Raw genomic sequence first — 433,571 nt, forward strand, 5'->3', positions numbered from 1 at the left:
GATGCTGCTAGATACTTGTTTGAAGGAGAAATTGTCTACACTACTCCTGTGAACATACACTCTGTGGCCACTTCATCAGGTACAGGAGTGGGACCCGGTCTGGTCTTCTGCTGCTGTAGCCTATCCACTTCAAAGTTTAACTTGTTGGGCATTCAGAGATGCTCTTCTACACACCACTGTTGCAATGCATGGTTATCTGAGTTATTGCTGCCTTCCTGTCAGCTTGAACCAGTCTGACCATTCCCCTCTGACCTCTCTCAATAACAAGGCATTTTCACCCACAGACCTGCCACTCACTGGATGTTTGTTTGTTTTTTGCACCATCCTCTGTAAACCATAGAAATTTCTGTGTGTGAAAATCCCAGGAGATTAGCAGCCCATCTGGCATCAGCAGTCAAAGTCACTTAGATCACATTTCTTCGCCATTCTCATGTTTGGTCTGAACAAAAACTGAACCTCTTGACCATGTCTGCATGCTTTTATGCACTGAGTTGCTGCCACATGATTGGCTGATTAGATATTTATATTAACAAGGTGTTGAAATGTACATAGAGAGGCCACTGAGTGCAAACTTCCACTGAAAAAAATGTACACTTCCACTGAATTCAGAATGTATTGCTGGAAATTCAGGTGACACTTTGTTATGCCTCAACGAGATTCTGCTAAAATACTTCCTTCAGTGTATATATCATTTCTCAGCAAGATAAAAACAGAACACTAGCACCAAACTACGGGTTCAGTTATTTGAGTATAAATTAGTAACAAGGATTAGAAATCTTTAAAAAATTTAAAGATAAATTAAATCATTAAAACAATTTACCTAAAGTAATTGTGAAATTAATCTCTAGCCACATAAGAATTTTCCTGGTGAAAGATACCAACAGTTTATTTGCGGTCATGAGGAATTTTACAATTTTAAAACATGGAACAATGTCTATAATTTGCATTCCCTTTTCAGTTTTAATAATCCGTTATATCAGTAATGGAAAAATCACATAAAGAAGATACAGTACAATCCCATTAAAATTGTGAAAAGTTTATTGTAATTCTGTTATAATTTATAGTTAAAAGAGAAGCACTGATAGTGTTTATACAAGCATTCTCATTAGTGAAGTGAAAAAGCTAGTGTTAACAACTGCCAAGCAGAGCTAACATATATTTAACAAAGATATTTTCTGAGGAGGTTTTCTTATTTCTGCATAACAGAGTTTCCTGATAGTGTTTCTGCATTTCCTCGAATGGTATAAACTCGGTAATCAGTCCATGCCTATGTTGAAATCCCCAATTCTGAAGTGGTTGATTTACACAATGACAGAAATGCAATCCTATGCATTCTCAGTTAAGAATAAAACATAGTTATATTAAGGTTCAACTATATTTCTCTGTCATAGCAAATTAGCATGTAAAATTAGATATTGCTGGAACACATATCACTGGTACATCACTATTTGTATCAGACACTTCAAATGAAAACTCAGCATAAACTAAAATGGGTAAAAATGGGTGAATGTATAAACAGCAATCTCAGCATTTGATTTTTTTTTACTTAAAAAAGTAATTTTTTGAAGAAATGGATTGTTGTGCTGGGACCCTAAGCAAGATCATGATATACCATACAGTGAATCTGTGTCCTTAACATGTTCCAATCGCTTGTTTTTGTACTCCAATGCTCAAATAGGATCGCTGACCAACAGACTCCTGGCCAAACTTGCCTTGCCTTAAGGGCACAAGATCAGTACGACTGTCATGGTACATTTATAAAAAAACAAAATGTGTTCTCTTTAGCATAAAATACAATTAATATTGCACAAGATGATGCATCTTTTCCATAATCAACCATTATCCCAAGAGCTCACAATTCCATTGACTGAAGTATCAAGCAAAGGGAAAATAAAAACCCCCTTTTCTCTAAATAAATTAGGAAGTGTGTATTTCAAGTTTAAGAAGACAAATGAAGATACTGTATATAATACTGTCAATATCTCATTTCCTGTCCATTTTACAAGACCTCTCTTGTTTTAGCATCTGGCAACAATTATTTGGGAAAGGTTTTGGCAGAGATTAAGGCAGACAAAAGAACAGGTAAAATGACATCCTCCTTGCAACCCCTCCCCCCTTCCAAAACAAAATATACAGTATGAAATCTGGTGCTTTGTCTCCACTATTTCAATGGTAGACCCCCATGTAATTTCTCATATCAGTCCCTTTAGTTTAATCAGCAGGCAAGACTGAAAACTGCATTCAAGTCTGAATGACTGGAGCCCATCTGGTCTTTGACATGAACCAGAAAGCCTCACATTCACAGTGATGGTCACACGGTGGTGGAGAAAGATTCCGTATGGTCCTGCCCCTTTGTGCAGACATTCTGATGACTAATCTGGCTGTAGTGACAAGGATGCAGCGCTGTATCCTCACTGTCACTGTCTGTACTGTCCTCACTGTCCTTATCATTAGCTTCCATTTGTACATTTCTGCTGAGGTGGTGAAAATGGTGAGGAACACCCCGAAGACCACGAACCCTCAGAGTATTTGGAATCAGATCTTCATCAGAGGAGTGGAATGAGTCATCGTCAGCGATGTGATTCACAATGTGGATCCGATCAAAAGTGTGTCGGTCTGAGAAGTCCCTCTGCCCTTTTAGGCACATGACCTGTTGAAAAAGGAGATTATTATTGACCTTCTTCACAATTTTTAAACTACAAATTATTTTATATAATGAAAGACCTGAAATGAACCTAAAATTTACGTTGCAGTAAACATTTCTGGTCACAGTCACTTTCCTCAGAGAAGTTCTCCAAAATAACCAACTTCCATTTTTTTTTGTGTCATGCTTCCACTGGTCTGGATACTCACCAATCAAACAGCCTTTGATCAAATGATTTGAGTATCTCAGGTAACTGCAAGTAAACTATGCCTTGAATTCAGCTAACCAATCACAGGTAAACAGAACAACACCCAGCTCCCCTTCCCTTGTTCTGATGAAGATATGAACGTAATTATATTGGTCTATCACTGTAAACATTAATGGCCTGAAAGAAATAAACTCACAGAACCCAAATGTCTTGCCATAAGTTGTGTGGTGCAGATACATAGATTACAATTCCGAAGGAACAGCTTCATCAGACCTCTTTAGACAAAGGATTAAAACACCCGGAATCCAGTCCTTTCTCTTTCCATATGATTGCAAATCTGCTTTTACCCATTCCCCTCACATTCCTTCCCCACTCCTACCAGCCCAGATACACATCTTTTTACTTTTTTCTCAACTAAACTGGTATAAAAGGTTACTACAAGCAGGACTTGCTGTGTTATTATTTTGTTCAGGGCAAGACAATTATAAAATGATTGGAGGGAAATAAAATACCATACTGCTTGGGAAGCAATTTGACAATAAATTCACTCAAACTCAGTCAACGTTAGAGCTGGAAGTATGATCTAAACTTTGAAAACACGGATATCTTAATACTGCTAGAAAAAATAATTTTAAGAAAGTGTTGAAAATCCCAGTTTCTAAGGAATAACTGATTAGAATTGGAAAAATGTCCATTACATATCAATTATTCTCTCTCAATAGCACACAACAATGCAAGGAAACTCACAATCTAACCAGAAATCCAAACAGGGAGAATACATGCAAAAGATGTTAGCGTGCCGAGATTCTTAATCTTTTCACTCTACACAGAAGTAATTCTTGTTACATTAGTAAATTAGTCAAGTATCCAGTTGTTAAAAAAAAGCCCTTTATCCCAAAGAGGGATAAGTACACAAGACAATCATTTTGATTGTGCATGAACATATTTTGAAAAAAAAATCCAACTATATGGGAAGGAATTACAGATTAAATTCACACAAAATGTCACTCACTGGTTAGCCATGTAAAATTGATCTAACCTTCATACAAACCATGGACATGTAATGAGAATGATTACATTGTTGTCAGTGGAAGATTCACTCATACAAATGCAAGTGGTATGAATTGCACCAGTTAGAATGGACTGGGGACATATACAATTACTTACCTGAAGGAGACTGCCCCAGTCCGTTATGCATGTGGTGGAAGGAGGGAGCAAAAAAAGAGCAATTTAGCAGAGGTAATACTATTCACACCACAGCACTAAAGATTCACTATGGCTGAATCTGAAGCTCCAGACACGAGCAAATCCTGGTGAATAGGAGCTATTAATCTATAATTACAGTCCTCTGGACTTTTCCTAAAAGATGGGGATTATCAGTAGGAAATAACTCAGTGTGCATTACTTGGGCAAGGTTATCATCTCAACATCCTTGCTTTACATAGGCCTAGGGAGAACCCTGGGATTGTGACAGGTATAATGATAGTGAGAAGCTTATTTGCAGTATCATTGAGCCACTGCACCACTTTTCTCTCTAACCAGAAACATGCAGGACAACTATCTCAGCACAGAATAAAACCCTAGACCTTACTGATGTACATGCAGTTTCACTATATGCAGGCTAAAGTTGTGGTCATCACAGAACACAGGAAATTCCACAAATGCTGGAAATCCAAAGCGACACAGAATGCTGGAGAAACTCAGGTCTGGCAGCATCTATGGAAATGAGTAAACAGTTAATGTTTCAAGCCAACACTCCTCATCAGGACTGGAAAGGAAGGGGGTGGAAGCCAGAATAAAAAAAGTGGGGGAAAGCCAAGGCGTATAGCTAGAAGGTGATAGGTGAAACCAGACGGGTGGGAAAAGTAAAGAGGAGGGACACCAGGCGGACGTGACAGGCAGGTAAAGAGAAGAGGTAAGAAGCCAAAGTGGGAAAATGAACAGGAGGCAAGGCGGAGGGGAAAAATTACAGGAAGTTGGAGAAATTGAGTTGATTGGTAAGTGAGGATAACAGATGAGATAAGAGGGGAATTAAAGAGGGGAGGAGGAAAGGGAAAATTATCAGAAGTTGGAGACTTCTATACCTCTAAGTAACAGTATAAACAAATGTAAATCTTCTATAGAAAAAAAAATAGCTTTCTTTATTGTAATTTTTCATTATGCTGTTTCTTTTCAGATAGCAATGATCCTCGGAGTTTCATCTCAGCAACCATTTTCGATGGAGATCTACGAGTAACCACATCGTTCATACAGTACCTCACAAATGAATCCATAGGCTACAGTGATGCTCGGCTATCAGAGATTATGGTAGCAGTAAGCATTGGCAAACAACCAGAGGATCATCACCCAGTGAAAATTACAAATCAAAATCAATCCATGGAACCAGAAATGGCTCCAAGACTCCCCAATGTTTTGTCATTTCTGCTGCAGATAATAGGATATTGTTTGCCAAAAGGTTTTGCAAATATACAGCTGCTAACATTTCCATATGTGTACAATAGACCATAACCATTGTAAGGACTACTTCAATAATTACATTTAAAAAAATCCATCTTCCCCCACACCTGGCTTCACTTGTCCCCCTCTAGCGTGTACTCCTTCCCCTGCCCCACCTTCTTATTCTAGCTTCTTTCCCCTTCCCTTCTAGTCCTGATGAAGGGCCTCAATCTGAAATGTCAACTGTTTATTCCTTTCCATAGATGATGCCTGATCTGCTGTGTTCCTCCAGCATTTTGTGTGTGTCACTCTGAATTTCCAGCATCTGCAAAATCTCATGTTTATTTTTAAATATTGTTTTAAATACCAGCAGCACACTGATACTTGGTATGGACTGACATACATCGGTATAATCCAAGTTTTAATGAACCATTCATGCTTGCTTGGTGTTAAGAGATAATACACTTGAAATGCTTTCCCAATAGTCTAGTATCTGTGAACTGAAAGATTCCTGCCAGCTTCTATTTTAATGCCAGAGACATAAAGTTGAACTTGCTCAATATTATTTCACCAGTGTGGTCTTATTGCTTTTTTCTCAAAATGCACCCAAATTTGTAGCACAGTAGTGTTGGTTCCTTGTGTTAGCAGTAGAAGACCCAACTTTCTTGGGCTTTGGTCAAGGGAAGTGGTTATTTGGCAGCATTTTAAGATGGGTGGTGAATAACAAGAACCAGACCGAGCTTGGGAGTGTACTGGTGTGATCGCAGTTCACACAAAATCATTGATCAAAATCTCAAAGACTCTGCATTTTTGAGTATGTAACTTCACCAATAGCAGAGCTAACTTCTGGAAAATACTAGTTCCCTTAACTAATTGTAGGACTCCCTCTCTACAGCTGAATATTCTGAATTTGGTAAAGCTCTTGTGCTCTTTTGCCAAGACCCTCACTTCTGTGATTCTGTTTGGAGTAAGATTTAAGACCTCATTGCTACAGGGAGTATGGACCATGAGTTTTAGCAAATATTTTTGAACACAGATGCCCAAAAACTCCATTCATCATTTCTCCCAACCAGCTCGAACTGTTCTTGGAGGACCACCAATTTTAATCATTTCAGAATAATGAGTCAGTCTGTGTCTCAGCTGAACATCTTGCATTCAACTACCCTGGCCATGCCAACCCTTGGGGCCTCAAACTTGAGACTCTGCTGCGGATAATTGCCCCACAGAGTGGAAAACCTACAAGAGGCAAGTTGGTTCAGGCAACAGAACTCAAGGCTCAGACCATGGATGCCCAATGGCCCTGTCTCTAAATATCTTTGATAACCATGGGTACACAAAAATGGCTGGAAAAAATGTGATTTAATGTATTAAAAATATTACTTTCAATGAAAAAATATCTTACATATAATAATATTAAGGTAGAGGAAAAAAGAAAACTCCACTCAGCTTTTCATGCCAGATGAAACACTGACTTCTTTAACTTCCGTTAATGCCCCACCTCCCCTTCGTACCCCATCTTATTTATTTATTTATTATTATTTTTTTTTCTCTCTCTCTTTTTTCTGCCTCTGTCCCTCTCACTATAACTCCTTGCCAATCCTCTGGGCTCCCCTCCCCCTTCTTTCTCCCTCGGCCTCCCGTCCCATGATTCTCTCCTTTCTCCAGCCTTGTATCCCTTTTGCCAATCAACTTTCCAGCTCTTAGCTCCAGCCCTCCCCCTCCTGTCTTCTCCCATCATTTCGGATCTCCCCCTCCCACTTTCAAATCTCTTTCTATCTCTTCTTTCAGTTAGTCCTGATGAAGGTCTCGGCCTGAAACATCGACTGTACCTCTTCCTATAGACGCTGCCTGGCCTGCTGCGTTCACCAGCATTTTTTATGTGTGTGGCTTGAATTTCCAGCAGCTGCAGATCTCCTTGTGTTTGTGTTATCTATTGCAAGTTCTGTTTCTTTGTGGCTTTTTGTTTGTAGAATACTCCTCTCTGTTTTGCTGCTTAAAGGCCCTCCTTATTGCCTATTTACTTTGTCAACCAGAATATTAAAACTTGGGTGATGCCCCATGAACAAAATCCAATGGTTAGAACTTAACCATCTCTTAGAAGTCTATTCCCCTCCATACCAGATCAACGTTCCAGCAACATTATGAGCAATCTAACATTTTTCTCCTCGAGACATCCTCAGATATTAATGATTATACAGGAAATTTTATTTCATCTTCAAAGATAACTTCTCAAATTTCCTTTGCAACTTCTCCATGACTTCATTGCACAATTAGTCAATATGAATCTCAACTTATGACAGTTTCTTCCCACCCAATCTGTTAGTTCCCATCCAGAGTGCCTGGTCAGTATTGCAAATCAGGCTTTGTGTACATCTTTCACAGAACTTTCCCCTGACCCACTTCTAACTTGCAGATGGAAGGAAAGTCATTGAAGAAGCAGCTAAAGATGGCTGGGTCTGATATTGCCTTCAGAACCTTCTGCAATGATGTTGTCAGATGATTGATTTCTAATAACCACAACTATCTTTAAAAGAGTGATCAGGGTTACCATGTTTCAGTAATAGTGAAAGGTAAACATGGCAAGATGAAGGCACCATGCACCTGTCTAACTTGAATGTTTGACTTTGTTTAGTTAATAAACAATTAAACTTATACCAACGGTTGGTGTCTTCTGTCCCATTTACTGAATCAACAAATCTGCTCCCATGCAAAATGTTAAGCAAGGGCTGATAAATCCCTGGGAGAGATGAGATCTCTCTCAGGTTGCCATGGAAAGGAAAGAAATAGCGCTAGTGTTCATGAAGACTTTTGCATCTTTGTTGCTGTTAGTGAAGTACTGGAGGATTGCTAACATTCTTATATTTAAGATGGGTAGCATGGATAAGCTGAATAACAAAAGGCCAGTGAGTCAGCGGTAGGGAAATTATTGGAAAGACATTCTAAGAAATAGGATATATGTATATAATAGGATATACAAGAAATAGGAAAAGCAGGGGTTGATCAGAAATGGTATGGATTTGTGTGGGGGAATCCTGCCTCAGAAGTGAAGGAAAATACAAAATTTTGAAAGACCATAAGACAAAAGACCAGAACTAGGCCAGTCAGCCCCTCTGCTTCGTCATTCCATCACAGTTGATTTATTAGTCCTCTCGACCCCATTCTCCAGGTCTTCTCCCCGTAATCTTTGATACCCTTACTAATCATGAACCTATTAATCTTTGCTTTAAATATACCTAATGACTTGGCCCCCACAGCCATCTGTGGCAATTAATTCCACAGATTCACCGGTGTCTGGCTAAGGCAATTCCTCCTCCCCTCGGTTCTAAAGGGGTGTCCTTGCATTCTGAAGCTGCACCCTCTGGTCTGAGACTCCCCACTGTAAGAAACATCCTCTACATGTGCACTCTATCTTGTCCTTTCTATATTCTTTGACTCTGGGGCCATTCTCTCTGGTTCCAGATTCCTCCACTACTGGAAATATCCTCTCCACATTCACTCTATCCAGGCCTTTCAATATTCAGCTGGTTTCAATAAGATACCCCCTCATCCTACTATGGTTCCATAAGTAATGGCCCAAAGCCATCAAATGTTCCTCAGACATTAACCCTTTCATTCCTGGGATCATTCTGCAGCCTTTCCAATGCCAACAGACCCTTTCTTAGATAAGGGGCTTACAATAATACTTCAAATGTTGTCTGACAAACACTTTACAAAGGCCTCAACAATAAACCCCTGCTCTTATATTCTAATCCTTTCAAAATGAATGTGCCTTCCTTAGTACTGACTCACCATTAAAGTCAGCCCATCATGCAAATTAGGGAACCCTGCATTATAACTCCCAAGTACTTTTGCACCTCTGATTTCTGAATACTCTCCCATTTAGGAAACAGCTTACACATTTATTCATTCTACCAGAGTGCATTACCATACACTTCCCTACACTGTATTGCATCTGCCACTTCTTTAACCCGTCTTCAAACTTATTCAAGGCCCTCTGCAGATTATGTCCTTCCTCAACACTACCTGCTCCTCCACCTATCTTTTCGTCATCCACAAAATTGGCCACAAAGCCATCAATTCCATCATCCAGATCATTGATATATAAAACGAAAAGTAATGGGCTCAACACTGACCCCTGGGGAACACCTCTAATCACCAGCCAATCAGAAAAGGCCTGCTTTATTCCCATTCTTTGCCTCATGTCAGTCAGCCAATCGTCAATCCTTGCTACCATTCTTCCACAATGCAACATTAGCCACCTTCCAGTCTTCCAGAACTTCAGCAGAAGCCAACATCTCCAAAAGGGCATCTGTACATGATCCTCCCACACAGCAAGTAAGATTGGTCAGGTTGCAGTTGTTCCAATTGAATTCTGTGTATTCTAGGTAATATAGCTCAGGAAGGCTACATTAGCTTGGAAAGGCCTGCTACGTAAATTTCCCAGGAATGTGACTGCAATTCAAAAGTCAAATTACCAAAATGATTACATAGAATCATTCTATGTAATCATTTTGAAAACTCAATAAAAATTATATTAAAAAAGAGTCAAATTACCAGGCCCATAAAGTGGATAATATTATGCAAAGTGATTGTAAACTAAAATGTGTATTCAGAAGAATATATATTAAAAATAATGCCACATATCACAGTGTGTGGTAGCATGAGGCCATAGAGACTATGATAGAGAGCTACAGCTCACCCCATAAGGAGGAATTTCCAAGTTTAATTTATTAAGGGGCTCCACACTGAAAATAGAATAGAAATGATGGCAGAGAAGTCCACCATTTGACTCACCAAGTCTCCAGCAACCCATATCCCATTTCCTCATTTTGTCTCAGTAGCCTTTCAAAGATTATTTCCCTTTGAGGCGCGAACCGACTCCAATGTAAATTTTGATGATTTTAACTCCCATATTAGTGATTAAACAAACTCTGCTGCTCAAATGGAGTCATTTTTTTTTTTAAGTGTTGCAATCTATGCTCACAATCCCCACACCGTATTCTTAAAAGGGAAGCAAATATGTTGTTTTAAAATGGATGTTATGGCATAATTCAGCAAAACCATACCCATTTCCACTACTTTTACAAACAGCAAGATCCAGATCACAACCACACTCTGCATTAAAGTTTTTCCCCACACATCTCCATTTCTTTTGCCAATCATTTTGATTCTATGCCCCTGGTCTTTGAACTACCTTCAAAGTGGAAAACCTTTTTTTTTTTAAACAGAACACGCCATGCCCTTGAGCTTCTCAAACACATCCCCACCTTTTTTTTAAGATTATGAGGACACTCAGTCCTCGTTTATTGCCATTTAGAAATGCATGCATTAAAAAATGATACAATGTTCCTCCAGAATGATATCACAAGATACACAGGACAAACCAAGACTAAAACTGACAAAACCACATAATTATAACATATAGTTACAGCAGTGCAAAGCAATACCGTAATTTGATAAAGAGCAGGCCATGGGCACGGTAAAAAAAAAGTCTCAAAGTCCCAATAGCCTCATCATCTCACGCAGACGGTAGAAGGGAGAAACTCTCCCCGCCAGGAACCTCCAAGCACCGCAAACTTGCCGATGCAGCACCACTGGAAGCACCCGACCGCAGCGGACTCTGAAAATTTCGAGCCTCCGACACAGCCTCTCCGAGCACCATCTTCTGCCGAGCGCTTGGACCCTGCCCCGGCCGCCGAGCAACAAGCAAAGCCGAGGACTCGGGGCTTTCCCCTCCGGAGATTTCAGACCACACAGTAGCAGCAGCAGCGAAGCAGGCATTTCAGAAGTTTCACCAGATGTTCCTCCGTGCTCTCACGTCCGTCTCCATCAAATCAGGATTGTGCACAGGCACCCTACTTGACAAATGACAGACATCACCACCAGAGTGGCCGCTGCGAGCTGCGTTGCGTCGCCATCTTTGCTGCTTTATGGAAAACAACTCCATCTTTGGTGGTTTTAACTGAGGAGCTGAAATCTTCATCTCTGGAACCAATTTGGTAACCCTATTCTGCATCATCACAATGCCCTTCAAATCTTCCTTAAAGAGTAGCCACTAAAGATCACACCCCACCTTTCAGGAAATAAGTTAAAATGCTGAAGTCAAAATACTCTAGAATAAAAGGCATTTATTGTGAAGCGAATCATTTCTATTAGGCCTGTGACTAACAGATTTATATTTCAAGGTCTAATTTATTGTCATTCAACCATACATATGTATACAGCTAAACAAAACACTGTTCCCCTGGACGCAAGGTGTGAAACACAGTTTATATAGTCACATACAACACAAACAGTGCCTATAAAAAGTATTCAACCCCCTTGGAAGCTTTCATGTTTTATTGTTTTATAACGATGAATCATAGTGGGTTTAATGTGGCTTTTTTTGGACACTGATTGACAGAAAAAGACTCTTGGGTCAAAGTAAAAACAGATCTCTACGAAGTGATCTATATTAATACGGAATATAGGCTGAATGTGGGGAAATGGAAGTAACTCACATGGGAATCTTGGTTGGCAAGGACCAGTTGGGACAAAGTGCCTGTTCCATCCTATGTGACTCTACGTACATAAATTTGAGGAAAACGGCTGATGTATTTCTTTATGACATTTGGCCCTCAATCTATGCCAGCTCTGAGCAATCCCTCAAAACCCATTAGTTCACTTATTTCTCTATAATTTATGATACCAATCTCTCACACGTCAATCAATTACTGTCTCCCCGATTGTTTTCCTACCACTCAACTAGAGGTAATTTACAAAGGCCATTTAACCTATGGTGTAGCATGTCCTTGGGATGTGGGAGGAAACCAGAGCACCCGGAAGAACCCACGTGTTCAAAGATGATATGTAAGTTCCACACAGGTAGCTCTCAGGGCTGAAGGCTGGAACAATGAACCACAAGAGTACAGCAAACAAACTAGGGATGTAGTCTCACGTGAATTAGATTACAATAAAAATAACAGATTAAAACAGCAAAAGTTTAGTCAAACTTTATCCAATAAAAGTTATAAAATAATTTACTTTAAGTCGGAGAAAATATGAGGAATTAGGGAAAACTTAAATCTGGTAAAACATGGGCATCCAAATTGATACTGCTGAAAACCTGGAGCCTTTTCCCCAAACATCCTTGGCTTGTTATGTTGTGATTATCTGCTTCTTTGCCGTGGCAAAGTTGCACTGAGATGATGCCGAGCAAGATCTGGCCAGCATATTGAAATGTCGCAGGCCGGTCACTGAGCACTTGAAGCACAGTGCGCTCCAAGGGAATTTCAATTTGAGAGCTGAGAGCTGATAATGGGAAAGATCTTGCCCACGTGTGTGGATTGAGAGATTTGCAAAACAGGAAGTGGGAAGTGAACTTAGATATGATAACTCAAGTCTTTCAGATATTTAACTTTCAAGTCTTAATCTTTGTTTTGAAGCTTCTTTAATTTGATGAAATGGCCTTTGACTCTATCATCCTTGATACTGATTGTACAGAATGAACTGCTGAACCACACCTTGTAAGGAGACACACACTGGAAATGTTTATTTGCAGCACAGTCAGATTTTGAACCTGCATTTAATATTAAAAACACATGTTATAAACCTAAACGTACTGAAAGATACAATCCAAAGTGGACCAGATAGAATTGGACAAAAATTTGTACACATTGAGAATAATTAGATGCAGCTCCCATGACAAACCACTTAACATTATGGGTGCACCAGAAATGCATAATACTCAACATGGGTAAGTACATTTTTCAGAAAGGGAAATGTGCATGGATGTGAAAAACTTCATAAGACCATAAAACCATAACACATAGGAGCAGAATCAGGGCATTTGGCCCATCGAATCTGCCCCATCATTCCGTCTTGGCTGATTTATTCTTCTGCCTTCTCTCACTAACCTTTGGCCCTGACTAATCAAGAACCTATCAACCTCCACTTTAAATATATCCAATGACTTGGCATTCACAGCCATCTGCTGCAATGAATTCCACATATTCACCAATCTCTTGCTAAAGGAATTCCTTCTTATCTCTGTTCTAAATGGATGTTCCTCTATTCTGAGGCTGTGCCCTTCGGTTCTAGACCCCTCCCCCAACTTTAGGAAACATCCACTCCACATCCACTCCATCTAGGCCTTTCAGAACTCGATAGGAACTCAATAAGACCCCACCCCTCATTTCTAAACTCCATCGAGTACAGGCCCAGAGCCATCAAATACCCGACATACATTCACTCTTTTATTCCTGAATCATTCTCATGAATCTCCTCTGGACTCTTTCCTATGCCAGCACATCTTTTCTTAGATGAGGGGCCAAACTGCTCACAATACTCCATTGCAGTCCGGCCAATTCCTTATAAAGCCTTAGCATTACATCCTTGCTTTTTATATTCTAGTCCTCTCAAAATAAATTTGCCTTCCTTACCATCAACTCAACCTGCAAGATACCTTTAGGGAATCCTGTATGAGGACTCCCAAGTCTCTCTGCATCTCTGATTATTTAAATTTCCTCCCCATTTATAAAATAATCTGTCTATGTCCTTCTGCAGACTCACTGCTTCCTCAGCACTACCTGCCCCTCCATCTATCTTCAATTCGTAATTCAGTGGGATAGGGATATTCCAGACTCCCTTGCTAAGGCGATGGCTCAAGAGAGCCACATAAAAGAAAGATAGCTGCTTAAATTACTTGGGATGCACTGTTTTAATCCTTTAAGTTTACCTTGTGTATAATTAGTATTATGATACCTGCTGATTTAAAAAAAGTAACAGAATGCAGATGCTGCTGGTATTTATTTTTTATCCTAACTAACCCCTGAACTGAGTGACTTGCTTAGTTTTTTCAGGTCAATTAAGAATTCACAGGTCTCACTGGTGGACCAAGACAAATTGGGCAAAGCTTTCAAATTTCAATTCCATGAAGAAAAAAGGTCAATTCAGTGTACGTTAAAACAATTACAGTGATACTTCATCCTGTCAATATCGAAGTAGCTCATACAGCATCAGCCAAACCTGTGATCTCTACCACAAGAGCATTAGGTGCTCAGGAACAAAATCAGCCAGAGTTGAAAGTTCATCCATTTTCAATGGCCCTTATTACTGGAACTACCTTTGCAAGAACATTGAGGATTTTCCACAAGTAGGTAGTTAGAAAGTTTAATAAGGATGAGCGATAAATGCTGGCACTGCTAGTGATGATTGCATGTTGGCAAAAGAATAAACATACAGCAGCATGTATTAAAACTTCCCAGCTCTGCAGTGGAAAATGAATACACTGATCAATTATACAAATGTCTGGATACTGATCCAATATCTTAACTTTTATGACATCATACAATAAATGATGCAATAGATGCTCTTTGTTCTTTACATTTTGTTGATACATTTATATTCATTACTGTATAAAATAATGAACAAGCATTACAAAAATAGTATTAACTTTGCACAATTAAAAGGATGACACATAATATCCAGCCAAGATCAAGATTTCTAACCTTGGCCTGAAATGTCAACCGTTCCCCCCCTCCATTGATGTTGCCTGACCTACTGAGTTCCTCCAGTGTTTAGCGTGTTTCATAATTCTTGTTTAATTTAAACCATGAGGGAGCATGTTCATTTGCATTCTTAGCATCCATGAATAAGAATTATGGTGGTGAAAAACTTCATGACTAACAGGAAGAAATATTTAAAAAGGTGGTAGATTGGGATTATGACAGTTTCAACCGACAGGAAATTCTATTTAATAAAAATTCAAAAATGGATGAATGAAAGCAGAGAGCACTTTCTAGCTTTAATGAACAAACCTGGGTTTTAGCTCCAGATATTAGCACTCGGCTTCACCAGTTATCAACTGCACTGCAGACTATCAATGCTCTTTAAGTTGCAAAATAGAGTCAAAAAAATCTGATGTGTAAACGTGCCAAAGATTAGTGCTAGCAAAGAACCTGAAACCAAAAGGTTTCCAGTGAATCAGAACAGGAAACCAGAATAAAGCTAACTCTGGTAGGTCATGACTTCTTGATTACTGTAAAATAGAAAACCATGATTTGAATCTGCTGGCTATCTTTGTTGAGTCTCGCAGGGCACGAAAGGATGAGAGATTGAAGCTCAAGCTGAAGAATTTCAGAAACTTAACCACGTCCTTTCTTTGACAGTAACCTGTGCATGACCCTGATTTGCAGTTTAATATGCAAATCAAAAAAAAGTAAATTGCAGCAAACTTTCTTAATGGGCCATTCAAAAAAGGGTCCTACCAAACACTGAATGAAAACGACAGGGAATTGCAGTATAGAACACAGAACAATACAGTACAGGAACAGGCCTTCAGGCCCATAATATTTTGCAGAAATAAATAAATTAGTCGAATGGCTAATCAATTTGAACCCTTATGTCTGCACAATGCCCATATCTTACCCATTTTCCTCACATTCACGTGCCTATCTAAATGTCTTTTAAAAGTTCCTAAGATGTCTCCCTCTACCACCACCCCAGCCATCGTATTCCATCACTCTGTGTAAAGGAAAATTGCCCCTCACATCTCCTTTGAAATTACCTCCACTCACCTTAAATGCATGCCATAAGCTTTATTACCATGAAGAAATCCCATTAACTTGCATTGGTAGTGGTTTGCAGAGGTTCAAGGTGCACAGTACTGTTGATACAGTTTGATAGTCTCAGCCATTTCAGAAGGAACTGTCTGAACCACATTGTTGACCGTCTAGTATCTTATAAAAAGCTGAGTAAAGACACCACACTTCCTTCCCTAATGAAGATTCATAAACAAAATAGGATTTGCATTTTTGGTTGCCATTATCAATAGCTTTTTTTTTATTAGAGGATTTCTTTTAAATTAACTGATTATAAATTCTTCAGATGAATGATGGAATTTGAAATTGTGTCTCTATTTATTAGTCCAATCCTTTAGACCACTAATCTAGTATATAAATGCACTGTGCCATGTCATACTATTTGGAAAGCACTAAAATATGCAGGAAGGCACAATGTATACAAGAAATTTTACAGCATAAAGCTGAATTAAATGTAATGGGGAGAGTCAATATGCTGATGTACCACCCAATATTAACAATATCTAAAAATGATGAAAGACATTTACCCATTTTGTTTTGGCTTTAGCTATGAGGCACAAGTAGTGGATGTACTTTTATTCAGTTTGTTACTGAAACCACATTTTCCTTTTTACAGCATTTTCCAGATCTACATTATGTACCCATAAACAACTGAAATACAAGCAAGCCCAAATTCATGATTTAAAAAAAAATGACCGATTTCACTGCATATTTGTAGGTCATATCTAAGTGAGAAACACGGTAAAAGAGGAAAAGGAACAGAATTCAGAAGAGGAGGCATACAGCAATATGGGAAGTCACTTACCAGATTAAATTTAACGCAGTGACGTTCAAGTAAAGGCAATGTGAATGAGAGTGAGTGTACAATCTTAAAGGGATGCAAGTACATACAGACCTGACGTGCACAAACAAACCTCTGTATCTTTGGTTTTATTAAGAAAGGCAGAGAGTATAAACGCAAGCAATTTTCTTGATGGGCCATTGGCCTGGAATGGCTTTAAGGTTCTGTGTTGACCTTTCCGAACACTGCCAGTCCACCTTGGACGATGGCTTTCCTCTCTTCACATCAGCATTATCCCTGGCTTTTCCAAAATTCTATCCGTGGAACCTTCCCTCCCTTCTGCCATTAGAGGTGCAGTATCAATTTTTACCTACATGATGACCCGTAACTTTATGTCCCTCCCCACATTTCCAATTCCCTCAGTTGCAACAGTGTCATCAGATTGCTTGTCTGATCTCAGGCACCAGAGAAATCTCAACTTCCCCCAGTTTGACATCTTAAAATACAAGCCTCTGCCTTGCCACAAAATCTGCTCTTTTGCCACTATTTCCTGCCACTGTCTACCTGTAATCTTGGCATCCTGTTTGAGCCTGAGATGAGCATTAAGACATGTCCTCTCAAATTTCACAGTTCTATCTCTGTTATACTTCCATCCTTTGCTGCACATCTCAGCCATGCTGACTTTGAAACTTTTATCTATGCGTACTAGAGTTGACTACCCCCATACTCATCTTTAACAATTGATCATACTCTAGCCTACAAAAATGTGCTGTTTGCCTCATTGCCACACAAACTGATAAATTCATTTTTCAGATCTGGGTTCCACTTTCATGACTAGCATTTACTGCCCATCCCTACAATGGTGCTCGATCCACCCCAACTCTTTAGTTTCCTCCAGCCTTGTTCCCCTCCTAGGTGCCTTATCTGACTCTGATATGACTCTATATCTTTATTCTATAATCAGCAACTTAGCCATCCCTGGTCTACCCTTTGGAACACTCTACTTAACCTGGACTCACTGTGAAAAAAATAATTCTCAAATGTCTTCTCCTTAACCAGGTGGTAAACTGCTTCTGCAGATCTGTCTTCCCCTGATAGCAGTCTGCTTTCCTCACATTTATTTGGAATATTTCCTACTCTAAAAATACTCTGTAAGTGTAAGTCATTGTTAGTTATTTGGAATTATGTTCTACTCTGAAAATGCCATATAATTGTAAGTTGCTGTTATTAAAGACTAAAAAGACAAAGGATCAACTTAATTTAGTATCTGGTGCTTATAAAAATTGGTTGCTATGTTGTCACTTAAATGGGAATGGTCAACACAAACTATGAATTTAATGAAAAGTTCCTGTTTCCAAACTACGCAAACACGAGGAAAAAATAACACTTTATATTTCATCTGGGTAGCCTCCAACCTGATGGCATGAACACTGATTTCTCTAACTTCCATTAATGCCCCTCCTCCCCTTCTTACCCCATCCCTTATTTATTTATTATTCCCCCCCTTTTTTTCCTCTCCCTATTTTCTCTGTCCCTCTCACAATCACTCCTTGCCTGCCCTCAATCTTCCTCTGGGCTCCCCTCCCCATTTCTTTCTCCCTAGGTCTCCCATCCCATGACCCTCCTCCAGCTCTGTATCCCTTTTGCCAATCAACTTTCCAGCTCTTAGCTTCATCCCTCCCCCTCCTGTCTTCTCCTATCACTTCAGATCCCCCTCCCCCTCCCACTTTCAAATCTCTTACTATCTCTTCTTTCAGTTAGTCCTGACGAAAGGTGTTGACCTGAAACGTCGACTTTACTTCTTCCTATAGATGCTGCCTGGCCTGCAGCGCTCCACCAGCATTTTGTGTGTGTTGCTTGTTTCCAAACTAGTTCAACATAAACCTCATCACTTCTGGTCAAAGGTCACTGATCTTAGCTGTTGACTTGAGTTTCCCTTTCCATGGGTGCTGTCTGACCTGCTGAGAGTTTACGCCACTTCTTGGCTTCAGATTGCCAACATCTGCTGTTTTCCGCCTCAATAAATGCAACATGAAATGACTGTAGTATCAAGGCAATGTATCAGGTACTATCAATCTAAAGTAAATCTTCTAAGATATAGCTGGATACTTTGATACCTAGCTCTTCAAATAAACAGGAAATATTTCCTCTAAAAGATGATATATTTAAATAACTGCCTCAAAGTGAAAATGCATTAATACTGGGCTATTGACATGTAAGTATTGGAGAAATTGTCTAAGAGACTCAGAATGATCTAAAAAAAGATGTGAGTTCTACAGAAAGTCACACATGCAAGTTTGAATTTTAAACAAGATAAAATCACCAGTTGCGACTTTAAACCTACATAAACATCACACTTTTGGACGGTTCCACTTCTACACTTTACTCAGTGGGTAAAGAAATGAATGTCAGGCACTTCTCAGTTTATGCACATAAGGCAGCAAAGCACGCCAGATCAGTAAATCGTGTCAGCAACAGCGAACTTTCTGACTAGGCCGTAGAAACACATCGATTGTAGCTCCAGCATGCAAGCAGTGGAAACTTATGAGGTGCATGTCTTCTATTGCGCATATTAGGAAGAGGTAATGAAGGCTCCTGTACTAAAGCTTGTAAACCACATGACCCCTGCGAATGCTATCTTATCACATCACAGGTTCCTTAGGGTGACCACAACCACTTAAATCAGACTAAACCAGCGAGGTGACTCGGGATTTTTGACACGTACCAACAATCTGATAGAGTTTCTGGTCACCAATCAGCTTATAAACCTCTGCTGCACTGAGTGCAAATCTGATCATCACCAACTGCACTCATAAGATAGTGCAGCACAGAACACGCAAAAATGAAGATTTACTGTTACATTTTCTCAGACCAAGACAATACGTTTGGTGTTTTTTTTCCCTCACTGAAGAATAGGCAGCTGAGGGGGGTCAAATCAGTTAAGAGTTAGAGCAGCCACTGCTGCAAAATCAACAACCATAACTATTTGAGATAATTTATTCCATGCACATGCTGCACTATGAAAAGAAATCAAATTTCCTAAAATCCATCTTGAATGATGTTCAGTATTTTTAAAAATTGACCTGGAATGGTTAAAGCCTAGGTCACTTTATCCATATATCAGTTGATACCTTGAAATTCATTATAAAGCAGGCATCATTTTACAATAATTAGCTGGTGATGTCAAGTGCATTTATTTTGTGGATATGATGTTACTGTTACATCATTTTGGTCACTTGATAGAATGCACTGTGCGAATCAGAATGTAATTATTATGTACATGAGATAACTTTATTCAAGTGTTAATAGAACAAAACTAGAACAAAGCTCTGTTACTCTTATTTTCTTGCAAGGTCAGCTAATCTGCTTATGATTCATTGCCCATCAATTCTATATTGCCTCTTATCCAGCACTGATATCTCTACCATGTGTTCTAATTACAATTATCTTCTGTTTTTAATCATTGGTCCACTAACCCACCACTAACATGAAGCAGATAATGACAATCAGAGTCAATGCACTTTGGCTATGAGAATGGGGGAAGACATATTCATCATTTGTCGAACATTGCACTTCTCTAAGAGGACCATAACTTTATCATGCTTTGGAGGCTTATGTGCCTCAATGACATAGAAACAGAATTAGGCCATTTGGCCCTTCAAGTTTGCTCTGCCATTCAATCATGGCTGATCCTTTTCTCCCCCCCCCACCCCCGCCACCAGCCCCACTCCCAAACCTTCTCCCCGTAACCCTTGATACGTGTCCAATCAAGAACCTATCAAGCTCAGCCTTAAATACACCCAATGACCTAGTCTCCATAGCTGTCTGTGATAATAACTTCCACAAATTCAGTGCCCTCTGGCTAAAGAAATTTCTTTGCATCTGTTTTAAATGGACACACCTCTATCCTGCCCTCTTGTCCTAGACTCTCCCATCACGGGAAACATCCTTTCCACATCTACTCTGTCCAGGCCATTCAACATCTGAAAGATTTCAATGAGATCTCCCCCCCACCATCCTTCTAAATTCCAGTGAATACAGACCCAGAGCTATCAAATGTTTCTCATATGATAACCCTTTCATTCCCAGAATCATCTTTGGGAACTTCCTCTGAACCCTCTCCAATGTCAATACATCTTTTTTTAGATCAGGAGCCCAAAAACTGTTCACAGAACTCAAGGTGAGGCCTCACCAGTGCCTTATAAAGCCTCAGCATCAATTCGCTGCTCTTGTACTCTAGACTTCTTGAAACGGTTGCTAACACTGTATTTGTCTTCCTCATCATTGACTCTACCAGCAAGTTAAACCTTAGGGTGTTCTGCACAAGGACTCCAAAGTCCCTTTGCATCTCAGATTTTCAGATTTTCTCCTGCTTAGAAAATAGCATGCACATTTATTTCGACTACCAAAGTGCATGGCCATGCATTTTCCAACAACGTATTTCGTTTGCCACTCTCTTGACCATTCTCCTAATCTGTTTAAGTCTTTCTGCAGCCTTCCTGTTTCTGCACTACTACCTGCCCTTCCACCAAAATTCGTATCATAGAAACATAAAAACATAGGAAACATACAGCACAATACAGACCCTTCAGCCCATAAAGTTGTGCTGAACATGTCCCTACCTTAGAACTACCTAGGCTTTACCCATAGCCCCCTATTTTTCTAAGCTCCATGTAGCCATCCAGGAGTCTCTTAGAAGACCCTATCGTTTCCGCCTCCACCACCGACATCGGCAGCCTATTCCACGCACTCACAACTCTTTGCGTAAAAAACGTACCCTTGACATTTCTTCTGTACCTACTTCCAAGCACCTTAAAACTATGCCCTCTCGTGCTAGCCAATTCAGCCCTGGGGAAAAGCCTCTGACTATCCACACGATCAATGCCTCTCATTATCTTGTACACCTCTATCAGGTCACCTCTCATCCCCCATCGCTCCAAGGAGAAAAGGCCGAGTTCACTCAACCTGTTCTCGAGAGCCCTGTTGGCAGCTGATGGAGTAACATCGTTTTAGATTGTTCCTACCCTGTTTGATTAATTGTCTCCTACCAGTCTTTTTTTTTTGAAACTTTATTATAATACTTTAATATTGCTTTACTATGGCTGGGAAAAGAACAAAAGCTTCTGCAAAAGAAAGAGAAACAGAAGATGAATCCCCAGTCACTTTGGATTCAATCAATGACTTCCTTAAACGACAAAAATCAGAATTTTCTGAGGCGTTTCAACGACTTAACAGCAAATTGGATACAATTCAACAAACTTTATCTGAGCATGAGAACCAAATTCAGGAAAATACTGTGAAGCTGGGGCATTTGAAGAGGACGTTGATGATAACGATACAATTAAACTCTGCAAAGAGTTATCTTTATCCAATGATAAAATGATGAAAAGGATCATCAGTCTAGAAAATAGAAATAGGAGAGATAACCTGCGAACTCTGGGTCTTGAAGAATCAATTGAAGGCGCTGACCCTACGAAGTTTTTTGCAAACTTTCTGAAACAGCTATTCCCTGCTTTATTCACTTCCGAGTCGAAGCCATTGTCGTCGACGGTGAGACCCAGATCAGTCATTCTCAGTTTTCATGAATTTCGTATTAAGGACCTTTTAATTCGCCATACCCGTCGACAAGGAATGATCGATTTCCAAAGTTACAAGGTCAGATTTGTGGAAGATTATTCGCCTGAAGTTATGGCTGATCGCATGAAATATAAAGTAGTTACGTCAGAATTTTATAATGAAGGATATAAACCATCTCCTCGGTTTCCCGCCCATCTGAGTATTGTTTTGAAGAACGGATTATGAAAAAGAATAAAGTCAGTTGAAGAAGCAAAAGAGTTTCTGAAGAATGAAGTCTAAAACTGTTATATTTCTTACTTGATCAATTTTTTCCTCTGTTAATATGAATCTGAAATAAGGTTTCAATAAGCTTATGTTTTGGCTGCTCATATATTGCCTTTTGTTATATTTTTTGATACTTTTTTATTATATCCCTTTTTGAGGCTTTATTTTAAAACAGCTTTCTTTGAATTTGTTTAAACTGATCCTTCTAGATTTTTGAATACTGAGTTATTTTTCTTTTTATGTTGTGTCTTGGTAGGGACATAATGACCTTGTAGGACTGGAGTTTTTGTCAACAAGATTTTTTTTAGGGAGGGAACTTAGTTCTTAGCTTGCTGACTGCCTATTAGTCAGTTTTCTTGCTTTGGGTGGGGCAGGGGGTAGGGCCTATTTCTCTCTGGGAGCTGTGTTGGGTTGATTATATGATTGCTTGTTTGAATACCTTACCTTACGGTTTGCTTTCTAGTTTTAATAATTTATGGACAGATCTTTTAATTACATGTTGATTGGTATTTAAAATGGTTCAAAATATTAACTTATTTACTTTGAATGTGAAAGGGCTGAATCACCCCATCAAACAGAACAAAGTGTTTGCTTATATTAAAAAGTTAAAAGCACCCATTATTTTCTTACAAGAAACGCACATACGCATCTGTGATAGCTTAAGTTTTTTTTAAACTCGGTAGAAGGGTATGCAATTCTATTCTTCGTTTAATGCAAAACCACGTGGAGTTTCCATTTTTGTAGATAATAGTTTCTTTCGTTCAGCATAAAGTTGTTTCGGACCCTAATGGTCGATTTGTTATTGTATCAGGGAGTTTAGACAGTAAATTGATTGTTTTTGCTAATATATATGCCCCCAATGTAGACGATCCAGGATTTTTGAAACGTCTATTTTCATTTTTGCCAGATTTGTGTACTTACTCTCTTGTAATGGGAGGAGATTTTAACTGCTGGTTAGGTCCAGTATTAGATCGCTCATCTATCAAACCAGCCGCACTTAATAAATCAGCTTTGTTTATCCAATCCTTTCTAACTAAATATGGTATAGTTGATGCTTGGCATTTTCTCCATCCAACGGACAGGGAGTATTCTTTTTTTCACTCATGTTCATCATTCTTATACCAGGATTGATTATTTTTTTTATTGACAGTCAAATGATTCCATTAGTTCGATCGATCGAATATAAAGAGATTGCTATTTCTGACCACTCTCCTGTACTTCTTTCTTTAAATTTTCCTGGTCCTATCCCTATGAATAGATTTTGGTGATTTAATTTAACTTTGCTTTCCGATGAGAACTTTTAAAAATATATGGAGAATCAAATTACTCTCTTTTTGGAAGAAAATACGTTGGAAGAGACGTCTAGTCTTATTATATGGGATACTTTTAAAGCATACATCCAGGGTCAAATTATTTCTTATACTGCAAACATCATTAAAAAAGCTAACAAAGAGAGAAATGAACTAGCCAATCAGTTAAAACAACTGGACCGTAAATATGCTTCGGTACCCGATCCTGAAACATACAAGAGATGTACTGAAACTAAAACTCAATATAAATATGATCTTAACGTATCCAATTGAAAGCCAACTTTTAAAAGATAGAAGTCAATTTTATATTCATGGAGATAAAACTGGTAAGCTACTGGCTGATCAATTGAAGGCATTTATAGCCAAGCGGCAAATTAAGAAAATACGTAAAATTAATGGGGACATGACAACTGACCACCTTGAAATTAATGACACTTTTAGGGAATTTTATTCTAAATTGTATAGTTCTGACCCTGTTAACGATAATATTGCAATGAACAATTTTTTAGATCAATTAAGTATTCCTAATCTTTCGATAGATGATCGTAGGCAATTGGATCAACCCATTTCCCAGGAGGAAATTGCTCAGGCTATTCGGGAATGGCATTCTGGAAAATCCCCAGGACCTGATGGATTCTCTGGAGAGTTTTATAAGGCTTTTGTCTCCTTGCTTATACCACACTGATGTTCTACCCTTACAGATTCCTTTAAGGTAGGAAGATTACCGCAGTCTTTTTACGAAGCTTCCATTTCGCTCATTCTCAAAAAGAATAAGAATCCTACTGAATGTTCTTCGTATAAACCTATCCCTTTACTCAATTTTGATACTAAAATTTTTTCTAAAGTGTTGGTTCGCAGACTTGAAAATATGTCTTCTATAGTTTCGGATGATCAGTCAGGATTTATTAAAAATCGATATTCCCATTTTAATATACGGTGTTTGTTAAATGTTATGTACTCTCCATCTAAGGAAATATCGGAATGTGTGATATCTTTGGATGCGGAGAAGGCTTTTGACAGAGTTGAATGGAACTATCTATTTACATTCTTAGAAAAATTTAATTTTGGACTTAATTTTATTCATTGGATTAAATTACTTTATCTATCTCCCTCCGCTCGGGTTCTTACTAATTTTCAGAATTCTAAACCCTTTAAGCTCCAACATGGAACTAGACAAGGTTGCCCTTTGAGCTCTCTGCTTTTTGATTTGGTATTAGAACCCTTAGCAATTGTTTTTTGAGAGTCTAAAGAGATTACTGGTATTTTAAGGAGAGGTACTATTCAGAAAGTGTCACTCTATGCTGATGATTTATTGCTTTTTATATCTAATGTTACAACCTCCTTACCATTTGTGTTCCATTTACTAATTTTAGTCAGTTCTCAGGATATAAATTAAATTTACAGAAGAGTGAACTGTTTCCTTTAAACAATTTAATAACAACTAATACTAACCTTCCTTTTAAAATATTAAGAAAACAATTTACATATTTAGGAGTAACAATTACTAAGAATCATAAAGATTTAAGGAAATTTTTTTAAGTTTATTGAATTATGTAAACAAAAACTTTCTAATTGGTCGCCTCTCTCTTTATCACTGATTGGCCGAATCAATTCTATTAAAATGAATATCTTACCTAAATTTATATACCTTTTTCAAACTGTGCCTGTTTTTATTCCTAAATCTTTTTTTGACTCTTTGGATTCAATTCTTTCTTCCTATATATGGAAGAATTAAAAACCTTGTAAAAATAAAGCTCATCTGCAAAAACCCAAACAGAACGGAGGAATTGCCTTACCCAATTTTAGGTTATATTAGTGGGCAGTTAATATATGAAATATTACGTTCTGGATATATTACATTAACCATGAGAATTGCCCTATATGGGTTTCTTTGGAAGTCAACTCTGTGAAATTTTCCATTATTTCTTTACTTGGATCCTCGATTCCTTTATCTTTAAATAAACTAACTGACAACGTGGTGGTTAAACATACACTGAGGATTTGGTTACACCTTAGAAAACATTTTGGTTTATTGAGATTCTCCCTCTCAAGTCCCATATTCTCTAATTATCTTTTAAAGAATGGGATAGATTGGGTATTAAATGATTTCAGGATTTGTTTGATGGAGGGAAACTCTCTTCTGTTGTGCAACTTTCAACGAAATTTAACCTTTGCAATACTTTTTTCAATATTTACAGATCAGAGATTTTTTAAGATCTCAATTACATACATTTCCTACAAGTCCAGATAAGAATATAATAGATACAATTTTTAATCTGAAACCCTTTGATAACGGTTCAATATCTTACATTTATGGTCTACTTTTGGGACTGAAAAAGGCCTCTTTAGATAAAATTAAAGGAGATTGGGAAAAGGATTTACAGATTTTCATATCTGAAGAGAGCTGGGATTATTTAAAAATTGATTAATTCTTCATCATGTACTCATCATTCTTTATTACAATTCAAAGTGGTACACAGAGTTCATATGTCTAAAGACAAGCTCTCTCGTTTCTACGCAGATATTTCCCCTTACTGTGATAGCTGTACTAATGGAGTGGCCACACTAATTCATATGTTTTGGATATGTCCAAGCCTTGAAAAATTTTGGAAAGATGTATTTCAAACTTTTTCTGTACTTTTCAATGTTAGTTTTAAGCTCAATCCTCTTGACTGCCATGTTTGATAGTGCTGAGGATAGTGCTACAAAGCTGAAGCCATCTAATTTGCGGGTATTGGCCTTTACGTCTCTTATGGCCAGGAGGGTGATCTCGCTCAAGTGGAAGGAGGCTGCCCTGCCCACTCATGTTCAATGGCTATCTGATGTGATGTTATGCCTAGACCTACAGAAGATTCGCTGTTCCATTTCTGATTCTAAACATGATTTTCCAATGTTATGGGGACCCTTTCTGAATTATTTTCATAATCCTTGAACTGTTATTAAAGTATGGATCTGAGCCATTATTATTATAATATCATATGGTAAGGTATTTCTCTTTTTGCTTCTTTTTTTTTTTACCAACCAGCTAATTTTGGTAGTGGGGGTAGATTTTTCTAAAATAAAATACAATTATTTTATTTTATTTCATTTCATAATTTAATCTTTTTTCTACATGATTGATTTGGAATATGGGATACTGTGATCATATTACTGTGATTTAAATGTAATATAATTCATATTATTTACTTGTATCCTTATGAATTTTGTACTTATATTCATGCAATTTATACAATATCAATAAAAATATTGAAAAAGAACCTGTTCTCATAAGACATGCTCCCCAATCCAGGCAACATCCTTGTAAATCTCCTCTACACCCTTTCTATGGTTTCCACGTCTTTCCTATAGTGATGGCCAATGATGTTGTGGGGATGGAACTGGACTTTCTGATGGTGGTGTCTGAAAAGAGGATGCTGTCCAAGTTGCATGCCATATTGGACAATGTCTCCCATCCACTACATAATGTACTGGGTGGGCACAGGAGTACATTCAGCCAGAGACTCATTCCACTGAGATGCAACCCAGAGCGTCATAGGAAGTCATTCCTGCCTGTGGCCATCAAACTTTACAACTCCTACCTTGGAGGGTCGGACACCCTGAGCCAATAGGCTGGTCCTGGACTTATTTCCCGGCACAATTTACATATTACTATTTAACTATTTATGGTTTTATTACTATATTATTTATGGTGCAACTGTAATGAAAACCAATTTCCCCCAGGATCAATAAAGTATGACTATGACAATGACTATGACTAGTGAGGCAACCAGAATTGAACACTGTACTCCAAGTGGGGTCTGACCAGGGTCCTATATAGCTGCAACATTGCCTCTCAGCTCTTAAACTCAATCCCACGGTTGATGAAGGCCAATGCACCTTATGCCTTCTTAACCACAGAGTCAACCTGCATAGCAGCTTTGAGTGTCCTATGGACTCGGACCCCAAGATCCCTCTGATCCTCCACACTGCCAAGAGTCTTACCATTAATACTATATTCCTCCATCATATTTGATCTACCAAAATGAACCACCTCACACTCACCTGGGTTAAACTCCATTTGCCACTTCTCAGCCTAGTTTTGCATCCTATCAATGTCCCACTGTAACCTCTGACAGCCCTCCACACTATCCACAACATACCCAACCTTTGTGTCGTCAGCAAATTTACTAACCTAACCCCCCACTTCCTCATCCAGGTCATTTATAAAAATCATTAAGAGTAAGGGTCCCAGAACAGATCCCTGAGGCACACCACTGGTCACCGGCCTCCATGCAGAATATGACACGTCTACAACCACGCTTTGCCTTCTGTCGGCAAGCCAGTTCTGGATTCACAAAGTAATGTCACCTTGGATCCCATGCCTCCTTACTTTCTCAATAAGCCTTGCATGGGGTAATTTTTCAAATGCCTTGCTAAAATCCATATACACTACATCTATGGCTCTACCCTCATTAATGTGCTTAGTCACATCCTCAAAAACTTCAATCAGGTTCATAAGGCACAACCTGCCTTTCATAAAGCCATGCTGACTATTCCTAATCATATTATGCCTCTCATGATGTTCATAAATCCTGCCTCCCAGGATCTTCTCTATCAACTTACCAACCACTGAAGAAAGATTCACTGGCCTATAATTTACTGGGATACCTCTACTCCGTTTCTTGAATAAGGGGACAACATATAACCATATAACAATTACACCACGGAAACAGGCCATCTCGGCCCTTCTAGTCCACGCCGAACTCTTACTCTCACTTAGTCCCACTGACCTGCACTCAGCCCATATCCCTCCATTCCTTTCCTGTCCACATATCTATCCAATTTACTTTAAATGACAACATCGAACCTGCCTCAACCACTTCTGCTGGAAGCTTGTTCCACACAGCTACCACTCTCTGAGTAAAGAAGTTCCCCCTCATGTTACCCCTAAACTTTTGTCCTTTAACTTTCATGTCCTCTTGTTTGAATCTCCCCCACTCTCAATGAAAAAGCCTATCCACGTCAACTCTATCTATCCCCCTCATAATTTTAAATACCTCTATCAAGTCCCCCCTCAACATTCTATGCTCCAAAGAATAAAGACCTAACTTGTTCAACCTTTCTCTGTAACTTAGGTGATGAAACCCAGGTAACATTCTAGTAAATCTTCTCTGTACTCTCTCAATTTTGTTGACATCTTTCCTATAATTCGGTGACCAGAACTGTACACAATACTCCAAATTTGGCCTCACCAATGCCTTATACGATTTTAGCATCACATCCAAACTCCTATGCTCAATCTGCAACTCCTATACTCAACATCCACAACTCTCCAATTCTCCAGAATACCTCTGTCCTCATTGATGATGCAAAGATCATTGTCAGAGGCTCAGCAATCTCCTCTCTCGCTTCCCGCAGTAGCCTGGGGTACATCCCGTCTGGTCCCGGTGACTTATCCAACTTGATGCTTTCCAAAAGCTCCAGCACATCCTCTTTCTTAATACCTACATTCTCAAGCTTTTCAGTCCACTGCAAGTCATCCCTACAATCGCCAAGATCCTTTTCCGTAGTGAATACTGAAGCAAAGTATTCATTAAGTACCCATTAGTTTTGTTAAGGGAAAACTCTTCGATCAAATCTGATTACCTAATCATTTTGATCTTTGAGAAATATCCTTCATGAATACTTTTATTTATTTAGATATATAACAGGGTAACATGCCCTTCCAGCCCAACAAACCTGTGGCGCCCAGACAAAATACTCAAAATAACTGGATACACACAAGAATTGAGACGTTTTAGTCAGAGAACAAAGATCAAAATGAGTTGTGTCTCTTGGGATGTATTAAATTATTTCATCACTAAATTCATTTAAACTGAAATTAGGTATACAGTAGTGCATGTACGTAATCACATCCTTCTGCTTTACATGTAACTAACTGCAAAGATTTTTTTCCAGATTTGGTTAGTTCTGTTATTTTGAAACTTTCTGTCTCCCTTGCTGTATAGAGCGGCATGTAGCAATTTAGATTCATTCTATAAACTACACCTTTTATATAAATTTATCCTTAAGTAAAACTGATACTAAACATTGTTTTTCAATACATGAAGCCTGCATTACATTAATATGTAAAACTTAATTTTTTAGTTGCCAAAATAGTTTTACATTAGAAGTTAATAAGCATTTATTATAGGACTATTTACAATAAAGTGGGCCTGTTAATCTTGACTGTGACAAGAGTCAATGAACATAATCAAGTTTGTATTATATATCTGAATGAATTAAATTCAACATGTACGTGCTTGGAGAGGATGAGAAACAAATATAGTAGGTAATAAAGTTGATCTAGTAACTGGATTTAGCAGTCTATGTCTGCACTTTTACAAACCATACTGTAAATATTTAATACTGTTAATATTTACTTCGAACTCAACGACTGTGAAGCGGATGAAGGCTGCAACAAATCCATCAGCTCCAATTGTCGTGGTTTCCATGCCATTGGAATCAGTTGGTTGATTTGTGAAGTATCGTGTGCTTCTTGGAGTGCAACATCAAGTACACATTAAACAAATACACGCTCAGACGTCTTCGCTCTGTGGGCCAATTCTTCAGAACGAAGACCATCATCCTCGACTTCGAGGGATAGCCACGACGACGACGATTTAACACAGTGTTTCCCAAACTTTTTTTTTTTTAGCTCAGCGCCCCCCTAAAAGCATCTTTATACTTGCCAATGCCCCTCTTAGGCACAATATACTTCCCAGCCCCCACAGTGTAAAAACATGTCTACCATATGCTAACATGAGAAAAATAATTTTCCCTTAAATTTTTATTTGTCTTTAAACCTAGATTACACAGTACCTGTGCAGTGCTCAGCAGCCTCGATATCAATGTGATCTTTAAGCTTGATAATTTTTAGCAAGAGTTGAAATATCTGGTTCCAGTTGTGACCTCAAAACCTTAAGTCCCAATGTGTAACAATGTCCAAGCAGTTTCCGTTTCTGTGAATATGTGATTCACTGCACTGAAGCCTCTTTCAACAAAGTAGGAGCATGGAAATGCAATGAAGGGCAGTCTGGCTCTTCTCCAAAGACCAGGAAACTTTGTATGACAGTGTAGCCATATACCACAAAAGCGGTCAGTTTTTAAAAGCAGTTTAGCTTCTTCATCATTCTGAATTGCAATAATTTCTTCTTGCAAGCTCTCTTCCTGTTTTTCCATCTTGCAAAGAAATAGGTTAATTACCCAGTCTGGCATTCTGGATCGTTCAAATCTGTGAATCAATTTTGAAAATCTTTCTTCAGTGACTGCAGGTGCAAGCAATACTCTTGCAAATCAAGTCTGTGAAAGACAGTAACATACTTTCCATGGAGGGAAACTGAGAACATTCTTCTCCCAATGTTTTCCTCATATATTTCCAATTTTGCGATAAAAGTGGACACTGCATTCTTTGCCTGGATTAAATTGAAATTCTAGTCCTGCAGTTTCATATTTAGAATATTCATTTTGTCACACAGATAGACTAGGTATGCCACATCTCTACGCTGAAGTCCAATCTTGTTTCCCAAATTCTTGTTGAATTTGAGCAAAAATTCAACCACAGTGTCAAAAGCATCGAAGAAACATTTTCAGCAGCAGTCTTTTGATGGCCAATACACTTCAGAGTGAAGAAGCAAGTGTCCAAACTCTTCATCGTTATCTTGGCATAACTGGCGAAATATTCTGCTATTTAATGGATGAGATTTAATTTTGTTGATAGCAGATATTACAAGAGTCATGCTTGGAAAAAATTGCTGGCTGAGGTTTTTGGCTGCGAGGTGTTGACATGAACTACACAGGATTGCAAGCAGGCTTAGAATTTCTTTTTTCATAAATGCTACTAAACCAACATGGCGCCCTGTCATATATGGGGCTCCATCTGTTGTACAAGAAATCATGTTCCTAATTGGAATACTTTTATCCTCAATATACATTTCTAGCTCATCATAGATTGATTCTCCATTGATATTTGCTTTAACTTTTTACAAAAGAGTATCTCTTCATAAACTACAAACAAAGCACAGTCAACGCTTTGGGCCAAAACTCTTCGGCAGGGCTGTGCTTTCCATAGATGTTGCCCGGCCTGCTGAGTTCCTCCAGCATTTTCTGTGTGTTGCTCTTCATAAACTACTCCATTTTAGATAAACTGTACATATGCCATTAGCAATGCCTCGTCGTCTCGCAGTTGACTCATCCAGTTGTATCCCAAATTCTGTCTTTCGTAGGTCTGTGCATAGTTGATACTCAATGTCTTCACTCATTTCACCAATATTATGAGCTACAGTTATTACTCAGAGGAATTGATTTTAAAATATTGGTACCCATTTTGAGAACAGTGGTGAGCACTTCTAATACAGCACAGATTATTAATCTTTCACCAATTGTATAAGATTTTCCATTTTAGAAATGTTATAAGAAGCAATGAGACCACTATCAAGGTCATTTTTAGCTTTCATGGCAAATGACTCGAGTGTGAAACACTTTTCAAATGCTTTTACCTACTGGAACTGAGTAATACTTTTTCAGGGTGTCTTTTACGGAAGTGTTCCTTCAATCTTGATGGCGTCTTGGCTTCTTTAGATAGTACAGTATTACAAATAAGACACATGGAGCGTTGCTGATCTGACGAGAACTGAAGAAAACCATACTCCAGGTATGTTACATTGTATTGACAGGCTTTCTGTAGTTTCTTAGTAGGATTAGAATTCAAGGCTTCACCACCTTCAGACTCAGAGATCACAGGGTACACATTTACCCATTATTAACAGGGCTAAAAAAATTAACACAAACTGGGAATGCTAATTGGATGTTGATGATGGCAGCGAGTTGACACAGTTGGTCAGGTCTCATGCCTCAAGTTAAGGTGCTGCTTACCACACCCAAGAATCATGGTGTCCCCCGAGGATTTCTATTTCCCCGAATGCCTCCTTAGGACACTTAACTGCCCCTGTTGGGAATCTTTGATCTAATACTAACTATAAATCATGAAAAATGTGTGGTACAGTAGAATTCAGATTCCAGCATTGTTATTTCTGTTCCTGAAATGATGAAAACACTTATTTGGAGTTAACAGTCCCTGTCAAATGTTACTCTTAATGCTGTACCACAAAAGAAGCTTGATTTTTTTTATTATTTAGTTACCTTTTGTGTGATGCTGCCTTGCTAGACTTAGACTTCTACTTCTCGGGTACTGAACTATTGCTTTAAATGGAATCTTAAACTTCCACTTTGTTGGACTTTTCAGTTGCAAAGTTAGGGGTTCTGGACATTGAGATATGGGCTGTGGTTTTGTATGTCTTCCCATTGTAATACAAATTGAAAAGAACTATATTTAATTTCAAAGTAAATTTATTATCGCAGTACGTACAATGCCTATAAAAAGTATTCATCACCACCCCCCCGCCCCAAGGAGTTTTCATGTTTGATTGTTTTACAACATTGAATCACAGAGGATCTAATTTGGCTTTTTTAACACTGATCAACAGAAAAAGACTCTTTCATATCAAAGCGAAAACAGATCTCTACAAATGACCTAAAGTAATTACAAATATAATCACAAAATAATTAATTGCATAAGTATTCACTTTCTTTAATATGACAACAAATCATCACTGCTGCAACCAAATAGTTTTAGAAGTCACATAGTTAGTTAAGGTGTCCTAGCTATACATAAACCTGTGTGCAGTCAAAGTGTTTCAATTGATTGCAGTGAAAATGCACCTGTATCTGGAAGGTATCCTGACAAAAACTACATCATGAAGACAAAAGAACACTCCAAGCAACTCCACAAAAATGTTATTGAAAAGCACAAGTCAGGAGATGGATACAAGAAAATTTCCAACTCACTGAATATCCCTTACAGTACAGTTAAGTCAGTCATCAAGAAGTGTAAAGAATGTGGCACAGCTGTAAATCTGCCTAGAGAAGGCAGATCTCAAAAATTGACTGACCGTGCAAGAAGGGGTCTAGGGAATGAGGCCACCAAGAGACCTATGACAACTCTGGAGGAGTTACAAGCTTTAGATGGGAGCAAATGCACATGTAACAACTGTTGCCTGGGTGCTTTACTAGTCGCAGCTTCATGGGAAAATGGCAAAGAGAAAGCCACCGCTGAAAAAAACTCATATGAAATCTCAGCTAGAAGAGGGTTCCTAGTCTAATGAAACCAAAATTGAGCTTTTTGGCCATCAGACTAAATACTATGCTTAGCGTAAGCCAAACACCGCACATCATCAAAAACACACATCCCTACCATGAAGTACACTGGTGGCTGCATCAGGCTGTGGGAATGCTTCACTGCAGCAGGGTCTGGAAAGCTTGTGAAGGTAGAGGGTAAAATGAATGTTGTAAAATACAGGGAAATCCTAGAGCAAAACCTAATGCAGACTGCAAGAGAACTGCGACTTGGGAGAAGATTAGTTTTTCAGCAAGTCAATGATCCCAAGCATGAAGCAAAATCTACACAGGAATGGCTTAAGAATAAAGTTAATGGCCAGGAATGGCCAAGTCAGAGTCTAGACCTTCAATCCATTGAGAATTTGTGGCTGGACTTGAAAAGAACTGTTCTCTCTTGATTCCCAAACAATATGACAGAACTTGAGAAGTTTTGTAAAGAGTACGGAAAAGTTGCATTGTCCAGATGTGCAAAGCTGATAGAGACCCATCCACACAGACTCAAGTCTGTAATTGCTGCCAAAGGTGCATTTACTAAATACTGACTCGAAGGGGGTGAATACTTATGCAATCAATTATTTTATATCTTATATCTGTTAACTGTGTTGCAACGTGGCCAAGTGGTTAAGGTGTTCATCTAGTGACTTGAAGGTCGTTAGTTCAAGCCTTGGCTGAGGCCACATGTATGTCCTTGAGCAGGGCACTTAACCACACATTGCTCTGCGATGACACCAGTGCCAAGCTGTATGGGTCCTGATGCCCTTCCCTTGGACAACATCGGTGGCGTGGAGAGGGGAGACTTGCAGTATGGGCAACTGCTGGTCTTCCATTCAACCTTGCCCAGGCCTACGCCCTGGAAACCTTCCAAGGCGCAAATCCATGGTCTCATGAGACTAACGGATGCCTATTATTATTAATTAATCTGTAACTAATTTAAATCACTTTGGAGAGATCTCTTTTCAATTTGACACGAAGGAGTCTCTTTCTGTTGATTGGTGTCATAAACAGCCAAATTAAATCCACAATGATTCAATGCTATAAAACAATACAGCACAAAAACTTCCGAGGTGGGGGGGGGGGAAGAGGTGCGAATATTTTTTTTAAAAGGCACTGTATATATCACCATATACTATCCTGAGAATAATTTCTTGTGGGCATTCACAGTAAAACAAATACAATAGAATTACTTAAAAACTACACACAAGACTGACACACAACCAACGTGCAAAAGACAAACTGCAAACACAAAAATAAATAAATAAATAAATAAATAATATTGAGAATATGAATTGTAGAGTCCTTGAAAGTGAGTCCACAGGTGATGGAGTCAGTTCAGCGTTGAGGTGAGTGAAGTTATCCAAGCTGGCTCAGGAGCTGATGGTTGAAAGGTAATAACTATTCCTGAACCTGGTGATGGGACCCAAGGCTCCTGCACCTCCTTCCCAATGGGAGCAATGAGAGGAGTGCATGGCCTGGATGGGAGGGGTCCTTGATGATGGATGCTGCTTTCTTGTGTCAGTGTTCCTTGTACGTATGGTCAATGGTGGGAGGGCCTTATCTATGAGGGACTGGGCTGTATCAACTATTATTTGTAGGCTTTTCTGTAGAGGCAATTTCTGTAGGATTGTGCCTTTTTATTGCTGAGCATTTTGTCATATTGCAGATCATAATGGCAATATTAATGTAATGGCTACTATGATCACTTTTACTGACACAAGCTTTCATTTCCAGATCTTTTTAGAAAATACAAAGTCAAATTCAGAGTAGTATCTCCTTTTCCCAAGAAAATTTAATGGATGAGGTATGGAAATGTGGGAAGACACCAGGTTCAGTCTATGGCTAATTAATCTTGGAATAAGATGCCAGTTGGAAGCACTAGAATTGGAGCAATCTTGAGTGAGGAAACAAATCAACATGCCTGGATTGTGGATAAAGGGAAGCAAATCTACATTCAATTATAACTGAAACTTGTGACTGATGAGTCCAATATGACTACCAAGACTCAAGAAAAACTAAGTGGAATTAAATGATGGGACGAATTACTAGAAAAGCAGTCAATATGTTTGGAAAGAAACTATGGGTGACATTCAGTCATACATACTGAGATATTTGTTTGCATGCTACCCAGAAACACATAAATAAAAGAAATTGGTGGAAAAACTATCTCCAAAGAAAAGGAAGTAGGTAAAAGACTTCGGGTGAAAGAACAATCTGATAAGCTAAGCCATTTCCTTTCTCCACGGATACTGCCCAACTGCTGAGTATTTCCAGCATCCTTCTGTATGTTTAATTTTGGTTTTTTGTTGCTCCTGCCTTATTTGGGAATTTCTGGCAGAAGGGAATTGTTTTTTATTTATTAGATTAGCTCTGTATCAAGTATTGTTCTATTCTCAATCACACATTTTGAAATCCCCATCCCTTTGTGCTCATGAGGCTTGTTTCCTGTTTTGTATGTCAGAGCTTGGGCATGCATTCACCCTAATAAGATATTCAAGGCAGTGGTAATTTGAGTTTACTTTTAGTATCACTGTCAGTATAAGCTAATACTTCATCCTCTGTATAATGAAGCAAGCAATCTAATTGCTGGAAAGGGTGGTATGTACAACTGGCTTCTGCCAGTTTTGTGTTAATGTTTTATTGTCAACCAATGGCTCATCAGCAATAGTGGAGATTGATAAACTCTGCAAGTAAAGTCTATCACTACCCTATTTATAGCAGTGTCAAAGCATTGCTACACATCGTATTAGGACGGAACTCAGAAAATGATTGCAGGATAATGTGAGAGGCAGATGAGAAACAGCATCGTATAAAATAATTGTCTGAACTTGCAAATTATTTATTCTGTAGTGAGTCAAAGAGGTGGGGTGGAAGGGGGAAATGATAAAATAATACATGTTGTCTTGACATTTTTACCTCACCATTTTCTCATAAATACAAAGCCTACTGCTTTAAACAAACCCACAGCAGTGAGCTTTAATGACAATCACAAATGCTTTGATGTGATCCATTCTACACTGCAGGCTTTTCCTGAAAAGCTTAAATTCCAATGGGTAAATAGGTGGCACTTAAAGGAACTCTCCCATTTTATGCTCAGGAGTGAAAAAGTGTTTTCAACTTTAGATTTATACTTAGGACCAACATCATTTCCTGGAACAGGGCAGTGAGTTGGAGGATGTATATTCACTATTTAATACGACTAATCAGACCTACAAGATTGATGTTATTAGCACCAATTTATTTATGATTTTAAGATGTACACCCAGTGGCAACTTTATTAGGTACACCTCTAGACCTTCTTAAATCAGCTAATCATGTGGCAGCAGCTCAATGCATAAAATTGTGCAGACATGGTCAAGAGGTTCAGTTGTTATCCAGACCAAAGATCAGAATGAGGAAGAAATGTGATCGAAGTGATTTTAACAGTGGTTTCAGTATCTCAAATTGTTGACCTCCTGGGATTTTCGCGTACAACAGTCTTTAGAATTTACAAAGAATGGTGCGAAAAACAAAACGAAATCCAGTGAGTGGCAGGTCTGTGGGCAAAAATACCTTGTTAATGAGAGAAGTGAGAGGAGAATAGACAGACTGGTTCAAGCTGACAGGAAGGTAACAGTAACTCAAATAGCCACACGTTACAACAGTGGTGTGAGAAGAGCATCTCTGAATGTACAGCACGTCAAACCCTGAAGTGGATGGGCAGCAGAACACCCCAGGTTCCATAGTTTTACCAATAAAGTGGCTACTGAGTGTATATTTTCATTAAAAAGATAGGGCAATTAATTTCCCTATGTAGCTATCACTGATCATCTGTTAAGACTATTAAATAACAATTATCTTGCTCACCTGGTTTTGAAGAAGTCAAGGTATCTGCTTACTATTACCTTTCCCAAAGCAATGCCTGTCTCTAGTATTTGTTTGAGGTATGCCACTGAACTTGCTTCACCATCTATATTGACTGGCCATCTTTTGTACATCTTTACACTTCCATAATCTAGGTAGCACAGGCAAGTCTTACAACACCCAACAGGAAACATGGTAAAATTTCTTAATACAAAGCAGCATTTTTTCAACATCGAAGGCTTTCCAAAAAAGGAGGGCTGACTTATTGCATTTTAAAATATGCATTTTACACTGCCTCTATACCCGAAACAAGTTACGTGTTCAATTTCTGCAGATATATTTGGAAAAGTCAGATATACAAGAACCAAATCAAAGTGGAAAATAGTTTTCTCCTGTCTTTATTCAATTTAGTAGCATATATAAATCTTAATTATAGCCCTATAATGAAATTCATTAGAAGTAATTAAGAAATACAAATTATGGCAATTCATAACCATGGTACTTGCATAACATTCACATGCCTATTAATGGTAACAATACTTCAGTGTGGTTATGAGAACAGAAAATGTAGTGTTTACTTAGCAGATCAGACAATACCTGCAGCAAAAGAAACATCTATTCAGGTCAATGGCTCTGTATCAGAACTACTGAAGGGTCACCAACTTGCATTGTTAACACTTTCATGCTTATAGTTGTCAGGTGGGTTATGAAGCACTAGCGAAAGTGTAAAACCCGCTCATCTACCTTCCCCCTCATCTGGCATCACCCATCACCTTCCAGCTAGTAACCCTTTCTCTTCCCCCACCTTCTTATTCTGTCTTTTTCCCCCTTTTTCAATCCTGATGAAAGGTCTCAGCCTGGAACGTTGTCTGTTTAATCCTCTCCAAAGATGTTCCCTGACATGCTGAATTCCACCAGCATTTTGCGTATATTACAATGGAGAAGAACTATCGTCCAAGGTAACAATGTCTATGGAGCTTTTACAATGGATGCTGTTCTGACCTATTGAATACCATTGTATTTATAGACATAGATAACGCGAGGATATACAGCTCAGAAGGGCAATTCTGCAAGGGAGCACATGGTACACAAGATATTGCACAAGAGTACAATTTGATTTATACATCAAGCAGAAATGGACCATCATTCTTGCTTCAAACTGAACATCAGTCTGATCAAATGAAGAAGGCTTTTATTCTCTGGCCAATCTATTAAAAATGAATGAGGTAGTTGTTAATTTACCTCATGAGGAATTGGCTGTTAGGCAGTTGTGGTCAACATTTCACATAAAACACATCCCTATCTTCAGGAAGATGAATGTGCAACTTTGCTTCTTTAAGTTTTCCACAAACATATGGAGAAGTAAAATCACAGATCATCTTGCTGATAGCAAAAGGGCCACACTTGGGTCATTCTGTTAGCTATTCTGACATGACAACGTTATTTGTGTCAAGTACCAATTGTTGCCCATTAACAAGAATGTTCATTCAGTTCTTACAGTTAGGGTCCACAACATACTCAATTGCAGTAATACATACATTAAATTATTGTGCAAGAGAGATGAACCCTTACTGAATTAATTCAATGTTAGATATTCAAGATTAAACTATTTAATAATTCCAATTGATATTTTATGTTATAGGCCAATTTATTGGTTAAAAAAATATGACCAGAAACCCAATGGCCCAGCTTCAACAATGTAGACTAGGTCAGAGACTGGGTATCCTGTGATGGTTGATTCAGTTCTTGTAACAAAGTCTTCCCACTTCCGAAGGTACACAAGAACAATGGAATCTACTCCACTAGACTGGACGCGTGCAGCGCCAGCAACTCTCGAGCAGCACAAAACCATCCACAAAAAGGCTGCCTGCTGGATTGGAAGCCCATCAGACTCTCGAAACAATTATTAACGATCACTGGCAAACAGTGGCTGCAGCATAGTCTGTGTAAAAGTTACTCTCAGAGGCTACTCTGAAAGTTTCTCCCAAACCTGTGACCTCTACTTCCAAGGACAAGGACAGCAGGTGCAGGGGAACACTACCATTATGCTCCCCTCTGAATTGTAAATTCCTCACCAATCCTTGCCCTTTGCTGGATCTAAACTCCAAGGCTCCTTCTTCAAAGATATGGTGCAAATACTGTCATCAAAAGGAATGGCTGAAGCTCAAGAAATTAGCTTACTACCCTCTTCTCAAGGAGAGTTAGGAAAGGGCAATGTAAATTGTGGATAGCATAGTGGAGATGCGTCTCTACCAAAGAAGGTGTAAGATTAGGGGGCAAAGCAGGTACTACACCTTGTCTGAAGGTGACTTGCAGGCTAGGGGTCCTTCCCTCCGCTATCCTGCAAGTCACCTTCAGACAAGGTGTAGTACCTGCTTTGCCCCCCGATCAGGATCAGGTGAAGCCAGGGAAGCAGGAAGTGGATGCTCATACGAGCAGCTGATGCACATCACTAGTCCTGGTTACATGGCCACTGATGCCAGGCAGACAATCTCTGAACAGTCCAATTACAAACAGGAGAAAATCTGAAGGTGCTAGAAATCCAAGCAACATACGCAAAATGCTGGAGGAACTCAGCAGACAAGACAGCATCTATAGAAAAAGTACAGTCGATGTTTCGGGCCGAGACCCTTCAACAGCACTGGAGGGAAAAAGGTAGGTAGAGTTAAAAAGGTGGGAGAGGGGAGGGAGAAACACAAGGTGATGTGAACTGGGGGGGGGGTGAAGTAAAGAACTGGGAAGTTGATTGGTGAATGAGATATAGGGTTGGAGCAAGGTCATGAAGAAAGAAAAGGCAGTAGCAGCACCAGAGAGGGGCAATGGGCAGGCAAGGAGATAAGGTGAGAGAGGAAAAAGGGGATGGGGAATGGTGAAGGAAGTGGGAGGGGGCATTATCAGAATTTCGAGAAATCAAGGTTCACGCCATCAGGTTGGAGGCTACCCAAATGGAATACAAGGTGTTGTTCCTCCAACCTGAGTGTGGCCTCATCACGACAGTAGAAGAAGCCATGGATTAACATATTGAAATGGGAATGGGAAGTGGAATTAAAGTCGGTGGCCTCATGGAGATCCCACTTCTTTCTGGCGGACTGAGTGTAGGTACTCAGCAAAGCAGTCTCCCAATCTACATCAGGTCTCACCGATATACAGGAGGCCACACCAGGAGCACCAGGCACAGTATATGACTCCAAAAGACTCATAAATGAAGTGTTGCCTCACATGGAAGGACTGTTTGGGCCCTGAAAGGTAGTGAAGGAGGTGGTATAGGGGCAGAAGTAGCAATTGTTCTGCCTGCAAGGATAAGTGTGAGGAGGCAGATCAGTGGGGAGGGACGAATGGACAAGGGAGTTGCGTAGGGAGCAATCCCTGCGGAAAGCAGAAAGGTGGGAAAGATGTGCTTGGCGGTGGAATCCCGTTGGAGGTGGTGGACGTTGTGGACAATTATGTGCTGGACGTGGAGGCTGGTGGGGTAGTAGGTAAGGACAAGAGAAACCCTATCCCTGGTAGAGTGGTAGGAGGACGGGGTAAGAGCAGACATGCGTGAAATAGAAGAGATGCAGTTGAGGGCAGCATTGATAGTGGAAGATGGGAAGACCCTTTCTTTGAAGGAGGAGGACATCTCCTTCGGTTTGGAATGAAAAGCCTCATCCTGAGAGCAGATACAGCAGAGATGGAGAAATTGAGAGAAGGGGATGGTGTTTTCGCAAGTAACCGGGGGGGGGAGGAGAAATAGTCCAGGTAGCTGTGAGGGTCTAAAAATGCAAACACGAGAAAATCTGCAGATGCTGGAAATTCAAGCAACACACACAGAATGCTGGTGGAACGCAGCAGGCCAGGCAGCATCTATAGGAAGAAGTACAGTTGACGTTTCAGGCTGAGACCCTTCATCAGGACTGAGAGAGTCTGTGGGTTTGTAATAGACATCAGTAGATAAGCTGTCTCTAGAGACAGAGAAATTGAGAAAAGGGAGGGGGGTGTCAGAAATGGACCAGGTATATTTGAGGGCAGGATCAAATTTGGAGGCAAAGTGGATGAAGTCAACGAGTTCCACATGGGTGCAGGAAGCAGACCAATGCAGTTGACGATGTAATGTAGGAAAAGTGTGGGACGGTCACCAGTGTAGGCTTGGAACATACTGTTCCACGTTGCCGACAAACAGGCACTCAGAGCTGGGACCCATGTGAGTGTCCATGGTTACACCTTTTGAGGAAAGTGGGAGGAGCCAAAGTTGAAATTATTAAGAATAAGGATGTTCTGCTAGGCAGAGGAGAGTGGTGGTGGAGGGGAACTGGTTAGTTCTGGTGTCCAGAGAGAAACAGAGAGTTTTGAGGTCTTCCTGGTGGAGGATGGAGGGTATAGGGACTGGACATCCATAGTAAAAGTAAGATTATGGGGGTCAGGGAACCTGAAATCATTGGAAAGATCCAAAACATGTGAAGTGTCACAGATGTAGGTAGGAAGGGACTGAACTAGGGGGGGATAAAACAGAGTCGAGGTATGCAGATGTGAGTTCAGTAGGGCAGGAACAAGCTGAAACAATGGGTCTACCCGGACAAGCAGGTTTGTGGATCTTGGGGAGGAGGCAGAAGCCAGGGGTGCAGGGTAGGGGAACTATGAGGTTGGTGGCGGTGGCTGGGAGATTCCCAGTTAATAAGGTTAGTGATGGTGTGGGAGCCAATGGTCTGGTGCTCCTTAGTGGGGTCCTGTTTGAGGGGTAAGTAAGATGAGGCATCGAAGAGTTGATGCTGGGCCACAGCAAGGTAAAGGTCAGTACACCAGACTACTACAGCACCTCCCTTATCTGCAGGTATTGATAATGGCTGGGGTCACCCAGCATGTAAAGACTCTGCCCAGAAGGTGGTAATGGCAAACCACTTCCGTAGAAAAATTTGCCAAGAACAATCATGGTCATGGATAGACCATGATCACCTATATCATACGACACAGCACACAATGATGATGATGCATTTATTATTGTCAAAAGTACCAAGGTATAGCTATCCACACAGATCATTTCACCACATCAGTGCATTGAGCTGGTGGATGAGAATACAGAATAAAGTGTAATGGTTCCTTTCTTGTTGATGTATGCATCTGAATCAACAAAAAATGTCAGCTGCTCATACATAACTGAAGAGGAACTTTGACAAAAGTAAACTGATTTGCACAGAAGGAATAGTTGCAATCATACAGCTCTTCTAACCTCAGCAACACAAAATATTTTTACAGCCATAAAATATTTTTATAAGGGAAGTTGTCCTTATAAGAATGGAAATGTGAGATCCCAGATGTGAGCACAAACTTCTAGAAACGGCTTTAGAATTAACTTTATAATGATGTTGACTGCAGGATAAGTATCAGTCAGGACACGTTGCATTATTCCACCAATCTCAAAATAGTACCTGTGGGTGGATTACATCCACTCGGGATCTCAGAAAGGGACACAACATTGTGTCCACCTGTTCAGCCCTCCCTTATTTCTGCATTAGTGTCAGCCTAATTTTTGTTCTCAGATTTCTTGTGGATATAAACCAACAATAACCTTCTCATGTAAGAGTCAGGATATCAACTGAGCAATATTAATGCTCATGGTGGGTTCTTGCACACTGCTGTCTTCCTATACTGTCCGCATAAAATATCTATGACCTTATGCCACACAAGAACAGAAAACAGCTATTAAAATAATCCCAACAGCATCTATCCACCAAAGATATTTTTCAATTTTAGGAAATGGAAGCCATTATAAAGCACAAGAGATTCTGCAGATGCTGGAAATCCAGAGCAACACACACAAAATGCTGGAGGAACTCAGCAGTTCAGGCAGCATCTATGAAAATGAATAAGTAATTGATGTTTCAGGTGAAGACCATTCTTCAGGACTACAAAGGAAGAGGGAAGACATCAGAATAAAAAGGTGCAGAGAGGGGAAGGTGCACAAGCTAGAAGGTGATAGGTAAAGCCAGGAGGGTGGGAACAGTAAAGGACAGGTGAAGAAGGAATCTCATCGGAGAGCAGAGTGGACCATAGGAGAAAGAGATGGAGGAGACACTCTAGACAAGGTGATAGGCAGGCAAAGAGAACAGGCAAGTGGCCAGAGTGAGGAATAGAGGGAGAGGGAAAAAAATTACTGGAAGGAGAAATTGATGTTCATGCCATCAGGTTGAAAGCTAATTGATGGAATATGAGATACTGGTCTTGCACCCTGAGAGCAGCCTTATCATGGCGAAAGAGCAAGTCGTCAATCAACATGTTTGAATGGGAATGGGGAAAGAAATTAAAATGGTTGGCCACTGGGAAATTCCACTTTTGGTGGATGGAGTGGAAGTACTTGACAAAGTAGTCCCCAAATTTATGTCAGGTCTCACCATTGTAAAGGAGGCCACACCTGGTAAATAGTTATTTGCCAGTATTGAGATCTCAAACCCTGCAGTGGGAAAGAGGAAGAATCGGCTATGTTTACTGTTTCTTCCTGCATCTTGTTGACGAAGATCAGGTACAATATTTATCACAGGTGGACAGCTTATCATTATTCACACATGCAAAGTGAACTACCAGAACGCATTAAATGCCTACAGAACCATCACACTGTGAAGAGTCACGTTGGTTTAGGGAAAACACCAGAGAAACTGGCTGTGAGGTAAAAAGCAAATGTCAATTAAAATGAGATAATGGAAAACACATATAAAATACAGAAGATACAAATACATTCAAGTTCCAGGGTTTATTTCTAAAATAGTGACTTCATAGGCATGAAATCAGGGTGATAATCCTCAGTTAGTACCCTGTACTGAATACTAAAAAAATTTCTAATGACATGTGAATTAATGTTCTTTTGTAACATTAAACAACTACTGTAGCATTGCACAACAAGCTACTGACAATGTTGACATGACATAGGTCAACACATTGCACCATCTAATTGTAACATTGTGGGATATAATATGATTGTGATTTCCGATATTCTGTGCTCTTCATTATGCCTTTAGAGACACCAAACATTAATGGGACACAGCTATCTCAGAACAAAGACAACACCTTGTCATCACCCTGGCTAAATAAAACTGCTAAGTAGTTCAGAGGTAGAGAGCCAGTGATGTAGGCAGCAATGTATCAATGACAAATGGAAAATTAAAACATTACCAACAAGATAGGGGCTTCAGAGAGACCGCGGAGAATTAGTGCACTACTAATTTATACAATGAGGTTCCCGTTTTAACTAATGTGTAAAGCTACAATTCCCCTAGAGAAAACAAAGGAACATAAAATGAGCTGGACTTGGGTCAAGGCCCCTTAATATGATCACGGCTGATCTGTCAAAGGCACAAATTACTTATCCATGCCAATTTCACAGATCCTGCAATTGCCCAACTTTCAAAACTTTACCTACCTGCTCTTTAACTCCAGTAACATAGCCTACCCAGCTCTCTGAACCAGAGAATTTCAGAGATTCACCACCTGCTCCGAGAAATTTTGATGTATTTCAATTTAAAGTAATTGCCTCTTAATCTTTTAGTAATTCCAGATTCACCCAACAATGAGAATATGTCCTTATCTAATTTGCCAAGTTCCCTTAGCAACTTGTATGTTTCAATGAAAGCATTTCTTAATCTTCTAAAGTCAAATAAATACAGATCTTAAATGTTTTCAGCCATTACTCAGATGCTCTCATCTGAGGAAGTAGCCTAGTGAATTGCGTTCACCAAGGAGAGGGACCTTGACAAAGAGGCAGCATTGGAGTTTTTGAACAGAATTAGGATAGAAAGACCCTGTGCTGGACAGGATATACTGTGGGTTACTACGCAGAGTAATACTGGGGCACTGACAATAACATCCGCATCTTCACTAGCCACAGGAGTAGTACCGGCAGATTGGGTGATGGTGAATGTTATTCTGATGTTCAAGAATGGCAATAGTACTCCTGGCAATTATAGACCATTGAGTCTTCTGTCAGAGGATTCTTATGGACAGAATTTACGAACATCTGAAGAAGCACAATCTTAGTAGGGATAGGCAACATGGCTTTGTGAGCTGCAGGATGTCTCAGGAGCCTGATGACCTCTTCAAGGAAATGACCTAACAAATTGGTGAAGGTAGAGCGGTGAATGTGGTGTATGTGGATTTTTGAAAAACATTTGACAAGGCATATGGAGGAGTGGGAGTCAGATGGGGGGAGCCCCTTGAACAATGGAAAGGGTACCACCTAAGTGATGAAGTAGGTTTGTACCTACATTCTACATACATAAATAAAACTAGATCCCTCCATACTATGCTCATTTGCTCCACTTAGATAAAATTCAGCCCTCTGATTGCTTCATTGGCCTCACATTATCCCATCTTAAAATTTTGCCCATTTATCCAAGTTGTTGATATCCTGCTGCAGAGTCCAAATTTCCTTGTCGCAGCATGGTCTCCTATTTTTGTGCCATTAGTAAACCTGGACATTTGCACTCTGCCCCCTCCTCCATGTCATTAATATGGTTTGTAAATAATAAATAACGGACAGAACTGATCCTTGTGACACCTGACAGATTACATACATCTGGCCTGAAAAAAGGATATTCCCTACCTTCATGGTGACAACCACTTTTCAATCCATTAACATACTTCTCCCAGTACTGTGACAAGGAATGTAAAATAATTTGTTGTTTGTCATCTATATCAATGATCTGGGTGATAATGTAGTAAACTGGATCATCACATTTGTGGATAACACCAAGAATGGAGGCATAGTGGACAATGAGGAAGGTTATCAAAGCTTGCAGTGGCATCTGGACCAGCTGGGAGGATGAATGAAAAATGGCTGATGGAATTTAATACAGACAAGTGTGAGCTGTTGCACTTTGGGAGGAAAAATCAGGGTAGGACTTACGCAGTGAGCAGTAGGGCACTGAGAAGTACAGTAGGACAGAGGGATCTGGAATGCAGATCCATAATTCCTTGAAAGTGGTGTCACAACTAGACAGGGTCGTAAAGAAAGGTTTGGCACACTGGCCCTCACAAATCAAAGTAATGAGTACAGGAAATGCTGGTCAGCAGGTCAGACAGCCTCCATGGAAATGAGTAAACAATTGATGTTTCTGGCCAAGACCCTTCATCAGGACTGGAAAAGAAGTGAGAAGAAGCCAGAATAAGAAAGTTAGGAGGGGGGAGGAGGACAAGCAAGAAAGTGATAGGTGAAGCCAGGTTGGTGGGGGAGGGGGGATGAAGCGAGAAGCTTGGAGGTGATACGTGGAAAAGGCAAAAGTCTGATGGAGGAATCTGATAGGAAAGTGGATAATTGGAGAAAAGGGAGGAGGAGGGGCACCAAGGAAGGTGACAGGAAAGTGAGAAGAAGAGGTAAGAGGCCACAGCAGGGAAATGAAGAGGGAAGGGAGAGGGGAAATAAATGACCAGAAATTGGAGAAATTGACATTCATGCCATGATGTTCAAGCCATCTGGGAGTCTACTCAGATGTGTTGCTCCTCTAACCTGAGAGTGGCCTCATTGTGGCAGAAGAAGATGCCATAGACTGAGATTTCAGAATGGGAATGGAGATAGGAATTGAAATGGTTGGTCTCCTAGTAATTATTCCTGCAACTGGCTGCAGTACTACACCTGCCCATTCACCTCCTCCTTCAATCAGAGTCCCAAACAGTCCTTCCAGGTGAAGCAGCACTTCACATGCTGATCTGTTGAGTCATCCACTGTATCCAGTGTGGTCTCCTTTACATCACTGAGACTCAATGAAGATTGGGGAACCGCTTTGTCCAGCACCTCAGCTCCATTCGCAAAAAGTGCAATTTCCCAGTGGCCAATCATTTCAATTCCTATCCGCATTCCAACATGTTGGTCCATGGCCCCCTCTTCTGCCACAATGCTACTCTTAGGCTGGAGGAGCAACACCTCATAATCTGTCTGATAGCCTCCAACCCAATGGCATGAGCATTGATTTCTCCACCTTCCCATAATTTTTCTCCTCTCCCTTACCTCCTCTTCATATCCCCACTCTGCTTACCTGCCTATAATCTCCCCTCCCATTCCTTTTCTCTCATTAGCCACTCTCCTCTCCTATCAGATTCCTTCTTCTCTATCCCTTTATATTTCCCATCCACCTGGCTTCACCTATTAGCTTCTAGCTTGCCTTCATCTCCCTACCCCACCCCCTCCAATTTCTTATTATGGCTTCTTCCCTCTTCCTTTCCAGTGACGATGAAAAGCCTCAACCCAAAACATCAACTGTTTATTCATTTCCATAGATACTGCCCAACCCAAGTTTCGCCAGCATTTTGTGTGTGTTGCTCTGGATTTCCAGCATCTGCAGGATCTTTTGTGTTATTGAGAACAGGAACTGGTATGTTATATTGAAGTTGTATAAAACTTTGGTAAGGCCTAATTTGGAGTACTCTGCTTAATTCTGGTCACCTACCTATAGGAAAGATGTCAATTAGAAGAAAAGATGTCAAAAAGATTGAAAGACTGCAGAGGAAATTTACAAGCATGTTGCCAGGACTTGGAACCTGAGGTAGGAAAAGGTTGAATAGATTAGGCCTTTATTCCTTTGAACATAGGAGAAGGAGGGAAGATTTGATAGAGGTATACAAAATTATGAGAAGTACACAAGGTAAATGCAAGCAGGCACTTTCCATTACGGTTGGGTGAGACTGGAACAAGAAGACATGGGCATGGGAAGTGTGAAAGGTGAAGTGTTAAGGAGAACTTGAGGGGCAACAACTTCACTCAGAAGGGTGGTGAGAGTGTGGAACAAACTACCAGTGGAAGTGGTTGATACAAATTCAATTTCAGCATTTAAGAGAAATTTGGATAGGTACATGATGTGAGGTTATGGAGGGCTACAGTCTGGAATGTAGGCCAATGTGACTAGGCAGATAAATAGATTGGCATGGACTAGATATGCTGAAGGGTCTATTTCTGTGCTGTAGTGTTCTGTGATTCTAGTAAAACAAGAGATTGTGCCAGTGTTTTTCATCTAATGATCTTGTCTAAGTGCACATGTGGGGTACTGAGTGAAGAAGACAGGCCTTAGCTGTGATTCCCAAGCAAGTGAGTATCATGCCCATTAACTTATCCGTGATCATTTGCAAGTTTAATCACTTGGGCAAATTCTCAGATGATGGCTAATATTTTTGGAGTTATTAAGTGACTTCAGCGGAGAGAAGGAGAAGAGAGAAAGGGAACAGAAAATACACTGCAATCCATTCTACTCATCTCAATCAGTCAACATTTGAGCAATAAAGAATGCTTCTGATTGGCACTGTTTAATTGTTAATTTGATTAACTGAAACTTGATAATATATTTAACCTAATAACATGGATTCCATGGGATGTTAAAAGCAAACATGATATTCCTTTTCTAAGAGTCAGAGTACAAAAGCTCAAGGCTAAGCTAACACGAGGAAATCTGCAGATGCTGGAATTTCAAGCAACACACATAAAAGTTGCTGGTGAACGCAGCAGGCCAGGCAGCATCTATAGGAAAAGGTATAGTCGACGTTTCGGGCTGAGACCGTTCGTCAGTACTAACTGAAAGAAGAGCTAGTAAGAGATTTGAAAATGGGAGGGGGAGATAGGTAAATCTCTTACTATCTCTTCTTTCAGTTAGTCCTGATGAAGGGTTGCAGCTCGAAACGTCAACTGTACCTTTTCCTATAGATGCTGCCTGGCCTGCTGCGTTCACCAGCAACTTTTATGTGTGAGGCTAAGCTAAACCATACTCTCCCCACTTGCCTGTCACCTTCCTCTGGTGCCCTTCCTCCTTCCCTTTCCCATTCTCTTTTATCAGTTTTCTTCTTTTTGAGCCTTTTAGGGATGTGATGTTGAGGCTCTATAAGGCACTCGTGAGGCCACTCTTGGAGTATTGTGTGCAGTTTTGGGCTCCTTATTTTAGAAATGATATAATGACATTGGAGAGGGTTCAGAGAAGATTCACAAGAATGATTCCAGGAATGAAAGGATTACCATATGAGGAATGCCTGGCAGCTCTTGGGCTGTATTCCCTGGAGTTCAGGAGAATGAGGGGGGATTTCATGGCAACACTCTGAATGTTAAAAGGCCTGAACAGATTAGATATGGCAAAGTTATTTCCCATGGTAGGGGATTCTAGGACAAGAGGGCATGAATTCAGGACCAAAGGATGTCCTTTTAGAACTGAGATGCGGAGAAATTACTTTAGTCAGAGGGTGGTAAATCTGTGGAATTTGTTGCCACGAGTGGCTGTGGAGGCCAAGTTATTGGATTTATTTAAGGCAGAGATAGATAGGTTCTTGATTAGCCAGGGTATCAAAGGGTATGGGGTGAAAGCAGGGGAGTGGGGGTGACTGGAAGAATTGGATCAGCCCATGATTGAATTACGAAGTAGACCCAATGGGCCAAATGGCCTACTTCTGTTCCTATATCTTATGGTCTTAATCTTTTCTGCCAATCATCTCCCTACTTCTCATTTCATCCCCTCTTCTTCCCCTTCCCTGTCACCTGACCACCTGCCAGCCGCACCACTTCTCAACCCCTCAACCTTCTTATTCTGGCTTCCTCCCCCTTCCTTTCCAGTCCTGATGAAGAGTTTCAAACTGAAATGTCGACTGTTTATAATGAACCATAGATGCTGCCTGGCCTGCTGATTTCTTCCAGTATTTTGTGTGTCACTCTGGATTTCCAGCATCTGCAGAATCTTTTCTCTTTGCGCAAACACGAGGAAATCTGCAGATGCTGGAAATTCAAGCAACACACATAAAAATCTCTTACTGTCTCTTCTTTCAGTTAGTCCTGACGAAGGGTCTTGGCCTGAAACGTCAACTGTACCTCTTCCCATTGATGCTGCCTGGCCTGCTGCATTCACCAGCATTTTTTATGTGTGTTGCTCTTCTCTTTGTGGTTAGGTTTCAGTTATTTTAGTGTGTATCTATTTCTGAGCATCACATCTTGCAAAGTGCCGTGAAATTGGTGAAGAGATTAGAAAAGATGGGAGAGAAAATTGCTTTCAACAGAATGCAAGAAGAAACTACTTAAATGTACATAAACATAAGTAGTACAGATGCTGGAAATCTTGAGTAACACAAACACAATGTAGGAGGAACTTAGCAAGTCAGGCAGCATCTATGGAGAGGATTTTCATCAGAATTGGAAAGGCAAAGGGGCAGAAGCTAGAATAAAGTGGGGGGAGGGGGAGCGTGCAAGTTGGTAAGTGAAGGGTGAGACCAGGTGAGTGGGAAATGGATATTAAGTAAGAAACTGGAAAGTGATAGGTAGAAATAGTAAAGTCCTAAAGAAGAAAATTGAATAACAGAAGCCAATGGACCATGAAATAAAGAGAAAGAAGAGGTAACCAATCTTCATGCCATCAGGTTGGAGGCTACCTAGACAGAATATGAGGTGTTGTTCCTCCGTCCTGGGTTTGGCTTCATTGTAGCCATAGAGGCAGACATGGACAGAGATGTTGAAGGTGGAGCAAAGCAATGATGGCGCTAAACGGCAGCTCCTTTGCTTGCATCTTCAGAAACAGCTCCATTTCCATCTTTAATATCTTTATCTTACGTTTTCAGGGTTCTTTTGAAGACCCTGACCTGGAGTTACACACTGACTACGGTTCTTTACAGGAATGGGATCCGCTCTCAGGGTTTCATAACCGGCCATTGTTGTTTGGCACGCCAAGGGCTCGGTCTAAGTACTTGGCTTGGCTTTGGAAGCCTAGGATCTTCGGGCTCTGGAGATGGGCAGATCAAGGGTTGGTGTCACGACAGGAGACTCGTGTTATCGGGGGATTCAGAATATCTGCAGCTGTGTGCCCAGAGATTTGTGATCTTTAGGCACAGAGTTCGAAAAATAGCGACATGGCGGACTTTTAACATCGTAAACCAGTTTGTTATGTCTCCCTGCTCGCTGTGAAAACAGACACCTCTTTCTCCCTTATTAGGGAGAAAGAGAGCCTGTGGTATGTCAAATACTGGGTGAAATGTGAGGTCTTTGGGATAACTGCAAGTTTGTGTCTTCGCTGTTGCTTTGCTCACGCTTGAGTGCTCAGTGGTGGGTGCTGATGCTTTTTTTTTGCCAGTGGGGGGGACTTTGGGTTCTAACATTTGACTGTTGCTCATTCTTTGGGGCACTCCTCTGTTTTCATGGATGGTTGTGAAGAAAAAGCATTTCAGGATGTATATTCTATACATTTCTCTGATATTAAATGTACAGTGGCATGCAAAAGTTTGGGCACCTCTGGTCAAAATTTCTGTTACTGTGAATAGTTAAGTGAGTAGAAGATGAACTGATCTCCAAAAGTCATAAAGTTAAAGATGAAACATTCTTTTCAACATTTTAAGCAATAATTTTTGTTTTGTACAATTTTAGAGTGAAAAAAATGAAAGGAGCACCATGCAAAAGTTTGGGCACCCCAAGAGATTTGAGCTCTCAGATAACTTTTACCAAGGTCTCAGACCTTAATTGGCTTGTTAGAGCTATGGCTTGTTCACAATAATCATTAAGAAAGGCTAGGTTATGCAAATTTTAAAGTTTTATAAATACCCTGACTCCTCAAACCTTGTCCCAACAATCAGCAGCCATGGGCTCCTCTAAGCAGCTGCCTAGCACTCTGAAGATTAAAATAAATGATGCCCACAAAGCAGGAGAAGGCTATAAGAAGACAGCAAAGTGTTTTCAGGTAGCCGTTTCCTCAGTTCATAATGTAATTAAGAAATGGCAGTTAACAGGGATGGTGGAGGTCAAGTTGAGGTCTGTAAGACCAAGAAAACTTTTTAAGAGAACTGCTCGTAGGGTTGCTAGAAAGGCAAATCAAAACCCCCGTTTGACTGCAAAAGACCTTCAGGAAGATTTAGCAGACTCTGGAGTGGTGGTGCACTGTTCTACTGTGCAGCGACACCTGCACAAATATGACCTTCATGGAAGAGTCATCAGAAGAAAGGAACATCTAAACAAGCTTGATGCATCTTGGAAGCAAGTCCTGTGGACTGATGAAGTTAAAATATAACTTTTTGGCCACAATGAGCAAAGGTATGTTTGGAGAAAAAAGGGTGCAGAATTTCATGAAAAGAACTCCTCTCCAACTGTTAAGCACGGGGGTGGATCGATCATGCTTTGGGCTTGTGTTGCAGTGAGTGGCACGGGGAACATTTCACTGGTAGAGAGGATGAATTCAGTTAAATACTAGCAAATTCTGGAAGCAAACATCACACCATCTGTAAAAAAGCTGAAGCTGAAGAGAGGATGGCTTCTACAACAGGATAATGAACCTAAACACACCTCAAAATCCACAATGGACTACCTCAAGAGACGCAAGCTGAAAGTTTTGCTATGACCCTCACAGTCCCCTGACCTAAACATCATTGAAAATCTGTGGATAGACCTCAAAGGAGCAGTGCATGCAAGACAGCCCAAGAATCTCATAGAACTGAAGCCCTTTGCAAGGAAGAATGGGCGAAAATCCCCCAAAAAAGAATTGAAAGACTCTTGGCTGGCTACGAAAAGCATTTACAAGCTGTGATACTTGCCAAAGGGGGTGTTACTAAGTACTGACCATGCAGGGTGCCCAAACTTTTGCTTCGGGCCCTTTTCCTTTTTTGTTATTTTGAAACTGTAAAAGATAGAAATAAAAAAGTAATCTTGCTTAAAATGTTAAAGAAATGTGTCATCTTTAACTTTATACCTTTTGGAAATCAGTTCATCTTTTACTCGCTTAGCTATTCACAGTAACAGAAATTTTGACCAGGGGTGCCCAAACTTTTGCATGCCACTGTACCTTTGAAACCTTTGAGAATGGGAAGTCTTACTGAAAATTAGAAAAATCGATGTTCATGCCATCAGGTTAATGGAAGCTAGAGAAATTGGAGAGCTTCATCAAGCACCTTGCTCTGACTGTCACAAAAGGTGGGATTCCCATTGGTTACCCATTTCAGTTCGACATCCCATTCCTATACTGACATCTGTCTGGGGCTTCTTCTATCGCCTCCCTCCCTTAACGAGTGGAGTGACATTTGCAATTTTCTAGTTCTCCAGAAACATTCCAGATCCAGTGATTCTTCAAAGGTTACTACTAATACCTCTACAATCTCTTCAGCTTCCCATTTCAGAAACAGGAGTGTAATCTATTCAATTTACCTAACTTCAGATCTTTCAACTTCCCGAGCATCTTATTGATAGCAATAGCGACTACACTCACTTCTACTCCTTTACTTTCTCAAACTCTCTAAAGGTAGCTGGAAAGGAGCCAGAGGTGTGATGAGAGAATCTTCAGAAAAGGAAATAGACAAATATTTCAGAGAGAGGAAGTTACAAGGCTTTTGGGAAAATCAGTTCATTAATAGCAACCTCCAATTAATTACCAGCAACAAACAGATGAATATGCGGCTGAAAAGACACAAAGAAGGAAGGCTTTAGATTTTTGGCTATTTGAGAATTAATGGAAGCCTGCAAATTTGACGTTGCTGAAACACAATGTAATGTTCGATAGGAATGGTAGTTCAACAATGCAGCTTACAGAGATTTCAGAGGGAACACGGAAAAGAGTTTGAAAGCGATACTGGCTAAATAAACAGTTACAACAGTGGGGAGGGATGACACGATAGCAATTACAACAAAAAAGACGATTGGTTGAAATGAGGAACAAAAATTCATATTTCTAGGAATTCCCCACAGGCCCTAAATCAGGAGGAAGACGATAGAGTAAATATGCGGGCAAGATTCTGAGGTAGAATTGCTATGTGGTAGAGAATAATTTATACAAGCACTGCACTAACTGAGACAGTCAGAAATTAAGGAAGTTGATGCAAAATTCTTGGAATGCATCACAGAGAATTGTTTTTTTTAGCAAGCAGTACATTGCAAATAGAAGACAGGAAGCAGTAATGGGCTAAGTGTTAGGGAATTAACCTCAGCAAACAGGAAGAGTGGTAACAGGAGAGCAATTTGAAAGCAGCAATCCCAATTCAGCTTAATACAGAGACAATAAGACATAGGAGCAGCAATAGGCCATTCAGCCCATTGGGTCTGCTCTACCATTCCATCATGCCTGATTTATTATCCATCTCAACTCCATTCTCTTGCCTTCTCCACATAACCTTCGACACACAGACTAATCAAGAACACATCAACCTCCACTTTAAATATACTCAATGACTTACTTGGCCTCCACAGCAGTGTGACAATAATTCCACAGATTCATCACCCTCTGGATAAAGAAATACCTCCTCAACTCTGTTTTAAGTGGATGTCCCTTTATTCTGAGGCTGCACCCTTGGTCCTAGACTCACCCATTATAGAAAACATCCTCTCCACATCCACTCTAGCTAGGCTTTTCAATATTTAATAGGCTTCAATAAGATCGCACCCCCTCTCCTCATTCTTCTGAACTCCAGCAAGTACAGGCCCAGAGCCATCAAATGGTCCTCATATGTTAACCCTGTCATTCCTGGGATCATTCTCATCAACCTCCTCTGCACCCTCTCAAATGCTAGCACATGTTTTTTAAGATAGGGGCCCAAAACTACTCACAATATTCCAAGTGCAGTTTGATCAATGCCTTATAAAGCCTCAGCGTTACATCCTTGCTTTTACAAACTAGTCCTCTCAAAATGAATGTTAACATTGCATTTCCTTTCCTTACCACCGACTCAACCTGTAGGGAATCTCTCAAGTCCCTTTGCACCTTGGGTTTTTGAATTTTCTCTCCATTTAGAAAATAGATTATACCTTTATTCCTTCTACCACAGTGCATGACAATAATACTTCCCTACACTATATTTCATCTGCCACCTCTTTGCCCATTCCCCCAATCTGTCCAAGTCCTTCTGCAGACTCCCTGCTTCCTCAACACTATCTGTCCCTATCTTCATATCATCGTGATTTAAAAAAAAATATACCAGGTTAATAACTTCTTTGCCATAGTGATCATAGGTTTGACCCTGAAACAATATAAGACTATTGAAGTTCCCTTGTACAATAAAATGAAGTCTTGACCTCAGAAACTACCTCACTATGACCTTGCATCTTGTTGTCTACCGGCACTACGCGTTCTCTGATCTTATAACAATGGAATAGAAGTCGCCCTTGTGCCCAGTAGCATGTAATTTCAGGCTTTTATATCTGAAGTGAATAAATAACTAAATATGGATAAAATCTACAGTATTCTGCAAAAGTCTTAGGCACATATATACTGATAGGGTGCCTCATACGTTTGCACAGTAACGTAGTAATTTTATACATTGCACTGTACTGCTGCAAAAAAAAAATTTCATGACATATTTGACTGATAATAAACCTGATTCTGATATGGGTCTCTATTGTTGACTGAGAGCGGGAATGACCTAATTCTGCCCCAAGGGATAAAGATTTTGAAATAGTATGGTTTTAAAAATATTTGAAGGGCAGTGCAACCTCAGTTTTGTTTCCACAAAGACTAAGGCAGTAGGCTGATCAGGAAAGTAACAGCCCATAAATTTGACGACACAATTATTGTCAGCAGGATCTCAGTTGGTGACAAGAAGGCATGCAGGAGTGAGACAAATTGGCTGGTGGAGTATTGTCGGGAAAAGAAACCTTGCACTCAACAGTGAGACGGAGAAATTGATTGTGGACTGCAGGATGGGGAAGTCAGGAGAACAGTCATTGTCAAAGGGTCAACAGTGGAAAGGGTGAACAGTTTCAAGTTCTTGGGTGTCAACATCTCTGAAGATCTATCCTGGGCCCAACATATTGATACAATTATGAAGGAGGCACATCAGCAGCTATATTTCATAAAGAGTTTGAGGAGATTTGGTACGTCACCAAAGATTCTAACAAATTTCTATAGATGTGCTACAGAGAACATTCAAACTGGCTGATTCACCATCTGGTATGGAGGCACCAATGACAAAGCTGCGGGGTTGTAAACACAACTGTTTGCAGTAGTCTCCCAACCACCAAGGACATCTTCAAATGGCAACTCTTCAAAAAGATACCATGCATCATTAAGGAACCCCACCAGCCAGGGCATGCCTTCTTCTCATTATTACCATCAAGGAGAAAGTAGATGCAACCTCAATATTTTAGGAATAGCTTCTTCCCCTCTATCATCAGATTTATGAACAGTCCATAAACCCAAGAATAGTACTGCTTTTTTGCACTACTTATTTTTTATATATTTCATATTGTAAGTTATACTTTTTTTTAAATGCTATCACAGATTTCACAACATATGCCAGTAATAAACTTGATTCTATTTTATGGGATCCCAAGAATGTGACAAATAGAATTAAAAATTTGGGAAATGAAAAAAAGAAATACATACAATGGCATACAGAGTTGTGTGCAATTGGGTTTTATGGGACTCAGTACTAGATTCTATATATTTGCATGGTGCATAATGTGGACTTGGAGGAAAGGGTAATGATCAAGATACCTGCCAATGATACCTAAAATGGCAGTGTAGCTGATGGTGAGGAAGTTGTAAGCTGCAGGAAGATGTCAATGAATGGTTGGGTAGTCACAAAAGTGGCACTTGGAATTCAAATGGAGAAGTAGTAAAGCATGAATTTTAAGGATGAAGAATAAATAGGTAGACAACCTGGGAGTTGCGTTCAAAGATATCTGAACTGGAAGATAAGGTGGAGCAACATCGTTAGCTGCTGGAAAGGCAAAACAAAAACAGAAAATACTGGAGACACCAAGCAGGTCAAGTTGTATCCCTGGTTGAAGAGGGAACCTTGTCCTGAAATGTCTGTTTCACTCCTCATGAATACTGCTAGATCTGCTGATTACTTCCAGAATTTGTTTTTAGGTTTACATAGATACGGTGGTTAAGGAGGAATCAGGACACATCTCTTTAGTCAGAGGCATGGAATATAAAATAAGAGATCATGATACAGTTAATTGGGACACAATGGGAGTAGTACATTCCAGCCCAATAAGGTGGCTGCCTCAATTAGCCCAAGATTTATGGAAATAGGTAAAAAGATATGAAAAAGACAAGCAACACACACAAAATGCTGGAGGATCTCAGCAGGCCAGGCAGCATCTATGGAAAAGAGTACAGTCAACGTTCCAGGCCAAGACCCGTCAACAGGTCCTGGCCTGCTGAATTCCTCCAGCACTTTGTGTGTGTTGCTTGGATTTCCAACATCTGCAGATTTGCCCTTGCTTGTGATAAAAAGAAAAGGACAAACTACCTTTTAACTGAGTAACAAAGTATGTATTTAACTGAAAAACAGAAACAAATTAGAACACTACCAATACTATTAGACTATTATAAAACTGTATTCATTCCTAATAGTTATTGGAGGATTTTAATGAGTATGCTGCAACCCTCATTTGATTGACTGTAAATGAACAAATCAGAGCAGACACGTTCATACAATGCCTCAGATGATTGTATCCTCCAAACTTCATTTTCATTGTAACATTCAAGTTGATTGTCGATACCTTCAATTTCTGCATAGTTCTTAACTGGAAGTAGTGGAATCATTTCATTTTCACCCATAGCCATTTTCGGTATCTCCAAGTCTGAATGCTTGAAACCGCAGTTAGCAAAACCGTTCCAAATTGTCTTCTTGCTTATTTCTCACTATCAGTAACAAAAATCGCTGCCTTTTAAACACAAACACATGTAACTAATGCTATTTAAAAAAATGTTTGCTCGAATCATGGTGATGATGCGATGTGAGTGTCTAACAGCCACGCAAGTGCATGTGACTGACACCAGTTATGAGCATACAGTTAAGAGTACTTGTCAAAGTCTGGTCATCACACTCTAGGAAAAATGTGTTAAACAATCGAGGTTGCAGTGGAGATTTATAAGGATATTGGCAAGACTGAATAATTATGAGGGGATATTACCTAGGCTGTGTTTGTTTGAGAAACATAGAAAACCTACAGCACAATACAGGCCCTTCGGCCCACAAAGCTGTGCCGAACATGTCCTTACCTGAGAAATTACCTAGGGTTACCATAGCCCTCCATTTTTCTGAGCTCCATGTACCTGTCCAGGAGTTTCTTAAAAGACCCTATCGTATCCGCCTCCACCACCGTCACCGGCAGCCCATTCCACGCACTCACCACCCTCTGCATAAAAAAACTTACCCGTGATATTTGCCCTGTACCTACTTCTTTGGAAGTAGTGTACTGAAAGGCCTAAGCAAGATGAACTACAACCAGCTTGCATTGGTGGAAACTTCATTATGTTGGAGGTACATCAATTTAATTGGTGGTTCATTAGAAGGCAGAAGAGGATGGGGAAAGAAGTCAAAAGTCACAGAGGCGTAGGGATCTGGAAGTCTATCTGATAGTGTGGCAGAGACAGAAACCACCACACTTAAAGCATTTCAGTGTGAGTACTTCACAAGCTGAAATCCACAAGGTTATAAGACCATAAGATATAGGAGCAGAAGTAGGCCATTTGGCCCATTGAGTCTGCTCTGATATTTCTTCATTACTGATCCATTTCTCCTCTCAGCTCAATACTTAACCCCATATCCCTTCATTCCCTGACCAATCAAGAATCTATCAATCTCTGTCTTAAGTATACTGTCCATGAAGACTTGGCCTCCATAGCTGCCTGTGGCAACGAATTCCACGGACTTACCACTCTCTGGAGAAAGGAATTCCTCCCCATCTCTGTTCTAAAAGGATGCCCCTCTATTCTGCAACCGTCCCCTCTGGTCTTTGACACTCCCACCATAAGAAACATCCTATCCACATCCACTCTATCAAGGCCTCTCACCATTCGATAGGTTTCAATGAGGTCATATCTCATTCTTCTAAATTCCAGTGAATGCATGCCCAGAGCCAAACACTCCTCATACAACAAATAGTTTAATCCTGAAATCATTTTCGTGAACCTTCTTTGAACTCTCTCCAGTTTCAGCGCATCCTTTCTAAGATAAGGGGCCCAAACCAGCTCACAATACTCCATGTGAAGTCTCACCAGTGCTTTATAAAGTTTCAACATTACATTCTTGCTTTTATATTCCAGTCCTCTTGAAATTAATGCTAACATTGCATTTGCCTTCCTCACCACAGACTCAACCTGCAAATTTACCTTTAGGGAATCCTGCACAAGGACTCCCAAATCCCCTTGCACCTCAGATTTTTGTATTTTCTCTCCATTTAGAAAATAATCAACCCTTTCATTTCTTCACCAAAGTGCATGACCATACACTTCCTGACACTGTTTGCCTATTTTCTTAATCTATCCAAGTCCTTTTGTAGCCTATTTCCTCCAAACTACCTGATCTTCCACCTATCTTCGTATCATCTGCAAATAGTTTGATATTTGACAGAGTCTTGATTGGTAAAGGGGTTCAGTTACAGGGAGAAAGTAGTGTCATGAAAGCAGTCATGATTGAATGGTGGAGCAGACTCAAAGTGCCGAATGCCTGAATTCTACTACTATATTTTATGCTCCCAGTGGCACCTTCTGCATATTTAATATGAAATACAGGGGAGCTTAGTTTCTAAAAGATAGCACAGGAATTAGAGGCTAAATACCTATACCATGCTGGCATTTCTCACAAAGTGGGGAATTAAAGAAGAATGACAAGAATGGCCAATCCCATGATTCTCAGGGGTCAACTATATAGCTATGCGAGCAGAAATCTGGGAGATGGCTGCCCAACAATTCTCTAAGAGAATTAAATACCAAATTCTCTTAGTTTAGTGTTGCTTAGAAAAATCCGGTATATTAAACGGGGCTAACCGGAGAAGTCTCAGGTAAGATCCTCATTAGCTACTCTAATCCAGAGTTGCAGCAGACACGAGTCTACAGTTCATCAAAATTATTTGTAAGGGAAGAATTAATAACGCTACAGCAGCTAATGGAAGTGTAAACACTGGCCAGGGCTAGGATCAGCCTGAGTTATGATATCTTCTACTTCCAAGAAATAAATAATCAATCAATACTCAAGTCCCACATTTGAGGTAGAGATACAGCATGGTAACAGGCCCCTGCAGCCGAACAAGCCTGTGCCACCCAATTACCCACAAGTGACCAACTAACCTACTAACGTCTTTGGAACATGGGAGGAAACTGAAGCACCCAGAGGAAACCCACACGTCATGGGGAGAAGGTACATCTCCTGACAGACAGTGGCGGGAATTGAACTGGTGCTGTAAACAGCATTACACTAACTGCTACACCACTGTGACACCGCATCATGTGGGGGGTAATGGTAACTCACTAATGTCACGGAACCAAGACCTTGGAGGAAGCTGGAATGGAGAATAATTAAATGTATTTGGATTTCTTTTGTTCAATATTTCATCCTATGCATTGCAGAACTGCAAAGATCCTTTCCAGTCACAAGAATGAAAAAAAATCATGTAATTCATCCATACAAATCATTTTATCACAAATGTATCAAATCTAATTCATTTATTATTATCTGAAGTGAAATCACAACTAATTATGGGCACATGATTTGAGATGGAAATTAACAGTAAACTAAGTATGACAATGAAAATTAAAAGAAAGGCTCAATGGAAAGCCATAAAACATGAACAAGTTAACTCTGCAGATTCTGGTCACAAACCAAACGAAATATGCCAAAATAGGGAGTGAAGGGGAAAAAAATGAGGAGGAAAGGGAAACGAGATAAGGAACATTGCTATCTCATGCAGATGTATGTGAGTAACTTCTCAGCAGAATGCTACACCAACAGATTTACATCAGACACAGCTGCATTTTTTCAGCAGACAAGATTTGTACAAAAAAGTGTGAAAGATAATGCAAAAGATTAACAAAACACGGAAATCTAGATCTTTATCACTCACCTCATGTTGCAGCTCTTCTATCTGATCCTTTAGTGCTCTTATATATTGGGTGGAGTCTGAATTATTAAGCTGGCCTTTAACTTTACCCTCTTCTTTCTGATAGAGAAAAAAACCACTTATTACAGCATTTGTCCAAATCTGTTAATCCAAAAAGCTAAAATTAAAATCAAATGGCATAATTTTTCACCCAATATATACATTCTAAATTACGTACCACACAGAAAAAACTTACACAGTTCTGCCCAGCATTGTACAATACTGAGTATGTTAAATGTCCCCACAATTTTATAAAGGAAAAGAATGTACGACTCAAATACCAGTAATTTTAACCACATGTAAAGATTATTTATAAATACATATGACAAACACTACTTTCTTTGGAAAAGACAATGGATTGGTTCGTGTTATACAAATTATTATGCTTCACCAATGAAAATAACAGCCAATTCTGATCAAACCTTTCTTGTACATCACACTTCCTGTCCCTCTATTCATTTTCCTTCATCGTTCTCAATAACTATGCAAATCAAAAACATCGGATGAGGAAACAATACATGACCTTCATTATTGAGAAAGTAACAAATAAGTTTCAAAAAATATTTAAAATCAAAGCTGCTCTCCTTATAGCCTTCTTGAATTTATCTTTTTGTCATTATGCACCTGACTAAAAATTTCGACTTTCTTTAAAGTCAGTTTACTGTTTACTTTGTTTCTCAAGTTTTTATTCCTTATTCTTTCCTTGTTACTGCTCTTAACCAGTGTCTTTGTTCCTCAGAGTTTGACTCCAATATTTCACTGTCCACTACCTCACTAATTTTGATTTTTGCACTACTTATTTTTAAAATTATATAATATACACAGTACACATTTCTTATGTAATTTTAGCATGTTTTATATATTGCACTGTACTGCTGCTGCAAAACAACAAATTTCATGACATATGTCAAGGATAATAAGTCTGATTCTGATTTTGGATTAAAAATCTTCTTTTAGATATTAACAGCATTTTTTCCTTGATGTACCCAGATTGCCTGGTTGCGATAAATATGAAAAACACACTACCAAACCTTGCAGCTGGTATTTCCAGATCTTTATTACAGGTGCCTGGAGTTCAGCCATTAAAGAAGGGGTAGAGACCAAGTTGCCAATATGCTACATGAAACTCAGAATGGACCCAGAACATACAGAATGTTACATTTCCTATGATGGTAAAGATCCACTCACTGATCAGGCCAGGGGACCAAGAGTCAAATCAGGAGATAAAAATGCATTAATAGTAAAAAAAAATATGAAAATTTTACCCATTAAAGTAGTTAAAATAAAAATAAAATGTAAGAAAAATGTCCCAAATATCTTGCACTCTATTTCTTTTGAAATATAATTACAATTGAAAATATGAAATGCTGCCATTAGATTGTGTACAATAACCCCTCACAAACATCAAAATAATGAAATAATCTCTCTTTATTGAAGTTGTTTGAATGATAAATATTGGCCCAAGTGTGAGGAATAACTCCCTCCCACCGCAGTCATTCTGCCTTCTCTCCTGTCCTGCTGGGCAGAGATACACAAGTTTGAGATACATTCCTCCGGAGTCAAAGTCAGCTTCTATCTCACTGTTCGAAGACTTGAATAACCCTTCATTCACTGAAAAATGAATTCTTGATCTCCCAATCTACCTTGCTGTGGCCTTGCAAATCATTTGTCCATCTGCATTGCACTTTCTCACTGTTGTCGCCCATTCACTTCAAGGCTCGATGTGTTGTACATTCAGTGATGTGCTTCTGCACATGGTGTAACATGTGGTTATGAGTTACGGTCCCTTTCCTGTAAGCTTGAAACAGACTGGCCATTCTCCACTGACCTCTTTCATTAATGAGGCGCTTTCGCCCACAGAACTGCCACTCATTGGACGTTTTTTGTTTTCACACCATTCTTTAAGAACTAGATCAGGGGTTCCCACCCTTTTTATGCCATGGATCAATCCCAAAAGCAAGGGGTCCGTGGACCCCAAGCTGGGAACCCCTGGTCTAGACTGCTGTGCATGAAAATACCAGGAGATCAACTGGTGATGAGATACTCAAACCACCCCGTCTGGCACCAGCAATCATTCCATGGTCAAAGTCACTTACATTACATTTCTTCCCCATATTGATGTTTGGTCTAAACAACATTGGACCCCTTGAACATGTCTGCATGCTCTTATACATTGAGTTGATGCCACATGATCGGCTGATTAGATATCTGCATTAACAAGGTGTACAAGTGTACCTAATAAAGTGACTACTGAGTGCATATTCAGTATTCCGCTTTTCGTATACCATCTCAATGTAATTATGTATGGAATGATCTGTCTGCATGGCACAGAAAACAGAAGCTCATTGAAGTAATACCGTGGAATCTTGCACTTATTTATTTGAAGTACAGCACTCACTTATTATTGCAAAGACCTGAGCTTGGATCCTTGCACTGAACTGCTTTTGGAATGGATCTTAAAAAAAATATTAAACTTTTTCTAAATGAATTCTTTGCTCACTATTAGCAAAGAAGATTGATGTAATTACTCTTACTGTGCCACCATAACAGATATGATTAGGTTGGTGGCAGCACAAGACTTCTTGGAATCAGTGTTTCATTGAGGTTTTCCCTCAACCAACTGATAACAAGAGCAGTCATTTCCTAGCTGGGAGCATATGGCTCACGGTTGCCTGTTAAAATGTAGAGAAGTTAAGAATCTAGAAAAACCGTTTCCCTCTTTGTGATTTATGCTTTCCTCAAGTGTATTTTGCCTTTTCTTCTTCACACTGCTTTGGAGTATTCATTTTATTCTCAGATGAATCACTTACCTTTTTACAAATATCAGTATTAGGTACTGAACACAAACTTCGTAAAAATTCAAAGTTCAAATTAAACTTATTCTCAAGGTAGTATGTGTGTTTCACCATATACCATGGAGATGCATTTTCTTGTTGGCATTCACAGTAGGGCAGAGAAATACAATAGAATCAATAACAAAAAACTACACACAAGCAAAGGTTAACAAACAACCAATTTGTAAAATTAGACAACAAATACAAATGCAGAAAGTAATAGTAAATGACATTGTTAAATAGGGGCCGTGGACAAATCTGATTTGATGGAGACAGACCTGAAAGTGCGGAGGAACATCTGGAAAACTTTCTGAAACGCTCGTTCACTGCTGTCGTTACTGCGCAGTCGGGAATCTTTCAGAGGGAAGGCCTCAAAATCCCTGGCTTTGCCTGCTGTTGGCAACCAAGATGGAGGTCGAATTGTTCGGATAGAGATAGCGCTCAGTACTCGGTGTCAGAGAGCTGATCAGAGCTCTAAGTTTTCGGATGACTCAGAGTCGGACCGTGGTCAAGTATGGCAGGGAGAGTTTTTCTTCCTTCTCCTGTGTGTCTTCATAATCTAATCTAATCTAATAAACATGAGAAAGTCTGCACATGCTGGAAATCCAAAGCAACACACACAAAATGCTGGCGGAACTCAGTGGGCCAGGCAGCATCTGTGGCAAAGAGTAACCAGTCAATGTCTTGGGCTGAGACCCTTCATAAGGAATAAATAAATAAATAAGAAGAAGAACATTAATTGCAGAGTCCTTGAAAATGAACCCATCATTTGTGGAATCAGTTCAGGGTTGAGGTGAATGAAGTTATCCACACTGGTTCAGGAGCCTGATGGTTGAAGGGCAATAAATGTTCCTGAATTTCCCAAAAGGCAGCACTTGATTGGCTTAAATATTTTAATATTCCTTGAGTTGGGCAGTGTGACACAGTAGAACACTGCATGCAGGACAACTGCGTATATACATGGAATGTACATGGTGTGAGTGTACAGTACATGCCTTGAGTATAGACAGTTTGCACATGGTATTAGTGGACTGGGGAACCATTGGAGACCATCAGAGATCCAGCATCAAATGGAAATTCCAATCACTTCTGAATCCTATTATTGGAATGTTATTCATGAAATATTAATCATGAAATACTGGAAGAACTCAGCAAGTCAAGCGGCATCCATGGAAGGAAATAAATAGTTGATGCTTCAGGTTGAGGCCCTTCATTAGGACTGAATGAAAAACACAACTTTTATTAAGCAAATTATGCTCAAATAAACAATCTATGTCATGATGGGATTCCGAATGACATGCTGTTTTGTAGACTGCCACTGGATATTAAGATCTGCATCTCTAAGATCTCCATTACTTGTTCCCTTGACAACTGTTCTTTTCAACAAAGATGTCTATGGCTCATACGAGGCTGAATTTCAGCCAAAAGTGCAATTTCTTATTACCTATGATATTCCATGGTGCAACTGGCCCCAAGGTATTCCACAGATTGCATCAACAAACTAAATCAAACATCGGTAAAAAAGGAGAAATTAACCCAGATAATTCTCTGCATCAGCATGGATTGGGTTGATCCAGAAGTCAAATACACACAGATTACATGCCAGTAAAACTGGTCTTTCACTTCACTGCTGGACTCAACAAACTCTAAGACAGAGCTCAAACTCCTTGAAATGAGGGCTAGATATACTGGTAACATTAGCAATTTAAAACAGCCAGCCATTTGTGATGGATAAGATAAATTAAGGTTGTTTATTTTGCCTTTATATGAAGTTAAGTTTAGGTCAGTTATACATGTTTAATAATTTAAACATTATATTTATTTAAATATTTCTGAAAAGAGCTGAGAAGTCATTGTACATGAGAAGCTACCAAAAGACCATACGTATGGTTGGAGGGGGGCAGGGATGGTAGGAAACAGGGTTTCAGGTACCACTGTGTGAAAGTGAGTTGACAGACTTGGCAGAACATCATCAACCAGAAGGTCTGGAGCTCTGTTTATCCATTCATACCCCAGGCTTTTGGCCTGTTTGTGCTGGGGTGAAACTGAAGCCTTGGCCAGGTCAAGAACAATCCAGCCCCTAATCAAGAAGCTTGAACAGATTAGGTTTATTTGTTACATGTTCATCAAAACGTTGAAACACACAGTGGAATGCTTTGTTTGTTCCTACAACCAGAGTACGAGGATGTGCTGCAGGCAGCCTGCAAGTGCTGCCATGCTTCCGGCCCCAACATAGCATGACCCTGACCTGTATGTAGGAGGAAGCCAGAGCACTAGGTTGAAACCCACGCAGTCACAAGGAGAACATACAAACTTCTTGCAGACAGCGGTGGAAAGTGAACCCAGGTTGCTGGTGGTGGAAAGCATCATGCTAAATGCTACACTACCTTGCTGCCCTCAAAGCTTGGTCAAAGAATTGAGTTTTAAGGAATGTTTTAAGAGAAGGGAAAAATAAACATAGATGGAGAAATACAGGGAGAGAATCCCAAAGTTCAGGTCCTAAGCAACTGAAAGCACAGATGAGCAGATGGAATCTGTGCAATTCATTGCCACAGACAGCTGTGGAGGCCAAATCATTGAGTATACTTAAAGCACAGGTTGATAGATTCTTGATCAGTAATGGTGTCAAAGGTTACAGGGTTGAGAGGGACAAAAAAAATCAGGCATGCTGGAATGGCAGAACAAACACACTGGGCCAAATGGCCTACTGCTCTTGTCTTATGGAAAATCTCTGAAAATCAGGGAAAGCCAAACACATTAAATTTCACAGCATATAGTTGTACATCCTGAGCTGTACATATTCGCAGCTAAATTCATGATGGGTGATGCAAATGGTTTCACTAATGAGGATTTTGGAAAGAATACTACTACCCAAGAACAAACAAGACAAAAAAAACTTGGAAATACTGGAGCAGTAACTATGATTAATGTCAATAGAGATAACTGGATAAATCCCTTTTCAACACACAAAATCTGGAGGAATTCAGCAAGCCAGGCAGCATCTATGAAAAAGAATACAGTCGATGATGGTTCGGGACAAGACTCTTTGATAGGACTGGAGAAAAAATGATGAGTCAGAGTCCCCTTGTCAATCAGGCTTAGGGATCAAACTGTTGCAGCTATTGAGATTAACTTTATACAGTAATTTTTTGGGTAACTGTTTTCGCTGAGTTTTTTTTTCCTGGCAGAATAACCCTTTTATTAGAAGTTTGCATAGTTCTCATTTATTCTGCTCTTCACATACTGAGTAAATAAACTGCTTCCGTTAGGATATGTGTCATAATATGCCACACCCATAACTAATGGGCACTACAGATTTATTAATAGGTACTGTGCATTAAAAAAAAATACAAGATTCCTGCGGTATGGCACTAAAATCTGAACTCCCTACCCAAAAGCAATGTGGGAACATGGCAATGAGCAGTGAATGTATGGTAGCTTCTGGTGCAGTTCCACATGGGTAATACTTTTGTATTACACAATTACTTGGAATTAAATGCAAGAGGACATGCTAGTGAAGCTTATAAACAATGAAAAAATAGCCACTCTCACAACACGCTGGAGGAACTCAGCAGGTCAGGCAGCATCCGTGGAAACGATCAGTCAACGTTTCGGGCTGGAACCCTTTGTCAGGACTGTAGGGGGAAGGGGCAGAGGCCCTATAAAGAAGGTGGGGGGAGGGTGGGAAGGAGAAGGCTGGTAGGTTCCAGGAGAAAAACCAGTAAGGGGAAAGATAAAGGGGTGGGGAAGGGAGGCAGGGAGGTGATAGGCAGGAAAGGTGAAGAAAGAATAGGGGAAAATACAATGGGTAGTAGAAGGAGGTGGAACTAAGAGGGAGGAGGTAGGCAGCTGGGGGAGGGGGCAGAGTGACATAGGGATAGGGGAAGGGAGGGGGAGGGAATTACCAGAAGTTGGAGAATTCTATGTTCATACCAAGGGGCTGGAGACTACCTAGACGGTATATGAGATGTTGCTCCTCCAACCTGAGATTAGCCTCATCATGGCAGTAGAGGGGGCCATGTATGGACATATCTGAACGTGAGTGGGAAGCAGAGTTGAAGTGGGTGGCTACCGGGAGATCCTGTCTGTTTTGGCAGACGGAGCGGAGGTGCTCGACGAAGCGGTCCCCCAATCTGGGTCGGGTTTCACCGATGTAGAGGAGGCCGCACCGGGAGCACCGGATGCAATAGATGACCCCAACAGACTCACAAGTGAAGTGTTGCCTCACTTTGGGGCCCTGAATGGTGGCAAGAGAGGAGGTGTAGGGGCAGGAGTAGTACTTGCAGGGATAAGTGCCAGGTGGGAGATCCGTGGGGAGGGACGTGTGGACCAGGGAGTCGCGGAGGGACCGATCCCTGCAGAAGGCGGAGAGGGGTGGAGAGGGAAAGATGTGCTTAGTGGTGGGGTCCTGTTGAAGGTGGCGGAAGTTGCGGAGGATAATGTGTTGGATCCGGAGGCTAGTGGGGTGGTAGGTGAGGACAAGGGGAACTCTGTCCCTGTTGTGGTGGCGGGAGGATGGGGTGAAAGCCGAAGTGCGGGAAATGGGGGAGATGCGGGTGAGGGCATCATTGATGACAGCAGAAGGGAAACCACGATCCTTAAAGAAAGAGGACATTTGAGATGTCCTGGAACGGAAAACCTCATCCTTAGAGCAGATGCGGCGGAGACGGAGGAACTGGGAATAGGGAATGGTATTTTTGCATGTGGCGAGGTGGGAAGTGGTATAGTTGAGGTAGTTATGAGAGTCAGTGGACTTGTAGAAGATGTCAGTGGACAGTCTGTCTCCAGAGATGGAGACCGAGAGATCGAGAAAGGGGAGAGAAGTGTCCGAGATAGACCAAGTGAATTTGAGGGCTGGGTGGAAGTTAGAAGTAAAGTTGATGAAATTGACGAGCTCAGCATGAGTGCAGGAAGCAGAAAAAATAGCCATATTATTGATAATGAAGAACGCTTTTGTTTACAGATGAGTAGGCCCACCCATCTTTAGCCACTTCATCAATGACCTTAAGTAGGTGATTACATGTTCAGCACCATTTATACACGCACACACAAATACACACACACTTACCCTTATTCAGTTTTCTTCTATATTGCATTGCATTGTACTGCTGCTACCAAGTTAACAAATTTCACAACATATACTCGTGCTATTAAGCCTGATTCTGATGCACATCCATACTCATATCATTCTACAGATGCTCAGTAGAGAGCATCCTAACAAGCAGCTCCCCACCACCTTTCTCAAGTTGAGGGTGGGTAATTAAATGGTAGTTCAGCCTGTGAAGCCCACATCCCTTGAATGGGCAATGCAGTTGGGGTTGTGTGACAAGGAAAAGGAAGACAAAATGAATGGCAGGATACTGAGAGTTGTGGAGAAATAGACAGACCTCAAAATTTATGTCCACAGATCCTTAAAGATGAGAGAAGTCACTAATATCATTGAGGCCATGTGCGATGATTTCCTTTATCAGTCAACTAATAAGGAATAAAAGCAGGATGATTATATGATAAGAGTTAACCACAGCTTGAGGACAGACTCCTGTGGTGGCTACCATAATAAAGAAAAGGTGCAACTGCAAATGAAGAAAGATTAGATAAGCGAGCTATTTTCTTAGGAACCTAAGAAATTCTGGGAAAATTTATCTCAAATGTTTTCCCAGAAGTTTCTTTAGTTGTTTTGAGTCTAGAAAAAGTAACATATATAGAATTAAAATTGTAGGTAGAAGGAGTAAAGGAAGATGAAGAAGAATATTTTCACACAGTGCATGATCGGGGTCTGAACTCTCTAAATTATTAGGGATATTCTGCGAAAAGCTTCTTTATTTAACGTGGTTAGAATCTGGAATTCACTTGCAATATTGGTTGTGGAAAATGATTCAAACAATGGCTTTCTTAAGGAAAGTGCAGATTATGGATCTTCAAGTGAACATAGAGGCATGGTTAAAAAAGTACTATGTTCACAGGGCAAGCCAAAACCCATACAACCCCAGGCCTCTTGCAGGACAGTGAGATTAGACAGGGTTTCCATTTTTTTCAAACTGGCGTGGACAACATGTTTCAAATGGCCTCCCTGGTATAAGTTTTTCAAGATTTCTAGGGAAATTGGTTAGATTAAGAGATAGAAGGAAGCAAAGCAAGACCACAATCCGTATACTTAATAAATGTGCTAAATTCTGTCAGTTTTAAGTTACTTATAACACAGAACTGCCACTGAAGAGGACAGCCCAACCCACCTTTATTTTAAGCACCAATTTACTCCTTCAAGGAGTTTAGATTAGCCCTCACATTTTCCATGGGGGAATCTGCTTCGATTTAATTTAGAATGGTAGTGCTTACATCCTAGAACGACATGAGGCATTGTTGAAAACCCTTGTTTGCAGACCAAAGCTCCTGGTCTGTGAAAATGGGTAAACGTCAATAAATACTGTTAAACTTCATCCAAGGGAAATGATCTTATACAAAACACTTCATCCATTTTAGCAAACAGACCCAGAAAATGGTCAGAAAATCTGAACAAAGGATGTGGTTTCCTTCTTGCGTCGTGCTTGCAAAGATACGTGCAGTGCAATGCAAGGTCAAGCAAAAAATGTGGGGCTCCATAAATTCTAAATGAGTGACTTCAACCTCAAAAGGTGCTGTGCGCCTGAGGACTCAACACTCTGCTTTAAATTAATTTGCAATCAAAACTATGTGAGGATATTAATCTGAACTATCTGAATGACATTTTTTATTTTATTGCTTAATACTACTGCACAGAGTTAAAGGTGCAATGACCATAGAACATTTGACAAGGCATTAAAAAAGAACTATGCATCTCTATGAACAAGTAAAATTCAGATGAAGTAAACCAATCGAGAAATGCAGCTGTAAGAGACTTCGGATGCTGGAATCCAGAACAATTAAAACAGACTGCAAGAAGTCAGGATGTATGGTCTTAACCCAAAATATCAGCATTCACTGGACAAAACGCAATTGCTAAATCAGGATCGACATGTTGAGAGAGAACTGCAGTGAATTATGAAACGAATTTCAGGAAAGCTAACTATAAAATAAGGACTGAAGTGGAGGATGAAAAATTAGAGGAGAGGAAAATATTTTTAAAAAGTTAAAATATTAGTATGAAAATACAAAGAACTGAACTACAGTTATAAGAAGCAAAAAAGGTTGAGAAAAAATCCAATTTTTTAAAAATATAAAGACCATAAAATTAGGGGTAGAATTAGGCCATTAGGCCCATCGAGTCTACTCTGCCATTCGATCATGGCAGATTTATTTTCCCTCTGAAGCTTATTTATCTGCCTTCTCCCCGTAACCTTTGACACCACTACTAATCAAGAACCTATCAACCTCTACTTTAAATATACCCAATGACGTGGCCTTCACAGCTGTCTGTAGCAATGTATTCCAGAGATACGCCACCCTCTGGCTAAACAAATTCTTCCTCAAATCTGTTGTAAAGGGATATCATTCTACTCTGAGGTTCTGCCCTCTGGTCCCACTATAGGAAACATCCTCTCCACATCCATTCTATCTAGGCCTTTCAATATTCAATAGGTTTCAATGAGATCCCCCCCTCATTCTTCTAAGCTCCAAGTACAGACCCAGAGCCAAACGCTCATTTGTTAACCTTTTTATTTCCAGAATTGTTCTCGTGATCTTCCTCTGGACCCTTTCCAATGTCTGCACATTTATAGGCATCTGTTAGTCTCATGAGACCATGGATTTGCGCCTGGGCAAGGTTGTATGGAAGACCAGCAGTTGCCTATGCGGCAAGTCTGCCCTCTTCACGCCACTGATGTTGCCCAAGGGAAGGGCATTAAGACCCATACAGCTTGGCACTGGTGCCGTCGCAGAGCAATGTGTGGTTAAGTGCCTTGCTCAAGGACACGCACGCTGCCTCAGCCAAGGCTTGAACTAGCGACCTTCAAATCACTAGACGAACGCCTTAACCACTTGGCCACGCGCCAACACGCCTGCACATTACTTCTTAGAAATGGAGCCCAAAACTGCTCACAATACTCCAAATGTGGTCTGACCAATGCCTGATAAAGCCCCATAATTACATCCTTGCTGTTATAGTCTAGATTTTTTGAAACCTTTGAGAAATGCTACATTAGAACATACAGGGTTAATGGTAAGGCACTGAGGAGTGCAGTACAACAGAGGGATCTGGGAATACAGATACAAAATTCCCTAAAAGTGGTGTCACAGGTAGATAGGGTTGTAAAGAGAGCTTCTGGTACATTGGCCTTTATTAATCAAAGTATTGAGTATAAGAGCTGGAATGTTATGATGAGGTTGTATAAGGCATTGGTGAGGCTGAATCTGGAGTATTGTGTTCAGTTTTGGTCACCAAATTACAGGAAGGATATAAATAAGGTTGAAAGAGTGCAGAGAAGGTTTACAAGGATACTGCCGGGACTTGAGAAAATCAGTTACAGAGAAAGGTTGACTAGGTTAGGACTTTATTCCCTGGAGCGTAGAAGAATGAGGGGAGATTTGATAAGAGGTATATAAAATTATGATGGGTATAGATAGAGTGAATGCAAGCAGGCTTTTTCCACTGAGGCAAGGGGAGAAAAAAACCAGAGGACATGGGTTAAGGGCGAGAGGGGAAAAGTTTAAAGGGACATTAGGGGGGGGCTTCTTCACACAGAGAGTGGTGGGAGTATGGAATGAGCTGCCAGAAGAGGTGGTAAATACGGGTTCTTTTTTAACATTTAAGAATAAATTGGACAGATACATGGATGGGAGGTGTATGGAGGGATATGGTCCGTGTGCAGGTCAGTGAAACTAGGCAGAAAATGGTTCGGCACAGCCAAGAAGGGCCAAAAGGCCTGTTTCTGTGCTGTAGTTTCTATGGTTCTATTAGAATTCTGAAGTTCCCTTGCACCTTCAATTTCTGAATTTGCTCCATTTAGAAAACAGCCTATGCCTTTATTCCTTCTACCGAAGTACATGACCACATACTCTCCTACACTGTACTCCATCTACCACTTTGCCCATTCTGCTAACGAGTCCAGGTCCTTTGCAGACTCCCAGCTTCCTCAACATTATCCGCTCTCCATCTATCTTTGTATCATCCACAAACTTGGCCAAAAAGCCATTAATTCTTTAGATCATTAATCAGAATCGGGTTTATCATCACCGGGGCATGTGTCATGAAACATTAACTTAACCGCAGTAGTTCAATACAATACATAATATTGAAGAAAAAAGAAATAAAAATAAATAAGTAATCAATTACAGTATATGTATATGGAATAGATTACAAATCATGCAAAAACAGAAATAATATATTTTTAAAAAATGAGGTAGTGTTGACGGGTCCAATGTCCATTTAGGAATCGGATGGCAGAGGGGAAGAAGCTATTCCTGAATCACTGAGTGTGTGCCTTCAGGCTTCTGTACCTCCTACCTGATGGTAACAATGAGAAAAGGGCATGCCCTGGGTGCTGGGGGTCCTTAATAATGGACGCTGCCTTTCTGAGACACCACTCCCTGAAGATGTCCTGGGTACTTTGTAGGCTAGTACCCAAGATGGAGCTGACTAAATTTATGACCTTCTGCAGCTTGTTTCAGTCCTGTACAGTAGCGTAGCCAGTCAGAACGCTCTCCACAGTACATCTATAGAAGTTTTTGAGTACTTTTGTTGAAATCCTAAATCTCTTCAAACTCCTAATGAAGTATGGTCGTTGTCTTGCCTTCTTAATAGCTGCATTGATATGTTGGGACTAGGTTAGAGATCTTCACACCCAAGAACCTGAAACTGCTCACTCTCTCCATTTCTGATCCCTCTATGAGGATTGGTATGTGTTCCTTCGTCTTACCCTTCCTGAAGTCCACAATCAGCTCTTTCGTCTCACTGATGTTGTGTGCAAGGTTGTTGCTGCAACACCTCCCCACTAGTTGGCATATCTCACTCCTGTACGCCCTCTCATCACCACCTGAGATCCTACCAACAATGGTTGTATTGTCAGCAGATTTATAGATGGTATTTGAGCTATGCCTAGCCACACAGTCATGTGTATATAGAGGGTAGAGCAGTGGGCTAAGCACACATCCCGTGGTGCACCAGTGTTGATCGTCAGCGAGGAGGAGATATTATCACCAATCTGCACAGATTGTGGTCTTCCGAATTACCATGCTTTTCTTCGGCACCAGTACAATTGAAGCCTACTCGAAATGGAGCTAGAGGATAAATATCTCAGCGAACACTCCAGCCAGATGATCAGCACAGGTCATTAGTGCATGGGCAGGTAACCCAGCTGGGCTGAATGTTTTCTGTTGGTCTACCCTCCTCAAGGCTGCTTGAGCGTCAGCCTCAGAGACCGAAATCATAGGATCATCTGGAGCTGGGGGAGTTTATGAAGGTTCCTCCATATTAGCATTGAGCTCATCTGGAGTGAAGACTTGTTGTCACCTATGTCAATTGGTTTCACTCTGTAAGAGGTAATAGCATTCAAGCCCTGCAACAACTGTCGAGCATTCTTCAGTGATTCATGTTTGGTCTGGAATTGCCAGTTTGCATGTAAGATGGCTTTCTGGAGATTGTAACTGGACCTCTTGTACCTTACTTGGTCACAAAACCTGAATGCCACTGATCTGGTCCTCAGTAGGTTGCAGATCTTATGGTTCATCCAGGACTTCTGGTTGGGGAAGACTCTGAAAGATTTTGTGGGGACACACTCGTCAATAACTGTTTTTATAAAGTCCATGACAACTGCGACATATTCATTTGGATCCACAGATGAGTCCTTGAACATGGCCCAGTTCACTGACTTGAAGCAATCTGTAGCTGCTCCTTTGCCTCCCACAACCACCTCTTATCTCTGGAATCTTGGTCTTTAGCTTCTGCCTGTATGTAGGTTGCAGGATAGCCAAGAGATCAGATTTCTTGAAATGCAGTCTAGGAATGAAATGATAGGCATTCCTAATCATAGTATGGCAGTGATTATGTTGAAACCCATAATACTGTAGGTTACATGTTAATTGGGAAACACAGACCCCACACCTTTTGCCTTCTCTGAAACAGCAGCCCACTCCATCCTATGTATCAAGAAGCCCTCAGGTCTTGCCGACACATCCAGCGTGTCTGGAATGAGCCACGTCTCCGGGAAACACAGACTGCAGCAATCCTTCATTTTCCTCTTAAGCAGCAATCCCCTGTTTTACCTCTATTTCAAAAATAATTTATCATACTTTAAAGATGTGATAAGACAGGATGTACAGAGCATGGTAAAAGCAGTTCTACAAGGTGGGGCTTTTCAGGGCAGTCCTGTTTCCTCCCACATTCCAAAACCATCTGGATAGGTAGGTTAATTGACCAGTCTAAATTGCCCTTGGTGTATAGATGACAGATATAATCTTAGGAGAGTTGTCAGGAAAATGGCGAGAATAAAATGGATTTGGGTAGGATTAGTGTAAAAATGGGTGCTTGATTCAGTTCAGCTTATTTTTGTGCTGTATTCTCTCGGAGTCTATGGTGATTGCTGAAGGTACTCAGCCCAAAATGTTGACTATTTATTCCTTTCCATAGATGTTTCCTGACCTGCTGAGTTCCTCCAGCATTCTGTAAATTATAAACTATGTTTTTAGGTAAAACTCCGTAAAAGAACATATGCAGTATTGTTTTTTCCCTGCTGTAGTTAAAAGAATTTTGATACAAGGAGAAATTTGTTTAAAAATCACAATGCTCAAGAATTTAAAGTCCAAAAGTTTTGAACCAAGTTTCAGCATGATACTTGATTCCTAGCAGAAGGGTATAAATTACTCATTATCAAGCAGCTTCGTAGCACCAAAAATCAAACTGGTTCACTTGGCTCATAATTCTAAGAATAAGTTTGCATCAATCACAGTTTGTGCTTGCAGCTGCTCTCCTGTTATGACAGAAAGGAACCACACTGCCTCCATGTTATGTTTCTCTATGGATGAATCAGCAATACTGGGAAGTGAGAACATTACAGCGACTTTTGGAGCATTTATTTTGATGAGAACCAGCGACATGCTACAAAACTTCCTAATGCTGTATTGAGCTCTAACTTGAAGCCTGAAAACAGAAATCAAAAAAGGAACTAGGCTCAAATCTATTCATTTCAATATCCAGCAGGTAGTGTTGAACAAGATATTTATATGGTGACTAAATGGACTCCTTCCCAAAGAATCCTCCAAATAATTTCTATTACAAAGGGAAAATCTTTGTAAAGATGTATTATTTTCGGTGCACCAAAATGTCAGTCTTTAGGATATATTTTAAAAATTGCATCAATTCGGTCATTATCTGTCCAGAGTTATAAATAATGAGCTTGCCAGAAGAGTATTGGAATCAGGTTTATTATCACCAGCATGTGTCACGAAATTTGTTGACTTATCAACAGCAGTACAATACATGAGAAAGAAAATAAATAACTAATATATACATATAGCGCATGTGCGTGTGTGTATTTATTAAATAGATTAAAAATAGTGCAAAAACAGAAGTAATATACATTTTAAAAAGTGAGGTAGTGTTCATGGGTTCAATGTCCATTTAGAAATCGTATGGATAACACTTCACTTTTCAAGTAGTATGAAAAAGTAAAAAGTGAGTCGGAACAGGAAAAATTTTTACCTCCATCTGAAGTATATCACAAGCTATTTTTTGTTAAGCTGATGAGGTTTGTAATCCTAGACACAACAACCATTGTTATAAAATATCACATATTAAAGAATCCACAACATCATCAGCCATTCCTCTCCACAGCCCCTCAGTACCCTCCATCCCCAACGCACTTACACTCCACACCCCTTACCTACACTGACAATCATTGTCCTACTGTGTTTTCACATATCCTGCTGTTAACAAGAACTTCCCTTGCCAAGAGTATGTTTATCATTTCTTGTCAGCCACCTTATGTACAGATATTTCTGCACCTAGCGTCACTTAATGCACATACAATTAGTCTAGGTATAGCAGCCAATCTTATACACATGCACCCACACTCAAACAGTTACTTGTACATTGTGTTTGAAGGAACTGCTTTTATATTTATGTTCATTGTGTTCTTTATGCTTAGTGTGTTTTTTATGCTGCATTGGATTCAGAATAATAATTCATTTGTATTTATACTTATACACTGAAGAATGACAATAAACAATCTTGAATACAGTTTCATCATATTTATTGACCAATAGTTCCTCTTACATTTATGCTCCCGTTGATATCTACTGCACTGATTATCTAGCAACATATCGCCAACAGGCTGAAAACGTTTAATACGTATTCTTGTCTTTTTTTCCTTAAGGCAGATACTCATAATTTCACATATCTTTTAAGTTTGGCTTCCTCTCCACTAAGAAGTTCATAAGACATGAAAGCAGAACCAGACCATTCAGCCCATCGAGTCTGCTCCAGCATTCCGTCATGGCTGATCTATTACCCTTCTCAACCCCGTTCTCCTGCCTTCTCCCTGTAACCTTTGACACCCTGAATCTACCAACCTCTGCCAGTGACTTTGCCACCACAGCTGATGGTTTCAAGGAATTCCACAGATTCACCACCCATTGGGTAAAAAAAAAATTCCTCATCTCTGATCTAAATGAATGCCCCTCTTTTCTGAGGCTGTCCCCTCTGGTCCTAGACTTCCCCACTGTAGGAAACTACCTCTCCATTTCCACTCCTTCTAGGACTTTTAATATTCAATAGATTTCAATGAGATTTCCCCATCCCCCCCCCCTTCTAGTCCAGTAAGTACAGGCCCAGAGCCATCAAACAGTTCTCATATATTAACCCTTTTATTCCCGGAATCATTCTTGTGAATCTCTTCTGGACCCTCTCCATTGCCAGTGCATCTTTTCTTAGATAAGAGGCACGAAACTGCTCACAATACTCCAAGTGCATTCTGACCAATGTCTAATAAAGCCTCAGCATTAACCTTTGCTTTTGTATTCTAGTCCTCTCAAAATGAATGCTAACATTGCATTTGCCTTTCTTACCACTGACTCAACCTGCAAGTTAACCTTCGGAGAATCCTGCACGAAAGATCAGTTCTCTCAAAAATGCTTGCGGTCACTTGATAGAATACCAAGAGAAGTGATTAAAATTTGATCACTTGAAGCTGCTTCTAAAGGACACAAGCCTCAAATATTTTGGTACATGGAATCTGACATATTTGTCAAGAAATGTTAAAAGGAACCAGTATAGGAGCTACACATGAGTCATAATTAGAAACTTCACTTGAATATTACTCAGACTGAACTAGATTGAAGAACCTGCCCTTTTTCTATCAATTTTTTTTAGATTGAGATAAAAATAGGTTGTTTATACAAGCTTTGCATCGTCAAATCTTGATTATCCATTGAGTTACAGGGAAAGGTTGAGTAGTTTACGACTTCATTCCCTGAAGTGTAGGACAATGACAGGAGATTTGGTAGATGAATACAAAATTATGAGGGGAACAGTAAGTGCAAGCAGGCTTCTTCCAGAGGTTGGGTGAGACTAGAACTAGAGGTCATGGGTGAAGAGTGAAAGGTGAAATGTTTAAGGGGAACATGAGGGGTAACTTCTTCAGAGAGTGGTGAGAGTGTGGAATGAGCTTCCAGCAGAAGTGGAGGATGCAGTTTTGATTTCAACATTTAAGAGAAATCTGTTTCAGTACATGGATGGGAGGGCTACTGAGGGCCATGCCCAGATGTAGATTGATGGGACAAAGCAGATTAATAGCTTGGCACAGATGACACGGGTTGAAAGGCTTGTTTCTGTGCATCGTGCTCTATGACTTTATGAGTATCTCCATGGGTAATGCTAAAACACAGATAATGAAAAACATAGTAAAAGGGATCGAATCTGCTGCAAATTACTTTATTATTTATGCATTAGAAGTCAAGATTTCTTTACTGACAGCGCTTCAGCGGCTAAAAAGCTACTAGAATTAAATATAGTCCATACAGGAGAGCTAACAGAGTGGTGCACAAAGGTAATACTACTGCCGCTTGGTTCCAGTGACTCAGATCTACTGTGCTGTCTGTGGAGATTGCACTTTCATCCCATGTCAGTGTGAGGCCCCCCAGGAACTTCTGTTTCTTCCCATACCCCTCAGATCGGTGGGTTGGATGACTCTCAAGAGTTGTACACTGTATTTTTACTTTGATAATAAATGTATTTTGAATCTTTGAATGTGCTGGTAGCAGGTTAGTTGGTCACTGTAAATTACCCCTTGTGCGAGTTAATACTTAATTTATTTACAAATCTCAGCACAGAATAAGCTCTTCCAGCCCACCAAGCTGTGTCGCGCCATCCAACAGCCCGCCGATTTAACCCAAGCCTAATCACAGGACAATTTACAATGGCCAATTAACATACATCTTTGGAATGTGGGAGGAAACCAGAGCACTCAGAGGAAACCCATGCACACATGAGAAAAATGTACAAACTTTCTTTACAGAGTATGCTGGCATTGAACTCTGACACTCCGAACTGTAATTGCGCCAAACTAACCACTCTGCTACCATGGCACCTTGCCACTATCCGTTACCCTTTGTGCAGGTGGGTCATAGGAGAATCAAGGGAGATGCTGAGCATGAGAGAGAATAGATTACAGGGAAATAGGAACGGTCTGAAAGCTAGCACAGTCTTGATGAGCCAAATGGTCTCCTGTTATTGTACAGGAATTATTAATCCCTTTGGAATGGATTTAGCAGAGCCCAGTACTCCTGTTGGAAATATGCTGGCCCACTCAAGGCTCCTATTGAGAGAGAGTGCTTTTCCTCAAGAGATTGATTCGTAGGGGCAATTGGAGAACTGGTTAATCTGTAACAGGTATAAACAGCAGGATAATAAGGAATTGACACAATTTGGATAAACGAACAATTAATAGAAAAATGAAAATTCGTCTAAGAAAATTTGGGTATTTTTAGTCTGTGCAGTGCAAAGGCGGTTCACTAAATTGTAGCATGCTGGACTCCAATAAATGAAAGGCCAGTCCTGGCACCAATCTGTGGCAGTTTCAGCTTATTTCTAATATTTTTTTAAATTAGTTTTGCCTACAATCAGCTCTATTCCCCACCCCCCCACCAATGGGGATAATCAGAACATCAGATTGTTTTCAATTTAATATAAAACTAACACTGAAACATTGGATGAGAAAAAAAAGTGCTGGAAATCTGAAATTAGAACTGACAAAGTTTCTATGACCTGATACATAAACCCCTGTTTCTTTCTGCACAGATGATGCCAAACTGCTGAATATCTCCAGTATATTCTGTTTTCATTTAATATGAAATGGTGTCACAGCATCACTCAATGGCCCCTTCCTTACATTTTTCAAGATTAATGGTAGAGAGTCAATTAATTGCTTGTTCTTGCCCAAAGCACCCGAAGATTGTGGTCTTTCACTATTTGCATAAACTGCTGTAGCACATTTCTTCATATGGAGTACACAAGAGATAGGGACTACAGCTACTTCAGCAGTCAAACCAGATGATATAACCTCATTTCACCATTTTCTCCACTATTCTTAGTAGGATGGTTTACCAAATCTCTGTAATCCATAAGACCAGTTCTATTAAAGCAATTTGAAATAATGTAGCATCAACAGATTCTACTTCCTCACTCTGAAATTAACTTATTCCTATTACTTGTTATTTACAAGAAAGCAGGAAGTTCTATTTAAAAAAGATAGAGTCTTCACATGGTGAGAATGGGCCCTTTTCTGTCTGAGAAGACTTAATAAGTGATGTCTATAAGAATTAAAGTGGAGCCTCAACTTTTTATCGTTTATGTGAATGATTTGAATGAAGGAATCGAAGATAAGGTTGCAAAATTTGCTGGTAACTAGGTTAGACAGGACAGTAAGCCATGAAGGGGATGAAAGGAGGCTTCAAAGGGAGCTTGACAAATTGAGGGGGGGAGAAGATGCAGCAAATGGAAAAATTTGAAATTATGAAGCTGGGCACGATCGGTAAAAAAATAACACTTGTAATGTAAATGGTGAAAAATTGCAGGGCTCCAGAGGTGGGGAGAACACTGGCGCAGCCTGCAAGTTCCAGGGTCCTGGCCTTGGAATTTGCATGTTCTCCCTCTGACCCCGTGTTGCCTCTGGATGCTTCAGTTTCCTCCCACATCCCAAACCTGTACAAATTGGCAGGCGATTCACCTCATGCATGTCGGCAAGCAGTAAAATCTAGGGGGAGTTGATGGGAATATGAGAATAAAAAAAAAGGGTTGAAAGTAGAATTTACATAATTGGGTAGATGATGGTCAGTGTGGACTCTGCGGCCCATTTCCATGTTGTATGTCTGCAAAATTCTTTCAGCAGAGACTAGACACAGAGAGATGTGAGTCTCTGATGTATCATTCACAACAGGCTAGCATGCAAGTACTGCAATTCATTAGGAAAGCTAGGGGAGTGAAACATAAAGACAGGAAGGTTATGTTTCAGTTGTATAGGGGATTGGTGAAGGTGATATCAATGCTTTGGAAGCAATTCAGAAAAGACTAATGCCTGGAATGATGAATTGTTGTATTAGGAAAAGGTTGGTTGGGCCAAATTTAGATCTGCTGAAATTCAGAAGCGTGAAAGGGAAACACTGAAACATACAAAATCACGAGGAGTCTTAACATGGTGGATGTGGAGTAAATGCTGCTTTTTGCTGGGAGAATCGACCAAAAGTTTTAATGCTTTTATGTGACTATTTTCCCCCTTTGAGGGACAGAACTTTTTGGATATTGTTTTTAATCCCCTTTAAGGAAGAGAACTGTTACAATGAGGATATGAAAGACACTCTATAAGCAAGGGAGTTAAAAGTTACTTCAGGTGGATGGAATTGTAGAAATGAGGCTAATATCAGACTTTTAAGTAATAAATCAGACTGAAAGGGCCTACACATGCTCTTAATTCACTGACAATAGAAAGTTAGGTGGGAACTCAAGTTCATAAGAGGACAGAAAGTCTGAAAATGAAAAGAGGTTGAGAGAGTGAGCAAAAGAATGGCTGAAGGATCATAATGCAGGGAAATACAAAATCATCTCATTTAAAAAGAAAACAGAAACAGGTAACCTTTTTAAAAAGCAGAGCATCTACAGAATGTTGATATTCCAACAACTTGGAGTGTCGCATTAAATCAACAAAATGCAGATAAAGCAAGAAAATTAGCAATTGGATCCTGAACTGAAGTACATGAAGGATGGAGTTACAGATGCACATATATTACACACATGTACATACTAAGAACATTGCAGCAAGCTGTCTTCGTTAACTGAATTCATTAACCCAAATTCAACATTTAATGAAGTCTATTTCAGTTTGGATTGGGTAGCCTTAAGCTGCACTGTCATGCACGATGTTAAGCTTCTGGTTGCTATCGACTGAATTAAGCACAGACCTCTCCAATTTGTCATACTCTGGTAGAAATATAGTGTCATCAAGCCATAACAGAGGCTTTTCAACCAGAATGAAGTATCTTCACAATGCCACATAAAGTCTGACCCACAATATTTAGTAGATTAGAAAAGTCAAGCATAGGAAAAATGACAATTGACATAAAATACTGATTTTGTCTATCAATGAAAATTCTTCAGTTCCATTTTAATGTAAGCTATGCACATGTAAATCTCATGTATGGTCCTGGAATTGGCAGGACGAGCCCTACCATGAAGCAACATCCATACAGATCAGAATAAGAAGCCTTCTAACATAGGTGAAGCAGTGGAAGGTAATCCCAGAGGCCTGAATGATGGTTCCCTTTGTTTTGTATTAATGTTTTACAAAGACATCCTAAAAACTGTGATTCACTTAGAGTCTCACTGAGTTTATACCTTTTCCCACAAGACTTTTTAGCCAGAGGGTGGTGAATCTATGGAATTTGTTGCTATGGGTGACAGTGGAGGCCAAGTCATTGGGTGTATTTAAGGCAGGGATTGATAGGTATCTGAGTAGCTAGGGCATCAAAGGTTGTGGTGAGAAGGTGGGGGAGTGGGACTAAATGGGAGAATGGATCAGCTCATGATAAAATGGCAGAGCAGACTCAATGGGCCGAATGGCTGACTTCTGCTCCTTTGTCTTATGGACTTCCAAGAAATCTTATGGAACTCTGATCTTAGATATAGTGTTCAATGATTCTCTCCTTAGCCAAGATGATGATTTGATCACACCTGATAATCCTTCCATATTCTCTAATCTTAACTCTTAAGAGCTTCTATGGACATTAAAACAATGATATATGATCAGTAGGTAAAGAACACAATACAGATTTTATTATAAATTGTTGGTCCATTCAATATTTTTGATGGATTTTAAGTTAGTGTATTATAAATTATATAGACATAAAATTAGTTTTTAACCTAACACTTAGTGTTTTAAACCCAAATCTGACACATTCTGGATAACTTGTAGTTTTAACCACAGCTAATTAGCCACTCCTATTATAGGAATAAAATGGTGTGTAATAATAAACTGGAGTAAATTAATTGTCTTAAAATTTGATTTCTGAAATGAGGAAAATAGATGATGGATGCGCTTGCAAAAACAGAAACCCACACAACTACAGAGCTCTTATTGCATCAGACATGCAATAGATTCAGACATTCTGTGGGTGACATATTAAGGTTTAGATCTGAATTCTCATAATGACTGATGCGGAGTTGTGTGAGAAAGCCCAGCTTTGTTTGCCCTCTTATTGACCCTTTCCTCCTCCAAGATGATTATCACCAGTCTCTCGCATCTCTCACTTTTTTTTCTGCTACCGGTAAAATGAAACTTGTACTTCTGTAGCTGAGGTGATCTGTAATTTCAAAAAAATGCAAATCTTTCCTTGAACTTCATGTTAGCTTTTCCCTAACCAAAAATATCAATGGCGCTTTTTTTTACATCAAAGGTTACATTTCTCTGATTTTTAATTTGTCAGAGGAGGTTGGGTTTTTCCACAGTTTCAAATTGATGATGAATAATTAACAGATACAAGTGAGATAAAGCTTAACAGAGAAAAAGGGTAGTCTAACTGTTATTTACCTCGCACTCAATGTCAGCAAAACCAAGGAATTGATTGCGGATTTCAGGAAGGGGAAGTTGGGAAAACACACAACAGTCTTCATCGAGGGGCTAGCAGTGGAAAAAGTTAGCAGTTTCAAGTTCTTAGCCGTCAACATCTGGAGGATCCTGGCCTGGCATGGAGGCTCTGATTCACAAGATTGCAAGAGGCTGCAGACGGTTGCTGCCTCAGCCAATGCTTTCACAGGTACTACCCACCTTACCATTGATAACATCAATTAGAGGCAGTGCCTCAAGATGGCAGCACCTATCACTAAAGAACTTGATCCTTTAGGACTGACAAAGGGTCTCGGCCTGAAACGTCGACTGTACCTCTTCCTAGAGATGCTGCCTGGCCTGCTGCGTTCACCAGCAACTTTGATGTGTGTTGCTTGAATTTCCAGCATCTGCAGAATTCCTGTTGTTTCCTTTGCGATATACCCCCTTTATGTTACTACCACCCAGGTGGTGGTACAAGAGTGATTCAGGAACAACTTCTTGCCCCTACCTTCAGATTTCTGTACAGTTCATGAACACAAGAACAGTGCTTTGTTATTTATTTTACACCACTTAACTTTGTGATTTATAGAAATGTTATGTTTGCACTGCACTGCTACCACAAAACAGATTCCATGTCATCCAAGTCACTAATAAATCTGATTTTGATTCCTCATGTAGCTTAATAAACACAATGGGATAATATTGTTTAATGTGATTTTATTGATATTAGAAGCCTGTTCTTTTATGAACCTCCTCCTGCTTGATAAATTCACATTAAAATGAGTTCTGAAATTAATGTAAAAGAAAATATCCCCAAATACTTCACATTTAAAGTAACAGAATCATACTCTCATAGGCAATTTTATTTGGACAGCAACTAGTGTGGATATCTGCTTCTGTAGCCCATTCACTTCAAGGTTTGATGTGTTGTTCATTCAGAGATGCTTTGCTGCACACCACTGTTGTAACACATGGTTATATGAGTGACTGTTGCCTTCCTGTCAGCTTGAACCAGTCTGGCCATTCTCCTCCAACCTCTCTCATTAACAAGGCATTTTTGCCCACAAAACTGCCACTCACTGGATGCTTTATGGCTTTTCTGCACCATTTTGTGTAAACTCTAGAGACTGTTCTACGTGAAAATCCCATGAGATCCGCAGTTTCTCAGATACTCAAACTACCCTGTCTGGCAACAATCATTCCACAGTCAGTCACTTAGATCACATTTCTTCCCCATTCTGTTGTTTGGTCTGAACAACATGATTGGCTGATTAGAGATCTGCATTAATGAGTAGATGCACAGGTGTACCTAATAAAGTGGCCACTCAGTGTAGAAATGTTGCACTCTTAAGTTTTCCCTTTTCACACAACCTTCCTGTTATCAATGCCCAGCCAACAAGATTCACACATTAATTATCACTGAACTTGGCATTAAAACTAATTTTGCAACAGAGAGCTCTATCCATTTAACAAGTTCATGCGAAAGCCCCTCATTGGGGATAATGAACTCTGAATGACAGTTGAATCAGTGGCAATATCACCACTATTGCTTAGCTGAGTCTTACGTTACACAGTTGTGGTAAATGCTAAAGTGGTCGAAGCAGTGAAGTGATGCGCAACTCCACTGAAAGGATTTGTTTAAAAAATCATGAGATCTTTCCTGAAAGTGGTTTGAGTGTTTTCCTATTGTTTCTTGCAGACTAAATGTTTCTTTTACCCAATTGAAATAAATAATAAATTTATTCCCTTGACACACCATACTTGCATACATAAATAATAAATCACTGTATGTAACTTGGGGAGCAGTCCTTACTTTATTCAAAATCTGTCAGGTACAATTTTAGGCCAAAAAGAAATTTATTAAACCAATAACTAACAGTATTCATTACCAAATAATTCTTTTAAATAAAATGCTGAGATTAACAACCATCTAAAGAATTGGTCAACAAACCTGAACAGCAGAGTTGAGCTACAGCACTATTTTAATAAAAGTGCTGTAGCTATTTTCAGTGCAAACAAGTTGAATGGCATTACAAATATTGCAAAAAGAATTGCCCAAAATGCCTTTTGCACTGGACATTTCCAATATACTTGGGAAACTTTTCTTGACTTTTAAATTGTCATGGATTGTGATAGATTTTTTTGAGGAACGTTTTTGATAATTAGCTGTTCTTGAACTTGCATTTTGGTAAGAACCTGAACTTAAATGTAAAGATCAACATGAAAAGATTTTAATAATTCAGAAGCTCAGTTAGAAAGTCTGAATCAGAAGTTTCCAGAAGATTACGTTGCTACTACTGTCTCCTGACTATTATGCTGCTCGCCAGACATCCAGTGCTGGATGGTGGGATGACACTACAGAAAGTAGTGGATACAACCCAGTCCATCATTGAGTACACTTACATGGAGTGCTGCCACCAGAAAGTAGCATCATCAAGGACCCCCAGCAACCAGGCCATGCTCTTCATGCTACTACCATTGGGCAAGAAGTACAGAAGCCTTAGATCCCACACCATCAGCTTCAGGAACAGTTACTACTCGACAACAACCAGGCTCCTGAACTAGCATGGATAACTGAGTTCACCACAACTCTGAACTGATTCTACGATCTACAGACTCACTTTCAAAACCTCATGTTTTCAGTATTTTTATTTTATTTAGACAAATTGTCTTCTTTTGTATATTGACTATTTATCGGTCGTTGTCCGTACATATTCTATTGTATTTCTTTTTTCCTGTAAATGCCTACAAGAAATTTAATCTCAAAGCAATATGACACTTTGATAGTAAATTTATTCTGAACTTTTACTGTCATTTTCTTGTCAGCTTGAAGCTGTGTGGCTACAAGACAGAAGACAGAAGCAGGTGAATTTATTATGGGGAACAAGGAAATGGCAGATGAGCTGAACAGGTACTTTGGATCTGTCTTCACTAGGGAAGACACAAACAATCTCCCAGATGTAATAGTGGCCAAAGGACCTAGGGTAATGGATGAATTGAAGGAAATTTATATTAGGCAGGAAATGGTGTTGGATAGGCTGTTGGGTCTGAAGGCTGATAAGTCCCTGGGACTTGATGGTCTGCATCCCAGAGTACTTGAGGTGGCTTTAGAAATCATGGCCATTTCCAATGTTCTATAGATTCAGGATCAGTTCCTGTGGATTGGAGGGTGGCTGATGTTGTCCCTCCCTTCAAGAAGGGAGGAAGAGAGAAAACAGGGAATTATAGACCGGTTAGCCTGACGTCAGTGGTGGGAAAGATGCTGGAGTCAATTGTAAAAGATGAAATTACCACACATCTGGATAGTAGTAACAGGATTGGTCTGCGTCAGCATGGATTTACGAAGGGGAAATAGTGCTTGACTAATCATCTGGAATTTTTTGAGGATGTAACTATGAAAATGGACAAGGGAGAGCCAGTGGATGTAGTGTACCTGGACTTTCAGAAAGCCTTTGATAAAATCCCACATAGGAGATTAGTGGGCAAAATTAGGACACATGGCATTGGGGGCAGAGTACTGACATGGATTGAAAATTGGCTGGCTGACAGAAAACTAAGAGTAGCGATTAACGGCTCCCTTTTGGAATGGCAGGCGGTGACCAGTGGGGTACCGCAGGGTTCAGTGCTGGGACTGCAGCTGTTTACGACATATATTAATGATTTAGACGAAGGAATTAAAAGTACCATTAGCAAATTTGCCGATGACACAAAGCTGGGTGGCAGTGTGAAATATGAGGAGGATGTTATGAGAATGTAGGGTGACTTGGACAGGCTGGGTGAGTGGGCAGATGCATGGCAGATGCAGTTTAATATGGATAAATGTGAGGTTATACACTTTGGTGGTAAGAACGGGAAGGCAGGTTATTATCTAAATGGAGTCAAGTTAGGAAAAGGGGAAGAACAACGAGATCTAGGTGTTCTTGTACATCAGTCACTGAGAGCAAGCATGCAACTACAGCAGGCAGTGAAGAAAGCTAATGGCATGCTGGCCTTCATAACAAGGGGAATTGAGTATAAGAGCAAAGAGGTCCTTCTGCAGCTGTACAGGGCCCTGCTGAGACTACACCTGGAGTACTGTGTGCAGTTTCATTCTCCAAATTTGAGGAAGGACATTCTTGCTATTGAGGGAGTGCAGCGTAGGTTCACAAAGTTAATTTCCGGGATGGCAGGACTGTCATATGTCAAAAGATTGGAGCGACTGGGCTTGTATACTCTGGAATTTAGAAGGCTGAGAGGGGATCTTATTGAAACATATAAGATTATTAAGGGATTGGACACGCTGGAGGCAGGAAGCATGTTCCCGCTGATGGTTGAGTCCAGAACCAGAGGCCACAGTTTAAGAATTAGGGGTCGGCCATTTAGAACGGAGTTGAGGAAAAACTTTTTCACCCAGAGAGTGGTGGATATATGGAATGCTCTGCCCCAGAAGGCTGTGGAGGCCAAGTCTCTGGATGCTTTCAAAAAAGAGATGGATAGAGCTCTTAAAGATAGTGGAATCAAAGGTTATGGGGATAAGGCAGGAACTGAATACTGATTGTGAATGATCAGCCATGATCACAGTGAATGGTGGTGCTGGCTTGAAGGGCCAAATGGCCTACTCCTGCACCTACTGTCTACTCTTCTCTGAGTGCTCTCATTAATGAAGCATTTTTATCCACAGCTCACTGCTTTTTTGGACCATTTTCTGTAAACTCTAGAGATTTGTGTGAAAATACCAGGAGATCAGCAGTTTCTGATATACTCAAAACACCCCGCCTGTCACCAACAATATTTCCATGATCAAATTCACCTAGATCACAGTTCTTTCCCATTCTGATGTTTGGTCTGAACTTCGAGACCATGTCTGTATGCTTTTATGCACTGAGTTGTTATCACATGATCAGCTGATCAAATACCTGCATTAATAAGAAAATGCATTAACGAGAAGTGTACCTAATAAAGTAGCCACTGAGTTTAAATAGTTAATACTGTTTAAAGATAGCTCAAAATTTGGAAGTAATAGGATTGCTATAATATCTAATACTGATGGAAATTCTGGAACTTTGACAACTGTAGGGTTTCAAATACCCTTCAATTCTTATTAGTAATTATGATTCATAAAGCTAACTTTTGTAAAGAAGCTAATGGGCTTATGTAACCATTGTATTTTAGCTGTTACTAAAATAGCCTATCTTCCAAAATATTTAACTGCTGCTGATGGTTCATCCTTTGTCAATTTTTCCATTAAGTTAGGGGTTTTTTCAAGTTCTATTCTCTTTCTTATTCATTGTCCACCTATCCACAGCAATGCAGACATTTTCAATCAATACTTCCATCTGGTTTCACACCGTTCCAATCTGAAAGCTTGACTCACAACTGCTTGATGTCGCCACCTTCTCCTAACTGAAGCAATCAAATACAGTACTTTCTTCAGATCTACAAATCAACAGCTACAATGGCTCCTTCAAGCTTAATTCAAGAAAGAATTCAGAAACTGAACCTTGCAAGATGTTCTTTGAGCCTATGGGCTTACTTCATGTGGAGCTGGTAGCTACACATCTGGGATCAATTTCAGTAGCTTTAAGTTATCACTGCAGTACCATGTTGGGTTTGAACCATGTGCATGGCGGTGATTCCAATTCATTTAGAAAAACATTATTCAACTGTTGAGGAGAGCCAAGGTGAGCCTGCTCTTCACAATAGGACCATGCAAAGGACAAAAATGCTGTCAAGAAGCTTGGACTATATGCGAGTAATTACCACTAAGTCAATAATAATGCTGTATGCCTCCAATCTATCTCCTGGTCTTCACTCATCATACTTGCAACTTGCACTCATCCCTAATTTGTGAAATATACTCTTCAGTACTGGTTCCACATGTTGCAGCCACAGGTTTTCAAAAGACTCTTCTCTTGACTGCACCAGAGATGAGCTGCCAGATGACTACTTTTCAAACCAATCTGGAATCAATTTAGTTGTTTTGAGGGACATGACCTGTTTGCAGTAGTGTTTCCCTGGCTTGTAGTTAGGTTGTTTCCTTTGCAAACCTGCTACAATAATATGATCGAGACATGGGAAAGGGGCATCATCCATCAATTTGCTGGTTATTGCCAAGAAGAATACAGGTTGCCACTGTGGTATCATCAGTTTTCTTAACCTCTTAAGGAGTAATCATTTGTTGCTCCAACTTTTCAGCAAGCTTTGTATCCCATGTACTGTGGTTAAGACAACAGGAAACAATCACCTTCTCTGTCAAGTACTGAGTTCCAAAGTGTTAAGAATATAATTTAATCTAATCTTATTTGGGTATGCAATAATAACTTTCTCATGGTTGTGTAATCAATCCTGACTAATTAGTCTGAACAACAACTGAACTGCTTGACCATGTCTGCATTCTTTTATGCATTGAGTTGTTGCCGCATGATTGGATAGTTGCAATAACCAGGTGTACCTAATAAAGTGGCCACTGACTGTACATGCAAGAATATCTGGTAAGATTTGATTTCTGATTTGTCTCTCAGAAACAAAAGAATAAAAAGCTTCGTACTGCAAAATATATCTTGACTTTCAACAGATTCAGTTGTGAAATTATGCTTTAATTAATACTTTACAAAAAATTAATTCATGGATTTTGACAACAGTTTATGACAAAAAGGTATTGTGGTTTTAGAATATGAAAATGACTACATCATTTTCAAGCATGACTTGCTAATGACCTGAACAGTAAGAAACGCAACACTGATTTAAATCTATCATTTCAGTAGTATAACTCATTCAAAAACTCATGTGGGTGCACAGACTTAAGATGCAAACTGTGCATTAATGTTCAATGATTTGAACTCACAGATAGGAACAAATGCAGACAAGTGTCTAATCTGATTAAAAGTAGTTAATGTGGGCCAATATCACTAGTTTTGAATTTGATCACCCTCACCAATAGCGTTATATGGAAAAAAAAATCTGGGTGTGCACTAACATGGTTTCCTGCACACTTCCTTCTATCTTTTCATATTTAATGCTGCACTTATCTCTGTCACAAAAAAATAACATATTTACGATGAGGAGTTATGATGAAAGGTCAGCAAACTAAAACACTGACCATGTTTCTCTCACCACAGATACTGCCCTACCTAAGCATTTCTAACATTATTTATTTTTAATTCAAATTTTCCAGCACATACAGTATTTAACTCTAAGGGTATTACCTTACTTTTATGGTGTTGCTTTATCCTTACTCAATGCTTGTAGCATGTTTCACACCCCCACCTACACAGAACTTGCGTATCTCACACACAAATCAGAACAATCCTTTCCAATCTACGTAGAAACATTTGTTTCATGGTCAATTAACCGTCAGCAATGATTTCACTGTTCAAAACAATTTTTGAATGATTACTTTGATTTTACATAAACTATATTTTTTTGCACTTTTCATGGTGGAACCAGATATTTTAGATCTTGGAATAAAGTGCATTATAGTAGATACTTATGTAGTAAAACATGCGATGGCTTGTAACAGAGTTCTATAATAAAACAAGAGTAAACTACACTAAGTGCTGTAAAAAGTCTGCAGGTCAGGCAGAATTATCTTGATGAAGGTTCTCAGCCCGAAATGTCAACTCTTTATTCACCTCCATAGATGTTGCCTGACCTGCTGAGTTCCTCCAACATTTTGTATGTGTTACTCTGGATTTCCAGTATTGATAAAATCTATTGTTTAAAACCCAACAATCTTGAAATATTTTTTACTCAGTGACTTCAAAAAACACGCAAGACCTTCTGCTAACAGTTCTTAAAACAATACTCTTCCAGGGCCCGAAATGTCGATTGTACTCTTTTCCGTAGATGCTGCCTAGCTGCTGAGTTCCTGCAGCATTTTGTGTGTGTTGCTTGGATTTTCAGCATCTGCAGATTTTCATTTATTTGTGACTGAACTCTTCCAACAGAGAGTGGCTTTCAGTTTTTCATCTGTAACTTTTATATTATGACCCTCGGTTCATCTTGGTTCCTTTTAAAAATAATAAGGGCTTGAGCCCGTTGTCCTCCATAGTGGCGTGTTCCAGGCTCGTAACACTTTTGGGTGGATAATTCTTCCCTCTAACCTTTTTAACATAAATAAATGCCTCTTGGGGAAATAATTTCTTTCCTATTCACACTGGCCAATCATCTAATTATTCTACAAACCTTAATTAGGTCCCACCAGTTTTCTTTGTTTTGAAGGAAATACCCCACCCCCTACCTGTCACTGTTCAGTTGTAACAAGAGATTCTGCGAATGTGGATGTCTTGAGCAACACACATAAAATGCTAGAAGCACTCAAGTTGTGTAGCGTCCTAATGAAGGATCTTGGCCTAAAATGTTGACTGTTTATTCCTCTGCATAGATGCTGCCTGACATCTTGAGTTCCTCCAGCATTTTGTGTATTGCTCACTGATCGCCCATGTTCTCTTTTGTGGGAATCCTGGCAACCAATGGAAGCAGATCAGAGTCATACAGCAGAGGAACAGGTTGTTCAGCTCACCAACTCTGCCTGCACTGAACATCAACTACCCACTTACACTAATGTTATTTATTACAGTCATAGAGTCAAATGTATCATTATTACAATGAAGTAAAGGAAACTACAGAGGCATGAGAGAGGAGTTGGCCAGAATTGACTGGAAAGCAACTCTGGCAAGAATCACAGCAGTGCAGCAATGGCTGGAATTTCTGGAAGCAATTTGGAAGGCACAGGATATATACATACCAAAAAGGAAGAAGTATTCTAAAGGCAAGATGACACAATTATGGCTAACAAGGGAAGTCAAAGCCAACATAAAAGCTAAAGAAAGAGCATATAATAGAGCAAAATTTAGTGGGAAGTAAAAGTATTAAGAAGCTTTCGTATATCGACAGAAGGCAACTAAAAAAAATTAAGGTAAAGATGGAATACAAAAGTAAGCAAGCCAATAATATGAAAGAGGATACCAAAAGTTTCTTCAGATACAGAAAGTGTAAAAGAGGTGAGAGTAGATATTGGACTGCTGGAAAAAGCTGCTGGAGAGGTAACAGTGGACAAGGAAATGACAGACAAACTGAATAAGTATTTTGCATCAATCTTCACAGTGGAAGATAATAGCAGTATTGTGGAAGTTCCAGGTGTCGGGGGCATGAAGTGTGTCAAGTTGTTTCTTAGGAAACTGAAAGGCCTGAAGGTAGATAAGTCACCTGCACCCAGGATTCTGAAAGAGGGGGCTGAAGAGATTACGGAAGCATTAGTAATGATCTTTCAAGAATCACTAGTCACTCCACTCATCAAGAAAGGAGAGAGGCAGAAGAAAGTAAACTATAGGCCAGTTAGTCTGACCTCAGTGGTTGGGAAGATGTTGAAGTTGATTGTGGTTTTGGGGTACTTGGAGGCTCATGATAAAATAGGCTGGAGTGAGTATGGTTTTCTCAAGGGGAAATCTTGCTTGACAAATCTGTTAGAATTCTTTGAAAAAATAACAAGCAGGATAGACAAAGGAGAATTGGTTGATGTTGTGTACTTGGATTTTCAGAAAGCCTTTGACAAGGTGCCACACATGAGGCTGCTTAACAAGCTATGAGCTCATGGTATTACAGTCAAGATTCGCATGAATAAAGTAATGGCTGATTGGCAGGAGGCAAAAAGTGGGAATAAAGGGAGCCTTTTCTGCTTGGCTGCCAGTGACTAGTGGCGTTCCATAGGGGGTCTGTATTAGGACCAATTTTTTTAATGTTATACAATGATTTGGATGATGGAATTCATGGCTTTGTTGAAAAGTTTGCAGATAATATGAAGATTGGTGGAGGGACAGGTAGTTTTGAGTAAATAGGGAGGCTACACAAGAACTTGGACAGATTAGGAGAATGGGCAAAGCAGTGGTAGATGGAATATAGTGCTGGGAAGTGTATAGACATGCACTTTGGTAGAAGAAATGAAGTGGTTAACTATTTTCTAAATGGAGAGAAAACACAATGGAGAGGAAAATCTAAAGTATAGAGGGAGTTTGTGATTCATTGTGTAGGATTCCCTAAAGGTTAATTTGCAGGTTGAGTCTGTGGTAAGGTAGACAAAAGCGATGTTAGCATTCATTTCAAGGGGACTAGAATATAAAAGCAAGGATGTCATGTTGAGCCTTTATAAAGCACTGCTGAGGTCTTGGAGTACTGTGAGCAGTTTTGGGCCCCTTATCTTAGGAAGGATGTGTTGAAACTGGAGAGGATTGAAAGGAGATTCACGAAAATGATCCCAGGATTGAATAGCTTGTTATTTGAAGAGCATTTGATGGCTCTGGGCACGTATTCACTGGAATTTAGAAGAATGAGGGGTGACCATATTGAAACCTACCAAATGGAGAAAGGCCTTGATAGAATGGATGTGGAAAGGATGTTTCCTACAGTGAGAGTGTCTAAGACCAGAGGACAAAGCCTTCAAATAGTGGTGTCCTTTCTGAATAACGATGAGGTGGAATTTCTTTAGCCAGAGAGTGGTGAAGCTGTGGAATTCAGTGTCACATGCAGTTGTGGAGGCTAAGTCTTTATGTACATTTAAGGCTGAAAGGGAAAATGGATCAGCCATGATGAAATTGCACAGCAGATTCAGTGGGCCAAATGGCCTAATTCTGCTCCTATATCTGATGGTCATATAAAAGTACAATACAAAAACAGGCCCTTTCACCCATCTAATCCGTGCTGACCCATTTAAACTGCCTACTCCCATCAACCTGCACCAGAACCATAGCCCTCCCTACCCCTAACATCCTTCTACCTATACAAATTTCTCTTAAATGTTGAAATCAGCCACACATCCAACAATTGCGTTGGCAGCTTGTTTCATACTCTCACCACCTTCGGAGTAAAGAAGTTCCCCAATGTTCTCCTCAAAGTTTTTACCTTTTACCCTTAACCCATGATTGCTAGGTGTTGTCCCACCCAATCTCAGTGGAAAAAGCCTGCTTGCATTTACCCTGTCTATGCCCTTCATAATTTTGTATACCTCTATCAAATCTCCCGACAATCTTCTACGTTCCAAGGAACAAAGTCCTAACCTATTAAATCTTCTCTTATGATTCAGGTCCTCTGGTCCCCCACAACATCCCTGTAAATTTTCTCTCTACCCTTTCACAACCTTACTTACATCTTCCCTATAGGCAGGTGACCAAAACTGCACACAACACACAAAATTAGGCCACACCAACATCTTACACAACTTTAGCATAACATCCCATACTCAATACTTTGATACACGAAGGCCAATGTGACAAAAGCTTTCTTTATTACCCTGTCTGTCTGTGATGCCACTTTCAATGAATTATGAACCTGTATTCCCAGATCCCTTTGTTCTACAGTGCTTTCCAATGCCCTATGTTCACTGTGCAAGACCTACCCTGCTTGGTTCTATCAAAGTGCAACACCTTGCACTTGTCTGCATTAAAATCCATCTGCCATTTTTCAATCCATTTTTCCAGCTGGTCCAGGTCCCACTCTGACAGTTTTCCTCACTGTCCACTATACCCACAATCTTGGAGAATCCTGCAAATCTGCTGATCCAGTGAACCACATTATCACTCAGATCACTGATATAGATGACAAACAACAACGGACCCAGCACCAATCCCTGTGGCACTCCGGTAGTCGCAGCCCTTCAGTCAGTGAGGCAACGATCAACTACCACTCTCTGGCTTCTCCCACAAAGACAATGTCTAATACAATTTACTACTTCATCTTGAATGCTAAGCAACCAAACCTTCTTGGCCAACCTCCCGTTCAGGACTTATCAAAGGACTTGCTAAAAGTCCATGTAGCCATCTACTGCCTTTCCTACATCAACTTCCCCGGTAACTTTCTCAAAAAAACACCATCAGATTGGTTAGACACAACTTATCATGCACCAAGTCATGTTGACCATCTCTAACCGGTCATGTCTATCCAAATATTCATATTCAGTCCCTTTGAATACCTTCCAATAACTTTACCACGACTGATGTCAGGCTCACTGGCCAATAATTTCCTGGTTTATTTTTAGAGCCTTTCTTAAACAGCGCAAGTTTAAGCTCATAGGACGAGATGTTTCAATCCCTCTAATAAACAGATCCTGACTCAGGTCATTGCATTGAGATCTTGAGGTGAGGCTTGGTGGGTGGCAGATGCTTCCAGGGATCATCAGGAGGGCATCCCCCCTTAGATGTTTCATTAATTTAAGCCCACTACATCTCCAGAGGGCTTAACAGTGCAACCCAGAGTCTCAGATGCACCCACTTCACATCTGGCCACCCACGGGTCATTTTAGGGCCCAGCTGCCGTCACTCCTCTTCATCCATAATCACTGACTGCTTCACTTGGCTACCTCCGAGAGTTCTTTTATGGCTTGCCACTAGCCCTGGCCTCCAGCTCCCAATCCCTTCAGCAATCTTACCATGGAAGTAGCCACATATCCTCTGCAGCCAACCTCTACTGGGAAAATCTGCACCTTCCATCCACTCTGCTTAGCATCTGTGGCCAGCTCAGCGTATCTTACATGTTTCCGTTCATACGCCTTGCAGACTGCATCTTCCCAGGGCGACTGTGAGCTCTGAGATTACTACAGCCTTCAGACTGCTGGAGCACAAGACCAAACCTGGCCTGAGGGTGGTAGCGGCTATTTCCTATCACCACAGCTTGCCTCTTCTCCCCCTTCCTTTCTGAGTCACAGAGCCAGACGCAGTGGCAGAGTCCTGACCATTGTGACTTTCCTCTGCTTATATTCTGCAGTATCCTGTTGTTGAGGGGGTGGCAAAGGGATATTCTTCCCATATTCCCATCAACAAGCCTCTAGACTCTACCACTCGTCCACATACTAGGGGAATCAGATCCAGGTGTTTTATCATTGGCATATGTCACGAAATTCATTGTTTTGCAACAGTAGTACAGTGCAATACATAAAAAGGAGAGAAGGAGGGAATGAGGCAAATTGTAGGTGCCTGAAAGACCTAGTCAGAACAATGGGTCAAACAGATCCCTACTTTACAATTCTAAACGACCTCTTCATAATGAAGAGCATCAGATTCAGATTTACTTATCTTTTGTACATCAAAGCAAACAGTGAAATGTGTTGTTTATGTTGCCAACCAACACAAACTAAGCATTGGACAGTCTGCAAATGTCACCACACATTCCAGAGCTAACATAGTAAAATCCAAAGTAAATTTATTATCAAAATACATACATGTCACAATATAGAACACAGAAAACCTACAGCACAATACAGGCCCTTTGGCCCACAAAGTTGTGCCAAACATGTCCCTACCTTAGAAATTACTAGGGTTACCCATAACACTCTATTTTTCTAAGCTCCATGTACCTATCCAAAAGTCTCTTAAAAGACCCTATCATATCCGTCTCCACCATCATTGCCGGTAGCCCATTCCACACACTCACCACTCTCTACGTAAAAAAACTTACTCCTGACATCTCCTCTGTACCTACTCCAATGCACCTTAAACCTGTGCTCTCTTGTGGCAGCCATTTCAGCCCTGGGAAAAAGCCTCTGACTATCCACACAATCAATGCCTCTCATCATCTTATACACCTCTATCAGGTCACCTCTCATCCTCTGTCGCTCCAAGGAGAATGCTCCCCAATCCAGGCAACATCCTTGTAAATCTCCTCTGCACTCTTTCTATGGTTTCCACATTCTTCCTGTAATGAGGTAACCAAAAATGAGCACAGTACTCTAAGTGGGGTCTGACCAGGGTCCTATATAGCTGCAACATTACCTCTCCACTCCTAAATTCAATTCCACAATTGATGAAGGCCAATACATCGTATGCCTTCTTCACCACAGAGTCAACCTGTGTAGCTGCTTTGAGCGTCCTATGGACTCGGACCCCAAGATTCCTCTGATCCTCCAGACTGCCAAGAGTCTTACCATTAATACTATATTCTGCCATCATATTGGACCCACCAAAATGAACCACCTCACACTTATCTGGGTTGAACTCCATCTGCCACTTCTCAGCCCAGTTTTGCATCCTATCAATGTCCCACTGTAAACTCTAACAGCCCTCCACACTATCCACAACACCCCCAACCTTTGTGTCATCAGCAAATTTACTAACCCATCCCTCCACTTCCTCATCCAGGTCATTTATAAAAATCATGAAGAGTAAGGGTCCCAGAACAGATCCCTGAGGCACACCACTGGTCACCGGCCTCCATGCAGAATATGACCCATCTACAACCACCCTTTGCCTTCTGTGGGCAAGCCAATTCTGGATCCACAAAGCAATGTCACCTTGGATCTCATGCCTCCTTACTTTCTCAATAAGCCTTGCATGGGGTACCCTGTCAAATGCCTTGCTGAAATCCATATACACTACATCTACTGCTCGTCCTTCATCAATGTGTTTAGTCACATCCTCAAAAAATTCAGTCAGGCTCGTAAGGCACGACCTGCCTTTGACAAAGCCATGCGGACTATTCCTAATCATATTATACCTCTATAAATGTTCATAAATCCTGCCTCTCAGGATCTTCTCCATCAATTTACCAACCACTGAAGTAAGACTCAGTGGTCTCTAATTTCCCGGGCTATCCCTACTCCCTTTCGTGAATAAGGGAACAACATCCGCAACCCTCCAATCCTCTGGAACCTCTCCCGTCCCCATTGATGATGCAAAGATCATTGCCAGAGGTTCAGCAATCTCCTCCCTCACCTCCCACAGTAGCCTGGGGTACATCTCATCTGGTCCTGGCGACTTATCCGACTTGATGCTTTCCAAAAGCTCCAGCACATCCTCTTTCTTAATATCAACATGCTTAAGCTTTTCAGTCTGCTGCAAGTCATCACTACAATCACCAAGATCCTCTTCCATAGTGAGTACTGAAGCAAAGTATTTATTAAGTATCTCTGCTATTTCCACCCGTTCCATACACACTTTCCCACTGTCACACTTGATTGGTCCTATTCTCTCTTTTCTTATCCTCTTGCTCTTCACATACTTGTAGAATGCCTTGGGGTTTTCCTTAATCCTGTCTGCCAAGGCCTTCTCAAGGTCCCTTCTGGCTCTCCTAATTTTCTTCTTAAGCTCCTTCCTGTTAGCCTTATAATCTTCCAGATCTCTAACATTACCTTGCTCTCTGAACCTTTTGTAAGCTTTTCTTTTCTTCTTGACTAGATTTACTACAGCCTTTGTACAACACAGTTCCTGTACCCTACCATAACTTCCCTGTCTCATTGGTACGTACCTATGCAGAACTCCACACAAATATCTCCTGAATATTTGCCACATTTTTTCTGTACCTTGCCCTGAGAACATCTGTTCCCAATTTAAGCTTCCAAGTTCCTGCCTGATAGACTCATAATTCTTACTCCAATTAAACGCTTTTCTAATACAATACTATCCTGAGATTCATTTTTGCAGGCATTCACGGTAAATACAGTACAAAGAAACACAATAAATGAAAAACTGCACACAAGATGGACAACCAATGTGCAAAAGACAAACTGTGCAAACATAAATATAAATAAATAAACAGACAGACAATAAATACGGAAAGTACAAGATGAAGAGCCTTGAAAGTGAGACCCATTAAGCTCTTGAACCAGAGGGGATAGCTTCACTCAACTTCAATCAGAGGGGATAGCTGATGACACCACTGTTGTTGGCCGAATTAAAGATGGTGATGAGTCAGCATATAGGAGGGAGACTGAAAATCTGGCCGAATGGTATCAATGGAACAACCTCTCATTCAATGGCAGCAAGACCAATGAGCTGATTATTGATTTCGGGAGGAGGAAACCAGTGGTCCATGAGCCAGTCCTCATCAGGGGATCAGAGATAAAGAGGGCCAACAACTTTAAATTCCTCGGCATTATCATTCCAGAGCACGCAAGTGCTATTACAAAGAAATCACTGCAACACCCCTACTTTCTTAGAAGTTTGCACAGTTCAACTTTTCATCTAAAATTCTGACAAACATCTATAGATGTATGGTGGAGAATTTATTTTCTGGTTGCATCACAGCCTAGTATGGAAACACCAATGCCCTTAAATGGAAAAGCCTACAAAAAGTAGTGGATATAGCCCGAACCATCACAGGTAAAGCCCTCCCTAACATTGAGCACATCTACATGGAGCGCTGTTGCAGAACTCAACATCTATCAAGGAACTCCACCATCCAGTCCATGCTCTCTTCTCACTGTTACCATCAGGAAGCTCATAATTTTAGAGTCATAAAAAGGCACAGTGCAGAAACAGGCTCTTCAGCCTAATTTCCATGCTGAAACATTTATAAACTGCCATTGATCTGCACTGGGACCATAGCCCAATACCCCTACCATCCATGTACCTGTCCAAACGTTGTTTAAACGCTGAAATCTAGCTCGCATGCACTACTTGTGCTGCAGCTCATTCCACACTCTCATGACCCTATAGCTGAAGTTTACCCTCATGTACCCCTTAAACCTCTCACATTTCACCCTTAATCCATGACATCTCGTTGTAGTCCCACCCAACCACAGTGAAAAAAGACTGCTTGCAGTTACTCTATCTCTACCCCTCAAGTATGTATATCTCTGTCATATCTCCTCTCAATCTTCTAAGTTCTAAGGAATACAGTCCTTATCTATTCAAGCTTTCCTTTTAACTCAGGTCCTCCAGACCCAGCAATATCCTTGTAAATTTTCTCTGTACTCTTTCAATCTTATTGACGTTTCCTGTAGGTAGGTGACCAGAGCTACACACAATACTCCAGATTAGGCCTCACCAATGTCTTATACAACTTCAACATAATATCCCAACCTCTGTACTCAATACTTTGATTTATGAAGGTCAATATGCTGAAAGCTGTCCTTATGACCCTATCTACCTTTATGATGCCACTTTCAAAGAATTATGGATCTGTATTCCCAGATCCTTCTGTTCTACCGCACTCATTGCCCTTCCGCTCACTGTGTTCGTCCTCTCAAATGCAGTATCTCACACTTGTCTGCATTAAATTCTATCTACTACTTGTCAGCCCATTTTCCCAGCTGGTCCTGATCCTGCTGCAAGCTTTGACAGCCTTCCTTCCTGTCCACAGTACCCCCTATCTTGGTGTCATCTGAAAATTTTTTGATCCTGTTTACTACATCATAGATGACGGCAAGAAAGTTCCAGCTGGAGAACCAAGACTTAGTATAAAAAGAAAATCACTTTATAAAAGAACTAATTTAAATTAAATCAAAACAACATAATCAATGCTCATTTACTCTCCACACACTTCTCAACGTGTATTGACATTGTTGGAATAGCTTCCATTTAGAATAAATTTATGACGATTTTCAAAAATGTATTTTTAATTAAGTTCTTTGATTAAGACATGAACAAGCAGCTTTTGTATCACTTCAGATAGTTGAATGAGGAAAAGACGGAAATATTTCTGAGGAAAAAAAGGCTAAGCAACAAGAACATTTTTTTTTATCAGTTTTGCTCAGTGAAATAATGCACAGCATTTGGGATGAGAACAGATTACTACCATGTAAGATGATGTTGTAGCTGAGATGTTTAAGGCAAATTGCCTCAATAGTCAAACCTTTTAATTCATAATAGATGATCATTATGAAAAATATAACTTTTATATTGCTTTAAAAAAATTAGTTCTGGTTAACCATATAATAAAGTCCGACTTGAAACTGTACATTAATATACCTGTCAAAACCTTACGGAAGAGTTTCTAAAACCAATCTTATCATGTAGATCTACACAGGTAAAGAAATGAATAAGCAATCAAGACACAGGAGATAATGCTCATCTGACTATTACCTGAATTTAAAAAAAATCAAAAATTCTCATTCAATAATACTGCTATGACATCAATCTGAGCCCATTACCTAAACTTCGAGTGATATTGTTCCAGTATAATGGCTTGAATTCATCATTTTTCATGCTGGATTAATTTTACAGTGTATTTAAGGAAATGTGATCCCACAAATGTAAAGCAACAATTGAAACAGGAAATCAAAAGCACACTGCCTCTACTGGTTCAGTAAAAACACCTGATATCATAATACGCATACAAGACGACAGGAAACTCTGACATAATCCGCTGATTTACTTCACAGCAACAGGGGACACATCATGAACTGGACAGAATTTCAATGTGGTTAAAGGATGTGTCAAGATTTTGTTAAACTATCTGGAAACTACCAGAATCCAAACTATAACTGAACATTTCTGATCAAGTGAAATCTAGAAAGATCACTGAAAAGAGTTCCATTAAATTTAACTTCCATTTTCATTACCTGCATTTCCAGTTCAGCGATTTTCTGTCGAAGTTCAGCCATGGCTGCAATGCTGTCTGCTTCTCTAAGTCTTACTGCCATCACATCTTCTTTATTCTAAAATTAAATCAAATTACTTAAAAGGTAAATGATATATTCAGAAAAAACATTAGAGGATTTCTCTTAGATGAAATTATTAAAATTTTAATACTTTGCAAGGCTATTTAGCGTAAGATACTATTTCACGGTTTAAACTTATTTGATTGGGGAAGAAGAGGAGAGAAGTGGAGATAAGGTTCATGTGATGGCTCCCCAATTAAAAATTAAATCTGGCAGAAAAACAGCAAAAACTATTCTTTACATACAGTACACTTCATTAATTTTTAAAAATTTTCACTAATCTTGAAATGGTTTTGAATAAAGAAAAGAACAAAAACTAGTGTTAATCCGTTAAAGCTTTGCTGAACTGCAGAGTTTTTGATTTCAACTTCAAATGATGCTTTCAAAAGGCATTATGGGGCATTTAACCATGTTAGGTGTACTATAGAAATGAAATATTCTGAAGAACTTCATCTTAGTTAATGAATATACCCAAAACAATTAAATATTGTACTCTGAAAACAAACTTTTGACTCAAAACAGTTAAAAATTTTCACTGAAAAATATCTGGCTTCTTAAACTTCCTGCTGGTGAATGCTATCTCACATTTAATGCAATTATCCTGGATAGCAGTATTTCTTTTCTCAAAAAAAAACACATGGAAAAAACACTGTTAATATTACATACATAGTATTTTAAACTTCAAGAGACCAGTTCAAGATTTTTTGCTGGTACCCTTGGGTACATAGACCTTGGGAAATCAGGCAGGTTTGCAGTTATTACAATCTTATAAACATCTAAACGACTGCAATTTCTGAGATTGTGGTTTTATAACCACTTAAAAGCTTGTAAGTTACAGCAAAATTCACGTTGAAAGCTTTTCAATATTGATAAATTTGCAGCTGCAGGAGCTAATCTCTTTGAAGAGGATACCTTTCTGTGGGTGCAGAAACTGGTTTTGCCTACAGCTGGATTTGCCGGAACACAATGATGTTGAAGTAGTTATTGTCAACTGAAGATACTCTCAAGTGGATTGAGCAAGACACGAAGGTTCATGTGCACAAGTGACTGAAGCGTAATGCTTGACTAAACATAAAAGTAGAAGCTTTTCATTTGGCAATTCATATTGTAATCTATGATGCACTTTGGAATTGGTATGAATTTCTGAAAGTTTAATGAAAATATTATTGCTTTATAGGTACTGCAATATTCTTACTGAAAACAAAATCTAAACTGCATGTACAGATATTAATAACCAAAGGTGTGCAAAATTAAACTTGTGTAAACTAACTTGAATACCTGAATATGAATAATCATTACAGAAGCTTTACACAAGTAATTTGGCATCAATATCCCACAGCCTTAGTGTAACAGAAAATTCTACTAGCCATACAAGTACAGCTTCAACACCAATACAATAGATACATCAAAAAATAAAGTTTGTGGAAACATCAACACAGAATCACCATGCTTCCAGCACCAACGTAACCTGGCCACAACTTACCAACTCTAACCTGTATGTCTTTGGTATGTGGGAAGCAGCAGCTTTCAGACAGGCACTTTATTTGGAAAGGGTATGGTCTTCATGTTGGTAATTGGGATTATTGTAGATGGACAATAAGGTCTGCTTGAATGTGGTAGGCCGAAGAGCCAGTTTCTGTGTCGTGCAAATCTATGACTTGGCCAGAGCTAGATAGTGAAATGACAATTCAACAGTAACATCACATGTAGCCTGAGTTGCTGCTCAAGGATTCCTTTGCGTTGCAACATGACCACAGAAACCCAGCCGTTTGTTGAAAGCCACAAGGCCAAAAAAGGCAAGTATGACTGCATGGTGCAGCTTTGGAGTTCAACTGGCAACCAGCCTACATTAGTAGGCTAGATTATGGACAAACCAGAGTGAAATGGGATGCTGCGATCATTTCTTGAAAAATACTACCAAACCAGTTTGATTTTAATGGGTATTTTTATGATGGTTAGCTTAAAAATATACTTATCCTCAAATTATCTAACTCCACAACAATTTACGAAGGTGCAAAATGAACTCAGATTATTATATTCTTCGTAACAATTTTGCAGAGAACTGTTATTATGAACATGACTTTCTCACATAAATCATAATTTCTTCATCAATTTCCTCAAAATGTTAATTCTTTCAGTTTCTTCCTCACATTTTTGAAGAACAGCAGATAACCTACCCACAGAAAATGCTTTATGGCAAAAATTGTCATTATGATTATTTGCTTCACTCTGAATAGAATGTACTTCACATACTGTACCTTGCAGTCCATTTCAGCCATTTTTCGTTTGGATTCATTTAATTGAGTGAGTAGTCCCTTATTCTGGGCTGTGAGATATTGCACCTTCTCACGGAGGCTGCTGCACTCCTTTTCTGCTCGACACAGCTGGTTACTGCTGATTTGGTTCTGAGGTTTCCATGCGGTAGAAACAGATACAAAAAAAAATTAGAAACTGTAATTTCCAAATTCCTTTTCTAAATTCCCATTTCACAAGTTCAGAAAAATACTGGAAAAAAAGGCTAATTTCATTGGAATATCACATACTTTTTCTCCACAGGTACATTGATTAATTACACTTATTTCACATACTCTTTCAAAAGGGAGTAATGCTTATAGGCAACAACAGGTAATGGCACTTTGTCTGGTAGCCATAAAGAACATCAGGTTCTGAAGCAAAGATATTCCTTTTATCAATGCCTGCTTGAATTCAGTGCCCTCTACAGTGGAGCTGCTGTACTTAAGCCCAGGACAAGATGCGGTAGACTAAACATAACCAGATTGGATTAAAAAAATAGTGTAAAACAGTAAAATATAAATTCCATTTGAATCTCTTTAAGGAAAAACAAAAATTTGGTTGTATATAGTATAAACTCAACAAAACAAATTATTTTCATGGTTAAAAAATCTACTTGACATTCTACTCCCCTCCCAGATAAATATGTACTGTTTACCACAGCATTAAAAGTTTTGATCAGTCAAAACCAACTCACAGCTAATTAATTTTTTTTCTTTCAACTTTTCAACAGCTGGAATACTTTGCTCTGAGACTAATATTTGTATCTCTTGGTGGATTAAATCAGGAATAATTAATTTTCTGCCATGGCAATAATTTATAAGTAGCTTCAATAAGCAAAAACTATAACTCTGCATCTCAAGGAAAACTGATCATCTGCATAGAACAATACTAAACAAGAACAGGATCTTGGGCCCACCATGTCTTAACCCACTATGATGCTCTTCCAAATTAATCCCACCTGCCTACACTTAGCCTGTATCCCTCTATCCCTTGCCTGTTCGCATGTCTGTATAAATACCTCCTAAACATCGCTATTTACCTGTGTCTGTAACCTCCCGTGGCAGCATATCCCAGGCACCTATCACATTGTGTAAAATAAAAATAGCCTCACACATCTCCCCTAAACATTCTCTCTATCATGTGATACAAATGCTTTCTAGTACTTAACATTTCCAGCTGGGGGTGGGGGGAACCTATCTGTTCCTGTCATCATTATATATACTTCCATCAAGTCACCATTTAGCCTCCAATGATCCAGTGAAAATAACCCAAGCTTGTTCAACCTCTCCTTATTATCATTAGCACAATCTGCCTGCTGAAGTACAATTTAACTAGATACAAGTTCTATCAATGGTTCTTCAGTTATTACACAAATACCTCATGTTAAATTCTTCTTAAAAAGCTATTTGATCTCCCCATCCCAGCAGAGGCAAACAGATTGTTGTATTTTATGGCTAGTTTTGCCATCTTCAATTGCCATCTGGAGTGTCACAGCCTCCAGAAATGTGCCTCACAGACCTCTGGACCCAGTCGCAGAAAATTAACCTAATCAACATTTCCATTTCACACTGTTTTCCTATAGTAATTTCAAATATTGCTTTACTCATTTACACCTCCCCCAGACTGACCTTTTGCTCCCTTTCTTGTCCAATCACTATCATTGTTCATTTGGTACTCCTTCATCACAAAACCTCTCCAGACTTCCACCCTACCACAGACTTCCTTTTCATTTTCTGATTCCCTCCGCTTGGCAACTTAGAGGATGTTCATCTCAAATTGTTCTGAATTCAGATGAAAGCAACTGATCTGTCATGTTCAATGGTATTTCCAGTAAACCTCAAAGTTATCAACAATGACATCTACAAAGGTCATTAGAGGGAACCGCACAAGGTATCAGAAACACTGTGTTACATCTAAAGTGTGATTTAAGTGATCAACGCTTCTTGAAATTAAACTTAGTTCTAATTTCAACTAATATCCTTTACATCTCATGATAGAAAAATAAAGATTATTAGCATTGTGAGCTGTTGCAGTAATGGACTGTAATCTGGAATAGTAAAGCAGAATGGTCTGATAGATTCACACAGCATGGAAACAGACCATTCAGCCCATGACATCCACATTAATCAGTGGCATCCATCTGTATAACTCACATCATCCAACACTTGGCTTCTAGCCTTCTTGGCTCCAAGTGCTTGTCTACATGTTGATTAAATTCTACTCCCATCACTCTCTGTCGGCACATCTTCATACTCTCTACTCCCCATCTGGAAAAGGGCTCCCTCAGATAGCCTCTGAATCTCTCATTTACACCTTACCCTGAATCTATGTCCTTTAGTTTTGTTCACTTCTGATCAGAAGATAAGAAATTCCTGCAATCTATCCTATCCCTGCCCATTATAATTTTTCTACATTAGTTAGTTCCTGATTGATTTGAGATACAGTGTGGAATAGGCCCTTCTGATCCTTTGAGCCACACCACCTAGCAATCCCCCAATTTAATGCTAGTCTAATCATGGGACAATTTACAATGACCAATTAACCTACCAACCGGGACGTCTTTGGACTGTGGGGGGAAACCGGAGCACCCAGAGGAAACCCACGTGGTCACAGGGAGAACATACAAACTCCTTACAGGCAATGGCAGGAATTGAACCTGAATCATCTGTACTACAAAGCTTTGTGCTAACCACTATGCTACCATGCTGCCCTCTTAACTTCCTCTGCTCCAGAAAAAATGCACCTAGCTTCCCTCAATAAAAGGATGGATTAGGAAAAAGAAAATGGAAAGCAATTGGGGTCAGCAAATAGGTCACCAATCAACATACTGATCTCTCAGTATCCCCAAGGAATAAAGTGTATAAAACTGGGAATAAAAAGAATTATACCAGGTAAATCATGTTAACATTAAACCCATGAAACAAACTTTAGTTCATGGGTAAAGTCAATAACTGCTGTTTGTACCTGTGTTTCAAGTTCCAACATTCGTTGCTTAATCTCTTTCAATTCAGCCTGCGTTTCTGCTCCTCTGAGGCGTACAGTCATCAGTTCATCCTGCAGTTCACTCACAGCATTCTTTCGAGGTGAATCTTTCCACCTGCTAGTAGTTCTAGCCAGATGACGCTGGAAACAATTTGAAAATTAGAGAAAATGCCTATTATTTTGTTATAGGAACATTTACCGATAGACAAAGACACATTATTTACTATTAGGTCTTCAGTTCAATCATACTAAAAGGACCTAACAACTTTATCAGTGGTTTATTAAATAATTCCAATGTTGTCACTCCATTGTGCTTTATTAGAAATTTGAGCCGGTCATTCTGTTCACTTTGATTTCAGCAACTTATCAGATTTACAATCTTATATACCTTAAGGTCACACCTCAGATATCTTTTCACACTAATAGTCTGAAATTTTTCAGTCCTCCTTATTACAAACACACAATTGACTCTGATGCCATACTTTGTTTCTTCACCGTAGACATTTTTTACAGTATAAAACAATTACAAACAGTAAGACTGATCAACAGCTCCAGCTACCAACTCCACCACTACTTTATTACCTGGCGTCAGTCATCTTATATACAGCCTGGTGTCGCTTTACAGATATACAATCAACTGTCTTATACAGTATTTATATACATTATGTATTTAAATTATTACTATTGTATTCTTTATCTCATTTTTTTGTGTTGCATCAGATCAGGAGTAACAATTATTTTGTTCTCCTTACACTTGTCTACAGGAAATGAAATTAAACAATCTTCAACCTTGAGGCAAATTAAATAAACTATCGCAAACAACCTTTGAAAGGTCTTCCCTTGACCTGCTTTTGTTGCTTGGCCTATGAAGTCCATCATTCTATTTTGATGATTACTACATTATTTCTACTAAATTTATTTACAATATGCACTCAAAATCTCAGATGGCTTTCCATTGACATAAAACTGGTGCAGCTACCATCTGCTCAGTCACTTCACCTTCACCTGTGACAGGCTGATTAAGAATGAAATTAGGTAAGAGTTATCCCACCCAAAAGGAATTCAGTGATATCATTAATTACATCAAAGATCAAAGGCAGAAGGGTGGGGGGGGGGTGTAGATTATTTTTATTATAATTTTCCCCCGCAATCCATCAACTAAACTAAATGAGATTTCATCCTTTCAAACCCCATACTTAGCTGCAAAGTAGTTGAAGAATTTTGTCATTAAAATTGGGGGGAAAAAAATCCAATAAGCTGCTAGTTTTATCCCATTCTATCCAGCCAGATTTCTCTGGCTTCTACCCTCAAACTTGCATTTTTCTCATCTCACTCCCCACACCCATCTCCTGCACCTGACCCTAATGATCATTCAATTTTCTGTTCCCATGTGAGCTGATATTAATATTTGTTTTCTTACCATCTTCAAATCTGCCTTCAACACTCCTCTTCAAAAATCAAATGACTTAGTCCCCTTTTATCCTGCAGACACCCCCTCATCTTCAATGATCTGAAGTAGCCTTCTTATATACAGATGTTGCAACCCCTAGCCCACATGCTCTTCTGCACACCACTGCTGTAATGCATGATTAATTGAGTTACTATTGTCTTCCAATCAGCTTGAACCTGTCTGCCCATCCTCCTCTGACTTCTCTCATTAACAAGGCATTTTCACCTGCAGAACTGCTGCTCAATAGATACTATTTTTTTTGTTTTTCACACCATTCTGAGAATGTGGTGGTGCTTGAAAATTCCAGGAGATCAGCAGTTTCTCAGATACTCAAACCACCCTGTCTGGCACCAACAATCATTCCACAGTCAAAGTCACTTAGTTCACATTTCTACCCTGTTCTGATGTTTGGTATGAAAAATAGCTGCACCTCTTAACCATGCATATGATTTTTAAAAAAGGCTGTAGTCAGTATGGTTTCCTCAAGGAAAAATCTTGCCTGACAAATCTGTTGGAATTCTTTAAAGAAATAACACACAGGATAGAGAAAGGAGAACCCCTTGATTTTGTGTACTTGGATTAAAAAAGCGAACAGATTGCGAAGGGGAAGGTTATTTATTCGGCAATTTAAATGGGGCACAACTGCACAAGCGTGAAGGTCAGCCTGTGAGACAGCGGGAGACTTTAAAAAGCGAACAGATTGAGAAGGGGAAGGTTATTTCTTCGGCAGTTTGAACGAGGCGCGACTGTGCAAGCCCGTGAAGGTCGGCCTGTGAGACAGTGGGGGATTTAAAAGGCGAACAGATTAATGGAGCGGGCGACGGAATAGTGGGAGACAGAGTAGGAAGGCTTTGGCTCGAGAAGCTTCGGCGAGCAGAGGCTGAGTACAAGCTTGCTTCCAGTGAGGTAAGGCCAGGTAAGTTCCTTTAACTAGTCTAATTAACTTAGAAGTAGGCAATGGAGGCAGCAGTTAGGGCAGTTGAGTGCAGTATGTGGGAAGTCAGGGTGGGCACAATTGTCCCTGATGACTACACCTGTAAAAGGTGCATACAGCTGCAGCTCCTGACAAACTGAGTTAGGGAACTGGAGCTGGAGGAACTTCAGATCATTCATGAGGCAGAGGCAGAAAGAGACAGGAGTTACAGGGAGATAGTCACCCCTAAAAGTCAGGAGACAGGTAGCTGGGTGACTGTCAGGAGAGGGAAGGGGATTAGACAGAATGAGCAGAGCACCCCTGTGGCTGTTCCCATCGATAATAAGTATACCGTTTGGATACTGTTGGTGAGGATGACCTACCAGGGACAAGTTGCAGTGGTTGTGTCTCTGGCACCGAGACTGGGCCCTCAGCTCAGAAGGGAAGGAGGGAAAAGAGGAGAGCAGTAGTGATAGGGGATTCGATAGTTAGGGGGACAGATAAGAGGTTCTGTGGGAGAGATTGAGAATCCCGGATGGTCTGTTGCCTCCCTGGTGTCAGGGTCCGCAACATCTCAGATCGTGTTCTCAGTATTCTCAAGAGGGAGGGTGAGCAGCCAGATGTCATGATCCATGTAGGGACCAATGATATGGATAGGAAGAAGGAGGAGGTCCTGCAAAGAGAATTTAAAGCGTTAGGTGCAAAGTTGAAGGACAGGACCTCCAGGGTTGCAATCTCAGAATTGCTACCCGTGCCATGTGCTAGTGAGGCTAGAAATAGGAAGATAATGCAGCTAAATACGTGGCTAAGGAGTTGGTGCAGGAGGGAGGGCTTCATGTTTCTGGACAATTGGGCCTTGTTCCAGGGAAGGTGGGACCTGTTCCGACGGGACGGGTTGCACCTGAACTGGAGGGGGACTAACATCCCTGCAGGAAGGTTTGCTAGTGCTGCTCCGGGGGGGGTTTAAACTAGATTTGCCAGGGCAGGGGAAACAGAGTGTTAGAGCAGATAGTGAGGTGGAGGAGGATAAACTGCAAGTATAGTGCATGGAGTAAAGCCAGATCTAACATATAAGGAGGCTTTGAGGAAAGCGAAACAGAATAAAAGGTGTGAAGACAGTAAGGTAGAAGGGCTGAAATGTGTGTACCTCAATGCAAGAAGCATCAGCAACAAAGGTGATGAACTGAGAGCTTGGATACATACATGGAATTATGATGTAGTGGCCATAACAGAGACTTGGCTGGCACCAGGACAGGAATGGATTCTCAATATTCCTGGATTTTTGTGCCCTAAAAGGGATAGAGACGGGGGAAAAAGGGGAGGAGGGGTGGCATTACTGGTCAGGGATACCATAACAGCTACAGAAAGGGTGGGTAATGTCGCAGGATCCTCTTTTGAGTCAGTATGGGTAGAAGTCAGGAACAAGAAGGGAGCAGTTACTCTACTGGGGGTATTCTATAGGTCCCCTGGTAGCAGCAGAGAATCCAAGGAGCAGATTGGGAGGCAGATTTTGGATAGCTGCAAAAATAACAGGGTTGTTATCATGGGTGACTTTAACCTCCCTAATCTTGATTGGCATCTGATTAGTTCCAATGGTTTACACGGGGCAGAGTTTGTTAAGTGTGTCCACGATGGATTCCTGTCAGGGTACGCTGACAGGCCGACTAGGGGGAATACCATATTAGATTTAGTATTAGGTAATGAGCTGGGTCAGGTTACAGATCTCTCAGTGGGTGAGCATCTGGGGGACAGTGACCACCGCTCCCTGGCCTTTAACATTATCATGCAAAAGGATAAAATCCAGAGAGGACAGGAAAATTTTTAATTGGGAAAGGGCATATTATGAGGCTATAAGGCTAGAACTTGCGGGTGCGAATTGGGATGATGCTTTTGCAGGGAAATGTACTATGGACATGTGGTCGATGTTTAGGGATCTCTTGCAGGATGTTAGGGATAAATTTGTCCCGGTGAGGAAGATAAAGAATGGTAGGGTGAAGGAACCATGGATGACAAGTGAGGTGGAAAATCTAGTCAGGTGGAGGAAGGCAGCATACATGAGGTTTAGGAAGCAAGGATCAGATGGGTCTATTGAGGAATATAGGGTAGCAAGAAAGGAGCTTAAGAAGGGGCTGAGGAGAGCAGGAAGGGGGCATGAGTAGGCCTTGGCAAGTAGGGTAAAGGAAAACCCTAAGGCATTCTTCAATTATGTGAAGAACAAAAGGATGACAGGACTGAAGGTAGGACTGATTAGAGATAAAGGTGGAAAGATGTGCCTGGAGGCTGTGGAAGTGAGCGAAGTCCTCAATGAATACTTCTCTTCAGTATTGACCAATGAGAGGGAACTTGATGACAGTGAGGTCAATACGAGTGAGGTTGATGTTCTGGAGCATGTTGATATTAAGGGAGAGGAGGTGTTGGAGTTGTTAAAATACATTAGAACGGATAAATCCCCAGGGCCTGATGGAATATTCCCCAGGCTGCTCCACAAGACTAAGATCTTTATGTCCTCATTGTCCCCAGGAATGGTACCGGAGGATTGGAAGGAGGCGAATGAGGTCCCCTCGTTCAAAAAAGGTAGTCGGGATAGTCTGGGTAATTATAGAAAAGTGAGCCTTACATCTGTGGTGTGAATGCTGTTGGAAAAGATTCTTAGAGGTAGGATCTAGGGGCATTTAGAGAATCATGGTCTGATCAGGGACAGTCAGCATGGCTTTGTGAAGGGCAGATCGTGTCTAATAAGCCTGATAGAGTTCCTTGAAGTGGTGACCAGGCATACAGATGAGGGTAGTGCAGTGGATGCGATCTATATGGATTTTAATAAGGCATTTGACAAGGTTCTACATTGTAGGCTTATTCAGAAAGTCAGAAGGCATGGGATCCAGGGAAGTTTGGCCAGGTGGACTCAGAATTGGCTGGCCTGCAGAAAGCAGAGGGTCGTGGTGGAGGGAGTACATTCAGACTGGAGGATTGTGACTAGTGGTGTTCCACGAGGATCAGATCTGGGACCTCTAATTGTCGTGATTTTTATTAATGACTTAGAAGGTAGAAGGGTGGGTTGGCAAGTTTGCAGACGACACAAAGGTTGGTGGTGTTGTGGATAGTGTAGAAGATTGTCGAAGATTGCAGAGAGACATTGATAGGATGCAGAAGTGGGCTAAGAAGTGGCAGATGGAGTTCAACCCGGAGAAGTGTGAGGTGGTACACTTTGGAAGGACAAATTCCAAGGCAGAGTACAAAGTAAGTGGCAGGATACTTGGTAGTGTGGAGGAACAGAGGGATCTGGGGGTACATGTCCACAGATCCCTGAAAGTTGCCTCACAGGTAGATAAGGTAGTTAAGAAAGCTTATGGAGTGTTAGCTTTCATAAGTCAAGGAATAGAGTTTAAGAGTCGTGGGGTAATGATGCAGCTCTATAAAACTCTGGTTAGGCCACACTTGGAGTACTGTGTCCAGTTCTGGTCGCCTCACTATAGGAAGGATGTGGAAGCATTGGAAAGGGTACAGAGGAGATTTACCAGGATGCTGCCTGTTTTAGAGAGTATGCATTCTGATCAGAGATTAAGGGAGCTAGGGCTTTACTCTCTGGAGAGGAGGAGGATGAGAGGAGACATGATAGAGGTATACAAGATATTAAGAGGAATAGATAGTGTGGACAGCTAGTGCCTCTTCCCAAGGGTACTACTGCTCAATACAAGAGGACATGGCTTTAAGGTAAGGGGTGGGAACTTCAAGGGGGATATTAGAGGAAGGTTTTTTACTCAGACAGTGGTTGGTGTGTGGAATGCACCGCCTGAGTCAGTGGTGGAGGCAGACACACTAGTGAAATTTAAGGGACTACTAGACAGGTATATGGAGGAATTTAAGGTGGGGGGTTATATGGGAGGCAGGGTTTAAGGGTCGGCACAACATTGTGGGCCAAAGGGCCTGTACTGTGCTGTACTATTCTATGTTCTATGATTGTTAGAAGACCATTGACAAGGTGCCACACACAAGGCTACTATGAGCTCATGGTATTACAGGAAAGATTCCACCATGGATAAAGCAGTGGCTGATTGGCAGGAGGCAAAGAGTGGGAATAAAAGCAGCCTTTTAAAGCTGGCTGCTGGTGAATAGTGGGTCTATGTTGGGACCACTAGAGACAGGATGGGAAGAGGAATAGTCCAGGTAGCTGTGAGAGTCCGTAGGTTTATAGTAGACATCAGTAGATAAGCTCTCTCCAGAGACAGAAAGATCAAGAAAGGGGAGGGAGGTGTCAGAAATGGACGAGGTAAACTTGAGGGCAGGGTGAAAGTTGGAGGCAAAGTTAATGAAGTCAACAAGTTCAGCATGCCTGTCTCTTGCAAAAATGCCATCCCCTTCTCGCAACTCCTCCATCTCTGCCGCATCTGCTCTCAGGATGAGGCTTTTCATTCCAGGACGGAGCAGATGTTCCCCTTTTTTTTTTAAAGAAAGGGGCTTCCCTTCCTCCACCATCAACTCTGCTCTTAAACACATCTCTCCCATTTCACAAACATCTGCTCTCACCCCATTCTCCCGCCACCCCACTAGGAATAGGGTTCCCCTTGTCCTCACCGACCACCCCACCAGCCTCCAGGACCAACATATAATTCTCCGTAACTTCCGCCACCTCCAACGGGATCCCACCACTAAGCACATCTTTCCCTCCCCCTCCCCCCGCTTTCACAGGGATTGCTCCCTACGCGACTCCCTTGTCCATTCATCCTCCCCATCCCTTCCCACCGATCTCCCTCCCGGCACTTATCCTTGTAAGCGGAACAAGTGCTACACCTGTCCTTACACTTCCTCCCTCACCACCACTCAGGGCCCCAGGCAGTCTTTCCAGGTGAGGCGACACTTCACCTGTGAGTCGGCTGGGGTGATATACTGCATCTGGTGCTCCCGATGTGGCCTTCTATATATTGGCGAGACCCGATGCAGGCTGGGAGACCATTTCGCTGAACACCTACGCTCTGTCCGCCAGAGAAAGCAGGATTTCCCAGTGGCCACACATTTTAATTCCACGTCCCATTCCCATTCTGATATGTCTATCCACGCCTCCTCTACTATCAAGATGAAGCCACACTCAGGTTGGAGGAACAACACATTATATTCCATCTGGGTAGCCTCCAAGCTGATGGCATGAACATTGACTTCTCTAACTTCCATTAATGCCCCACCTGCCCTTCGTACCCCATCTGTTATTTATTTATTATTAATTTTTTTTTCTCTCTCTCTCCTTTTTCTCCCTCTGTCCCTCTCACTATACTCCTTGCCTATCCTCTGGGTTTCCCCCTTCCCCCTTTCTTTCTCCCCAGGCCTCCTGTCCCATGATCCTCTCCCTTCTCCAGCCTCATATCCCTTTTGCCAATCGACTTTCCAGCTCTTAGCTCCATCCCTCCCCCTCCTGCCTTCTCCTATCATTTCGGATCTCCCCCTCCCCATTTCAAATCTCTTACTATCTCTTCTTTCAGTTAGTCCTGACGAAAGGTCTCGGCCCGAAACGTCGACTGACCTCTTCCTATAGATGCTGCCTGGCCTGCTGTGTTCACCAGTAGTTTTTGTGTGTGTTGCTTGGAATTCCAGCATCTGCAGATTTCCTTGCGTTTGCGAGATGAAATACAGTGTCAGGAAGTGTCTAGTCATGCACTTCGGTAGAAGAAATGAAAAGGTTGACAATGCTCTGAATGGAAAGAAAACACAAAAATCTGAGGTGCAACAGAACTTGGGAATCCTTGTGCAGGATTCCCTAAAGGTTAATTTGCAGGTTGAGTCTGTGGTGAGGAAGGTAAATGTGATGTTAGTATTCGTTTCAAGAGGACTGGAATATAAAAGCAAGGATGTAATGTTGAAACTTTATGAAGCACTGGTGAAGCCTCACTTGGAGTACTGTGCGCAGATTTGAGCTCTTTATCTTACAAAAGATACGCTGAAACTGGAGAGGATTCAAAGGAGGTTTACAAAAATGATTCCAGGATTGAATGGCTTGTCATACCTGGAGCATTTGATGACTCTGGGCCTGTACTCACTAGAATTCAGAAGAATGAGGGTTGACCTCATTGAAAACTAGCAAATCGTGAATGCCCTTGATAGAATGTATGTGGGCAGGATACTTCCATGGTGGGAGAGTCTTAGAGGACACATCCTCAGAATACAGGTGTATCCCTTTAGAATGGAGATAAGCAGGAATTTCTTTAGCTAGAGAGTGGTGAATCTATGGAATTCTTTGTCACAGGCAGTTGTGAAGGCCAAGTCTTTATGTATATTGAAGGCAGAAGTTGACAGATTCTTGATTGGTCAGGGCATGAAGGGACACAGGGAGAAGGCAGGATATTGCTGCTGAGAGGAAAATTGGATCAATCATGATGAAATGGCAGAGGAGACTCGATGGGCCAAATGGCCTAATTTGCTCCTAAATCTTATGGTCTTATGTCTGCATGCTTTTATGAATTGAGTCACTGTCACATAATTGGCTAATTAGATATTTGCATTAACGAACAGGTCTACAATTGTATCCAATAAAGTGGCTGCTGTGTAACTGCAAAGTTCAAAGTGCATTATCAAAGTACGTATATTTTATACAACCTTGAGACTTGTCTCCGGATAGGCAGCCACAAAGCAAAGAAACCCAATGAAACAAGAAGACCATCAAACACCCAGTGTGCAGAGAGAGAAAACAAGTCGTGCAAACAATAAAAGTAAGCAAATAGCATCCAGAACTAAGGTTCACGCAGCCAGGCATCATTGCATCTGCTTCAGAAGTCCATTAGTTGCAAGTCAAAACCTCAGTTCGGAGCAGAGATGAGTAAACCTCGTGGAAGAGCAAGCTAAATTCTCACCTCTGGCCATGACACACTGACCATTTCAATCTGGCCTGGCACTTAAATCATTAAAACCTTGGGTCGTTCCTCGCTCTCAGACCCAGGCCCTGCTGCTTCGATCCAGACTATAGCTGACCTTTCCAATTCAGCTCAATGCTTAAATCGATCAAACCTCAGGTTTTTCTTTGCTCTTGTGGGGTCTTTCCTTGCTTTTGGGCTCCACCTCGACTCTGCCTTGCTTTGGTATGCTGCATTGTACTGCGTCCAAGTCTGCTCCAGCAATGGCAATACATTGGTCATTCCCCACTCTCCCACTCAGATATGTCCTGCTCCTCCAAGACTTCAGTTCACACCACAAAAATGTCCTTTCAACTGCTATTTGGGTGGGATAACGCTTGCCTAATTTCATTCTTACTCAGGCACAGAATCATCAATAAAAATTTACTCACAATCCTGCAAATACCTATCTTTGACCCACTCCTACACACTGACAAAAGCAATATCAGTCAAAAATAGTGCCAAATACATGTCAATATTACTATCTTCTAAATCACTTATACAATGCTTCTGACACCAATACTGAATGAGGAAAAACTTCCTCTAAATATTGAGTGGATCAAAGACATTGTCTTTCTCCTGTCCCACCTTTAATCTGTTCTACAGTCCATTTCCTGGTCTCCAAATCAATCCCTTTTCCATTTGCCTATAACATTACCCAACTTGTTATTGCTGAACCATTTTTGTTTCTTTCAGATACAAATGTTTAAAATGGCCAACCTCTTGCTTTTTGCTGTTAACAGGGGCTCATTCACAACTCTACTGTTCGATCTAATTTTCATTGTACCGTTCATCATTTATTCTGCACTTACTTACCTAATTAAAATTCCCACCCCAACTTCCAAAGTTTGTCATAGAAACATAGAAAATAGGTGGAGTAGGCCATTCGGCCCTTCGAGCCTGCACCGCCATTCAGTATGATCATGGCTGATCATCCAACTCAGAACCCTGTACTTGTCTTCTCTCCATACCCCCGATCCCATTAGCCACAAGGGCCATATCTAACTCCCTCTTAAATATAGCCAATGAACTGGCCTCAACTGTTTCCTGTGGCAGAGAATTCCACAGATTCACCACTCTCTGTGTGAAGAAGTTTTTCCTCCTCTCGGTCCTAAAAGGCTTCCCCTTTATCCTCGAACTGTGACCCCCTGTTCTGGCCTTCCCCAACATCGGAAACAATCTTCCTGCATCTAGCCTGTCCAATCCCTTTAGGATTTTATACGTTTCAATAAGATTCCCCTCAATCTTCTAAATTCCAACGAGTATAAGCCTAGCCGATCCAGTCTTTCATCATATGAAAGTCCTGCCATCCCAGGAATCAATCTGGTGAACATCAATCTGGTCATGGCCTTGCTTGACCCACCTATGAATTTTCCTCTGGTTGAACAAGCTTCCAAGATGTTTGCACTCCTCCAATTCCAGAGATTCAATTGGTCCCAAATTTAAATGGTCTGACAACGGTTGCAAAGATTTCATCCTACTATAAACCATTCCCCATTACTATTTTTTACTTTGAATTACTCCTCAAAATCAAAGGCAAATCCTGCATCGCATTATATTTTCTTTTACTTCTTCCATGCACTTAATATTTTATAGAACGTCAATGGTTACAAGAAACATCTGGGCCATTAGCCTGTTCTGCTCCCGGGATTTTCTGTTGGTGGAGTCAGTGGAGCTTGTTCTGGCCCCACACACAAGAAGCCTCACATAGCTGGCATGCTACATTGTTGAAGGGTCAAGAACTCAAGAACACAGCATAAAGGCAGCTGACATGAGAAATGATAATTTATGAGTGAAGCTTTTATATGCAGTGAATTAAGATCTGAAATGAACCTTTGAACAGGTATTGGAGACTAGCAACAGAGAGGGTGGATTTAATGTGAAGTTTAAAGTGAAATGGATGAATATCTGAATGGAAAAATAAATCCGTAGGGCTTGGGAAAGAGGGTGGGGGTGTGGGACTTAATAGATTGCTTGTATATAATAATTAACTTAATAGTCATAGTCATACTTTATTGATCCTGGGGGAAATTGGTTTTCGTTACAGTTGCACCATGAATAATTAAATAGTAATAAAACCATAAATAGTTAAATAGTAATATGTAAATTATGCCAGTAAATTATGAAATAAATCCAGGACCGGCCTAGTGAGGACTCCTCCAAGGGAGGAGTTGTAAAGTTTGATGGCCACAGGCAGGAATGACTTTCTATGACGTTCTGTGTTGCATCTCAGTGGAATGAGTCTCTGGCTGAATGTACTCCTGTGCCCAACCAGTACATTATGTAGTGGATGGGAGACATTGTCCAAGATGGCATGCAACTTGGACAGCATCCTCTTTTCAGACACCACCGTCAGAGAGTCCAGTTCCATCCCCACAACATCACTGGCCTTACCAATGAGTTTGTTGATCCTGTTGATGTCTGCTACCCTCAGCCTGCTGCTCCAGCACACAACAGCAAGCATGATTGCACTGGCCACCACAGACTCGTAGAACATCCTCAGCATCGTCCTGGACCAAAAGGCCTGTAATCTGTGCTGTAATCTCCAATTTTGTTCATCAAGATTAAATTACTGCTTGAAGATCATCTTTTCCTATTCACCTCTAAATTCATGTAAATTCGGAAAAGGATAGAAAATACTTGGTCTCAAGGTTGGCAATTTAAATTATTACTGAATTTACAAATTAGTTATAGGACCTAAGCATTTATATTTTATCAGTTCTACAATATTTGTGGATGAAATTGCAGTTCTGCAATCTCAAAAGACAGTAAATTTGGTAGCAGAATGGAATGTTTTAGAAAACTATCAAATTAAGCAATACAACCCAGTGCTTCACCTGAAGGCATAATCAATTACTGGTGGCTGCATTTAGTCACCTGACCAGAATATTCTTGAATAAGTCACTGCTCTCAGGCAGTAAACTACACTCTGATTGGTAATAGAGTCATGCAAGGAAAATGGACCTTTGGTTCACCAACTCTATGCTGACAATCAATCATCCATTTTCACTAATCCTTAGTTAAAGAAAGTTCAAGTTTCAAAGTAAAATTTATTATCAGAGTAACCATGTCACCACATACAACCCCAAAATTCTTTTTCTGTGAGCATATTTAGCAAACCTATAGAACAAGAACTGTGAACAGGCTCAAAGAACAACAAACTGCGCAAATACAAATTTAAATAATTAGCAATAAATAACAAGCATGAAATAGCAAGATAAAAAATCCTTAAAGTGAGACCATCCACTGTGGGAATAGCAGAAGTGGAATGAGTGTCGTTATCTCCTTTTGTTCAAGAACTTGATGGCTGAGGGGTAGTAACTGTTCTTGAACCTGGTGGTGTGAGTCCTGAAGCTCCTGTACCTCCTATCTGACAGCAGCAGTGAGAAAGAGCATGGCCTGGGTGGTGAGGATCTTTGATGATGCATGCTACTTTTCTATGGCAACGTTTCATGTAGATGGGCTCAATGGTTGGGAGGATCTCACCCATGATGTATGACTTTTTATTTTATCCTCACATTCTTAACAAAGCCTTCCAAATTCCATGACTCATCAAAGCACAATGGCACTTTACAGTAGGCAATTAACTTATTAACCTGCATGTCTCTGGGACTAAGGAGGAAAATTGGGAACTGGATAAAATACACACCGTCACCTGGTGTGCGAGCAAACCTCATGCAGATAACTCAGGACTAAATGTAGATCTCTGGTGTTGCAACAGCTACTAGCTGCACCAATGTGCCATTCAAACAATGACCAACAAGATGGCAGCAGTAAGAAAAGAGCATGGCCTGGGTGGTGAGGATCTTTGATGATGCATGCTGTTTTTCTATGGCAACATTTCATGTAGATGTGATCAATGGTTGGGAGGATCTTACCCATGATGTTACCATCACATGATGCATTAGACCCATCTCTTCTAATCCCATCTACCAGCATTTGCCGTGTGGCCTTCTCTGTGCCACCAAATACCAGTGTAGTTATTTATTAAATATTGTGGGAATACTTGCCTCCAACCACCCACCAGTGGTGCATTCCAGATTCCAATCACTCTGTGTGAAGCTCTTCCTCAGATTCATTCTAATAATAACCCCCTTCCTAAACCTATGCCTTCTACTTTTACAAACAGATACCTTTACTTTGCAGGAAAAGTTTCTTACCATCTGTCCTGCCTGTGCCCTTCATGATTGGGTACTCCATCAGGATCCCCTTTGGTCTCCGGGATTACAGAAATAAGATGCTATAAGGATCCTCTCTGGCTCTGGGTTAGGGATGGCTGTGAACTAGAGGGAATCTATCCCCTCAAGCCTTAATTCTAGGCATTAACTTTCCTCTGGAAAAATGACACAAACTGATGTAGATTTCAAATTTATGACCTTGACTGAGACACCTGCTATCAATAACTGATGTGTGTGAAAGATAGGTATTTAGGTAGGATACTTTTAGGACCTTCCCAGTCCGCAAACGCCTGACTTATATACAGCATGTACATACGAATAAGAACTTTGGAGACCAGCAGGGAGACCAGCAGGAAGAATTTGTTAGCTGCTTAGGAAATGCAGACACCTGTCATTGTGTGGGAAATCGACTCACAGCCATTTGTGAACTTGTGAACTGTTTGGGTTACAACAGTTCACAGGAACAGAACCTGCAGAGGACCTTTATCAAGCATTTCCCGCAGCAGCAAGGCAGAGTCCTTAAACAAGGAGGGTAAACTTTGTAAAGTAGGACTTTAGGGTGTTTGTCATCATTACAAACAGCACATGCTTCCGCCAGTTCACTTGGTTGAATCTCAACTAACACTGGGGAGGAAAAAGAAAATTCACTAGAAGCTAACATATATAAGAAACACAGTATCTCACTGCAGTAAAGAGCTAATTTGCATGTCTAGTCTATTAATTAATATTAATGCATACCCATAAACCACAGCAAGAACAAGTCTGTGAAAAGCCCCAATTTACCAATCTATCCAATACTTGGGGTGCTGAATTTCACCAAGGTGCCAGTCTTCCAAACTGAACTACCATTCAGGGCCCCAAACAGTCCTTCCAGGTGAGGCGACACTTCACCTGTGAGTCGGCTGGGGTGATATACTGCGTCCTGTGCTCCTGATGTGGCCTTCTATATACTGGCGAGACCCGACGCAGACTGGGAGACCGCTTTGCTGAACACCTACCCTCTGTCCGCCAGAGAAAGCAGGATCTCCCAGTGGCCACACATTTTAATTCCACATCCGATTCCCATTCTGGCATGTCTATCCACGGCCTCCTCTACTGTAAAGATGAAGCCACACTCAGGTTGGAGGAACAACACCTTATATTCCATCTGGGTAGCCTCCAACCTGATGGCATGAACATTGACTTCTCTAACTTCCGATAATGCCCCACCTCCCCCTCGTACCCCATCTGTTATTTATTTTTATACACACATTCTTTCTCTCACTTTTCTTTTTCTCCCTCTGTCCCTCTAACTATACCCCTTGCCCATCCTCTGGTTCCCCCCCTTGTCTTTCTCCCCGGACCTCCTGTCCCATGATCCTCTCATATCCCCTTTGCCAATCACCTGTCCAGCTCTTGGCTCCATCCCTCCCCCTCCTGTCTTCTCCTATCATTTTGGATCTCCCCCTCCCCCTCTCAAATCTCTTACTAACTCTTCCTTCAGTTAGTCCTGACGAAGGGTCTCGGCCTGAAACGTCAACTTTACCTTTTCCTAGAGATGCTTCCTGGCCTGCTGTGTTCACCAGCAATTTTGATGTGTGTTGCTTAAAGAACAGTGATTTCATTTTCAATCAAGGATGGCTAAATATCCTGTCACAATGTTTTTCAAAGGCAGACTCATTTTGTACAGCTTTTCTGTGATAGCTAGTATTAAAGTAGAGAGAGTCCCAGACTTGGGTTAAAAACATGACTGGGAGGAAGGGGAAGAAATTGGTGGGGAGGGGTGGAGGCAAAGGGGGAGGCGAGGAAATAAATTATGTGGGATTCATGTGGAGAAAATGATTTTCCCTAATGTATATTAACGTCCACACTAAATGTGACCAAAGAAGATTTGCACACAACATACTCTGGTAAACCAGAGAAAAGGTCTACTTGGTCAGACTGAAACACCAATTAAAACCAAATATCACTTACTTTTCCCACCTACTTCTTCAAATATCAGATTAAATTTTAGGTGCTTTTTATGCCACATCGAAAAATTATTTGCATTCTGACTACTTAATACCACTGATATCGTGAGAAGTCTCTAACTGATCAAACCACATTCTTACTGCCATCTACTGAATCAAACAACTATTACAATTAAGAATGTGAATTCATGAACTCTTCAACTTTCATTTTTAGACAAAGTAACTGACTGAAACTATAACCACCTCAGTACCAATGGGAAATTCAGAAATCTCAAGATGGTGCCCAGGCAGAACATCACGAAATGAATCTAGAGCAAAGAATACCACAGACTTTTACACTCATATCAGTACAAATAATGTTATTAAGAAGATCTGCACGACATTATAAGAACATAACAGTAGGTGGCCTTTTGACTCCTCTACCATTCAATTTCTAGGTGGTGGGATGGGGATACACCTCTACCAAAGTCCTTGTGCAAGACTCCCAGAATTAAATTTACAGGTTAAGTGTGTGGTAAAGAAGGTAAACGCAATCTTGGCATTTATTTCAAAGGCAATAGAATATAAAAGCAAGGAGGTAATGCTGAGCCTTTATAAGACACTAGTCAGGCTGCACTTGGAGTACCGTCAACAGTTTTGGGCCCCATATCTCAGAAAAGATGTGTTGTCATTGGAGAGAGTCCAGAGGAGGTTCATGAGGATGATTCTGGGAATGAAGGGGTTAAAATACGAGGAGTGTTTGACAGCTTATTGTAATCACTGGAAATTAGAAGAATGCTGGGGGGGGGGGGAATCTCATTGAAACCTACTGAATGTTGAAAGATCTGGATAAGGTGGATGTGGAGAGGATGTTTCCTATGGTGGGGGTATCCAGAACTAGAGGGCACAGTCTCAAAATTGAGGGGCCACCCTTTAGATCAAAGTAAGGGGAATTGTTTTTTTAGCCAGAGAGTAGTAAATCTGTGGAATGCTCTGCTACAGACTGTGGTGGAAGCCATGCTCATGGGTTTATTTAAGGTGGAAGTTGATCATTTCCTGATCGGTCAGGGCATCAAAGGAAGGCAGGTGTATGGGGTTGAGTGGGATCCGGGATCAGCCATGATAGAAAGGTGAAGCAGACGATGGCCTGAATGGCTTAATTCTGCTCCCATGTCTTATGGCCCAGTATCTCTGTGGACTGTGAAAGTACCTTCAGTAGTAAGGCTGCAGTGTTTCCAGAAGGTGGCTCCCTCTCCACTCTCTTGAAGTCAACTAAGAATTTTAAGGATAGGAAACAAGTGTGCTGACCATGCCTGCGATGCCAAGATCTTAAAATACAAATGATTGAGGGGTTTTCTTCATAAAATACTGAGGATAGTATTCCACAATGCCTTTCTTCTACCTAGAGTAACTGATGAAATCCTATAATGGTGCTTGAAGGGATACAGTTCAAGAATATCATTCACAAGACATCATTGTTCAGTTACTCTGAGTTTCTCCATTATGGCTTAAAACTGGTACTAGCTTCTTAGAAAACCTGGTTGAGGAAATCCAGTGACAACAGTGCAATTGAAATCCTAATTTCTGATGGCTCTTATTTTTGACCAAAGAACTTATACACTCCCAATTTTTGCCAGTTACTCAGATTTACAAAACCATCTTAACACTTAACAGGTCAGGCAGAATCAATGGAGAAGAATAAAGAGTCAATGGGACACATGTAGATCCCGATGAAGAGTCTTGGCCCAAAATGGCAACTTTTTATTCCTCTCCATAGATGTTGTGTGTCCTGCTGAGATCCTTCAGCATTTTGTGCATATTATTTGGGATTTCTACCATCTGCACAACCTCATGTTCACATTCTTCCTTCTGGCTTAAACACGTGTTTCCCACAACCTCCTGCCCCTTGTGTGCTTTGTTTAGATTGCAAAAACCTTTTAACTAAAAGCCAACCCATTCTTCCATCAAATGTCGAAGATCTTCTAACACCAGACCAAGCCGGGTTCAGGCCAGGCCGCTCTTGCTGCAGTCAAGTCCTGAACTTAACCCAGTACTTTGAGGATGGTTTTGAAATGCAACAAATTACAGGGGCAGTATTCGTTGACTTAACAGCAGCATACGACACTGTGAATCACACAGGCCTTCTACTGAAATTATCCAAAATGTTAAAGAACGAAACCACAGTCAAAGTAATAAGAAGCCTCCCAGAAAATAGCAGATTTTATGTAGAAATGAAGGGAATTAAGAGTAGGTGGTGTCCACAAAAGAACGGACTACCACAGGGATCAGTCCTGGTACCACTACTATTTAATGTGTACACAAACGACCAACCAACCTTTCCTAACACACGCAGGTTTATTTATGCAGATGACCTATGCATAGCAACACAAGCTAACTCCTTCCGAGAAGCTGAAGTACGACTTCCAGCAGTCCTCGAAGCAATGAAGCAGTATTATGAAAAATGGTCTCTGAACCCAAATCCATCAAAAACTCAAGTGTGTGCATTCCACCTGAGGAATCGAGAAGCAGCTCAGAAAATCAAGATCTTCTGGTGTGGGAAGGAGCCTGAACACCAACCAACTCCAATTTACCTGGGTGTGACACTGGATAGGACACTCTCATTTGCCACCCACATCCAAAACCTCTGAGGGAAAATTGGCTCTCGCAATTCTCTCTTGAGAAAATTACCAGGCACAAAATGGGGAGCTAATGCTCACACACTTAGATCAACTGCCCTAGCACTCTGCTATGCACCTTGCAGAATACTGTGCACCTGTGTGGGGCAGATCAGCCCACGCGAAGAAAATAGACTCGTTGCTTAATGAAACCTGCCGAATAATCATGGGCACACTGCGCCCCACACCCACTAACATCATTTACAGACTTACAGGCATTGCTCCCCCAGAGATCCAAAGACACACAACAAAAATTGAAAAAGGTAAACAGAACTTGGATCCACGGCACCCGCTACATCATCATGTGCCAGTTTCCAACCGTCTAATATCGAGGAAAAGCTTTGCTACAGTGGAGGAACTACGACACGGAACATCCCCCCAAACATACAGGATTGACCTCTGGCAACAAACAGAAGCCAGAACCCCACCAAACAATACAGTGCAAGACCCCACAGAAATGTTGCCAGACGGGGCACTGCTTGACAGACGGAAGTGGTGCACTCTCAACAGAGCGAGAGCAGGAGTTTGTAGGACAGGAGACAATATGGTGAAGTGGGGTTTAAAGACCAGCGAATCCTGTGAGTGTGGCGAAAGGGTGCAGAATATTGAACACGTTCTGCGCAACTGCCCGCTCTCACCTGATTTAGCTGACACTGACCTGCTCAACATCAACCAAGCAACCCTAGAGTGGCTGGCTGTCTGCTGTGACAAGCTATGAATGAACCAAACTAATATATCTGCCATCTCATAACATCTCAATGTAGCTCATCATTGTCCAGTGCACATCTCCACATCGTGCAATTACTAAGTAGTGCCACTAGTGGTCCTGCTTGCTCAGGTCTCATTTTGCATTTGTTTTCTATGAACCTACTGTTAGAATCAAGAAATATTTATCCACTCGATGAATAAACCATCTTCCACCAAAGATAAGAGAAACAAAAACAAATTAACACTAAATGAGGGACTGATACCTTCAAGTGAGTTGAGGGGAAAATGGGAACATATTATGACAGAGTACAAAATGGGCTCCTCCAACAAATACGATATCAATGCAGAACACATGCCTTATTTCACTTAATATTTTGCCAAACACTAATGAAAATACACCAATTTTATTCACATCTCTCTACCTGGTAGAACAGACTCATTCCAGGAATCACCCCTACGAATTTATGCTGCACAGACCAAATTCAGAAATAGTCCCCCAGATAAGAACTAATCAAAGCCTGGCACAGTTGCAGCAAGGGTTGTTTACTCAAAACCCCTTGCAATGAAGACCAGCAGAACATTTGTCCTCCTAACTATTTGTTTTTGCCTAACTGATTACTTACTGCCATTTCATTCTCAAATTTTAAATACTATTAACTGAAAATTAAATTCTGCATCAGTCATCACCCTGACATAGTGGTGTCAAGAAAACAGCCTCTCCCTCAATGTCCCAAAAACAAAGGAGCTGGTTGTGGACTACCGGAGGAACGGAGGCAGGCTAACCCCTATTGACAACAATGGATCTAGGGTTGAGAGGGTGAACAGCTTTACGTTCCTCGGCATGCACATCACCAAGGATCTCGCATGGTCTGTAGAAACAGGCCGTGGGTGAAAAAGGCACAAAAGTGCCTCTTCCACCTCAGACTGTTGAGGAGGTTTGGTATGGGGCCCCAAATCCCAAGAACTTTCTAGAGGGGCACAATTGAGAACATCCTGACTGGCTGCATCACTGCCTGGTATGGAACCTGTACCTCCCTCAATCACAGAACTCTGCAGAGAGTGGCACGGACAGCCCAGCACATCTGTAGATGTGAACTTCCCACTATTCAGGACATTTACAGGTGTGTAAAAAGGGCCCGAAGGAGCACTGGGGACCCGAGTCACCCCAACCACAAACTGTTCCAGCTGCTACCATTCAGGAAATGGTACCGCAGCATAAAAGCCAGGACCAACAGCTTCTTCCACCAGGACATCAGACTGATTCATTGACACTGATACAATTGTACTTCCATGCTATATTGACTATCCTGCTGTACATACTATTTATTATAAATTACTATATATTGCACATTTAGACGGAGATGGAGAAAATACATAATCTAGCAGAGAGGAAAAATAATAATATATAAAATAAAAATAAATAAACAAGTAAATCAATTACATATATTAAATAGATTTCTAAAAATGTGCAAAAACAGAAATATTGTATATTAAGGAAAAGTGAGGTAGTGTCCAAAGATTCAATGTCCATTTAACAATTGGATGGCAGAGGGGAAGAAGCTGTTCCTGAATTGCTGAGTGTGTGCCTTCAGGCTTCTGTATCTCCAACCTGATGGTAACAGTGAGAAAAGGGCATGCCCTAGATGCTGGAGGTTTTTAATAATGGACGCTCCCTTTCTGAGACACTACTTCCTAAAGATGTCCTGGGTACTTTGTAGGCTAGTGCCCAAGATGGAGCTGACTAGATTTACAACCTTCTGCAGCTTCTTTCGGTCCTGTGCAGTAGCCCCTCCATACCAGACAGTGATGCAGCCTGTCAGAATGCTCTCCACGGTACAACTATAGAAGTTACTTTACCTTATTGTTGCCAAACAATTGATTACAAGAGTGTACAATCATCACAGTGATATTTGATCCTGCGCTTCACGCTCCCTGGAGTACAAATCAATAGTAAAAATTTAAATTATAAATCATAAATAGAAAATAGAAAAGGGAAAGTAGAGCTACTAGGACTTGATGTTTCAATCCCTATGGTAAGTCGGTACTCACAATGTTGGCAGTGGAAAAAAACTGAGAGACAGGTCTGAATATTTGGAGGGTACGACCCAGATCCGGGTCAGGATCCGTTCAGCAGTCTGATCACAATTGAAAAGAAGCTGTTCCCAAATCTGGCCATACGAGTCTTCAAGCTCCTGAGCCTTCTCTCGGAGGGAAGAGGGACAAAAAGTGCGTTGGCTGGGTGGGTCGTGTCCTTGATTATCCTGGCAGCACTGCTCCGACAGCGTGCAGCGTAAAGTGAGTCCAAGGATGGAAGATTGGTTTGTGTGATGTGCTGTGTTCACGATCTTCTGCAGCTTCTTCCAGTCTTGGACCAGACAACTTCCATACCAGGTTGTGATGCACCCTAGAAGAATGCTTTCTACGATGCACCTATAAAAATTAGTGAGGGTTTTAGGGGACAGGCCAAATTTCTTTAGCTTTCTCAGGAAGTAAAGGCGCTGGTAGGCCTTCTTGGCAGTGGACTCTGCTTGGTTGGACCAAGTCAGGTCATTTGTGATATTGACCCCGAGGAACTTAAAGCTTTTGACCTGTTCCACTTGCGCACCACCGATGTAAACTGGGTCGAGCTACTCCTTCTGAAGTCAACAACCAATTCCTTCGTCTTGCTGACGTTGAGGGATAAGTTATTGTCTTTGTACCATGCCTCCAGGTTCTTAATTTCCTCTCTGTACTCAAGCTCATCATCACCCGAGATACAGCCTACAACTGTGTCATCAGCAAACTTATATATTGAGTTTGATGGAAACTTGGCTACACAATCATGGGTGTACAGCGAGTACAGCAGGGGGCTGAGTACACAGCCTTGTGGGGCACCGGTGCTCAGAGTGATTGTAGAGGAGAGCTTGTCCCCTTTTTGAGTTTTTGAGTGTATTTGTTGACGTGCCAAATCTCTTCAAACTCCTAATGAAGTATAGCCGCTGTCTTGCCTTCTTTATAACTACATCGACATATTGGGACCAGGTTAGATCCTCAGAGATCTTGACACCCAGGAACTTGAAGCTGCTCACTCTCTCCACTTCTGATCCCTCTACGAAGATTGGTATGTGTTCCGTTGTCTTACCCTTCCTGAAGTCCACAATCAGCTCTTTCATCTTAATGACATTGAGTGCCAGGTTGTTGCGACACCACTTCACTAGTTGGCATATCTCAATCCTGTACACTCTCTCGTCACCACCTGAGATTCTACCAACAATGGTTGTATCGTCAGCAAATTTGTAGATGGTATTTGAGCTATGCCCAACCACACAGTCATAGGTACATGGAGCTTAGAAAAATAGAAGGCTATGGGTAACTCGAGGTAATTTCTAAAGCAAGTACATGTTTGGCACAGCATCGTGGGCCAAAGGGCCTGCATTGTGCTGTAGGTTTTCTATGTTTCTATGAACATCACTGGCTGGCACTCAGTTTAGCACATTTTTCAGTCATTGATTTGTCTCTATCATGGGTATTCAAACTATAGCCAATGAGCCAAAAGTGATCCTTGAGATCCTTAAGGTTTGGTAGTGTGATCTATGAAACTGGACAAATTATTTAACTCCACTTGTATCTGGTTTACCTTCTGATTTGAATACTACAGAACAGAAGCAAACCCTCTGGCACAGAGTCCATTATTCTGCTTGTCCCATTGACCTCCATCTGTACCATAGCCCTCCCATCCATGTAATTATCAAAACTTGTCTTCAATATTGAAATCAAATCCACCACTTCTCCGGGCAGCACTTTCCATAGTCTCACCATCCTCTGAGTGAAGTTCCCCTTAAATATTTCAGCTTTCACCCTTAACCGATGATGCTGAGTTCTACTCTCAAACAACCTCAGTGGAAGAAAGCTTACCTGCATTTAGCCTATCTACATCCCTCATAATTTTGTATACCTCTATCAAATCTGCCCTTACAAGACACAGGAGCAGAATTAGGTCACTTGGCTCATCGAGTCTGCTCTGCAGACTCCTATGCTACATAAAATGAAGTCCGAACCTAATCAATCTTTCCCTATATCTCAGGTCCTCAAGTTCCGGCAACAACCTTGTTAATTTTCTCTGTACTCTTTCAATCATGTTGATATCTTTCTTATAGGTAGGTGACCAGAGTTTTAAAAATTAATATACATAATGATACAATTTACAGGTGAATTGATGCACCAGGATCATTGACTTCCATGCTTAGAGTGTATGTACGTTAATGATAACAATCTCCATGTCTGTAATTTTCAGGGTAAGTAATTGATCTCCTATGACAAGAAGAAATTCAGAGAATCTCAATAGGGAATAAAATCACTATGCCTCCATATTAGTCCGTGAGCCAGTAGGGTTGGTCGGTACCATTTGAGGCGAATAATGCTCATAGGGATTTTTGGCAAGGTATACATCTCTAGAGTTAGAAAATACGTGATAGCATTGCACCAGTGGCAGCTTTATGTGTGCTATCATACATTTTAAAACACTGTCCTAAAATAAGCATTTCTGAAAAGTGGCCAATATAAAGTACAACATATATATTCAACCTAGTGGTATTTTGTCATCAGTGATTCAACATTGAAATTTGTCACAATTATAGCGGAGTTCAAGCACTTTTCATCAAATGTTGTTATAAAATTCTACATTGAAAACTATGTCATTGGTGGCACTCACAGTACAGTGCCCAAGTTCAGTAGAGTGAATCATTTCATTTTTAGAAAAATATTTGTCTGTTGTTTATTTTGGAAAAGTCAATAAAAACCCTAGGACACATATAATCACATGGATTTGTGGAGAATTTGTTCAGGAATACAAATAAGTAATCAGTTTTTATATATATTCCATATTAACATTAGTACAGCAGAAAATGTTATCCCACCCCCCAAAAGGTAAAAAACCTCAGTTGGAGAGATTTCTAGAGTTTTATCGATGTCATGACATTTTCCATAGTGTTGTATCAATTAAAACAATCTTAAGCTTTTGTCATAGCATACAGAGTTACAGTACAATAATTCAAATGGGGGGTTCCACACGGCCATAACCTAGGCCCCATTTGGTTATACAAACACCATTTCCAGAAAAGTTGGGATATTTTCCAAAATGCGATAAAAATTAAAACCTGTGATATGTTAATTCACGTGAACCTTTATTTAACTGACAAAAATGCAAAGAAAAGATTTTCAATAGTTTTACTGACCAACTTAATTGTATTTTGTAAATATACACAAATTTAGAATTTGACGGCTGCAACACACTCAACAAAAGTTGGGACAGAGTTAAAATAAGATTGAAAAGTGCACAGAAAATTCAAATAACATCGGTTTGGAAGACTCCACATTAAGCAGGCTAATTGGTAGCAGGTGAGGTATCATAACTGGGTATAAAAGTAGCGTCCATCAAAGTAAACACCAGGAATTCTGCAGATGTTGGAAATTCAAGCAACACACATCAAAGTTGCTGGTGAATGCAGCAGGCCAGGCAGCATCTCTAGGAAGAGGTACAGTTGACGTTTCGGGCCAAGACCCTTCGTCAGGACTAACTGAAGGAAGAGTTACTAAGAGATTTAAAAGTGGGAGGGGGAGGGGGGAGATCCAAAATGATAGGAGAAGACAGGAGAGAATGGGATGGAGCCCAGAGCTGGACAGGTGATTGGCAAAAGGGATATGAGAGGATCATGGGACAGGAGGCCCAGGGAGAAGAAAAAGGGGGAGGGGGGAAAAAACCCAGAGGATGGGCAAAGGGTATAGTCAGAGGGACAGAGGGAGAAAAAGGAGAGAGAGAGAAAGAATGTGTGTATATAAATAACTAACGTATGGGGTACGAGGGGGAGGTGGGGCATTAGTGGAAGTTAGAGAAGTCAATGTTCATGCCATCAGGTTGGAGGCTACCCAGACGGAATATAAGGTTCAGTCATCAAAGGCTCAGTCTTTGCAAGCAAGGACAGGTCGTGGCTCACTCCTTTGTGTCAAACTTCGTGAGAGAATTGTTGGTCAGTTCAAAAGGAACATTTCTCAATGCAAGATCAGGAGTACTTCGGAAAACCATTGTCACTCAACACAGTCCGTCACTGCATCCAGAAATGCAACTTGAAACTGTATTACGCAAGGAGGAAGCCAAACATCAACTCTATGCAGAAACACCAGCGAGTTCTCTGGGCCCGAGCTCATCTCAGATGGACCGAAAGACTGTGGAACCATGTGCTGTGATCAGATGAGTCCACATTTCAGCTAGTTTACGGAAAAAACGGGCGTCGAGTTCTCCGTGCCAAAGATGAAAACGACCATCCAGATTGTTATCAGCAAAACGTGCAAAAGCCAGCATCTGTGATAGTATGGGGGAGCATCAGTGCCCACAGCACGGGTGAGTTGCATGTATGTGAAGGTACCATTGACTCTGAGGGCGTATATTAGGATCTTAGAGAGACATATGTTGCCATCAAGGCGACGTCTCTTCCCGGGACGTCCATGCTTATTACAGCAGGACAATGCCAGACCACATTCTGCATGGGCTACAACAGCGTGGCTTTGTAGACACAGAGTGCGTGTGCTTGACTGGCCTGCTGCCAGACCAGATCTATCTCCTATTGAAAATGTACGGCGCATCATGCAGAGGAGAATCAGACAACGGAGACCACGGACTGTTGAGCAGCTGAAGTCTTATATCAAGCAAGAATGGATAAAATTTCCATTTGCAAATCTACTACAATTAGTATCCTCAGTTCCAAAACGATTAAAGAGAGTTATTAAAAGGTGATGTAACACAATGGTAAACATGCCACCTCTGTCCCAACTTTTGTTGAGTGTGTTGCAGTCATCAAATTCTAAATTTGTGTATGTTTACAAAATACAATTAAGTTGATCAGTAAAACTATTGAAAATCTTTTTGTTGTACTTTTGTCAGTTAAATAAAGGTTCACGTGAATTAACACATCACAGATTTTTGTTTTTATTGCATTTTGGAAAATATCCTAACTTTTCCGGAAATGGGGGTAAAATGAATATATTTAATCAAAGACTGCTTTCCATAGTTTGTTTTCCATACTTTCATAACCTATTCAGTCAGTCAGTCAGTGGGTGCCATCTCGAATCCAGGGCTATGCACCTCCATCTTCTTTGATCTTGCGACAGCACTGAGTACAGCCTCTCCTCCAGTTCGTTCTTGCTGGCCGCCTTGGCACCGCCCGCCGCTGCCCCTGCCAAACTCGAACCTGAGGCCGTGTCGGCCTCCAGCAGTGGCTGCTTCTTCGAGCTCGGCCCTTCTTTAGGCGGAGGCCTTGGGCAGGTCCAGGCACACAGTGCAGCGCCCAAGTTCATCGTGTCTCTTCTAACTAAGTGCATAGCATACGATTCGTAGATACATGGTGAGGCTTTAATCTCTTCTACGGAAGATGACTGTTGGCCCACAAGGAGCTCATCTGCCCTTTATCTATAATCATAATTTTCCAAGTCTTCCACATCTTCATCTGAACTTTCCACACTCTCTGAGGTGGATGCCTGGTTCTCAGTCTGCCAGTCTACACATGTCAGTAAACCTGAGGCCATTTGCAACACATATACATCTTGGAAGTGAACATTTTTTTGGACAGTTACAGGCCAGTAGATCCAGGATGGCATCGGGTGCTGGCTGGCCTTCCATCCAGTGCACCACCAACTGTTCAACTTCCTCTTCTCTCTCCATCTTCCATCCTCTGCTATCAGGGCTTGGCACGTGTGGGTCCTTCTCCAAACATCTCCATATACCAGCCTGGCAGTTGGCTCGCTGTGCATGTTTTGTTAAGCAGTCCTTGCATGGTGGGAGTTGATGACTTTCGATTTCACCTTTTTTGGCACAGAAAAGGAGATACCTGAGCTCATTGACCTTGGTGGTCGATGCTTTTGGGGCATACAGGAGACATGTAAATGCCTTCTGTTTGTCCACCAGTTCTGGGGAGAGCTCTAAGAGTGTGTCCTGAGTTTCCCTGTTGCTGGTCAGAAGTTTTTGGGCACTTGTCTTCCCTTTGCTTGCAAAAGCGCTTACAGTATCACATCCTGTATATGCGTGCAACCCGATGAGAGCCCTACAAACCTCTATGCCAACGTGGCAGCAACCTTCCTGATGTCTACAAGCCTTGTACGGGTTCTAGTGCCACACCTCTGGAACAATGGGGCCTCAATCTTGTCACAAAATGCTAAAGACATGATAAAAACATCTGTGTCTTCTGAGCAGATCACTACAGATTGGTATCCCTCTCTTGTGGCATGGGCAGCATGGAGAAGTAGGCGGCCAGCTGCTTCTTCTTGCTGACACTGAAGAGCTGACACCTCCTCACTGTCTTGAGATGTGATTCTGTAACATTTGTCATTCACAGTCGCATACAGAATCTTCTCCTGTAGCTTTGCTCTGTACTCCACCTTCCTCCATTCATGGACTATGAAGCTAATGAGACTATTTTTGTTACTGACTTTGGTCAGGAAGCTCCCCCACTGCCTCACCATCTGTGCGCCTGTGATACCTTGCAACTCATGACCAGTCTCTTCACCCTGTAGAGATCTTTCACTATTCTTGACAGAGTTCTCCTTATATGTGTTGAACACATCTATTCTGCTACTCTGACTGCCTTCTCTCAGAGTCATACCCAGAATTGTTGTGGCAACATCACTGAAAGTAACTTGATCACCTTTCACTCTTTGGACCAAGTTCATTCCATCAACCACTGCAGCAGAGTTTCCTGGGAGTTGCTCTTCTACTGCTACATTTTTCTGCAAGGTTGTGGCGAAAGTAGCTTCATTTGCCTTTCTCAGCAATCCTTCTGGTGTGGACAGGGCCCAGGGCAAGAGAAAGGATACCCTCCATATGTAGACTGCGCCCTTGTGCCATCACTATGATGCGTCCAAACAAGACCTGTCTGCTTTCAAGGTGATCATTTGATTTCACTTCTCTCTTCTTACACATATCACTGAATGTTTTCAGCTTGTTGGTTTTCATTGGATCATGGAACTTCTTTGCTGGTGGATCTTCCTCTAGTCTCTCATCCTTGAATGTTGCATTGCATTGCTCACCAATCTCATATGCCTTCATCAGGTCAGAGGCAATGTCCTTAGGGGCTGCGTGTGCCGTAGTGATGCTAATGAGGTCCCGCTTCTCTGCAAGTGGGTTGACCCATTTATGTACGAGCTACCACTGCTGCAATGCTATCACATTTTTTAGCACTAGGGGTGTATACCTTGCCAAAAATCACAATAAGAATTATTCCCCCCAGGTGGTACCAGTGGCCCAAATTTGGGGTCCTGGCTCACAGACTATATCTTCTCCCACCTTTGTCCGTGACCCTGCAAACTCTTCTCTTTCACCGCAAATGAAAGTGCCTTCTTTACTACCCCTAACAGTGCTTCCACGGCACGAAAAACTGGAACTGAAAACAGCTTTTGTTCATTTCAGGTATGGCTCTTTTGCCAATCATCTTCATTCCCCTAGTGATTAATCTTGCCAACAACATGAATAGTTTCTATTTATACCATTGTTTTTCTTTGCAAGGGCTGCAAGTCAATGGTGGCTCATGTTAGACTCAAGTTTCACAGATTTTTCATCCCTTCCAGCCTTCAAAATTTTCTGCAGTCTTCCAGTCAACAGAAGTCCTTTGATTCCATTGTCTAATGCATTTGCTCTTTCTTCCATCCAACATTGATGTTCATATGATCACTGTTTAGAATTTCAGGTATTTTCTGCTTAAGCTTCAGCACCTGTTCTACACCTTTATTTGCTTGAGACATTGTTACCCAACGGCACATGACGCATAACTAACATCATAATTGCAACATAAAATTGTATTAACTTATATTTCTATGAGATGCCTTAGTACATTTCTGTGACTTCAAGGTTATATATAATTTTAAAGGTAGAAAGATACCATGGCATCTCATAGAAATTCATTCTCTCCCCCCCTTCCATATTTCTCTACGTATCTATCTATATGTATGTTTCTAATGCAAATAGTAATACAAAACTTTAACAATTGCTAAATATAAAAACACAAATGTTTGAAGTGGTAACATATTTGCTAAAACATCCATTCTTAACCTTCCATGATTACTGCTAACATCCCTAGAACTGCTCTTCGATAGTCTTCAACGTCATTGTAAAACAAAATTACGAGAGTTTTTTCATGTCTTCCATACTTCATCAGAAGTCTAACAGCTACTCTAAATACACAAGTTGTGAACCACATTTTTAAGACAATCACTGGCATGTTTTGGAAATACTCAACCTGAAAATAAGTATGAAGTCAGTCAACTGAACTGCTTTTTGAGGAGAAAGAAAATATGAAACATGGCACGTGGAGTTACAGAAAATAAACAGAAATACTAGAGAATCAATGATAGTTTCAAAGGTGGAGGGAAGAGCAAGAAAAGCAAAAGGAAAAAATAAAACAGATTTAAAACAGAAAGAGAAAGACTAACAGAAATCTAAAGACAGTTGATAATGCTGAGTTTACAATTCTATGCTGAGCTGGGTTATGAAGTACAAGCAGCCTTGCCATTGATCTGGGAGTAATGTTCAAAATTTGGTAAGATTTTATCTCTGGATGAAGGATTGGAGAATTACAGAATGATTCAGTGGAGAAGGACATCATTTGATCTATCACATGCTGTGTCACCTCTCTGAAAGAGCTATCTCATTATAATACTCCATGTTCTGCAAACATTTCCACTTAAAAGCAACTAAGTGTTGAAAGTATTGCTTTCATGTCACCTCTGGCTCTTTGGCCAATTATCTACCTTTTAGTTCTTCTAACAAAACATTACACAATTCTGATGATCAATTAGAATCACAGAATCAGAGAAATGCACAACACAGAAAGGGATCCCAACAGCCCAACTTGTAAATAGTGACCACAAAGCTCATCTAAACTAATCCTATTTTCCCTCATTAGGCCTCTATTCCTTTCCAATCCAAGTACCTGCCCAATGTGTTAAATGTTATAACATTACCTGCCTTGTTCCAAATACTCACTAACCCACGTGGAAAAGCTTAGATCTCCTTAAAATTTCACCACTGTAGCCCATAATTTTGGATTCTCCTGGACTAGAAATAAAAGGCTCTAACCATCTCTCGCTTCATAATTGTGTAAACATCTGTAAATCATCCTTCAGCCTTCTACATTTCAGTCTGGGTCTATTGTTACCATCCGATCTCCCATACTTACAAGCCCTCTATTCCACGCAACATCCCCATGAATCTTTGCTATACTCTGTTGCTACCATATCCTTTCTATGGTGTATATTTGTAGTAGTGTACATTTGTAGAACTGTACACACTACTCCAAAAGTGGTCTAAGCAGTGTTCTGTAAGCTACAATTTACATCTCAACTGTTGTGCTCAATACTCAGTATATAAAGCCAAGCATTCCAAATGCGCTGTTTCACCACCTATCCATCTGTGATACAACTTTCACAGAGCTATGGTTTTCTATATATTTCAACATCCCCAAGGTCCATGTCATTTAATCTTAGGCAAGGCGAGGTAGGTCTACCTATGTTAATTGCGGAAAAGAAGTAGTATGTGTGTGTGGCAGGTTTTCTGTGCTCGGAGTCAGGTGTGGGAGGTCCTGGAGTCTCCCAGCCTCCCGAACAGCCATATCTGCGCCAGGTGTGCTGAGCTGCAGCTCCTAAGGGACCGCATTAGGGAACTGGAGATGCAGCTCGATGACCTTTGCCTGGTCAGGGAGAGTGAGGTGGTGGTCACACCGGGGCTGCAGGAGACAGATAAGTGGGTCACAGTCAGGAGAGTGAAGAGGAAAAGTCAGGTACTAGAGAGTAACCCTGTGATTGTACTCCTTGACAATAAGTACTCCTGTTTGAGTACTGTTGGGGGGGACAGCCTAGCTGGGGGAACCGACAGTGGCTGTGCCTCTGGCACGGAGTCTGACCCTGTGGCTTTGAAGGGTATGGAAAGGAAGAGGAAGGCAGCAGTGATAGGGGACTCTATAGTTAGGGGGTCAGACAGGCGATTCTGTGGATGCAGGAAAGAAACTCTGATGGTAGTTTGCCTCCCAGGGGCCGGGGGCTGGGATGTTTCAGATCGTGTCCAAGATATCCTGCAGTGGGAGGGAGAACAGCCAGAGGACATGGTACATATTGGTACCAATGACATAGGTAGGAAAAAGGAAGAGGTCCTGAAAAAAGACTACAGGGAGTTGGGAAGGAAGTTGAGAAGCAGGACCGCAAAGGTAGTAATCTCGGGATTATTGCCTGTGTCACCCGACAGTGAGTACAGGAATAGAATGAGGTGGAGGACAAATGCGTGGCTGACGGATTGGAGCAGGGATTCAGATTTCTGGATCATTGGGACCTCCTTTGGGGCAGGTGTGACCTGTACAAAAAAGGATGAGTTGCACTTGAATCCCAAGGGGACCAATATCCTGGCAGGGAGGTTTGCTAAGGCTACTGGGAAGAGTTTAAACTAGAATCGTTAGGGGGTGGGAACCCAACTGAAGAGACTGGGGAAGAGGCACTTGGCTCACAAATACAGAAAGCTAGGAGACAGTGTGTGAGGAAGGATAGGCAGGTGATAGGGAAGGGACGCGCTCAGACAGATGGTTTGTGTCTATTTTAACGCAAGGAGTATTGTGAACAAAGCGGGTGAGCTTACAGCATGGATCAGTACTTGGAGCTATGATGTGGTGGCCATTATAAAAACTTGGATGGCTCAGGGACAGGAATGGTTCCTTCAAGTGCTGGGTTTTAGATGTTTCAGAAGGGACAGGGAGGGAGGCAAAAGAGGTGGGGGCGTGGCACGATTGATCAGATAGTGTCACGGCTGCAGAAAAGGTGGACGTCATGGAAGGATTGTCTACAGAGTCTCTGTGGGTGGAGGTTAGGAACAGGAAGGGGTCAATAACTTTGCTGGGTGTTTTTTATAAGCCGCCCAATAGTAACAGGGATATCGAGGAGCAGACAGGGAAACAGATCCTGGAAAGGTGTAATAATAACAGAGTTGTCGTGGTGGGAGATTTTAATTTCCCAAATATCGATTGGCATCTCCCTAGAGCAAGGGGTTTAGATGGGGTGGAGTTTGTTAGGTGTGTTCAGGAAGGTTTCTTGACACAATATGTAGATAAGCCTATAAGAGGAGAGACTGTACTTGATTTGGTATTGGGATATGAACCTGGTCAGGTGTCAGATCTCGCAGTGGGAGAGCATTTTGGAGATAGTGACCATAATTCTATCTCCTTTACAATCGCATTAGAGAGAGAGATAGGAACAGACAAGTTAGAAAAGCGTTTAATTGGAGTAAGGGGAATTATGAGGCTATCAGGCAGGAAATTGGAAGCTTAAATTGGGAACAGATGTTCTCAGGGAAAAGTACGGAATAAATGTGGCAAATGTTCAGGGGATATTTGTGTGGATATTTACTTCAGTATTCACTACGCAAAAGGATCTTGGTGATCGTAGTGATGACTTGCAGCAGACTGAAAAGCTTGAGCATGTAGATATTAAGAAAGAGGATGTGCTGGAGCTTTTGGAAAACACCAAGTTGGATAAGTCGCCGGGACCGGATGAGATGTACCCCAGGCTACTGTGGAAGGTGAGGGAGGAGATTGCTGAACCTCTGGCAATGATCTTTGAATCATAATGGGGATGGGAGAGGTTCCAGAGGACTGGAAGGTTGCGGATGTTGTTCCTTTATTCAAGAAAGGGAGTAAAGATAGCCCAGGAAATGACAGACCAGTGAGTCTTACTTCAGTGGTTGGTAACTTGATGGACAAGATCCTGAGAGGCAGGATCTATGAACATTTAGAGAGGTATAATATGATTAGGAATAGTCAGTATCTCTTTATCAAGGGCAGGTCATGCCTTACGAGCCTGATTGAATTTTTTGAGGATGTGACCAAACACATTGATGAAGGAAGAGCAGTAGATGTAGTGTATATAGATTTTAGCAAGGCATTTGATAAGGTACCCCATGCAAGGCTTATTGAGAAAGTAAGGAGGCATGGGATCCAAGGTGACATTGCTTTGTGGATCCAGAACTGGCTTGCCCACAGAAGGCAAAGAGTGGTTATAGTCTGGTCATATTCTGCATGGAGGTTGGTGACCAGTGGTGTGCCTTAGGTGTGCCTAATTTCAAGTTCTGGAGGGTTGGAGGGTTGCAGATGTTGTTCTCTTATTCAAGAAAGGGAGTAGAGATAGCCCAGGAAATTATAGACCAGTGAGTCTTACTTCAGTGGTTGGTAACTTGATGGAGAAGATCCTGAGAGGCAGGATTTATGAGCATTTGGAGAGGCATAATATGGTTAAGAGTAGGCAGCATGGCTTTGTAGAAGGCAGGTCGTGCCTTACGAGCCTGATTGAGTTTTTTGAGGATGTGACTAAACACATTGATGAAGGTAGAACAGTAGATTTAGTGTATATGGATTTCAGCAAGGCATTTGATAAGGTATTCCATGCAAGGCTTATTGAGAAAGTAAGGAGGCATGGGATCCAAAGGCACATTGCTTTGTGGATCCAGAACTGGCTTGCCCACAGAAGGCAATCAGTGATTGTAGTCAAGTCATATTCTGCATGGAGGTCGGTGACCAGTGGTGTGCCTCAGGGATCTGTTCTGGGACCCTTACTCTTTGTGATTTTTATAAATGACCTAGATGAGGAAGTGGAAGGATGGGTTAGTAAGTTTGCTGATGGCACAAAGGTTGGAGGTGTTGTGGATAGTGTGGAGGGCTGTCAGAGGTTACAGTGGGACATTAACAGGATGCAAAACTGGGCTGAGAAGTGGCAGATGGAGTTCAACCCAGATAAGTGTGAAGTGGTTCATTTTGGTAGGTCAAATATGATGGCAGAATTTAGTATTAATGGTAAGACTTTTGGCAGTGTGGAGGATCAGAGGGATCTTGGGGTCCAAGTCCATAGGACACTCAAAGCAGTTGCTCAGGTTGACTCTGTAGTTAAGAAGGCATACGGTGTATTGGCCTTCATTAATCGTGGAATTGAATTTAGGAGCCGAGAGGTAATGTTGCAGCTATATAGGACCCTGGTCAGACCCTATTTGGAGTACTGTGCTCAGTTCTGGTCGCCTCACTACAGGAGGGATGTGGAAGCCATAGAAAGGGTGCAGAGGAGATTTACAAGGATATTGCCTGGATTGGGGAGCATGCCTTATTAAAACAGTTTGAGTGAACTCGGCCTTTTCTCCTTGGCACATGAGAGGTGACCTGATAGAGGTGTATAAGATGATGAGAGGCATTGATCGTGTGGATAGCCAGAGGCTTTTTCCCAGGGCTGAAATGGTTGTCACAAGAGGACACAGGTTTAAGATGCTGGGGAGCAGGTACAGAGGAGATGTCGGGGGTAAGTTTTTTTTACGCAGGGAGCGGTGAGTTCGTGGAATGGGCTGCCAGTAATGGTAGTAGAGGCGGATACGATAAGGTCTTTTAAGAGACTTTTGGATAGGTACATGGAGCTTAGGGAAATAGAAGGCTATGGGTAAGCCTAGTAATTTCTAAGGTAGGGACATGTTCAGCACAACTTTGTGGGCTGAAGGACCTGTATTGGGCTGTAGATTTTCTATGTTTCTATGTTCTATGTTTCTAAGTACTAACTTACAGAACTTGATCCTCCAAAATGCACTGAATTAAATTCCAAGTGTCACCACTCTGGCCAATATTCCTGCTGATCTATATCCTGCTGAATCTTTAAATAGCCTTCATCATTATCTACAAGTCCACCACTTTTTGTGTCAACTACACACCAATCATACCCCTACATTATCATCTAGGTTGTTTCTCAAAGCAGAACAATTCTGATGTCTCTGGTCTCTCCAATAAACTGATTGTTATTTTCATTTTACTTTTCCAAGCAATTAATTCTGCCCTAATGAATCTGTCTAATAGCTTGCCCATCCCTGACATTGGCTATTTGTGTTACCATCCAATTTATTTAGATCTTCCAGTTTCCATTTTTCTGTCTCTTCCTTGCTCCTTTGCTATTCAGAACGGTTTTCTGTTGAATTATGAACTTGGCATTTATAACAGTCCTCCCTTTTATTCCAATTTTCCCTTTTTTGTTTTATTTTGTGTTCTATAGCTTTTGTCATTTAGAGAACAAAATTGTTATTCCCTCAAAGTAGCAGTGAAATGCAGTGATTCAACAAGTGCAATGCAAAAAGAATACTGATTATGTAAATATAAGGTCTGGCTGCAAGAAGCTGCCATTGTATTTAATATCAGTGTCTGGACAGCAAATTCCATTGCAGTTAACAACTTACAGCAGCCAATGAATTTCTACTGCAAAAAATAAATCATCCATAATACTAAGAATTTTCTATAAAATGCCAATATTGCTTTCAGTAGTCCTGATAAACATTTTATACAATGAATACTGAACGTCATGCTACCAAAAAAAAAAAACAGTGATACATTAGCAAGTGCCAACTGGAATAAGGTTTCTTTTACCTGCCAATGATCGTCCAAATCTTTAACCTGCTGCCCAAGTTCTTTAATACTCATTACTGCCTCTGCTTCCCTTAGTTTTGCTCCAATGAGCTCCTCTTGCAATCTGGTCACGTTATTCTCATCAGGCAAGGAGCTGTTTCTCTGTTATTGCAAATGGTTCAAAGATAAAAAATTCAGTGTTATGTCAGAACTTCCTCAAAGAAAAACACTAGGAGACAAAGAATACAGGTCTATGGATTGAGTCTATGGACTAATAAAATAGAAGTTTACAAGATTAACACAATTGTATAACTGGTCTGATAATCTGATTATTTCTTTATATTAGTGTTCATATTATAGACATAAAGTGCAAACTGGCACAAATTGGCATTCCAACTCAATGAAGATGGAGAATATTTGATGATTTAAAGCTACTTGACCTGAAATGTTAACTCTTTCTACAGAGACGCTGTTTGATTTTCAGAGATACTATATTGTGTCTGCACTGGAATGGTTAAACACAAAACCCAGACATGAAAATCTAATTTGCAAGGTATACAAACCAATTTTCTTTTACGCAGTTACTATCTACTACTCACCTCATCAATGCTATTCATAGCCCAAATAAGAACACGGCAATTGCTTTCAAACCCATTCTTCTGCTGAATGGTGCTACACATTAGCATTTCAATATATTATTCTTCTCATAAACTGGTATGCATGCGTAGTCAAATCATGCAAGAAACACTAGCTCACTGAAGGACAAGCAAAGTTTGTTGAACAATATTTTGCTATTCTACAAAGTTGCTATTCAATGTAGCGTACCGTCAGAATTCAGTAAATGCGTGTTAAATTGCAAGATTTGCCTCATACTGCACAACACATTAAAGTCAAATGATTAGCACAGTTCAGAAATACCAGTGCCCATAAATGCATTCTACTTACAAGATATTGGACACAAGTTCTAAGATGGACAACTTACTTGTGCCGCTTGGAAATATCCTGATCAGATTTTACAAGATACATGAAATGCACCAGCTTTTAAACTTTTAGTAAGAACTGATCTTGTCTCAGTTAAATTGATCAAAATGAAGGAATTAAGATACCTTTTTATTATTTATTTTATTTTATTTAGAGATACAGCATGGTAATTGGCCCTTCTGGTCCAACAAAACCACGGTGCCCTGTTACACCATTGTGTCCAATTAACCTCCTAACCCATACGTCTTTGGAACGTGGGAAGAAAGTGGAGCATCTGGAAGAAACCCATGTGATCACAGAGACAACGTACAAACTCCTGACAGACAAAGGCGGGAGTTGAAACCGGGTCACTGACGTTGTAATAGCTTTATGCTAAATGATATGCTACCATGCAGCAAAATATTAAACAAGCCTTGTAAAAGAAGATGGATGATTTTTCTAACAGGCAGTGGAGAAGAAATCTGGCGTGGTCATGTTAAAGTGCAATGGAAAGGAAAGAAAACCTCCAGGAAAACATTGTACGTTGAAGGAAGAAAAATAAATTAGCATTAAATGTATTATCATTTCCACAAAATTAAAACACTATTTAAGCTCTGAGCTAGAAATCAGAATCAGATTTAATATCACTGGCATACATCATGAAATTTGTTATTAAGAGTACATTACAACACATAATAAAAAATCGTTATAAATTACAATAAGAAATATAAATTAAAATTAAGAAAGTAGACAAAAAGAGCAAAACAACATGATGTAGTGTTCATAGGTTTAATGTCCACTCCAAAATCTGATGGCAGAGGGGAAAAGCTGTTCCTGAAATGTTTAGTGTTGTCTTCAAGCTTCTGTACCTCCTCCTTGAATGTGATGAGGGCATGTCCTGGGTGATGGGAGTCCTTAATGATGGATGCTGCCTTCTTGAAGCACTGCCTTGTGAAGGTGTCTTCGAGGCTGGATAGGCTGGGGCCCATGATGAAGCTAACTGAATTTACAACTTCCTGCAGCTTTTCTGATCCTGTGTAATACCCTCTCCCCCCCATCCCCATACCAGACAGCGAGGCAATCAACTAGAATGCTCTTCACAATAAAGCTGTAGAAATTTGCGAAGAGTCTTTGGTGACATACTAAGTCTCCTCTTACTCTTAATGAAATAGAGGCACTGTCATGCCTTCTTTGTAAATGCAGCAATATGTTGGAACAGGATCAATCTTCAGCGATATTAACATCCAGGAACTTGAAACTACTCACCCTTTCCATTGCTGATCCCCCAGTGAGAACTTGTGTGTGTCCCTCAACTTCCCCTTCCTCAAGTCCACAATCAACCCCTTAGCCTAACTGATGATAACTGCAAAGTTGTTGCAGCGACCCCGTTCAACCAGCTGATCTATCTCGTTCCTGTATGCCTTTTCACATCATATGAAATTCCACCAATAATAGTTGCGTCATTGGCAAACTTACAGACGGTATTGGAGTTGTGCCTAGTGTTACGTACCCCGTAACTGGGTTGCCAAACCAGCAGAAATGGACCACTTAGTTGGAGTCTGGATTACTGGAACTAAGAAAGTTTTATTAAAGAAATAAGCAACACAGTACTCTAATCAAAAGGATAATAAATGCAACAGTTCAGCAATGATAAACACACATGTACACAGAACTAGGATAATAGGATCAATCAAGCCCTATCGCCGTCTAGGGGTAAATGACCAGTTTCAAGTGACGCAAAGTTCAGTTCAATTGAGTTCACAGTAATCACTGTTGTGCCGTTGGGGGCGGGGGGAGAGAGAGAACGAATGAATATTCAAATCGGATTCCAAACAGACCTTCGATATTCCTCGCAGTCAGCTTTCGGGCGAGCCCTTTGTAATGTCTTCTGAGGTCACCGACTGTGACCCCTTTGTTCCAGATACGATCGTTCTTCTGCGGTGAACCCGGCACCCAGGCAAGGGTGGACACACACACCAGGTTCCCGCCGATCCGTACCTTTCTACCCTGTGCGTCTATGGCTGGTCCCGCGACCAGACCTCCAAAAACTCCCACCAACTAGTGGGGGAGGCACACCGCTTTCAGGGTCTTGTTACCTCGTGGGGTCATGTGTCTGTTGCCTTAGCGAATCTGTCCCTTTTTATCCCCCTGCTGGGGTATCGCCTGTCCATCAAACTTCAAACAGTTCAGGGTTCAAAGCCCCGGTCTCTGACAATACTCGGAACTGTGTCTCCTTTCCGTTAATCCCTCTTGTCTCTTATTAACACCTCTTGAAGGTTCCCCCATTGTCCTCTTATTGGCATCAATCTTCTGATGACTGGCTTTTTTCTGTCACACTAGCCACACAGCCGTGGGTGTAGAAAGAGTAGAGCAGTGGGCTAAGCACACATCCTTAAGGTGCACCAGTGTTGACTGTCAGCGAGGAGATGTTATTTCCAATCCACACAGATTGTTTCAAAGGAAGTACAGAGGCCTAAGCTTGGGAGCTTATTGATTAAAACTGAGGGTATTATTGTGTTGGATGCTGAGCTATAATCAATAAACAGCAGCCTAACATAGGTATTACTGTTGTCCAGATGAACCAAGGTCGAGTGAAAAGCCAGTGAGGTTGCATCCCCTGCAGACCTATGAAGGTGATAGGCAAACTGCAGCAGATCCAGGTCCCTACTTAGGCAAGAGTTGATTCTGGCCGTGACCAAACTCTTAAAGCATTTCATCACAGTTAGGTGAGAGTGCCACTGGATGATAGATGTTGAGGCAGCTCACTCTGCTCTTCCCGGGCACTAACATAATTGACGCCCTTTTGAAACAAGTGGGAACCTCTGACTGCAGCAGTGAGAGATTGAAGATGTCCCTGAACATTCCCATCAGTTGGTTGCCATAGGTTTTCAATGCCGAACCAGGTTCACCATCAGGGGCCTGATGCCTTGCAAGGGTTCACCCTCTTGAAAGATGTTCTGACTTCAGCCTCGAAGACAGAGACCACAGGGTCACTAGATGCTGCAGTGATTCTCACAGGTGTACTTTTATTCTCCCTTTCAAACCATGCATTAAAAAAACATTGAACAGATGGAACAAGTAAGCTATTGATTTTTTTTGTTGTTTTAATGTTCAGAATCAGAAGAACACCAAAAGGTACATAGTTCACTCTGGGTTGTTATAGTTCAGTACAAAATCTTTTAGTAGGCCAATATATTATGAAAACAATACTCCTTAATGTTGTCAGACATCAAATAGCCAAGGAATCTAAAGTTTGTCTTTATTAATCTATTTCTTTCAGTCCTGTTCTCCCTACCCCGACAGTTTCTTACAATTATATTTTATTAACAAACTTAAATTACAAATTTACAGCTTGATAGTAAATTGTTCCCTTCTGATCTTCTGACTCCTTTTGCTATGATTAGATGATGCATGTCAGTCTTTGTTTTGTGTTAACCTTTCACCAATAGCATTACCCACCACTTTTCCCTATAAGAAAAGCTTCTTGAAAATAGTACGTGGCATAATTAAATGCCGCTTTGCATTGCTCCGTTTGACTGAAAAAAGTTAAGTTTCATGAACTTTCATGTTCAAATGGAAAACACTGAAATTTTAACAATAAAGAATGTGATGAAATGAGAATGGAAGTTTGAGTTGACTATGCTACAAATGCAAATTCAAATTATGTCACGTACCTTTTCTATGTCCAGGATTTTGTCCTGCATCTCTTTAAGTGCACATTGTGACTCTGCTTCTCTTAACCTTGCCTGCACGAGCTCAGTCTCCAACTGCAGAACAAAATCCTCACTGTACCGTGGGTTACATTTATGCTAGAAAAGAAAACAGCATTTATAAAAAGGTACTTCAGTATCAATTTCCAAAAATCATCAAATAGAGAAGCTTTTAACCCTAGGGATTTACAATATGAAATGCTTGGGAAGTAGAGTTAATCTGATTTACTCTTGCAAAAGCTTTGGTCAAAGCTTTAAGATCCGGCTTTATTTTACAGTAATGGCAATTAAGATGTATTAATGAATAACTCAGTAAACATTGTATATATCAAGTTCAACTTCAAGACAATTGTCATCCGACTGTACATACATGCAACCAAATGAAACAACGTTCCTCTGGTGCACCCACGAAACATATGTCAAACACAGCACATAAAACATTACCACAAATAAGTTAATGAAATATAATTCAAAGTGCATGGAGTGCATATATCAAATGATTTAAGGAAAATCCGTGCAATCGATTGGATTTTTCAAATTTAGGATCTCGATCTCAATGCACAAAATAAACATTCCACTAATGTACATTCTGTGCATTCCAATAAACTGCCAGCATATTTTTCTAAATCTATATTTTACATTTTTAAGATTGTCCTTTTGAGATGTTTGTCCTCACACAGAATTCATCAGATTTATAAAATCTGCAAACAACCATTTATTCTATTTACCATTGCAATAAATACAAACCTTACAGCCCTTGAATTCCCAATATAGCTTTAGCTTCATACTCATCATTGCTCAGGCACACCACACTGGAGTGTGCACAAGATATGCAATATAAATGTAAATCCAATTGAAGCATCAACAAAAATTTAACACAAAAAGCATTTGAAAAGAAGGCATTGGTCATAAATTCCTAATTAGACACAAAATCCAAGCTTTGATGGTTTGGCTTAACTCGAATTTGTGCGGCACAATTCAGATTTGGTAAATAGCCAGTTTCTAAGCACGAGCTTTAATATTACTTGTAGTTTGGTAAATAAAGGCATTGCAATCAAAATAAATATTTTTGTATGTACACATTTACACACAAAATTTCCCTCCATCAACACTTTAGCAGCTTTCTAATTTATACCCTGGAGGGTATTGATAATGAACCTTTTTTTAGTCCCATTATACATGGTCATCACAAATTGTTGAAACAAATGTTGTAGGATCAAAAACTCCATGCTAACTGGGTAAAACTCTCAATATTTTAAACATGTGTCCATCCATCAGCAGCGAAAACTAATTAAATTGGAACAAAAAAAAAATCTCTTGTTGCAAGAATTAAGCTCTTTTAAACAGGTTATATTAATTTCTATCACCAAAAAAAAATCATTTTATTTCCTGAATATTATCAATAAAATATTGCTTTTTAGATGTTACTCAATTGTACATAAGATTTGATGCAGTATTTCACATTCAAATATGTATTAGCATTTTCTGGAGAACGGACATACAGTACAAGATAGGGTGGGAAAAGTGGAGTTGATTTGGAATTCAGCCATGATGGTACTGGATAGTTCCTGGTCAACAGCTGCTACATGAACTTGTGTTCTATTTTGATTTCCCCAAACAGTACTTAAAATAATCCACTACACTACAATGAGTTATTTCTTCCTAGAATAATAAAAGCACATTTGGTATTTGATTCTGTCACATTTTGCTTTTTCTACATTATGAGAACACTCAGTCCTCTTTTAAAGAAGTCAATTCAATATACGTTGGAATACATATGATTTTTTAAGCAAACACCCTGTTCTACATCTGCCTTGAATTATATTTTGCTTCTACTCAAGCATACAATTTAATAAAATGCAGAATGTACACAAATATGAAATAATAATAAATTAAACCTTTTGGCATATAAAACAGGATATTGCATAAATATATAATTGAAAATAAGTCACCTCGACTCATTTTGTTATATTTGTTGGCCACATCATTTTTCAAATAATAATTGTAAATGTGCAGAAATACAACATCTATAACTAAACAAAAGGTCCCAGCTTTAGCTGTTATGAAATACAGCATAGATGTCATTGGAGCCCGAGGATAAAGTACATCCTTTGATTAACATTCCACAATCCACAATGAAATGAAAACAGTCAACAATACACAGGAATACAGAAAATTTACATCATGGAAATAAGCCATTAAATAGTACTCCTGAAATTGCACAAACAAATTATGATGCTTTTGCAGAAAAATATTCTTACAAAATCATTGAACAACTTTTTTTTTTAAAAAGAAAGCCAAACTATCTACTATAGTATATACCTTCATTAAAAAGCTCTTCAGACCATCAATTTTTCCTTCAAACTTGTACCACACAAATTATGTATAGTTTAAGTGACACTAAATTGTACCATATGGAATTTTAACAACGTAGAACTAATGCACAAGTGTTCACTTTCACTTGTTGGGACTCAACATTCATGATGTTAATTTATGAAAATGCCCTTCCTATACAATGGCTCATGCTGTATTCCCTCATTATATAACATGAGGCTAGTCTCCATCAGACCCACTCCCAACACACACACAATTTCCCTGTAAACCTACAACTTATTCTCATTCACATGGTCATTAACTCCCTGCTCTGCTGCTCACCAGTGAGGTAGTGTAATTAATCAGTCATCACATCTTGGAGTTGTGAGAAACCAGCAGACCTGACAAATGCACAGGCCCACAGGAAGAAAGTGCAAACTCTAAACGGGTAGTATCTGTGGTCAGGATCAAACCTGGATCTTAGGAGCTATGAGTGCTAACTGTCTACACTATCACACAGCTCAAGATATTTTTCAAAAAATGCTATCTTATTTAACTCTCAAAGTTCTGATACGTCTTCTGCTTTAGAAAATTATTCACGTACGTGTTCATTCCCAGTAATGACAGTAGCTTGTTGATCAGCCTCCCATGTTCAATTTCCTAAAAAAAATGCACCATGAAGCTTAATCTATAGCAAGTCCCTCATAATACCACTGCTAACTCATTCTAGCTTCTGGTTCATTTGGGCTCTGATTTTAAAATCTCAACCCTTTTCAGATGTTTTCATGGCCTCACTCCCTCCACATCTCAGTAACAACATTCATTTATAATTCAAGGCAATGCAGCACCTGATAACTAAGGCCTCTTCTGTACGCCTCCAAATCAGTTCTATCACTATTGGCTGCCTATCTTCAATCATCTGGATCGGACACTCCAAATTCCGAACACACTTGTTTCTGCACTCCCTCTTCTTTGAAATACTCCTTTAAACCAAGGAGACTCTCAAGACATTAATTTGAAATCTTTATATGTTCTGAAGCAATCCTGCAACCTTCCTCCATCTCCCTAGGATAACAATCAAAAAAGATTTTTAAGGAAATCTTTATGGGGCAGCTATTTAAAATTCAATATGAGTCAGCAAGACAACCTACAGATTGTTGTAAATTTTACCAACATTTTTGGATGCAATATTTAATTATGGCAATTTGTCTTCTCAAGTGGAAGGAAACAATACCTGGAGACTACCTTGAAGAACATGATAATTTCACCCATTTACCTGGCAACAAGAATACAGATTATCCAGCCATTACCCAAACACATTTTCATGGAAATTGCAAAGTTACTGCTCCATTTCCTCCTTATGAAGTGACTACTTAACAGTACTTAGGTAATTTTAAAGGCTTAAATTAAAGCCTTTCTTCATTCTGTATGACCAAGATTGAGTTTCTCCTATTTCTCGTGAGTTGTCAATTATCACCTAATAATTTTTTTGCTAAATGCTTTGAGACTGTGTTCTACACCAAAAATGCTTCAATGGAATTTCTGATTGGTGTAGCTCCTTGCAGTTATACATGCCATTTGCTAATTAAGACAGATGAACTTGATAGTGAGCATTTGTGGTCAAGATAGGTTCTGTGAGCTTAAGGGACTAGCTAAAGGAATCTGAAATCATTGACTACTTGATGGCCTCTTCTAAGTGTTAATTGAGCTAAGACTTTGAACTTCTCTGAAATAATATAACTATTATTTAGAGTTAAAATAAATGTAAATGAACAGCAATTTTTGTGAAAGAAATGTTTGCATCAAATCTGTAATGGATGTTAAACACCTTGCAAGCCACTGTGTGTTTATAAGCCAAAACAAATAACTGTAATCCATCCTTACTGCACAACACAATTTCAAGTTGTCACTCAAAACACCAGTGAAACCTGCACCTAAATAATAAGGGAATACAAAATATGCAAAGCAGCAAAGGATTGGGAGGGCAGTTCATGTATCAACATTCTGAAGTGTTGAAATTAAACATTCAGTGAGCTCACTAAAGTTACAAGGGAATTTCAGCAACGTACAAGCAAATGTTTACAGAATCACCAAGGGTGTTTGAAATATAGGTAACTGGGTTCATTAGCAAATCCAGCAGTAAAATTCAAATGTCCCTTCTGGTCTTACAATTAGGTTGAATATAGCCAGAAAGTCAACTGCGATGGTAAATGAAATTTAAAGGGCAGCTGTAATCATATTAGCAGCCACTGATATCAATATTCGTTCAAATATATAAATATAGTGGTGTGTCTCTGAACGAAGGGATCTTGCAATTAAACTGTGCACCAATTGTTTACTACTGTCTATGAAATTTATATAAAAGGCTATAAAAAACAACTCTTCCTCAAGAACCAAGCCAGCAACTGCAGTCATGTACTGAAATGTTGCAAAATGATTTTCCATCATCCAACTTTTCATGACCACTGGATTATTTTGTCAGATTTATTTTGATCATTTATTAATGTCCTGCTTTTAAATATATTATTTCTTAAGCAAATCTTGCGAAAGTTAAATAAATCACAAACCGTATAAATTCAATCCCACAATCAACTATCTCATTCAGTTACGCTGTTCAAATGATATGCTGTTCTAGCTTATAGTCTCTGGCTCCCTACGTTAAAATTTTAAGCAACTTTGAAAATTGCAAGAATCCTCCATAATTTCTGAACATAAGTATTCACATCATGCTGATCCAGATGTATAATTGACTGCTGGGATATAAACTATAGATTACGGATTTTCTGCTAAACCACAAATTGAGAGAAAACCTAATCTGTCATGAGCACAGAACCTGTAAAACAAAATGACCTAGGAAGAAAAGGGAAAAATAAAGTGCAAAGCATTCTGTCCATTTACTGAACAAACACAAAAATAATGCGCTGAAAATGAGACAAGATGGCATGAACAATAAGGTGCAAATAAAGCAATGACGAACAGGAAATAGATGATGCTGCCAGCCTCCTTACCCGTTGCTCTTGGAGTTCCCTGAAGGCATTCTGAGCTTTCTCCAGCTTAGCACTAGCCTCATCACTCTGCTGTTTAATGGTGGCCAGCTCCCGTTTAATGAGGTAGTTTTCCTCTGCCTCTTGTGCCCTTGTCACTTGTCCCTTAGGACACAATTGTGCAGGGAATAAGGATTGGTGTGGGGGAGTAGTGAAAAGTTTTTTGAATTTACATTGGTTGATTAGTAATACATCCCAAAGGACAAACATTAGATTTTATTGTTTGAAGTTTTTGCCTAATGATACTGTTTAGCAATGTAAAGCACTTACCAAATTTTCTACATGCAATTCTGCTAACATACATGTGGTAAGAATTAATGGCCTTGATTGAATTAGAAAACTTAGAGTTAGTGAGGAGTTGAACATGCATTACAATTATAAACACTCCTTCATGTAGATTACATTTTTTTTTAAACTTAAGAATGTGCATCTGGAATGGTCATTCATTAAAGTGTTTACTGGTTGCATGTAAAATTTTAATTTCAACAGGATACTGATTTCATTACGATTACACTTCTTTTCCCTTCACTGTCAATTATTTGAAAAAATATTGTAAAGAAACAATTTAATAAAACAATTTTTAAAAAGTAACCTTTTTCCAGAAACACACATCATTACATAAAAATAGTGGGCAAAAACCAGGAAGAAACGGTAAACAAAAGTATAAGATGACAGTTTCTCTCAAGGGACGCAGCATTGATCCATTGTATAAAAGATGGGTAGGATGACAAACTGTACCTGAATCAATCTATCTGCCAAAGAAGCACTTTCCTACAAAGGAAAAATCCAGACAGATATAAGAGAAAGACTAGAAAACAATGAACACAGAAGAAACTTTGATTTAAAAAAACTGTAAAACCTGGCAGGAGAGAAACTGTATGACAATTATGGAAGGTGTTGTCACTTTTACTCCTCAAAACAGCTTTTTCTGCCACTAAAACAGTTCAGATGTCATATTATATGTGCTGAAAGGAGATGAACAGTGAGTAAGAACTTGCACCACTTCACGATTTAGCAAAGCACAGAGGTGTTACACTAAAAGACTAAAGAACTGAAATTTGCAAAGCAAAAAGCTAGTAATTGTCTATTGTGTCATACACAGGGCCACATTCCATTTTGTGCAACTAGATATGTAATTAATAAGAAGCCATGCTATTATTAGAGGCTTTTAGCAAATGTATACTTCAGAAAATTATAATTGATGTTTACAGAATGTTAAAGTTTTGCCATTTTTTTGGTCTCTTAGAGTTTAAATTTTTCTAATTAACTCTGAAACTACTGCACGTTAGTACTCACATTAGTGCTCCATTTTCCAATGCAGCTTATAAAACTAACCAAAGCAAAGAAGCATTCAGCAGAACACAACCATCATGCTGCTGTTTACAGAAATGTCTACTTTTTTTAAACTTGTATTTAACTAAACTTAACTTCAACCAAAAGATGCAAACAAAATGTCAACACTACTGTTTCAATGCATTCAACTTCAACAGACTTCATAATGCAGTACAATACCATAAATCAACTTAATACTGTAAAATCAATGACAGTTTAAAAGAATGACTTGCAGAATAGAACGTTAAAAGACAGAAAGAAATAGGTTTTCTATAATATTTTAGTAAAGTTAGAAAAATTTTAAAAAGTATTGCGGAATGAATTTAAGGGTAGATTTGGATGCACAACTTAAAATTTATTGTGCAGACAACAGCTTGCATCAACTCAGATAGAAGATAGTTCAACAAGCATAATTATATTCTAATAGCAACCAAGAAGCAGAATACAATTATTCAGACCAAAGCTAACATTTCACCATAAAGAATAAATAACAAATCACACCTCAAGCTGCAGTATGATTGAAAAGGACTCTCATGCAGTTATCTAATACAAGTAAAATAGTAAATTGGTTTATTACTGAACATTGTTCTGCACGCCACCCATGCAGATAATTTCATCACATCCCCTGCATTTGAATTGTCTCTCATTTCCTCAGTGCTGTAGGAGGAAGGTACCGAAGTTCTGGGTCTGTGATTTATGGATTGGACTATAGTTCAATTGGATTCTTTCAGATTTATATTGTGGTATTGTATTTTCAACAGTTCTTTCTTGTTGCTGTTTGCACGATCTGTTTAGTTCTCTTTGTGTTTGTGTGTGCGTGTGTGCGCGCGTGTGTGTATGTGTGGGGGGAGGGGTCCTGATGTTCTTGTTTCCGTTTGCTTTTTTGCTCGTGGCAAGTTGATTATTTTGATGACGTTTGCGAGATTTGTTTTTATTTGTATGTGGGGGGAGAGGGTGTTGACCTTTTTCCTTGAACCGCTTCCAAGGTTTTCTTTCTTTTGTTTCTGCCTGGAGAAGATGAATCTCAAAGTTTTATACTGTACACATACTTTGATAATAAATGTACCTTGAACATCAGCGTAGAGTGATGAAATGATCTGATGGATAGCATGCAAAATAGTTTTCGCTGTACAATATTGTATCATACTGTAAAACTGTTTAACAGCTTTCACGTGTGACAAAAACAAATCAATTTACTATTTACCAAATAAGACTGTTTTATTTTAGTTAAGGATGATGCTATACCAAATCGCAAAAAAGAAATTTCATCTGGAAATTTTTTTTTGAGTGAAACACATTTATTCATTTCCTATATATGCTTGATGGAACACAAAAATCAGGATTAAGAGCTCGCCAAGGATTTGTCATTAAATTTTTTGGTATTCAGTTCTGACAGGGAGCTCAGTATTTTACAAGGTTATGCACTGTACAAACTTAGTACATAATTTTGCACCAAGAGTGAACAAATGAATCCTTGTTAAAGATGTAATACTTTTAAAAGAATGTAGGTATTAAATCCATACCAGTGGCATATTTAACCAGTGCTGAAAATTCAAAATGATCAAACCAAATAAGGATTTGGAAAATGTGCTGTCAGCACACTAAGTCCACTAATCCAAATTATTTGTTTCAAATTGATAGTGGATAAAAACACTTCCAATTTTTTTGTTGAAAATTGATTAAAAATTATGATTTTTAGGCAAAATAAAAGGAGACCAAGTCAATTTAATATGAATAAATAATATCAGTCAGAACAAAACGGCAGTGTAGTCCCATTAGTAATTTCAATATAGGGTTGAATTAATTTCTGATACTAGTCAGCCACATAACAAGCAAAAATCAGGAGAAGCCATCAGTAAAATTCAGTAAAATGTTTTCTCCTTACTTGTTCATGTACAACATGATGCATGGTTAGAAGAATTCAAAGATGAGTAAAAAGCAAGGGTTTCCAACCTTTCTTATGTCATGGACCAATACCATTAAGCAAGGAATCCCTGGACCCTAGGTTGGGAACCCTTGATAAAAAAGTGACGCAAAAAATGACGTTGGAATGATAACTCTGATAAGTAGTATCATGATATTGTGTTTGAAGCTAGACTTGTGCCCATAATTTACTCTGTGCAGGATGAAAGCAGAGATTTGCAGAAAAATTATCATGAATCCCCAGTTTATCCAATGCATCTTTGCTTTCAATATCAAGCAAGCCATCTAGAAATAATGTCAGATTAATGAGAGCCAAACCTGCAATTCAACCTTTCATGTCTTGAGTACCCGCTGCCCCCACTCCCTTTCCCCGAAAATCAACAAACAGTTAGAAATAAAGGCTCTCAGTAGACCTGCCAAACATTGAGCTGTCAAATATGGAATCTGCATTTACAAACCCCAAAGTATCATCCTTTTTTCCTGGACAGATTGGAGAAGTGTTATCTATATAGCATGTCCTATTTCCCTCCATACATTTCAAAAGAATAGCAGATTGTTTCCATCATACAATTACTGAATCCTCAGTCACATAGCCTTCTGTGCTAGGTGTTAATGTGTCATTGAGCCAAGGACTGTTAGTAAAGAAGCCAGACTATTTCATTGGACGACCATCCTTGATCAGAGAAGTAAGTGAAACACCTTCATAAATTAACATTTACTTGAAATAACACAGCAATTTAGGTTTTTTTTTAAAATAAAAAATCTTTAAAACTCAATTTAATAGCACTCACCTTCTCCAATGTTTCAATGCGTTGTTTCAGCAATCGATTTTCTGTGCGTAACCTCTACAATCAGGAAGAAATTCCACATAACTTTTCTTTTTTTAAAATATAAATCAATCACGTTGAAGAGCTCAAGATTAAAGTAGTCGCCGAAAGGGTACCATCTCTATTTTTAAACCTATTGTTGTTCTTTTATCTGTTTGAAAATGCAATAGCTTTTGATTAAGGAGTTAATTAGGCTTTCAGCAACATCTACAAGGGAAATACTTACAAAAGGCTGCAAGAGAAAGCCTAATCTCAGTACTGGGAACATTAATGGAGGGGATTCTGAGGGCATTTTGAAAGGCAAAGACTGATTATGGACAGCATGGGTTTGTGCATGGAAAACAATGTTCCACAAATCTGACTGAATCCATTGAAGAGGTGACCAAGAGCATACAGAGGGCAGGTGGCAGACAACTACATGGACCCAAGTTGAACCAGTCAATTAGATATAAAATTGGTTTGGTAGTAGGAGGGAGAGAGTAGAAGAAGAAATTTTATTTCAAATTGGAGAACCGTGACCAGTGGTGGGCGACATCAATCAGTGTTGTGTTCCCCATTGCTTATCATGTATATGAAAGCAGGTGGCATGATTAGCAAGTTCATTCATTCATTACATGCCGTTTAAGATAAAGGCGATCATGGTCTTTTCATGACCATGATTAGTCTTTGCAATTTGCTCTACAGAAGTGGTTTGCCATTGCCTTCTTCTTAGCAGTGTCTTTACAAGACGGGTGACTCCAGCCATGACCAACTCTTCAGAGATGGTCTGCCTGGTATCAGTGGTCCCATAACCAGGAATTGAGATATGCACCAGCTGCTCATATGACCATCCACCACCTGCTCCCATGGCTTCACATGACCCTGACTGGGGGCTAAGCAGGTGCTACCCAGGAAAGGAGCGCCTCACACCTCCTTTGGTAGAAATGCATCTTCACCTCACCACCCTATGAAGATGACACCAAAACTGTTGGTAGAGTGGACACTGAAGATGGTAATTGACAATAAACCGGACTGGTCAAAGAACACTAAGGCTGTCTACAAGAAGGATCAGAGCCGTCTCTATTTCCTGAGGAGACTGAGGTTCTTTAACATCTGCCGGACAATGCTGAGGATGTTCTACGCGTCTGTGGTGGCCTGTGCTATCATGTTTGCTGTTGTGTGCTGGGGCAGCAGGCTGAGGGTAGCAGACGCCAACAGAATCAACAAACTTATTCGTAAGGCCAGTGATGTTGTGGGGATGGAACTGGACTCTCTCATGGTGGTGTCTGAAAAGAGGATGCTGTCTAAGTTGCATGCCATCTTGGTCAATGTCTCCCATCCACTACATAATGTACTGGGTGGGCACAGGAGTACATTCAGCCAGAGACTCATTCCTCCAAGATGCAGCACAGAGCATCATAGGAAGTCATTCCTGCCTGTGGCCATCAAACTTTACAACTCCTCCCTTGGAGGGTCAGACACCCTGTGCAGATAGGCTGGTCCTGGATTTATTTCATAATTTACCGGCATAATTTACATATTACTATTTAACTATTTATGGTTCTATTACTATTTATTATTTATGGTGCAACTGTAACAAAAACCAATTTCCCTCTGGGATCAATAAAGTATGACTATGACAAATCTGAGATTACAACGGGCTCTTGGTTAAATGGAAAAGTGGTTAGAAGAATGACAGATGAAATTTAACTCAAACAAATGCTAGCTGATGTATTTTGCAAAGTTAAACCAGGCCAGGACAGGTACAAGGCCTTGAGGAGCAGTGCAGAATAGAGAGCCCACAGGGCACAAACACAAGGTTCCCTGAAAGTATCAGCACAGGAAGACAGAGCGGTAAAGGCATCATGTGGTTTCTTTCAGCCATTGGTCAGGATATCAAGTACAGTAGTTAGGAAATCAAGGTGCAGCTGTACGTGGAATTGTGAGACTATTTAATAATTACTTTATCACTTACCTTAATTTCTACTTGTTCTTCCATCTCTTTATTTTTTATGGTAGTGTATTCCTTTTCCAACCTGACAATAAGTAGAGTCATGTGTGTGTGATATATTTATTGTATACCATCTTAAACAAGTCAAAGAAGCCATATTATTCAAAGAAGAAATTCATTTAATATAGTAGCATTCAATTAATTCCTTTAATATAGTACAAAGAACATTTAATTTAATGGTAATATTCATAACAACAAAGTAAGCCTTGAAGGCATAAAGTGGTAAACTTGACTAATTATCCGTTTTTGTACAGTTTTTTTATGTACTTCGGCAAGTAGATGTAGTGATATATAATGATAGTTCTGAATGATTGCCCAATTTGTAACAACAGGATTGACGTGCATTTTTAAATGAAATAGAACTGCATCCATTACTTACTTCTTCATTTTCTTTGCATTGTATTTAATTTGATAAGCTGCTTGGATCAACTTGTCAGGACCACTGTCAAACTGATGTGGAATGATCTTTTGAAAATGCTGGCAAAAAAATATACAGATCCAGTAAATGCTTTGAAACTGTTTCAAGAAATACGCAAGTTACACTTTTTTGTAAGACCAGAGAAAAGTAAACATCTTCCATACCTGTAACATTCCCTCCATGTCAAGCTGCATCAATTCTGCCTGATTAGACTGTAGTATAGCCAAGCCAACACGAAAAACTATTTCTAGACCCTAAAAAAAGGCAAAATCTTAACAATGATGAATGACCAGAAACACTTTTTTAATCTTTCAGCATACTACTGTAGTAAATAGTAGAAAATAATGTGAAAAAAATGAAGTTAATAGAGTTTACATTACATTCCTTAAATTATATTTAGTGTGCAATCACTTACCTCTGACATGAAAATATCAAATAATCTTGTAGCAACTGGTAATGGAAATGTAGTCAGAAAGATGGTTAGGAACCAGGAGGAAGAGTACATGGACGTGTGAAAACTCTGGGATTGAAAGTGCACATAAAGTTCTGGTAGCTGTTCCTGTCTCGAAAAAACAAGGCAATTAACAGAATATGAAGTAGCATGGAGAATTACACAAAGAAGTATCTAGCAGCAAAAGAACTTTGCTCTAACTTTTTCTGGTGGATTAGCAGTTTGGGACTACTTCTATTTTGATGCTACTGCGACAACACTCTGTAAAAGTATTAAGTAAATGTAGCTCATAAGAAAATCACTACACCCTTAAGGAATTTACATGGGACATTAGTGCAAATTTAATCACGAATAATTCCCACACTTTCCAATTTGATAGAAATATGTTTTTGAAAAATCATCTCTTGACAAGAGGTGAGCTATTAATACAACTAAAAAAGATTAAAGGACTATTTCCTTATTCTATTAATTTATAGAGTTATTGCAAATCCTCAATTATACAAGGCATGGCAAACAAAAAATGAATGGGGAAACTAGTCTTAAATTTTGATAGATTCAAACAAATGAATTAAAACATCAAACATCCAATTTTAATGATGCATTAAAATTATTTTACAGCAACTTTTTCTCTATCCATTTATCCTCTTACCTGGATCATCCACTCAAACTGGTACATACAAAGGCCTAGCTCAGCCATACTAGGTTTGAATAGCTCTCGGAGTCTATAGTCTTGCATTAGCTTCACAAAAACACAAAATGCTTCTTCCTCTGGCATCTTCACAGGGAAAAAATAAATATGCACTAAGACTTGGAGGATTCAATGTCATTATTCAAATTTATTGGTTCAACAATATCTATCAGTAAGACATCACAACATTGATTGCAAGGGATCTAGTGTTCCAAGCACATGAAACACAAAGTTAGCTTGCAGATATAGCATGTAATTAGCAAAGCTACTGGAATTGTTGGATGTTATTACAAAAGATGTGGAGTATAAAATGAGGAGCTTTCTGATCTAAACTTGCAGGTTGCTGGTGCGCTCAGCTGGAATACTGCGGCAAAATATGTCAAGACCATAAGACACAGGAACAGAATTAGGCCACTCAGCCCATGGAGTCTCCTCCGCCATTCCAACTACTCCATTCTACCGCCTTCTCCCTGTAATCGTTGACACCCTGACTAACCAAGAACCTATCAACCTCTGCCTTAAATATACTCAACAACTTGGCCACCACAGCCTTCCTTGGCAATGAGTTGTACAGATTCACTATTTTCTGGCTTAAGAAATTTTTCCTCATCTCTGTCATAAATGGACATTTTTCTATTCTGATGCTGTGCCCTCTGGTCCGATACTTAACCACAATAGGAAGCAGCCTCTGTACATCCACTCTACCTAGGCCTTTCAATATTCGATAGGTTTCAATGAGATCCACCTCCCGCACCCCATTCTCCTAAACTCCAGCAAGTACAGGACCAGAGCCGAACACTCCTATGTTAACCTTTTTATTCCCGGAATCATTCTTGTGATCCTCCTCTGAATCATCTCTGATGCCAGCACATTTTTGCTTAGATGGGGGCACAAAACTGTTCCCAATACTCCACATGTAGTCTAACGAATGCCTTATAAAACCTCAGCATCACATCCTTACTCCAATCTTAATGCTATCATTGCATTTACCTTCCTTACCACTGACTCAACCTGCAACTTAACCATTAGGGAATCCTGTACAAGGACTTCCTAGTCCTTTTATATCTCTGAATTTTTTAATACTTTCTCCATATGTAGGAAATAATCTACACCTTTATTCCTGCTTCCAAAGTACATGACCATACACTTCCCTACACTATGTTCCATCTGCTACTTCTTTTCCCATTCTCCCAGTCTGTCCAAGTGCATATGCAGACTCTTTGCTTCCTCAACACTAACTGCCCCCCATTTATCTTTGTATCGTCTGCAAACTTGGCCATAAAGCCAACAATCCTGTCATCTAAGTCACTGACATATAACATGAAAAGCAGTCCAATACTGATGCCTGCAGAACACCTCTAGTCACCGCAGCCAACCAGGATATTCACTTTTATTCCGACTCTTCGCCTCCTGCCAGTCAGCCAAACTTCTATCCATGCTAGTATCTTTCCTGTAATACCAGGGGCTCTGTCAAAGGCTTTCTAAGAATCCAAGTAAACAACATCCACTGACTCTCCTTTGTCTATCCTGCCAGTTATTTCCTCAAAAAATTCCAAAGTTCAAAGGTCAAAGTAAATTTATTATCAAGGTACATTATGTCTCCATATACAACCCTGGGATTCATTTTCTTGTAGGCACACTCAGTACATCCATAAAATAATAACCATAACAGAATCAATGAAAGATAGCACCAATTTGGACGTGCAACCAGTGTGCAGAAGACAACAAACTATGCAAGTACAAAAAGGAAATAATAATAACAGTAATAATACCAGGGTGATGAATACAGGACTAAAGGTGTTATATTTGAATGCATACAGTATACAGATGATCTTGTAGCACTGTTAGAAACTGGCAGGTATGACGCTGTGTGCATCCAGTCAAGGAAGTAAGATCAGAGTTGGAAACTTAACATCTAAAGATACACATTGTATCAAAAGGACAAACAGGAGGTACAAGAGGTGGAGTGGTTCTGTTGGTAAGGAAAAGCAAAATCAAATTCTTACAAAGAGGTGACACAGGATCAGAAGATGTGAAATCTACTTGAGTAGAGTTAAAAAACTGCAAGGCTAAAAAGACCCTGATGGGAATTATATACAGGCCCATGAACAGTAGTTGAGATGTGGGATATAAATTTCAATGGAAAATAGAAAAGGCATGTAATAAGTGCAATGTTACGCTTGTCATGGAGAATTTCGATATGCAGGTAGATTGGGAAAATCAGGTTTGTGTGGATGCCAAGAGGGAGAAATTGCTTTTGAGAGCAACATGTGGTTGAGTCCACTAGGAGAAATGCAAAATCTGGATTTGGAGGTTTTGTACTGAAGTAGATTTGATTAAGGAGCTTAAGGTAAAGGAACACTGAGGATACTAATCATAAATGATAGAATTTACCCTCCAGTTTGAGAGGGAGAAGCTAAAAGTCAGATGCATTAGTATTACAGTGGAGTAAAGGGAATTAGTGAGGCATGAGAGAGGATCTCACCAAAGCTGATTGGAAGGGGACAAGGGAAAGGAATGACAGGTAGAACAACAATAACTGGAGTTTCTGGGGGCAATTCAGAAGGTGCAAGACTCTGAGGCTGAGGCAGTGTGGCTGACAAGGGAATTCAAAGACAACATAAAAACAAATGAGAGGACATATAATATAGCAAAAATTAGAGGGGAATTAGAGGATTGGGAAGCTTTTAAAATCCAACAGAAAGCAACAAAAAAATCATAAGGAGAGAAAAAATTAAATATGAAAGCTAGCCAATAATATCAAAGGGGATATCAAAAGAATTTTCAGATATATAGAGCAAAGGAAAGGAGAGAGTTTATATTGGACCGTGGAAAATGATGCTGAAGAAATAGTAATGGCGGGCAAAGAAATGGCAGACAAACAGAATAAGTATTTTGCATCAAACTTCACTGTGGATGACAATAGCAATATGTCGGAAGTTTGAGTGTGTTGGGGGCAGACGTGAGTGTAGTTGCTATTACTAAGGAGAAGGTGCTTGAGAAGCTGAAAGGTTTGTAATAATTTCAAATTATTATTAATTACTATGATTACATATTGCAGATTTAGACAGAGACGTAACATAAAAATGTTTACTCCTCATGTATGTGAAAGATGTAAGAAATAAAGTCAATTCAAATTCAGATCTGAAAGTAGATAAGTCACCTGGACCAGATGGACTACACCACAGGGTACCGAAGAGGTTGCTGAAGAGATTGTGTTGGCAATGGTAGTGATCTTTCAAGAATCAGTAGATTCTGAAATGGTTCCAGAGGAATGGAAAATTGCTAATGTTACTCCACTCTTTAAGAAGACAGGGAGGCAGAAGGGAAGAAACTACAGGTCAGTGACTCCAGTGATTGGGAAGCTGTTGGGAGTCCATTATAAGGGATGAGGTTTCAGAGTGGTTGAAGGTAATGACAAAGCAGATTAAAATCAACATGGTTTCCTTCAGCTGAAATCTCAACACTTACTGTTTGGTTATCCTTAGCCCTCACTCCAGTTCCCCTACCCCTGCCAACTCATTAAATCCTCCCCAACAGCTCCAACAAACCTGCCCTCAAGGAGATTAGACTCCCTCAAGTTCAGGTGACACCTGTTGTTTTGTGCAGGTCCTACCTTCCCCCATTAGAGATTCTAATGATCCAGAAATTTGAATCCCTGTCCCCTACACCACTTCTTTAGCTACGCATTCATCTGTACTATCATCCTATTCCTGTCCCGACTAGCACATCGTATTGGGAGCAATCCAGAGATTACCTTGGAGTCCTGCTCTTTAGCCTTTTCCTTAACTCCCTATACTCACTGCATAGGACCTCTTCGCCCTTTCTATGTTAAATGCAAGAGATTCTGCAGATGCTGGAAATTTTGAGCAACACTCACAGTTTGCTGGAGGAACTGAGCATGTCAGGGAGCATTTATGAAGGAATGCAGGGTCGTCATTTCAGGCTGAGATCCTTCATCAAGACTGAAGAGGAAAGAGGCAGAAATGAGGGGGAAGAGAGAAGGAGGTGGAGTACAAGCTGGACAGTGTTGGGTTGAGGGGAAAGATGGGCAGGTCAGGGAAGGGGTATAAGGTAAGAAGTTGTTATAGGATAGGTGGAAGAGGTGAAGGGCTGAAGAAGAAATGTAATCAGAAAATACAGTGGACCATGCAAGAAAGGAAAGTAGGGGAGCTTGTGGGGGAGGGGGTAAAGAACAGATGAGCAGGGGTAAGAGGGTAACCAGAATGAGAAATGGAAAAAGAAAGGAGGAGTAAAGGAGGGTGAAATTATCATGAAACAACAGCTGTAATGCTGTTGCATTGACAAGCATACCAGGACAAGAAATTCCACAAAGAATAGCTTTTTAAAATTAAATATAAAATACCTGCATAAGAAGAAGCCCAACTATGAAAGCACTCCCTTGGCAATAACCAACTTCACGATCTACAAGGGAATAGGCCTGCAAAGAATTATATTTAAAAGTTAACCATTAATATGTTTTGTAAAATAGCTGTTAAAAAAACACCATAAACATGAACCAATGACAGAATGATACATCCTGCGATGCACTCAGACGCATCATCAGTGATGTAACCTGGGGTCACAAGGTGTTTCAGGTCCTTCAACACCAGACACCCTCGCCTGGGTGACCCAGCCAGGGTTGATTTGTGTCGGAGTAGCATTCTGCCTCTATGGTGTTCCTGATGGCTTTCCTCTTCTGGGCTCTTGAGATGCCTATCCAGCTGTAAGGTTGGCAGAGGGATTGACCCATCAAACCCTCTGCAGCCCTCCTCTCAGTGTGCCCACCACCCCTTGCTGTAGCACTCCTCCACCAAGACTTTTTCTTTTCATGGGCCTCCTCCATCTGGTCTTCCCAGGGAATGGTCAGCTCCAACATGACCACCTGTCTGAATGACTCTGACAGTGGCCCTATGTCTGACCTGAGCATTGTCAAGGAGCTGTGCTCAGGGAATCCGAGCTGTTTCCTGAGGCCAGCTCTCAAATGCCAGTCCTTTGCCGTTCCTAGTAGGTGGCATGCTCTCTGCATTGATAAAAACAATGGATGATGGCTGTGCACAAGGTGTCAGCCACTATCTTCAGCACCTGGTCGTGGCGTCAACAATAACACCCCTCCTCCAGGGCTTTCGGGCAGCATCTGAGGATATGCTCCAACGTTCCCTGCCCTTGGTACAGGGAACATGCTGGTGTTTCAGACTTGCCCCAGCAGTACAGGTTCCCTGGGCTTGGCAAGACATCAAAGACTGACTGGATCAGGAACTTGATGCGGTGGGGTTCAGCTAACCAAATTTCCCCCATGAGATGCTGTGCTCTGTTACCTGGTCCCATCTTGTCCACACGTCTTGTTGCTGCCTGCCAGCAATCTTGCTGGCACATAGCTCTTCCACAGCAGTTCGCATCCCCTGCTGGATCAACTGGTGTCTTGCTCTTCCTTGCACCTTATCAGAGTGGACTGTTGGAAAGCAACCCAAGCCGGCTCGTCCTGATGCCACTGAGCCCACCAACACACCAAGGCGCAGCAATGCTTCAGCTTGTTCAACTGAATCCTGCACCCTCCACCTCCTACCCGTCCTCACCTCAATGCCAGCATGTGAGACCTTCGTGTTACTGGACTCTCCATATTGCAGCTCTTCTCTTGCGCAGGCAACCATGAACCCATTGGTCACACTGCTAATAGGGAGTTTCAGTCGTTTTTCTTCCCGTACAAGGCAATGCTGAAGCCTAGGTGGACTCAGCCACCTCCATAGGTGCTGGCTGATATTTCTCTCAAAGGTCTCAACTGTTGACAGTGGGACATCACAGACAAGCAGAGGCCACAGGGAGAACGCTACACTGGTAAATCCAAGCCTTGAATTTATCCAGCAGCCCTGGCTTGTCCACAACAGTCAACCATTGCTGCAGCTCTTCCCTGGCTGCTTTGATGGATGCTGTGCCCTTCAGCGAGCTGTTAAACACTTTGCCTAGGCTCTTCACCGGCTTCTCTGATAGGCTTGGAATCTGGGAGCCCCCTAGGTTAAAGCAGAATTTGTCAACCACCTTTCCTCTCTTAAGTACTGATGATTTGGATTTCTTAGGATTGAAGCTCATCCTTGCCCAAGCAGTGAGCTTCTCCAGACCCTGCAGGATCCATCTGCATCCTGGCACTGGTGATGGTGTTAGTCAGGTAATCCATAAATGCTCTTATAGGAGGCTGACAGACACCAGACCTGGACAATGGGCTTCTGCATTCTACCTCTGCTGACTTGGCCAACACGTTCAACACCAAGGAGAAGATGATCACAGACACTGTACATCCTGCTATGATCCCTTTCTCAAGATGATGCCAATCAGATGTGACTGCCCAGAGGTGTCTCTTAGAGTGAAATTACTGTAGTAGTCCAGAATGAGTTCTCTGGTCCTAAATGGGACATGGTGGCACTCGAGGGCGACTGCAACCAGCCTGTGCAGTATGGAACCACATGCAATTGTGAGGTCCAGCCTGAGCTCAGAGATCTCCTTTGCCTTCCTGTGCTTCTCTGATCAACTGAGAGATCACTCCTGTGTGCTCTAAGCACCCTGAAACCCACGCTATCCTGCCCTTCTGCACTGAGATGTCAATGTAATGATTCTTCAGGAGGTACTCCATTAGACGTCAGGCAATGACACTGAAAAATATCTTCTCTTAAGTGCTGAGCAGTGAGATGACTTGAAGCTGGTTGATGATCTTGGAGTTTTGTTTGGCAATCCAGACACCGTCTGCAAATATCCATTGGTGGGACACTCTCCCTCTCCTTCAAATCACCCCAAGGATCCTCCACAGTCTGTACAGAAATTTGGGACACCACTTTTATATCTTGTATGGTACTCCACTTAGTCCAGGTGCTAAGCTTGCCCTAGCTGTTCTTACTATTTCTTGGACCTCTTTCAAGTTGGGCTCCTTGCTGTTGAACTCAGTGGTAGGTGCTGGTGGACTTAACAGATCCCTGCACGCTCCCAAGTCTTGCTTCTGGGTTGTATCTGCATAGTGTCCTAGAGATGCTGATCAATCTTCTCTTTTGGGCAAGATAGGTGTCCACTCCACTTTTGTCCAAGAAGCTTCTTAGTGAAGCTAAATGGATCAGCTATGAAGGTAGCCCTCTCCCTTCTGCATCGTCTGTGCCATTCTGCCCTGCAGAGGGCGAGTAGCTTCTCCCTCATGATGTTATGAAGCTCCTGCAGTGCCTCCTTCTCCTCCTCTGCTACCTCCTTGAACTGCCATTTAAGTGACCTCAGCTCCTGTCTCAACTGGCTGATCGTTGGCCCTATGGTTCATTGCATAGGATGCAATCGCCCGATGCTTCTCCATGCCACACCTCTCCACTGTGAACCTAATGATGATTGCTGGCATGAACTTGAGCCTTCTGTCTGCAGCCCTTCCTGAAGCATCAAGTATCTTGTCCAAGTCGTCATTAAACTAATGGCACTCATCCTCCTTGCATGCCGGAGGCCACTTCACCTGGCAATGCTCTGATGCTATGGTTAAGCATGGGGTTTTGGGTACACGGAGGTTCTGGGTACTGTGGGGTGACTCCGGACCTGACTCCTCCTGCACCTCCCCAGGGGTGATCCCTGTGCACTGTACCTGTTGTTCCTTGCTCAAACAGCTCATCTCGGCCTGGTGGATCCTCAGACCGTGCACATTCTTACGAACTCTGGGGCAGACAGATTCCCTGCTCGTAGTCAGTTGATTGTTAGCAAAGGTCTTCATCCATAGGTCCATCCGGTCAGAGTTCTCATTCTCCCTCCTCTCGGGCTCTCCTGGGGGCATACTTCGTTACAGCGTTCTGTAGCTCTGACAGGTTTTTCTTCACAGAAGCAGCAGCTCGGGTTGCTAGCCCTGACTGCCCCTGGTGCCATCTCTCTGAGCTGTCTGCTGTCTCTTCAGCTGCCGCCAGTTTTTCGTGGTAGAATATTTTGTTACTTTTCACTTAAAAAACAAGTGCAAAGGTGGTAAAGATATGATTAAACATTGCAGTTACTCACCTAGTGTGCTCTGACAGAACCTCACAAACTCTGACTTCTAGCATGGGAAATCCAATAACTTGTGTGGTGCCCTCCAAATTGCCTATCATATTGAATTGAAAATTACCAGTATTCCATTACCACGACTAGCTCTAAACTCTGGATTTCCCTCCCAAACAAGCTGGAGATTACTTTAACACAGTAGTTTGCAGTGGTTCAAAGTAGTGATTCAGCATTACCTTTTCAACAGCAGTTAGGTACGAAAATAAATGCAGGCTTTGTCAGTGATGCCCAAATCTCAAAAAAAAAACAAAAGTAGTGCTCACAAGACAGCTACATTTCTGATCATGAATCAGACAGAAATTCACTTCATTGGTTGAAGATTTCTATACAAAGAGAAAATTCAACTTTCCGGGACAAAAAATGAGCAACAGCAAAACAACTATCCATTTTACCGACTTTTCAACTTTTTTGACCACCAATTTGAGAAATAAAACAAGGGTATATAATTCAGGAGGTAGGGAAATTAACAGGTTTCCCTGATATTAACCTCAAAATAACTACCCTAAAGCTACAAGAGCTGTTTTTATTAAAATTTCAAAAATTTCAGAACAGGTGAATTTAGAAATCTGTCAACCTGCTCACTTTGACCTGGGCTGATCTTGGTATCAACCATATGGAGTTAGCCAAGCAAGTTGAAATTATTAAGATTTTAATCATACAAGTTAATAAGCAAAATGCAAAATAGACTTAATATAGAGTAAATATTCAAGAGTCTTTAAATTTTGCCAGATTCTTGAGGCTTGTTGATGAACCAGAGATGTCAATTATAGAGAACAAACAGAACTCACGATATTGCCACATTTTAATAAGGAACATATCACTCCCAATCGCCCTTTCACCTTTGAAAAGGGCCAAGTGAGTGTTGTCACTCAATAAAGTGACATGGTTCAATGACAGAGCTGATCACTGACTTCTGAAACAGTGGCGTATGGGGGTGGGTGGGTTCAGTGCACATAATCCTGTCTACATCAATAGTGACGAAGAAGAGAAAATCTGCAGATGCTGGAAATCCAAGCAGCACAAACAAAATGCTGGTGGAACTCAGCAGGTCAGGCACTTCCTCTGGCATTCCCCCGGCATTTTGTTTGTGTTACATCAACAGTGTTAAGGTTCAGTGGGCTGAGAACTTAAAGTTCCTAAGGGTGAATTTCACCAACAGGCTGTCCTAGTTCAACCATGTTGATGTCATGGCCAAGAAAGCTCAACAATGCTTCTACTTCCACAAAAGGCTAAAGAAATTTGGCACATCTCTGTCAACCCCTATCAATTGTTATATGAGATATCATCACAGAAAGTATTCTGTCTGGATGTATAACATCTTGGAATGGCTACTGCTCTGAGAGTGACTACAATATACTGCAGAGAGTTGCGAACACAGCTCAGTACACCATGGGAACCAGCCTCCCCTCTATTAACTCTGATTATGCTGGTTGCTTTACTGAGGCAGTGAGAAATATAGACAACAGCCACACCAGACTCTTCTCTTTCCCACTAGGTAGAAGATATAAACGCCTGAAGGCACATACCACGAATCTCAACTTCTATCCCACTATTACCAGTTTCCCGAATGTACTTCATATGATAAGATGGATTCTTGAGCTCACAATCTAACTCCTTAGGTAAAGGAGACTTTACCTAAAGTGGTTTTTACACTTCCTTTTGCATTGTTATTGTTTTATCTTATTCTACCTCAATACCGTAATGGTTTGATCAGGCTGCAAAACAAGCTTTTCACTGAACATGTGACAACAATGAACCAATAAACAAATCTAAAAATGTGTACAGGGTTACATGCATTCCAAGTTCATTCAGCCATAAGGATATCAGGCAAATTACATGGGGAGTTACATCATCATTTATGATGGGCATCAGTTGATAGTGCACAGGCACCAAGAATTTGGCATTAAGCTGATAATTGCACTGAGACCAACACAGAGGAAGCTTCATTTGCATCCAAGTGAATCTTGTCAAATTTGATACCAAAATAATTTCACCCACATATTTTCCAGATTATAAACTTGAAAATAAATAGGCTGCACATCTAAAGGGGAAAAAAAATCAAATGATAGATTTACCTTCATCACATTGAATAAAACTTCTTGTCCTAGACTGTCTTTTTCTTTAAAAAAATCATGTTCTGGGTACGTTCTTGCAATGTCTCTCCTTATAAGTTTTTCACATGGTGAAGTCATTTTCAAAAGCTCTGAATATTGATCTTTGATGGGCATATTTTGTGCATTGCATAGTAATTGCCACACAATAGCTCGGAAATGATGAGGAATCCCTTTTCGAACAAGTTCCTGAAATGTACAGAAATAGTGTCAAAACATGTGTTTGTTTCAACTGCAAACCACTGTCCCCTTATATTAACAGGTGTTACTGATCACTAATATAAATGCATGACTTGTCAACAAGTCCACCAATACTATAAACACGTGAGATTTTGCAGCTGCTGGAAATCCAGGGTAATATACATAAAATGCTAGAACTCAGCAAGTCAGGACTAATGTGTTCCTCTCCATAGATGCTGCCTGACCTGTTGAGTTCCTTCAGCAATTCGTGTGTGATCAGTATAAGTATCTTTGACGTCTAAAACCCACCACTGATGTTTGCAGCTTCCAGGATAACTCAGTTGTACATTAAAAGATTAAATTCTTCACCAAGATGTAAAGATAATGACAAAGGCAGGATTTCATTTTGCTGCAGATAAGTAGCAAAAGGCACATCCAAATAGGATGGGCATCTATTATGGTTACATCAATAACACTGGTGGCAATTTGCAGTTAAGACACCTGTTGAGGTTAGCACAGAACTATGATTTGCAAATACTTCTAGAAACACTCCCTGATGAGGCAAATCACTTATATCCATACAACCATATAACAACTACAGCACGCAAACAGGCCATCTCGGCCCTTCTAGTCCATGCCAAACTCTTAGTCTCACCTAGTCCCACTGACCTGCACTCAGCCCATAACCCACCATTCCTTTCCTGTCCATATAGCTATCCAATTTAACTTTAAATGACAACATCGAACCTGCCTCAACCACTTCTGCTGGAAGTTCGTTCCACACAGCCACCACTCTCTGAGTAAAGAAGTTCCCCCTCATGTTACCCCTAAACTTTTGCCCTTTAACTCTCAACTCATGTCCTCTTGTTTGAATCTCCCCCACTCTCAATGGAAAAAGCCTATCCACATCAACTCTATCTATCCTCCTCATAATTTTAAATACCTCTATCAAGTCCCCCCCTCAACCTTCTACGCTCCAAAGAATAAAGACCTAACTTGTTCAACCTTTCTCTGTAACTTAGGTGATGAAACCCAGGTAACATTCTAGTAACTCTTCTCTGTACTTTCTCTATTTTGTTGACATCTTTCCTATAATTCAGTGACCAGGACTGTACACAATACTCCAAATTTGGCCTTTGTACAATTTCAACATTACATCCCAACTCCTATACTCAATGCTTTGATTTATAAAGGCCAGCATAACAAAAGCTTTCTTCACCACCCTATCCACATGAGATTCCACCTTCAGGGAACTATGCACCATTATTCCTAGATCCCTCTGTTCTACTGTATTCTTCAATGCCCTACCATTTACCATGTATGTCCTATTTTGATTAGTCCTACCAAAATGTAGCACCTCACATTTATCAGCATTACACTCCATCTGCCATCTTTCAGCCCACTCTTCTAACTGGCCTAAATCTCTCTGCAAGCTTTGAAAACCTACTTCATTATCCACAACTCTATCTATCTTAGTATCACCTGCATACTTACTAATCCAATTTAGCACCCCATCATCCAGATCATTAATGTATATCACAAACAACAATGGACCCAGTACAGATCCCTGAGGCACACCACTAGTCACTGGCCTCCAACCTGACAAACAGTTATTCACCACTACTCTCTGGTGTCTCCCATCCAGCCACAGCTGAATCCATTTCACTACTTCAATAATAATATCTAACGATTATACCTAACTTAATGCAAGAAACCATGTTTCACTTATCAAGGCCTAAATGCTTAACTTTTTAAAAATTTATCCCAAAGTAAATGGTCCTTTCAATCATATAATGCAGTCACTAGGCAAGGATGGCAAAGTTTCACTTTGACAAGTTCTTGCACAGTCTTGCAAAATTAGAATCATAAGTTCCCCTCCAAACTAAAATTACATGGACTGCATGGTAACATAGCAGTTAGAATAATGCTTCACAGCACCAAAGACTCAGGTTCAATTACCACCTCTGTCTATAAGAAGTTTGCATGTTCTCCATGTGGGTTTCCTCCGGGTGCTCCAGATTCCTCCCACATTCCAAAGGAGAACAGGTTAGGGTTAGTAAGTTGTGGCAAGCTACGTTGGCCCCTGAAGCAAGGTGACACTTGGGAGCTGGCCACAGTCCATTCTCAGACTGTGATGCGTCGTTTTACGTCAACAACCATTTCACTGTATGCTTTGATGCCAAATAAAGCCAACCTTAATCTTTCTTGAAATTTTTATGAATATAATGGAATCACCTGTGAAACAAGTTAGAGTGCATTATAGTGCCCATTGTTATATAGCACATAAGTCAGTTCTCCAAATAGTTAAGGTAACAAAAAGATGCATGTGCATATCAGCAGTGAGTCTTGTCCAACCTGCTGCACACCCACCCCACCCATCATGAAGTGAATGAAGAATATGCACAGATGTGTATGATATGAGCATTTAATTTGTCCCTCCTCAAGTAGTCTAAACTCCTGTGAACTCCTTTATCACCATATTTGAATATGCTGACACACAGATCACGAGGACCCCTGTGTGGCAGCATATTCAAATATGGTGATGAGGGCTGTGGCTTGAGGCCTGGTTATGTTCCAGCCAGCAAGCAGCTCAGGGAACATTTTTCCCCCAAGACAAGCAAGAAAATGCAAGCATGATATACATGTGGTTTTTAGGGACTTCATTACCCCAATGTTGTCTGAAATAATATTAGAGTAACAGGAAAAGAAAGAGAATATTTTGAAATGTACTTAGGAGAATTTGCTTAATCATTCACTTCAGACCATAAGGAAGTGTTGTTGGATCAAGGAAGAGGATGCTGAAAAATTCTGAGTAGCAAGGGGAAGTAGAGCACAACTTCAAAAGTCTACCATCCCTTTGTTTGGGCTTCACAATGATCCAGCACCTGGTCCAATGGAACTCCATTTCCCCACACTCCCGTTAAACTTATCTACCCACTGGAAATTTTACTACCTCATAAACCTTAACAAAAGTCAAACTAAAGGTGTTTAATATATAGGCCAAGGTCCATTTTTAGAGACGCCCTTAAGTGAATCTTGTCCCCAAGTCAGAAAATATACAAAATCACTCATGGTAACCATGTCTTCACAGCATTGAAATGAATGGCTTCAAAAGCACACAGGAGAAAGGGAAAAGTTATTAAAAGTGGAGAGAAGAAACTAGTTCTACCATTCACAGGAATGAGGACGTGCATATATTTCACACTTTTGAATTCAATTATACTATGGGAACTCATTCAGAGTATCCAGAAGTTAGGTGCTCATAATCTGGGGAAGGCCTGTTTAAATACTGTAATATCAAATAGTGCAGAAAATCTGTCAGTCCAACACCAAAGTCTATCTGGTACCAGTTTAACAATGTTTTACTGCAGTGGTGATAGCTGGTGAGGAGAAGGCTCGCGGAGGTGCTAGCAAAACGTCTGGCTACATTTAAAGTAAACAACTCACTTGGTCTGAATGGGATGAGAGGGTGGAGTTACAAAAGTGTTTACTATCATCATTTAATCCTCTATACATGAATGTCACCTTTCAGAATGTTGCCTAGATCAGAGGACCTTTGTCATGGTGAGAGATTGGATAGGCCAGACTGACTTTCCATGGAGCAAATGAAACTGAAGGGTGACCTGATGGAGTTATATAAAATTATGGAAGTATGAGGGGTGTAGAAATGGTAAATGCAAGCAGACATTTTTCCACTGAGATTGGGTGAGATGAGAACTAGAGGTCACAAGTTAAGGGTGAAAGGTGTAACTTCTGCACAGTGAGGATGGTGCAAGTGTTGAGCAAGCTGCCAGTGGAAATGGTGCATGTGAGTTTGGTTGCAACATTTAAGAGAACTTTAGATAAGCACATGAATGGGAGGGGTATGGATGGCTATGATCCAGGTACAAGCCAATGGGATGAAGTTCAGCATGGACTAGATGGTTGAAGGGCTTGTTTCTGTGTAGCAGTGCTCGATGACTTCATAAGGCAGCGGTCCCCAACTACTGGGCCACAAAGCATGTGCTACCGGGCCGCGAGGAAACGATACGAGTCAGCTGCACCTTTCCTCATTCCCTGTCACACACTGTTGAACTTGAACATAGGGTTGCCAACTGTCCCTCATTTGCCGGGACATCCCGAATATTAGGCTAAATTGCTTTGTCCCATACAGGACCGCCCTTGTCCCGTACTTCCCTGCTAAGGTACAGCGTTCCTATGAAACCTTTCGTACCGAAATGGCGTAAAGTGAAGAAGCAATTACCATTAATTTATATGGGAAAAATTTTTGAGCGTTCCCAGACCCAAAATATAACCTACCAAATCATTCCAAATAACACATAAAACCTAAAATAACACTAACATATATATAGTAAAAGCAGGAATGATATGATAAATACACAGCCTATATTAAATAAAAATAATGTATGTATAGTACAGTTGGGAAGATTAAGCCAAAACCGATTTGTGGGAAAAAAAAATCGGCACATACACGCATACACAAGTCACAGGTGCCCGTGCAAGGCTTCATGGTCATGGTAGTCTTTCTCAGGGTAAACACTGCCCTGTATTTGACTGCTACTTTTGTCCCTTATTTGGGAGTGAGAAAGTTGGCAACCCTAATTATAAAAGGCATGTTGAGGTGAGTTTAACCCTAACTGAACACCCCCCCACCGCCCCAGTCGGCCGGTCTGCAAGAATATTGTCCGTATTAAACTGGTCCGCGGTGCATAAGGTATATAGTCAGAATCTTTTTCCTATGGTAATTATTTCAAAAACAAGGGAACCCATGTTTAACTTGAGAGGAAAGAGTTTTAAAGAAGATCGGAAGGAAAAGCTCTGTTTTAAATATAATGGTTAAGATCTTGAACATAGCAGTAGAGGAGGTGGCAGAATCAGATACAATCACCACTTTTAAGCATTTAGACAGGTATTTAGAAGATAAAGGGGCAGAAGGGTACACCTTAATATAGGACCACTGTAGATGGACAAAGAACTTAGCACCAATGCGGTGGGCCAAAAGGCCTGCTTCCATGCTGTGCAACTCTCTGACTCTAAAGGGAAAGGACAGAGGACTGAAAATGGCAACAGTTGTTCAAAACATTTGTTTAAAAAAGTTTGAATAGACATGTCTAACTCATCAGATTTGACTTTAGCAACACTATTCAGGAGAAATATAGACATTTGAAGAGGTGTCTAAATTAATAATGGAAAGCCAGCCCAGATGTGTTAAAGGCAAATTGTGTTTGAGAACCCATATGAAATCTTTCAGTATGAGAAAGAAAGGATGAATAAAGAGAATCTTGTCTTTTCAGAAAATATTTGACATAATCCCAGACACTAGGCTGGTTAGCAAAAGTGTCCCCTGGAATAAAGTATTAGTGGCAGCATGGATCATGAATGGGCTTGAGCAGGAAAACAAAACAGAGTCATATAGTAACTCGATCAGAATCAGATTTATCATCATGTCATAAAATTGTTGTTTTACAGCATCAGTACAGAGCGAGACATAAAAATCCCTGTAAGTTATACTAAAAAAAAAGTGCAAAAGAGAATTTTTGGCATTTCTCACGTCATGGTCCCGAGGGGACACTGGATTGGGGAGGGGGAGAGAGGGGGAGGGAGGAGGAGGGAGGGGGAGGGAGGGGGAGGGAGGGGGAGGGAGGGGGAGGGGGGAGGGGGGGAGGGGGGGAGGGAGGGGGAGGGGGGGAGGGAGGGGGAGGGGGGGAGGGAGGGGGAGGGGGGAGGGGGGGAGGGGGGGAGGGGGGAGAGGGGGGAGGGGGGGATGAAAAGCAAGTGGGGGCAGTCGGCACATTGCACACCACAGTCCCAAAGTGACGTTGGATGGTGCGTAATTAGGCACGGCAAGAATCAATAAAAAGAATGTTAGGTTTTAGCTGAGCAGCCATTGCTGGAGCGGGGAGTTGAGGCTATGGTGCATTGAGACTTGGGTGAAGACAGGCACAGGCTGTAGGTAGATTTTTTCTCGTTAGTTATTCTTTCTTTATTCTTATTGCACATTTAGAGCAGTGGGGATGTCAGGATACTAGCATACTTCTCTTACAGGATGTGGGAAAGCAGGAAGACTTCTGGGTCCCTGATGACAATATCTGCAAGAAGCACATCCAGCTGCAGCTTCTGGCTCCAACATACAAGGAGTTCAAAGTTGGAACTGGATGAACACCAGATCATTTGGGAAGTTGAGGGGTTGATTGACAGAACATACAGGGAGGTAGCTATGCCCAAGGTGCAGGACAAAGGGCTTGTTTCCATGTTGTACAGCTCTATGACTCTAAAGGTGTCCATCAGGTGGGGGGAAAGGGCCAGTGCAGAGTACCCCTGTGGTCATTCCCCTCAACAATAGGTTTGGATCCTGTTGGGGGGAGGAGGAGGGGGAGAGATAATCTATCAGAGGAAAACCACAGTGGTCAGATCTCTGGCACTGAGTCTGGTTCTATGGTTCAAAAAGGAAGTGGGGAGGAGGGAGGAGGGAAGAAATAAGAGGCAGGGATGATAGAGGATTTGTTGTTAAGGGGAAAACAAAGGAAGTTCTGTGGATAAGAACAAGATTCCCGGATGGTATGTTGCCTCCTGGGTGCCAGGGTCAGCGACATCTCAGATCGAGTCCACAGCACTCTACTGTGCGAGGGAGAGCAGCCAGAAGTCATGGTCCATGGTGATACCAATGACATGGGTAGGAGAGATGATGAGATCCTGCAAAGTGAGTTTAGGGAGTCAGTTGCTAAGTTAAGGACAGGACCTCCAGGGTTGTGCTCTCGGGACTGCTACCCATGCCATGTGCTAGTGTTGCCTAAAATGTAACTAAGTAGTTGGTGTAGCAGAGAGGACTTCAGATTTTTAGATCTTTGGACTCTCTTACAGGGAAGGTGGGACCTGTACAGAAGGGATGTTTTGCACCAGAACTGGAGGGGGATAATATTCTAGTGGGAAGGATTGTTAGTGCCGCATGGGGGGTTAAACTAGAGTTGCATGGGAATAGGAACCAGAATGCCAGACAGATAATGGAGTAGTTGTGGAGAAAGATGTTGTTAAACCTACATACAAGGTCAGGAACTGAAAGGTGATGGGACTAGTGATCTGAGCTGCGTATATTTCAATATATACTGTGGAAAAGGCAGGTGAGCTTCGGGCATGGATCAGCATGTGCAATTATGACAATGTAGCTGTGAGTGAGACTTAGTTGCAGGAGGAGCAGGATGGTAGCTCAGTATTCAGGGGTTGTGTTGTTTTAGGTGTGATAGAATGGGAGGGATTAAAGGGGGAAAGGTGGTATTACTAGTCAGAGGAAATGTCACGGCAATGCTCAGTCAGGACAGACTGAAGAGCTCATCCAGTGAGGCTTTATGGCTAGAACTGTGGAATAGAAAAGGTATGACCACTTTAATAGGATATTATAGACCACCCAACAGTCCGCAGGATTTAGAGGAGCAAACTTGTAGAGAGACCGCAGACTGTTACAAGTAACATATGGTTGTGATAGTAGGAGATTTTAAACATCCCACATATTGACTGGGATTCCTGTACTGTAAAAGGACTGGATGGGATTGAGTTTGTTAAATATGTTCAGGAACGTTTCCCTAATCAGTACATAGAAGTCCCAAATAGAGAGAGTGCAATGCTAGATCTCCTATTAGGGAATGAGACATGGCAGGTGACAGAAGTTTGTGACAGAATACTTTGCACCTAGTGATCATAAGGCCATTAGTTTCAAGATAATTATGGAAAAGGATAAGTTTGGTGCTTGGGTTGAGATTCTAAGTGGGAGAAAGTCCAATTTTGATGGTATCAGAAAGGATCTGGCAAATGTGGATTGGAACAGGTTGTTTTCTGGCAAAGGTGTACTTGGTAAGTGGGAGGCCTTCAAAAGTGAAATTTTGAGAGTAGAGCTTGTATGTTCCTGTCAAAATAAAAGGCAAGGATAACAGGTTCAGGGAACCTTGGTTTTCAAGAGACATTGAGGAGAGTTAATTCAGAAATGGAGATGTATAGCAAGTATAGGCAGACGGGAACAAATGAGGTACTCAAGGAGTACAAGAAATGCAAGAGAATACTTAAGGAAAAAGGGAGGTCTTAAAGAAGACATGAGGCTGCTCTAGCAGGTAAGGTGAAGGACAATCTTAGAGCTTCTACAGATATCTTAAGAGCAAAATAATAGCAAGGGACAAAATTGGTCCTCTGGAAGATGAAAGTCTTAATCTATGCGTGGAGCCAAAAAAAAAATGGGAGAAGTCTTAAAATGATTTTTTTTGTATCTAGATTTACTCAGGAGACAAGCACAGGGTAAACAGAAGTGAGGCAAAGCAGCAGCAGCATGGTCATGGACCAACGCAGATTACAGAGGATGAGGTGTTTAGTGTTGAGGCAAATTAGTGTGGATAAATCCCCAAGGCCTGACAAGCTGTTCCCTTGGACCCTGTGGGAGGCTAGTGCAGAAATTGCAGGGGCCCTAGCAGAGATATTTGAAACATCTGTAGCCACAGATGAGGTGCCAGAGGATTGGAGGATAGCTAATGTAGTTCCATTATTTAAGAAAGGCTCTGAGAATAGCCAGGAAATTATATGCTGGTGAGCCTGACATCAGTAGTGGGGAGTTATTTTAAGGCATTCTAAGGGACCAGGTATGTCAGTATTTGGACAGACAGGGACTGATAAGGGATAGTCAACATGGCTTTGTACACAGTAAATCAAGTCTAACCAATCTTATGGAGTTTTTCGAGGAAGCTGACGAAGGCAAGACAGTGGATGTTGTCTACATGGACTTTAGCAAGGCCTCTAACAAGGTCTCGCATGGGATCTTGGTCAAGGAAGTTCAGTTGCTTGGCATTCAAGAAGAGGTAGTAATTTGAATTAGACATTGGCCACGTAAGAAGCCAGAGAGCAGTTGTAGATGGTTGCTGCTCTGAGTGGGGGTCTGTGACAAAGTGATGTGCCGCAGGGATCAGTGCTGGGTTCGTCGTTGTTTGTCATCTATATCATCTGGATGATAATGCGGTAAACTGGATCAGTAAATTTGTAGATGGCACCAAGATTGGGGTGCACTGGACAGCGAGGAGGACTATCAAGGCTTCCAGCAAGATCCGAACCAACTGGAAAAATGAGCTGAAAGATGGCAGATGGAATTTAATGTAGTCAAGTGCGAGATTTTGCACTTTGGGAGAAGAAACAAGGGTGGGTCTTCACAGTGAGCAGTAGAACACCGAGAAGGGTGGAAAACAGACAAATCTGGGAATACAGATCCATATTTCCTTACATCACAGATAGATGGGGTCATAAAGAAAGCTTTGATATCCTTCATAAATCAATGTTTTTGAGTACAAAAGTTGGGATGTTATACTGAAGTTGTACAAGACATTGGTATGGCTTAATTTGGAATATTGTGTGTAGCTCTGGTCACCTACCTATAAGAAAGGTATCAATAAGATTGAAAGAGTGCAAAGAAATTTTACCAGGATGTTGCCAGGATATGAGGACCTCAGTCAGAGAAACGTTAAATAGGTTAGGACCTTTTCCAGAACACAGAAGACTGAGGGGAAATTTGAGAGAGATACTGTATATTGTGAGAGGTATAGGTAGGGTAAATGAAAGCAGACTTTTTCCACTGAGGTTTGGTGAGACTCCAACTTGAGGTCATGGGTAAAGGGTGAAAGGTGAAAAGTTTTAAGGAGAACATGGGGAACTTCTTTACTCTAAAGGTGTGGAACAAGCTGCCAGTACAAGTGGTGGAGGTGGGATCAATTTCAACATTTAAAAGAAATTTGGACAGGTACATGGATGAGAGGGGTATGAAGGGCTAAGGCCGAAGTGCAGGTTGATGGGACTAGGCAGATGAACGACTCGGCAGATGAGACAGGCCGAAGGGCCTGTTTCTGTGCTGGAGTGTTCTATAACTATGAAAGCAGGGTAGTGTTCATGGACCATTCAGATATCTAATGGCAGAGGGGGATAGAAGCTGCTCCTAAAACACTGAGTGTGGGTCTTGAGGCTCTTGCCCCTCCTCCTTGATGCAAATAATGCTGTCTTCTTGAGGCTCTGCCTTTGGAAGATATCCTCGATGGCAGGGAAGCTTATGCCCATGAATGGAGTCTGCAACCTTTCTCAGCCTCTTTAAATCCAGTACATTGGACCCTCTATACCAAACAGAATGCTCCCCACCATACGCCTATAGAAATTTGCAAGAATCAGTCAGAGGAAACGAAATTTGACACAGCGCATCTTTGCAGATGAAATTTGACACAGGGCATCAAGTAACATACTTAGCAAGAGGGATTTCAAGTGACAGGTGGGTAATATGTTATCTACAGAGGGAGAAGTTATGGTCAGGAGGAAGAGGAAAAATGTTGTGATCATAGCCAGCTTTCTTTTCCCCTGTTTAGCTCCACACAAGATACTGATGGTTGTTAATAACTTCATTCATGTACATCAGTTGTCTAATATGCAATGTTCAGTGTGTAAAAATGTTGAGGGTTATGACATATTGTATTAAAGCTGGCTGCACAAATTACGAATAAACTGGCCTATATTATTGCTCATACCGCACAAAAGTGCTCATAAACTAATATTTAGTTATGCATTTTGTCCTTCTTTAAGTTCATTAAGGTGATGGAAATCTGATTGGAATTGGCAGTGTTTGCAGAAACTGACAATGATATTGAGTAGAGAGATCTGAACCAGCAGCGATTAATCAATTTTATTATAACTTGAAGAAATTTCATTGTAACATGTGTCTGCGTGCACGTGTGTACGTGCGCATGTGTGTACATGCACGCCTGCGTTTCTGTGACTTGAATATGGTGGCACTTTCTTTGGCTTGCTGCCCTTGTATTTCTTGGTGGCAGAGGTCACAAACATGGAAGGTTCAGTCAAAGAAATCTTAGTGGGTTGTGCTTTGGTTCTTGGGCAGACTATTCATCTGGGGAGGACATAATTTTTTAGGATGGTGAATGGATTGAGGGCTGCCATACTGAGCTGTTTTGAAACTACATTCATCTAATTAATTGATGAATATTTTGTACAGTTCACTTGTGCCCTGCTGATAGTGGAAAGGGTTTGAGGAGCCGGGATGAGAGTTATTTACCACAGAACGCATCAGTGTAGCTGACTGCCATTTTGGAATGCATATACCCTTTTTGTTATGGTATATGTTTAAAATGGTTATTTGTAATTGAGGTTGCTGATGTAATACTGCTTGCCAGAATTTCACTATCCTGCTGATCACATGGCAAAATTTTCACTGGTAACGTTAGATAAGTAGTTTAGTTGATAAATTTCACTGTTGGGTTATTTGCCAAATGTAACTACACATGTACAGAGATACAGATAAAGCATGAATCACAAATCTGAAATTCAAAAGAAAAGTGGTAACATTTCACTTGAAGTTGAACCAGGGCAGGGCATCCAATTGAATGGCAAGGCCCAGGCGAGTGTTGCCGAACAATTAGACATAGGGGTATAGGTACACAGTTCCCCGAAAGTAGTAACACAGTTAGACAAGGTAGTAAAGGTGGCATTTGGCATGCTTACTTCAACCAGAAATTTGAGTACACCGTAGTACTGTTGTTCATGCATTGGCAACACCATACTAGGAATACAATGTATGAGTGGTAAGAAGGGGAATAATTACAATGTTTAAAAGACATCTGGAACACATGCCAAGTGCAGGCAAATTGAAGCAACTCCAGCAGCATGACATTGGGTCGAAAGACCTGTTTCCATGTTGCATGATAATTCGCTCACTGTAAAGGGCTACAGGGAAAGAGGCTTTTTAGGATTGCTGTGCAAGTACAATGGGTTCAGAGGCCCTGTATACTAACATTGTACTGTATAATTCTTAGTCAGTTTTCACCATGTCATGGTCAACAGTCCTATTTATTAACTTGCTTTCTCTGGAATGTTGCTCTATGTACATAGATTGCTTTATTTACCAATATGACACTGGCTGCATTACTACAATAATTTTACTATCTTTGGAACTAAGAAGTCTGGATATTGTCTGAGATCTACTATTCAAAATAATCCTAAACTGAATCTAAATGTATTAGTTTAAATGACAGCAAAATAACCTGGTTCCTTTTCTGTGTCAAGTTAGGCTGCAAGACGACATTATATAGGAGTAGAATTAGGCCATTCAGCCTGTCAAGCCTGCTCCGCCATTCGATCATGGCTGACTTTCCCTCTCAACCCCATTCTCCCGTCTTCTCCTCGTAAACTTTGACGCCCTTAAAATCAAAAATATATCAAGCTCCACTTTAAATACACCCAATCATTTTGCCTCCAGAGCCACCCGTGGTAATGAATTTCACAGATTCACTACCCTCTGGCTAAAGAAATTCATCCTCATCTGTTTCAAAGGGACATCCTTCTATTCTGAGACTGTGCCCGCTTGTCTCTTCCGTTCATGGATACATCTTGACCATCGAGGCAGTTTTGGCAAGTAAGGTGAAAATAAATCCAAAGGGTTTCTACAGCTATGTTAGTGGCAAAAGGATAGTGAGGGATAAAATTGGTCCCTTGGAGAATCAGAGTGGACGGCTATGTGCAGAGCCAAAAGAGATGGGGGGAGATTTTGAACAATTTATTTTCTTCGGTATTCACTAAGGAGAAGGATATTGAATTGTGTAAGGTAAAGGAAACAAGAAGGGTAGTTATGGAAAGTATGACAATTAAGGAAGAGGAAATACTGGCGCCTTTAAGAAATATGAAAGTGGATAAGTCTCCGGGTCCAGACAAGATATTCCCTCGGACCTTGAGGGAAGTTAGTGTAGAAGTAGCAGGGGCTCTGACAGAAATATTTCAAATGTCATTAGAAACGGGGATGGTGCCGGAGGACTGGCATATTGCTTATGTGGTTCCATTGTTTAAAAAGGGTCCTAAGAGTAAACCTAGCAATTATCAGCCTGTGAGTTTGATGTCAGCAGTGGGTAAATTGATGGAAAGTATTCTTAGAGATGGTATATATAATTATCTGGATAGACAGGGTCTGATTAGGAACAGTCAACATGGATTTGTGTGTGGAAGGTCATGTTTGACAAATCTTATTGAATTTTTTGATGAGGTTACTAAGAAAGTTGACTAGGGTAAAGCGGTGGATGTTGTCTATATGGACTTCAGTAAGGCCTTTGACAAGGTTCCACACGGAAGGTTAGTTAGGAAGGTTCAATCGTTAGGCATTAATATGGAAGTAGTAAAATGGATTCAGCAGTGGCTAGATGGGAGACGCCAGAGAGTAGTGGTGGATAACTGTGTGTCAAATTGGAGGACGTTGTGTAGCACTGTGCCTCAGGGATCTGTACTGGGTCCAATGTTGTTTGTCATATATATTAACGAGCTGGATGATGGGGTGGTAAATTGGATGAGTAAGTATGCAGATGATACTAAGATAGGTGGTGTTGTGGATGATGAGGTAGGTTTTCAAAGCTTGCAGAGAGATTTAGGACAGTTAGAAGAGTGGGCTAAAAGATGGCAGATGGAGTTTAATGCTGAAAAATGTGAGGTGCTACATTTTGGTAGGACTAATCAAAATAGGACATACATGGTAAATGGTAGGGCATTGAAGAATGCTGTAGAACAGAGGGATCTAGGAATAATGGTGCATAGTTCCCTGAAGGTGGAATCTCATGTGGATAGGGTGGTGAAGAAAGCTTTTGGTATGCTGGCCTTTATTAATTGAGTATAGGAGTTGGGATGCAATGTTGAAATTGTATAAGGCATTGGTAAGGCCAAATTTGGAGTACTGTGTACGGTTCTGGTCACCAAATTATAGGAAAGATGTCAAAAAAATTGAGAGAGTACAGAGGAGGTTTACTAAAATGCTGTCTGGGTTTCATCTCCTAAGTTACAGAGAAAGGTTGAACAAGTTAGGTCTTTATTCTTTGGAGTGTAGAAGGTTGAGGGGGGACTTGATAGAAGTATTTAAAATTATGAGGGGGATAAATAGAGTTGACGTGGATAGGCATTTTCCATTAAGAGTGGGGAAGATTCAAACAAGAGGACATGAGTTGAGAGTTGAAGGGCAAAAGTTTAGGGGTAACATTAGGGGGAACTTCTTTACTCAGAGAGTGGTGGCTCTGTGGAACGAGCTTCCAGCAGAAGTGGTTGAGGCAGGTTCGATGTTGTCGTTTAAAGTTAAATTGGATAGTTATATGGACAGGAAAGGAAGGGAGGGTTATGGGCTGAGTGCAGGTCGGTGGGACTAGGTGAGAGTAAGAGTTCAGCAAGGACTAGAAGGGCTGAGATGGCCTGTTTCCGTGCTGTAATTGCTATATGGTTATAGGTCCATTCTGTCTATGCCTTTCAATATTAATAGGTTTCAATGACATTTCCCCCACCCTCATTATTCTAAACTGCAGTGAGTACAGGCCCAGAGCGATCAAACATTCCTCATACATGAACCCTTTCATTCCTGGGATAATTCTCATAAACCTCCTCTGGACCCTCTCCAATGCCAGCACATCCTTTCTTACATATGGGGCCCAAAACTGCTCACAATATTCCAAATGTAGTCTGATGAATGCCTTATAAAGCCTCAGAATTGCATTTTTGCTTTTGTATTCTAGTCCCCTCAAATTGAATGCTAACAAAGCGCTTGTCTTCCTTACTATCAAATGGTTAACGAGTAAAAGTGACAGTGAAAATGCTACAATTACTTAAGTGCTCAAAAAACTTGTTTTCAGATATGATAAATGATTTGTGTTTTTTCTTAAAGAAAACTAAAACAGTTGATACCTCAAAACTTGTGATGACTTCTTAGTGTTCAGTTCAATCACAGAGAACAAACTATTCAAACATGTTGTGACAAATGTCTAGAAATCCTTTTAAGCGACAACTGCCCACAGTATCAACCTTGTCTTGGTATTGCTTAAGCAAGAGTTAAAATCTAGCATATAAAATCCAAGTAACTGCTTTTAAGAGTGCCAGTCATCTTTTTTCCCCCCAGGACATTTCACGTTGTTTTGTTTTCATCATTTTAAGGAATATTCTACCTTTGAAAAAGATTGAGATTCAGCTGTTACATTAGCAGAAATGTTTGTACTGCTATGCTGCAGGTATTTCATTTCAGGAGTTTTCTGCAAAACCAGTGTGCCCTGCTAGTAAAATGTTTTGGTTCCGGCTAAAGACAAGAAGTCCTGCTGTTCAAGTCAGGAATGTGGCATCAGCCAATCAGAATGATGGGATCCAGAGAAAGCAGGACAGAGAGTTTTGTTACAGACAGTCCAGTTTGGGGTCTTTTGGCGGGAGCTGCGGAGTAGGATGGAAGGGTATTTTATTAGGGGTTTGAGGAGATTTGGTATTTGACCAAAAATTCTTGCAAATTTCTCAAGATGTATGGTGGACAGCATTCTGACTGGTTGCATAATCGTTTGGTATAGAAGTGCTTTGTGATACTCGTGAAAAAGAGGGGCAGTCTGCTCGAGATGGTCTTCAACAGGAGTCCAAAATATACTGGGTGTTTTCACGCAGAACATGGGTCCAGCACGTGAGTAAGAGATACACCCACAAATACCCAGTTTTGGAAGAGACGAGCTTGAACAGTTATGTGCAGATTGGACTGCTTTAACTGTAAAGGGTCCTTTTATTTTCTTTATTTTTCCTAATAACTGTCTGATAAAACTGAAATTAGTAAATATACTTTCTTTATAATTTTATGCAGTGTACTATCTGTAATTTCTTGTTGACCAATAACTGCGTATGGGCAATTTTTACATAACATTTGCTCAAATCAAGGTTCCTTTAATTGAACATCACAACATTTCTATTTTATTGAACTCCAGAACATACTGACCCTAGACGTGCATTGTTTATGAAAGGTGGACTTCTCACCGCTGAATCACGTGGCTGTTAGTTTAATGAGCCAAATTTGCATACGAGCTCAGTGAGGAAGCTCAACTAGTTTTACTAACAGTGGCAATTCCAAATACCTCAACATTGAAGAAAATTTAAACTGCACCAAAAGGAGGGATACGAAATGCCCTAAATTTCATGTCAAAGGAGATAAAATTAGCTCAGTTTGATCATTTCCACTCTAACTTTTTCCAAATATTGCACTGTTCATTTTCTGCAATTTAATTCAAATATCTAACACCTAACCCACCAGGTGAATACCTGATGTTAAATTTTGATTGTCATTTTGAAAGATTACCACAAGAGCCTAAAGGTTGAATGTAGAAGAATTTGGATGAAATTTTGTACTGGCATGATGCACTACATGAGATTAGACAAAACCGAGTAGACTATACTGAGAAGTTCCAGACAGAAACTCCTTCTGAAGATGGGAGTTACAATGGAAATGTTGGTCAATATATAAGGCCTTCCATTCTTCTTTTATTACCTTCCTAGTGAAGAGGGTACGAGTTTCGCTAGACAGTTTCCAAACTTCAGGGTGATTTGCTTAAATAAACACTTAGCTACCAAATAAACATTGGTTGAGTGAACTCGGCCTTTTTTCCTTGGAGCGACAGAGGATGAGAGGTGACCTGATAAAGGTAAATAAGATGATAAGAGACATTGACCGTGTGGATAGTCAGAGGCTTTTTCACAGGGCTGAAATGGCTAGAACGAGAGGGCACAGTTTTAAGGTGCTTGGAAGTAGGTACAGAGGAGATATCAGGGGTAAATCTTTTCCGCAATGGTTAGTATGTGGAATGGGCTGCCGGCGACAGTGGTGGAGGCGGATACGATAGGGTCTTTTAAGAGACTCCTGGACATGTATATGCAGCTCAGAAAAATAGAGGGCTATGGGTAACCCTAGGTAATTTCTCAGGTAAGGACATGTTTGGCACAGCTTTGTGTGTCGAAGGGCCTGTATTATGCTGTAGGTTTTGTGTTTCTATGAAACTCCAGTGTGCAGGCATTTGCGGTGACACATACCAGAGTTGTGTGACTCCTTCAGAAATCTAGATGAGCTGTGCAACAGGTGCTGGCATGTACATCACTGAACATGAAGAGAAACCCAAGCGTGCTGGGAATTCCCAACTTTGTACCAGGGAGTCTACCAGAATCTGCATAGACCTAGAATTCCCATTCATTTTAGTGGAAATCCCCAAGCTGCAAATTAGGCCAAGACAGACAATCACTTTCATTATATTTACAATTGTTAAAAGCCTTACATCTTTAATGCATTTTAAAAAGTACTTATTAAAATCATTATTTAGATCATTTAATAGTTCTTAGTTATTTCCGAAAAGTAACATTAATCAGCTCAAAGTTTCTCAGGCTTTGGAGGTCCAATCAACTCCCCCATCTCCACCCCTTATCTTGTCATGAGCTGTTTGGATGTTCTGTATTCAGGCTTCAGAAGTCTGCCAAAGGAAGTCCCACTACCATCGGGGATCAAGGGACCCAACACAGTTGTATCTGTTCATTCCTACTCTGTTTATAGACCACCTGGGACAAGTTGGATGGCAACCAAAAGAAACACATTCCAACACTACTGTGCTTCAACAGTGCAACAAATATATGCAACACAAATTAGCAAATTGAATCAAATACTTCCAAAGATGTCACAGCTTCAGAAATGTATTGCCTTTCAAAAATGTCATAACAACTTTCCATCCTTCAATTTAAACAACAGTAATGGTAGGAAGATGATGTATGGTACTTACCTTCATCTGCTTCTCTTTCTTTTTACGTACATCGTCCCACTCATTAACAATTCTCCCCCACAGTATCCAGGAATCTTCTTCCAGGTGGCTCAGGTTACTGGAGGCAGAAGAACTGGATACCAGGGAAGATCCACTATTGCGTCGAGATCCATTTACAGATTTCAGAGACTTGCTGTCAGTCTCCAGTAGCCTGTACCAATAAATAATGTAGGTTTCTAATTATTTATCTAAAAAGCTGTGAATATTATTTCAATATAACAAAATAAAATTCTTACAAATGAAAAAGATTTTGTATGTTCTGGTTACTTTACTAAATTTGGGTAGGATTTCAGCTTGAAATTTTCATGATGTCAGATATCTGACAGCATTCAAGTATGGTTTTGTCATACTTTGTCTGATAAGTATTCTGTATTTGCCTGGATATAGGAAAGTTATTCCTTGGATAATGCCTGTACATGTCCAGATGGCTGAAGACACCAGGAGAAATAGGAGAAAAGAATTAAAAATTTTTGTGCATAAATTGAAAGGTATTTATTAATAAACTAGCACGAGGACTAAACAACACTTAAAATCTGAGACACTATAAATATACATCTCTGCTTGTTCTTACAAATAAGGGAAAAAAAACTCTTCCTGAACATCTTGGAGATGAGGGATCAGTTACGATCCCTACAATTGCTACATTTCTAAAGTTACAAAGGCTTAGTTGGAGAGGGTATAAGGTCATATCAGCAGCATCACACAATTTAAGGCTACACTCACAACATGCTAGAGGAACTCAGCAGGTTGGGCAGCATCAGTGGAAACAATGAGTCGACGTTTCGGGCCGGAACCCTTCGTCAGGACTGTAGAGGGAAGGGGCAGAGGCCCTATAAAGAAGGTAGGGGGAGGGTGGGAAGGAGAAGACTGGTAGGTTCCAGGTGAAAAACCAGTAAGGGGAAAGACAAAGGAGTGGGGGAGGGGAAGCAGGGAGGTGATAGGCAGGAAAGGTGAAGAAAGAATAGGGGAAAACACAATGGGTAGTAGGAGGCGGAACCATGAGGGAGGTGATAGGCAGCTGGGGGAGGGGGCAGAGTGAAATATAGGTAGAGGGAGGGAGGGGGAGGGAATTACCAGAAGTTGGAGAATTTCATACCAAGGGGCTGGAGACTACCTAGATGGTATATGAGGTGTTGCTCCTCCAACCTGAGTTCACAATTTAAGGCTGCTCCTTGCATGGGCAATAAGCACATTTTCAAGAATGAAGGATTAAACCAGAACATCTTGCTTGCAGACAGCTGGCTACTGACAGCAAATCAAGATATTTTAAGTCCTCTCCTGCATTTTTAATAGAGCAGTTTAACACTCAAAATTATTAAAACCTTTTAAAGATGTATTTGTGTTACATAAAACAAACATCTTCTGATTCAACTTCAAAAGAAAAAAATTAACTTCATTAATGGGGGTTTACTAAGACTCCCCTATTTCCTTACACACAAGTTCACACAATTGGAAATACTGCTTTGCACATTCCAACATGTTTTGTATGTTGTGTTAAGAACTTTCATTGTATTTCAAAATGTCAATAATACAATAAAACTAAAACAGTAATCTACACCCATTGTGCAAACTTTATTCACTGTGTATCACTAACATGGAGCAAGTTCAGTTTACTTGCAGAAGTGAGGTGCCAAGTCTTAAATGAAACAACCAAACATAAAGCGTTTTTCAGCGCTTGGTACAAGTCTCATAAGAAAAAGATAATTTTACAAATTTGCCTCTACATCTTAAACCCAAAAAATGACAGCTCAAGAACATCACTCACACTCCCTCAACACCACCAAGAATTAATTAGTTTCCTCCACGATCACACTTTACTACCTGGGCTTCCTTGTATAACAAACAACCTCCACTTCAAACACGAGGAATTCTGCAGATGCTGGAAATTCAAGCAACACACATCAAAGTTGCTGGTGAACGCAGCAGGCCAGGCAGCATCTCTAGGAAGAGGTACAGTCGACGTTTCGGGCTGAGACCTTTTGTCAGGACTAACTGAAGGAAAAGCTAGTGAAGGAGATGGTAAAGACCCAGCATGGATGAGAGCTGGGATCAGAGGGGGGAGGCTGGGGGCGTCAGTGGAGAGGGGAGGGTTGGGGTGAGAGGAAGATGGAGCCTCTGTGGGCCCAGGAGCTGACGGTGGGATCTGAGGGAGACGGGGTTGCAGAGTGGTGGTGGGGGAAGGGGAGACAGGAGTCACAATAGCAGCATATAAAGACCCGGCCTGGAGTTCAAGGCTGGAGTCGCAGTTGGTGGTTGCGCAATCGCTGTGAAGGTGTCCATGGTTGTTGCTGGAGGCCGGGTTTTGAATATGCCCTGAGGTGTTGGAGCCGCCGAGATCAGTGGCAGGGTCTGCAATCTGAAGTTCTAGCTCTTCCTTCAGTTAGTCCTGACGAAGGGTCTCGGCCCAAAATGTTGACTGCACCTCTTCCTAGAGATGCTGCCTGGCCTGCTGCGTTCACCAGCAACTTTGATGTATGTTGCTTGAACCTCCACTTCAACTGTCCCAAAAATGTTGCCAAAGAATGCAAGCTTTTTAAGTTATCTAACACACTTTTTGGTAAACCTAATGTTCCTTCCCTCAACCTTTTTCGAAGATTTTGATTATTTCTGTATTGTCGTATCCTTCACTCTCATTACTTTGAAAGATTTGGTCAACTTTGTTCTCAATGCCTACCCTTCTCACACATTCAAATAGTCCACCCACATCTATTCCCCCTTCTCTCCCCCCCCATTTATTTCTGAGGCCTTCCTGCCAATTAATTTCCAGAGTAGTATCTAAACAGTTCCATCCACCCCACATTGTAAAGGACACTGTTTCATTCAGTTTAAGTCTGCTTTCCACAACCAAATGTTTTTTTTATCCACCTCAGTAAAGCCTCTTACTGTGTCCATTACATTTCCTATCAGGAAAATGTAATGGATAATGCCAGAAACTGAAAATCATAACAGTCAGTGATGGAAACAGAGTTACATTTCATGTTAAAGCCCCTTTTAAGAGTTCCAGTTGAGTCAATAAAATGCTAACTCTGCTTCCTTTCCATGTATGCCACCTGATCCACTGAGTGATCCAGCGTTTTCTGTTCTGTTCCATAAGACCCAGAACATGGGAGCAGAATTAGGCCATTCAGCCCATCAAATCAGCTCTGTCATTCCATCATGGCCAATTTACTATCCTTCATATTCCCATTTTTCTGCCTTTTCCCCATAAGCTTTGACACCCTGACAAATCAAGAACCTATCAACCTCTTCTTCAAACATACCCAATGACTTGGCCTCCACAGTCAAGTGTGGCAATGAATTCCACAGACTCACTATCCTCTGGCTAAAGAAATTCCTCATCTCTGGTCTAAGTGGACATCCCTCTATTCCAAGGTTGTGCCCTCTGGTCCTATGCTCAAACACCACAAGCATCCTCTTCACATCCACACTATCCAGACCTGCCAATTGATCAGTTTCAATGAGATCCCTCCCTCATTCTTCTAAACTCCACTGAGTACAAGCATAAAGCGATCAAATGCTTCTCGTATATTAACCCTTTCATTCCCAGAATCATTCTCGTGAACCTCCTCTGAACCCTCTCTAATACCACACATCTTATCTTGGCCCAGGGGTCCAAAACTGCTCACAATACAAATGCAGTCTGACCAACGCCTTACAAGGTCTCAGCATTACATCCTTGTTCTTATATCCTAGTCCTCTCGAAATGACTGCATTTACCTTCCTTACCACCGACTCAACCTGCAAGTTAATCTTTTAGAAATCCTGCACATGTAGACTCCCTGCTTCCTCCACAAAACCAGCCCCTCCACCCATCTTTATATCTTCTGCTAACTTGGCCACAAAGCCACCAATTCTGTCATCCAAATCACTGGTATACTGTATAACGTGAAAAGAAGGGGACCCAACACCAACCATTGCAGAACACCACTAGTCACCTGTAGCCAATGAGCAAACACTTTGCCGCCAGTCAGCCAATCTTCTATCCGTACTAGTATCTTTCCTGTAACACCATGGGTTCTTGACTTGTTAAGCAGACTTATGTTTGGCACCTTGTCAAAGGCCTTCTGAAAGTCCAAGTAAACAACAGCAGCCATTGACTCTCCTTTACCTATTCTGTCTATTATCTCCTCAAAGAATTCCAACAGATTTATCAGGCAAGATTTCCCCTTAAGGAAACCATGCTGACTTTGGCCTATTTTATCTTGCATTTCCAGGTACTGCGAAACATCATCCTTAATAATAGACTCCACATCTTCCCAACCACTGAGGTCAGGCTAAATGGCCTATAATTTCCTTTCTTCTGCCTCCTTCCCTTCTTAAGGAGTGGAGTGACATTTGTAATTTTCCATTTCTCCAGAACCATTCCAGAACTTAGTGATTCTTGAAAGATCACTACAGAGGCCTCCACAATCTCTTCAGCTACTTCTTTCAGAACCCTGGAATGTCATCCATCTGATCCAGGTGACTTCCCTACCTTAAGATTGTTCAGCTTCCCATGCACCTACTCCTTAATAATAGCAACCACACTCACATCTGGCCCAACATACTCGAATTTCTGGCATATTGTAAGTCCCTTCCAGTGAAGGCTGACAACAAATACTTCCTAAGTTCATCTGCCATACCTTCTTGTGGTCAAAATTTCATCCTTGCATCTCTTTTACTCTATATTTTTGGGGGGAAAAACTTTTTGTAGTTTCTATTATATTAATGGCTGGCTTATCTTCATATCTCATCTATTCTCCCCTATGGCTTTTTCAGTTGCCTTCTGTTGGTTGTTAAAAGTTTCCCAATCCTTTAACAATATTTGCAATGTTATATCTCCTCCCTTTTACTTTTATGCTGTCTTTGACTTCTCTTATCAGCTATGGTTGCATATCTTCCCTTTAGAATACTTCTTCATCTTTAGGATGAATCAATCCTGCGCCTACTGAATTGCACCCAGAAACTCTAGCCATTGCTGTCCTACAGCCATCCCTGCTAGTGTCCCCTTCCAATCAATTTTGGCTAGCTCCTCTCTTTTCCTTCCATTATTCGTTCTTACACGTCTGTAATACTGATACTGTACATCTGGCTTCTATCTTCTCACTTTCAAACTGCAAGGGGAATTCTATCATATTCTGATCTGTGTCTCCTAAGGGCTCCTTTACCATAAGCTCTCTAATGAAATCTGATTCATTACACAACCAATCTGGAATTGCCTCTGCCCTCATGGACTTAACCACCAGCTGCTCTAAAAAGCCACCTTCTAGACATTCTATAAATTCTCTTTCTTGGAATTTAGCACCAACCAGATTTTCCCAATCTACCTGCATATGAAAATCCCCATCACTATCATAATATTGCCCTTTTGACATGCATTTTCTATCTCCATTGTAATTTGTAGACCACATTTTTACTACTGTTTAGAGCTCTGTATGTAACTCCCATGTATATGAAGGATGTAAGTAATAAAGTCAATTCAATCCAAGGTCTTTTTACCCTGGCAATTTCTTAACTCTACCCACAAGAATTCTACATCTTCTGATCCTGTGTCACCTCTTTCTAAGGATTTGATTTCAATTTTTACTAACATCCCCTCCACCTACATGCCTGTCTTTTTTGATACAAGGTGTATCCTTGGATGTTAATAAATCAAATATTGAAATATTTGTGTACTCAAATACAACACCTTCAGCCCTGCATTCATCACCCTTTTTGATTTTGCCTCCAGGTTGCACTTCAACTCATCCCACTTACTGCAAATTTGTCCTATCATCTGCCTGTTCTTCCTCAGTCTAATTACACACTTCCTCAACTTGTACACCAACTGCCCCATTCTTAGTCCTGTCATTTGGCTTCCCATCCTGCAAAATTAGTTTAAACCCTCCCCTACAGATCTAGTAAACCTGCCCCCAAGGATATTGGTCCCCCTCCGGCTCAGGTGTAATTCATCCTTTTTATGCAGGTCATAACTTCCCCAGAAGAGATCTCTATAGCCCGGGAATCTGAAACCCTGCCCACTGCACCAATTCCTCAGCACACATTCAGTCAAATCATCCTATTCTTATCCTCACTGGCATATGGCACAGGCAGAAATCCAAAGATTACTATCTTGGATGTCCTGCTTTTCAGCTTCATATCCAACTCCCTATATTCATTCTTCAAGACCTCCTCCCTTTTTCTACTTGTGTCGTTGGTACCAATATGTACCCCAATTTCTGGCTGATAAGTATTCAGGTTAAAGGACTGCAGATATCAAGGAGAACTATGTGGCTAAAGAAGATCAGGTAGGTAAAAGGCCATGGAGGTTTTTAATATGAGAATGATAATTTAAAAAGAGTTATTGTTCAACCAGGAGGCAGAGATAACAAGCAAACAGAATCTCTTGCAAGTTATTTCACAGATAGACTTCCATGGGAAGTGCAAAAATGGACACCAACTAAATCTTCAGCAATGGTATGGTTTAGGATTTTGGCAACTGATGAGCTGACAATTAGGCAAAATCAGGTAATGTCAAAGATAGAAATAAACAGTCTTAGCAAGCCAAGAGCTATCTGAGTATTATTTTTTTTTAATTTATCAACATGAAGTTCAACTACCAGAGATGCTTGCTCAGAATTCCAGCAACTGACTTCAATCCTTACCTCCAATGTCATCTGTGGGAGTTTGCACATTCACCGTGTAACTCTGTGGGTTTGTTTTGTGTGCTTTTCTTGCCACAACTCAAAAGGTGCAGGTTATTAGGCTAATTGCCCACTGTAAATTAAACTCATCTGAAGGTAAATGGAGGCTGTGGAGGGATTAATGTGAGGGTAAATGGGTGTTTGAAGTGGATTATGTTTGCTTAAAGGTCCATTTTCATAATGCAGGAAGATTGTTCTCTCTTCACCCAAATTCATTATTAATGCTTACAATTACATAGAACATAGAATAGTACAGCACAATACAGGCCCTTCGGCCCACAATGTTGTGCCGACCCTCAAACCCTGCCTCTCATATAAGCCCCCAACTTAAATTCCTCCATATACCTGTCCAGTAGTCTCTTCAACTTCACTAGTGTATCTGCCTCCACCACTGACTCAGGCAGTGCATTCCACGCACCAACCTCTCTCTGAGTAAAAACCCTTCCTCTAATATCCCCCTTGAACTTCCCACCCCTTACCTTAAAGCCAAGTCCTCTTGTATTGAGCAGTGGTGCACTGGGGAAGAGGCGCTGGCTGTCCACTCTATCTATTCCTCTTATTATCTTGTACACCTCTATCATGTCTCCTCTCAATTCTGCAGCAACAGTGCACTTTGGCTTTGGGACAACCACTATAGAAATGATCCAGCTATTCCTATTTGCAAATCCTCTGGATACACTCAAGTGCCTTTAAGCAACATCCTTATCATTTAATCTTCCTTTCCTATCAATTAGCATAGATGTACTTGTTGAAAACAAGTTACATGTTAAGATTTTCCTTTTCTGAGAAAGGTCATCAAACTAAAATATTGACCCTATCTCTTTAAATATATCTGACCAGATGTGTATTTTAACTGCCGTCTATTCTCATTTTAGAATAGTGTTGCATCAAGTCTACATCTGTTCCACTTGCAGCGTCTATCATCATGAGATGGCTTGACTGTTGACCTTTCTGGAAAATCAGAGATATTTAGTTCAGTATGTTGGTGTACCTCTCTAAATTCTTTGAAAAGCCAAATGTAACACCTTTAAAACTCTTGCACCAGTACAATCAAAATATCTCCTAAGTTAGCAAGGTCACATAAGAGGATCTACTAATGAGTGACTAGAGAACACACTGTAGAAATCAGAATTTTCCTCTTCTCGTGCTGGCTCAGAAAATAAGATGCAATCTACTACACTGAAGATATACCATCACAACACGTCAACAGCAGATGGCATTTCATCAGCTCTTTACTCAATACTGGAACATCTGGACAGCAAAGACGCAAACATCAGATGCTCTTCATTTTCTACAACTCAGCAACCAATACTTTCATCCCCTCAAAACTAATCAATTAGCTTCAAGACCTGGGCTTCAGTACCTCCTTGTGTAACTGGACCCCGATTTCCTCACTTGCAGACCTAAGTCAGTTCAGATTGGCATCTCCTCTACAATCTCTGTCTGTCAGCACAGGTGCACCACAAAGCTGTGTATTTCACACCCTGCTCTACTTGCTTTATACTTATGACCACAAGGTTAAGCACAGCTCCAATGCTGTATTTAAGTTTGGTGATGACCCCACTGTCATTGGCCGAATCAAAGGTGGTGACAAATCAGAATATACGAGGGACATTGAAAATCTGGCTGAGTGATGCCACAACAACCTTTCACTCAATATCAGCAAGACCAGGGAGCAGATTATTGACTTCGGAGGAGAAAACCATTGGTCCATGAGCCAGTTCTCATTGAGGATCAGAGGTGGAGAAGGTCAGCAACTTTAAATTCCTTGGTGTTATCACTTCAGAGGATCTGCCTGGATCCAGCATGCAAGTACTGTTACAAAGAAAGCACAGCACTGCCTCTACTTTCTTAGGAATTTGCAAAGATTCAGCATGTCAATTAACACATAGATGAACTTCTATCAATGTGTGATGGAGAGAATATTGCCTGGTTGCATCACAGCCTGGTATGGAAACATCAATAGCCTTGAATGGAAAAGCCTTCAAAAAGTAGTGGATACGGCCCAGTTCATAAGACCATAAGACAAAGGAGCATAATTAGGCCATTCAGCTCATCGAGTCCAATCTGCCATTCCATCATGGCTGATTGCGGATCCCACTCAACCCCATATCCTTTGATGCCCTGACTGATCTGGAAACGATTAACTTCTGCCATAAATATACCCATGGACTTGGCCTCTACTGCAGTATGTGGTAGAGCATTCCACAGATTCACTACTCTCTGACTAAAACGTCGCAGGTAAAGCCCTCCTCACAATTGAGGAGCTCTGTCACAGTAAAGTAGCATCTACCTCTAGCATTCAGGTCATGCTCTCCTCTCGCTGCTGCAATCAGGAACAAAGTACAGGAGCCTCAGAGCCCACACCACCAGGTTCGGGAACAGTTATTATCCCTCAGCCATCAGGCTCTTAAACCAGAGGGGATAACTTCACTTGCTCTGTCACTGAACTCACTATCACTCTTCATCTCATGTCCAATATTTATTGCTTATTTACTATTATTTATTTTCGTATTTGCACAGTTTGTTATCTTTGGCACGTCGGTTGTTGGTCTGTATTGTTGGGTGCAGCCTTTATTGATTCTATTGGGTTTCTCAAATGTACTGTGAATGCCCACCAGAAATGCATCTCAGGATTGTATATGGATATATATATGTACTTTGATAAAACATTTACTTTGAACTTTGATTAATTTAAATGAAATTGAAATATAACAGAAAAATCAAGGGAAAAAATGCTGGGCTATTTCATTAGCTGTTCAATTGATTCAAATGGTTGGGAGTGAAGTACCTGAGCACTTGGTATAGCATAAAGAATTCTTTTTCATAGCATGAATCATGTTCCAGAACCACATGAAAATATCTGGACTTGCATAACTGTGGTCAGTGATGAGTTTAATTTTTTGAGTTTAGTAGGAAGAACTATGATGAGGAGGAGCTTCAAATTTAAGCCACCCAAAACTTGGAAAATTTATCCGCAACTGCTTTAATCAAATAGTGGCAAATCCCTGAAAGAGTATTTTGTTCTGAGCTGCAATGACTAAACCATTAGAGCAAAGCATAATATTTAAATATGAAACTGCTGCTCAGTGATCTGAATGTACTTGTACCAGAACACACTGAGAACTACTATGTAAACTAGCACGTAATTATGTTGCAAGAGAGGTTACGTAACAGCAAGTCTTGCTTCAAGTATAATAAACTCATGTAAGACCACCTCTGCCATACTGCATATAATTCGAAGTTCAAGAAAGAATACACTTGCACATTGGTAGTATAGAAAAAATTCACTTTATTCACAGGGATGAAGAGGTTGTGTTATGCATGAGCTCAAATGAAAGAGGATTAAATGGAAGAGAGGAGGACAAGTGAGGCACTCTGCTGCTCAAACCACGAGATAAAACTATATCAAAACATATCTGATTTGATGGTAACCTATTCATTAAGACCTGGCTGGTGGCGTAGTGGCATCAGCGCCGGACTTCGGGACGAGAGGTCCCAAGTTCGAATCCAGCCGGCTCCCCTGCACGCTTTCCATCCATGCTGGGTTACCAGCTGGTTACCTCTTTGGAAACGCACCCGGCAGAGAGCAATGGCAAACCACTGCTGACACTTGCCTCGTACACGGTTCCCCACTACGTCAGAGAGGCGTAAAGGGAAATCGTCCGCGAACCAGAGAAACTCCAGATGCGACATACCTTTCCCTTTCCTATTCATTAAATTACAGTAAGATTTCAAAGGAACTCAAGAGAGTAGAGGCATAGTCAAAATTATAGGTACACAGCATAGAAACAGGTCCTTCTGCTCAACTCATCCATGATGACCAAGGTGTCTTCTTGATGTAATCCCATTTGCCTGATTTTGGCCCAGATCCATCTAAACCTTTCCTATCCATTTTCCTGCCCACATACCTTTCAAATCTTGCAAATGTACCACTTCCTCTGACAGACCATAACCTTCTATCCACCACCCTGCATGTAGGAAAACTGGGGAAAGAGGAGTGATTCTGTTCGGATGGGTTTCCTTTGCAGCAGACTTGGCAGGTGTCCTAGCAAACTCAATAACGTGATCTGTCTAAAAAATTTAAACAAGACAGGAGGGGGAGGGATGGAGCCAAGAGCTGGACAGGTGATTGGCAAAGGGGATATGAGAGGATCATGGGACAGGAGGCCCAGGGAGAAAGACAAAGGGGGGGAGAACCCAGAGGATGGGCAAGGGGTATAGTCAGAGGGACAGAGGGAGAAAAAGGAGAGTGAGAGAAAGAATGTGAGCATAAAAATAAATAACAGATGGGGTACGAGGGGGAGGTGAGGCATTAGCGGAAGTTAGAGAAGGCAATGTTCATGCCATCAGGTTGGAGGCTACCCAAACGGAATATAAGGTGTTGTTCCTCCAACCTGAGTGTGGCTTCATCTTTACAGTAGAGGAGGCCGTGGATAGACATGTCAGAATGGGAATCGGATGTGGAATTAAAATGTGTGGCCACTGGGAGATCCTGCTTTCTCTGGCGGACAGAGCGTAGGTGTTCAGCAAAGCGGTCTCCCAGTCTGCGTTGGGTCTCGCCAATATACAGAAGGCCACATTGAGAGCACCGGACACAGTATATCACCCCAGCCGACTCACAGGTGAAGTGTCGCCTCACCTGGAAGGACTGTCTGGGGCCCTGAATGGTGGTAAGGGAGGAAGCGTAAGGGCATGTGTAGCACTTGCTCCGCTTACAAAAGTAAGTGCCAGGAGGGAGATCAGTGGGGAGGGTTGGGGGGGACGAATGGACAAGGGAGTCGCGTAGGGAGCGATCCCTGCAGAAAACAGAGAGAAAGGGGGAGGGAAAGATGTGCTTAGTGGTGGGATCCCGTTGGAGGTGGCAGAAGTTACGGAGAATAATATGTTGGACCCGGAGGCTGGTGGGGTGGTAGGTGAGGACCAGGGGAACCCTATTCCTCGTGGGGTGGCAGGAGGATGGAGTGAGAGCAGATGTACGTGAAATGAGGGAGATGCGTTTGAGAGCAGAGTTGATAGTGGAGGAAGGGAAGCCCCTTTCTTTAAAAAAGGAGGACATCTCCCTCATCCTGGAATGAAAAGCCTCATCCTGAGAGCAGATGCGGCAGAGACGGAGGAATTGCGAGATGGGGATGGCATTTTTGCAAGAAACTGTGTGAGAAGAGGAATAGTCCAGATAGCTGTGAGAATCAGTAGGCTTATAGTAGACATCAGTGGATAAGCTGTCTCCAGAGACAGAAAGATCAAGGAAGGGGATGGAGGTGTCGGAAATGGACAAGGTAAACTTGAGGGCAGGGTGAAAGTTGGAGGCAAAGTTAATAAAGTCAACGAGCTCAGCATGCATGCAGGAAGCAGCGCCAATGCAGTCATCGATGTAGCGAAGGAAAAGTGGGGGACAGATACCAGAATAGGCATGGAACATAGATTGTTCCACAAAGCCAACAAACTTCCGCCACCTCCAATGGGATCCCACCACTAAGCACATCTTTCCCTCCACCCCCCTCTGCTTTCCGCAGGGATCGCTCCCTACGCGACTCCCTTGTCCATTCGTCCCCCCCATCCCTCCCCACTGATCTCCCTCCTGCCACTTATCCTTGCTTACACTTCCTCCCTTACCACCATTCAGGGCCCCAGACAGTCCTTCCAGGTGAGGCAACACTTAACCTGTGAGTCGGCTGGGGTGATATACTGCGTCCGGTGCTCTCGATGTGGCCTTGTATATATTGGCGAGACCCGACGCAGACTGGGAGACAGCTTTGCTGAACACCTACGCTCTGTCTGCCAGAGAAAGCAGGATCTCCCAGTGGCCACACATTTTAATTCCACATCCCATTCCCATTCTGACATGTCTATCCACGGCCTCCTCTACTGTAAAGATGAAGCCACACTCAGGTTGGAGGAACAACACCTTATATTCCGTCTGGGTAGCCTCCAACCTGATGGCATGAACATCGACTTCTCTAACTTCCGCTAATGCCCCACCTCCCCCTCGTACCTCATCTGTTATTTATTTTTATACACACACTCTTTCTCTCACTCTCCTTTTTCTCCCTCTGTCCCTCTGACTATACCCCTTGCCCATCCTCTGGGTTCTCCCCCGCTTTGTCTTTCTCCCTGGGCCTCCTGTCCCATGATCCTCTCATATTCCCTTTGCCAATCACCTGTCCAGCTCTTGGCTCCATCCCTCCCCCTCCTGTCTTCTCCTATCATTTTGGATCTCCCCCTCCCCCTTTCAAATCTCTTACTAACTAACTCTTCCTTCAGTTAGTCCTGATGAAGGGTCTTGGCCTGAAACGTCGACTGTACCTCTTCCTAGAGATGCTGCCTGGCCTGCTGCATTCACCAGCAACTTTGATGTGTGTTGCTTAACTGGTCTATAATTTCCTTTCTGCTGCCTTCCTCCTTTTTCAAACAGTGGAGAGACATTTGCAATTTTGCAGTCCTCTGGCACCATGCCAGAGTCCAATGATTTGAAAGATCATTACTAATGCCTCCACAATATCTCTACTGCAACCTCTTTCAGAACCCAACGATGCAGTTCATCTGGCCCAGGTGACTTATGTACCTTTAGGTCTTTCAGCTTTTTGAGCACCTTCTCCCTTGTAATAGTAATATCATGCTAGACGTGAAATAATATGAACTGAAAGTGCAAAAAAAAAATCAAGGCTGGTTTCAGCATTGCACACCTGTAAATTATTAATCTTACTGGGGAAAAAGCACAGCTACTTTGGCAAGAGTACATGTTCCCAAAGACCTGATAAAAAAGTATCGAGGAAGTACATTTCTAAGCAAACATTTAAGCATCAAAACAAAACCTACAGATGCTGGAAAGGAAAGACAGCAGATGTTGGAGCAAAACTGCTTGAGGATTACAGTAAGTCAAGCAGCATCTGTGGAGGCAAAGAGATGACCTGTGTTTCAAATCAAATCCCTCAAAAGTGCAGATGGAAGATAACCTGCAGAAAATGGTGAGAGAGGGTTCAGATTGGAGCTGGAAGGTGGGAGATGATGCCATGCAAATCAGGAAACATCTGTGGAACGAGAAACAGAGCTAATATTTTAAGTCCAAACCTCTGTTCTAAGAAAGGGTTTCAGACTTCAAAAATTAACTTTGCTCCTTTCTCTAAAATACTGCCTGACCTATTGAGTATTTTCTGTACTCAACAGGTCAGACAATACAGCACTTCAGAATCAGGTTTATTATCACCGGCATGTGATGTGAAATTTGTTAACTTAGCAGCAGCAGTTCAATGCAATACAAATCTAGCAGAGAGTAAAAAAAAATAAACAAGTAAATCAATTACATATAATGAATAGATTTTTAAAAATATGCAAAAGAAGAAATACTGTATATTAAAAAAATGAGGTAGTATCCAAAGATTCAATGTCCATTTAGGAAGCGGATGGCAGAGGGGAAAAATCTGTTCCTGAATCACTGTTAATCATAAGATGAAACAATTTTATTCATACTGGAAAAAGTGGTTTAACTACGTGTAAGGGGGTTTCGATTTTTATGTTACTGCGGAGGCTAATTAAAATGGCATTTTTGTTATGTTAATCTGGGGAATGCGGCTTTGTTGTGCTTTAACGCGCTGAGAAAGTTTGCGCTAGCAGCTTATTGTGGTTTAGAGGGTGCTAAGAGGGTGCTATTAACCAATTGGGATAGTTGTTATGGTTTTGGTGTATTTGAAGATACTGTTTGCGAGGGGGTTTGGGGGCAGAAGGCGGGAGAGCGAGATAGAGGATGGACCAGGTGCTGTGAGTCTGCTAACGAGGTCGGACCCCGAGCGGGACGTTCGGTGAGGAGACGGAGACGGACTCGTGTGGAGCGTCTGGTCGACCACCGTTGTTGGTCCTAGGCGGCCGGTCGAGGTGGTCCGAGGGGGTCACAGAGTGAAGAAGGTGGTCCTTGAGCTCCAACGGTTTTCGTGCACGAAGAGATTGAACTTTGATAAGTGTGGCGCCTTTTATTTTCCTTTTATATTTTATTCTCTTTTAATTATATAGTTCCAGTAATATCTATAAACTGTAAATCATTTAATTGCATCTGGTGTATTGTCTGTTATTTGGGCGGGGTGGGGTACCTCACACAGCATCCACACAAACGAATTATCCAGTTTGGCGGGGCCGAGGCTGTTTCCCTAGACGACAGCGAGCCGAGAGACCCTGAAGGTGGCCAGGGGGGCTACATTGTGGGGGCTTTGTCCGGGATGCTTGAGTCTGTTGGTATGCTGTGTGGGTGCCCTGTTTAAATCTGTAATGTGTGTCTCTGTGGGTTATTTGCTGTTGATTGCTGTATGCGTTGTGGGTGCGGTCTTTGTTCGAGTTCAAGCTGGCATTGACGATTTAGAGGTGGCACTCGGGGCTGTCCATGCAGTTGGGAGAGAGAGGAAAGAGTGGTCTGATATGGAGGTAGAGTCTGCGAATAAATGTTCTAGCTCTGGCAGGCTCCACCTGGCACTGGGGATAGTGTCCACCCCAGGAGGGGCGGAGGCGTGCGAGACATGGGCGGAGCGGATCTCGCAGTTGTTAGATGAGTGGCAGTGCTCGGTTGAGGGAGAGCGACAGGGATTGGTTGAAAGTTTGAGTAGGCGGGCTGGTGACCGTGTTAGAGCTGTCAGGTTCACTTACACCGTAGTGACAGCTGTCAGTTATTTGAAAGAGGGGGGAAAGCTTTCAGTGTGTCTTCTCTGGCGAGGAGGGCGGCTAAATTGCTTGTAGTGCCAGGGGGATAATTTCAGGGGACCAGTTGTTCAGCTGATCAGAAAGGTGTCGGAAAACTTAGTGGAGGCCCAGTGGGGGAACGGCTTGGGATCTCTGGGGAAGCACGTTCCCAGCAACGTACCGGTGAACTTCCAAAAGGAAAAGACCCTATTCCTGAAGGCTTAGAGGGGCCATGCCCCAGGGTGTCGCTATGGATAGAGGGAAGCGATGCTAAAGCTATCCTCGACCCCGGGGCACAGATCAAGTTGTTGTACAGTTCGTTTTACAACCGGTGTCTGAAGCACTTATCCTTGACAACCGCAAGGGCACTGGAGACTTTGGGTACTAGTGGCAGTAGTTATCCAGAAGACGATGATTGGTTAATGACCCTGGAGTTCATGGGGGCATTGTCTGGGCACCCAGTGTGTCGAGTTGCTTCTGAGGACGTGTGTAGCAGCCTTGAGCCAGTACCGAATTTAAACGAGACCCAGCGGTGGTACGGCTTGGGGAAAGTAGCTGAGGGTGAGACCCTCTTAGTAGATGCTCCGAACCACCACGAGGGAGGGGAGTTGACCGCTGAAGACACCTCAGTGAGAGAGAGGTCGCAGCAACTGGACCCTGGCGGCATGGAAGATGAAGGCAGCGTGTGTGTGGATGATGCGACGTGGTTTAATGTGCTGCATCTGAGGGGTGGATGTTGCCAGATCCTGAGGAGTGCAGCTGTTGAGCCGAAGATGGCCTTTACTAGTTCCCTAGGATTCTTCCGATCCGAAAAGATGCCCAAGGGCACATCCGGAGCCCCTGCATTCTTCCCGCGGGGCATGAGGAAGACCATGGGGGAAGTGAAGGTGTGTGGAGTTTTGACGTATGTGGATGACTGCCTAGAGCTTGGATTTGCCTGGGGGGACTATGAGGCGAGGCAAGTGGCCGAGCCCGGGCGACCGAAGCGAAGTGTCAAATGTGGAGGAGTTTTTGGCTGGAGGAGTTTGGTGCAATGTGAGGAAAATGACCCGACATACCAGTTGAACTTCCTGGTGTTCGGACAGACGGTGGTGGACCGGGGGATGGAAAGCCAGGTCGTCAATCTGAATGAGACACAGGGAAGAGAGGGGATTTGTACCGCACTGCGGTCATGTACTGATGAATTAATCCAGCGAGAAGAAACAATGACCCACCTTCGAAGGGATCAGCAGAAACTCAAGACGTCCATTCAGAACAGATGGAAGATTTACAAGTTGGGGAAGATCAAGGAAGTGTTCTGACTAAGGTCAACAGAAAACCGAGAGCCCAGGGAGGGGAGTTTGACTACACTCCCGAGGAGGTAAAGAAATGGAGGACAGATCTCGGAAAAGGGAGGCGGATGCTTGAAAGGAACCTGAAGATGACTATCGCGAGTTTAAATGAAGTGGAAAAACTGAAAGTTGACCTGGAAGGCGCCCTCAGGAAGAAACAACCGGAGGCCGAACATCCTTTAACTGCTGCTTTTCAGGTCAGGGAGGAAGAAGCTGGTGGGGTAACTGCATCCCAGATTGAGATGGCCAGGAACCCTGAGTCAGAACTGCTGAGGCTGTGGCGAGAGTTGAAGGAGTCCCCGAAGAAGCTGACGTCTCGACTGCAGGAGGCTGAAGGGGTAGCCCCGGCTAAATGTTCCAGTTTGGAGAAACTTAACCAGCAGCTATCGATCGAGGGAATGAGGAAGGATACGGATTTGAAGGATGATGTGCTGCACATGTGGTACATGCTGCCTTTCACTAACTTCCCCGTGATTGAGGAAGAGACCTTTGGCCCTTCTCCCACTGAGTCAGGTGTAGTGGGGAGGGCTAGCTGTGGGCAGTCTCAGTTGCGGCAGGATTGGGAAGGAGGAGAGGCGGGGCCCTGGACACGGGACTGGGGGTTCCGAGCTGTAGTGGTGGCCTGAGTGGTAGAGGAGTTGGCAAGCAGGCCCGAGGTATCCCTAGTAGTGTCTGAGCCTTTTGGGTTTAGGTGAGGGGGTACGGAGGTCTCAGAGGGTTAAGAAGCTCCCAGATAGGTTGGCCTATTTAGCGCCCGTGGGACGGGAGTAAGGTCCACTGTTTGGGGAGCACTATCACTGTGTGTATCTGTGTATGTGTGTGTTGTGTGTCTGTAGGACTGGGTGGCGAGTTATTTAGAAGTCATGAGGACATGACTTTATTTGGTGGGGGGAAGAGTGTAAGGAGGTTTCGATTTTTATGTTACTGCGGAGGCTAATTAAAATGGCGTTTTTGTTATGTTAATCTGGGGAATGCGGCTTTGTTGTGCTTTAACGCTGAGAAAGTTTGCGCTAGCAGCTTATTGTGGTTTAGAGGGTGATAAGAGGGTGCTATTAACCAATTGGGATAGTTGTTATAGTTTTGGTGTATTTGAAGATACTGTTTGCGAGGGGGTTTGGGGGCAGAAGGCGGGAGGGCGAGACAGAGGATGGACCAGGTGCTGTGAGTCCGCTAACGGGGTCGGACCCCGAGCGGGACATTCGGCGAGGAGACGGAGACGGACTCGTGTGGAGCGTCTGGTCGACCACCGTTGTTGGTCCCAGGTGGCCGGTCGAGGTGGTCCGAGGGGGTCGCAGACTGAAGAAGGTGGTCCTTGAGCTCCAGCGGTTTTTGTGCACGAAGAGATTGAACTTTGATAAGTGTGGCGCCTTTTATTTTCCTTTTATATTTTATTCTCTTTTAATTATATAGTTCCAGTAATATCTATAAACTGTAAATCATTTAATTGCATCTGGTGTATTGTCTGTTATTTGAGCAGGGTGGGGTACCTCACACAGCATCCACACAAACTAATTACCCAGTTTGGCGGAGCCGAGGCTGTTTCCCTAGACGACAGCCAGCCGAGTGACCCTGAGGGTGGCCAGGGGGGCTACATACGTAACACCTCATAGGCTTGATTTTATTCTCACAAGTCAATGAATATGTTGTTTAAAAAAAAAGATCACTCCCTGCTCTGTACGTAGTTTTCTTCTTTCGATTGTTCTTTCTTTCCTCTCCTTTCTATAAGTGTATACCTCAGATAAGTATTATGTGGAGATTTGTGACAAATATGATTATATAATATATGTACAGCGTCTAAAATACATCTTGTGGAAATGTTTGTTTGATGAAAAAATAAATTACAGAAAAAGAGACATCTTTGTTGACTGTAGTGACCTTGGAAGCAGTTGTGCTTTTTAGTTGTATCAAGCTGAAAAGGGAATATTTAATCATATCCATTGAGAGTACTGCTGCTACTCGAGTCGCGTCCAGGCGCCCCAGAAAAATTATTTTCTGGTTTTATTTCTCTTGGAAGAGGATGTGCTCAAGTATGATCAACCCAAGGCATATGAAAATTGTTCCAGGCTTCAAGGCTTCCAAAGATTATTCTACCCTTCTCCCTATGCACGATGCGAAAGCTGAATGTCAACTTGACTCTCAATCAACCAGTCAAAGAAACTCAAGTGTTCTAAAATGATATACAAACGCCCTATTTCCAGTGGGGTGCGAATATAACAAAGAAACCTGGGTAATGTGCTGCTCTTCCAAGATTATATCACACTATTTTTCTTTTCCTTTATCAGCAGTATAGAACAAACTACCATGACCAGTGCAGCTTTGCTCACAACATTTAGACAATCAGTTAACATTAAGGACATGGCTGACAATATCCTGCTATATTGCCTGCTAATATACCATTGTTACAACTATGGGCCAGGGTATCATGACTATGTTCAAAGCTGTGTAACATGTAATAAAGTATGCAATTTTAGAAACAAGCAGCAAAGATAACCATTTGGGAAATCTGGAAAAGATACAACTGAAAGATTGCCAAAGAATACATCAGTGTATCTTGAGGATGATTTCACCCATGTAAATCTTGAAGAAGACATTTACACGTTGGCAAATAGGTGGGGCTTGAAGTAGTCAAGATGATATGGAATATTATCAGAGGAATTATTAGCATCACATGATAATGACCTTACAAATGTGGATCTGTTAAATTTAGCAGAGGCCTCAAGAGAAATGGCCACTACCAAATTACTGAAAAGACTGGGGTATTCTACCACATCAATAAAGTGAATGCTACCTTCACAAATGAGATTAAACACACAGATCACAGCATTAGAGAGAGATAATGGTAACATGATAGATACTGTAAGTGTGTCAGGAGTAACTGAAAAAAATTGCTTTGACACCTACTTTAAACCTACTTTAAGCCACATTCAGTCACCCAAGTATAGTTAAAGGCAGGAAATCTGCCTTAACAGACTCCAAAATGCTCTTCATGGTACAACTATAGAAGTTTTTGAGCGTACTTGTTGACATGTCAAATCTCTTCAAACTCCGAATTAAGTATAGCCGCTGTCTTGCCCTCTTTATAACTACATTGATATGTTTGGACCAGGTTAGATCCTCAGAGATTTTGACACCCAGGAACTTGAAGCTGTTCACTCTCTCCACTTCTGACCCCTCTATGAGGATTGGTATGTGCATCGACCACTTCCGCATTCACATCACCCTTTGAGTGAAGCTTCTCCTTACATCCCTGTCAAGTATTTTACCTTTCACCCTAAATCGATGACCTCCAGCTGTAGTTTCACCCAGAGGCAAAAGAACCTGCATACATTCATCTTAACTATATCCCTCAAAATCTTTCCCTATAGCTAAGGTGATGCACTTAGCAGTCATGATATACCAACAATAGATTAAATGAATGCTTAGTGTGCCAATCTAATGGGTGTCTTTGTCCTTGACATACTGAGATTCTCAATGTTAGCACTATATTTAATATGCTAAGTATTCTATTTGATTGTTAACATTGAAGTTATGCAGGTCACTCCTAACTACTTTGAGACAGGACAAACATTTATTTCATGACAGCAACAGCATTCAACATCACAGGGCATGGAGAAGTCACGTTCACTGTATGGCTCAAATTCTGATCACATTGGCATTTGTAACAATGAAACCCGATGAAGCAGCAGAGAAATCAGCTAGGTACTTTTGGCTGAAGAGAATCATGATCTTCTACATTCCACTATCATTAGAAAAGGAACATCCTTAGAGTCTCCTGTTCCAGGAAGTTTTGATTCTGGCATCCACCACAAAATTGCAGAGTTTTAAGTTGATTCATTGGTTGTGACAGTTTAGTGATGGCCATTGTATTGTGCTCCCGTAGTTTAGTGTGTAGTCTAAATTCCTGATCACACAACACTATGGAGCTATTGTTAACATATAAATTCAAACTGTTTGCTGAATCACAGGTTGTACACCAGTTTTATAACCGTTAGTAATATGTTAGGCTACGTCCACACTACGCCGGATAATTTTGAAAACGCCGGTTTCGAGTGAAAACGACAGGCGTCTACACTAAGCATTTTTCAAAATATCTCTGTCCACATTAGACGGATATTTGGGTGAATTTCCTCCTACTGGGCATGTGTAGGACACACAGAAAACAAGCGAAGAGGAAACAGTATACTTGGTGCGCGTTTGTCCAGCTAGAGTAGAAAAACTTAAAAGGAATTGCTCTTGGCTCTTGCGCAGGAGGACTTAAAACTAAAAAAAAACACGAATACTGGAGCGTATGGAGGCAACCAACAGGGAGTTCACAGACAGTATGACCCGGCTGACGATGAACATTGAAAAACTGACTAACTCTGTTGCATTAATAAAGCACCTTGTTAAATGTATAAATCATGTCTGCATTAGTGTTATCTTGTATTTCCATACAATGTTACATTAGGCTGTTACACATCTATTGTCAGAGAAGTACTTGCATAAATAGGTAAACCACCTTCATACGAGCAAGGATAGAAAACAGGGCAAAGTGAGTATACTTATTTATTCAGTAAGCTATGGGTGAGTACATTTCTAACTCTTCTGGCTTCAGTCTCGATGCCGTCTGTTCTGAAATTGTTAGGTTCTACGAAGCGCAGAATCAAATATCGCTGTGCTGATTATACGCTCTGGTATCAATTATTTGGCAACAATAAAGTAATAACAATAATAATAAGAAGAAAACAATGAAATGCTACGCTGCCGCCATCTGTTCTGGCACATCATGACAGCGGTTTTAAAAAGCTCTGTTTACCATGTCCACACTGCAACAGGTACTAGGCGTTTCCAGATTTATTCACTCTGGAGACCGTTTCTGAAAATCTCCATTTTCGGAGGATGAAAACGCCGTTTTAGTGTGGACAGAAGGTCAAAGCAAAGAGAAAAGGCTTCGTTTTCAAAATTATCTGGCGTAGTGTGGACGTAGCCTTAGTTGCATACTGCAGGAAATGCAGTTGCCTCATGTATGCCCAGGTTTATGCCTTGAGGCCTATTCTGAATCTATCCCATTTGGCACAATAGGATGGCGACACAACACAATGAATTCTACCCTAAGCATGAAGGAAGTACTTTACCTCCATAAGGAGCACACAATGATCACTCCCAGCATTCTCAGCATGAAGAAATGCAGCTGCTACATGGAGTTTAATGAGGTTACACACAAAATGCCGGAGGAACTCAGCAGGCCAGGCGGCATCTATGGAAAAAATACAGTCGACGTCTCGGGCCAAAACCCTTCCGCAGGACTGGGTCAAGTGAGATTTCCCCTTGCATCAGTTTGATTAGGTTTAAACTAATTTGGCAAGGAATGGGAACTGGAGTGATCAGAGTAAGGATAGGGCTGCTGGTTTACAAGCAAAGGTAGTGTGTAATGAAATGGTCAGGAAGGACAGGCAGATGTTAGGGCACAATAACAATCAGTAGGATGAGTTGCAGTGTAAAAGCCGGACAGAAATCGAAAGGAGTGATGGATACAGGGCTGAAAGTGTTATACTCCAATGTACCCAGCATACAGAAGATGATCTTGTACACAGTTGAACACTGACAGGTATGACATTGTGGGCATCGCTGAGTCATGGCTGAAAGATTATAGTTGGTGTTTAACATCCAAGGATACACATTGTATCGAAAGGACAGGCAGGAAGGCAGAGGTAGTGGTGCGGCTCTGTTGGTAAAAAAATGAAATCAAATCCATAGAAAGAGGTGACATCAATTTTGGCTGATAACAACCTACAAAAGTTACATAAATAATATTGAAAACCGGTGGGTGAAATAGACTCTTAAAATATGGTAAACTATTATAAAATATAAACTAGAGAGAGACATTGCAATTCTTAAATGGTGTACATATGACTCTGATTTTACGCCGAATAAACTGGATGCTAGATTTAAGGACTGGACAGCTAAAGGAATAACAGCTATTTGCAACATAATGAAAGAAGGAACACTGTTCAGTTTTGAAATGCTAAAAGAGAAACACTTATTAGAAAAGCAAGACTTTTACCGTTATTTACAGATGCGACAGTATGTTAATAGGACGGTTAAAAATGTAACCAAGTACGTCTGATAGAGCTGTTTAGAAAAGCATATAATTCAGACAACAGTAGTAGAATAATTTCCAGCGTTTATAAGGGTTTGTCAAATCTTAAAACACATTCGACTTCATACATTAAAACAAAATGGGAGAAGGAAGGAGGGATAATCTGAGAAGACTGGACAATAATATGGAGGTATCAATACAAGTGTACCAGTTCACAGATGGAGGGAGTTTGGGTGGAAAAACTTAATAAGATATTTTATTACACCTTCTCAGAAATCCCATTATGATAGTAACCCCCCGCTTGCTGGAGAAATTGTGGAAATCAAAATGCAAACCATTACTTTACTTCTACTTTACTTTTGCCAAACAATTGATACTAGAATGTACAATCATCACAGCGATATTTGATTCTGTGCTTCCCACTCCCTGAATTACAATTAAATATTTAAAATATTAAAAATAGTAAAAATTAGTAACTATTAAAATTTAAATTATAAATCATAAATAAAAAATAGAAAAATGGGAAGTAAGGTAGTGCAAAAAAAACTGAGAGGCAGGTCCGGATATTCGGAGGGTACGGCCCAGATCCAGGTCAAGATCTGTTCAGCAGTCTTATCACAGTTGGAAAGAAGCTGCTCCCAAATCTGGCCGTACGAGTCTTCATGCTCCTGAGCCTTCTCCCGGAGGGAAGAGGGATGAAAAGTGTGTTGGCTGGGTGGGTCGTGTCCTCGATTATCCTGGCAGCACTGCTCTGACAGCATGCGGTGAGTCCAAGGATGGAAGGTTGGTTTGTGTGATGCGCTGTGCCGCGTTCATGATCTTCTGCAGTTTCTTTCAGTCTTGGACAGGACAACTTCCATACCAGGTTGTGATGCACCCAAAAGAATGCTTTCTATGGTGCATCGATAAAAATTAGTGAGGGTTTTAGGGGGCAGGCCAAATTTCTTTAGTTTTCTCAGGAAGTAAAGGCGCTGGTGGGCCTTCTTGGCAGTGAACTCTGCTTGGGTGGACCAAGTCAGGTCATTTGTGATACTGACCCCGAGGAACTTAAAGCTTTTGACCTGTTCCACTTGCACACCACCGATGTAAATTGGGTCATGCGGTCCGCTACTCCTTCTGAAGCCAACAACCAATTCCTTCGTCTTGCTGACGTTGAGGATAGGTTATTGTCTTTGCACCATGCCACCAGGTTCTTAATTTCCTCTCTGTACTCAAATTCATCATTACCCGAGATACGGCCTACAATTGTTCTGTCATCAGCAAACTTGTATATTGAGTTTGGTGGAAACTTGGCTACACAATCATGGGTGTACAGTGAGTACAGCAGGGGGCTGAGTGCACAGCCTTGTGGGGCACCGGTGCTCAGAGTGATTGTAGAGGAGAGCTTGTCCCCTATTTTTACAGCCTGGGTCCTGTCTGTGAGGAAGTTGAAGATCCAGCTGCAGATCTGAGTGCTGAGGCCCAGGTTCTGGAGCTTAGGAATCAGTTTATTTGGAATGATGGTATTAAAGGCTATGCTGTAGTCAATGAAAAGGAGCCTTATGTATGCGTCTTTATTCTCCAGGTGTTCTAAGGAGGAATGTAGGGCCAGAGAGATGGCATCTGCCGTTGACCTGTTGCTCCGGTAGGCGAATTGCAAAGTGTCGAGGTTGACCGGTAGGCTGTGGTTGATGTGTGTCACAACTAATCTCTCAAAGCACTTCATAGCAATTGGTATCAGTGCCACAGGTCGATAGTCATTCAGGCATGCCACCTTGTTCTTCTTCAGCGCTGGGATTATTGTTGCCTTCTTAAAACATGAGGGGATCTTAGACTGAAGCAAGGAGCAGTTGAAGATGTCAGCAAACACTCCAGCTAGCTCGCTTGCACAGGCCCCGAGTACCTGTCCTGGGATGCCATCTGGGCCCGTCGCCTTCTTTGGATTTATCTTCAGGAAGGCCCTTCTAACGTCCTCCTCGGTGACGATGAATCTCGATGCCACCAGGTCCGGTTCAATCGGAGGGAGTGGGATGCTCCTCTTTTGTTCAAATTTTGCGTAGAATACATTAAGTTCGTCAGGAAGAGAAGCACCACAGTTATTGATATTCCCAGCCTTTTCTTTGTGCCCAGTGATCTCATTTAGATCCTGCCATAGTCTACTGGCATCCCCCTGGTTAGCCTGGGCTTCCAACTTGGCTCGATATTGCCTCTTGGCGCCCTTAATGGCTTTCCGGAGTTCACGCCTGGATTCCGTATAGCGACTGGTATCCCCGGACCTAAAAGCCACAGCTCTAGCCTTTAAAAGGGACTTGACCTCATAATTCATCCAAGGTTTCTGGTTAGGGAATACCTGGACCGTCTTGCGAGACACACAGTCCTCTGTGCATTTCCAAATAAAGTCCGTGACAGCTGAGGCATACTCATAGAGGTTTGCTGCCGAGTCCTTGAATACTAACCAGTCCACCGATTTCAAAGCAGTCACGGAGGACCACATCCGTTTCCTCCATCCAACGGGACACTACTTTTGACACCATGACCTCCCACTTTGTTTCTGTTTGTAAGCTGGGAGGAGGAGTACGGCCTGATGGTCCGATTTTCCGAAGTGAGGTCATGGGACGGAACGGTAGCCATCCTTGACTGCTGTGTAGCAGTGGTCTAGTATATTCGGGCCTCTAGTGGGGCAGGAGACGGGTTGGTATAACTTTGGCAGCGCTTTTCTGAGGTTGGCCTGGTTAAAGTCCCCGGCTGTAATGAGCAAAGCCTCCGGATACCTGGTCTCAAGTTCACTGATGTTGGCATACAGTATATTCAAAGCACACTCCACGTCCCTCTGGGGGGGAATGTAGACCACTGTCAGTATGACCGAGGTGAATTCCCGTGGTAGATAGTAGGGACGACACTTCACCGACAGGTGTTCCAGGTCCGGGCTGCAGGTCCGAGCACCACGCAGTGTTGATCAGTAGGCAGACACCACTTCCCCTCGCCTTGCCCGAAGACGTCGTGCGGTCCACCCGATGGATCAAAAATCCCTCCAGTCGGATGGCACAGTTGGGGGTGGCAGGGGAGAGCCAGGTCTCGGTGAAACAGAATACACAGCAGTTCTGCATCACCCTGCAGTAGGTGAGTCTCCCTTTAAGATCATCCACCTTGTTCTCTATGGCTAAGGAACCCTGAAGCCCCTCAGCTTCAAACTGACCAACAGCCCAGCAATTTTCCCATGCTTCCTCGGTAAGTAGTTCATCTTTCCAGGTTTCCATCGATGCAGTGTGTTGTCAGCTCTTTGCGGTTGGTGGACGCATCCCGTGGGGATCAATTGGCGGGTCGTGTCGTCGGACGCTCCGGGTCAGGCTGAGTAATGAGGGAGGCTCCGCTGCCACTTCCAGCTGCCGGGGGCCCGGGCTGTCGATTGGGTCGGGCCCCGAAGCCAACACTTAATCCTGGATGGCCGGGCTCCTGGCTGAAACAAGACCTAAAGCCAAGTCACAGTTGCGGAGGCCTCTGCTCCAGCTGAGCCTTGGGCTCGATTTCCGAGGTCGGTGGCGGAGGCCTCACTTCCGGCAGCTGTGGATGGTCACCAACGGGGCTTTACGGTGGTCACTCCGGGGGAGCATCTGGGGCACCTTGAGGTCTCCACCGTCACTTCTGTGTGGTCACCTGCTCCGGAGAGGTGCTGGTCGGAATGGGCTGTGACTCCAAGCGCTCCGGCACGGTCGCAGACAGCGGGTCTCCGGGAACGTGGTGGGCCTCACTGGTCGGGTCCAGGTGCGGTCCAGAGTTCAAGAAGCAGTTCTGGTGCGGTGGTCTCCAGCTGGGTCAGTAGCTTCGCCAGGCTGTTGTTGATCTTGATCTTGCTAGATTGGAGGTTTAGAAGGGTTTCTCGGGTATAGGAGAGTGGAGAGGGCAGTTTGCTCGGGAGAGCACGCGCAAAGTCACCAGTTACCGGCGCTATCGTTAACATTATCATATTTTCTGGGAATGCCCCGTTAACAAAGACTATTGGAGTGGGATACATAATGCCCTACAAGACATCTTTAAATGTGAAATACCCTTATAGAGAGTAAGACCATATATTTTGGGTATATACCTCAAGAATGGTTGAAAAGAGATAAATATTTAATGAATGTACTGCTGGAGGCTGGTAAAAAGACCCTTACCAGGAAATAGTTATCACAGGAGAGCCCAACTTTAAATGTATAGATGGAAACTACAATGGACATTTACAAAATGGAGAAGATAACAGCAACTGTTAATCATAAGTTGGAACAATTTTATTCATACTGGAAAAATGGTTTAACTACATAACACCTCATAGGCCTGATTTTATTCTCACAAGTCAATGAATATGCTGTAAAAAAAAAATCACTCCCTACTCTGTACATAGTTTTCTTCTTTTGATTGTTTTCGTTCCTCTCCTTTTCTATAAGTGTATATCTTATGGAAATGTTTATTTGATGATGAAATTCAATAAAAAATAAATTACAAAAAAAAAAGAAAGAGGTGACATAGGATCAGAAGATGTAGAATCCTTGTGGGTAGAATTAAGAATCTGCAAGGGGAAAAAGACCCTGATGTGAGTTATATACAGGTCTCCAAACAGTAGCAAATATGTGGGCTACAAATTACAACGGGAGATAGAAAAGGCATGTCAAAAGGGCAATGTTACGATAATCATGGGGGATTTCAACATGCAGGTAGATTGGGAAAATTAGGTTGGTGCTGGATCCCAAGAAAGAGAATTTGTAGAATGCCTACAAGATGGCTTTTTAGAACAGCTTGTAGTTGAGCCCACTAGGAATGGATGATGTATAATGAACCGGATTTGAGCTGAAGGTAAAGGAACCCTTAGGTATCACAGATCATATGATAGAATTCACCCTGTAATTTGAGGGAGAGAAGCTAACGTCAGATGTTTCAGTATTAAGTGGAGTAAATAGAAATACAGAGGCATCAGGGAGGAGCTGCCCAAAGCTGGTTGAAGAGTACACTAGCAGGGATGACAGCAGAACAGCAATGGCTAAGGTTTCAGAACTCAGAAGGTGCACAATAGATACATACCAAAGCTGAAATATTCAAAAGGCAGAATGACCCAACCGTGGCTGACAAGGGAAGTCAAGGCCAAGGTAGAGGATTGGGAAACTTTTAAAAACCAACAGAAGTCAACTAAAAAAGCCACTGGGGGGGGGGGGGGCGGGGGAAAGAGAGAGAATAGACGAAATCTTTTTCAGATATATAAAGAATAAAAGGGAAGCAAAAATAGATAGACAGCTGGAAAAGTAATAATAGGGGACAAGTAAATGGGAGGCAAACTAAATACAGCGGTGCTAGAAAGTTTGTGAACCCTGTAGAGTTTTCTCTACTTCTGCATAAATAGGACCTAAAATGTGACCTTTACACATCCTAAAACAAGATGAAGAGAACCTAATTAAATAACACAGAAAACATATTTGCTCAGAAAAATGATCCAATGTTACATGAATTTGTATGTGAATCTCTGGGATAATGCTGTCTACAAAAGCTACTTGAAGTCAGGTGTTGCAATCTATGAGATGAAATTGGATTATGTGGGTTGTAGAGATGCCAGTTGTAGAGGTGCCCAGCCTTAAAAAAAAGGCACACAAAGTCAGGTTACTGACAGAGCCTGCTCTTCTCAAAGATCTGTTTATTTGCACCATGCCTCAATCAAAACAACTTTCACAGCACTTTAGAATTGTAAAGATGCATGAAGCTGGAAAAGGTGACAAAAACATTTCTAAAGACCTGACTCATCAGTCCACAGTAAGAGAAATTCAGTACTGTTGCTACTCTCCCCTAGGACTGGGCATCCTGCAAAGATCACACCAAAAGCACAATGTGCAATGGTGAAGGAGGTGAAAAAGAACCCAAAGGTTACAGCAAAAGACCTGCAGAAATCTCTAGAACTTGCGAAAGTCTCTGTTCATGTGTCCACCGTAAGAAAAATGCTGAAGAAGATTAGCGCTCATGGAAGGACACCCCGGAGGAAACCACTCTCAAGAAAAAAGACATTGCTGCATGTCTCAAGTCTGCAAAAGACCACCTGAATGTTCTACAACAATTCTGGGACAATGTTCTGTGGACAGATGAGACAAAAGTTGAACTTTTTGGTAGAAATGCACATTGCTATGTTTGGAGGGAAAAGGGCACTGCACACCAACACCAAAATCTCATTCCAACTGTGGAGGGTGGTGGAAGGAGCATCATGGTTTGGGCAACACACATCAAAGTTGCTGGTGAACGCAGCAGGCCAAGCAGCATCTGTAGGAAGAGGTACAGTCGACGTTTCAGGCCGAGACCCTTCGTCAGGACTAACTGAAGGAAGAGCAAGTAAGGGATTTGAAAGTTGGAGGGGGAGGGGGAGATCCAAAATGATAGGAGAAGACAGGAGGGGGAGGGATAGAGCCAAGAGCTGGACAGGTGATAGGCAAAAGGGATACGACAGGATCATGGGACAGGAAGTCTGGGAAGAAAGACAAGGAGGGGGGAGGGACCCAGAGGATGGGCAAGGGGTATATTCAGAGGGACAGAGGGAGAAAAAAGAGAGTGAGAGAAAGAATGTGTGCATAAGAATAAGTAACAGATGGGGTACGAGGGGGAGGTGGGGCATTAGCGGAAGTTAGAGAAGTCAATGTTCATGCCATCAGGTTGGAGGCTACCCAGACGGAATATAAGGTGTTGTTCCTCCAACCTGAGTATGGCTTCATCTTTACAGTAGAGGAGGCCGTGGATAGACATGTCAGAATGGCAATGGGATGTGGAATTAAAATGTGTGGCCACTGGGAGATCCTGCTTTCTCTGGCAGACAGAGCGTAGATGTTCAGCAAAGCAGTCTCCCAGTCTGCGTCGGGTCTCGCCAATATATAAAAGGCCACATCGGGAGCACCGGACGCAGTATATCACCCCAGTCGACTCACAGGTGAAGTGTTGCCTCACCTGGAAGGACTGTTTGGGGCCCTGAATGGTGGTAAGGGAGGAAGTGTAAGGGCATGTGTAGCACTTGTTCCGCTTACACGGATAAGTGCCAGGAGGGAGATCAGTGGGGAGGGATGGGGGGGACGAATGGACAAGGGAGTTGCGTAGGGAGCGATCCCTGCAGAATGCAGAGAGAGGGAGGGAGGGAAAGATGTGCTTAGTGGTGGGATCCCGTTGGAAGTGGCGGAAGTTACGGAGAATAATATGTTGGACCCGGAGGCTGGTGGGGTGGTAGGTGCGGACCAGGGGAACCCTATTCCTAATGGGGTGGCGGGAAGATGGAGTGAGAGCAGATGTACGTGAAATGGGGGAGATGCGTTTAAGAGCAGAGTTAATAGTGGAGGAAGGGAAGCCCCTTTCTTTAAAAAAGGAAGACATCTCCCTCGTCCTAGAATGAAAAGCCTCATCCTGAGAGCAGATGCGGCGGAGACAGAGGAATTGCGAGAAGGGGATGGCGTTTTTGCAAGAGACAGGGTGAGAAGAGGAATAGTCCAGATAGCTGTGAGAGTCAGTAGGCTTATAGTAGACATATCATGGTTTGGGGCTGCTTTGCAGGGCCTGGACAGCTTGCAGTGGTTGACGGAACAATGAATTCAAAATTGTATCAATACACTTTACAAGTGTAGCCACCCCGGCAAGCCTCAGGGTCGCTCAACTCGCTGTCGTCCGGGGAAACAGCCCTTGGCCCCGCCAAACTGGGTAATTAAGTTTGGTGGATGCAGTGTGATGTACCCCACTCTGCCAAATAACAGACAATACACCATATACAATTAAATGAATTACAGTTTACAGATATTACTGGAACTATATAATTAATAGAGATAAACTATAAAAGGAAAATAAAAGGCGCCACACTTAAAGTTCAATCTCTTCGTGCACAACAGTTGGAGCTCTAGTAACGATCCTCTCCTCGCCATTCGATCCCTTCTGACCACCTCGACCTGCCGCCTGGGACCAACCACAGTGGTCGACCAGGTGCTCCACACGAGTCTGTCTCGGTCTCCTCTCCTCGTCGAAGACCCTGGACCTCGGACTCCTGCTCGGGGTCCGACCCCATTAGCCAGCTCACGGTACCTTGTCCAGTCTCTCTGTCCATCGCACCTTCTCCCCAAAAACCCGCACATCACAATCAGTTAGACACACTAGAAAGAATAACATTTATCCCAAATGGTTCTTCCGCTCTCTTATCAATAATATATAACCCAAACAAGTTGCTAGTGAGGGAACTTTCTCAGCAGTTAACATAACAAAGAAGCCATTTTAATTAGTCTACGCAGTAACATAAAAGAAGAGACCCCTTACACAAGAGAATGTCAGGGCAGCAGTCCACCACCTGAAGCTTAATAGAAGTTGGATAATGCCACAAGACAATGATCAGAAAGACAAGAGTAAACCAACAACCGAATGGTTTAAAAAGAATATTCTTGTTTTGGAATGGCCAAGTCAAAGTCCTGACTGTAATCCAATAAAAAAATATTGTAGAAGGACCTGAAGCAAGCAGTTCATCCCAGAGCTGAAGCAGTTTTCTAAGGAGGAATGGCCTAAAATTCTTCAAAGCCAATGTGCAGGACTGATCAATAGTTACCAGTAAGGTTTGGTTGAAGTTATTCCTGTACAAGGGGGTCAGATCAGTTACTGACAGCAAAGGTTCACATACTTTTTCCAACAAACATGTAATATTGGATCATTTTTCTCAATAAATAAGCAAGTTTTTGTATTATTTATTTAATTGGGTTCTCTTTATCTAGTTTTAGGACTTGTGTGAAAACCTGATCACATTTTAGGTTATAGTTACAAAGAAATGGAGAAAATTCTACAGGGTTCACAAACTTTCTAGCACCACTAAGTATTTTGCATCAGACTTCACTGTGGAAAATACTAGCTGTATGCCAGAATTTCAAGAGCCTCAGGGGACAGAAGCAAGTGCAGTTGCTATTACTAGGGAAACTGAAACGTCTGATGATAAGACAAGTCACCTGGACCAAATGGACCACACCCTAGTGTTCTGAAAGAGGCACATGATAAAATAGGCCAAAGTCAACATTTTCCTCAAGGTAAAATCTTGCCTGGCAAACCTGTTGGAATTCTTTGAGGAAATAACAAGCAGGATATACAAAGGAGAATTGGTGTATATTGTGTACTTGGATTTTCGGAAGGCCTTTGCAAAGGCGCTGTGCGTGAGGCTGCTTAACAAGATAAGAGCCTATGGTATTACAGGAAAGATACTTGCTTGGATAGGTGATTGGCTAACCGGCAGAAGGCAAAGAGTGGGAATAAAGGGAGCATTTTCTAATTGGCTGCCAATGACTAGTGGTGTTCCACAGGGGTCGATGCTGGGACCACTTCTTTTTACTTTTTATGTCAATGATTTGGATGGTGAAATTGATGGCTTTGTGGCCAAGTTTGTGGACGATATGAAAACAGGTGGAGGGGCAGGTAGTATTGAGGAAGCAGGGAGCCTGCAGAAGGACTTTGGCGGATTAGGAGAATGGGCAAAGAAGTGGCAGAAGGAACACAGTGTCAGAAAGTGTACTGTCATGCACTTTGGTAGAAGGAATAAAAAGCATTCACCATCTTTTAAATGAAGAGAAAATTCAAAAAATCCAAGGTGCAAGGAACTTAAGTCCTTGCACAAAATTCCCTAAAGACTAATTTGCAGGTTGAGTCAATAGTGAGGAAGGCACATGCAATGCTAGCATTCATTTCAAGGGGACTAGAAAATAAAAGCAATGATGTAATGCTGAGATTTCTTAAGGTACTGATGAGGCATTGAGAGTAATTTTGGGACCCTTATCTAAGAAAGGAAAGGGTTCATTGGAGGTTCACAAGAATGATTGTGTGAATGAAAGGCTTATCGTATGAGGAGCAATTGATGGCTCTGGGCCTGTACTTGCTGACATTTGGAAGAATTGGGGTGGGGGGCGAATCTCATAAAAACCTATCAAATGTTGAAATACTTAGATGGAGTGGGTGTGAGGAGAATGTTTCCCGTGTTGGGGTAGTCAAGGACCAGAGGGCATAGCCTCTGAGTAGAGGGACACCCATTTAGGAAAGAGATAAGGAGGCATTTCTTTAGCCAGGGGGTACTGAATCTGTGGAATTCATAGCCGGAGGTGGCTGTGGAGGCCAGGTCATTGGATGTATTTAAGGGGGAGGTTAAATCCTTGATTAGTCATGCTGTCAAAAGTTACAGGAAGAAGACAGAGGAATGGGGTTCATCCAGAAATGAATAAGCCATGATGAAATAGCAGAGCAGATCTGATAGGCTGAATGGCCTAATTCTGCTCCTGTCTTATGGTCTTACCATCTGCTGAAGGCCCAGACTGGTAGGCAGCAGTTTCAGGATTCAATATAATCAAATAATAAATAAATTGACAGGATATCATGCAGTCCAAACTCTGTTTGTCCCCTTTCATCTTTCTTCTTATTTTGCACTATATCTCACAACTCACTGTTCATTCCTGAAAAACTCTAATTCTACCTCAGACTATATTTCCCTTAATTTGCACTAATGTGCTTAACTTATTTTATACATAAATGACAAAATAAAATGTTAATTTAAGCTCACGTACATCATGTTTTTCATGTAAATTGGTCAACTGTAAATTAGTAAATTCATTCATGATTGGCACACGTACAGTGAAAAACTTGTCATGTATATTGTTCCTACAGATCAATTCATTCCAACGGTGCATGAAGCTAGTACAAAGTCAAACAATACAGATGCAGAATAAAGTGTTATAGTAGCAGAGAACTAACAGTGTGGGTAGACAATAAGGCGCAACATAGATTATGAGGTCAAAAGCCCATCTATTGTATCAGACCATTCGATACGTCTTACATCAGAAAGACAGACACTGTCCTTGAGTGTGGTGTTATGTACTTTCAGGGTTTTGTATCTTCTGCCTGATGGAAAAAATAGAATGCAGGTTGGTTAAGGTGTTAGCTTAAGCTGGCTGCTTTACTAAGGCAGAGGGAAATGTACACAAACTCTATGTAGAGAGAGGCTGGTCTCCATAATGTACTGAGCTGTGTCCATTACTCTTCTGCAGGTACTTGTGGTCACAGGCACAGCAATTGCCATACCAAGGCATGATGCTCCTGGATAGGATGCTTTCGCGGTGCATTGATAGGGTCAAAGGAACCAGTGGTACTGGTGTGCTTTCCTGGCCAGAGCACCAACATGGATGGAATAAGGCAAGCAACTGGTGATGTTCACTCCCAGGAAATTGAAGCTCTGAACCCGCTCAAATTTGGAACCACTGATGTAAACTGGAAAATGTGCAATGCCCCTTTCCTGAAGTCAATGACCAGCTCTTTAGTTTTGCTGGCATTGAGGGAAAGGTGTTGTCATGAACTACGTCATTCTGCTCTCTATCTCCCTCTTGCACTGTGACTCATCAATATTTAAGATGAGGTCTTCTAAGGAAATATCATGTGCAAACTTGTAGATGGAATCGTGAGGATGTTAAGGGCTGAGGATGCAGCCTTGTGAGGAATCAGCATTGAGAATAATCATGGCAGAGATGTTGCTGCATATCCTTTATGGTTGCAATGTGTTGGTCAGGAAGTCAAGTGTCAGGTTACAAAGGGAAGTGTTGGGTCCCAGAACCAGGAGTTTGCAGGTGAGTTTGATTGGAATTATAGTATTGAAGATAGAGCTGTGGTCAATAAACAATAGAGTAACTTAGTTTTCTTTACCATCCAAATGCTCCAAAAATGAGTATAGGGCCAGAGAGATAGCATCTGCCATGAACCTGTCTGTAATGTTCTATGTTTCAGCAGTAAAAAGTTCAATTTCATGCCATTTATACCCTTAGGTATGTTTGACTTTGACAATAAACTTGTACTCCTAAACAACACAATTTTTAAAAGCAGCTATTAAAATATTTCATCTCTGCCAAAAGCTATATGGAAACTAATCTCCAACTTCTGTAGCACTTTCATTTGATTCATCTCTGGATACGTCACCAGTTTTTTTAAAACTTACTTCTTATTCCTTTAGCCTCTGATCTCATTACTTGCTGCTGTTTTCCAAAAACAATTTTGTGCGACTAAGTAATCGGCTTGTGCAATATAGTTAAGCATAGGTCACCTTGCAAGGCAAACATTCTGGATAAAAGGTAACTTGCTTTCACTCCATTAGTGAGTGTAACACACCTGTGTTAGAGTCCTTTTACTAAGAGGTGTCACTGCATAATATCCACAGACCAAGATCTTAGTTCAGTGGCAAGGAGGGTAAAGACAATTGATGACTCAGTTCTGCAGACATACACTTCAAGCTCAAACATACACCCTAGCCTCGTTATATGCGGGGGATACATTCCTCAAAGTTGACGCATAATGTGAACAATTATTTAAATAGAGAAAATAGGGATGCGTTCCAGAGGGCTTCCTAAATATGTTTTATCTGTAATTTATTCACATTTTCATACCAATACGACACAGAAGCAGTACTACAAGACAACATTTGTATTATATTTCATCAATTTAAGTAATAGTCTATGTAATAAATCATAGAAAGTTACCATCCGAGGGTGTATAGTACTCACCAACGGTGGCAGGTGTGTTCGCTCCGGGAGATGAGTGGTTGTTGTGGTGTCGGGCAGTTTTACATAGATATGGTGGATGGTCGTCAGGATCATATCAAGCACAGCTAGGGGTGAAGGAAGACTCACAGAACTCTTAGAACTGCCGGCAGCAGAAGGTGTTACCAATTTGAATAAAGAGGTGAGGGTTGTTTGCTTGGCAGCATTTTGTTTTAAATTTGCTTGTAGGCAAGAAGGGTTGACGGCAGGGAACGTCTAAAATGCTAACTCCGTTCTAAATGTGGGTCCATGTCCATCGCTATTTGTGCCAAGTGTTCTGACTTCCACCATTCCCCCACCGTTGGTAAACTCCCGGGATTTTCAAACTCATCTGTTGCTTGCAGTATCTGAGAGATAGTTTGCAGTAAAAAAAATACACACGCCTTGAATGTGGATTACACTTTGGTCGAGTGGCTGAATCAGCGATGTTGTGTTAAGCGGCAGGAGATGCACTGTTATGTTAGGATGAATGCTATCCAAATGTTTACGATGGGCTGGCGCATTGTCAAGCAACAAAAGAAGTTTAAAGGCAAGATTCTGTTCCCGGCAGTAGTGTCCCAGAGCTGTATTACCTTCCGCAGATGCCGTGCTGTTTATAATTTCCAAATTTTTTTCCCCAAGTGTTAAAGCTGCTCTCTGCTGCTCAGCTGATGGCACAGGACATGACATCGGACACTTAGGAGGCATAATTAAATATTTCAAGCGCAAAATCATTGCACCATAGGTAAAACCAACAAAAGTTTAAGATCGCTCATCCACACCTTGCCAAAACCAATGCGAGAGTGGCGGGACAGAGATTGTGAGGCGAGCGCACCTGACTTGTATTGGCGGGAAAGCAGTGCTTCTCGTCCCAACAGTGAGACTGAGGTGTGCGCACGTAACCTGTATTGGCAGGAAAGCAGTGCTCCCCGCATAACTGTGAGTTTTGGATGCATATAACGAGACGTTGGTAGAAACAGGTTCCTCGCATAACTGTGAACCCGCATTGTCTGAAGACGCATATAACGAGGATAGGGTGTATTACACACATAAATGGACAAAAACACGTTGTTCACAACAGCAGTCTTCACAATTCACTCCCATCATGGCCTGTCTTTAACTCCCACAGCCTCTACTCCCCCACCAGGCCTCCATACAACCCCCAGAGGCCATGTGACAGTTGCCATTCATCTGGCTCATAAAACTCAGTACACAGAATGAAAGATTGATAGGGACACAACACTTAAGTAGTGAGAAGAATGATGAACGAATATTAAGTCAATTAAACAAATTGGAAATCATTGATTAGAATATTAAGATAATTGACTTCACTGAACTACCAGCTGCCAATATGTTTTGGCAAGCCGTGAATAATGGTCAGCTTCTACACAAAACAGAACACTTGTCAATGAAAATACCCCCTACCTTGCAAGGCTCATAATTCTCCAATGTAACTTCAAAATACAAATCAACAAGCACCAAGCACACTGTCCAGTTAACCTGAACAAACAAAGCTAGCTCTGCCTTCTGGACTTTAAACAAGTGAGTCTCCTCCCACTAATCATACCTCATTTTCAAGTACTGAGCATGTCCTGATAATGTTGCAATAACATACAGACCTTCACTCAGGATCAGACATTGCTGCAGCTAACCTGCAAACTAAGCAATACAAACAGAAAATTAATGGCTACATTCTGCAAGATATCAATGGTGAAACTGTCAGCATTGTCCCCAATGCCCCTACATAACCGAATTATCAATTCAAGATTTCCATATGTCCACGTGTGAAAGCAAAAATCTCCAGTGATTAATTGCTGGGCAGTCGGCTTCAGCAAATCTCTGGATTCCTCCTACTGTTCTGTGTGCAAGTGTATATTTAGTCTACATGTCCAGCACTTGGTCTTGACCAATTAGAGAAGACGCAGGGAATCTTCTCTACCCCTGATATGAATGCCAATGAACTGCCACAGGAGACTGAGGCAAGGGTTTGCCAATTTTAAAACTTTCATATCAGAGCATCCCTACACTAATAATCCCTTAAATCTTTCCAAGGCTATTGAATCTAAATGGCTTGTTAATCTTTTTTTCAGCTTTTGAATTTTTTTTTCACAAAACTAAATGTTTACGATAGTTTCGACGAAGTCTAGGAGTGCTAGTTCCAGCTGAGTCTGTTTTTAAACTATCCCTTTTGGTAAGGTGGTCTTGCCACACAACAAAATTGAGGGTTGCCCCAAGCTAAAGACAGACTATGCCCCCCCCCCCACCCAGGAATGTGCACTGGTCACCCCTACCAATACTATCAAGTACTTGTAAAATAAATGGTGGAAGATGAGATAAAGTAGTTTTCTCTTCTTTTTAGTTGGTTCTCTCCAGCAAACTACAAGCCTAGTCACTCATCCTGTATTTTGGCATTTTAACAGTAATGGATCTACCAAACCATAATTAGTGAAGGACACTGAAGTCCCCAAAACAGAATACTTCCTGTGCCTCTGCTTACTCTGTGACCCTTAAAATGGTGTCAACAGAAAGGAGAACCAACCTACAAGGTGTGGAGGTAGAGAATCCTGTTCAGAAGGTCAAAGCTGCCATAATTGCTTGTATATAGAATCACTATCTCCCAACTGTACACCACCTCACTGGTTTTGCTGGAAGACTGGTGTGCAGCTGAAATAGGATGTATCCAGGGACAATGATGGGGACATTGTCTGAAATGTATGATTTGTTAGAGTGAGTTTTTTTTTGGGCAAATGATTCGTTTACACTTAAATAACTTTGGCCACCAGACTTCTATTTGACAAAGTACTGTGGATTGAGTCCACAACAATGCGCTTCCTAAAAAGGTGTGAATACCAGATGCATCTGGTGCCGTAGTTTGACCAGATGCTGTAGTTTCGAAGACAGTATTATCTATACATTATAAATATTAATTGTCTTCTATGTTAGCACGTAAAATGCCAAATAAGTGTATTGTGGATTTAACTTGCATTCCTAAAGGTTGTGGATACCAACCCAGACATGCTGGCGTCGAAAGGAAAGGATGAAGTCCAAAGGTGTGATGTTTCGTATCTAGCTTCAAAAGGAAGCATTGTCTCTAATTTTCTAAATAGCGATTGCCTTTGTGTTTAGCATATAAATATCGAGCCCGCATTGGGCTAGCAGACCTTTCTACGGAAAGCATCTCCGTCCATATGATACCTGCTGTACCTTGCTGTGTCGAATAAAGAAGCTGCTTTGTATCTACCAGTGACTCTGTCTCTCCAGTGATTTCATCCACGCTACAACATGATTCTTTCAGCGTGAATGAAATCAGACCGTTGCTTGACTGTCAGGTGATTCCACTAACAAGCATTTTTGGCATTGTGGCGTCCAAATCTGATGGTTGGGTCAATATCTGTTTGAAACAGCTGCGTGGTCATTTCAAAGGACAACTAAGGGTCAAGGATATTCCAATGAGTGTTGTTACAAGGCCCAAATGAAAAAAGACAGGATTTCAATCTCTAAAGGACAATGATGAACAAACTAAGCTTTTAACATCAATCCATTACTTTTGTTGTGTATATTTACAATTTCTGGCACGAACATTTACTCAACTCTGAACTTACATGCTCCATTGAAGGTGTGAATTCATGTCAATGCATCTGTAATTGATGCCTTTACCTTACTACACTGGTGGCATAATTACATTGATAGGATGCAGAAGTGGGCTGAGAAGTGGCAGATGGAGTTCAACCTGGAGAAGTGTGAGGTGGTACACCTTGGAAGGACAAACTCCAAGGTACAGTACAAAGTAAATGGCAGGATACTTGGTAGTGTGGAGGAGCAGAGGGATCTCAGGGTACATGTCCACAGATCCCTGAAAGTTGTCTCACAGGTGGATAGGGTAGTTAAGAAAGCTTATGGGGTGTTAGCTTTCATAAGTCGAGGGATAGAGTTTAAGAGTCGCGATGTAATGATGCAGCTCTATAAAACTCTGGTTAGGCCACACTTGGAGTGCTGTGTCCAGTTCTGGTCACCTCACTATAGGAAGGATGTGGAAGCACTGGAAAGGGTACAGAGGAGATTTACCAGGATGCTGCCTGGTTTAGAAAGCATGCATTATCATCAGAGATTAAGGGAGCTAGGGCTTTACTCTTTGGAGAGGAGGAGGATGAGAGGAGACATGATAGAGGTGTACAAGATATTAAGAGGAATAGATAGTGTGGACAGCTAGCGCCTCTTCCCAAGGGTACTACTGCTCAATACAAGAGGACATGGCTTTAAGGTAAGGGGTGGGAACTTCAAGGGGGATATTAGAGGAAGATTTTTTACTCAGACAGTGGTTGGTGTGTGGAATGCACTGCCTGAGTCAGTGGTGGAGGCAGATACACTAGTGAAGATTAAGAGACTACTAGACAGGTATATGGAGGAATCTAAGGTGGGGGCTTATATGGGAGGCAGGGTTTGAGGGTCGGCACAAAATTGTGGGCCGAAGGGCCTGTAATGTGCTGTACTATTCTATGTTCTATGTTCTAAAATTACAATGGTGCTGTTCTCAAGGATCCTGCAATATATTTGAGCAAAGTCAAGTTAGCAACACAAGACAACAAAGCTGTTTGAAAATATTGGCACTAACAAGTTCTCTCCAGAACTCATGACAGACAGCAAACCAAACCTCATCTCATTCCTGATTTTTTGTACCACCTCTATACATAGCGATGAACCCTTGGGTGGACATCACTTGTATTTTGATGAAGAGCTGGAGATACTTCACATCTGACTCTTCAGTTTTACACTAGCCACAGCCATCATATTTTGTGCAATCCCATTTGGTCACTGGAAGAGCTTACTGTAGCCTTAAGCAGCAAACAGTGAAGCACAGTCCAAGTCAGTGACAATCTAATTCAAAGTAAGATATTGTATGATATCTCACAATAATAAATGACAAGTAAATGATTTGGCTTTTGTTTCAAATTTGTCATAACTTAATATTTCAGCTAATATATCAATTAAGTATGCATTATGATATTCTGATTCATTTCAACTACTTTTAAATTCAGTTAAGAGATAATTAAAAATATTTGAAATCTGTCAAGAGGCCACCAAGTGCAGGTTATCCAGAAACAAACAGTATTGTCTCGCACACCATTCCACCTCACGGTTGCCCATAAGAGTGAGGCTTCCAGTTCAATTGGATCTGCAGGACCACTGTAGATTAGTACAAGCTACATTTTGAGAAGTCAACTCAGACTAGGAATTTCAGTGAATGGTAAGACCCTGGTGAGTGTCATTGACCAGAAGAACCAAGAAGTACATAGTTTTCTACAACTGGCACCATAGATAGACAGGGAGGTGAAAGAGGCATTGATATGCTGACGTTCATTAGTCAGGGCGTTGAGTATGGAAGATGGGACGTTATGTTACAGTTGTATTAGATATTGGCAAGGCCATACCTAGAATATTATGTACATTTTTGGCTATCCTATTGTTGGAAAGATGTAATTAAACTGAAAAGTGTGCAAAGAAGATTGCACTCTTAAAGGTCTGAGTTACAAAGAGCAGCTGGGTATTTGTTTGAGCATAAGAGACTGAGAGTGACCTTACAAGGTGCTTCAAATCATGAGGGGCAAGAATAAAGATTGTGTCAGCAAACATGACCGAAGGTGACATCCTCAACATGAAGCAATTCCTTTCACTTTGTGTTGCCCTTAAGGCTTTTATTTGACTTTGTTGTGTCTACGCTTTAAATGATTTGTTTGTAACTATTTTCTAGTTAAAGTTAAAGGTTGATAATTAAGTTACAGTATAACAAAGGTAAATCCACTGTCTATGGTATATCGCGGCATGTGATGATGTTACCCCCCGGTTTCACCGCGTCTTATGTGTAACCTCCAGTTCGGGAAGGTGTGAAGGCAGGTGCCGTGCGTGCAGCATGATCGTGAAGAGCTCTGTTTCTACCCACAAAGAAACATTATAGAAGCAATGCCATAAGTTCATAAGAATGTATTTGAAGTAAAAAATATTAACTCAGTTTCTGTTAAGGAAGCGGCGGTTGGGGCAGCCCACGTGCCAGCTTTTCAATTTCAAACGCGGGGTTGGCTCGAACCCGATGGTGTTTTGACGCGGTCCCCTTCACTTGCTACTTGGGGCGGCTGGAGACACTCGCTAAAAGGTCTCCAGAATGAAACAGGCGCTGTATATGTTTGTATTTTTTTATCAACAGTTTTCACCATACGATGTTAATGTGGAAGAGTGAACAGTAAATGGTTAACCTTATTACGACTCTGTCTTCATTGGCTCTGGTTTAACTTGGTGTTTAGTCAGAGTTTTAACACACTGCACGAGAACACTACACACTTCTTTTACATCTTTTTTTTAATCTCAGATATGGTCCTACTACTGTTTTAGCCTGTAATCTACATTCTGGCAGTGTGATTTCGGGCTAATTGGGCAATCCGGCCCTTTGCTGTTTCCAAGAGTGTTCCATGAAGCTGCAACCAAAGTGTGCAGCATGGAGACCAGAAAGCCAGGAGACAGGGCGCAAGCCCATGATCGACTCCATCTCTTGCCAATCTCACCAATTAAAGCACCAAGGAGGACTGAAATCATTGAGGCAGGTGCAGAGGGTGAGCGAGTGTTCAGCGCTGTCTACCAGCCTCTCGCTCGCTGCTCCTGAAGGAAGGTGCTTGCATTCGAGTGATATCTCTCTCTCTCTCTCTCTCTCTCTCTCTCACTGAATGCTATCAGCGGATGGTGCTGTAGCAAGGTTTAATCAACGCAAATTGTAGATTTGGACTCTCAAGTTTACGATGTATTCCAGTTCCGCTCACTTTTTTTTGTTACTACTTTTGGGGAATTTTTGAATCAGGTCAGCCCGCAGATAACGAAGACTGAGCTGAGCTGAAGTATGTTTTTTGATTTTGTATTTTTATATTCTGTGTTTTCACTCTTTTTTTGTGACATATGCACCTTTTTTTTACACGGGGGAGAAGGGGGTTTGACGTCTGATGTTTTTCTTTGGGGCAGGTGCTTCCTTAGTTCTTCTGTTTCTTGATTGTGGAAGACGAACTTCAGGGTTGTATACTGCATATTTACTTTGAACAGCACATGTTTTACCCTGGGAAAAAAGAATAAAAGTCTAGAGAGCATAGGTTTAATGTGAGAGGGGAAGGACTTAAAAGGGACCTCAGATGTAATTTCTTCACCCAGCAGTTGGTTCGTATGTATGAAGTGCCGGAGGAAGTGGATGTGGCATGCACAATAACAACATTTGAAAGACACTTGGTAAGGTATATGGATAGGAAAGATTTGAAGTGCTATCAGCCAAGTGTAAGCAAATGGAACAAGCTTAAACAGACATCTTGGTTGGCATGGATGAATTAAGCCAAAAGGCCTGTTTCTGTGCTGCACTCTAGGATCAGGATCATGCAAGCAGTAATAATTACATTGCAGTGGGCTGGAATAATCACAACAATCCTGAACAGGTCAAGCATAACACACAGGTCAAGTGAAGTATGATCCAGCTCAACAATAAAGCACTGAATATTTATTGCTGACAGGCAAAAATGAATGTGGATTTAGGATCATAGTCAGGCTGTGCTAATAGTATAACAGTTCTGTTAATGAGAGTACAGGGGAAAGTGCACTATATTTTTATATGAGTCAAATTAATTTTGGGAAATCATAGCTCTTGATTTTAAAAAAAAGTCTGGTGAGGTTTACTCTTTAGAAAAGGGAACTGGGAAACTCCTGGAGGGTTGGTCAAATTTTGCAAATGTGAAGCAAATGATTCCACTTCTGGGAAAACCCAAAGTAAGAATCATAAATGAAAGACTATTAACTTGTAAATAGAGGGAAAAAAAGATAATCAAAGAATGGTTAGCATGTAGAATTATTCACTGTGGGAACTGACTGAAATTTTTGAATGGAAACTTGAAGAGCACAACAGAAAAGGGAATTGAAAAGATATGCCGGAATTGAAAATATATTGAAGATATGCTGAGATGAGATAAGTGATAATGAAATATAAACACTGCCACAAACTAGTTGAGTGACACATCTGCTTCAGCACTACAAATTCTAAATAGTGCCGGCTTACCTCTGAAATCATTGCCATTTAAAAGTTAACCTTTAACTGTGTAATGTTACTCAGACAAGGAGAATTTATCTATTTATACATTCTGCTAATGGTGAATTATAGGGGAAATACAAGCTTTTTCAAAAACTCCTTTGAGTAGTACCTAATTAACCATGAAATTTCAATACATCAGATACTGGGAACCACAATATTTGTTGGCAGGATAACAATTTATATATTACCATTTTTTTTTGCAGACAGATTCACATACCAAAAACATGAATGAGCCAAGATTTTTTTTAAGTCAAATCAATTAAATCACATTTGCTCATAACTAATTGGATATCTTGACTAATTTGACAAATCACACTAAATACAAACATCAAGCTATTTCAACAAAATGGGCACATATGGACAGCGAGTAAAATGTCATTGATTAAAAATATATTACAGAAAACTGTGGAAGACAGCCATAAAATAACAGCAGTGAAATCCTAACATTTTTATCAGTTTTTACATAAAAATATTTGAGTGAAAGGTAGTTCAGAGATCAATACAAAACTCACCTGTTTTGTTCCTCTAATTTTGCGAGAAGCTCCAAGTCATCAGGACTAAGTGTAGCTGGTGATCCTGGTGAAAGTGCAGGTGTAGAGAGCGTTGTTGATGAAGATGTAGTGTGAAGCGATGAAGTGGACGGGCTTGCCACCTGACTAGCCATTTGACTGACAGTGTGAGACACTGTGTTCTTCACCCATGAGAGAGTAGAACTTAACTTCTCTGCAACCTTGTCTGTCGCCACCTAAAGAGAAAAGTTTATAATTACATTTAATCACCTACCAATATAATTAGCAATCAACCATTTTAAGCATCCTTTTTATAATTTAAAAAATTCAGTCACACTGGGGGAAAAAGTATTGGTTTTAAATGATGCTTGAGGAGAGTTAAATGACTCACTGGACTTGGATACAACTGAAAAGACTAGAACATAATGCATGTACGTCAGTGCCATGTAATGATGGCCTGCATGATAAGAGACACTCAGTTACCCATGAAGTGAAAAGATTTGGATAGATCAAACAAAGTCAGCATTTTCTGAGTTCCAAATTAGAACTGAGAAGTATTTAATAAGTTATAGAAATCAAAAACGGTCTGCCACTGCAATTAATTTTAAGAAGTGGCTTGATTTACATGGAATGTTGGGTACCATCATGATGATACCCATGCATTTGAAGGTCAGTTAGCTACAAAGGTTTGCTGCAGTTTTTTTTTAAACTCTTCTCATGTGTTCTAATTTATTACACCACACATACAACCAACATAAATCTACTTGGGGACAAGAAATGTTGGAATCTCGAACAACCTGTTGAGTTTCTGGAGAAACACAACAGGTCAGGCAGCATCAATGGAAAGAAAGAGTCAACATTTCCTAGCCCTTCATCTGGACTGGAAAGAGGAGAGGTAGCCACTCGACAAAGGTTCACACAAGAATTAATAGATAGAATCAGGTGAAAATATGATAAGCCAATGGGAGGAGGGGGAAGAGTCGGAATAATGGCAGTAGCTGGGAGGTGACTAAGGGCTGTAGATGACAGGACAGAATGTGCAGCATGAAATAAAAGGGAAGGAGGTGGGGTGGAGAACTAATGAGAGGAGTGTGACAGTAATGGCTGGTGGAGTGGGAGAGAATGAGGAATAGGAAAGACATAAGCTAAGGTGCGGGCAGGTGGCAAGAGGAAAGGAAAAAGAAAATTGAGAAGAAAAAAAAGACAGGAGAGGAGCAGTGACCCAAAGTTTGAGAATTTGATGTTGCCAGTTTGGAGGCTGCCCAGGTAGAATACGAGGTGTTGCTACTCCACGTCGTAGAAAGCTTCATTTCTTGGAGGTTTCTGCCATGGAGCTCGATGCCTTTTATGCATACTTTTGAAATGGAGAATAATACTATGCCGGTGCGAATCCCCAAAGTATCTGGCAATCCTCAGCCCCTTCAACCTCTTACTGCTATAGTCAGAAGTTTCCACCTGTTTCAAGAGGGCATCAATCATCCTGCTAACCAAGAAAAGCAAATGAGCTGCCTCAACGGCCATTGCACAGTAACAATCGCACCTACTGTGAAGAAGTGAGAGGTTAGTCACAGTTAGAATTAATTCCTGCCTGATCAAGGAGCTGGACCAACTGCAATTTGCCCATCACAAGAGTCTATAGCTGACACAATCTCACTTATCTTGAAAGTACTTGGACAACAAGCAAGCATACATGAGGCTGCTGTTTATTGATTAAACACCACCATCTCTTCACTACTAAACAAGCTTTAAACTTGATGCTTCTGTATCTCAAGTGGGCAGCTGGATCCTCTACTTCCTTACCACAGTCAGTACCGACGGGTGATAACATCTCCTCCTGGCTGACAATCAACACTGCCGCACCTCAAGGGTGCCTGCTTTGCCCACTGGTCCATTACACATGACTGCATGACGAGCCACAGCTTAAACAACATCTATAAATTTGCAGATGACGCAACTGTTATTGGCAGAATCTCAGATGGCGATTTGGAGGAGACTAAGATCGAGACAGATCTGCTGGTTGATTGGTGTCACAGCAACAACTTCGCACTTAATGTCAAGACCAAGGAATTGATTATGGACTTCAGGAAGGAAAAGTTGTGTAGCCCACCCCCCCCCCCCCGGCCAGCCTCAGGGTCGCTCAGCTCGCTGTCGTCTAGGGAAAGCTCTCGGCCCCACCAAAATGGGTAATAGTTTGTGTGGATGTTGTGTGATGTACCTCACCCCGCCCAAATAACAGACGATATACCAGATACGATTAAATGAATTTCAGTTTATAGATATTACTGGAACTATATAATTAATAGAGATAAAATATAACAGGAAAATAAAAGGCACCACACTTATCAAAGTCCAATCTCTTCGTACACAAACAGTTGGAGCTCGGGCCCTTCCTTCTTCACCCTGTGATCCCCCCGGACCACCTCGACCCACTGCCTGGGACCAACAACGGTGGTTGACCAGACGTTCCACACGACTCCGTCTCCTTGCCAAACTCCCTGGACCTCGGACTCCTGGTCGGGGTCTGACCCCGTTAGCCAACTCACAGTACCTTGTCCATCCTCTGTCTCTCTCTCGCACCTTCTCCCCAAAAATCCGCGCATCACAATAACTTACAGACACACTAGAAAGAATAACATGGACACCCGTTGGCTCATTTGTCCTCTTATCAATAGATAATCCAAAACAAACTGCTAGTGGGAGGACTTTCTCAGCATTTAACATAACAAAGAAGCCAGTTTAATTATAACATAACAAAGAAGCCATTTTAATTAGCCTACGTAGTTAACATAAAAGAAGAAACTCCTTACAGTTGGAAGAACACACACCAGTCCTCATGGTGAGCAGCCTCCAGTTCCTGGGTATCAACGTCTCAGAGGACTATCCTGGGCACGACATATTAATGTAATCACGACGCCGGCTGCTGTACTTCATTCAGTACATCACCAAAGACTCTTAGGACATTTCTAAGCATGCATCATAGACAGTACTCTCACTAGTTGCATGACTGTCAGATATGGAGATGCCAATGCACAGATCCTAAGAGGCTTCAAAGAGTTGTAAACTCAGACAGCTCCAGCAAAGTACAAGCCTCCCCATCTTTGAGCAATCATCTTTCATGAAGCACCTTCATCATTGAGGACACACACTCTTCTTATTACTGCCATCACGGAGGTTGTAGCAGCAAAAACTAATCCAAAATCAAAACAAAACAAATGCCACCAGCCAGCAACTGCCATGAGGCTGTTATACTTGCATGTTGCACCCTTAACTCCAATGAAGTGATTGTTCCATAGAGCTAAATTCTGTATTTGATCCTTTATTAGCAATTAGCAAACATACAATCTTGAAGCAATATTAAGTAGTCAGCAAAGATATGATCTCCACCAGTGCCATGCTACAAACAACCAGAAAATAAGAATTCATAAATACATACATGCTACCCATTGGGAGATCAGAGATCATGAATGTGAACAGTGAGGAGCTGGACGTATGTGGCAGTTGCCATCACACCCACCATGAGGTAGCTAGGATACCAGCAAGATTTGTTGGATCTCCTTTCTTACGTCATTACATTTTACTTCTACTTATCACACCCAACATCAGTCTCCCAACTCCTCAGAGTTCTGCAAAGTTTCCTGCAGTTACATTTCTTTTTGAAAAATAAACATTGCACAGCAGCAGAATTCAGGCAGGGCAGAGTTCCTCATTAACAATTCAAGAGTCAGGTATTATGTCAGCAAGAAGGCAAACTGGAATTGCAACTGCTGAAGTATGTCTATGTGAGCCACAGTCAGAATACAATGGCATTGAAGGCCTGCTCAAGAGAATGACAGAACAATCTACAGTATCATTCCACACACTTTGAGGCCCTCCATTGGTTGAAGTCGACAATGGATGTCGTGACCCAGCTGCCTACATGTTGCGCACAGTTGAAAGTACATTTAATATCAAAGTACGTATACCTGATACAACCTTGAGATTTGACTCCTTACAGGCATCCACAAAACAAGGCAACCCAAAAGAACCCATCAAAAACCGAACACCAAATGTGCAGAGAAAAAAAAGTCACGCAAGCAATAAAAGTAAGCAACTAACATTCAGAACTGAAGCTGATGAAAGTGAGTCCACAGAAGCCTGCTAGCTGCAGGCCACAGCCTCAGTTCAGTGCAGAGATGATTAAACCTCACGGAGTAGCAAGCTGAACCGGTCCATCCCTCACCTCCAGTCCCGACATCCTGACCTTCTCAATCTGGCCTGACACTTAAATCGTCCAAACCTCGGGCTATTCCTTGTTCTTGGACCCAGCTGCTGCTTTGATACACTCATGAGCCCGAGCCCCACCGCCTCAAATCGGCCCATACCCAACATGTCCAATTCGACTCAGTACTCAAATTGATCAAACCCCAGGTCTTTGCTCGCTCTCACGCCCAGGCTCTGCCTTAACTTTACCTTGCCTCGCCTCCATTTGCCACACCAAATTGCTAAGTCCACTCCAACAATGGCCAAACATTGGCTCATTTCCCACTCTCTGACCCAGACCCCACCACTTCAATTCGGCCAGTATACACTTCGCTATAACCATCCCACACCTTTGAGACTTCAACTCACACCACAAAAATGCCAGGTTGTACAAGCTGTTCAAAAACTTAACTCTGACAGGGAAAATACAGACTATTGTTTGCAGTGATGTTTACCCGAAAAATTAGATTAATAAAGTATTTAGTTTTCTTTTTTTTTAATTTCCCACCAGCAAGTAGTAGCTGAACTTCACTGGCACCACCTTAAACAAGAAACCAGGGCAGTGCAATATGGAGAGCAAACTGTCGCCCATGTAGCAGGCCCCGCCTCTACACACAGCTGATGAATCTAAAGGAATGGCAGAGACCGACAGAGTTTAGCAACAGGAGCTGCCAATCAGCACTGAACTCAATGCAAGACACACACAATGGAACAGTAAACGTCACTCACACACACACACAACCAGCTACCAAAAGCATCCCAAAGTATTTAGTATTTATTATAAAAGCAGACAGCCATAGCACGGAGCAACTAACAAACAAGTGATGGCATGTTTGTTCACATAGCTAGTCTAAACACTTTTGTAGGTCTGGGCAAATCTGCATAGTTAAACTTGTATTTTGTTTTTTTGAGTGTAGTTTAAGTCACCTCATGAAAATGTGCATGCTGTAAGATTAAAAATGTCAGACTCTTGAAATTTAACAAAAGCAGCAAATGCTGGAAACACTCAGTATGTCAGGTCACATGTGTGGATAGGAAAATTGGTTTAACCTCTGTAATCAAGGCCTTTGATTACTTCCATTTAACTCTGCTTCGCCTTCAATAGATGCTACCTAACCTTCCAACATTTTATGCTTTTAATTGTGATCAGATGTTGCCATCCGATGCAAGAATCAATTCCTATCCCTTCAAGGAATAATGTGCGACTCCCTCATCAGTCTCCAAGGAATTTGCAAACCAAAGTGGAAGCAAGTCATCCGCTGTCTCATACAACTGCCCATGATTATGTTGAACCATAAACAAATTGTTCCAAATTAGCTGCCCATCTTGCAAGAAGTCTGACAAGAGCTGTACATCTCTGTTAAAAAAGGAAGACTCAAAACCTTAAGCCCATCTTCAAACAATTCTTCATAAAATAAGCAGCACACACACAAAATGCTAGAGAAACTCAGCAAGTCAGGGGGCATCTCTGCAGAGAAATAAACTGTCCAACTTTCTAGGCCAAGACCCTTCATCAAGACTAGAAAGGGGGAAGGAGCCAGAATTAGAAGGTGGGAAAGGTTTACAAGCTGGCAGGTGGTAGGTGAAGCCAGGTTAGGAGTTGGGGAGGGCAGGAGAAAGTGTGTGTTGGGGGGGGCAGGGGGATGAAGTAAGAAGCTGGGAGGTGAAAAGTCTGAGAGGTAAAGGGCTGAAAAAGGAATCTGATGGGAGATAGGGGGTAAACGATATTGATGTAGCACAGTGGTATAGGGAGATACAGAGGGAAAAAAGTTCAAAAAATTCAAACATAGAAACACAAAGATTAAAAACAGAGTCTACGCCAGTTTAAAGAAAGAACTATCCAGCTATTCTCAGTCACTCTCCCTCTTCCCACCAGCCCTGTATTTCATCTCCTTTAACTACTGACCCAGTTGAGTTTTAAACATCAGGATGACTCCCACAATCCCTCGGAATTTAAACATTCACTGAATAAAACAGACTTTCTCCAGTTGCTTTTGGTACTTTTGGCAATCATTTTCATTCTCTGCCTTCTAGTCTTTGACACATCAATGTCAAGTTTTTTTTCTGTAACTCCACTTCTTAAACACTCCATGATTTCTGTGTTTTAAGAATAATCCCAAATTTTCCATTCTATCCACTTAACTGAAGTCCCCATTCCTGTAATTCCTCAAACATCCTTACTAAGACTTGTCCTCAAATGTGATGCCCCAGAATTGGACACAATATGTGCTGCAGCCAAACTAATGTTGTATATAAGTTCACTGTGACTTCTTTATTTTAATAGATTGCATCTCTGTTTATAAATTTCAGGATCCTGCCCACACTGCTATTTGTGCATCAGCAATTTCACCTTCCCCTTCAACTGACGTGCATGTATTCCTCCCCCGTCCCACCCCTGCCTAGTTCCCGACAAGCATACTGATATGTTTTGAAATGTTTTTCCTTTTCTATACACAGTGCACCACACTTGTAAGTTTTGTAATGACAATAGCTTTATAACTTACAGTCTGTACATTCTTGTCCAAATCATTTAATAACTGTTTCTATTACCAACCCTGTGAATCATCACTGTACATACCAGACTGAATAATAATTATTTACAAAGACACTCTAATTCCTATTCATTAGCTAATTACCTATCTCCTCCTATTCTACAGGCTTCAACATCGATGATAAAGCTTGTTACACAGCACAGTATCAAACACTTTATGACGTCCATGTACACTAAATCAATATCCTTTTTATCAACCCATCTGTGAATTAATTAAAATTATATCAGGCCTGTTAAGCATGATTTACCATAACACGTCCACAATGTCCTTCAATAATTCACACTTCTTCAAATAACTACTAATTCTCACCCTGATAATCTTTTTTAAAAATTTCCCCACCACAAAGGTCAGACAGATGTGTATTTGAGAGGCTTCTCCTTGCATCCTCTTTTAAACAAGGATGTAACATTTCTGGATCTCCAGTCCTCAATGACCCTCCCCATATTTACAGATAAATCAGATACATACAACACAGAAATAGAACCTTCAATCAAGCAAACACGACGATATCTCCAGATGCTGGAATTTCAAGCAACACACGTAAAAGTTGCTGGTGAACGCAGCAGGCCAGGCAGCGTCTCTAGGAAGAGGTACAGTCAACGTTCTGGGCCGAGACCCTTCGTCAGGACTTATCCGTTTTCTCTCTCAAGGCTGATTTATACTTCTGCGTCAACACATCGCCATAAGTATTGCATCGCCGCAAACCCTACACAAAGCCGATGCAGAACCCTACGCGAGAGCCTGCGTTGCTGCGACGCGCACCTCTCCCAAAATGTAACCACGCGTCGCGGCAACGCAGAACGCAACAGTTGTGATTGGTCCGCTTGGTAGCATCACATTTCATCCTATGCTGCAATAGCTTCCCATTGGGCGACTGAAGGGCAGGGAAGGAACTCTGGCTGCAATGCTTTCCATAAAGCTTTACAGACCTCCAAAATTATGGAGGACACATTTCACTTTTACGAAAAAAGACACTCACGTCTTGTCTACCCTGAGAAAGACTACCATGACCATGAAGCCTTGCGCAGGCAGGTGAGTGTGCATGCATGACCTGAGCGATTTGCAGAGCGATGCAGACACACCAATGCGCAAGTATAAATGCTCACAACGCACGTAGGCCACTTGCGTAGGTTACGGCGTCCAGTTAATGCAGAAGTATAAATCAGGCTTCACTACCAATCTCCTGCCTTCTCTCTGCAACCTTTCATGCCCTGACCAATCAAGAATCTATCAACCTCTGCCTTAAATATATGAATGGCAATGAATTCCACAGATTCACCACTTTCTGGCTAAAGAAATTCCTCAGTCTCCGTTTTAAGAGTACTGATGACTTGGAGGAGAAGGTGTTGACCAGCCTTACTGCTTGGAAAAAACAACTGTTTTTGAGACTGTTGATCGTAATGAGGATACTACATAGTTTCTTCCCTAGTGGGAATGGAACAGAGTGGCTGGGATCCTTCGTGATGTTACTGGCCTTTTTCTGGCACCTTTCCACGTATACCATACGTCCTTGATGGTGGGTAGGCTGGGGCTGGTTATGTATTGGGCAGTTTTGACTACCCAGAGAAGAGCCTTCCTGTCTGCCACAGTGCAGTTTCTGTACCAGACAGTGATGTAACCTCTCCACTACACATCTGTAGAATGGTGTGAGCATGGATGTGCAAAGTCCAGCTCTCTTCAGCCTCCTCAGAGAGTAGAGAGGTGTTGGTGAGCTTTCTTGATTGTGCAGGATGGGTCCTGGAACCATGAGAGGTTGTGTGTGATGGCCACTCGCAGGAGTTTGAAACTCCAGGCAAATTGTGATCTGCAATGCACTTTCTGAAGGGGCAGTGTAGCATGTGCAAACATAACTTTTGAAAAGGAACTTGAAATATTGTCCAAACAGAAGCAATGGAATAATAAGAATCATCAGTTTTTTAAAATATATAAATATATATATAGATCTTGCATAAGCATGATGGGCCTGAAGGGCTCCTTTACAGTGGATTGTCTTTAATATTAAACCCATTCCATTGAAGCTTCAGATTAAAAGAAACACAACTAGCTTAATACACATCAGCCCTTACATTCTAAATAGCATTCAAAATAATCCTGTTAACTTTAAACTAGTTCTCATCACATAATGGTTTAAATTTCACTTTAAGTAGTAAAGTGAATGGATTATGCTTGACAACATTTTACTATCTTGCATTGCAAATATTTAAAATTTAAATTCAAACATAGTTAGAACCTGATCACTTATCAGGCCATTGTGCCAAAGCGATCAGGCTAACGTAGAAAATTGGACTGAACAATGGTGAAACAGAAACACGCAGAGTGGCTGTGTCCTTAATGCAAAGTTAGTCAAAACAAAGGCACCCATAACAACATTAATCAAATACACCATTAATATGCACTTGAAGTGAAAGGAACAGCACTTAGCTGCAATGCTGCAAATCTAAAACAAACAGAAAACTAGGGTAATATGAAAGGATTGCAGCATCTGCACAGAGAAAATTAAATCAATTTGCACGATTTACTTCAGAACGTAAAGGAATTTTTATGTCTCGCACTGTAATGCTGTAGCAAAAGAACCTTCACTTTACATCACTGATAATAAAGCTGATTTTGACATCAAATCATTGAAAATATACAGTAAGGCACCAATTTACAAAAACTTGGTGCAAAACCAACAAACTAATTGTGGATTTAAGAAGGAGAATATCTGTCCTGATGAAGGTTTTACTCTTTTCCATAGAAGCTGCCTGGCCTGCCGAGTTCCTCCAGCATTTTGCGTGTGTATTGCTTTAGGAAGGGGAAGTCAGGTGCTGATGCATCATTGAAGGGTATATATTGGAAAGGGTGATCAACTTCAAGTTCCTGGGTGCCAACATCTTGGTGGATCTATCCAGGATCAGCACATAGAAGCAACCGTGAAGAAAACATGCCAGCATCTCTACTTTTTTTTACATTTTGAGCAGATTCGGCAGGTCTTTGAAAACTAAGTTCTATAGGCTGGTGAAAAGCATTCTGACCAGGGCATACCCAAACCAAAAGCCATGGATGAATCAGCAGATTCACTGTCTGCTGAGAGCTAGATCTGTGGCATGCAAGACCAATGATCCAGAACTATACAAGTAGTCCAGGTAAGATATCCAGATGGCCATTTTAAGAGTGAGAAAACAATTCCAATTGAAGTTAAAGATGGGATTGAACGCACTTCTGCTCTGGCAGGCCATTACTTCCTACAAGGCGAAACTTAACATTGATGCTTCAATCCCAGATGAGCTCAGTGCCTTTTATGCATGCTTTAAAAGGTATGGGAATGCCTGCAGCATCTGACTTGGAGGCTGACATCAGAACATCTACCGAGAGAGTGAACCCTCACAAGGCATCAGGCCCTGACAGTGTACCTGGTAAGGCACAGAAAACTTGTGCCAATCAGCTGGTGGGAGTGTTGAAGGACATCTTCAGTGGAAGGTTCCCCTCATTTCAAAAGGCCAAACAACCATACAGTGCCCATGAGCCACAAGCAGGACGAGCTTCCTCCAAGACTATTATCCACCTGCACTCACATCTAATGCAATGAAGTGCTTTGAGGGTTGGTTATGGCTGGAATCAACTCCTGAGTAGAGGAGTATAGAATGGGAATGGGATGTGGAATTAAAATGTCTATCCACGGCCTCCTCTACTGTAAAGATGAAGCCACACTCAGATTGGAGTTATTTATTTTTATACACACATTCTTTCTCTCTCTCTCCTTTTTCTCCCTCTGTCCCTCTGACTATACCCCTTGTCCATCCTCTGGGTTCGCCCACCTTTGTCTTTCTCCCTGGGCCTCCTGTCCCATGATCCTCTCATATCCCCTTTGCCAATCACCTGTCCAGCTCTTGGCTCCAACCTTCCCCCTCCCACTTTCAAATCTCTTACTAGCTCTCCCTTCAGTTAGTCCTGACGAAGGGTCTCGGCCCGAAACGTCGACTGTACCTCTTCCTAGAGATGCTGCCTGGCCTGCTGCGTTCACCAGCAACTTTGTGTGTTGCTTGAATTTCTAGCATCTGCAGAATTCCTCCTGTTTATGGACTGAATGGAGGCTGGTGGGACTAGGTGAGAATAGGAGTTTGGCATGGACTAGCCTGGTTCCGTGCTGTAATTGTTATATGGTTATAACATATGCCAAGGATATAAAACCTGATTCTGAATGCATCACAGCCTGGTATGAGAACACAGGAGTGGAAGCGACTACAGGGTGGTGATGGACAAAGGCAGTTCCATCACAGGTGCAAATTTCCTCACTATCAAAGACATCTACAAGAGGTAATGTCTCAGAAAGGTAACATCAGTAAGGACCCGCCATCCAGGCCATGCTACTATCAGGCAGGAGGTATACAAGCCTGGAGACCCACACCTCAAGATTCAACAACAGTTTTTACCTCACTGCCATGAGATTCTTGAATCAACCTTAAAAACTGCAAATTCTACCTTGGACTGTATTTTACTCAAGTTGATAGTCAAGTTTAATGTCATATGCATGAATACAAAGGTGCAAAGCAGCTTGCACTAATATTGGCAGGTAACAGGTGACACAAGGTGAAGGGGAAGATGGATGGGTGGAAGGGGGTGATGAAGTAAGAAGCTGAGATTTGATAGGTGATAAAAGAAAAGAAGAGCATTCTAATAGGAGAGGAGAGAAGACCTGGAAGGAATGGAAAGGAGGAGAGAAACACTGATTTCTCCAACTTCTGGTAATCACTCCACCCTCACTCTTTTTTCTATTCCCTTTCACTGGTTCCCCTCCTCCTCTTTCCCTTCCTTCTATGGTCCGCTGTCCTCCCTTACTAGATTCGTTCCTCAGCCTTTACCTCCTTTCACTTCCCCTTTTCCCCCCACACATCTAACCACTTCTCACCTTGACTCACCTATCACCTGTCAGCTTGTATTCCTTCCCCTCCTCAACCTCCTTAATCTGGGTTATCCCTTCCTTTCAAGTCTTGAAGAGTCTCGCCCTGAAATGTTGACTGTTTACTCCCCTCCATAAATACTGCCTTGCTGAGTTCCTCCAGTATGTGTCCAAAGGTTCATTATTATACAACTCTGAAAATCTTAAATTCTCCAGGTAGGGACAGACATGAAACCAAGAAAGAAATGTGTGTGCATTGCTCAAGGTTTTCAGCATCTGCAGAATCACTTGTGTTTATTACTTGCACCAATGTTCTACATTTATATTTATTTTGTTGCGTATATTATGTATAATTTATGTTAATTTAAGATTGTAACCTCAGATTACATATTTAAATTGTCATAGTTGTGCTCTGTGCTGCTGCAAAAAGTGAATTTTTAAGGCATTTACACCATATTCTACTGTTCTTTGACGATTAAACTTGAAATTTTGACCACGATAGCTGTGCCAGTTAAAAAAAGAGCTAATCCCTAATTCATGCCCTAATGTTTTGGAGGTCATAGATCTTCAAATACACATCCAAGTACCAGTTAAATTCTCAGAGTGTCAGACTCCCCCTCCGGTGGGAAAATAATTTCCTAATCTGCCTTCATTCTAAACCTTCTGGCCTGTCAGCCTTCCACTAATTGTACCATTTCCTTCCAATTGTGTCTGAGTATCCAGCTGCCTCTTTAATTTTTTTTTAAATACATGCACATCTCAAGCTGTAGTACTGAAATCAGGAATGTGGTGCTGCCTGAAATGGATATTTCCAGTACTTTTTGGCATTAATCAAAATGACATTTTACAGTTGAAATGAAGCAGGACCTATCCACTCATTTGTATTCCAAAAAGTTGAACTACTTCATGAGTCATAATCTGCAGCTGTAATCACCAGGAAGTATTCTATTTAGATATGATGCATTGCAGTCTCACTGTTTCCTATTAAAACTTTAAAATGTAAACTTAATAGAACTGCAAACAGCATGTGTTAACCAGAGTTTCTCTGTAGATAAGATTGTCACAATGGGGCTCTCCTACAGCATCACAACAGGAGGTAGTCATTTGATGCAGAGAGCTAGAGCCAGTATTTTGTAAGGGTTATCCAATTACATTCCCTTCATCTGGTTGCATGGCTTTTTTTTACTTCAATCATTCATTCCGTTGGCTTTTGAAAGTGATTCTTGAATCAGCATTTTTTGCCTTTTCATACAGATCAACAGCTAGTTTGTACAAATTCCTCTTTTCCCCTCAGACTCTTTATGTGAACTTAACCATAAGCTTCTTCCAGCATGGCGATTTTCAGAGAAAGCTTTATGGCCAGCACCTCAACAACAGAAAAGAGCAGTTGGCCATTCACTGAAAACAAAATTGATGTTTGTTGGACATCACACACAATATGGTCACCGTGTTCAGCAACATGCTTTTCATGAGACTTAGGAGCAGAATTTGGCCCATCAAGACTGCTCCCCCATTCAATAATGACTGATCTTTTTTTCCCCTCCTCAGTCCCACTCCCTGGCCTTCTCCCCATAACTTTTGATGCCTTGTCCAATCAGGAACTTATCAAACTCTGCGCTTAATACACCTAACAACCTGGCCTCCACAGCTGCCTGTGGTAATAAATTCCACATATTCACCATCCTCTGGCTAAGGAATTTCTCTGCATCTGTTTTAAATGGACACCCTTCTATCCTAAGGCTGTACCCTCTTGTCCAATTCTCCCCTACCATGGTAAACATCCTTTCCATATCTACTCTGTCTAGGCCTTTCAATATTCAAAAGGTTTCAGTGAAATCCCCCTCATCCTTCTAATTCCGGTGAGTACAGACCCAGATCCATCAAACGTTCCTCATATGATAACCCTTTCATTCCCGGAATCATCCTTGTGAACCTCCTGTGAATCCTCTCCAATGTCAAAAAATCTTTTCTTAAATGAGGAGCCCAAAACTGTTCATAATACTCAAGGCGAGGCCTCACCAGTGCTTCATAAAGCCTTAACATCACATCCCTGCTCTTATATTCTAGACCTCTTGAAATGAATGCTAACATTGCATTTGCTTTCCTCACCACCGACTCAACCTGCAAATTAACCTTTAGAGTGATTCTGCACAAGGACTCCCAAGTCCCTTTGCTTGTCAGATTTTTGGGTTTTCTCCCCGTTGAGAAAATAATCTGCACATTTATTCTTTCTACCAAAGACCATGAGCATGCATTTTCCAATATCGTATTTCATTTGCCACTTTCTTGCTTGTACTCCTAATCTGTCTAAATCCTTCTATAGCCTTCCTGTTTCCTGTACACAACCTGCCTCTCTACAAATCTTCGTATCACCTGCAAACTTGGCAACAAAGCCATCTATCCCATCTTTTAAATCATTGAAATACAGCATAAAAAGAAGCGATCCAACACCAACCCCTGCGGAACACCACTAGTCACTGGCAGACAATAGGTTCCTTTTATTCTCACTTGCTGCCTCCTCCAACTCAGCCAATGTTAGTAACTTCCCTGAAATACCGATGGCACTTAACTTGGTAAGCAGCTTCATGTGTGGCACCTTGTCAAAGGTGTTCTGAAAATCCAAATATACAACATACAAGGCATCCCCTTTATCTACCCTATGTGTAACCTCCTCAAAGAATTCCAACAGGTTCATCAGGCAAGATTTTCCTTTAAAGGAAACCATGTTGACTTTGTCCCATCTTGCCCTATGTCACCAAGTACTCCATAACCTCATGCCTAACAACTGACGCCAACATCTTCCCAACCACTGAGGTCAGGCTAACTGGTCTATAATTTTCTTTCTGCTGCCTCCCACCTTCAGTGGAGTGACATTTGCAATTTTCCAGTCCTCTGACACCATGGCAGAGTCCAATGATTTTTGAAAGATCATTACTTATGCCTCACAATCTCTACCACTACCTCTTTCCAGTACCCTAGGGTACAGTTCATCTGGTCCGGGTGACTTGTGTACCCTTAGGTCTTTCAGCTTTTTAAGCACCTCCTCCCTTGTAATAGTAACTACACTCACTTCTCTTCCCTCAAACCCTTCAACATTTGGCACACTGCTAGTTCTTCCACAGCAAAAACTGGTGCAAAATACTCATTTAGTTCATCTGCTATCATCTTGTTCCCCCCCCCACCCAGTTTATTATTTCTCCCAGCCTCATTTTCTAGTGGTCCTATATCCACTCTCGTCTCTCATTTTTTTTTTTTAAATCCTTGAAAAGGCGTTTTATATGCACCTGGATATTGTTTGCTTTCATATTTCATCTTTTCCCTCCTAGTGATTCTCTTAGTTGTTTTCTGTAGGTTTTTAAAAGCTTCCCAATCCTCTACCTTCCTAATAATTTTTGCTTTGCTGTATGCCCACACTTTTGTTTTTACATTAGCTTTGCTTTCTCTTGTCAGCCACAGTTGTACTATTTTACCATTTGAGATTTCTGTTTTTGGAATACATCTAGCCTACACTTTCCTCATTTTTCCCCAGAAACTCAAGCGATAGCTGCTATGCTGTCATCCCTGCCAGCATTTCCTTCCAATTTACTTTGGCCAACTCCCCTCTCATACCACTGTAATTTCCTTTACTCCACTGAAATACTGCTATGCAAGACTTTACTTTCTCCCTATCACATTTCAAGTTGAACTCAATCATATTGTGATCACTGCCTCCAAAGGTTCCTTTACCTTAAGCTCCCTAATCACCTCTGGTTCATTACAGAACATCCAATTCAGTATAGCTGATCCCCTTGTAGGTTCAAAGATAAGCTGCTCTAAAAAGGCACCTCGTAGGTATTCAACAAATTCACTCTCTCGAGATCCAGCATGACATTGTCCTTTAGACACACTTTTTCCCTTTCCCGTTGTAATCTGTAGTCCATATCCCAGCTACTGCTGGGAGGTCCATATATAACTGCCATCAGGGTCCTTTTACCCTTGCATTTTCTTAACTCAACCCACAAGGAATCAACTTCTTCCGATCCTATGTCACAGCTTTCTAATGATTTGGTGCCATTCTTTACCAGCAGAGCCACGCCATCCCCCCTGCCTACCTTCCCATCCCTCTGACACAATGAGTAATCTTGAACATTCAGCTTCCAACTACAACCATCCTTCAGCCACAATTCAGTGATGGCTACAATATCATACCTGACAATCTGTAGTAGGGCAGCAAGATCATCCATCTCATTTCTTACACTCCATGCATTGAGATATAGCACTGAGTACTGTATTTGCTATCCTTTTTGATTCTGCGACTCTGATGCATTGATCCTCAGCCTGCTGGTTGCAATTTTGTCCTATCATCTGCCTGCCCTTCCTAACAGTCTGACTGCACGCTATCTTTGCTTTTTTAAATCATCCATCCTATCCTGAGTCCCTTCACCCCAGTTCGCATCCTCCTGCAAAATTAGTTTAAACCCTCTCCAACAAACCTGCCTGAATATTTTTGGATCATTGGTCCCAGAGATCCCAATGATCCAAGAATATGAACCACTACCCCCCCCCCCCCCCGGCATACAGTTTCTCAGCCACACATTTATCTACCAAATCATCTCGTTTCTACACTCAACACACACCAAAGTTGATGGTGAACACAGCAGGGCAGGCAGCATCTTTAGGAAGAGGTACAGTCGACATTTCAGGCCGAGATCCTTCATCAGGACTAACTGAAAGAAGAGCTAGTAAGAGATTTGGAAGTGGGAGGGGGAGGGGAGATCCAAAATGATAGGAGAAGACAGGAGGGGGATGGATGGAGACCCCCCTCCCCCTCCCACTTTCAAATCTCTTACTAGCTCTTCTTTCAGTTAGTCCTGACGGAGGGTCTCGGCCCGAAACGTCAACTGTATCTCTTCCTAGAGATGCTGCCTGGCCTGCTGCATTCACCAGCAACTTTGATGTGTGTTGCTTGAATTTCCAGCATCTGCAGATTTCCTTGTGTTTGCGTTTTTGTTTCTACACTCACTACTATATGTACCAGGTAGCAATCTAGAAATTACTACCCTGGAGTTCCTGCTTCTCAGCTTTCTGCCTAGCCCTCTAAATTCTCTCTTCAAGACCTCTTTGCTTTTCCTTCCAATGTCGTTGGTACCAATATGTACCAAGACATCTAGCAGCTCTCCCTCCCCCTCCAAAATGCTGTGAACGTGATCCAAGACAACCCTGATGCTGGCACCTGGGAGGTAACATAACATCGGGTGTCCCGTTCATGTCCACAGAATCTCCTATCTGTTCATCAGACTATTGAATCCACTGTCACTACCGCTCCCCTCTTCCCCTTCTGCACCACGGACCCATACTCAGTACCAGTAACCTGGTTTCTGTGGCATTCCCCTGGGAGGTCATCTCCAAAAATAGTATTCAAAATGGTATAGTTATCATTGAGGGGAACAGCCCCAGGGGTGCTCTGCGCTAACTACCTATTCACCTTCCCATTCCTTCTCCTGACGTCTCCCAGCTCCCACTTCCCTGTAACTCCGATCGATGATATCCTCACTCCTCCATAAAAGCTGAGCGTCATCCAGCTGTATGTTTCAATGTACAAGTGACAAATAACACTAATCCCAGCAAATGGGAATTCAGAGAAGTACAGAAACTTAAGCAATTTTGTTTACTGGTGTCCTATAAAATATTAGTGATAACTGATGCAGGAGAATTGCTGATGCTCAACTCAAGTATCTTAAAAATGTCACATTCTACGCATTATCTGTACCTAACAAAACTAGCTTTTTTTCTTTTTACAGTGAAATATCTTTCAGAAGCATCCACAGGGAGAGGAGTACTCTCCACAACTGCTGCATTAAGCATTCCATAATTTTCTTTTTCTAATATCAGTGAGTTCTGCACCCATCATGATGTCGAGCTCTTCTTCCATCACAATCTCTAAACCCACTTCTTTGGCAAGAATTCCACACCCCACACTGATGACCCCTTCTCGCATCTTCAACCCTCCTCCTCTTCTTGGACATCCGACTCCGCATCTTTTCATCTCGAACTGCCGACGTGACATCAACTGCCTCGACTTCAGCAGTTCTTTCTCCTCCTCAAACCATACCCCCCTCTGAATGCACTACCCTCCACTCTCTCTACGCCAATCCCAACCTTAGTATCAAACCCACAGACAAAGGGGGTGCTGTTGTAATGTGGTACACTGACCTCCACCCTGCTGAGGCCAGGCTGCCACTCTCGGACCATCAGGAACCGGTCTCTGGGTAGGGCTAGTGTCTCTGCCTGCTCCTGCCTCACTAAACTTGTGCCCTCATACCTCAATTCCATTTTATCCCCTTCATTCAGTCCCTTCCTATCTACTTATGTGACACTCTTCATGCTCTCAATCGCCTCAATAACTTTCAGTTCTCTGGCTGTGACCATCTCATTTTCACCATGGCTGTTCAGTCCCTGTACACTTCTGAAACCTCTTTTTTCTGGGCATCTCTGGAAATGCGACTCGTTAGCCTGTCGCTAACAACCACTAGACTCCACAGCAAGAAACCCATCCTTCTCAGGCTTCGTCTAGGGTGTATATCACTTTGGACCCGCCAAATCTGTGAAGTTGGGGTGTCTCGCTCACCCAAACCTCAGTTTGTGAGAATGCTGTGTGATTTACTGCCCCCGGCAATCGCCTGTCGGCATGAAATAACAAATCATACACGGCATACATACAATTATAAAGAAAGTATAGTTACGAACGTTAACTTAACCAAAGAGTTAGTAAAGAAAGAAAAAACACAAAGGGTTCATTATAATTAAACAGTCAAATGTGCACATATTGGAGCCCAAATCTTCCAGAAGTCATATCCACTGATCCTCGGTAGACCTCCATCCATGCCTTGGGCTCCATCGAATCATACATTCCCACCGGAACAAATCCGACTGCCAGTTCTCTCCAGAGTCTTTTCTCCTCATCTCCCACCAAACAAAGACCTCGACTTACACAGAACCCACTCTCCCAATCTTCTCTGGAATTTTCTCCCAGTTCTACTCTCCTATTTGGATTACACACTTACCTAAAAATCCCTCATCTTTAATAGTAACCCAAACACTGCCAACAAACACATGGCTTCTACAAAAAGCCGATTACATGAAATATCCTACTTCAGCAGTAAAACCTTTACCAGGGCATTACACTCCTATCCTCCATCAAGAAAGCCTTAATGCTCTCTGCTTCTTTCTTAACAGAACTAACCAATTTCCCTCAACCAACACGCTGCTCTGTCTGGCAAAACTGGTCCTCACCCTCAACAATTTTTCCTTTAGCTTCTCCCACTTTCTCCAGACTCAAGGGTAGCCATGAGCACCTGCAGGAGTCCCATCTATGCCTGCCTCTTCATTGGCTATGTTGAATAGTCCATGTTCCAAGTCTTCCCTAGTAATACTCCCCAACTTTTTTTTTCCTACATTGACAACTGGAATGGTGCTGCTTTACGCATCCATGCTGAGCTCAATTTCACCAACTTTGCCTCTAACTTACACCCTGCCCTTAGTTCCACTTGGTCTATTTCTGACTCCTCCCTCCCCTTTCTCGATCTCTGTCTCCATCTCTGGAGACAAACTATCAACCACACCTTTTATAAACCTACCAATTCCCTCAGTTATCTTGAGTATACCTTTTTCCATCTTGTCTCCTGTAAAAATGTTATTCACTTTTCTCACTTCCTTTACCTTTGCTGCATCTGTTCCCAGGATGTGGCTTTCCTTTCCAGGGCAAAAGGAATGTATTCCTTCAAAGAACAGGGTTTCCCTTCCTCCACATCTCCATTTCCCAAACATCCACATTCACCCCATCTTCCTGCTACCTTAACAATGAGAGTGTTCCTCTTGTCCTTACCTACCACTTCAGAGCCTCTGGATGCAAAATATCATTCTCCACATCTTCCACCATCTACAAAAGGGATCGTATCTATAAGCACATCTTTACCACCCACCCCAATTCCCTTGTCCATTCATCCCTCCCAGCACTTATCTCTACAAGTGACCCAAGTGCTACACCTACACATTCATGTCCTCCATCACCTCCATTCAGGGGCCCAAAAGTCCTTCCAGGTGAGGCAACACTTCACTTGCAAATCTGCTGGGGTTGTCTATTGTGTCCAGTGCTCCCGATGTGACCTCTACATTGGTGAGACCCTTCACAAATTGGGGGGCTGCTTTGTCAAGCCCCTTCACTCCACCCACCAAAAGCAGAACCCCCTGATGACCAAACATTTTAATTCTATTTCCCATTCCTGTTCCAATATAGGGCCATAAGGAGGTCACCCTCAGGGTGGAGGAGTATATACCGTCCACATAGCCTCCAACCTGATGGCATGAATATAGATTTCTCCTTCTGGTAAAAAAAAATTTCCTACCCCTCCCCTCTTCTTCTATTCCTCACTCTGGCCCTTTACTTCTCACCTGCCAATCACTCCCTCCAGTGCTCCTCCTCCTTTCCTTTCTCCTGCAGTCCACTCTCCTCACCTCAGATTCCTTCTCCAGCCCTCTGCCTTCCCCATCCACTTGGCTTCACCTATCACCTTCTAAACCAGCCTCCTCTCCTTTTCATTCTAGCATCTGCCCCCTTCCTTTTCAGTGTGAAGGAGGGTCTCAGCCCGAAACATTCATTTTCATAGAAGCTGCCTGACCTGCTGAGTTCCTCCAACATTTTGCGTGTTGTCTGGATCTCCAGCATCTGCAGACTTTGTGTTTATAATTTCTAGCATTCCCAGATACCTTATATTGATCCAAATTCCAAATATAAATACATTCAAAAACACTATGCTACATAGTTGATGAACACTGTACAATCGAGATTATAATTCTACAAAATTAAACTGCACATCAGCCAGCACATGGTCTGCATCCTTCTATTTCCTGCCAATTCATGTGCTTGTTAAATACCTCAAACATAGTATCTCATCTGCTTCCAAGTCAAGTCAAGTCACCTTTCAATGTCATTTCAACCATAACTGCTAGTACAGAACATAGTAAAAATGAGACAACGTTTTCCAGGACCATGGCGCTACATGAAACAATACAAAAACTACACTGAACTACGTAAGAACAAAGACAAAAACTACACGAGACTACAGACCTATCCAAAACTGCATAAAGTGCACAAAACAGTGCAGGCACTACAATAAATAATAATAAATAATAAACAAGACAGTAGGCACAGTAGAGGGTATAGTAGGTTGGTGTCAAGCCAGGCTCCGGGTATTGAGGAGTCTGATGACTTGGGGGAAGAAACTATTACATAGGCTGGTCGTGAGAGCCCGAATGCTTTGGTGCCTTTTTCCAGATGGCAGGAGGGAGAAGAGTTTGTATGAGGGGTGCGTGGGGTCCTTCATAATGCTGTTTGCTTTGCGGATGCAGCGTGTGGTGTAAATGTCTGTGATGGCGGGAAGAGAGACCCCGATGATCTTCTCAGCTGACCTCACTATCCGCTGCAGGGTCTTGTGATCCAAGATGGTGCAATTTCTGAACCAGGCCGTGATGCAGCTGCTCAGGATGCTCTCAATACAACCTCTGCAGAATATGGTGAGGATGGTGGGGTGGGAGATGGACTTTTCTCAGCCTTCACAAAAAGCAAAGAAAGCCCAGCAGCATCCCTACTATGGAGCTGCTGTTGAGGGACCACGTGAGATTCTCCGTCAGGTGAACACCAAGAAATCTGTGCTCTTAACGATCTCTATGAAGGAGTCGTCGATGTTCAGCGGAGAGTGGTCGCTCCGTGTCCTCCTGAAGTCAACAACCATCTCTTTTGTTTTGTTCACATTCAGAGTCAGGTTGTTGGCTCTGCACCAGTCCATTAGCCGCTGTACCTCCTCTCTGTATGCTGACTCATCGTTCTTGCTGATGAGACCCACCACAGTCGTGTCATCTGCGAACTTGTTGATGTGGTTCGAGCTGTGTGTTGCAGCACAGTCGTGGGTCAGCAGAGTGAACAGCAGTGGACTGAGCACACAGGCCTGGGGGGCCCCCATGCTCAGTGTGATGGTGTTGGAGATGCTGCTCCCAATCCGGACTGACTGAGGTCTCCCAGTCAGGAAGTCTAGGATCCAGTTGCAGAGGGAGGTGTTCAGGCCCAGTAGGCTCATCTTTCCAATCAGTTTCTGAGGAATGATTGTGTTGAATGCTGAACTGAAGTCTATGAACAGCATTCAAACATACATGTCTTCATCGTGATTCAGGCACCTATCAATGTGTAATAATAAAATTTGCCATCATGATTCAGACACCTATCAATGTGTAATAATAAAATTTGCATGTTAAAATCTTGTTTAAACTTTGTTCTTCTTGCCTTAAAGCCATGCCATCTAGTAGTTGACATTTCACAATGAAATTGACTATCCACTCTAGCTATGCCTCTCATTGTTTTATATACTTCTATCAGATCACTCCTCAACCTCCAATGCTCCAGAGCAAACAATCCAAGTTTGTCCAATTGGCAAACCTTTTCTGCACAACTATTGCTGCCAGAATTTCACGTGGTGACGAGGAGGCATACATGAGCAATATAGATCCAACTGTCCTGCACTCAATGTCAGAAAGACCATGGTATTAACTGTGAACTTCAGGAAGAGGATGTCAACACAACAAACACCAGTCCTCACTGACGGATGAGCACTGGAAAGGGTGAGCAGTTTCAAATTCCTGGGTGTCAACATCTCTGAAGATCAATCTTGGGTCCAACTTATTGATGTCATTACAAAGGCGGCACAACAGTGGCTATATTTCATGAAGAGTTTGCAATGGTCCCCAGCTGATCATCCTGTAGCTCAGCGGTTCCCAACCACCAGGCCGCGGACCGGTACCGGGCCGCAAGGCATGCGCTACCGGGCCGTGAGGAAACCATATGATTTGGCGATAGGAGTCAGCTGCACCTTTCCACATTCCCTGTCACGCCCACTGTTGAGCCATTACGCACGCGAGGTCATTACCCGCGCGTCATCCATGTCAGCGCGGGAAGGAGATCAACTCCTCAAGGTTGCAAGTGACGGCGGGCTGAAAAGTATGTTTGACATACCATCTCTGCCGGCATTCCGGATCAAAGTCAAGGCTAAATATCCTGAGATAGGAAAGCACTGAAAATGTTGCTTCCATTTCCAACATATCTCTGCAACGAATGCAACGAAAACTAAATTGCAGAATAGACTGGACATAAGGAACCCCCTTCGAGTATCGCTGTCTCCCATCATCCCTCGATAGGACCGCCTTGTTGCAGGAAAACAAGCCCAGGGCTCCCACTGATTCAGCAATATTGGTGTGTTGCAATGATTTTATATTTTCATACGAGGAAAATATGCACTATGTGTTTGATATCCAAACGTTACTTAAAATGTTATGATGCTATTATAAGTGACTTACATAACCATGTAACAATTACGGCATGGAAACAGGCGATCTCGCCCCTTCTAGTCCGTGCCGAACGCTACTCTCACTTAGTCCCATCGACCTGCACTCAGCCCATAACCCTCCATTCCTTTCCTGTCCATATACCCATCCAATTTTTCTTTAAATGATAATATCGAACCTGCCTCTACCACTTCTACCGGAAGTTCGTTCAACACTTCAAGCTCCCCTGTCCTCCCCTTCTAATTGTCTTATCACTATATCCATGCGAGGAAAATATGCGCTATGTGTTTAATATTAAATTCGTTAGATAAACCCTTTTAGAAACGAAATTGAGTGTATTAGCCACTTATCACCTATATTCCGGTCGTGATTAACACACCCCCGCCGCCGCCAACAGAATCGGCAAAAACAATTTTTAAGAAGTCGGCACATAAACGCATATGCAAGTTACGCATGCACACTGGTGCCCGCGCAAGGCTTCATGGTCATTGTAGTCTTTCTCGGGGTAAACCCAACGTATTTGACTGCTACTCTTGTACGTTGGCAACCCTTAACCCCCCCCCCCCCCCGGTCGGCCGGTCCGCAAGGATATTGTCAATATGAAACCAGTCCGCAGTACGAAAAAGGTTGGGGACCCCTGCTGTAGCTAACCTAACAGCACTGTTGGAGGTGCAGCAGGCAGCAATGCCACAACATCTTCCTGTAAATCTCATTGAGGAGACTTGGTATGTCACACAAAGACTCTCCACAAATGTGTATAGATGTACTGTGGGAAGTATTCCAACTGGTTGCACCACTGTCTAGTATGGAGGTGCCACTGCACTGGATTAGAAAAAGCCGCAAAATGTGTAAACTCCATCAGTTCCATCATGGGCACTAGCCTCCCCAATACAGACAATACCTTCAAAAGGCAATGCTTCAAGAAGGCTGCATCCATCACCCAAGACATGTCCTCTTCTCATTGCTATCATCAAGGAGGTGCAAAAGCCTAAAGGCACAAATTCAGGACATTTCACGAACAGCTTCTTCCCCTCTACCATCAGATTTCTGAGTGGACAACAATCCCATGAACAATACCTCACTTTTTTTTGCAATGTTTACTCAATTTTTTATTATAAAGTTTTATTGTAATTTATAGCTTTATAAAAATGATTATGTATTGCAGTGTACTGCTACCACAAAACAACAATTTTCATAACATTTGTTGGTGATATTAAACAATTCTGATTCTGTAAAGCTTCCACATCCTTTAACTAATGCAATGACCTTAACTTTACACAATACAACAAATGCAGCCTAACCAAAGTTTTCTACAGGTGCAGCAAAACTTCACAACTTTTTATATTCAACACCTTGACATATCATACACCTTCTTTATCACCTTCAACTTGTATTGCCAGTTTCAAGGAACTATGGACTTGTACATCAATTCCTATTTACATCTATGATTGCATCAGTCCACTGTGTACTATATAGTTTCTTTTAACTTGCTCTCCCAGAATGCAACACCTCATTTATGCAGACTGAACTCCATCTGCCATTTCTCTGCCCAAATTCCAACTGGTCTATACCTTGACAACCTTCCTCACTATCCACAATTTTGCCAATCTTTGTAGCACACTATCTTGTGTAATTTTAGAATTTTTAAACTTTTTTTGTGAAAATTCATTTATTGAATCTAAGGTGAGGACTGAACTTGGGTCAGTGGAGCTGAGGCAGCTGCGCGATGTTACATCACTATCACCCTCTATTATGATGCTGAGACAAAAAGAAACAACTTAATATTCAATGTAAATGAGCAATATCTGTACAAGTAGGTTACTTGCATTCTGAGCACAGAACTGGAAATGTTAACAGAAAATAAACAAGGCCTCAAGGAAAAAAAGGAATTAAGTTTTAACACTATTAAATCCACAGAACAGACATCCAAAATAGAAAATAGTTGAGTAATACAGTATCTCAAATGTTGCATTAAGCTGAAGATTAAGGATAAATGAGTGGAAATGATCAAATCATTATGAATATTATAACCCTGACTTGCTGGGAACAAATCAGCCCTGTACTGCCCATTAGCTTTATGCCAACCAAAACCAAAATGCCAGCAGCTTGTTACTTTGTCAGGACTAAAAACAGGAAGTGGTGGAAATACTCAGCACATCTCAAAGTGTTCTGTGGAGAGGGGAAAAAATAGCTAACCTTTCTTGTCAACAATACTCCAGTTGTGAAGGGTTATCATTTTGAAAAATCAATGTTTCCATCTCCGTAGTGTGCCTGACCAGCTGAGTATTTCCTGCATTGCTTTTACTCCAGTTTTCCAACATCTGGAAGCATCTGATTTTCAATTTGCATTACTTTGTCAAGCTGAATTAACTAAAATCCAACAGGTGATAAATCGTTGTTCAGATACAATTCAAACTCTGATTAAAAGTACATTCACAGAACAAATAGGTTGACTGAAGGAATGAGGAATGAATGGTAAGAGCCACTCCCATAACCATGGATCCTCTCACTATCACTCCTGTTCATACTTGTTGATGTTTTTAAAGAATTCTATTAACTGAATGCCACAATTAACAACACAAAAAGAAAGTTTAACACTGCATACAGCCTTCTTCATTAAAATAACAGTGATTTACACCGCCCAGCAAGTTGTAAAGATAGGGAGGGGGTAGAAATGTTTGTTTTCTGTCTGGTAACGGGTAAAATCACTCAAAGTTTAGATTTGAATGACTAATAAGTACCCTCCAGAGGTGGTGAGTGGGTTATTTGTCACAGGTGTTAAGAGAGGAATACGCCTTGAGTTCGGACTGGCTTCAAGTCTGCATGACTAACTATAGACTGAAATATAGCTCAGGCTCTCTTGCAGAACTGGTAATAATATTCCATGTCCAGGCTATTTCAGCTTTCCATAGTATTTTTTTCCCCGTATCTTAATGATCCAAATTGGAGCTCAGTCACTAAGTCTGAGCCGATGAGCCCTGAAGAAAAGGTAATGCAATCTGGACTTAGAGATAACCTTATCATTGCTTTGTGAATGTGCTTAATCATGCATTCTTTGAAGCACTGAATCATAGAAACCTTCCAGCCCACCTCATCCACACTGCCCGAGACTAATCCATCTGTATATACCATTTCATTGCTTTCCCATCCAAGTACCTGTAAAAAGCTTTTTAAATATCACATTTGCCTCTACTGCTCTGACAGCTCACCCCAAATATTAACCATCCACCAAGTGAAATATTTATCTCCCATGACTTATTTTAAAATCGGCCCCTTAAACCCAAATCCCCTATATCTAGACTCCTCTGCCCTGGGGAAAAAATATAACCCTTATAATTTTGTAAATGTCTAAGGTCACACATCAGCCTCCTCTATTCCAGTGAGAATAAACACAGGTCTTACCTTCTCACTACTGTACAGCGATCATTTCCAGGCAACATCCTGGTGAATTTCTCGCTCTCTCTCTCTTGCTACTACATCCATCCTGATGTGATGACCAGAACAGTACAAGATACTCCAAATGCAGTCTATCTAATGTTTTGACTAACTTCCTATTGGTACATGACTTCCCAACCATTACATGCAATACCTTAGCCCAGGGGTCCCCAACCTTTTTTGCAAAGGGGGGAGTAGGATTGCCAACAGACAAGAGTAGCAGTCAAATACAAACAACAGGAATTCTGCAGATGCTGGAAATTCAAGCAACACACATCAAAGTTGCTGGTGAACGCAGCAGGATGGTCAAATACGTTGTGTTTACCCCAAGAAGGACTACAATGACCATGAAACCTTGCGTGGGCAACAGTGCACATGCATGTATGTGCTGATTTTTTCCTACAAATCGTTTCTGGCAATTTTGTTCGGGGGGGGGGGGGGTGTTAATCACGACCGGAATATAGGTGATAAGTGGTTAATACACTCAATTTCGTTTCTAAAAGTGTTTATCTAATGAATTTAATATTAAACACACAGCGCATATTTTCCTCGCATGAATATGGTGATAAGTCAATTATCAGGGGAGCTTGAAGTAAGTGTTGAACGAACCTCCAGTAGAAGTGGCAGAGGCAGGTTCGATATTATTGATTAAAGAAAAATTGGATAGGTATATGGACAGGAGAGGAATGGAGGGTTATGTGCTGAGTGCAGGTCGGTGGGACTAGGTGACAGTGGCGTTCGGCACGAACTAGAAGGGCAGAGATGTCCTGTTTCTGTGCTGTAATTATTATGTTTATATAAGTCACTTATAAGTCAATAACATCACAAATTTTAAGTAACGTTTTTGGATATTAAACATACAGCCATATTTTCCCCGTATGAACATATAAAATCATTGCAACACACCAACATCGGTGAATCAGTGGGAGCCCTGGGCTTGTTTCCCTGCAACAAGACGGTGCTATCGAGGGGTGACGGGAGACAGCGATCCTCGAAGGGGGTTCCTTATGTCCAGTCTATTCTGCAGTTTAGTGTTCGTTGCATTCATTGCAGAGATATCTTGGAAATGGAAGCAACGTTTTCAGTGCTTTCGTGGTTATCTCAGGATATTTAGCCTTGACTTTGATCCAGAATGCCGGCAGACAGGTTATGTCAAACATACTTTTCAGCCTGCCATCATTTGCAAGCTTGAGGAGTTGATCTCCTTCCCGTGCTGGCATGGATAACCCGTGCGTAATGACCTCGCGCGCGTTCACATTCAACAGTGGGCATGAGGAAAGGTGCAGCTGACTCATATCGCCAAATCACATCGTTTCCTCGCAGCTCAGTAGCACATGCTTTGCGGCCCGGTACCGGTCCGCAGCCCAGTGGTTGGGGACCGCTGCCTTAGCCTATGAAGTCAAGCATACTAATTTAATTGCTCCACCACTACCCTATCCACCTGTGTGCCAATTTCAACAAGCTACAGACTTGCATCCCTTAAGACATCAACAATCCTGAGAACCCTGCCATACACTTTATATATCCTACCAGAATTTGACTTTGCAAAGTGCATTAGTTCACATCTGTTTGGATCAATTTCCATCTGCTAATGCTCCACCCAACATTCCACCTGATCCATGTCTCATTATGTCCTCAGACTACTATCTACAACTACACCAATTTATATGTTGTCTACAAACATAGTTATACCTCCTACATTTTCAAAGTCATTTATATACATGAGGAACAAGAAAAAAAATGGCTTAGCACCTACCCCTATGGGACATGTTAAATTTCCAGAAAGTAAAACCTACCCACCACTATCCACTGCTTCTCATCACCTGTTCTGGATCTAGTCCACCAAAACACCTCAGGTTCCTTTTGTCTTAGTTCAAGTATCATTGTTCATTATCGTGACCTAAAATACACTGCAGCTGACCAAGTACATTTCAAAGTTCAAAGAAAATTCATTATCAAAGTACATATGTCACCATATACTACCCTGAGATTCATTTCCTTGTGAGTATTCACACTAAGTACAAAGAAACACAATAGAATCAATGAAACACCGCACAGAAAAATGGACAAATGGACAATTTCAAGAGTTGTACCTCTTGATAATAAATGGACCTTTGAACAAACAACAAATGTGCAAAGAACAAAATGAGCAAATACGAAAAGAAAAACAAAATAACAAATAAATAAATATTGAGAACATGAGTTGTACAATCCTTAGAAGTAAGTCCAAAGGTTGTGAAATCAGTTCAGTTTTGGGATGTGTAAAGTTACCCACTCTGGTTCAAAAGCCTGATGGTTGAGGTAATGTGAACCTGATGGTGTGGGACTTCAGGGTCCTGGAATTCCTTCCAGTGAGAAGAGAGTAGGACCTGGATGGTGGGGGTCCTTGATGATGCGCTCAATGGCGGGGAGAGCTTTTCGTAGGCCTTCTGTCTTAAGTGTATGTACAATTGTAAATAAGAAAGACGCCAATTCAAAAAGAGCGATGTCCAAGAAACGTCACTTTGATAATGATCAAATTTGTTTTATATAACTTGGATTACAGATGAGTCAATTTGCTCCCTGTTCAATTTCTACCATGTTCACATTAATGAGCAGATAGGGGCTCTGTTTAGCAACTTTACCAAAATAAAGTATTTCCACCATGGAAATTTTAATACTCCCCTTTATTGTGATTCCTCCTTCCATTCACAACCACTTGAACAAAGGTCATATTTAAATGTAACAGTGATCCCCTCTATAGTCAAATACCTAGCCAACACTGTACATTAAATGAATATACATGTAAAGATTGATCACCTCGGCAAGGTAGCAAAGGCTGACACCAAAGGCTCTAAGTAAATGTCAATCATTTCAAAGAAAGCAAACCTGCCAGAAAATCTGTTGTCCTACAATAACTTCCAGTGAAAATAAATGATAGAAACCACAATCATCTATTGCAATTTAGATTGGAATGTGTTTTTAATATTTTCTTGCAAAATTTCATCAAGCATATAAATGTTTCAGTAAGAGTTCTATTATTAAAATTCTGATTGCAGCCGGATTACTAGGAAAGGGCATCCAGATCTTGTCTGCTTCCCCAAGAGGAGAGTGGAGATCTTGAGTTATCCTCTAAGATTCTCTCAAATCTCTCTCATGATGACACTGAAGTTTTTTTTGAAAATGGCCTTTGTATCAATGGATAAAAGAGTTTAAAGCCAAAAAAGTAAAACTGCCTGAACAGTTAACATCAGTGTTAATTTTAATTTTACTAAATCAAAAAACAGTTTCACTATAAACCATATTTCAAAGGTAATGTTAGTGAGAAACAGTTCTGAAGTGGGTGGAAGAAAGGTGTTGCAAAAACTTTCAAGAATGAGTTCTAGCAGCTGCAGATTTGTCAGATGCGACCTCCTCACATCTAACCCCTGCATGATTTTTCACCAATTCGTTTTCCTTACCTTCATTCAAGTTTTGATGCTGCCAGTATATTCACATGGAACATTTACCCATCCCCCACTTCCTCCAGCAACTCAGCAACCATCTAAACTCAAAGGAGACAGTGCTCACAGTGACACACAGCACTGATAAAATATTGCCAGTCTAGCAGAACTGAACAATCCTGCATACCCTTCCTTTGTAAAGTTTTGATGAAGGTCTTTACAATATGCTATCCTGTACAGATCCTAAATTAAACAGGAAATTAAGAAACACATACAAAGTGCTCGATGAGCTCAGCAGGTCAGGCATCGTGTATGGAAGGAAATGAGCAGCTGACATTTTAGCACATTGCTAGTGAAGGGTCTTGGCCCAAAACACTAACTGTTCATTTCCTTTCATAGATGCTGCCTGACCTGCTGAATTCCTCAAAGAATTTTGTCTGCGTTGCTCAAAATTTCCAGCATCTCCAGAATTTCTTGTTCAAAGTGAATTTATTATCAAAGTACATACATGTCACCATATACAACCCTGAGATTTATTTTCATGCAGGCATACACAGAAAGTCCAAGAATCACAATAGAATCAATGAAAAACCACACCCAACAGGAGAGACAAACAACCAATGTGTAAAAGATAACAAACCATGCAAATACAAAAAAAAAATAACTCTCGAAAACATGAGATGAAGAGACTTTGAAAGTGAGTTCAAACGTTGTGGGAATAGTTCAGTGATGGGACAAGTGAGGTTAACTCCTCTGGTTCCAGAACCTGATGGTTGAGGTGTAATAACTGCTCCTGAACCTAGTGGTATGGGTCCTTAGGCTCCTGTACCTCCTTCCTGATGGCAGCAGTGAGAAGAAAGTATGGCCTCAATGGTGAGGGTCCTCAATGATGGATGCTGCTTTTCTGTGACAGAGCTCTAAGCTGACGTGCATGGGAGGGCTTTACCTTTGATGGACTGGGCCATATACACTACTTTTTGCTAGTTTTTCTGTTCAAGGGCACTGGTGTTTGTCAGAGTTTTAGATGTCATGCCAAATCTTCGTAAACTTCCAAGGAAATAGAGCCACTGCCATGCTTTCTTTGTAATTGCATTTATCTGGTAGGCCCATATAGGTCTTCTAAAATAACACCAAGGAATTTAATCACCTGTCCAGCTCTTGGCTCCATCCCTCCCCCTCCTGTCTTCTCCTATCATTTTGGATCTCCCCCTCCCCCTCTCAAATCTCTTACTAACTCTTCCTTCAGTTAGTCCTGACGAAGGGTCTCGGCCTGAAACGTGGACTGTACCTCTTCCTAGAGATGCTGCCTGGCCTGCTGCGTTCACCAGCAACTTTGATGTGTGTTCCAAGGAATTTAAAGTTGCTGACGCTTTTCATTTCTGCCCCCACCCCTCGGTAAGAACTAGCTCATGGACCTCTGGTTACCTCCTCCTGAAGTTAATAATCAACTCCTTAGTCTTGCTGATATTGAGTGAGGTGTGCCTCCATAGACAGAGAATTGGCTGAGTTCATCCTGCATGCATTGTCATTGTTACTAGAACAGTTGCCGTGTGATGATGAGATCCACAGGGATACATTTTGGGCAGATTGTGGTACACCCACCCTCTGTCTCACATTCCTATTTCCAATATTCCCAGTCATTTGTAATCCCAACAGTTTTACTAACTTTTCATGATTTTATATGATCTGTTGCACCAGGGCCTTCTTTCTACATGAGGCATAGTGGGCTGCCAGCAGCACCCTGTAACTACAGGTTTCTAATAGTGAGGCATGGTGCAGGTTTTAGAAATAAATCTTGAAAAAAAACAAGGTGGACAGTGTAACGGGCCGCAAAGTTCTCTGATTTCAACTTGCTGCACCCCCTACTCCTTTTTAACTCTGAATAGCTTAAGAGGGACAACGTAGCAGTTAGCAAAATGGCTTACAGTTCCAGTGACCTAGGTTCAATTCCTGGCACTATCCGTAAGGAATATGTACCTTCTCCTCGTGATCATGTGGGTTTTTCCCCACATTCCAAAGACGTGCAGGTTAGGGTTAGTAAGTCATGCTGTGTTGGCACCAGAAACATGTAGACACTTGGGGACTGCCTCCAGCAGCTCCTTGGACTGTGTTAGTCATTGACACAAACAAACTATTTCATTGCACAGTATGCTTTGAAGTATGTGACAAATAGAGCTAATCTTTATCTTTATATCTTTTTTATCTGATCACGTAATGCTCGTCAGCTTTCTGAATTCTTAATTTGAGCTTTCCCTATAAACATGGATGTAATATACTGTACCTTCATACACGATCAGAGGGAACCCAAACTGGAAAAATGCCCAATGAGCCAAAACACTTCACTGTTTTACCCCATTCATCAATGGACATGATCTGAACTAAGGCCATTTAAATGTATTATGTCACACAAGTTGTCATGACTAGAACAAGTGATACTTAGAACCACTGGGGAACAGTCAAATTTCCCTTCCCCTCCCGATACCTGATTGCCAGCCATGAAGTGCTTAAAACACAAAAGAATGGTGTTTGTGACATGCTGAACTTCAATGTTAACAAAAAATCCAGACTTAGCATCAAGTGGTTTAACGATAGGCACATTTAAAACTTATTACCAACTAGTAATTCCCCTGGAACAATCAAAAGGGAACTGAAGATCCTCAAAATCATTGCCTAGAGAATGTAAATGAGTACAAGTATGCATTTCTATTGTTGTGGTGTACTTCTGAAACATACCAGCATTGTATTGAGAGCCAACAGTGAATTACGTGTAATTCAGTCACTGCAATATATTTACCTTGCCCCTCCGGGAAATTACCGAACTGAAAGGGAGGAACATACTAGAGTCATGATGCTTAAATCACACTGAAATTCCACAGAACTCATTCTTGCTGTCGTGGTACAGTCCTATAAAGGACTTGCTCCCTTACGTCATGGTTGTTGGGAGATTAATACAAGCAGGGGCAGGTTTCACTTCAATGTCCCAGTTCCGCAGAGTGGATAGTTTCAGCACAGTTGTTACATCACAGCTCCAGCAACTCACGTTCAGTTTCTAACCTCTTAAGCTATGTGGAGTTTGCACACTCTGCCTGTGACTACATGGGTTTGCTTCCTTATTAGAAGGATGTGCAGACTGAGAGGTTAATTGGTCGATGTAAATTGCCCCAGTATGCAGGTAGGTGAATGTAAGAATATGGGGAAATGGATGACAGAATAAAATGAACGAATGCTTGACTGACTGCATGGAACCATTGGGCTGAATGGCCTGTTTCCTTGCTTTATGTCTTGACATTTTTATCAATTCAAGAAACAACCAATTCTGGAAAAAAAATCTGATACTTACATAGAACATAGAATAGTACAGCACAGTACAGGCCCTTCGGCCCACAATGTTGTGCCGACCCTCAAACCCTGCCTCCCATATAAGCCCCCACCTTAGATTCCTCCATATACCTGTCTATACATATCAGTTGGAACAGAATTTACAAACTGAGTGAATTAATTTGGAAAACTCAACTAATTAACTATGCGCAACACTCTCATGGTTGACCATGCTAAAGAACAATCCCCTCTGAATTTCACTCATCTGGCAATCTAATGAGACTCAGCTGACTCAGCTAATGAGACTCACTGCAGGGAAAAAGAACTAAGACACAGCTTTCTTAAAAGTGAGAAGTGATACTGAAATATGCTCATATTCAAGCCAAAAATGAGAACTCTCTAAACAAGAGGTGGAATTTTAGACTACAAGATATAGGAGCAGAAGTAGGCCACTCCGCCCATCGAGTCTGCTCTGCCATTCAATCATGGGCCGATCAAATTCTTCCAGTTATCCCCACTCCCCTGCCTTCTCCCCATACCTTTTGATGCCCCAGCTAACCAAGAACCTATCTATCTCTGCCTTAAATACACCCAATGACTTGGCCTCCACAGCTGGTTGTGGCAACATATTCCACAGATTTACCACCCTCTGACTAAAGTAATTTCTCCACACCTCTGTTCTAAACGGACGCCCTTCAATCCTGAAGTTGTACACTCTTGTCCCAGACTTCCCTAACATGGGAAAAAACTTTGCCATATCTAATCTGTTCAGGCCTTTTAACATTCCAAATGTTTCTATGAGATCCCCCTCATTCTCCTGAACTCCAGGGAATACAGCCCAACGTTCCTCATACGGTAACCCTTTCATTCCTGGAATCATTCTCGTGAATCTTCTCTGAACCCTCACCAATGTCAGTATATCCTTTCTAAAATAAGGAGCCCAAAATTGTACACAATGCTCCAAGTGTGGTCTCACAAGTGCCTTATAGAGCCTCAACATCACATCCCTGCTCTTATATTCCATACCTCTAAAAATGAATGCCAACATTGCATTCGCCTTCTTCACAACTGACTCAACCTGGAGATTAACCTTTAGGGTATCCTGTACAAGGACTCTCAAGTCCCTTTGCATCTCTGCATTTTGAATTCTCTCCCCATCCAAATAATAATCTACCCGTTTATTTCTTCCAAAGTGCATGACCACACACTTTCCAACATTGTACTTCATTTGACACTTCTTTGCCCATTCTCCTAAACTATCTAAGTCTATCTGCAGGCTCCGTTTCCTCAACACTACCTGCTCCTCCACCTACCTTTGTATCATCGCCAAACTTAACCACAAATCCATTAATCCCATAGTCCAAATCATTAACATACATCATTAAAGCAGCTGTTCCAACACCGGCTCCTGTGGAACTCCACTGGTAACCGGCAGCCTTTATTCTCACTGTTTTCTGCCAATCAGCCAATGCTCCACCCACACTAGTAACTTCCCTGTAATTCCATGAGCTCTTAATCTTGCTAAACAGCCTCATGTGCAGCACCTTGTCAAAGGCCTTTTGAAAATCCAAGTACACCACATCTACTACATCTCCTTTGTCTACCCTGCTTGTAATTTCCTCAAAAAATTGGAGTAGGTTAGTCAGGCAGGACTTTTCTTTCAGGAAACCATGCTGGCTTTGGCCTATTTTGTCATGTGCCTCCAGGTACTCCGTAATCTCATCCCTAACAATCGATTCCAACAACTTCCCAACCATTAATGTCAGGCTAACAGGTCTATAGTTTCCTTTCTGCTGCCTTCCACCCTTCTTAAATAACAGAGTAGCACTTGCAATTTTCCAGTCATCTGGTACAATGCCAGAATCCATCGATTCTTGAAAGATCATTGTTAATGCCTCCGCAAGCTCTCCAGCTACTTCCTTCAGAACCCCAGGGTGCATTCCTTCAGGTCCAGGAGATTTATCCACCCTCAGACCATTAAGTTTCCTGAACACCTTCTTCGTCATGATTTTCACTGCACATACTTCACTTCCCTGACACTCTTGAACGTCCGGTATACTGCAGACGTTTTCCACTGTGAACACTGATGCAAAATATGCATTCAGTTCCTCTGCGTCTCTCATTACAATATCTCTAGTGTCATTTTCTATTAGTCCTACATCTACCCTCAACTTTTTATCCCTTATATACTTAAAAAAGCTTTTAGTATCTTCTTCGATATTAGTTGCCAGCTTCCTTTCATAATTCATCTTTTCCTTCCTAATGAACTTCTTCCTTTCCTTCTGCAAGTTTTTTTTTTTAAAGCTTCCCGATCCTTTATCTTCCCAATGGCTTCAACTTCCTTGTATACCCTCTCTTTTGCTTTTACTTTGGCTCTGACTTCACTTGTCAGCCACGGTAGTGTCCTTCTTCCATTCGAAAATGTCTTCTTATTTGAACTAAACTGCTTGGTTCCCACTAGGAAAAACAAATACCAAAAATGGTGGCTGCATCTGGATATCCTAATTAACTAAATTCAAGGAACTATAATAACCCATAAACAACAGGAATTCTGCAGATGCTGGAAATTCAAGCAACACACATCAAAGTTGCTGGTGAACGCAGCAGGCCAGGCAGCATCTCTAGGAAGAGGTACAGTCGACGTTTCAGGCCGAGACCCTTCGTCAGGACTAACTGAAGGAAGAGTTACCCAACGAAGGGTCTCGGCCTGAAACGTCGACTGTACCTCTTCCTAGAGATGCTGCCTGGCCTGCTGCGTTCACCAGCAACTTTGATGTGTGTTGCTATAATAATCCATAATGAATAAGGCAATCTAAAGAACGAGCCAAATCACAGACAATAGTTACAAATGTAGGAACAGTCCTGACATGATGGAAAATTAAATGAGTAAGATATCCAAGAAAATATTCCCAAATGTTGAAGTATCTGGTGACAGTTAAGAAGAAACCCATAAAATCCAGGAAACTAATGTTCAGTAAGATATGACAGAAATATTCACATAAAAATGACATACCATTCAAGAATAAAACGCACCACAGAAACACAGCAAAAATTGACACTGTGATAAGTCTCACAAAATAACTTCAACTTTCTGAAAAGGCTAAATTTGCCATTACTCACAATCTGGCCCTGGTCCTGTTCTCCCATGATACTCTGAAACAGCTTTCCAGTCCCTCTGGTAGTTTAATTCCAAGAGGAGGATCGGCTGTGAAACATCAATTTCCCAAATTTCAGGTGGCATTAAGTGAGGTTTTAAATTATTCAGTGGAAAGAATACTGTTTGAGTAGGTCTCACCAGCAGGATGCCTAAAAAGAATCAAATGTTACAATGTGATGACCAAGATAGCCCGAAAAGAAATTATGCAGTGCAACAAAATGTTTTAAATTACAGCATAATCAATTAATATACTTCTTCAGACTATTGATTAGTTAGAAGCTCAGTAGAGAAAACTAGGCGTAGTTAAATTAGTACAGGAGGAAGTTCCTCAAGGGAAAATGTTAACTGCTTCCCTTCCCCATGAATACTGTATGGGATGAACTTCGTCAGTTATTCTTGTTTTTCCTCACCCTTTCAGCATCTATTTTACTTCTCTTTTATAAGAAAGTGTTGGAAATACTCAGCATATCTACAAAGCAGTTTCAGGCTTTTAACCTTTTGTCAAAACTCACTTGTATTAATATCTGAATTTTCTGTCTTTAATTTAAGATTTCCAGCACATGCACTATTTGCAATTCCGATGGGAAAATCATTTGAACATTAAATACAGGTTACCTTCTGCACTGGAACTAATCAGAAGAGACACATTGAACAAATTCTCCTAAGGATCCCTTGGTCTGTGCCCAGTATCAGTGATGACAAGAATGTCATTCATCACTAAGCGAAACATAACATCTATGTCTCAACTGCAGTTAACAGGCCCTTAATTCTAGTTACCATACTTCTTCTATAATCGGAACTTAAGAACGAAATAGAAGTAGCCATTCCATGCTTCTCCACTGTTCAGTAAGATGTCTGATCTTCCTCCTTGAACTCCACTTTTCTGTACTCACTCCATAGACTTCATTTCACTCTGAATCAAAAAAAAATATTGGATGTAGGACAGACAACAGCTGAACTTTCATACCTCTGTTTGACAGAGTTTTCAAAAAATTCACTACCCTCGGTGGATTCTAGACAATTAACAAGGAGGGGACATCTGCTCTGCATCAGTCCTATCAATACCATATCATTTAGAGTTTAACTGAGATTCTTGCAAACTCTACAGAGCAGAGACCAAGTCCATTTACCCTCTTCCTCTGTCCAGTATCACTTGTCACCTTTTACCTTCACCATAGTTCACCAAGCTTCAGCTTAAATAGATCTTCTTCAATTACACTACTGTGCAAGTCTCAAGCACCCTAGATTTTTTAAAATAAATTTTGTTAAAGATGTTTATTTTTTGCCTTCTATAATAATGTTAGCAGAAAAGAGCAAATTTTAGATTTCCAAACATTCATTCTCCCCAAAAAAAACTTTTTTTTATTTCATTAAAGAAAGTAACATTAAGTAATAGACGACATTTCAAATAAAAACTCGATTACTTTGTAGGTATATATTTTAGCCCAGTGTATGATTAAACAAAGATCAAAAACAAATGTTAATGATCAATGACATATCAAGTTGAATGAACTAAACTGATTAACTATAACAGAAACAGGTGGAGAAGGGATCAAACCGGGCTAAGGACAACCAAACTGAAAAGTGAAGATGTGGCAGATGTAAGTTTAACCTTCAAATCATCAATTCTTACAGCATAGCAAGAGTGAGCATAGCAACAAGACACAAGGCGGTCATCCTGCTCTGCAAGGTCTCTCCCAAGCAAAAATTTCACCACAGACAGGAGTTTCAAGACCAAGCTGTCCAAGCTTTTTTGAAGAAGCACAAAGAAATGGGCAAGGTTGAGGACCAGAATTGCAGTTGTCCGCCACAGAAACTGACTGCAGCAATCAAGAGATCCATCATACTGACGTCCCTTCTAAAATAGTATTCCAGCACTATCAGCTCCAAACTTATAGAAACCAATGGAACACAAGTACATCCCTCTACAGTCCAGAGAAGTCTTGTCAGAAGTGGTCTTCATGGAAGAGATGCCGCTAAAAATCCACTTCGCCAAAGTGGAAACAAAGCCAAGAGACTCGTCAAAACACAAAAACACAAGGACTAGGGTGCTGAACAATGGCAGAAAGTGCTCTGGACTGACAAGTCAAAATTTGAAATGTTTTGCTCAAACAGGAGGCAGTTTGTCTGTAGAAAGGATGGACAGCACTATATGGATGAATGTCTCCAGCCAACAGAGAAGCACAGCGGAAGTCCCTTGCAGGTTTGGGGCTGCAGCATTACTGCAAATGGAGTTGGCGATCTGGTCAGAATTAATGGAATCCTTAATGCTGAGAAGTACAGATTCTCATCCATCATGCAATACCATCAGAGAGGTGTCTGATTGGTCCCCACTTCATTCTGCAACTGGACAATGACCCCAAACACACAGCCAAGGCCATAAAGTACTCCCTTCAGCGAGAAGAGCTGCAAAGACATCTGCAACAGATAGTACGGACTCCAGAGTCCCGATCTCAAAATCATCGAGGCTGACTAGGACTACCTGGAGAGGCAGAAGCAAGCAAGACAGCCAAAGTCTTCAGAAGAACTATGGCAAGTTCTCCAAAATGCTTGGAACAACCTAACAGCCAATTTCCTTATAAGATTGCTTGACAGTGTACCAAAGAGAACCGACGCAGTTTTAAAAGCAAAGGGTAGTCACACCAAATAGTGATTTGGTTTAGTTTTGTTTTTACTGTTTACTGCTCTTACAGTAAATTTTTGATATTTAGAAACTTTTCATTTTATTATTGTGAAAACATCTTGGCTTTATGATTTTTTTTACGTTTCTAAGACAATTGCACAGTTCTGTATCTACAAGGTGATGTCACCAAACATATCTTCTCTTCTTCCTCCTCTCACTTTTCAGTACTCTAAATGAAGTACCGGTTCACTTTTCCACCCCCAACATCACATGTTCCCATTGCCACCTATCCATATAACTGTGGAAGATGCACCATCTCGTTTTACCTCCAACCTTACCACACTTCAACACTAAACATTCCTTCTAGTTCACACAGCAATTTAGAAGTACTGCTTTAACTTAAGAACAGATATTCCCTGATTTTAACTAGTTATCCTTTTATATTAATGTTTAACAGAGATTGGAACTCTGCTTCCCAAAATATCTCCATTCAATCTGAAGGCATTTGTCACTTAATTTCCCTGTCCCTCTCACATCTCCATCCTCAGCCTGCACAGTTCAAGGTGGAGAAATAGCACCTCATCTTTTGATTTAGTATCTTTCAGCATCGTGAAATATGAAGCTGACTTTGATAATATCAGGTAATTCTGCTGTTCAGGTAGTGAATCCGCAGAATTCATTGGGTATATTTAAAGCAGAGGTTGATAGGTTCTTGATTGGTAAGGGCATCAGGGGTGACAGGGAGAAGGCAAGAGAATGGAGTTCAGAGGAAAAATAAATCAGTCACGATGGAATGGTGGAGCCGAATCCACTGGCCGAATGGCATAATTCTGCTATGTCTTATGTTCCCATTTACAGCACCTACTCAAGACCCTTTTCTTGTGTCTCACTGCCATCTGTTTTTATCCCTTTGGTTTGTTAATTTCTGCTGTATAGCAGTCTCCAGCCCTTTTGCTTTTATTTTACATCTTAAAACTTGTTTTTCTCTAATTTATTTCCACTGATGAAAAAAAAAATCATTGACTTGAAATATATTTGTGCATTTCTGGGTAAACACAATAGCATTAGAGCACCAGCAATCACTGAGCGGGGCTCAAATCTCACTGCTTTCTGTAAGATGTACATTCTCCCAATGACTTCTGGGTGCTCCAGTTTCCTCCTACATTCCGAAGACATACAAGGTGAGCGAGTCGTGGGCATACCATGTTGGTGACACCTGCGGGCTGTCCAACGCAATCCTCAAAGATTTGATTTGACATAAACAAAACATTTCACTGTATGTTTCGATGTACATGTGGCAAATATAATCTCTCTTCCTTTAACTTAAACAGGGAACTTAAGCTGATCAGCACGATATAATCAATGTAACTAAACTGAAGGTGATTAATCGGCTGCTCAAAATGTCTGTCAACACTGAGCAACAGCTTCAAGAATAACAACACAAGAGATTCTGCACCTGCAAAAAATCCAGAGTAACACACACAAAATGAGGAACTCAGCAGGTCAGGCAGCATCTATGGAAAGGAATAAACAGTCGGTGTTTTGGGCCGAGTTCTGATGAATACGTTGACTGTTTATCCCTTTCCACAGATGTTGCCTGACCTACTGAGCTCCTCCAGCAAACAAGAGGAAACCTGCAGATGCCGGAAATTCAAGCAACACACAGAAAATGCTGGTGGAACGCATTTGGTATGTGTTATTCAAGAATACAATCATTCATGTTATTAACTAGATTAATCACTATTAGTGAATCCAGATGTAATGAGAATAAACTTAAATCAAAATTACAAATACAGTACTCTACTTACACTTTGGGACTTCACAGCTGGTTTAGTGAGTCACTAAACAAACCCACTTGTCAAAGGGATCATTTGCATACAAAGAGCAAACTTCTCCATTCCCTGGCCACATCAAGAACACTAGCCGTAATTATAACACAAGGAAGGAAATGGGAAAGGTAATAGTATTACGACCAATCACACTGAAAATTCATGTTTATACATTGAAAATCAAAGTGGAAAGTAAATAGACATGCTTTAATAATATGTAACAACTTTAATTCATATCTTTTTTAATAGGAAAATATTTGATTTTCTATACAAGACAAATAATAACAACCCTTTCCAGTTTACATACCAAATAAAAAGATCAACTGTAATGTTCATTGGCTGCCCACCTCAAAACACACAGAATAATAATCAAGCAAATCTCAGTCAGCCACCGAAGCTCAAATATTCAAGTATCAGACTCAGTATCTCAGCTTTTCAAAATCATTGACTCCAGCCAGTTGTTCCAAATTATTATGTTCAATCAACATGTTTGTCACTATAAAATTAACAATTGTGTGATTGACATTAAACTCTTCCTTCCTTAATGGGAAAAGAGCAAATTGGAACATTTGATTTCTCTTTATCATTAAATCCAAAAGTTTTAGTCGGATAACTTTATTCTCTTCTGGTTGCTATCAGAGTACAGGAGCCTGAAAGCACACACTCAACAATTCAGGAACAGCTTCTTCACCTCATGGATGTGTGCTTAACCCACTGTTCCAGTCTCTCTCTATAGCCATGACCGTGTTGCTAGGCACAGCACAAATGCCACCTAAAAATCGCTGATGATACAACCACTGTTGGGAGATTTTCAGATGGTAACAAGAGGGTGTACAGGAGTGAGCCACAGCAACAATTTTGCACTCATGTCAGTAAGACTAAAGAACTGACTGTGGTCTTGAGAAAGGGTAAGATGAAGAAACACACACACCAGTCCTCAGAGGGATCAGAAGTGGAAGAGTGTGCAATTTCATGTTCCTGGGTGTCAATATCTCAGAGGATCTAACCTGGACCCAGCATATCAATGCAGCCAACAGCAGCTATATTTCATTAGGAGTTGGAGGAAATTTGCTATGTCAACTGAAACACTCCGAAGCTTCTATAGATATACTGTGGACAGCATTCTAACTGGTCGCATCACCATGTGGTATGGGGGGGGGGGGGTTGAAGGGCTACTAGATTAGATTATGAGGACACTCAGTCCTCATCTATTGTCATTTAGAAATGCATGCATTAAGAAATGATACAATGTTCCTCCAGAGTGATATCACAAAAAAAAACAGGACAAACCAAAGACTAACACTGACAAGACCACATAATTATAATATATAGTTACAGCAGTGCAAAGCAATACCATAATTTGATAAACAGCAGACCACGGGCACGGTAAAAAAAAAGTCTCAAAGTTCCGATGGACTCCCGATAGTCCTGATAGTAGGCAGCAGAAGGGAGAAACTCTCCCTGCCATAAACCTCCAGGCGCCGACAACTGCCGATGCATTGGAAGCACCCGACTACAACCGACTGAGTCCATCGAAAACTTTGAGCTTCCGACCAGCCCCTCTGATACAGCCTCCCGAGCACCATCCTCTGCCGAGCGTTTCGACCCCGCCCTGGCTGCCGAGCAACAAGCCTCAGGGCCTTCTCCTCCGGAGATTCTGGATTACACAGCAACAGCGGCAGCGAAGAAGGCATTTCAGAAGTTTCTCCAGTCAATACTATCATGGGCACTAGCCTCCATAGTATCCAGGACATCTTAAAGGAGTGGTGCCTCAAAAAGGCGGCATATATCATTAAGGACCCCCATCACCCATGTCATGCCTTGTTCTCATTGCTACCACCAGGAACGAGGAACAGAAGCGTGAAGTCACACACACAATGATTCAGGAACAGCTTCTTCCCCCCTGCCATCTGATTTCTGAATGGACATTGAAATCATGAGCACTACCAAATTATTTTTTATTTCCATTTTTGTACTACTTATTTAATTTAACTATTTAATGTACACACACTTAATGTCATTCATGTTTTTCCTAATATGTTCCAAACTACTGCTGACACATAACAAATATCACAACGTATACCAGTGATATTAAACTTGATTCTGATTTATATTTCACTAATTGTCAAGTCAGTGTCATTGAGTTCCCCAACATTTTTCTGCTTATACTGACCACTTTTCATTTCAGAAAAATCAGGCACCTCGAATCATAATGTGAGTTCTATAATTGACCTCAGTGTCCTAAACAGGTAAGGTTTCAAGAAACAGAGCACAGGAATGGGCTGAAAGTTCCTTGTGCAGTAGTGTTTACAGAAACTCATTGTCCAACTGGGCACATTGTAAAAGAATTACTGTACTAACTTACTGACAGCACAAAGAGCACGGTTTGAAAATATCAGTCTAGGAATTGTTTAGTAATGGTTTAGTACTGCAAAAACATTCAAACAAGTGATAGGCGAAGGAGTGCACAGGATGGTAGGAGGAAATAACATCACCACCAATTCCAAATTAGACTAACGTTTAGTAGTGAGATGAAATGGCATTACGCCAAATCACTCCCTTATTCTGCACCAGTTTATTACACTAAATACATCAATCTACACCTGCTTAAAAATAAGTCCGACATATGCAGAAGAACCTGCTACAACACTGAAACAAACCACAAAACCAAGACCAGTATAAAACTGCACACACCACAAAATTTCACTTCAGTTGCTATACTGATGTGGTATTTAATACAATGTCAAGCAGGCAGCAAAACGCTGAATTCCGTTTCAACATACCAACTACAAACCAATATACTGAAATATTCAGGGGCAAAGGAAGTTTTATTAAACGATCGTTTTAAATGAGTAGCAACACACATACACTAGTTTAAATCGCCCCCTGGATTGCACTCGGGGGGGGAAAAAGCGCTGAAGAAAACGATCAAGTATAAATGACGATTTTTCACATTTCCAGGCTCAGCTTGCGAGCAAGCTGGCACAGAAGCAAGTGGGGCTGTTTAGAAATCAGGCCTGGCTGTACTACGCAGGGCACAGCAGGGACTCAAATATAAACAAATCACCCAGTACAACACTGGCCCTGCGCACCCTCACGTCCCCCAAATGCTCCCCAGGGAAAGACAGCGGCTGCCCTCCGGGTACAGAGTTAGAGCCAGTCTCGGGCCTACGGTCGACTGACTCCTTCGCCTGTCCGAGTTTTGGAAAGCCCGCTGGCCAGCAGCCCGGACTGCCGAAGCGCCAGGAGACAGCTCCCACACTTGAGTTGGGGATAGAAGGGCCGGGACTCGAGAGCGGACGCTGGCTGGCTGGCTGGCTGACTCGCTGGCTGACTGACTGGCCGGCCGGCCCACGGGGCCCCTAACCGCCCGCCCCCCCGCTGGTTAATGGTTAAACGGCCGGCCCTTACCTTGGAAGGATTGCACCCGCCACCTCTCTCGCCGTCCTTTCAAAGATTAACTTCCCATGGGCGCCGGCGAGGTGAACGGCCCACAGTTCAAGTGCGCCCTGAGGCCGGACCGCGCTCCCCGCGCACCTCCGCTGGCTCAGCCGCCCGGGATAACCCCCCCGCCCGTTGCCAAACTCGGCGGCCAGCGGGGTCGGTTGGGCGGGGCTTGGTCCAGTGACGTCACTGGGCACGCCCCTCCCCTCCCGTGTGCCGGGGTCTCGCACTCGTGGAGGTGCTGCCTGCGTGGACGGCGGCGATGCCGGGCTGGTGGAACAGGGTACGGGCGAGGAAGTGAGCAGTCCTGAGCGAGGCGGTGCAGAGTGGAGGACAGCTGCCGCTCCGTAGCTAGCGCAGCAAGTGGCAGTAAACACCGCAGTCCGGAGCAGGTGCGGTGCAGCAAGTCAAAACAGACGTCAGTCCCGAGTTAGTGAGCGAGTGCACAACGTAGTGCAATCCTGAGTCGGTGTAGTGTAAGGAGAAAACAGTTGCCAGTTTTAAGGCAGTGCATCAGGTGCAGGACATACTGCAATCCGGAAAAGGCGCAGCACAGTTAAGGGGCAAAACAGACGTCAGATGCAGAACATATTGCAGTCTTCTGCCCGGACAGTGCAGCAAGACAAGAATACACCGAGGATCTGAGTCTAGGCAACGCAGTAAGGGGCCGAACGTATCGTGGACAATGCAACAAGGAGCCAGACAAAATACTGTCCTGATCCCTGACATTGCAACAAAAGGCTGAATCAACTCTGTCTTGATTTGGGGCAATGCAGGAAGGAGGAACGGAACACGCTGCAAACGTGAACTGCTGCAGACAATAGATCAAATGTGACATAGAAACTTGCTACAGTATTTGGCATCTTATTCCAACTCTGCCGTTCAAAAAGACCATGAATGATTTTTTTTTTACTTCGGTGCCATTTTCCCGAACTAACCCCTTACATTTCCCTAGTTACAAAATGTCTTTTGATCTCAGGCACTGAACTCCTACAGCTCAAAGATTCACAGTCCAGTTGGTGGAAAAACTTTTTATGTTCTATGTTGAATGATCAACGCCATATTTTGAGGCCGTGGGCCTTCATTTCAAACGGCCTAGCTCAAGGAAACACTATTGCTGCATTTACTCTGTGACATCCCACAAGAATTTTGCACATTTCAACCAGTTCCCCTTCCTGTTTACCCTGTACACCTCAGACTTTACACGAGTCATGTCATCTGCAGAAATTCCCTGACGACTCAGCAATAGTTGGGGAGAACGGAAGGATGAATACAGGGCCCTGGTTGAGGGCTTTGTCAAATGGTGCTAACTGAACATCAGTAAGACAAAGGAGATGATGATGGACTTTAGGGAGACTAAGCCTGTACTGCTCCCTGTTACGTTTGATGGTGAGAATGTGGATGTGGTGAGGACCTACAAGTACCTTGTGAGTGCATCTAGGTGACAGACTTGAGTGGAGCACCAACACAGAGGCTGTGTACAAGAAGGTCCAGAGTTGCCTGAGGTCATTTGGAGTATACAGGCCTCTCTTTCACATGTCCTACCAGTCTGTTGTCACTAGTGATCACTAATTAGTTGTCACTAATCTTCTATGCAGTGGTGTACTGGGGCAATAGCATTGACATGGGTGATGCCAGCAGGCTCAATAAACTGATTAGAAAGTCTGGCTCTGTTATAGAAGTCAAACTGGACACACTGGAGGCTGTGGTAGAACAAAGGTCGCTACAGAATATCCTGGCAATTCTGGACAACGCTTCTCACCCTCTGCATGCCACCTCGGCTGAAAAGAGGATCACTTTTAGTAATAGACTAAAACAACTGTGCTGCTCCAAAAAGCACTATATGAGGTTATTCTTACCTTCAGCCATTAGGCTGTATAATAAGCCAAGCTATAGACGGGGAAGTGATGACCCCCCCCCCCCCACTAAACTGATTGTGGTAACTTATTTTTTGTTCTTTCTACTTCTAATATTTATATCTCTGCACTTGTAATGCTACTGTGACTCTGTAATTTCCTTTGGGATCGATAAAGTACCTATCTATGAAGAAGGCTTTTTTTGTCATGCCAGGCATTAGGGAAGTTGACAGGTTATAATGCAATTGTACAAGACATTGGTGAGGACCCACGGAGTATTGTGTTCAGTTTCACCTTGTTACAGGAAGGATTCTGAATGGCTTTTGTCTAAGCATTTTGTATTTATTCATTTATTTGTTGAGATACAGGGCAAAGTAGGCTCTTCTGGCCCTTCGAACCATGCAAACCTAGATTTAACCCTCGCCTGATCACAGGACAATTTACAATGACCAATTAACCTACCTTCCCTTCTGGACTGTGGGAGGAAACTGGAGCGCCCGGAGGAAACAAACGTGGCCACAGGGAGAATGTACAACCCCCTCACAGACAGCGTTGGGAGACTGGAACTCTTACTCAGTGTATGTATCGGCTTGAGCACTGCCCCATCCTGTACTCCTTCACATTTGCAGTAGTTGCCGCCCCTCACCGTACTAACTTTGATAAGATGCAGCACACGGGAAGAGATACAAGGAAATTAAAGAAAGCTGATTGTGTTTTTTTTGGAGGTCAGTCATCCAAGCCCAGGACATCACTGCAGGAGTTCAAGATCAAAGTAAATTTATTTTCAAAGTACATACATGTCAGCATATACTGCCTTAAGATTCATTTTCTTAGAGGCATTTACAGGAAAATTTTAAAAAATAGAATTTATGAAAAACTATGCATAAAGACTGAAGAACAGCCAATGTACAAATGAAGACACATAGCATAAATTTTAAAAATACTGAGAATATTAATTGGAGATTTCTAGAAATTGAGTGTGTAGGTTATGCAATCAGTTCAGAGTTGAGATGAGTGAAGTTATTCATGCTGATTCAGGAGTGTGACGGTTGTAGAGTAAGAACTGTTCCTGAACCTGGCGGTGTGGGACCTAAGGCTCCTGATCCTACCTGGTGGTAGTAGTGAGATGGAACATGGTGGGGATCCTTAACGATGGATGCTGCTCTCTTGTGCAGCACTTCTTGTCAATGTGCTCAAGGGAGGGGAGAGCATTACCTTTGATGGACAGTGCTGCTTTTCTATAGCACTTCATAAATGTCCGTAACCAACAAGTCCTATGCCTCACTCTTCTGAAAAACCTTTGGATCACAAAATCACCAGGATTCAGTTGTATTTATTCAATCTAATCTCATTTCCGAGCACTTGGCCCATGTCCCTGAAACTCTTGTCATCTATATACCTCCCCATTGACCTCTTAAAGGTATCCAACATTCCCGACTCAACCACTTCCTCTGGGAGCTGGTTCAACACATCTACCACCCACTGTGTAATAAAGTTCTTATTATGACTTTCACCTACTGTAAAACCTTAAAAGCACGCCCTCTAGTTTTCAATTCATGAACCCTATAAAAAAGACTGCTCTTCCTATTCCTCCCCTTCTTCATTTTACATACAGTGAGGTGCCCCCCCCCAGAAAATCTTTAATAGACCAGTGTAAAGACTTCCACAACATATTGTACTAGAAGATTTATATATTATGTTGTTATCTTAGTCTCCTTCAATTTTTCTGCATTTTCTTTCTTGTTACTGATTGGTGGGTGGCGGTATGTTACTTTTTTGGGTGAGAGAGGGGTTGGGTGTTTGATGTTATTGTTGCTGTTTATTTGTGTTGGAGGAGTTTAGGGGTTGGGTGCTTGATGTTATTGTCGCTGTTTTTTTGTGTGCTGAGGAGCTTCAGGGTGAGGGGGTTTGATGTTTCAGCTGCCGTGTCCAGGTGGGCGATCTCTTAGTTTTTGTGTGAGGGAGAGGTTGGGGGGTTTGGGTTTGCGAGTTTTGTTTCTTTTTCTTTATCGTGCGGGTGGGGACTACCATTGCTTTTCTGTATTTTATGGTTACCTGGAGAAAAGGAATCTCAAGAGTTATATTCTGCGTACATACTTTAATAATAAAAAGAACACTTGAACCTTTGAATATGAAATGGTGCTCACCTCAACTCTGAAAAGATTCCACAAGCTATGGACTCATTTTCAAGGACTCAACAAGTCAGGTTTTCAGTATGATTAATTTGTTTGTTTGTTTGTTTATTTATTATATTTGCACAAATTGTCTTCTTTTACACATTGGTTGTCAATCTTTGTGTGTAATTTTTCAATGATTTCCTAGTTCTACTGTGCATGCCGACAAGAAAATGAATCTCAGGGTTGTATATGGTGATATTCGTACTTCGATGATAACATTTACTTTGAACGTTATATAGTGACATCTACATACTTTGATAATAAATTTTACTTTTAACTTTGGATGTGGTAATATTGTAAGAATCCAGCAGCAAGCACTGTACTGCACTGTCCATAGGGGTTTGGAACTAAATCTCATTTATATGAGTAATCAAGATTCTGTTTCAACTCCTGTTCAATCCCTATTCACAGTGGTATAACTTCAGAAATCTTTCTTCTGTGCACTGAGGGCACAAACTAAATACACCAGGTGGCCACTTTATTAGGTACGCCTGCTAGTTAATGCAAATATCTAATCAGCCAATCATATGGCCGTAACTCAATTCTTAACAGCATGCAGACATGGCCAAGGGGTTCAGCTGTTGTTCAAAGGTGAAGAAATGTGATCTAAGTAACTTTGACCGCTGGTGCCAGATGGGGTGGTTTGAGTAACTCAGAAACTGCTGTAAGTTTCATCCACAACAGTCTCTAGAGTTTATGGGGAATGGTGCAGAATGAAAAACATCCAGTGAGCAGCAGATCCGTGGGTAAAAACACCTTGTTAATGAGAGGGGTCAGAGGAGAATGGCCAGACTGGTTCAAGCTGACAAGAAGGTGACAGTAACTCAGGTAACAACAGTGGTGTGCAGAAGAGCATCTGTGAATGCACAACACATTGACCCTTGAAGTGGATGGGCTACAGCAGCAGAAGACACACTGGGTTCCATTCCTGTACTTGATAACGTTGCTACTGAGTGTATCTTCAAAAACCTCTCTACATCTTTACCTCTGCTTTGTTTAATATGACCTTTAATGCAAAACTTTGACTATTTTGTTTATTTCTTCTAATATCTTCTGAAATAGAGTGTTTCCCACAGCTGCATGTGTCATTTTATCATAGTAAAAATTAATTTAAAAAAAGGTGAACACAGTGGCGGTGAGCACTCGGTATAAGCACTTCTTACACATGCATTCACGCACACGCACACACACACGTGCACACACACACACACACACACACACGCACGCACACATTGCCTTGTCATTGGGCTGAGTGTATGCACTTCAATGCCTTTCCCCAGTAAGTTCTCACAATGGGTTCTGAACCAAGTTGATGCGCTCGGGTTGGCTTTATGGTGCCTTTCCCACCATACACAGTGGAGTATTCTATTCCTTTAATAATGGTGATATGTAAAAGTTCAAAGGTTCATTTATTATCAAAGTATACAACTCTGAAGTTCTTCTTCTCCAGATAGGCATGAAACCAAGAGGGAAAAGAACAGCAGCATTATCATAAACCCCCAGATCCCTCCTCCCCACACAAAAACAGAACAGGCACATCAATCCCCAAATACCCTCCCCTGCACACAAAAAAAGTGAGAAAGGTGAGGAGAAAGACACAGAATATAAAACACAATAAGTCTGAGAAAAGTACATATAGTCCAAGCAACACACATCAAAGTTGCTGGTGAACGCAGCAGGCCAGGCAGCATCTGTAGGCACCTCTTCCTACAGATGCTGCCTGGCCTGCTGCGTTCACCAGCAACTTTGATGTGTGTTGCTTGAATTTCCAGCATCTGCAGAATTCCTGTTGTTTACATATAGTCCAAGTCCATATTCAAAATGCAGAAAACATGGGTAACATTCTCTGGGCACAGTGGCAGGCCTTTCCCTCTCTGTAGTAGAGCAATCCCAACACGGATCAAAAGGCATTTTTTCCACTGCGACAGCAGAGTGATCACACCAGCGATCGAAACACAGGCAGCCGGCGCTCACCTTTTACATTCAGCTGGATGTTTCAATCTTCCTTGTTGCTTTAATCAGCGAAATGTATATATTTTGTCTGTATACTGTACTTAATGTAGACACATCTGCTTATTTTGTAATATGATCATAGAGAATCAGAATCAGGTTTATTATCACCGGCATGTGATGTGAAATTTGTTAACTTAGCAGCAGTTCAATGCAATACATAATCTAGCAGAGAAAAAATAATAATAATAAATAAAATAATAATAAAAATAAACAAGTAAATCAGTTTCATATATTGAATAGATTAAAAAATGTGCAAACACTGAAATACTGTATTTTAAAAAAAGTGAGGTAGTGTCAAAAGCTTCAATGTCCATTTAGGAATCGGATGGCAGAGGGGAAGAAGATGTTCCTGAATCACTGAGTGTGTGCCTTCAGCCTTCTGTATCTCCTACCTGATGGTAACAGTGAGAAAAGTGCATGCCCTGGGTGCTGGAGATCCTTAATAATGGATGCTGCCTTTCTGAGACACCGCTCCCTAAAGATGTCCTGGGTACTTTGTAGGCTAGTATCCAAGATGGAGCTGACTAGATTTACAACCTTCTGCAGCTTCTTTGGTCCTGTGCAGTAGCCCCTCCATACCAGACAGTGATGCAGCCTGTCAGAATGCTCTCCACGGTACAACTATAGAAGTTTTTCAGTGTATTTGTTGACATGCCAAATCTCTTCAAACTCCTAATAAAGTATAACAGCTGTCTTGCCTTCTTTATGACTACATCAAGACGTTGGGACCAGGTTAGATCCTCAGAGATCTTGACACCCAGGAACTTGAATTTGCTCACATTCTCCGCTTCTGATCCCTCAATGAGGATTGGTATGTGTCCTTCGTCTTACCCTTCCTGAAGTCCACAATCAGCTCTTTCATTTTACTGATGTTGAGTGCCAGGTTGTTGCTGCAACACCTCCCCACTAGTTGGCATATCTCACTCCTGTATGCCCTCTCGTCACCACCTGAGATTCTACCAACAATGGTTGTATTGTCAGCAAATTTGTAGATGGTATTTGAGCTATGCCTAGCCACACAGTCATGTGTATATAGAGAGTAGAGCAGTGGGCTAAGCACACACCCCTGAGGTGCACCAGTGTTGATCGTTACATCGTGGAGTTCATCATATTCTAATTCATGTGTAGCCTGAAGTTTATTTTGTTAGTAATTAAAGATGGTATGTCCGAAAGCCTAAAAAAAGGAGCTCATCCCCCTCAGTAGGGGGAGAGAGATAGGGGCTGCAGGAGAAAAATAAGCACGGAGCTATTATTGTGTTTTCTGGTAAGTATCTTTCATAAATATTGGCAGTTTTCTTTTCATTATTTTTGCTAATTTCTGAAAGTTTGATTTTTGACACACCTAAAAAACACTCTTGCGCTAAAGTGCTGAGTGACTCCGGCTATTTTCCTTTGGTCATAACCCATGTGTCTAACAAACACAGATGCCGTAGAAAGTGGGGAACTAATAAGGAGATGACAGATGAATGTTGTTGCGTTCTTTATATTTATACGTACCATGGGTTACTAATAAAGAATCACGTTCTGGGAGAAATAGAACTTTTATTTACAGCAACAGTCAAACCACGTTTTTATAGTACCATGTTCTCGATCATTCTATCATTTCTGCACATGCTCAGAGCTCTTTCCAATCACGTTCTGACACGTGATATCACCACATCTTCCTTTCCTTAAAAAGAAAAACAATTAACAACATTGACCAGAGCAAATGCATAATTTAACATGTTTCTATCAGTCTCTCTGGGGGTTTACGGACATGAGTGGACTTTCTAAGTGGTTCACACAGTTCTTGTGTTTCGTTGTTATTTCCATGTTTTGTCTGGTCTGCATCAGTTAATTGAAGCTCTGAAGTTGGCTCTTTCTTAAGGTCTTTACGATTTCTTCTTAACACTGCACCTTCTTCTGTTTGGACCATGTATGATCTGGGTTGTACCTCTTCAAGTGCTGTAGCTTTCTGTGTCCACGTGTTCATTTTGTCTTGTATCCTCACCTCATCTCCTTGGTGCAGTTCAGGTAATGAACGAGAACTTTTGTCAAAGTATGTTTTCTGCTTTGCTTTGTGTTCATCTTTCCATCTTTTCACTTGTTCGCCTTCCTCTGTTCTCAGAAGGCTCTCATCTATTGGCAGATTGGATCTCAAACGACGTCCCACCAAAGGCTGACAAGGTGAAAATCCACATTTAAGTGGAGTACTATGATAGGCTAACAAAGCTTTATAAAAATCACCTCCACTACCCTTTGCTTCGTGCATCAGTTTCTTGATAATTCCTACTGACTTCTCAACTAATCCATTGGACTGAGGGAAAAATGGACTAGATGTTGTATGAACAAAGACCCATTCACGAGCAAAATGTCTCATGCATTCACCATTGAATTATGGACCATTGTCTGTGAAAACTTCATCAGGTACACCATGTCTGAAAAAAACTGACTTCATGCATGTAATTACATTCTCTGCAGTTCTTCTGCTCAGACCACACACTTCAGGAAATAATGAGTAGTGATCTGTTATTAATAGATAATCTTTGTTGTCAGTTACAAAAAGATCAACACCTACCCTCTGATAAGGGTCTCTGAGGACGAGGATGTGGATGCAGTGGCTCCTTAGGGTGCTAGGTTGATATTTAATGCATATTTGACAGGAAGGCACCAATCCTGCAATTTCTTGATTCATCCTGGGCCAATACATCACTCCCCGTGCCCTTCTCTTACATTTTTCAATACCTAGGTGGCCTCATGAATTTTCCCAAGCATTTCTTTTCAGAGAGTTTTAGGATTCACAATTCTGCTACCTTTGTACAATATCCCATCCACAACAGAGAGTTCTGATCTGTGGTTCCAATATTCTTGTACTTCTGAGGTACAGTCATGCCTATTATCTGGCCATTCATCCATCACCACTTGTATTACCTGACTGAGAATTTTGTCCTTCTCTGTCTCAAGATGCAGCAGTTTCAACTTCTCAGCAGAAACAGGTACAGTCTCTCTGATCATATCGACAAATGCCTGAACATCAACAGCATCCCTGTGACTGTCTTTTGTTGTTGGATCCACAGCTCTGGAAAGTGTGTCAGCCATGTACATGAATTTGTCAGGTGTGTATGACACATTCAAAGCATATCTTTGCAATTTGAAACCATTTGCTGAATTCGCAAAGGACAATTGCTTAAAGGTTTGCCAAACAATGCAGTCAGAGGCTTATGATTAGTTTCAACATCAATAGTTTGCTCTGACACAAACTGATGAAATCTCTCACAAGCAAATGTAAGTACCGATACCGACCCAGTACCAATCTCTGAAGCACACCACTAGTCATAGAACTCCAGTAGCAAATCTCTCCTACCTGTCTTAGCTTCTATCACGAATCCAATACGCCGGTGGTGCATGCAGCCTGTTACAGCCGTTCCGACCAGTTTTCTTACTTTTTTCTTCTTACTTTTTTACCTTACGTTATTTGTTGTATTTTTTTTCACGGTAACACGTTGAAGCTGCACCCTTTCTAACATGCTGGTGAAGAGAGTTTTATTTGGGTTTTTACCGCTGGAATTAGTTACATTCGGACACGTCTCATTAGCGGGGCAGCAGTATGGTCGCATTGTTTGTTCCAGGGACCAGCTGATTGAGCTTATGCCGGCCGGTTTAGCGAACAGAGCGGTGGACACCCCTGCTGAAATCTGGAGGAAAACACACAGAGAATGCAGAGGGGGATCACAAAGGTGAGGAAAGGGGACCGGGTCAAGACAACAGAGACTTATGGAGAAGAGGAGTTCGGTGGGTAATAAAATGGACGAGTTGACGGGGCTAGCCAGGAGTCAGAGAACATTTCGGGAGAGCAGTGTTATGTGCTTTACTGAAACGGGGCTGCACGTGGACATACCCGATCAAAACTTTTCCATGGAGGGCTTCCAGACCGTTCGGGCTGACCGGAAGTGCACTGAGAGCGGTAAGCCTAAAGGAGTTGGGGTCTTGCTGTTCTGGTTAACAACAGATGGTGCAATCCTGGTCATATTACGATTGAGGAACGTGTTTATAGACCGGATATTGAACTTCTTGCTGTTGGACTCCGGTCATATTCCACCGAGATACAACACTGGGCGTCATGGGAGGTTGTTCCTGCTTGTGGCCATCGAACTTTGCAGCTCCTCCCCTGGAGGATCAGACACCCTGAGCCAATAAGCTGGTCCTGGACTTATTTCCATCTGGCGTAGTTTGCATATTGTTGTTTGATTGTTTGTGGTTTTTGTATTGCTATATTTATGCTCTATTCTTGGTTGGTGCAGCTGTAATGAAACCCAATTTCCCTCGGGATCAATAATGTATATCTATCTATCTACCCAATGCTGAGCAATTCTTTCTCAATTTGGGCATACCTTGTTTCAGAATCAGATAATGAACAAGATGCAAATGCCACTGGTAGCCATTCCTTTCTTTTCAAATCTTTTTTATTGTTATATTATACAAAAGAAATAACACGAGTACATTGAAATAACAACACTTACAATGTCTCAAAAAAAAACATTATCCTAAAGATTGAAAAAAATTTGTGATAACAAAAAAAACTTACCAAGCAGAAAAAGTGAGGAAAAAAAACCCATTAAGTGTACAACCCCGGAGCCATGCGTCATACAAAAAGCTTCTAAAAATAAACATTGAACCACCAGGAAGAAAAGAAAATATACCAAAAAATTTACAATTAGATCGTGGAAAAAAATCTATCAATTAGCTCAAATGATAATAACGAGCAAATGAGCCCCATCATTTCTCAAAATCAAATATAATGTTAAATAGTCTCCAAACATTTGGAAAAGAATAGCGACCCTTTATAAAGCCTGTTTGATCTTTAAAAATAATTTTACCCAAAATATTCTCCAAACAATTGGCCATTATCTTTGACAGAATCTTAGTGTCGACATTCAGTAATGAAATAGGTCTATATGAAGCACAATCAATGAGATCTTTATCTTTTTTAAGAATTAAAGAAATAGAAGCCTCATAAAAAGTAGAGGGTAAGTCACCTTTCACAAAAGAATCCTTAAACATTTCCAACAGATACGGAGAAAGCAACTTCCAAATTTTTTATAAAATTCTACAGGATAGCCATCAAGTCCCGGGGACTTACCAGTTTGCATTGAAAAAATAGCTTTACAAATTTCAGCTTCAGTGATTTGAGCATCAAGAGTTTTTTGATCCTCAGCCGAGATTTTAGGAAAAACAATCTTTCGTAAAAAAGCATTCATTTCAGAGGAATCTAACGGACATTGAGATTTATAAAGTTCAGCATAAAAATCTTGAAAAATCTTATTAACTTCATATTCCTGAGCCAAGGCACCATCTTTCCTATGAATTTTCATGATTTGCCTTTTGGCTGCAGCCATTTTTAATTGAGATGTGAGCAGTTTATTATTTTTATTTCCAAACATATAAAACTGGCTCTTTAACTTAAGCAAATAGCCTTCAATGGGATGAGTTAATAACAGGTTATATTGTGATTGAAGTTCCACCCTTTGTTTAAATAAATCAATATTGGGGGAAATTGCATGAATATTATCTAAATCTTTAATTTGTTTTGAAATTCTATCTAATTCTGCTTTAGTCTGTTTTTTAAGTTTGGTTGAATAAGAAATAATCTGACCACGTAAAAATGCTTTAAATGTATCCCATATAATTAATTTGGACATACCCCCTAAATCATTAAAAAGAACAAATTCTTTTATCTGGGTTTCAATGAAACTGATGAAGTCAGAGTTTTGCAATAATGCCTGAGACATGTGCCACGGTGGGTGAGCAAGAATTGACATCATCAAATTCAAAAGATAAACTCAAAGGCGAATGATCAGATATAGCAATAGCATCATATTCACAATTTTAACACTAGGCAAGAACTCAAATATTTTTTATAAACATGTGAGAGGAAAGAATATTCTCTGTTATCGGGATGGAGATTCCTCCACAAATCAATCAACCCAAAATCAATCAAAAAGGAATTAATAAACGACACAGAATGATTTGGAAGTCACTGACTGGTTGAGCTCTTATCAATCATAGGATTTAAGCAGCAGTTAAGATCCCTACCCATTAACAACATATATTCATTTAAATCAGGCAGTAAAGCAAATAGCTTTTTAAAAAAAGAAGGATCATCTAAGTTAGGACCATACAAATTAACCAAAACAACTTTTCTGTTACAGATTGTTCCTTTAACAATTAAAAATCTACCATTAAAATCTGATTCAATATCCTCTTGAATAAATATATTAGATTTAATAAAAATAGACACGCCTTTTGTTTTACTCTGAGTAGTAGAGTGGAATTGCAAACCATTGCACCAACCAAAAAATCTATTTTGATCTCCCGCCCTGATATGTGTCTCTTGAGCAAAAATTATGTCAGGTTGGAATCGGTTAATAATTTTAAAAGTCTTTTTTCGTTTAATAGGATGATTCCAACCACCTACATTCCAATTTATTATATTAATCCATTTAAATACCATACTATAATTTTATTCTACTTTATACATGCGCAGAGCACATACCAATACGGGATGATCAAAAATGGTGGCGATGAAGAATACAACCAGATAGAAAATACGCATGCTCCAGAACCACCCAATGGGAAAAAGCCCCTAACTCTAATACCACCCGCTTCCCGAAAACCCAAAGAAAAGGCAAGCAATCTATGATAGAGTTCAAAGCCACTGACCGCTCCGTTTGTATTTTCTTTCCCTCCTCCCAGTTAGTAAAAAGAGTAAAGTGACCTTGTAAGAAAGACAATAAAGTCTCAGCAAAGAAAAGCATTTACAATCCATCATTTAGTAAACAAGAAAGAACCAAAATAATATTATCTGTTAGAGAGAAAAACCAGCGCCATCTTTAAGTTTAACATTAACTCCCTAAAAAAACTTTAAATTCAATTATAATATGTTATAATAAAATGGAAAAAATTAATAGTATATTTGACCCAGCTGAATTTTCAAAAATACTAATTAATAATATCATAAGTAATTAAACCCTCCCAAATATATATATATAAAGCCCTATTGGTAGGAAAAAACTACCAATTAGCTGATTAAGAAAAGAAACAAAAAAAACTCAAACCAAGTATTAAGTTAAAGGAACAAATCCCCTTATCTTCTTTTCTCAGTCAAATGTTCAGATGATCAGTTAGACAGTCATACTTGAGTCATAAATCTTCTTTCCAAAGGAAAGCCAGCAATAATGAACAACTCTCCTTGTCTTCTTTAATTAGTCTCTCAATGAAATATACAAATGACCTTCATAAATCTTCTTTCCAAAATGCGAATAATATACAGATAGCCAAACAACCTTTCAGATAGTTCATTCAGTAGCGGCGTCAGTAACAGCGACGGGTATAGTCTGAACAAAGTCCGGTGCAGCTTTTGATCAAAAAAAGTACGAGGACGAGAATTAGCAGGAAAAACTTTAATTCTTGTCGGATACCTCAGAGAAGGAAACAGTCTTTTATCATATGCCTGTTTCATTGCCAGGGCAAATTTTGATCTTTGTTCCATTACCTCTCTCGGGTAATCTTTGTAAAAATGGAGCTGAGACTCCATAAATCTAAAAACTCTCTGCTTTCTTGCCTGTTGCATTATTTGATCCTTAATTTTAAAGTGATGAAAGCAAACCAGAACAGATCTTGGTTTTCTAGAATCCTTCAATTTCGAAGTAAACGCCCTGTGCACCATTTCTATAGCAGGCGGCTTTAATAAAATGGTAGGAAATAAAGTGTGGCAAAGCTTACCAAAATAAGCAGTTCGGAAAAGAATAGTAATGAAATGAAGTCATTTCTGGGAAAACTTAAAGACCTGGAAACTCAAGTTATTACACATGAAGAGGAATTGAAGATAACTAAGCAAAAGTTGTCTGAAGCTACAACTCGTTTGGAAAGATATCAAAATAAGATTATAGACCTGGAAACTAGGTCTCGCTGAAAGAATACATGAATTGTTGAGCTGCAAGAAGGAGCTGAAGATGGAGATTTAACTGTTTTTCCACTGGTAGCCATTCCTTATCATGTTTCTGGAGTAATACTGCCCCTAAGCCTACTTGAGATGCATCACAAGAGATTTTGATGGGTCTCTCAGCATCATAGAATTTCAACATAGGTTCTTTAGTGAGCACTTTCTTGAGATTTTGCCATGCCTTTTCCTGTTCATGATTCCAGCTCCATTTATTTTTCTTTTCTGTTAGCTGCCTCAACGGAGCAAGCTGTTCCGACAGATTGGGTATGAATTTTCCCATGTAGTTGACCATTCCCATAAACCTTCGAACATCCTTTCTCTCTCATTTTTATTCGGATATATATCTCCCTATTGCGATAGATGTAACAATGGAGAAGCTTCACTAATTCAAATGTTTTGGACTTGTCTGAGTCTTGAAAAATATTGGAAGGAAGTGTTCCAAACTTTTTCGGTGCTTTTTAAAGTAAATTTTAAACCTAATCCTTTGACTGCTTTATTTGGTATTGTTGGAGGAAATAATATTATTTTGGAGTCACATGATTTGCATATTTTGGCCTTTATGTATCTTATAGCCAGGAGGGCATTGTTGCTTAAGTGGAAGGATGCCTACTATTACTCATTGGTCAAACGATGTCATGTCATGCTTAAATTTAGAGAAGATTTGTTGTTCAATTTCTGAACCTAGACAAAATTTTATTAACATCGTGGGGACCTTTTTTGAATTGTTTTCAAAATCTTTGATTTGCTACTAAGCATAGATGTTGGCCAACAATATGTTTTATTATATGATAAGGATTTTTCCCTTTTTTTTATCCAAACGGCTGTTTTTTTTTCTGGTAGTGGGTTTAGAATTTGTTTTGTATAGCAAAAGAATATCTTTTCAAAATTATGTTTAAATTTAATGTATAGGGATATGGGGTTATGAAACTATATTTGTGATTCCGATATATTGTAATTGATATATATTATATATCTTACTGTATTCTGTATTCTTTTATGTAAGAAATCAATAAAAATATTGAAAGAGAACATCCTTTTTACATTGCAGTCTTGGCGTGTTCTCAATAGCAGAAACCTTCAATGGATCAGGACACACACCCTCATCGATGATGATATCACCCACAAATGTGAGTTCAGTCACTCCTAGCTGACATTTGTCTTTATTCAACTTCAGGATTGCCTTGCGTTTTGTCTCAAAGACTTGTCTGAGTCTGGCGTCATGCTCTTGTTTAGATGATCCCCAAACAATAATATCATCCATGGAAGTGTCCACGCCCTCAATGTGCTCATATAGCATGTAAGTGGTTTTATGGTACACCTCAGCAGCTGATGCAATTCCAAACAGAAGCTGAAGAAAACAATATCTGGCAAAAGGAGTGTTAAAGGTACACAACTTTGAAATCGGTTCATCTAGATTAACTTGCCAGAATCCAGAGGATGCATGTAATTTACTAAAGTACTTTGCATTAGCAAACTGTGACATAATTTCTTCACAAGTAGGCAATTTGAAATGTTCTCTTTTAATGGCTCAATTCAAGTCTCTTGGATTTAAGCAAATCCTCAGTTTCCATTTTTCTTATTAACAATGACAAGCGAATTGACCCATTCAGTGGGTTCATCATTTTTTTTATGACTCCTAGGCGTTCCATTCTGTCAAGCTCTGTTTTCAGTAGATATCATAATGCAAAAGGTACTTTTCTACATGGATGTACTACGGGTGGCACTGTACTGTCAATTTTAATCAAGTGCTCTCCTGGAAGACAACCAAGCCCTTTGAACAAGTCTTCATACTCTTTCATCAAGTCACCGTATTCTGACTCTGTGTCACTGTCCAGGACTAAGAATCTTTTCACCAAATTCAGTCTCTCACAGGCAGATAAACACAGTATTGACTGTACGTTCTTTGGCACCACCACAAATGAAAGCGTATGCACTATGTTTTTGTGTGATACTTTTGCCACACATTTTCCTTTAACTGGAATGTCTGCACCTGAATACCCAGTCACTTTTATATTTGTCTTATGTAACTTTGATCTTGGCTTTAATGCATTAAACTCAGATTCTGCAAGAACATTTACTTGTGCTCCAGTATCAAGTTTAACAGAATATTGTTTTGGTTCACTTGCAATGAAATAGTCCAGTCATTCTTACTTTGCTTGTTTTCACAAAGCACATCTAAATAAAACTCCTCAAGTTCATTTTCAAGCACTGCATTTACTTGTTTTATTTTCTTCCTACTTTTGCAACAGCGTGAAAAATGATTACTCTTACTGCAGTCATTGCACATTTTCCCATATGCTGGACATTGTTTTGGCCAATGCTGCCGCCCACAATGATCACATAGCTTTTTTCCCTCAGATGACATCTTGCTCTCTGTTAGTTTTGTTGTTGTTTTATCATTTTTTCTAATATGTTCACACTTTTTTACAGCTCTCAATATGTTGCAGCTCTCAATGAAAAGGTCTTTAGCCTGTGACGTCACGGTTTCCAAAGCTTTGCAGACCATCAAAGTTTCTTCCAAGTCTAAGTCTTGTTCTCTTAGCAGTCTTTCTCTCAGACCATTATCCCAAATGCCACAAACAATTCTATCTTTAATGAGAGAGTCTGTCAGTTCTCCAAACTCACATGTATTACTCTGGTGTCTCAACTCAGTAACATATTGATCCAGCTCTCTAGAAAGAAGAAGAAGAAGAAAAAAGCCCTTAACTCCGAAAGGAGTCATTGGGACCCCATCATGACGGAGTTGTTTTTTAGCAGGCTTTCTTATTTTTACAAGGCCAAGTTGCTAGCTCGACACTCAACCCAGCACGGATGGAAAGCTTGCAAGGGAGCCGGCTGGATTCGAACTTGGGAGCCTTTGCTCCAAAGTCTGGCACTGATGCCACTACGCCACCAGCTCTCTGTGCACATGTAAAAAATATGTGCCTCTCGTACGTCACATTATGTATCGGTATACAAAATGCTTCAAATTTGTCCATTATCGACTTTAACTTTAAATCATCTCCATTTTCAAAAAAATGAAGTGTTTATATACCCCAATTGCGTCGTCACCTATTACGTGTAGTAGAAGCACAGCTTTCATTTTTTCGGGTTTACCACCTGCTTCGATCACCGATAAAAACAATTCAAAATGCTGTTTAAATTTTCTCCAGTTCTCAGCTACGTTCCCAGATAATTGAAGTGTTGGTGGAGGCTGCAAACCTTCCATTTGTAAAACTGTCAGTGAACACCAAAACAGTTCAAACTCTTTTTTCAGAAAATTATCTTCGATTCTCCCATGTTAGGAAACATATTATTCTTCCAGACTGTTTTCTGACACCATGTTGTGTTCTTTATATTTATACATACCGTGGGTTATTAATAAAGAATCATGTTCTGGAAGAAATAGAACTTTTATTTACAGCAACAACCAAACCACGTTTTTACAGTACCATGTTCTTGATCATTCTATCAGAACTCTTTCCAATCACGTTCTGACATGTCATATCACCACAAATATGGCATCAGGGGTCTTTATACTCACATCCCAGAAATAGCTGCACATATCAGGAACTAGAAGGGTGGAAAAAATCGGGAAAATGATAGTCGCCAAGGTGGAAGAAACTGAGCAAATTTCTGGACCTTCTGCTGATGGGATTTCACCCTGGGTTCTTCAATGGAGCAGCTAGGGGATGTTTGTTGCGTTTGTTTGAGTTTTCCAAAACTCTCCACATTCAAGGAAGGTTTCCATTAGATTGGAAAATGAAAAATGTTATTGTTTTATTCAAAATGAAAGTGAGATGGAAATTGGAAACTGCTGGTGAATTAACTTAATATCAATCATTGTAAAAATGTTTGAAGCAGTTATTAAAAACATTATATCAAAGAACTTTGAAAAAAATAAAGGTATTCAGTCAAAGTCAATGTGATTTAGTGACATGGTAATAATCACTGACCACCTTATTAGAGCTCCTTGAAATATATTTGTGCTGTGGATAAAGGATAAATGATGCATGGACTTTAATTAAGGTTTCAGAAGGCATTTGAAAAAGTACTGCATCAAATGGTATAGGAAGTAATTTGTACTGTAGATGTGGACAGAAGATTTGTTAGCTAACGGAAGATAAGATGTGGACGTAAATGGACCTTCCTCTTGTTGGTATGATTTAAAAGGTGATGTAACATAGAGATTGATGATGAGCACTCACCTTTCTACTGTTCGTATAAATGAGGTCATAGATTGCACAGTTGCTGATAACGCACAGGTAGGTAGAAAAGTGGTGAAGAGAACATCACCATCTGAGGAGGCACCAACGTACAGGATCGGAAAAATCTGCAGAGGCTTGTAGACACAGCCGGCTGAGCACTAGGGAACTAGCCTCCTCACCACTGAGGAGATCTTCAAAAGGTGGTACCTCAAGAAGGTGGCATCCATCATTAAAATCCCTCACCACCCAGGACATGACCTCTTCTCATTACTACCACCACGGAGGAGATACAGGAACTGGAAGACACATGCTCAGTATTTTAGGAACAGGTTCTTCCCCTCTGCTATCAGATTTCTGAGCAGTCCATGAACTCAGGAACATGACGTCACTAATTTGCTCTCTTTTTGCACTACTTATTTTTTGATTGCTTGTTGTAATTTTTGAATGTCTTGCACTGTGCTGCTGCTGCAAAACAACAAAGTTCACAACCTATGTCAGTGACAATAAACCTGATTCTGATTCTGAGTTAGCTGTCAAAGAATGCAGAAATGTTAAGCTTCTTTCTCTCTACCTTCAGCTTTCCAAGCAGTCCTTGAACCCATGAACATCACTTTTTTTATTTTTGTTGCATTGTTTAGTTTGTGATTTATTGTAACTTTATGCCTTTGCACTGCACTACTGCCACAAAGTTCACGTTATATAAGAGTGATAATAAATCTGATTTTGAAGTGAGTGGGAAAAATCTGACAAATAGAGTATAATGTTGGAAAAAGTGAAATTGTACATTTTGGCAGGAGAAAAAAAATGAAAACATATTACCTAAACTGTGGGAGCTTGCAGAGCTTTAAGATGCAGATGGAGACGCACAGGAGACTAAATGCAGGCACAGTGAGTAATTAGGAAAGTCAACAAGTGTTGTAATTTTTTGCTAAGGGAACTGAATCTAAAAGTAGGAAGTCTTCCAGCATTATCTGTTTTTATTTCTAATTACCGATATCTGAAGCTTTCTTTAATAGTAAAAAGAGTAAATTGTTTCGGCATGGACTAGATGGGCCAAATGGCCTGTTTCTGTGCTGTGTTTTTTGATGACTCTATGTGTGCTCGAATGCTTCTTCAGGTATGTGAATATTATGTAAAATATTTGATTGGGAATTTGGTTTATTATTGTTACATCTATGAAGGTGTACTGAAAAGTTTAGCTTTGCATGCCACCCATGCAGATCATTTCATTACAACAGTGTGTTGGGGGAAAACAGAATGCACAATAAAGTGTTATAGTTACAAAGTGCAGTTCAGACAGACAATAGGTGTAAGGACATGACGGGGTGGCATGTGAGGTCAAGGGTCATCTTAATATACAAGAAGACCTCTGTCTTATAATGGAGGGATAGAAGCTGACTTTGAGCCTGTGGCACATGCTTTTGTGGTACATGTGAGAACGATAAATTAATTCTATTTCCAATCTTCTACCTGACGGGAGGGGGCAGGGATAATGCTCCGGGTGGATAGAGTCATTGATTATGCTGGCTGCCTAACCAAGGCAGAGGGAAATATTGACAGAGTTTGTGAAGGAGAGGTTGGTTTTCACATTGTGCTCAACTGTGTCCAGCGGTCTCTATAATTTCATGCTGTCACTTGCAAAGCATTTGCCTTAACTAGCCATGATACACCTAGATAGGATATTTTTTGTGGTGTGTCAATAAAATTGGTGATTGTCAAGGAGAACATTCCAAATTTATGTAGCCTCCTGAGGAAGTAGACAACCAGTTTTTACATCCATGGCATATGATTGGACCAAGACAGGCCAAGACATTGATCATGTTCACACTTGGGACAAAGAAGTATTTGTCTTCTTATTTAAGGAACAATGTTAAAGGTTCTAGGAACATTTCAGAGGAAGTGTACTAGGAATAGATGGATTGAGTATGAGGAAAGGTGGGATGTGTGAGGCAAGTCTTGAGTATTGAAGAATATGTTCGAAGTAAATTTATTATCAAAGTACTTATATGTCACCATATATTACCCTTGGATTTCATTTTCTTGCAGGCATTTACAGCAGAACTGAAAAATACAATAGAACGAATGAAAAACTATGTACAAAGACTGACCAATGTGCTAAAGAAGACAAACTGTGTAATATATAAATAAATAAATAGATAATGCGGTTGTGATTTGTAGAGTCCTCAGAGGTGTAGAGATGTGGAATCAGCTCATATTTTAGGTGAGTGACGTTATTCACTCTAGTACCGGAGCCTGATGATTGAAGGGTAATAACTGTTCCTGAACATGGTGATATGAAACCTAAGGCTCCGTTCCTCCTTTCCAATATAAGGTCCTGAGGGATCTGGACAAGGGTTGAAGATGAAGATATTTCCTCTTGTAGGAGAACCTGGAACTAGGGGTCACTGCTTAAAAATAAAACAGATGAGACCATTTTGCTTCTCTGAAAGTTGTGACATCAAAGTCTGTTGAAACAGAATCATTGAATATTTTTATGCAGAGGTGATAGATAAACACGAGGATGAAAGGTAATAGTGGGTAGATAATGCAAGTTAAGGTTATAATCACATCAGCCACAGTTTTATTAAATGGTAGAGCAGACTTGAGGGCTGGAGTAACCTGCTCCTGTTCCCAATTTGTACATTTGTAGTTAAAATAATAAAATACAAATTATAATTAAAATTAGAAAACACCTAACATGTTAAATCGTAACTAAAAACTGGATGTGATTGAAATGTAAATTAAATACAAAAATACTGAAAATACTCAGTATTTTCAGTATAGCAGCATTTGGAGAGAGAAACTGAGTCAATGTTTCAGACAGACAATCTTTCATCAGAAATCTGCTGCAAGGGCTGAAGATTGGGAGATCTCCTTTTAGATTCCTTCTTCTTCAGTCTGTCACCTCTTCCACCTATCACCTCCCAGCTTCTCACTTCATCCCCCAACTCACCCACCTTCCCCCTCATCTGGTCTCACCTATCTCCTGCCATCTTGTGGTCCTTCCCCTCTTCACACCTTCTTATTCTGGCTTCTGTCCCCTTCCTCGCCAGTTCAGATAAAGGGTCTTAGCTCAAAACATCAACAGTTTACTGTTAATTCTCCTCCATACCTGCTGCTTGATCCACTGTCTTCCTCCAAACATTTTGTTTGTGTTGCTCAAGATTTCCAGCGCTTGCAGAATCTCTCGTGTTGAACATTCTAAGACAAGATCAGTACAATAAAAGGATAACATCGATGAAAACATATCATTGTTTGTTATGTCCACCATTCATTCCAGTCCCTCTGGTTCTCACTGGTATTAGAAGGCTCAAGGGTACTAAACCAGATAAGAGTATGATCTGAGGGTTAATATTAACTTACTTACCACCAATGCCCTACCACCACATCTCACCCACCTCCTTGATCACAAAAGCACAGTTAAAAGGCCAAGTCAAAACTGATAAGGATTAAGCATGGAGCCTTTTTGATCTGTCCCAGCCAAATTGTTCGTGGTTTTAAACAGTAGATACACTGAAGGAGTCTGGCCAATAATGACTTAGCACTGAACAGAGCTATTTACTCTCAACCGGATCTGAGCACAGTACTAACTTGCAGTTGTTGATCATGCACAGTAGAGGGAGTTTTATATGTGCTTAATCTGTGATGAACCAGGACTGTGTGATGGCATGATATGAAAGAGCATTATTTTGTACCTCGGACCTGCTGCTCCTGAATCAGGAGTGTTTACGGTATGTTACAATAGAAATTTACAAGGCACCAACCTGGAGCATTACCTAGATAGCTAGTTTTGTGCTACTATTTGAGAAAGGCAGCAGGGATAAACCAGGGAACTACAGGCCAGTGAGTTGGGAAAGATATCGGAAGGGAATTTGAGAATTTGCATTTGCATTTGCATTTGGCTGGGCAAAAACTGATGAGAGATTATTAGCATGGCTTTGCACATGGGAAATCATTTCTCATGATCAGGAGGTACACATGGTGTATTTAATATTTCAGTAATACTCAAGTAATATTTCAACTATATTGATTGATTAAGCATTCCTGTTGATTTAAATAATTTATTACTGGTTATATGTAAAAGTACATGAATGGCATATGTCATCACACCACTATGTCATATGTGTGTGCCTCACTAAAGTAAAAGCAAAACAGAGACATGTATTCCCAGCTCTGTGTTTTTGCTTTCAATCAGTTATAAGTTTTGGAGTTAAAAGGCCAAGTAGCAATAAAGTATTTTTAAAATGAACCCAAGACACTTCCCTACCTGTTGAAGCATGGTGAGATGTTCATGTTTAAAAAAAGCACAACAAAAAATGATCAAGTAAAAAACAGCACATGAGGTAGGTGCCTCTTTGGAAGGGAGAAGACAGTCAAGTTCAAAAACAAAAGGCAGAAAACGACAGATTCATGGGTTCATAAACAGGGAGTACTGGGTGATAATAACCATAAATAATAAAGCAGAAACGGCTGGCTACATTGGAAAGACAGACGCATTCAGTTGCACAAGAGATAACTGTATATTGTATATTGAGTGAATTGAGCAGTAATTTGAAGCAAGGCAAAATGAGAGCCAGTTTTTGCTGAGTTTTCAAGGTGGAAGAGCACACAGTTTGCTTAGAAGCTTAAACTACTCCTACCAATCCAGCTGAAGATAGCTTTGTTGGTATCATGAAAGTAATGCAGGAACATTTAGAACCAAAACCATTGTTGATTGCAGAACGACTTAGGTTTCATAGGCGGAATCAAAAGGAAGGGGAGTTCTTTTCAGTGTACGAAGTGGAATTGAAGAGATTGTCTGAGCGTCGTCAGTTCAGTGATGGGCTTAATGATGCACTGAGAGATTGTTTAGCTTGTGGAATCTTACAAGAAAGCATCCAAAAACAGCTCCTAACTGATGCACAGTTTACATTTAAGAGAACAGTTGGAATAGCTGTATCAATGTAAACTGCAGACAGAGACATAATTGGGTTGCACTCAGGATTAAAAGTGAGCGTGAGCAAAATTGCAACATTGAAACAGAAATCTACCTAGCTGAACAAACTGTGGTATCATTGAGGTAAGGACTCAAATACACCAGACCAATACAGATTTAAAATACAACAAAGTCGACACCTATAAAGAACATGTCGGGCAGACAATAATAAATGGAAGGCATAGGGTAGAGAAAAAGATAAAAAGTCAAGTTACAGTTACAAAAAGAGCACTAGTCTGCATGCTGTTAATGAAAAATCTGATAATGATGAGTGTTGCTGGACTGAGTAGCCTTGAGAAAATTAACAATAGATAAGCAACATGGCTTACACCAGACATGAACAGCACATTCATTAAAATGGAATTGGACACTGGCTCAGCTGTTTCAATCATTCCACAAAATGGGTTTAAATGGCATTTTAAAGAAACTGAACTGAAGCCTGCAAATATCCGGCTAAGAACTTATACTGGAAAAATTATTCCTCCAGTGGGAATGACATCTGTTACATAAAATACAGTTTTATTTGGGTTTTTAGCGCTGGAAACAGTTACATTTGGACACGTCTCATTAGCGGGGCAGCAGTATGGTCGCATTGTTTGTTCCAGGGACCAGCTGATTGAGCTTATGCCGGCCGGTTTAGCAAACAGAGCAGCGGACACCCCGGCTGAAATCTGGAGGAAAACGCACGGAGGATGCAGAGGGGGATCACAAAGGCGAGGAAAGAGGACCGGGTTGAGACAACAGAGACTTATGGAGAAGAGGAGTTCGGTGGGTAATAAAATGGACGAGTTGACGGTGCTAGCCAGGCGTCAGAGAACATTTCGGGAGAGCAGTGTTATGTGTTTTACTGAAACGTGGCTGCACGAGGACATACTCGATCAAAACTTTTCCATGGAGGGCTTCCAGACCGTTCGGGCTGACCGGAAGTGCACTGAGAGCGGTAAGCGTAAAGGAGTTGGGGGCTTGCTGTTCTGGTTAACAACGAATGGTGCAATCCTTGTCATATTATGATCGAGGAACGTGTTTGTAGACCGAATATTGAACTTCTTGCTTTTGGACTCCGGCCATATTCCACCGAGATACAGCACTGGGTGTCACGGGAGGTTGTTCCTGCCTGTGGCCATCGAACTTTGCAGCTCCTCCCGTGGAGGGTCAGGCACCCTGAGCCAATAGGCTGGTGCTGGACTTATTTTCATCTGGCATAGTTTGCATATGGTTGTTTGATTGTTTGTGGTTTTTGTATTGCTATATTTATGCTCTATTCTTGGTTGGTGCGGCTGTAACAAAACCCAATTTCCCTCAGGATCAATAAAGTATATCTATCTATCTATCTATCTATCTAAATACAACAACTAACAAGCCACATTGGGCTTGTGTGTGGTTAAAAATAGGATTGTGGGTTCATGATTGGCTGAGACAATTGCAACTTGATTAGAGATCCATCCACCATTTGCATGCCACATTCCTAGTAATAAAGTCAACTAAAAGTGAATTAAGGAAGGTACTCGATGATGCCATGGCAATGTTGAAGAATGGCATTGGAAAACTCAAGCATATCAAGGGTTAATTAGAGTTGAATGAAAATTCCACACACAAGTTTTGCAAAGCCTGTGCAGTTCCTTATACCATCTGTGATGGTGAGCTCGAATGGATGAAGGCTGAAGGAATTCCTTCCAAGCTTGAAGCCCGTGGGCAGCCCAGTGGTCCCAGTAGCCAAGAAGAATAGGTCTGTCAGCTTCTGTGGTGATTTGGTCACCATCAACCCAGTACTGAAAGTAAATCAATGCCCTCTGCCCAGGGTAGAAGATACCTTTGCAAACCTTCCTGGAGGAAAATACTTCAGCAAAGTGGACTTGGCTGAAGTCTACCGATGGATGGAAATGGAAGAAGAGTCCAAAGTGTTTTTTACCTGAAACACTCAGAAAGGGCGTTATCGCTATGACAGGCTTATTATCGGAGGAGCATCTGCACCTGCACTCTGGCGGAAAGCTATGCACCAGGTGATGCAAGGCTGCCCAGGCCCTCAGTGTTGCCTGGACGACATCATTGTTACCAGTGAGGATGACAACGAACCTCAAGATAGTGTTAAAAAGATTAGAAGATTATGGGCTCAGTACATGACAAAACAAGTGTGAATTCTTCGAACCGGCCATCACGTACTGTGGTCACACAGGAATTAGACAAGTGTGCTGAGAAAGTGCAAGCATTAGTAGATGCTGCAAGGCCAAAGGACGTGTCACAGTTGTGATACTTTTAGAATTTGTCAATTAGTATCACTGCTTCCCACTGAACCTGGCTACTGTGCTCCACCCCTTGAATTTATTACTACAGATCAAGAAGAACTGCCAATGGACTAAACAGTGTGCGGTGGCTTTCAAAAAGGTAAAGGAACTGGTGATCCAGACACTGTACTCACACATTATGATCCTCATTGTCCAGTGAAGCTTGCCTGTGATGCCACGGCTTAAGGTATGGTGCAGTCAACGTTCCCTTTTGTTACTAGTGCACAAATGAATTTAAACTGTGCACAAAAGCTTATCACCCTCTACCTCATTGGCATGATAAGTGTACTTCATGATCGTACACAATCACATTTCCTATTTCCATTTCAGATGCAGATGGTGTTGACAATGTGGAGTTTGCGCTGATTTGTCTGCAGATCTTAGAACTGGCTTATTTATACTGTTTATACTGAAGAAATTATTCAATGCGCACTTGCTGGATATGGATTTCAGTAAGGCATTTGATAAGGTTCCCCATGCCAGGCTTACTGAGAAAGTAAGGAGGCACGGGATCCAAGGTGACATTGCTTTGTGGATCCAGAACTGGCTTGCAAACAGAAGGCAAAGGGTGGTTGTAGACGACTTATATCCTGCATAGAGGTTGGTGCCCAGTGGAGTGCCTCAGGGATCTGTTCTGGGACCCTTACTCTTTGTGATTTTTATAAATGACCTGGATGAGGAAGTGGAGGGATGGGTTAATAAGTTTGCTGATGACACAAAGGTTGGAGGTGTTGTGGATAGTGAGGAGGGCTGTCAGAGATTACAGTGGGACATTGATAGGATGCAAAACTGGGCTGAGAAGTGGCAGATGGAGTTCAACCCAGATAAGTGTGAAGTGGTTCATTTTAGTAGGTCCAATATGATGGTAGATTATAGTATTAATGGTAAGACTCTTGGCAGTGTGGAGGATCAGAGGGATCTTGGGGTCCAAGTCCATAGGACGCTGAAAGCAGCTACGCAGGTTGACTCCGTGGTTAAGAAGGCATACGGCGTATTGGCCTTCATTAATCATGGAATTGAATTTAGGAGCCGAGAGGTAATGTTGAAGTTAAATAGGACCCTGGTCAGACCCCACTTGGAGCACTGTGCTCAGTTCTGTTCGCCTCACTACAGGAAGGATGTGGAAGCCATAGAAAGAGTGCAGAGGAGATTTACAAGGATGTTGCCTGGATTGGGGAGCATGCCTTATGAGAATAGGTTGCGTGAACTCGGCCTTTTTTCCTTGGAGCGGCGGAGGATGAGAGGTGACCTGATAAAGGTGTATAAGATGATGAGAGGCATTGATCGTGTGGATAGCCAGAGGCTTCTTCCCAGGGCTGAAATGGTTGCCACAAGAGGACACAGGTTTAAGGTGCTGGGGAGTAGGTAGAGAGGAGATGTCAGGAGTAAATTTTTTACTCAGAGAGTGGTGAGTGTGTGGAATGGGCTGCCATTGTTGTTAGACACCGGTCACGGGGAAAAGAAAATCGAATTGACTAAATTGGTAAATTGGTTTATTATTATCACATGCACCAAGGTAGAGTCAAAATTTTGTTTTGCTTACTATCCATACAGATCAACTCGTTACATCAGTGGATTGAGGTAGTACAAGGGAAAACAACGAGAGAACAGGTGCCATGGTGGTGACACTGTTACAGCTCAGGGCATCAGAGTTGGGAGTTCAATTCTGATCTCGTCTGTAGGAGTTTGTACATTTTCCCTGTGACGCAAAACAAGAGTTTGGCTCTACCTTGGCGCCTGTGATAATAATAAAACAATTTACACGTGGCCAATTGGTTAAGGCATTGGACTAGCGACCTGAAGGTCGTGAGTTCGAGCCCCAGCTGAGGTGACATGTTGTTGTCTTGAGCAAGGCACTTAATGACACAGTGCTCTGCGACGACACTAGTGCCAAGCTGTATGGGTCCTAATGCCCTTCCCTTGGACAACATTGGTGTCGTGGAGAGGGAAGACTTGCAGCATGGGCAACTGCTGGTCTTCCATACAACCTTGACCAGGCCTGCGCCCTGGAGAGTGAAGACTTTCCAGGCGCAGATCCGTGGTCTCGCAAGACTAACTGATGCCTTTATGATTACCAATTTACTCAATTCAATGTTCTTTTCCCCGTGACTGGTGTCTAACAACAATGGGCCGTAGGTTTAAGGTGAGAAGCAAGAAGGTTAGAGGGGACCTTGATAAACATGACAATAATTAACCAATTTACCAATACTAATCAATACGGATGAGATCGGTTTCCTCCGGGTGCTCCAGTTTCCTCCCATAGGCCAAAATGTACTGTTTATTAGGTTAATTGGTCATTGTAAATTGTCCTGTGATTAGTCTAGGGTTAAGTGGATGGATTGCTGGGTGGCAGGGCTCGTGGGATTGGAGAAGCGCATTAGGCTGGAGGGGCCTGTTCCAAGCTGCATGAAAAAATGAGTTCAGAGTAAAGTGTTACAGTTACAGAGAAAGTGCAGTGTAGACAGACAAGAAGATAAAGCCATAACAAGGTAGATTGTGAAGTCAAGAGTCCATCTTATTGTACTATGCAAACACGAGGAAATCTGCAGATGCTGGAATTTCAAGCAACACGCATAAAAGTTGCCGGTGAATGCAGCAGGCCAGGCAGCATCACTATGGCTCTGTTCAGTAGCTTATAACAGTGGGATGGACTCTTACTTATTCTAGATGGTGTGCAAAGTAAATTAATAAATCCCTGCATGTGCCCCTTTTATGTCATCACCCTCACCAGCCTACTCGCCATCAACGATGTATACACAGAACGAAGCCAGAAAAAGACCAGTGACATCGTGAAGGATCCCACCCACCCTGTTTGTCCCACTCGCATCAGGGAGGAGGCTATGTTGAATCCACGTCAGGACCACCAGACTCAAAAACACTTCCCCCAAGACGTAAGGCTGATCAACACCTCTCCCATTAACCCACCCCCAAAACCCACTACGTTATCATTTCCTGACGGTCACCTTACGTACACAGACTCCTGTGCCTAGTGTCATTTTATGGATATACAATCAATCTATGTATATAAATTATCTTTATGTATTATATTTATCGCGTTTTTATTATTCTGTTCTTTATTGTATTGTGATTTTCTTGGTGCTGTATTGGATTTGGAGAAACAATCATTTCGTTCACCCTTACACGTGTCGAGAAAATTGCATGAAACAATCTTGAATCTTGAATGGGACAATAAACTAGACTTTGATTTTTATTCTGACAAAGGAATAATAAGCAATAATAATTTGCTTTGTTTAGTTCAAAATAGTTTGTCATTCCCTGTTTACAGCACATCAGTGTTTTTCACTCTTTCCCTTCTGTAGATGTGCCTACGTTTTATCAATGCAGACCTAAATGCCTATTGACACAAATGTGAGATGCAGAACAATCAAGCTTACACTGCCATGCTGCAATGAATGAGGAATTGTATGCCGGTCCGGCTGGGGAGGAAACCGTCCAGAGGAGCTATGCAGAGGCTGGAACCTCTGCTCACATAAAACTCCAGAATGTCCACTGGGAAAAGCAGGTGAAAGTGCCTGCAAATGGCAGAATGTCTACCAGTGTTACTGAGCAATATTGTCAACACCTTTGTGTAATGAGGGCCCCTGCTGGTTACACTGTGCAAACACCGCAAGCTCAGGAAGGGAGATCTCTCAGGGAAAAATTATTTGTCGCCTTAAGATTCAAGATTGTTTAATGTCATTTCCAGTACACAATTGTAAAGGAGAATGAAATAATTAATACTTCAGCTCTGATTCAGCACAACAGAAACACAATAAGGTAAGTTATACAATAATAATAAAATCACAATAAATATAAATTCACAAGATAGCTTATAGTTGTGGGCACTGTGCTGGTGTGGCTCCCCTACTGAAATCCTCACTTTTCCACCTTTCTCTACCTTCGATCATCTCAGTTTTGACTACTTCTCCTTCATAGGCACGGAAATAGGCCCTTCTGTGCAACTTGTGTACACCGACCTAAATGTCAAAGTCGAAGTAAAATTATTAGCAAAGTACATGAAGTATATGTCACCATATACTACCTTGAGATTCATTTTCTTGCAGGCATTTACAAAAAATAAATAAATATAATGGAACTTATAAAAACTATACATAAACTAAGACTGACAAACAACCAAAGTCTAAAAGGAAATAAATTGTGCAAATAAATGTGTAATTAAATTGATATTTTTAGACGGTAAAATTGTTTTACTGTCTACGCTAATCCCATTTGCCTGTGCTTCACTCATGTCCCTCTCAACTTTTCGCATCCATGTACCTGTCCAAATGTCTTTAAAACATTGTAATCAATGTCTTTAAGTCCTACTTCAGTTACTTGCTCTGTCAGCTTATTTTATTTATCCAGCAGCTTCTGTGTGATAAAATTGCTACTCTGATCTTCTTTAAATCATTCCTATCTTACCTTAAACCTACAGTTTTCATCCCCCTATGTGGGAAAAGCAAGTGACTACCTACTCTCTGGAGGCCCTTCATAATTTTATAAACCTCTATAAACTTCTATGCACCCCTTCAGCCTCCTTCACTACAAGGAAAACACACTCCTAGTCTATCCAGGATGTGAATTTTTCTGCACCCTGTCCAGCTTAATCACATCTTTCCTTTAGTACAGTGAACAGAATTGAACCGGAAGACCACAACCTGTACAGATTGGTGATAACGTATCCTCCTCGCTGACAATCAACACTGGCGTACTTCAGGGGTGTGAGCTTCGCCCACTGCTCTACTCTCTATATACACATGACTGTGTGGCTAGGCATAGCTTAAATAGCATCTATAAAATTGCTGACAATATAACCATTGTTGGTAGAATCTCAAGTGGTGATGAGAGGGCATACAGGAGTGAGATATGCCAACTAGTGGAGTGGTGCCACAGAAACAACCTGGCACTCAAAATTAGTAAAACAAAAGAACTGGCTGTGGACTTCAGGAAGGATAAGACGAAGAAACACATACCAATCCTCATAGAGGGATCAGAAGTGGAGAGAGTGAACAGTTTCAAGTTCCTGGGTGACAAGGTCTCTGAGGATCTAACCTGGTCCCAACATACCAATGTAGTTATGAAGAAGGCAAGACAGCAGCTATACTTTATTAGGAGTTTGAAGAGATTTGGCATGTCAACAGATACACTCAAAAACTTCTATAGTTGTACAGTGGAGAGCATTCTGACAGGCTGCATTACTGTCCGTTATGGAGGGGCTACTGCACAGGACTGAAAGAAGCTGCAGAGGGTTGTAAATCTAGTCAGCTCCATCTTGGGTACTAGCCTACAAAGCACCCAGGACATCTTTAGGGACTGGTGTCTCAGAAAGGCAGCATCTATTAATAAGGACATCCAGCACCTAGGGCATGCCCTTTTCTCACTGTTACCATCAGGTAGGAGGTACAGAAGCCTGAAGGCACACACTCAGCGATTCAGGAACAGCTTCTTCCCCTCTGCCATACGATTCCTAAATGGACATGGAACCCTTGGACACTACCTCACTTTTTAAAAAATATACAGTATTTCTGTTTTTTGCACATTTTTAATCTATTCAATATAGGTATACTGTAATTGATTTACTTGTTTATTTATTTATTTTTAATTTTATTTATTATTTTTTCCTCTTCTATATTATGTATTACATTGAACTGCTGCTGCTAAGTTAACAAGTTTCACATCACACGCCGGTGATAATAAACCCAATTCTGATTTTGATTCTGGTTTTGACAATGGGACAAAAGTGCATGCTGACCAATAACTTAAACAACTGCATCATGATTTCACATTCCAGTGCTTGATGAAATTGTACAAGATGTTGGTGAGCCCGTATTTATGTGCAGTTCTGCGTGCATGCCCCACACATTTGCTACCTCACCTATTTGTGTCTCCACTTTCAGAGAACTATATTCTTGCACCCCTAAGTTTCTCTCTTCATCGTCATTCCCCAGGACACTGCCGTTCACTGTGTATTTCTTGTCCTGATTTAACTTCTCAAAATGCATCACTTCATGTTTTTCTCAACTGTGTTCGATAAGACCATAAGATAGAGAAGCAGAATTAGGCCATTTGGTCCATCAAGATGCTGCTGCTCCATTTCATCATGGCTGATCCATTTTCCTCTCAGCCCCAGTCTCCTGCCATCTCCCCATAATCCTTCATCATCTGATTAATCAAGAATCTATCAACCTCTGTCTTAAATCTACCCAATGACTTGGCCTCCACAGCCACCTGTGGCAATGAATTCCAGATCCACCACCCTCTGGATAAAGAAATGCTCCTCATCTCCATTCTATCCTGAGGCTGTGTCCTCCGGTCTTAGACTCTCCCACCATTAGAAAAAATCCTCTCCACATCAACTCTATCGAGGCCTTTCAACATTTGATAGGTTTCAGTGAGATTCCCTCCCCCCTCATTCTTCTGAGTTCCAGTCAGTACAGGCCAGAGCCATCAAACACTCACTTGATAAGCCTTTCAGTCTCGGAATCATTTTTGTGAACCTCCTTTGAACCCTCTCCAATTTCAGCATTTCCTTCCTTAGATAAGGGAACCAAAACTGCTCGCAATACTCCAAATGAGGCCTCACCAACACCTTATAAAGCCTTAGCCTTTACAACTTTGCTTTTATATTCTAATCCTCTTGAAATGAATGATAACATTGCATTTGTCTTCCTCATCACTGAATCAACCTGCAAATTAACCTTTAAAGAATCCTGCACAAAGACTCCCAAGACCATTTGAACCTCAGATTTTTGAATTTTCTCTTCCCTTTTATTCTAAAAGGGAAGATACTCTACACTTTTATTTCTTCTACCAAAGGGCATGATCATACACTTCCCATCACAGTATTCTATCTGCCACTTCTTTGCCCATTCTCCTAATCTGTTTAATTCCTTCTGTAGCCTCTCTGCTTCCTCAACACGACCTGCTATTCCACCTATCTTCCTGCCACATGTACATACATTGAGTTTTTTGAATTGAGGATTGAATTAGTTGAGTCCACCAGTATGAAAACCATGGATGAAGATCTCAACAGCAGAAATGATACAGGCAGGGTCAGAGATGGCCAATATTATGAAAGTATTGTTCATTTGGGGAGGTGGGGATGGTAGTGTAGCGGATAGCGTAACACTATTACAGCGCCAGTGACCAAGGCGCAGTTCCGTAAAGAGTTTGCACATTCTCCCCATGACTGTGTGCATTTCCTCCAGGTGCTCTGGTTTCCTCCCACTTTCCAAAAAGACATCTGGGCTCGTAGTAATTGGTCACATGGGTGCAATTAGATAGTGCATCTCATTGGGCTGGAAGGCCCTGTTACTGTGCTGGGTATCTCTATGTAAAGATAAATCATTGAGGAGTAATATGGTTAGAATTAAATAGTATATCAGTGTTGCAAATGGCGCTGTTCAATCAGACACGTGGGAAAGGTGTGTAGGTGTCTTTGAGGGGTGGTAAGGAAGAAGAATACAATTCTCACGTGTTCCATAATAACTCTCTCGCAAGGGAAGTGTTTTTTAGTTGCCCTCACAAGTTACAGAAGGGTGAGCTATTTGGATCATATTTCCCGCTTTGTTTATATTTTAAATAGTAAAGTTGTTTAACCGTAAACCCATCTAATCTTAACAGGAAGAACAGCTTGATACTTGGGGGGAATTTATTTTGATTGCGGAATCAATAGTGTTTGAAATCTCTCTCAGCTGAACAACCCGATGTTTGGACGATATAAATGGCAGGCTGGATGGATTGAGAAGGTCAGGGCGTCAGGACCAGAGGCAAGGGTTGGGCTGGTTCTGCTCGCTGCTCCACGACGTTTGTTCCACTCTGTGCTGCTCTGAGGTTGTGGGCCTGCTCTGGGCTTCGTGTCTGTGGGTCGATGACGTTTTGCTTTGTTGAGTGGTGAACTAAGGTTCAGGATGTGGGCCTGGTCTGGCTGCTCTGTGCTTCGTGTCTGTTGGCTCATTGATGTTTTGCTCTGCTGTGTGGTGAACTGAGTCTGAGGCTGTGGGCCTGCTCTGGGCTTCATTATGGACTCACTTTCATTCTGAATGCTGTTGTTTGCTTTTATTATTTGTGTGGTTTGTGTTCTTTCTCTCTCTCTCTCTCTCTCTCTCTCTCTCTCTCTCTCTCTCTCTCTCTCTCTCTCTCTCTCTCTCTCTCTCTCTGTCTCTCTCTCTCTCTCTCTCTCTCTCTCTGCGCATTGGGTGTTTGTTGGTCTTCTTAATGGGTTCTTTCAGGTTTCTCATTTTGTGACTGTAGGAGATGAATCTAGTATAATTTATACATACTTTGATAATAAATGTACTTTGAATTTTGAGGCTGCCGCCAGCACATTCTCAGACCGTGTTTGTTATTGATGTAAAAACAATATGTTTCAATGTATGTTTTAATGTTTCAATGTACATACATGTGACAAGTAAAGCTGGTCCCTCTTTATAATATCGAAGTGACAATCTTTCACTCTGATGTTATTATTCATCCACAGAAAAAGATGAGGTGTAATATCTGGGATAAAAATTTAAACGAAGTATGAATCAGGAACACGATAAGACATATGCAGAAGTTGTGGTTTTATTATCACGGACATATGCTGTGAAATTTGTTATTGTAAGACCGCCAGGCAGTCACGCCATGCAGTATGATCAGGGCTGATCTGTATTGACTTCATCTCCTGTGCCACACCCCCATCAATTCCTGGATCTTTCAAATATTTATCTATCTAATGATTTGACTCTCTCTAGGGCAGAGAACTGAGAATCACAATCAGATTTATTGTCACTGACATAATTTGCGAAATTTGTTGTTTTGTGGCAGCGGTATAGTGCAGCCTCCAAGAGAACCAAAGCCTTGTCGTTGGATTTGGAGACTCACGTATCTCAGTGACCCAGAGAGCTCTGCTGGCTGGAGTCAGGGCTGTGTGCTTTGGCTCTTGGTAGGGTCACCCATGCCAAACAGGTCAAAGTCTAGAGACCAGACTAAGAATGGTCCACAGGTCCCCCAGGTTGTGAGGGTGGGGCGGGCACTGGTTTAGCTCAGGGCGAAAAACCCTGACTGGGTAAAAAAGGTTGTTATGGAAACAGCAACAGTAATGAAGAATCCTTCTACACATGAGTGCGACGCTATTCCTAGGACTTGGACGGCTAACAGTGCCCTGAACAAGAGAAAGCCCTGAACACTGCCAGAGATGGAGAACCTTCATTGCTGCCCTAAATGCCAGTCGCATAACAAGCAGTAAGTATGGCACAGGCATAACAAATTACAGTATAAATAAATAAATAGACAAACAAATAAACAGTGTGGAAGAGGAATGGTGGGGGAAGAGATGCCCCCACCACACCAGAGAGAACTTCCACCATACTCCAGTTTTAAACAGCTGGCCCTTATTTATATCCCCGAGTTTGTGACTCTCCCAGTTCTGAGAACATCACAATATCTACCCTATCAAACCACCTTGGGATATTATATGTTTGAATGAGATCATCCCCTGTTCTTCTAAAGTCCAAGGAATACAAGGCACAATCTGTCTGGCGTCTCTTTGTAGAACAACCCAGGGATAATATTTGCCGTAAGAGCTACTTGCTGGATTTAGCATTGCGGAATTAGCCTTTGTGTTCCTGCCTATCAGCCTCTGAGCTGATATCACCTACACCTTCCTCACCCCCTACAGGCTGCACCTTTCCACTGGCCATCTTCCTTTTCCACTCACAGTCCTAATGAAGGGTTTTGATCCACTATGTTAATAATTTGTTTGGAGCCATACAGCACTGAAATAGGCCCTTTGATTAGAGTAATACAGTACGGAAATAGGTCCATGGACTAACTTGTCCACGCTGACCAAGACGTCTATCCTAGCTCGTACTGTTTGCTTGTGTTTCGTGCATATGAGTGCAACTGGCATGACAGATTCACTGATGATGTAGGGTTGCTGAGGGTGTTGGTGATGGTGAGGAGTCGCCCCAGTACACCATGTCAAAGCTGCCATGTCTGGAAGCGCTGCTGCTGAGTCTGAGATGCAGCCCTGGCTCGGATCCAACTGGCCAAGAGTCCGACACACTGAGTGTTCGAACTGCCAGTGCTGTTCACTTTGCCCAGGGCCTGTTGGAAGCTCTCGTCAGAGTCCACACGTTGACCAGAATCAGGTTTAGTATCACCAGCGTGTGTCGTGAAATCTGTTGTCTTTGTGGCAGCAATACATAATAATAGAGAAAACGTGAAATTCAGAAATCGGATGGCAGAGGGAAGAAGCTGTTCCTGAAACGTTGAATGTGTGCCTCCACCCTGACAGTGGCAATGAGAAGAGGGCATGGCCTAGTTGTTGGGGGTCCTTAATGATGTATGACACCCTTTGAAGTTATCCTGGATAATATGGAGGATAGTGGGATAGTGTCCTTGATGGAGCTGACTGAGTTTACAACTCTCTGCAGCTTATTTTGATCCTATTCAGTAGCCACCTGCCCATACTAGACGGTGATGCATCCAGTTAGAATGCTGTCCACAATACACCTGTAGAAATTCGCAGATTTGCCTGGTGGCCGCTGATGGAGTAACAGCTCTCTGCTGGTGCTCCCAACTCACTTACTTTTGTCTCCAACCTTTTGAAATACTACTGTTAGATGGGTTATTATATTACTATGATGACCAAAGCAGCTTTGGAAGCTATTCAAAAGCTTACTGAGGAGTTTCAACAGTTCAGAAAAGAAGCGTCGGCAGATTCACAACAAATCAGTACTGAAATGAAACAAATAGGTATGAAATTAGACAATATTCAAGCAACTCTAACCAAACTTGATAAGGAGATAAAGGAACATGAAGAGGTTATCACTATGCTGGACGAGAGAATGGATGATTTGCAAAAGCTTTATGAAAAACAATCCAAGTCCAGCGAAATACTGAGACAGAAGATTATTGATTTGGAAAACAGAAGTAGGAGGAACAACTTACGAATCTTGAGACTTAAAGAACAAACAGAAGGAGATAATCCTAAAGAATTCTTTGGAATTATTCCCTGATATTATAAAGTCTCTGCCTATGATTGACCGACTTCAAAATCAAAACCAAGATCAGTCATTATATGTTTCCATGAATTTCAAATAAAGGATCGTCTGATTCATGATGCCCATGGAAAAGGCATGATTGACTACCAAGGTCAGAAGATTCGCATTGTTGAAGATTTTTCATCAGAAGTTATGGCAGAACGTGTTAAGTTTTAAAAAGTTACGGCAGAGCTATACAGCCAAAATTTTAAGCCTTCTCTTCATTTTCTGGCTCGATTGAGAATCACAATGGAAGATGGATCATTTAAATGGTTTTGTACGAAGGAGTAGGCGCAAGAATTTTCAGACACAAAAAAATGATTATGTTTATACTAAATAGATTAAAAATCTTGCAAAAACAGAAACTATATGTTTAAAAAAAGACTGTTTAATATTTTTCAGTATGAATAATTTCTCTTTCTGTTTGATAAACATGTTTAAGCTTGTATTTTTACTGTATATTATTTAGTCTTGGTTGGAACAGTAAATAACCTTGAATTCTTTGGATCAGTTCCAACAGGCTTTCCAAGGGTATGTTTTCAGTGGGGGTAGATAACAGTTGTTCTTTGACTGATTTTCTCTCTTTGGGAGGAGGGAGGAGGATGGGCAGTTCATTTTTCTTGAAGCTGATTTGGGAATCTAGTCAATTCTGTTGCTTAGCTAATATATCTCAAGGTATATTATTTGGGTTTAATATACATTTCTCTGATTGCTACTTTAACCCTTCCTATAAATAGTTTTAAAATGAATCAAAGTATTAATTTACTTAGTTTTATTGTGAAGGGGCTAAGTTACCCAATGAAAAGAAATAAGATTTTTGCCGCTATTAAAAAACTTAAGGTACCAATTGTTTTTCTTCAAGAAACCCATGTACGTAAGTGTGACAATTCACGCCTTTTTAATCAATGGTGAGAATCTCATTTCCATTCCTCATTTCAGGTCAAAGTCAGAGGAGTTTTGATCCTTATAGATAATACAATTCCCTTTGTTCAACATAGAGTAATTTCTGATACTAATGGGGATTTTGATATAGTATCAGGGAAACTAAATAACAAGCTAATGGTACTTGTCAATGTGTATGCTCCAAATATAGATGACCCTGGCTTCTTTGAGCATGTTTTTTTTTCATTTTTGCCAGATCTAAGTCTGTACTCATTGGTGATGGGTGGAGACTTTAATTGTTGCTTAGATCCAGCTTTAGATTGTTCATCTTCTAAACTAATGATACCAAATAAATCAGCTGTGTTTATTAAATCTTTTTTTAATTAAATATGGTATTGTTGATGCTTGGCGTTTTTTGCATCCAGTAGACAAGGAATATTCGTTTTTCTCTCAAGTCCATCATACATATTCCAGGATTGATTTTTTTTTATTGATAGCCAAATGATTCCATCAGTTCGATCCTGTGAATATAAAGAGATTGTTGTCTCAGATCATGTTCCTGTGCTCCTATTTTAAAATCTCCTTGGTCTTCTTCAAACAAATAGGTTTTGTTGATTTAATTTAACTTTGTTATCTGATAAAGATTTTTTAAAGTTTATGGAGAGACAAATTACTCTTTTTTTTGAAGAGAATACGTTAGAGGAGACTTCTAGTGTTATCAGATGGGATGCTTTTAAGGCATATATTAGAGGACAAATTATTTCTTATACTGCAAGTATTAAGAAAAAAGCTAATAAAGAGAGAAGTGATTTAACTAATCAGCTGAAACAATTAGGCCAAGAGTATGCCTTGGCTCCAGAACCTGCCTTATATAAAAGACGTGTTGAAACTAAAACTAAATATGATCTCCTTTTAACCTATCCAATTGAAACCCAACTCCTAAAAGATAAAAAGTCAATTTTATATTCATGGAGATAAAACAGGTAAATTATTGGCTGATCAAATTAAAGCATACACATTGGCAAGTACCATTAGTTTGTTATTTAGTTTCCCTTATACTATAACAAAATGCCCACTAGTATCAGAAATTACTTTATGTTGAACAAAGGGAACTTCATTATCAATAAGAATTGAAACTCCTCTGGCTTTGGCCTGAAATGAGGAATGAAAATGAGATTATCTCCATTGATTAAAAAGGCGTGAATTGTCACACTTACGTTAATGGGTTTCTTGAAGAAAAACAATTGGTACTTTAATTTTTTAATATTGGCAAAAATCTTATTTCTTTTCATGGGGTGACAACAGATTATTTAGAAATAAATGATACTTCTAGAGAATTTTATTCTAAACTCTATAGTTCTGAATCTTCTAAGGATAACACTGTAATGAACAATTTTTTAGACCAACTAAATATTCCTACAATTTCTGCCGACAACAGAAAGCTGTTGGAACAACCTATTTCTTTTGAGGAAATTGTTGAGGCTGTGTACTCATTACATTTGAAGAAAGCTCCAGGTCAAGATGGATTTTCTGGAGAGTTTTACAAGATCTTTTCCTTACTGCTTATACCTCATTTATGTTCAGTTTTTCTGGATTCATTCAAGTCAGGCAGACTCTCTCAATCTTTTTATGAGGCTTCCATTTCGCTTATCCTTAAAAAGAATAAAGATCCAACTGATTGCTCTTCTTATAGACCAATTTCTTTACTTAATGTTGATACTAAGACCCTAACTAAAGTTTTGGCTCATAGGATTGAAAATATTTTACTATCTGTCATTTCCGATAACCAAACTGGATTTATCAAAAATTGATATTCTTACTTTAATAGTCGTCTATTATTAAATGTTATTTATTCTCCTTCTAACATGATACAGGTTTCCCCTGCCATCCAAAGGTAGAGTGCTCCTATGAAACGGTTCGTAAGCTGAAATGTCATAAAGCGAAGAAGCAATTACCATTTATTTGTATGGAAAAATTTTGTGAGCGTTCGCAGACCCAAAAATAACCTACCAAATCATGCCAAATAACGCATAAAACCTAAAATAACAGTAACATATAGTAAAAGCAGGAATGATATGATATATGTTCACAGCCTATATAAAGTAGAAATACTTTTCCACAATCATTACTGAACTGTTCTCCGTAGCGAAAATCTCACGCAAGTGCCGTCAGCAGAAAATCTCATGCAAGCGCTGTTGGCAGAAACACTCTCTTCAGTAACCTTTAAACTATGAAGCTGCCAAATCATACCAAATAACATGTAAAAATACACAGCCTATATAAAGTAGAAATAATGTATGTACAGTGTAGTATCACTTACTGGAATTGGGAAGACAGCACAGAGCACACGGATGATGGCGTGTTAGGCTGAGTCGGAGTTTGGGGGGGTGCAGTGGCCCCTACCCTCCAGGCCGCCGAGTGATACATTGCCACAAAGCATGCAGGGGTCCAGCGGTAGCCGGGAAACACACAGCACATCTTTAAGAAAAAAGCCGAAACAAACATGCTAATTAATTAGGAGCTGTCTGACATGTAATTGTCAGCCCAGATCAGTGCCGATTGCCGATTGCATCGCCTTTGATCTGGGCCGACATTTACGTGTTGGCCGCACCTAATTAATTAGCATGTTTATTTCTGCTTTTTTTTTAAAGATGTGCTATGTGCCTCCCGGCTACTGCTGCATTCTCCATGAACCGGTACAGTATCTGTCCGTGGCCTGGGGGTTGGGGTGGTGGGACAGTGGGGTGTCATCTAATCATCTGCTTTCATTAGAGCAGGCAGCTCATCTTCTCCTATGGCTGCTCACCTCGATGTCGAAGGTCGAGGTTCATCGTCTGCTGTGGCTGATGTGGAAGGCTTGCTTGACTGCTGAGCCTCGCGCATTTTTCTATCACACAGTTCTTTGTAAGCACTCAAACCATCCTGCAAATGTCTCCTAAACTGACATACTCTTTCAAAATTAAAGTCGTACTTTATCATTACTCATTGGGTTTCGATTGTTATCCTTTCCTTTTCCAATTGCATCAGCTCTTCATCTGTCAGTTCTTGGTCATGGGATGCCAAAACTTCTTCAACATCATGTTCGTCAACTTCCACAAGCCAAACTCACTTAGTCCTTACTTCGTTCACCACGATCAAAACACTTAATTGTGTCTAGTTTTACGCTAAGTGTAACACCCTTACGAGCTCTTTCTGGCTTTTCTGATACCTTAGAACTCATCTTGCAAACGGCTGCTCAATGCAACGTGTTAAAGCAATGCCATTCCGAATCTGGGGGAGAGTGGCTGCTTGGGGCCTTTTATCACGTGCTGATTTTATCGAGCGCTGATTTTTTTTCGTAACAGTGAAAACACCTTCTGAAAGCAAAAGCAGAGTACTAATGTAGGTCTTTCGTAACAGTGAGGTTTCGTAAATCAAACGTTCGAAAAGCAGGGGACACCTGTATCGGAATGTGTGGTATCCCTAGATACTGAGAAAGCTTTCAACAGAGTTGAATGGAATTATTTATTTAAAACTTTTGGACTCTCCAGGAGGCGCTCATGGCGTGAGGTTCATTCTGGCTTCGCTCCATTCCCTTTACTTCCTTTACCTGTAACAACCCTTATTTACTTTAATTATACCTACACTAAAGGGTTTATACTACAGATATATCTTTGAACTTCGATTTTAACTTACTGAAAATGCTGACCAGAGGATGAGAAGTTAAAAATGGGAAAGATTCCGGCGGGAACGGGAAAAAAATGGCGATCCTAAAGCATCTAAGCACATTCCATTAACTTTTGAAACAATGTCGAAATTTCTCGAGGGTACACTTAACTAAAAATTTGCTGTATTTGAAGATGATTCGAGATTATGTTAAATTGTTTAGACGTTAAATCGATCAACAACAAATTAGAATTTCAGAAATGGATGAAGCCGATTGGAAGAGAGATCGAAAAATTGAAACTCTGGAGAAAAATCTAGCTTTGACATCTCAGCAGTTGGAACGTTTTAAATCAAAGATTATCGATCTTGAAAATTGATCTTGGCGACAGAATCTGCGAATAATCGGGCTTCCCGAAGATGTTGAGACAGGCGATCCTACTAAATATTTCTCTAAATTTTTAATGGATGTGTTTGGTCTAGAAGTTTTGGAGACCCCCCCCCCCCATTGCTTGATAGTTTGCATCGTACCTTACGCCCTAAACCTTCCAAAGATTTTAAACCGAGACTTATTAATATTCGGTTCCACTATGCTCACATTAAGGATCAAGTGATACGAGCTGCTTGGCGAAAAGGTATGATTGAATTTCAAAGTTTCAGATTTCGCATCGTTCAAGATATCAGCCTGGAAGTTTTGAGAGAACGGATGGCTTTTAAACCACAGATGTCAGAATTTTATTGTAAGGGCTTCAAATTAGCGTTGCTCTACCCTGCGTCCTTTTTGATCATTTATATATGGAAAAAAAACTAATAATACGAATCGGCGCTTGGTCTTTTTTTTTGACATATGTGTAAGAAGAAACTATTTTATGTTTGTAATTGTTGTAATCTTTTCTTTGCATTTATAGTAATTGCTTTTTTACTTTTTTGACCAGATATTTCTTTTGGGTTGCCTTCTGGAGAGATGGGTTAGATTTAGCATTAGATTTAGCACTGGTCACTTTTTGGCTTTTTTCCGGGTTTTTGTAGGGGGGTGGTGAGATTTTTGTTCTTATTTTTAATTTAGATTTTTTCTGTAAATGGACTGACTTGAAACTACCAAAATGACTGAAATGTCGTAACATCCGGTTCCTCTTTGAACCCTTTTTCCTCTTCCATGGTCATAAGTTTGTATTCTGCTTAACCCTTTACATACCTTATGTTTAATTTCAGTACTATGGATAAGATTACTAATTTGGTCTCCTGGAATACAAATGGTTTAAACCACCCGATTAAACGGAAGAAATTTTTTTAAGTATTCCAAAGGATGAATGCTCATATTATTTTCGTACAAGAAACTCATGTGTGGAAAGAGGATAATCAGCATTTTTTTAGGTTTTGGAAGGATCAGAAGTACCATTCGAATTCACAGGTCAAAGTAAAAGGCGTTTCTATTTTTATAGATCCTTCAATTTCATTTGTGCATCATGAGACTATTTCAGATCCAAATGGTAGATTTTTGCTAATTACTAGTTTGTTATTTAACAAAAAAGTTGTTATGGTTAATGTTTATGCTCCAAATGTTGATTATCCTGAATTTTTTAAACATCTCTTCACATCCCTTCCTAACTTAAACGATTATATGTTGATTATGGGTAGAGATTTTAACTGTTGTTTAAATCCTTTGATGGATAGATCTATGTCTAATCAGGCACTTCGGAACAAATTGGCTATTCTTATTAACTCTTTTATGGTTGACACTGGAACTTCAGAAATTTGAAGATTCTTACACCCCAACAATAAAGAGTTTTCGTTCTTTTCACATGTATATCATCATTATTCTAGAATTGATTTCTTTCTTATTGACTCTAGATTAATTCCACTTATTGTTGACTGCAAATATGATTCCATTGCTGTTTCCGATCATACGCCATTGAAACTATCTATTAAGTCAATGGATATATCATCTAGTACTAGACAATGGTGATTTAATACCACTTTGCTTCAGAACTCAGACTTTGTTAATTTTATTGAGGAACAGATTGATTTTTTTTTCAAAACTAATTTTACAGAGGAAATTTCCAGTAGGGTACTATGGGATACTTTTAAAGCATATATTCGTGGACAAATTATTTCTGTCATGGTCCTGATCAGGGTCCCTTTAAATTTAGCTTGTTTATGTTACGATCCGGACCGTTGATTCCCTGTTTTCTCGTGTCCCTCGACTTTGGTGATTAGAGGCAATTAACACTCGGCTGAACCGGTAGTTTATAGTCTCCGGTTTTCAGCCGTTCAGTGCGGGAGCGTCTGCAAAGTCACGGCGTGCCAATGTCATCTGGCCAGAGCAAGCCTTGTCTCCGCCTGAAGCGAGTGCTGGTAATTCGCCTTTCCTCACCGGAGCAACCCTGTCCGGTTACCTCGCCGAAGTGAGCCTGCAAAGTTTCCTCATCAAGGTGAGTCCGTCAGTTAACCCGCCGGAAAGAATCAAGAGCCGCTGTCTACTGTTCCCGGGCCGAGTCGGGAGCTCGGCACTACCCGGAGGTTCCAAGCATCACGTCCATGTCCTGGCTCCGGCGGCATCCAAGTACCATGTCACATCCTGGCCCTGGCGGCTTCCCAGTTCCGAGTCTAGTCCTGGCCCTGGCAGTCTGTGATTCCTGTCCTACCCCCTCGTCTGAATCCCTTCTCTGCCCCTCTCACCTCTAGCCCTCGTCTGCAGCCCCCGCCTGCACTTCGGTCTAGTTCCATCACCGGAGCTAAATAGGTACTGTCTGGTGTTCATTCGTGTTGGTTTTGTCTTGTCCTGTCCTCGCCTCCGTGTGGTAGGTCAGGCCGTCTTGCCGTTGCCCTGCGCGGGGGTCATGTTCTGCCTTATCTTGTCCTCGCCTCCGTGGGGTAAGTCAAGCCGTCTTGCCATTGCCCCGCGGAGGGTCATGAGTCCCAGCCCTATGTCCTGTACCCACGGAGGGGTCCCGGCCCTATGTCCTGTACCCAAGGAGGGGTCCCGACTCTGTGTTCTGTGTATGTGTCCATGGTTCCATGTACCTGCTCCCTGAGACCGAGGCTTTGTGTTCCCATGTTCCTCCTCTCCCTAGCCCATGTCATGTCCATGCCTGGTTCTGGGGTCCGAGCCCGAGGCAAGACCCAGGTACTGGGTCCTTGACCAGTCTCTGGCTCGGAGTCCATACCCTAGCCTCTTCATGTCTCCTCTAGTTCTGGGAGCCGATTCTGAGTCCAAGCCCAGACCCTTGGTCCCAGCCTAGTTGTAGTCCTGAGTCCTTGTCCAGTTCGCTATTTCCTGCTCCTGCCTTGCTCTCCTGGTATCGAACAATAAACTAAATCTAAGTAACCTCACAAGATGTGTCTTGCATTTGGGTCCATCCTTGCTCCCAATGCCCCGCCATTGTGACAATTTCATATTCTGCTGGATTGAAAAAGTGAAATAATAATGAAATACTTAAGCTGGTTGACAAGATGAAAGAAATTGACAAGAAATATTCTATTGCTCCTAATCAGGAGCTTTATAAAGAGAGTCGAACTTCAAATGAAACATAGTCTATTACTATCATCTTTGATTGAAAATCAATGAATTAAAACTAGGAGTCAATTCTATATACATGGTGATAAAACTGGGAAACTACTGGCTAATCAACTGGAATTGGCTTCGGTTAAACGCCAGATTGTTAAGATGCGTAAAAAAGATGGTACTCTGACAGCTGATCATGATGAGATAAATAAATCCTTTCAAAGAATTTTATACTTCTTTATACCAATCAGAATTTCCTGATGATTCCACTATAATGCACGAATTTTTAAAGAAATTGAATATTCCAAAATTACCACCCAATGAATGTTTAAAATTAGATGTACCTATTACGGTAGAAGAAATAAAGAATGCTATTTCCTCGATGAATTCAGGTAAAGCACCTGGTCCAGATGGTTATACAGTAGAATTTTTAAAATCCTTTTCTACTATACTTTCTCCTTGGTTATGTAGAATCTTTAAGGATTCAGTATCTATAGGTAAATTACCTCAATCTTTTTATTGAGCTTCTATTTCCCTCATTCTTAAAAAAGATAAGGATCCTTCTGAATGTGCATCTTACAGGCCTATATCTTTGCTGAATGTGGATTCTAAGATTTTTTCTAAAATATTGGCAACGAGACTGGAGAATGTATTACCTCAAATTATTTCTGTTGATCAGACAGAATTTATTAAAAATCATTACTCCTTCTTTAATATTCGGAGATTAATGAATATTGTTTATACTTCTTCACCTAGAACTCCAGAATGCGTCATCTCATTGGATGCTGAGAAAGCTTTTGATAGAGTCGAATGGACATATCCGTTTAATACGCTTGAGAAATTCAATTTTAGTCCAATATTTATATCTTGGATTAAATTGATATACCTTACTTCTTTGGCTTCGGTATATACCAATAATCAAAGATCTCCCTTTTTTCAGTTATTCCGTGGTACTAGGCAGGGTTGCCCTCTTAGTCCATTATTATTCGATATTGCCTTGGAACCATTAGCTATTGCCATTCGTGACTCTCCAAACGTATTTGGTATTACCCGTGGGAATGAGATACATAAATTATCACTATATGCAGATGACTTACTATTACATATTTCTAACCCTGAGAAATCCATTCCGGCAGTATTATCTTTGCTTGCTCAGTTTAGTAGTTTTTCTGGCTATAAATTGAATCTCAGCAAGAGTGAACTTTTTCATTAAATATGCAGGCTCCTATTTATAGATGTTCACCTTTTAGATTGATTACCAACTAATTTACCCATTTGGGGTTAAAATTGCTCAGAGGCATAAGGACTTATTCAAGCTCAATTTTTTACCGTTAATTAGTCAGGTTAAACAATTGCTTATTAAATGGTCCCCATTGTCCCTATTACAGATTGGCCGAATCAATGCTATTAAAATGATTATTCTACCTAAATTTTTATATCTATTTCAAGCGGTACCAATTTGTATTCCTAAATCTTTTTTTGATACTATTGATTCTAAAATTTCCTCTTATATATGGCAGAATAAAAATCCTAGGTTAAGTAAAAAATATCTACAGAAGTCCAAGAAAGACGGTGGTTTAGTATTGCCGAATTTAAGATTCTATTACTGTACTGGGCAATTAGTTTCCAGCATCTGCAGAATTCCTGCTGTTTGCGTTTAAATATTCGATACTTAATATTTTGGACTCAAGATTGGGATATAATTCCAAGTCCACAATGGGTAAACCGCGAAAGTTACTCTGTACAAGGGTTTTCATTAGTTTCTATTTTAGGACCTTCACTGCCCTTTGTGTTTTCTAAATTGAATAAGCAAATAGTTAATCCAATAATTAAACACACATTACGAATATGGTTCCAATTTCGTAAATTTTTTGGTTTGAACAAATTTACATTATCAAGTCCTATTACATCTAATTTTTTTCCAACCCTCTGTTATGGATCAAGCCTTTTTGATATGGGAAATGAAGGGTGTAACATGTTTCCGTGACCTTATTTTTGAATAACTGTTTCATGTCTTTTGAACAGTTGTCTAATAAATATAACTTGCCCAGATCCCATTTTTTTAGATATTTACAAATAATAAACTTTTTAAATACCATGCTGCCTACATTTCCAATTTCATACCCAACTGATATCACGGAAAAAATTTTAGGCTTAAATTCTTATCAGAAGGGATTAATAACAACTACTTATGATATAATTATGAAAATACAGCCAGGCATATCTGATAAAATTAAAAATGAATGGGAAAGGAACTTCAACTTTACCTACCTATAAAGAAATAGGAGAAAATTTTTCAATTAGTTAGCTCTTCCTCTATATGTGCTAAACATACGCTGATACAATTTAAGATAGTACATAGGGCCCACATGTCTAAAGATAAACTAGCTCATTTTTACTCCCATATAAATCCTATTTGTGACAGATGTCACTCTGAGGTGGCTTCTTTGACTCCTATGTTCTGGTCCTGCCCTCTCTTGGAAAAATTTTGGAGAGATATCCTTGATATAATTTCAACAGTTTTGCATTTTGATTTACAACCCCATCCTATTAAGGCAATTTTTGGTTTGCCAATGATAGAACATAGCTCTCAATCCTCTTCAGCCTGTCGTACGATCGCATTTGTTACATTAACGGCCAGAAGATCTATTTTATTGAACTGGAAAGAGACCAATCCTCCTACTACATTTCAATGGTTTTCTCAAATTATATCATGTTTAAATTTAGAAAAAAATCGGAAGTGTCATTTTTGATCCTTCAATTAAATTTGAAGGGACTTGGAAGCTATTTATTCAACATTTTCATATGATGTAGTTTGACCCTTTCCGAATCCTTTTTATTAACTTAGAATATATGAATAGAGGAGTGGAGTTGACAACATTAATGATTGTATTCGATCTAATATATTGGTTCAGCCCTGTTTTGTTCTGTTTGTTTTTTTTTGTTTTTTGGGGTTTTTCTTTGTGATATCCTTTTCTTTTTTTTCTCTTCATGATTAATTATATTAAGAGGTTGGAAGGTTATTACACTTGTACTATTTGTAATTTCTCTTGTATATGTTTATTATCAACAATGTAATTCCAATCTCTTTATATCACTATTGTTATTATGTTTATGAACTTGAAAACTAATAAAAAGATTCAAAAAGAAAGAAAGGAAAACTTTAGAAAAATTCGATTTTGGACCTGTTTTCATTCAATGGATTAAATTACTTTATCTAGCTCCTTCCGCTAGGGTTATCACTAATTCTCATAATTTGAAACTATTTAAGCTTCAACGTGGCACTAGACAAGGCTATCCGTTGAGCCCTTTGCTTTCTGATCTGGCCTTAGAACCTTTAGCAATTGCCTTTCGAGAATCTAATGATATCACTGGTATTTTAAGGAGAGACACTATTCACAAAGTCTCGCTGTACGCTGATGATCTGCTGCTATTTATTTCTAATGTTGAGACTTTGTTACCCCATGCGCTTTCTTTACTCTCCTGTTTTAGCCAGTTCTCAGGTTATAAATTAAACCAACATAAAAGTGAACTTTTCCCTTTGAATAATTTGATACCAACAAATTCTAACCTTCCTTTTATAATTGTAAGAAACTAGTTTACCCACTTAGGTGTAACAATTACTAAAAACTATAAGCGTCTATTTAAAGAAAATTTTCTTACCCTATTGAATCATGTAAAATGGATACTATCAAATTGGTCGCCTCTTTCGTTATCACTGATTGGCCGAATTAACTCTATTAAAATGAATATATTACCTAAATTTATATATCTTTTTCAGGCATTGCCTGTTTTTATTCTTAAATCTTTCCTTGATTCTCTTGACTCTATTATATATTCTTATATACGGAAGAATAAGCATTCTAGATTAAATAAAATTCATCTTCAGGAAGATAAAAAGAGTGGAGGATTAGCCTTATCAAACTTTAGATTTTATTATTGGGCATTTAATATAAGAAATCTTACATTTTGGTTATATTACATTAATTGTGAGGATTGCCCAATGTGGGGTTTTTAGAAGCTAATTCTGTTAATAAATTTTCTATTATTTCTCTTCTTGGATCCTCACTTCCTTTGTCTCTGAGTAAGTTAACAGATAATCTGGTAGTTAAACACACTATGAAAATTTGGATACCAATTCCGAAAACACTTTGGCTTATTGAGATTTTCTCTTTTGAGTCCCATTTTTTTTTCTAATTATTTTTAAACCCTCCTATGATTGATGTGGCTTTTAAAGAATGGGATAGATTAGGTATTAAATGCTTTCAGGATTTGTTTGTCGAGGGAGTCTCTTTTCGTTTGAACAACTGTCAACTAAATATAGTTTACCCAAAGCTTTTTTTTTTGATACCTACAAATAAGAGATTTTTTTATGGTCTCAAATAAGTACACTTCCTAAAAGTCCTGATAAGAATCTACAAGATGTAATTTTTAATTTGAAACCTTTTTATGATGGATCTATATTTAATATTTATAATATGCTGTTGGGAATGAGAAGTGTTCCTTTGGATAAAATTAAGAATCTTTAAAGATTTACAGATTTCAATTTCTGAGGAAGCTTCAAATCAAATTTTTTAATTGGTCAACACTTCATCGTTATGTACCTGCCACTCTCTCCTACAATTTAAAATGATCCATAGGGCCCATATGATCAAGGATAAGTTGTCTCGTTTTTATTTAGATATATCTCCGTATTGTGATAAATGTAATAATGAAGACGTGTCACTCATTCATATGTTTTGGACATGTCCGAGTCTTGGAAAACATTGGAAAGAGGTATTTCAAACTTTCTCGCTACTTTTCAAAGTAAACTTTAAGCCTAATCCTTTGACCGCTTTATTTGGCATTGTTGAGGGAAAGGATATTATTTTGGAGTCATCTGACTTGCACATTTTGGCTTTTGTTTCTCTGAAGGCCAGAAGGACGCTCTTGCTTAAGCGGAAAGATGCAGCCCCTCTTATTCATGCTCAATGGTTAGATTATGAGGACACGCAGTCCTCTTTTATTGTCATTTAGTAATGCATGCATTAAGAAATGATACAATATTTCCTCCGGTGTGATATCACGAAACACAGGACAGACCAAGACTGAAAAAACTAACAAAACCACATAATTATAGCATATAGTTACAACAGTGCAACAATACCATAACTTGATGAAGAAGTCCATGAGCACAGTAAAAAGTTCAAAGTCTCTCAAATGTCCCACATCTCACGCAGACGGGAGAAGGAAGAAAAACTCTCCCTGCCATGCCAACCACAGTCCGACTCTGAGTCATCCGAAAACTTTGAGCTCTGATCAGCTCTCCGACACTAAGTACTGAGCGCCATCTCTATCCAAATGATTCGACCTCCACCTTGGTCGCCAACAGCAGGCAAAGCCGGGGATTTTGAGGCCTTCCCTCTGAAAGATTCCCGATCACACAGTAACAACAGCAGCGAACTGGCGTTTCAGAAATTTTTCCAGATGTTCCTCTGTGCTTTCATGTCCCTCTCCATCAAATCAGAATTGTCCATGGCCCCTATTTAACGGATACGATATCATTTTTCACCGGAGGGCTGCGCACGAGCAGCACACTGGTCTCTCTCCTCCCGCCATTTACGTGATGTCATGTCACGTTTAAATTTAGAGAAGATTCGATATTCAATCTCGGAATCTAGCCATGACTTTCAAACATTGTGGGGACCTTTTTTGAATTATTTTCAAAACCTTTGATTTGCTGTTAAAGCACAGATGATGACTAATAATGTTTTTTCCTTTTTTTCTTTACTCAGCTTCGGTCTTGACGGTGGGTTAGATTTTTTTATATAATAAAATTACTATATTTCAATGTTATGAATTAATTAATCTGTATGAATATAGGGTAGGGAGTCTTTATATGTGATTTAGTATAATGTATTGATACATTTTTTTCTTGTACTCTGTATTTTTCTTGTATTCTTATATGTAAAATTAATAATAAAAATATTGAAAAAGAAGAAATTCGTGAGTGTTTTAGGTGGCATACCAAATCTCCTCAAACTCCTAATGAAATATAGCTACTGTCTTGCCTTCTTTATAGCTGCATCAATCCATTGGGTCCAGGATAGATCCTCAGAGATCACCCAGGACTAGAAATTGCTCACCTTTTCCACTTCTGATCCCTCTGTGAGGACTGGTGTGTGTTCCCTCATCTTACCCTTTCCGAAGTTCAGAGTACATTGCCTTGAGATGAGCTCAGGTGGATTGTACGTGCAATCTGAAAGTGGTTGCCGAGATGTTTGTCGATGATGAGGTTCACATCTTCCAGCTGTTGAGAGAAACACTGGTGAAGGCATTTGAAGCTGCCGGGGGTTGTGGAGCGACTGCTCGGTGCTCGGGCCAGTGTCCATCGGCTTGCACCGTGCCGGAGCAGCCAGTGGCGATTTCCAGTCTGTCTGATGATTCCACCAACCTATGCCCTGGCGAGTCCCGCTGTTCTCTCACTGTCAACTCTTGACCGCACTGCACTGGGAGTCACCATCCTGGTCTGCATGCTTGTTTTCTATCCAGGTACCTATCCAAATATATTTTGTTTACCATCTAGTTTTGGACCCACCCTACCCTGAGAAAAGGACAGTGACCATGTGTACCTCGTGATTTTATATACCTCCTCATAAAGTCGTTATCCTACAGGTGCTGCTTGATCTGCTGTGTTCCTTCAGCAGATAGTTGGTGCTCCAATTCCAGCATCTGCAGAGCCTTGTCCTAATATTATCCTAGAGCTCAGGCAAAAAGCTGGAGGAACTTAGCAAGTCGAGAGCATCTTGGAGGGAACTTGATTGCCAACGTTTCAGGTTGAGAGCCTTCCTAAATCCAGATTGACCCAGAACACTGGCACTCCATTTTTCACTCAGATGTTATTTGAGCCACTAGGTTCCTCCAGATTCCAGCATCTGCGTTCTCTGTGTCTTCTTTGTGGGGAATCTCTGGAATTCCTTGCCCCAGGGAGAGGTGGAGATCAGATCATTATATTTAGGTGGTGATAGATAAGATTGAGGAATTGAGAACAATAGGGAACTAGCAAGGGAGATGAATTTCTTATTGTTGAGCCATGGCCATATTGAACGATGAGGCAGGCTCAAGGGAGCTGATAGCCTACTCCTGCTCCTATTTTGTTGTTTTTTTCCACACCTGCTTCCTTTCTGTGTGTTGCTCCAGATTCCAGTATCTGCAGTGTCTTGTGTCTCTGGGGGGAACAGTTTATGGTGATAGGGGAGGACTTTGAGTAAAAGTTAAAGTTGAGTTTATTGCCATCTGTACCTGTATACACCAGTGCAACAAAAACTTCCTCGTGGCAACATTACAGGCATTTAAGCAACCTTTACAAGAAAAAAACATAAATTAAACATTAATTACATTCAAATTTTACAGAAAAATGCACAATTAGAACACAAAGAAATACATTTTTATTGCAAAGAGATCAGAGGAGTCAAAGTGTTGCTAAAGGTTTTCAATATCTCATTCCTACAGTCAGAAGCTCCCACCTGCTTTGAAAGGGCAACAATCATACCAGTGCCCAAGCAAAGCAGTGTGACTATTGTCCAGAAGCACTCACATCTGTGGTGATGAAATGTTTTGAGAGGTTAGTCATGGCTAGAACCAACTTCTGCCTAAGCAAGTACCTGGACCCACTATAGTCTGCCTATCGCCACAGGAGGTCCACAGTGGATGCAATCTCATTGGCTCTTCACAAGGCCTTGGATCTCCTGGACAATACTAATATATAAGTTAGGCTGCTGTTCATTGACTACAGCTCAGTGCTTAACAAACTCATTCCCACAGTTTTGGTCAAAATGCTCCAAATCCTGGCTCTCTATATCTCCCTCTGCAACTGGATCCTTGACTTCCACACTGGAAGACCACAATCTGTGCGGATCAGAAATAATATCTCCACCTTACTGACAATCAACACTGATGCATCTCAACGATGTGTGCTTAGCCCACTGTTCTACTCTCCCTACACTCAACGACTGTGTGACCAGGCACAGCTCAAATGGTGTCTGTAAATTTGCTGATGACACAACTACTGTTGGTAGGATTTCAGATGGTGATGAGACGGCTTACAGGAGCGAGACAGATCAGCTGATTGAGTGGTGTTGCAGTAACAACCCTGCACTCAACATCAGAAGACCAAAGAATTGATTGTGGACTTTAGAACAAACAAAACATGGGCACACAATTTCATTGAGGAATCAGGATGGAAAGGATGAGAAAATTCAAGTTCCTGAGTGTCAAAATCTCTGAGGATCTATCCTGGGCCTAACATATCAGTGCAGCTACAAAGAAGGTACAACAGCAGCTATATTTCATTAGGAATTTGAGGATATTTGGGATGTCACTAAAGATAATCACAAATTTCTACAGAAGTACTGTTGGGGAGCACTCTAACTGGTTATATCACTGTCTGAGCACTATCCTCCCCACCAACTAGGGCATCTTTGAGGAGGTCCAGAGGTCCCAACACACTAGACCACCACTGCTACACTACGATAAAGAATGCCTATCATTCCTGCCTGAGACCACATTTTGCCAAGTCAGATCATTTGGCTGTTCTTCCACCTGCATACAGAAAGAGCCTAAAGAGCAAGGCTCCAGAGATTAGATTAGATTAGATTATGAGGACACACAGTCCTCTTTTATTGTCATTTAGTAATGCATGCATTAAGAAATGATACAATGTTCCTCCGGTGTGATATCACAGAAACACAGGACAGACCAAGACTGAAAAACTGACCAAAAACACCGTAGCTTGATAAGGAACAGGCCGTGAGCATGGTAAAAAAGTTCAAAGTCTCTCGAAAGTCCCACACCTCACGCAAATGGGAGAAGGAAGAAAACTCTCCCTGCCATACCCAACCACAGTCCGACTCTGAGTTGTCTGAAAACTTCAAGCTCCGACCAGCCCTCCAACACCGAGCACCAAGCACCATCTCTGCCGAATGCCTCCACCCCAACCCTGGTCGCTAGCAGCAGGCAAAGCCGAGGATTTTGGGGCCTTCCCTCTGGAGATTCTCAATCGCACAGTAGCAGCAGCAGCAGTGAACCGGGCATTTCAGAAGCTACTCCAGATATTCCTCCGTGCTTTCACGGCTGTCTCCATCAAATCAGGATTGTGCACAGCATCCTACTTACAAATACGATATCATTTCACGGGAGAGGCTAGGCACGCTGCGTCGCGTCGCCATCTTCTCATTAGATCGAGACAGCTAAGGGGTGGTTGTGGGAGGCAGAGGAACAGTTATAGGATTGCCTTGGGTCAGTGGACTGGGCCGTGTTCGAGAACTCATCTGAGGACCTGAATAACTACACCGAGGTTGTTACAGATTTTATTAAAACAGCCGTAGATGAGTGTGTCCCCATGAATTTGTTCAGGCTTTTCCCCAATCAGAAGCCATAGATGAACAATGAAATCCAGAACCTGATAAGAGCCAGATCAGAGGCATAAGAGTCTGGAGGTCAAGAAGGTGCAGGTATGATCACTGGAAAGCCAACTCTTGGGCGAAGTGGAGATTCCAGGCTCAAATGGAATCAATGAGGGATGCTCGACAGCTGTGGTAGGGTTTGAGCTCCATAAACGTCAACAAAGTTAAATCATAGGTGACATAGGGGACAGCAGAGCTTCGCTTCCCGATGAGCTCAATGTCTTCTACGCTCACTTTGACCACCAGAACAGGGAGGAACCATAGCACACCCCCATGTCTCCCGATGATCCTTTGGGCTCAGTATCTGAAGATGGCGTGCAGCTGCCTCTAATGAGAGTGAATCCAACGAAAGTAACCAATCCAGACCGAGTACTGGAGACCTGTGCCGGCCAACTGGCTGGTGTGTTCACAGATATCTTTAACCTCTCACTCAAGCAGGCTTCAACCGTACTGGTGCTCAAGAAGAGCCTGGTAACCTGTCTAAATGACTATTGTCCAGTGGCACTTACATCCACAGTGACAAAGTGTTTTGAGAGGTTGGTGTTGAAGCTTATCAGCTCCTGTCTGAGAGGCGACTTGGATCTGCTCCAATTCGCCTTCCCAAGAAACAGATCTACAGCAGATGCTATCTCATTGCCTCTTCACACAGCCCTGGAATATCCAGAATGCAAAGATGCATACATCAGGATGCTTTTCATTGATTACAGCTCGGCAGTTAACAGCATCATCCTTTCTTAACTAATCAGTAAGCTCGAAGATCTGGGCCTCAGTACCCCCTTGTGAAATGGGATCCTGAATTTCCTCACTTGTAGACCCCAGTCGGCTTGGATTGGCAAAGACATCTCCTTCACAATCTCCATCAGCACAGGAAAACCACAGGCATGTGTGCTTAGCTCCCTGCGCTACTTGCTTTACACCTATGACTGTGTGGCTAAGCACAGCTCCAACACCATATACATTTGCTGATGACACCACTGTTGTGGGCTGTTTCAAAGGCGGGTGATGCATCAGTGTAGAGGAGGGAGATTGAAAACTTGGCTGAGTGGTATAATAACAACAACCTCTCACTCAAGTTCATAAGGCCTAGAAACTGATTGTAGACTTCAGGAGAGGAAATCCAGACGTCCATGAACCAGTAACACACATCAAAGTTGCTGGTGAACGCAGCAGGCCAGGCAGCATCTGTAGGAAGAGGTACGGTCGACGTTTCAGGCCGAGACCCTTCGTCAGGACTAACTGAAGGAAGGGTGAGTAAGGGATTTGAAAGTGGCAGGGGGAGGGGGAGATCCAAAATGATAGGAGAAGACAGGAGGGGGAGGGATGGAGCCAAGAGCTGGACAGGTGATTGGCAAAAGGGGATACGAGAGGATCATGGGACAGAAGGTCCGGGAAGAAAGACAAGGGGGGGGGGGGGGACGACCCAGAGGATGGGCAAGAGGTATATTCAGAGGGACAGAGGGAGAAAAAGGAGAGTGAGAGAAAGAATGTGTACATAAAAATAAGTAACAGATGGGGTACGAGGGGGAGGTGGGGCATTAGCGGAAGTTAGAGAAGTCGATGTTCATGCCATCAGGTTGGAGGCTACCCAGATGGAATATAAGGTGTTGTTCCTCCAACCTGAGTGTGGCTTCATCTTTACAGTAGAGGAGGCCGTGGATAGACATGTCAGAATGGGAATGGGACGTGGAATTAAAATGTGTGGCCACTGGGAGATCCTGCTTTCTCTGGCGGACAGAGTGTAGGTGTTCAGCAAAGTGGTCTCCCAGTCTGCGTCAGGTCTCGCCAATATATAAAAGGCCACATTGGGAGCACCGGACGCAGTATATCACCCCAGCCGACTCACAGGTGAAGTGTTGCCTCACCTGGAAGGACTGTTTGGGGCCCTGAATGGTGGTAAGGGAGGAAGTGTAAGGGCATGTGTAGCACTTGTTCCACTTACACGGATAAGTGCCAGGAGGGAGATCAGTGGGGAGGGATGAGGGGGACGAATGGACAAGGGAGTTGCGTAGGGAGCTGTATGGGCACCCGTATGGGTCCTAGCTATGCCTGCCTTTTTGTTGGCTTTGTGGAACAATCTATGTTCTGTGCCTATTCTGGTATCTGTCTCCCACTTTTCCTTCGCTACATCGACGACTGCATTGGCGCTGCTTCCTGCACGCATGCAGAACTCGTTGACTTTATTAACTTTGCCTCCAACTTTCACCCTGCCCTCAAGTTTACCTGGTCCATTTCCGACACCTCCCTCCCCTTTCTAGATCTTTCCGTCTCTGTCTCTGGAGACAGCTTATCCACTGATGTCTACTATAAGCCTACTGACTCTCACAGCTATCTGGACTATTCCTCTTCTCACCCTGTCTCTTACAAAAATGCCATCCCCTTCTCGCAATTCCTCCGTCTCTGCCGCATCTGCTCTCAGGATGAGGCTTTTCATTCTAGGACGAGGGAGATGTCTTCCTTTTTTAAAGAAAGGGGCTTCCTTTCCTCCACTATCAACTCTGCTCTTAAACACATCTCCCCCATTTCACATACATCTGCTCTCACTCCATCCTCCCGCCACCCCACTAGGAATAGGGTTCCCCTGGTCCTCACCTACCACCCCACCAGCCTCCGGGTCCAACATATTATTCTCCATAACTTCCGCCACCTCCAACGGGATCCCACCACTAAGCACATCTTTCCCTCCCTCCCTCTCTCTGCATTCCTCAGGGATCGCTCCCTACGCAACTCCCTTGTCCATTCGTCCCCCCCCATCCCTCCCCACTGATCTCCCTCCTGGCACTTATCCGTGTAAGTGGAACAAGTGCTACACATGCCCTTACACTTCCTCCCTTACCACCATTCAGGGCCCCAAACAGTCCTTCCAGGTGAGGCAACACTTCACCTGTGAGTCGGCTGGGGTGATATACTGCGTCCGGTGCTCCCGATGTGGCCTTTTATATATTGGCGAGACCCAACGCAGACTGGGAGACCGCTTTGCTGAACACCTACACTCTGTCCGCCAGAGAAAGCAGGATCTCCCAGTGGCCACACATTTTAATTCCACGTCCCATTCCCATTCTGACATGTGTATCCACGGCCTCCTCTACTGTAAAGATGAAGCCACACTCAGGTTGGAGGAACAACACCTTATATTCCATCTGGGTAGCCTCCAACCTGATGGCATGAACATCGACTTCTCTAACTTCCGCTAATGCCCCACCTCCCCCTCGTACCCCATCTGTTACTTATTTTTATGCACACATTCTTTCTCTCACTCTCCTTTTTCTCCCTCTGTCCCTCTGAATATACCTCTTGCCCATCCTCTGCGTCGTTCCCCCCCCCTTGTCTTTCTTCCCGGACCTCCTGTCCCATGATCCTCTCATATCCCTTTTGCCAATCACCTGTCCAGCTCTTGGCTCCATCCCTCCCCCTCCTGTCTTCTCCTATCATTTTGGATCTCCCCCTCCCCCTCCAACTTTCAAATCCCTTACTCACTCTTCCTTCAGTTAGTCCTGACGAAGGGTCTCGGCCTGAAACGTCGACTGTACCTCTTCCTACAGATGCTGCCTGGCCTGCTGCATTCACCAGCAACTTTGATGTGTGTTGCTTGAATTTCCAGCATCTGCAGAATTCCTGTTTGCGTCCATGAACCAGTAATCATCGGAAGATCAGAGGTGGAGAGGGTCAGTGACTTTAAATTCCCGGGTGTCCCTATCTTAGATAACCTCTCCTGGACGCATTAGGTAAATATTATTGCAAAGAAAGCACGAGAGTACCTCTACTTCCTCAGGAGTCTGTGGAGATTGGGAAACTTCTATAGATGTGTGATAGAAAGTGAGCTGGCTGGCTGCATCACGGCCTGGTATGGGAACATCAATGCCTTTGAGTGGAAAGTCCTACAAAAGGTAGTGGATTCAGCCCAGTGCATCATGGGTAAACCCTTCCCAACCATTGAACACATCTACATCAAACCTTGCTGTAGGAAAGCAACATCAATCATCAAAGATCCTCACCACCCAGGCCATGCTCTTTCTCACTGCCACCATCAGGTAGAAGGTACAAGAGCCTTAGGACTCACACCACCAGGTTCATCAACACTACTACCCCTCAACCATCAGGCTCTTGAACAAAAAGGGATAGCTACAGTCTTTCCTCTTGTTACTTCATACCCATTATTTATTGCTATTTATGTATTATCTGTATTTGTATAGTTTGTTTAGAGTTTACAGATCCTGCTTTTTTTTGGTAATTTATTTTTTATTGAAGTTCATCATCAAACAAACATTTCCATAAGATGTATTTCAGATATTGTACATATATATCATATAGACATATTTGCCACAAATCTCCACGTAATATTTATCTGAGGTATACACCTATAGAAAAGAGAGGAAAGGAAGAAGAAGGAAAAGGAGAAAATTATGTACAAATAGAGAGTGATTTTTTTTACAACATATTCATTGATTTGTGAGAATGAAATTGCTCAGAGATTTCCCCAATCAGAAGCCCTGGATGAACACACTCAACTACCAAAAATAGTTTCTTCCTCTCTGCCATTAGATTTCTGAATGGACACCGAACCATTACCTCACTAGAGCCCCACCATTACTTCTTTGGAGCAGAGGGCAGCAATTCAGATTTTTGGATCTACTGGGGCAGGTGTGACCTGTACAAAAAGAATGGGTTGCACAAATCCGAGGGGGACGGATATCCTGGTGGGGAGGTTTGCTAATGGAGCAGGGGAGGGTTTAAACTAGATTTGCAGGGGAGTGGGAACCGAAGTGAAGAGGCAGAGGATAGGGAGGTTGGAGCACAAGTAGAGACAGCTTGTAGGAAGTTTGTGAGGAAGGACAGGCAGATGTTAGAGCAATGATGCATTCAGCCAGATGGTTTGAGATGTGTCCATTTAAATGCAAGGAGTATCATAAACAAAGCAGATGAACTTAGAGCATGGATCAATACATGGAACTTATGACATTGTGGCCATTACAGAGATTCTCAGGGGCAGGAATGGCTGCTGAGTGTGCTGGGCTTTAGATGTTTCAAAAAGGACAGGGAGGGAGGCAAAAGAGGTGGGGCCATTGCATTGCTAATTAGGGATGTGTCACAACTGCAGAAAAGGAGGAAGTCACAGAAGGATGGTCTACTGAGTCAGTGTGGGTAGAAATCAGAAACAGAAAAGGGGCAATAACTCTATTAGGTGTTTTTTTACAGACACAGGGATATCGAGGAGCAGATAGGGAGGCAGATTCTGGAAAGGTGCAATAATAATAGGGTTGTTGTGATGGGAGATTTTAACTTTTCTAATATTGACTGGCATCTCCTTAGCGCCAGGGGTTTAGATGGGGTGGAGTTTGTTAGGTGTGTTCAGGAAGGTTTCTTTACACAATATGTAGATAAGCCAACTAGAGGAGAGGCTGTACTTGACCTGGTATCGGGAAATATACCTGGTCAGATGTCAGATCTCTCGGTGGGAGAACATTTTGGAGATAGTGACCACAACTCTATCTCCTTCACCATAGCGCTGGAGAGAGATCGGAGCAGAAAGATTTGGAAAACATTTAACTGGGGTAGGAGGAAATATGATGCTATTAGGCAGGAACTTGGGAAAGTAAATTGGGAACAGATGTTCTCAGGGACATGCACGGCAGAAATGTGGCAAATGTTCAGCGAGCATTTGCATGGAGTTCTGCATAGGTACATTCCATTGAGGCAGGGAAAGGATGGTAGGGTAAAAGAATCATGGTGTATAAAGGATGTAGAAAATCTAGTTAAGAAGAAAAGAAAAGCTTACAAAAGGTTGAAGAAACTAGGTACTGTTAAAGCTCTAGAAAATAACAAGGTTGCCAGGAAAGAGCTTAAGAATAGAATTAGGAGAGCCAGAAGGGGCCATGAGAAGACCATAAGACCATAAGATTATAGGAGCAGAATTAGGCCATTTGGCCCATCGAGTCTGCTCTGTCATTTCATCATGGCTAATCCATTTTCCTTCCCCAATCTTCCATCTTCTTGTTGTATCCCTTCATGCCCTGACTAATCAAGAATCTATCCACCTCTGCCTTAAATATACTGAATGATTTGTCCTCCACATCACTTAAATGCTGTCATCAATCAGCTTCTACTACTATTTCTGGCAATACATTCCAGTTACTCATTACACCTGATGACAAATCTCCTCCGATCCTCTCTGAGCCTCTAACCCATTACCCTAAATCTATGGCCACTAATTTTATCTACCTCTGATAATGGGAAAAGATTCCTACAGTAGACAAAATCTCTCATAATCTTATATACCTCAATCTTGTAGCCTCCTAACCTCCTCTGTTCTAGTATCAAAAGACCTAGTCTCTTCAATCTTTCCCAATAACTAAAACACTTCATTCCAGATAACTTCGTGGTGAATCTTCTCTGCACCCTCTCCAGTGTTATCCATTCTTTTCAATAGTGTGGTGCCCAAATCAACACAGTACTCAAGCTGAACTATGCTTCATATAGTTAGAATATAGCCTCCCAATTCTGGGATTCAACTAATGAAGACCTTGGCTAGCAGGATTAAGGAAAAGCTCAAGGCATTCTACAAGTATGTGAAGAGCAAGAAGATGAGCTGTGTGAAAATAGGACGAATCAAGTGTGGTAGCGGAAACGTGTGCATGGAGTCGGAGGAGGTAGCGGAGGTACTTAATAAATACTTTGCTTCAGTATTTACCAGGGGAAAAAACCTTGGTAATTGTAGGGATGATTTACAGCGGACAGAAAAGCTTGAGCATATAGACATTAAGAAAGAGGAAGTGTTGGAGCTTTTGAAAAGCATTAAGTAAGTCACTGGGACCAGATGAGATATACCCCAGGCTACTGTGGGAAGCGACGGAGAAGATCGCTGAGCCTCTGGCAATGATCTTTGCATCATCAATGGGGTTGGGAGAGGTTCCGGAGGATTGGAGGGTTGCAGATGTCATTCCCTTGTTCAAGGAAGGAGGTAGAGATAACCCAGGAAATTATAGGCCAGTGAGTCTTACTTCAGTGGTCGGTAAGTTGATGGAAAAGATCCTCAGAGGCAGGATCTATGAACATTTGGAAAGGCATAATATGATTAAGAATAGTCAGCATGGCTTTGTCAAAGGCAGGTCGTGCCTTATGAGCCTGATTGAATTCTTTGAGGAGGTAGCAAAACACATTGATGAAAGTAGAGCAGTAGATGTAGTGTATATGGATTTCAGTAAGGCATTTGATAAGGTTCCCCTTGCAAGGCCCCTTCATAAAGTAAGGAGGCATGGGATCCCAGGTGACCTTGCTTTGTGGATCTAGAATTGGCTTGCCCACAGAAGGTAAAGGGTGGTTGTAGATGGGTCATATTCTGCATGGAGGTTGGTGACAAGTGGTGTTCCGCAGGGATCTGTTCTGGGACCTCTCCTCCTTGTGATTTTTATAAATGACCTGGATGAGAAAGTGGAGGAATGGGTTAGTAAATTTGCTGATGACACAAAGGTTGGTGGTGTTGTGGATAGTATGGAGGGCTGTCAGAGGTTACAGTGGGGCATCGATAGGATGCAAAGCTGAGCTGAGAGGTGTCAGATGGAGTTCAACCCAGATAAGTGTGAGGTGGTTCATTTTGGTAGGTCAAATATGATGGCGGAATATAGTAAGACTCTTGGCAGTGTGGAGGATCAGAGGGATCTCAGGGTCCAAGTCCATAGGACACTCAAAGCTGCTGCATAGGTTGACAGTGTTGTTAAGAAGGCATATGGTTTGTTGGCCTTCATCAACAGTGGGATTGAGTTCAAGAGTTGTGAGATAATGTTACAGCTATTTAAGACCCTGGACAGACCCCACTTGGAGTACTGTGTTCAGTTCTGGTCACCTCACCACAGGAAGGATGTGGATACTATAGAGAGAGTGCAGAGGAGATTTACAAGGATGTTGCCTGGATTGGGGAGCATGCCTTATGAGAATATTTGGCCATTTCTCCTTGGAGTGACAGAGGATGAGAGGTGACCTGATACAGGTGTATAAGATGAGGAGAGGCATTGATCGTGTGGATACCCAGAGGTTCTTTCCCAGGGCTGAAATGGCTAACACGAGGGGGCATAGTTTTAAGGTGCTTGGAAATAGGTACTGTACTGAGAAGATGTCAGGGGCAAGTTTTTCACACAGGGAGCGGTGGGTGGGTGGAAAACACTGCCGGTGACAGTCGTGGAGGAGAATACAATAGGGTATTTTAAGAGACCCTTAGACAGGTACATGGAGCTTAGGAATATAGAGGGCTATGTGCTAGGGAAATTCTAGGTAGTTCCTAGATTAGGTTTCATGGTCAGCACAACATTGTGGATCGAAGGGATTTCACACGCTGTAGATTCATATGTTCTAAGTTGTATGTTCTCACTAAAAGTAAAGTACTTTTTTCCCTTTTTCCACTATTTATTTAAATTTTTAAATATAAAAGTCAACTGTTCATTTTCCCCATAGGCCTTAGCTGTAAAGTTCCTCCAGCATTTTGTGTATCTTGCTCAAGATACCCAGCATTTGCATAATCTATTGTGTCCCCACTGGGTTTTTACCGATTGATTTTTTTGAACGCTCCGCCGCTATTGGCGCACCGCTTCTCCCGGGCGGCAGGGGGCGCTGTGGGCAGCCAGCGCGGATTCCTCAGCGCCCAGGTACCTCCTGTCACAATGTTTCCTCCGGCTGGTTACGTAGTGCGCATGCGCACTATGAACGGCCTCTTTTTTCCAGCTGGGCGGAATTCGCCTGCCCCAGAAAATCGCCTGGTCCCGGGTGACAGAGGGTGAAATCCGCTCAAAATGGTTGGTTTGTTCCCAAATAACCATCTGCACTCTTCGCTAATTGTTGCCTTCATCCATGGGGGGCTTCAGAAAACGGGCAGCGGGTTGCGGTGCCCAGGATGGCATTAGATTATCGGGGAGTTCCAGCGGCCGATCTGTCTTCTCCAACGTGGCCATTGCAGCCGCTCTGTAGAAGGGGGTTGGCTGCCGGGCTGCTGGTCTTGCTGCCGCCTGCAGCATTCATGCATTATTCTGCTTTTTTTTTAAACAACATTAATTATTGTGTGGTTAAGTGAGCGCGCGGGCAAATTATTTTACTCTGCAAGCGATGCTGGCCCACTGGTGCTCTGCTGAAGGTAGGCCCAGGGCTGTACTGTACAAGTTAATGCTTAAGTTTGGCTACTGGTGTTAGCTCTGTAAGAAGTAAACTTTTTAAGTTGATGGTCTCGATTATGTTTTCATCGTCGGCCTTTTGAGTTCTGTAAGTTTTTAAGAGGAATCAATTTATAGAGCCGGTTTAACAGTAACTTGTAATGATGCAGCAGCTTTGACGGTGAACTGCCCTCCCAAAGCACGTGAGGTAATTGGAAAATGAAAAAAAAGCCTGGTGAAAGGAATGATAGTGACCAGGTCTTTTTAAGGGAGAAGGTTACATAGCAGACCAGAAGCTGGAAGTATGGCTATCGGCGTTTAATCGTTTAAATGTAGGGGGAGAGGTCCTATTTCGATTGCTGTAGGTATATTTACGGGTTGTACAGAGTCTTGAAGAAATAAGTTTTGGAGAGAGAGTACTGAAAATTTGCACGAGGCTTTCAAAATTGATGTATCTCTTAATTGGGAGCCTGTGATTAGAATTTTGGTGCGAAGGAAGATGGTCATGTTAATGGCTGAGGGAACCTGGTGGCAACTGTGGTAGAGCAAAGTAGGTTGGGACCAGGTGTGTCCTTTTGCATTTGTTGAAACTGAATGTGCCTGAGGATTTTGGTATTAGTTTAGATGAGGCATGAACAGTTAATCTTATCCTTATGTAAAGGCAGGTTGAACTGTGGTGCGGGGTATGTGAAACGTTGGGCATTAAGTTGTGAGGAAGGCTACGCATGGTAATGGGCAGTTTGGATTGTTTGCATCCATTATTTACAGAATTCTCATCTCGAAGGATTTAAGTGTTTTGGTCATGTTCACTTGGATTTTGTTCTTACACTTTATTGTGTTTCTCTAACACAGGGATTTGTTAAAGTTGTGAAGAGCAAGGCATACTTCAAGCGATACCAAGTGAAGTTCAGGAGGAGGAGAGGCAAGTTAACCGGAGAGTCTGTCTGTTACGTTTTTTGAAGGCTGTCCGTTAATGTACCACAATCTGCTGGTCATTGGTGGGATTTTATCTCAACGTTTTATCTCTTATTTTCAGAGGGAAAGACCGATTACTTTGCACGAAAACGCTTGGTGGTACAAGACAAAAACAAGTACAATACTCCCAAATATCGGATGATTGTACGATTCACCAACCGGGACATCATATGCCAGGTAAAGACCTTGCATTAATAATTTCTGATTAGTATTAGAATCTGTTAAAGTTTGAAAGTTTTGTTATTTTTTTGCATTGATGAACAAAATTATTTTGGGTTCTTCCACAGATTGCATATGCAAAGATTGAGGGCGATGTAATTGTATGTGCTGCATATGGCCATGAATTACCCAAGTATGGCATCAAAGTTGGACTTACAAACTATGCTGCATCCTATTGCACTGGTCTACTTCTTGCCCGTAGGGTAAGTTGAAAAGTACATTGAATTTTTACTCATATAACTTCTTTGGTATGGCATAACTTATTTTTGAGGAAAACATATTACTTGCGTTTCCTGTTGTGGATTATGTACCAGCAATTATGTACTCTGATTTTGTCTATAACCATCTAATTATTTCTTTAATGAAAGCCATTTATTCCTTTATTGAGATACAGCATAAAATAAGCCCATTCGGCCCTTCAAGCCATGCATCCGGTAACCCCTGATTAAACCCTAGTGTAATCACAGGACAATTTACAATGACCAATTAACCTACCAACCAATTCATCTTTGGACTGTGGGAGGAAACCAGAGCACCCAGACAAAATCCATGTGGTCACGGGGAGAGAATGTACGAACTCCTTACAGGCAGTGGCAGGAATTGAACCTGGTTCGCTGATACTGTAAAGCACTGTGCTACTGCGCCACCCCTATTTATGGCAAATATTGTATATTTTAACAGCAAAGTATACTTTTAGGTATGGATTAGGTTTAGGTGTAGGGTTTATGTTGGATTTTGAAATTTCACTAATTGAGGTAGAGACTTAATGTCTCAGGTTTTCATCAGCAAATTGAAATTTTAACACAGCCGGAAGTCTGAACTGCCAGAAGCAGGGGCACACATGAAATACTGGAGTAACTCAGCAGGTCTGAGTTACTCCAATAAAGAGTGGAAGTAGGCTGAGATCCTGCATTAGGACTTGGATTAAAACGTCGACTTTAATTCTTGTTCATAGATGCTGCCTGACCTAAGATTTGTGTGTTACTCTGGGTTTCCAGCACCTGCAGCATCTTTCAATTACGGTATCAGTTGCAGCAACGTTTTGGGTTCACGTTGCACTTTCACTGTCAAAGGATTTCTCAAGATTTTTAAAAATGTTGATTCGGAGACAAGGAGGTAGAACAGTTCTAAAGGTGTCAATTGAGGGAATTTTAATAAAAAAAATAGGTTTGTGGTTATTCTGGAGGGGTTATTCATTGTGAAGTACAGCACAGAAACAGGCCCTTCAGCCCATCTAGTCTGTGCCAAACCATTTAAACTGGCTACTCCCATTGACCTGCACCAGAACCATAGCACTCCACATCGCTACAATCTATGTACCTCTCAGTACTTCCCTTAAACATTGAATTCAAACTCACATGCGCCATGTGTACTGGCAGCTCATTCCACGCTCTCACAATCCTCTGAGTGAAGAAGTTTCCCCTCATGTCTCCCTTTTACTTTTCACCTGTCACTCTTAACTCATGAAATCTAGTTGTAGTCCCACCCAATCTCAGTGGGAAAACGCTTGCTTGCATTTACCCCATCCGTACCCCTCATAATTTTATACATGCCCATCACATCTCAATCTTCTACATTCCAAGGAACCTGTTCAATTTTACATCTTTCCTGTAGGTAGATGACCAGAATTGTACATAATTCTCCAAATCAGGCTTCATTGATTTCTTTTACAACTTCAACATAACATCCCAAGTCCTGTACTCAATACTTTGATTTATGAAGGACAGCGTGCCAAAAGCTTGCTTTATGGCCCTGCCTACCTGTGATGCCATTTTCAATGAATTAGGGACCTGTATTCCCAGATTCCTTTGTTTTACAGCACTCCTCAGTGCCTTACCTTACTCTGTAAGACCTACCCTGGTTGGTCCCACTAAAGTGTGACACCTCTGCGTTGAATTTCATCTGCCATTTTTCCAGCAGATCCAGATCCCACTGGTAGCTCTGGACTTCGTTGCTGTGCACTGCACCCCTATCTTGGGGTGATCTGCAAATTTGCCGATCCAGTTTGGCACATTGTCATCGATATCAGTGAACCCAGCATCGACCCCTGTGGCACTCCACTAGTCACATGCCTTCAGTCAGAGAGGCAACTGTTTACTGCCGCTCTCTGGCTTCTCCGACAAGACCAATGTCTAATCCAATTTCCTACCTCATCCTAAATGCCAAGAATTGAACCATTTTGACCAACTTCCCATGTGGGACCTTGTCAAAAGCCTTGCTAAAGCCCAAGTAGACAACATCCACTGCTTTGACTTCAACTTTCCTGGTAATTTCCTTAAAAACACACTATAATATAGGTTAAACACGACACATCATGCACGAAGCCATGCAGACTATTCCCAATCAGTCTATGTCTAAATACTTGTATATCAAGTCCCTTAGTCTCAAGTTCCAGTGACTTTTCCATGACTGCTGTCAGGCTTACTGGTCTTGCCTCACATCTGTGTCCACCTCCTGAATAAAGCAACCATTCAAGATCTCCCCCCACCTCTTTTGGCTCCAAGCATAGATTACCGTTCTGATCTTCCAGAGGACTGATTTTTGTCCCTTTTGCTCTTAACATCGTCAGAACCCCTTAGGGTTCTTCACCTTGTCTGCCAGAGAATGATCGTGCCTTCTTTCAGTTCTCCTAACTTAAGGGTTCTCTTGCATTTCTTGTACTCCAGGAGTACCTTATTTGATTTGACCAGCCTATACCTACTGTGCATCTCCTTTTTTGCTTAACCAGGGCCTCAATATCCCTTGAAAGCCAAAGTTCCATAAAAGTGATATCTTTACCTTTTTATTCTGACTGGCACGTTCAGTCTTTGTAGTCTCAAAATTTCTCCCTTGAAGGCCTCCCATTTTCCAAGTACACCTTTGCCAGAAAACAGCCTGTCCCAATCCTCACTGAACACTGGCCAGATTCATACCATCCAAAGTGGCTTTCTCCAGGTTAGAATCTCAACTGGCAAACCAGACCTATCTTTTTCCATATTTACTTTGAAATCAATGGCATTATAGCCACGAGATGCAGGGTGTTCCCCTACACAAGCCTCTGTACCCTGTATTATGGGAGGTATTCCAACATGTAGCTGCCAGGGATGGAGACTGTACAGAAGACTAGATTTGGGTCAAAAATAGGGGTTGATATTGGGACAGATTAAGTTGTGTGTCCATGAGCTTCAACCACAATGTAATGCTGTGGAACATTCTGAAGGCTTAGTAAGTTACAACTTGATCTGTAGTTGGGAAAGGTGAGTGACAGGGGGCAACATTTCTAGAGGGGAAGTTGCAGGAAGAAGGGAGCTGCCACCTTTAATATTGCTCATTTAATAAATATCTGGCACTAAATCTGACTACTGCAGAGGCAGTGTTTTTCTTCCATTGTTATACAGCTTTAGTGTTGGATTCATACTCACACTTCATGTGATCTAAGGCTTAAGGAGCATGAGGATGGCCTTTCCTTGTAAAAAGGCCAAGAAATCATCATTTCCCTGTGGGTTTGTAGTTCTGCAATTTACAGTGCTGATAAAAGTCAGGCCCCAGTTGCTGTACTTGGGATTTTGATACCCTAAAATCTAGTTGTCCAAAGTATGTATAATAGATGATTGTCTGGACAATGCATGGATTTATTTTGAAACGAAATGGACTTCTCACTGTTATATTATCTTGAAAACAGCTACTCAACAAATTTGGGCTGGACAAGATCTATGAGGGTCAGGTGGATGTAACTGGTGATGAATACAATGTGGAAAGCATCGATGGAAAACCCAGTGTCTTCACCTGCTATCTTGATGCTGGGCTTGCCAGAACCACCACAGGCAACAAAGTCTTTGGAGCTTTGAAAGGTGCAGTTGATGGTGGCCTGTCTATTCCACACAGGTAAGAGAAATTCTCAGTCCAGTTTTCATTAGGCATTTCATATTTTGTAAGTTTCAATTCAACTTCAAGCACTACAGTTTTACATTGAAAGGAACAAACTTTGTAAAAGCTCAAGATACTGATATGTGAAAGAGGTGTGCCATACCAATTCTTGCCTCAGATTGCATGCTGTCTTATCAGGAATAAAATGGGTGGATAGTGTCGAGTAGTTGACAGAAAACAGTATTAGAAGTTAATCTTGATGTAATTGTTATAGTCTCTGACCAGTTAAAGCTTTTATGGAAATTTCTTTCTGAAGTAAGTGATTTTTTTCAAATACAGTGAATTCTGGTTAATTGGGACCAGTACATTTTGGCCCCAATTTAGCGGCCATCCCATTTGTTTTTATTTAATGGTACAGTTTGGAGTAGGTCCTTTGAGGTATGCTGCCCTGGTGACCCCTGATTAACCCTAAACTAATCTCAGAACAACTTACAATAACCAATCAACCTGTGTCTTTGGTCTAAGTAGAGGCCTAGAGTAAACCCTTATATTCCACTTAGAGACCACTTACCAATTGGCACTGGAATTGAACTCTGGAATGCCATCAGTTGTAATAGCATGTTAGCTGAAGTTTCATGAAAATAGTTAAAAGTAAAAAAGACAAACTCTTTTTTAACTGAGTAATTATAGAAACATAGAAAATAGGTGCAGGAGTAGGCCTTTTGGCCCTTCGAGCCTGCACCGCCATTCATTACGATCATGGCTGATCATCCAACTCAGAACCCTATACCTGCCTTCTCTCCATACCCCCTGATCCCTTTAGCCACAAGGAACTTATCTTACTCCCTCTTAAATATAGCCAATGAACTGGCCTCAACTGTTTCCTGTAGCAGAGAATTCCACAGATTCACCACTGTCTGTGAAGAAGTTTTTCCTAATCTCGGTCCGAAAAGGCTTCCCCTTTATCCTCAAACTGTGACCCCTCGTTCTGGATTTCCCCAACATCGGGAACAATCTTCCTGCATCTAGCCTGTCCAATCCCTTTAGAATTTTATACGTTTCAATCGGATACCCCCCTCAATCTTCTAAATTCCAGAGAGTATAAGCCTTGTCGATCCAGTCTTTCATCATATGAAAGTCCTGCCATCCATCCCAGGAATCAATCTGGTGAACCTTCTTTGTACCCCCTCTATGGCAAGAATGTCTTTCTTCAGATTAGGGGACCAAAACTGCACACAATACTCTCGGTGTGGTCTCACCATGGCCTTGTACAACTGGAGTAGAACCTCCCTGTTCCTGTACTTGAATCCTCTTGCTATGAATGCCAGCATACCATTCGCCTTTTTCACCACCTGCTGTACCTGCATGCCCACTTTCAATGACTGGTGTATAATGACACCCAGGTCTCGTTGCACCTCCCCTTTTCTTCATCGGCCACCATTCAGATAATAATCTGTTTTCCTGTTCTTGCCACCAAAGTGGATAACCTCACATTTATCCACATTAAATTGCATCTGCCATGAATTTGCCCATTCACCTAACCTATCCAAGTCACCCTGCATCCTCTTAGCATCCTCCTCACAGCTAACACTGCCGCCCAGCTTCGTGTCATCCGCAAACTTGGAGATGCTGCACTTAATTTCCTTGTCTAAGTCATTAATGTATATTGTAAACAGCTGGAGTCCCAGCACTGAGCCTTGCGGTACCCCACTGGTCACTGCCTGCCATTCTGAAAAGGTCCTGTTTATTCTCACTCTTTGCTTCCTGTCTGCCAGCCAATTCTCTATCCACATCAATACCCCCAATACCGTGTGCTTTAAGTTTGCACACTAATCTCCTGTGTGGGACCTTGTCAAAAGCCTTTTGAAAATCCAGATATACCACATCCACTGGTTCTCCTCTATCCACTGTACTAGTTACATCCTCAAAAAATTCTATGAGATTTGTCAAACATGATTTTCCTTTCACAATCCATGCTGACTTTGTCTGATGATTTCACTGCTTTCCAAATGTGCTGTTATCACATCTTTGATAACTGACTCTACCATTTTCCCCACCACCGATGTCAGGCTGACCGGTCTATAATTCCCCAGTTTCTCTCTCCCTTTTTTAAAAAGCGGGGTTACATTAGCCACCCTCCAATGCTCAGGAACTAATCCAGAATCTAAAGAGTTTTGAAAAATTATCACTAATTCATCCGCTATTTCTTGGGCTACTTCCTTAAGCACTCTGGGATGCAGACCATCTGGCCCTGGGGATTTATCTGCCTTTAATCCCTTCAATTTACCTAAAATACTATGTACTTAAATGAAATGCAGAACAGATTAGAAGAGCATAGTACTGCTATATAATACTGCTATAGTACTATAAATCTGTATTAGTTCCTAATAGGCACCTGGTGTAACTAATGGACTGTCTTCATACAATTTTCCATGATTTCATCCTCCAGATCTTCATTTTCATTATATAACATTCAAGATTATTGTTGATTCTTTAATTCTTCGTAGTAGCTAATTTGTTGAAATGGCTTCATTTTTCACTCCTGGTTGTTTCTAGCATCTCCAAGCCTGAATGCTTGAAACCGCAATGAGCAATACAGTTCTGAATTGTTTTGCTGCTTATTTCTCACCAGCTATCTCACAAGAACATAACCACATGCCCTGACTCTAGTTAAGTAACCAACCTATGAAACAGCCACACAAGTGCAAGTTAGAGATTGTTCGGTAATAGTTTCCTGTCCCAATTAAGTGACATAGCATCCCAAATAAACAAAGTGAATCCTGGCTACTTTCTTCATCTAGTCCCAAATAGGCAGCTGCCTTGATCAAGTGATGACCCAGTTAACGGGAACCCACTGCTATATTGGTATCTAAGCACAGAAGTGTGAGCTCAGAAGCAAGAACCTATGGAATTGGTGCCGAAAGCGGTCATTAGAGCATAAAATTCAGAGCGATGCATTAGTGACAGTTACTATGCGGAGAACCTGGCACAAATTCCCACAGAATGCTGATGTGCTCACATCCCAATGAATTGCTCACGGTCTGGTTGAGCAGGCTGGGGCAAGTGATGTGTGGCTGCTCAGTGCTGAGACGTGGGATTTGGGGCTGCGTCTGGCTGGTATTTATTGCTAAGTATTCATAGCGCTTTGACAGACACCTGGATTTGTGGTCACTCATCACCTCCCTTTGGTCAGATTGCATCTGCTGTGTCCCCTTTCCTTTGGCTTGCTACACATTTCTTCCCAAAAGTTGAGATTCTTGTTGATCGACCTGGTCTGTGGCGAGTAGTATAGCCAAGCAAAGACTGAAAGAAAGTGGTTATCATCGCATGCTGTTTTCTCACTGTTACTGTCAGGTAGGAGGTACAGAAGCCTGAAGGCGTACACAGCAATTCAGGAACAACTTCTTCCCCTCTGCCATCCGATTCCTGAATGGACAATGATCCCTTGGACACTACCTCACTAGATTCTATATACGTATATTGTATTTTCTCTTCTATTTTACTTCTATCTTCTACTTTCTGCATTGAACTGCTGCTACTAAGTTAAATTTCGCATCGCATGCAGGTGATGATAAACCTGATTCTGATTCCAACAGATTGAGGGGAGGGGGTTGAGCCTGTAGGATTCAGGTGAACCTGAGACGTGGACAAGCTGCAACCTGTCCTCAGCAGTTGCTACACTTGGCCATATCGGCTGAGGTGCAGTCCTGAGCCATACCTGAGCACGGTGTGGGGGTTCGTTTGTTCTTCAGAGCAGCAATAAGAGGTTCAGGGATTGGCTCGAGGTGCACAATGACTTAGAGATTCCTTGACACAAGGCACGCCAGAGGGTAAACATCAGTAAACTTGGTTCTCTGAGGTTCCTGTATATTTTTGAGGGGAATTTGTTAGCTTTTGCTTGATGTGTTCTAAGTCTTCCATGACTAAAATCTTGTGTTGCAAAGTAAGAGTGAATAGAATACTAGAAGTTCAAAGTAAATTTGTTATCAAAGTCCATATGTCACTATATACAATTGTGAGATTAATTTTCTTATGGACATAATCACAACGAAAGACCACACCATCAGGGCAGACAACTTGTGTGCAAAAGACACACTGTACGAGAAAAATAATAAATAAGCAAGAAATATAAGTTGTGGGAACGGTTCAGTGATGGGGCAAGTGAAGTTGATTGAAGTTAGCCCCTCTGGTTCAAGAGCCTGTAATAACTTTCTGAATCTTTGTGTCCTGAGGATCCTGCACCACCTTCCTGAATGTAGCAGCAAGAAGAGGCATTATGATATGGGTGGTGGAGGTCCCTGATGATGGATGCTGTTTTCCTGTGATGGACTGGCCTATGTCCACTACTTTTTGTAGAATTTTCTGTTCAAACGCATTGAAGTTTGTCAAAGTCTTATACTCATGTCTAACATAATTTAATTTCCCAGCACTAAACGATTCCCTGGTTATGATTCTGAGAGCAAGGAGTTCAATCCTGAAGTTCATCGTAAGCATATCTTTGGGTTGAATATAGCAGAGTATATGCGCTACCTGATAGATGAGGACGAAGATGTCTACAAGAAGCAATTTTCTCAGTACATCAAACATGGAATCACAGCTGACATGGTAAGGAACTACTATAACCTTCCTGTTATTGAAGTATGCATTTGATTCTGGCAAAAAAATATGGGGTTGGGGTGGTGAATAAACATTCATCTGAAGATTATGTTTAAAGGGATTGAATAGTAAATTAAAGGCACATGAATGACCTAGGGCTTTTTTCTTTGGGGCAAAGGAGGTTGAGAGGTATAGAAGACGAGGTATAGAGTGAGTTGATATTCAGAGACTTTCCCAGGGTGGAAATGGTTAATATGAAGCCCTATCAATTTTAGGTGATTGACATTTCCCTTTAGTTTCCACAAGAGGCAAATTTTTTGCATGTAGTATGGGTATGTGGAATGTGCTGCTGGGCTGGTGGCAGAGGTTAGCTGCATCATAGAGATTTAAGAAACTTGGATAAGCACATAGATGATAGAAAAATGGAGCATTATGAGTGGTTAGATAATTGAGTAGGTTAAAAGGTTGGCACATGGTGGGCTGAACTATTGTGCTGTAATGTTATGTTTTCAAAACTGTTGCTATGGGTTACAATGATTTGCAGTAATGGAATGGTAATTTGCTCAGAATTTAAACTCGTGTTGGTTTGGAGAAACAAGACGTAATTGTACAAGACATTGAGACTGCATTTGGAGTGTTCTGTGCTGTAGTACTTTGTGGGACTTAGAATTAAATGGATGGGACCAGAGTTATTCAGCTGGTCTACAGGTGGAGAGAGGGAATGATGAATGCTGTTGCTGCTATGGTTGATTGGAGCAGAGTGTACTTGTCCTGAATTGTTGAACTTTCTCCTCTTTTGGTGTGTTGAATGACGTAATTGAATAGTGAATAACATTCTGTCAGATCCATATTGGTACTCTGTAAATCAATCCCATCAGTCCCAATTTCCTTTTGATATCACTGATGTGGGTTTTCATTACCTGGGTAGGCAGAGAGTTCTTGGCCATTGCCATTTGCTGTATGAAGAAAACAGTTTAACATGGCTAAAGTCTCTTTGGAACCACTGTGGGAATGTACATGTGCCTCTTATGAAACCTAGTAATTTGCCAGGATGGGATGTCAAGATGCTCGGGATTCTCCTTGCACAAAAAAAACGGGTGTAGTTTCAAGATAGCTGGTCACTTAAAGCAGAGATGTGTACAACTAAGAGTGTGGAATCTCATTAATTTTCTATCCCAAAGAATCAGTGTTAGATATTTGAAATGGAGTAGATTTAAAAGCTTCAGGGAATCGAGGGTCTTGGGGATCTGGAATAGCTGAGCAACATATGTTACGATGATGAATGGTGAGGCAGACGAGGATCCAGATAGCCTACTCTTGTGAACTGTCAATAAGTTCTGCACCCTCATTGATCCATGACGAGTCCTCAAGTAGCCTCTTTATTTGTACCTTTTCATACTGACATTTAGACTGTTACCTCTTGTCCTTTCTTCCAAATTGTATCATCTCATACATTTGAGTCAAATTGCATCCACCACTGGTCTGCCCAAACTTCTAACACTAGATTAGCCATTCTCCCAATGCAGTAGGTTGATACTACTTTCTTTGCTTCACTTCAGTTTGGGATCTTCAGTGAATTTAAACACTTTACACTGTTTTCCAATAGTGAGGAAGGTTGAGGATCAGCTGGAGAGTTGAACAGAGCAATTGCACATGGAACTTCACCCCAAGTGTGAGATGAAGCATGTTTTTGGAGGGCAAATGAGATGTGATGCACACAGTAAATTGTGTGTTGATGAACAGAGGAATTCAACGATACCAAGTTGGTAGGTCCCTGAAAATAGCAGTACAGTTGGATATAATGAGGCATGCTTGCTGCCTTTGGATTGGGCACAGAATGTAGAAACTGTATGCCATGTTACATCTTTTAAAACTATTTACTAGGCAGCACCTGGAGTAGTGCATGCAGTTCTGGGTGCCATGCTATAGGAAGGATGTGATTGCACTGGAGAGGAAGCAGAGGTTCACAAGGTTGTTGGATTGGAGTTTAAAGTGGAGGCTTATCAGGCTGTTTATTTCCCCTGGAGAACAGTAACTGAAGACCTGATGGGGATTTTCCTTTAATGGTGCTAAAATTGAGGGTTGGGTAACCTTGATTAGATTCAGGTGGGATCTGAGGTTGGAGAGTATAGGTGGGTACACGGGAGCATGGACACTGTTCCTGTGCTCAATGGCTCATCATTCATCTGTTGTGGCATTTGTGTCTCAATTAAGTGTGGTGTCAACACTGATCCATTTATCGATCACTTTTTTCTGTCCCTGTTTTACCTAAGATGACAAAATGCGAGATACCTAATCAATTTTAAAACTTGCTAGGATTTTGCAAAATATACTATATAATATTTTCAGTGTGTATAAGATGTCTGATTGTGAGTTGTTCTAAATATTTTATACAGATTGAGGATTTGTACAAGAAAGCTCATGCTGCTATTCGAGAAAATCCTATTCATGAGAGGAAGCCCAAGAAAGAAGTCAAGAAAAAGAGGTAACAACTTCACTAATAATAATCTCAAAACTGGTAAAATGTCTTTCTGCAAAATACTCTTTACCTCCTGTAATATTTTCAAATCTTCTATGTAAAATTTATTTTGCTTCATATGAAGCATTGGTCTTCAGCAGTTCCTGTACTTCGATCTATAGCTGTTTGCGAATCATTGCAGGTTCATAAAAGATGAGGGGTATATCTCCAGCAATCACATAGAAGCACAGTTTCTCTGGCAACCATTAATGAACTAGGCTACTGTAGTGCTGCTTTGTATTTATTACACAATCACAAACTGGAAATTCACAGCAGATCGTGAACTACTACAGTTTCAAATTCCTGTTACAAGAAACTAAGTATTTTAATGAGATTAAATACAGCAGTGTGTTCATTGGTGTAAAACAGTGGCTTGAATAATATATATCTTCCCCATCCCACTCAGGATGATGGGATTAACCAACAGGAATGCAATTTAATGACTAGCCAGGAAATTGTCATCGAAAGAAAATGGGCAATAATAGGGAGAGAGCCAAACTAATAAATTGAGGCTAATTTTTTTTTGATAGGAGAAAGTTGAGTTTTACTTTATACTTCATTGTTGCCAAACAACTGATACTAGAACGTACAATCATCATAGCGATATTTGATTCTGTGCTTCCCGCTCCCTGGATTACAAATCAATAGTAAATATTAAAAATTTAAATTATAAATCATAAATAGAAAAATGGAAAGTAAGGTAGTGCAAAAAAAAAACGAGATGCAGGTCCAGATATTTGGAGGTTACGGCCCAGAAACAGGTCAGGATCCGTTCAGCAGTCTTATCACAGTTGGAAAGAAGCTGTTCCCAAATCTGGCCGTACGAGTCTGCAAGCTCCTGAGCCTTCTCCCAGAGGGAAGAGGGACGAAAAGTGTGTTGGCTGGGTGGGTCCTGTCCTGGATTATCCTTGCAGCACTGCTCCGACAGCGTGCGGTGTAAAGTGAGTCCAAGGATGGAAGATTGGTTTGTGTGATGTGCTGTGCCGTGTTCACGATCTTCTGCAGCTTCTTCCGGTCTTGGACAGGACAACTTCCATACCAGGTTATGATGCACCCTAGAAGAATGCTTTCTACAGTGCATCTATAAAAATTAGGGTTTTAGGGGACAGGCCAAATTTCTTTAGTCTTCTCAGGAAGTAAAGGCGCTGGTGGGTCATCTTGGCAGTGGACTCTGCTTAGTTGGACCAAGTCAGGTCATTTGTGATATTGACCCCAAGGAAGTTAAAGCTTTTGACCTGTTCCACTTGCGCACCACCGATGTAAATTGAGTCGTGCAGTTCGCTACTCCTTCTGAAGTCAACAACCAATTCCTTCGTTTTAAGATGTTTCATGAAATTAAGTTTGAGGGTATGGGGCGGGGGTGGGAGCTTTAGGAAGATCATTAAAATTTAGGGTCTTGGCATCAAGACGAGTGTAATGAGAAATTGAGGTTGTGGGGCCAGAACTGCAGGGGTTCATGTTTTTGAAGATTTTCGTATGGGAGGAGACCTGAGGGTGGGGGAGTATGAGACAATTGTGTGATTTTGGAAATAAGATTCTTAAAATGGGTTTAACATGTGAGGAAAGATTTAAAGGAGATCTGAGGGCAAGCGTGTCCATACGCAGAACAAGCACCCAGAAGAGATAATAGAAGACTGATAGTAAAATTACAGAATGGCCTAGGGGCAGTTATGTAGACAAAAAGGATTGAGAGAGATGGACCAAACACAGGCAAATGTGCTTAGTGTAGATAGGCATCATGTGCCAAAAGTCCAGTTAGTGAGAATTAACTGAATCTACTTTCATTCTAATAATGTTGCCTGTCATTGTCTTTACCTAGTTCTCAAATTGATTCTCAACATGTCATTTGCCATAAATTTTTTCACTCAAAACACTCCCGTTTTTTTTTGGTTGCTTTGATCTATTTTCTTTACCTTTTCACCAATTAGTGACTCTGAAATTCTATATTTGTTTCTCATCTGCTTGCCCCTTACCCTGACCAGCTAGTTGTTTCCTGAAACACTAACCCCCTCCTAAACCATTCCTTCATTTATCAGATTCTGTTGATTTTTATTTAAGGTGTTCCTGTTCAGCCTTTTTGCATGTCATACAATGTCTTTTAGCCCTGAGCTCGAAGTAATAGATAAGTATAAACTCTAAATTTTAATACATTACCAAGTTCTGCTTTACTAAATATTATAATTTCTTTGCTAATTTTGCAGGTGGAACCGCCCCAAGATGTCCTTGCAACAGAGAAAGGATCGTATTGCTCAAAAGAAGGCCAGCTTCCTAAGGGCACAAGAACAATCTGCAGACAGTTGAAGGGTGCTTTCAGCAATTGTTTTAAAAAATCATCTGAATTCACATTAACTAAAATAAATTTTAAAAGAATTCTCTTGTTGAATATTCATGAGTGGAAACCCTGTGGAAACTTACTTTTCACCTTCAGTCCCCACGTTGAGAAACTCATTTTTATTTTATTAGTAGATATGAAGGATGCAGAGGTTGGAAGCCAGTACCAAATGGGATGTAAATTTACTTTGCTAAAGAAAGGAATTGTATATTTTCATTGGAAAGTTTGTTTTTATTCTGAAAGAATAAGTAGAATGGAACGATACAGGAGAGTAATAGGAGTCGATCTTAATGAACCAGGTAAAATTCTGGAGCTTGACAGGGTTGATTTTGAGAATTTTTTTTGTGGGACGAATCAGTCCTACGGCACAGAATCTGGTCCTTCAACCAGCCATGTCCATGTTGACGTTTTTTGATCATCCTATTTGTCTGCGTTGGAACTGTATTCTATGCATTGCTTATCTTTTTAAGTGTCTATCAAAATACCTCTTAAATGGAGTTATTGTATCTGATTCCACCACCTTGTGGTAGTATATATTCCAGATATCAGCCACTATAAAATACCTTTTTCAGATTTCCTTTCTCCCACCTCTTATATGTCCCTCTTTTATGTACCTCCAGCAGTTTCCTTTCTCCTAGACTAAGGAAAGCCCAGTTATCCAATCCCTAGGACAGGCAACAGTATATTGTAAAATCCTAAAGCATTGTCACGTACAAAAGGGGTTTGGGGTTTGTGAATTCCAAAAATTCTAAATGCATAGAGCCCTATGTATTCATTTAACACGACAGATTTGTGAAAAATATGGTGATCGGATGGGAAATAGATTCGATTAGATATTCTTTGAAGGGCAGAGGTATCCTTGTACCATTTTATTGCCAGAGCTGTATTATCAGACTAAGGAAATATTTTCTCCTCAATTTGCCTTGGAAAGTCTGTCTTGAGTGTTCATGTACTCCTTTTTAATGGCATGGTTGGTTTTAGCTCTGCGTGTTTTGGATTTCGTTTTAACTGTATGAACTTTCAGCTTGCTTTTATAGTGATGAATATATTTGAATTTGTTATAAAACAGAACTATTCAGTAGTCTTACACCCTTTCTATCCAGTAAGGGTGTAACCTAGGGTGCGAACTTTCAGGCTTTTGTATCTTATGCCTGAGGGGAGAAAAGTGTGCAGGATGGATGGGATTTTTGATTATGCTGCCTACTTTACTGAGGCAGTGAGAAGGGCAGATGCTGTGTGAGGGGAGGCTGGTTTCTGTGATGTGCTGAGCTGTGTCTCCAATCCTGCAGAAGGTCCTGCTGTGGTTAGGGCATTATTAATATCCTACTGGAAAATCACGAAGACAGGAGCAGTAATCTGGCAAATGGTGTCAGGAAGTGGAAGTTGTGAATTTTGGTAAGGGGATCATGAGGTTTATTATCTAGAGAGTAATAGCAGGCAGGTCCAACTAGTAGTTCAAGGCAAATTACGCATTAGCCTTTATTGTACAAATGGGCAGGTTTTATTACAGTCATACAGGGTATTGTAGAGGATATGCATTGCAGGGTGTCTCAGAGGGCCACCAGGATAAATCATATCTTTTAATGGGCGAAAAGAGCACAATTTCGCTTGCATTCTTTGGAGTTTAAAAAGATGAGTGGTGACCTTATTTAGGTAAGACCCAAAGGGAGCCAGCATAATTATCACAAACATGAGGAAACCAGAATAGCTGGAGGGAATCTATGTAGTCATGGGAAGAATATACAAACACCTGGTAGCCTGCTAAGTAAGTAATGAGGAAAGCTAATGTTATATTGTTAGGGAAAACTGAATACAAGAGAATCTGCAGATGCTGGAAATCCAAGCAACACAAAGTGTTGGGAGGAATTCAGCAAGCCAGGCAGCATCTATGGGAAATGCGTACAGTTGATGTTTCAGGCCGAAACTCTTAGGTAACTGGTATGAAAACTGGATTTTGTTTAAGGAAGCATGCAAGTTGTAGGAAGCAATGCTGAGATGTATTTTAGCAATACCTTATATTAATGGGTTATTTTTATGAATAAAGATTTGACAGGCTTGGCTTGGAGTTTGGAAAAGTTAGAGGAAATTAGTGTGAAATAAATTCTTGAAGGGACATCCTCAAAGATACTTGTGGGAGAATTTAGAACTAATCTGAAAAATAGGTGCTTTATTAAGACATGAAGTAAAATAACCTCGGGCAAGTATTTTGAATTTATTTGTAATGGCAGGGGTTTAAAGGTAGCTGAGGTTGCAATTAGATAACCAATTTTATTTAGCAGTGGCATGTGCTTAATTCACTTATCTGACCCGACAACAGTAAGATTGAGAAGTAAGCATAAAGTAAAGGCAACACTTTAAAGTGAGTTTTAAAAGCATGTAAATTACATTGGTTCTAATCTGAAATCACAATTTCAATTGTTGAACCTTGGGTGTATTCTGGGCACTTGAGATCTGATTTTGGGGAAGGTGTACAAGAGTTTTGATGAAATCCTGTAATGAATTGCTTACCTAAGAGGTGAGCAGGTAAAATAACTTGAGCATTAAAGGAATAGGAAAGTTGGTCAACATCCAGAGTAGCAAAAACTTCACCCCAATTTGAAACAACTTTTCCATCATTTGACTTGTCACACTGCACCCCCATGCAACGCAATGCACTATAATAAAAATCATCACACTGCACCCCCATGCAACGCAATGCACTATAATAAAAATAGAAACCTGAGGAAGGCAGTCATGTGGAAAGAACAGGGAATTATCAGAACAGCAGTTACAGGTTCTTAATGAGACTTAAGAATGGTTCTGTTCACCATCCAAATCAGTATAATACTAAATTACCTCATTACCTGACTATATTTAAGGGAATGCATTCCGTGCTGGATGCATAGAACTGGAAAACAAAACATTCTTAATTTAGAATGTCATCGTTGTGATTGTGGTTTCTTGTCATTCAGGCTCTGAAGCTTGCAAGTTGCATCCTCAATCCTCAGCTTTTTCATAAAATAGTCATAAAAATGAAGAAATCAGAATTAGAGGGCTGCTTGGCATAACAGATCACGAGTATTTTGTAAATTTGATTTTGAAAATTAGTAATCAATAATTGCATGTTTCAGTGTGGATCCTCCAAAACCACGTACACAGGACAGGAACTTGTACACAAATTAGGGGGAAATAAGCAACTAACAAGTATTCATTGACAATGCATCACCATTACAGAAGAGGCATATAGTTGATTTATTGATTACAAAGAAATTTGACAACATCAAAATAGAAGGAACTGATTCTGACAAAGCCTTAACTGCTATGCACCTGTAGATACTACTTGACAAAAAACTGACTTCAGAGTTATTGGATTCATTCTTAAGGGAAGAGCTTACAAAGTTAAGATGCAAAATGAAATTAGTACATTGATCTTTCTTTATAAGATAATGCACCACTTGTTCAATAATTTTTACCAGATAATCTTCACAAAAATTGTGGATAGCACATACAGGGAATAAAATGCATATAAATTTAATTACCAAAGAAAATCCAGCATCCGCAAAGAGGCAACAAAGTTTAGTCTATCCTTGCAATGTTTACTTAATGTGTGTTAATAAGATGCTTAGGAAATTAAATTTTGACTATTGAAGTATACTCAAATGATGCAGCTATTATAAATGAAAATCTATGCCCAACTGTTTTGAGAGTTTATTGCCTCTTTACAAAAACCATCAGCAATCTCTTTATCCAGCCTGCAAAGCTCCTGTTTAGCATTTTGTATTCACACACATTTAACTCGTTTCCACTATTGGCTTCAGTTTGAGTTTTCTAGGTCTTCATCTATTCTAGATGATTTAAAACAAATGGTGCAGCTCTGAAAAAGTCAATACACCAAAACCAAGAGGAGAAATGTTTGTTTTGGAGAATGACCAGATGATTGCAAACAAGTCCAAATGCTCAATGGTGAAGTTAGTGAAGATCTGACAACTAAGGTAATGAATAGAGAATGTAGAAAAGAATGGTGGTAGCAATCACAAGTGAAAATCAGAAAAGCCATAACTGGATGAATTGGATCTTTTAAACGTAACAGCAAGAACTGTTGATACTGGTAGGGTAGGGTAGTCCAGATTGGGCCAATAGAAAAATCTTAGAAATGGCTTCTTGCATTGGGCAAGGAGGACAGTCAGCATCAGTGTAATATTCTATACCTATAGAAAGATACTAAACCTAAAACTGTTACACAATATTAAGAACAGCATGTGATAGCCCATTGGTGTGGAATCATCAAACAATGATGACTTGGTCCCACATCCACTTGGTGGATAAAGAAATGGGAGTACTTTGCATCAGTCTTCACTGTGGAAGATACTAGCTGTATGCCAGAGGTCTGTCTGTGAATGGGAGTGAGTGCCATTGCTATCACAATGGAAAAACTGCAAGGCAAACTGAAAGTTCTTAAGGTGGGTAAGACACCTGGACCAGATGGACTATATCCCAGAGTCCTGAGAGAGGTTGTTGAAGAAATAATGAATGCATTGATCATGATCTTTCAAGAATCACTTGATTCTGGCATGGTCCCAGAGGACTGGAAGATTGCAAATGCCACGCCACTCTTTAAGAGGGGAGGAAGGCAAAAGAAAGGAAATTATAGGCCAGTTAGCCTAACCTCAGTTGTTGGGAATTTATTATTGAGGATGAGATTTCAGGGTACTTAGAGAGTAATGATAAAATAAGTCTTAAAGTCAGCATGGTTTCTGTAAGGGGAAATTCTGGGGAAATAAAGCGGGGTGGACAAAAGAGAGGCAGTGGACGTCATTAACTTGGATTTTCAGAAGGCGTTTGATAGGGTGACACACGAGGCTGCTAAAATTTTATGGCGTCACTGGCTTGGATGGAGGAATGGCTGACAGGCAGGGGGCCTTTTCTGGTTGGCTGTCAGTGACCAGTGGTGTTCCACAGGGGTCAATATTGGGACTGCTACTTTTCACATTGTTTGCCAATGATTTAGATAATGGAATTAATGGCTTTGTGGCAAAGTTTGTGGATGATATAAAGGTAGGTGGAGGGGTAGGTAGTGCTGAGAAAGTAATGCGATTGTAGCAGGACTTAGACAAATTGATAGAATGGGCAACGAAATGGCAGATGGAATATAGTGTTGGAAAATTATGATAAAGCATTTTGGTAAAAGGAACAATAATGCGGATTATTATCTAAATGGGGAGAAAATTCAAACATCAGAGGTGCAGAGGGACTTGGGAATCCTTGTGCAAGACTCTCAGAAAGTTGAGTCTGTGGTAAAGAAGGTAAATGCAATGTTGGCATTTATTTCGAAGGGATTAGAATATAAAAGCAAAGAGATAATGCTGAGCCTTTATAAGACACCAGTCAGGCCGCAGTTTGCGTATTGTCAATGGCTTTGAGCCTTATATCTCAGAAAGGATGTGCTGTCATTGGAGAGTCCACAAGAGGTTCACGAGGATGATTCCAAGAATGAAGGGGTTAACAAATAAGCATTTGGCAGCTTTGGGCCTGCATTCACTAGCATTTAGCAGAACACTTGGATTTCATTGAAATCTACCGAATGTTGAAAGGCCTAGATAGGGTGGACATGGAGAGGATGTTTCCTTTTTGGGGGAGGGGTATCCAGAACTAGATGGTTCAGCCTCAAAACTGAGGGGCCACCTTTTAGAAAAGATCTGAGGAGGATTTTTTTCTAAACCAGAGAGTAGCGCATCTGTGGAATGCTCTGCCGCTGGTGGCCAAGACCATGGATATATTTAAAGCGGAAATTGATAGTTTCAGATTGGTCAGGGCATCGAAGGATATGGCAAGAAGGCAGGTGTATGGATTTGAGTGGGATGCAGGATCAGCCATGATGGAATGGTGGAGCAGACTTGATGGGCTGAATGGCCTAATTCTGTTCCAATGTCTTAAGGTCTTTATACCAGGCTGATGAACTCAACATGGCAGAAATTTAGGATGCTAAATTTATGGGCAGATTTAACTAATATCCATAACATAGAATGCAAGGTAACATTTTATTCAGTTTATCCTTTGTTGACAAGGTAGTGTACATTACAGAAACCTAAAGAGATGGCATTGTTGATAGACATTCTGTCTGTTGGTAGGGCTCTGAGCTTGCAGTTGTTTGTCACTCTCCATCCTACAGCTGCTGGTTCCTCCTACAGTATTTCAACAAGGATCAAAATAAACTTGAAAAAAAGCTTATGATTTGGAAAAACCAGGAGCAATTAGTTACATTGTTGGTCTGAATGGAGCCAGAAAGTATAGATTAGGTAGGTCCTAAGTAGGTCCTTCAGTGGTATTCACAAAAGAAAACAAAGGTTGCTGTGGAGAATTTGGTGATAAGGGGCAGATGCAAATCTAGTACAGGTCTCTCCTTAAAGACTTGATACACAAGCAGGCCTGAAGGTGGATAAATTCCCAGGTTCATCCCAGCAGTAATGGGAGGTATTGGAAGAAATTGCTGTGAATTTGGTTGTGATAATTTAATTTTCATTGTACAGAAGTGAGGAATCAGATGACTACAACTTCCCTTTTCAAGAACAGCAACAGGGGAAAAACCTGGTACTGCAGGTCTGTGAGACTAACATTCATGGAAACTGGGTAAAATTCTGAGCGACACGATTGATGATCTTTTGGAAAGGTAGAGACAAGACCAAGACAGCCTAACATGGCTTTATCAAGAGCATATACCATTTGACCAATTTGACTGAATTCTTTATCGGAGGTATCAGGGCATGGCCGTGGAGGTGCATGGACGTCAGCGAGTTAGACTGGCGGGAGGAATTTTAAAAGAAGACAGCTTTATAGAGTGGGTGCCTGAATAGAGGGTGTCAAAGTCGGAGGGCTTTGGCTCAACGGGGCTCTGGTGATAATGGGTCGAGGCAAGATAGGTTACTTATGAAAAATAGGAATAGGAAGTATTCTGCCTGGCCGGTGTTCTGCACTGGGTGTTGGATGTGGGATGTCTGAGAGATTCCCAGCTTCCCAGATGGCCACATCTCTGCCAGGTGAGTCAAGCTGCAGCTCCTTAAGGAACCGGAGATGCAGCTCGATGACCTTTGTCTGGTCAAGGAAAGTGAGGAGGTGATAGAGGGGAGCTATAGGCAAGTAGTCACATCAGGGCCTTGGGAGACAGATAAGTGGGTAACAGTCAGAAGAGGGAAGGGCAAGAGTCAGATAATAGAGAGTACTCCTGTGGCTGTTCCCCTTAACAATAAGTACTCTGGTACTCTAGGGGAAGCAACAGAGGCACAGAGTCTGGCCCTGTGGCTCAGAAGGGCAGGGAAGGGAAGAGGATGGCAGACGGGACTCTACAGTTAGGGGGTCAGACAGGTGATTCTGTGGACACAGAAAACACAGATGGTAGTTTGCCTCCCAGGTGCCGGGGTCCGGGATGTTTCTGATCGCATCCACCATATCCTGAATTGGGAAGGTGAACAGCCAGAGGTCATGGTACATATTGGTACCAACAACACGGGTAGGAAAAGGGAGGAGGTCCTGAAAACAAGTCTACAGGGAGTTAGGAAAGAGGCTGAAAAGCAGGACTACAAGCATAGTAATCTTGGGATTACTGCCTATGCCACGCAACAGTGAGTATAGGGATAGAGTGAGGTGGAGGATAAATGTGTGGCTGATGGATGGAGGGGACAGGGATTCAGATTTCTGGATCATTGGGACCTCTTTTGGGGCAGGTGCAACCTGTACAAGAAGGATGGGCTGTACTTGAATCTAAAGCAAACCAATATCCCGGCAGGGAGATTCCAGTTTAAACTAGAATTGCTGGGGGGTGGGAACTGAATTAAAAAGACAGAGGAAAGGGCAGTTAACTCACAAATAGAGGAAACTTGTAGGCAGTGTGAGACTGAGGATAGGTAGATGATAGAGAAGAGGCGCTCAGACTGATGGTTTGGAATGTGGATGGAGTATCATGAACCAAGATTAGAGTGCAGATCAGTACTTGGAGTTATGATGTTGTGGCCATTACAGAGACTTGGATGGCTCAGGGGCAGAAATGGCTACTTAAGAGTGCCAGGCTTTAGATATTTCAGGAAGGACAGGGAGAGAGGCAAAAGAGGTGGGGGAGTGGCACTGTTTATCAGAGATAGTGTCACGGCTGCAGAAAAGGAGGAAGTCATGGAGGGATTGTCTTCTGTGGTGGAAGCGAGAAACAGGAAGGGGTCAATAACTCTACTGGGTGCTTTTTTAAAAAAAAAATAGACCACCCAATAGTAACTAAGACATCGAGGAGCAAATAGGGAGACAAACTCTAGAAGGGTGCAATAATAACAGAGTTGTCGTGATGGGAGATTTTAATTTCCCCAATATTGATTGGCATTTCCATGGAGCAAGGGGCTTAGATGGGGTGGAGTTTGTCAGGTGTGTTCAGAAAGGTTTCTTGCCACAATATGTAGATAAGCCTACAAGAGGAGAGGCTGTACTTGACCTGGTATTGGTAAATGAACCTGGTCAGGTGTCAGGTCTCTCAAGGGGAGAGCATTTTGGAGATAGTGATCACAATTCTATCTCCTTCACCATTGCATTGGAGAGGAATAGGAGCAGACAAATTAGGAAAACATTTAACTGGAGTAAGGGGAAATATGAAGCTATCAGGAAGGAACTTGGAAGCATTAATTGGGAGCAGATGTTCTCAAGGAAATGTACGGCAGAAATGTGGCAAATGTTCAGGGGATATTTGGTGGTGTACAAAGGCTGTTGAAAATCTAGTCAAGAAGAAAAGCTTTACGAAAGGTTTAAAAAAGGCTAGGTAATGATAGAGACCTAGAAAATTATAGGGCTAGCAGGAAGGAGCTTAAGAATGAAATTAGGAGAGCCAGCAGGGGCCATGAAAAGGCCTTGGCAAGCAGGATTAAGGAAAACCCCAAGGCATTCTACAAGAATGTGAAGAGCAAGAGGATAAGACATGAGAGAATAGAACCAATCAAGTGTGACAGTGGAAGAGTATGTATGGAACCAGAGGAGGTAGCGGAGGTACTTAATGATTACTTTGCTTCAGTATTCACTACGGAAAAGGACCTTGGCAATTGTATGGGTGACTTACAGCGGAGTGAAAAGCTTGAGCATATAGACATTAAGAGGGTGTGCTGGAGCTGTTGGATAACTCAGCAGGACCAGATGAGATGTACCCCAGGCTACTATAGGAGGCGAGGGAGGAGACTGCTGAATCTGGCGATGATCTTTGCATTACCAATGGGCACAGGAGAGATTCCGGAGGATTGGAGGGTTGTGGATGTTCCTTTATTCAAGAAAGGGAGCAGAGATAGCCCAGGAAATTATAGACTAGTGCATCTTACTTCAGTGGTTGCTAAGCTGATGGAGAAGATCCTGAGAGGCAGGATTTATGAACATTTGGAGAGGCATAATATGATTAGGAATAGTCAGCATGGCTTTGTCAAGGGCAGGGTCATACCTCACAAGCCTGATTGAATTTTTTGAGGATGTGACTAAACACATTGATAAAAGTAGAGCAGTAGATGTAGTGTATACGGATTTCAGTAGGGCATTTGATAAGGTACCCAATGCATGGCTTATTGAGAAAGTAAGGAAGCCTGGGATCCAAAGGACTTTCTGTGGACAAGCCAGTTCTGGATCCACAAAGAGTGGTTGCAGACAGGTCATATTCTACATGGAGGTCGGTGACCAGTGGTGTGCCTCAGGGATCTGTTCTGGGACCGCTTCTCTTCGTGATTTTTATAAATGACCTGGATGAGGAAGTGGAGGGATGGGTTAGTAAATTTGCTGATGACACAAAGGTTGGGGGTGTTGTGAATAGTGTGGAGGGCTGTCAGAGGTTAAAGCGGGACATTGATAGGATGCAAAACTGGGCTGAGAAGTAGCAGATGGAGTTCAACCCAGATAAGTGTGAGGTGGTTCATTTTGGTAGGTCAAATATGATGGCAGAATATAGTATTAATGATAAGATTCTTGCCAGTGTGGAAGATCAGAGGGATCTTGGGGTCCGAGTCCATAGGACACTCAAAGCTGCTGTGCAGGTTGACTCTGTGGTTAAGAAGGCATACGGTGCATTGGCCTTCATCAACCATGGGATTGAGTTTAATAGCAGAGATGGACAAACCAGAAACCAGAAGGCTAAGTACAGGGTTAATGGTCGGTTACTTAAGAGTGTGGATGAACAGAGGGACCTTGGGGTTCAAATCCATACATCCCTCAAGGTCACTGCACAGGTTGATAGGATAGTTAAGAAGGCCTATGGGATGCTAGGCTTCATTAATAGGGGGATTGAGTTCAAGAGTAGAGAGGTCATGTTGCAACTCTACAAATCTCTGGTGAAACCACACTTAAAGAGTATTGTGTTCAGTTCTGGTCACCTCGTTATAGGAAGGATGTGGAAGCTATGGACAGGGTGCAGAGGAGATTTACCAGGATGTTGCCTGGATTGTAAAACAAGTCTTATGAGGCAAGGTTAGCAGAGCTGGGACTTTTCTCTTGGAGCATAGAAGGAGGAGAAGGGACTTTGGTAGAGGTCTACAAGATTATGAGAGGCATAGATAGGGTGGATAGCCAGTACCTGTTTCCCAGGGCATGAGTAGCAAACACCAGAGGGCATATGTATAAAGTTAAGGAAGGGAAGTTTAGGGGAGACATCAGGAGTAAGTTTTTATTTTTCATTTTAAATTTTATTTATTTCTTTATTTTACACAGAGGGTTGTGGGTACCTGGAATGACTTGCCAGGGATGGCGATGGAGACTAAAACATTAGGGGTATTTAAGAGCCTCTTGAACAGGCACATGGATGAACGAAAAATAGAGGGTTATGGGGTAGTGTGAGTTTAGTACTCTTTATTAAGGAATATATGGGTCGGCACACATCGAGGGCCAAAGGGCCTGTACTATGCTGTAGTATTCCAGTGTCTAGTGTCTAGTGAGAGGTAATGTTACAGCTTTATAGGACCCTGATCAGACCCAACATGGAGTACTGTGCTCAGTTCTGGTTACCTCACTACAGGAAGGATGCAGAAACCACAGAAAGGATGCAGAAGAGATCTACAAGGATGTTGCCTGGATTGGGGAGCATGCCCTATAAGAATAGGTTGAACGAACTTTGGCTTTTCTCCTTGGAGCGACAGAGGATGAGAAGTGACCTGATAGAGGTGTATAAGATGATGAGAGGCATTGATCGTGTGGATAGTCAGAGGCTTTTTCCCAGGGCTGAAATAGCTAACACGAGGGGGCACAGGTTTAAGGTGCTTGGAAGTAGCTACAGAGGAGATGACGGGCAAGTTGTCTTTTTTTCAAATAAACGCAGAGTGGTGAGTGCATGGAATGGGCTGCTGGTGACGGTGGTGGAGGCAGATACAATAGTGTCTTCTAAGAGACTCTTGGATAGGTACAAGGAGCTTAGAAAAATAGAGGGCTATGGGTAACCCTAGGTAATTTCTAAAGCAATTACATGTTCAGCGCAGCTTTGTGGGCCGAAGGGCCTGTATTGTGCTGTAGGTTTTCTATGTATCAGAGTGTATTAATGAAGGCAGTGCAGTCAAAGTGATTTACATGGACTTGAAGTGAAGTCTTTAATAAGTACATCAAAGTCTGATTCAAAAGATTAGTACCTACGTAGGCCAGGGCAAGTGAGCAAAATTGATCTGTCAGTAGACAAAGGTGATGGTACAGTGTTGTTTTTCCAATTGGATGTCTAGGACTAGTGGTGTTGATTAAGAGGTGGTGCTTAACCTTGTCTTAGGCCGCAGAGAGATATTGTTATGTTGGTGAAATGAGCTGAAAAATGACTGAAGTAATTTAATCCAAACAGATGTTACGGGGTGCAATTTTGGAGCACTAATGAAGCTGAGATATTTATCATGAATAGTAGTGTCTTGAGGAATAGTAGTATTTTGCAGTACAAATCTATAGATCTTTGGAAGTTAAAAAAGCTAAGTAATATGGTTAGAAATGACCATATTATTTAGAATACTGGCTTTCATTAGTTAGAGGGTGAAGGTTCTGGAAGGGGTAATACATAGCAAGCAACATTTGTGCTGTACAAGTATGTGGCACTAATCATCTCCCGTACGAGTTTGACTACATACCCTTGATGTTTGACAATATTAAGAGTGCCAAGTCCCCCACCAACAACTCGAGGATCAAAATTGGCCAGAAATTCAACTGCACCACTTCTTTGAAACTCGCAACAGGGTAAATGCCGTGGATGGCTTACAGAACACAGAAAACCTACAGCACAATATAGGCCCTTTGGCCCACTATGCTGTGCCGAATCTGTAGTTTAGAAATTACCTTGGGTTACCCATAGCCCTCTATTTGTCTAAGCTCCATGTACCTTTCCAAGAGTCTCTTAAAAGACCCTATTTTATCCTGACTGCAAAACCTTCCTACAGTCCATAAAGCACAAATAAGGAGTGTGGAACATTCCATTTCACTTATTTGGATGAATGAAGCACCAATAAAAGGCAGGAATCTTAGCACCATTCAGTACAAAAACAGTGCATGGGGACAGGCACCCATCCACCAAGGGTGATATTCATTCCTTCTAGTAATATTGCACTGTGGTATGTCCCATCCACAAAATGTAGTGATCTTACTTACCTGCGTTATTCTGGTAACAATTTAAAATCTACAATTTCACCTGCATGAAGAATAAAAATGGGTGGGGGGGGGGCATCTCCCAAAAAGACATTTAAAAAGAATAGATACTTCACCAGGATTAAAGAACACAACTCACTGAATACAACCCACAGAATGATAGAGAAAGAAAAGGACTTGCAGTTACATAGTATCTTTTATGTCTTCATGCCATCCCAAAGTTACCAACATAATACAAGAAATACGCTTTGACAACGTGTACACACCCAGGACCCATAAACAGCAACATGCTCATGTCTAATAGACAAACTGCATCATAAAAAAAGTAGCAAGGTTAAGAGAAAATGAGAATGGAAATTAATATGTATTGCACTAATATTAATAAAAATGTAATGAGGTTTTAAAAATTACTTTAATGCAAAAAAAATTACCTTTTGAACAAATGACCTAAAAAAAAAATCAATGGCCATTTATAAACACAAACTGTCACAAAAGTTTCTTAAATACTGTACCCTCATCCCACAGGATTTCATGAAGTGAATATATGAATATAAAGTGCTCAATTAACAATTTAAAAATGAATTGCATTCATATTCCATTGCAATTTAGACACATTTAAAAATTGTCTACCATAGAAGGAGAAATAGTCCATAGATTTAGTATTTCTTCCAGTTTAGCATCAACATAACTGTAAGGCTCAGCAATGTCTTGTCAGTTTAATAGTCATGCTACAAACTGTGGTTAAAAACCATACAAAAATCATCATGCTGCAATACATGTTTTTGTTTCCACCCTCTAAAAGGAAATCAGCCAAATTTACAACCATTAAATTAATAAAAATCTCTAGTGGTTTTCCTTTTAATTTTTTTTAAGCAATATGATTTAATGTGCTCAATGGACAAACTAAACACAAAACCTTCACAAAAAAAAAATGCTTTCTTCCCTCCATGATATTCAATTATCATTGAGGGAAGGTTTTGTGGAAGAACTCTATTCTTCTATGAGTGTTTAGGAATCTTTTGTATGAGAAATCTTTTTCCACAGCAATGTCTTTAGGTTGTTCAATATTAAGGAGTGCTCCATTTCCATTTGGCTGGCAGTTCCTCGGAGGGCTATGCAGGAGTAAAGCTGCTTCTCCAGTTCCTCTCTCACATCCGAAGGAGCACCATTTAGAAGGTAGTCTTTCAACAATGCACAGACCTTAGTCAGGTTTGGCTGATCTAATTCAGTGGTGCATTGCTTTTTGCTTTGATGACATGTTGTCCTGCAGTCTGTGCCATAGACACAATCTACATCAGTCTCGCAGTGGCGGCCACCGATGAGTTGTCTAAAACTAACCTCTGGTACAATTTTTCTCATATCTATCATTTTTAAGTCATGCTTAGTATTATAGCCAATATTATTTGCATTCAGGTCACACATAAGGAAATTGCCATATGTTCCATGGAAAACATCCTCAACAAATTCTAAAAGTCCTATTGCAATCTTCGCTTTTCTAGGCCAAGAGGGAGTAAACCATTGATCCATACTACGCCTCAAACCAGAGGGAATGAAAAATTCCAAAACCCAAGGAATAGTGAGACCATAGAGGTAACTGTAGTGGACTTTTTCTGTTACATAAAGATCTCCACAGAATCCAAGTAGTTTTGGTGTGTGTTCTTTGTCTTGTAGAATTACTGTAATCAGAAACTCATTAAGCTGAAGCAATGCCCAAGTAGATTTTGCTTCTGCAAGAGAGATGTGGCCATCTTTATTTCCATCTGCTACGGTGACAACCAATTTCAGTAATTCCTGAAGATTTGTCTGATCACCAAGCTTTTCCTGAGGAAAACACAATTATGCAGTTGGTTCTCAGAAGGACTTGTGTACTGATTTTGAACTTTTATTCAAAAGCTTACCTTCAAGAGATTGTAAACCATTTTTCGAAACTCCTCCATGGAAGTGCCTTTAGTTGGCTGATCAAATAAGTTCATCTCCTTCCTTGGTTCCATGTTAGAATCTAAATCAAAGTGGAGAAGTTCTTCAAGCTTACACTTTAATACTATCTGTGACTCATCCCATACTCCTCTATATACCTAGAAGGAAATAAAAAAAACATTAAAAAAATGTCATGTGCTGGTAGCAACACTTTACACAGACAAAGCAGCATAATCTGATTCCAACTGCCATATTGACTTACTTTGCCTCACCTCAGATGTACTAATGTCATTCTATCCAACTCACCCCCTCCAATATGACAAAAACTAATGGTTTTCTCAATTCTGATGAAAAGTTCCAGATCTGAAATGTTAACTATTTCCTTGCCTGACCTGCTGAACCTTTCGAGCATTTTCAGTTTAAAATCACAAATCCAGGGAATAGATGCCAAAAAAGAAGGCAATTTAAATTCAGTTTCCTAATTTAATGTACCTCCTACTTTTGCAGTTGTTTTTCTGGATCTGTGGATTGGCAAGAGCTTCAAATTATCACAATGCACACTGCAATGACTTTTTTAATAATCAATTATCCAAAATAACTGAGAAATCTCAAAGTCTGAAGAATGATTAGGGGACGTATTCTTGGAACCTTCAACTGTCTGGTTTATTTTCACATGTTGCAGTATGAATGATTTTTCTGAGTGATCTGAACATGATAGGTCAAATATGATGGCAGGATATAGTATTAATGATAAGACTCTTGGCAGTGTGGAGGATCAGAGGGATCTTGAAGTCCGAGTCCATAGGACGCTCAAAACAGCTGCTCAGGTTGACTCTGTGGTTAAGAAGGCATACGGTGTATTGGCTTTCATTAACCATGGAATTGAATTTAGGAGCCAAGAGGTAGTGTTGCAGCTATATAGGACCTGGTTAGACCCCACTTGGAGTACTGTGCTCAGTTCTGGTCACCTCACTACAGGAAGGATGTGGAAACTACAGAAAAGGTGCAGAGGAGATTTACGAGGATGTTGCCTGGATTGGGGAGCATGTCTTATGAAAACAGATTGAGTGAACTTGGTCTTTTCTCCTTGGAGCACCGGAGGATGAGAGGTGACCTGATAAAGGTGTATAAGAAGATGAGAGGCATTGATCGTGTGGATAGTCAGAGGCTTTTTCCCCAGCGCTGAAATGGCTGCCACAAGAGGGCACAGGTTTAAGGTGCTTGGGAGTAGGTACAGAGGAGATGTCAGGGGTAAGTTTGTTTGTTTTTATTTTTCCACACAGAGTGGTGAATGCGTGGAATGGGCTGCTGGCAATGGAGGTGGAGGCGGATACGATAGGGTCTTTTAGGAGACTTTTGGATAGGTACATGGAGCTTAGAAAAATAGAGGGCTATGGGTAACCCTAGTAACTTCTAAGGTAGGGACGTGTTTGGCACAACTTAGTGGGCTGAAGGGCCTGTATTGCACTGTAGTTTTTCTATGTTTCTATGATCAGTCACAAAAGTGAATCAACTACGAGATGAATATATAAGAAACCAGTGGCATTCGTATCAGATACTGTATGCAGCAGTGGTGGAAATGTATTGATATTGACTTTACGCTAAGCAGAGCTATGGCAATAAATCTTCCCTAGGCAACTTATTGTGCAAGTGAAGTATTGAAGTGTTACTTTTTTATGTTGGTGGGCATTTACTTTTAGAGAAACAAGATGGATATCTCACTCCATCTCCAAGATGGAAACAAGTTGCAGAACCTGGACCTCTGTACTTCCCTCTGCAATTGGATCCTTGACTTCCTAACTGGAAGACCACAATCTGTGTGGATTGGTGATAACATATCCTACTCGCTGACGATCAATACTGGCGCACCTCAGGGGTGTGAGCTCAGCCCACTGCTCTACTCTCTATATACATATGACAATGTGGCTAGGCATAGCTCATATACCATCTATAAATTTGCTGACGTTACAACCATTGTTGGTAGAATCTCAGGTGGTGACGAGAGGGCGTACAGGTGTGAGATATGCCAACTAATGAAGTGGTGCTACAGCAACAACCTGGCACGCAATGTCAGTAAGATGAAAGAGCTGAGTGTGGACTTAAGGAAAGGTAAGATGAAGAAACACATATCAATCTTCATAGAAGGATCAGAAGTGAAGAGAGTGAGCAGTTTCAAATTCCTGGGTATCAAGATCTCGGAGGATCTAACCTGGTCCCGACATATCGATGAAGTTATAAAGAAGTTAAGACAGCGGCTATACTTCATTAGGAGTTTGAAGAGATTTGGCATGTCAACAAGTACGCTCAAAAACTTCTATAGTTGTACCGAGGAGAACATTCTGACAGGCTGCATCACCGTCTGGTATGGAGGGGCTACTGTACAGGACCGAAAGAAGCTGCAGAAGGTTGTAAATCTAGTCTGCTTCATCTTCGGTACTAGCCTACAAAGTACCCAGGATATCTGCAGGGAGCGGTGTCTCAGAAAGGCAGCATCCATTATTAAGGACCTCCAGCACCCACGGCATACCCTTTTCTCACTGTTAAGTAGAGGTACAGAAGCCTGAAGGCACACACTAAGCGATTCAGGAACAGCTTCTTACCCTCTGCCAGCAGATTCCTAAATGGGCATTGAACCTTTGGACACTACCTCACTTTTTTAATATACAGTATTTCTGTTTTTTTGTACATTTTTAATCTATTCAATATACGTATACTGTAATTGATTTACTTATTTATTATTATTTTATTTATTTATTTTCTATTCTATTTTATGTATTGTATTGAACTGCTGCTAAGTTAACAAATTCACGTCACATGCCGGTGATAATAAATCTGATTCTGGATTTCATTGAAATCTTTGAAGTTTTCTGTGTAAAATAAACTCTCTATTGCTGAATGTATTTTCATCTTTTTGACATGTACGTATTCAAATCCAGATTGTATTTTTTATGAAACACAGCTATATTTAAAGAAGTTACATAGCAGCAAGTTGCACAATCTCTAATAGTACAGCACCTTGTGTTTAACCGATTGAAGATTAATGCAGTTTTGCATTTATGCATCATATATAGTGCAAGACACAAGCTCATAAAGGCTGTCTAAGATAGGTAGGTATTTCAATACAATTGCTTCCTCTGAGGAAGAAAAGGATTCCTGTATGCCTGTTATAGAATAGATGTAATTTGGGCTCCTCATTGAAGAAAAGATGTGCTGGCATTGGAGATGATTCTGGGAATGAAAGGGCTATCAAACGAGGAACGTTTGATTGCTCCAGGTCTATACTTGCTGGAATTTAGAAGGATGGCAGGGGGGGGGGGGGGTTGCAGGGGAATCCCATTGAAACTTTTCAAACGTTGAAGGGCCTGAACTGGGGGACGTCTAGGACAAGAGGGCACGGCCTCAGAATAGAGGGGCATCCATCTAACACAGAAATGCAGAGAAATTTCTTTAGCCAGAGGGTGGTGAACTTGTGGAATTTATTACCACAGGCAGCTGTGGCGGCCAGATCGTTGGGTGTATTTAAGGCAGAGATTGATAGGTTCTTGACTGGACACGGCATCAAAGGTTACGGGGAGAAGGCCGGGGGGGGGGTTGTGGCTAAGGAGGGGAGAAAAGGATCAGCCATGATTAAATTGCAGAGCAGACTTGATGGGCCAAATGGCCTAATTCTATGTCTTCAGTTAAAATGAGCTTGTAGCTTGCAGACAACATGAATGGCCACCAGATGGTACTGTGGTACAGTCTCTTTCAACTCTTCTTTCAAGCCTTTTATCAACCCCAAAAAAAACATACTGTATATTTGTTTTAACAAAGGTAGCATTTCACTTTATCATTCATGGAATGTAGGCAACACTGGTGCTTACTGTCACTGAGCTGAGGCAATTAGGTGTCAACCAAATTCAGTGAGCCTGGATTTACATTGACTTAAGCTCAGTAGGGCAAGTTTTCTTCCCTGAAGGATGTTAGTGGACTAGTTATACTGTCATGGGAATATTTCCCTTGTTATAAGCAGCAGTCTTCACCAAGAATTTTTTGGACAAGTTCAACCTCTGTACTGACTAACAAATGGGCTTGGGTAAATAGAAAGCACACATCCTTCAAAATGTATGCAAAGTGCAGAAGAAGTTCATAGCTTAGGCTTTTAGCTTGCAAATAAAAAGGCAGAGACATTTGTACTCCAATTAGGAAGTCACAGACAGCCTCGAGTGATTTAATTGCGGTACTTGTTACCACACAGAATAGTTGAGAACAGCTTAGCAATTGTTATAAAACAAATGAAAAGCTTTGCAGACAGGGTTAAATGAAGCAAGGTGTCAAACAAATACATTGTTGAAAGAGGTGCTTAGCCTACTCAGCTCACTTTATACTTATGACTGCAAGGCCAAGTATAGCTTCAATGCTGTATTTCAGTCTGCTGACACCACCACTGTTACTGGTTGAATCATAGGTGGTGACAAATTGGCATATCAGAGGGAGACTGAAGATCTGATTGAATGGGTATCACTACGGCAACCTCACACTCAATATCAGCAAAAGCAAAGGGCTGATTATTCACTACAGGAAGAAGAAACTGTAGGTCCACGAGCCAGTCTTCATTAAGAGATCAGAGTTGGGAGGGTTGGTAACTTTAAATTCTCTGGTGTTATCACATCAGAGGATCTGACCTGGGGCAAGTACTACCATGAAGTTCAAGTTCATTGTCATCTGACTCTGTGTGTGTGTGTGTGTGTGTGTGTGTGTATAAAACCGAACTAAATAATGTTCCTCCAGACCACAGTGCACCCACATAACAGAGTACACAAAACAATACGTTACCACAAGTTAATAAAATATAATTCAACGAGTATGTAGTGGATGGGTGTTTACAATTGTGCAGTTTCTTGCAGTGACATGCAGAACAGTTGCATATCAAGCTATGATGCACCCAGATAGGATGCTTTAAATCAGACACACAAGGGATTTTGTAGATGCTGTAAATCTTGTGCAACATAACCTTGAGCAATGTGCAGCAACCCCCCCCCACCAAAGTCAATAATCTGCACTTTTGTTTTGCTGACATTGAGGGAAGGTTGTCGTCATGACACTGTGCTACTAAGCTCTCCATTTCCTTCCTGTACTCCAACTCACTGCTATTAGAGATATAGACCACTACAGTTGTATCATCTCCAAAATGATGGCATTAGAAAGAGGTAGTAGATCGGGGAGCGAGGATGAAACTTGGTGGAACACCAGTGTTTCGAATAATTGTATGAAGGTGTTGCTGCTCATCCTTGATGATTGCAGTCTATTGGTCATGAAGTCAAGGATCTAGTTGCTGTGGGGTATTTAACTCCCAGACTACAGTGTTTGTTGGATTTATAGTATTGCAGGCAGAGCTGTCATGAGTACATGGAAAAACCAGAGACTACCAATGTGCATCTGAGAGTACTGATAAGGCAATTAAACCTTCTACAACGTTTGTACTTGCTGGTGAACCCAAGAACTGTACTAATCTTCACCAACCTAATGAAAGCTGAGGAGATGCCAAAACATTTGCTGGTCAGTACTGAGGTAGTTGATTAGGGCATGGTGGTAACAGGGATATTATAACTGGACTGAGCACGGAGCAGCAAATAGAATTGCACAGTGCCGTAATACCATTTCTGAACGAATAGCCTGCTCCCATTTATTGTCAGAAATTGGAATAGAGAGAAAAGATTTGCTAGCAGCCAAAGGATACGATCAAATGAACATAGAAGATTTGAGTTGAGAAAACTGGTGAAAAGTCATGAAATCAGACCAAATGGACATTTACTCAAGAAAAAAAAACAAGTATCTGAAATAGAAATGCAAAATATTAGAGATACTCAGCAGGTCAGTGAGTATGTGCAATAGCATAAATGTTTCAAGTCAATTACCCTCCAACAGAAGGGAAAACATGAGAAAACAAGTGTGTTTTAAGTTACAGAGAGAGAGAGAGAGAGCGCAAAAGGGGTCATTACCAGCCTTTGTTTGTGTCAGGTTGGCCAAAAACTCATATTCCTTTAATAGTAACTCATTTTTTTATTTTCTCCACAAGTGCTACAGTACTTGATCTGCTAAGCACTTCCAGCTTTCAAATTTTATTTCAGGTTTCCAGTAGTGGCTGTGTTCCAATCATATTTCCAGCAAGTTTTTTTTCCCCACAGTAATGCTCCCATTCTTTTCCTCTGTTTACATTCCACAAGGCTGATCAGATATAAATAATGCACACTAATTCCTCTCTCTCTCTTAAATGACAGCATAAGCACTCGGTCACCACACAACAGTTGTCCCCATCTCAGCCTGAAACGTCGACTGTACTTCTTCCTAGAGATGCTGCCTGGCCTGCTGAGTTCACCAGCAACTTTGATGTGTGGTGCCTAAAATGTTGATTGGAGAGGTGGTACAGGCGCCTGAAGACCCACAATCCTTGCTTACAAAAAGCTTCTCCCATCTGCTATCAGATCTCTGAATGGTCCATGACTCCATGAACACTACTTTGTTATTCCTCAATTTCGGTAACATAGTAATTTTTATGTCTAGCACTGTACTATTGCTGCTAAACAACAAATTGCACATCAGTGGTAATAAAGCTAATTCTGATTCTACTGGTAGACTCACAAGATGCAACAGAAATGAAGCCATTTTGCCATTAAGCTGATGTTTACAATTTCCTGAATCGGTAACAATGCATAAACATCTTAGAGCTCAAAAAGTATTAGAAATATATTATGTATACTTTAATGATTTAAATAGCAAATTCTTATTAAAGATATTACCTGATTGTTTGGCTTACTGGACAGGCACTTGCCAAAGTAAAGTGTATCTTTATCACACAGACTGCCACATGCTGATCCATCAATAATTCCTTTCTGGTATTTATCACACTAGAAAAATAATTCAGAAACACTATTACATGGAAAATATTCTAATGTAAAAAACTTAAACTATTTAAACGTCTACACAATTTGTAGTGACTCTCATTCATTTAATCAGGAAATACTTTCTACAAAGTGCTCAAAATTAATCACAAATATACAACAGAAAATGATTGATTGCACAAGTATTCGCCCCCCCCCCCACTTTAATATGATGCAGCAAATCATCACTGGTGTAGCCAAATGGTTTTAGAAGTCACATAATTAGTTAAATGTGCTGTGATTATGAAGACACATAGTCCTCTTTTATTGTCATTTAGTAATGCAGACATCCCACCCTGCAAAAGCTCATTTCAGGGAGGTAGCACCATCAATTTGCGGGAGACTTCCAGGAGAGGTGGGATGTCTGCAATAGAGTAGCTCCTTAGCAGTCAGCCAACTAGTTTAAATAACGTTAGCTATGCTAATGAATGAATGACACCTGTTCATTTTGAGATTAACTCACCTCAACATGTCTTTTACATTTTAACCTACCATGGGCAATAGAAAAGTCACTGTTGCAAACAGCGCAGTGAGCAACACTGTCATTATTTTTGACCCCTATTAGGCAGGGGTACACTTTAGGGTAGTCTAGGGTGACATACGATTTATATTTTCTTTTTTTGGAACACTCTCCCATGGCGCGCTCTCGCTCGCTCACTCTCTCTCTCTCTCTCGTGCTCCCTCTCTCGTGCTTTCTCGCTCGCTCTCTCTCTCGTGGTCGCTCTCGCACTTTCTTGCTCGTTCTCGCTTGCTTTCTCGCTCGCTTGCTCTCGGGCTCTCTTGTGGTCGCTCTCGCGCTTTCTCTCTCAAAAAAAATTGATTTCCGTGACATTGTATATAATTTGCGGGCATCAGGGAACCACTATTAATATGTGGGAGACTCCCGGAACTTCCGGGACAGGTGGGATGTCTGGTAATGCATGCATTAAGAAATGATACATTATTTTCTCCGGTGTGATATCACAAAACACAGGACAAACCAAGACTGAAAAACTGACAAAACCACATAATTATAACATATAGTTACAACAGTGCAACAATACCATAACTTGATGAAGAAGTCAATGAGCACAGTAAAGTTCGAAGTCTCTCAAATGTCCCACATCTCACGCAGACAGGAGAAGGAAGAAAAACTCTCCCTGCCATGCCGACCACAATCCAACTCTGAGTCATCCGAAAACTTGAAGCTCTGATCAGCTCTCGGACACCGAGAACTGAGTGTCATCTCTGTCCGAACGATTCGACCTCCTTCTCAGTCGCCAAAAGCAGGCAAGGCCGGGGATTTTGAGGCCTACCCTCTGAAAGATTCCCGACCACACACTAATGACAGCAGCAAACGGGCGTTTCAGAAATTTCTCCAGATGTTCCTCTGTGCTTTCATGTCCATTCTCCATCAAATCAGAATTGTCCACGGCCCCTATTTAAGAGATACGATATCATTTTTCACTGGAGGGCTGCGCACACGCAGGTGCGCCGCCATCTTCTCCTCCCGCCTTGTTGGAGAATTGTATGCAGTCACGGTGTTTCAATTGATTGTAGTAAAAATACACCTGTATCTGGAAGGTCCAACTGCTTGTGAGTCAGTACCTTGGCCAAAACTACACCATGAAGACAAAAGAACATTCCAAGCAACTCCACTGAGAGGTTATTGAAAAGCACAAGTCAAAAGATTGACACAAGAAAATTTCCAAGTCACCGAATATCCCTTGGAGTACAGTTAAGTCAATCATCAAGAAATGGAAAGGATATGGCACAGCTGTAAATCTGCCTAGAAAAGGCAGTTCACAAAAAATGAGTGTGCAAGAAGGCAACTAGTGAGGGAGGCCACCAAGAGACCTATGACAACTCTGGAGGAGTTATGAGCTTCAATGGCTGAGATGGGAGAGACTATGCATACAACTGTTGCCTGGGTGCTTCACCAGTTGCAGAGTGGCAAAGAAAAAGTCACTGTTGAAAAAAACTCACATGAAATCTCAGCTAGATTTTCCCATAAGGCATGTGGGAGACTCTGAAGTCAGCTGGATGAAGGTTCCATAGTCTGATGAAACCAAAATTGAACTTATTGGCCACACTAAACATCGCACATCAAAACCACACTATCCCTACCGTTAATTATAGAGGTGAAAACATTATGCTCTGGGCATGTTTCACTGCAGCAGGCCCTGGAAGGCTTGTGAAGAAAGAGGGTAAAAATGAATGCAGCAAAATACAGGGAAATCCTGGAGGAAAACCTGATGCAGTCTACAAGAGAACTGCGACTTGAGAGAAGATTTGTTTTCCAGCAAGAAAATGACCCCAACCGTAAAGGCAAAGCTATATATACAGGAACGGCTTAAAAAACGATGTTAAAGTCCAGGAGAGGCCAAGTTAGAATCCAGACCTTAATTCAATTGAGAATTTATGGCTGGACTGGAAAAGGACTGTTCACTCACAATCTCCATGCAGTCTGACAGAGCTTGAGCAGTTTTATAAAGAAAAATGCGGGAAAATTTCAGCTTCCAGATGTGCAAAGCTGATAGAGAACCATCCACACAGATTCAAGGCTGTAATTGCTACCAAAGGTGCATCTACTAAATACTGACTTGAAGGCAGTCAATACTTAAGCAATCAATTATTTTGTCTTTTATATTTGTAATTAATTTAGATCACTTTGTAGAGATCTGTTTTCAGTTTGACATGAAAGAATCTTTTTCTGTTTATCAGTGTCAAAAAGCCAAATTAAATCCATTGTGATTCAATGTTGTAAAACAATAAAACATGAAAACTTTGGGGGGGGGGGGGAGCTGAATACTTTTTTTTCCAGGCACTGTATATGATGATATACATGTACTTTGAACACTGTGTAATAGACTTGCATTACTTTATTCTTAAATGGTTGTTGAAACACAGGAGATTATAACACTAGTTTATTATCCAGAAAAATGAGGATTATTATGAATAATCCAGAAGTATAATTGCTCACACATCAAAGTTGCTGGCGAACGCAGCAGGCCAGGCAGCATCTCTAGGAAGAGGTACAGTCGACGTTTCGGGCCGAGACTCTTCGTCAGGACTAACTGACTTCCTTCAGTTAGTCCTGACGAAGAGTCTCGGCCCGAAACGTCGACTGTACCTCTTCCTAGAGATGCTGCCTGGCCTGCTGCGTTCGCCAGCAACTTTGATGTGTGTTGCTTGAATTTCCAGCATCTACAGAATTCCTCGTGTTTGTGAGTATAATTGCTCATTCTATTAGTGACCAAGAAGGAAAGGGTTTTCATCTTGGAGTGTGTCAGTATTTTAAGTCTTATTATCAGAGCCCTGAATATCTATACTGTCTAATTTGTTCATCCCAATAGAGCTGCAATGGTAGGTAGCTGTCTTTGCTGCAGTGTCTGTTTTGAGTCCTGGGCTCAAATGTCTGTCATGTTACCAGCAGCAGCTGAAGCCAGTTTTCAGATAATGCTGTATTTATGATTTCCTTTAACACGAACACACAGGGTTTAGAGGAAATGTGTTTGTTGGACAAACCTTTGCACTGACTAATCATCTGGTGAAGTTAAAAAAAAAACAAACTGAGAAGCCAATTTCAGGCAAAGAAAAAGAAATAAATAACATGACCAATTTGTTATAGTTTATTTACCTCACAGATATATTATGTTGTATGTTTATGTCTATATTCTCTAGAGTTTAAAGTAACAAAGTATTTTATTGAAACAGGCAAGACATGATAGAATAGGTATTGAGATGTTATGCTACTTGGAGAATCTTGAACAAGAGGATATAGTTACAGAATTGAAGGGATGGGTGGGGTGGGAGGTTGGGGGTGGTGCAAGGAAGTATTACTTAAAAAGAAGAATGGCAAATCACTGGCATTCTCAACCTCAGTGTGCTGAGGAGGCTACATTATTGGTAATACTTAAAGAGGAAGCAAATAAGTTTTGAAAGATCAGAGAATTGTGGGCTTATAGGGGACTGGCACAGAAGAGAAACTATGATCAACAGGAAGGCAGATCAGGCTGGAAGAGCCAAATACCCTACTTCTGTTACTACTTCCTCATGTTCTTGTTTTAAGTTTTAAAAGTAAGTACTGTGCAAAGGTCTTAAATTATATTATACATAATATATATATATACACACATACACACACAAAGTTAGGATGCCCAAGACTTTTCCACAGTACTGTATTTTCCAATGTGGAGCAGGGAGTGTGCTTGTAAATCTAGTGGGAGTAAAGGATGTTGGGAATGGCAAGGGTGGAGCATCACAGGAGGAGTATGGGACAGGTGGCAGAGAAGTGCCAGAGTGTGGCTAGGGTAGAGACACACCCAGCCCTGAGACACCAAGCAATTGGTTTATCGATCAATACAGAATGTCTCTTCAGTGTTTTTCACTTCCTCCCCTCTTCCTTTTTCCCCAACTACTATTCTCCTCTCTGCCCTCTTCCACTCTCAGCCCAAATTAGAGACCCATATCAGAATCAGTTTTATTATCACTGACATGTCATGAAATTTGTTTTTTTTTGCAGCAGTACAATACATAACATTACTACAGTACTGTGCAAAAGTCTTAAGCACCCTAGCTATATACATGTGCCTCAGACTTTTGCACAGTACTGTAGTAATTTTATGTATAATACTATTAAAATAAGTTAGTTTTAGTACTAGACTTAGTATGTGCATACATTTCTCACTTCATTGCCCTCCTTTTTTGTAGTAGTAATGCAGACTCAGTTTCTTTGCATTCATCTCCAATGTGCAACCCATAAGTTTTCATTTTCTGAAGCAGTACTGGTCTTTTGGATTGTGTTATGGTATATACAGTATGTGCATCGAACACATAGGTTTAAGAAAAAGATGAAGTCCCAAAAAGCTGTATATAGGATGTTAAGACACAACCCAAAAAGTAGGAAATTAAACAGTGTTCATCTCAAGATTACTGCCAATACTGATTGCAGCTGTATTTTTAAGATATTACATGCTCTTATAATTAATTTTCCAATTAACATGTGTTTAAAGAGAGCACAGGAAAGAGGGCTCTGGTGAGACCAGAAGGCATTTGACAAGGGACTATGTTAAAGGCCAGTGTACAATGCAAGAACTCAGACTTGCAGGGGAAATGTGCAAGTTTAAACTGAATATTGGTTAAACTGAGCTCAGGCTAGAAGTGCCCCAGAGATCAGTTCTTGGCTCTCAGTTATTTATAAAGTAATTAAATCCTGAAGGAGTGCAGAGTATCAAAGATAACGCTAAAATAGGTGGGAAGGCATGTCATGAAGATATTTGGACTCTGCAGCAAAATATGGAAAGAGTTAGTAAGCAAAATCTTGGCAGGTGAAGTTTAATATGGGGAAGTGTGAAGTGAAGCTCTTCACTCACAGGATTCGAAATGCAGTTTATCTTCTAAATGGAAAGACTGCAAGTAATTCAAGTAGAGAGATCCAGTAGTTTTTCCTGCATTGACACAAAAAGTTAACAGATGTGTCCAATAAGTAGTTAGTAGTGTCAGGTCTGCGTGCTACTGGTACCATGTAACCCAGTACTATCTGTGGCATGGTTGGATGGTCGGCGACTAAACCGGCTCCCCCACCAGGCTTGCCTGGTGAGGAGGGTGGCTAGATACCCTGCAGGATGAAAAACAAGACCTGTCAAAGGGTGGATGAACCCTCTCGTAGGGTCAACGGCCATCTAGCAAACACGTGCCATGAAGCGTGGAAAAAGCATCCCTTGCATCGAAGCTTGGTCTGGCCATTCACTGCAACAGAACTTCCCCCAGCCGTCTTGGACCCCACCATGCTGCTGGATCCAGGAGGGGATGTTGAGAGGCTGGGTCTGGACCTGTGCAACCCCCTACTCACCTAAATCCATTTATGCACACGCAGTTCCTTTCTGAGGAGTGGGGTATCCTAAACCCCACTAACTGACTGAAAGGATTCATCATCGATGGATAGCCAGAGAGTTAAGACGGTAAATGGCATTTTTGTCTTTATTGCAGAGGAGCAGAAGAATAGACGAGTTACCACAGTATAAAATGTTAGTGAGGATACATCTGGACTTGCATCTGTTTTGATTGCTTTATTTAAGCAAGGATATGCTATTGGAGGCAGTCCAAAAGAAATTCACAAGGCTAATAATTCATCGGATGAGACAATTGTCAGTGCAAAAGGACTTCCAATACAAGACTGTACATATTAGATGGAGAGAGATGCCTCTGATAGTAGGAGAGTTCAGAACCAGGTGTCACTGCCTCAGGGCATGGAATATTTTACTTGGAGCTGAGATCAATAGGAATTCCTTCATCCAGCGGATGGTGAACCTGTGGAGTTTACCACTACAGAATTAAATTCAAGAAACTGGTAAAATACTGCACATTTCTTATTCCAAAAACAATCAGTTGGTGAGCAGCCAGGTTAAGTTGGATGGTGGATTGGGTCCAAAGGCCTGAGTGTTTTACCTTTGTCCTGCTTTTCATGTTTCCAGTTGCAGTAGAAGTTTATTTGCCTCCTCGTGCCTGTTCTGCCATTCAGGTGTGTGTGGCCAAGGGGATGCATTAACTCAAGTAGATAGCAACGCAGAGTTAACAATCAGGTCAGTCATCGCAATGCTGGCTTGCCTTTGTGCACATAGCAGTGGCCTAATTCTGCTTCGAATTTGTACGTTTTTAAATACTCAGTGAATGGGTAGAAAAATCCAAAGCTGCATTTACAACTGATGAGGAAATTTCTTTTCAGCTCATTTCTGAGTAGTTAACCCATCATGGTGTCAAGGGTATCCTATCACAGTGTAACATTACACTGCATGCAATCCATTAAGCCCTGTAACAAAGTTCTACGTTTCAATTACATCTTTGCTTATTCTTCAAACCTCAGAGTAGAGCCCATTTGCTTAAGGTATCAACCATATTCCCAGTGAGTGGGAATAAAAGGGTCCTTTTCTGGTTGGCTGCCAGTGACTAGTGATGTTCCGCAGGGTTCAGTATTGGGACCACTTCTTTTTATGCTGTATATAAATGATTTAGATGACTGAATAGATAGCTTTATTGCCAAGTTTGCAGATGATACGAAGATTGGTAAAGGGGCAGGTAGTGTTGAGGAAACAAGTAGGATGCAGAAGGACTCAGACAGATTAGGAGAATGGGCAAGAAAAGTGGCAAATGAAATACAATGTTAGAAAATATATAGCCATGAACTTCGCTAGTAGAAATAAATGTGCGGACTATTTTCTAAATGGGGAGAAAATCCAGGAATCTGAGATGCAGAGGGACTTGGGAGCCCTTGTGTAGAACACCCTGAAGGTTAACTTGAAGGTTGAGTTGGCGGTGAGGAAGGCAAATGCCATTTCAAGAGGTCTAGAATACAAGAGCAAGGCTATGATGCTGAGGCTTTATAAGGCACTGGTGAGACCTTATCTTGAGTATTGTGAACAGTTTTGGGCCCCTCATCTTAGAAAAGATGTGCTGGCATTGGAGAGGGTCCAGAGGAGGCTCACAAGGATGATTCAGGAATGAAAGGGTTATCGTACGAGGAATGTTTGATGGTTCTGGGCCTGTACTACCTGGAATTCAGAAGGATGAAGGAGGATTTCATTGAAACCTTTTGAATGTTAAAAGGCCTAGAAAGAGTAGGTATGGAAAGGATGTTTCCCATGGTGGGAGAGTCTAGAACAAGAGGGCACAGCCTCAGAATAGAGGGGCACCCTTTCAAAACAGAGATGTGGAGAAATTTCTTTAGCCAAAGGATGGTGAATTTGTGGAATTTGTTGCCACATGTAGCTGTGGAGACCAGGTCATTGGGTGTATTTAAGGCAGAGATTGATAGATTCTTGATTAAACATGGCATCAAAGGTTACAGGGAGAAGGCCGGGAACTGGGGTTAAGGAGGAGATAGAAAAAAAAAGGATCAGCCGTGGTTGAATGGTGGAGAAGACTCGATGGGCCAGGTGGCCTAATTCTGCTCCTATGTCTTATGGACTTATATTCTGGAGCAGCAGTATATCCAATTCTTATGTGATTTTTGTTGTTCAAAGTATTAAAGTTTATATTTACATTGGTACATTATTTACAAGGATATCCTCACTTTGAGGATCTTTTAGATCTATGTGTTAAGTTCAAGTTTATTGTCATTCAGCCATATACATGTTGTGTATTTAAAATTTCAGTAATATTTGAATAATATTGTAAATATTGTTGGATTATGCATTTGTTTGCTTCAATGACTCATTACATTTTGTGTGTAAAAGTACATGAATGGCTACCTGTTGAAGCACGGCAAGATGTTAAGAGTTTTTTTTAAAAAAGCACAGCAATTTTTTAAAAAATTGCAGCAGTTTTTTTTTTACCCTTCGTAAGGGGAGAAAGATCTTTGAGTTTTAAAAAAAAGCCAGAAAACTGATGAATTCACAGGTTTATAAACAGTGAGTACCAAGTATAATAATCATAACTTTAAAAAATAAAGCAGAAAGGTTGGCTATATAGGAAAGGTAGACTCATTCGATTGCTCAAAGGATAACTGGATATTGTATACTGAGCAAATTGAGCAATATTTTGAAGCAAATTAAATAGCCAATGAAGAGTGAGTAACACACACAAAATGCAGGAGGAACTCAGTAGGCCAGGTAGTATCAATGAAAAAAAAAGTACAGTTGGCATTTCAGGCTAATACATTTCAGCAGGACTGGAGAAAACAAAAAGTGCCAATTTTACTGAGTGCACGGTTTGCTTAGAAGTTTAACTGCTCCAACCAAACCAGCTGATATGAGTTTTACTAATATCATGAAACTAATGCAGGAACATTTAGAACCAAAACCATTATTGATTGCAGAATGATTTAGGTTTCACAAGTGGAATCAAAAGGAAGGGGAGTCCATTTCAGCGTACGAGCTGAATTGAAGGAGTTGCATGAACACTGTCAGTTCAGTAATGGCTTAATAATGCACTGAGAGATTGTTTAGCTTGGGGAATCTTACAAGAAAGCATTTCAAAAAAAGCAGCTCTTAAATGAAGCACAATTCACATTTAAAAGAGCAGTTGAAATTGCTGTATCAATGGAAACAGCAAACATAAATGCAATTGAGTTGTAGTCAGGAATGAAAGTGAGCGTAAATGAAATTGCAAAATTTAAACAGAAACCTGCCTGGCTGAATAAATTGTGTTACTGTTGTGGCAGGGGCTCACACACACCAGACCAAGGTGGGAAATGCAAAGTAGGACAAAAAAGAGCATGTTGGGCAAACAAAAATAAGAGGACTGCACAGGGAAGAGAAAAAGAAAAAAAAATCAAGTTGCAGTTTCAGAAACAGCACTCATTTGAATGTTGTTGATGAAATAACTCATTATGATAGTGACACAGGATTGAGTAGCCTTGAGATTTATAATGTGAAAACTAACAAAGGATATGCAATTTGGCTTACACCAGAAATGAACAGCAAAAGAATTCAAATGGAATTGGACACTGGTTTGGCTGTTTCAGTCATTCTACAAAATGAGTAAATGGCATTTCAAAGAAACTGAACTGAAGCCTACAAATATAAATGTAACTCCTGTGGGAACAACATTCATAACAATGGAGTAAAATAACTAACAAGCCACTTTGAGCTTGTATGTGGTAAAAACTGAAAGGCCAGTATTGTGGGGGCCATGGGTGGCTAAGTCAACTACAACTTGATTGGAGATACATCTACCATTTGCATGCCACATCCCCTGCAACAGAGTCAACAGAAAGCAAAGGTCAAAGGATGTGTCACAGTTGCAGTCTTTTTTAGCATTTGTCAATTAATATAACTGGTTTCTGCCAAACCTGTCTACTTTGCTCCACCCATAAACATACTTCTACTAATAGGGAAGAAATGGCAATAGATAATGCAATGTGAAGTGGCTTTCCAAAAGGAGAAAAAGTTAAGCGAATGGCATATCTCATCATGCCATCACCTCGCTTAAAGTAAAAATGCAGTTATTACTTCCAGCTTCATGTTTTTATTTCAATTAGATATTACATTACATGTCAATGATTTGGATGATGTTTTGTTGCAAAGTTTGCAGACAATATAAAGATTGGTGGAGGGGCAGGTGGTGTTGAGGAAGCAGAAAAGCTAAAAAACACATGGACAGATTAGGAGAATGGGCAAAAAAGTGGCAGATGGAATACAGTGTTGGGAAATGTATGGTCATGCACTTTGACAGGAAGAAATGAAAAAGGTTGACTATTTTCTAAATGGAGAGAAAAAACAAAAAAACTGAGGTTGCAAAGGGACTTGGGAGTCCTTGTGCAGGATTCTCTAAAAGCTAGTTTGCAGGTTGAGATTTTGGTGTGAAAGGCAAATGCAATGATAGCATTCATTTCAACAGGACTAGAGTATAAAAGCAAGGATGTCATGTTGAGACTTTTAAAGCACTGGTCAGGCCTCAGCTGAAAGTATTGTGAGCAAGTTTAGGCCCATCATCTTAGAAAGAATGTGCTGAAACTAGACAAGGTTTAAAGCAAGTTCACAAAAATGATTCCAGGATTAAACAGCTTGTCAATATGAAGAGTGTCTGATGGCTCTGGAGCTCTACTCACTGGAATTCAGAAGAATGAAAGGTGACCTCATTGAAACCTACTGAATGGTGAAGGCCTTCATAGAATAAAGGTGGAGAGGATGTTTCCTACGGTGGGAGAGTCTAGGGCCAGAGGACACAGCCTCAGCATAAAGGGGCGTCCTTTTAGAATGGAGATGAGGGAGAATTCTTTAGCCAGAGAGTGGTGAATCTGTGGAATTCATTGCCATAGGCAACTGTGGAGGCCAAATAGATAATAGGTGCAGGAGTAGGCCATTTGGCCCTTCGAGTCAGCACCACCATTCATAAGACAAAGGAGCGGAAGTCAGCCATTTGGCCCATCAAGTCTGCTCTGCCATTTTATCATGAGCTGATCCACTCTCCCATTTAGTTCCACTCCCCCGCCTTCTCACTGTAACCTTTGATGCCCTGCCTACTCAGATACCTATCAATCTCTGCCTTAAATATACACAGTGACTTGGCCTCCACTGCCGCATGTGGCAACAAATTCCATAGATTCACCACCCTCTGGCTAAAAAAATTTCTTCCCATCTCTGTCTTGAATGAACGCCCTTCAATCCTTAAGTCATGCCCTCTCGTACTAGACTTCCCCAATATGGGAAACAATGTTGCCACATCCACTCTGTCCATTCACTGTGATTATGGCTGATCATCCACAATCAGTACCCTGTTCCTTCCTTCTCTTTATGTAAATCTTTATGTATATTTAAGGCAGAGGTTGATAGATTCTTGATTGGTCAGGGCATGAGTGATAAGTGTGGTGGGGCGTGCGGGGAGGGGGGGAGGGTGGAAGCAGGAGATTGGGACCAAAGGGAAAAATGGATCAGCCATGATGAAATGGTGCAGCAGACTCAATGGGTCAAATGGCCTAATTCTGCTCCTATTTCTTATGGTCTTATTTATGTTTTGGAGTTACAAATCAAAATGTGTACCACCAATGAAACAAACTTCCTCTGGACTAAGATGCACAACACAGTACATACAACTCATACACAATACATACAGTAAAATTACCTCAAATAACCAAATAAAATATATTGCAGAATATTGAAATTTCGTGTAAGGTGCATTCACGGCACAAGTTAAAAAGTAAACAGCATGATGCTACTGCCATTTTATACGTGATGAGACCTGGGTAGTGTCAGGGAGTTCAGTAGTTTCGTGACCTGGGGAGGGGGTGGGTAAGCTGTCCTTGTCCTTACGGTATGTTACCTCCTGTCTGATGATAAGAGTCAAAGTGTTTGTGAGATGGATGAGAGGGATCCTTGACAATGGTAAGGACCCTGCATAGGTAGCATTCCTGATAATCATCTTGGATGGGTGCAAGAGAGACCCGGATGATCTTCTCAGCAGTCCTCACAATCCTTTGTTGGGTCTTGCGGTCAGATGCCTTGCAATTCCCATACTGGATGGTTAGCATTGCTCCGAGCAAACAGCTGTATGCCAAGGCAAGAAAATTGTCATGTAAAAGACAGGAACTTGTCTTGCATTTCACAATGACAGCCAACATGACAATTGCATCAGCTGCACACTTTTCAAAGATACCACTTCTCTAAAATCATTTTACTAAGCAAAGTGTCCGTATGAAGAATCATTAAATTTATTACATGCAGGGTAAGACCACAGAAAAGCACTAAAATTACTTTACTTTTTAGCTTTAATAATTCACTAAATTATCACACATCTTAATAACCAGAACAGAAATACTAATACTCACAATTATTTTCTTGCAATCGTGAGCTCGGCACAGTTCTGTGTAAGTGGAATATTGTACGTACACCACCCAGCTCCCAACAAACACTGCAAGCCACGAGAAGAAGAGATACTTGACACGTACACATGGCAAGCGGGCCTGTGAGCACAGAAAGAATACTTTTCACTACTGTTATCTGCAGTGAATCTTGTCTATCCCAAATATATCGACATTTCTATTTGAAAAGCATTACAGAATTACAAGAATATAATGGTTTTAGAGCAAAAAGGAACAAGCTTATAGCAATAGTTAAGTCAGAGTTATGCAGCAGTAAAACAGGCCCTTCTGCCCAACAAGTTAACTATGATCTGCAGTGAACAAATGCAAGCATAACACTACACTCAAATGTTTTAGCACGAAGGTACAAGAGACCTTAGAAATAATTGTGAAGCTGCCTGCAAAGGTATCAAAGTTAGTGAGTAAGGCAGATTCAATGCTAACATTTGTGATGAAGTCAAGTGATTAAAGGGTGATGGGCAAAATAATGAACACAAGGGAGGGGATTAGTACAGAGAAGACAAACACCACCATAGACTAAAAGGAATGACCAATTTCTGATGCATTCCATATCACCTTTAAAGTGTCAGTATTGCAATTGATTGATTGTGCCAAAGACTATTTGAAGATCAAGACCCAATATTTAGCACCAAATTTGTTAGTCTATTGTGCACAACGGTGACCACAGTGCTCTCAAGTGCTAGATACCTGGACTAACCAGAGCGGGCACTGGAAACTTAACCATGTCTTTACAAAATAGATATTTCCTCTTATCAGAGGTGACAAAAACCAGAGGACACCAAAGACTGTTCTAACATTATAAAACAGTAATTTCATTAGTGTTGTTCCAATGGAAAACACTCAGGATGGCCAAGAACAAGACTCAAACATCAACTGAGGTATAGCAATCACTTAGTTAAAAGCAACCATTTATTGTAGTCACCCTTAGTCTGCATGGGAAGTTTGCAAAGTTGTCCTGTGCAAAAACAGAGTAAGTCAGCAAGGTTAGAATCTGACTGTACTTTGAACAACTCTGGACCTGATGTTGGAAACTGGGAGGATTTTGAATGGCTACCTTTTGACTGACACAACCATAACCAACTTTCTGCACTTGCTGCATTCCAGAACTTGTTTATTAGTCAAGACTTCAATTACTCAGCTGCTCATGAAACATAGAAACATAGAAACATAGAAAATAGGTGCAGGAGTAGGCCATTCGGCCCTTCGAGCCTGCACCGCCATTTATTATGATCATGGCTGATCATCCAACTCAGAACCCCGCCCCAGCCTTCCCTCCATACCCCCTGATCCCCGTAGCCACAAGGGCCATATCTAATTCCCTCTTAAATACAGCCAATGAACTGGCCTCAACTGTTTCCTGTGGCAGAGAATTCCACAGATTCACCACTCTCTATGTGAAGAAGTTTTTCCTAATCTCGGTCCTAAAAGGCATCCCCTTTATCCTCAAACTGTGACCCCTTGTTCTGGACTTCCCCAACATCGGGAACAATCTTCCTGCATCTAGCCTGTCCAATCCCTTTAGGATTTTATACATTTCAATCAGATCCCCCCTCAATCTTCTAAATTCCAACAAGTACAAGCCCAGTTCATCCAGTCTTTCTTCATATGAAAGTCCTGCCATCCCAGGAATCAATCTGGTGAAGCTTCTTTGTACTCCCTCTATGGCAAGGATGTCTTTCCTCAGATTAGGGGACCAAGACTGCACACAATACCCCTGGTGTGGTCTCACCAAGGCCTTGTACAACTGCAGTAGTACCTCCCTGCTCCTGTACTCGAATCCTCTCGCTATAAATGCCAGCATACCATTCGCCTTTTTCACCACCTGCTGTACCTGCATGCCCACTTTCAATGACTGGTGTATAATGACACCCAGGTCTCGTTGCACCTCCCCTTTTCCTAATCGGCCACCATTCAGATAATAATCTGTTTTCCTATTTTTGTCACCAAACTGGATAACTTCACATTTATCCACATTAAATTGCATCTGCCATGAATTTGCCCACTCACCCAACCTATCCAAGTCACTCTGCATCCTCTTAGCATCCTCCTCACAGCTAACACTGCCACCCAGCCTCGTGTCATCCGCAAACTTGGAGATGCTGCATTTAATTCCCTCATCCAAGTCATTAATATATATTGTAAACAACTGGGGTCCCAGCACTGAGCCTTGCGGTACCCCACTAGTCACTGCCTGCCATTCTGAAAAGGTCCCGTTTATTCCCACTCTTTGCTTCCTGTCTGCTAACCAATTCTCCATCCACATCAATACCTTACCCCCAATACTGTGTGCTTTAAGTTTGCACACTAATCTCCTGTGTGGGACCTTGTCAAAAGCCTTTTGAAAATCCAAATATACCACAAGCTATATTTTTATTCAATTCTCCCTATTATGTTAATTACTGCAACCCTTAAGCATTTGGTACACTGCTAGTTACAATATTTAAACTCAGCATCAATTGTAACTCCCCTGAGTGAAGTTATTCCCTTAGAACACAATATGCCGTTCACAGTATATGCAACAAATCCCAATGTCTCCTATAATTCTTGATGCATCAGTAAAGCAGCCAATATAATCAAATATCCCACCCAGCCATGGCACAGAAGATACAAAAGCATGAAGCACATACCACCAGGCTCAAGGACAGCTTCTATCCTGCTGTTACAAGACTATTGAGTAGTCCAGTAATACAATAAGATGGACTCTTGACCTCACAATCTGGCTCATTATGGCCTTGCATCTTATTGGTTGCCAGGATGGCACTTTCTCAGCAACCAACACGATAGTGCTTTCTGTCATTGTTTTTCCCTTGTAATACCTCAAAACACTGCTATAATGAAATGATCTCAATGGATGACATGCAAAACAAAATTTTTCCACTGTACCTTGCTACACGTTATTATAACAAACCAGTTTACTTGCCAAGGGTACCCTGCCTGTACTTCAAAGTAAACTTTGGCATTAAGATTATGAGCAGCATGGACCCAAGTATAAACCACAATTTATAGATTTCTATTCTGCCTGGGAAATAAATCTCTACTCTTTCATTGCTGTTGGAATCCTTATCAGCAATGTTGTGGGAATACTTTCACCAGAAAGTCCAGTGACTGAAGCTGGCTCAGTCTTTGATAATAAAAACTCACATTACCAGTCGTGACCAGCTCCTGCAAATGAAAAACTAAAATTTGAAGCTATTAATCATATTAGATAGGCAGTTATTTGCTATGGTGTTGGCACGTGGCCAAGTGGTTAAGGCATCAGTCTTGTTATGTACCCCTAGGGTTCCTTTTTGCTATGCACTGTCACTTTAGGGCACAAGAGCGAACTGAGACTAACTCCTGGATTTCTGCTGAGAGAGGGGCGGAGTCTGCCTTTCAGCTCATGTTTACACTTTTACAAGGACACTGACTACTACTGTCAGCTTTTGGGTTGCCACGGAAAGGGAGAGAGAGCAACAAGCAGCTCGTGGGTCGTCATGGTGACCGAGGGCAGTGTTAATTGATGGACAGCTGGTGTTCAGCATGCTGAGATAAATACTAGGTCAGCTGGTAGAGACACAGACACACATGGTTTTGGACACTGGATGAGCTTTGTTGTGCCCACAGAAGGGTGGGTTTTTGGAGGATCGATCAGTGGCTCTCACAGTGTGGAAAAGGGATGACTGGTGGGAAGTTATCAGTGTGTTCAACCCTTGCCTGGGTTGATAACCTCACCACAGAAGATGGTCTCCTTTTTGTGGTCACATTCGGTGACTTTAAATGAAGAGAAGAGAGGAGAGAAAAGTTTGAAACAGAAGAAACCTAGTGACAAAGAGATCACTGTTTGGACTCTCTCTCTAAGTAGCCTGTGAGGGTGAGTTTGAGTTCCATTCGAATATGAAGGTGTGACTGTCACGTAGTTAATCTACAGGAGCGGGTTCTCTGGTGAGGGGAGTACTTTTGTGAATACCACTTGTGTGTTACCCTTGTTTGGGTGTGGTAGTTCACTGAAGAAAGGTGCCCCTGTGGCAAATCGCAGTTGGAGTTATTTCGTATGTCGTGGAACTGGATAAGTGGCTATCACAGTTGTGTGTTTGGGGTAACCTTGTGTGGAAACTATCTGTGTGTGACAATCCTTGCCTGAGTTGGTAGTTTTATCATTGGAAGACGTTACCTCAGTGATAAGCTACTGTTGGTGATAACCCATACGTGGATTCTGTTTGAGTATCCTGTGGCCACCACTTTGAGATGACCTGTAGCTGAATTCGGGTGTGGTATCACTTGTGTTGAAAGGATATTTGTTGAAGATCACTGTCAGTGATACTTCGTGTGTGGAGTGGAACAAGTTTGGAGATAAAACCTACTACTATTGTTATTTTGTTTTGCTGTTGTGGAATATCGACGTAATTGCCTTCTCACAACGTTCACCTTTTGTATTACAAATCTCTCTCATTAATTAACCTGAGCATTGAACTGAACTATCTTACATTCCATCGTAAGACTGTATCTCTTACCACTTAAGTCTGAAGAAGTTTGGGTTCCATATTCACACACCCGTATATGCAAAAGTTCTGTTAACCTGTTTGATTTATCTGATTTTATATTACTGTATTGCGTAGTTACTAATAAACTGGAAGTAGTTAATAGCAATATCAGACTCCAACTGTTTTCCATTTCTGCTGGTTCTATAACCCATTACAGGGCACGTAACAGTCTAGTGATCTGAGCTAGTTGGCGCCTCAGCTGAGGCAGCGTGTTGTGTCCTCGAGCAAGGCACTTAACCACACATTGCTCTGCGACGACACCAGTGCCAAGCTGTATTGGCCCTAGTGCCCTTCCCTTGAACAATAGTGGTGGCATGGAGAGGGGAGACTTGCAGCATGGGCAACTGTCTGTCTTCCACTCAACCTTGCCCAGGCCTGTGACCTGGAAACCTTCCAAGGCGCAAATCCATGCTCTCACGAGACTAACAGATGCCTATTTGCTATGACAAACACACATGGCTAACACCTGTAGATCCAAAAAGAGTTTTACTTTTTCAGGTAACAAGATAACAAGAGCAGCACAGTAATCTGTAATCATATCATATGCGGACCCAAACATGTGGCACTAAGCGGGACACTTTTTCAGCAAGTCCCAACTCCAAGAAGAATCACAACAAAAAGCCAATACTTACACAAAATTGCTTTACTTTTGTCATATTGAGTACTGGAATATATTGGCACATCAGGTAGCGAAACCAGACAGTTTGCTGTAGGAAATGGAATGTCAATGTTACCATATGAAGCAGCTCTTTTGAGGTCCAATTCAAGCACTCATCATACTTTTCAAGGAATGAGCAGTATTTGGTGCTCATAACCTGTTCCAGAAATGAAAAGTATTTATTTACTTTTCATTTTCCACACAAATTTTGAGAGAGTGAATTTTATTCTGTATTTGTTTACTAATTTATGAATTTGGAAACATGTATTTCCATTACCTGAACAATTGTTTTGTGGGGGGGGGGGGGGGAGTGCTGCTGCTATAATTAAATTTTATTGACACATCATGATTTGAAAACCAGCTTCACATCAATTGCAAATAGCAGAAAAAATCTGAATGCCACCCCTGAACAACTTTTTCCCCATCACTGTTAAAATTTTATCTATTATGCAACTATCTTTGATTTACCATTCCTGAACATCAATTCAAAACAAATACTCAAATAGACTAGAGGGGGCCAGCAGTAAAATTATAATTGTTTGCTTTACTGTTAGGGAAGAAGTAGTGAGACTCATTATCAGGTTTAGAGAGATTCATTCCAGAAACACTTCAAGCCATGCTAGATTTACTTAATAAGGAATTTCAATGCTAGGTCAATTACCAATGTATACCAAATATAATTCTCACCTTGAATCTGTCTAACTTTAGTTCTAATGGGAAGGAATTGGCTGTATCTTGTAGACCATGACCAGTGTTCCTGAAGGGAATTGCAAACACAGCATTCAGCCTTTCACATTGAAACAAGTGCTGAACTTATGCAAATCTGCTGCAATAATTTTCTATTCCCAGGATCCACATATCAGAGACATTTTCATAGTGTTAAATTCCAACACCTTTGACAGAAGACAAGAGCTTCATCCCAAGTTTAGCCTTCTGTCAGTCTTTCTAAATGGGGAAGGGCAGGACTGCACCAACCTCAGAATTACACTATTTGAAAGTTTGATGCTTCACTGGACTTCTCCAGGATCCAGAGACTGTGATTTCACACACATGTACCAGGTAATTTTGGTTATGGGGAGAGCAAAAGAGACAGGCCTAATTCAGAATCCATCTACTCTCACTCAAAAATTTCTAAGTCTTAGAAGAGAGATACATCTGAAAGTACCTGTATTAAAGTATCCAAGGCATAAAACTAGGTTTAATGTTGCTACCCTTGGGGGGGGGGGGGGGAAGAGAGAGAAAAAAATCAGATGCCATCAGCAAAATTAATCGAATCTTTACAATAATGCAGGATTAGTCATTTATCCAAGCACATGATTGGAAAACTATAGGAATCAGTCAGGATTACCAAAGCATTAATCAGTTGCCACGAGTCAATTCTGTTGCCAGAGAATGGGAGAATGGGTACCAGAATGATTACCAGATATGGGTCCAAAGCACGTTTCATAATCAGTGTAAACAGATCAGGCAAATGAAACCCATCTAAAATTATAGAAGACAAATAGGTTTACTGATATCATTGACACCAGGGACAATCTTCTGGGACCAGTATAATTGCCAGGGAGAAATTAACTAAATCAATTCAAGATGTTTCTTTGGTTCTCCAACAATAATGCATGACTGTATGTACAGCTGTCACCGCATGTCAGATAATTTCTTTCCAGTAGTCCACATTTTTATGACCTTTGCACTGGAAACATAATCTTCCATATTTTGGGTACAATATTCCTTCATGCCCTTTGAGGTCATAAATCATGAATTCTCATGATTCCTAACATGGCTCCTATAATTCTCTGTGGTATGATTAACATTCTAAATTCCACAGTGTGTCAATGTAAATCAGTAAACTTTCTGACCAAATTGGATCAGGCTTTGCAAGCAAGATCATAATATCCAATGGGGTTAGAATTTCATGGCCAATTAGTCAGTATTTAAAAAACAGATTAATTCATGAGTAAATAGAACAGCCAATTTGTGCACAAATTCCCTTAAGTATTTATTTGTGGCTTTTCTCACTGCTATCTTGATTAGTGATGGATAATCTTGAAACATCACAGTCCTACATTCCAGATCACCCATTTTCCTTGCATCATTTTTTTCCCAGTGGCCACAGATAATTACTCATTCTTGAAGCCAGTGACCATTCAATGATATAGTGACTAGAAGTACTTAGTAAATGTATGTGGAGTTGTTGAGTTAAGATAATCACCTACACATTCTTTCTTGGCAGTTTCTCAGTTAACTATTCCACAGAATCTCTCTTGCCCTCAAATGTTGAAAGTGGCTAATAAGTCCAATATCAAAAGAGTACTTGGGCATCAAGACCACTTGAGCTCCCTTTTTATTGCTTTTAAAGCAAGAGGAATGTTAATGGTTAAATTTCTGCTCAGTTTTGATATACATTGAAATTCATTATAAACAGATGCAAACACTCATCATGCAACAACTCCAGAAGAAGACAGGAGATTTAATGTTTCAGGTCTAGAGTACTACATTGCTTTGAAATGAGAACATCCAGCCAATCACACCAGGACATCATCTTACTTTCTCTTACAAAACACACTGAAGACCATAGATTCTTAGCTGGGTAGCAACCCAAATTAATAAAATGATCCTTCCCCAAAAGAGAATTTCTTGGAATTTTAAACAGTTTGTCTGTAACAATTTGGACAATCATATTTCCAGAATACAGCGCAAATTGTTACATGCTTTACTAGCTTGCACACATTCCCAAAGGAATTGCTACTATGGTAACTGCAGAAGTCACTGTAGGACACTGAGCCATTTTATGCTCAAGTTTCACCTAATCTATTTTGTTAAGCATATTGCTCGTTGAGAGAGAAAGAGAGTAAAGCCATTTTCTAGGTTTCCTTCTCCTCCGCAAAAACCTTTCTTTAAAAAAAGTGACTTTCTACATCTAATTTGTTGGAGAAATTACACTGAAAAAGATAGGCTCTGATGCCTCCACTGGAGTAATGGGAGCTAATGTAAATATTTAATGAATGATATCCACATTATTGATGGAATATGAAATAATGTATTTAAAGAATGGTTAGAGGCACTGTATGCCAACAGCCTCAATGCACTTTACAGCTAAACAATTCTTTAAAGAGTAATCAATGTTAGATTATAAAATAGGGAACACTGTACATAAGCAGAGCTTCTAAATGATGTAACCCCCCCCTTTTAAAATTAATGTTAATGATTACAGTTATGTATAATTTCACTTTTGCACTGGTCTGTTGTCATTTTATTTTCTATAATGAACAGAAATTGAAGATTTTATTGGTAGCAGTTGACTATTACAGATCACTCTTCAATGGGAAGATAAAGCAGTCAAAATGAAAAGCAAAAAGTAACAACGTTTTTGATTGATGCTGACCTCTTGATACTTTGACCAAATTAAGTGGAACCTATGCATAACCCAAAAATAAATCAGTAAATACTTCAGAAAGAAGAAAAAAAAAATCACTAAAAGGATACACGCTATTTTTTTCTGCCAATTTTATTCCCAGGCATCTGGGTAAACTATGAGATGGTGGTTTGGATTAGGGTTTCCAGGGAAGCATAACAATGAAAATCATGGATTTTTATTGCATACTGCCATTTACCCAACTGTAAAATGACCATTGCCCATTTCCAACATTTAATAAAGCTGTGTCTTTAAAGTTATTTTATCCACAGGAGATAAATTAATGGCACATCATTTTTAGATGAATCAAGACTGCAGAAATGAGGGTCGGCTATTCTGTGAAAGACGATGTTTCATACAGGGCCTTAAACATCAGTTCCACCAATTGTACTACTATGGTTGTCCTGGCAACAATATTCAACTATGTAAAGAAAAGTTGAGTCCCACGTTTGTAGGTTTGATACTAGTAATTAAATTTACAAGTTACTCAAGATCTGTGAAAGATACAGCATCTAAAAATATGCAATTTCCATTTCTGAAACCTCCCACTGCCCAAGCAGAACAGAAAATTCTAAAACTAAGGATGTGTTTCACAATGCCTGAAACGACAGCCAGAGTTAGATGGAATGCAGAACAGACCTTTAGCCAGTTGCTATAACTTAGTGATGATTTGGGGTTAGAGAATTATGATTACACAATTCTTACTTGAGATGCATCAGCTCAGTAAATCACATGTGGTTACATGCATACTTTCCACAGACTGTACCAAAGCTTCAATAGACATATTGCTACTATGGTCCAAAAAGGTCAGAACTGCATTTACATACTGCTTTTCATGACCACGTATCATAAATTGCTTCTGAAATATTACTTTTGAAATATTGTTCTAATGGTAATGATGGCACTATCAATTACTCCAAAAGACTGGAAGTAGAGTAAATACTGAAAGGCTTTTACTAACAGTAAAATGGACCAACGTCCATGCTGTGGTCTGTCCTGGACTGAGGGAGGAGCAGTGGCACAATCGCCTTTATTCAGGGGTCTGTGGGAGGAGCCACAGGAGCAGTCAGCAGAGGGGCGTGTCCAGACAGGTAACCCAGTTACAACATATATACATGGTTTACCACAGGTAAGCATAGCAAATTCCCACAAAAGGTAGGTGGCAATTACCAGATATTCCGTTTCTTGGTGATGTTGATGAAAGGATAAACACTGACTAGCACAATGGGGTCAAAGCCATAGCTCTTCTTCAACAACTAAGGATCTTGTCATCTAGAAACCAAATGGGGCCTCAGGCTTTAAAACTTCATCCAGAAGTATTCTGGCCATACTGGACTTCAGCAAATCATTGTGCTGAGTCTTTGGGGTGGAATCTGAACCCAAAGCTTTTCTGACTGACTTAGCCTAACCAAAGTTTTATATGTTACATACCTTGTGGGTATCTTGTGACTGTCTTATGACCATGATGTAATTGAGTATCTTGTGAGCATGATGTAATGGTTTTGTGATGGTGGGGTGATGTAATTTTCCCGCCAGTGTGAGGTCACGTGATGACATGTTCCCAACAGGTATATAATGGGAAATCCCTGTTGTTACTCAGTTGATTCATTGTTTAATTTGTCAGTTACTCTGTTATGCTGTGTATTTGTCTCACGACACAGTTTCGTTTTAAAGTGGAGTTTTACTTTCTACTGTAAGTCTAGTATTGGAGAGTGAAGACCTTACTAAAGTACGGGAACCTGAAGGATTGAGTAAAGTTGGTGTCGTTCGGCGGTTTAATACAGGATTGACCTTATTGAATCTTCATTCAGAAATAGTGGCCTGCATCTGGGATAATCCCTGTAAGATCAGGAAGGATTGTGCAGTATTCATTCGCCAGGGAAAAGATCAGTTCCTTTAAGCCGTTGTATTTCCTTCATCGTGAATCCTTTGGACAGAATCAGCAGTAATGTCACATCTTCAAAGAAATCCGTTTCCAGAGAAGTCTCTCCTTATTGACTGTGTAAATCACTCGGACTTTCGAATTTACCATTTTAAGACTGTGTTCGAATTTACCACTTTAAGAACTGTTCCAGAGTTGCCGTATAGCAGTTAACTTCCAGTTAAGTTGGTCGTTTGAATACTTTTCACTATTGTTGAGTAGAGTTTAATAAATGTGTATGTTTGTTTATAAAACTTGACTGAATTATATATTCATTGTTGCTGGACACGTGACATATACAACAACAAAATGACATTCTAACTTGTACTCAGCAGTCCAAATGATGAAGGAAACTATGCCAAATTTATGCCCTCTTCAGATTACTACCATCAGGTAAGATGTACAGGAGCCTGAAAACCCATACTCAATGTTTTAGGAACATTTTCACCATCAGATTTTTGGGCTATCCATAAATGCTACCTTATTATGCCTCTTTAACACCATTTACTTTTGTAACTAAAAGTATTTTTTTGTTTTGCACCATACTGCTCCAGCAAAGTGAATTTCACATCATAAAGACAGTGATGATAAACCTGATTCTGATCTGATCTACTTGAGGAGCTATGAACTTGCATTCTACGGACTCTCTAAAGGGTCCTGCTATTTATTAAATACATTCCTCTTATATCTGACCTCACAAAGTGCAACAACTCATACTTGTCTGGATTAAACTCCATCTGCTACTTCTCTGCTCATATTTCCAACTGGTCAATAACCTACTGATTGTTTTGACAACTTTCCTCACTATCCACAACCCTGCTAATGTTTGTATCATCTACAAACTCACTAATCAGCCTACAAGTCATTTATATACAAATCACAGGCTCCCAAAGCTGGTTCTCGTGTAACACCTCTGGTCACAAATCTCCAGTTAGAATAACTCTCCTCCACCAGCACCCTGTGTTTTCTATGGACAAGCTAATTGAAGTCCAATCTACCAAGTTTCCATGCATTGTAATCTCCTGGACCAGTTTACCATGATGGAGCTTGTCAAAAGCTTTACTGAAATCTATATATATACACAACATTCACAGCCCTACCCTGAATAATCTTTGTCACCTCCTCAAAAGCTCAATCAAGTTTGTAAGTCATGATCTCCTTTCCACAAAGCCATGCTGACTGTTCCCAAGTAGCAACAGGAGTAAAAGTAGTAAAAGGACTATCCAAGTCTGCAGAGATTTGGCATGACATCAAAAACTTTAGCAAACTTCTAAAGATGAGTAGTATTGACTGGCTGCATCACAGCCTGGTATAGAAACACCAATGCCTTTGAATGGAAAATCCTACAAAAGGTAGTGGATTCGGCCCAGTACATCACGTGTAAAGCCCTCTCAACAACCACTGAGCACATCTACATTAAATGTTTTTTTTGGTGTGTCGCACCAGATAGTCACCATTCTTGTCTGGCGCATGCTGTCAGGATTGGTCTCCTTTCGGATTAACCAGGTCATGATATCACAGTTCCTGACTCGACCCTTTTTTTTTTACAAGGCCGAGTGGCTAGCTCGACGCTCAACTCAGCATGGATGGAAAGCATGCTCGGGGGTGGCCCGACTTGGATTTGAACTCAGGAGCTTTCGCTCTGGAGTCCAGCACTGATGCCATTGCACCACCAGCCGGCCTATCTACATGAAATGCTGTCATAGGAAAGCAGCATTCAGAGATCCTTATGACACAGGCCATGCTTTTTACTTCCTGTTGCCATCAGGTAGAAGGTACAAGAGCCTCAGAACTTGCACCACAAGGTTCAAGAACAGTTACTACTCCTCAACCACCAGGCTCTTAAACCAAAGGGGATAGTTACACTCAGTCGCCCATCCATTGAGATGTTCCCACAATCAATGATCTCACTTTAAGGACTCTTTAGCTTATTATTTCATTCTCACTATTTATTGCTATTTATTTATATTTGCATCTGCACAGTTTTTTGCCTTCTGCACTCTACTTGGTCTTTCATTGATCCTGTTATAGTTACTATTCTATAGATTTGCTAATTATGCCCGCAGAAAATGCATCTCAGGGTTGTACATGGTGACATATACAGCATGTACTTTGATAATATACAAGAGCCAGTCAGTCATAATGAATTTTCACAAAATACTGGTTTAACTGCAATCAGACGGATGGTATTCACTTCTGGGTGCCACTCTCTAGGAGAGGTGTGAAGGCTTTAGGGAGAGTACAGAAGATTTATAAACGTGATTCCAGAGATAAAGAATATTAACCTAGTGGATAAACTGTGGCTGTTGTTATTACATCAAGAGGAGATCTGATGGAAGTTCATATGGAATAGAAAAATGTTTTCCCACTGGTAGAGGGGTGAAGAACTATAGAACAAAGAATATAAGGTCATATTTGCTTGCCAGTTACATGTGAATTTATTTTGTGGTCAGAATTGTGGTCAGAAGCAGATTTAACTATACAGTTTAGAAGAGAGCTCAGCAAGTGTCTTAAAGGGAAGAATTTACAATCCAAGAAAGCTCACCAACATCTTTACTTCCTTGAGGCTAAAGAAAATTGGTAATTCCTCGTTGACACCTACCGATTTTTTCCCCCCACATGTAATTAAAATCAATGTACACCATAGAAAGCATTCCATCCTGATGCACAAGAGCTTGGTATGGTAACTCCTCTGCCCGTAACCACACAAAGTCGTGGACACACAGTTAAGGAGTCAGAGAACACTACAACACAGAAACAGGCCCTTTGGCTCACCTGGTCCTTGCTGAACTATTAATCTGACTCATCCCATCAGCCTGCATCAGGATCACAGCCCCTCATACTCCTTCCATCCACCTACCTATCCAAATTTCTCTTAAATATTGAAGTTGAACCCCCATGCGCCACTTCCTTTGGCATTTCGTTCCACACACTCCCTACACAATCCCTTAAACACTTCACCCTTCACCCATGACATGCAGCTCTAGTCTCAGCTAACCCCAGTGGAAAAAGCCTGCTTTTATTTACCTCATCTATACCCCTAATAATTTTGTCTACTTCTATCACATCTTCCCTCAGTCTTCTACATTCAAAGGAATGAAATCCTAACCTTTTCAATCTTTCTCTATAATTCAAGTTCTCAAGAACTGGCGACATCCTTGTCAATTTTCTCTGCATGCTTTCAATCTTATTGATATCTTTCCTGGAGTCAAGTGACCAGGACTACACACAATACTCCAAATTAGGCCTCACCAACATCATCTACAACTTCAACATAACATCAGAACTCCTATACTAATACTTTGATTTATGAAAGCTAACGTGCCAAAGACTCTTTATGACCCTATCTACTTGTAACTTCACTTTCAAGGAATTATGGATCTGTATTCCCAGATAGAGTCCTAGGTATGACTCTAAACTGCGACCGGTGATGAGGCTCTGACTGGGGACTTTCAGAGCTTTGGGGAAAGTGGAGTTACCCCTTAGTCATTCATTGCTCCCAGGGCTGCTCTAACCCAGAACGGTAGCACCTGCAAGGGTTCCTGCTCAGGATACGAGCGAAGGCCAACAGCAAATCCCGCAGGTTCAGTAACTGAACTTAAGATGGAGAAGGCGGGTGAGCTAGGACCTCAAATGTCAATGGCTATAGTACAGGTGGATGAACATTTTGAAAGAGAAATGGCGATTTCTTTGGTTCGTCCAACAGAAGGCAATAGCAAACCACCGTTGCTAGATACTAGGTTTCCTAGAATCTATTTGCTAAGAAAACCTGGTCAAACTCTCAAAATGTAACACACAACAACAGCGTCAAGAGAATCTTCAAGACAATTCTGAAGATGCTTCGCTCGGTAGGGTTGATTCTGGGCAGCAAGGGATCCCTGACCGTGATCAAGCTACTGCTCATAAAATTCAAGTAACACAAAAGAAAATTATTGCCACTTGGAATGTAAGAACCCTATACAGTATCAAGCAGGAAGATTGGACAATGTGATAAATGAAATGGAAGGACTAAAGTTTAACATCACGGGAATTAGCGAAGTTCGTTGGATAGGTGCTGGAACATGTCAGAATAGAAATAAAACATTAATTTATTCTTGTGAAACAGCCCATACTAATGGAGTAGGAATTCTTATGGATGAAAACAAAAGTGTTTTAGGACGTTGGGCAATATCAGAAATAGTGCTCCTTGTTAGATTCAGAGGACAACCATTTGATTTAGCAATTATACAGGTATATGCACCAACAACAGATGAAACAAATGAGGATAAAGATAAATTCTATGAAGAGCTTGAACAAGCAAAGAATGGATGCAAATCTTGAGATATTGTTATTGTCATGGGAGATCTAAATGCTAAAGTAGGACAAGGTGCTGATGGAAATACCCACAGGAAAATTTGGACTAGGGGAAAGAAATGAGAGAGGTGAGAAATGGGTAGAATGGTGCAAGATGAATAATCAGGTCATTATGAATACCTACTTTAAAAACCATCCAAGATGCTTGTGGACCTGGGAAAGTCCAGGTGATAACACTAGAAATCAAATTGACTTTATTACTATAAACCAAAGATTTAGAAACTCAGTGACTCAATGCAAAACATATCCAGGTGCAGACTATAATAGTGACCATAACCCAGTAACATGTCATGTAAAAGTAAAACTTAAAAAACTAAAGCAGCAAAAACCTGAACAATCCCTTGACTACTTGCAATTAATTAAAGAAGAAAACTTAAGACAAAAATTTACAATTGAAGTAAGGAATAGATTTCAAAGTCTAGAAATAAGATCTGTTGAAGATGATAGCAATCATGTAGAAATGAAGTTTAACTCTCTAAAAGATGACTTGGTAGAATCAGCAAAGTCAGTGATTCCTAAAAAAGAAAAAAGCACAAAGAATAAATGGATGACAGATGAAATCAAAAATCTAATGGAAGAAAGGAGACGGAAGAAAGCAAATCCTATAGAATATAAATCCTTAGATTAAAAAGTTAAAAGCTTATGTCAAAAAGCCAAGAAGAATGGTTAAACCAGGAATGTGAGCAAATAGAAAGAATCCCTATTACTGATCCAAAAAAGTTACATCAACAAATCAAGAATATCACTGGTAAAAAGCTCCTCTGTTCTTCAGGTGGATGTTTGAAAGCAAAGGATGGTACCATTATCATGGAAAAAGATGAGATTATGAACAGGTGGACTGAGTATATTCAGGAATTGTTTGAAGACGATCGAGGCGAAAAACCAGAAATGAAGAAAAACATTGAAGGTCCAAGTATTTTAAAATCTGAAGTTCGTAATGCAATAAATAAAATGAAGAAAGGACAGGCAGCAGGGCCTGATGAATTAGTAATAGAACAAATTATCGCCCTTGAAGATTATGGAATTGAAAAACTTACTGATTTAATCAATAACATTTATGAGACTGGAATAATACCAGAAGAGATGAAAAAAAATCAGTATTTATCACTCTTCCTAAGAAACCTGGAGCAATAGAATGTGAATTACTTAGGACCATAAGTTTAATGAGTCATATCACTAAGATACTTCTGAGAATTTTAATGACAAGAGCTGTAAGATACAAGCTGAAATAGGTAAAGAACAATGTGGTTTTGTGAAAGACAAAGGCACAAGAAAGGCAATATTGACGTTAAGGATACTATCAGAACGAGCTATTCAAGAACAAAAAGATTTGTTTGTTTTATTGACTACACAAAAGCATTTGATAAAGTGAAACACAATAAGTCATTTGAAATATTACAGGAAACTCTAGATCTAGATTCGAAAGACATCTGCTTAATCAGAAATCTGTACTGGGAACAAACTGCCGCTGTAAGAATAGATGGAGAAGTGAGTCAGTTTACAAAAATCAAGAGAGGCGTTAAACAAGGGTGTGTTTTCTCCCCTGATTTATTTAATGTGTACAGTGAAACAATATTACAAAAAATAAGAGACATCTTGGGAATCAAAGTTGGTGGTGAAAACATCAATAATTTCAGATATGTGGATGACACTGTGTTAATTGCAAGTACGGAGGAAGAACTACAAAACTTAATTGATATAGTTGTTGAAGAAAGTGCAAAAATGGGTCTATCTATCAATTGGAAAATGACAGAATGCATGGTGATGCCCAAAAAGGAGAATCCTATCTGCAGGCTGAGAATAAACGGGGAAGACATAAAACAAGTACAGAACTTTTGCTACTTAGGAAGTTGGGTGACATCAGATGGCAGGTGCAACATAGGCATCAAAACAAGAATAGGGATGGCAAAAGACACCTTTACGAGAACGAAGAGTATACTGACCAATACTAAACTAGGCGTGACAACCCACCTCAGAGTACTGAAATGTTATGTTTATCCAGTTATGTTATATGGCTCAGGATGTTGGACAATATCTAGTAACATGAGGAAATGAATTGAAACAACAGAGATGTGGTTTTTGAGGAGGATGCAAAGAATATCATGGATGAAACAAATATCTAATGAGGATGTCATGAAAAGAGCAAGCACAAAAAGAGAAATAATGTATGAGATCATGAAAAGGCAACGTAACTTCATTGGACATGTGATTAGGAAAGAGGAGTTAGAGTGCACAGTAATTATGGGAAAGATTGAAGGGAAGAAAGCAAGAGGATGACAAAGACAAATGATGATGGAGACAGCAGCCAGAGAACTGGAAATGAATATCAATGAGTTGATCCACTTGACCCGAAGCAGGAGTGTGTGGGCCATGGCAGTCAAAGCTCAAACTGGGCACGGCACCTGATGATGATAATGATGATTCCCAGATCCTTGTGTCCTGCTACACTCAATGCCCTACCGTTCACCGTGCAAGTCCTACCCTGGTTTATCTTCCCAAAGTGCAATACCTCACACTGGTCTGCATTAAATTCTATCTACCATTTTTTCAGCCCATTTTTCCAGCTGGTCCAGATTCTTCTGCAAGCTTTGACAGCCTTCCTCGCTGTCCTCTGTGCCTCCAATCTTGGTGTCATCCACAAATTCACTAATCCATTTACTAATTACCTAGATCGCTGATGTAGATGATAAACAACAATGGAGCCAGCGTCAATCCCTGCAGCACACCTCTAGTCACAGGTCTCCAGTCAGATGGCAACCGTCTACAACCACTCTCTGACTTCTTCTGTGAAACCAATGTCTAATCCAATTTACTACCTCATCCTGAATGCCAAGTGAATGGACTTTCTTGACCAACAACCAATGCGGGATGTTGACAAAAGCCTTGTTAATATCCATGTATGTAACACCCACTGCCTTGCCTTAAACTTTCCTGGCAACATCCTTAAAAAACGAGGAAGATTAGTTAGACATGACTTAACACACACAAAGCCATGTTGACTATCTGTAATCAGTCCCCTGTCTCTCCATATACCTATATACCTGGTCCCTTAGAATATCTTCCAATAACTTAGTCATTACTGATGTTAGGCTCACTGGCCTATAACTTCCTGCCTTATTCTTAGAGCCTTTCTTAAACAATGGAACAACATTAGCTATCCCTCAATCCTCCAATGCCTCACCCGTGGCTTAAGGACGTAAGGTGGCGCCAATGACCAATGGTGATATCCTACAGACAGCTCACGAAACTACTTGATACCCTTCTTCTTTTAAATACACTTCTCCTGAACTGATCAACTGCAGCCTGCAATTTCTACTTTAAGAATGTATTTTTGAGGCAATTAAATGATCCGGCACTTTTGCCATCATCTGGGGGATTCAGAGAGGTTGAGATGGTGTGCAGGGGCAGCCATCGATCCCCAATAATGGAGCACAAACCCACAGTCAGCTTCATTACTCCGCCCCGATTAAAACAATTGGCCAAGGTTAACATCGAGAAGGACGAGAGCAGAAAATGAACAGGTGCTCAGTGTTGCACAGTCTGCGTTTGACCAATCTCCCTCTCACTGATGCTGGCGTAAGGCGCAGGAGACTTGGGTCCTACGCCGCAAGGCTCTTTCATGAATGCGGATTTATTTTAGGGGGACTCTGCTTTTAACGTTTAGTGTCCTCAGTGCTGAATGTGCTCATGGCTATGATCTCACTTTTGGGTGACACTGCAGTTCATGGACCATGTGCTTTTGTTTACTTTTTTTTAGAAACTATTTGTGCAATTAGATCAAGGCACTTTGGCATGTATTGGCTCTGTGCACTGTGGCCTGCAGCCATCAAAACAGCGCTTTATTAATTGACTCAGTGGCTGTGGCTTCTGGACCATTTTGGGGACTCTGCAGTTTGATGTTAAAAGCTCTGTTGTTTGCTCGCTTTTTGATGTTCGCATGATTTTTTATTTTTCGCATGTTAGCTGCTTGATGGTCTTTGATGTTGAGGTTTTTCTTTAAAAGGGTTTTACGGTGTTTCTTTTCTTTGTGGTTGCCTGCGGGAAGGCAAATCTCAGGTGTGTATACTGTATACATACTTTGATGCCTTTGAAATACCTCTGCTAGGCCCCCTGCAATTTCTAGACTAGCCTCCCACAATGTCCAAGGGAACAGCTTGTCAAGCTCTGCAGATTTATCTGCCCTAATTTGCCTCAGGACAGCAAACATCTCCTCCTCTAATCTGTACAAGGACCATGATTTCACTACGGATCGCCTCACTTCTATGAACTCTATGTCCATCTCCCAAGTAAATACATATACAAAAAAAATCCATTTAAAATCTCCCCCATCTCCTTCAGCTCCATGCATAGATTGCTGCCATGACCTTCAAGAGGATCAATTTTGTCCTTTGCTAATCTTTTGCTCTTAATATATCTGTAGAAGCCTTTGAGATTCTCCTTCACCTTGGCTGTGAGAGTGATCTCATGCCCTCTTCTCTTGCATTTCTTATACTCAAGTACTTCATTTGTTCCTTCCTGCCTATACCTGCTATGTATGTCCTTCTTCTTAAGTGGATCTCAATACATTTCAAAACCAAAGTTCCCCAAACCCATTATTCCTGCCTTTTAGTCAGACAGGGATGTACAAACTCTGTACTCTCAAACGTTCACTTTTGAAAGCCTTACATTTACAAAGCACACCTTTGCCAGAAAGCAAGCTGTCCCAATCCACACATCAGATCTTTTTTGATACCATCAAAACAAAAATCTGCCTTTCTCCATTTAGAATCTCAACCAGAGGACCAGACCAATATACTTATCTATAATTATCTTGAAACTACTCCCCAGGTTTCTGAAAGAAGTAGCTGAAGAGATTGTCGAGTTATTAGTAATAATCTTTCATGAATCACTAGATTCTGGGGTGGTTCCAGTAACTGGAAAATTGAGTACTGGATGCAGTGTTCCTCTACACAATCTTCTGTGACCTGCCCTGAATTATTCTCCAGCAGGAGATCTAATATCATGTTCTCTCTAGTTGGGACCTCTATATATGGATTAAGGAAACTTTCCTGAACACAGGAAAGGACACAAGGGACTGAGTAAATTATGATACACAGCCTCTTCTCTCATGGACTGCCTGCTACCTGCTATGTTAAAGTTGAATCTGAATAAAACTCAGGAGACCAACTTCTTATAGTTACAACAGTTTATTGCACACCCTCCTGCAGGAGTTTGAGACCCAGTTGTCAGAGGGAAGGCACGCAAGTACTGCCACCATCCAACAAGTGGGCCCCCCTCTCCAGTTACAGCCATATATTTATACATAGCAAGCCCCATACATTACTTAGCAAGATGTCATTTGAACTGATACGCCCACCAAGTCTGTTGGTGAGAAACTTAGTTACAGATAAGACAGTCCACTAGATCAAGGCTTAATTACAGATGGATGTGCTGTCCAGTCCTTATCAGTTATTCCCTTTGCTAGGCCCTGACTTAATTACAGATGGATGTTCATTTGTCCTTATTGGTGAGTCCTCCTCTCCCTACTCAAACGACGGTACTGTGTACAATGTTATTAAACTCTCAATATCTCTCTGCAAACCAAGGGAGAACTAGTATAAGCCAGTTTTAGCTAACTGCTGAAGCCAGAGTTCTTATTCAGTCCCAATTATTCTTTTAGCCAGAGAATACATAGGTTCAAAATGATTTTTTTTATATATCCTCAATTCCTCAGCTGTCTCAGGAAAGCAAAGTTCAAAGTAAATTTATTATCAAAGTACATACAGTGCCTATAAAAAGGTAAGCATCACCCTTGGAAATTTTCATGTTTTACTGTTTTACAACATTGAATCACAATGGATTGAACTTGGCTTTTTGACACTGATCAACATAAAAATACTCTTGTGTCAAAGCGAAAACAAATCTCTACAAAGTGATCTAAATTAAACACAAAGATTAAAACACAAAATAATTGACTGCATAAGTGTTCACTCCCTTCAAATCAGTACTTACTAGATGCACCTTTGGCAGCAATTACAGGCTTGAGTCTGTGTGGATAGGTCTCTATCAGCTTTGCACACCTGGATGCTGCAATTTTCCCCCCATACTTCTCTACAATCTGTCAGATTGCATGAGTGAAAAGCCCATTTAAAGTCCAGCCACAAATTCTCAATTGGATTCAGGTCTGGACTCTGACTTGGCCAGTCCAGGACACTAACTTTGTTGTTTTTAAGTCATTCCTTTTTAAGCGCTGGGTTTATGCTAGGGGTCATTATCTTGCTGGAAAACAAATTGTCTCCCAAGTCGCAGTTCTCTTGCAGATTGCATTAGGATTTCCTCCAGGTTTTCCCTGTATTTTGCTGCATTCACTTACCCTCTGCCTTCACAAGCCTTCCAAGGCCTGCTGCAGTGAAGCACTTCCACGTCATGTTGCAGCCACTACCATGCTTCATGGTAGGGATGGTGTGTTTTTGATGACGTGCAGTGTTTGGCTTACACCAAACATAACGTTTAGTCTGATGGCCAAAAAACTCAATTTTGGTTTCATCAGACCATAAAACCTTTTTCCAGCTGACTTCAGAGTCCCCCACATGCCTTGTGACAAACTCTAGCTGAAATTTCATGTTTTTTTTAAATAACAGTGACTTTCTCTTTGCCACTGTCCCATAAAACTGCGACTGGTGAAGCACCCAGGCAACAGTGTTGTACGCGTGGTCTCTCCCATCTCATCCACTGAAACTTGAAACTCCTCTAGTGTTGTCATAGGTCTCTTGGTGGCCTCCCTCACTAGTCCCCTTCTTGCACAGTCACTCAGTTTTTGTTGACAGCCTGCTCTAGACAGATTAACTTGATTGACTTAACTATACTCCAAAGGATATTCAGTGACTTGGAAATCCATCTCCTGACTTGTGCTTTTCAATAACCTTATTGTGGAGTTGCTTGAAGTGTTCTTTTGTCTTCATGGTGGAGTTTTTGCCAGAATACTGATACTCCAGCAGGTGGGCCTTCCAGATACAGGTGTATTAACACCACTATCAACTGAAACACCTTGACTGCACACAGATCTCCAAAAACAGATCTCAATTTAACTAATTATGTGACTTCTAAAATCAATTGGCTACCCCAGTGATGATTTGTTGTGTCATATTAAGGGAGGGGTAAATACTTATGCATTCAATAATTGAGTTTTAAATTTGTATTTAATTTAGATCACTTTGCAGAGTTTTTTTTCCACTTTGACATAAAAAGAGTTTTTCTGTTGATCAGGGTCAATAAAAGTCAAATTAAATTCACTCTGGTTCAATGTTGTAAAACAATAAAAACATGAGAACTTCCAATGGGGGGAATACTTTTTATAGGCACTCTATATGTCACCATATACAACCCTGAGATTTGTTTTCTTGCTGACATACTCAGCAAATCCAAGAACCATAACAGAATAAATGAAAGACTGCACCCAAAAGGGTGAATTATCGACCAATGTACAAAAGACAAACTGTAAATAGAAAAAACAGTAAATAACCAATAAAAACTAAGAACGTGAGATGAGGAGTCCTTGAAAGCGAGTCTATAGTTTGTGGGGACCATTCAGTGATAGGAAAAGAAGTTAAAGAGTCTGATGGTTGAGGGGGAGTAACTGTACCTGAACCTAGCAGTATTCAGACTTAAAGCTTTTTCTAGCAGCCCAAACAAATTGACAAAAGGAGGCTCCATACAGGTAGAGGCAAGCGTTGGTGAGCTTTTGGCTCAGAAAAAGGGAGTGAGAAGGTGACTGCAGTGATAGGGGATTTGATAGAGGAGTAGACATGAGATTTTGTGGATGTGAAAGAGATGCCTGAATGGCACATTGCCTCCCAGGTGACAGGATTGGGGACATCTTGAATCAGGTCCATGGCATTCTAAACAGGGATGGTAAGAAGACAGGTCTTTGTAAGTATTGGCACCAATGACATAGATAGGAGAAGGGAAGAGGTTCTGAAGACAGAATTTAGGGAGTTAGGTAGAAAGCTGAAAAGCAGTACCTCCAGAGTAGTAATCTCTGGTTTGCTACCTGCACCATGCACCAGTGAGGTTAAGAATAGAATGATTTGACAGATTCTTCAGCATGGCTGAGGAATTGGTACAGAGCTTCAGATGTCTGGATCAATAGAATAAATCTCTTGGAGTGGTGGGGGGCAGGGGGAAAGGTATGGCCCGTACAAAAAGGATTGGATACACGTGAACCCAAGGGGGACCAATATCCTTGTGGGCAGGTTTGCTACAGCTGTTGAGGACAATTTAAACTAATTTGACAGGAGGATGAAAATCAGAGTGATAGTGATTAATGGGAAGTTAGATGATTGGTAAGCTTTTAAAAACCAACAGAAGGCAACTGAAAGAGCCATAAGGAGGGAAAAGATGAAATGAAGGCAGACTAGCCAATAAAATCAAAAGAAGACATCAAAACTTTTTTTGCCCTGATATATAAAGAGTAAAGGAAAGGTGAGATTAGATATCAGATCACTGGAAAATAATGCTAGAGATGTAGTAAAGGAGGATAAGGAAATTATCCTCCATTACTACCTCTTAAAAAGTATTTTGCCTCTATTTTCACTATGGAAGGCACTAGCAGCTTTTCAGAAGTTCAAGAGTATCAGAGGGCAGAAGTGAGTGCAGTTGCTATTACTAGGGAGAAGGAGCTTAGGAAGCCGAAAGGTCTGAAGACACCAGAACCAGATGGGCTACACCCAACCTGATGGACGAGGTGGCTGAAGAAATTGTGGTGGCATTAGTAATGATCCTTTAGGAAGCACTAGATTCTGGGGTGATTCTGGGGTGGTTCTGGAGGTCTGGAAAATTGCAAATGTCACCCCACTCTTCAAGAAGGGACGGAAGCAAAAGACAATAAATTATAGGCCATTTAACAGACAGGATAGACAAAGGAGAATCGGTGCATGTTGTGTACTTGGATTTTCAGAAGGCCTTTGACAAAGTGCTGCACATGAGGCTGCTTAACAAGATAAGAGCCTATGGTATTACAGGAAAGATACTAGCATGGATAGAGTTTTGGCTGATTGGCAAGAGACAAAGAGTGGAAATAAAGGGAGCCTTTTCTGGTCGACTGCCGGTGAGTAGTGGTGTTCTCGGGGATTGGTATTGGGACCACTTCTTTTTATGTAAAATGCCAATGATTTGGATGAGAGAATTGATGACTTCGTGGCCAAGTTTGTGGATGATACGTAGATAGGTGGAGAAAGTGTTGAGAAAGCAGAGAAGCTACAGAAGGATTTAGTAGATTAGGATAATGGGCAAAGAAGTGGATGGTGGAATATAGTGTCAGGAAGTGTTCGGTCATGCACTTTGGTCGAAGAAATAAAAGCACAGACTATTTTCTAAACAGGGAGAAAATTCAAAAATCCAATGTGTACAGAGACTTGAGTCTTTGTGCAGGATTTTCTAAAGAAAGGATGTGCTGACACTGGAAGGGGTTTAGAGAAAGTTCATGAGAATAATTCCAGGAAAGAAAGGGAAGTTTGAGGAGAGTTTGATGGCACTGGGCCTGTACTTGCTGGAATTTAGAAGAATGGGGACGGCGGGAATCTCATTGAAACCTATCGAATGCTAAAAGGCCTAAATACAGTCAATGTGGAGAGGATGTCTGCTATAGTGGGAGAATCTGGGACCAGAGGGCACAGCCTCAGGACAGAGGAGCGTCCATTTAGAACAGAGGTGAGGAGGAATTTCTTTCACCAGGGGGTGGTGAATCTGTGGAGTTCTTTGCCACAGGTGGCTTTGGGAGCCAGGGAGCCAGGTCCTTGGGTGTATTTGAGGCAGAGGTTGATAGGTTCTTTATTAGTCAGGGCGAGAAAGTTTACAGGGAGAAAGCAGGGGAATAGTGTTGAGAGGGAAAATGGATCAGCCATGATGAAATGGCATAGCAGACTCAACGGGCTGAATGATTTAAGCACTGCCTCTGTATCTTATGGCTTTGTAGTTTAGTGATGGGTTTCATGGGGATGATAGTGTTGAAAGCTGAGCTGTAGTCAATGAAGAGCATTCTGACATGTGCATCTTAATTGTCCAGGTGTTCCATTAGATCATAAACTTCATTCAGTTCCAGAGAAGGGCAAATGAGGAGGCATCCGCTGCCGCCTTTCTGTGAAGGTAGGCAAATTGGAGCAGATGCAGGTCACCCCTCAGAAGAAGGAATGAAGTTATGACCAACTTCTTAAAGCACTTCTTCATGATGGATGCACGTGCTAATGGGTGATAAGCACTGAGGCAGGTTACTACATTCTTCTTGGACACCAGTATAAATGATGCCTGTTTGAAGCAGTTGAGTACCTCAGACCATCAAAGCAAAAAAAAAGTTGAATTATTCCAGTTGCCTTCTTCACCATCTGTGTTTCCACTTTCAGGGAACTATATACACATATTCCTTGGTTTCTCTCTTCTGCAGCACTATACATCTTACACCTCAGAAGTATAGAAGCACTTCAGATTATTCTATTCCAAATTAAAACAATTCTGATATACCCAATTCTTTCTCATTAGTAAAATTTCCAGTCTGGGCAAAATCCTTCTTAATCTCTACTCCACCTATTTGAGTCGAATCACATCTTCCTATCTTTCTGAACCATACTTAAAAACTTAATTGTATGCAATTTGAGCATAAACTTCCTGCTCTTATATTCTAGATCTCAACCAATCAAGGACAAGTATTCTGAGTGAATCTTTAAAAGTACCTCAGTAATAGTCCTGCTTCTTTGAGGTTTTGGGAATATACACTATAAATAGATCTTTGTTCTTTCCTACCACTGAACATTCCTCTACTTGATCTGCATTTTCTTATTTCAACTTGTTGTTCTTTTGCAAACAACAATTAATATGATTTTATGGAAAATTATACCCAAAAATGTTTCATGTATCATTTATCTCCTTTCAGGCTGAAAACATCCAATTTGGTTGCAATTTTTAAAATCATTTGACAAGATCAATGCATTGAATCTTCTGGATATTTTTGTGAATAATCCTGTGCATGACAGTTCAAAACTTTTCATCTTTGTTTTCAAAATATGTCCATAACAATCACCCTTCCCTATCGGCGCAACTTCTATCATCCCTACAACTCAAGATATCTGCACTCTTTTGAACATTCCCAAATTTATTGATCACCACTGGCAGCTATGCTTTCAACTTCCCTTCTTTTGGATATTCCGTCGATGACCAACTATGACATCTGCCCCTCAGGAACCTTAGCTAGATTAGTGTCAAATTTTATTTGATTGTGTTCCTGTTAAATGCCTCAAGATTGCTTTTCCTACATTGCAAAATGCATCATATGCAAATAGTTTTTATTAAAGCACAGGATGAAACACAAAAGCATCAAAACATTTACAATGTTAATTTTATGTCATATGGAAAAAGGCAAACAAAGTGGGTAATTCATCTTCTGAAAAATGTGACCATTGACATGATTTGATGGAAATATGCAAAATGGCAAACCTGGAAGACAGAGCCAAAATAAAAGTCCCAAATTTAATTATAAAGACCCCTGATCAAAGAACAGATTGAATTAGTGAAAGTCAAACATGGAACTAACGTTAGTTTGTTCTAGTGATCAATATACATAAAAAAAGGAACTCAGGGGTTACTTTACAAGCGTTAGGGGAGGAAACTGGTTACATTTTTGGGATTGGATTCAAATCCAGTCCCAAGTTAAAGGGGTAAAATTCACGTTGTTCTCTATGCTGTAAGAACATCAACTGAAGCAAGTTTGGACTACATCCATTTGATTCCTGTTTAACAGATGTTCACAGTATGATTTGTTATAAACTGCAAAGTTAAATTAAAAATTTAGAAAAGCTGGTGCTGAAAGTGGAAAAGAAACATTGTTCCACTGGAATACACCTCTGAGTTGGGCGATTGAGGGAACAGAAGAAATAGGGTCATACACCAAGTGCGGTTGCTGCCCCACAAATCCAGTGACCTGGGCTCAATCATGTTCTCCGGTGCATTTGTATGGCACTTACAAGGCTGCACTTCACCCCCACCTTGGATAATCTAACCACTTACCTATACAGACCACTTACCTATAATGCTAATTCCTGTACACAGACCACTGATTAAGCATGTCAAACCATTTCAAAGGGAGACAACGACTTGGACAGAAGTAGCAACCTCAGCATAACAGGACTATTTTGAAAACATTGACCGGAACGTGTTCAGGAAGGAAGCTACTACAAACATCAGATTAACATTGATAACTGGTCATACAAAGAAGTGCATTGAGGTAATCACCATTATCAAATGTGCCTCTGAGGGCAAATCAGAAGTCATGATTGACAGCAGAGGTCCAGGCACTGCTGTGAGATCAGGGTACTACCTTCAGTTTAGGGAATAAGATTTTTCTTAGGTCAGCAAGAGTTCTGCTTTCCTTTATCATCAGGAAGGGAGAAGTGTGATAATTCAAAGAATTTACAGCCACTTCTGTGACACCAGAGACAAGAGATTCATGTGGCAGAGCATTCAAACCATAATGGACTACAAAGTCTATCCTGCATGTCAATAACTGTGACATCTCTCTTCCAGATAGGCTTAATGTCTTTTACTTAGCCATGATGGAATGGCAGAACACTCAGTGGGCTGAATGGCCTAATTCTGGTCCTATGTCTTATGGTCTTGCACATGGTTTGATGCACATAACGATGTGCCAGTAGGGAAGGTCCCACTCTCCCTTCACCCAAGGTGCAAGCACTCTGGCTGCAGCTGATGTGAGGTTTGTACTTTCTGTTAGAAATATTTTCTCCTTATAATAGAAGAACTACACGAGAAAGAAACACACTATCCGAAAGTCAGTATATTTGACAGTGCAGAGCATCACTCCCTTAATGTTGCATTACAGTGCTATGTGGAGCATGACAAATCCACCAGATTACAAGACATTTCTACCAAAACAAATATAGAGAGGTAAACACAGGAGAGTAATGAATGAAGATGTGCATCAGTATACCATTTAGAGAGAGAGAGAAAAAAATCACCACAGAAATCAAACAAGAAGCAAGGTGGGAAAATAAACAAAATTACGAGCTAAACTACTTATTTTTTGTGCAAGAAATTTCCCAAGAGACATTAAAAAAACAAGGGGAAAATCAAATAAAACATTTCTATTTTCCTAACAAAAATCTCTCTGCTTTCCTCTTACTTATATTGGTAAGATTATCGTAAACCAAGTGTTTTAAAATTATGTGCCAATCTATTCACCTGAAGTATGATTAGTACCGTCAATCTTGGGGGAACGGCGCAAGGGAGAGGATTCGATCAATCAGCACAGGAGTCAAGGAATTTACGCTGCGAAACCCCTTCAGGCTGCATGCAGCGTTTTATTCTCAGCCTCCAGTGGTACTAAAGATGGATTTCCTCTTCGTTTGGTTAATTCCATGTCTTAATCAACGACGAAAAATACCGAGCTCACTCGAAAGCTCACATAATAGTCAATTGATTATTGGTTGACCCACTCTTCAGATGAAGGGGTGCAAACCTCTCATGCGTTCCTTAAACACCTAAATCTGAAAGTAAACTGATCATTTCTCATAGATCGGAATGCTCCGCACACCCGACCGATGTTTTGTTTAAATGACATGACAACCATGAAATCCTATACTTCCACCGAACATTTAATAGTTCCAGTGCGTCACTTCCAGAGGGATAAGGAAGGGAAGGATATTGACTGTCCATTTAGTTCCCAAGCACAACTACAAACAATGCCACAAGAGAATCGAACACATTTTGCAAGCAAAGATATAGTCGGCTTGATTCAATTTTACATGGATCACCTTGAACTCTGAAATATGCTTTGCGTTGCAAGAAGTCCCAACTCAGCGTTAGTATTTACAATGCAATTGGATACCCATTGTTTTCTACAGCACAGAAATCAACCTTTGGTGCATACTTTTCGTGATAATAGAGACCGTCCAGACGGCTGGCTTACTTTCTTTAAATCCAACCGAATAAAAGCAAAACATGGAGAGCAACACATTCTGAAAAGAACGTTTATAATATTATAAATGAACAGCACTTCGGATAAAGACGGCGCTGTTGCCGCTCAGACAAAATGCCTGGTGTACACACAGGATAGACATACACACACGCGGCATTGGGTACATACAAAATGCATGAGGTTTACAAAAGCTATTAATAAGAGGCTGTGTGTGGAAGGAAGTGGGCACGACCGGTTTCTTTGCGGGGAGGGGAGGTTGCAGCTGTCCCCGCTCGCGCTGCACCGTGGCCATTCATTCAATGCAGGCTCCGTGCGCGCGGACCGCGGCCGCCTCACGTGACGGCGCCTCGCCGGTCCGGTTCGGTCCGGCCCGGCCGACGACCGTTTTCAAATGAAAACCGCCGGAGGTGCTCGGATCCCGCTCCGCCGCCGCCAACACCCATTCCCGCCTTCCTCCTCATCCACGCAAACTTCCCTCCCGCGTTTCCTTCCCTGCGTTCCGCTTTTCCACGGACCATCCCTCCCGATATAAACCGAGGAGTAACAGGCATCGGCTTCACTGAACATAAACACCGGCTCAAAGCAGACGGCTTCACCCACCTGGATGTAGTAGTGACTGCCGCAGATCTTCCTCAGGGAGGCCCAGGGAAGCAGTCCCCTCGCCATGGCAATGTAAGCACATCTACTCCAGCCGCCCTATTTCATCGCCTCTCTCTGATAGCGTCCGCAGCCACCTAAATAAAGCCCACGCAAATCACCGCCGGTACCCGGCGTGCTCATTAGAAGCTTCATTTGCTTCCTTTGCTGGTTTGCTTTAGAGCTGGAGCTGTCATTTGCTGCTCCGGCGGTTCCGATCACTTTTTCGCGTTTAAAGGCGCACTGCCGTCCAGGCGCTTTTTGGAACGCGGCCAAGGAGCCGGAGTTAGCCGACACAATTTCTCCCTCCAACTGCAGACAAAAAGAACAGCGAACGTGACTCTGTGAATCATTAAAGCAGGGGCTGGGTTTGCACAGGGGACGAATGCCTAATAAATCGAGCACTTACGGTATGTGAAGTGAAACCAACGTACGAAAAGCAGCAGGCAACTTGCACACTTCTGGCCATAGAGCAGCGATGTGAGAACATGCTGATTATTTCAGTGATGTTGATAAATAGTCGTATCAGGAATGTCCCATATTTGACCCGAAGTATCTGGTAATTTACTAAAATCACCAGGGATTTCAGATAGCTTCAGCTTATTGTAGGAGATAAATCTCCTTCTGTCAGAATTATGCATTTAGTCCATCTACCAGGCTTTTCAGCCCATACTCCAACGGCCACATAAACACGAACGTGTGTGTGTGTGTGTGTATATATATATATGTATGTATGTATGGGGAGTGTACACACTTGTGTATGTATTTTATATATATATATGATGCCAAGCTGTATCGGCCCTAGTGCCCTTCCCTTGGACAATATCGGTGGCATGGAGAGGGGAGACCTGCAGCATGAGGAACTGCTGGTCTTCCATACAACCTTGCCCAGGCCTGCGCCCTGGAAACCTTCCAAGGCACAAATCCATGGTCTCACGGGACTAATGGATGCCTACATATAGGTATGTATGGGGGTCGGTGGTGGAAGAAGGTAGTAAGACTTCATTCTTCTGAAGTAGGATTTGTACCTATAATCTGTGCTATTGACTGAACTACTGAAGTAAAAGGGGCAAAAAGAAGATTTGCTTAAAGTACCTTTTACTCAAAGGGATTTTCAGCCAATTTATTGAAATGCAGCCAATTGCTGTAATATGATTAAGGAAACATTGTGCAATAATGAGATCAATAGGAAATTGATTTTAGTGATGTTTGTTGTGACATAAATTTTTGTCAGGACACAGGAAAATGTTTGTCTGGTATAAATTACCCTCTGAAATCCCCAGACTGGGATCTGCACATTGCAACATTCTGATTCTGAGGTAAGCAAATAAAATTTTTTGCATTACCAATTTATTTTTGTAACCTACTTTAGTTTTTATGTTTTGTACTGTACTGCAACAAATCTCACAATATGTCAGTGGTAATAAACCTGATTCAGAAAGGTTTAAATGCAAGGGTCTGTTATTTTTTAATGGTGGCCCAATTAAAGTAACTAATCCCACTACTTTTGTAGAAAATCTTAAAATTTCCCAAATAACACAAAATAACAAATTATCAAGACCTAGACCTAACATCACATTAGAATGATAGAAATCTGGCATGATAGGTTGTATTTATAATGGTCATATTTAAATGCAGCACAGCAATTAAGAAAGCAAGCAACATGATTATTGGTAATAGCAGTTTAAGTCAGGCACTTGATAAAATGTCTGGTTTGCCCTCAGGCTGAATTTAGTTTTGGTCACAAAAGCACAAAAATAGTGTTCAAACCCTGGATACAGTGTTTTAAGCGGATTCTTAAATGACAGAGGACTGCATTCACCCCAACTTTTAAAATATAGCATAGCTGACAAATATGTAGATAGCTCATAAAAATAAAGCCCAAATGCTCAGTGAGTGGGCTATTTTAAATGCAGTGGATTTCATCAGGTTCATACTGTTCTACTCTGTTGAGTATTGCGAAAAAAACTGAAAGGCAAGTCTCAGAATGAATCAGGTCGAGGCCATTTTGACTGTCATTCCTGTGCCAGATCATTTCCAGCTTTAATTCCAAAATAATTGCAAAGTTTTTTCTGTTCAAAGTATTATTGAAATTTCTTTTCAAATGCTATAATTGAATCTGTTTCCAGCAGCTGCTGATGAAGTAGTGCACGGCTCCTTGAAGCCAGACTTGGATGACCTTTAGGGTTGATTTAGGCTACAAAAGTGCCAAGGAACGGCAAGCAAAATAGAGTCTGATCATTTTCTTTTGGCATCAAATTTCCAGTGGTCACTAACTTAATCAGACAGGCCACATTAATACTGCGATTACAAGATTCAAGATTGTTTATTGTCATTCTTCAGTACACAAGTGTAAAGGAAGGCAAAATGGTTGTTACTCTGGATAAAAAGCAGTAAGCATAAAGAACACAATAAATACATGAGATTAGCCTATACACATACACACATAAAATGATGCTAGGTACAGGTGGCTGATAAAGTAGCGGTGGTGGTGGGTGTGTTAAAGGGCAGAGGTGTTATCAAGTCAGAGCTAGGGTATTTCAGCAGGAACAATGGCTTCCTTCCATGCTGTAAATGCATGGCTAGGCATAGCTCAAACACCATCTACAAATTTGCTGACGATACAACCATTGTTGGTAGAATCCCAGGTGGCGACGAGAGGGCGTACAGGAGTGAGATATGCCAACTAGTGGAATGGTGCTGCAGCAACAACCTGGCACTCAACGTCAGTAAGACAAAAGAGCTGATTGTGGACTTCAGGAAGGGTAAGATGAAGGAACACATACCACTCCTCATAGAGGGATCAGAAGTAGAAAGAGTGAGCAGCTTCAAGTTCCTGGGTGTCAAGATCTCTGAGGATCTAACCTGGTCCCAGCATATTGATGTAGTCATAAAGAAGGCAAGACAGCAGCTATACTTTATTAGGAGTTTGAAGCGATATGGCATGTCAACAATACACTCAAAAACTTGTTGCACCGTGGAGAGCATTCTGACAGACTGCATCACTGTCTGGTATGGAGGGGCTACTGCACAGGACCGAAAGAGGCTGCAGAAGGTTGTAAATCTAGTTGACTGCATCTTGGGCGCTAGCCTACAAACTATCCAGGACATCTTAAGGAAGCGGTGTCTCAGAAAGGCAGCGTCCATTATTAAAGACCTCCAGCACCCAGGGCAAGCACTTTTCTCACTGTTACCATCAGGTAGGAGATACAGAAGCCTGAAGGCACACACTCAGCGATTCAGGAACAGCTTCTTCCCCTCTGCCATCTGATTCCTAAATGGACTTAGAAAAGAGTAAAATAGCCGAACAAGAAATTGGGTACATGCTGGCAGACGGTATCATTAGGTCATCTACCTCAGACTGGGCGTCGCCCTGCGTTATTGTGCCTAAGGTGGACTGCAGCATGAGATTCTGTACTGATTACAGGAATGCTAATGCAGTGACTAAAACAGATGCTTATCCTATTCCAAGACTGGATGACTGTATTGATAAGGTTGGAAAGGCTAAATACCTTACAAAAATTGACCAAAGATTGTTCCCTTGACAGAAAGGGCAAGAGAAATCTCTGTGTTTGTAACACCACCTGGGCTGTATGAGTATAATGTTTTACCCTTTGGAATGAAAAATGCTCCAGGGACATTCCAAAGAATGATCAATTCTGTGATTCGAGCTTTAGAAAATACAGGGGCTTATATTGATGATTTGGTGGTATGGAATGATACCTGGGACGAACATATCTCAGCAGTAGAGAAGCTGTTTGCCAGGCTTTCCAAGGTCAATCTTACTGTTAAGCTTGCTAAAAGTGAGTTTGGTCATGCTACTGTTACTTATCTTGGTTATGTAGTAGGTCGGGGCCAAGGTTCAAGCTATTGCGGAGGTTCCCGTTCCGACAGGCAAGAAAGCTTTAAGAAGGTTTTTAGGAATGGTGGGGTATTACCGCAAGTTTTGTAAAAACTTTGCGGATATCACTCTCCTCCTAATGAAACTGCTAGGGAAGAGTGAAAGATTTGTATGGAGTAAGCTTTGCCAGGAGGCCTTTGAACGACTAAAAACTAACCTGTGTTATCAACCTGTGCTCAAAGCCCCTGATTTTACTAAACCATTTTCTATAGTGACAGACGCTAGTGACAAAGCTGCCGGGGCAGTATTGTTACAAAAGGGTGATGATGACATTGAACATCCTGTAGCTTATTTCTCACAGAAATCTAATGTGCACCAGAAGAATTATTCCACTGTTGAAAAGGAGTTGATATCACTCATTTTAGCTGTGCAACACTTTGATGTCTACATATGTCCTGTGCAGAAACCACTAGTGATATACACTGACCATAATCCATTACTAAACTGGAATCTGATCTTGCAAGAATTTGACATGGAAATTAAACATGTAAAAGGTACTGACAACATTATAGCCGATTGTTTATCCAGATGTTAAGTTAAAATTTGTATATGTTTTACTATGTTATTTGATAATTATACATGTATTGTTTCAAGATTTGTAATCTACAGTTAAACAAAAATTTTGCTCCTTGATCAAAATTTTTCCCAAAAGGAGGGAGGTGTGACGATATCCTGAGGTATTCATCATGGATTGTGCCTTTAAAAAGAGAGAAAGAGAGAGCGTGCAGCTGTACAGCACAAACAGCTTGTTACAGAGAGAAAGAGAGAGAGGCGAAGACCGCTCACAGTTTGTTTGGGATTTCTGCAAGGACACTGCCAGCTTCTGAGTTCCTACAGAGAGAGAGGAGGAGCTACTTGATGGCAGCTGGTGTTCAGCACAACAGTATATAAACCAGCGTAGTTGCTTGTTTCACAGGACACGTAAATGCACTAAGGTGTGGTGAAGTTACCACTATCCTTTTCAGGTGCCCACGAGTGTGGGACCTGAGGATCGATTGAGAGGAATCGATCTGTGATTATTAGTGCATGAAAAAATGACTCTGTGGAGTCTACCAGTGTATCTAACCCTTGCCTGGGTTGGTAGACTATCACTTGAAGACGGCGCTCTTAAATTGGTCAAGTTTGGCTAACTTGGAAGTTTCGGAGGACAACGGGAAGAATCTACGGCATCCGCTTATGTGGACAACACCTCTCTCTCTCCTGAATTCTACTCAACTCAGTAACACAAACTGAACTGACTTTGTTTACCTACCATCGTAAGACTGTATCAATTACCACCTAAGCTTGAGGAAGTTTGGGTTTTATCTTTCCACCCCTATATATGCATAATCTGTGCTAACCTGTTTGATTTATCTGGTTTTACGTTACTTTATTATGTAGTCACTAATAAAGTAGCATTAGCTAACAGCAAAACCAGACTCCAGGTGTGTTCCATTTCTGCTGGTTCTTTAACCCGTTACGGGGTATTTAACAACTTTCATAACCTATTAATAATCATAATAATTTTCCAAGTCTTCCACATCTTCATCTGAACTTTCCACACTCTCTGAGGTGGATGCCTGGTTCTCACAGTCTGCCAATCTACACGTCAGTAAACCTGAGGCCATTTGCAACACACATACATCTTAGGAATGAACATTTTTTTGGACAGTTACAGGCCAGTAGATCCAGGACGGCATCGGAGGCTGGCTGGCCTTCCATCCAGTGCACCACCAACTGTTCAGCTTCCTCTTCTCTCTCCATCTTCCATCCTCTGCCAACAGGGCTTGGCACTTGTGGGTCCTTCTCTAAACATCTTCTCCATGTACCAGCTTGGTAGTTGGCTTGCTGTGCATGTTTTGTTAAGCAGTCCTTGCATGGTGGGAGTTGATGACTTTCGATATCACCTTTTTTGACACAGTGCCACACTTCTGGAACAATGGGGCCTCCTCAATCTTGTCACAAAATGCTAAAGACATGATAAAGACATTCAAAGATTCAAGATTCAAAAAACTTCATTGTCATTCTAACTGTACATCAGCTCTGCAGGGCAGAATGAGACAGCGTTTCCCAGGAGCAGTGCAATCATAACATAACAAATGCAACACTAATAAACATAACAATAAATAGTAAAAACACAACAGCCACATGTCAGTTAAAAATAAGTTTTAAGTGTCCAGTGCAAGTTAAAAGTGTCCAAAAGCAGAGTCAGGTAGAGCAGCTATTTAGCAGTCCGACTGTCTGTGGGAGGAAGCTGTTTAGTAGCCTTGTGGTTTTAGTGTTGATGCTCCTGTAACGTTTGCCTGATGGCAGAAGAACGAACAGTTCATGGAGAGGGTGTGAGGGGTCTTTAATGATGTACCGTGTCTTCTGGAGGCATCGACTCTGAAAGAGGTCTTGGACGGAAGGTAAGGAGACCCCAATAACCTTCTCTGCTTCCCTAACCACCCTCTGCAAAGCTTTTTTGTTGACAGCACTGCAGCTGGAGCACCAGGTTGTGATGCAAAAGGTCAGCACACTCTCAACCACGCCTCTGTAGAATGTAGTTAAGATGTTAGTGGGGAGTGATGCTTGTTTAAGCTTCCTCAGAAAGTGCAATCTCTGCTGGGCCCATTTCACAATCCCAGTGGTGTTCCTGGACCAGCTGAGATTATCAAAGATCTGCACCCCAAGGAACCTGATGTTTTCCACTCTCTCCACTGCGCTGATGCTGAGCGGTGTGTGCTCAGGCTGAGACCGTCTGAAATCAACGATCATCTCCTTGGTTTTAGTGATATTAAGCATCAAGTTGTTAACACTGCACCACTGGAGGTCTAGGTGTTTGACCTCCTCCCTGTACATTGTTTCATCTGTGTCTTCTGAGCAGATCACTAGATTGGTATCCCTCTCTCGTGGCATGGGCAGCATGGAGATAGGCGGCCATCTGCTTCTTCTTGTTGAGACTGAAGAGCTGACACCTCCTCACTGTCTTGAGATGTGATTCTCTAACATTTGTCATTCACAATTGCATACAGAATCTTCTCCTGTAGCTTTGCTCTGTACTCTGCCTTCCTCCATACATAGACTATGAAGCTAATGAGACTATTTTTGTTACTGACTTTGGTCAGGAAGCTCCCCCACTAGCTCACCATCCGTGTGCCTGTGATACCTTGCAACTCGCGACCAGTCTCTTCACCCCATAGAGACCTTTCACTATTCTTGACAGAGTTCTCCTTGTATGTGTCGAATACAACATCTATTCTGCTACTCTGACTGCCTTCCCTCAGAGCCATACCCAGAATTGTTGTGGCAACATCGCTGAAAGTAACTTGAACACCTTTCACTCTTTAGACCAAGTTCATTCCATCAACCACTGCAGCAGTTTCCTGGGAGTTGCTCTTCTACTGCTACATTTTTCTGCAAGGTTGTGGCTAAAGTAGCTTTATTTGTCTTTCTCAGCAATTCTTCTGGTGTGGACAGGGCCCAGGGCAATGGTCCAAGGGGATGAAAAAGGATATCCTTCATACGTAGACTGCGCCCTTGTGCCATCACTATGATGTGTCCAAACACAGATCTGTCTGCTTTCAAGATGATAGCCCTCCCATTTGATTTCACTTCTCTATTCTTACACATATCACTGAATGTTTTCAGCTTGTTGGTTTTCATTGGGTCATGGAACTTCTTTGCTGGTGGGTCTTCCTCTGGTCACTCATCCTTGAAGGTTGCATTGCATTGCTCACCAATCTCATATGCCTTCATCAGGTCGGAGGCAATGTCCTTGGGGGCTGCCTTTGCCATAGAGATGCTAATGAGGTCCCGCTTCTCTGCAAATGGGTTGACTCATTCATGTATGAGGCTAACCACTGCTGTATCTGTTTCCTCATCTTTCTGGATTCTTGGCTGTTGTAGCTCCGCATGACAAAGCTCTGATTTGTTTCCTTGCACCATCTCCCTTAACTGTCCCAGGAATGCACTGCGGTGCCCAGCTGTTATGTAGTAACACTTGATAGCTCCAGCATTCAGGCTGAACTGTGATGTGCCTCCAGGAGTCTGTGTGTCTTTGTTCACTGTGGCTTCAATACCCTGGTCCACAGGGATCTGCCCAAAGGGGTTGTTACTTGACAGCTGCACTGAGAATTGGCCTGTCTTGAAAGCCTCATACACAGAAGGATTCTTCTCTGGGAGGTTCATCATCTGAGCAAAGTAAGGGGACAGTGCATAATTCCTCTTTTAGGCAAAGCACCACGGGATCATGATTCTTATAGTATGGAGGTGCAACTCCCAGTCCCCCTTACAGAAAGCTACCACCGCTGCAATGCTATCACATATTTTCTAGCACTAGGGGTGTATACCTCACTAAAAATCATTATAAGAATCATTCCCCCCAGATGGTACCGGTGGCCCAAATTTGGGGTCCTGGCTCACGGGCTATTTGCTTCAATAACTTCGCAGTAGGGACCTACCTCCTGACTTCCTAAACTCTTTTGACCATATACAAGGTATCACTCAAAAATGTATTGTCTTTGCTCACCTAGATCTAACCTTGTTATTTAGAATACATTTACTCCTTCAGTCAGCAGTACTTGGACTGTTTTTGAAATGCAATGCAGCAGCTTATCGTGTCTTTTTAAATGGGAAATGCCACACAGATATCTCTTCCACCACCTGGGACAACGAGAGCAGATGCACAGGATCACCACTATCTCCAATTCCTCTTCCATGTCAGACACCATCGTATCTTGGAACTGTATCAATCTGTTTCTTTAATGTCACTAGTAAACTGTCTTGGTAGTGTCTAAAGGATTCTAGGTCAGTCTCTAACTGACTTAACCGTCGGAGAATTTTGACCTCAAAAGTATACAGTCACATGGCTATAGGCCACTTTTAATTTAACATCCTTTTGAACAGCAGCTATTGAATAACTTCTGAAAATTAGAAATGCAACATATTTTGCTGTCTGCCTTTCTTGTTATATCTTTCAGAAACTCCATATTTATAAAACACATTTTTCCTATCATAAAACCACAGTAATTCAGCTGAATCAAACTATGATTTTCAAAATTGATAAATAAATTAAGATATAGAATGGTTGGACAAAAGTGCTAGTTTTCAACATTATACCGTATATGTACCAATATACTACAATATACTTCACAGTGGAAGACAACTGCAGTCTACCAGACATTCAAGAGTGTCGGGGAAGTAAAGTATGTGCAGTGAAAATTATAACTGAGAAGGTACTCGGGAAGCTTAATGGTCTGAGGGTGGATACATCTCCTGGACCTGATGGGATGCACCCTTGGGTTCTGAAGGAAGTAGCTGGAGAGATTGTGGAGGCATTAACAATGATCTTTCAAGAATCAATAGATGCTGGCATTGTACCGGATGACTGAAAAATTGCAAACGTTACTCCATGATTTAAGAAGGGTGGGAGGCAGCAGAAAGGAAACTATAGACCTGTTAGCCTGACATCAGTGGTTGGGAAGTTGTTGGAATTGATTGTTAGGGATGAGATTGCGGAGTGCCTGGAGGCACATGACAAGATAGGCCAAAGCCAGCATGGTTTCCTGAAAGGAAAATCCTGCCTGATTAACCCATTGGAGTTTTTTTTGAGGAAATTACAAGTAGGGTATACAAAGGAGATGCAGTAGATGTGATGTACTTGGATTATCAGAAGGCCTTTGTCAAAGTGTCGCATATGAGGCTGTTTAACAAGATAAGAGCCCATGGAATTACAGGGAAGTTACTAGCATGGGTGGAGCATTGGCTGTTTGGCAGAAAACAGGGAGTGGGAATAAAGGGATCCTATTCTGGCTGGCTGCCGGTTACTAGTAGAGTTCCATAGGGGTTGGTGTTGGGACCGCTGCTTTTTACAATGCTTTGGACTATGGGATTGATGGATTTGTGGCTAAATTTGCTGATGATAGAAAGATAGGTGGAGAAGTGGGTAGTGTTGAGGAAATAAGAGAGCCGGCAGAGAGACTAAGATAGTTTAGATTATGAAGACACGTAGTCCTCTTTTATTGTCATTTAGTAATGCATGCATTAAGAAATGATACAATATTTCCTCTGGTGTGATTATCACAAAACACAGGACACACCAAGACTGAAAAAACTGACAAAACCACACAATTATAACATATAATTACAACACTGCAACAATACCATAACTTGATGAAGAAAATCCATGAGCACAGTAAAGTTCAAAGTCTCTCAGATGTCCCATATCTCACGCAGACAGGAGAAGGAAGAAAAACTCTCCCTACCATGCTGACTACAATCCGACTCTGAGTCATCCAAAAACTTCGAGCTCTGCTCAGCTCTCCGACACCGAGTACTGAGTGCCATCTCTGTCCGAATGATTCCACCTCCTTCTCGGTCGCCAAAAGCAGGCAAGGCCGGGGATTTTGAGGCCTACCCTCCGAAAGATTCCCAACCACGCAGTAACAACAGCAGCGAATGAACGTTTTAGCAATTTCTCCAGATGTTCCTCTGTGCTTTCACATCCATTCTCCATCAAATCAGAATTGTCTACGGCCCCTGTTTAACAGATACAATATCATTTTTCACCGGAGGGTTGCGCACGTGCAGGTGCACCGCCATCTTCTCCTCCCGCCTGAGGGGAATGGGCAAAGATGTGGCAAATTAAATACAAGGTTGGGAAGTGTATGGTCATGCACTTTGGTGGAAGAAATAAATGGGCAGACTATTATTTAGATGGGCAGACAATTCAAAATGCAGAGATGCAAAGGGATTTGGGAGTACTTGTGCAGAATACACTGAAGGTTAACCTCCAGGTTTGAGTCAGTGGTGCAGAAGGCAAATGCAATGTCGGCATTCATTTCTAGAGGTATAGAATATAAGAGCAGGGACATGATGTTGAGGCTCTATAAGGCACTCATGAGAACACACTTGGAGAACTGTGTGCAGTTTTGGACTCCTTATTTTAGAAAGGATATACTGACAGTGGAGAGAGTTCAGAGAAGATTCAAGAGAATGATTCCAGGAATGAAAGGGTTACCATATGAGGAACGTCTGGCAGCTCTTCGGCTGTATTTCCTGGAGTTCAGGAGAATGAGGGGGGATCTCATAGAAACATTCTGAATGTTCAAAGGCCTGAACAGATGAAATATGGCAAAGTTATTTCCCATGGTAGGGGAATCTAGGATAAGAGGGCACGACTTCAGGATTGAAGGACATCTATTTAGAACAGAGATGCGGAGAAATTATCTCAGTCAGAGGGTGGTAAATCTGTGGAATTTGTTGCCATGAGAGGCTGTGGAGGCCAAGTCATTGGGTGTATTTAAGGCAGAGATAGATAGGTTCTTGATTAGCCAGGGTATGAAAAGGTATGGGGAGAAGGCACGGGAGTGGGAACAACTGGAAGAATTGGATCAGCCCATGATTGAATGGCGGAGCAGACTCAATGGGCTGAATGGCCTACCTCTACTCCTATATCTTAGGGTCTTATGGTCTAACAAGTATGCGATCCACTTACAGAAAAATTGGACAAGTGCAGGATCTGATATCAAGATGAGTTCCAAAGCAGGTTTGAAGGTTATGCTCAAACTTGTGACCATCATGTAGTGTGATTTTGAATCATGTAAGTGGGCAAATAAGAATGCAAGAGCCACATACGGGAATGATGAGCAAAGGTTAAAATTAATTAATTTTAATAAAAAATAATTGATTAAGATTAATCTTCCCTCATCCTTAAAGAGTGATGAGGAAAGATTAAAACCAGAAAATACTGGAAAATATCTGGCAGTAATTATGGAAAGAGAAACAGTTAACGTTTCAGGTCAAAACAAATTCTGTGTGGGTGTTAACTTAAAATGTTCCAATCATACAGCTGTTGTAACTCTTGTTTTCCATAAGTTTCCATGAATCAAGATGAGAGTCTTGCATCCTAATGTTAATCTACCTGTGATGTATTTACAATTAGAAGTACAGTAAATGATTGGAATTGCTAACATCTGTAATCTGTAAGAGAAAGAATCAAGTGAAACCAGACTTGCTGTTCTATTATGTATTTTGAAAATTTTCCATTTTTTTCAAAAACTACTATAGATTCCGGTTAGTTGGTACACATCAGGACCAGTACATTTTGGCCCAATTAGTGGCTGTCCGTCCCAATTAGCTGAAATTTTATGGAAATAGTTAAAAAGGTGTAAAAAAAACCAAACTAATTTTAATGAATAAAAATTATGTATTTAAATAAAATACAGAACAAATTAGAACACTACCAACACCCGCACCGTACTATGAAATTACATATTAGTTTGAAGAATTATTGATAAGTCAATCCAGTGTACACTGCTGTGTTCTTTGAATGACTGTAAATGAACAAAATCAGTGCACTTAGTGCAAATAATGGACTGCATTCACAGAGCTCTTTTGATGATTGCACTCTCCAAATCTTCATTTTAACTGTAACATTCAAGATGATTGTCAATACCTTAAAATTCTTCATAGTTACTGAAGCAGTGAAATCGTTTCATTTTCACTCTGAACCGTTTCTGGCATCTCCAAACCTGAATGCTACACCCACAGTGAACAAAACAGTTCTGAATTGTCTTACTGCTATTTCTTGCTAACTCTCAGTGACAAAAATCATGGCTTTTTGAGCACAAACACATGCAATGAAGTCTATTAAACAACTGTTTGCTCTAGGCATGGTGTAGTGTTTATTGGTCACACAGTGCACATGACCAACGCTAGTTAGAAATTGTTCAGCAAGTGCTCCTGTCCCAATGAAGCAGCATGCGTCCCAAGTAAACAAAAGGAATCCCATCGATTTTCTTGATTAGTTTTTGTTGTTTAAGAGTTGTCCCACATAAGCGGCTGCTGAAAACGGAATCCACTGTACTTCCATTTTAATACCTTAAAGTAATTCTAACTAGTCTCAAGGTAGTATGTTGTGTGGAATGCATGGAAAGTTAAAGGTATGATGACATTGCAGGAATAGAAACATTCAGGACATAAGCAGGAATTGATAGAAGTACAAGTGAGAGATTGTTAGGATGGTGCAGAGATTCTGCGAAGGAAAAGGATAGATGTAGCATTTGTGACAGTATATGAAGCACATTTTAAAGCAGGGTGGATGATAAGATAGACACTAAAATCTACATATTCTTTGTGGCCTACAATGGTCAATGTCAGCTCTTTTCATTCATGCCAAGCTACCCTCCAACCATAGCAAACAAAATAAATAAACACAAGAAAATGAAACACAAAGTAAAATAAAATCCGAACATAGAGGTTTTCATGTATTTGAGACAGTAAAATGATTGGCAGCCAATGAAGTATAAGCCTTCATATAAGATAGAAAATATGACAGCAATTTTGCATACCTTAATGACTGCAGAAGCTATCCACTCAACTTTGGAGCACATAGATAATAGCACAACATATCCAGCTCAAGTGATCAACACCATCATTACTAATCAACAAGATTCAAAACATGGGTGTCTGTATTTCCCTCTGAAACTGGATCCTCACTACCTTATCAAGGGTCCAGGATGTGTGTTTAGCCAACTCACTGCTCTACTCTCTCTACACCTGTGACTTTATGATAAGGCACAGCTTAAACACCATCTATATATTCGCCGATGACAGAACCGTCGTTGACAGAATCTCAGATAGCAACAAGGAGGCGTACAGGGATGTGATAGATCTGCAGGCTGAATAGTGTTGCATCAACAACCAAATCTCAATATCAACAAGACAATTGATCACAGACTTCTGGAAGGGGAAGTTGGGAAAACTCGTGAGGGGCCAGCAGTGGAAAAGGTGAGCAGTTTCAAATTCCTGGGTATCATCATCTCAGACAATCTATCTTGGCTCCAACACATTGATGTAATCAGGAAGAAGGCTCACCAGGGCCTCTACTTCAATTGTTCGAAGAAATTTTATATGTCGCCAAATACTTCTGCAAATTACTGTGGGCATTGGTGAAGAGCATTCTGATTGATTGCTTCACAGCCTGGCATTGAGACTCCAATGCACAGAATTACAAGAGACTGCAGAAGGTTGTAGACTCAACTAATTCCCTCACAGGCACAACCTTCCCTAACATCAAGTACATGTTCAAGAGGTTGTCACAATGGGGGAGCTAGTAACGGACCCAAATGTAAGACACAGACACTGAAGTACAAGGAACAGGACTTGACTACAGTAGGGACGAGACAGGATACAGACAAGGAGCAGGGACAAGAATGCAGACTAGGGCTTGGACCCCGAGCCAGAGACTGGACAAGACCCAGAGCTTGGGTCTTGCATTGGGCTCAGGCCCCAGAACCAGGCATGGACATGGCATGACTGCAGGACTGAAGGCTGGGGGTCTTGAGGCTTGGAGACAGGCTTCGGGTGTTGGTCTTGAGGCTTGAGGCTTGGAGACAGGCTGGGGTCTTGGTCTTGAGGCTTGAAGCTTGGAGACAGGCCGGGGTCTTGGTCTTGAGGCTTGAAGGCAGGCTGGGGTCTTGGTCTTGAGGCTTGAAGACAGGCTGGGGTCTTGGTCTTGAGGCTTGAAGACAGGCTGGGGTCTTGGTCTTGAGGCTTGAAGACAGGCTGGGTCTTGGTCTTGAGGCTTGAAGCTTGGATTCAGGCTGGGGTCTTGGTCTTGAGGCTTGAAGCTTGGATTCAGGCTGGGGTCTTGGTCTTGAGGCTTGAAGCTTGGAGACAGGCCCAACACAAGGTGGCGGCAAATGGCTGGACCCACCTAGCGAAGGCGTGGACACAGAGACAGATCCCAACACGAGGTAGTGGCAAATAGCCGGACCCACCTAGCGAAGGCATGGACACAGAGAAGCAATTCCACACAACGAAAGACAGTTCCTTATCTTGACCTAACAAGGCTCCGGTCTTGCTCCGGCGGTAAAACTTAAGCGATACAGACGGGGTATCCAGGCTAGGTGAGCAGGCAGAGAGTCAGGCGAGGTATCCAGGCAGCAAGTCAGGCAAGGGGGGGAAAGACAGGGAGGGGAACAAGACAGTCCAGCTGGGAATCCGTGGTTTGCAGAGGTATTTATGTCTCAGCCCCAAAATGACAAACATGTGCCCACAACAGAAACTGGGGAAAACCAGAAACCCCAGAACAAGGAACCATGGACTGGACGTGAACCGGAACACGGACTTCACTGACCGGACTATGACAGGTTCAATAGTTCAATTTAATATCAGAGAATGTATACAATATACAACCTGAAATTCTTACTCTCTTCAGACTTCCTCAAAACAGAAACCCCTCCAAAGAATGAATGACAGATAAAAGGTGTAAGAATCCTAAAGTCCCCTGCCCCCATTCCATGGCAAAAGCAGAAGCAACAACACTCCCCCTTTCCGCAAATTATTCAGGCATAAAGCATCAGCATTCCCACCACCCACCATGCAAGCAACAGCAAAGCTCCCAAAGACAGGCCATGGTCTACAGTCCATCAAAAACCACTCCAACAATTCGACATCCCACAAACTCTCTCTGTCACTAATAAGGGTGAGACAGATATAGCTCTTTCCACAGCGACAGCTACAGTCATTATTTCGATGTTACAGTCAGCCTGAAGGCAGCATCTATTATAATGACCCTTACCATCTGGGTGATACTCTCTTCACATTGCTACCATCAGGGAGAAAGTACAGGAGCCTGAACACCCACACTCAAAGTTTTAGAAACACTTTCTTCCCCGCTGCAATCAGATTTCTGAACAGTCCATGAACTCATGAACACTATTTGTCTGTTACACTGTTTAATTTTATAACATCATTTTTATGATCTGTACTGCTGCCACGTAACAAATTTCACGACATATGTCAGTAACAATAACGCTGTTTCTGAACAATACACCACCTTCAGTAGAAGATTTCAGTAATTCAAGATTATGGTTCTTTTTAAAGGAAGTTATAAACGCACAATGAATGGCGGGCTTGACAGTAACACCATCTGTTCCAAAATCTTTCAGAAA

The 433,571-nt window shown here is 41.1% G+C and overlaps 3 protein-coding genes across 11 annotated transcripts; 1 reads left to right on the forward strand and 2 right to left on the reverse strand.

Annotated features, from left to right (window-relative positions):
* Positions 1-877: 877 nt before the first annotated feature.
* Positions 878-277,271, reverse strand: LOC140205777 (ecotropic viral integration site 5 protein homolog). Of its 6 annotated transcripts, none has more exons than XM_072273434.1 (22): positions 276,959-277,271; positions 269,878-270,008; positions 269,059-269,244; positions 232,727-232,959; positions 188,800-188,989; positions 170,987-171,211; positions 165,235-165,309; positions 160,830-160,955; positions 160,145-160,288; positions 159,894-159,983; positions 159,691-159,788; positions 159,276-159,336; positions 157,286-157,339; positions 153,978-154,010; positions 153,204-153,344; positions 147,847-147,981; positions 143,234-143,374; positions 108,047-108,205; positions 105,046-105,192; positions 102,689-102,784; positions 61,572-61,667; positions 878-2,650 (listed from the first exon to the last, which is right to left on the reverse strand). In XM_072273434.1, exons 3-22 carry the CDS (start codon positions 269,083-269,085, stop codon positions 2,312-2,314), a joined length of 2,610 nt encoding a protein of 869 aa, XP_072129535.1. In that variant the 5' UTR covers positions 269,086-269,244; positions 269,878-270,008; positions 276,959-277,271; the 3' UTR covers positions 878-2,311. The 6 variants fall into 6 exon arrangements, with proteins under 6 accessions (XP_072129535.1, XP_072129533.1, XP_072129534.1 ...); XM_072273432.1 differs by having other exon boundaries at positions 269,873-270,008; XM_072273433.1 differs by lacking the exon at positions 269,878-270,008.
* Positions 277,272-339,634: 62,363 nt separating this feature from the next.
* Positions 339,635-354,616, forward strand: LOC140205781 (large ribosomal subunit protein uL18A). The gene is made up of 8 exons (XM_072273446.1): positions 339,635-339,741; positions 340,945-341,014; positions 341,129-341,244; positions 341,355-341,489; positions 344,948-345,150; positions 349,560-349,737; positions 352,125-352,213; positions 354,448-354,616. The coding sequence occupies exons 1-8, from the start codon at positions 339,739-339,741 to the stop codon at positions 354,545-354,547; spliced, it is 894 nt and encodes a 297-aa protein (XP_072129547.1). The 5' UTR covers positions 339,635-339,738; the 3' UTR covers positions 354,548-354,616.
* Positions 354,617-357,800: 3,184 nt separating this feature from the next.
* Positions 357,801-418,009, reverse strand: LOC140205780 (divergent protein kinase domain 1A-like). 4 transcript variants are annotated; one of them, XM_072273442.1, is made up of 6 exons: positions 417,717-418,009; positions 393,448-393,522; positions 388,242-388,376; positions 375,857-375,964; positions 369,059-369,235; positions 357,801-368,981 (listed from the first exon to the last, which is right to left on the reverse strand). In XM_072273442.1, the coding sequence occupies exons 1-6, from the start codon at positions 417,780-417,782 to the stop codon at positions 368,169-368,171; spliced, it is 1,374 nt and encodes a 457-aa protein (XP_072129543.1). In that variant the 5' UTR covers positions 417,783-418,009; the 3' UTR covers positions 357,801-368,168. The 4 variants fall into 4 exon arrangements, with proteins under 4 accessions (XP_072129543.1, XP_072129545.1, XP_072129544.1 ...); XM_072273444.1 differs by lacking the exon at positions 417,717-418,009 and adding an exon at positions 394,161-394,227; XM_072273443.1 differs by lacking the exon at positions 393,448-393,522.
* Between the last annotated feature and the right edge of the window lie 15,562 nt (positions 418,010-433,571).

This window comes from Mobula birostris, chromosome 12, assembly GCF_030028105.1.
Source record: "Mobula birostris isolate sMobBir1 chromosome 12, sMobBir1.hap1, whole genome shotgun sequence".
NCBI lineage: Eukaryota > Metazoa > Chordata > Chondrichthyes > Myliobatiformes > Myliobatidae > Mobula > Mobula birostris.

Coding starts and splice junctions, on each gene's coding strand:
- LOC140205781 (XM_072273446.1), top strand. Junction 341,015..341,128: donor GAAGTTCAGGAGGAGGAGAG/GCAAGTTAACCG, acceptor TCTTATTTTCAG/AGGGAAAGACCGATTACTTT. Junction 341,490..344,947: donor GTCTACTTCTTGCCCGTAGG/GTAAGTTGAAAA, acceptor TCTTGAAAACAG/CTACTCAACAAATTTGGGCT.
- LOC140205780 (XM_072273442.1), bottom strand. CDS start 417,782: ATGGCGAGGGGACTGCTTCCCTGGGCCTCCCTGAGGAAGATCTGCGGC. Junction 388,377..393,447: donor CAAAAGTAAAGCAATTTTGT/GTAAGTATTGGC, acceptor CTGTGCTCACAG/GCCCGCTTGCCATGTGTACG. Junction 369,236..375,856: donor CCAGTAAGCCAAACAATCAG/GTAATATCTTTA, acceptor ATTTCCTTCTAG/GTATATAGAGGAGTATGGGA.
- LOC140205777 (XM_072273433.1), bottom strand. CDS start 269,085: ATGGGAGAACAGGACCAGGGCCAGATT. Junction 188,990..232,726: donor AAATTAGAGGAACAAAACAG/GTGAGTTTTGTA, acceptor TTATTGGTACAG/GCTACTGGAGACTGACAGCA. Junction 165,310..170,986: donor TTTTATTCAATGTGATGAAG/GTAAATCTATCA, acceptor AATTCTTTGCAG/GCCTATTCCCTTGTAGATCG.